The 576,716-nt window shown below is 45.3% G+C and overlaps 1 protein-coding gene and 2 pseudogenes across 2 annotated transcripts; 2 read left to right on the forward strand and 1 right to left on the reverse strand.

Moving 5' to 3' along the window:
* Positions 1-3,127: 3,127 nt before the first annotated feature.
* PLEKHB1 (pleckstrin homology domain containing B1) lies at positions 3,128-337,893 on the forward strand. 2 transcript variants are annotated; one of them, XM_085623318.1, is made up of 7 exons: positions 3,128-3,191; positions 19,039-19,113; positions 75,692-75,841; positions 92,790-92,892; positions 96,794-96,833; positions 278,798-278,900; positions 334,757-337,893. In XM_085623318.1, exons 2-7 carry the CDS (start codon positions 19,077-19,079, stop codon positions 334,891-334,893), a joined length of 570 nt encoding a protein of 189 aa, XP_085479444.1. In that variant the 5' UTR covers positions 3,128-3,191; positions 19,039-19,076; the 3' UTR covers positions 334,894-337,893. The 2 variants fall into 2 exon arrangements, with proteins under 2 accessions (XP_085479444.1, XP_085479445.1); XM_085623319.1 differs by lacking the exons at positions 278,798-278,900; positions 334,757-337,893 and adding an exon at positions 202,045-202,920 and having other exon boundaries at positions 3,141-3,191.
* Positions 39,724-41,443, forward strand: LOC146805977 (uncharacterized; annotated as a pseudogene).
* Positions 78,924-84,119, reverse strand: LOC146805978 (uncharacterized; annotated as a pseudogene).
* Positions 337,894-576,716: the final 238,823 nt, after the last annotated feature.

Raw genomic sequence — 576,716 nt, forward strand, 5'->3', positions numbered from 1 at the left:
CCAAACCTACACTGCCCTTATACCAATTGGGCTAACTTTAGGCAGCCTTTCCTAGCCCAAAACAAAACCACATTATCAAAATGGCGTGCCAATCGGCCTGCCCTCACCCCTCCCAATCCCCCGAGCCCCCTTTCCAGCTATACAGCTTGAGCAGAACAAGCATCTGCAATGCAACAGGTCTCGCATTTACGCGAGTTTCAGCTAATGGCATTGGTTTTTGAAACATAAATAAAACGCATTGTCATTTACAATGCGAATAGCTTAAACACACGTAAATGCCAGACCTATTGCATTGCAAATGCTTGTTATAAGTTAGGCTGTGACAAGTAACTGCTGCAGTGTGTTTGTCAATTGGGAAAGTGGAGAAATTGGCTAATGAGGCCTTTCATTTTAATTTTTTTAATTTTTCAAAGGTGTTTGGACGGCCTGCAAAACACAATAGCCCCAGCATACATGACTGCTGAAAGAATCTGGTGTCCTGAGGCTGCTGCAGTCCGGGCTACAGAGCACGACAGGGAGAGGGGCGCTATTGTCCTTTTAGCCCAATGGGCATTGGTCCATCAATCAAGAAGCCACCAATGAGAGTATGAATGTTTGCAAATAGATAATTCGCCCGCCCCTCCTCCCCCTCTGTAGCGTTGAATCGTCAGGTGTGCGGAGTCTACTAATAGATGAAGGTATGGACCTGCCCCCAACTAGTCAGAGCTGAGAGGAATGCCTATGTCCATGCTCAGTGTGCGTCCGGAAATGGATATTCCAGCGTTTTTTCAACTCAGTGACATGGCGTGAAAGGAAAAGACTCTTCTGGTTTCTGACTGGACTGCTGAGTAAGTTAAAGAGGATTTGGCTCGGCTCACATCGGTGCCTTGCCTGGGACCCCCTCGGGAGTCCCCATGTTCAGCTCCTCGGCCGGGTCATTTTGGGCACAGGTGAGGCATTTATGCCTGCCCCCACCCACTGGTCGGCCTCTTGGTTCCCCCGGGCATGCAGTCAGTGTCGCATTGGGGATACCGGAGGCAGCATTGGTGGTTGAAGTGAGTGCAGGGCCCCTTGCTCCTACCTCCTGGCGGTGCTCCCTTCTGGGTATGGCTGCTTCTGACCCCCACCATGTTGGCATGCTGGCAGTGCTATAAGGAGAGGAGGGGACAGAGTGCTAGGGGCTCCCCTCTGCTTTGGTGGGGGAAGTTATAAATGCCCTACGGCAGTTTTGTGGTGGAAGCCGTTTAGTTTAGGACCTGTCCCATCCTGTTGCTTCGTGTTCCAGCCTCCTTTGTAGCCTTGATTAATTTTCCCCCGGGAAGGGGAGGGCAGCCGCATTGGGTCTGGTATCTCTGCTCCACCTCCACGATGTCTCCGAAGCCGATGGATTCGGTCCGCGGGCGCCTCTGGGTGGGAGGGACTGAGGTTGGGTGCGGAGAAGTTTTAGCTTTAAAGCTTTGTGGAATGGGTTGTTAAGCACAGTTAAAAAGTCCCTTAACGTACTGACCTATAGACTGACTAGTCCACCCAAAGCGAGCTTTCTTTGATTGTCGGGCTGGCTTGCTTGCATAAGGCGTACACAGAGAATCGCTTGTATCCTGGATGTCGGTTCGAGCCCCAGACTAGCTTCACTTAGCCTTCATCCTTCCGAGGTCGGTTAATAAATAACAATTCCTTGAGTAATAACCGCTGTGCCTACGGATACGCTTAGGAGACCTATGACTGGTTTGGAGCGCTGTGTAAAAATCCGAAGCCAACTGGCAGTTATTTTGCAATTTATACTCTGACACATATAGGACACACGCAACACAGATACTGCCTGTAGGGACCTTGATCGATTGAACTGTCTTAGTATGGGTTCCGTTGTGGCCCAATAAAAAAACCAGAACCGATTTACTATCAACGATTTCCTAGGGGCGAAAAGGCACGGACAGCAGGAGTGCGAGCAGGGGCAGGGGATTGCGGGAAAATAGTACTTTAAATAACACCTTTCGTACAGTGTAACACTCAAAGTAAAGAAGCCGATAGCGATGGGAGGGTACGAACGACGACATGGCCATAATAAGGAGGGACTAACAAGCCTCATAATCAATCAGGAGACAGAAATTACGAAGGACAAAGACAGAAGAAAATGAAAAATATGGGCAGAGAGTGAGGGCAGATTGTCTCCCCACACTGCATGCCTTGCAGAGCGAGCAGCGCATGCGCGCTGCCGCTAAAGCGCGACCTAAAAAGGAGAGAAACACAGAAAAACAATAATATGGTAGAAAGAAGGACAGAAAAAGAACCCATGAGTGTGAAATAAACTAGCAGGGAGTGCATGGTTGTAGGGCCTTTGTCAAGAGACATTTCAATTAATTGCTTGCCTCCTCACCACCCTCTGGGACTCAACCTTCCATCTTGACTTGCCCAGTGGATGGATCCCTCCTCTGCTTCAATACTGTATGCTCCCCAATTTACCATTGGTGTAGCCTTTGTCGCTTGTGTAATTTTCTAGTTCTATTGTAAAGTCATGTGACACCTCTGGGTAATGTCCTCGCTATAAATAAAATTAAGATGGTAGTGGATGAGAGTCATCAGGCTGAATCAGCACAAGAAAGCCGTGGCATTTGCCAGCGCCAGCAGTGGGCATCGTAAGAAAAACGTTGGCCCTCAACACTTCTAGTTTACAAATTACACACTGCTGCCACGATGCCGGTGTGCTTGGTACTGAAGGTAGCTGGAGCGCTGCCGGTCTATTTATGGAACAACAATAAATCCGAGATTTACTCAGACTAAGCAGCTTTACCTGCACGTCCTCACTTACACACACAGGTTATATATTGAACCCCTACGACTGTCACCGCATGGTAGAATCACACTGGCGCCTGCAGAAGAAAACGAAGGCATAAAATATTGTAGCCTCCACAAGCCAAATTACCATACTCGGAACTTTCCCCCCCAGGTATGTTGTAACTTAAAGGAACAACATGCGCCTTGACCGTGGGATTACTTAGAACAGCGCAAGCTCGCTCTGGGCAGTGTAGTTCTGAGAAGTTTTACTGTACGTTGCCAGCTGCTCCTACTCGTAGGCCAGTGGACTACAACTCCCATGTTGCTTGGCGGCGCTGCAGTAGGCTGCATCCCGGAGCGCTTGTCAGTGCCTGGCAGATGTCACAGTGTGTGAATAGGGAGCGCGTGAGCCGGGATCGCCCTGTGTGCAGCACCGGGAGGTGAGAGCTCAGGTGCCCCCGCTTTCAGGGCTCTCAGTATCCGCATGCTCTAACTTTTGATAGAAATACCTGTGCCCCTCCTTGCTGAATGGGAGATGCCAGCAATTTTATCCCTTTATTATATTTTTTTCTGTTATTCTATTGCGTATCTGTGACTATTGTGGAATCTGGTTGGCATCCTGTATTAGGTCGCAGTAGCAACTTTGTTCCAAGGTTGGCACCGGTTAGCATAATGCACTTCCAGTATTTGTTTCCAGCCACCCTTGGCTCAGTGCGTGGCCTGCTCTGACTCCCAAGTGGAATACAATAGGTAGCGCCATTAATGGGCAGGAACTCTCCGGAACTCGGCATCAGCGCTACTATAATTTGAAAGGAATGTTACGTGCACTTTTCAGCACTGTTACAGTACCTTTAATAGGTGAGCACGCTGGGCCGGCTTTAGGGCGGTGCGACCGGTGCCACCGCACCGGGAGCTGGCTTCCTGGGGGCGCCGTGCTTGAAAGTATATTATGCTTTTGAAGCACCTGCTGCAGCGTTTCTTTCCCCGGCAATTACCAGGCCTCACATAAATGTCAAGATAACTCGTGTGATTAATTATCTTCCTGGAGAGAGATCAGCATTTTGTATAGTTGAGGTTTTGACTTAGGTGAAGTTAGTGCAGAGGGTTAATATGCCTGCTGCTAAGAACGTGTACCAAGTAGATTACAGAGTGCGGATGATGTAAATAGATCAACAGGTTACTGTTTTCAAAAGAGACATCTTTTTTGTTTCTTGCAATTTATGACTTAAAGTCCTAATATAGAAAAGTGAGCTATTAACTTTCATCCTAGAACTGCACACACACTGCAAAGTATACATTATTAGAACATTGATTAAGGTTGCAAAAAGGGTTAATTTGGCTAGGAATCGATTCTTATTATGAAAGAAAACTCCCAACTATGCTGTTTCTTTTTCGCCTCTTAGTTTGTGCTTCTCCACACCAAGCACTCTTAAACGTTACTGCCTACCAGTATGGATGACATGTGACTCCTACACTTTTAGTCCTGTGGCTTATGCAACATTTTCGATACACTGATTTACACACGTATGACTGATTGTCTCTGTGTAATGTGCATGGAGCAAACATGCCCTGGACAGTGAGTAGAAAGTACTTCTAAATTTCCATTTAAAACACTGTTCTTAAAGCAAGTATGTTTGAATGCCTGCACCTGATCCCACTGAAGTGTGGTGTACATAGCGAGGGGGCATCACTTCTGATTTGAATGGTCACAGGTGATCTTCTAGGCTCTGTGGGCTTTAAACACGACCATGGGTGAGCCTTCTACCACTGTGGGCATTGGGCAGGAGCGTAACTGCGCCTGGTGCAGCAGGTGCAATGGCACTGGGGCCCAGAGGCCCACTGAACCCTGATAATTGCTGTATTTTATAATTCAAGTAGTAACCACAGCGCCCATTTCCCTCCATGCACTACGGCCCCTGACTCGCTGACACTGCCCATAGGCATTCTCCAAATGCCCGATGAAGCAAGGGCCCTTCCTCTGTTACATTACCAGAAGTGGTCCCAAGAGTAGTTACATGGCACTGAGTAAGCCTCTGGGCAGGTGGTAAATAAAATAGTATTTAAATCCTTAGGGCAAAAAAATAAGTCCTTACAACACTGTTCAGAAACATGCCATGGAATATTTAAGCAGCTGGCATTAACATCTCTCTTATGGATATCCTCAACTTACATGCAGATAGAATTTCCTGAATCAAATTTCAACGTTGGACATATTCTTAAACACAATCATAGTGCTAATTTAAATGCAGTATATATTTGAACTGAGAAACTGCTGAAAAAAATGTATCTCCAGTTGATTTATTAAACAATATAATTGCCTACTTTTTGTGTTCATTTAAGAGGGCAACAATATTTATATTAGGAGAGTGGGTCTCAACCTTTTGACTTCTGGGGACCCCCACTGAATCATAACTGGTATCCAGGGACCCCTCCCACTGAGTCATTACTGGAAACCGGGGACCTCGGCCTGAGCATTGTCAATGATTTGAACAGCAAAACAAAACACAAACATTGCAGAAAAACGCATTCATCAAACAAATGCACAAATGATGACACGTTTTATTTAATTTGCACACACATATAAATACATTTTAAAAAAAATAATGCAAAGGTTGGAGCTTTTCTAAATTCAATTGAGGCCCCTCATCGTCCATACTATATTCTGTTTAATGAACATTAGGTGCTCCCACAAATCAATCTGGGGATATTAATTAAATATTTAGCCTCCAATTTCAAATGCCTTCACATTTACAGTACGTTTTTTCAGCTGTTCATTTAGTTTCTTTATTCATATGCACTTTTGATATTATGCCCCCTGTGGAGAATACGCAGACCCCCTGGGGTCCCTGGACCACATGCTGGGACCCACTGGATTAGGAAGATGAGAGCATAAATGGTGATCTTGCTTACTTTGAAGTGCATCAGTTACTTATTGAAATGATGTAAGAGCAATTCCTCTCTGCCGGTCATAGCTCGGAAACATCGCTGTGAAGCTCAAACCATCTTTCATCAGTATCTGTCAGAAATCAACAACATATCTCAAACTAGCATTTTGTTATTCAGGCTTCTCAATGCTGTACGTATGCTCTCTCCTAGATATACCACTGTCTTTATAGTTCCACATAAAATGCATTTTGATGACTTCTGGACCGCTGAGTAAAGTTATCTGCAATTGCCTCACGGTCCAACTCATTTGCCTCATGTTCGTGTCCGTGTAGGAGGGCAAGAGTTCAGTCCAGTTTGCTCCATGGTTAAACACAGAGAGGACTTGATGTGTCACAGGCAAGAAAATGAACGATCCAATGTGCATGAGGAAACTAGGATAGTCACTGTCATTCTAACAATACATATTCAGGAAGAAGAGTGCACAAATGCTGACCTTTTTCCCCCTGCAGTGCTCCAATTACGTTTTGAAAAGAGGTAGCATTAGTTCCCTCCTGATATGTAATCGGACGAGAAAGGAATCACCTATGAAAATGACAGACCTTTCTAAAGATGTTCGATTTTCAATTGTTGAAGGGTCCTGTAAGGGAGAGGACCCGGGAAAATCACTTGGATGGAGGACGACAGAAGTCCCACTATCCTCGCCAGTTGCCAAAGTGGCATGTGGGATTTGGATATTGTACTTTGCAATTTGTGTCTAATTTTGTACAGTTTCCTCGCTGGTAGACTGAGATTCGCCTCTGTTGCGTTCACCACGAAGCCGAAAAATTCCTTCGACTGAGATGGGTCCAGAGCGGGTTTATTACGAACCCTAAGGATTCTAGCAAATCTATTGCCATCTGCAAAAGCTTGGAAAGTCCAGCTGGGCATTGATCCATAAGCAAGATATCGTCAAGGTAAACAATAAGTCTTATCCTTCGGGCCCGTAAATGTTCGATTACCGGCTTCATCAGCTTGGTGAAACACCAAGTCGCTGAGGAGAGACCGAACGGAAGGGCAGTGAATTCGAAATCTTGGGTCTCCCAGCAGAACTGTAGGATTCGTCTGTGCGGGGGAAAAATAGGCACCGCCAAATAGGCGTCCTTCAAATCCGGGTGGACCATCCAATCGGAGATTTGGAGTAGGTCTCGCAGGAGGTAAATACCCTCCATTTTGAAATGATGATAGAGCTGCCAAGAGTTTAACTCCCCCCAAAGGACTTGGTGTCTGGGTATCTAAGATGGGTTGGGCATCTAGAAAGGCCGTCTTAAGGCTTTTGAAAGCGTCTAAATCAACCCCAGGGTTTTCCATGCTCTTGCGTTTTTCCACACTCTGGGGATGGACTCTAGGTGGAGTAGCCGCTTGCCCAGGAGGTAGGGGGAGCAGGGGCCCATTAGAATCTTCCTTCACTTTGAGGGGTTGCTGGCACTGCGCCTGGAGTGCTGCCAGTCTCTTCTCCAGGGGGGCCAGCACCTGCGTCACAGCCCTGAGGATGGATGTGTCCATGAACTCGCAAAACTGGTCATCTATAGGAAGGTAGGTAACCTCCTCCTCTTCCATATTGTCCCCACTCTCCTCATACTCCATGAGGTCAAATCAGTTGAGGGACAAAAATTCCCACCGTAAATTGAGGGATTAAAGTCTTAAAGACAAATATAGATTGATGCAGGGACCGCCCCTTTATGATTCTGTGGGGTAGAAAGTGCCTGGGGTATCCCTTTTATAGTAAATACCTTACCCCGTAGGGTGTTTTCTCTTCAGGCACCGGCTCGTGTAATTGAACCACCACAAGAGTGTAGAATTAGCTGATCCTGAAATCTATCAGCTTGCGTGTGGATAATGTCACTTTCAAATCTTGGGACGCAGGCGCTTACAGCACCTTCCCCGGAGTGTGATAACTGCAGCCCGAAAAATGCGTCAGTGTCAATGACCGAAACTGTCATGTTCCGGCTGCCGGGGGGTAGAGGATGCGCTGCATGCTTAAATCAGTAACGCGGGCCCCCTGCTGTTCGGAAGACCGCTCCTCGTGTCAATGAGCCTTAATTGAAATCAGCCACTTAGGAGCGAGGACTCCCGCGGAAATAATGACAGGCAATTACACAGCAGTAAGAGCGGCTGCGGAGCGGAAAGCTCCCGCGGCGCTCGCAATTACCAAGATAAGATCAAAGAAAAACAAAGCACACTTATCTGATTGCTGCTGGACCAGCGAAGAAAGAGGGATCTAGAAGGGCGACGTGGGACATTATACAGTGGACTGTTATGTGATTGGCTGAACTATGTTGATGTCATTCCCTAATTTTTATGGAGGATGTAGTTTTTTGATGAATTTTACATGCTTAAAAATGGCTGCTGGAGTAATCTAATTGTAATAAAAGTGAAGAGAGACAAGCCTAATCCTCGCCTCTGGGTCCTGACATAGAATTTATTACACATAATGAAATAAATTAGCTCAGTTGTGAAAGAAAAGGGCCAAATCAGGCAACACAGACATCGCTCTACACTCGTGTTCGAGGAACCTTTCCTTCGATCACAGCCTCTTGGCATCTGGTAGGATTCTTCATATAACACATTGCTTGAATGCCTTTGTTTGTGAGCCCCTGCCCTCTCACTTTATCCAGGCTGGAGACATAGACCATAGCCCTGCCATTCACAAATGGTGTTAAAAAATACATGGAAGGTGCATTTACCTCATGCAGGCATGTGGGAGGTGACTGTCTGCTGGCCTGGAGCAGCTAGGTTGTGTTTGAGAAGCCAGCTATGAGTTTCTGAAATGCTAGCCTTTATCTCCAGGAGGGCTATGTACCTATCACTTAATTTCCAGGGGGCTTCATTCCTGCTGCCCCTGTAAAGTCAGCTCCACTGCTATGAAGTATATTAGACACATTAGGGCATTGCCTTAGCTCCTGTTGGTTTGCATCTGGAACAGTGTAGAATATGTTAAGACTCTTGAAGCGCAATCAATTCTTGAAGCGCAATTGGCACACCTCAGGCCTGCTCCTTCTCCACACTGAAATACAACTGGTACATGCAGGGACCACCCGCTGCTCTTGTCTAGGAATTACTTCTCCTGGACATCACTGGAAATACCCAGAATCCCCGCTGCACAGAAGCCCAAAGTACCCCATGGTATGTAAGGTACTCTGGATGAGCACCAGGGCACCCACCTTAAAGTTTGTGGGTCCTGGGGCACGGGGTTCCCAGGGCCGAAATAGGTTCGGTGTGGAGGACGTGTGTGCCCCACTCCAAAAATGTCACTGAACACCTCACCCCCTGAAAATATCACCAGACCCCCCTCTCCCTGATAACGTCACTGGACACCCACCCTCACCCTCCTGAAAATGTTACCGGGCCACGGAATGGAGTCCCTGTGCCATAATCGGCCTGTGGAGGGGGACCGTCTGTCCCGCACCCTGAAAATATCACTGGACCCCGGGAGATGGGGTTCACTGGGACCAAAATCGGCCTATGGAGGTGGGACCGTCTGTCCCCCACCCTGAAAATGTCACTGGGCCCCAGAAGATGGGGTCCACTGGGGCTGAAATCAGCCTGGGGAGTGGGGTGCCCCCGTCCCTCAAACATTACACCGAATCCAGAAGAGGGGGCCACACATGCTCTCTCCCCTTATTCAAAGGGGTGGCCCTGGGAGAACGGGGTCCCTAGGGCTAACAAGTCTCAGGGAGGGGGACCATATGGCCCCCCTCCCATTTATTTGAATGTGTGGCCCCAGGGTAAGAGGACCCTTGGGCTGCTAACGGCTCAGGGAGAGCCCTTTAAAAGAAAATACACAGCCCTGGGGGAGGAGAGCCCCAGTAAATAAAGAGGCACGGGGACAGGGGCTGTGCTGCCCCTCTTTGTTTAATTAAGTGGCCCCAGGGGATGGGGTTCTGGTGGCTGATAACTTTAACTATAACTTTATTTATATTTTTAGAAATGGCCCTGGGGTATTGGGCTTACAATGATTTTAATATGCATGTATAGCCCTGGGGGGTGGGATTCCCAGGGCCTAAAGAGAATTGGGGAGGGGGCCACGAGGCCCACTCCCACTTTTAACTTGTATGTACCGCCCTGGAGAATGATGATTCTCCAATTGCTATGCAGAGAGAATCTTAATTTCATTAAAGCTAACTTTCTTGCTGCCCCAACATGCAGCCCTGTAAAGAACATCAATGCATCATAAACATTTAGAATGTTCTAAAAGAAGTATAAGTATCCAGTGCACAGGCCTATCATCCTCTTCTAGCTGCCAACACACAAGAACTCGAATATCCACTTCCGGTTGTAAGTATAGGGAATTTTACAACCTATCTTGTGTACTTCCTGAATCCTACATGGTATTATATGAAAAAAAGAAAGGAATTGCAAAGTAAAGTTAATATGGACTGAAAATTAAATAAGCTTACAATGAACAAATGTTAAAAGGATGAAGAAAAGGGCATTTAGACAGATTAATTCAGAAATATGAATCTAATAAAGTTTGCGTTCTCATTTTAATATATTCTCCCCTTAAAGGGTGAGGGGGTGGGATAATGTTAGCCTCCGTTGTCTTAAATGAAATCAAGATTCTCTCTGCATAACAATTGGAGAATCGTCATTTCATTACAAGACCAGAGGCTACCATTATGCATGTTTAAAGCCATGAAGAGCTATATTTCCAACATGCTTTATTGGTCTTTGGTCAAATGCAAACACATTTGCAAAATTTTACCTGTCAGCTGTCCTAAGAATTTCCGCTAGGGAACCTCCTGTCCAAAAGACCTTTATAGACATGGCTCCTCTAGAAGAATGGGCTCCAAATCTTGAGAAATCTATGCCTGCATTATTCATTAGCGTACTTATCCATCTAGCTGTAAAGTGAGAGTCCAACCACTCACCTGAAATGCAGGATCGTCGGCCGGGGCGATGATAGTTCCTCAACCCACCTAAAACAACTCTCAGCGCTACTGAATGAACACGAGCCCTGGCAGATGTTTCAGGAGGGAAGGTGATCTGGGATGAGAGAGAGAAGAGAAGAAAAAACTGCCACGATCCACCACCTGGACCAGCCAAGCTCTGTTTTCGGGGAAGGTAGACGTAGCGTTTTTCTCAGTGCTAAGGAAACAAGAATTGTTAAACCACTAATCTACAATGTTCCTAATATTATTATGTCAATACTTCAACATGAATTGCCTCTATAGCATTGTTCTGCATGTGCATTCAGCAATATGATACAGTAATGTTGACCCTCTTATCAGGAACATAATTATCCGTGGAAAAGCAACTTGGGTTTAGAACAAAGCAACTGATTCTAGAACATAAAAAGAGCATCCGTATTAGACTTATATGTTTACTTCTAATGCACACTTGTTTTTTCTCAAAACCTTTATTGAAAAAGAAGTTAAGGCATGGTGCAGGTTATCATTCCGATAGTTAGAATGTCAATGGCTGCACTTACAGTTATAATCGGCTGTACAGAGCAGTCAGTAGTTAAAAGCAAACATGGCACAGTACATCTGCGTAGGACCGGTGATTCTTACACAGTGGAGGGGGCGTGAAAGATGGAGTCTGTGGTAAGAATTGTGTCTATGGGGTCGTCGCTGGTCACCTGAGCATCAGTTGTGGGGGAGTCAGTAGTGAGGTCAGCTGGGGCGGCCAGTCGGTGAAGGTAGGCAAGAAGAGGACCCCATATGTCTGGAGGTCTACTAGCCGCAGGCATCAAATACCAGAATTCGCCAAGGAGTGTCTGGCAATGGGATGCATCATCCAACCAGCTTTTGACCTGTGGCGCCGGTTTACGGCCCCCGTGAATGACAACCCGCCATTTAGCAAGCACCAGGAGCATTGCAATCAATTTATGGTTAACATCTGATACGTGCTTTACGTAGCACAAGAGGCGCAACAAGGGATCAGGGACAATGCCCTCCAATGTAATTTCGATGATGGCGGTGCACACCTCCAGCCGGACGGAGGAAACTCAGGACACAACCAGGCCAGGTGCGCAAAATCCACGCCAGGTGCCGAACACTGCGCACAACTGTCGCTGTCCAGCTGGCCCATCTTGTGTAGTGATATCTTGGTGCGGTAGAGTCTATGTAAATATTTAAAATGGATAAGCTGCAGGCAATAGTTGGGGCAGAGGCGCTTTATCTGGTTGCAGCAGTACTGCCAGTTTTCAGGGGAGAGGTCAATCTCTAAGTCCGCACCCCACGTGCCGCGAGCACGTTCCGTGTTGATGGGGAATCAGCAAGTGTGAGAGCATAGAGTCTTGTGACCAATTTCCGCTGGGAGGTTGAGGAATGAATAAGCTCCAGCGCGGCGCTGGGCCGGGGAGTGAGTGAAAAAGTTGAGTTGTCACTTCTGCAGGTGGCTCTGATCTGGTAATAGAGTAGCTTACCGAGCGTAGCAGCGTTGTCGTGAAGAGTGAAGATGTTGTTTTTGGGGTAAATGTCAGCCATAGTGTGGATGCCCAGGTCAGCAGCTCGGCGGGACATACCCGCAGTCTGCAACGGGAGGAATGACAGATTGTTTGCAAGTTGCATTGATGGTGCTTAGAGCGCCCCAGCACCAGTGTATTTACGTAACCCATCCCAAGCCCAGCGCAAGCACTCGACCGTGTCAATCTCACCGTGCAGTACATTGTGTGGTAAAAACAGAGCAGTCTGCAGTGGCCATGGGGAAGCTAAGTCCGCCTCGACTTCCACATGGGGCTTGAAAGGCTTTGGGTGGATCCAGAAGTGGAGAATCCTGGCCCTGGGCACAGAGCACATAGAGCTTGATATCTGGGGCCCCTATACCACCCCGAGCCCCCTATACCACCCCGAGCCAAGAGTAATGTTAAAATGTCGTAGGCGATTCTAGGTTGGCACTCGGCCCAAAGCAGCATGATGATGTTAGATCTCAGTTTTGGGAAAAATTGTGAAGTGAGTGGGGATATTCAAGAAGAGATAGAGGAATTTAGGGAGTACAACCATTTTAGCAATGGCGATGCGCCCAGCCAGTGATAGGGGGAGTCTTTGCCACGCACATATCCTGGTTTCCAGCCAGTCTATTGTCTTACCTAAATTGGAACTCCACAGTTCGTCCACATCCCTACTTAACCAAATGCCCAAGTACCTGGTCGGACCAGTCGCCCAAATGAAAGGATAATCTGGAGTAACGGGCTCGGTCGCGTCCGTGAGTGGAAAAAGGACAGATTTACTCCAGTTGACCTGGGCTCTGGAGAGGCCTCCAAACCGGACAACCTCCTAGGTCATGGGTGCGAGATTCTCCCAAGGCTCGCGAATGTACATCTTGATATCGTCCGTGTACAAGGAAATGACAAGGGCTCGGTCCGAGAAACCGATACCCTGGTACGTATGATGCTGACGCAGCTGTGCTGCCAAGAGCTCCATAGCGACGGCTAAGAGCATAGGGGAAAGGGGGCAACCCTGCCTGGTTCCCCGCAAAAAGTCAGCGTACAAGGAAATGACAAGGGCTCGGTCCGAGAAACCGATACCCTGGTACGTATGATGCTGACGCAGCTGTGCTGCCAAGAGCTCCATAGCGACGGCTAAGAGCATAGGGGAGAGGGGGCAACCATGCCTGGTGCCCCGCAAAATGGTGATTGGATCAGTGACCTGCCCGTTTACCCTGATTGACGTCATGGGGAGGGTATGCAGCAATTGAATCTTGCGCACAAAATCTGGGCTGAAACCTAATCGAGGGAGTAGATAAAAGAGGAAGGGCTATTCTAGCATGTCAAAGGCCTTTGTCGCATCTAATAAGGCGGCCACGACCGGGAGAACGGGGTTGATTTGATGAAGGACCAAGAAGATAGTGCACATATTGTGCGAAGTGGCACACCCTGGGATGAAACCTGACTGGTCAGGGCGCGAGTAATCAGCAACATGAGTAGGAGAGGACGGTTGGCCAGGAGTTTAGCGTACATTTTGTTGTCAGTATTTACAGTGATAATGGACAGTACGAATCGCAGCTCTCCGGGGGTATGTCCGGTTTCAAGAGAACGGTAAGTAGAGCCTTGCGGAGGGAAGGGGGGAATCTACCCTGTTCAAGAGAGTCATTACACATTTTGGTCAGATGTGGGACTAGAAAGAGCGCGTTTTTTTAATAAGATACAGGGATGAGCCCATGGGAACCGGGGGCCGTGTCACCCGGAAGTCCCGCAATAACTGTAGAAATTTCCTCATATATTTATGATGTTAGAGGTTAGATTTATGAGGTGTTTTGCCTTTTATTAGGTCACCTTTGACTTGATCAGTTTTCTCATATTGTGCCTCTACCAACTTCATTTACTTCATACAATGGATTTTTAATAGTACACTCAGATATTTTATGCACACATAAGAAGACATGAACACCTTATTTTATTACACCAGTCTTAAGTCTCTGAAGTAACGGGTGAAATAATTGACAGTTTTACTTGCTCTCAATACTCCCGGTGACTGTTACCAAGCCACAGCAGTTCGATAGAGTCGAAGTATTGGTCCATAATCTCACAAGAGGCAATCGTACCTGCAGTATATAATTGGGAGTAAAAGTCGGAAATACTGGTTAGGATCTCTGAAGGAGAGGTGGTCCTGCCCGCGGCATCATCACTCAGTGCCGTGATATAAGAAGAACAAAAGACACACAATTGATGGATAGAAAGCAGAACAAATCAGGAGGGGGGTGGTGGCATATACAGTACATCAATGCCAGGCACCCGCTCGGTACCTGGTGTTGCCCTGGGGTCCGGTCCTGAGACCCATGGTGTTTTTAATCCTTACACCTCATAGCTACCTTGTTCGTTCTTAAATTTGAGGACTGGGTCCAAGTAATTGTAAGTTACAAACCCCCTTTCTTCACATATTTTTTTCACAGCCACAGGTTAGGGTGAGCCTTAGCGTGCTCATACCGCCGTGGTTTCCGCTGATCCTGATGAATGCCTTGCGAATAGTACTTGAAGGCAGAAACATGTTGACCATATACACTTGGATGTAGCTGGCCAATCTATCCAGCTTGAACATCCTTTACTTTTGTTTTTAGTCGTGTCATATTGTCCATTTGATAAATTCTTTTTGGATACAATCTAGACATTTTTTATACCACTTCCCTATCACTATCACTGTCCACACCAGTAACCCGCTCTGCAATAATTCTGGCGTTGAAGCACACCAGAGAGGCACTCGGCCTCTCTGGTGGGGGCCCAATGATGAAGCATGTCACCAACTAGATTGGTGAGTGAGGGCTCTTTTCAGAATCTAGTATGATTCTTCGTGCCTGCTCTTCCCTTGTAGGTCATTAGTTAGTGTTGTGGCAAAAAGTGAAGTGGTGTAGAGTGTCATGACACAGTTTTTTGGGGATAGAGTAGGTTGGTGTACACTGCAATAGCATGGAGTGACGTAGAGTGAACTGGCATATAGTGGAATGGCGTTCAGTGGTGTATAGTATATTGGAGTGGCGTAGAGTGGAGGTGCATACAGTAGAATAGCGTAGCATGGAGTAGCGTAGACAAGAGTTGATTACAGTTAAATAGCATAGAGTGGAGTGAAGTGTTGTACAGTGGTATACCGTAGAGTGGAGTAGCATACAGTCAAATAACATATATTGGAGTGGTATATTGTAGTGTAGAGGGGAGTGGCAGACAGTGGTGTTGTGTAAAATTGAGTAGTGTGTTGTAGAGAAGCGAGGATTGCTGTAGACTGGAATATCCTAGACTGGAGTGGCATACAGTGGAATAGCATAGAGTGGAATAACATTTAGTCGAGTGGCATAGAGTATAGTCGAGTGCCATAAAGTGGAGTGGTGTACACTCGAATAGCATATAGTGAAGTGGCATACAGGGAAGTGTGGTAAAGTCGAGTGGCGTAGAGTGGAGTAGCATACAGTTAAGTGCCAAGCAGTGACATACCGTAGAGTGGAGAGGCATGTATTGAAATAGCATAGAGATGAGTGGCTTACATATAATCTAGTTGGTACAGAGGATCTTTTTTCCCGTCGCCTGTCATGCTTCTGTGAGAGCGAGAGACTCTTGTGTATCCAGTGTCAGCTTGTGCTCTGTTTGTCTGGCTTCAAAATTAAGAGAAATGTTGAAACCCATTATAGGACACGGGGGCACACAAGTGTCTCTCGGGAGCACTGGGGCCCGCACTGGCTCCTGTGATAGTCCCATAGGATAGGAAAACCCTTTTTTTTAAATAAGGTGGGGTCATGAGTGTATGTGGTAGTTTGGTCTCATATTGGCCAGTTGGTTATGTGGAAAACCCACGCCGTGCCCAGCCAAAGGCCTTCGCGGCAGGGATGAGCCGTGTTAGAAATGGGGGTCTCTAGTTGGCAATGGCTGGCCACTGTCCAAGTAGGGACCCTTTTTCCTAAGTCAGAGTAAGGGGGCTACACCCTTTGATAAAACCTGCTCAACCCTGTGGTAACGTAGCACGAGCAGACAGGCCTATCTCAGAGGCAGTGTGTGAAGCATTTCTGACCATACACAGTAACACAGTGAAGAACACTACGAAGGGACACCACACAAGTAGGTATATAAAAAAAAAAAGTATCTTTATATAGACTTATCACAAGACCCAAAACAACAAAAAGACACAATACTGTGAAATGGAAACACTCTTAGACTGCTGCAAAAATAGTTCAAGATGTGCAAAAAGGAGTTCATTTCAAAGCAGTGGTCTCTGCGACCCTTTTACTCACAAAGTACCTGGATTGGCAGTGCAAATAAGTAAAATGTCGCAATGAAGCTGTAGCGTCGAGTCTTTCCACGCGAAGCTGGTGATGCGTCGATTCCTTGCTGCGAGGGAGGAGGTGATGCGTCGATCTGCTGATGCAAAGGAAGGCGAGGTGTTGAACTTCTGCACGCGAGGCCGTTGACATGATGAATCCTTGCCGCTCGGGAGGAGACGATGCGAAGGCTTGCTAATGCGTGCTGCGAGCAGGTTGTGATGCAAAGAAAGGACGCTCCGCTCGGGAGCGATGGTCTAGGTATGATGCAATGAAAATGGCGGCCGCGGTGTGTCCGCGCTGCGATGTCGTGATGCGCCGATTGCTGGAATGCGACGCTCTTGATGCAATGCAATGATCTTGATGCTGCGAGCACTCAGCGACAGCAGCGCGATGATTCTCGATGGCGCTCTCCGCTGCAGCGGCCCGCAAACGTGCGGTGCAATGATTTCAGGTTTTGAGCACTCGGCGGCGGCAGCGCGATTCCGAAAATGGCGCTTTCGGCGGCAGCGGCTCGCAAACGTGCGTTAGCGGTGATTTTAGCCTGCGTTCTCTGCAGTGGAACTAGAGGCCCTGGAATCCTCAACAGGCGCCTCACCTCCAAATAGAAGTCCTCGCTGGGAGGATTCAAAAGGCTGATGGTGAAGTCTAATGTGCCTGAGACTTTGACAGAAGGCAAGCTCAATTCAAGCCCTTGGGTGATTGCTTCAGCAAGATTTGTGAAAGTTCTCTCCAAGTCCTTTCCCCTCTTCTTCCAAGTCTACTGGTAACTACTGCAGGCCAACCCCAGAAACAGCACACTGGCACAGGGGGAAGTCCAACTCCTGCAGAGTCCTTGGTTACACGGACAGAGGTTTGTCTTGACATCCAGAAGTAATACCAATTGTAGGGGCTTCAGCACAGATATTTATACCCCAAAAGTCTTTGTTCTAAACAGTCACAGGTCACTGAACCCAGCCAAAACCGGTTCTGCTCAGTCCTGGAGCACTTTGTTTACAAGGCTGCATCCTTCCTTTCAGAAAGAGGGGGTCTGCTATCAGACGCACAGTGGGAGGTGGAGCCAGCATTCACCTTGCCAGGCACAGCCCTGCTTAGATCAAAGGGTCCCCTCTCCCCTACTCCAAATGCAGATCTCTCTAATCAATCCAGGTCTGACTCAGCCTGCCCTGTCCCTCCAAAACCAGGCTGCCACAACACATAACAGCAGAGCACACTGGAAGGCTTAGGCAAGAAAATATCTAGTTTCTAAAAGTGGTATTTTCAAACACAGAATGTTAAAACCAACTTCACTAAAATATGTATTTTATCATTCTGAGTTCAGGCATACTAAACTCGAATTTCTACCATGTTCCCTGAATCAGTTATGATTATAAGGTGTAATAATCAAACTGCCCATTCCGGCCTATGGAAAACAGGTAGCTTTGCAATAGTGAAAAACGAAAATGGCTGTAATTCACTATTAGGACATGCTACACATACCAAGACATGCCCTACCTTTCACATACAATGCACCCTGCCATAGGGGTGACTCGAATGATGCCAAGGGAAGGTTTAGGGACTGGGAAGTGGGTTCACTTCACAGCCAACATGGCAGTTCTGGACTGCACGCAGACCCTGCAATGGCAGGTCTGATACACACTTTTCAAGCTGCTTCTAGGGGTGGCGCAATCAGTGCTGCAGGCCCACCAGCAGGATTTGCTCTACCAGCCCTGGGCACGCACGGTGCACTCTACTAGGGACTAACAGGTAAATCAAATGAGCCAATTATGGGAATACTAATTCATGTAGTCAATTTACCATAGGGAGCATTCGCGCTGTGGCACTGGATGGCAGTGGCACAGCGCCTAGAACGTCTAATACCAGCAAAAACAGAGGAGACAAAAGCGAAAAATGGAAGGAAGACCCACGCCAATGGTGCCAGGTCTAACAAGCCGCCTGTGCTGAGAATTGTTTGTCAACACTACGCCATGAACGGCCAAAGGGTGTTGGGCCCGTGGTCAAATCCACGCTGCACACCGCCTTTGGCCGTGCGTGGCAGGGGGTTGGTATAGTTAGCTCCGTATTCAAATAATATCTTACTTTTCATTGGGAAAATAAACTTAAAAATTCACTAAAAAAGCAAAGGTTAAAGTGATGTTATAGTTAGGTGAAAGTATTTGATTGAATTTAACATAAATTACCAGAAAAACACTGAAATTCACCAGTCATGGTTAACTAAAGTGACTCTCATCCTCCTCAAATGAAGCATTCACTGTTGATATCAAGCTGATGCGATTTAGTCTAGTTTGCCACATAACCTATCCCAGCGAAGCCCTGTGAAAGCTCCCTCCCTCTGCAGGAATGAAACAGGATTTGAAATAAAAAACTTTTTTTACCTATACCTATTGCTGCTGTAGACTGCAGTGCACTCTTAGAGTAATAGATAACAGCTGTGGTACTTCATGATAATGCCTTAACTGTGCTTCACGTTGACAGAAATTCCTTCTTTGGCTGCTGGGTGGCTTACACAATGCCCCTTTTTCACATACACAAACAGCAGAGGTGGGGGCTGGTTGCGAGAAACAAAGGCACATTCTTGGGTAGAGCAGGGCAGGGAAACAGAAGAGAAGCTCAGACCAGGGGCTAGTGATGATTTCTTGCTTAAAGCCCCTCTTGAATTAACACCGATGTTTTCATTTCTAGCTTCATAGATTTGGATTTTGGATTGCCTCTGGGAGGACATGGCCCTGTTGAAGAGTGGATGGCTCTGGAGACAGAGTAAGTAGAGGTGACTTTGGAGATGTGATTTTGCAAATAGATGTTTGCTCTAGGAGAAATTGATGTGTTTGGTGGAATCATGGCTCGAAAATAACTCTGCCACCTCAATCTAGAGGTGTTTTATTCTTGACAACTTGTTTAAGCACATACAGTAAACATTTTATTTATTCGTGGTTTCCATGGGGCATTTCAGGTTTTGGAGTGCTATATACTAGACAATGTTTTAGCTTTTTCATAGCACCCTTCCAAGAATGTGGCTCTTTGCAGCGCTTTTTGTTCCCATATCTGAATTTGATTCTGAGCTTGCCTACATTATTCGCAGTCTGTGCAGTTGGAGGCACCTCTTGGTTGTAGGTGTTTAATGACGTATTTTCGACTCCCAGAAGAGTTATGTGCAGGTGAGACAGAGCGAGCATTATGTTTTGTTGTGTGTAGAGCTACAAGATATTGTTTGAATACACTTTTGCTTTAACAACAACATAGTAAAAAAGATTGAAACATTAAACTGATGAGTAAGACTTCGAGGTTTTGAGCTGCAAACACAATTGCATGGGACTGAAAAGCAGTTCTTGAAAAGGTAACACAACTGTAATAAGGTAAATCTTTCATATAGAGCAGGCTTCTCTAAAGAGTAGCTTGTGAGGTACTGGTAGCTCTCCAGGTACCTGCAAGTAGCTCTCCTGTGTGCAGCCCAGTCAACTAAATTGGAAGCATGTGCTTGGTTGAATTAATATATGTTTGACAAAATTTAAAAGCCTGTATTTGAGACCAAAATGTGTGCATTTAAAGAACTCATAAGCTGATGTGTGGAAGAAATTGTTGAATTTCCAAAATATATTTAAAGCTCCTATTTGAATGAGAAAAATCAAATGGTGTTGGGAAGATGTTTTACTAATATTATTAACTAGGTGGCAGGGCATTGCACCTATGACTGTTATGTGTTACCAATGTAGAGGCATTCCACATTGACAAAGCATTTTCACATTACTGCTAGCAACCGTTCCTGATGAACTGATGTAAACGCTGCTGGGAACCCTGCATAAGATAGCCACTAATGTGATGTTGTCTGATGTGGTCTATTATGCCTCAAATAATATTAGTAGCCCTGGAGAATTTTCATAGACAATAAATTGCTCTTATTACAGAAAAGTTTGGAGACTCCTAATATTGGCCTTAGCATAGATTAGCATGAGACTAGAGTGAAGATCTGTAGCTCCATATAAACATAGCATGCCTGATTCAACAACAAAAAGGTAAAAATAGGTTTGGAAATACCCTTTCCGATTTGAAAACACTTTTACGTTTTTTGAAATTCACAAATCTTTGGCATATTCCTGACCTTCTTGTGTGTTTGAAAAGCAGTGCCATTATACAGTTGTAAAGGTTTTTCATTTTCTTTTTTCCCCTCCATTAGTACTTGTGGAGATTTTCACCTTAATGTTCAGAAAAGGATTTACACCAGCCTTGACTGGTTTAAATATCTGAGTATTTCCAGCATGGTGAAAAATCAGGGGGAGGTTTTTGAATGTTAACAAGCTGACACATTTGTGGGTTACCCAATCTTTCAAGGCAAACCACACATTGAACCGTTCACTCTCTACATCTCCTGTGAGATTTGTTCCTGCTTAATAATATTCTAATGTACATTAGTAGTATTCAGGGGTAAATGGATTTATGATTGTTAAGTTACCTATTGTGAATATCAGCCAGTCACAAAGCCAGATGTTTTTCATTGTAAAAGTACATTTATGATGTTAGAGGTTAGATTTATGGGGTGTTTTGCCTTTTATTAGGTCACCTTTGACTTGATCAGTTTTCTCATATTGTGCCTCTACCAACTTCATTTACTTCATACAATGGATTTTTAATAGTACACTCAGATATGTTATGCACACATAAGAAGACATGAACACCTTATTTTATTACACCAGTCTTAAGTCTCTGAAGTAACGTGTGAAATAATTGACAGTTTTACTTGCTCCCAATACCTTGGGTACACACTTGACAATGTGAGGAATAAGACATGGTAAACATTAGAACCATATATACGTGATAACTGATAACACATTTTGGAGACTTTGACATCATGACAACATTGCAAGTCTTAACATCTTGAACGGGTTGGCGTAACATCCTATTCTAACAGTTGTCAAAATATATAATCCCCATGCACATTGTCTTATTTCTTTACAGTGTAGCATATCAGGAAATCACCAGACTGATGGCAAATTACCAGGGAGAGCCACCCACAATAAAGACATATCTCAGACCTCCCAGGAAATGAAGACACTATGATATGAGCAAACTCGCAGGAGGGCTAGATGCCAGAGGCTACCAGCCAGCCCCCCTTCACCCCAAGACAGGACCCGTAACCCACATCAGAGTCAGTTTAGACCAATATTAGTTCAACACCATGTGCCTTAAACTTATCCATAATATTTGGTTTTACCGCATTTTTGGCCACAGTGCGTTTAGGTTACTGGCGGGTGTGCACTCCCTCCTGACCTAAATGCAGCTAATTCACCCAGAGTGCATCTTAGTAGCAACAAAACCAATGCACTCCCAGCAGAAGTCAGGCATTTGGACTGTGTCCCAGTAGTAAACACCACTGTGCCTGTTGCATCCTTAAACTGGTTCCTCATGGACACCACCGCATAGTAATTCCAGCACCTTCTCCCTTCTTTGAAATAAATACCTCGTCACACTAGTGTCCATCACATCGGCTCCAGGCGGCACTGGAACATTTGTTGGACCAACATTCTCCTGGCAAAAGGCAGAAAGATGCCCAACCTCCCAATACACGGGTAAAGCCACCAATGTGCACACAGCACACCTAAGCCAACTGTTTGTTAAACAAAGTGATACTCATTGGCAGACACAGCATTCCCAACCAGGATACTCTTGGTCCCAATGACTGCCTGGTGGCACCGGCGCCTTTGGTGGACCAACACTACTGGCAAAAGCCAGCAAAATGCCCAACCTCCCGATGCATAGGGAAAGTCACCGGTGTGCACAGAACACTCCCGACCCAACTGCAAAACGAAACTTATTGGCAGACACATCATTCCCAATCAGAATACCTTTGGTTCTACTAACTGCCCAGGCAGCAGCTCTGGGGAGCACTATACCATACAATGGCCCAAGCAGTCATGAAAATTGAAAATTTGCTAGCATTTGTGCCAAGATTCATGCCCTAAATCGAGTTGAAAATTCTTGGTGCTAATGCTAGCAAATTTGTTATTCTATGACGGGACCGAAGGCTCGGATTATTGCTAGTATAACGCTTATCAAAAACCACAGAAGTAATATCGCCCACAGGTTTATCATAAAACTGTTTAAAAGTAGATTCAGAAGACCAATAAGCCGACTTCATTATATCTTGAATATGGGAACACAACATACATGACTTAGACGCCATTGCGCCTCTAACAGAATGAGCACCAAACACATTAGTCTCCATGCTCTGCCATCTAGCAATTGTAGCTGATGTAACAGGCTAAAAAAAGGCTTTTGATAGCAATCAACACTCTTGTACAACCCTTAGGTCTTATAGGAAGGGTGCGTTCTTCAAACTCTTAGACATTGAGCTACACATAATTTTTCATTAGAAGGAAAAGCATTCTATTCAATACACCCTGAAAAGGTCTTAGTTGATATAGCAGAACCAATCCATGTACACGCATTGCACGACAGATTGCAAATTGGACATCTTACATATGAAGTATAGCAACGGTAAGTTGTAAAGTTCAATTACATTACACAGGGACATACTGCAAGGATAAAATGCAATTCCATATACATTCGAGCAATCAACAAAATAATGGTTATGTAGACTTTATGACGATACATGTGATCAGAGAAGGTCTAGGGGCACTAGGGCATCTGAGTCATGGAAAGAGGGATTGTCAGCACACGATCAAGACGCACAATACAGGGGGTGGGTCATCCTATCTAGGAGGGTAGGTTGCGCAGAATGTTAGGCATTAATGCAACTATTGGGGTGTTTTCGGCGGAGTTACAGCTGCATCTGGTCTAGAGTCGTCAGGGAGGAACACATCACTTTCTCTGAGCCAAATCATGAAGGGTTCCCAAATATCTTTCGGGCGAGATGCTGTTGGTATGAGATCTCAAAATGCTGCCAACTGCTCTTGGCAATAAACTATGTCTCGGATCCACTCAGAGACTCGGAGGTTCCTGGGGGGCTCCCCAATGCAGAACTAGTCAACGCTTTGCGAGCAACAGCATCTTAGCTGTCAGACGGCGTGACTCGGGTGGGATCTCCTCCACGTAGCCCAGAAATGCAACCAATGGGGAACATGCCAGCGACAGTCCGATGACGGCCTGTATGGTGTCATATACCTCCTCACAGAATCTGGATATACCTGGGCAATCCTACGCAATGTGTAAAAAGGTGGCGGCTTCACGTTTGCACTTCCAGCAACGCAGATCCGGTCGCAGCTTCAGTTTATATAACTGTAAGGGGGTGCGCTAGTACCGGTGTAGAAATTTAAAATGTATAAGTCTCAGCCAGTAGTTAGGGGATAAATATCTTAGTTGTGAACAACAGAACACCCATTGTTCATCCGTAGGCAGATCTTCCAAGTCATTCCTCCACTGCTCCAGAGCCCTCGGGGCAACCCATGGAGTATTTGTTTGTGTGAGAGTATATAGCCTGGTTATCAGTTTACGAGAGGTCGATATGGTTAATAAGTGTTCTAGTAGTTTCATATTAGCTGGAGAGGTTGGAAAAGTGAGGTGTATTGTTTTGCAGGTGGGCCGGAATCGATAATGTAGGAGTATGTCCAGGATTGGTACCTTTGTGTAGCCCTGACATGTTGGCGATTCCAAAAATGTGCCTTGTGGATATAGGTCGCCTAATGTAGAGAAGCCTATATTGCGGGCACCTGTGATTGAGCCCTTGTCATGTAGGATGGGGAAGTGTGGGTGGAGCGCCAGCGGTGTGGAGGGTGCGTAGAGCAGTGGGGTCCCTGTCTGCTTCTTCAGACCTTCTCAAGCCCAACGTAGGGTTTCGACTGTGTTTATTTCATTAGCACTTCTACGATAGGGTTAATAAACTGTCGCGTGTAGGGAGGTTGGGTCAGCTATGTCCTTTCCAGTGGCCACATGCGGCTGAAACGGAATGGGATGTACCCAAAAATTAAGAAATTGTGCATGCGCCCATAATCTATAGAGTTCAAAGTCAGGAGCTCCCATGCCTCCCTTCGATAGTGGACGTGTCAGCAATTCCCAGCTCTCCCAGGGCTGGCCACTGGCCCAGATCAGGGCAATCATGATGGATCGCAGAGATTTTAAAAAGGCCTGAGTTAAGGGTATCGGTATATTAACAAACCGGTACAGTAATTTAGGGAGAACTATATTTTTCGCTATGACAATCCTACCAGCCAGTGTCAAAGGCATAGCGTTCCAAAATTTCGACTTGCCCTCCAGCTAGTCTAGTAATTTGCCAAAATTCAAGCGCCAAATGTCTTGTAGATCTTTGCTTAGCCTCACACCAAGTTATGTAACGGCATCTTCCGCCCATGTCAGCGGAAATTCCAATGTGGTATCAAGTGGATATCTGTAAGAGGTAGAATAGAGGATTTTGAGCAATTGATTTTTATGCCGGACATTCCTCTATAGCGGAGGACTTCTCTTAGTACTGGGTTTAAATTGTCGCCTGGTTTACGAATGTATAGGGTAATGTCATCAGCGTACATTGAGATGATAAGGTTTCTATCAGTGAAAACTAGACCTCGAGTGAAGTTCTGCTGGCGAATTCTAGCAGCTAATGGCTCCATTGCTACCGCTAAAATCAGCAGTGACCGTGGACATCCCTGTCTGGTACCGCGGGTGATAGGAAAAGGTTCCAAAAGTAAACCATTCGCTTTGAGCCGGGCTGTAGGTTTGGTGTATAGCAAACTGATTACTTTAATAAAATTAGGACTGAAGCCTAGCCTAGGTAGGATGGTAAACAAGAAATGCCGCTCCAGAGAACTAAATGCTTTAGTTGCTTCCAGAAACACTGCGATTGCCGGTAGTTGAGTGTCAATTTGGTGGATTGTGGCAAAGAGTGCGCAGATTGTGGGCTGTTGACCTGCCCGGAATAAACCCAGATTGGTCGGGCCTGCAATTAGTGGCAAAAGCGGCTGTAGTCTGTTGGCGATCAGCTTGGCCAGGATCTGTTACAGGTTTGCTCTCCCATGCCCACCTTTCTCAAATATCATCCGATTTGATGTTCAAGCCACCAACCAAGTTATGTGTGAATACGTGGTGTACCGTTGTACATAAGGAGTAGTATTATTTGAATCATGATTGGACCTCGAACGGCACAGAGCGGACTGCCGGGCCTCCAAAAGCTATCGGGACTGCTCCCACAAAGACTTCGGGTTGAGGGCCTGGCAGACTGAGTACGACGTTGTGGTCACACTCTAGGCACCAGAGGCACACAAGGTGCGGATCGGTGACCGACATCAACTTGTGAGAGGAGTCAAAAGATATCGACAAAAGTCGAAAAAGGGTTAGTCAAAAAGTGACTAAGGGGCACACTCTCTCCGGATCTGCGCTGGCTGGCACAGAAAAAGAAAGAACTGACGTAAGCGCGCAGGGGCGGTATCTTTGTAGACAACGCAACGTCATCCTGGCAACCACGATGCCGACGACAGGCGCGTAGTCGACCGACGCCACCTACCGACGCACATAGGTACTGCTAAGAAAAACATTCTCCTGATCTAGTCTGATGACTGTGGGTAATTTTAAGGTATGAAATCTATAACTAATAGACTCTTTCAGATATTAATTTCAGGGACATGCCTCCGCTCAATGTGAGGTGCAAATCTTTATAGTCAGCCTGGTTTTTTAGTGAGTGGGAAAACCAATATACGGTTCTCTGATCATGAATTCTATATTGCTAGCCATGCTCCTTATTGCAAGATGAATGTTAAGTGGTGCTCCCAACATATGACGCTTGCCCCATCTGTGCCTATGCCAATTACATTTCCAATCTCAAGATTACAAGTTTCAAGCAGGTTTAGGACTGATTTGCTATATCTTCGGAACAGGCCTTATCTAATTCTACCGTGCAAAGGAAGGTGCTTACGAATTTGTTAAGCTTTTTGCTGAAATACTTTACGCAAATGCACAGCAGTTTTTTTTACTTCAATGTCAGTGGATTTATCGATCAATAAAGAGTATGGTGATGTGTCCTAGAGTGGGCCCTATTAGTGTTTCCTGACCACGTCACAAACACAGTTAACGGGAGGCAAGGGTAGATGTTTCAACGACTTTAATTCTGTTTAAGGTATAGAGGTAGGGTAGAAGTGGACTCTGTGATGGAATGTGGACTTTCCAGTGCTCCAGGCTGTCCTTCCCCTCTTTTTCCAGTTGCGGCTCTCCGTTAGAGATTAGGGACACCGAAGGATGAGAAAAAGAAAAACATTTCAGGCTACTGGCCCTTTTTATATTGGCAAAAGGGGTTGGGGTTGTGCAAACCTTCACCCATATCCCTAATCATGTAGTGCCTAAGTGAGGAATTAGTGTTTAGCTGGGTGCGCCACGTGCTCCAGACCACCACCCTTACATGAAAATAAACATGCAAGTAGTACTTGCCTGCAAACACAACCCTCCTGGGCCGTGGTAAAGGGAGAACCAGCCTCCTTGATTCCCTTGGGAGTATTGGTCTCTCGCACAGTGCTCTGTGAACATTGGTCATTGTCTTGGTGCTTCTCCTGACCCAAGGGTTCCTCCGGTGTGGTCGTTGCACGTGTCTTCTTCTCCTCCTTGTCTCCAGTCTCCTCGGTCTCACTCCGTGGGGTTTGTTTGCGTAGTTGCCCTTTGTCATCTCCATGCTTTGAATGCTGAACCACCCTGTTATCCTCTGGTGGTTCTTTTCTATCCGCTTCCCTGCCGATGATGCCTCCGTTGTGCATCTCATTGATTAGAGTACCTCCCTCGCTGCCTGTGTGCGAAGAAACGGCCTCCATATTGGAATTCTCGGGGTCCAGATCGGCGAGCTCATCACATTGCCTCTTCCCTGGGAATGGATGGGTGGGCCATTCAGACACAAGACAACTAGACAGGTAGTCCACATTGGTCTGCTGCTTCCCAGGGACGTGTATTGTTTTGAATGAAAAAGGCTGTAAAGCAAGAAACCATCGAAGCACTTTAGAATTAGAATCCTTATGCAGGGACAGCCAGGTAAGAGGTGCATGGTCTGTAAGGAGGAGGAACTGTCGATCCAGAAGATAGTATTGAAGGGTTTCTACTGCCCATTCAATGGCCAGGCACTCTTTTTCAATTATTGCATATCTTGTTTCTCTAGGATATAGCTTTCTGCTAAGATAGAGACCGGGTTTTAGATCCCCGAATTCGCTTGGTTGTGACAGAACCGCCCCTAGCCCTTTTCCTGATGCATCTGTTTGCAGTATGAAAGTCTTCTGAAAATTTGGACATGTGAGGACAGGAGCATTACACAGGGCCTCTTTCAAGTTATTAATGCTCTGTACCTGAAGTTCTGACCAATGGAGTGGTCTACCCAGGTAGATTTTTGTGAGACGATCCGTGAGTGGACTAGCTATGGTGGAGAAGTTTGGGATGAATCTTCGATAATACCCCACCAAGCCTAAAAAGGAACAGACATCTTTTCGGGTCCCGTACATGGGATGTTTGAGATAGCTTCCAGTTTGTTTACTTGGGGCCTGATTTTCCCTGATTTCCCCTGCCTGAATGTCGTATCCTAGGTATTCGATGTGGTCTGTACCGAATATGGTTTACTTTGGGGTTGCTTGTGATTCCTGCTTGTCGTAGGGTGTGTAGGACGTTTTGTAAATGTAGCTTGTGTGTTTCCCAGTCTGGACTGCGAATGACAATATCGTCTAAATAGGCGATCGCATATGACTGATGGGAAAACAGAATAACGTCCATTAGTCTCTGAAACGTGGCCGGAGCACCATGAAGGCCAAAGGGAAGTACTTTAAATTGGAACAATCCAAAGGGTGTTTCTCGTGCCTCAAGGGAAAGTGGAATCTGCCAATAACCTTTTGTGAGGTCTATGGTGGTCATATCCCTGGCATCTCCAAGGCGTTCAATAAGTTTGTCATCCCAGGGCATGGGATATGCATCGAATTTTGAAATGACATTCAGTTGGCGGAAGTCTATGCAGAATCTAATACTGCTGTCAGGTTTGGGTACGAGGACTATTGGGGTGGACCATGCACTGTGTGACGGTTCTATGATTCTAGCCTCCAACATTGACTTGATCTCCTGTCCTACTGCTTGCCTTCTAGTGGCGGGGATACGATAACGTTTCAGCTTAACAGGTTGTGAACGAGTGGTTATGATATCATGTTCAACTAGGCTGGTTCTCCCGGGGTTCCCTGATATGACATCGGAAAAGGAAACACATAGGGTTTTTAGTTGTTGTTTCTGTTCCTCCGTTACTTGTTTCCCTATTTGGAGGGGTGTTGTTTCCACGGGTGTTGTTTCCACTGAGGTGTATGGAGTCAGTGAGATTTTCAATGATTTGTCAACAGCCACATGGTGTATCGTTTCTGTTACACACAGTGATGCAGGTACGGGTCCGTCCCAGGCTTTTAGCAAATTAACATGGTTTATTTGACCTGTTCTGTTTTTATAAGGTACCGCTACCCGATACGTGACCTTCTCTAATAGCTGATAGGGTCCCAAATGGGCAAGAGTTTTTTCTCTGTGGTGGGTAGGAGTATTAGTACTTGGTCCCCCACCGTAAACTCTCTTAACTTACTGTTCCGGTAGTACAGCTGTTTTTGTTGTCTCTGGGCTTTTTCCATATTGGAATGGACCTTGTTCTATTGCCATATCTAGGAGTATACAGGGTTTCCTCCCAAACAGCAGCTCAAAGGGAGAAAACCCTGTAGATTTTTGTTCATGGGTTATTATTGCAAACAATACCAGAGGAAGCTGTCGATCCCAATCTCGTCCCGTTTTGTCTATACTCTTCTTTAACATCGTTTTGATGGTTTTATTGTACCTCTCGACTAACCCGTCTGTTTGAGGGTGATATACTGATGTGCGTACCTGCTTTATCCCTAACAACCCACTTACCTGCTCCACTAATTTAGACATGAATGGCGTACCCTGATCGGTGAGTATCTCGTGGGGAAACCCTACACGAGAGAAGAAGGTGATCATTGCCTGAGCTATCGCTGTGGTGTTGGCCAAGGTTAAAGGGAAGGGTTCCCGATATCGGGTGGCGGAGTCAACCAATACAAGGATGTATTTTGTGACCTCTTGCTGAGGGAATCAGGGGTCCGACTAAATCCATCCCTACTCATTGTAAAGGAACATCTATAATGGGAAGGGGTTTAGGGGCGCACATGGAAGAACAGGTGGATTGATTAGCTGGCATCTAGGACAAGAGGCACAGTACTTAGCTACTTACTGATATACTCCCGGCCAATAAAACTGATCTAATAGATACCGCAGCGTGTGTTCCTTCCCATAATATCCATCCCCTGTTTGACTACGGGGCAGGCATAGGGCCTGTTCTCTGAAGGCTTTGGGAATCAACAACTGTTCTTTCACTCGTTTGTTGTCTCGGGATATCCGATATAGAAGACCATTCCTTATACAAAAATAAGGGCCTACCTTCTTGGGATGGTCCTCTTGGATCTGTTCCCAGGCGTGTTGTAACGTTCAGTCGTCTCGCTGGGCTGTACGAAAACTCTATGTTGGTGCTGTGGTCACATCTGAAGAGGCAAGGACATAAGAGGGTATAGTGTGGTGTGTTAGGCTGTATAGTGCCTATTCCTCCCAGTTTTCTCTACGTGCTTTCACCCTTTTGTTCCTAGGTTCCTCTAGTCTTTCCCTACAGAAGGGAGCACTTTCAAACCAACTTACTAAGGAGTGTGGGGTTTGAGGGCTTGTTGGTAATTGTGAAACCTAGGGACATTGGTCCCTAAGAGTACTGTTTCAGGGAGGGAGGGTACTACTCTGACTTTTCTTAGTTGGGGTTTTCCATTTATTTCCAATAAAACCTCAGCTATGGGATACAATTTATTTTCTCCGTATGCACAGGTAACCTGTATATCTTCCCCTTCAACTATCTGGGAATTGGACACTAGGTCTTTAGTGACAACACTGTGGTGACACCCCGTGTCTAGCAATGCCATTGACATTTATCTTTTTTCTATAACCTGCAGGGTTTCTCCTGTCATCAACACCCGCCCGCATGTATACCCGACTTCCATAGGTTCTGGTGGGGGATTGCGGGTGGGGCAATGATGGGCTATATGTCCCCACTCTGCACAGGGGAAACTCTGTGGGGCTTGCATTGGAGCTGTACTAGAGCTAGGTTTCAGTAAGGGCTTTGGGAAAATCGTATTCTTGTTTTCTGTCTGTGTAGGGTTTCGCCTGTTTGGTGGTTTGGCAGGTCCTGTTGGTGTTCGGTGGGACTGTGTCTTGAATTCTGGGGACCAATTATAGGCGCACGCCAAATCTACCTCCATGGTAACTGTTAGATTAGGATGTTGTTTTATCCATGACCTAGTAGAGAAAGGAAGTGCTTCGAGATATTGCTCTAAGTATATTTTTTCAGTTAGTTCATCGAGGGAAGATAAGGAAGGTTGCAACCAGCAGTTTCCGAGGTCTCTTATACGATAGTACAAGGCTCGTGGGTTGTCGCCTACTGTCCATTTTTCTTTCCTGAAGTGATTTTGGTAGTATTCCTGATCACAGCCGAGATGTTCCAAAATGGCTTTTTTTATTTCTTTGTAACTAGTGACGCCCGTGGCTGGTAGCTCACCTGACAACAAGGGAGCTATGTACTGTCCCCACCTTTCTGGAGGCCATGAGGCAATGGAGGCTACTAACTCAAAATTTACAAAAAAAATAGTCAGGGTCGTTTCCATACTGGAATTTTTGAAGTACAGACCACGGTACGTTGGGGCGTACCCGTGCCTTCTCAATGGCATCTGTTAAACAAAATTAAGCGGTGTCTTGCACCTGTTGATTTGTGGTTAAGAGGGAGGCTTGATCCCTAATGGCTGAGTGAAGGGCTTCTCGGTCTTTGTTTGCTTGCTTCGTCTATTGCTCAAGGACCAGTTGTAGATGCATTTGGCCCTCCGCTAATTATGTTATGATTGCGTCCATGGTGACGGGTTGGGTCATTATGGCTAGACCAGTTATCCCACTTCTGACCCCATTGTCCTAGCGTGGGCCCTATTAGTGTTTCCTGACCTCGTCACAAACACAATGGGACGCAAGGGTAGACATTTCAACAACTTTTTTTCTGTTTAAGGTATAGAGGTAGGGTAGAAGTGGACTCTGTCACGGATTGTGGACTCTCCAGTGCTCCAGGCTGTCCTTCCCCTCTTCTTCCGGTTGCAGCTCTCCGTTGGAGATTAGGGACAGCGAGGGATGAGAAAAAGAAAAACAAATTTCAGGCTACTGGCCCTTTTTATATTGGCAAAAGGAGTTGGGGTTGTGCACACCTTTACCCGTATTCCTAATCGTATAGTGCATAAGTGAGGGATTAGTGTTTAGCTGGGTGCGCCTCGTGCTCCAGACCACCACCCTTTAAATGTAAATAAACGTGCAAGTGGTACTTGCCTGCAACCATGACCCTCCTGGGCCGTGGTAAAGGGAGAACCAGTCTCCTTTATTCCCTGGGGAGTACCGGTCTCTCACACAGTGCTCTGTAAACGTTGGTCGTTGTCTGGGTGCTTCTCCTGACCCAAGGGTTCCTCCAGTGTGGTCGGTGCACTTGCCTTCTTCTCCTCCTCGTCTCCGGTCTCCTTGGTCTCACTCCGTGGGGTTCGTTTGCGTAGTTGCCCTTCATCGTCTCCGTGCTTTGAATGCTGAACCACCTTGATATCCTCTGGTGGTTCTTTTCTATCCCCTTACCTTCCGATGACGCATCTGTTTTGCGTCTCATTGACTAGAGTGCCTCCCTCGCTGCCTGTGTGCGAGAAAACAGCCGCCATGTTGGAATTCTCGCGGTCCGGATCAGCGAGCTCATCACATGATGTTCCGATATCTTTCAGCAATTCCTCTTTGAAATATGGGCCCAATACAGAATCAATTAGTGCTGTACATTTGGTGCGGTGCTTTCGGAAGGCAGTGAATTAATCTTTCAATATTTCACCATAACATCTATATTATTAATGGATGTACAACAAGCAGTTTGTATGGCAAGCCTGATTTCTCTTCTTTTATGGTCATTAGATATCGAAGGGATGGGTTGTACAGAAGATGCCATAGATGTGCTCGCTGCATTACAGCATGAGCGGTGTTTTGTGGTTGCTGCATGTTGCTCCAATTTATTATAGTGGGCACGGAGGTCTATATGCATTTTACACTACAAGTCCTGTTAATCCCAATAAAATGTCACTCCCAACATGCAAAGATAGCATTTGCTGCATCATTTATTTATTGAGTTTTATATAGCGCTGGCTAGACCCGGAGGTATCAGAGCACTTTACATGAGGAGAGTTACATAGATTCCACGTTACACATTGTCGCAGAAGGTACATCAATTACAAGTTACATCTGAAAGGTACATCAATTACAGGTTGCATCCGTTGGTTCATGGCGTGTAGAAGGGTACGGGGGTAATGTCAAAGGGCAACAGGTGGAGAGATTAAGTGGAGAATAGGCACAAGGAAAAACAAAGCAGGCAGATTCAGGGGGAGATTCAGGGGAAAGAGGAAAGGAAAAGGGGAGGCAAGCCAAGAATGAAAGGAGGGCAAAGGTGGGGGAGGGGATAGAGGCATGGCGAGGAGGTAACTGTGTCCGATGTCCGGGTGGGTGGGAAACGGCTGCCTGCGATAAAGAAGTAATTCCCAGACTCCATTTTGTGTGATTCCCTTGTCGCTGTGGACTCTCTCAGCTGGGTCGCAGAGACACCAGGGCATAAATGCTGGATTCCTCCCCAACAAGGGGAGAGGAATGCTGTGGTCACGGGCACAATTAGAATGAAGGAGGGAAGAGGAGGGGGAGGGGGTAGAAAACCCAGCGTGAACACAGTGTCCGACTTCCGGCAGGTAGGAGACAGTTCCCAGAGTTAAGGGGATCAATCCCAGTCCTCTACTATGTGAGACTCTGTTGTCACTTTTGACTCTTTCAGAAGGGTCTGTGAGACTCCAGGGCATAAATGCTGGACCCATCCCCAGGAGTGCTTTGGACAAGGGCATACTTAAGGGGATGGTTTTAGGGAGTCAGGCTGGTAGGGTTACATGGGGTACAAGTTACCCATTGTTAGAGAAGATGTGTCAATTACGGGTTGCATTTGTTGGTTCATGGCGTGTAGATGGTAAGGGGATAATGTAAAAAAGGGCGACAGGGAGGGAGATTGAGCGGAGGATAAACAAAGCATGGAGGGGGAAAGAGATTCAGGGAAAAGAGGAAAGGAATAGGGGAGGCAAGCAAAGAATGACGGAGGGAAGAGGTGGGGGAGGGGATAGGAGACATGGCAAGGAGACGAGGAAGTCCAGGCTGGGCCCGGAGGTATCAGAGCGCTTTACACGAGGATTAAGACGATTTACAGCGTTACATCAGTTACAGTTACATTACAGTTAAATTCGTTGCTAGAGCATTTAGTAAACATAGAAAAACAAGATTGATGGAGGGAGGAAAAGGAACATAATGGGTAGATGAGGAAGAAAACAATGTTTGATATCCAGCAGGGTAGGTGCCATCCAAGGGTGGTGACCCAGAGTCAAGCTCCTCTATAGCTACATGTGATAGCTCCACCGTGCATAAACCAAACGTTACTCTAGCTCCACGAAAAGTCAGAACAATTCTGGATTCCACCCAGGGGGCAACATCATAATTCTATCAAAGCAGAGTTAGTCTCCTCGTCCTCCAGCTTGCCCTCCGTGAATGTGAAAACAATAGCGAGTGTTTGGGCATTTGCGCAGGCACCTAGTGGAAAAGCTTCATGTTTTCACTAAGTGTCGACACGTATCCTGAATATTGATGGTGTTAATTGGGGATCAGTATAAATCAGAAATAATGATGGGAAAAAGTAGTTTTATGAACCGAGTCCATGTTCAGGCTAGGGCAACATTATCCTGTGTCGCAAGCGCGGCTGCCATTTTAAAGTCAGGCAGAGCGTAGGGAGGATTTACAAGAGACACTATTTAAAATTGAACAAATGTCCAGAATTTTGGGGGGCAGCTCAGCGTGCGTGGTGTGGCACTCGGGAGAGAGCACCAATCTGCATTTTGATGCCTGCCGGTCCTCTGAGCCCACATTAGGATTGCATGTGGCTGTTCGCCGCTCCGCAATGCTTCCAGCGATTTTAATCAAATTAGTTAGGCTCCCCCAGCGAGGAGATCAGCTCCGCCACTGCCAGTGGGATATCCTTACATTGGTATCGCACCCACTGCCTTCTGTTAATCCGGGCTGTTTGTGCAGGAGGATCGGTCGCGTTTCACTCACTGCATCACGGAGCCAGGAACGCCTCGGCATCCGCACACTCTAATTACAGCGGGGCAAGCATTATTAAACTACAATAATCAACAGCCCTATCTAATGGATTCTAATGCACTTTTTATTGATCCAATACAGTACACAAAATGAATCCTAGCTTAAGCATGGAAAGTACAACCAAAATAAGGCATATGAAAGTTTGTTTTTGACTCTGGGAGTTGTTAAGCCCAAATCACATTCCTTTTTAGTAAGAGTATAACATTTTGATTGAATACTTAGCAGAGTTAGTCCATTCAGCATCACACCTTTAGAATTCCATGCATCACATATATGATTGTGCTTTATGCATCATCATGCATTGGTTCAAAATGCATGATATAACACTTGTAAAAAACAACCATCTCATTTAACATCCAGAATCTTCCTTTTCCTCGCACAAATGCTCCTAAATCTCAGGTGCTAATAATAATGGTAATACAAATCTGGAGGATGATGCATTTGCTGGAGGGATACATATTTCGTCTAGTCCCAGTTCTTCATTTATGTAGCATAGAGGGTTAATATGTCTCCTGCAAAGCACATTATGTAACATGCAGATGCCAGATTTTTATTTAATGTAGATAGGTAAGTGGTATTCAGATTTTAACACAAAGATCCTTTTGTTACTTGCACTTCATAAATTGTAGTCCTTTCAATAAAATACAATGAAATATGAAAGGCATGCGACTCCTACACCTTGTAACCCTCACTGTCTTGTTATCTGACAAATCCTATAAATTGATTACCATACTTTGTCAATGTGTAGTCCATAGCCCACCCCTTTACTTCCAGCCAATTGGAAGAAAATGACTCTGCATTGGTAAATCCAGTGCCTGCTAAACACTGAAGTGGTGTGTTCCCTTTTTAAAGCTACACAGAGTTTAGGCCCACTTTACTGGCCGCCAAAGGTGAAACAAACACATGTGGTCCAAGGAGGCAACATTTGAGGCAGAGTTAAGTATTAGGGAGGTTGCAGGAGTCACCATGTTTCTTCAGGATACTAGGGAATGATGTTGAGTTAGCGCCGCCCAATAGTGACTACCGAGACAGGTGAGGCCTGCCCCAGTCAGGTTCAGTGACAAGCAACTTTCTGGATGTCGTGCACCGGTGGGGGGGGGATTGCGTCACATCTCGTCCCAGCTGTCAGAGCACGGCGAATCACTGGCGAGGTAAATTTTGTGAGAAGTGTGCAGTGCTTGTGCCCATAGTTCTACTTTAGCCCCTGCTGGGCCTCCAGAGCGCGGGCGGCGCCGTCCGCAGCAATCATTCATGGTGCTCACCCTGCCCATTTGGGCGGCCTGCACTGTGGGCTAAATTATACTTATGTTCCCGCCGGCGCAGCCCGACTGGCCGACTCGAGGCCAGGGAGAGTGCTTCATCATGCAACCAGCAGACCGCGGGAGAGGTCGTCACTGGAGTCACTCACTGACAGTGAACGGTTGCAGGGGTATTCTTGCCAATTGGTATTCCACTGCAACTGTTATCTTGTATCTTATCACACCTTTTGGCTCACCTCTATGTATACCTTTCACCTCACAACCCATTACAGTGGCTTTTCCTATCCGATTACACCTGTCGTTTCACATCCAATTACAATGAAGGTCAACATTTTATTGTCCAACCACTCAACTGCCATAACATGCAGGAAATTCGATGCAACAACATCCACTAACTGGGTGAATTAAAGTCACAACTTCAAGTTTTAAAGTTGTCCCTTCTGTCCTTTGCCTATAATTGTATCATTTTGGCAAGACAATTTTTATTATAGAGCAGCGCACTTTGAAGGACAGTCGAGGGGTAGTGGAAAAACAAACATGTAAGAGGGTAGATTTACAATGAAAGGTAGAATTTTGAATAAGTAGTGTTCCTGCCTAGCAAAAACTCTCTAAAAGGTAGAATTTTGAATAAGTAGTGTTCCTGCCTAGCACAAACTCTATAGATCTAATTTTTGTACTGTAGGTGGGGCTTGAAAACATATATCCTGGCAATCCATTGAGAATATCCAGCCACTTGCGCTCAAGGTGGGGTAAATCTGGAGATTGGTTAGGATCCTGAAATCTTCTTTGTTAACTCTTCATTTTGAGATATTTTATTCAGGAATGGCTATGTGCCTTTGCTTTGGGTGTTTCTTTCATTCCAGAATGTAGCAACAATGAGTACCGTATATTCACAGCATAAGAAAAGATTACTATCAATCCATATCTGGAAGACTGACCAAAAACGACAGACAGTTTTGATGATGGCCCTCTGATGGGATGGGGAGTCCACATAAGACTTCTCCAGATCCAGGGCACATCCAGTACTACTACAGTAAACAATACCCAGTACTACCGCAGAAAAAACAATGGTTTACAAGGTTGAGGACTTGGTCGATTGAAGGCCACACTGCCTAATAGTCCAAAGTCCTGGATGAAAGATGTTAACCTGCTAGGAGCGTTAAATGTGGCACTCAAGACTTTAAGAAGAATGCTTCAAGAGGACAACAAGGAGTTCTTAAATTGCAATCTTTGCACAGTGTTTTGTAATGTGGAGCTGTCTGCAAAAAGGCCCATTTGCAAACACAAACAGCTGAAAATATTAAGACTTCTCCTCCCCGTATCACAAACCTGGGATGCAGAAAAAATCTCTTTTAATTGATTTCTAAGTTATTTCCTGCATACCTCTAATACCAACCGTCCTCATTAATCTAAGGAAGTCTAGGATGATTTTTACTGCATTTGAATGGGCCTACAACAGGAATTCCCCGATCTCAGATACATGTCAGAGAGGCCACTCACAAAGTTGCTGTAAAGATAAACTTAAAAAAAGTACTTTAATTAGGGCTTGCTTCTACTCGCTGCGGTTGGGCCGACACGTGTCAGGACTTGAAGGGCCATAGCAGCACAGGGTCACACCACCACCAGGGGTCTCTTGAGAATAGAGTGACTCAGAGTGAGTGACACAGAAGTCACTCCCCGGGCCGGCCCAGTCGAAGGTCTCGGGAGTGGGACTCGTTGCCATGTTGGTGGTGGTGATCCCAACTCTGGAGTCCTGTCAGTCACTCTGAGTGAGTGAATCTTTTGTGAGTGTGTGCTCTGGACAACTGCGTCCACCGTCCTCGCTTAGAGAGCGTGGCACGCTTGACCGCTGCTTTTGAATAGCACTGCGGAGCTGGGTAAAACGTATTGCCCACAAATGCCCAGGGCCGTCATTGGTAGCGCTTTCACACTACAAGATTGATGGCCCCCCTGAGCGGACACATGCGAGCAGACAGTAGCCACGAGCTGTGTGTTGACTTCTCCATTACTGCGGCCTGCACCACGTGGCATGTCCTCAAGCAGAACGCTGTACACCCATGCACACCGGGGGTCCAGGGCAGGCAGAACGCCTCAGAGCCGCTTTATTTGTGTACAGTGGCAGGTAGTGAACAGGGGCCAGTGACCGGGGCCCTTGCCTGGCAGAGCCTGGGCGGACTTGGGCGGCCGAGCGCCGACACCCTTAGGAGAAACCCACAGCAGGACTTCGAAGTCACCCAGAAGACTACTCAAGTAACCGGCAGTAGTCTACATTAATTCTTCCCCACTCATCCCTGATCTCCAGTGTGTGCCTGCCCCCTGACCAAACGCTGACAACCTGCTGCAGGGTGGCAAAGTATGGACTGTGAAATCAAAATAGTGACTTAATACCAAACAGCAAAACATCCACGAACAAGAATGATTGTTTTGAGAAAGTGAAGATGACCCGGAGTTCTAAGTTTGCAAAAACTTTAAAAAGCAGTCGTGGCAGCCAACTGAGAACTGAGAAAACTACTAAGCCTGAAGCTGATTTTTCTCATTCCTATATTTTATTGTGCTTCACACAGCCTCAAAGTAAAGAGTTCAGAAAGATTAAACAAGTGTGAGTTATCAGAATTGAATGGCTTCTTAAATGTACATCAAACCCAAATGTAGGTCCAGTGTAAGCCCTAATTGCAAACACATTTTCACTACCAGAAGATATTTCATTATTTACAAATATATGCAAATCAGAGGAGGTAAATGCCCATGCACTGCTCATTAAAGTAAGTTAACCATTGTTGTTAATGCAATATGATGAAAGGTCCTAGAGAAGCTAAAACATATCCGCTCTTAAATGTCATAAGTATTGTTAGAACTACTTGAAAGTGAGGGAACACATTTTAGTCATCTGATTATTAAAAGACAAGAGAGAACAAACACAGTGTAAACGAAAGTCATTGCTAAATGTCTTTCCTGGATTTCAAGAAAGTAAACACACTCAAATAGGACTCAAAAGCCAAAGATACTCTCTGCTAGAAGTAATAAACTTTAAAACCACTCTGGCTTAAAACTATCTTTCTTGCAACATCCACATGTCTTCTCCTGCCTTTGTATATCTGAACTCAACATACTCTGTACACTTTTTGGAAGCCCTTAAAACCCACATTCTTCAGGTTTTCTTGAATTATTATTGTCATTATGATAATGCCCAAATATGTTATTCTAATCCCGCCACTCAATGTTTTAAGCAATCTAACATTATTGAGACATTTCAAACTATATAATAAATAAATAATAAACTACAGTGCCATATCTAATATAGAGAGGATTATGCCGCCATCTCTATTTATCAAACTAATTTAAAACTTTGTCAAACATTTGAAATACATAACACTGCTGTGGTATAAATGAATCATAAATGTTGATTGTCTCACAAAAGCAAATAAACAACATGTCACAGTAGCCACAGTGTTCAATACCATTGGCAAGGAGAAGAAAAGTTAAAAGGAACTGTTTATTTTGCTAATGGTAATCCTTCGTGTTATCTTGTCTTGCCATTACTTGTATACAAAAGCAGTTGCAAACACTAAACACCAGACTAACATCTTATCGCTGCTTCATAAAACTCCTAAATTAATGTGGGAAATGCTTGACTCACAAAATGTGTAACTGCCAATGAGAACCCACCTGGAGACTGTATGAGACTGTAACCTGTTAGAGACGTCGTCCAAGGTGCAATAGTAATGCTCCATGAAGATTTGAAGGATGACTAAGCTAAGCTGCCTATTGAGATGACAACATATGAGCTCCAGACAGAAGTGTTAGGAACAGTGCGTACATTCTATGTGAGAGATTAATTGTGAACATTATGGAAAACTGTCCTGACACTGGGTTACATTTCTGACTTAACATGGCGAATATGCAAGATAAAAGCCAATTTGAAGACATTAATAACAGAACAAAATCTTCTAAGTGCATTGAATAGGAGAACAACTTAAGTCATCAATCCAGTCTCACTCAACATGAGAGAATCAACACTGGGTAAAATCCTTATCAGTGCTCTGCCTGCCAAATAAGCTTCAGTCAAAATGCTTGTTTTACTCTCCAAAAGAGAATCCACACTAAGGAAAAACCTTATCAATGCCCTGCAAGCCTGAAAAGCTTCAGAAATAGAGCCAATTTCACTGATCATGAGAGAACACATACTGGTGAAAAGCCGTATCTGTGCTCTAAATGTGAACAAAGCTTCAGAAAGAAAACCCTTCTCACTGTCCATGACCGGATCCACACTGGATAAAAGCTGTATCAGTGCTCTGAATGCCAGAAAATCTTCAGTCACAAAATCAGTCTAACTCATCATGTGCGAACCCTCACTGGACAAAAACGTTATCATTGCTCAGAGTGCCAGAAAAGTTTCAGTCATAAATTCAATATCACTAAACATGAGAGAACACACACTGGATAAAAGCCACATCAGTGCTCGGAGTGCCAGAAAACTCTCAGTGTCAAATCTAATTTCACTGATCATGAGAGAATACACACTGGTGAAAAGCCTTATCTGTGTTCTGAATGTGAACAAAGCTTCGGAAAGAAAGCCTATCTCGTTATCCATGAGTGGATCCACACTGGAGAAAGGCATTATCAGTGCTCTAAATGCCAGAAAAACTTCGGTCACAAAACCAGCCATGTGCGAACCCACACTTGACAAGAACCTTATCAATGCTCAGAGTGGCAGAAAAACTTTAGCCAGAGAGTTAGTCTCTCTCGCCATGAGCGAATCCACACAGGACAAAAGCCTTATCAGTGCTCAGAATGCCAGAACAACTTCGCTCAAAGAGCTAATCTCACTCTCCATGAGCAAATCCACACTGTACAAAAGCCTTATCAGTGCTTGGAGTACCAGAAAAGTTTCACTCAAAAATTCAATCTCACTCAACATGAGAGAACACACACTGGTCAAAAACCTTATCAGTGCTCTGAATGCAAGAAAAGCGTCAGTCCCAAAGTCAGTCTCATTCGACATGAAAGAACACACACTGGACAAAAGCCTTATCAGTGCTTGGAGTGCCAGAAAAGTTTTAGTCATAAATTCAATCTCACTCAACATGAGAGAACACGCACTAGAGAAAAGCCTTATCAGTGCTCGGAGTGCCAGAAAAGCTTCAATATCAAAGCCAATCTAACACAACATGAAAGAATACACACTGGGCAAAAACCGTATCAGTGCTTGGAGTGTCAAAAAAGCTTCAGTCTCAAAGTTAGTCTCATTCGACATGAGAAAACACACACTGGACAAAAAGTGCTCGGAGTGCCAGAAACGTTTCAGTCATAAATTCAGACTCAATCAACGTGAGAGAACACATACTGGAGAAACGCCTTATCAGTGCTCTAAGTGCCAGAAAACGTTTACTCGCAAATACATCCTCACTCAACATGAGAGAACACATACTGGAGAAAAACCTTATCAGTGCTTGGAGTGCCAGAAATGTTTCAGTTTGAAATCCAATCTCATTCGACATGAGATCATGCACACTGAAGTACAGCCTTATCGGTGCTTGAAATACCAGAAAAGCTTCAATAACATAACCAATCTCATTCAACATGAAAGAATACACACTGTTCGGAGGTAATCCCAGAAGTTTCCTGGGTGGTTAGGAAAGCTTCTTTAAATAGGCTTGTTTTTACCTTTTTATGCATTGTAAGATTAGGTATATTCTTCTGTTTTGTATACAGAGAATTCCAAAACTGTTTTTTTTCACCGTAGGGTTTTTCAGTTATTCCTGGCATAAACTATCCAATTTATATCACAAGATTTCAGGTTGTTCTTTGGAATATAGTTCAGGTTCAGTGACTGGTGACATTTAGGTCTATGTCCATCTTTTCGTTTAAGATGGTACAGAGGATTTAAAATTGTATTCTGAATGCCATTGTATGCAAATGCAGATATTTAGTATCCAGGCTCTGGTCCGCTAAATTTGGTGAGAAATCTGTACTATCGGAAGTATTTTTTCAACAAAGTGTACACATCGGAGCGTTGCAGTATCCGACACACACTGGGTTCATGATCCAGGCGGGATTGTGTAAAGAAAGATTACAATCCAATCAAACATCAGTTCCAACTCATAGCCGTTTTCCAGAAAACCAGACATGGCCATAAAGGAGAAACTTATAAACATAGATATAATGCTAGAGGTTTCAGTCCTATTACCCTATAACATGCACACAAAGACGCAATTGTTGTCATTTGGTGTTTGGGGGAGTGGGAGCACCGTCGTATTTCGGCGGTGCTCTCGCCTCACCAAACTTACGGTTCTGTCACTCTGTTTAGAGTCGGAAGAAACACTGGGTGTACATAGGCGGAGCTTCTGCTGCACCACAGGCGTAATCCTTTGACCTGCTGGTTCGTGCCCACCAGGGCCATTGGGTGAAAATGACATGCATCTTGGCCTCAGTAGGAAGTGATGACCTTCACTGTTTCTGCCTACCCAAGATCGCCAGGGGAGTTACGGTAGTCCAGTGTAGGAAAATGCACAGTGACCCCTACATGCGGGGCAAAAGCTCCTTCTGCTTCAATTTGGCCATTATATATTTGTATTCATTACCAAGAGATTTCAATTCTCATGACTCTTTTTCATTCGGTGTGCCCTTGCTAACCCGCATACAAGTAACAGCCAAATATAGGATCTAGAATTCATATAATCCTTTTTCATAAACGATTCCTCTAACTGAAGTCGACTCCTCCGTAACTTCTGCGGGTGGCAGCTCCAAAATCCTTTCTAATGAACGTGGACTACATCCCCATGATCCTTCACTAATGTCATGAAGCGGCACACATCTCAAACACCAATTTGCACTGATGCCATGATTGTAATTACAGAATTACACTTGCCATCGCTGCCCGACTAAGGATTATACATTTTGATATCTGGCAGCATTTGCCCATGTCTGCTCACCAGCTGTAACAAAGCACCTGAAACAGCACCAATTATTCCAACAGAAAGGTATGTCCCAACACGATTGTGGCAAGAGTTTGCAACCAACGTATTAATTCATCATTGAAACTTAATTCAATCTTTCATCTTCACCCAGATAGGGTATTTCTCCAACTCCTTGAACTGGAAGATACTAGGTCTGTTCACAGTTCATACATTGTCATCCTCACATTTATCCATTCCTGTTTTTCACCTTGCATATCCTCCCTATGATGACCTAGATTATTTCCTTTCAAAATACCACCTAACAGCCACAGTCCATGTCTTGAGGAGACCCATAAGGAAGAGGGGTCGAAATCGATCAATAATATCTACGAGAGGAGATGCCACCCAAGACACAACCAGTTAAGGGCATAAAAAAGGATTTTGCCACATCTATATATTTCCCTGTTTGGACTATCTGTCCAGTTCCCTTGCCATACCTCTAAGCTATGGGGAACTCGCCGATTACAAAAACTACTTTGCCATGCCTTTAGAAGTTTTATGGACTGGTGTTTCACAATATAATTGTTTCTACACCTATGTCTGACATTTTTCATCAATCTGGTATTGTTTTATAGAATATGTACCTGTATTTGTAGAATTTATGTCCTTCTGTGCATCTTACCAACATATGCCTTTAAACAATATTTACACACATACATATAAATGTGTGTGTGTTTGTAAATATAAATAAATGGATAATATATTGATCTGTTAGAAAATATGTGCATTTTTGTTCTACTTTTGTAATTCAGTGGGGCCTTCTACGGTCTAGCATGGGAATGTGCTCCCTCAGTACAGTGGTGTGGTGGACTGGTCATGAATGCTGAACCCGGTTCCCCAGTTCCAAATTCGACAGCTCTGGCCATAGTGCCACATCCCCACTGAACACCATACTTGCCCACTGAGAGAAACTCGCACTGCCTTCAGCTATAACCTAATTGTGCCCGCTATAAACACTTGGATGTGGCTCAATTCAAATTATGCACTTGATAAGAGTAATATGCTGCCTAAAAAAAAAAAAATCAACCACTCATAGGGAATGCAAAGCATGTGAAATGTAAGCAGAAACAACATGGTTACCTTAACGATCTCTCACTCACTATTCAGAAATCAGCGAGTGGTTTCACCTGAAAAGTTATGGACATGACTAGAAGGCCCTGAAGGGAACCGTTTCACGGTCCATTGCTTACATCCTTACAAAACGTAAGCAGTATGGTATAAAAAGACCACATCCATAAATAAACACAGAGCCATGGTACACATTGTGTTTTCCAATCCACCCATCAACCAGGTATTGCAGTACCTCCAGGAATGGTACACTCTCCCAACCTGGGAACAACAATGCTGTTCAAAGAAAGACGAGAAAACAAAAGTAGCACTTCACTGGCAAACTCTGTAAAGTGATGCTGGTGTATTTGGATGTAAATAAAACCAATCTGGCCACTTTGCAACCCCTCTGTCTTGCTTTATTTAGTTAGGTATTTAATTCTCATATAATACATTCAATTTCTCTCCATCCTGCTGCACTTTGGAATTGAAAATTTCAGAAGAAGGGCATTTCTCGGCAGAGCGTTTTTCTTTTTTGGATCCATTTCACAGGGAAGCAACTACAAAAAAACATGAACGAAGCCGAGCCTTGTGGCATGCCTTCGACCTCCCCCAACATAGTGCCCCCACCCTAACCAAACCCACCGATCGCCAAAATCCCCCCTCCCAGCCCCAAAACTCACCTTCACTCTCTGATGCGCAGGAAGCAAATGGCTTCCTGCGCCTCGGAGAACAAAGGGGAAACTTCCAATGACGTCAGCGCGGCTCGCGCGCTGACGTCATTGATGACGCGGGGGGGGGGGGCGGGGGGAGGCAGGGGAAGATCTTCCCCTGCCTTCCCAGTAAAAAAAAAAAAGATCGACCACTCACGGGGGGAGCGCCAGCGCTTATCCCCGTGGGTGGGTGTCATGACGAGCTGGACTCGTCATGGGCACAGCGCGACTGTGCTCCATGACGAGTCCAGCTCGTAATGGGCACAGAACGGGTTAATAAAGAAGAGGAATTACATTATTTACTATGGTGTTTTAACCCCCTTATATTTGCCTTCCGTATACCCTATGATAAATATGATTAAGTGATATTAAAATCTCAAATTGAAATGAGAATGACATAGCATCACAGTTGAGCATGAGGCCGGTCAATTTGTTAATTCAGGATAATCACTTTTTCTTATTTTTTGATGTTAGAATGGCATTCTAGTAAAACTTTGGTCTCACCGCAAAACATGCACTTTGGTATTATAACTTATATTTACAGTGGTTCTAAATAATAATTTTTTGTCTTTTTAGCATTACATACCAATTTACTAATGCATTTGCACACCCTTGATCAACAGTTCTTTCTTTCACTACCATCAAGACTTTAGCAAGCAATCCTATAATGATTTATTAATCTGTACACACAAAGTCCTTCCTCATTGAAATGAAAAAGAGTTCCGTAATGATATCCTTTTTGACTATGTTGAATGTAAGCATGCTGGACAGGACCTTCATTACAGTCTTGGCATTGTGAAAACATAATCTTTTACATTGTGAATTGAGGGCGCCATCGATTATTTAGCCCGTATTTTGCGATTATATATCATCTTTATAACATACAATTTCTCACAAATTGTTGGAATTCCTAGATAGATCAAAAAAGTCTGATTATCAAGTTAGCATTCAGTGGAGTGAAGTCCCTTTGCATTTGTTGTTCTAAGGAATCATTGAGGCGAAAGCACTCAAAAGTAACTTTTTGACTTCAGGTAATTTCACTCTCTAGCTGCTTTCCAAGCAGGCAACAAGTGCAAGTGTGTTGCATTTAGCTTCTATATAGTGCCGGTTCATGAGGACCCATAGTTTACAGGACCAAGTACAACCCCCCCCCCCCCCCCCCCCAGTGTATTTTGATGTTCTGCCTTTGTACCAGTAAGTTTTGTTTACACTGTTGTGTGCAGTTGCCATATTGTCCATTTGATAGGATTGATTAATTTTGCTTGACGGATTATGACAGTCCATTTTGTTGCATTGTTACATTGTGGGGTATGGTGGCATAGTGTGCTTTTAATAAACAATTTGTATACATTTCCTGAAATTCTGGTGCAATGGCGTTTCTTTAATTATTTGAGCTCAGGAACACCATTCTTCGGCTTGAAGTTGAATCCATATCCAAATAGTGCTCCATTTTAGGCGGTTTACTCACACAGTGATTATTGAAAGGATTCATTAGATTATCACCTTTAGAAATATTGTGACTTTGGTTTCCTCAATCCTATAGAGGATTTTAGTCACATTTTGGCTTAAAATTAAATCGTTGTGTCTCCTACGCTTTGATGCAAGGCGGTTTGAATATTGCTTGGCTATTAGTTGTACTGTGACCTTAGAAATGTCGTGTTTAACTGTGGCACCGGTGGCTCCTGCTGAGAGTGATTAATTGCATGTGGATTTTTCTGGTTCTCCCGCCACAGGGTTTTTATAGGCTTATTTGAGCATTGAGCCTTTACACTTATTTACTTTTTTATAATTAAACGCGTATTTAAACTTATAAGGGTTCCTTTTATTTTATGGTAGAAATCTTATTTGTGCATAGCCGTATTAATACGAACCAACCTTAATTAGGGGCACTTGCTACATAAAGAGGGTAGGCACCATTTTTATTAACTTTTTTCTATTGTAACACATTATTTCACTGAAACATATCGGTCAATATCCCTTCTGTATTTTCTCATCTCAGTTGTACTTTACTATCATTCTCACACTCTTTTTTACACACACAAGCACACAATTGTCTCTTTCTAATTTCTTTATTTAAAATACTTCTCTTCTCCTATTATAGCTTCCTATCATTCTGTCACTTTTTCTCTTAAACACACATGCACAAAACTGTCTCTTTCTCACTTTTAAATCTGTCTCTTTCTACAAACTTCTTCTTACGTTCAATCAAGTTTTTGTAATTTTTTCCGTTCATTGTTGTATTTGTAATGTTCTCTTTAGATACTTTCCCAGCTTCAACAGTGACCTAAAGTTTGTTTCACAACTTTGACATCCTGCTGTTTCTCGCAATGTAGTCAGTCTGTATCCCACAGATGCTGCAGGCCAAAAGATAACTATCTTTACTACAAGGCTGATTTGCGCTTCATTATCTCGTCCCTGTTTTCTTTCACAACAAGTTTGGAAAACATGCTAATGTTTCACATTACAGCAGTTTTTCAGGCGCACTAACTCGTTTCTTTCAAACAAATGTTAATACATTAAAATGTATTTACACTGTAAAACCAGCGTAAAGGCAGCTGTATTGTTTTTTTATAATTAAAAGCATATTTAAACAAATATGTGTGCCATTAGGCTTTTTCTACAAACTAGCAAGGCCTATTTTTGCGGGTCTGTCTCCTGTGGTCCTCCCTATTCATCCTCACCCAGAGATCCATCCTCTCTCCTCGAGGTAATCTAAAAATCCTTTACTATCTTACAATCGATTTAGTGTATTAACAGACATAGAAGCCTGCCATTGAGAGAGTGGGAGGACTGCTAACTCTGTGTATATCCAGGATTCAGTGGGGTTAATGTATCCCCCCACACAACGGAAACAAATGATCATTTAAAGCTCATTACCTGAAATATTGCAGGATTTTGTTCTAAATTGCACGACAGAAATGGTTAAATACCATCTCCCCCTATGATTTATTATGTTTACAAAAAAACTTGGGAAACAGTCCCTATTCATATAAATGGTTATCGTTCCTTTTTTACTCCTGCCCTCCCGTCAAATTCAGATTGTGCAAGGGGAGGGATCTTGACATTGTTGAAAAACACTCTTAGATTGGAAGTTTTGTCTTCCCACAATTATTCACCTTATTATAACTTACTATATTTAAAAGGTCCAGGAGGTAACACAGTGTTATAAATAATTATTATAATAATAATTACGCAGGAGAAATGAAAAATGTCGTTGATCTATTGGAAGGGAAAATAATGCACTCTCTAACACTCTTAAGGAGATACCCTTTATTCTTTGGCTGGGCGATTTAAACATACACAGCTGCTGCTTCTTAAATAAAGCACTTTGTGGTCTAACTAAGGAGGCAGGTGAGGCAATTCCTCATTTTACGCATAACCTGCACGGGGATACTCTGAACAGACTTATTATTATTGAAGACTTAGGAATAAGCAACCCCATTGACTTAACTGCAGGCTTGCTTCAAAATACTTTTGGTAACACTAGCCAGGGATCAACCATAGATTATTTGATAATCTCGGATTGCCTTAAAAATTCAATTTCTGACGTTCAAATAAATCTTCTCAATATAGTGACCACGCTGCTATTTCCTGCAATTGCATGGGATGGTAATTACACCAAACAGACGAGATCACAACAAGGAGAAATGGGATTACTCTTAAATGGACATTAACTAACAATGAAAAATTTATTCCCATGGTGTTTGCAAATATATAATGAAATCATGATTTGTTTAGAATCGGACAATGATCCGGCAAAAGTAATTAGTGCCTTTGACTCGATTTTAGTAGAGGTGAAAAACAACCTGACTAAAAAAATGCCCACTGCCAATTCTGTAGTCCCTAGATGGTTCGACCAAGACTGTACTAGATCTTCATCAAATCTACACAAGCCACTAAGGGCTGTCCCTAGGGATGCGGAACAAGTCAAGCTCCTGCGTCACAACTATAAAGAGGCCAGGAAGAACAGACTAAAAAGGTAGGAGGAGGAAGCCTGGGAACAACTTCACCAGGCTGCTATTACAAACAATTCTAGAGACTTCTGAAAGGAAATTAATGCTCCATTCCAAAAAGAAATTGGATTTACATGTGGATGAAGAATCTTGGGTCATTTACTTTCCTAACATCTTTGACCCTTCTGATAAGGGAGGCAGAAAGATAACATGTCATCTAGAACACCTACCCTCTGTTTTAACCACATAGAGGTTAGGGAAGCTCTTTTGCAGTGCTCTGCCAAAAAAAAGCACTGCCAACAAAGCTGCAGGTCCGGACAGTAACCCAATAGATTTCTTCTTTGATCATCTGGATCACTGGGGACTGGTACTGGCAAATGTTTTTAATGTAGTTGCCACTGTGGGTCTGCCAGATTCCTGGTCGAATTCCATTTTAATCCCTATATACGAAAAGGGCGATAAATCTGAGCCAAAAAAACGATAGGCCAATTTCACTTTTAGACATCACCGCCAAACTCATGGAACGAGTCCTCTAGAACTGATTGAAGGAGTGGGTAAATACTAATAATGTCCTTATTCCAGTTCAATATGGTTTTAGAAAGGGGAGAGGTACCCAAAATCAGTGCATCAACTTACGTCTCCTTACTGCCAAGTATACCCAAGGCAAGTTATACTTAGCATTTATGGACCTATCCCCAACACTTTACTGCGTTGCTCACCTCTTTGGATAATGAAGGAAATGGGCATTTATGAGGCAATTATTAACTTTTTTAGGCAGCTATACTCTTCAGCTCTGGACTGTATTCTCTATGGGAGGCAGGGAGAGTGCACTAGGTGATTTCCGATAAACAGGGCGGTTCGACAGGAATGTGTCCTGGCCCCATTTCGATTTTAAATCTACACTAATGGGGTGGAAGCCCTCCTGCTTGAAGGTACCCTAGATGTTCCAAAGATGAACCAGGTGCACATCCCTATTCTCCTCTATGTGGGTGATGCTGTGCTCATTGCCCGTACTGGTAAAAAAGTATATATGGCTAAATCCATCTCAGTTGCAACCTAAGGAGCGGGTATCTTGGAATATTCTAATGTCTTAGCCCTCCAGACCATTAAAAACACCTTCTGGAAAAAACTAGTAGGTCTCCCCATAAGTTGTTCAAATGTTATTGTTCATTTAGAATTGGATGCCCCTTTTATATGTGACCTGGTGAGGCTTGCTACCACCCTCTTATGGCACTCAGTTTGGGGACAGGAATCTAATAAACTTTCTCAACCGTTCCTTGCAGATTGTCTTGCATTGGAGCAATTGCATAGGATCCCCTGGATTATGTATGTTAAGAAGAGCTTAATTTCCTTAAATTTAGCACACATATTTGAAACCCCAAGTAACTGCTTTATTATCTCTAAAAATGAGAGCAAACCAATAGGTTAAAACATTAGTAAATCTATACTTAGAGGGACCGATTATTTATGAGGGTGTAGTAACAAACCAGTGCCATGAATTCATTTTATTTAGGTTTAGCCTAAATCTGATCCCTTGCATGTTAGCTGATCCATCGGGAATTTTCGCGTTACATGAGCCTTCGCCCTGCCCCTGTGATGGTGTGTCTACTCAATCTAATTTGCACATTGTCTTCTTTTGTAAATTTTATGTGGACCACCGTAAAAGATCCACACAATCTAATTTGCACATTGTCTTCTTTTGTAAATTTTATGTGGACCACCGTAAAAGATCCATATTTCCAATTATGCGTAAATACAATTTTAGGCAATGTCGACCAGGATTGTGTTTTTAAACATCACTACCTGACCTCCATGTTTGTTATAGTGTTGCCTTCTTTTTATTCCTTGCCTGGAAGACTAGGAGACTGTCTGCTAATTAGGAATGACATGTAGATGTTATCTTGTAAATAATAGGCGGTTTTAATATGACGTCTTGGATTTTATGATGATTGTTTTTTATTCTGTATGTGCTTTTATGATCTTATTCACTAAGGATCGAATAAAGTGATTTGACTTCACTTGCCTTGAAAGTGTTCCTTTAATTTTACAGTGGAAGTCATATTTGTGCTTAGCCTCAAACAAGTAGCTTTAATAATCCAGCACACTTTTTTGCAGCAGCTACATGCACTATACATTATTTCAAAGTATAATTCAGACCTCCATTACAAAATATATATCATATGCTGAAACTCTCGTGAATGTGAGACCTATTGCATTGAAAATGCTTGTTATTATTATGTTACGTGGTGCTTTTTTTCACATTTTTCGGAGATACACCGGGTGCACTGCCTTTAAAGTCGGAGATAGCATTAACTATCTTGTGCCTTCGCAATTTAATTGCACACTAATGTTTACCTGCCACATGTATTTGTAATGTTTCTGCTGTTCAACAGGGGATCTCTGACACTATCTCTGTCAATTCAAAATAAGCTTTATTCAATTTCATCAGTGGAAACCATAAAAGCAAATACGTGTATAAAAACAAAAATACTGTTTGCAAAGCTAAAACATCATGTACAAGTTGATTAGGTATATAACAATCTTATTAAAAAATTAAAAGCCTTCAGCAGCAGTCACTACTATTAAAAGATATATATAGAATACAATCATATTTACATCACCGGAAGATCACAGTTTGATGGCCTTTCTGCATCTAAATACATTCTTTAAACACATTTTCAAAGACTGCATAATATACTCATCGGCTAGCAACCACTTTTCACTCACCTACTGCACTCACGCTACACAAAAAACCTGCTCCGCTGTAATCAGGCATCGTAGCACACCGGAGAGGCACTCGGCCTCTCTGGTGGGAACCCAATGATGAAGCATGTCACCAACTAGGTTGGTAAGTGAGGGTTCTTTTAAATAATTATAGTGATTTCTCCTGCCAGCCCTTCCTTTGTTGGTGGCACTCTTTTTTGTTGAATAGATATTGTTTTTGGGGGACTAAGAGTGGCTCCCGCTTTTCCCTCTCTCTCCCGTTGTTTACCTGTACTACCGTAGTGATCAGAAAAAGTGAGGGTGAGATTGGTGTGTGATTAAAATTACCAAAACACACAAGATGACGGACGGAATGTTGCACATTGGCAAAACATTCACCCCCAGTCACAGATCTGGGTTTAATCCATCTTTATTTTGCTCACCACGCCACCCGAGTTTAGACATGCCCATATGCAAATCAGTCTTGACCCTGTGCCTCATGGGAACAGTCCAGCCCGAACTGCCAAGCCATGTCTTCCCTGGACCGGAATCAAGCATCCTAGGACCGGTTTCGGGGTTTCACCCCTCTTCAGCCAGGATAGCTTGACTCCAGTGGCGTAGTGAGCACGGTACCCACGTCTGGGCATACCCTTCCCACATAGGGCGAACAGCAAAACACACAAGATGATGGACGGAATGTTGCACATTGGCAAAACATTCACCCCCAGTGACAGATCTGGGTTTAATCCATCGTTATTTTGCTCACCACGCCACCCCAGTTCAGACATGGCCATATTCAAATCAGTCTTGACCCTGTGCCTCATGGGAACAGTCCAGCCTGAACTGCCAAGCCATGTCTTCCCTGGACCGAAATCAAGCATCCTAGGACCGGTTTCGGGGTTTCACCCCTCTTCAGCCAGGATAGCTTGACTCCAGTGGCGTAGTGAGCACGGAACCCACGTCTGGGCATACCCTTCCCACATAGGGCGAACAGCAAAACACACAAGATGATGGACAGAATGTTGCACATTGGCAAAACATTCACCCCCAGTCACAGATCTGGGTTTAATTCATCGTTATTTTTCTCACCACGCCACCCCAGTTCAGACATGGCCATATGCAAATCAGTCTTGACCCTGTGCCTCATGGGAACAGTCCAGCCCGAACTGCCAAGCCATGTCTTCCCTGGACCGGAATCAAGCATCCTAGGACCGGTTTCGGGGTTTCACCCCTCTTCAGCCAGGATAGCTTGACTCCAGTGGCATAGTGAGCACGGGACCCACGTCTGGGCATACCCTTCCCACATAGGGCGGTCAGCAAAACACACAAGATGATGGACGGAATGTTGCACATTGGCAAAACATTCACCCCCAGTCACAGATCTGGGTTTAATTCATCGTTATTTTTCTCACCACGCCACCCCAGTTCAGACATGGCCATATGCAAATCAGTCTTGACCCTGTGCCTCATGGGAACAGTCCAGCCCGAACTGCTAATGTTGTTTTTGCATTAAAATTACCTCCATCTGTCAATCTCGATGTTACTGTGTTGAAGATGGGGTAAGGATAAAACAAAGAAGGCGGTGCAGAAATAAAAGATTTACTGTTCTATGGCACCTGCTAAAGATCATGACTGGTCGACGTGTTTCAGCCCATAGGTGCCCATTCGAGTCGGTGGGCTTTCTTCAGGACCAAGTGGTTGCACACTACTGTGTGGTAACATGTATGAGTAAGTAGTGCACTTACCCTTCTTCTTAAGTGAGCCTGTTCGCTCACTTGCGATTTAAAGATGAAATTGTGTCTATAACTTATTCAGGAGATTATCATACTCCGTCCTATGAAGACATATCCCTTCGCTTAAGTGGTGAGGTCACAGGGGCTTATTTCAGTGTGGAATACTCCTCTCCTCCCAGTAGTGTGGTAGGGTTCCAAAAGGCATATAATTTGACTCTAGTTTGTTGTAGATTGGAGAGTGTTAGCAAGGTTTGGTACAGGTCTGTAGCCAGCAGGATGATCGACGCCCTCTGTGTCAATAAGGGGTGTGATGGTGTTAGACCTGTCATCCTTAGGGTGGTCTTCCCCATTAACTTTTTGCCTACTTACCTCCTCTTTTTTCTGTATCTTTTTATTGGCCATAGGACTCTGAACACTTTACCACTGTCAACTATTGGAAAAGTGCATGTGCTTTTTCCCTAAACAAATTGTGACATTGGCGTACACATGATTGGTGTTAGAAATGGGGGTCTCTAGTTGGCAATGGCTGGCGCCAATGACCAAATAGGGACCCTTGCTTCTAAGTCAGAGTAAGGGGGCTACACCCTTTGATAACCCCTGCTCAACCCTGTGGTAATGTAGCACTAGCAGACAGGTTTATATGAGAGGCAGTGTGTGAAGCATTTATGACCATACACAGTAACACAGTGAAATTACTACAAAGGGACACCACACAGGAATTATAAAAATAAGTGTTTTTATAGAGGCTTAGCGCAAGACCCAAAGCGACAAAAATCCACAATACAGTAAAGCAAAAATACTCTCAAAACACTGCAAAAAAATAGTTCAAAGTGGGCAACAAGAGTTCAGTTCAAAGCAGGGGTCTATGTGACCCTTTTACTCACAAAGTACCTCGAGGTGGGGAGCAAAATAACCAAAAGGTCGCAAAGAAGCTGTATCGGCGATTCCTGACACGCGAGGCCAGTAGGGTGGCGATTCCTTGCTGTGAAAGAGGAGACCATACGCCGTTCCTGGCGTGGGGAGGTGATGCGATGAACAGCTGCACATGAGGTCGGTAACGCGTCGACTCCTTGCTGCGAGAGAGGAGATGAAGCGATAACCCTGGTGCGAGGCGATAAAAAGGGCGTCCGTGGTGGCATCTGCTCTGTGATGATCTGATGCGACGATCTCTATGCGAGGCAACGCTCTTTATGCGAGGCGATGATAAGTCCTTTCCCCTCTTCAGAAGTCCAATGGTAACCACTGTAGGCCAAACCCCAGAAGATAGCACTCTGGCTCAGGGGCAGTACAACTCCTTCAGATTCCCTGGTTACACAGACAGAGGTTCGTTTTGACATCCAGAAGTAATACAAATTGTAGGGGTTTCAGCATAGTTATTCCCCAAAAGTCTTTGTTCTCAAGAGTCACAAGTCACTGAACCCAGCCAGAACCAAGTCTGTGCAGTCATGGAGCACTCTGTTTACAAGGCTGCATCCTTCCTTTCAGAAACAGGGGGTCTGCCATCAGACGCACAGTAGGAGGTGGAGCCAGCGTTCACCTGGCCCGGCACAGCCCTATTCAGGTCAAGGAGCTACCCCTCCCCATACTCCAAATGCAGATCTCTCTATTCAACCCAGGTCTGCCTACCCTGTCCCTCCAAAACCAGACAGCCAATACACATAATAGCAGAGCACACTGGAAGGCTTGGGCAAGAAAATACCTATGTTCTGAAAGGGGTATTTTCAAACAAAGAATATAAAAATAACCTCCACTAAAAGATGTATTTTAATATTCTGAGCTCAGGCATACTAAATTCGACTTTCCTATCATGTTCCCTGGGTCAGTTAGGATTATAGGATGTAATATTCAGACTGTCCATTCTGGCCTATGGGAACAGATAGCCTTGCAGTAGTGAAAAACGAAATTGGGTGTCATTCACTACCAGGACATGCTATACAGACCAAGGCATGTCCTACCTTTCACATGCAATGCACCCTGCCATAGGGGTGACTTACGTAATGCCAAGGGAAGGTTTAGGTACTGGGATGTGGGTGCCCTTCACAGTCAAACATGGCAGTTCTGGACTGCACACAGACCCTGCAATGGCAGTTCTGAGGCACACTTTACAAGCTGCTTCTGTGGGTGGCGCAATCAGCGCTGCAGGCCCACCAGCAGCATTTGGTCTACCAGCCCTGGGCACGCACAGTGAACTATACTAGGGGCTAACAGGTAAATCAAATGAGCCAATTATGGGAATACCAATTGATAAAGACATAATTAAAACAGGGAGCACTTGCGGTGTGGCACTGAATGGCAGTGGCACAGCGCCCAAAGCATCGAACACCAACAAAAACAGAGGAGATAAAAGCGGAACGGAGACCAACGCCAATGGTGCCAGGTCTAACAATTGGCATATCTAGTTTATTTATAAGTCCCTTGTAAAGTGGTATGCCATATACCTAGGAAGTGTGCTAAATGCTACTAGTAGGCCTGCAGCACTGGTTGTGCCACCCACACAAGTAGCCTTTCAAACCTGTATCAGGCTTGTGTGAGCAGTTAACTGTCACTTGACTTGCTATTTAAAACCATTTGCCATGCCTTAAACTCCCCTTTTATTACACAAAAGTCCACCCTAAGGTAGGCCCTAGGGAGCCCTAAGGGCAGGGTGATGTGTAACTAAAACGTAGTATATGTACTTTTAGGTTGTACATGTCCTGGTAGTGATAAATAGCTAAATTCATTTTTCACTACTGTGAGGCCTCCTCTCCTAGGCCAGCCTTTGGAATTCCTTGAAACACTATTAAGCTGTAATTTCTGATTAGATAGAAGTAGCCGCATCGTGATTCATATCTTTGGAATGGCAATGATGAATTCTCTTTACTAGTAAAGTTGAATTTAACATTACTGTTTTAGAAATGCTGCTTTTAGAAAGTGCTATGGAAACAAATGATGATTGGAATGTTGAATAAATCACACATTCACCACCAGTCAAAAGATCTGGGTTAAATCCATTGTTCTTTTGCGCACCATGCCACTCCAGTTTAGACCCCGCCATATGCAAATCAGTCTTGACCCTGTGCCTCATCGGAACAGTCCAGACCGAACTGCCAAGCCAGTTGCACAGTGAGCAAGGGACCCGCGTCTGGGCATACCCATCCCACTTAGGCTGAAAAGAGCTACGCAAACAAATGATGGACGGAATGCTGAATAAGTCATACATTCACCCCCAGTCAAGAGATCTTGGTTAAATCCATTGTTCTTTTGCTCACCATGCCATCCCAGTTTAGACCCTGCCATATGCAAATCAGTCTTGACCCTGTGCCTCATGGGAACAGTCCAGACCGAACTGCCAAGCCACGTCCTCCCTGGACTGGAAACAAGCATCCTTGGACCAGTTTCTGGGTATTACCCTTCATCAGCCAGGGTAGCTTGAATCCACGGGCACAGTGAGCAAGGTCTTCAAACGGGATTCCATCCGGGAAGAGGCACAGAATCTGCCCTCCTTGCCATCTGGGATGACCTGAAGAACACAGTTGACCGCAACGGGGTTGCTGCCCTACTTCTCTTGGACCTCTCGGCTGCTTTTGACACGGTTGACCATGACACTCTGAAACAAAGACTTGATGAAGCCGGCATAAAGGGGACTGCTCGAGACTGTATCGCATCCTACAGAACTAATGGTATCCATACCCCACCTTTCACATCCAAACCATATTCCACAAAAGCAGGGGTCCCGCAAGGGTCTATCATCTCGCCCATGCTTATCAACATCTACATGAAGTCTTTACCGGCACAGATCAATCAATTTCACCTCACGTGCTATAACTATGCAGATGACACGCAAATACTCCTTCAACTGGAATTTCCCAAAGACATTGGAAACTCTTCAGTTATCAGTTGTCTCAGAGCCTTGGATCAATGGATGGCGTGGAGCCATCTCAAATTGAATGCTTCCAAAATGGAAATACTCACTTGTGGCGATTGGAAACATTACGACCTGCTTGCCACCTGGCCTGGTGAACTGGGATCACCACCTAAAGTATCAAAGGAAGTAAGAAACCTCAAAATGACCATGGACTCCAAGCTGTCGATGAATGCCCAAGTGGACCAACTGGCAAGATCAAGCTTTGTCTTATCAAAACTCTGCAACAAATCTTCCCCCATTTGGGATTTCCACACAAAGTCCAAGCTACCATCTCTCTTGTTCTATCCCAACTCAATTACTCCAATAGCCTCTACCACAGATCACCTTTAACAACCATAAAAAGACTACAACAGATTCATAACTATGCTGCTAGACTACTCTTACACATCAACCATCTCCCCTGCCTTGAAAGCCCTGCATTGGTTACTGGTTGCCACAAGATCCACGTTCAAGCTGCTTTGTATCACCCACAAAGCGATACATGGAACGGGAACACTCTTTATCAGGAATAAAATCACCCAAACACATTCAACAAAGGAACCTCCGCTCTAGAGTAGCACCTCGCCTCAAAATCCCAAGATACAAGTAAAAAAACATGGGTGGCACATCCTTCTCTGTTCAAGCAGCCAAGATTTGGAACTCTTTACCTCCCAACATGAGATCCACGGACGACCACCTTATCTTCAGAAAACTACACAAGAGTTGGCTCTTCCCCACATAAGCACCATTCGCAAACAGATTGTACAGCATATCCCTCTGTATATAAGCATTTATTTTTACTATAGATATGTACCTATATATGTGTTTTGCTTTGTATATAAACGTGTGGAATAATTGTTTTTAAACAAATGAATAAAATACATTTTTCCAAGTGCAACAACACTTGAAAGACGTATTTATTTAATGCATCTCTAATCCGCATATACTTACTTCCTTTAAGCATCTATATACCTTTCGTGTACATGGATCTATATATTTATTACTTTTCTGCTAATTCAGCATATCCAATGCACTACCCTATTTCTCACCCTATACCTCTCTCAATATATCCTCTACCTGAACTCTCTGACTCTTCTCAAACCTCTTTCCACTACTCTTTTGAATGCACTTACCTATTTCTCAGCCTATACTTCTATCAATATCATTAATCTACATACACATACTTCCTTTATGCATATAGATACTTTCCATGTACTTAGGATCTATATATGTATTACTTTTCTTCTAATTCAGCATATCCATTTCACTACCCTTTTTCGCACTTTATAATCTCACTATATCTACTACCTCAACTCATCTCAAACCTCTTCCTACTATTCTTTCCAATACAATACCCTATTTCTCATCCTATACTTCTTTCATAATATCCTCTACCTCCACTCACTCAATCATTCTAAACCCATACCACCACGATGATCCCCAAAATAACCCTTTCTAGACACTTCCCTACTAGATAAAACGTTCCCTCTTCTATTCCTCCACTATCCTTTCCAATCCAAATAACTGACTACCATATCCACCACTCAAATTACTTCCATATTTCACTTTACTAATTCAACACTAATCCTTTATGGGTTCCAGAGTAACGTGCTACTCGCCGAAAAAGTGCTTCAATGCCCCATCAGGGGTAATAAGCGCTATATAAATGCAAACCTTTTTCCCCTCTTCTATCCCTCCGCTATACTCTCAATCCAAATAACTGGCTAATATCGACCACTCAAATTACTTTCATATTTCACTATACTATTTCAACACTAATCCTTTATAGGTTCCAGAGTAGCATGCTACCCGCCAAAAAAGTGCTTGAACACCCCATTAGGGGTAACAAGCGCTATATAAATGTAAACATTTTCCCTCTTCTATCCCTCCGCTATCCTTCTCAATCCAAATAACTGACTAATATTAAACACTCAAATTAATTTCATATTTCACTTGTCAGATACAAAGACCAAATCCACAGGAGCCGACGATGGTCCCAATGCCCCACCACCTCAACCGCCACCCGAAAATGTATTTCGAGGTCACTGCTAACGTGGAGGGGGGGGGAGTGGAAATAAGAGAGAGAGAGAGACAGCCTTCCTGTGGAGAACTGAAGTCCTCTCTTGCTTCGGGGTCAATTGGTTGTGTGTGTTCTAGAACCGCATCTGCAAAGGGAGACAAAAGTCATGAACATACAATTCCTTCGTGAAACTAGCTCTAAAATGACAAGAACTCTCTGGTAATTACCCTCTTAACCCTAGGCTATTTCTCCTGTCTTGTACTTTTGAATAGTCGTCTGCTTTTCTTTTTTTCAGCATCTGCAACATGTATATAAGGTCAAATTATAAACTGCCTTAACACAAACCCAACTGTTATATACTGATGATTCCTCTCTGCATTTACCCTTCTATCTCGTAACTCAGTGTTCTCGTAGTTGAAGTCTGTATTTAGCATTTAATTCACTAGTCAACTAGGACCAATATAGCTATGTAACCTTGACTATGGGGTAGGTCTACAATTAGATCTAAAGACATTGTGTGCCAAGGATAGGGGGCATTAGGCAGAGGTTGCAATAAACCTTGTGGAGCTTGTCTGCTAGGTTTTCCCTTTATGCATAACTCACAGGTCAAAACATACTGTCCAATACGAGCCGCCATGTCAGGCCACCAAAAATGTCTTTTCACCAAATTCAAGGTCGTTTTTATGCCCTTGTGACCCGCCATAAGATCGTCATGACAATCTTTCAAAGCCTTTTCTTGCAAGTCTTCAGTGGGAAGATACAAAATTCCTTCAAAATATGGAAGACCATCCTTAATCGTCTTCCTGTCATCTTCACCGACCCAGTTCTCTAGCTCCTTAACTGGACAATGTTCTTGAATTTCCTTGGCAAAGTCTTCTAAATGGATAGCTCCAATGAATTTGTCCAAAGGAATGATAGGCTCCTTAGGAGGAACTCTCACATTGTCGGATATATTCACTCTGGATAGAGCATCGGCCTTCCCGTTCTTCACTCCTGGTTTGTACGTGATCACAAAATCAAATTCTGAAAAATACAGAGACCACCTTAACTGTCGAGGACTGAGGGTTTTAGCCGATTTTAAAAATTGTAGATTATGATGGTCTGCAAACACGGTCACACAATGTTTGGCGCCCAACAAATAATGTCACCAATCCTGAAAGGCCTCTTTAACTGCTAGTAACTCTTTATCAGCTACGGAATAATTGAACTCTGGTCCCGATAGTTTCCTGGATCGATAGGCCACAGGGTGTCGTTGACCTGTCTGCTTGTTTCTCTGAGACAGAATTCCTCCTGTTGCGAAATCTGAAGCATCAGTTTCCACAAAAAAAAGCCTGCTCAGCGTCTGGATGAATTAAAATTGGAGCGGTCACAAAGGCTCTCTTTAGACACTGAAGCATTTCTTCTGCTTTTTTCAGACTACTCAAATTTCTTCCCTTTCTTTAAAAGCTGAGTGAAAGGGGCGACCTTACCAGAAAAATTCTTGGATGAATCTACGATAAAAATTGGCAAAGCCAATAAAGCTTTGAATTTCTTTCACATTTTTTGGTGAGGACCAGTCTTGTATGACTGGCACCTTCGATGGATCCATTGAAACACCTTTGGCGGATAAACTGAACCCAAGGATCAGCATGAAATGAATATTTCTCGAATTTGACAAAAAGATGGTTTTCCAATAATCTTTGCAGAATGGCTCTCACATGCTTTACATGGTCTTCCATGCAGTTTGAAAAAATCAGTATGTCGTCTATGTAGACAACTGCCACCCGATCCAGAAACTCCCGGCGACTCTCACCAGGTGATAGGCCCCTCTTAAGTCAGGCTTAGTAAACCCCATGGCACCTTTGACTTGATCCAAAAGCTGTGATATCAGTGGTAGATGATACCGATTCTTAATAGTTACCAAATTTAATGCTCTGTAGTCAATACAGGTGCGAAGACTTCCATCTTTCTTAGGCCTAAAGAATAGGGGCGATGACACCGGAGATTGAGATGGTCTGATAAACCCAATTTTCAAGTATTCATCTAAGTATTCTTTCAGATAAGCATTTTCAGCTTCTGTTAGAGCGTAAATGCGACTGCATGACAATGTGGCCCCTGGTTCCAACTCAATTTTGCAGTCATATTCACGATGTGGTGAAAGCTTTTCCGCATTGCTTTTATCAAAAACACTGGCCAGGTCTTGATACTCCTTTGGAATGTCTTTTAACTTCATGACACATATTCGATTGGTGAGGTGAGCTAATACAGCGGCTGGTGACTCTTCTAACTTTTTTTTTCTTCCAAATTTTTATTGTTTTTATTATGAAAAAAACAGCAAGACACTTGTAGGCATTTTGCTCGTATCTTTTGATAATACAGCACCCCAATGTACAATCCATAAGTAAACACCATATCTACACTGTGTGACATAACTGGCATCAACACTTCTCACTTCCGCCCCGAGATCCACTTCATCAGTCTGAATCAGAGGTGTCATCATGCGGCATCGGTGGCGGGATTCATATTCCTCCCCTGAATTTGTTCCATGCCCCCCAAACCTTGTCCCACTTGCGGGGGCAACCCCGCCTGATAAATGCTGAGTGCTCAGCAAACATGGCTGCGTCCATATCCCTCCCCCATGCGGTCAGTGAAGGTACCCCCACCGCCCCCCATTTTTGGGCTATGTTCTTTTTAGCTGTCATTATCCCCAGTGTGGCCCAGCTCTGAGCCTGACGACAGAGATCGTTAGGTTCCCACACGTTTAGTAAACAGCTCCGGGGCTCCGGTACCAACGGTACCCCGCACGCCTGCGACATTGTCCGCATCACTCGCCTCCAGAAATCTTGGATTACGGGGCAGTCCCAAATGGTATGATAAAAGGTTCCTTCCTCCCCACAACCACGCAGGCAGAAGGGGTGTAATGCCCTGCCCATTTTGTGTAACAAATGTCTGGTATAGTACGAACGGTGCAAAATTCGGAGTTGCACCAGCCGCAGCCTTGAAGGTATACCCACCTCACGCAGCGAGGCCAACACCTCGCGCCATTCCGGGTCATCAAATTCGCCGACCTCATCGGCCCACTTCTCACGCAAGGGCCCCATGAGGTCCGGCAGGTTATTGATAAGCTTGCAGTACGTGAATCACGTGGCCTTCTTAGGCATGTATTCCGTCAGTAACCTGTCTTCCAACGGGGATGCCTCCGGAACCTCCTTGCCAGGAGCCAGCCTTGCGACCAGGGCATGCTTAATCTGAATGTACCGGAACCATTCCGAGGGAGCCAGCTGATATTGCTGTTGTAAGCGTGCGAACGGGACGACTGCCCCCTTTTGCCACATATCGCCTACCACCGAAATTCCGATGTTGTCCCAACCATCGAAGCCTTTGCTATCCCTCAACCGTCCCAACTGCTTTGCGTCCCAGAGAGGTGTGAGTTGGGTCAAAAACCCCCGCCACCCCAGTTTGGCCTGGGCCGCATGCCAGATGGACACAGTCTGTCTCAGAGGGCCGATCAACTTCGGGGCCAGTCTACCATCGTATAGAGGCGACAGCATATCCCTCTCGCCCAATATATCTCTGTCCGCCTTAAATGCTGGGTCAGACTGTGGCGCGTGGAGCCATTGATTAATTACCTTCAGCTGCGCCGCCCAATAGTAGAGTTGGATATCAGGGAGCGCAATTCCCCCATCATACCACCCGTGAACTAATTTAGACTGCGCAATTCGTGCCGGCCCGTTGCCCCATAGGAGGCTAGAGACTTGCGCCGCTATCGCACGGAAGTTGGCCGGGGGCACCGTATACGGCGTGTTCTCAAGCACATATAAGAACCGTGGCAAAGCCATCATTTTGAAGAGCGCCGCTCTCCCCAACAGGGTCAGTGGCAGCGCTCCCCAGTGATGCACATCCCGCTTGAGGCGGTCCATTGGGGGGCATAGATTTTGCCGGAAAAACTCCGTCTGATCCATCGTGATTTACAAACCCAGATATTTGAAAGAACCTTCTGCCACACGGAGCGGACAGCCCGCCGGGAGCCGCGGGGGAAGGCCATGCAGTACGAACAGGACCGACTTTGACCAGTTAATCGTATAGCCGGACGCTCTGCCAAAGACCTCACAGATGTTAAGTAGTGCTAGTATAGAACGTCTGGGGGAGGACAGATACAACAACACGTCATCCGCGTACAGGGAGACGCGGTCCTCCCAGCCATCAGACCACTTGAGGCCCCATATCATGGGCTCCCAACGTATCCAAGCCGCAAGTGGCTCAAGCACCATGGCAAAGAGCAGTGGCGACAAAGGACAGCCCTGGCGCGTACTCTTCTAACTTTTGAACTTTTGATACACTGCCTTACTATAAGTTTTGTGACTAAATGTCTTTTTCTCCATCGTGGGTATTTTGTTATGCTTCTAAAACGTTGACTACTTTTCCTTGTCATACCCATTAGACGTGTTACAGCCACTGGTGTCCTGACATCACTTTACTAATTCAACACTAATCCTTTATGGGTTCTGGAGTAGCATGCTTCTTACCAAAAGAGCTTCTAAACACCCATCATTGGCAACAAGCGCTATGTAAATGTAAACCTATTTCACTCTTCTATCCTTCAGCTATCCTTTTCAATCCAAATAACTCACTAACATATCCATCACTAAAGCTACTTTCATATTTCACTATACTAATTCAACACTAATCCTTTATGGGTTACGGAGTAGCGTGCTACTCACCGAAAAAGCGCTTCAAAGCCTCGTCAGGGATAGTAAGCACTATATAAATGCAAATACAATACAATAGGGACAGTGTCTTGTGGTGAGTTAGCCACTACAGGGTGGGCTGTTGCACTGTTTCAGGGGGGCCTCGTTGATGGTTTTCTTAGCGAGCCTTGCAGGATAGACACATTTGGCGGTCACTGTAGCAAGGCTGAGGGGGTGAGATCGCTGGTGTGGTCTGGCGGTGCCTGTTCGCACTCTGAGCATGAACGCTAGACCACCTGTGGGGCTGGCGAGGGCTGCTTGGCATATGTGACTCTTCCATGGCAGTCGGGCAGCCGTTGCGGAGCACAGGGTTGTGGTTGAGGAGTCACCAGGATCCACCGCGTGAGTGTAGTGGAAGCCTCGCCGAGGCAAGGGGTGGCGAAGCGGGGCTTGGCTTGCTCTCCCCATCGTCAATGTAAAGTTCCAAAAAGGCAGTTGCGGGTGTAGCGCGGCTGGGTCCGGGGTGACGGGACCTGCGCAGCGCTGGAATAAGGGCTCACCACACAGTCTGTTCCACACTGGCGGGAAGACCCGTTTATTATATCTCCTTAGGTCGAGCCCACTCCGAGAAGTGCATGCATGATACATTGTTGGGGAGAGCCCGGGTGGCTCTCTACATCCCTCCTTTTCTTTAGTGATTGTTCATCATAGTCCGCATGCTTAGGGGGATGTGCACATGAAATATTTCAGCTTCTGGCTGGGTGCAGGGTTCGGCAGGGGACCATACCTCTGGCTCCGGGAGTCAAAACTGGACACTGCATATGCCTGGGTGTTTGGGGGGGTTTGTGTCACAATGTCTTGGCTGGCCGTTTGAGCAGCAGTCACAGCTTCTCCGCTTCCTGCCTGCGAAAGTCTTGGTGGGGATGTCACAGGCCTGGTGAGCTGACGGGCGCGTGACACGGAGCCTCACCCAGATCTTCCGTCTCCCCTGAGCTGGTGTCCGGCCCATAGGCAGTCTTGAAACAAGATACATTCCGGGTGACCACTTGCTGTCCTGTTTGCACTGTGACCATGGTCCCTTGCACCTTGACGACGGTCCATTCCTCTGGTTCGTACGGCGTTCGAGCCCGGGTGTCTGTCTTAAACCATAACGCTGTCTCCTACTTTCAGCTGTGGTTCTTTTGCTCCTCTGGTGGCCCTGGTCTTCTGGTTGGTCACAGTCCTCCTAGCCTCTGTGTCTACGTTGTCTCTTTCCGAAGGTTTCCATGCTGAATCGGTTGGAATGCTGTCTCGCGGGGATGTTTTGAAAAGCAGGTGGGCGGAAACAAACCTGGTGGTGCTGTGGGGCGTTTGCCAGTATGCATTTAGAAATTGGTTGAGTGCCGACTCAGCATCTTTCCCCGATCCACTGTGATTGGCAGGACACGGTTGAGGATTCGCATGAAGCGTTCCGCCTCCCCATTGTGATCTTCCTGTGGCGAATCGCTTTGTTCTCCAGGTGCTCATGGCCTTGGAACGGCGGTCCATTGTCTGAACGGATTTCATCCGGCAGACCTAGGAGGGCAAAGGACTTGTCCATCGGGGAAACTCCCAAAGTCGATGCTGACTTTGGACCATGGGAACTCGCTTGGCTCTTTGGTGATGACTGGCGCTGGTGCCGGGTTGCCGCCCTTAATGGTGCATGAGTGACATTATCGCACCATATCCTCTACTCGGGTATCCATCGTCGGGAACCAGACTTTGTTTCGTAGCCGAGCTTTGGTTTTCGAGATCCCTTGGTGCCCCACATGCGCCAGCTGGATGATGCAGTCCTGCAGTGCCTTGGGGATCACAATGACATGTCCTCTCAGGACAACTTTTCTGTTCTCCTTCGCTCAGCTCTTGTCAGAGCTGTTGCCGAGCATGGCTTTCTTCCGCTCAGAGCAACTGGGGCTCATCCAGGAAGTGGGTCCACCCGTTGTTCAGTAGGGCGTTTTTCACCATGGCTAGTGTCTCGTTCTCGGCCGTTGCTTGGTCAATCTCCTCCAGCATCATGGCTTTTGGGCATGCCTCGTACGAGACCATTTTCACGAATGCCTCCGAGTATGCTACGTCCATAGGCGGGGCTCGAGCGACCAACGGCTTGGGGTGCCCGAGAGGTAGTATGCTGGGTTATGAGCCCCTGGACAGAATACGACCTTGAAGTTGTATGCCTGCAACTGAACGGCCCACCTTTCAATTCTGCGAAGCGCTAGTCTTGATGACCCTGCAAAGAATGGGAGCAACGGCTTTTGGTCCGTCACTACCTGGAACTGCTGTCCATACAGATAGAGGTGACAATAGTGACACGCCCATTTTATTGCATAGGCTTCCCTCTCGATCTGGGCGTATCTGGTCTCAGTGTCTGATAGTGCCCGGCTGGCGTAGGTGACTGGTTTCCATGTTTCCCGGTCAGGTTCCTGTAGGAGGACTGCTCCTAGTCCTACTGAGCTGGCATGTACCACCAACTATGTGCATCACTGTAGATGAAAGTAGGCCTTCACTGTCTTGTCCATGAGGGCTGTTTTGATGGTATTAAATGCTGTGTTGGCAGCTACGGTCCATTCCCACTTACGGTCACTGAGGGTAAGGGCGCGGAGTGGCTCCGACAGAGAGGCCAGGTTCGGAATGAACCTGCCACAGTAGGTGGCCATGCCGAGGAAACCGCGGACTTCTGTGGGGGACTTCGGGGTCCTTGCTGCCCGGATGGCCATTGCTTTCTTGGGGAACACCCTCAACCCATCTCTGGTAAAGATGTATCCGAAGAAGTCGACTGACTCCTGGTAAAAGGAACACTTGGCCCTGTGGAGGGTCAGTCCTTAGTCTTCCAGCCGCTGGAGGTTGGCTCAGGGGTGGGTGTGGTGCTCTTCCAAGGTGTCCGAGAACACCAGGATGTCATCGCTCAGATTGATGATGCCCTGCAGGCTGGACAGTGCTTCCTGGATGACATTCTGGAAGACCTCGGCTGCAGATGACACCCCGAAGCTCAGTCTCTTGTACCTCCTGAGGCCGACGTGGGTAGAGAACGTGGTGATGTACCTGCTCTCAGACTCAAGTTCCAGTAGGTGGTACCCCGCATTCAGGTCCAGCTTGGAGAACCATTTGGCTCCGTTCATGTCCGCCACAATGTCATCCATGGTGGGGATAAGATGATGTTCCCTTTTGAATGCTAGATATGGGAGCCTCATGTCCACACAAAGCCGTATGGGTCCCAGCTGTTTTGGCTTGGGGGCCACGACCAACGGGGACAACCACGGTGTGGGTGCCTGACACTTTCTCAATGACGTCGAGGTCCTCTAGTTTCTTCAGTTCTGCCTCTACTTGCGGGCGGAGGTTAAACGGCACCCTCCGGTGTCTCAAGGCCATTGGCCTCATGGTGGGGTCAATGTGGAGCTTGAACTGCTTCCCTTTTGGCTTGCCAAGCCCTGTGGATCGTGCCGGGAATTCGTGCAAGATGGTGTCAGCGTGGGAGTCATGGATCTGACGAGCGAAGAAAACCAAACCGAGGTCTTCTGCGGTGTGGCAACTGACAAGGGTGCCTTTCCTCCCTTCTGTGATGTGGAAACGGGCCCTTGTGACGTGTTTCTTGCTGGTGACTTCAGCCTCAATGACCCCTCTGTGGGGCAGAGGGTGCATACCTCCAAAGGTGTAGATCGGGGCCTTGGTAGGTGCAAGAGGGGGTCGTGGTGACAGCCGCTCGTACTGCTCTGAGTCCATGACATTGACCGATGCGCCCATATCGATGAGCGCCTGGACTGCAGACCCTCCTATCAGGACAGAGCGCATCGGCACGGCCTTCGGTGTTTGTGCGACCTGCTGACGAAGGATATGACACCTTGTCATCATCTTCAAGCGCGAGGCAGCACTCCTCCGTCGACTCATCATCCTGCGATTGTGCAGCGTCGAGCAACACCTGGTGCAGATGTTATGTCATTCCTCAAGGCCTGGTGTAGGTCTGTCGAGACTGGCTGCTTCTACACACTTTGGCGAAATGATTCACCTTCCCTCAGCGGAGCACGACTTCCCTTTTGCTCCCCACACTGCCGTTGACGGGTGTTCAACGCCACATTTGCCGACCCCCCCACTTGTAGACGGCCGTGGTGCAGGACGAGCTGTACTTGGGCGCTGGTGTATGACCTCCACTCTCTCTACCTGTTTTTTTTTTTAAATATCATTTTTATTGGCATTTATATTTTAAATCAAGAAGCGATTCAATACATTTACATTCACATGTATGATGGACCCTCTTACACATTAGGTATATATAACAAACATCCTGTTTCAGTAAACATATCCGTGGGGTATCAGTCCCTGCACAGTAATTCGACTGCTGTACATGGCCCACAATCTCAAAGCAAAGTCTTCTTCCAGACTAATGTCTGGCATCCCTGGATGACTTGGCCGTGTATTTCTTCCTTTTGGTCCGTGAAGGAGCACGTGCCTGCCAGCCTGCGCAGCCGCGCATAAAACATGTCCACAGACTCTCTGTCTGACTGTGACGCTTGTCTGAACTTAAAATGCTCAAAGTCAGGGTTGAGCTGGGGGTCAAAGTGCCTGTTGAGCGCGGCGACTGCAGATTCATAGTCATCATCATTCCCTGTGTTGGGCAATGTTTCAAACAGATCGTAGATATTAGCGTCGCCGTAGTATATGAGCAGCGTCCTTTTCACAGCGCTGTCTGTATTCCTGGTACCCCTAAAATATTGGTTCAACCATCTGATCCACACTTTCCATCGTGGGGCCGCCTTAGCCGGGTCAGCGGTCTCGCTGAAAGGCGGCAGTGGTGAAACGACCGCGTGGCTGTGACCCAGTGGTGGGCCGTCATCACCTCTGCATGGTCCGCTCGCTCCTGGCCTGCTGGCCATCTGCGCTTGGTGTGGACGGCATGCTCATGGCATCGGTGCGCTTTGGTGCAGTTTCGGCGGTGCAATGTCTCCACTAGAGGCCCTGGACACTTGATGTGAGGTGGCGTGTAGCCACGTGACTGGCGGGCCTGAGGAAACACGATGCACTGGGCCTTCTTTCATGGGTGAGGTGGCACTGTAGCCCGGTAGGCTGTGTGGCAGAAAAGGTTGTCTCAGAGCTGTGGCAGTGTGCAGCCTGTGCGGGTAATGTGGGGCCTGCTGGGCCTGGAGGGCTGCCCCTAGTGTGGGCCGACGGTGTGCTGAGCACTTTGAGACAATTGAGCCCTTCTGGGCCTGACTGGCTCCCTGTGGCGCTTGACTGTCTCCTGCTGGGTCTGGCTGTCTCCCTGTGGCGCTTGACTGTCTCCCTGTGGCACAGATCAGAAGGCGCCGGCCACGTGGGGTGACGTCCTCTGAATTAATAGGCACCTGTGGCCTGCTGCGCTGCAGCGCGCCACTACGGCGTGGCGTTCTGAATTTCCAGCCCGGGTGTCTGTCTTAAACCACAACGCTGTCTCCTACTTTCATCTGTGGTTCTTTTGCTCCTCTGGTGGCCCTGGTCTTCTGGTTGGTCACAGTCCTCCTAGGCTCTGTGTCTACGTTGACACTTTCCGAAGGTTTCCATGCTGAATCGGTTGGAATGCTGTCCCGCGGGGATGTTTTGAAAAGCAGGTGGGCGGAAACAAACGTGGTGGTGCTGTGGGGCGTTGGCCAGTATGCATTTAGAAATTGGTTGAGTGCCGACTCAGCATCTTCCCCCGATCCACTGCGATTGACAGAACACGGTTGAGAATTTGCATGAAGCGTTCCACCTCCCGTTGTGATCTTCCTGTGGCGAATCGCTTTGTTCTCCAGGTACTCTTGGAACTCATGGCCTTGGAACGGGGGGCCCATTGTCTGAACGGATGGTATCCGGCAGGCCTAGGAGGGCGAAGGCCTTGTCCAGGATTTTCCTGACGTCCGTGAATGCCGTTGATGCTATCACTGGGAACTTTGAGAACGAGCCGACGATCACTAGCGTGTGGCGGCCATCGGGGAAGCTCCCAAAGTTGATGCTGACCTTGGAGCATGGGAGCTCGCTTGGCTCTTCGGTGATGACTGGCGCTGGTGCTGGGTCGCCGCCCGTAATGGTGCATGAGTGACATTGTCGCACCATGTCCTCTACTCGGGTATCCATTTTCGGGAACCAGACTTTGTTTCATAGCCGAGCTTTGGTTTTCGCCATCCCTTGATGCCCCACATGCGCCAGCTGGATGATGCGGTCCAGCAGTGCCTTGGGGATCAAAATGACATGCCCTCTCAGTACAACCTTTCTGTTCTCCTTCGCTCAGCTCTTGTCAGATCTGCCAGAGCTGTTGCCGAGCATGGCTATCTTCCGCCCGGAGCAACTGGGGCTCATCCAGGAAGTGGGTCCACCCGTTGTTCAGCATGGCTAGCGTCTCGTCCTCGGCCGTTGCTTGGTCAATCTCCTCCAGCGTCATGGCTTTTGGGCATGCCTCGTACGAGACCTCTTTCACAAATGCCTCCGAGTATGCTACGTCCATAGGCGGGGCTCGAGAGACCGACGGCTTGGGGTGCCCGAGAGGTAGTATGCTGGGTTATGAGCCCCTGGCCAGAATACGACCTTGAAGTTGTACGCCTGCAACTGAACGGCCCACCTTTCAATTCTGGTAAGCGCTAGTCTTGATGACCCTGCAAGGAATGGGAGCAGCGGCTTTTGGTCCGTCACTACCTGGAACTCCTGTCCATACAGATAGAGGTGAAAATAGTGACACGCCCATTTTATTGCATAGGCTTCCCTCTCGATCTGGGCGTATCTGGTCTCAGTGTCTGATAGTGCCCGGCTGGCGTAGGTGACTGGTTTCCATGTTTCCCGGTCAGGTTCCTGTAGGAGGACTGCTCCTAGTCCTACTGAGCTGGCATCTACCACCAAATATGTGCATTGTGTGGATGAAAGTAGGCCATCACTGTCTTGTCCATGAGGGCTGTTTTGATGGTATTAAATGCTGTGTTGGCAGCTACGGTCCATTCCCACTGACGGTCACTGAGGGTAAGGGCGCGGAGTGGCTCCGACAGAGAGGCCAGGTTCGGAATGAACCTGCCACAGTAGGTGGCCATGCCAAGGAAACTGCGGACTTCTGTGGGGGACTTCGGGGTGCTTGCTGCCCGGATGGCCATTGCTTTCTTGGGGAACACCCTCAACCCATCTCTGGTAAAGATGTATCCGAAGAAGTCGACTGACTCCTGGTAAAAGGAACACTTGGCCCTGTGGAGGGTCAGTTCGCAGTCTTCCAGCCGCTGGAGGTTGGCTCAAAGGTGGGTGTGGTGCTCTTCCAAGGTGTCCGAGAACACCAGGATGTCATCGCTCAGATTGATGACGCCCTGCAGGCTGGACAGTGCTTCCTGGATGACATTCTGGAAGACCTCGGCTGCAGATGACACCCCAAAGCTCAGTCTCTTGTACCTCCTGAGGCCGACGTGGGTAGAGAACGTGGTGATGTACCTGCTCTCAGGCTCAAGTTCCAGTTGGTGGTACCCCGCATTCAGGTCCAGCTTGGAGGACCATTTGGCTCCGTTCATGTCTGCCATGATGTCATCCATGGTGGGGGTAAGATGACGTTCCCTTTTGACTGCTACATTTGGGAGCCTCATGTCCACACAAAGCTGTATGGGTCCCGGCTGTTTTGGCTTGGGGGCCACGACCAATGGGGACACACACGGTGTGGGGCCTGACACTTTCTCAATGACGTTGAGGTCCTCTAGTTTCTTCAGTTCCGCCTCTACTTGCTGGCAGAGGTTAAACGGCACCCTCCGCTGTCTCAGGGCCATAGGCCTCACGGTGGGGTCAATGTGGAGCTTGAACTGCTTCCCTTTTGGCTTGCCAAGCCCTGTGGATAGTGCCGGGAATTCGTGCAAGATGGCGTCGGCGTGAGAGTCATGGATCTGACGAGCGAAGAAAACCAAACCAAGGTCTGCTGCGGTGTGGCAACTGACAAGGGTGTCTTTCCTCCCTTCTGTGATGTGGAAACGTGCCCTTGTGACGTGTTTCTTGCTGGTGACTTCAGCCTCAATGACCCCTCTTTGGGGCAGAGGGTGCGTACCTCCAAAGGTGTAGATCGGGGCCTTGGTAGGTGCAAGAGGGGGTTGTGGGGACAGCCGCTCGTACTGCTCTGTGTCAATGACATTGACCGATGTACCGGTATCGATGAGCACCTGGACTGCAGACCCTTCTATCAGGACAGAGCGCATCGGCACGGCCTTCGGTGTTTGTGCGACCTGCTGATGAAGGATATGACACCTTGTCGTCATCTTCTTCGAGCGCGAGGCAGCGCTCCCGCGTCGACTCATCATGCTGCGATTGTGCAGCATCGAGCAACACCTGGTGCAGATGTTATGTCATTCCTCAAGGCCTGGTGTAGGTCTGTCGAGACTGGCTGCTTCTACACACTTTGGCGAAATGATTCACCTTCCCTCAGCGGAGAACGTCTTCCCTTTTGCTTCCCACACTGCCGTTGACGGGTGTTCGACGCCACAGTTGCCGACCCCACCACTTGTAGATGGCTGTGGTGCAGGGCAAGCTGTACTTGGGCGCTGGTGTACGGCCTCCACTCTCTCTTCCTTTTTTTGTTTTTTTTGTTTTAAGTATAATTTTTATTGGCATTTATATTTTAAATCAAGAAGCGATTCAATACATTTACATTCACATGTATGGTGGACCCTCTTACACATTAGGTATATATAACAACCATCCTGTTTCAGTAAACATATCCATGGGGTATCAGTCCCTGCACAGTAATTCGACTGCTGTACATGGCCCACAATCCCAAAGCAAAGTCTTCTTCCAGACTAATGTATTTACAGGGACAGTAAGTAAAGGAAGTCCTTCCCCATGGCACGATTATCTATAGGGTGTATACAGGTTGATTATGTATGATGTCTACCTTAGCCGTAAATCTTCCACGAGATACAATCTTACCGTCTATTGATCTGGTCAGCTGTGGTGTCAAGGTAATAAAAGCCATAATAAAAAGTAAGAGAAACTACGCAGGTGAACTCACGTTATTAGAAAATGAAACCTATAACTACAACTTGTAACATACATCCAGGGGTCTTAATCAGTGTTAACTTCCATAGTATACGGGCTTATGTGGGTCCAGGATCACAGGACCCGAATGGGTCCTGTATTGGGGGGGGGACAAAACAAAAAAAGGGGGTATCAGCGTGTAGTCCAGTGGCAGTGCTCTACAAGGCCACCAGTGCTCACCCTCTCCTTTCCTCCGGTGCCCCAGTCCCCGCATTCAACCTTCATCCATCTCACAGCTTCTAACGTGCAGGTGTGTGTGCGTCTCTTGAGTCATCCGAGTCAGTCTGGTTTGTATTCGAATCTCTTTCTTCCTTAATGGGCGCGTACTTCATTGCCTGAGGCGCTGCAGCGGTTCTATGCAGGGCAGCTTCCATTGCACCCACCCCGTGCATCTGAGAGTTTGTGTGACCTGGCCAGGATGAGGATCTCATCAAGAGAGATCCCCGGTTGCCGAAGGATCAGTTTCCTTAGCATCGCTGAGCGGCATCCCTGGATGACTTGGCCGTGTATTTCTTCCCTTTGATCCGTGAAGGCGCACGTGTCTGCCAGCCTGCGCAGCCGCGCATAAAACATGTCCACAGACACTCTGTCTGACTGTGACGCTTGTCTGAGCTTAAAACGCTCAAAGTCAGGGTTGAGCTGGGGGTCAAAGGGTCTGTTGAGCGCGGCGACTGCAGATTCATAGTCATCATCAATCCCTGTGTTGGGCAATGTTTCAAACAGATTGTAGATATCAGCGTCGTCGTAGTATATGAGCAGCGACCTTTTCACAGCGCCGTCTGTATTCCTGGAACCCCTAAAATAGTGGTTCAACCGTCCGATCCACACTTTCCATCGTGCGCCGCCTTAGCCGGGTCAGCGGTCTTGCTAAAAGGCGGCAGTGGTGAAACGACCGCATGGCTGTGATCCGGTGGTGGGCCGTCATCACCTCTGCGTGGTCCGCTCGCTCTGGCCTGCTGGCCATCTGCGCTTGCTGTGGACGGGCATGCTCATGGCATCGGCGCGCTTGGGCGCAGTTTCGGCGTTGCAATGTCTCCACTAGAGGCCCTGGACACTTGATGTGAGGTGGCGTGTAGCCACGTGACTAGCGGGCCTGAGGAAACACGATGCACTGGGCCTTCTTTCCTGGGTGAGGTGGCACTGTAGCCCGGTAGGCTGTGTGGCAGAAAAGGGTGTCTCAGAGCTGTGGCAGTGTGCAGCCTGTGCGGGTAATGTGGGGCCTTCTGGGCCTGGAGGGCTCCCCCTAGTGTGGGCCGACGGTGTGCTGAGCACTTTGAGACAATTGAGGCCTCCTGGGGCTGACTGGCTCCCTGTGGCGCTTGACTGTCTCCTGCTGGGCCTGGCTGTCTCCATGTGGCGCTTGACTGTCTCCCTGTGGCACAGATCAGAAGGTGCCGGCCACGTGGGGCAACCTCCTCTGAATTAATAGGCACCTGTGGCCTGCTGTGTCGCAGCGCGCCACTACGGCGGTTCCCCCGGGGCTGGGCCCACCCACCAGAGCGTGCGTAATGCATCTCCTCTCGGGCGCGCACCGCTGACTTGAGCACGCTCCCCGTCGCCTGTGGGAAGTGTGCCGGCAGGGTGCAGGACGTGCCGGAAGACGCCGCTCAAGGCAGAGTGCGGAGAGGCAGCTGGATTGCAGCGTTGCTGGCCAGAGTTCAATGTGGGCAGGGCAACACCAGACGTGCCGGAGGCGAGGTGAGGCACAGCAGGGTGGCAGCGCAGGGGACAGGAAACACAGCCCAGGCCACCGACAGCAGGCACGTGAGGGGGCGGTGTTCTACCGTCTCTTAGATGAAGGTGTGTCGCGTACTCAGCAGCTGCCACAGCGTTGCACGGAGTTCAACTGGCCTTGTCGCCAATGTAGCGTGGCGGGGCCAAGGATGACGTGGCCTGTGCAGCGCTGGAATAAGGGCACACCACCCAGTCTGTTCTACGCTGGCGGGAAGACCCTGAGCGGTCTCTTGCCGTTTATTATATCTCCTCGGGTCGATCCCACCCCAAGGAGTGCATGCATGATGTCGGGGAGAGCCCGGGTGGCTCTCTACAGCATGTACATAAAACACCACACAGCGTTTGCTGGTTTCTGCCTGGTTACTCCAAGATGGCTGGGCTATTTATAGACTGGGTAGCCCCTGGGCAAAAACCATGACCTGGATGCTAAGAGGCGAGGTCTCCACAATTCCCCATTATCGTGACTACTCAATGGTTATCTCATCCGCGATAACACAGCCATTAAGGGCTTCTCAAGGGATCTTCTCCTATCTATCAGATTTCTCCTTCTCTGTGACACAGGACTCCAAGCGATCACATCCGACTCTTACACCAGTTTGGATTCCTTAAGTTTGGTCCTATTACAAATGGAAACAGAATAATTGACCCAAATTATCATACAGTTATATTTCAAAGGTTAACCAAAATAGGACACTGTACACCAAAATTAGGTATCGATATTGTTTAATTAATAAGAAAATCTCACATTTTGGCTTCATGACCACACTGAAGTTAAAAGGCAAAGTGGGGGCACTGGGAATCAAAAAGTGAATCACAGGCTATGTTAGAAAAAAAAGGTCTAGATATATAATCCCTGTTATAAGTTAGTTGCAGATTTACAAGGACTCAGGGCCACTAAGGCTCAGCATTGTTGAGAAAGTGAGACCACCTGTGTTTCCACGGGAAGATAAAGTGATGTGAATAGATGTGTGTATTAACATCACAGGTGTGTCCTCTTGTCTCATCCTTCCCCTTAGATAGCCTTTAATTTGGTACTGAGAGATGTGAAAGGTAACACAATGCGGAAACTACTCAAAGTAAACAGGGCTAAGTGAGTCATGTTAATTCCTTTTTTACCCTTAAGAGGAGATCTAGCAGTAGCCATGGGTAGCAGCACTACCCCTCTTTGATGCCCATTGATTGAAGACCCCAGATCTATTATGGCCATTAAATCAACATGAAGTTTATGGATCTGCAAGCAAGGGGGCAGGATGGATGGCTTCTGAATGTGAAATCGCCTTGCAACTTGGAGCCAGTGCTACAAAGCATCATATTTCTGAAACCCAGTTCTTCTAATATATGTTTTGTTAACTGAGCAAGTATCATCTGCCGTATTCACCTGATTAAAGTTTGAAACTACTTAATAATAATTGGGATATTTTCTCACACTTCTTTGTCCTAAGGTACCATTTTGAGAAGATGGAAAAGGCATTGGTTTGACCTGTGGTTGGATGGCACACTCCTTTACTCTGATGACGACAGTCGACGAAACATGGCAGACAAAATCCCCATCCGTGGCAGTACGGTTGTGAAGGCCGGTCATGAATGCCCAGGTAAGGCAAGAGCATGACATCTCTGTGTAAACATGACAAGAACAAGAACCGGCTGCTTTCTTTTGCAAGTATGCGCTGCCACCATGTGGTCATCTTTGGAATGTCTGAAATATTTTTCAATTTTATTTGCTGTATTTCATATGTGGCACGAAAAATCCAGAAAGGTGTCTGCCCTCTGCACAGAATACAAAATTTTCTAGCATTTGCAACAAGAATTTTAGATTCTTTTTAACCCCTTGAGTGCCCCGCCCTTTCCCCGCCCTGTGCCGGCCCTTTCATTAGCGGGCGGGGTTCATGACGAGATAGTCTCGTCATGGGCACAGCGCAACCGCGGCCCACGACGAGACCATCTCGTCATGGGCACTCAAGAGGTTAAGGACATGGGGGAGAGGATTATGCTTCTCAATCTTTACTACTCATTAACAGCAGCCAATGAAAAAACAGTAAACAACATTAAACAGTACATGTCCCATGAAGCTTTGAACCACGCCTCTAACATTAACCAATCTGAGCAATCCAGAGCCTTACAAAATAGCGAGGCACCATCTTACTGCCTCTTTCTTTGCAACAAGCAGTCTTTTCCTTACTGCAAGTTTTAACAGGATACAGTTCCAGATCTCAACGGAGAGCAGTTCCAAATAACAGGTCTTGGAAGAGACAACTTTATCCATAAACATCGCAGAGCCTGTAGCCAGAAGATATTCCATATTCAGTTCTGTTTGGGATCCGTTCCTGAAATCAGAAACAAGTTTAAAAACCATAGAACTAAAGAAGTATGGTATTCAAGGGAGGGATGAAATACAACATATGACATCATGACAGTTGCAATTGTGTTCTTAATAGAATCTAAAGTTATTGTTGCGAATGCTGTAAAATGTTGTATTCTGTGGCAGGACCGGAGGCTCAGATTATGCTGGTCCAAAGCTGAACCAACAACCACAAAAGAAACATGCACAATTGGTTTGTAATTAAAAATGTTACACATTGAATCAGATGACCAGTCTGCTGCTTTAAGAATATCCTCTCTCTAATCTGGATCCCATAATAAAAGCCTTAGAGGCCATAGCGCCTCTCACCGAATGCGCCATACACAGATACATCTATACCGGCCTTCGCCATAATCCATCTGACCCAACGAGCCAAAGTGACCGCCGATACTGCGCGGAAAGGTTTCTGAATTGACAATAGCAACAGTCCTCTAGGATTGATTCTGTGAAATATGGTATGTTCTTCTTAACTTTTTTAACATTTCACCGCACATAGTTTATCATTATGAGGAAAGGCAGGATAATCAAAAGAACGAGACATTGTTTTAGTTCTTCTAGACTAGATATATTAAATTATACACCCTGGGGAGAGAAAACACTCCCTGCCAGATCTAACGCATGTACATCAGGGAATCTACGACATGAAATGGGACATTTCATCATGGTAAGCTTAGCAGAGATTTGCTTTAATGATAGATCTTTATTGTCAGACCAGATTCAAATAATGAGAGAACATTAGACACATCCAATAACGTATTGTACCTGGGTCTCGGTGGACGAGCAACCCTTATACCTTTCATTAACTTACAAACCATCGGATGGATCTCAACCAGCTTTCCATCTATGTGGTCATGTCCAGCAGACAACGCAGATCTAAAATTGTTAACTGTCGACTGATCTGTAGCATAATCCTGATTCCGCACATTCTGACAAAAAGTTTAAAATCTCTTTCACATCTGATCCCACAGGATCCACCTTCGTTGAAGGCACCAACCCATCCAGCATTTCCATGCCGCAGATTAACCTCAAGACCCACTTTCCACATAAAGCACACTTATTGCTTACAAATTTGTTTGGCAAAATAAAAGACCGCTGCTCCATTCCATCTCTTGAGAAAATCCACAGCCGACGGGGGTCTCGCTATGCCCGATTTGACACTTTATTAAAAAGCGGCGCAACTCCGGGTAGTAGTCGAGTGGTCGAGAACAGGAGTGATTACTTGGCAAGGGGACTGGGGGTTGGGGATGGGGGTGGGATAGGGCTTCATGAGAGGGGCTAGTTTAAAGCGAAGTTATTGTCAACGATGTACTGGTAATGTGTATATGTCTCCTAGAAACACCTGGGACCCGTAATAACCGTAATACTCTGAACACGGAACTAGCATTATTACAGCTGTATACGGGATGTATGATTTTTTGCACTGCAAAGTACTGTGATAATTGTGGTAAAAAATTCAATAAACAAACTGATGTAACGGGATTTTCCCCCTTAGTACGATTGCTAGTACATAGACTCACAGACAGTAGCATATTAGTTTTAGTGCTGTTTTTACCAGTTGTAATTTTTCTTGGAACTAACACACATCAGAAGTTCTTTGTTCCTAAGAAAGAATTGGTAAAAGTTTTGCACATGAATGTTTCATGTTCACATGGATCTGCAATTATGCCTTAACAAGCTCAACATCGCACCTATTTCGTGTTTCAGTCCAGGTGACCTTCAATTGATAAAAAATCCTCTCAGTAGGTTCATTACTCTCTGGCAAGCTAAGTATAAATGACATGATTTGTTTTATGTTAGGAACATTGCAAGACAACTTTGACAAAACATTAAGCCATTTCTGCGCAGGTGGCAAGTTGGTGCCTGCCACAGCTTGCAAAGCAGGAGCAATTATACTGTATTCATTAAATAATTACTGCAGTTCCAGATGACGAGTCGTTAAAAGTGAGAGTTTCTCTTAAGCAGCATGGTGCTAATGCTGACAAATAATGGCTCTCTGAAAAACCAAACCATTTTTCTAAATACTTTAAAGCGATCCAAATATTTCAAAAATTTGCTCTGCATGCTTGCGCTCTACTCTGAATCATGGGACATTAAATAACTGTGAACTTGGAAACCAAATAATTGATTTTCAACTCTGCCCTTTAAGTTGTTCTGCAATATCCTGAAGATTCCTGGTACGTCCGGGGCGCTCAGCTCCTCCTTCTCAAGCTGCAGGATAGACGTGCTGAAAATGACCGAAATGTTGTGAACAAAGAAAAGGTAAACTTCGCCTTGTGACATGATGGCCTCCCCACTTTCCAGTCGTAGAAAATCCCTTATTGATTTGGCTGTTTTTTCTTGCCCAACGGAAGGATATAGGATTTCAGTGCTGCCCAGCACTTCAACAGTTGTTCGATGGCTGGGAACAAAGTGAGCCACCGTGTTGGGACATGCCAAAACAAGGGCTTCCACTCTAGGTCCAAAAGAGAAACAAATTCTCTCAACTCTGCTGTTCGCTTAGCTAAAGAAGAGAAACGGCTGTAGACTTTTAGAATAAAGGATTCTTCATCCATAGTAAGTCCATTAATGGCTTGTTTAGCACAGTTGTGTAAAATAGGGGCAGGGCAGTTTGCAGGCAGAATGTCTTCATTTGCTCCCTTCAAAAGCTGAAATACAGAATGATGTCTTCCATAGTTGACACTTGCGGTGTTTCCACAGTGTGCAGCAACAAGTTCCAATTTCAACCAATGCTCTTTTAATTTTGTTGTGATCTGCTGTGCAACAGCTGTAGAAGTCTCAGCTGAATCTCCATCGAAATCCTGCCGAGTATAGATCACACCAGAGTGAAATTAAAGTGCTGTAATAAAAGTGGATAGAGTTTAATTTTTCCTTTGTTTGAGGCATAAATGCAAACCGAAAAATATCCATCTTTTAAGACGTCATACACTTGCTGCAACGAAATAGTTGCAAGCACATTCATAGTGATACTTGATTACTTTGTGCAGCCACAGGATGCGTTCATCGCAAGGGATGAGTCCGGATACGTTACTTTGGATAGCTTGATGCCACAGTCAAGGGAGCAGTTGGAGATGTAATGCTATACAGCATGCTACACCTGAGTCACCTCTGCAGCTTTGACCTAAAATAAAAAAATAAAAAATACACAAAGGTATAAATAGCATGCAAAGAAAGTCTCCACTGGTGAAAAAAATAGTGGCCACAATGGGACTTAGAGCAGCAAATTTAAAATAAAGTGTCAGCTCCTAACCCAATAGCAATTATAATGTGCTCTTGACATAAACAGAGTGAGAAAAGCATGGTAAAGGCAACCTGACTTGGTAAACACTGCTGCACATTTAAAGAGAGTAACAAAATTGCAAGATAGCTCGCATGATCAGTGCAGGACTCTTAGAAAGAGTGTGACAAAGCAAGAAGAGTGTACAAGAATTACATACAAACTTTGTCACATTATGACGAAGCACGCAATGACTTACTTTGGCTACTTCTGGCTAGAAGCTTTGTTGCAGGTATGATGAAATTGTTGTATCACACTAAAGGGTTCATGTGTATGGAGTAAGCAAAACGCACCTACATCACTACTCCAAACTATATATCTCACAAAAAATGATGGGATGCTTATGACCAAGGATGGGTCGATACTGTGTCTATGCGCAGGGAAAACAAAGATAGGATTAGAGTTCTTTATTTATAAAGACGAGAACCCTCACTCTCACCAAAAAGTGACATGCTTCATCATTGGGTCCCCTGTTGCACACTGCCACCGCAAGGTTAAACAGTGTGGGCTACAACTCTCCACGAGGAATGAGAGGAGCGTGAGGTGTTTTACAGGGTTACCAATTTAGGCAATGGGCGTGAGGGACAGAGTGCACAATACAAAACAAAAAAAGTGCATTAAAAATAGCTCCTGGGTGACAAAGAAAGTTTAATAGTAATCCCCATGGGCTAAGATAAAAGCATGTGATAAAGGACTGAAAAAATGTCCTATATGTCACTGGTCGACATGTTTCTGCCAATTGAACATAATTCACGGCATTCATCAGGACCTATGATGTTGTCACTCTGTTTAGAAATCAATAAAGAGAACAAACAAAACCATACTTAATTTGAATATGGTAGTTCTAGGACAGTGGCACCAGCTTCAGTCCGGTCCAGTGTCTACAAAAAACATATATACATAACATAATTAATATTAAGACCATTAAATGTACCCTGCACAAACCACCACACACGTGAACGCAAAATTTCACACGTGGTTTCATAAATAAAGGTGTACATAACAAACACACAACACAACACTCACCTTGGGGGCAATATTAATTTACCTCCTCCTTAAGGGGAGTATTACCTTAGATCACAGTTTTCTGAGGGTGAAACCAACAAGACAAAACATAAGAAAAGACAGGTCATGTTATTTGGTAGACCACTCTAACAAATTGCCAGAATGTATAGATCATGTTATAGACACTATATACAATAGGAAGCATCCATATTATCATATCTAACTGGCAAGAGACCAATTGACACCACTCGAACAGTCTCCCGAATTAAGACAGATCTATCATACAAAAAACGGGACCAGAAGATCGAGGGCGTGAGGTATTTTCAAAATATGCGGGTCCCAATCATCGTCTGTCCCACATAAGTAAGGTGAAATTCAAATAAAGTACATATCATCAAAGACGGATATAATCAAAAACGGGGCTGCACTACAACAGTCACTGGATGAAACAAAATGAAAGCCATCCAGAATACTGTGTTACGAAAAATCGTTACATGGGTAGGGGTATGACACACCTCAAAAACCCATCCACCCAACCCATTTTACCTTCCGATAAACTGTGTCGTCTCTTGACGTGGCAATACTCCGAAGGATAAACCCAAGTGTTTCGGAGTCCTTATAACGCGTTACTCAGATCTCCGTGATGTGGAGATGACCCGGAAGTGCAGAACAGTCACTTCCAGGTCACGGGAAACATGGGAAATGTAGTACATCGAGTGCCGAAAGACAACTCAATGTCAGAGAAAGTAGAGCAAAGACAACGCTCTTATAAAAAACCAAAATTAGATATTTAGATTTTGTAAAAGAATTCTTAGTTATAGAATGGGTATTCTATCTGTCAGTGTACATACAAAACACGATCACTCAACACTATCAAAGTAAAGGCGATCTAGTGTGTGTATGAAAATGAAAAATTGTTATAAAGATGCGAAAGACACACATACAGGGTCAACCAAAATGTCCCATACTCTCATTATGTCCACTCTTTGATACATGCTGTAAAGTGTAATAATATACACCGGACTCAGTAACGTGTAAACCTCGAGAAAAAATGTGTAAACCTCGAGAAAAAAGACAATATGAGAAGGTATGAACAACATCTTAAAGTCATATACAACCAGTTCCAGGACATCTTGTATATTTTCACTCACAATATCAGAATAGAGGCAGTCAATTCAAGATTACAATGACCCCCATGGAATATCTTCGTTCACGCCTCTGATATGGCTTTTAGTACGAAACACCCATCGTTGTTCACGACGAAATAGTATGGTTTCTAAAGGGCCCTTATTGATGTCATAGTGGGGTTTATCAATAATCACCCATTGTAAATCATTCTCAGTGTGACCCTGCTCCCAAAAATGTTTAGTCATATGTGTATTGGCTTTTTTGCACCGGAAAGTGCTGCGATGTTCTATAATCCTCTGACGCACTTTAGGTGTGGTCATACCAATATAAATCAAGGAGCAAGGGCACTTGATCATATAAATCACTGCACTTGAATTACAATTGGTGTGTTTATTTAATCTCCATGGTTTATCTGATAGAATATCGACCTCTGTCATGTGTCTAGTGAAGGGACACACTGAACAAGATCCACATGGGAAGTGTCCCATCACCGGCTCCGCATTCCACAAAGTGGTTTGCCTGTTTTGACAACTATTATTTCTGGATCTAGTATGGACCATCAAGTCCTGCAGGTTGCTACTGCGTTTTAATGCAAAAATAGGGCGATCCAGTGTCAAATTCCCAGTGTTAAGGATATGCCAGTTTGAATTGATGGCTTTCTTGATATTTGTTGTAAGATTACTAAACGTCGTGACACACACCATTCTCTCCATCCGTGATTTAGTGTAGGTTTCCAAAAGTGCCCCCCTATCATTATTACGGGCTCTCTTGGAAAGTCTTTTAATCAATGGTACTGGGTAATGTTGTGCAGCCAATTCTTCACTCAATTTAGTAGCATGTTTTTTATAGTTGGCTAAATCAGTTCAGTTTCTCCTCAATCTCAGAAACTGATCCACAGGCAAATTAGTAAGGAGTGCCCGAGGATGGAAACTATGATAGCTCAACAAAGAGTTACGAGACATGGGTTTCTGATACAGTTCGGTATATATCTTACCATCATGTGGGTATAGTCTAAGGTCTAGAAAGGCCAGGGAATAGTTATTAAATTCACCAGTGAACTTCAAGTTAGCATCACAAGTATTAAGCCATTCTGAGAATGTTCCAAGAGGCTCCTGGTCACCTTCCCAGATGACCAGGATATCATCTATATACCGTTTCCATAATTTAAGTTTATGATGGAAAGGATTGTCTGATGGATAAATGTACTTAGTCTCGAAACCATGCATGTAGAGATTGGCCATGCTGGGAGCACAGGTACTCCCCATGGAAGTACCGGTGGTTTGCCAAAAAAGGTCCCCTTAATAGCTAAAGAAGTTTTCTTTGAGTGCTAGAGTGGCACAACGCATCACAAAGTCATTAGGAGTCTGGTCATTATGTACAGTGTTGTTCAACAAGTCCCATATCGTATCAAGGGTGTCGTCTTGGGGTATATTTGTGTACAATGCTTCAACATCATATGAAGCCATTAGTTGGCACAGAGGATCAAAACTGATGGTTTCTAAACACAAAAGTACATGTTTAGTATCCTGAAGATAGGACCGCATCTGGGACACCATGGGACGGAGCAAGTAGTCCACAAATTTGGACAGAGGCTCTAAAACAGAGCCAATGCCCAAAACAATAGGTCTCCCTGGTGGGGGGTCGTTGATGCTTGTGTATTTTGGGGAGGATATAGAAGGCCGGTATCTTGGGATGTTTCTGTACCAGGAACTCAGCCTCATCCTTGGTAATCCAACCTGCCTCCCTACCCTCTACCTTTTTTTGTGAGATATATGATGAAATTGTTGCCATCTTCGCCCTGCCTGAGGCATTTTTCTTATGTTGTGCTCCTGCCTCATGGGTTTTGATATCCTGCTGTCCTCCGTGGGCAATGGAAAAGTCTTTATTACACAGGTTGCACCTGGCCTTATACACATCTTCTGACAACTTCCGGATGTTGTGGTGTGTAAGTTCCCATTCTGGTCTGTACCTCAAAAATCGCTTTTTTCTTGGGTGGCTCTCACAAGGAGTTTGCCTGTGAGGTAGATGTTGCATCTGAATATGCCTTACAATCCGATGTGAACGTTGCCTCTGCAGCACCTTCACCTGACTCATAATCAGACATTGTGTTGTTTTCCCAAAAGTACTCTAAAATGCCCAATACATTTTGAGAGGTATATGTATACTGTATTCAATGAAAATAAAACATATCAGGTGCTTACTTTCCTCTCACTCACGGGACTGGGCCACCTACCACTGCCCCATCACACATCTTGCACAGAGTGGAATAGAAGGAATTCTATCCAGGCCATTAAGTCTTAAAGGCCTAAAAACCAATTATGCCTATTTAAAGTATACATTTAGGAGGTCCATTAATTTGGGCTCATATGGATGCAGCAAGAGTTTCTCATTTCTGCAGCAGCCCCAATAAATAAAGAGTTTTACATCAAATGGTGGCTGGACACCCTCCTACTGCCAGGGAAAGTAGCTGTTAGCAAGCGTTGCTGCCACCAATTTGCTCAAGATGAAGTGTCTAAAGGTGACTCTTTTGCTGACAGTGCTGCTAAAAATGCTGCTTTGTCGCCTAATTCCAAAATGATTCTGTATGGGTCTCAAACTGTTGAACTTCTTTTGTCCACTCTACAAGATCCCTCTGACTTATATGAGCAAGTTCCTGAAAGTGAAAAGCCTGTTTGTGTAAGGTACGAGTGTCAGAACCATTCAGATGGGTTGTGACGTGATAAGAAGAGTAAAATGGAGGCACCCAAAGTACTGTTACCAAATTTGGCTCTTTTGTAAATTGTCTTGCGAACATCAGTCAAGATGGAATAATCAGTGCTGCAGGCATGCACTAGTTTGCACCTTATTTCCCATCGATTTCACAACGTTACTGTAGTATGTGTGCCATCTATCAAGCATTAAAACGAACCTAGCTGTCCACAAACTGCAAGAAATGCAAATGTGGACGTACTCCTGCAGCAGCCAGGAGGCAGTTTCCCAAAGTACTGAAGCAAATTGCAGTTCCCGCTCTATCGTTGAGATGAAAAAACATTCCAAATTTATTTGAAAGAAAAATGTGAGTGGCAATGCAAAATTCATTGTTTCATTTTAGAACTACAAAAAAATATTCAAATATTCGAGGTCCAAATATGGCACGGTTAGGAAAAGACAACGGGCATGCATGCAAAATACAAAGCACATTCACAGACAGTGCAGTGAAAGCACACAGGGCAGACCAGGACAGTGGGAGGTAGTGGGCATACAGGTGGAAGCGAAAGTAGCTGGCTTTTGGCAAAACAGTGAAGGGGGTTCAGTGGGACACACGAAGACAAGAGGCAGAGATGCATGCACATAAGAATTGTATAGCAAAGGGGAACACATACACTAAACATTAGATACAATTGACAAAAAAGGTGCATAAAATGTGAACATAGATAAGCCAAGGGCAATAGGCCGGTGGATGCACTAGAGAATCATGAAGTAGAATAATACATGAGGCAAGAGTCCAGGGTGGCACCAAAGGTCAAGGCACTGAATTCCATAAAGGACGAAACATGCACAAGGGAGAGGAGGCAAACTGGCTTGGGGAGTTGTGCGACCAGATGTGATGTTGGGGTGGGCCTGGTTCTAGCAGGCAGGCCAGGGCCTCCCAAAGAAGCCCTCTAGCTCACCCAAAGCCCATTCACAAGGGTGTCCATTTCTGTTATTTTCAAAGTTTCACTTTCACATGTGCCTGCAAAACGTGCTTACTGCCTCCTCTCTGTGCTTGCAGGATAACTAGCAATAAATCTGGGTACTCGCAGTGGGTGTGCAGCTGAGTCTATAATCCTAAGGCCTATGCTTTGAGGCGCCCCACCAGCAGGGAGATCAGTTTGTATTATAATCTAAGTCTCCTCTGTTTGCTCTGGAAACAGTGAATGGGAAGTTGCACAATGCAGTTTAATTTTTTCATCATTTTGTTTACTCAGGAGTCAACATGAACAGAATTGCAGCATTGTAAACAAACGTGCGAGGAGACCTGAGAGTGAAGCATAGTTTGAAGGGGAGGAGGGCCCTAGGACTCAGAGTGGGAACTAGGAGTAGGGTGACTGACCAACAGTCCGTAAATTTCACGGACAGTCTGTGACCTCATGTATCCCCGCAAGCTGTACGCTGTTCGTGGTTGACAAGGCAAACTGCAGTTGCCCATGCCAATCCTCAACTCTCTACCACACCCCAACGCACACTAGGTTTCAACATGCAGGAGTTAAGCACGCCCCCTTCATCGAGTGTTGTTAGTTGTTGCCTTGCAATCTCGACCTTCTGCTGGTCCTTGTATGAAGGCAATCCAGTCCACATATGCACCGTAACCAATTTGAAAGTTCTGATCTGAGACTTGGAGTGGGAACTAGGAGAGATGAGACAGATAGTTTGGGGGAGAGAGAAAGATAAAGAGAGCTTAGGGGAACGGAGAGAGAAGAACACCGTAAATAAAGTGAAAATAAACGCACAAGTAAAAGTAAGAAAGGAACATGTAAAGCAAGTTTATTCAACAATTTACCATTTGAGAAGATGTTTGCTGGTTCTTCTTCTGGCACGCACACGACATCGCGCTCCAAAAAATGCAGGGCCTTGTAAAAGCAGATAACGAGAGACCAAAAACGTGCTGTACATGTCCTAAAGTATTATAAGGATGGGTAACCTAAAGCTCTTCTCACTGGCCCTCAAGTATCTTGGCCAATGAGAACAGTCCTGCAGCAGAGCAGCAAGCACTAGGATTGGCTGATGGCTTTCAAGCCAATCCTAAGTAGCTTTGTTGGTTCTGCATACAACCCAACATCATTCAAATTACGGAAAAATATTCCCGCTATATCTACAGGATGTGGGCATGACTATGCGGATCTTGTGCGATCAGGGCGGTGGGGTGGGTGTGGGTGGGAGTTAGGGTATCCTTTTCAAGTGTTGCTTTTTTACGTTTAGATGTTATTTGAAAAAGTCAGTCATCATATTTGAGTGGTTTGATTTTGCAGTCGCCTCTGGGGTGCAGAGCTCTGCAATTTATGTGCAACTTGACAAATAAAATTTGTTAAAAAAAAAAATACGGACAAATAGCATCTGTTAAAGATATCTTCACAGATAACGGACAAAAGATTAAAAGTATGGACTGTCCATGAAATTTACGGACGGTTGGTCACCCTAGCTATACCATTCCATAATAAATCCAGAAATTTGCTATGATGTGTTTTATTTATATATAGCTCTTCTTCTTTATTTCTTGACATAGCCTATTCTTTACAACCAGAAGGTATAGTAACCTGTCAATTATATTCTGATAATAATTTTATTCTGGGTGGTCTAATTCTTCTCTGCTCTATCCCTAAAGTAAGGGTCTTAAATCAAGACCAAAATGCATGGCATGATGTGTTAAATGGTAGAGGCATATGTAACAAATGTGAACCCTTTTTCACCTCAACAGGCATCTTCATACATATACAGCAGTCTGAAACACCCAAACCTTCTAACACATTCATAGCCGGAAGTCTTTAACCTCTAAACCCAGCTACGCCAAATCCATAGGTATGTGGTGCATGTTAAGAAGACTACTTTTGAAAATCTCAAGTGAGAGATCCTCATCGCTTTTGTCCAAGAGACAAATCTCTGTGTGCTCTCATTCTTCACCGCCATCACTGCTGCATATATCTAGGCTTCAGACTGAAGTGTGCCTCGTCCATAAGGTCAATCACCTTGAGTAAAGACTCTAACACATCTACAAGTTGATCTTGGCAAGATTGTATGCTCCTCCTTAAGGCTCCTTGCTTTCAGAAGGATGGGTAAATTCTTTGATGGCAATGCTGGACCAGGACACCCAAAATGGAGAAGTGCCTTAGCCTCCACCTAGATAATTCTCCGTATTCAGGATGTGTGTTAAGTGCTACATGTTTTGTCTGGCCCGTTCTGGTGACAATGGATGCTTCATTGAAGCCGGATCAAACTTCACCTCTGACAGAGTGTCTTTCACATCCATGCCCTTTCTCTCTTGTTTATTCTTCATCATCTTTGCCTCCTCATCTCCTTTTGCTTCTTTCCAGCATTTTAAAAACTGGAGGAGCAACTAGTAATTTGGCTAGCTGCACTGCGATTGGGCTTTGAATCTACAACTGAAGCTTTTCCATCCATGACATTTGATGGAGCCCTTCCCTGTCCTTCCATGAACCAACAGACACTTCGTCGCTATTCCTTTTTATGGCTTGATTTCCGGCCTCCTTGTTTCCATTGCCACTTCCCCATAGCCTCTCTATTGAAGTTTTATTGCGTGTTTGGTATTTAATATAATGCAAACCTAGCTTCAGTACATACTGAAGTGCCTCCCAGAGAACCCTTGCTTCTGCCACATTACCTCAGCACAGCAAATAAGTAAGAAAATAACAGGATGGCATAGAATGTGAACATAATGATATCCCAGCGTGAAATAATCCAGTCATGGACCTCCCTGTAGTCCAACGTAATATATCATCACAGTCCAAAGGAAAAGATGAAACATTGCGTAGAGAAACTGTTAAATCCAAAACAAATCAATACAAATGTCCATCACAGTCAAAAAATCTATTTATCCTGTAAAGTCAAAACAATGTCACACAAGCGTAACTCCATCCATGTTGTAATATCATCTCATCCAGTGTTGAGGTTCACGTGCACACATTGTTTAGCTGTCAGTTAGTCAGGGAAGTTTTGTATATCATACTAAAATCATTCTGTTTTTGAATCCATCGCTTTTTGCCTTCTCTGAAGGACACTTGCAACCCTTGTAAATGTTCCACACAGATAATCAGTGTCAATTGTTAAAATAACATTTCTCAGTTGTCATAGGTCCAGACTAGCAGTATTATTGAAGTAAACATTTCTCTTGGTTGTGATCAGCCACAACTACATGCATGCACAAAATCAATTATGTGAGACTGTTATCTCTTTATAAGCAAGCCCCAGGACTTTATTTTCTCATAACAGGCCTGTTCTGATAGCAGAGTGTGTTTGTAATAAGACATTTGTCACTACTCACATGTAATAAATTATTATAAACAAGTAGTGACATCACTGTACCCCTCCTCCCCTGCCATGACCTTCCCCATTGGAGAAGGAAGCCCTTTGATCTGCAGGGCTGTCCGTCTCCCTCACCTCCTACTGTCTCTTACCAGCCAATGGAGCTGCTGTGACTGCTGGCCAAGCCAATTTCCCTTTTGACTTGTCTTTTTAGGTTGCACCTCCGTCCATGGCCTGTAGATTGCTTGTAATTTCTTATGCCATCACCCCAAACCTCCAAACACATTCAAAGCTGCAAGTAATGAAGGAGGCACACCTGGGAGCAAAAATGTCTTGGGAGGGATGAACTGTACTTAATTTGCCTCTGGACGAGCATGAGCAGTGCATTCTCTGCATTCTGGGATTTGTAGTCCTGCTTTTATAAAGGAAAAATACTACAAACTATAGAATACATATACAATATGAGGATCACTTGCATCTGACTTGGGACATCTTAAGAGCTCTGAGTGTGTGTGTGGTGGAAAACCCCATAAGTGTTAGTTAACCCATCTATTATTCTGGATGGTATGCACTCAACTAGAATTTTAAAATGATATTGCAAATCACCTTGGAGTTCCGTCACCTTGTAAAGGAGCTCAAACCTTGCCCCTATACTTCTCTGATACCATAGAACTCTGCAGTGACTTGCAGTATGTGGGTTAAAGTACTCCTTCTCTAACCTTACAAAAATATTGCAAGTCGCAGCTGAAATTCATGACATTAAAAATGCACTCGCTAGATATTGCAAGTCACTGAGGAGATCCATGTCAATATCTAAGCTTGATGCCAGAGTCCTTTATAAGGTCATGAAACTCTGAGATAACATGCAGTTCACTTATTACTGTAAAGTTAGGAGATAGGTTATTCTGTGTTATATGTAAGGCTCCCCGTTTTCCGTTTTTACTGATTCTTACAGATAAATACAGACAGAAAACATTCATTTTTTTGTCTGTATTTATTTTTGAGTAATTCTAAATAGTCTGCCATGACTGCCAAGCCAATAGATGTGTGGATTAATAGATAAGGGAGTTAAAAAAGAAAGGACTTTTAGTAAAGAGTTGAAATTGAAATTTGCATATTGTCATATAAGTGCCCTGATTTATCTTCTGCGGGTGTTCACAGCACTGAAACCTGGCAGACATTCAAGCACGAGTGCATTTTTATCGGTTAAATAAATGTGGAAACATACTAATTTCAGCTTAATTTTTCCACAAATCCAAAATAAATATGGATAAATTCAGATAAAATTTGGATAAATACAGACGGGAATGGCAAAAAAATAAATACCATAAAACCAGGAGCCATAATTATGTGTGCTCTTCATCTTTTTTTTAATTGTTGTAGTATACCCCAACCTAAATTTCTTAAACATATTTTTGTGGAATGGAGAGGTAAGATTAACAGATGACTCCATGCCAACAACATGGTCTTATTACATTCCTATGCTTTGCTTTTGAAGATAATTATTTGTAAGTCTCTGTATTAGTCCACTTAGTATTGTTGAACTAGGACTAGAACTCCCAGGACGCATAATGGTGTTAAAGGACATCCCATGACTCAAAAATGGGTCCCTGATGATATAATGACGGAGCCATCTAGCTATCTAAGATAACTTTCCTCATTCTCCTGCATACAGGAGCTTCCTTTCCCTTCATGGAGACAAAATGAGAGAACGTGGTGTGTAGGATTCTGACCTGAACACTGACTCTGTGTCCCAGAAGTATTAAAAATACTGTTTTACAGACTGCTGTGTTTCAAAGAGTGTGATTGGGCAGCTGTGCTCTAGATACCTCACTCTGAGTGAGTGAAGGTGACCTCTGTGTCTGACGGGGCAAGGTGACATCACTGCTCACAACTAAGGAAGCATTACAGGTGATTAGATATGTCATTTTATTACTACTGACACCTTCTGACATCTTAATGCGCCTGCCAAAAGAAAATACAAGATGAGGCTTTAGAAAGGATTAGTATCTCCAACATATTATAACTAAAAATCCTAGATGAAGGGAACATTGCTCGATCGTTCAGCAGCGTTAGACACCCTGGACCACCACCAGTTCCTTATACACATCCCATCCTGACTACTAAATGTAGAATTAAAGCTTCAACATCTTTTAGATTGGCCAGTTTAAATGTCTGATTAACCTCTCTTGTGACACGTCTATTTCAGTCCTGGGATTTTCCAACTATGTATGCTCTCTCTGTTGTTATATTATATAGATTTTCCTTCCATATTTCCCAGTGGGTATCTCTGTGAGGGTTTCTGACATGCCGGGGGCAGAGGACATTAACTTGCGAAGGTTTAGCTTGTTTGATACCACTCACATGTACATTGGAAGCAGAAATATAGACATTGGGCAGGTGTGCTAAAGAGGCATATCACTTCAGCTTTCTTCATTGTTGCCAAGATAATTTTAACATCCATATTGGGGAGACTTTAAAAGCAGGTAAGTCAAATAGTGTACTTGCAAATAGGATGCTCAAGGAAAACCAGACGTTCCTAGCAGCACCAGGGACTAAGCTCCAACCCCAAATACCTTTATAGCTCTCTCATGCCTGGCATTATTATGTTTGCCATTGAGCCTTGTGGCCAACATATGGAGGATGCCTCGATTTGGCTTAGTAATGTTTCTTTCCTGTTATAAATGCGACCAACATGAAAAATAATCTGGCACCATTTTATAGTATCAAGCCACAGTATATAAAAATTCTGCAAGCTTTCCCAGACTTGGCGGTGGGGAAACGCCACCAGGCAGAGGTTTGTCTTCTAGTCCAACATTCTTTCTTCCTTGAACCGAAGCCCCCCGCAGTGCCCAGTCAGTGATGATGAACCATGTACTGGCTGAGTCAGCATTTGCCTATCTTCTTTTGATAGTTTAAGGTACACTGCCAGATTCAATAAGAGGGGCTGCGTTTTTTCTTCGTCTCATTACTCCTTTTATCCTGAGAGGCGGCTTTGCTGCTGATGCATTTTTTTCAAATCCCTGATCTTGTTTAAGGAGGAGACACATGTGAACCCCTCCCATGACACTGAAACCCAACAATGCACCATTATTTTCCTAAACTATAATTCATGTTTTCCTCCCACCCATAACAAGTCTTTGTACCTAGATTTATTTTTTTAATTAAAAGGCGTTCTTTTTAAAATGTTCATTTAAATTAATTTTGTTTTTCACTATTTGATTTGAACAAATCACTTACTACCAAATGAAATTGTTATCTGCAATTCACTCTGGAGATGTAGGGAAATTAATTTCAGAATAATTAAACCATATATACATAGATTCTGATTGGTTCCAAGCTATGAGGATCACTGTCTTGCTTTTCACAACAGTGCACTTATATTGTTTTCCATGTACTTCTCTCATCCATAGTGGCAAAGGGGTTCAGACATTAACGGTTGAAAAGTCAAAGATGGGTTTACCCAGGGCAGGTCTAGATTTTCAAGATAACTATTATATATATATTTGTGTACATTGAAGTTAAATGGAATTATTTACATAGTCAGTGGGTAATGCTTATCCTGAAAAATATAGCATGGATGCGGCCCTTCCTGGACCTACTTTGGACACCTGTGGTGTGGAGAGTAACATTCAAGCAGTTTAAACAATGTATTATTCTGGATAGCAGAGTTTCAAGATGCACTATAGAGAATTAAATCCAGTGGGATCCTGGTAGTGTTGTAGCAGCGCCATGCTCTTTAGGTTTCAGCCATTTGGGGCTCCGCTTTCTCTTGCAGATGTGCAGCCTCCAGAAGGGATAGATCGCGACTGTCTCATTACTGTTTTCCAGAGGAATGGATCCAGACTGATCCTGTGTGCCGAGAGCTCAGACGAAGCAATGTAAGTGATTTCATCCTCTACCCAAAGGGTCTGGTGGTCTGTGAAAACTACATCTACTCACCAGAACGCAAGGAGTGGGTAATCTAATATCGATGCTTTCATAGCAATCTGCAAAAGTATTGATTCAACAATATCGACTTGCACTATATTGTTGAGGTAAGTAGATGTAGAGTTAGAAGAGTATCTTTACACTTCCTATATACACGAACTGTGACAATATGGTGATAGTCGATTTTGCAGGTCAATATTTTTGTAGTCAATGCTGTGACATCTGATGAAGGCAAGAGGGCAGCCTGTGGATTGATCTGTTACATGTTTTGCATAAATGTCATGTCACTTTTAGGCTTCCGAATGTCTGGTTTCAAGATTGCCAGCTGATTCTGTGCCAATGGAGATGTATTTAAGCTGTATTTGGCAGTTAAATATGCCTGTTGCAGAACCTTTGTGGTCTGGTATTCTTTTCAGAAGTACTCCATTCATTTCTAAACAGTTCTGTTCCAAAATATCGACTACAAAAATATTTTGATGCACCACTATTGTGTCAAAAATATTGGAAAAAAAATATATCGAATTTGTATATCAAAGTATACATATATATATAGCTTTATATATAATTTATTGTAAATATTAAACTGCAAAATAATATAATTAAGATACATTTGAATTGTTAATGTAAAATCATATATATATATACTTTAAACAGTATTTAAACAATTTAGAATATTGCATTAAAATTATTGATATGACCAATAGATATATCAATCTTAATTAAATAAATGCTAATTATTTTGTAGAAATAATTTGTCAATTAAATTGGGGTTGGACTTTTCTGGCGTTAAATGTTCTATTACCATTCCAATCAAAGTAACAGTAGTAACATTGTTAGACTTTTGAGGGGTTAGATATACCATTCAAATGCCGAAACTTGTTTTAAAAACCATCTGAGTACATAACAATATAAGAATATTCAAAATAAAAATAAATTCATTGTTGATGAATAAAATTAAATGTAAGAAAAAAAGATAATTTCATACTACAAACTCATTAAAAATAGAAAAGAAATTTCAAATATTTAAAATAATTCACTTCTTTCCCTGCTACCCAAAACATACAAATAAAATGTAATATAATTGTCCAAATGAAACCTACACCAATACAAATAATAAATATAAAACGTTTGTAAATGTTATAGATAAATAAATTGATTAACAAATTAACAATTAAGAAAAACATGAAATTATTAAAATATTTAATTAATTACATAATTTGCATAATTAATTACTAATTAATAATTACATTAACATAAACGTTCATTAAATATAACAAAACAATACATTGTAATTAAAATAACTTCCTATCCTAATCCCCTACAAACCCAACCACCCATTACCAAAGCTACTAAGTCAGGGTTCACCGTACTCCACCCTTCATGTCAGACCACCAAATCAAGCGCTTTATAACTGGGCAGTTCCTGGGAAGCGATGTCTGCTCTAGAGTCCTCCAATGAGAAGGCACAGAGTCCTTTAATCTACATTTTAATCAGTTAGCTGAGCATAAATATGAGCTAGCCTCTCATATCACTGTTTCAGCACTTCCAGGTGTGTTGCTTGAGAGGAGGCTTGAAGGAGGGAACTGTTACTGAGACGAAAACGCTTTTGAAGGTATGCCTAGAAGAATGACCGACGTGGAGCTGCTTGGCGCAATAGGTAGCTATTTGTTAATGCTTTACTCATCTCCCTCTAACCTTCCCAGAGATGTGAGGAGCCGAGTGGACTGCCCAGAGCAGTGGTAAGCCAAATGTTGTTCTTGCCCTGCAAGGGTGCTGCTAAGCCATTTATCCATGGCACCTGCTTCCTACCTTGGGTGTGCCTCTCTTGAGTGGACAAGCTTTGTTGCAAGAGGCACATTAATAACTAACTTACATCTTGATGACTGCATTGTTCTAAAGCTCTACCGTGCAGTGGAAAAAACCTTAATGTGTGCTGTAGAGTCACTGAAATTACCTTATGTATACTCAGATCATCCCATCTTACTTGAATACGAGCATCACTGAGGAGTTTGGTGCACTTGTACCTGGGGCCAGCTGTAGTCCCTTATCGGACTCCCATAGACTCCTGGCTACTTTCTGACTTCCAAGACCTTATTTTGTGATGAGTTTTTGTCCATTTTGGATGGCGTGTTATAGTGGGTCTGCATGACCTCATTGAAAATTGCACAGTGAAGAATTCAACAGATCGAAAAAGAGGCAAGAGAGTCGCAACTGACCTAACACCAGCCATGCGAGGCGGTACTTTCGTCCCGCCCCTAGTACTGGCTGTGAACTATTACTCAAGGGCCCTGTGTGCATGCATGCCTCAGCAGTAGAGTCAGATGATTGTCTGTGGCCACACCTGCTGAGGCGTGGTGCCCACCATGGAAGATGTGAGGTTAGAACAAAACAATGAACACTATAGTCAACTGAGAATCCATAAGCGTTAAGGTACCTGAGCATTATGCTGTAAGGGGTGGTGAACCAAAATCACAAAGGGTGGGAAACGCATCTCAAGGGGAATACTGGAGGTTGACTTCCTAGACTCAGAGTGCACTGGGGTAGCATACTACTCTGTAGGAATGGGACCTGCACACAAAGAGAGAGGGGGAAATATTATGACTGCCCCCTACCATTAAACGTTACGTTTTGATTGCTCAGTAAGCTATGTAGATACCTCAGTTTGTGTGATTACATGTGTAGTATGATTATATGTGTATGTTTGCATTGTGCAGTAGAAAAAGTATTTCTCTTTCTGTAAGGCAAAGTGCTGGAGTTACTTTAGTTTATCACCCCACACCACTTCCCTTAGTAATCTTTGGACTGCTGTACTTCAGTAGCCTGTGAGTAAAGTGCTAAAAGGTGTACTTTGTGATCAGTGACAGGTCTAATAGCAGGTCAGGCCCCAGGACAGCAGAGTCACATGACTTCAGCTGACACAGTGGAGCACAGTATCCCCTGTCTGTCCAGTGGCCCCCAAACCAGTTCCAACACCAATTTTGAAAGCACATTACTAGCTGTCAGTGTGGGTGAGAATTACATACACGGCCTACTGGGGGCATGGTCCCAGGAGAACAACTGAAACTTGCTCCCCAACTATCAACCTCACAAGTCTTATAATTATCCACTGCACACCTGCTGTGACATGAAAGGAAGATCTTTGGAGTACAGCGCGCATTGTTGTGGAATGCCCTGAATCAGAGATTGAATCCAAACCAAACCACATGCATTGCAGGAAGAATATTAACTATTCTAGTTGTCTTTTCTGTACCTCGACATTCATTAGAAGTTAAACTAACAATATCAGATTAAAGCCTCCACTTTACCGACTTCTTTTATAACTTCCCTCTCTGCCATTGGACCGTTTTTGTTCCTGTGTCTAATTCACTGAAGGTATGGAAAGGCTACTGCTGCACTCTACAAACTCCCTTATCAATAAATATATAAACCTGTGCAAATATGTTTAAAAATAGGGCCATATGTGCCTAATTTACACATAGATAGTTCATTATGCATACATCAGGCATTTACATCTTTATGAATTATTCATATATTACATCTGCAGGTGACCAGCTGTTTCCAGGCACAAATCAGAATTATTCCTGGATATGTTCCTCATTAATCAGGTCAAAAGGACACTAGTTGAATCATACATGTTGTAGAAGAGAACATACAGTCATGTGAATTCACTATGTAAGAGGCATTTATGCCAGCCTCACCATTCAATTATCTTTGCATGGTATGCAATTTACAGAGAACCTTATTCATAAAGCCAGACCTTTAATGAGCGGTTGCAAACCTCTGACTCCACTGCACTTAAGTGCACATCAAATGAGCTTAATTTCACTAAGCCTTGTCACGTTCTCTTTACAGCGCCTGGAAGATGTCTCTGCTGGAGGCGAAATCCCGTATGGTAAGTCATCATTTGTAGCTTCTTTTGTCTGTGCTGTTGGTGGACTTTTATGTAAACATCTTCTGTTTCCTCAGCCTCAGAAATTGTGATGTTGTTAATCTCACAAAAAAGAAATTCAGAAAATAAACATGGCAGGAACCCTACGGGACTATGTGCTGCAGCGTATGGCCGGCACGAGACACATTTCAGAGTTTACCAAGATGGGAGTGCCCTCCCTAACACCAGTCAAATGCGCAGCCAAAAATAAAACAATTATAGTAGAGGAAATCCATAACATGCAATCAATAAAACATCAAAGATATATAAAACCAAAATCATCCTATAACACTAAACATCAAACCAATTCTCGTGACAATTTGCGCGAATACATCGCACAGTTCGAGCATACATTGCCAGTTACTAAACTAACTATAGGTGCGAAGCCAGATAGAGATGGGAGATTATAAGATGATATAGCCTAGAGTCTCGAGCCTCAGATGTATATAAGCATCAATCGGATGCATATATGTACATGACTGTTTCCTGCACATTACAATAATTTACATTAGTTTAAGTTCACATAATGTTAAAAAAGAATAAATACCTATACCCTTTTAAAGCATTTTCTAATCTTCTTAACCTGTTTCTGGAAGCTGGCTAGAGAATGACATATGAATCCCGTATGTAGTTGCTGGAGGTGTACCAGAGTTGATCTGTACTGAACAAAATTTAAATGTTTAATGAGAGTGATAGTTAGCTCTCTTCTTGGTATCGTGTAATAAATGTAAAGTGCTTTGTTGTGAAACATTATCACAGGGGCAGGGTGGAAGCCACCAACCTGTGCCATCTGGATCTGTAAAGGCAAATACACAGTGTACAATATTCCAGCGAAACCTTGTTAATAAAAAGCTACCTGGCTGGGTGAGTAAAAGGGTGTGGACAGACACACTAACTTTTTTTAGTTCATCATTCTCCCTCTTCCTTCTAACCAGATCAATAAAGCTCATTTTCAATACCCTTTTGCTCACACCTGCTGTAGATACTGGTTCTAAGAAAATACTAATATTGCCAATCTAAACAAACATATGTGCAATAAAATGTTATCAACCCCATCTAGTGCCAAGCAGTCCTAAATAATCATTCTGTTCAAAGAAGCTACCGGCTTACTCCATCCTGCTTGCCATAAAAGTAAAGATGCAAGATGAATCTTATCCTCAATATATGGAATGCCTAGTTCTTTGTGCCAAATAAAATGAGCGATGCTAGGGTTACTACCAGCATCCGTTTCAAACATTTGTTTTCATGTGCTGGAGAATTTAAACCTTGATCCATCCCCATAATCTCACACCAAAGAACGCACCCCGAGCTCATTTGCAGTTGTATATGGAGGATATCACATTCAGTGGTTTAGAGCCTAACTTTGTGGTGAATCTAAAAATGGCTTCAATATTTCTTTCAAAGGCCATACTCATTGCCACCAGCAATGATTTCCAATTATTATGAATAAATAGTAGGCCCGATTAGGAGAAGGCATCAATAGAACCCATCTTTTTTCCTTTAAGAATGTGCAAACCTGTCTTCTTCTTTTTGGCAGCCCCAGTGACCATTCTGAAGGACTTTCCTTGGTTCACACTCAACCCCAAGTCCTCCATAAACACTACAAAATAATCAAGCAGTGACTGAAGGGCGTTGCCCGTACGATCCATCAAGACTGCGTCATCCGCGTATGATAAAATCAGCAAAGGTCACAACCCAACTTGAGGCAAATCATGTGCTCTCTTCACCAAAAATGCCTCTATAGTGTTTTCATATAAATAGAGGACTGAGCTACAATGCATCCCCGCCTCACCCCTTTTTCCACATTGAATAACTCAGTACACTCCCCCTTTCTTCCATATCTTACACATGCCGTAGTTCCCATATACGGTTGTCTAAAAGTGTTTAATAGTCATCTCTACATCCATATTCATCAAAAGGACCCATAATTTACTGTGATTAACACTATCAAAAGCACATGACAAGGCCAAAAATGCCATGTATAGGGATTCCTTTTGGACCAAGGTACACTTACTAATTAGAAGGTGAAAATTCAAACATTGCTCAATGGTACCTAATTCCTCCCAGAAACCATACTGAACGTCACATTAAATATTCCTCTCTTCAGCACAAACCTCTAACCTTGTCAGTGACAGGACAAGAAAAGGCAGAGACCAGATATTGTATGCAGTATGAGGGTTTATTCTGTTCTCTGTCCCTTCTTGGGTGTTTGCTTATTTTACAGTTGCTGAAAAGGAGTTAGCGTCACTTTTCTCTTCGTTCTTCTCTCTTCCCTCTCGTTCTCCATCTCCTGGATAGCCTCAGGAAACATAAACGGGTAGGTGGCTGTTAGCAAACTAGTTCTCTACAATGAGTATCCCTTTACCAGTCACCACTTGTGAACTGTGATATGCTCCAAGTCTGCGCTCTCTATAGCTTTATTCCTTCAAGTTCGGTGCACCATTGATGTTTTGTGAGAGAAAAGCGTTTGAGATAGACCCTGTTCCCACGGGCCTCTGATTCTCCCCCAACCGTGCTCTCTTAAGAAAAGACCCAAGAATCCATAAGACGAGCCCTGCCCGTCTTAACCACTCACTCGTGGACAATACTTGCCTCGACTCCCGACCTGAGTCATGGCAGCCACGTCTGTTGCGCCTTCCCTGGGGTTCTTTTTCCCTTGTCTGGTAATCCAGTCCACTCCTTCCATTCCGGGCTATTCTCCCCCCACACTCACTCGGTCCGTTGTGCTGCTCTTGCCCCCCGCTTTGCCTCCGGTGTCCTCAATTCTCTCCCCCTGTCTCCTTCCTCTTCTCGGCTCCTCGTTCTCCTCACGTCTTCCTCTCCTGACATTCTCTCCTTTTCCCTCGCTGTGTTTTCGTAGTCTTCCTCCGCCCCGTATACATTCGCTTCTGGGTCAGGGCACCACCGAATGCTAGAATTAGTCTCTCCTATACCCCCTGGGTACCAGCCTTTCGGTGGTTCCGTCTTCCCACCACATTGTCATTAAAATCCTACCCATCACCTTCAAGGTATACTCTAGCAGGTAGATTGGCCTATAACAGCTGGGCTCCTACTAATTGCTCTTTGTACAACCTACTTATTGTTACTGTTTATGTAACTATGCCTGGCTTTAGAAGAAGTTAATGCATGCAATGCATGCCATACAAACACAAACATAACCCATGCATAGGCTTGGCTTATTTATCTGCATAAAGTCAGTGATTCCTATTGTGCCCTCAAGTAGCCACGTGTGAGCTGATAAATACTTTAGATTGTCGGACTTTTGTTCTAAGATGCAATCACAGCTTAGAACAGGAGTGTGGAGGGAGTGGATTAACATTTCATCACTGAAACGATGATTTGTATTAGGCATTCTCGGTCTGCTCCACAAAGATATAAATTACAAATTGTTATCTGTTCAGTCCTAAATATCTACACATTTGTAATGGATCACTTGTGGCAATGCATGTGCGGTGCCTTGTGGCTCACACATAAAAGTGTGTGTTGCCAGGTTCGTTTTTATTAGGGGTGGGCGGAATTTGCAAAATTAACTTTCGCAAATTATCGCGAAAATGTTTAAAATTATCGCAAACAAGCTGAAATATCGCGAAAATGCGGAAGTTTTTTTCCCGCATGTTCGCGAGATTTTCTGCATGGTTGCGGGTCGCCAACTTACCCATGTGGTTGCTTGCGGGCGCGGCCATCTTGTTTTGAGTTGTCTCGCGGTGCATGATCGCGAGAAGAAAGACGTGTTCGCGCGACGCATGACGTCACTGCGGGCGCGAACTGTCGCGAGACAGCGCAAATGGCTAAAAACAATACAACATCTCATGGAGAACGCGACCGGATCAAGACAACTTGTCGGCGAACGCAGGGATTCAGGTAAGGCGATCGCGCGTGCGCGAGAATGTATTATTTTACAGCGCGAGCAAGAAACAAATTATCGCCAAGCTGCGGAAACCGGAAATTTTGACATTTTCGCGCTCTCCGCGGAACGCGAAAATGTCAAATTATCGCAATTTCCGCGAACGGAACGAAATTTTCGCCCAGGCCTAGTTTTTATATGATTGCTGCTCTTGAACGATGGTGACTTACAGGTCAGGTGTGCAATGTGTGAATTACTCTTCTGCCAGACGGAGAAATGTGATCCCTTTTTTTTGTTTGTTATCTGAAACTTCATATTTCTGTAACAATATTCTTCACTTACATTAAAACCTCTTTCTGTATCAAACAAAATTGACAAATTGCTGCACTTTCCTTTCTCTCAATTTATTATCTTCCAAGATAGCTTCACAGATGTGCATGAGAAGGGCATGCCTAGACCTTTGAGGATATCTGAAAAGTTACTTCAAGTTTGTGACCCATTTCACTTTTGTTCCCTTCCTCTTTAATCTCTCCCTTATTCCCCTACTTTTCTTCTTCGTATTCCTTCTCTCTCTGCCTCTTCACCTTTCCCTCCCTCTCTCTCTGTCTTCCATTTATTTCCTGTGCTCTTTTCCCCTCTCGCTGTCTCACAATATTTCCTCTTCCATTCTATCTAGTATTGGCCATTGCAGGCCCTCGTTTTTATCTTGCAATACTATGATAACACTAGAAATGCAGGCTGCCTACTGAGGTGCCAGCGCTAATAGAGGTCTTAGGCTTTATAAATGGTGTTCCTGTTGGGTAGCAGTAAAATGCTTTTTTTACATGAATAGTATGTCTTTCACATGAAGGCACTTTGAACGTTTCATCATATGACATCCTTAACCCATGAACCCATTTAAAATGGCCCCACTATACCTTGTGTAAAATGACCATGCTGGGCCCACTTTGAAAGTAGAAGCCTTGGCCTTTTGTTTTTAATTGAATTGGGCCTTTGTTTGGGTGGTAGAATTGGCTGTGCACTAATGTGGGCTGATGCAGAGGCTGAAAGGAATAAGTGAGTAATTCCTGCTTGCGGCATGCTGTGATGAGGGATTCATACATGCAGTATGTTGGGGTGCTTTTATTGAGGTTGTAGCTTGAGCATATTTTGCCAAACATTGGTTTACTCTTTTAAAGTGATTTCAAGTATTATACCCAGCTTTGTGCAGTGTCCATGCAGGCAGTAGAGCAGTTGGTGCCAGTGGTGGAAATGGTTGGTGCCAGTTGGGGAAGACGGTGGCACCAGAGCTAGATGTGTGCAATGACCTCCTAGGAATACTTTTGGGCTCCTAAATTTGTGTTTTAAAGATTTACCACTGCTGGTTATGTACAACATGTCCTGATGTGTTTTCTGTCACTGCAATGAATTGTGGTTTTCAGCAGTGGTCAGTCTACCATAAAGTAGCTGTTCTGCTTTTCTAAATATAAGCATATTGTTTTGTTTCACTGGTTTTTAGCTCAAAGCCTGCCAGACATCACAGCTGTCTGATTGTGAAAGACTTATCGGGGACATGTTGCTAGCAGATCTGGAAAGCAACTCCACCCATTGCTCTCTATTGGCTTACTTTTATTTTCTTGCTTTCTATTTGATAGTTTTATTGTTATGACCCGTCCATTTCCTGTATGTTCCTCTCATGGAGCATAGCCTATGTGCCATGTCTTTGACTCCTTTTATCCTTCCACAGGTGTCTGTTTTTGGGGAACTTTTTTTGTAAAAACATCAATCAATCAGGGGGTTTATGAAGCGCGCTGCTCACCCGTCACGAGAATCTCAAGGTGCTGGGGGGGGGGGGGGGGGGGGGAGGAGGAGCGGGGGCGGTTTCAGCTCCGGATCAGTCGAAGAGCTAGGTCTTAAAGCTCTTCCTGAAAGTGCAGAGAGGGAGTGTCTGATGTCGACTGGGAGCTCGTTCCAGGTCTGTGCTGCGACGTGGGAGAAAGCTCTTCCGCCTTCTCTGGTTCTGCGGATGCGCAGGGTCTCTGCCAGAGCGAGGTCAGCGGAGCGGATCCTTTTGGGTATGTGGAAGGAGAGTCTTTCGTTGAGGTATTTGGGTCTGATGTTGTGGAAGGATTTGTAGGCGTGGGTGAGTAGCTTGAAGGTTACTCTCTTCTTGATGGGCAGTGGAGGTCTTGTAGGTGCTGGGTCATGTGCTCGTGTCGAGGGGTTCCGAGGACGAGTCTGGCTGCTATGTTTTAGATGGTTTGGAGCTTGTGTAGCAGGGTTTGTTGATTCCGGCGTAGAGGGCGTAAATCATGCCTTGAGAGTGCATGTTTTTCCCCTTTCTTTTTCTTCCACCACATACTTCAGTGTTGAAAAACATCAACCCTGCAATCCTTTCAGTACATGCTGTTAGACCTGTTAGCCTTAGGGTGGTCTTCCCAAAATGTTTTGCCTACTTACCTCCTCTTTTTGCTAATTCTTTTTGTTAGACTTAGGACTCTGAGCACTTTACCACTGCTGATCAGTGCTAAAGTTCATGTGCTTCTCCCCTAAACATGGTTACATTTGGTATATTCACAGTTGGGATATTAAATGTATCTGTAAGTCCCTAGTAGAGTGTGCTACCTGTGTCCAGGGCCTGTAAATTAAATGCTACTAGTAGGCCTGCAGCACTGGTTGTGCCTTTTAAAAATGGGGTCTCTAGTTGGCAGAGGTATGCACCCTGTCCACGTAGGGACCACAATCAAAGTCAGGGTAAGTCAGATACACAACCTAAATTAACCCGTGCTCACCCTCTGGTACCTTGGCACAGAGCAGCCAGGCTTAACTTAAGAGGCAATGTGTAAAGTATTTCTGCAACACTTAAATTGCAGTAACACAGTGAGAACACATGAAAAAGACTCCAGTTTAGAAATAAAGATAGTATTTATCTGAGTAAAACAAGACCAAAACAACACAAATCCAATGAGTAGAACTTGAGATATGAATTTTTACAGAATAAAATGCAATACAGTGCTTAAAACCAAATAGTGCTTAGGGGTTAATTGAGGTCGCGCTGGACTGGGGTGAATCCAAAGTTCAGGCCGACCACGATGGAGGGCAGGCTGGCTACAGGACCCACGCTGGGCCCGCAAAATACGTAACTTGGATGGAGCTAGCGTCGGCACCGAAGTCTCGATGCGTTGGTTCTGATCCACGCTGCCGGGTAGATACAACGATATCAAGCCTTGCAGTCGGATCCCGCGTTGTCATCAAATCCGTTTGATGGACTTAAATTAATGCCTGGTAGTAATAGGGCCAGTATATCATAATTGATTTGCCATAAACTTTGATGTCAGGAGAATATGCTGCATGGCTAAACACTTATAAGGTCTCAATGGCGAGACCTATTGGCTATGCCAATGCTTATTAAAGATTGGGCTCTCTTTTCTTTTCTTATCTGCCTGCATCTTGTACGATTTTTTTGCAATCTCTATATTATTCCTTGCCTTCAAATACGATTCTTGAATTTCTCTTACAAATTCCTCAACTGCTGGGACTGCCTTTTCTTTTTTTACCAGGAGCATGTTTGGGTGTCTGCCATGATTTAGATAAAAAGGGGAGTATCGTGTAGAACTATGAGTGGCACTGTCATATGCAAATTCTGCCGCTCATACACAATCCACCCACTCCTGGTCCACCCACTCCTGATCTGCCACGTAAAGTCTTAAGTACTTCTCTAGATCCTGATTGACCCTCTCAGTCTGTCCATCCGTCTCTGAATGGTAACTTGTAGAATAACGTGTATTAATTCCTAACCTTTTTGCGAAGGACCTCCAGAAATGTGAAATGAATTGAGATCCCCCGATCGGAAATTAAGATTTTTGGGATTCCATGGGGCTTTACTACATGGTGTGTGAATAGTGGGCTAGCCCAGGTACTTTTGGAACTCTCTTTAAGGGAATAAAGTGAGCCATCTTAGAAAAGGTGTTTACAAACTCCATGATTGTATTGTAACCCTGGCTGGGAGGAAGGTTTACGATTAAGTCCTTTGTGACTGTGTGCCAAGGATGGGAGGCTGTTGGCAGGGGCATTAACTCATGTGGCGCAGAACGATTTGTTTTTCCCCTTAAACATGTTTCACAAGTTGACACATATTGTCTTATTTGAGCTTCCATTTTGGGCCACCAAACATTTCTTTTTATGAGTTCTTGCGTCTTTGAAATTCCTTTATGTCCTAACAATTGATCGTCATGAAAGGCTTGTAACACCCTCTCTTGGAGTTCTGTTGTGGGTTGATATAAGGCTCCTAAATGAAAGGGTAAGCCATTTGTTATTTCTCTTCCAACTACTTCTTTAGTCCATGAAATCATTTCTGTTTCAGAGAAACTTTGCTCAATTTCAGCAGTCAACTCTGAATATTGAATGGTTAATCCAAACTTTTCACTAGGAATTATAGGTGTGGTTTCAGGAATGTTGTCGATTTCTTCTGTGTTTAATCAAGGTGAGTATCCTTGAAAAAAAGGCCACTGGGTGTAAGTGGCCTGTGTACTGGTGATGTTGTGAGAGGATTTCTCCAATTGCCAAGTCAGAAGCGTCTGCTTATAAGTAAAAGGGCTCTTCTGGATTCAGATGCAATAAAATGGGAGCCGTAATAAAAGATTCCTTCAAAGACTGAAAGGCGGTGTCTGCTTCTGCATTTCAATATAATTCGACTCCTTTCCTTAATAGCCGAGAAATTGGACTGACTTTTTGTGAAAAACTGGCTATAAAGCTTCTATAAAACTTTGCAAATCCAAGAAAACTTTGGATTTCCTTGACATTTTACAGATCAGGCCAATTCCGCACCGCCCTCACTTTGGCTGTGTCCATATGGACACCTTCTGGAGATAGGATGAAGCCCAAAAACCCCACCTTTTTAACATGAAAAACTCATTTCTCCAGTTTAACATAGAGGTGATTATCCAATAGTGTTTTTAGAATTGCTCTGACATGAGACACATGCTCAATTTAATCGTTTGAATGACTAAAAATGTCTTTGATATAGACCACTGCGATTCTATCCAGCAACTCTAGCAAAACATTGTTCACAAAGTGTTGGAGTGCTGCGGGAGCATTGCAGAGACCACATGCCATCACTTGATATTCAAACAGGCCAAACCGTGTTCCAAAAGCTGTTTTCCATTCATCTCCTTGAGATACGTAAATCAAGTTATTCGCTCCTCTCAAATCCAATTTTGTATATATCGTGTCAATTATCACTTGATCCAGTAGTGTGGTAAATAAAATATTACGCTGTCATAATTTTTCAGATATCAATAAGATCATGCATAAAGCAAGAGGCTGAGTCTGTGGTATCAGATTCATAAAGGGCTTTATTCCAATAACTCGAGTCAAAGGGAGAATATCACCATCACCAAAAAAGGATCTGGACGGGGCTGAAAAGTATTCTCAATATTCTCAAAACATTATTCACAGAGTACAGTATATATACATTTCTCAATTGTACGTAAGCAAGAGAGCAAGAGAGAATGAGATAAGAGCATGTGGGCGTGTAAGTAGGCGTGAAGGTGGGCGTCCATGTGGGCGTCCACTTGATGATAATGGGTAAATTGTCATGTGTGGGTGGATACCTGGAGATGATTTCGCAATGTCAGCAGAAATACTTGGCAGAGATGCGCGCGCAGCAGCATGACGTGTGATTGACGCGCAACTAGAGGGTGAAGGGGACTTGACATTTAGCTCTACATGTGGAGACAAAAAGTCTGGGGTTATGTCAACCTAATCCCAAATCATATCTAATATCCTATGTTTAAAGAACTATGTTATCCACAAGGGAAGGGCTCTCGGACAGAATCTATTCTATACTGACTGTGTGTGCGTGCACAAGCGTCTAAGTGTCTACACTAAATGCGAGGGGGTAGGAATATTCCATGGTAACAGGGCTATGAATTACTTGCATGAGGACAGAGAAGCCGGGCCTTTTGCTTGGTAACTGGAAGAATGTTTACTTAAACTACTAGGCAGGAATGCATCGGCTGAGGGGGAAGCAGATAATTCGAAGGTGAAATACAGTTCTTGGCAGAGAATAGGCTGATGTCAGGCTTCGTGAGCCGCGCAGAGAATGAGACAAAGTTCATGGTCACAGATGCAGGCTCAGACTGGAGCTTTCAGAGGCAGAAGGCAAGAGGAGTTTCGATGGCAGAATCAGGGCCTACTTGCCTGGACTGTAAAAATGGCATAAGTGAACCATATAAAGCCGGTGGCCTTTCATATTTAGGAATGGAATATCCGGCCTGTTCATGGCGGATCTGACAGAGGACATGTTAACGGTGGACGCACATGTATTTGCGTCTTCATAACTGGAACTGGAGGGAACATACATGTACTTGTGACATGCACATAGAACCGTTGGGGTCCAAGATAGGGGACATAACTGACCAGGAAAATCCACATTTCCACAGTAGTACGGGCAGCAAAGGTAGAGGGTACTTATTCTGAGCTGTCACTTGATTGATTGCTTGATAATCTATGCAAGCGCAAAGCTTCCCAGTCTTCTTGGGAATGAAAAACAAAGGAGATGAAACTGGGGATTGCGATGGGCGAATGAAGCCATTGGCCAGGTACTGATCCAGGTATTCCTTTTAAAAAACAATTCTCCGCTTCTGTTAAGGCATACATTTGACTGCATGGTAACACTGCTCCTGGTACCAGATCAATCCTACAATCATATGGCCTATAAGGAGGCAACCTCTCCACTTCCTTCTTGTCAAATACTCTTGCTAAATCTTGATAATCTGTGGGAATTTCTTTTGTTTCCAAGGCACAGATGGTAGATGACAAAGAAGCTAGACATACTGATGGTGATTCCTTTAATTCTCATGAAAGCAACCCGCGGTGCGGAAGAGAGGGTGCTGATTTTCGTCACATGTTTTGGTCCTGCGTTCAGTTGGGTGACTACTGGGCAGAGGTTATGGATTGCCTGAATCAGGTGACGGACCGCGTTATTGACCCAGACCTGGGGGCCTGCTTACTACTTTGGTTCCCACACACCCGCCGGACGAGGGTCACTAGCAAGTTTTACGACTTAGGGTTGATAATGGCCAAGAGGGAACTGACTATGCACTGGAAGTCCAGGACGGGGCCTAGCTTCTTGCGGTGGAGGGCGGCATTTGCGCGATGGGCGGGGGCTGAGGGTACGCTCCGGTTGCAATTAGCTCTTCGGAGGGATGACGAGAAGGCGCTGGCGACGGCCCGTGCATGGGAGGCGCTGGTGGTGGAACTTCAGGGGCTGATGTCTGACAACGGGAGAGAGGGGGACACCTCTGGCAGGCAGGAGGAGGCAGTGAACGGGGAGTAGACGGGGAGTAGTAGCGAGCGCTGGAAGCAAGGGTGTGGCTAGGCACGAGGGAAAGCCATGGTTCTCTAGAGGAGGTTGAGCACCCATGCCTGATTTATAGCAGGGACGGGGCACATCAGGAGCGAGGAGGAAGGTAGGGGGCACACTGACATGGGGTGGGGAGGGAGGGGGGGGGCCCGTATGGGCTGAAGTTCATTCTCCCGGATGTTGGCGGGTAATACTGTATGTGCAATGCCTTCTTTGACGGGGGAGGTAGCGGGGCTTGTACTGAGTTGATGCTATGAAAACAATAAAAAATGTTTCAACAAAAAAAAATTCCCATGAAAGCAATTCTCTTTACAATAAGCTGAATCCATGACCACTGTTGTTCGACTCCAATCAATTCGTGGATCATGCTCTGTTAGCCAAGGTAAACCCAAAATTAATTGAAATTGTGGAACATCAATAAGATTAGATATCATCTTTTCCTGATGACCATTTAATCCTTCCAAATGAATCGGTTTGGTCTCATGACTTCTTGTCGTCCCAAGAACCTCTCCTCTGATCCCACTGATCCTCCAAGCACTCCTGCAGTGGTCTCATGTGCAGCCGTGCGTGAGGCGTGAGGAAGATACATGAGGCCATCGATCCCAGCAGCGAAGACACCTTCCTCACTGTCGTCGATGGAGCGGTCATAAGAGCCTGAGCCTTGCGAAGGAGTGATAACCGTCTCTCCTCCGAAAGAGACACGCTTGCTGACAGCGTATTGATGGAGGCCCCCAAGTACTGTATGCACTGGACCGGAGTCGGGAGAGACTTGGACATGTTGACGTGCAACCCCAGCTTGTTCAAGAGAACGCACGTCTTCTGGAAGTGCGCTTGTGCTTCCGAGAAGGAGAAGGCCTTGATAAACCAATCGTCCAGGTACGGGTAGACAAACACCTTGTTCCTCCGCAGGTGTGCAGCTACCACTGCCATGAACTTTGAGAAGGTCCTGGGCGCAGACTTTAGCCCAAATGGCAGTACTGTGTATTGATAATGATTGGCGCCGACTTGGAATCGCAGGAACTTCCTGTGCTTCTGTGCAATGGGCACATGGAAGTACGCATCCTGTAGGTCTATGGCACAGAGCCAGTCTCCTCGTTGCAGCTGAGGGTAAATCTGGTGCAACGATAGCATGCGTAATTTTTCTCTGCGAATCCATTTGTTTGCTTGCCGCAAATCCAGAATGGGCCTGAACTTGTTCTTGTCCTTCTTGCGAACCAGCAAGAACCGTGAGTACAGACCTCTTCCCCTTTGAGACAGAGGTACGTCTTCCACCGCCTTTTTCCTCAACAGGATGTCTGCCTCCGCCTGGAGCTCTCGCAGTTGATACTGTGAGCTTACCGGCGGAATCGCTGGAGGCGGGCTGATGAACCGAAGACTGTATCCATTGCAAACAATATTCAGCACCCACTTGTCCAGAGTCATTTTTCTCCACTCTGCCAGAAAAGATTGAACGCTTCCCCCCACTGGAGTGGGTAACGGTTGCAGGGGAAGTAATCGCTCAGGGCCGAGACCCAGCCGGGCCCTTGGTCGCTGTAGTGAACTGCTGGCCTCCTCTACCCTTCTGGCGCTTCTGGAAGGGTTTCCGGAACTGCTGTTGCTTTTGTTGCTGCTGTCCCGAGGCCTGCCCACGCCCTCTGCCTGCAGCCCCGAACCGTCTCTGGAACGGGCGCTTTTTCTTCTCAGGCTTCTCTAACCCGACAGCCGTCAGGGTCTCTGCCTCCGTCTTCATGCGGGCCATTTAGTCGTCCGAAGTGCTGGCCGAACAGGGTTTCCCCCGAGAAAGGCCGGTTGGCCACTCTTTGTTGTTCCTCCGGTTTGAGTGAGGTAAGGCGAAGCCAAGCGTGACGCCGTTGGTTGATGCCATGACAATATCCATGTGCCGCTAACAGAGACACATCCGCCGCCGCGCTGATAATCTGATTTGACACCAGCATCCCCTCACGCAAAATCTCTAGAAAGTCCTCCTTCCTGTCGCGAGGCAGCAGCTCCGCGTACTGCTGGAGAGACTCCCATAGGGCACGGTCGTAGCGCCCCAACAGAGCCCCGGCACTTGCCGCCTTCATGGTGGTAGAAGCCGTCCCACAGACCTTTCTGCCCGCCGAGTCTAGCCAACGGCTATCCTTATCAGGCGGCACTGTCGAGGAAGGAGTGGTAGCATGCTGCTTCCTTGCCGCCATCACAATGACCGAGTCCGGTTTCGGGTCCATCCTCAGAAAGGTCGGGTCCGATTCCGGCACCCGATACTTCTTCAGGAGCCTTGAGGGGGCTGGTTTCGTCACCGCCGGAGTGAGGAACAACTCCATAGCGGGCTCCACCAATCCCGGCACTAGTGGCAGCAGGGGGCGAGGCAGGTGCTTCTTGTGCAGCGTCTCGAAGATCACGGACGTCGTAGGTGTTGGCACCGTCACCGTGATCCCTAGCTTGGCCGCACCCCTCAGTAGCACCTCCTGGAAGGAGACTACATCGTCGACAGGCGATACTCCCGTCCCTGGCGAGTCCGACAGCGTCGGCGAGTAGTCCCTGGCAGACGATTGGATGCGGGATCTGGCTCTGCGCCTCCTGCGGCGTCGCCCAGATGTCGATGACGACCGTCCACGGCTCCGTGATCTTCCTCTCCGTCCGGAGCGGGAGCGCAATCTGTTTGGGTTCGGACGCTCAGCCGGCCTCGCAGGCGCAGGCGACGGTGGCGTAACCTGGTGCCTAGAGTTCTCTTCGGCGGCGTCGGATACCTAGGCAACGACACCGACCGTGGCGGGGCCACAGGTGGGCCCGACGGTGTGTGAGGCGGAATGGTATGAGGAGGAGGAGGAGGAGGAGGAGGAGGAGGAGGTGGCGTAGGGATCCATGGTGAGGGCTCCCTTGGCAAAGGAGGAAAGGGTGGCGGCCTAAGCATAGGAGGTGTATACACCACTGAGTACACCGAGCCCGGTGACTCCGTTCTCTTCCTTTGTGACCCCGAGGGACTCCCGGCGTCAGGACTCCTCCTGCACTGCCTCGGTGTCGATGAACGCCTCCTCGACGGCGAACGCCTCCTCGACGGCGAACGCCTCCGACAGGTCCTCGATGTCGGGGATCCCCTCGACGGTGACCTTCTCCTCTTTGCCGACGGCGACCTCGCCTCGACGGCGAGCACCTACGCCGGGATTGGTCTCGACGCCGATGACTCGAGTCGACGGCTTCGACGAAGATGATGATGTCGTCGACGGCGGACTGCTCAGCTCCCTCGACGGCGAGCGTCGACGCCGTTTCTCCCCAGAGCGCTGGGGAGACGGTGAACAGACTGCAGCCATCCCCCTCGACGCCATAGTCGACGCAATCGACGGAGAATGGGGACGTTTGCTGGGCTTCCTGCCCCTGGGGAGCCCCCCAGGGGCCTCAGCATGGGCAGAATCAGCCCGTCCTGACCCACCTTGTGCCCTCAGCCTTCTGTCCTCCAGGCCTTGGAGCCTGATCTTCATCCTTTCTCTCAGGGTCCTGGATGAGAAAGATTGGCAAATGTCACACTCCTCTGGAACATGGGACTGGGGAAGGCAGACGATGCACACCCTGTGTGGGTCCGACTTGGCCTTCTTTCTCTCGCACTCTGGGCACTTGTCAAACAAGCCAGGCATGTTGATAACACAGAGCACACACAAGAAGGAAGGCAACAAGGTACTTAATAAGCACTTGAAAAGTGAACAAATCCAAATAAACCCTTGAAAAGGGAGAGCTCAATGCTCCAGGGTCCTGCTAGCAGGAGCCGGAAAAAAGAACTGAAAGTAAAAGGGACCTGCTGTGCATTCTGATATATTCGGTACTACATAATAATTCTTGTTGTGGGGTACTGTGTAGATTGATATGGGATACTCTGGCATCTGTACTTTGGAGAGTTGCTAAGTTCTGAGATCACATCTATTCTTTATGAGGTGTATTAATTTCCAGGGTTGAGGGAATCAGTTGCTTTAAAGGGCGTCAATATAATGTCCCAGCACATGGCTATAGGATTTTTCCGTAGGCCTCTGCTTTCTTCTCTACAAATGGCTATGCTTTCTGCTAGTCTACATTTTTCATCTTCTTCCTTCCAGTCGTATAATGTAGGGGCTGTTGGTGATTTCCGTCTCCTAGTTATGCCACCCTTGGATAGTAGTAGGGCCAAGTACGCAAACTTAGCTTTTACTCTTGGCCTTTACGTTGTTTATATAGTCCTAAACTACAAGCTTCTACTATATGGAATACTCCATCGCCCAGTGTTTCTCCTAATACAATGGATATCCCTTCCCAGTACCCTCTCAGTTTATTACAGGTCCATATTATGTGAATCAGGTCTGCATCTTGCTCAACACATCTGGGTCATGATGCTGTGGCATTTGGATATATGAAATTTATTTTGTGTGGTGTTAAATATGCCCTTTGGGTTATCATATATTGGATACATTTAAAACAGGTATTGCGGGATACTCGTTGTGGGTATTCAAGTACAGTATTCCACTCCTTGTCCAGTAGCGGTATATTTAATTCTTGTTCTCATTTACTGTGCACTGAATGTAGCGGGGATGGTTGGTGTGTACGTAACCCTTGGTAAAACCATTGTGTATTCCTGTTCCCATAAGGTACAGTAAGTCAACTAGTTCATGTGTTGTGGGTTCTGTTCCTTGAGGAGCCCATTTTCTCTTAATATAAGCTACTAGGCTTGCTGAAGTTAAGAACAGTGTTTCTGGTACTCCTCGTTCATTAGTGAGATCAGTATGTGTTAGGAGTAAAGAGATTACCCATTGTATTCACCCCTGCTTGTGTCCAGGGTTCCAGCTGTTGATTGGGTAACGTTCCGGTGTTAGTGGGGATGCCTAGTAATGGTATGTCAGGTGCGTATGCTGGGGTATCTGCTGTGTACTTTAATGCCTGTTTCCAGTAATCTATTGTAATTCTCAGCAGCATTTGTGACGGGGGCAGAAACGTGGCATTGGGGCATAGCAAACTGTGCAATCTACCTTGCCCAAGCATTTGTGATGTGTATGCTATTTCATGTAAATATCAATCTGCCACCCAATATGAGAGCCATTGTAGTTGTGCGGCAAGGCAGTATGCAAAGAAGTCCGGGGCTCCCATTCCTCCTGCGTTTGATGGGAGTTGCAGCTTCTTTAGGCTCAATCGTCGACGGCCTGTGTCCCATATTAAGCTAATTATTAATGTGTTCAGAGTTTAAAAAATCTTTTTGGGGAACAATACTGGCAGGGTCGTGAAGAAGTATAATAGTCGCTGTAGCATTACCATTTTTGATATTGCCACTCTGCCTGCAACAGAGAGAGGTAGAGACACCCAGAATGCAATTTGTGCTCTTAGTGAGTTAATTGCCCTCTGGGGGTTCCCTTCAATAATGTCTTGTGGGTCCCTATTTACCTGTATTCCCAAAAATCTAAAGGTGGTGTGCACTACTGCTATGTTCCTGTTTCCAAAAGGGATGATCTGTGCGTCTACGTCGTTCCAGCAGCATCACACACAAGGAGAGGAGCTCCTGACTCAGCTACCCAAATCAGCCTCCATTTCCAAGAGCAGCGGCTATTGTGGGACGATTCTGCCTCAGCCCTAGACCCTCATTCAATCCACTTTGGTGTTATTCATTGGCTCACATCTATCCCCTTCTGTCAACTGCAGCCTGAAATCAAAATGTATATAAGGCTGACAAATTGATTCTATCCTCACTTTAGTTGGTGAACACAGCTGTGCAGAGAATACTGGATTATCAAGTCTTCAGCACCAGCACAGCACTGCAGGCCCAATTTAACTTCGCACCTATACACGACTGGGACTACTCAATCTTCTGCATTAAAATGCACAGCATAATCATCTCATAGCACAATCTCATACAAAGTGCGGGTCACGCCTAGGATTTTGCATAATTTATGGCCAGGCCTGCAGTAGATTCAAATTGGTTAAAGGTCTATGCCGCATTGAGTATGTTATCCTGTGGGTTGCTAACATAGAGTATAATATCGTCAGCGTAAAGTGATATGGCATGATGTGTGTCTTTAAGGGGAATGTCCTATCCGACTGATTCTGCTCGTATCTTGTAAGCTAATGGCTCTAGTGCTAGAGCAAACAACATAGGTGAGAGGGGACAACCTTGTCTTGTGCCTGTTTGTATTTTGAGGGGCTTTGATATGTATGATCCGGTACATACTCTGGCTGTTGGAAGGTGATATAGTATGTGTATCCACTTAATATATTCCTGTGAGATTCCAAATTTGTGTAGCGCAGCTAGCATGTACTCACAGCTTAATGTGTTGAATGCTTGGGTTATGTCAAGTAAAATACACCGTGCCTCTGGTAGGTCCCTAGTGCAGGAAACCATAATATTGCAGAATCTGCGTATTTTAAGGGATGTATTATATGTTGGGAAAAATCCACATTGATCGATATGAATTAGGCCTGTTAGGAGGGGTTGTTGTCGGTCTGCTAAAATTTTGCTTAGGATTTTATATTCACTATTCAATAATGATAGTGTGCGATATGCATTCAGTTTAGTGTGATCGCGTCCAGGTTTAGGTAACAAAGTTATTAGGGCATTCGCAGTTGAGGGGGGTAAGGTACCTGTTTCATATATTGCTGTATATAATTTTTTACGTTGAGGAGTCAATTTTTGTTTCCCTTGCTGTAATGTAGCTAGCTAGGTTTTTCCAGGCATCTTCAGTAATTTGGGGAAGTTTCACCATCCCTTAAAATGAGTGGAGTTCTTGCGAGTCTGCTCGTCGTGAAACCTTGTATAGCGCTTGATAGTGGAAGGCCTCATTAATGTCTGCCTGTGTAGTTGCTCAAATGTGGTGTGGTGTTATAATTTCTACTATTGGTGTTGAATGCAGAGCATCTCTAATGATTCGCACCAGTAGTGCACCAGGTCTGTCCACTTCTTTGTGTATAGGAACGATAATCTATGACTCGCAATTGTTCTAATAATTCTGCGTGTTGTATGCGGGCTTCTTGTAGTGTTGGTTCCGGAGCGGGGTCAAGGGCCACTTTTGCCTCCAGTGTGCCTAATTTATCATCAACTTATTTTGAATCCCTATCGGTCAGTTGACAGGCTCATGTAATGGGGTGGATGGCAGCGCCACACAGCACCACTTTGAATGCCTCCCATTCTTTTCAGTTGAAGTGGTCGTGCCTGAATTTTCGTTAAATAGTTTATAATGATATTAGTTATCGTACCCTTGCACACTACATCTTCCAGCTTTTGTGGATTTAATCACCATGTGGGTACTGGGGATGGAACTTGTCCCCACCCAAATGTGATTTCCAATGCGCTGTGATCTCCAATGCGCTGTGATCTAAGATTGTTTTGCCCACATATGCGGAGCATGTGATTTGCGTTATCAGTGATGTGCTGCAAAATATATGGTCTATCCTGGTATGTGAATCCTGTACAGATGAGCCCTGTGCCCAATTTTGCAGTGAATTAGATAATCGTTTTGTGTGGGCCCCGACCAGGGGAGGGTGGGATCAGTCCTTAGTGATATCTAGGACTGCCTTATAATCCCTGCCTAAGATCCAGGGGTGTTCGGTCCCTCCTGTGAGTACAGAATTCACCTGAGTGTAAAAGGGTTCTTGGTCTGAATTTGGGGCATATAAGCTTCCTATCACCATGGGACAACCGCCCAGTATGCCTCGCTGCAAAACGTATCTGCCCTCTTTGTCTATTCGTTTTTCTTATAATACAAAGGGCACTCCTGATCGTATGGATACTGTCCCTTCTCTGGCAAAAGCTGAATAAGCTGTACTATGTATTTGTCCTCGCCACTGTTTTGTAATTTAGTAACTTCTGCTGTGTTTAAATGTGTTTCTTGTAGCAGCACTATTTGTGCCTTATGTCTAGTCAATTGGGCATGTATTCTGCGTCTTTTGTGTGGTGATCCCATTCCCCTTATATTCCAGGTGAGACAGTTATAGTGTTGTATTGAGTTCATATGCATTGTTGTCGTACCATAATGATGACTTATCCAGCCTATAAATAAAACAATTAGTGCTCGTCAGCTTCCCTGTTAAACGACCCAATGCTCGGTCCTACTTCAAAACTTTGTTCGACCAAACTGTAGAAACAAATCCTAACAATACTACAATCAAGCATTTTGGTATTGTGTTAGGAGGCATGGTAATGTCATGATACTCTGGGTTTTCAAAAAGTCCCATTGGTTCGTTTATTAGGAGGGTCAGCTCCTGACCCGGGCACCCGCCCGGGTCCCGCCATTTGTCAAAGTTCAAATCTGTATGCCGTGGGTTACAGTTTATCCCTCAAAGGGCCTGTGTAATGTTTCTAATTAGCGCTGGTTTCCTGCAACCTGTATTGGCAACAGTCTTACCTCCGTCTATGATGAGCATCTGGTTATCCCAGTGTGGCTCATTGCACAGCCCGACTGGGTATCTGACTTTCTCCGCTTCAGTAAGTAAGTGCTATGTAGCGTCATGGATGGCTGCTGATGTCTTGGGCAGTCACCCATTCCCGTGCTTCCAAAGAGCAGGCACACAGGACTGCTTTTGAGATCACATAGATTTGTAGTATCCCAGTCTTCACTCGAGCAAATCAGTGATTGTGAAGATATGGATGGAAAAAGCAGTTGGCTATTGTCTGGTTCCGAGTGTACAGTGTCAGCTGTGGGAAGTTCCTCATCCGTTATTGCTCTATTCTCATTGAATGTGGATGCAGATATTATGACTTGTTGTTGTCCTTCCAGTACCTGTGCGGGTGTTGGAGCTGGGTCTTCTTCCGGCTTTTTGGTTCTCCTGCTTTGTTGTTGTTCATCCACCTTCTGGGCAGTGAATTTTCATTTCGTCGGTGTGCCGAGTTAATAGGGAGGTCAGTGAAGGTGTGTTCCAGCCATTCCCACACTTCGTCCGGAGTGTCAAAGAAATGACTTTTTTGATCATGTAAAATTTTTATTTTGGCGGGGTATGGTAGGTCATATTTCAGATTTATGCTTTGCAAGTGTTTCTTAACCCCTTGGTATGATGCTATTTTTTTGGGTCTTAGAGTGTATAATCTGGGAACAGTGCTCCACACGTTGTCTTTCATTATCGGGGCTTTCTCACTTGCCGCCTGTAGGATTAGATCTCGATCTCTATAATTGAGCACTCTGGCAACAATTGGACGAGGCGGTGCACCAGGCATTCTCCTCCTGGTGGGAACTCAGTGAGCCCTCTCATTGCAAAAGTTGTTTGTCATTTTACCCGTTGGCATCAGTGAGTTTAACCATGTTTCAATAAATGACGTAGCATGTTTTCCTTGAATATTTTCAGGCATTCCTATAATGTGAATGTTATTACGGTGCGATCACCCCTCTGCGTCTTCCACGCGTTCTTGTAGAATTGTGATCAGGTGTTGTAAGCACTCTAAATCTGCAGAATGTTCCTTCTGCTTCGGGGACAGTTCTTGCAGAGCCGCTTTATTGGTATTTATTTTATCTGAGAGTTTTCTCTGATCATCTCTTATTAAGCTACTTCTGCACCGAGTGAACCTAGTTGCTGCTCCATTGATGTACGGGACTGCTGTATTTCTTGAAGAATAATGTCCAGTTTATTTGTATTTGTATTTTCTATCGTGGTGGGACTGTATTTGTGGGCGCGGTACTTGAGGAGGAGCTGGTGTCTTCATTTTCCTGATTTTTTTCCGCTTTTGGTTGTTTCATGATGATTTTGCACTTGTGTTCTGTTGTAGTGCAAATTGTAGGCAGGTATTTCTAGGGTCGTGGGAGCTGCTGTTAGGTGATCGTTCTCCGTGAGGAGTGACTCTTTTGAATTTGCACTGAGGCACTTGTGGTGTACAGGCGTGTTCTTGTTGAATAAAGCACTTTTTGTTTTTTGTTAGAAGAGTCTGCCGCAGCTTATCTCCCTCTTACCTCAGCAGTGTGCCTTATTCGTGCTGTCCCTGTTGCGCCTGACACTACTGCGTGGTTACATCGAGTAATGCACAGTCTTCATTCCATGTGCAGGGGTAGGGCATTATGGGCGGTGCATTATAGCTGGGCTGCGCTCCCTAGTTTCCAACGATACCTTGATGTACAGGGGTGTCACAATGCTTGGTGTTCTTAGTTTCTAGGTGGGGTCGCGGCCTACAGTCAGTATTCATGGCAACCCCACCGCTTACCGTGTCGTTGAGTATGCCGGCGATAGGTCTAGTGACGCAGGTTCCCCCGTGGGCGTTTAACCATTCATCTGTCGGCACGGGCCTCTCCCTCTCGTGTCGTACCTCCAGGCCGTCTAGATCGCACTAGGCCTCGCATGCGGTTCACCGCTTCCGGTGGCAATGCAGGTCCAGCAGCACAGCGATCCCCCTGCTCATGCGTGCGGGCGCTTCTGTTGGATCTCTGCACAGCCAAGCCAGTCGTAGTCCGCAGCGAGGGGTCTACCAGCTGTCCCACGACACGGCGCATGCAGCAAGTAGTTTGTTGTATTTTGTAGATCCTACGGGTGCTCTGGGGCAGTGCCTCTGCTTCCTGTTCCTCAGGAAAGAAAGAGGTCTGCCATTTTGCTGCCTCCTTGTCCTCAACGCTATGTCGCAGGATCAGGTGCGGATATGGATGTCGGGCACCAGTGGTGATCCCACGCTGTCCTCCGAGTCCAGCGGGTCATAGTGCTAACAAGTGGTGGCAATATTGCACATCTACGAATGATTTGGACATGAATTACGGGCTCCAGGCCGGGAGCTCCGTAACTATACGTCCGCCATGTTCGGCGGTTAGCCACGTCCGATAATTTATGTATATCTATCTCCAATTTCAGTGAGGGGAAAGGAGAATGGGATTAAAGAGAGACTCCTCAATAGGTTTTCATCAACTTCTTGGTGTGTCTTCTCTATTACTACAAGCCTCTGGTACTGTGTCTATAAGACAGGTAGGGATAATTATTTAGGGACATTCAAGGTTTATTCCTCACAGCACTTATTACTCTATTAAAACTCTGTCTTCTATTTAAATGCCAGCAATTCTATTTTCCTGCAAGCTATTGAGGAATTGCTTTTCTCATTGAAGTTCTCTTATAAATAATTATTGGAATTTACTGAAGCTACAAAAGCTCTGCTTAAACTCTGTTTCTGCTTTTGAATTGTGCTCTTCTGAGATGTAAATTGACACAATATTTTTATTTATTTGAATCTTGAACTTCAGATTTATGTCTCAGTCTTTTTGAGTTGTTGATAGGTAGTACTTTTTGTGAACCTCCACGTTCAAATCTTGTAAGATTCCTTTAAATTATGCTTGGTAAGTTTGGTTACTTTTCTCCTTATATCTAGCAACTGTCCACTTCTTCTTTTGTCTCAATACTTTTCTCTCTGTGTTTCTTTTTGATAAATATGAATGTACATGTACTGCTTGAAAACTCCAATACTTTTTCTGTTGTTCGCTGACCACTTTTACTGAAATCTTTTTTTTACTCAAAAATGGTTTGGAAATACAATCCTGATATTGTAGTTTATTATTATGTCCGGAGACACTACTCACGACAAGCCGTCACCCAGGGTAACTCTGAACACTAGTCTTCCTCTCGAAAGAACCTCAGGAACACTCGCACAATAATTCACAGTCCAATACTTTTTGTTTTAGCAAACAAGGCCACTTTATTAAGAGAGGTGTATTTTCTTAAACCTTTATGTAAACAACATTGAGAACAACTCAGAATTCACTAATACATCAAAATAACTCAATCCCCAAATTAGCTCAACATAGCTTCAAGAACAAACCCCATAGTCAATGACCATCCTAAATCTAACTGCACTCATGTTGTTGAAAGCCCTGTAATTTCTCTTCCCCACCCCTGCATTCTGTCCTTCCCCCCCCCTCCCCTCCCCCCCGAGGGATGGATAAGCCCGCTCCAGACTGTCCAACCCTATCAAAAACCGCCACCCATGAAAACCGAAGAGTTTTCGTGGCCTCACACCGCAGATTGCAGGGAACTTAAGAACATTATAACATTTGGCTGGAGCACCATCATTTTTCCTTCCATAGTTAAGCAAAAAATATCTCAATTCCAATAATAATAGGCTTGCCCCATTTGAGATAAATAAATGCCCTCATCGCGAAATAAATGCCCCTCAGTTCCTTTTTTATTGCCATGAGACAGCACTGTAATCCCCATAGTGGAACAGAAAACTCTCATTTCCCTGTAGAGTTTACGTCTTGCTTTTTCGATTGCTGCATGACTTCTCGCTCCTCTCCAATGCTTCCGAGGTATAAATTCAGTCCAAATTACACATGTACCACCCCAGTAATTCTTTAGAACAGCCAAATCCAATTTCATTTGCTTTATTAATGCTAAACCCGATGAATTTATTAATTCATTTTCTCCTAAGTGAATGACTAACATGTCAGGGCAACCCCTATTAGAGCACATTTCAGTTAAGGTATTAAACAAGTCCTCCCAACGCATACCACCTTTCCCTCTCCATACAACCTCATGCCTGCTACTTGGGAGTCCAAGAGATCTGCCATAAATTTGCTGATCAACATATAGAGCTGCCCATTTTATGAAGGAATGTCCCACTATCCAGCTGTTCATTTTTGCAGATAATGGCCCTTGCACACAACCTAAATAGAAAAACAAATATTGGCAACAGGGAAAAATAGGGATTCACTTATTTTCTAATGTATTTTTCACAGCAATTTAATTTTTATCTCCCAATTCTGCGGATATCTGACCATGACCAACCCAGTCATGCAGCCTCCGTGGCTGTCCCAATACTGAAGGAATTGGTGCCAAAAAATCTAGGCTCTTTCCCCAACCTGACGATAGCCTTTCTCACTACTGCTAATAGCTGTGCGATAGTAATCCTACTCCCATTTGCATGACAAAATTTTTCCCCTGGTCTGAAAAACACTGAAGTTAGAAAGTTTTTCTATTCTTCCACTGGGCAACAACCCTCCACCCCACTTTTATTTAAAGATATCCATTTTCCTCTGCCTAATTGGCCTGTTTTGGATGCTTTCAGCCAAATCCTTATTCTTTGCTGCTCCAAAAATATCTTATCACTTAGAATGCCCGCCTGGCTTCTTAAACCCAATAACTCCGATGCTCTAAATGCACCAAAAAACAACCACAACATGCATAACTTAAACTTGACACATTTAAATTTGTCATAGCAGCACAAAGGCAACTGTAATAACATTTGTGTTAGTAAATCAAAAGTTACTGGTTCTCTTAACCGTTTTTTGCTACTTTGTTCCCTGCTTAGACCTTTTAAAACTTTCCTCACCATTACTCCCTCCACTGGATCCTGACCTTACCCCAACTGACCACAATATGAAATTCCATCTCATCTTCCTGCAATAGTTGTGTGTGATAAACCTTTATCAAGTGCAAAATGAAACCTAGTAAGAATTGCTCCTTTCCTGCCACAATCTCAAGCCGAACGTCAATGTTACCATAACTTAAGAATTCTCTCTAGGCTTAATGATAACTTCTTGTAGATGAGGCTACTAACTTTTCAATGAGCTCGACTATTCTCACTCCCCCAACGCCCAAACGTCCTGTGGGATCTGAGTCTTGTTCATGTCTGCCCCTGATGCCAGATTACAAAACTTCTGCCACTGAAATCGAGACAGTGCTTCTGCTATATTATTATTTATTCTAGGAATGTGTCTAGCCTTAAATACAATATTAAGTTGCAAACATTTTAGCATAAAAGCTCGTAAGAGGTGCACAACTCTCAAATCCTTTGCTTTCTGTTTGTTTATTAATTCCACAACAGCCCTATTGTTCACATTAAAAAGAACTGATCTGTTTCTGAATTCGTCCCCCCAAACAAAAAACGCCACAGTTAATGGGAAGAACTCTAGGAAGGCTATGCTGCGCCCCAGCTGTAACCACTGCTTAGGCCAACTTTCAGCGCACCAACGACCCTCCCAAAACAAACCAAAACCTTTTGCACCTGATGCGTCAGAAAGAATTTGTATCTGCCAAATCACATCTTCCTCGACAAAATACAATAAAACACCATTAAAATCCACAAGAAACTTCAGCCAAATGTTCAGGTCTGCCCTTATAGCCATGGTTATCCTTATTCTGTGATGAAGGAGATAGGGCATCCGACATGGACATGCCCAGGCGTCTACAAAAAGTTCTACCAGCCCTGACCAACCTTTAAGCAAAATTCAGGTAACCCAGTAATTTCTGTACCTTTCTAAGCTCCAATTTTCTTTCGTCAATCACAGACAGCAACAAGGACCTTATTTCTTGAACTTTCTCGACAGGTAGTCTCGCTAACATTTCCACTGTGTCTATTTCAACTCCCATAAAAAGTCAACCTTGTGCTTGGACCTTCAGTTTTTTCGGGGGCCAATGGCACACCCAGTTCTTGTGTCATAACCTGAAATTGTTGTAGTGCCTTCCTGCATTGATCAGTGTTCTTTGAGCCTATGAACATGAAATCATCTAGGTAATGACAAACCAGATTGTGACCACTAAACGGTGTAAAGTTCCATTGCAAAAAGGTGCTAAATGTCTCAAATAGGGCGCAATATACTGAACAACCCATGGGGAGTACCTTATCCACTTAAAAAGCGCCATTGAAATACATGCCTAGCAAATCAAAATCAGTAGGGTGTATAGGTAAAAGTCTAAATGCCGACTGAATATCGCTTTTTGCTAATTCCGCTGCTTTTCCAGCTGATGTAACCAATTTCTTTTTTTTTTTTTTTTTTTTTTGAAACCGTTTATTGCAATCTCAAGTGTATACAAGTATGGGCCTACAACCTTCCGGCCGGCCGCTAGAGTGACAGGAGCACCTGACAAACTTACAACAGGGCACTTAGCGTTACAGAGAAGCAAATCAGGAAACATCGACGACGTGGGCCACATGACTCTAAGCCCACAATACGGTTTCATTTTATACACACGCAACAACATAGAAAAACACACCCGCAAGGCAACCCGCAATCGAAGGTAATCACACGTGCTCCTCGAATGAGGGACCCCGACCATCCACAGGAATCTGAAGAGGGGGAAGGGAAACAAGTCCAGGACTGGGGGAACTCTGTGCCCAGGGCTGGGGGAGGGGGTCAACTAGGGGGACGGAACCGGTGAGGCAGCAGGCAGCAGTGGTGGCTCGCAAATACCCCCGCGGTAGGCGTTCCAGGGGCCCCATATTTTCACCCACGCCCCAGGCTTGCCCCTCGCCACATACACCACCTTTTCTCGGAACATGCACCAATCCATATGTTCTTTCCAGGCCGACACCGCCGGGGGCCGCTGGGATCCCCACAGTTGAGCGATGTCACGCTTAGCTATCATATATCCCAGAGTCACCCATCGCGTCTGCCGAACCGAGTAATCAGTTGGTTCCCACACATTCAGCAAGCATCTCCTCGCTTCAGGCAACAGTGCGACATGTGTAACCAGACGCAGGACATCATGCACACCACGCCAGAATCGCTCCACCTTCGGGCATTCCCACAAAATATGCAAAAAAGTCGCCAAAGCACCACACCCACGCTTACACAACCCATCCTCAGCATAACCCATACGCAGAAGCCTTGGCCCCGTCATGTAAACCCGGTGGAGTATCTTAAGCTGGACGAAGCGAAGGCGAGCCGGTATGGCCACCTCCTTCGGAGAGGCCACCGCGGAAATCCAGTCTTCGTCGTCCAACTCCAGCCCGTCGGCAACCCACGCCTCACGGAGGCCGGTCAGCAGGCCCGAGCGGTCATTAATCAATTTTTTGTAAATGAGGGAGATCGTGCTATCCGGAACGTGGCCATCCAGCACTCTATCCTCCAGGGGGGAAGACTCCGGGATGGAGGCGGCGTCTGGGAAGACGGAGCCCAGCCCATGACGGACCTGCAAGTATCGAAAGTATTCACTGCCCTGCAGCTGAAACTCCGTCTGCAGCGACTCGAATGTTTTAAATCCCCCTCTCGTCCAGAGGTCCCCCACTTTACTGATGCCAATCGTGTCCCACTTCTCGAAGCCCTTCGAGGTCCACAGGGAGCCCAACCGCTGAGGCGCATACAACGGTGACGCCCGGGTCAAACGGTCCTTCCACCCCATAGCTGCATTGGCCGCGTGCCACACCCGCACCATGACACGCGTGGGCCCCGTCAAGCGGGGATCCGGCGCGCCAGAGTAGAGTGCTCGATTGTAGTCGCCCCCGGGCAGGAGCATCTTGTCCATTTCAAATGCCGGGTTCAAGGCAGGCCCATAGAGGCCGTGATTAATTGCAGCTAGCTGGGAGGCCCAGTAATACCGCTTAATGTCCGGGAGGGCAATCCCCCCGTCATACCACGGGAGCGTCAACTTCGCCAGGGCTATACGCGGCCTCCCGTCCCAGAACAGACGGCGCTGTAGACTCTCCACCTCACGGAAGTAGCGCGCCGGGACTAGGTCCATAGTGTTCTGGAGAGCGTACAGGAAGCGCGGCAACGACATCATCTTAAACAATGCCGCCCGGCCGAGCGGCGAAAGCGGCAGGTGCCACCAGCGCGCGACGTCCTCCTTCAAGCGCTGGAGGGGGGGAAGCAAGTTTCGCTCGTAGCGGGCCGCCGGGTCCAGCGTGATATAGACACCCAGGTACCGAAACCCCTGCGAGGCAATCTGGATCGGACATCCCCGCGGGAGGACGGGAGCCTCCCCGGAAAGCACATAGACACATGATTTAGCCCAGTTGATGACAAGGCCTGAGTTACGGCCAAAGGAGCGCAGGACATCAACCAGGACAATCAGTGATTTGCGCGGGGAGGCTAGGTACAAAAGGATATCGTCAGCGTAGAGGGACACGCGGTCCTCATACTCAGGGGTCCAACGGAGACCACGGATGGAAGGGTGCCACCGTAGCCACTCCGCCAGGGGTTCCAAGGCCAATGCAAACAGGAGCGGCGACAAGGGACAACCCTGTCACGTGCCCCGCCCCAGCGCGAACGGGGCCGAGACTCGCCCATTCACTACCACCTGCGCTAACGGGCCCGAGTACAACAATTTGACCCAGCTGATGAATCCCGGTCCAAATCCAAATTTCGCCAGCATCGCCCAAATGTATGGCCATTCGAGCGTGTCAAACGCCATGGTGGCGTCTAAGGACGCCAAGATGGCCGGCTCCCGCACAGACGGAACACGCGCGAGCACCCCGTGCAAGCGCCGCAGATTGAGGGCCATGTTGCGATGGGGGATAAAGCCAGACTGGTCTTGGTGGACCAAATCGCCCACCACGCCGACCAGCCGGTTGGCAAGCACCTTGGCAAGGATTTTGGGCTCCGCATTCAAGAGCGAGATAGGCCGATAGGAGGTAACCCGGTCTCGGGGTTTCCCCTCCTTGTGGATCACCACGATTGTAGCCAGACGTTGGTCCGGCGGGAGGGAGCCCCGCGAGTGGGCCGCAAGGAACATCGCGCGGATGTGGGGTGCCAGTACGTCCGGTCGCAGCTTATACAACTCGATAGGGATGCCGTTCGGGCCCATGGCCTTGCCAGATGCAACCGAGCGTATAGCGAGGGCAATTTCGTCCGAGGTAGGAGCAGCATCCAACGACTCCCTGTCCTCCACCGAAAGGGAGGGCAGCGCGATATCTCGAAGCAGGGCATGAGAATCCGCCTCCGAGCAGGGAGAGACCGGGGAATACACCTCGCGGAAATAATCCGCGAAGCAAGAGACAATGTCTTCTGGCTCGGTGACACGTACACCATCCATCCTCTCAATCAGCGGAACCACACGACTCGCTCTCTCCTTTTTGTCCAACCACGCAATCAATTTACCAGCCTTATCACCCACATCATACAGTCGCCCCTGTTGCTCTCTGCTGAGGCCCCTGGCTGCCTCCGTGACGAGGGCCCTATAGGCCGCTTGCTTAAGGTGTAAAACATGCAGTGCAGCATCCGTCACCCCACTCCCCAAATCACCCTCCAGTTCAGTAATTTCGGCCTCCACTCGGGTCACCTCCTCCTGCTCGCGCCTCCGGGCATGGGATATGAAGGAGAGGGCCTCCCCCCTAATAACTGTCTTGAAGGCCTCCCAAAGGGAGATAGCCGACGGGACAGACCCCACATTCTCCTCGAAATACCGCTGCAAGGATTTAATCAGGTCAGCGCGAATAGTGGGGTCGCGCAGATACCAGGCATTGATTGGAGCTACCCTGCCCTCCCCCCTCGGGAGGACACCAAAGTGCAACAGGAGTGGGGAGTGATCTGAAATACCCCGCGCCAGATGGCGCACCTCTCCCACCCTCCCAGCATAGGCCGCAGGGACAAGGATATGATCAAGCCGCGAGAGGCTACCATGGGCACCCGAATGGAAGGTGTATTGCAGCTGCGTGGGATGTTTTAAGCGCCAGCAGTCCACCAATCCCAATGTATCTAAAAGGCCGGACAGCCATGCCTGCGCCCGGGGGAGGTCCCTAGGGGGGTGACGATCCATAGTCCCAGAAACCACCGCATTGAAATCCCCCCCAACCACCAGAAGCCCCCCCCGGAAGGTCAAGGAGGAGGCGCCCCAGGTCCGCAAAAGTGGTAGACTGTAGCCCCGGTGGGACATACACTGAAACAAAGACAACCACTTTGCCCTCCATTCTCCCCACCAAGGCAGTGTAGCGTCCCCTCTCATCATGGCGCACCTCATCTATTTCCAGCGGGAGCGAGTTCTTAACCATGATGCCCACCCCCCGCGAGCCAGACGTGAAGCCCGAGTGGGCCACCAAACGATAGCCACGCCGATTCATGGCAAAGAAGGAATTACCAATAAGGTGTGTCTCCTGCAGAAAGACCACATCTGGCGAAATTCGTTTCAGATACTGCAGGACCACACCTCGCTTAATCCTGTCCCCCAGTCCATTAACGTTCCAAGACAACAAAGTCAAGTCCCTACCCCCCATCACATACAGAAGCCATCACTCGTCCCCCCGAGAGCACATCAAAAACACCAATACAGTAAAGGGTTTGCCTTGCGGTAAAAACGAACGAACCAGTGTGGCTCACTGGTTAGAGGCGGCAGAGCCGTAAGCAGAGAATTGGCCAGGGACCAGGGTTCAATTCCCGACGCGGCAGGGTCATGGACCAGGGTCAAAACGGACTTGATAATTCTCGCCTCAGTACCTACTCTAACCAGGAACACACTCGGCAACTCTGGGCATTAAGCTTACCTCATCTCTACAACGGCCCCCCACAGACGCCGGGGATGCCTGGTTTCACCTTGGAGATACCCAGAAAGGAACTATCTCACAGGGAAAACCAGGACGGGTTCCCCAGCGGTCTTCAGCGCCAGGATACTCCATGGAGTCACAGTGCGCTTTACAAGTACACTTACATTTACATTTACATTTACCCCACCCCAACCCACCCGTCCCAACAAAACTCCCCCTCCCTGCACCCCTGCATGAGCCCGAACAGCCCCCCCAAAGTGCAGTGTGCCTGTCGCCCCATAGATGAAAACACTAACTAGTCCCCCAGAGGAGGAGGGAAAGCCCCCAAGAGACCCCGTACGACCTCCACGGGAGGGGAACTTACACAATCAGTCAATGATGACAATAATGTTGTCCAGAGCAAGGCCTACTATTAGTCCCTCAGTCCTGATCCGGCAAGCCCTCCCCACCAACCGCGCCCCCCCCCACCCCCCCCCCCCGGCCCCGATCCCCGGGCAAAGTGTCCAACCAGTCCCCGGCCGCCTCGGGACGATCAAAAAAGTGCGTGCGGCCATCCACCTCTACCCTCAACTTCGCTGGAAAAAGCATCGCATACTTGAGGTTCAGGTCCCGTAGGCGACGTTTGACTCCGAGGAAACTCTGTCTCTGCTTCTGGACCGCCGGAGTAAAATCAGGATAGAAGTTTACATCCATATTGTCGAGTCTGACCGGTTCTTGTTGCCTAGAAGTCTGCAGGATAGCGTCTCTGTCCCGAAAGTTGAAGATCCGGGCAATGAGAGGCCTCGGAGGGCCTCCGATCTTAGGTCTCCCTCCGGGGACCCTGTGGGCACGTTCCACTGCGAAGAGTTTACTCAGCCCCCGGGGCTGGAGACGGGTGAGGATCAGGTCCTCCACAAACAGATCCGCCGCCTCCTCCTCACGTCCCTCCGGCACCCCGACAATGCGAACATTGTTCCTCCGGGCCCGACCCTCGGAATCTTCCAGTCGACGATCCATCAGGGCGCTCGCCTGGCCCAGTCGGCGCACCTCCTTTTGGAGGGCCGCCACGTCCGTTGTGAGGCCCGAGGTGGTGTGGGCCAAAGAGTCGACCCGGTCATTCGTCTTGGACAGATCGGCCCTCACCAGGCCCACATCCACGAGGACCGAGTCAATCTTTTGCGCCAGAGTGTCAAAGCACTGGTCGACTGAGGCCTTCATCTCGGCGATGGCGCCCATGACGTCCCGGAGGGTCAGATCCGCGGGCAAAGCAGGGGCATCAGTCGGGCCAACAGGGGACCTACGCGACGCCTCTGGAGATCCCTTCTGGAGGGTGTAGCGGTCCATGCTGTTAGACTGAGGGGCTGCGCCACGGCGGGTCGATTTCACCTTTGCCCGGTCGCCATCTTGTTTCGTGGACATGGCTCCAGTCCCCAAATCGTGCCAATCTCCTTGAAAGGGGCTGACAGACCGGTTCACTGGCTCCGGGGGAGGGCGACCACAGCTCCGAAGGGCAGATCACAGCTGGCGGTCCGGCAGGGCACCCCGATGAAGTCACACCACCGCACGCCGCCTCGCGACCCTACCTCGCTTGGCAGCAAGGAGGGCGCGAAAGTGAAAGTGCGGGGTACGCGAATCGCCCAGCCTCGCCCGCCGCTGTTGTTCACTTTGTCTCCGGATCGCCCCACAACTCCAATCCGGGGGGCCGGCGTGGAGAAGGCCGCAAACCTCAATCGATGCTCCCGCCGGTGTCCAAGGTCCGATTTGGAAACGGAAAACGGATGGCACCTCAGCTCGGTCTCACGAACACAGTCCCCTCGTCAAGGACAGGATATAGTCAGGATTTATGCAGGAGGTCGCGGAGGTCCTCGGGAGCCTCGCACCTACGCGGCCATCTTGGTTGCGCGCTAGGCTCCTCCTCGATGTAACCAATTTCAACGCATCATCCACTGATGCATAAGACATACTCGAATCTGATTGAGAAATAAAATCATTTACTGACTGACTGTCTGGCCACGACAAATAGTGTATTAATCGATATTCCCCAACAGCTTTCTTGGGCACCACCCCCAACAAAGAAACAATCAGGTTAACAAGAGGACACTGTAAGAAAGGCCCAGCCATTCTGCCTGCTTTTAATTCTGAGTTTAATTTTTGTTGAACTACTTGTGGAAGCTCCATGGCAGATTTTAAATTATCTGACCAACGTTTCTCCCTCAGTCCTTGATAGCCAATTTTAAAACTATCCTTGAACCCCCAAAACAATTTGGATGCTGCCTCCGAATCTGGATAAAACTTCAACCAGTTTGTTAATACCTCAAGTCTATTAGACATATGGGCTCTTTGAAGAAAATTGAAATGGCTGACCTCTCCCTCTCTGCGCTCTCCCTTGTTTTCTAAACCTGGAACCCGCAAAACATTGTGTGAGAGGGTGTTTGCCTTATGTTATGTTTGGAACATCAGAATTGCCTAATTGCCTGTTACAAAAACCTCTGTTAAAATTCCAGCGTGCTCCTGTAACTGGGGTCTGACCCCTCCCGTATACCCCCACCCCAGTCTGAGCATGGCGATACTGAAAGGGCCGGTAAGTGACCGGTAAACCGCTAGTCGTATGAGTCGTAGCTTGAGGGTGAGATGAGGACATCCATTGTAACCATATTTCAGAGTTAACATCACCCCAAGGTTTATCGTTAAAAATACTAATCCTAGCTCTAAACTCTTCGCCGTAGCTTAACCAAGCTTAGCCACCAAAATGCATCTGTGCCTTGCGTATTATGTCTATGTATTTAAACATCACCTCTGCTCTATCCTGATGCCTTTCACAGTAAATGCTCGCATAGATAAGGAACGCAGATGTCCAATTTTCAATCATTTTGGGAACTCTAGGTCTTTCAGCTAATTCCCACTCTTCCTCTTTCGAGGCCTCTTTTACCTGAATATCCCTATGCAGTCATTTAAAAACATCAACAAACTCATGTCTCCATATCCTATTTTTAGTCTTTTCTGATAAGTGAGAACCTAAAGGCATTGCAATGCCCATATAAGGGAGTTTTTAAATGAATATATTGTCCTCCTTGTGATCATCTTTAGCATACTCAACCACCTTTTTTGTGTGCTTATTGCTGTTCCCCTCTTCTTGAATGATCCCTTTTACTGCGTCGTGAACAGCAACCTCAGACTGTACTTCCCTCTGTTTGACAGTGTCAGAATCATTAACCAATACCCCCCCCCACCAACACCAATGGATCTTGTTTAAGACTTTTGGACATTGTCGGATTTTTCCCACGCTGCCCACCACGATGTCTTACCTTTGGGCCATTGTGACGAACGCCTGAGAAAATCCTTGGGGGGTCATCATTTTGTTGTCTGGTCCTATGCTCAACTTGCTCATTTGCTCGGTCTGCTCTTGACGTCTGCAGTACACTAAGAACACTTGGTTGCCCCGAAAAACCTTTCTGAACCCCAGTCGTTTGCAAATGAACTTTCACAAATTCTCCACCGTCCCCTTCTCTCAGCTCACCCTCCACCAACTCTTCACTATCCCCCTCATAATCCAATTGTTCCTCATAGCCACTCAGACCAGCATCACTCACACCAGTTTTTTCCCCATCTCCCACCCCACCATCATACAACCTTCATTGAGGCACCAACATATGTTTAGGTTGTTCAGACTATGAAGCAAAATCCGCTTGTGATCTTCCTTTTTCTTCGGGCCAGTGTATAAGAGCTGCATCGTGCTCTGCTGGCAAACCTCTTGAAAATCCAATTTCCACCAACTTGTTTGGTGATGCTTTTTTACTCAAGCCGCTCTGACCTGACTGCTCCACTGTGCCCAGGCCCCCCTCCTTAACCAACTTTCTACTCTTACCCTTTATTGAAAACTTATCTGCATGCTCCACCCATACCCACTGCCCTGACTGCCCTCCTGGTTCCTTATAAAAAAAATTAAAAAAAACTTGCGAAACAGCTGTTGAGCCCGTGTGTAAATTATTCCTAGCACCATAACCTTTGTTGCCATGTTCAAAATGCTCGTCCACCCCCATGTCCTGAAAATGTGGCCAAATAAAGGCTCATTATAAGGCTGCAAACTTTGCCTCAAACGCAGTTGCTGTTCCGGTGCCTTGCACGTAATCTTCCTCTCAACTAGCGATGTTTGCACAAAAACCTCTTGCTCTGACCTTTGATGCCACAACTCTGTCCCTTGACTCCTTTTGCACAAATACTTCCCCACAGCGAGGGGACTGTCTTGTAACTACTACATGCGGTGCTGCTAATAATTCCGGCGATACAAAGTCCTCCTCCTACCCGCCAGACAAACAAACTGCAGGCACTGTCGATAAACGCATGCACTTAACATTCGACTTAGCATTAATAAAGTGATTTGACCTACCGGGCGACTCACCAACTGTTTTGTTGCCGGTCAAAACAACCTGTGAGCTCCGCCCAACATGGGAGGGGCCTGCCCCACCTAGCAATCGAGGCTCAAGCTCCGTATCAGCCGCACTCTTAGCCCGCCTCCCTCTTCCTCGGGGTAACGTCGCTTCCGGCTCCGCCCAAAAAGCACCTCCTTTGCTTCTTGTCGCTCCTCCCACAGAACGTCCACGACGAGTGGCCAAGGTAGCACGCTGAACCTGCGCTGCGCCTTCTTCTCAACAAACTGACCTGGGACCGCAGAACATTCTCCTTGCCCGGTAAATCTCTCTCATTTCCCTGCTAATTGTCAAATTCTTTGATTTGCTCAATGTCAGCAAACATGCAGCAACCGCTACCGCCACACCGTGCGCCTCCTTCCTTTTTGGACGCTCTAAACCTACCCAGGTCTTCCCTGGCTTTAAAAGGTCCTCTCTACCTGTCTCACATAACACCCTTACCACATTATAAACTTCCTCACTACTCTCCATATTTTCCCTTGGAAGCTGAAATAATTCCCAAAATAAACTTCCACAGTATTGCCTGAATGAAAATTGCTCTTGATTTCCATTGGGAAACCAAACATCGCGAACATCTTGTCTAGCAAGTGTGTGTAAATGCCATTGAATTGATCACTTTCACGATGAGGTACTTTGAGTGTGTGACCATTGTGACTCTCTCATCCAGGAAGCTTCCAAAGTCTATGCTTATTTTCTCCCAGGGGTTCTTTCACGCCTCCTCCATGATTATGGGTGCGGGTCGATCTGGAGTGCTCATCAGTTGGCATGTGGGGCATCTCCGTACAATTTATTCCACTAGGTCTTCCCCTCCAGTGAACCATACCTTCTCCCACATTCGGAATTTCATCTTCATCGACCCTTGGTGTCCTCCATGTGCTAGCTGTGTCACATGGCGCTGCAGATCCGCTGGGATGACAATTCAGGATCCTCGCAGGATGCCCCTATCTGGAGTCATGCTGAGCTCATGTCCGACCCTCCATATCTTTGTGAGGCGTTCTTGGTCATGCCCTGACCATGCGTTCGGATCTTGGAGGAAGTTCTGCCAGGTACCTCCTTGAATGGCGTTTCGTACTTTAGCCAGGACTGGGTCTGTGTCCGTTACACCCTTGATGTCGGCTAAAGTAAGGGCTCGTGGGCAGGCAGCCGACAAGATCGTATTGATGTAGGATTCTTCGGACTCCCCGTTGTGCCCATCCACTTGTGACTCGATGGCCATTGGGTGGCAGGGCAGGACAGAAAATCTGCTGGATCCTTCGCTCCTGGTTGGTAGGCAACCTCCGTCATGTACTGTTGTAACTGGACGGCCCATCGCTCAATTCTGGGGAGGTGGATGTGGAGCCGATCCTCGAAATAGTGGGACTAGGGCTCTTAACGGCTCCGTGATAGTGGCCAGGTCTGAGATGAACCTGCCGCAGTACGTGGCCATCCTTAGGATACTCCTCACTTCCGACACCGTCGTAGGCGGTGGTGCTTGTTTTATTGCCTGGGACTTTCTGGGGTCGACCAGGATTCCACCCTGGTTAAATATGTACCCAAACAATTTGATAGAGTGTTGAAAGAGTTGGCATTTCTCTTGATGCAGTGTGACGCAGTGGATCTTGCAGGTGGGTGGCTCACAGATGCTTGTAATGTTCAGCTGTCGTTGAGGAGTGTACGAGGATGTCGATACTGACATTCAGAACACCTGGCAGCCCAGACAAGGTCTCTCGTATGGTGTTTTGAAATACCTCGGCCGCGGAGGAGATGCCAAAGTTGAGTCGCTTATATCGGCGAAGCCCCAAAATGTGTGCTTTCTTCTGCTAAGACCATTTGATAGTACCCAGCATTTAGTTCTAGATTTGGGAACCTGTAACGCCCTGAACGTCTCAGGATCGTTTAACAGACACGACAATGAGGACGCAACCACTAGTGAAGGGTTAGTTGTTTTAATGAAGGCAAATATAATACAAAGAATAAACAAAAGTTATAGTCACTGGAATCCTCCAGGCTAAGTACGTTACCAGCCCACAGCACGGATGGTCCTAACCGTCCTCTGCATATACGCCGGTCCCGGCGTATGCCAACAGAGGGCAGAAATTAAATGGCCGACAATGCCAATCGGTAGGCTGTGAGGGGCACGAAGAGTGTTGGGGAGAATCGAGGAGTCAGGGAAACACCCAGCCGGGGTCTCTACCTGAAGGGAGCAGCCGCTCAACCTCTTCCTCAGACTGCACCGGGACGCGGAGTCACCTCCTGGTGATGCGTCACCGATACCCCAATCACAAGCAAGAAGACTGAACCGAGAGCAGCCGCTCGATCGATCCTGTGGACTTCCGAGTCTGTAACGCGGCAAACACCTCCTGGTGTGCGTTACAGCTGGCAGTCCCAGTGTCTCTGGTCGGGCTGGGAGTTACGACTCCAACCAGCAAAAGCGCCACTGCGCTTGGACTCAGCCGAGATAAAAAGCGAAGCTCAATGGTTGACCGGTAGAGCTTCCGGGTCCTTCACAGGTGACGATGGGGCAAGACACGGCCCAGGGAGTAACGACTCGACCTACCTCCGTTCTTGCCTTACTGGAGCACCACTCCGGAACACTGCTCTTCACGAAGCAGGTACGTCGGTGTGAACACAATATCCGACAGCGTTGTACCTCCCGGTTCCTCCCTTTATAGGGCGTGTTTTCCTTGAGTTATGTAACAGCTCTCCTGTTTACATAAGGGCGTGTTTCCTTGAGTTATGTAACAGCTCTCCTGTTTACATAAGGGCGTGTTTCCCTTGAGTTATGTAACAGCTCTCCTGTTTACATAAGGGCGTGTTTCCCTTGAGTTATGTAACAGCTCTCCTGTTTACATAAGGGCGTGTTTTCCTTGAGTTATGTAACAGCTCTCCTGTTTACATAAGGGCGTGTTTCCCTTGTATGACAGGAATTCTTGACAGTACATCCTCCCTCTCAGTGGCTCCCCATGGGTCCAGCGCTGGCAGGAAAACGCCGATGGAACAAGGAGACCAAGCGCGGAGCATGAACCCCTTCAGCCGGTTCCCATGAATGCTCCTCCGGGCCATAGCCTTTCCACGCAACCAGGTACCACAGCTTCCCCCTGCGCCATTTGGACGCCCGTATGCCCGACACTTCATACTCCACCTCCGACTCCACGCATACCGGCCGAGGTGTCCCAGACGGCTTGGAGGGTGCTGGTTAGAGCAATGATACATGAAAGACAGGGTGTATTCGCAATGACTGGGGCAAGCACACCTTCACGTTCACGGGACCCATACACTTGGTAATTCGATAGGGGCCCATGTACTTGGGATGGAACACACTGTTCTTTCGAAACCTCATGTTTCTTGTGGATATCCAGACGTAGTCTCCAGTGCGGTACAGTGGCCCGGGCCTTCTCTTCCTATCTGTCGCAGCCTTGTATCTTCTCTTGGCCTCTATTAGGACAGCCCTTGAGCGCATCAATGTGTCTTTTATGTGTGCCACCCTGTCCGCTGTGGCGGGAATCCTGTCCTCTCTGAACGGATGTAGAAATGGCAAGAACCTGGGATGTTGGCCATAGTTGCTATAGAACGGAGATGACTGTGTGGAGCTGTGAGTGGCGTTGTTATAGGCTATCTCTGCAACCCATAGCAAGTCGACCCATTCTTCCCTGCCCTGGTCCACAAAACATCGCAGATACTGTTTGAGCGTTTGGTTCAGGCGCTCGGTTTGGCCGTCCGTTTGAGGGTGGTAGCTGGTGGACAGGGCGGTCTTAACATGCAGCGCAGTGCACCAAGTCTTCCAGAATTGCGCAGTAAACTGCGACCCCCGGTCCGACACGATCACCCCAGGTAATCCATGCAGTCGTACCACATTCTTTAGGAGTAGTGACGCCAATTCCCCGGCCGTAGGGACTCTCTTGCAGGGGATGAAGTGCCCCATTTTCATCAAGTAATCCACCACCACCAGTATTGCCGTCATCCCCTGGTCTACCGGTAGGCCCACCACGAAGTCCAGTGATATGCTATCCCATGGTCTATCCGGGGTTGGAAGTGGATGTAAGAGCCCTTGGGTTCGGCCATGGTCGGCCTTCATGGTAGCACACGTAGGACACTCCTGTCCCCACCTCCTGACATCCACTCTCATGGTTGGCCACCAGAAATGCCGTCCCATGCTAGCCACCGTTTTTTCAAAGCCCAAATGACCTGCGCATGGAGAGTCATGGCACCAGATGAATGCTTGTTTCCTTAGCCTAGGCGTGGGTATCAATAGGCACCTGCCCTTCAGGGGTATCCCGTCCTTCAGCTGCCATTCTCTGTGACTGAGGAGCCACCTCCGCCATGCGAATGACCTGATCCCTCTCTTTATTCCCCTCAGGAAAGTATCCGGTTGGATAACCCCCAATACCATCCTCGGGGAAATGATGGAACGCTCGGTCGCAGGCAATGGTTCCTTAACTGCAGATTGCCGGGACAGGGCGTCCGCCTTTCGGTTTTCCGTCCCCGGCCGATATGTGATGCGGAAGTTGAACCCCGCAAAGAAGATCATCCACCGCAGCTGCCTGGGAGAAAGGTGTCTAGTGGCCGTCATGAACTGTAGGTTCCGATGGTCCGTGTACACCGATACCACATGTCTTGCCCCCATCAACCAATGCCTCCATTCGGTGAAGGCGTCCTTGATTGCGAGAAGCTCCTTCTCCGCAATATGGTAGTTGCGTTCGGCGTCGTTGAGTTTGCGGGACATGTACGCAACGGGATGAAGCACCCCTGTGTCGTGGTTGCGTTGGGACAAGATAGCCCCCAGCGCCACATCCGACGCGTCCGCTTCCACCACGTAGGGGAGATCCGGATCGGGGTGAGCCAACACCGGCGCCTTACCAAAGGCGCTTTTCAGGGCCTCAAAGGCTTTGTTCGCTTCAGGGGACCAGACAAACTCCTTGGACTTCCTCAGTAGCTGTGTGATTGGGGCCACCACTCCTGAAAATCCATCTATGAACCGCCTGTAAAAGTTGGCGAAGCCAATGAAACTTTGGACGTCCTTCACGCTTTGGGGCACCGGCCATTCTTTCACCGCCTTGATCTTTCGTTCTGCCATCTCCTGTCCCTCTGGACTCAGCATCACTCCGAGGAATTCCACGGATGTGACGTGGAAGTCACACTTGCTGAGTTTACAAAACAGCATGTTTTCCCTCAGCTTTTGGAGCACAGCTTTGACGTGGTGTACGTGCTCCTCCACACTGGACGAATAGATGAGGATGTCGTCGATATATACGACCACGTAGATATCCAACTCCTCTCTGAATACCTCATTTAAAAAGTACTGAAAGGCTGCCGGGGCGTTGCACAGACCGAACGGCATGACGAGGTACTCAAAAAGGCCGAACCTGGTCTTAAAGGCGGTCTTCCACTCGTCTCCGTCCCTCATGCGCACCAGATGGTATGCCCCTTTCAAATCCAACTTGGTGTAGATACGAGCTTTCTTGACCTGTTCCAGAAGTACACTGATGAGAGGCAAGGGGTACCGATTTTTTATGGTTATCGCATTCAATGCCCTAAAGTCCACACAGGCTCTCAGCTCCCCATTAGCCTTCGGGATGAAGAAGAGTGGCGAGGCGGACGGAGACTTGGACGGGCGGATGAATCCTAGCTTGAGGAGTTTATCCAGGTACCCCCGGAGATGCACGTTTTCAGGCTCCGTCAGGGCATACAGCCTGCCGCTGGGAACGCTGGCCCCTGGCACCAGGTCGATCTGGCAGTCAAACTGTCTATGTGGTGGTAGCACTTCCGCCTTCACCTCATCAAATACATCCTCAAAACTGTGATAAGCCTGGGGGAGAGCCACATCTTTTTCTGCCGCTGTAGCCACCGTCTGACTCCCGCTCACATCTGCGTCAAGGGATTCCGTTCTTATTCCACAATGCAGGATGCAATACGGTGACGTCATTTCGATGCGATGTGTTGGCCAATCCACAAAGGGGTTGTGTTTCTGTAGCCACGGCAATCCCAATATGACGCCATATTGGGGCGCTCGGATGATGTTAAAATCGATTTGTTCCAAATGGTTCCACCCATATCTCATCGGAAGGACCCCCGTGTGCTGCCCGATGGGCCCCGTCACCAATCGCCTTCCGTCTACAGCATAGACGTCTTCGGGTACAGCTTTGGGAAGAAGCACTAGCCCTAGCCTGCATGCCTCGTTGTGGTCCATAAACATGCCAGTGGCCCCTGAATCCACCATGGCCACAACGGGTATCCACTGGTCATGCACTCCCACGTGCACCGTGATAAACAGGTGTCGTTGTCCCTTAGTGACCGAGTTGGAAAGTGAAGGGATGGATGAGTGACTCCGAGATGCCCCTTCTCTGGTCTTGGAGTCCTCTAGTTTTCCGCCGGTATGTCCACCACGGCTGTTACCGACCGGTTGGCCCGATAACGTGACGTCTTCGGTTTGGCAGGGCATTCACGTACGTAGTGGCCTTTTTTGCCACAATATAGGCACAATCCTTGTTTACGGCGTGACTCTTTCTCCGTGGCTGTGAGGCTCGCTCGTATTGCGCCGATGTCCATGGGTTCTCCCTTGGATGCGGTGGAAGTTTCAGGACTTCCCACCGTCACATAGGATGGAAGGGATTTTCCTTTTCTCCCATGATCCCCCTTTCTTTCACTTAGCCTATGTTCCAGCCGTAATACCAGGTTGATAAGGCCCTCACATGTCTTGGGTTGAGGGTCAATATGAGCCACGGCGTCCTTGAGCTCATCGCACAGCCCTTGATGGAAGAGCGCCGTCTGTTTAGCAACAGGCCACTTGGTTTCCGCAACCAGCCTTCGGAACGCGTTGAGATACTGCACCAGGTCGTTGGATCCCTGTCTCAACTCAAGCATTTCACGGTCCGCCGTGTACGAGTCAGCCCTTCTGTCGAATACCTTAAGGAATTCCTCGCGAAAAGCACCCCAATCACATAAGAGGGGGTCGTCCCTGCTCACCAGAGGTACGGCCCATTGTGCCGCGTTTCCAGCCAAATAGGATATAAGGAAAGCCACACGAGCCTGACTCGTGGGGAACGCCTTTGGTTTGCACGATAAATGTAGCGCCACTTGTGTGAGGAATACCTGCACTGTGTTAGGATCCCCACTGTACCTCTCTGGTGTCGCCAAGGGGATGGCTACCGGCATTTCCACTACTACCGCAGGGGTCTGATTCGTGAGGGAGGTGCTGGGCGTGAGCGGGTCCAATTGGATAGCATCCAGTCTGGCTTTTACTTCGGCTGTTTCTTGCCTAGAGGCAGCCACTTCAACTTGCATGGCCGCTAAAGCAGCCAGCACATCATCAAGTGTTGCCATGTCTGTTATCGACCGGGAGACAGTTAGTGTTATTAAGGTCGGATATTTTGTAACGCCCTGAACGTCTCAGGATCGTTTAACAGACACGACAATGAGGACGCAACCACTAGTGAAGGGTTAGTTGTTTTAATGAAGGCAAATATAATACAAAGAATAAACAAAAGTTATAGTCACTGGAATCCTCCAGGCTAAGTACGTTACCAGCCCACAGCACGGATGGTCCTAACCGTCCTCTGCATATACGCCGGTCCCGGCGTATGCCAACAGAGGGCAGAAATTAAATGGCCGACAATGCCAATCGGTAGGCTGTGAGGGGCACGAAGAGTGTTGGGGAGAATCGAGGAGTCAGGGAAACACCCAGCCGGGGTCTCTACCTGAAGGGAGCAGCCGCTCAACCTCTTCCTCAGACTGCACCGGGACGCGGAGTCACCTCCTGGTGATGCGTCACCGATACCCCAATCACAAGCAAGAAGACTGAACCGAGAGCAGCCGCTCGATCGATCCTGTGGACTTCCGAGTCTGTAACGCGGCAAACACCTCCTGGTGTGCGTTACAGCTGGCAGTCCCAGTGTCTCTGGTCGGGCTGGGAGTTACGACTCCAACCAGCAAAAGCGCCACTGCGCTTGGACTCAGCCGAGTCAAAAAGCGAAGCTCAATGGTTGACCGGTAGAGCTTCCGGGTCCTTCACAGGTGACGATGGGGCAAGACACGGCCCAGGGAGTAACGACTCGACCTACCTCCGTTCTTGCCTTACTGGAGCACCACTCCGGAACACTGCTCTTCACGAAGCAGGTACGTCGGTGTGAACACAATATCCGACAGCGTTGTACCTCCCGGTTCCTCCCTTTATAGGGCGTGTTTTCCTTGAGTTATGTAACAGCTCTCCTGTTTACATAAGGGCGTGTTTCCTTGAGTTATGTAACAGCTCTCCTGTTTACATAAGGGCGTGTTTCCCTTGAGTTATGTAACAGCTCTCCTGTTTACATAAGGGCGTGTTTCCCTTGAGTTATGTAACAGCTCTCCTGTTTACATAAGGGCGTGTTTTCCTTGAGTTATGTAACAGCTCTCCTGTTTACATAAGGGCGTGTTTCCCTTGTATGACAGGAATTCTTGACAGAACCACAGGGTTCCATTGACGTCCTCTACGATCTCGTCCAAGGTTGGGGTTATGTGTCGTTCTCTCCGGATGGCCCTGTTCGGGAGCTGCATGCCGATGAATAACCTTATCTTTTCAGGTTGTTTTGGCTTCTTTTTCTGATGACCATTGGGGAAACCCACGGTGTCGGCCCGGAAACTTTTTCTATCCTCTAATTTCGGCAATTCGTGTTCCACTAATGGTAAAAGGTGGAACAGGACAAAGCGATGTTGGAGTGCCGTCGGCGTCTTAGTGGAGTCAATGTGCAGTGTTATTGGGGGGTGTTTGAGACACCCAAGACCTTCAAATATGTTCAGGAACTGATCAAGCAAGTCATCTGTTTGGTTTGATCTTACACTTCTTGCAAAGGACACCAAGCCTAGGTCCCCTGGAGAGTGGCTGCTGAGCAACATGTCAGCTTCTTGATCGATAACCTGGATGGTTGTTGTGATCTGGTGCTCTTCCGATTAGAATGGTACCATCTTCCGTCCGCACAGGGGTAGCAATGTCTGACCTTCGTATACAAATATTTTTGTCTTGGACTGCATAAGTTGTGGCCTGGGCCGGAGGCAGTTGTACTGTTGTATGCCCATGACATTCGTGGAGGCCCCTGTATTAATGACTGCCTTCACCTCTGACCCTACTATGCTGACTGTGCATGTGGGTTGCGGCCAGCGTCGCCTCTTCAGTTCTCTTGTGAAAGAGATGAGGCATATTTCCTCTTAGTCTTTCTCTTCGGGTGAGAAGTCTTCTATGCGGTAGGCGGGTGGAGGGGTTCTTTTTGGGTCACCTGGATTGGTCATGCTTGACATAGATAGTTAGCGTATTGTTTTCTGTGGTGGTCTGTTGCCTCAGGGGTCCTTGCTTTGTAGTTTCTTCCTGAAGACTGAGGCAAAGTGATTCGGGATGCCGTAGTGTGAACACATTCGGCCTTGTGCTGGGCAGCCATTGATTGGATTTTCTTCTCACCCACAGTATCCACACTTGTTCTTCTGTGGCTGGAATGGGCACCATCTGGTAATGGTGCCTCTCTCCTTCGTTTTTACATCATCTGTTTGTTCCGTTTTGACGACTACGGTTCTGTCGGTTGTTCATGTTAGTGCCAGGTCCATCTCATTGGCATGTGCGCCGGATAGTTCGTGTGACTGCGAGGATCAGGGTATTGTCTTGGCTTATGTTTGGTTGTCTCAATATTAGACCTCGTAGTGTTTGTTAAGGCACTTTGGAGTTAACTGTGCACCGATCGCTGGTCAGCTGTGCAGGTGCTTGCTAGCCCTCGTAGCTGGGCACAGAACACGCCGATTGACTTGCCTTCTTGTTGGTGGGCTTGACGCAGTTTAAATCTCTCAAAATCCGGGTTTAACTGCGGGTCAAAGTGAGCGTTAAACGCTCTCACGGCTGGGTATTAGTCGTTGGGTGGCCCTGTGTTGTGGAGTCGCTTTCGTAGGAGGAATATTTCTGCTCCTGCGTAGTGTAGGAGTAGAGATCGCTTTACTGCGCCATCAGTCTCACTTGTAGCTATGAAGTACTTGTCCAGTCGACCTATCCATATTTTACACGTGGGGTCATGCAGTTGCTGGTTCGGCTAACTCTCTGAACGGGGGGTAACACGCCTGTGAGTGCATGCTGCGTGACAATGTGGTTTGGCTGTTGGGCTGCGTTGACAGCATTGGGTTCATCTCCATTTCGAATGCTGGGTGCACCAACAGCGTGCCATTCAGAAGTGTGTGTTGCTGTCCTTTTCTTCCCTGCTGCTTATCTACTTATCTTCTCCCTCTTTTTTTTTCTCTTTTTCATGTACTGTAATTAGGGTGGTCTTGGCCTGCCACTATGCCCTGACTCATATTGATAGTCACTGCTAGCCCTTCATTGATTGGTGAAATTGCACATGTGGCAGTGATGGCACAGTATCAAGTCACATCTGTAATCCTGACATGTGGGGCCTCGTTATTGGGGACACGCAGTCGGCTGCTTCTCTCCAGTCCCTCGCTGGTCTAGGCCGCGTTGGCTGTCGGTCCCATGCTGCCCGCCGCACAGGTCGGCAGGGCGGGGGAGAATGTGTGGGCTGGCCCCCACCCTCGTCGCCAGTGTAGCACCGTACAAAGCAGGTAGGCCTTGCGGCTCGATAATAAGGCAGACACACACACACGGTACACACAATTGGGCAAAAAGACCACGAGCACTCTCTGCCCCTTTATTATACAACCTCGGGCCACCCCTAGCCCGAGGGTGAGTTGCATCTACATCCTGTGTGCCTGCAACTGGAATGACAGGACTGCTAACCTGTAACACTGGGGACCATTATTACACAAGTTACAGGATGAAGAAGAACCATACCATTTCGCTAGAAGAGGATTTAAGGATAACATACCCTGCCTCAGTAAGAACCAAAAACGTCCCACTCCATGCCGCAAGTTCCATGTAATGTAAGACTGTGCTTTATCAATCAGGCATAAATCAATGGCCAGATGATTACCCTTCATTGGGGAGCAGGCTTCCCTATCCCTCATGAAACTTAGAGACCATGTGGCTAGCTTCAAAATAACTTTTAACAGGTACAGTGACAAGTTAAAGATCGAAGCCTGGTGTAATTGCAACAAGTCTATCACAACCATAAAGATTCTATAGATTGATGGCTTTCTTTTTAAACCTTCAGCGATTTATTTTCTCAGCCAAGACCTTAGTGTGCCATCTTCACTCTTTACTAGACCCATCACCCAACGGACTATCCTCGCGAGGCCCGGTGCCCAAGTAACTCAATCCAAATGCTAACCTAAGGGCAAGTGGGAACATGCTGAATTCACTGAAGTTATATTTCAAAGAATTCGGCCTTCCACTGTCTTAAAAAAATCCCATTTTCCTACGTCAATCAATTCTGTGCCATACAACAGAGAGGCAGGTATCTTTGCACAGAAGACTTCCAATAAAGGTGCGAAATGTCTTCTCCCGGTATGCCTATAAAGAGAAGCCAAACTTTTCGCCTGAATATCAGCTTTAGATATATTATGTCCGATATCGGCTTTATTGCTTAGGTTACCACACTATTTTCTCCAGAAATGAAGACTTTACAGCGTCCAGTTTTTACCACCGAAGGACCACCCAAAGTGTCCATAGTTCAACTTCTTCCTCCCATGCATACACATAATCTTACTTTTTGATACATTAATCTTAAGATGATGAGCCTCAGAAAATATTTGGAGGGCCTGTAGGTGACTATTTAAACCCTTAAGGATTAAATCAAAAATTATAATGCCTGCATAAGGTAGACCAACAATCACCTTTCCCCCAATTACTGGGGGAAAGCCCTCACTTCATGCTAAATAGTCTGGAAGGTCAGAGATATAAAAGGAGAAGAGCAAGGGAGCATCCTTGTTTCAAACCATTTGCAATAGGGATGACTTTTAATAGTCCTCTATCCCCTCCCATTAGAACTTTACACCAGGTGTCAGTATGTAAAACACAAACTAGTTCTAGAAGTGTGCCCGGCAAACCCAAGTATAAAATCTTACTCCACAGCAAGGGACGATCATCTTTATCGAAGGGTGTGGAGAAGTTCATAAAAGCCTTATAAACGTTTCCCTCTCTGTCCTTACCTTACTTTTTGTTTATTACCTGAAGGGCAGTGAGATTAATAGTTCTGTGCTTCAGCTAAACCCTGTTTGTTCCATGGGCATGATTTTATAAACTTCTGCCCAATTGCTAATTCGAGTAAGTAGGCATTTAGCAAAGATTTGACCCACCGCACTAAGAACTGCTAATCTGACGATAATTTTGTGAGAAATCACGATCTCTTTTCTTGAATAATGAGACTATTATACTGCCCTTCCAAGAAGAGGGAACCATTTTTCTTTCATCACAATATTCAAAGACCGGACAAAGGATTCTACTCCAAAGGAACCGTTTTGTTTTAACAGTAATTGGTATTTAATCAAGGCGCATCGCTACCGAACAACGCATACCCTTGATGACCAGTTCTATTTATTTTTCAGAGGACGGTCCATTAGGGGCAAAGTCCTCTTTTGGCATAACATGCTTGGTGGCCCCCTAGTTTGCTGCATAAAGCCCCTGAATAAAACCAACCCATATCAATTCTTCAATGGCAATCAGAGAGGATCGAGCTCTAGCTCCACAACACTCTGCAACGAGGGTCCAAAAAGTCCTTTTCTGGCCTTTTGAGACTGCTTCCCTAAGTTTATCCAGACACAGTCTTCCTTCTCCTGTCGTAGCCTGGCCTTCAATCAATTTCTCCTCCTTTTTGATAGCAGTATTCTAGAGTATCTTTCTAGGGTATAGTGTAGATTTTCCTAGTAGTTATGACGGAAAGTCTTAATTTTATTTAAGACACGGAGGCGAGAATTATGCTTTAATTTTAACAGCAGCCAAGATAAGTAACAAACTACAGTTCCCAGGGGCACAGAAAACAACTGGCCAATGGGAACACAATAAAAACGAAATATCATAAACAATCAGAGCATATCAGCTTAGATAACGTCACTACTGACTGCGGAGTTTCCTCTTTTCGCTGGCGAGCAGCTCAGATAAAGTCAGAAAACAGTGGAACAATCGCCAAAACAATAGAAAGAGCTAAAGTCCAGGAACAAACTTCTTGAGCCAAATCCATCCAGGGAAATCGAACTGCAGGATTCGCCATAGCAGACTGTAAACTGGAAGATGAGGAGATCTGGCGAGGAGACCACATTCGTTGGCGAGCAGGACCATCATGAAGATGCAGGCGGCAAGGCCGGAGGTGCTGAAGGGAGGGAGAACACAGATTAGAAGAGTAGAGGTGGGATAATACTCGCCTCTGTGTCTTTAATAAAATTAAGACTTTCTGTCGTAACTACTAGGAAAATCTACATTTTATGGCAGACCGGAGGCTCCTATTATGCTTGTTTAAAGCTTATCAACCACCAAAGAAGCCACAGTATCAACAGGTTTGCAGTAAAACATACGAAAAACATTGTAATTAGTCCAGTCTGCTGATCTCAGAATGTCCTCCAGGCGGGAGCCAGCCCAAAAGGCTTTATAAGCCATGGCTCCCCTGGTGGAATGCGCTCCGAAAACGGAGACATCAATGCCCGCAAGGGACATAACCCAACGAACCCAACGGGCCAGGGTAGCGGAAGAGACAGGAAGGTGGGGCTTACGGAAAGAAATGAGGAGCTGGGAATGAGAGGGCGCTCTGAGATCAGAAGTCGTTTGTTCATACACTTTTAGATATTGTCCTACACATAATTTAGGATGTGAAGGAAAATAAGGGTAAAAAACAGAATTCAAATTTGTCTTAGTACGTCTATTAATTTGAAACAAAACACCTGTAGGAGAAAATTGGCGAGAGGAAATATCCAATGCTTTAACGTCTGAAAAACATTTAATAGATACCAGACACAGTAGCATGGTAAGCCTAGCAGACAACATTTTAAGAGACAGATCAGAATTATCTGGCCAATCAGAAAACAATTTGAGAACAACATTGACATCCCATAAACTAGAATACTTAGCCAACGGAGGTTTGGAAAACCGAACTCCTCTCAGAAGGCGGCAGATTAAAGCATGAACGCCTACTGGCTTACCGTCAGTCTGGTAAGACTGTAAGACTCACCTGCGCTGGCTTCGGAAGCCAAGAAATTGACTACAAAATTTAGAGGGGCTGAAAAGGGATCGATATGTCTTTCCAGACACCAGCTTGCCCATAAAGACCATGCGGACTTGTAAGCTTTGGAGGTCCCAGGGGCCCAGGCTTTGCTGATAAAGAGGGAAGCCTCTTGTGAAATGAGGACTTCAGGAGGAACAGGCCGGAAACTTTCCAGGCCGACAGAACCAAAGAATTGTCCAGGATAAGATTGTGAGGAAGACCCAAGGGGTTCAGAAGCAGATCTTTGCGAACCGGGAGAAGAACTGGGAAATCCGTTGCCATTTCCAGCAAAGTAGGAAACCAAATCTGGTATTGCCAGAAAGGAACCACAATGACCAAGGTTGTCAATTGCCGACAAACTTGAGACAGAACCCTGTTGATCATGAGGAAAGGAGAAAAGGCATAGTTGAGGTGAAGGGACCAGTCCTGAAGAAAAGCGTCCGTAGCTAGAGCCGAAGTGTCTGGGCGCCAGCTGAAGAATCGAGGCAACTGGTTGTTGAGGCGAGAAGCAAACAGATCGATATAAAAAGGGTCCCATTTTTGAGAGAGAGATTGGAAAACAGATGGATGAAGCCTCCAATCGCTGGAGTCCCTCAGGTAGCGAGAATGCCAATCTGCTACTGCATTGAGATCTCCTGGGAGATACTCTGCCGTCAGCGAAAGTTGGTTTGGCAAGCAATACTCCCAAAGGCTCTTCGCAAGCTCCGCTAGGGGTTTGGATTTTGTGCCACCGAGAGGATTGATGTAGCGGACCGCAGAAACATTGTCCATGCGTAGGAGTATGGAACATTAGACCCTGTTCTTTGTGAGGCTTTGAATCGCAAAGGAACCTGCAAGCATCTCTAAACATTTGATGTTCAATTTCGACTCCTCTTGAGACCATGTACCGCCAGTCGATATTGGACCACAGCGGGCTCCCCATCCCGACAGGCTTGCATCTGATTCTAATACAAGATCTGGGGCCGAAGCAAAGATAGTTCGCCCGTTCCAAGCATCTAAATGGTCGATCCACCATTGCAGTTCGACGCGAGGTTCCTGATCTAAAGGAATAAAATCGGCGTAGGCCAACCCTTGACGAAGATGTCTGATTTTTAGACGTTGGAGGGCCGATAATGAAGGGGGCCCGGAAAGATGGCTTGAATGGAAGCGGAGAGAAGACCTACGATTCTCGCTAGAGATCTGAGGGAAATGAGGGAGGTCCGAAGTACTTGAGCAACTTCGGACTTGCTGGCAGAGACCTCCGACTGTGGAAGCATGAGAGAAGCTGTGGAAGCGTCTACGAGGAAACCCGGGAACTCTGTGCGTTGGGAGGGGAGAAGCATGAACTTCTTGTGATTGACGAGGAAACCCAGATCGAGGAGAAGAAATTGGGTAGTACGTATATCGGACAGAAGGAGCTGTTTGTCTGAGTTCATGATCAAAATGTCGTCCAGATAAATCAAGAGTCTGATCCCCAAGGACCGAAGTAAAGACACCACAGGTTTCATGACTTTTGTAAAGCACCATGGTGCTGACGACAGACCGAAAGGAAGAGAGCTGAAACGATAGGTCACGCCTAGCCACTGGAATTGGAGAAACTTGGTGTGAGAAGGGTAAATCGGGATGGTGAGGTAGGCGTCCTGCAAGTCTAATCTGACCATCCAATCGTTTGGAAGAAGGGTATCTCTCAAGTGAATTATAGTCTCCATCTTGAAGTGGCGGTAAACCACGAAGTGGTTGAACCACTTTAAGTTTATCACTGGACGCATCTTCTTGTTCTTTTTCTGCACCAGGAAGAGAGAGCTGAGAAAACTCGTTCGATCGAAGGGAGTGACAAGAATTGCCTGTTTTTGAAGAAGGCTTTGGACCTCTAAGGAAATGAGTTGTGACATTTCTTTCCCGAAAACACCAGAGGAGGAGGGAACACAGTTTGGGAAGGCAGCGCGTAAAGCTCTATAAAATAGCCTTGCACTGTATCGAGGACCCAAGGATCTGCGGTGAGAGACTGCCACTTCTGGAGAAAAAACTTTAAACGACCTCCTACAGGAGGGGGTGGAACATAACCTACCTTGTTGGTTGTTGTTTCTGAAATTCCTGTGGCCTAGACCTCTGAAGCCACGATCTCTCTGTGGGTAAAATTGGGGCTTGTAGTCTTGTGTATTGGAGTTGAAGGAACCTCTGGAGCCTTGGTTGGGATATGAACGGCCGGAAGAGCGACCCCTTCCTCTGCCGGCCTGTCTAAAAACACGAGGTGAAAACACTTTTTTAATCGATTGCTGAGCTTTATCTAAAGAGGCGAAAGTAGAAACAAACCTACTGAGGTCCTTTATCAAGGAATCACTAAAAAGGAGACCATTTGCTTTAATGCCAGGGTCTAGAGAAGCTAAATTGGCCAATTTGGGATCAAGTTTAATTAGCAGACCTTTGCGCCATTCGTGGGTGATCGCAGCATTCGCATTACCCAAGAGACAAAAGGCTCATTGGACCCAAAGATGACAACTGCAGACAACTCTGAACCTTAAAGGCAAGCAGATTCGGCCAAATCAGAAATGCGAGCCAAAGGACCCACCACGTCAAGTAATTTATCCTGGCAGGTGGACAAGGCCTTGTCCACACCTTTGCGCTGGTTTTTGCCGAATTTGGAAAAGAAGGTGAGTAAGGGTTGATCATTAACTGGGACGATGGCGATTTTCTCAGCCAAAGAGGGTTTCGGACATTCAGATTTCAACCTGGCCCTAGTAGTAGCGTCCAAAGGAAGACGCAGCCTGGCGGAGATATAGTCACCCACATGTGAGACAGGGAACCACTCAGTGGAATTCGGGTGACGAATGGAAGCAAGGTCAATCATGGGAACCCCTTCAGAATCCAAAACGGGCTCAAAACTGAAAGAATCTATTTTGGATTTCTTAGCAGGAGGGGAGGGGGGGTCGTAAACATCAAATAGATCATCTGCGCCATCCATATCGTCATCAGTGTCCAAAATGATGGAAATAACCAACTTCTTGGGAACCTCTGAATGCTTCAATTTAGATTTGCGCTTACCCTCAGAGCTCAATAACCCCTCCTTAGCAGGAGGCCTGGGATGCACCAAGTCCTCAATCACATGCGAGGGAACCTCGCTGGTCAGGCGTGACGCAGTATTGGCAAAAGAAGCAGAGGAAACAACCTTTTTCTTTCTGCTATCTCCCGCAGAATGGGCCAGTGCTTTGGACAATAAGCTCAACACGGAATTCTCCATGCCTTTTGAAAAACACCTCATGGACGTTTTTCCACCGCAGACTCCACAGAAGAGTTGATAAATTTGTTCAGGTCATTCTTGAAGGACTCGCCTTCCCCCTGTAGCTGGTCTGAGCCAGGCGAACTATCCAATTCCATGCTGAACAAGTACCAGCTAAACCCAAGAGAGGGAAGAGTTAACCGAAACTAGGGGGCAGAACCACCACAATGACACTCCCCCGCAGGGCGTGACTAGCAAGCAGGAAGGAGAACTCCGGTGAAGCCGAACAAGCTATCTGAAACTTCAAAGCTGGCTGCAGAGCGTGAAAGAATGACGCGCTCGTTACTGGCACAGCGGGAATAACCCCCACAGGAGACGAGACAAAAGCCTACACGTCAGGAACCACGCTGAGGCAACACGCTCCAAAGGACAACAACGGCATGAAAAAACCAAAGCGTATACAGCGGGGACCGCGCTGAGAGGGAACGCGCTCGAGAGGATAGCAGTGGGAGGCACTGCGCAGCGGTAAATACCAAAGAGACCGTGAGGGGGGGGAGGGGGAAGGAAAGCTGCAGCCGCGAAGGCGTTACAGGGAAAGTGGAAAGCTGCGCATATGCGTGCCAATGTATAAATTGAAAGCCAAAATTAAATAAACAAGAAAGCCAATCAATTATGCAAATAACAACAGAGCAACGAAGATAGGTTACTTATCTGACTGCGAGCAGCAAGAAAAGAGGAAGCTCCGCAGACAGTAGTGACGTTATCTAAGCTGATATGCTCTGATTGGTTATGAGATTTCGTTTTTATTGTGTTCTCATTGGACAGTTGTTTTCTGGGCCCCTGGGAACTGTAGTTTTTTACTTATCTTGGCTGCTGTTAAAATTAAAGCATAATAGGAGCCTCCGGTCTTGCCATTAAATTTAAATACTGCTCCCAAAGCATTTATTTCCCGATTTATTTGGAGAAGGGATCTAGGGACCTCTTTAAAACTTTTCTTTTGATTTGCTGTTTTTGCCTGTTCCCCAACTTGCTGCAGAAGAATATTGAAACTTTCTATTTCTTTTCCTAACCAATCTGGCAGGTTGACTAGGGTAGCTTCTAAGAGACCATTGAGACAGCTCTCTTATCCCCATGGCTTCTACCAGTTTTCTTGTCAAAACTAGCTGACTCACCATCTAAAACCCATTTAAAAGCACAACTAGGTATAAGCACCATGTCTCTGACCCCACCCAATTAGACGCTTCTGACCTGTAAAGAACCTCTAACAGAAGAACAGTTTTCTGCTACAAGGACCTTCACTCTTCTGGACTGCTGCTCTGGAAGAACTGCTTTTCTGCTGTGCTGCCTGCTGCTCTCTGACCCTGCTGAGTGAGAGCTGGACTCAGGGATATCGAAGTCTCACCACCTGCTTCTATGCCGTGTCCATTGGAAGTGAACCCAAGTGCTTGTTCCCGTAAAATTGATGCATCTCCAGTCGGCCTGTAGCAGAACCGGTGCATCAACACGGTTATGAGAGCAGAATCTGCTCGTCGCAGTCAGAACCAGTGCATTGTCTTAAAGAACCGATGCTTTGTAACCAACGCATCACCACCACTGCAGTGTGGGAAGATCATCCCACCCCCTCTACTGCGTGGAGAGACCCGGCACATTGTCTACAGAAGAAACACCTCTTGGTACATCGTCTTCGAACGGGTGCATTGCCACTACTGCGTGAAGAAAATCAGCGCATGACCTCGACTGCCGGATCTACACCAACTCATCTTTCTTCGGCACCTGGCATCTCGCTGTTGCGATCAGAATTAAGGTACTTTTTTCATAAAGCCTTGTGTGGCTCCGGTATCCAACCAGTGCTCCATTGCGGGCGGCCTAAACTCTCAACTTTGCCCCAGTCCAGCTCAACCAGATAACCCCACAGGTGCTTATTGCTTATAAGTGCTATTTTAACATTTAATCTTTAAAAAATCATATTTCAACTTTTACTCCTTGAATTTCTGTTGTTTTGGTTGTGTTTTATTTATAAAAATGATATCTATTTTTCTAACCTAGTGTGGCGTCTTTTTGTGGTGTTTTCATTGCATTATTGTGTGTTGTGTTTCACAAATACTTTACACATTGCCTCCTAAGTTAAGTCTGCCTGCTCTGTGCCAAGCTACCAAAGGGTGAGCACAGATCAATGTATGGTGTGTAACTCACTTACCCTGACTAGGATTGTGGTCCCTACTTGGACAGGGTGCATACCTCTGCCAACTAAAGACCCCATTTCTAATACATGTCATTTAACACTTCTCCAGTTTTGGCCTCTTTACCCTGAATATTTTATTTTAATTTTTCCAGTTTTGCACTTGTCATTTTAACTGCCTTGTGTTTTTAGCCTTAATCTGTGCAATTCTGTCTTTTTAAAATTGCTTTATACTTTCAGCCTCAGTCCTGTCTGTTTTCCAAGATTTTCTCCTGCGTCTTTCTTCTGTTTTCTAACAACACCACTAGGTCCTTTACCTTAAGAAATGCTTCTTTACTTCCCATGCCTATTATGTCAGTTTTTGCACGCTCCTTTGGATGCCTTAATTAAAGATTTGCTGTATAACAGCATTTGTTTCGCACGTGTAACATATTAAGCCACTTCTCCCTCTACATTCCCATTTGTATCCTTTACATATTCTACTTTAAACACCATGGCCCTCCCACTTACAATTCTTTGAACTCTAAATTTCTCCAGGTTTGTTTTACTTCTCCCTACACATTTATTTTCATTATAACATTTGCAGATTTGTCATTTGAACACACTGACCCTGTGAAATTCCCACACATGCATTTTTCACTTTCATACAGCTTCCCACTTCAAGCTGCTCTTCCATTTAGGTTACATTATACACCATACCATTCAGCAGCTTTCAACACAATGCTAGGAATAACCAAATTATTACACACGGACAGTACAAAATTACTATACATCTTTCACCTTTTCACATAGCAAATTTTGGCCTGCTAAATACTTTTTTATTTTTATGAGCGCTGTGTCCGTGTTTACACGCTCTCCCGTGCCCATTCTGTTGGTTAATATGAGACAATAGTGAAGAAACCAAGCCCACAATTTAGGCTGCATATTTATCATATACGCATACACACAGTCCGTGCACACGTGCAACTCACCCCTCTCATCCCACATTCTCTCGCTGCAATACTCAAGAAAAGAGAGATTAGAATTAATTTTGTGGTTTCCTCAGCGTAGCCATTTTATTCACATCAACGTTGAAGATTGCTCATAATGAAAGTCCGTCAAGGCACACATCTTCTTCCAGAATTATTAATTTCATGATTATCAAATCAAGAAGGAGGTTGAACACACAAGTCCGATATCATATTTCACATTCCAAGAACATCAGCACACATTGTCATGAGATCCACAGTGTGCCAGCAGGCCCTACTTTGCAACAGCCTCCAGGTTACACCCAGGGCATCCATCCAGGCACCATTCCTTAAGGAATTGACAGGAAAATCATCAGGACAACTTCACTACATCTCCATCTCCTCCAGCCCCAGAAGAGGAGAACCACAAACATAAATCCAGAGCACCGCATAGTGCACCGGCCCACTGGGGTACCTGAGCACAAGCTTCATCCCCAAAGTTCCAAATTAGGCATCATGGGGTAGAGCAGAAGAAGTCCATGACCACCAGCCGGTCAGCTCCCCTTTTTGCCTACCGAGTGCCCACTCAAATCATAGCCCACCTAGGGGTCAGTCCAGTCTCAGAATCACAATTCTTGTGCATCCCCCGTTATCTGCCATGGACACAGCCAGCTTATGGAGTGGGTGGGTGGTTGACGAGCGATGGCTGCTCCAGATCCGTCCCAGGCATGATGAAAGGGACAAAGAGGAAGCGATCCACAATGTGCTGGCTTAAATTGTCCCCAAGGTTTCGCTGCACCTCTTGATGATGTCACCACATGCCGCACTACTTTTCCAGGGTGCAGGGGGTGCCAGCCAGTGGCGCGACTAAGGGCGCCCCTCTACTAGTTGTGGGGGGCACCTGCTCAAGGTACATGCACACGTGCAACTCACCCCTCTCATCCCACATTCTCTCGCTGCAATGCTCAAAAAAAGAAAGATTAGAACCAATTTGGTGGTTTCCACGGCGTAGCCTTTCTATTCACTTCAAAGTTAAAGATTGCTCGTAATGGAAGTTCGTCAAGGGACACATCTTCTTCCAGAAACATTCATTTTATAGTTTTCAAAAGCAAGAAGGAGGATCAACACACAAGTCAGATATAATATTTCACATTCCAAGGTCATCAGCACACATTGTCATGAGATCCACAGTGTGCAAGTAGGCCCCACTGTGCAACATCCCCCAGGTTCCACCCAGGGCATCCATCCAGGCAACATTTCTGAATGAATTGACAGGAAAATAATCAGGACAACTTCACCACATCTCCATCTCCTCCAGCCCCAGAAGAGGAGAAACACAAACTTAAATCCAGAGCACCTCATAGTGCACCGGCCCACTGGGATAACTGAGCACAAGCTTCATCCCCAAAGTTCCAAATCAGGCATCACGGGGTAGAGCAGAAGAGTTCTGGGACAACCAGCCGGTCAGCCCCTCTTTTCCGCCTGCCTGGCGCTCACACAAATCATACCCTGCCCAGGGGTCAGTCTAGTCGCAGGATCAGAATTCTTTTGTATTCCCGTAATTATCTGGCATAGACACCGCTACAGGGCAAGCAGGTTACTGGCACTCTTGCCCTCCCCCCAACCATGCTGGCTGAAGTCTGCACTAGCCCCAGCATAGTCTGACAGTATCTTACGCACCGAGTGATAGACCCCTTATTTGAATAACTATTATCCCTAGGAATGTGCTGTTTGGCTAACAAACCGTGTCCTGACTTCTTCCTAACTATTGACGTTCAACCAAGGTCTTAGGGCCAGATGTACGACCTACCAATTTGCAAGTCGCAAATTGCGTCGTATTTGCGACTCGCAATTTGGGATGCACAACAGTGTCTGAGACACTGTTTGCGATTCCCAATGGGGTCGCAAATTGCATGCCTCATGCATATTAATGAGGCTGTTGCAATTTGAGATCCCATTGGGAATGGCTGGCACTCCCAGGGATGGTGGCCTGCCGGGTTCAGCAGACCACCATGTCTGGGACAGCTTTTAAATAAAGCAGGTTTTTTTTTAATGCAGCCCGTTTTCCTTAAAGGAAAACGGGATGCATTTAAAAAATAAAAATGAAACTTTTCAGTTTCATTTTTTAAGGGCAGGCAGTGGTACCTGGGACCACTGTCTGCCCTTAAAAATATTTTGAGAGCCACTCACAAAGGGAAAGGGGTCCCCTGGGGACCTCTTCCCATCTGCGAGCTGTTTACCACCCATCTGTGAAGAGGGGTAAACTGCGACTGTTTTGCGACCGCAATTGCAGTTGCAAAACGGTCATACATAGCTTCAGGAGTCGCTATTAGGAAGGGACACTCTTGGAACGCCCCTTCCTAATAGCGAGTCGCTAATCCTATTTTGTGAGTCGCAAATTGATTCGCAAAATAGGATTAGTACATGGGCCACACTTTTTTGCGGTCTAAAACGGGTCTAAAACCCATTTGCGCCCCCAAAAATCATTAGTACATCTGTCCCCTAGCCTTTAGTCACATACTATCCTTGCAAAACGATAAGCATAGTTAAGCAGGCATTATTGTTATGAGAACATAGGATGTAAGATCAACAAAGACATACATTAATATTGTGAGAATGCAGGACGTAAGGTCAGCAAAAAAAGCTCAGAGATTGTGCAGGCAATTCTAAGTTGTCTCCACCTTCCATCACAGCAGAGCACTTCAGGATGGAAAGTGACTGAAGGCCCCTTTTCTTATCCGTCGCCCATGTCCCCAACCAAGGGCATCCAGGGCATACATACATTAGTAGGAACTTCCGCTCATCTCTCAAAGGGATGGGCAGGCAATACCCACTGTTCCATACCAACAAATAAACCAGGTCACCACATAGTGCTCTGCCCCTGCCGGGGTACCTGTCACCAGGCAAATCCCACACAATGTTCGACTCCAGGCACCCGGTTTAAGGCCGTAAGGTTCGGGACCACCACCAGGTCACTCCCTCCTCCTGCATGCCTAGTGCCCACACAAATCAACGATTCTCCACATTTGGCTGATTTTTACTATTTGACCATTGAAGGTGATGCCAAAGTTTATGGCCAGAAGTTCGTGACTACCTACGTAGGACTTGACGCCACCCTCCGACGTTGCCCTATTATTTCACTAAATAATTTGAATCTTTGTCCGTCAAGCAAAAGGCTTCATCCCTAGGATTCCTAAAGACCTGTGAACATTGATTGGGCAAAGAACACTTTTACCTTGTCTACATGTTAACAGCCATTCTAAGGAACAGATACATTGACTTGAAGACAATCAGCAGGCCCCGATTTGCACCGTCCCTAAATCTCGCTCCGGGGCATCCATGCGTACCGGGTGGAAAACCGTGAAAAAAGCAAGCATCTGTAGTTTCCACAACCCTCCATCGCGGAGGGAACTACCAGCTTGAGGCCCCACACAACGCATTGGCCAATCCAGGGTACCTGAACACAGGTGCAACCCCCAAAGATCCTACAGCGGCCATCTCAGGACAGGCAGGAGAGACCCGGACCCCTAGCAAGTCAGTCCCCTATCTCCCCAGTCAGGAGCCTAAAATGGCCACCAAGATCATTACTGGCCGAAGCCAGCCCTAGGCATTTCACCAGTGCTTCCAAGGAATCATATCACGCATGGTAAAGAGACTGAACTGCGAGCACTTTTCGCTTGCCTGCAGGAGTAAACTGAAAGAGTTCAACTCCACATGTACCAACAGCTTGAAACATCCGCCATTGGACCGAAATCGCCTGAATTCCTGTGCCTGGACCATTGGGCAGAAAGGGGCCCCAGAGCAGAGTTTCACTCATATCTCTTTCCGTAGCTCAGCCGTGTTAACTTTCTGGACATCAAGCAAAGGGAGCTCCCCATCATGGGTATATACTCCACGACCATCCCAACACCCCGCCCTGACTTGGATGAAGCTGCAGGTCTGACTTCCAAGTATGGACCCTTCCTTCTAGTTAGGATAAGGAGGATTGCACTTCTAAAATAACCCCTGCTCACCCCCCTTGGTAACTTGGCACTAGCAGTCACGCTTATCTCCTAGGCAATGTATAAAGTATTTGCACATAACACACAGTAATACAGTGAAACACCTACAAAAGGGCACCACACCAGTTTTAGAAAAATAGCCAATATTTATTTGAATAAAGCAAGACCAAAACAATAAAAATCCAACGTACAATACTTAAAATCCGAAGATTGCAAATATAGACAAAAAATACAGTTCCTTGAAGTTGATAGCTCTGCCCAGGGATGTCACAGTGTCGTGAACAAACAAATCCGACAGTTGAGGCCAACCATGGTGTCGTGGGGCAGCTGTGATGTTGGAAAGACCCGCAAAACAGTACTTTGAAAATATAGGGCATCGTGGACCTTGCGATGTGCTCCAAAGAAGCGGTGTCGTCTGATTCAGAGGTCGGTGCAGGAGTCGTCAGGCCCTTGAAGTTACATACGTTGCAGATCGAACTCCCTGAAGTTGAAGACAGGTGCAATGGCGTCGCGCTGTGATTCAAAGCGGGACGATGCGACGTGCGGTGCTCACAGGTCACGGTGCAGGCAGTTGCTCGGTGAAGGCGTTCAAGGTCGTCGGTGAGACCAGGTCTGCAGTGTGAAACGGGGCGATGCAGCGTGTGGTGTCCACATGTCACGGTGCAGGCAGCGGCATAGGTTGACGAGGGAGGAGTCGATGGTGCCTGTGTCGGCGGACCGGGGCTGCATTGTGGGATGGGACGACGCTTAGTTTACCTCACAAGTGGTGTCCACAGGACACGGTGCAGGCAGCGGCGTCTATGTAGGCGTGGTGCGGAGTCATTGGTGATACCAGTGTGAAGCAAAGCGTGGTGTCCACAGGTCACGGTGCAAGCAACGGCTCACGACGGCACCGGACGTCATCCTCGATGAGACCAGGGTTGTGATGCGAAGCGGGGCAATGGTCTCTACGGTGCCTTCAGGTCATGGACCCAACAGCAGCGTTGTTGATGGCGTCAAAGTGGGTTTTCTTCTGTTGCAGCACAAAATACACAGTTCCCAGTGCTGGTAGCAGAAGAACTTGAAGTCTTTGCTGTTCCTGAGACTTCTTGAACAGGGGGCAAGCTCTACCTCAAGCCCTTGGAGAAACTCAGGAAAATACGTTGCAGAAAGTCCAGTCCTTTAACTGCCCAAGACATAAGCTGCCACTCCCTAGGGGAGCCCCCCAGTATATCGGATCCTACATCCAACACTGGAATCAGTGTTGTGGCAGGATTCCAACATGTTCAATACCAAACATGACCAGTTTGGGTGCAGACACTTTATAGTTCGACATCTCATAATTGACTTGATGTCCACCATATGTAATAAATGGCTGACCGCCCTTACAAAGCCTGTGGAATCAACTCACACAGGGCACCCTCACACTTGTAACCTAGCACCCTGCCTTCAGGATTGAAAGGCCTGCCTTAGGAGTGACTTATAGGTTTTAAGTGCAGTGAGCTCAGATATAAGAAATCTTATATCTATTGTAAGTGGTGCTTGCACCAGCTTACACAGGCTGCAGGCATGCCTCAAGTCACAGTTTGAGTGATCTCTCATGGGTGGCATAATACATGCTGCAGCCTATGGGAGACCTCTGTACCTATGCCCTGGGTACCTTAGTACCACGTACTAGGGAGTTATTAGGATACAGCAGTATCCAATTGTGGAGGTACCAAGGACTTGCCATAACAAATTTAGGGGCTGGAAGCACAGTGACTGGGATCCTGATTAGCAGGAGCCCAGTCAGACTAGTCAAAAAGCAGAATATCACCAGCAAAAAGCGGGGGTAACCATGAAAGTAGATCCTACTTTCCTACAACAGGCCCTGGGCACACCCTTGCACATTATAATTTACCTGGAGAGCATATGCACTTGAGCCCTGAATAGCAGGGATAGAAGTGCCCAGAGTCCTAAAACCAACAATAACGAGGTCGAAAACAGGAAATCAAAAAGCAAAAAATCTAGGGGTAAACCCGCTGATAAAGCCAAGTCTAACTTAATTCCCTCCCAGCCAAAAGCCAGGGTAGACTAATCAATCCTTTGATGGACTTTGCTGCTTTGGGCTATAAAACAAGGACCTGGCCAGCAGGGGCACGTTCGTATTCTATGCCACGCTGAACCCAGTGGAATTCCTCAGTCCATACTCTCATGGCCCACTAAGCTAACCCTTGGGGAACCCTCCTTCTCACCAGACCCCATCTGTGCAGCGCTTAAACCGTACTCACAGATGCGTCCGAGCAGGCAGGCAGTGCCCACATGGCCAACACAGTGGTGTGGCCCAGTCCACCCCAACTCTGTTTACCCAGAGAGCAAGCCACAGTGGCCACTTACAGCTGTCAATGACGAGAGCCAGGCGTTATACCTCACAGGGCTCTCTAACCTCTGTGGAATCAGAGAAAGGGGGGTGGTAGCCCCAGGTGCCTGGCACTCTTTGTCTACTCTCCCTCCTGTCGGGTCAGTGATGGCAACCTAACACTGACCCTCTAGCCCAAAGTCTGTACCCTAAGGCTGGACAGGAGAATGGGGTGGGTTCTCCCACATCCGTGCCTCCTTCCGGCAGCTCTGTACCTTCCCACCTGGAGCAGTACCCCCAGACTCTAGAACTGTCAAGGCACCTGTGGCAGGTTTCCCGCACAATTCTCCCACCAGTTCTGGGGTGCCATCCTGCAACTGGTACACAAGCATAGGGTCTGTACCCTTAGGCTGGACAAGGGTGAGGCTTCCCTCTCGCTGCCCTCCTCCTGGGGTTCTGCACCCTCCCGACTGGAGTGGTACCCCCAGAAGACAAACCAGTAGGGGCACTGATGGCAGTCAACCCTTCCTCCAGGTCAGGGGGGACATCCTGAACCTGGCCCTCCAACCCAGGGTCTGGACCCTTAGGCTGGACCTGTGCCTGGCAACCCAAGACTTCCCGGGGTGCACCCCCAATCCCTCCAAGGGAAACACTCCTCATGAGTTATACAAGAGTCTGCCTGACGCTGGTCTCCTGCTTCCTGTCCACCTGACAGTGCATGAAGACCCTCCAGGCCAGAGGCGGCCTCACCAGGGTCCATCCTGGTGTACTCTTTGATCTCAGAGCTGGCAACCCCTGACCCACTGGGGACTGTCTCCCCCATCCCCCTTTCTCTGAATTCATGCACCCTCCCAACTGGAGTGATGTTGCCAGACATCAGAACTGGTGGGACGCTTGTTACTGCAGCCCCCCACCACACCTAACACCTTGAGATCCCTCTTTGGGGTAACCTTCCGGTACAGACTAGGCCCCCCTCCTTGTCTTCACTCATGGAACCAGGAAGGCTCAGGGACTGGGTTTAGGGCACCCTGGGACTCATACACCCCCATCCACTGTCTCTACTCAGAGACAGGACATGGGACACACTGGGACCTACCTGGGTCAGTACTGACCTACCCTACCTCACCTAGTTGGGGAAAACCTGAGCCACCTCCTTCAGGATCACTCCCAAAAGCTTCTTCAGACCCCCAGGATTCCACCACAAGGTCTGCCTCCAATGCAAGCTCCCTGGGGTCAGAGAACTCACACTCCACCAGTTGTTTGCATAGCTCTGGAAAACAGGGCATCAACATATGCTCGCAAGCATCCAAATTACACAGCCCCTCACGTGCGTTTAACCAAACTACCCTTCACCCAACCATCCAGTCCCTCAGAAAAGTACCCCACATCACACTCACAAGACTGGTGAGACAAAGTTTGACTGTTGCTGTCACTCAACCCTTACTCTTCTGGGTGGTCTCCATACTCACTAGGGAATCTGCCATGGGGGAACCCCTCTCCCTGCACCTCTCATCTAGAGTCAGTAGAGTGTCCCTCCGACCTCTAGGCACATGATTCCCTGTGCCAGTTCCCCAATTCACCTGGGGGACCCTGCACACCAAGGGAGTGATCTCACATTCCTGAACCCCCTAGTGTATGTCAACCCCCTCCTTGAAGTAGGCCACCAGTCTCCGTGGGTGGACATAATACTTCTGCTGCCACCATCTGAGCTGGACTCTGCAGTCATGGCTTCTACCTCCAGCCCAGCCAGGCTCAGTTCCTGAGCAACACACTTCATTTTCCTGGACTAAGGCTCTCTTTGCCTCATCCCTCTTGAGTTCCCCGTCGAACTCTCTGTCTTCGATCACAAGCTCTGATCCTACTCTTTTCTTCACAAGCCCATCTTTCCTCCCATGTTTCCTTCTCAGGGTCACTGCCTCCTGGTATTCTGGCTGGGGACCCTCCCCCTCAATCTTCTCCTCAGAGTCACCTGGTAGTGCTTCTACCCAACGCATTTCCTCATAACAAAACCAGGCTGCCTCTTCAAAGGCAACTCCCTCTCCTTTCCAGCATACCCCTTGTGTGCTTTTTTTTGTGTGTACCATTTTACCAGTACACCATGATCTGTTCTTTGTTTACTCTTTCTCAGCCCAAATCCTTCCCATGTCCTCTTCTATCAAGCCGAATGCCTATATCCTTCTCCGTTGTCCCTCGTTTCTAAACTTCTATGTGCAAATTGTAAGTCTTAACCGTAACACATTTATCCTTCCTAATTCATCACTATTACTTTTATAAAACACTCTAGGAACACTGCATGCATTTCACATGTTCTCCATCGTTAGCCTCTCTAACTTCCTTGCCCTTCCCTAGTCAATGCACCGGCACTTACAGGGCTAAAGCTTCTGTTGGTTCAGCAGGCACATTGGCACCGTGCCCAAGACGTCTCCTGAGCACAGATTGCGGATCTATTTCACAATTCAAACCAGAGCCCATTTTCTCTAGAGCCCCCCATCCTTCTATTGTTTCCCGTGTTGCTTTCCCCTCCCACTCTTCGCTCACGTTGTTGTCCGTGTTGTTCCCCCACCCACAATAACAAAAAAAAGACCTGTGACGCAGACAGTCGTCGCTGCATCATCGCACTCTTTTTCCCCCACCCGCTCTCCATGTTGTCCCCTTCCTTTCCTATGTGTTACCTCCCACTCCGCCTTCCCCCACCGGCAATAAAAAACAAGCATTTGCAAAGCAGTAGATTTCAGATTTACGAGAGTTTGAGCTATTGGCATTGTAAATGACAATGCCTTTTTATGTGTTGTTTTTAAAACAGATAAATGAAAGGCATTGTCATTTACAATGCCAATAGCTTTACCTCTCGCAAATGTAAGACCTATTGCATTGTAAATGCATTTGGCACCTGTGCTATAAAGATTTTTTTTTAAAGCGTTAGAAGACAGCGTTTTCTGCCTTCAACAGAAGGCAGGACAAAGCTATTAAAAAAAATTGTGCTCGGAGGCTGTAATTAAAGCCTACTGAATAACAACACAGGTAACAGGGGGTGTCCTCATGGGAGGTTACAAAATAAGACAAGGCAGTACTAAGGAGCGACCATTAAGCCTATTGATCAATGAAAAGTCACAGTTTACAGAGGACAGTGACACAAGCCAATAAAAAATATGGGCGGAGAGTGAGCGGAGCTTCAAGTCCATACCTGAATAGAGCATGCCACGAAGAGCAGGTTCTACCTAAAAAGAGCTAAGTCGCAGCTGGCCGAGTCATTGCTCTTTTTTAAAACTTTAGCCATGCTATACAGCAGCCACGCTGCTGTACAACATGGCTAAAACATTAAAAAAGCCATTACGCAAGACCTATTGGCTTTGCCCATGCTTATTTAAAAGGGGCAGTGCGAGCTTGCATTGGTGGAGATATGCAGTGCTCATAAATTTAATAAACATTCCCATGACAGAAAACTATGATTAACTTCACCTTGTAAACTTTTTCCATAGGCATATCCCTATATTGCCCTCAAGCCTTATTCTGTGTTGCTCCCTCATGCAAGAGGCTGTTGAACCAACACCATGGGAGCCTAAAATGAACAGAAAGTGGCACATTAGGGCAGGGCACAAGTGGACAGAGACAGAGACAGGGACAGAGAACATGACATAAGCCTGGGATTATGGGAATAGGACAGAAGCCCAATGACGAAGCTGAAGAAAGGCATGGAATTAAACCCAAACATGTATGCAGACATTTAGCATCCAGTGGCAATTGTGGGTTCTGGGACTACCACTCCAGCAAGGGTTCCAACCAGACATCTGCAGGATACACTCAATTGACAGACATTCAGGCTTCACACAGTATGAGATGGACACATTATTGTGGGGAAGGTTGATCATAGTATCAATGAGACTTTTAACCCCTTGTGCCCATGGCTTGTATTTTGCTTAATCTGGATAGGAAGGAATGTAGAACAGGTATTTAAAAAGAGACCTTTGATACAGGTTGGGCATGAAGAAATAAAATCAAAATGTCTTTAAATCAGAACTGGGAACTTCCTTGTTTGCTATGAAATCTCTGAAGGCTTTGTGTGAGGCAGTGGTGGAGGGATGATACAGACGCTGAAATGTTTAGTGGTCAATTTATTGGCCTCTGTCATGTTTACAAGACACACCTGTATTTTAATAATCCTGTGCATAGCTTCTAAGTGGCCTCATGTCATGTGTGCCACATCAAACCAATCCTAGGGTTTAGCTACAAGTACTTTTTATCCTGGGATTTACAGGCTTATTCGTATTAGGAGAAAAGCAAAAACTACAAGTTCCAGACAAGCATGTGTAATGCAATAGGTCTAGCATTTGCAAGAGTTAGAGCTATTGGCGTTATACATTACAATGTTTTTCACCTATGTATATTGGTTTGGAGTATAGTGGATGTATGTGTAGTAGAGTGGAAATATGCTGGTTGTTTTGGAATTGTTAGTTTTGGAATTGTCGTGTGGAATGGATTTGTGTAGTGGACTTATGTGGCATGGTGGATAGATGAGGGGTGAGAGCTGCACAGAACTGCGAGACAAATAATGTTGTGTGGAGTGGATTTGTTTAGTGGAATTATGTGACATGATGTGGAGTGGAATTATGTTGATAGTTATTATGTGGTATTGAGTGTGGAGTAATTATATGGATTTGTATTTTGTGCTGTGGAGTGGTATGTAGTGGAGTTTAATTATGTGGTGTGATGTTGAATTTTGTGGCATGATGTGGGATTCTGTGGTGTAGTTTGGATGTGTGTGTTGTGTAATTGTGTTGAATTGTGTGGTTTGTTGTCGAATTATATGGTGTGGAATGGAATTGTGTGGCGTGGAACTGTGTGGCGTTGAGTGGAATTTTGCTGATTGGAATTATGTTGCATGGTCTATGTGTATAGTTGCTATGTGACAGAGTTGTTTTATGTGGGGTGAATTTATGTGGTATTGAGTAAAGTGCAATTATGTGGATTTGTGACTTCTCTCAGGAAGTTGTGACCCAAGATCAGCATGATGCAATTTTGAACCCTCAAAGCTGCTCTAGTCTAGTTTTATCACATAGTAAATCACATTATTTTTTTTAGATCCAACATGTTCTTTTCATTCCTTGAAATTCATTTTATTAAATTTTCAATAACGCAAATGCCCAGATACTTGAAAAATGGCCTGTGACGTTTGGCGAGTTTGCCACTCAGTTCTGATCCAATATGCACTTGAGCACTGTGATGAGAAACAAACTGGCATATATCCCTGCTGCCTTCCCCTCCTGAGCTCCCTGCCTCTGTTTGACATGCACTTTAGTCAAAAGGAAGATCATCCTAGAGTCATTCTGAACGCATTGATGACTTCAGCTGGGCTATTCCTGTAATTATCTGGGGAAGTTATACCCCAAATCATTCAGTAGTATGCAAACAAAATATATACTTTTTAAATATTTATTTATTGGCATTTATATAACATAACAAATACTAGCCTCTATGGCCACATTTACCACAGTTTGAAACAGTGCATCCGTTCATATCCTGCCAGGCCTAGTAGAAAAAACAGAAAGAGAAAAGGTGCAGCTTAAAAGGAAGAGGAATATTTGTTGCCATTAGCAAATCTAATGTCAATTGCTGTCACGGCCGACTATACAACAGCTACAATTCTCAATTCATATTGGGGATCATAACATTTGACATCACATGTATGGGTAATGCAGGACTGACATTGGACATTGATTATGTGTAATAGTATAAAGAACTTTTGAACACACAGATGTACAAGTTATCATTATTAGTAGCCAGGTACCAATGTACAGTGTGTTAACTTAGCGTGGATGGTAAGTCGGTAATGATGCTGAGCCTGCGTCGTCCTTGGATCTCAGATAGCTAAACAGGGGTTCCCAAATATCATTAGGGTGGGACCTATACAACAATAGGCAGCATCGTGAAGCTAATCTTTCACTTTCAGCACCAGTCGTCTTCCCCAAGTAATAACAATTCTACGCTTAGCTAAAAGAAGAAGCATAGCCACAATTTAGCAGCTGTTCGGTGGAACATCCCTTATGTAACCCAAAAGCCCTATCAGTGGTTTTCACTCAATGTGTATTTCAACAATGGCCTGGATTGTTAGAAAAACTGCACTCCAGTAAGCCACTATCTTGGGACAGTTCCACGTCAGATGAAGGAATTCCGCACTAGGTGCGTTACACCTAAGGCAATTATGGGTGTCTGTCAGTCCTAGTTTATGTAATTGCAGTGGGGTGCGATGCAACCGATGTAGAACGTTAAAATGTATCAGCCGAAGTCTGTAATTTGATGACAGCCCTTCCATCTGCCCGCAGCAGAATGCCCAATGTGCATCTGTGAATTCACAGTCTATGTCTATGTCCCAGAGTCTTCCGGCATGGAGGGATAGCGTCGGTGAGCTCTGCTGTACCGCAGAGTACCGTCAGGTTATCAACTTGTGTGCTGAAGTTGTGTTGAGAATGTGTTCTAATATAGGTAGTGTCTGGTTGTGTCGGAACATATGTATTCATAGTATGGCACGTGGCTCTTTCTTGATAGTATAGCAGGAGATTTAACACATCAGCAGGGTTTGTGGCATCAGAGGAATTTGTCTTCCGGGGAGACAGGTCAGAAGATGCAAACACTTCGCTCTCTGATTTGTCCCTGCATCCTGGAGTGGTGGCATCATGGGGTTGCCGTGTACTGAGACTGACGGGACATACAATTGTGATAGCCCTGTCCTTTTCCTTTTGCCCTCCCATTCCCATCTGACACATTCTACTGTGTTTATCTAACCTCTGGGCGCTTTGTAAGGGGAGTAGAAGGCAGTGGTTAGTGGCCATAGACCGGCGCAGGTCTTTTCTATCACAACGTGGGGCTGGAATGGGGTAGGGTGAATCCAGTAGTGCAAGCATTGCGCTTGTGTGCATAGAGAGTCATGTCTGGTGCGGCAAGGCCAGCTTGTGCAAGGGGCAGCGCCAGAATTTCCCAAAATATACGGGGCTGTCTGCCTGCCCGCCCGCCCGCGCCAATATGATCAATTTAGATCGAAGGCGCTGTAGGAAGGCACCTGTTAATGGCAAGGGGATATTCTGGAAGAGGTATAGAAATTTTGGTAGGAGCACCATTTTGGCTATGGTTAGGCGTCCAGTTTTTGAGAGTGGTAGCTTGAACCACACAGGAATTCTGTTTTCCATCCAATTAATTGCTCGGCCAAAGTTTGCAGTCCACAGCTCCTGCGTGTCTTGGCTGCTCCATATGCCCAGGTAGCGTACTGAGCTAGTGGCCCATTTTAAGGGGTAGTCCATGCGGAATGGGGTAGTGTGGTCTGTGAGAGGGAAAAGCATGGATTTCTCCCAGTTAATGTTTATCCCAGACAAGCCACCAAAGCAGATCATATTGCGTATTATCAGAGCTAGGTTTGTGCGCGGGTGGGTGGTATGGACGACTGGTGTTGCGAATAGCTGAGAATAGATCATGCATGTAGCTGAAGAAGAGTGGTTTGATTAAAAGGTGTTAAGTTTTGAGGTAGTAAGCAAGTGATAAGAGTTCTTGAGAGGACTGGGGCAATGACTTAGTAGTAAAGCAGCAGTGGTGAATGGCTGATGAAGATGCAGGGATTGAAAGTGGTTTTGTTAAGGGTGAAAGGATACAAATGCCAGAGTAGGGTGGTGAGTGATGAAGTTAGTGGTTGAGATGAGAGGTAGTTGGGTGGACAAGTTAGTATGTGTTTGTGTAATATTGTGAGTAGTTGGTGCCAAAAGTAAGTACTTTTGCAACTGCCTTAAGGGTAGAGAGTGGAGTGAGTGACGTGTGGCATTGCAAATGTGTGTCATAGTGATGTTCTGAAGGAATGACTGGTATTGATTGCAGCTGAATGGTATGTTGTGAGGTGTCAGTGAACGGGTGATAGAGTCAATTGTTATTACATCTCATGTGTTTAGGGTCTCAACTGGTGTAATGGGATAATGAGAGCCAATGATGTAAATAATGATCTCTGTGAGTTAGTTAGTCAGTCAGTTAAACACTTTCAGTGGCGGCTGGTGACATTTGAAAGTGGTGCAGCGTAAAATTATAGTTGTACTGCACTGTGGTGGCGAGCGAGCGAGGCCGAACAACCTAAGTGGGGTACGGGGGGTTCTCCCCCCGAGAATATTTTGAAAAACGTTTGGACAAATGGTGCATTTTCAAGCAAATTTGAGAAAAACTGTTCGATCAGCCAAGGCTTAGATTAGCAGTGTATTTAATGCTGCCCTGTTTCGTTCCAGAACGTTACACACCACGGGCCATTATAACACTTCATACCGTTACAGTTTGATAACTGCGTCACAGCTCACCTCTCACCCACTAGGAGTCCCTCAACGGCCATACTAGAAGCCATTTCTACATCTTGTGCCTCAATCTTCTCCTCAACCCCCGTCCCCTGCACTTGTGTCACAGGGATGTCATCTCACCCCTCTACCTTTTTCACCCGTGCAACATGCTCACAGGAGGACAATCCTGCTTCTAGCGATTCCTATCTCCTGAATCTCTCGAGGCACATATTTGGGGCTTCCCAGCAGCCACAGCCTATCAACTTAAAAAAGCCCCCACCTCCAAATCAAGTATATTTGCTAAGCCTTCGGAAACCCATTAGCTCCACAGATTAACCTCCATTAAGGGCACAAGTCATTTTTTTACTAGCACAAACCAGTTCTACCAGTAAACGATAAACCCGTGTACTACTTATTAAGTGGTTTATTTTCACTTGCAGATTTGCCAATGTAAATATGACCCAGGCGTCCCCTGTCCTGCTGACACGCCTAAAGCGCCTAGAGGACTTCAGTGCCTCCTCCCTGCTCCAGATACCGAGGGAATGGGTGGAGTATAAGAACCCTTTGGCGTGTATGTGCATTGTAAATGCTAACTTTTTTAACTCCACTCCCCAGACCAGGTTTGCCGGAGCACTCTGCTTCACAAACTGTCTGTGAATGTGCTTGCTTAATTGGCAATTTAGTCAGTAGAAAGACAGAGAACAGGACCTCGGGCGCAGGCCAGGAAATCTGCGAGAAGGGGTGCCTGACTGTATCCATTCAAACACAAATTAATTTCTGTTCCTCCTGCAAGTGTCGGCACGAAACCTGACTGATGCAACTAGAAACAATTCTATTTTTGTACATATATGCTCCGTGAAGCATCAGTGGACCACTGATCAAATAAAGGTTTGTGAACATTTAACAACTTGAAACGGCTTTTAAAAGACAAAAGCATCTGGTTTGATAAAGAAACTTTGATCGCAGTTTTGTTAATCTGACTAAAGGCCTCTTCTTCGCTTAAGGCGTGGACGGGAGTTGCGCTTCGCGGGGGAACACTGCAGCGCTTTGTTGGTCAGGCAGCAGGTGAGGCTGGAGTGAGCAGGTTTAAGTGCGCATCGCGCAATTAACAGACCACGCTGTTGTCTTAAGCGTAAAAGGCCATTTATTAGGACCAGGCTGCATAACAGTAAACAATACCCAAAACAACATTGCATCAATAACAACTCCCCACATCACTCTTCAACCCTTCACTCCTTTCACCCACTCCAAACTCACATTTCATACCACTCCATGCCCCTTCCGTTCCTCATCCATTTCTCAAACCTCCTAGCATCCTCCCCGATATCATCTGACATTTCACTCATGCCTCCATTACCCCCACCTCGTACACTCTTCCCCCCCCGAGGGATGTGTGTGCCTGCTAATGACTCCCCCCACCCCTGTAAAGTACCGCCAACCCCGCAGCCTGCCCTAAACTGGCACGCTTTGCCAACCCCTTCCCCAACCCCTAAAACTGCAGGGTGGGTGGGTGGCCTGCGCTAAATCCCTCCCGATGGTGCTGAGCGCAGGAAGAGGAAGTCGCCTTCCTCCCCTGCGCTCTTATACCCACCCCCTTACTCCACCCCTTGACCCTGCCTGGTCCTAAACCTGCAGGAAAGACCCTGGGGGAAGACTAGTCTCCGACTCTGATTCCCTCGGGGCCCAGCATCGAGCAATAAACAGACCACGCTGTTGTCTTAAGCATAAAAGGCCATTTATTAGGACCAGGCTGCATAACAGTAAACAATAACCAAAACAACATTACATCAATAACAACTCCCCACATCACTCTTCAACCCTTCACTCCTTTCACACACTCCAAACTCACATTTCGTACCACTCCATGCCCCTTCCGTTCCTCATCCATTTCGCAAACCTCCCAGCATCATCCCCGATATCATCTGCCATTTCACTCATGCCTCCATTACCCCCACCTCGTACACTCTTCCCCCCCTGAGGGATGGGTGTGCCCGCTAATGACTCCCCCCACCTTTAGGGCGGTTACCTGCCCCCCCCCCCCCCAGACTGGACAACCCCGCACGTCTTCGCCTACTCAAGCATCCCTGCAACACCAAATTGCCTCATTCCAGAGCTTGCTGACCACATATCTCATCTCCATCATATAATACGCATTCCCCATACTGGAAGGATGCACTCCGTCATCCCTAAACAGTAGCGGTTCCTCCAATCGCAGTCCAGGGTGGGGAAAACCTTAATGTCCTTTTCCCCACAAAAAACTCGCATCGCCCTGTTAAGCTTCCGTCGTGCTTTCTCAATAGCCCCATGTTTGATGGCACCCCTCCATATTTTTCTCGGAACAAATTCAGTCCAGGCAATGCAGGTCCCTGCCAGCCTGTGCTTCAAAACCTCCAAGTCTCTTTGCATCAGCTGTAAGAGCGCCAAACCCGACAGCCGAACCAAATCGTTCTCTCCCAAATGGATGGTGAGCAGATCATGGCATCCCTTCTGTGGGACCATCTTCGCGAGCCAGGGAAATAGTGCCCCCCATCGCATTCCCCTTTTCCCCACCAGTGCACCTCATGATGTTGTCCTTTGAGTCCCAGGTTACGGCCATACACCTGTTGCTCTGCATACTTTGAAGCCCAATGCACGAAAGAATGCCCCACAATCCACGTGACCGTCTTGGCCCCAGGTCCGCCCACGCAACCAACGAAAGAAAAAGATGTTAGAAACACGTATTAAACCAGCCACCTCATCCTCCAACGCCCCAGCTCCGCTCACCCAGACCCTTCACTTCCGAACATACCGCTCACAGCACCGGGACTTCCATCTCCCAATCTGCCGAATCCTATCCCAGGACCACCCCAGCCGAGCTGTCGCCGCCCCAATACGGAACGAGTGTGTCCCAAAACCCGCTGGCTCCAAGCCCAAGCGCCCCAAAGCCATACGCAGCACCGCCAACAACTGCCCCGCCATCACCCTCGCACCTGACATGTGACAAAATATCTCGCCACTCACAGCCTGCGTGAAAAGCACAAACAACCTCCATTCAGCCACCAAGCACACACCCCCACAACCATTCTCGCTCAACCAAACCCACTTACCCCGCCCCAACTGATCTGTTTTGGACTGACCCAACCAAATCCCCAGACCCCCGGCATCCAACCTGATATCCTCATACCGCCTACCAGCCAACACCCGCGTGCCCAACAACTCAAAGACCCAAAATGCCCCTAAAAACATCCAAATCATGCACAAACGGAAAATTCGACATAACAACAGAGCGGCAGAACCGCAACCAACCTGACCAACACTTTAAACATTATGGCCTCCCGCAGAACCCTCCCCCCCCCCATTCTCTCCCTGCCCCAAACTCTGAGGACACTACTTATAATCACATCTTTCGTAGGGTCAAAACCAAAAAACAAACAGCAATAGAACGACACTCCTGCCAATTTCCCTGAAATAGTCGTAGCCGACAGCCCCTTGTCAATGCAATGCCATACAAACTGCAACACTCCTTGCTCCACTGCTGAGCGTTCCCCAAAAGCAGAATCCTCGCGCCATCCCATAAAGGATCCAAACTCAGCCCACGCCAGTCTGTAGGTCCGCCTGGTGGTAGCAACAATAGAGTTCTCAACTAGGCCTATCACCCTCACTCCCCCAAGGTCCAGATGACGTCCGGCAGCACGGTCTTTTACAGATCCGCTCCTGGTGCTAATCGCCGGAACCGCTGCCACTGCGAACGAGACAAAGCATCCGCAATGTCATTATTCGCTCCAGGAACATGCTTGGCTCGAAAAACCACATTCAAACGTAAACATTTCAACATGAAGCTCCTCAGCAAGCGCAGCACTCTCAGGACCCTTGCCCTCTGTCGGTTGACCAACTCGACCACAGTCATGTTGTCCACATGGAACAACATCACCCTGTTCTGAAACTTGGGACCCCACACTTCAAGAGCCACCAGCAAGGGAAAGATTTCCAAAACCGCAATGCTCCCCCCCTGCTTCATCCAGTGATCCGGCCAGGTCTCCGCGCACCACCTACCATCCCAGAAAATTTCAAAACCAGCTGCCCCGGCCACATCTGAGTAAATTTGTACTTGCCTGTAGTAATCGAAGTATGGAGATATGACCAGTTTGATTTACATGTATGTTTATTGAAGAGTTGGTAAATCAGGAATCACAAGATAACAATTGATGTATGATAGATCTCCAATTCAGAACCCCACCAGGAGCAGCTCCCTTGCTGCTCAGCCCATCCTCTCAACTGACACTCCACACACAGTCATACCAGCATTCTATGATCTCACCACGCATACCAACATTCCAAGAACATCCACACTGGCTGAGCAGCAAGGTAGGGAATCAGGAAAGGTGCAATACACAATACCTGCATACTACACACCTTCCCCCTTTAATAAAGAAAACAAAAGAATTATGTAAGCAGTAAGCATAGCAAAAGCATAACCAAATATAGTAGTAAAACATTGCATTTAACTAACAAAACAAAACAAGAATATGCAATCCCTCCAAAAAGGAAAATATGCGATCAATCCCAATAATGAACGCATTAAATCAATTAACTACACACACCTCTTCCTCCTTTACAAGCAAACTAAGAAAGGACGTAATGCCCATTCCGCATAACAAACCAAAAACATGGGTACACTGCACATAAACCAAATATGGGAACTGCCCATTATGGATTTCAAAAAATAAAGTATGGACACACTGCCCATAGCGCATTGAAATTAAATATGGGTCCACAGCCCATTGCGCATAAACCAAATATGGGTCCACTGCCCACTGCGCCTAAACCAAAGATGGATCAACTGCCCATTGCGCCTAAACCAAAGGTGGGTCCACCGCCCATTGTGCATAAACCAAATATGGGTCCACTACCCACTGCACATAAGCCAAAGATGGGTCCACTACCCATTGCGCATAAACCAAAGATGGGTCCACTGCCCATTGCGCATAAACAAATATGGGTCAACTGCCCATTGCACATAAACTAAAGATGGGTCCACTGCCCATTGCGCATAAACTACATATGGGTCCACTGCCCATTGCGCCTAAACTAAAATATGGGAACACTACCCAAAATATAGGTACACTGGCTATTGTGCACAACATAATAAAATATGAATGCTGTCCATTGCCCACTTCAAACTTATGCAACAACTAGAGGTAACTACCAATCCACACAGCTAAATAAAAGGTAGCGAGATTGTAACACTAATGCTAGGCACATAGAAAACCATATAGGGTAGAATCAGTGTAAAGGGTGTGCACTACCCACACTGTAGATTACAATAGAGTGTGTGAAAACCAGCTCCAACACAACAAATACCCTCACAAAACCAATCAAAGCCTAGTACCCTAAAAATATCTAGATCAAGAACCTCCGCAAATAAATAACAATTCTGCTTATTGAACGCAACGTGAGCAAATTCACTAGTTAAGTATGACATAGCATACTTGCGCATAACATATGACTCAATTTACAAGAATAAAATAAAACTGCAAAAATCACCAGAAGCAGTCTGGTACAGTAAAATACTAGTACAGATACAGTAATACCATAATGAGTCCAAAAAAAAAACGACACATAGGACAGCTCCAAAATATAGTCCAGAAACCCTGATGAGCGATGTCTCACCCGAACCCACTCATGTTAGAAAAGATCGCCATTGAAAATCTTGCTTCAGCTGTTTACTGACGAAGGATTGAAAAGTTTCTGGCAGTCAAAGTGCTTAAATCACAATAAGATGCAATGTCATCTTGTCTGCAGCGCGAAGATCACTTTCCATTGCAGTGTCAAAATGCAGCATGTCGTACTCACGTTTTCCGCCACTTCGGAGTTTGTATTAAATAAAACAAAATATAGACGACAAGAATCGAAGCATTCTGGAAACTAATCTTCACCACAGACATTTCCCATAACTCGCACTGACAGCAGCCTGAAGAGAAACCTTGGCAGCTAAGATGGCGGCACGTTTAGTTGACGGCGCACCGTATGGTTCACAGCACGTTGAAGCACCAAGGCGTGCCTTGAGCAGCACCTACATCGTCACAGAGGGAACCACGCGACGTCAGCGTGTCCAAAAGATGAAGTTGAGTGCGCGCTGGAACTCGAGCCACATCTTTATTTTTGAATTCATTTTTAAAATGACAGTTGGCAAGATAAGGAATCAGGTCTCAGCGTAGGCCACACATGAAAATTAAAATTACGTTGCACTTGACTTTATCCCGAGCAAGCAAAGAATACAATAAATCCAGACGACATCAGGGAAATAAATGCTAAAAATAAACAAGCTGAAGTTGAAAACACGAACTCCTTTGTACAGTCAATGTCCAAAGATGAAGTGTTCACGCCATAACAGACACTGCCGTACAAGCTCACAAACGCAGAGCTCGACTGCGCGCAAACAGCATATGTAGATTTGCCAAGACACAAATCACATGAAAACTCACCAACAGTTGAGACGCGCAGTGAGCAGCTCTCTCTGTCAACGTTCAAGAGAAAGTGCAGGAAAGCTAGAAAGGCCGTTTTTCCACAAGTATGCACTTCTAGGGTTGACAGGCTGTCTAGTTGGGAGAGGAGCTCGGCCGTTTGCTCACTGAAGAGTGCTCATAGCGTAACGATGTACAGCATACTCTCTATGTAAACGCTGGGTTGGCTCCAGACAGCTTGACTCCAGACAGCTTGCGGCAGGAAATGGCACATTTAAACTGTATGCAGGCAAAAATTGGCATACTTAAGCTGTATGCAGGCAGGAACTGGCACATCAGGATTTGAGGGCGACCGATAGCGTGGTCACTGGTGGGGCTCAGGTCGGGTGCCAGTAAACTTGAGTTGCTTTTTAAAATCTCTTTTCTCTTGCTTAATGTTCTTCATCATGAAGTATCATGGGGTTTCTTGAGGTGCAGGTTCGTTCCAATCGTCGCCATTTGTGGTAATCGAAGTATGGAGATATGACCAGTTTGATTTACATGTATGTTTATTGAAGAGTTGGTAAATCAGGAATCACAAGATAACAATTGATGTATGATAGATCTCCAATTCAGAGCCCCACCAGGAGCAGCTCCCTTGCTGCTCAGCCCATCCTCTCAACTGACACTCCACACACAGTCATACCAGCATTCTATGATCTCACCACGCATACCAACATTCCAAGAACATCCACACTGGCTGAGCAGCAAGGTAGGGAATCAGGAAAGGTGCAATACACAATACCTGCATACTACATTGCCAAACCATCTTTTCGTCCACAAAGTCCAAGGACACCCCATGGAAATCAGTCAGGAACGTCAGCCATGTCCTCAAATTCGCCCGCACCCCCATGGCGATCCGGACCCTGTGGTGTGGAAGAGCCGCCCCCGACATTGCCATGCCGAGCCGTCTGCAGAACGTCCGTCCGGCCCTGACCACCCTGCACGCGAAGTTCAAAAAACCCAGCAGTTGTTGCACAGCCCTCAACGCAATCTTCTTCTCTCCGATCACCCATAGGAGGCAAGCCTGAATTTCCGACACCTTTGGGCCGGGAGCTGAGCTGTCCACTAAGTGGAATCCAGCTCAATGCCCAAGAATGTTAAGATACAGCATGGCCCACTTGTCTTCTCATGGGCCACCGGTACTCCAAATTGCTGCGACAACTCTTGGAACCATGCCAGAGCCCTGCCACTATCCCCTGAGCGCGCCTTCCCTAGGAACAGGAAATCATCCAGATAGTGAGTGACGTCCCGATGCCCACTAAGCTGTGTAAATGCCCACTGCAAGAAAGTGCTAAACATTTCAAACAACACGCAGGAAATTGCACATCCCATGGGCAGAACTTTGTCCACGAAAATGGCCCCTCCAAACTGCATTCCCAGTAGTGAGAAATCCATGGGGTGTATAGGCAGCAGGCGGAAAGCCGACTTCACATCGCATTTCGCCAGTTCCGCCCCCGGCCCACACACCCGCACAAGGCAGATCGCATCATCCACCGACGCGTAAAGCACCCGTGAATCTTCCTCCGCAATGAAATCATTCACAGACTGTCCCTCCGGCCAAGAAAGGTGATGTATCATGCGAAACTCACCCTCCTCCTTTTTCGGCACCACCCCCAACGAGGAAATAATCAAGTCATCCATTGGCCAGTCATAGAATGGGCCAGCAATCCTCCCCTTTTCCACCTCCTTTTGCAGTTTGGCCGCCACTACCCCCGGCAATTCTTTGGCTGATTTAAGATTGTCGGCCCACCTCTTCAATCTGGGACCTTGATAGCCTACCCGAAAACCCTCCGTAAAACCCCACTGAATCTTCAACGCTGCTTCCCTGTCTGGGTAAAGGGAGAGCCACGGGGCCATCGCCTCTACCTTAACCGGTGTAGGGGCCCTTCTGTCCAGCCTGACCCCTACCTTTCGAGTTTCTCCACTGCTCTGAAGGGGTGGCTAGGGTAAGGCATTGCTTAAGGGCATGTTTCCCCCCACACTTGGAGTATTCATGCTTGAACTTGCATGGATACCGAGAACAGTAGCCCCTGTTATAGCTCCAACAGGCCCCGGTATTGTAGCTGCCTGGCTTGGTGGCCTGTCCCGCTCTACCTGTTCTGGCAGCATTCCCTCCCGCCCCGCTTTGGGCGGGACGAGGCTGAAAGAACCGATACGTGACCGGCAAACCACTAGCCGTGTGAGTCGAATCCGAGGAATGCGTTGACGCCATCCACTGCATCCACAGTTCTTGATCCACTTCCCCCACAGTTCTTGATCCACTTCCCCCCAGTGCTTGTCCGGCTTCGCACTAACCCTAGCCCTAAACTCTTCGTCATAACTTAGCCATGCGAACCCCCCGAATTGCATATGGGCCTTCCTGATATTGTCCATGTACTTCAGCAACGCTATGGCCCTGTCCAGATGTTTCTCGCAGTATATGCTAGCATAAATGAGAAACGCCGATGTCCAGTTTTCCATGTTCACCGGTACCCTGGGCCGCCTAGTCAACTCCCATTCCTCCTCCTTAGAGCCTTCCTTGGCCTGCACTTCCCGGTGTAATAATTTAAACACGTCCACATATTCGTGTTTCTATATCCTACTCTTAATTTTGTCCGACAGATGCGACCCCAGTGGCATGGCCAAGCCCATGTAGGGCAGCTTCTTCTGATGTTTGTCCTCCGACTAGTCCCCCTTGTCATCCTTCCCGTCCACATTGTCCGTCTGCACTCCCGCCGTGGTCACCGACTTACCTCCTACCTGCTTATCCACCAGCGTGGGCCTGCCCTTTGGCACCCCAATAACCTCCCTCACTGAACCCTCTCCTACCCCGATCGACCTACACGCCTTCTTCCGCCCCCCTTTCGGGCCACCGTCCCATGCTGCCCACCAAGAACCCTCACCTGCTAGTGCTGAGTGTCGCTCTCTAGGCCGGCCTCTGGAGGTGGAAGCCTTGTGTGTCTCCGCTTTCTCCTTCCCGGATGGTTGCCGCTGCACCTGCAATACACCAAGCTCTCCGTTGCCCTTCCCCGTGCCCGGTCCGTCATCGTCATCCCTCACCTCCCCGTCCTCAAGCTCCTCACTCTCATCCTCATAGTCCAACACAACCTCAGGCTCCAACTCCACAGGCGCCCACAACACCTCTCTCACTGCTCTTTTCACACCTTTGCCACTCACTGCACATGCCCCACGAACCCCCTTCCCACACGACGCCGTTGCCCGCTCCCGCGCCGGAGGGATGGCCGCCGCGGACCGCCCTGCTGCTTCCTGACGGAGACATGGGACCATCTTGCGCCCCGCCGTGCACCCCCGCACTCTGCCGACATCCGCCGACTTAGATCCCCCCCTACCCCTCAGGTCACTCCAACCTGAGTGGGCCCCGGCACCATCAGGCCTCAAAGCCGTCCCGGCCGTCTCTACCTGTGCCTGCGGCCCTCTGCAGTTCTCCTCCCCCCTCAGACCTGTCTCTCCTCGCCCTAACCAACTCCGCCTGCTCTGCCCACCTCTCCTCCTCCGACATGGGAGTAGGGGGCCCCTCAATCTCCTCTTCCCAGACCGCCCCAACCCTGTGCGCACTCTGCTCCACCCGCCTCGCCTCAGAAAGTTGCGCCAAAATGCGCTGTTCCCGAATCCGGTCGTCCCACACCAATGCCTCCCAACTCGGGAGGGGAGGGGGGGCAGTAGCCCTGATACCCCCGTCCAGGCGGCAAAAACCCAGTCTGTGGTGCCAACTCCCGGCCAAGATCCCCCCCCACCCGACCCCCTTGACATCACTGCCCCCTGCACCCACGGACCACAAACCGCCAGTACGGGGGTGGATGGCCTGGACCCCCTAGAGAGGTCGATGGGAGCATCCTCCGAGAGCCCTTTGCCCCCAACTCCCCCCCTGCGCCAGCCCCTACAGCCGTCACATGTGAGCCCCCACACCCCCCGCCCCCCTCCACCACTCCTGCCTCATCACAAGTATGCCCTACTGCCACCTGAACTGTGTGGGGCCCGCCCGCCCGCCCCCCTCCCTGCCTCCTGAACCGTGTGGGGCCCGCACACCCCTCAACCGCCACCTCCGACGGTCTTGCAGGGCCACTTGCCGAAATTAGCAGCTCCCCTTGTGCCTGGAATTCTAGTGGAGGGAAATGCAGCCGTGGAGGCAGGCACTTCCGCCGGCCCCCGCGAGCCATCAGTGCGCATCGCGTGCCCCTCCCCCTCCCAAGCGCGGAAGACACGGGCTGCGGCTCCTCCTGACATGGTAATACCGCCGCCGCCACTCCCGCCGAAGCAGCCCTCGGGGTCCGCTCAAACCCCACCCACGCCTCCCCAAGTACACCGGGCCGGAGGAGAGCCTCTCGCCCGGCGCGCCCCAGCACTAGTAAGGCCCGCCTCACCTCATCGGCCGACGCGCCCTCCATACCGACCGTTACCGCGAAGCTCTCACCGTCGATGCACCCCGCCTCGTAGGTACACCGCGCACGACAGGCTCTCCTCCCATGCAGGAAAGTTCTACCCCACTCGTGTCGTCTCCCTACACCCTTCGCTAAATCTCTCCCGATGGTGCCGAGCGCAGGAAGAGGAAGTCGCCTTCCTCCCCTGCGCTCTTATACCCACCCCCTAACTCCACCCCTTGACCCTGCCTGGTCCTACCCCTGCACGACAGACCCCTGGGGAAGACTAGTCTGCGACTCTGCTTCCCCCGGGGCCCAGCACATCGACAAAAGAAAGAAGGAAAGGGTCCACTCTTGTCTTACCTTTCTCACCTCGGACATCTTTTAGCAAAATGTATTTTGTTCATGTGCTCTCTCTACTTCCTCTTCATGCATGGAGTCTGTAATTGCTATTTTCTGTAACACCTTAAATAAATAAGTATAATAAAAAAATGGGAGAGCTCCTAGGGGGTTTGAAGATGTTATGTTCTTTTATATTAGAGACAGAGTTGCAAGTTGGCCAGTGGTTTACCGGAGTGGTCAGTGTGTTTACCACAGTGCCAGTAAGGACAATGGGAAAAAGGAAATGTAAGGTAAAAAAAACTTTCTTAAAGCTGATTCGACTATTAATAAATGATTATTAATGAAAATAGAGATAGAATTGCGATTTTAAAAATCCAGGGTACCTCGCTCAAAACTCTGCTGAAGTGCCAGCTTTTGTTACTTCCAGGACCTGAGACATAAACAGTGTCGGATATTTTGTTTGAGAGAGGTGGAAACCCTAAGGAGACCCGGAAATGTTTTGCAACTTTCGCATCTGAGATGCAGCTACTGTTATTTTCTCACACACGATTCATGTATCTTATTTGGGCCATGTCTCACTTTGTAATGTCTTTTCATAGATCACTGCCGCAGGGGTTGTCTGATCACGTCTGATTAGTGGCATTTCAGCAAGAGTGAATTACAGAGTCTGACCAAGCATATAATGCGGCGAGTCATGTTTTTAATTTCCCTCCACTCTATGACTTAAAAGTCTGCTAAGAATTTAAATAACTCTGACTAGAGGGTCGACCATTTCCACAATGAAAATGTCAATCACTTTTGCACTTTCACTGAGGGTTTAGAAAACGTGTCAACAAGCAAAAGAAAAGTACTTGCTGTATCTGAAGAAATAACTGTAAAATAAACTGCATCTGGGTTTCAGAGTGCTGTGGCAGGCTCATTATGGCTAATTTTGGTGATCAGTCCTCGCAAATCTTCACTGTCAAACAGGAGTTTTCAAATAAAGCAATAAACAACAGATTAATGGTCCTGGGCCTAATGCGCGAAACATTTTAATGAAAGTCAGAACTGGTCGTGCACAAAGCGCTCTGTGATCCGCTGTGTGCATTTTGGAGAGGTTGGGAGTTGCAAGGGAAAGGAGCCTTCCAAGGGGCCTTGCCATCCAGACAGTCGCAGCTCGCAATACTCACGGGTGGGGGGGGGAGGGGGAATTCGCGGGGGGGGGGTTTAAAATAGAAAACTTACCTGACCAGGTCCGTACGCGCCGTGTCTGCTCCTGGGCCGGGGTCTCGCTTCCAAACAGGAACAGACATGCTGCAGCTCCCTCCCCTCCTGTAAGCCAATTGCAGCGTTGTGATTGGCACGGAGTCCCGGACGGTGCCCAGCCTACATAGAGAAAATGGCCAGTGCGCATGACTACATTGGTCGGCCCCAGGGCCAACCAAGCAGTCATAGCACTTGGAGTGGTGCAAGTCACTCCTCCAAGACCCTCCCACCCACCCTCCCCCAACCAGGCATATGCTCCTGCCCGCCCCCAAGCAGGCATACCCCTGCCGTCTGTTTCTCGCAGCGCGAGAAGCAGAAAATAAAATGATATTTTTAAATACTATTTTATTTTCTGCGTCTCGCACTGTGAGAAAGCAGTGGGGCGGCGCTCCAATACCCTAATGGAGCAGCCGCCACAGAACACTTTATTTTGGCAAATACATAAAGACATCATTATAAGTTGGCCATATTCTCAAAGTTACAAGTTTAAAACAGTAAGGGGATAAAAACAAAACACTGCATGACCCTCCCAAGGCAGTATACAGAGAACTAGTCACGCATCCCCATGCAATATACCGTGCATATCCAGCAAGGTATCACTGGGCAACCATATTAGTGAAGTGCAAGCGCGGTAAGCAGATCTATAGTAAAACAACTTAAAAACATGGGGCCAGTAAAAAGATGATCACAGTACTTTGCAACTAATCAGGAAACGTAAAAGCATGCTAAAACTTGTTATCCTGGCCTCGCCCAAACTTTCCAGCCCAGGGTGGTACACTGCGGCCGGTTCATTCATTGCCACGTGATCAGGACATGCATCTACTAGAGCAGGAGACCCGGTATTTCCTCGTCACTCCCACTGCTAGTAGCAATCTACTTAAGTATTAAACCGTTAGCCTGTTTGTAGCTGTAAGTGAGTGATCAGTGTTGGCTGATATTGCTGTGCAGTACTGCTAGTGGCTGAATAGTGTTTTGTGAGGGTGCTATAGTGAATTAGTACTATAAACTATTTGCAGGGAATATATTGCCATAAAACATATACAGCCGTGTACCAGCTCTCTCTTCTATAGAAAAAGTCAGAACATTTCTTCCAGAATGCAACTTCGTTCAAGCACTTGTGCTCTTCCATCTGGATGGTGGTAATGCCCTACTACATGGCCTTCCAGACTTCACTCTGGCACCTTTTCAGAGAATCCTACACGCTGTACCACGTCTTATTCTGGGCCTGAAGAAATACAATCACTTCACTCCCATCCTAATGAATCTCCATTTACTGCCCTTGGCAGTCTGCTTTATTTTCAAAACCAGCTGCGTCATTTAAAAAGCTACTACAAGCAGCACCCCTGCTTCTCTTGCAGATCAGTTCACCATCTCTGGCGGATCTCAGCACACCCACAGCCAGGACACCACAATAGTGCACACTAAGTGTAAAAAATAACAGGAATTGGCAAAGCCAATAGGTCTTGCCTATACAAGAGCTATTGGCTTTGGCAATGTGTTTTTGTGATGTTGTATGCTAGTTTGGCTGCTGTTCAGCATGGCTAAAAGCTAGTTGCATGGAGTGTCATAGAGTGGGGGAGTAGAGTGGAGTGGGGGAGTAGAGTGTCATAGAGTGAGTTCGTTGGAGTACAGTGTTGTAGAGTGGAGTACGAGGAGCAGAGGGTCATAGAGTTGAGTAGAGGGGAGTAACATTCAATGGTTCAGTGGTACAGTGACGTAGAGTGCAGTGACGTAGAGTGGTGTGGGGTGGAATAGGGCGGAGTGGATTGGAGCGGGTTGAGGTAGTGGGGTGGAGTGGATTGGAGTAGAGTGGGGAGGATTAGATTGGATTGAAGTGATAGGACTAGGGTGGGGTGGATTGCATTGGCGTGAGGTGGAGTGGAGTGGAGTGGAGTGGAGTGGAGTGGGTGGATCAGGTTGGAGTGGGCTGGATTGGATTTGGGTGGGCTGGATAGATTGGGGTGGGGTGGATTGAAGTGGGTTGAATTGAAATGGGGGTTGGATAGGGGTGGGGTGGACTGGAGTGGGGCTGATTATTTTGGACTGAGGTGGGCAGATTGATTTAGATTGGATTGGAGTGGAGTGGTGTGAGGTGAGGTGGATTGGGCTCGATTGGATTGGTGGGGTGTATTTTGGGATGGAGTGAAGTGGATTGGATTGGAGTGAGGTGGTTTGTATTGGAGTGGGGCTTTTTGGTTTGGGGCAGATTGTACTATCCTGCGCTTTACGTTGTAGTGGATGAATACAAAATTATAGACCTATGGATGAAGACGGAAAGTGTCTTTAAGTAATATATGGTAAGTATAATTTTAGTCAAATCAAAAGGTCTTGGCTAACACCAGACTTTAAAAATGGATTTATAAGGAAATATATAAAAAATGAAAAGTATTCAGTGGGGTGAAAGCGGAGTGAAAGAGGAAACTGAGACAAAGGGCAGAGAGTGAAGGGAGAATGAAGAGAAGTAAATAGGAATAGTAGTTGCTCAATAGTTAGACAGATAGAGCTCATGCAGTCTCGCTGAAGTGCTTAAACAAGAAGAAAAAGTAGAACCCCAAAAGGTGGGAAGTATAAGGACACAGTAGTGCTTTGATGCTCCAGAGGAGGGACTAATATAAGAGGTGGAGAGAAAGCCCATACACATTAACGAAAAAGAAGGAAGCAAATCAGAGTGACAATGAAGCCAGCTAGTGGCAAGCAATGTATGTGCTCTAAGCCAACAGTAAGCCAGCAATACATCTCTGATGCGCTGTCTAGTAGTGAAGACCTAAAAAGAATTTGTGTGAGGTAGATTGCGGTAGGGTGGAGCAAAGTAGAGTAGAGTGGAGTTGGATAGATTGGAGTTGAGATTGGAGTGGAACGTGATATATTTAGGAAGAGTGGAGTAGCATGGAGTGGAGTAGGGTAGATATATTAAGATGGAGTGGGGTATGTTGCGGAGCACCTTCGTGGTGGTAGAGGGGCCCACTGGTTAAGCCCACACAGATTCCCATGGCCCACAAGAAAACACATGTACTCAGATTGTGTGGTGTGGCATTGAGACCTTGTGTTTTCTACGCCCATTTATTTTATAGCCTCTGGCCACATCTGAGCAGAGGCAATACTTGGTGCACATCCGCGTGAGGGCAAGCCGAGTGAGGCCGGGTGGCTCACTACAGGGTAGACTGAGTGGATTACAGTAGGGTAAATTGGAGTGGAGTGGGGAAGAGTGGAGTAGAATGGGTGGAGTGGATTAGATTGTGGTAGATTGTAGCAAAGTGGAGTGGGGTAGATTGAGGTACATGGGAGTGAATTGGAATAGAATGGAGTGGGGTAGATTGGAGTGGGTAAGTGGTGTGGAGAGGGATAAGTTGTGTGAAGTGGAAGGGCATAGAGTGTAGTAGCGTGTTGTGTCATGGAGTGAGTGGTGTAGATTGGTGTGGCGTAGAATGTAAGGACCTAGAGGTGAGTGACATGACGTACAATGGAGGGCCGTGGAATAGAGTGGAAGGGTATAGAGTGGAGTGGCTTAGTGTGGAGTATGCATGGTGTGGTAGCGCCACTACAGACAACACATTTTGACCATTACATTTGCACCGAAATACAGTTTTAGTGTGCACAAACCATAATGTGTGCAAATGTCATCACCTAGTGTATTGATGTGATGTATTTTTATCGCATTCAAATATTTATTTTTACCACATTTCAGAATTACAAAAAAATGTGCTTCGTTTGTACCAATTCTGATGTATTCTGAAACATCAGCAGTTCTTTTTTTTTTCTGTGCTATAAAAAAAAAACACCGTCTCCTCTTACATGAGTATTCAGCAGGATTGTCAAAAACACCAAGCTCCGTTCAAAGACGGCTCTACATTTGACCTTTGTCTTTGAATGCACAGCAAATGTGACAAGATAAGAACGGGATTTAAAGACCTGTTTTCAGAGAGCAAGTTTGTGTAAGAATATAGTAGACAAGATTTGAGCAACGGGAAGTACGAATTCAACTGGACAGCCTAAAACAACTAAAGCAAGCAAATAGAAAGCCAGAACATGTGTGTTACAAACCACAAAACTTATGGTCAGCAATAGACGGAATGGATTCCTAGCTCAGCTTTCTGAAGGTCCCAAAGATGTCTTTAGCAAACCAGACAGGTGCGCTTTCTGGTAGGCTTTGACACAAAATGAGAGGTGTGTGGTCACCAAAATCAAGGTGTGCTTTGATCCTGGCTGCTATCCTTTCACTGCTAGTTTAGAATCGTAGCGTCCCATGTATTCAATGTGTGAGTCACACTGAGTGACAGCCACACAAGCAAAGAAACATCAACCTTAGGAGCTATAAGCAAGACCACTGGAATTATGCTGTTCTGATGCAGTGGAATTTTCCTCATAGTCATGAATTTGCCACATAATCCATCATCTGCTGCACAATCTGCAGAGTTTTACAAAAAAAAGATTCCTGCTCAAACAGACCAAACTTTACTAAAAATGTTTGAGGAAAGTCCTTGGCAAAGGTCGACTGGTCATTTTTCTATTGTTTATTGCTGTACTTAGTATTTAAACTGGTACTAAAAGAGAAGAAATATTTGCCCACACATTATTAGCATGTGTTAAAACTTATAAAACAATGAAGTAAAACTATCACAAAGTGTGCAGTATTCTGCTGCATAATTTGCCTTTTCTTTCCGCATAATTTATTTTACCCTTTCACCCAATTTGTTTCTCCTCTGCCATCCAGTGGCAGTGGCGCTGAAGGTTGTCAAGACCACCATGGAGGGTAGAAATAGAAGCATAAAGCAGTATTGGTATGCTTCAAACATGATGCAGGAGCTTCCAACATAAATGGTAGCACATTTATGAAGCTCTCTCTTCAAATGGCATATTGTCTGGGCATTGATGACAGGTTCTGTGTACGTATGAAACTTATATACAGTGCCACTCTAATTATGAGATTCTACAGCTGCTGCAGTTCCCACATATTGCATCATCTACTGCATAAACTGCAGAGTTTAGCAAAAGAATTGTTGATTCTAGCTCCAATGGATAATACATTGCTAGAAGGGGACCAAATGTGTTTCCGCACTGTTGAAAGCCCATCACAGATAATGACTGGTCACTTTTACATTGGTTATTGGGGTATTTGGGTTTTTTATCTGAAAATAATGAGGCAAAACATTTGCACCGGCAGTGTACACCTGTGTACAGACGTCAAAATAATGAAGTAATACTATCAAAACAAAGTGCTGCATTATGCTACATAATTCTCATTTTGTGGCCATATAATTTATTCAAGCCGGCTGCATAATTTGGATCTTCCCTGCCACTTAATTACAGTGGCTCTGCTTATTTAACACAAACCACCAGAGCACTGTGCACGGCAGGTGCGATTTAGAGGTACAAGAGACGATAAATGTAACCAAAGTAAGGTATAGGCTAACAGAGACGAGCAGAAACTGTGGAGCATGTGGTGTGGCTGTTGGTGCGTGTTCTGGGACCACGCGGTGAGGCCTAATGCCAGTAAGGGACACAGCAATGACGCACACGTACCCAGTGTTACAGTGTGGGCCAAGACACCGAGCGGTCATGCGTCCGTTTATTTATCCACTCGGGCGAGCCCGCCTTCTGGGGTGATACATGGTGCAACAAAGTAGGTTTCGGGCCGGGTGGCTACGACACTACATCCCTCCTTTTCTTTAGCTTCAGACTGTCTCTCGTTTGGCACTGTCTTCTTACAACACACAAAGTCTTGTAGCCTCTGGTTTGAGGCCGGGTTTGGCCGGAGACCATATGTCTGGCTTTGGAAGCTGGAACTTGGCCCGGCCTTGTCGGAGCTTCTGGAAGAGGGTAGTCGTCCCTGAGTTGCACAGAGGGGTTACTCTTGTGGGATGGACTTCTCAGCCTCTCAACTGGAGGTGAATCACCACTCACCCTTGGAGAGTGTAGCGGTGATATGGCTTCTTCCTCCAGGGTGTCCTGTTTGGATTCTCCTTCTGCAACTGGTTGTGATCTGTCCACCTTCTTGAACTACGAGATGTTTCATGAAATTGTGCGTGAGCCTCTTTTGGCAGACACCATTGTTCCTCGTACATCGACGACTTCCCACACATCAGGCTCGTATGGCGTTTGGAACTTACAGCCGGGGGGACGATCCTTGACATTCACGTGGTCACCCACCCATATATCAATCACATGCGCCCTTCTGGCCCGGCTTGCCTGCAGATTAGTGGTCGTTCTCCTTGCCTGCGTGGCTTCACGGTCGAGCTCCGCAGGGCGCCAGGCAGGGTCTGTCGGTATACTGTCTCTGGGGGCCTGTCGGAACAGTAGATGTGATGGAGCGCATCGGGTCGCGCAGTGTGGGGTCGGGCGGTATACTTTTAGTAAACGCTGGAGTCATTCTTCCGCCTCTTCACCCCGATCCTCAATGCTCAATTTAGGGTTCTTATAAAACGCTCCACCTCCCCATTGGCCTGCGGCCACTGTGGTGTTATCTTGCGGTGTCAGACAGCATGGTCTTGCAGATAATCCTGGAACTCCTTTCCTTGGAAGGGCGGTCCATTGTCCAACCGTATTTCTTCGGGGAGGCCCATCATTGCAAATGTGTGGTCGAGGGTGGCCTTGACTTGCAGGAATGCTGTGGTTGATGCAACTTCCACAATTGGGAACTAGGAATGGGAGTCTATTAGGAGGATCGTGCTGCGCCCATCAGGGAAAGACCTAAAGTCCATGCTGATCTGTGGCCACGGTTCTCGGCACGGTTCTTCAGTGAGGACTGGATGCGGTGCCGGATCACTGCTGGTAATGGCGCAGGAGTGACAAGCTCAGATGGTGTCGTCAACCATGGCATCCATTCCGGAAAACCAGACTTAGCTGCGGAGGCGGGCTTTCATCTTGGCTATTCCTTGATGTCCCACTTGTGCGAGGCTGACTACTCGTTGCTGTAGACTCCTTGGGATCACGATGGTTGTGCCTCTCAGTACTACTACATGGGGGCCTTCACTGAGCTCACTGCAAGCTCTCCATGGTTGTTGTCGTGTCGTTTGATCTTCTACATTCGGGCATTGTCCAAAAAGTGCTGCCACCTCCAGCCAGCCAGCGCTTCCTTCACCTTGCCCAAGTTTTCATCAAGAGTTGTTGCGGTTCCTACCTCTTCCAGGTTAAGTGCTTTGGGGCACACTTCCTGCGATATCATCCGCACCAGTTCCTCTGTATTTTCCTCTTCAATGGATGGGGCCACGGGTCTTGCAGTGATGGGGTGTCGTGACAAGAAATCCGCAGGGTTATTAATCCCACTTCAAAATTATATGCTTGGAGCTGGACTACCCATCCTTCAATCCTTGGCGGAGTCAGCCGTGTCGTTCCTGCAAACAGAGGATCAGCGGTTTGTGGTCTGTCAACACTCTAAAATCATGCCCATAGAGGTAGAGGTGGAAGTTGTAGCATGCCCACTTAATGGCGAGAACTTCTCTCTCTGTCTGGCGTATCTCATCTCCGTCTTCGACAGTGCTCTGCTGGCATAAGCCACGGGGAGCCACTCCCTGTTGGTTGTTTCTTGAAGGAGGACGGCCCCCAATGCAACGGCTGGCATCAACTACCACTTCTGTGCAGCGGCTGGGGTGGAATTATGCCATCGCGGTCTCGTCCATTAGAGCCTCCTTTATGGCTTCAAACAACATGTTGTCTTTGTCTGTCTAATTCCAAGGTACCCGCTCTTCGTGAGGGCTCGTAGGGGCTCCAATAGAGATGCCAGGTTTGGGATGAAATGGCTGCAGTATGTGGCCATCCCCAGAAAACTGCGGACTTCAGTCGGGGATGTGGGCACTGTTGCTGAGTGGATGGTGATGGCTTTCTTTGGGTCGACATGTAGCCCCTCATGGGAAAAGATGTATCCAAATAACTCTACCGATTCCTGATAGAAGGAGCATTTCGTCCTGTTGAGGGTTAGGCCGCTGTACGCAAGGTGCTGGAGTGTGCTCCTCAGGTGCATGTGGTGTTCCTCCAGGGTCTTTGAAAACACGAGAATGTCATCGCTGAGGTTGATGACTCCTTGTAGTGCTGATAGTGTCTCACGAATGGCTTTCTGGAACACTTCGGCAGCCGACAACACCCCGAAGCTTAGCCGTTTGTATCTCCTTAGCCCCACGTACATGGTGAAAGTGGTGATGTATGTGCTTTCCGGGGCGAGTTCGAGCTGGTGGTATCCGGCATTTAAATTGTGGGTGTTAAGTGTCGCTCTCTCTTTCCTGCCTGGTTGGAGAGGCGCATGTCGACACACAGTCGGATTGCCTCTGGCTACTTAGGCTTGGGGTAACAATCAGCAGAGACATCCATGGTGTAGGGCCGGGGACCTTTTCGATGACCCCCAGTTGTTCCAGTTTCCGTAGCTCTGCCTCAACCTGCGGGCGCAAATGGAAGGGTACTCTCCGATGCCTCAGTGCAGTCGGCTTGACTGATGAGTCGATGTGTAACTGGAATTGTTTGCCTTTGAGCCGTCCGAGACCTTCGAACAGCATGGGGAACTCTTGTATGATAGCACCTGCATGTACGTCATGGATTTGGTTTGCGAAGAAGACCAGTTCCAAGTCTTCAGCCGTGTGGCAGCTGAGGAGAGTGCCTCGCTTCCCCTCAGTGACATGAAATCAGGCGGGGATGCAATGTCCTTCGCTGGATACTTCTACCTCGATTACCTCTCTTGGGGGGGGGGAGTAGTATGGTCCCTCCGTAAGTGTAGATCTTTGCTCTTGAGGGCGACAGCGGTGGTCGTGGTGAGAGACGTTCGGATTGTGCACTGTCAATGACATTAACGGACACTCCTGCATCAATGAGTGCTTGAACGGTTGATCCTGCTACGAGTATCGAGCACATGGGCGGTGGTCTGCGGCGCGGACCAGCGTGGCTTACGAATGACACAATGAACACATAGTTGTCATCCACTCCTAGGCCGTAGCTCGGGCCTGGCAGGGTGGCGATTTCCTGTCCCAGGGAGTCGTCTAGGGATAGCTGTTTGACGGCAGCTGACGCTCCGCATTTTGTCCGGTGGCATTTGATCTTGACCCTCCGCTCCTGCACACCATGGCGAAGTGGTTCAGCTTGCCGCACCGGGAGCATGTCTTGCCTTTTGCAAAACACGTGCTTTTTGTAGGGTGCTCCATGCCACAGTTTCCCCAGGACCCCTTCATGGGCGTCCTTGGGTTTACACTTTGGGTTATTCGGCGTCTTTGGATGGCGTCTACCCGCTCCTCCTTGATTGTCAGCGATCGGTGTGGCTCCGTTGAGATCTGTTGCCGGTTTAAGGCTGCCTTCATTTCATCCGCTCGTGCATTGGAATGTTCGTGGGACCTTGCCAGTACCAATATTTCGTCAAGCGACATGTCCATTTGTCTGAGGATTAGCCGGTGTAATAGCACCGACCTGCATATTTGTATGATCTGTGCTCGTATTTCCTCACGTTGGTCGGGGAATGTGCACGAGCCTGCCAGTTTCCGCAGCCAGGCATAGAATACATCGATGGACTCTGACTCTTCCTCTTTCACTTGGCGGAGCTTGAACCGCTCAAAGTCGGGATTGATTTAAGGGCCGAAGTGTCTATTCAGTGCCGCTACTGCTGCATCGTAGTTGTCGTTGGCCCCGGTGTTCGGGAGTGTTTCAAATAGGTCGTACAGTTCCCCTCCACCATAGCACATGAGCAGCGATCGCTTGGCCATGCCACCCGTCTCCCTCATGCCGGTGAAGTAGTGATCCAGTCTGGCAATCCATGACCTACAGCGTGGGGCTGCTGTGCACAGGGGCTGCCGCGTGGAAGCCGCTCCTCCTGCCGCTGCAGCACTGTGCAGGAGCCTTTGCTTGGAGTGGTGGAGGCGTGAGTGAGACCCGCCTCGTCGCCAATGTGGTGTGGCTGTTGGTGCGTGTTCTAATGCCGCTAAGGAATGCAGCAATGACGCACACGTACAGAGTGTTAGAATGCAGGCCAAGACCCCGAGCGGTCATGCGCCCGTTAATTTATCCCCTTGGGCAAGCCCGCCCTCTGGGGTGATACATGGTACAACAGTGTAGGGTTCAGGCTGGGTGGCTCCGACACTACAGAGCACAATCCCTTTCTTGACAGGGTGGAGCCTATAAAATCAACAAGGACGTGAGGCTTTTGTTCTGCTGCAGTGGAAAGATTGGAAGAGAAAGTGTGGGCACCACTTAATAGAGAAGCCTTAAAGAGAGTGGGGGTTGGGAAGATATTGGCATTAGGGAATGGCGAGACTGTATGGGAGTATATTCAAAAGAGAGACCTTGTTTGTGGAAAAAATGTTGTGGACATTGCTTAGTTTCAGCCGCCAAGAGAGGCCAGCAACAGGGTGACTAGTGTGAAATTTGCTGCAGACAGCATTACGATGGTAGGTTTCTGCGGTCTTTTATTTTATTCAAATTGAACTTGATTTGTTAATCCCCAGGAAAAAGGCGTTTGTTTACAAAATGTTTACATTTACATTTCCAAGCATGCATAATCTTGCACGGTCGCATTTTCTGTAAGAGCCTCTCCTGCAACCTCGTCCATAAAAGCAAACAAAGGAAAGGTAAAAGTCTCTGTAGTGAACTTCCTTTCGGTGTGTTTTCCACTCACAAATGACTCAAACGCTGCACTGATACCAATTGTGAGATTGCAACAGCATGAACTTTCACTAATACTCCTTCTGAGTTTGCACCTTCACTGAGCCGTGGACATTTTCAACGTCGGGAGAGGCTTGGTCTCCTGAATATGCTCCATTCATAGCACAGATATTTCCTTACCGGACATCGTGGATTCTCCTAGGCCCACTGCAGTGACACAGAAAGTGTGCAAAGTAAAGTCGGGTTAGTAGTATATTTTGCCAATACTACCGTGAAGTGTGGATTTTGGTTCTGATGTGTCATTTCCCATTCTCCCTTTCACCGTAGCGATGTGATGCCGGATGAGAGTCAGCCTCTTGCATCACCTGGCACCTCATTCATCAGGCAACATCATTGGAGAGGCTCCTGTCTTTGATAGCACCGATCAGACAGCCCAGAAGTGTGAAGCCATAACTCCTTCTTCCAAAAAAATAATCAATACTGAAGAGGTTCAGCAATGCTTCAACTCTCCTGCAAATACAAGGCAGCATGTGATCAGTAATCGGGCACTTGGCACGGATGCTCTTATTCTTTATCTCTCATCGCCAGTCTGGCTACAGACCCGCTTCCAGTACTTGAGGGCAACTTCCAGTTTGAAAAACGTGAAATAGAAAAAGGACAAAAGTAAACCCCATAGTAATGTTTAGCTCCAGATTTACCTTACCACGGTACGCCCAGATTGTTACAGTTCTGTTGCACAAGTGGGCGATGCTGTGAACACCGGGGGGGTTTAGAAAAAACAAGAAGACTTGCCTGCTCGTCACCAGCCGCAGCCTCTTCTTCGTCCTCGCTGTTCTCATGGCTCCCTGCAGCACCCAGGCTCCCAGTTTCCCCTTAGCCTATCACGATGCTGCTGTCACCATGACAGCAGTTTCGTGATTGGTCTGAGCAGCGTGGTTCGATTCTCAGACGGGGACTGACATCCTGTGCATGTTCTAGAGCGCATGGCGGTTTGGCTGGCCCAAGACAGGCGGCCTAACCGTCATGCGCACTTAAGGTGCAGCAACCACTCCTCCTCCCTCTGGCCTCATGGGAGCCCAGCCCCACCCTGCCCTAACCTGGCTGCAAGATACTGAAAATAAAATGATAATAGCCCCTGTTATTATCATTTTATTTTTCCTATTACATTACTCCAAGAGCAGTGGGGCGACGTTCCTTAGCGGAGGAGCCACCACTGCAGTTTAATTTCTGTTCAGAATTAAGCATACTCTCTTTTTTGCTTGTAAACTTGTTTTTAACACTCAAGTTTAATAAAATGTTGTTCTCAAAAGTAGTTTCAGACCCACTAGAATTATATAGCAACGGGCGACCTAATTACGTAACAAACAAGATTGACTACATTGTGCTGCCAGAAAAGAAAAATCAATTACTTTTTAAAAAATCTCCCTTCTTCCCCTTTTAAAATGTTGGCATGTATGAATTCTATGGCATTCTTGTATCATTATTTTGACATAGTAATGAACAAGTTACTTACCTTCGGTAACGCTTTTTCTGGTGGATACAGTATCTGCCTGTGGATTCCTCACCTTGTGAATATCCCCTGCGCCAGCATTCCACTGAACTTTTCTTTCCCAGCACTCCACATCGATGTGGGCGACGTCACAATGCATCGGCTCCGCTCGCGACTCCGTACGAAGTCACCGGAGCTATAAGAAGCCCACGTCGGCGTGATGACGTCAGTTCCACCCATTTTTTCCGAGCCTTCGAGGCGAACAGGTGAACCAACGACAACTCCAAGTATACACAGTATACAGTATACCAACACATATACATATCATACAAAGAAAAGGAATGCTAAACAAACAAGCATTTCCTACAAATGTACAAGAAAGTATCAAAACATTCCAACAAGACCACTTTCATGGTATACAAAGGTGGACAACGGGGAGGCGGGTGGGTCAGTGAGGAATCCACAGGCAGATACTGTATCCACCAGAAAAAGTGTTACCGAAGGTAAGTAACTTGTTCTTCTGATGGATACATCTGCCAGCGGATTCCTCACCTTGTGAATAGATTCCCACAGCAGTCCCCACTCCCGGAGGAGGGTGTCCACCTTCCTATACCGGAAAGTCTTGTAATACAGAGCGCGCGAAGTGGCCCTCCCTCCTCATCTCAGTCCAATCAATAATGCTTTGCGAAAGTATGGAGGGAGGCCCAAGTCGCGGCCTTACAAATATCTGCCACAGGAACACCCCGGGCCAAAGCAGATGTAGATGACTTAGCTCTAGTCGAATGAGCACTAATGCCCTCAGGAGGAGTCTTACCAGCCGGGGCGTAGCAGATCTTGATGGCAAGGATGATCCATCTCGATAGCGTGCGCTTGTGCACCGCTTTACCCTTTGAACGACCAACGTAGCCAATGAAGAGTTGGTCATCAAGACGAAAGTTTTTAGTCCTGTCCAAATAAAAACTCACAGCCCTCTTCGGGTCCAGGCGATGGAGTCTTTCCTCCTCTTTGGAAGGATGAGGAGGCGGATAGAAAACAGGGAGAGTAATGGACTGCCCCAAATGAAACGGAGTGACAACTTTTGGCAGGAAAGCAGCCCTGGTCCTGAGAACCATCCTTTCAGCATGCAAGGTTAAAAATAGGGGTTTAGAACTAAGAGCTTGAAGCTCACTCACCCTCCTTGCCGAGGTTATGGCTACAAGAAAGACCACCTTAAAGGACAACAGCCTCAAAGGACAGCTATGTAGAGGCTCAAATGAGGACCCCATCAGAAAGGTTAAAACAAGATTAAGGTCCCACTGAGGCATTACAAAGGGAGTGGGAGGAAACATGTTTGTAAGGCCCTTGATAAACTTCAGAACAAGAGATTTAAAAGGTGACGGTTGATCTGGAAGGCATAGAAAAGCCGATAAGGCCGAAAGATAGCCCTTGACCGTGGCCACAGCCCTGCTGAGCCAAGGAAAGAGCAAACTGGAGAACATTAGAAAGATGGGCTTTTAAAGGGTCAATGGACCTCTCTCCACACCATTTAACAAACTTAGACCACCTGTAGGAGTAAATGGACTTGGTGGAGTGTCGCCTGGCCGATAAAATAACGTCCACCACATCAGGCGGGAGAGAGAATGAACTCAGGTTGCCCCGTTCAATCTCCAGGCATGAAGGTGTAAGCTCTGGAGGTGGGGGTGTAGAACCTGCCCCTCCGACTGCGAGAGGAGGTCTGCCCTCAGAGGGAGGCGGAGCGGAGGGCACGAGGAGAGGTGGAGATCTGTGTACCACACCCTTCTTGGCCAATCCGGGGCGATCAATATAACTTGGGCCCGGTCTTGGCGAACATTCCTCAGAACCCGAGGAATCAAGGGTATGAGAGGAAACACGTAAAGGAGTTGTGAGCCCCAACTCAACTGAAACGCATCCCCTAACGCCCCCTGCATCGGATACTGGAGACTGCAAAACGACGGGCAGTGCGCGTTCTCGCAAGTGGTGAACAGGTCCACCCAAGGGGTTCCCCACGTCCGAAAAACGTGACGAACCACCTCCGGATGGAGCCTCCACTCATGGTCGGCGGAGAACTGTCGACTGAGACTGTCCGCACGCACGTTCAGCACCCCAGCCAGATGATTTGCCACCAGACAAATCTGATGGTCCTGAGCCCAAGACCAGAGACGCAGAGCCTCTCTGCAGAGACAACGCGACCCCACTCCTCCCTGCTTGTTGACATACCACAACACGGTAGTGTTGTCCGTCAGGACTTGAACAGACTGACCGCGAAGGGAAGGGAGGAAGGCCTTGAGTTCCAAACGAATCGCCCGCAATTCCAGAAGGTTGATGTGAAGCAACCTCTCCTCTGGAGACCAAAGACCCTTGATCTCCAGATCCCCCAGATGAGCACCCCACTCTAGGGTGGATGCATCCGTAATCACTGTGGCCACCGATGGAGGAAGATGGAAGGGCTTTCCTTGGGACAGATTGCCCTCCACGCTCTACCAAGATAGATCCGCTGCAGCTTCTCCAGAGATCCTGATCGACTCCCTGAGATCTCCATTGTGCTGATACCACTGCCTGCGGAGGCACCACTGGAGCGCCCTCATGTGCCAGCGTGCATGGTTGACCAACAGGATGCAGGAGGCGAACAGACCGAGCAGGCGAAGGACCTTCAGAACTGGAACAACCGCTCCATTGTGAAATAAAGGGACCATTTCCTGAATGTCGAGAATCCTTTGAGGAGGAGGGAATGCCCGACACACAGTAGTGTCCAGTACCGCCCCTATGAACAGGCCGCGTTGTGAGGGCACCAGGTGAGATTTGGGCACATTGATCGAGAAACCCAAGTCGTATAACAGCTGAGATGTTACCCGCAGATGACGCTGCACCATCTCTGGGGACTCTGCCTTCAGAAGCCAGTCGTCCAGGTAGGGGAAAACTGGAATCCCCGACCTCCTGAGATGAGCAGCCACCACTGCCATCACCTTTGTGAAGACTCGAGGTGCGGTAGTAAGACCAAACGGGAGGACCGCAAACTGGTAGTGTTGCGACCCAACCGTAAAATGGAGATACTTCCTGTGCGACTTCAGGATTAGGACATGGAAGTACGCGTCCTGCAAGTCGAGCGACACCATCCAGTCTCCTTGCTGCAATGCTTGAAGAACCTGCGCAAGGGTCAGCATCTTGAATTCCTCCTGTTTCAGGTAAAAGTTCAAGATTCTGAGGTCCAGAATCGAACGCAATCTGCCGTCCTTTTTGGGAATCAAGAAATACCGAGAGTAGCATCCCTGACCCCTTTCCTGCTCCGGAACCACCTCTATTGAACCCTTCTGAAGCAAGGCTAGAACCTCTTTCTGTAGGAGAAGCAGATGGTCTTCCGAGCAATAACCTTGGCAAGGAGGGTAAGGGGGAGGAAACTCCCGAAAGATAAGGGCGTACCCAGTCTCTACGAGGTTCAAAACCCAAAGGTCTGTTGTAATAGATTTCCAACCCCGTAGAAAGTAGGACACCCGACCCCCCACAGGACTTACATGATCCGGGATGGGGGATCTAGGGCTGCTTCCCTGAAGCCTCATTGGGAGCAGAAGAGGAGGAGGACAAAGAGAGGTTGCGACCAGAACCTCTTCGACCCCTTTGCTTCCCTCTATAGGACCTATAGAGGGGATTCTGTTGTTGCTGCTGCTGCTGTTGGGGCTGTCGGAAGGAGCGAAAGGATGTTCTTCCGGAACCCCTAAACTTCAGAAAAGCTGAACCCCTAGCAGGAGCCTGCAGACCCAAGGACTTTGCCGTCAATCTGCTGTCCTTAAAACGTTGAAGGGCAGAGTCTGCTTTCTCCCCAAACAGTTTGTCCGTCGAATGACAGATCAACCAACGTGGCCTGAACATCTGCCGAGAAACCAGAGGAACGGAGCCACGCCTGCCTTCTTGCGGCTATAGACGACCCCATAATCCTCGCCACCGAGTCCGCCGTATCCAGCCCTGACTGGATCACCTGTCTGGCATCTGCCTGAGTGTCCGCAACAACCTCCAAGAAGGACGACTTATCCCCCTCAGGCAACTTAGGGGCCAAAGATTTAATAGAGTCCATCAAGGCATGAACATAACGCCCCAGAAGGCATGTGGCATTAGATGATTTCAGCGCCATACTTCCTGAGGAGAAGGACTTCTTGGCCGCCTGATCAATTTTCTTTGACTCCCTATCAGCTGCAGACTGAGGGAAAGCACCCGAAGCATGTTTTGAACAAGAAGCCTGCACAACTAGGCTCTCCGGGGATGGATGTGTAGACAAAAAATCAGGATCCCCTGGTGCAACCCTGTACCTTCTTGCCACCTGTCTGGAAACCGCCTGAGATGAAAGAGGTTTCTTCCACACCTCCAAGACCGGCTCCGAGATGGCCTCATTGAAAGGCAACAAAGGCTCCGAAGCTGATGACGGAGAATGCAACACCTCCGTAAGTAAGTTCGATTTGTACTCCACAGAGGGCAGCTGCAAATCTAAGAGATCTGCGGCCTTCTTAATCACCACATGATAGGGCGCCAATTCCTGAGGTGGAGAAGATCTAGCTGACGTATGCTCCCACTCAGGGGTGGTATCCAACCCACTTGCTTCTTCAATCCCCTCAAACTCATCTGAAGAAGAGTCGACTTCACCTTCTTCCATATATCTTCCTTCCTCCAAAACCCTCCGGGCCTCCCTCCTCGATCGAATCCGGGGAGCCGGCGTCGCCGACGTCGTACGCGACGTCGGTGGAGCCAGAGGGACCGGAGTCGGCGGTGACATAGGTGGAGTCGGCGGCGCCGGACGCGGCGCTGATGGAGTCGGACGCGGCGTCGAAGAAGGTTCCGAAGTCTGATGGTCCATCCGAAGTCGTGTTGGATCCCCAGACGGCGCCGGAAACTGCCACGAAGGCGCCATTGGCATAAAGGGCAAAAAGGGGGCCTGAGCATAATGCTGCGGCACCCCTAGCGTATACGCCATCGGACCCACGGGACCAGTTGGTGCTCCGGATGGGAAGGCCGCCCTGTTAAATATACCATACATGGCATTTCGAAAATTTGAAGAATCGGTACCTGGAGCCGGGAATTGCGGATAAGGAACAGACCCTGTATCCCTTTGTGGAGTCTCCGGCGTCGGCTCCGCAGTATCTTCCACCGGAGCCGCAGATTCATCAGGCACCGGAGCAGGCTCTTCCTGTTCTTGTTCATCCATGGAGACATCCGACTCCACTCGAACCGGAGTCGACGCCTTAGACGGAGCCGGTGACTGCGTCGGGGACTGAGCTGGAGCCCGCTTCGACGAAGGAGAACCTCTTGGAGACTTCGAAGGAGAAGGTGACAAGTCCTTGCTCCGACGCCGACGGGGCGAAGTCGATCTCGACTTCCTGGACTTCGAGGACCGACGTCGAGAAGAATGCTTTCTCTTTTTGTGATGCTTCTTCGACTTCGACGACCTCGAAGTCGACGACTCCCGCCTCGACTTCTCTTTTTTTCTCCCTCTCTTCTCCTCACCGATCTTCTTCATAAAGAGCTTAGTCTTCCTCTCCTTCAGTGCCTTAGGATTCATACTCCTACAGCACCCGCATACCTCCATATCGTGGTCCGAAGAAAGACACCATAAGCAGTCTTGATGCGGATCAGTCATGGACATCAGACCTCCGCATTTCCTACAGGGCTTAAAGCCAGACTTCCTCGTCGAAGACATACCGAATTTTAAACAGTAACACAGCTATATACTACAAAGTAGCTAGAGAGCACTGGAAAAAACCGTTGCGCGTCGACGGCACGGAAAAAAGGCAACTGACGTCATCACGCCGACGTGGGCTTCTTATGGCTCTGGTGACGTCGTACGGAGTCGCGAGCGGAGCCGATGCATTGTGACGTCGCCCACGTCGACGTGGAGTGCTGGGAAAGAAAAGTTCCGTGGAATGCTGTCGCAGGGGATATTCACAAGGGGTGGAATCCACTGGCAGATGTATCCATCAGAAGCCAAATGCAAGAGAAAGGACCCGAATGCTTTTGAAAATACAAAGTTTATTTAAGAAGAAAACACATTTAGCAACTCAAACTAAAATGCTATTCACCAACAAATAATGTTTTGCCTTGCATGAAATCAAAGGAGCAACATTTTCCTATCAATGTATTTTTCAACGTCCATAGTAAAATAGTTTGCATAAAACAGACCATATTGCACAGAGCATAAAACAAGACTTGAAGGACGTGGCAATTCTAGGGCCACGCGGGATACTACCACCTGATATGCCTTCCCAAATGAAGAGTCGGTCAGACAGTGGAGAAAATACAACAAGCGTTTATTATCATAAATATCTATAGAGGAGCCCCATCAGAATCTAACCCAAAGGAGTGCGTCGAGAAGACTGAGGACCCAACACTTGCTAATACATGATAAACCTTTCGGGGGGGCTTCGGCTACGCCCACAGTGGAAAACTACCGGCCGGAGCTGGGCACGAACAAAGGAGGCACAGAGAGATGGGTCTGCACCTGCCAGCAAGCCGTGTTATCAACGGCCCAAGGCCGTTGAGCCATATCCCAGCATCTTCCCAATGTGGGAACATCATGAAGTGTATCCAACGGAATGTAAAACAATCTTACTCTCATTAGCAAGGGCAGCTGCAACCTTGGAAATGTACAGAAAATATAACAAAATGCAATGTTCTGCTAAGCAAGCAGTTTCATTTCTGGGCCTAACATGAGCGCAAATACAGACAAGCAATGGTTATGAAATCCAAAATGGAAGCACATTAGTCAAGCGGGCATTTATACTGCAGGCGTAGATTAGTAAGCCGCAAAAACAAGTATCAGTGTATAGTAGTTAGTCACACTATGCTAACTTTGCATGACATAACTAGTACGACTAGAGAAAAGGAATTTTAAATTTATCGGCCCCTCCTTTTAGCATGTGTGGCTAACTTAAGCAAAGCCTTTATTGGCTATCCGGCAGGGTCTTTAACAATCTAAGGGGTAGATGAGATATCCTTATTCATTAGCTATTAATCAAAACAGAGATGAAGCAAATATAAACTTCTAAAAATTACCCTTAACTGTCAAATATACCTTCATCAATCGACATGAGTGACTGTATTTCTTGCATCATCATTTGAGAACTTTTATTGTCGTTCTTGTGCAATGGAATTTTAGGGGTGAGCGTACTTATGCAATATATACAACACACTGAAAGGCAATGAATACAAATGCAGCAAAAGAAAATGATACCTGCAATACCTATCAAAACTAGTAGGATCTTCCAACCCCATGATGCCAACAGGCCCCAAAGCCTTCATGTCAACGACGAGGAGCAATTATTTTCATGTATTTCTGATGCAATCTTGTGTATCTTCTGTATTGCTAAATTAACTGTTGGGCAGTGTCTGGTATCAAAACACAGCAGCTGCTCCCGATGACGCGGCATGCTCCACCCCTATCAGCTAAGATAACATCTAAAACCATCCGATTCTGAAGTGAGACAAGTCTCATAGCCTGAAGCTCAACTGTAATATTTGTTAATATATCTGCAGTGGTGTTGATGACTTCCTCTACTACTCTGGCAAGGCGACTTATGTTACGACTATTGAACATAGGGCCCCAGAATGGAGTCAACCCTTTCATAATATCAGTGAATTCCTGCAAGGATGTATCCGTTTGATCAATGTCATCTGCATTGATAACCCTCTTGACCTGGGTAAAGGAAACCTGTCTACGCTGCAGTCGATGTACAGTAGACCACAACGGGGTTGCTGCGCTACTCCTCTTGGACCTCTCGGCTGCCTTTGACATGGTTGACTATGACACTCTGAACAAAGACTCTATGAAGCCGGCATAGAGGGAACTTCACTAGACTGGATTGCGTCCTACCTTCGAAACAGAACTAATGTCATCCATACCCAACCTTCTCGTCCAAACCATACTCCCCAAAAGCAGGGGGCCCTCAAGGTTCTATCATCTCGCCCATGCTTTTCAACATCTACATGAAGTCGTTATCGGTACTGACGAATCAATTTCACCTCACGTGCTATAACCTTGCAGATGACATGCAAATACTCCTTCAACTGGAATGCCCCAAAGACATTGGAAAATCCCCAATTTTCAGTTGTCTCAGAGCAGTGGATGACTTGGAGCCATCTCAAGTTGAATGCTTCCAAAACGGAAATACTATCGTATGGCGACTGGAAACATTATGACCCACTTGCCGTCTGGCCTGATGAACTAGGATCACCACCTAAAGTATCGAAGGAAGTAAGAAACCTCAGTACGACCATGGACTCCAAGCTATCGATGAATGCCCAAGTGGACACCTAAAGTATCGAAGGAAGTAAGAAACCTCAGTATGACCATGGACTCCAAGCTATCGATGAATGCCCAAGTGGACAAACTAGCAAGATCAAGCTTTGTCACTATAAAAATGCTGTGACGAATTTTTCCTCAGTTTGGATTTCCACACAGGGTTCAAGCTACCATCTCCCATGTTCTGTCCAAACTCGATTACGCCAATAGCCTATACCACGGATCACCTTTAACAACCATGAAAAGACTACAACCGATTCAGAACTCGACTGCCAGACTACTCTTGCATATTAAACCGCAAGACCACATCTCACCTGTCTTGAAAGCCCTGCATTGGTTACCGGTTGCCAGAAGATCCTCGTTCAAGCTGCTTTGCATTGCCCACAAAGCAATACATGGAATGGGACCTCTCTTCATCAGGAATAAAATCACTAACCACATTCAACAAAGGAACCTCTGCTCTAAAGGGGCACCTTGCCTCAAAATCCCAAGATAGAAGAAAAAAACCATAGGTGGACATCCTTCTCTGTTCAAGCAGCCAAACTATGAAACTCTTTGCCACCCCCAACATAAGATCCACCAACAGCCAACTTATCTTCAGAAAACTACTCCAGAATCGGCTCTTCCCCACATAAGCACCATACGCAAACAGAAATTTACAGCATATCCCTCTGTATATAAGCATTTATTTTCACTATAGATATGTACCTATCTTTGTGTAATGCTTTGTATAAACATGTAGAATAATTATGTTGTTAGAAAAAAAAAAAAAAATTAAAGTACAATAATACTTGAAAACCGGAGTTTATCTGGTGCATCTTTGGTCTATATGTACTAGCTTCCATCGTGCATCTATGTACCTTCCATGTACTTGGATCTGTGTGTTTGTTACTTTTCTCCTGAAAAAGCATATCCAGTGCACTACCATATATACTTACCTCCTTTATGCATCTATGTACTTTCAATGTACTTATGATCTATATATTTATCACTTTCTTCTAATTTAGCATTTCCAATGCACTACCCTATTTCTCAGACTATACTTTTCTCAATATATCTTCTAGCCCAACTTTCTGACTCATCTCAAACTTCTTTCTACTACTCTTTCCAATGTAATACCCTATTTCTCACCCTATACATCTATCAATATATCCTCTACATCCACTCCCTCATTTATCCCACACCCTATACCACTACTATGATCCCCAAAATAACCCTTTGAAGACTCTCCCCTACTCTACCCCTCCTTGCATCATCTGACACCTCTTTTACCATACAGATCCCCCAAAATAAACCTTTCTAAACTCTTCCCTCTGACGCTTCCCCTCTAAAACGCCTTTTTACTCATCCAAAAGCCGCCTCCTACTGCTATGACCTCCCCACAAAAAAATATCCAAATCCTTCACTCTTCTATCCCTCCACTATCATTTTCAATCAAAATAACAGACTAACATGTTCACTTCTCATATTCTATATTCCACTATACAAATTCACCACTAATGGGTGCCAGAGTATCGTGCTACTCGCCAATAAAGCATTTCAACACCCCATCAGGGTTACAAGCGCTATATAAATGCAAACCTGTTTCCCTTTTCTACCCCTCCCCAACCCTTCTCATTCCAAATAACTGACTAACATATCCACCACTTCAAAACCCCATCAGGGGTAGCAAACGCTAAATAAATACAAGCCTCTTTCCCTCTTTTATCCTGCCGCCTACCCTTCTCTATCCAAATAGCTGAATAACATATCCACCACTCAAATTACTTCATATTTCACTATACTAATTTTCAACACTAATCCTTTATGGATTCCGGAGTAGCATGCTACTCGCCAGAAAAGCGCTTCAACACCCATCAGGGGTAACAGGTGCTATATGAATGCAAACCTTTCTTCCCCTTCTATCCCTCCGCTATCCTTCTCATTCAAAATAACTGACTAATATCCACCACTCAAATTACTTTCATGTTTCACCATACTAATTCACCACTAATCCTTTATGGGTTTCCGGAGTAGCGTGCTTGTCGCCAGAAAAAAAAGCGCTTCAACACCCCATCAGGGGTAACAAGCGCTATATAAATACAAACCTTTTTTCCTCTTCTATGCTTCTGCTGTCCTTCTGAATCCAAAAACTTGACTAACCTATCCAACACTTAAAATTACTTTCATATTTCACTATACTAATTCAACACCAATCCACTATGGGTCCCGGAGTAGCATGCTACTCGCCGAAAAAGCGCTTTGACGCCTCGTCAGGGGTAGTAAGCTCTATATAAATGCAAATACAATACAATACAATGAGGATAAATGTCTTCATTTCTACCTGTGTATCCTCATTCTATGTGTGCTGAATTCTGCAGCACACATAGAAATTAGAAAAAGCATCTTGTCATTGCCGGGGAGGCCTATTTGTGTGCAGGAAGGGAAACCTTCCTGCACACACATAGGCCTCCCCGGCAATGCAGGCACCCCTGCTCAATGATGCAAGGGTGCATGCGCTGCTTCAGGGCTGGCCTGTCTGGGCATGTGCCATGGTAGAGGATACACATTTCAAACTCTACTTGGATATGTTGCTATCAACGTTTGAAATTCGCATCTGATGATGTGTTGCATGAACTTTGCTCTGTTGACCTACATCATAGTGACAAAGTGATGACAAAAAGTTTTTAAAAAGTAGACTTGTGAGAACAGATGTCAAACATGAGCATCAACCTACATTGTGTCACATTTCAGAGCATGCAACACCTACTCCTGAGCAGGAAGAGGATCATGTGGAGGGTGACAGCGTGCCAAGCCTGGACTAAGACCTCCTCCAGGAACTGTTCCAATCTATTCGAACACCATCTCCCGTCACAAGAAGGTCAATCAGCATTGCGGCATCTCCACATGACTTGTCTGGAACCCATCAAACACCACCTACCACAACATCTCAACCTCCAAACTCACAGGCCACGCTAAATGTATTTGAACAACGTGTTGTTGAAGTGCAGAGTCAGTTGGTGCAGGAGGTGCAGAAAGGGATGGAAAGCATGGCAGCCACCCTAGAGGGAGTCCTCCGTTATCTAAGCTCACTGCAGACCATGGAAGTGGCACCGACTTTCCACCCCATGGCTTGTTTTGGGTCCTGGATGACATATCCATTGTCATGCGGCAGAGGCATGAGCAAATGCCCAGCAGAAGCTGCACCATTGAAGTTGCCAACAGGCTGGGGGCCATCCATAACATTCTCAAAGCCATGAAGCAGAAATAGGATACATACGTCACCACCTTGGCTGCCTACCAACGTGATGTAGCTGCAGTGCTGGCAAACCAGCAAGTCCTGCTCAGTGCAATGCTGCCTTACCTGTTGGCACAAGGCAATGCTGCTGGAAACCTGCCTTCTACATCTTAAGCCCCCTTATGTGTGTATGCCTCCTTTGTCTACAGAACCATTGAAACACCATCAGCTGAGTCAACACTTACATCAGAAGAAGAAGATGTTGATGTTACTTCGGTAGTTAGGAAAAGTTCCTGTTCGCATTACCTATTGCCACATGACCCAAATACGACAATGTCCTATGTTATTGTATTGTTCGTGCACACCCAAAATGTCGTAGTCCTTATTCTCAATATTACTGGTTTATCTCTCACATATCTGTGGACTGTCTCTATGATGTACACGTATGGTGGCAATTGTTCACTCATCCACACTTAAATCTTACTCAAACCTATATGTCCCATGACATTTATTTAGCTTGCTCTGTGCCAGGACATCCTCATCCTTACTTTAAGTGCCTCTTGGTTTTTGGCCTGCCATCATACCTTGCTCCTTGGTTTCTTGTCTCAATAAAATTACTTTTCATGTTCAGCATGCATGGTGATACTATCCCCAATAATTGAGTGACTACTACAGTGTGGAAGGCGGAAATTGCAATGGCAAATATAGCACATGATGTCCCATGTTGGTATGACAACCAGTTACAAAATTGATAAGAGTGTGTAAACGGTACAAGCAAATCTGATTGCAATCTTGAACTTCCGGGTGGCATTCCTAGGTGAGTGTTCGATATGCTCCGATCATTAACATCCCTGTGGTATGGATATATGTGAATGATGTCCAGGTGACTGGCATCAAAGGCACATCATAATGTGAACAATATTGTTGCCATAACAATTTGCACATTTGTAAAGTGTATACGTGCTTCACACCAGTGTGCCTGCAACCACATCCTTCATCACTCAACAGGTGCCACGTGTATGAGGCCCTACCTGTACTTTTGTGGCGCTGGAATGACACTTTGCCACATATCGAAGGAGACGCTGCAGTAGCACAATGGACTTAACCGCTGATACATAACGTTGTTGACATGGCGTTACTCATCATGCAGCACACATATGAATATATGAGAGTGACTACCAATAGACAGTCCAAATTTCCTTGCACTACATTACACATTTTCTGGAGAGATGTGACAATAGGACAAATTACCATGTTCAAGGCACTTTGTAAATTTGGAAATGTGCAAGGGGACATGGATGTAGCTTGCACACACGCACAGTATCAACATTCGAACAGGTCTGTCAATCAGACTATTGCAGAATAATGGGCAATAAACTTCAAAGGCCTAGTAAACTCAGGAATGGTACATTTCTGTGGTCTACGAGAAGTGTGGTACTTTACTTCGACAAACGTGGTTTCAGACACTATTCTCCCAATACTAGTACAGTGCTGCTTGGCAATAATCCTATTTGACTACTTGTACTTTCAACATATTGGTAGACAAAAGATCCAAATTGACAGTCTGCGCACAGCATGTGTAAGACCCAACCTAAGCAGATGTTGCAACTTTCGATGCCTACAAGTCTCCACTTTTAGATAGCCAAACAATGCTTTATTTTTCAAATATGTAAAATCAAAAAACCGTTATCCAGAACAACACTACATTATAAAGACCTAAAATGCTAATTCCTACACTACACTAAACTAAATCAACTAGACTAATTCCTAACATCTAAACTAATGATAAATAACTATACCTTATACTACCTTACACATGCATCACAACAGACTGCTAAAACATCAACCCCCCACCCCTTAAGAAACAAAACAATGAAACGTAAGACGTACATACACTATATCTAAACACAGAATAACTAAACCTAGCATAACAAAGAAAGATACATTTTTTGTGTTATTTTTTTGTTTTTTCTTAAAATACATTAAACAATTACTAAACATCAACCCCCACCCACTAATTATAACTTAACGACATATCCTACAACTAATACTAAGCACTAAAACTACACTAACAGATAACAAACTATTACTACACTAATACTAAAAACTTTGTAAAACCACTATTACACTATACATATGTAAAATGACCACTTAAAAACACAACAGTTGGAGATCATTGTGGAGGGGGAGGGCTACAACCTCTGGTCCATTTGTGTTATGCTCTCCTGTAACAATGCCACCATCCTTAATAGTGTGGCCAACTGCAATTAAACCCCTGATAGCTTGAGGCGCAAGACCTGCTGGCCCTTTTCCAGTTTGTCAACCTTGCTCAAATGTTGAGCTACATCAATGCCTGAGGGCACAGCAGGAGGTCCAGATGGGGAGCAGTGGGTGGAGCGGAGGAAGGTCCAGATGGGGAAGCAGTGGAAGGTCCAGAGGGTGGAGTGAACGAAGGTCCAGGTGGGGGAGAAGTGAAGGGTCCAGAGGGTGGAGCGAGTGAAGGTCCGTCCAGGTGCGGGAGCTGTGGAGGGTCCAGAGGGTGGAACGGATGAAGGTCCAGGTGGTGGAACAGTGGAGGTTCCAGATGGTGGAGCAGATGAAGGTCCAGATGGGGGAGCAGGGGAGGGTCCAGAGGTTTGGATAATAGAGGGTCCAGCCTGTTGAGACAACATTGGTCCCTGTTGTGGGGAATCTGATGCTCCTTCTTCTGGTCCTGGTTGTGTATCCAGTGCAGACGACTGTGTCTTGGTCTTGCGTATGCCTTTTTTGGTGGGTGGAGTTGGAGACTTCCAGGTCCCTGCTGCTTTGGCACGTTCATATTGCCTTTCCATCTGTCGGTGGTGAATGTGGCAGTATCGGTCCAGCCGGATCCTGTATTGCCTCTTCTCATCTGGTGTCTTGTTGGCTGTAATAGAGAAATGACATCAACATCAGTCTACACTTACAGACTAACACTTGTACACATTCACAGTCAAGCAATGTAAGGGGCATATTCTACAGGCCTTATTGCTAACACACGTAAGTTTGAAGGACGTGGGGCCTCATTTATGATGTTTTGACGTAAGGCAGCGAATGTAATGAATATTGCTGCGCTGCCCTACACCAAAACATAAGGCCAGGAATGCACCGTATCTATGTGATACAATGCATTCTGTCCTTTTACCTGCATTGCCGCACAATGGGCTGCTGTGCGCCAACGCAGGCACCTCTTCATCATGGCGCAAGGGTGCTTGCGTTGCGGTGAAGATTGTTTATGTGCATGAAGGTTTCATAAACAATCAGAAGAGGCTCTTTTCATCTTTCGATGTGTGGTGGAGAATGCAGCACACATAGAAAAAGTTAAACGATTAGAAATAAAGACATTTCTCTTCATTGTGCCTCCCTTATGCCACACCCGGGGATGTGTACGATCTTGGCACTGCGTCAGATTTACAATTTTACCTAAATCTGGGGCACTGTCACAAAGCCATGGATGTTGCTGGGATGCCCCCAGCAACACCCATTGCATGCCCCTTTCACGCAGACAACTGCATTAAAGGGAGCCATATTTACAAGGCAGCATTGACGCCATAAAAGTGACTTAGTGCTGCTACGTAAATATGGAGCATGCTCCTGCGCCACGGAACGTCACAAAACGTGACATCCCGGCAGCCCAGAAGGCCTCATAAATAAGTGTGTTTTTTTTTAGTTAGTTTTTATTGAAGGTAGAAATGCACAGGATTACAAATATGCATTTAGCCATAAGAACAAAAAAGAATGCAAGCATGCAAGCAAATATGAATATTGACTATATAATAGGTGAATTCTACATAAAAAAGGTTACAAACAATGTAAGTAATAATATTAATATTGCTAAGAACAGGAAATAAAAGCAAGGATTAATATACTACAATGCAATACAAAAATCCTAAATAGGTAGTAGAATGAATATACTATTTAAATAGGAGAATACATTTTTTAAGGAAAAGGAAAGAGGAACAAGAAAGAAGGAGAGGATAAGAGGAAAAAGAAAAGAAGCAGAAAGACAGAAGACAGAAAGAAAGAGAAGAATATCAAGATACTAAGAGTAGGTAGAGATTATGATGTTGATGATAGAAAAGACGTAAAGGGTAGCCATAGAAGGTCAGATTTGATTTGTAGATGAATGGAGGATTGAGGAATAGAGGCGATTCTATGTTCATCACATATATAGTTCCACCAATGAAAAAAGGATAATTTAGAATTGTCTTTCCAGCAAGTAAGTATAACTTTAAAAGCCACAGCAAGAAATAAATCCAATAGTTGTGAAACAGGAGTAACTTGATCAAAATCTGGCGATACAGTGCCTAAAAATACATTTTGAATATTGAGTTGTACATTATGAGAAAAAATCAGTGTACATTTTGACCATATAACATTCCAAAAAGCATAAACCTTAGGACAATAAAATAATAAATGTATTAAAGAACCTTCAGCATTAGGGCAAGACCAACAAGATGATGTGACAGAGTGGTTGAATTTATGTAACATAAGGGGAGTAATGACAACTCTATTAAAAATAAAAAAAATAGGGACTGTGTGAGATTAGCAGCTTTGGAAGTCTTGAATAGTTTCTGCCAAAACTTATCCCATTGTGATAACGATAGAGTCAAGGAGAGGTCTTGCTCCCACTCCAGTTCCACCTTAGATTTGACCCGTGTACAGATAGGAGTAGATAAAGATTTATATATAAAGGAGGCACTAGGAATAGTATCAGTAGAGATTTGAAATAATGAAGAATCAGGAAGAAAGGCAGTAGGAGATGGTAGAGAAATGAATTTCTGTAGACACCCCTGTAGAATTGAAACTAAAGTATCGTATTGCTGAATACAGGAATCAGGAAGGTGAAAAGATTCTTGCAGTTGATGGAAAGAAAGAATCACATTATTAACAATCAGTTGATGTACATAAAAAAGGCCCTTCTCTTTCCATTGTTTGTAGTAGAATGATTTGTGGCGAAATTTGATGTACTTGTTAAACCAAAGTGATGACGCTAGAAAGGATTGATAATTATTCAAGTTCTTAAAGAAAAGTGTGTGTAACAAAATTTGAGAATGTTTCAAAATAGGATATTTGGAAATAAAAGTACAGTTAGTCATGTGAACAACATCTCGCATTGAAAAGTCATTTAACAATGAGCATTCAACATTAACCCAAGAATGTTTAGGCAAGTCCTGATAATCCTTGGACAAAGCAAAAAATTGACGAATCAAAAATGCATAATGGTATAAATTAAAATCAGGGAATTTTACCCCCCCTTCATTTTTAGGTCGAATCAGTTTAGACAAAGCAATATGAGCATGTTTGTTATTCCATAGAAATTTGGTGCGGAACGAATTATTCTGAGAAAAATAATATTTAGGAATTTTAAAAGGTAACATAGATAATATAAACAGAATCTGAGGGACAATCATCATTTTAATTGTATCAAGTCTGCCCCACCAAGAGAGGAACAAGGGAGACCAGAGATTTAGCAAATGAGTAATTTTAAGTTTTAAGGCAGAGACATTCTGAGCTAATGTATCACGAATATTGGGGGCGAACCATGTGCCAAGATATTTTATTTTTTGAGGACACCATGTGAAATTAGACAATTCAAACATATACCTATAACATGAAGGATTTAAAGGTAAAATTTCAGTTTTAGAGAAGTTTAATTTGTAACCTGAAATCTTAGCGAATGATGCGATTTCCTGCAAAAAGGGGGGTAGGGAAGATACAGGATTAGACATGTAAATAAGAACATCATCAGCATATGCAGACAACTTAATTTGTTGAGTCTTAAGATTAAAACCAGTAATGAAAGGATTACTTCTGATACGTTCCAGAAATGGCTCTAAACATAACAGGAAGAGTAATGGTGAAAGAGGGCAGCCCTGACGTGTACCTCTTTGAAGGGAGAAATAAGGGGAAAAGAGACCATTAACAAAAATACAAGCTTTAGGATTGGTGTATAACAACTTAACATATGAAATAAACTTCGGACCAAAGCCAAACCAACGTAAAGTATGAAGCAAGAACTCCCAATTAACACGGTCAAAGGCTTTTTCAGCATCCAAGGATAAAGCAGCTAATGGGGAAGGATATTTTTTACTAAGAGCAAGGATATTGGAAAACATTCTGGCATTATCAGATGCCAAACGACCTTTAACAAAACCAACTTGGTCTGGGTTAATGAGTAAAGGGATAATTTTCTCTAAACGAGAAGCCAATATTTTTGCAAAAATTTTACAATCATAATTAATTAGTGGAATAGGACGAAAATATTTACAATAGGAGGGATCTTTATCTGGTTTGGGGATTACAATGTTAAGAGCTTCCAAAAAAGAACCACAGGCTTGGGAATTGGAGATAAAAGAATTAAAAAGTTCTAATAATTTGGGCGCAAAAATTGAGGAGAAAGCAGAAAGTAATTCAATTGAAAAGCCATCCGGGCCAGGCGCTTTTGCTTTCTTCAAAGATTTAAGAGCATCAGATAATTCTTGTAAAGAAATATCTTCTTCAAGGGGTTGGAAATTATCTTGGGAAGTTTTGGGCTTAGGGATATCACGGAAAAAAGAAGCAAAATCTTCTTCAGAGGGCTTGGTAGTTTCTGTATATAAGAGATTATAATATGATTGGAATGTGGCAATAATATCAGAATCAGATGAAAGGAGTGAATCGTTCGATTCTGAATGAATGGGGCCAATAGCTTTACATTCTGATTTAATTTTTAGATAATTTGCTAACATTTTCCCGGCTTTGTTTTGGCCTCCGTGATATTTCGACTTAATCTTGAGGAGAATATTACAGGCATCCTTTGTGACTATCTTATTCAGGGTGGATTTAGCTTTGATTAATTCTTGTAGTGATGAGGGAGACTTGGAAGAATAATACTTGTGTTCTAGCGATTTTATAGTAGTTAAAGTTTCTTTATATTTAGTATGCAGCAATTTTTTCTTCTTTGAGGAATAGGCAATAGTGAAAGCTCTGAAAGATGCTTTAAAAGCATCCCAATTGTTGTGTAAGGAGGTATCTAAAGAATTATTGAAAGAAAAGAACTCCTTAATAAAAGAGGTCGCTTCTAAAATAAAAGTACGATCTGATAAAAGGAAATTATTAAAACGCCATCTACCTTGTTTGCAGGTGGTGAGAGATAAGTCAATATGGGTGGAGACAGGAGCATGGTCAGATATAAAGATAGATCCAATATCAGAAGACTGGAGACAAGGTAGCAGTGATTTGGAAACAAGAATATAATCAATACAAGATCTAGTATGGTGTACAGGTGAAAAGAAAGTAAATTCTGAGGTATCAGGGTTACATGTTTTCCAGGTATCGAATAGAGGGCGAGAAGAAATGGCTGTTTGAAATGATTTGTGGGATTTGTCAGGTTTGAACTTGCATTTGGATTGCCTATCAGTGAACGGGTCCAACCAATTATTAAAATCACCACCAACCACAATATTAGAATTGGAAGTTGACAATAGTTTCAGTTTGATAGATTGCCAAAATTCAGTGTCTGGTTTACCAGGCCCATAAATATTTTAAAAAGTAACTTGTCGTTTATTTATGATAACCTCAGTCAATACCCAACGACCATTCGGATCACACTCAGATGATATAATTTGTGCATTAATAGATTTGTGAAATAAAATAGCGACACCACCGTGTCGGTCAGTAGCAGGAGAGAAAACAATCTGATTGACCCATTGACGTTTAAGTTTAAGTGATTCTTTATCATTGCAGTGGGTATCCTGTAAAAAAGCAACCTGGGTGTTAAGTTTAGCTAGATGAGACAATACCTTCTGACGCTTGACGGGGTGACCCAGACCACGAACATTCCACGAAACGACATTAACCATACTTCTGGATACAGGAGGACGTACGGACATAGGACCATAAAACTGCGGGATTGACAAGAAAAAAGAAGGAAAGACATTTTTCAGTAATTAAAACAAAAGACCAAGTCTTAGGAGAAAAACCAGAACATGGAAACAAGAATAAAAAAGAGGAAGAACGAAGAAAAGGGAAATAGAAATAAAGGAGAGGGAGAGGAAAGAGAGAGATGGAGACAAGTAGACAGATCAAGGGAGAACATCCAGATCTGTAAAAAGAAAGAAGATCTAAGAGCGGGGAACGTAGTGACACCGAAGGACGCGGACCACAGTGAAAGCAGATGCAGAAAATAATGAATGGACTATGAGCCTCACAAGAGTAAAGAAGGACAAAAAATCAACGGAAGAAAACAGGCAAATCAATATGACAAATAAAGACGAAACAGTCCAACAATGTGATTGAAATCAAGAGCCAGTATCCATGCCATGTGAGGATAAATTGTGAAGAAAAAGTTTGAGTTTATCCGGATCCTCAAAGGAGCGTGTGCGACCCTCATGAGTGATTTTGCAAAGGCAGGGATGAAGAATTCCATATTGAATATTGAGTTGTCGTAACTGAGGCCGAAGAGCAAGGAATTCTTTGCGTCTGGCGTTGGTAGCATTAGATATATCTTGAGATATGAAAATGTTATATCCAGACCAAATAAGACGACGTTTGATTCTAACAGCCTTCAAAACTTGCATGAGATCGGTGAATTCCAAGAACAACATTATAATACCACGAGGTTTGTTAGCAGATGGTTGAAGCCGACCCAACCGGTGCGCTCTTTGTATGTTGAGAGGATTGGACGTAGACTAAAGGTCTAGAAGCTCTGGAAGGAATTTCTTTAGGAATGATACTAGGTCAGCCCCTTCAACATTTTCCGGCAGGCCAAAAAGGCGTAAATTATTTCTACGATTGCGATTTTCAAGATCCTCAATGTGGAGTTTTAGTTTAAGAATTTCTTGTTCAAGGAAAGGAATCTTTGTAGAGATATCTTGTATGTCGCTGACCCGTTGCTCAAGGTCTAGTACCTTACTTTCCATAACAATCCATCTTTCCTCAATTTGTTTAAGCTTGTCGTTGGTAGCGGACATGAAGGGCTGAAGGCCTCGAACCTCATCTAAGATGGAATCCAGGATTAGATTTTGTGACGATAAAATAGGCGAAGGCGGATCATTCTTGTGCCTTTTCGGTATTGTGCCAGAAACCGATGGCCTGGACATGTGGGGATCGCTAGCCATCATCAAACAGCGAAAAGTCAGACAACACAGTAATCCCAAAGCGGCAAAAACTTGACGTCACTTTAATGCAGGGAAGTAGTTACGCCACTCAAGCAGGTGCACAACGTCAACTCAAGGTTTGGCAACTGGATATGGAAGTAAGCCTAGACTTGTACGAGGCATATTCGACCCAAGGCCATTATACCGATGGACACAGTAACAGAGTCCAGTGTAATCACGAATTGAACGAAAGCGGCCCAGTAACAGCAGATAGAAAGCACCTCGCAAAACCAGCAAAAATTGAAGAAATCATGCACAGTATAGGCACTTCATGCAATATAGTACATGGGATGAAAAGCACGCCTACTGTAGCAAGCGACGAGTCGATGCATTGCAGTAACAGAAGATGATGAAGGTCGGATAGTAATGTCAGTATTAATGCCCATGGTCGGATTCAGGCAGTATGAAAACTAGTTGGAGGCAAAATAAAAGCCTCCATTCAGATGCCAGTATTCGCATTCAGGAGAGGGAAATGCGAGCGCCGCGTATATGCGCAACAAAATGGCGGCCGCTCGCATCTCTGAGGGAAAAAACTGCCGCTACGGTGAAGACCGTCCAAAACGAGGAAGTGCGAGGAAGAAAGCGGCCAGAAGACTCACCACGATGCCCACATTGCAAGGCAGTCCCTCTTTACAGTAGAACTGCAGAAATGAAGCCACAAAGCAGGTTCCGAGTCCCGCGACGGAGCGGAGCTCACGCTGGATCCGCCATGACACTTCGGCGTTCAAGCCACGCCCCTCATAAATAAGTGTTTTGAATCAAATTTTGGGGCCTTATGTACAAGGAAGTAGTGGAGTGAAGCATCAGCTGTCATGGCTTAACGCCTCACTCTGACTCTTGATAAATGCAAGGCTGCACCATATTTACAAGAATATGGGGCAGCCGTGCATGTCCCCCTGCGCTGGCGATACATTTAGCAACTTAGCGCCAACGTAGGCACCTTTGCACCATAGTGCAAGGGTGTCTGCGTGCGGGGAGGATTGTTTATGTGTTGGAAGGTGTCCCTTCCTGCACATAAACAGTCGTGAAATGCCATTTTGTCACTGCCATGTGTGCTGCTTAATGCAGAACACATAGAAGTTACACAATGTCATTTTTTCAATGATTGTTTATGTGCAAGAAGGAACTCTTTCCGACACATTAAGAATCAAAGGCATTTTGCTATTCCATGTGTGCTGCACAAGGCAGCACACATGGAAAAAGCAACAACGAGGGGAAATAAAGCATTTCTCCTCGTTTTGCCAACTTAAGGCCAGGTTTTCCCTGGTCTCAATTTTGGTGCTGCCTTATATTTACACCACCCTTGTAAATAGGGGGCAGCATCAAAAACAATGGGTGTCGCAGTGGAACGCTCACCGCAACACCCACTGCCCACCCCTTTCACGCTAAGCATAACATGAAAGGGGCCTTACTTCCAAGGTAGCATTAAGCCACGTTAAGTGGCTTAAGGCTGCATTGTAACTAAGGCGAGGACCCTATCTCCACCACAATGTCACTTTCAGCGACGTGATGGCTTGAACATATGCCGCTTTATGTTACGTAGGTAACTGTCTACATTATGTATTTGTGCTTCTACTATTTTCATGTCTCATGTTGACATTGTCTGTGCCAGATAGTTTGGGTAAACAAAGTGTGCTCCATTTATGTGGTTCTGACGTACTGCAGCTCAACAAAGAAAGTTTCTGCACTGCTCTACGGCAACACTTCATACATGTGATCCATATCATTTTCATCATGCATGTGCACATAGTACTGATAACTCCTTTGGTCTTCCATGCACATGTGATGTGTAACCATGCTGCATGAGATGCTGATGCTTCTGGCATGTCTCAGAGCAAAGTATGTTGTCAAATTGATTAGTGAATGCTGCACAGTTCCACACTGGACATGTTGGTCATGTGAGTTAGTGGCATCTTCACAAGGTTATTACAGTGAGTCCCATATATCTCCCAAAAACACCATGGCCTGCCTAAGTGCCTTACATATAAAGCAGACTCTTTCACGAAATTTGTAACACACATGGTTACAATTACTGTGGTGATCCATTGAGATGCTAGACACAAAGACATGCACCCTTGCACCATGTTGCTAGTGTGTTTGCATTGTGGTGATGATTTTGATTATGCAGGTATGGACTGCTTTGTGACAATATTTACATTTTTTATCCAAAATTTTACAGGTCTGCGTGCTGCCGAATGCAGCTCACCAATGAAAAATATTAATCGTATGAAATTAAACATTTATGGTAGTTGGACCTCCCTAATGCCACACATGGGTTTGCATTTGATATTGAATCCTTCCCAGATGTACAGGGCCTCTTAGATCTGTGAGTGTATCTGCTTCAATGGTTGTTGCATTGTGACAACCACTGTAAATGCCACTTTTACACATTGTTCTGTGTGAAAGGTGCACATCTACACAAGGCTATGCATCTTAAAGCAACTTGAAAACACTTTTCATGACCTTGTAAATATGTGCCACTTTCACATGTGACACTGAGTGACAGTGGCATAACATTTGTCTTGATGTAGTTGTTCCAACACAAAAACCATGGGAACTGACACACTCCCAGCTGTATGAGGAATCATATATCTGGGTATACATCCAAACCTAATGTAGCCCACGGTGTGGCTGAAGCTGAACTCGGACAAGACGGAGGTCCTCATCCTCGGATCCACCCCCTCGGCCTGGGCCGACTCCTGGTGGCCGACTGCACTAGGAACACCCCCAACACCCACTGACCACGCACGCAACCTAGGGGTCATCCTGGACTCCACACTCTCCATGACGAAGCAGGTCAACGCCGTCTCTTCCTCCTGCTTCAACACCCTCCGCATGCTTCGCAGGATCTTCAAGTGGATCCCCACCGAAACAAAAAGGACAGTCACCCAGGCCCTCGTCGGCAGTAGACTGGACTACAGAAACGCACTCCACGCAGGAACCCCGGCCAAACTCCTGAAACGGCTTCAACGCATCCAGAACACCTCCGCACGCCTGATCCTCAACATCCCTCGCCGCAGCCACATCACACCCCACCTGAGAAACCTGCACTGGCTCCCTGTCAACAAGAGGATAACCTTCAAACTCCTCACCCACGCACACAAGGCACTCCACAACACCGGTCCAACGTACCTCAACAGCCCACTCAGCCTCTACACCCCCACCGCGAGCTCCGCTCCGCAGACTGCACCCTCGCCACCGTCCCCCGTATCCGAAGAGTGACCGCCAGCCGATCATTCTCCTACCTCGCCGCCAAGACATGAAACACCCTCCCCATTCGCATGCGGCAGACCGAAGACCTTCTGACCTTCAGAAGACTCCTCGAGACCTGGCTCTTCGAACAGTAGCCGCTCGCCCCCTCCCCTCCCCCCCAGCACCTTGAGACCCTCGCGGGTATGTACTGTGCTTTATAAATGCCTTGATTGATTGATTATAAATGCACACTTTGAAGTATTTTTTCCAAAAGGTGATCCTTCCTGTACACATTCATTCTTCACCACAACACAGCCACCCTTACAGTATGGATAAAGGCTGCATGCATTTGCTCTCAGGAGACACTTGTGCATCTGCGCTGGGTACAAGTGGCAGATAGCTGCCGTATTGCCCTATTTAAAATGAATGTTCTACCTTGGTTTCAATATCTATTTGTGAATATACCCATTCCTCTAACAAAATAATTTTTCTCACAACTACGCAGTTAGTTGATCTGGGTTGGACAGAGACCACGGATAGCCAGGATACCCTTACACTCCCCTATGAACGAGGTGAGTTTGCAGTTCCCGATCTGCATCTGTACTATCTGGTCGCACAGGCCCAATTTGCAGAGTACCGGTTTCACCCAGATGCCTGTATAACATACAGCATACCTGAACGCGACCTAGTGGACCCCACCCAGCTGGGAGCTATATTTCCTTTAGGCATACAGCTCAATCCTAATGACGTACACCCACTATCCACCATTTGCTGGGCCTTGTGTAAACTAGGCCTGCTCCTAGGCTCAGGCTTCTCATACTCGCCCAACCTTCCACTATGTCAGCAACTACTAATATCAGCTGCATCCAAGAGGGTAGTCCAATGAACACCGTGTAAGCTTCAACTACACACAATCGGAGATCTATTTCCAGGTGGGAATGCCGTGACCCTGGCTGACCTGGCTGAGCCAACGTAAATGTCCTAACATGGACAAGTATGTCATGACCAGACTGCTAGCCGGGCTTCGCTCGGCAATCTACTCCTTTCTTCTCCCCCTGGATGAATTCTCACCTCTCACACTTTTAATAACAGACCAATACGGCTTGCACTTAATCACCAGGCTGTATCGTAAATGCGTGGCACTTAAACAGGTTAGTGACAGAGGGACACAACGTCACTGGGAAGAGGACCTGGGCCAACCACTGATGAGTAATGGGCCTGTAATCACCAAGAAATCAAGAGGGTTTCCCCCAATCACAGACACAAACTGCTGCATTTCAAATTTGTTCACAGAATCTGTTACGTCGGTGGAACTGGATAAATATGATCCCTCCAAGACATCCCAGTGCCCCAAATGGCAAATATTCAAAGTGGATTTTGCACACATGACTTGGACCTGCCCGTTTTTATCCATATAATGGTCTTCAATATTACGGTTGCTGTCTGATATAACCTCTATACCACTTGCTCCCACCCCAGAACTAGCCCTTCTGGGTATTAATATGGACATCCCACTCAACCACCGTAGGTTTATAGCTATAGCGCTACTGCTAGCAAAAAGGGAAATTCCAAACCACTGGGGAACTAGGCACCATCCCACAAAGGAAGCATGGCTCCGCAGTATGGCATACTGCGAAATGCAAAACAAGGTATACCTCCTCCCTTCAGCCCCCTAACTCACGGCCCAGGGACATCTGGAATGTATACCGCACATACCTACAATCGTTACAGCATAACTTTACTACCTCTTCCCCTGCACTTTCACCGGAACATGCCGAGATATCTCCGGCTAACCCACCGCAGATGCACTAAGCTTTGCCCCTAAAACAATTTACACACTCACATTGTACGAGTCATCTAACCCCCCTACATAACATAACCCCTCCATCCCCCCCCACTGGATATCCCCGACTCAACAATTCTATTTTTTCTTACTGCTTATCTGGAGTGTCCATGTGATGAGATGCTCCCCGGCCAAAATTGATTTTCTTTTATTTGATCTAATCCTTGGAAACCATCGACATGGCACAACTTTGTATTGCATCTGTACTCCATGGTTTTATCACCTTACTTCCATACTCCCTCCTGAAGACACAGACATGGCAAGACCCTCACTATATGCATCTGGCCCTTTTGCTTTTGTTTATGTATTAAATGATAAAAATCAATGAAATTAAAATTGAAAAGAAAAAGTAGGATGGCCCTGGAGATGAGTACTGTACATACAGGGCCTCCAAGGTGTCACGATGAGGGCACAAGAAAAATTTCCACAAATCTGTCTGAGAATGTCATGCAAAACTTTGAAAGACTGGGGGCAACATTTATGGGAAACTAATGCAGCACAGTGCCACACGTTATTTTGCAGCGCTACTCTGCCTTAGTTTTGAGGCACAGGTATGTGGCATATTTTCAGCAACATGTTGCATCTCTGTGCCTTTCTCTGCGCTGGCATACAAACAAACTGCTGCCATGCACTGGCACAGCCACCCTTGCACCATGGTGCAAGAATGCATGCGTCATGGGGAGAAAGTTTGTGTGCATGAAGGGACACCTTCCTGAACAAAAACAATCTCTTGAGGTTATTTCTTCTAACATTGTGTGCTGTAGAATGCAGCACACATTGAAAGAGGATAAAACAAGGATGTTACGATTGCTTGTAAATCTGGAAATGCATCAGTGTACATGGGTGTAGCATGTAAACACCCATGTCACACCCCTAACACACAACATGTTGCGTGAAATGGTGCATAATTTGCAAGCACACGTAAAGACACCCTATTTCATGCAACATTTTGCGTGTTAGGGGCGTGACGTGTGTGTTGCTGTGGCTGTTCTTCCGCTACACCCATGGCCACTAATGCCTTTAAAAAATGCTGCGCAATTGTAATTCTGGAAATGCGTCCTAATGCTACGCCAACCAAGGGATCGCGTAGCTAGGGGCAATAGGAACTGATTATTTTCTCCCAAGTTGTTAATTTGTTCAGTGTTTCCTGCATGCTACAGCACACATTGGAAGAGGAAATCACATCAATTCATTGTTTTTGTGCATGAAGGTGCACCTTTCTGCACAAAAAACAATGGTCCATATTTACAATTCGCTTGCGCCGCAAGTGTGTTACTTTTTAAATGGTAAAATGTGACTTAGGGCGGCGCAAGGTGTTTGTATGAAGCCCCAATATCACCACAGCACAGGCATACTTGCACCATGGTGCAAGGGTGCCTATGCCAGTGCATGGAATCAGTTTAAGCCTCAGTGCCTGGAAAAGCAGAGATGCATAATTTTAATGGAACTATGTTGCATCACTGTGCTTCTAAACCTAACACAGTTCTGCGCAGAAAACTGACTTCCACCACCGTGCTGCATTAGTTTCTGTTAAATTGTGCCCTACGTTTGTCAACATGGATAAATACAAAACATCACTGTCAGTCAACCTACCTACTATTCCGGAGACTTCCAGGCGCAGGTTCCTCTCCACACCAAAAAGGTGCTGCATTTGGTATTACACCTTCTCCCCACGTGTCTTCCTCTCCTGGGTCGGGTACCCCCGGAGTACCCTGCCTCCACTCCTAATCATGTTGGGAAGTGGACAATGAGCCACAGTAGCCCCCCGATTTCCTGCTCAGTCAGGTTCCTGGACCTGCCTGACATCTTTGTCACACAGCACAAAACACACTTAAAAATTTAAAAAACGTAACTATATGATCTAACAACCCTTACCCCTATTACTATGAACAAATACCCCTAAATAGACAAACACCCCTTAGCAATCTACACAAAACTGCACAATACACAACTACACAACAGTTCAGACACAATATACAAGAAAAAGACAGAAAAACAACTTTCAAATTCGAAAAAATCACCAGCAATCCAAAACACCCTTCTACACACAAGAAGACAGTGAAAGAGTAAGTGAAAGGAACTTGGAACTTCCTGGTTTGCAGCATGGCAGGCTCATGACATCATATCCGGTTTGGATGCAACACGTTTTTACCTGATGCGTCATTTTTCGTCCAGTGCGTCAAAATTTTGTGATAATCTAAGCAGCATGGTTTTGCACGCAGAACACCAGATGCATTTTTTCCGGCTGTCATAAAAGTGTCTCAACAGGCACATTCATTAGTAAAGCATCAATTTGTGGTGTAAATATTTGCAGGTGAGTCTGATTTTGGTAATTTGATGGATGTCATTGAGTTTTTCTATCACATAGGTGTCTCTCTTGATTGTTTATATTTGGAGCACAATATTTGTCGTTTCTTCTTGAAACGTCAATTTTGGGGTTTGAGTCATATTTTGAGCTAGGCCAAAACTGACTAGGTATGAGACTGGCTTAATCATTCCATGACATCATTTTACAGTCCACCACTGTCCCTGTGGACCATCTTTCATGCTTGGGACTTGATGCCAGGAAATTACTTTTCATTTTGCTACGTCAATTTTGGGGGTTGAGTGGAAAAAGCATGGGTCTGAATCTGACGTATGATGCTCTCAAGTCATTTTGGGGGGAGTCATATTTTGAGCTAGGCCAAAAGTGACGTTAGGGGATGAGACCAGCCTAATCATTCCATTACATCATTTTACAGTCCACTACTGTCCCTGTGGACCATCTTTCATGCTTGGGACTTGATGCCAGGAAATTACGTTTCATCTGATAATTGGCTTCGGACATGAGAGTCCATTTCTTACATATACCCCAAGTCTAAGGTTTGCCGGAAACTTACAAGGTTTATTTGAAATGTAATACACACGCAGGCAAGTAGTAGTTTTAGACTTTAATAGAGTTTTTGTAAACGCAAATCAGGGTACATGAGGATTTTTAACAGACTTAATAGAGTTTTTGTAAACTCACATCAGGGTACATGAGGATTATTAACAGATTACTATTACATGACGAAATTACGGACAATGTGGGCACGTCTGCGTATGCCTGCTCCTGTGTTTAGATTTGCTGGAGCCTGGCCATCCTCCTTCATATGCTCATTGAGTTCAAGCTCATCATCCCAGAGGACATTTGTCAGCACACAGATGTTGTGCAGTATTGCACATGCCAAAATCATTTTGCATACAGTTTGTGGTGAGTACAGCAAATGACCACCAGAAATATCCAAGCATCTGTACCTGGCTTTCAGCAGGCCAAAGGTTCTTTCAACAATGTTTCTTGTCCTGCACAGAGCCTGGTTGTAGGCGATTTCCTAGGCCAACTGTGGGTTTCCATAGGGTGTCATGACCCAAGGCTGTATCCCATATCCCTGGTCAGCTGGAAAAAAAAAGTAGGTACCTTTGACCAAATAGGGACCCTTGCTTCTAGTCAGGGTAAGGGGGTACACTCCTAAAATAACCCCTGCTCACCCCCTTGGTAGCTTGGCACAAGCAGACAGGCTTATCTCCGAGGTAGTGTGTAAAGCATTTGTGAACACATACAGTAACCCAGTGACAACACTACCGATGGACACCACACAAGTTGTAGTATAAAAATAAGTATTTTTATATCGACTTAACACAAGACCACAAACGACAAAAATCCACAATGCTGTACGTTAAAAATGGTAGAATTAGCTTAGTTCTCTTAAAATATAAAATGCGACACTTTGAGTTCAATGTACCTTAGGATGTGTAACGCTATACAACGAAAGTGTTGCAGGGAAGGTGATGCGTCGGTTCCTTACACGCAAGAACGGTGATGCGTCGGGTCCCTACTGATACGTAGGGGATGCATCGGTTCTTCTCTGCGAGGGGAGGTGATGCGTCTGTTTCTTACTGCGCTTTCGTGGCGATGCGACCTGCAACGCCATGATGCGATGAGAATCCGGTGCGATGAATCAAAATGGCGTCTTCTTCTTGATGCGACACGATACGTGCACGCCCGACGGCCGTGCGGCGACTCAACGATTCTTCTGATCCGCGACAGGCCCTTCGACACGCTTCCTGGTGATGCGGCAGCATCTGATGCGTTGTCGATCATCTTCTCCGGCGATGCGAGGCGCTTTGGCAACGATGCAACATCTGCAGTGGCGACACGCTTTCCCAGCGATGCGACGACAGCGGGTGCGGCTGCGACACGCTTCTCCGATGATGCGGCTGTGTCTGCTGCGACGCCGATCCTCTTCTCCGGCGACGCGAGGCGCTTTCGCGTTTTGCAGCAACATGCTTCTTCGTGCGTCGCGCTTCCAGCTTCTTGCGACACGCAGTCCCTCATAAAGCCCAACACAACTGCAGGCACTTCCAAAGAACCCTTGGGGAGCTGGTGGGTGAAGTCTGTTGTCCCTGAGACTTCGGCAGGAAGCAAGCTCTATCTCAAGCCCTTCGAGATACTTCACAAGTTGAATGAAAGTAACACAACGTCCTTTCTCCTCTCTTTGGCAGTCAGGCAACCACTGCAGGCCAATCCCTTATGCTTAGGGATAGTCTCTCCTCAGTCTCTCTGGTTCCTCTTCTCAGCAAAGGTTTCTTCTTGTTTCCCAAAAGTGATCTAAAGTTCTGGGGTCTGGGTCCCCCTTTTTATACACACTTTCTCTTTGTTCTTTGAAGGCAGAGAGGCCTTTGCCTAGTCCAAACCAGTTCTGGTCAGTCCTGGAGCACTCTGTTTACATGACTCCTCCTTTCCTTTCACAGTGCAGGGCAGGGACATCAGACGCACCACAGGAGGTGGAGCCAGCATTGTGGAGGTAAGGCACAGCCCTATTCACGTCCCAGGTGCAACTCCTCCCACCCATCTACATGCAGATCTCTCTATTCAGCTCTGTGCTGACTCACCCTGTCTCCTGGAATCTCCCAGCCCCTGTCACTCAAACTCCAGACAAGGAATACACAACCTAGTAGAGGCAGGCTTGGATGGTTAGACAAGAAAATACCTACTTTCTAAAAGTGGTATTTTCAAACGCAGAATGTTAAAACCAACTTCACTAAAGGATGAATTTTTTCATTCTGAGTTCAGGCATACTAAATTTCTACCTAGTTCTCTGAGTCAGTTAGGATTATAAGATGTAATAATCAAACTGCCCATTGTGGCCTATGGGGAACAGGTAGCCTTGTAATAGTGAAAAACGAAAATGGCTGTAATTCACTATTAGGACATGCCACACACATCAGGGCTTGTCCTACCTTTTACCTACAATGCACCCTGCCCTTGGGCCTACCATAGGGGTAAATATGCAGAAAAAGGAAGGTTTAGGGACTGGCAAGTGGGTGCACTTGCCTAGTCAACATAGCAGTACCAGATGGAAAAAAACAGGCTCTGCAATGGCAGACCTGAGACACACTTTTACAGGCTGCTTCTGTGGGTGGCACAACCAGTGCTGCAAGCCTACCAGCAGCATGTGGTTTACAAGCCCTGGGCATACTCAGTGCACTGTACTAGGGCCTGACAAGTAAACCAAATCAGCCAATCATGAAATCACTAATCCATACATCAATTTACCATAGGGAGCACTTGCTCTGTGGCACTGGACAGCAGTGGCACAGTGCCCAAAGCATCTATAACCAGCCAAAACACATGAGGCAACAGCAAAAAATGGAAGGGAGACCCACGCCAAGGTGCCAGGTCTAACAATATACTATCACTTCTTTAACATAGTTAAGGGTACAATACAGGCCAAATGGCTTGTGCGTTGTTACATTTTCAGACAGTGCAATGTCCAAAAGGCTTGGATGTTGCTAGGAACAGTCCCAGCAACATACATGCAACACCCCTTTCACACATATTTCTTCATAAGACGTGGCTTTACGTAGCCTTATATATATGCTAGTGACACATTGTGCCACCAGAACGTCAATAACAGGACATTCCAGCAGTGCAATGGTGCCAGTATGGCATCATGAATAATGCGTTAGGTGTTACTGTTTAGCTTACCTACAAGTAGGCCATTGCCATACTGGCCATTCTTGAAGCAGTCATTTATGATGCTGTGCCAGAATATGAAGGCATAATGTACGCTGCCTGGGTATTTAGCCAGCACGCTTGTGAAAAGTCCACGATGATCCACAATGGCCTGTACATTGATGGAGTGGGTATGTTTCCGGTTCCTGTACAGATGTGAGGTTGCTGCAGGTGGTACAAATTGCACATGTGTGCAGTCCATGGCACCCAGCACATGTGGGAATCCTGCAATATCATAGAATCCTTGCTTGATCTCCATCTGCTGTTCCGGTGTGTTGTGGAAACGGAGGTAGCGGGGTGTCAGCTGAATGATAGCGTCCAGGACGTTGGGGAGGAATGCTGAGAAGGATGGCTGAGATATTCCAGCCACTTTGGCAACTGTTGTTTGGAAGGAGCCCGACGCTAGCATATGTAACACGGACATGAGTTTTGCCTTTGGAGGTATGTTGCTGAGCCTGTTGGTTGTGACCTCTAGCCTTGGAGCAATCAGTTGTTGTAGGTGTACTATAGTACAAAATCAAAGGGAGAGCTAGTGAATAGGTACAGGGGTACGTCCCTTCCCCAAATCAGTATAAGACTTAAACAATGTGGACGGACCCACTATGTGTATGAAATTACATCATTGTAAGTAGTAAGAACATGGACCCATTAGGTGTTGTTAAAAGACCCCTCACACACCAACCTAGTTGGTGTCATGCTTCATCATTGGGGTCCCAACCGGGCGGCCGAATGCCTCCCGGTTGTGCTACGATGCCTGATTACAGCGGAGCAGATGTTGTGCATAAATGTGGTGTGAGGTGAGTTATTTACAGTTAAAAATACCTCTGAGAATCCTTGCCTATGATTTGAATAATGGCGGCTCAGGATATGTTTAAAAAGTATATGTGTAGTGCAACTATTCTGGAATTATTACCATGAGTTGACTATGTGTGGTGGTCTACATGTTTCAGCTCGTTCAAAAAGGTGAAAAGGGCTTCCTTCAGGACCAGGTGAGTGATATGTGAGTGGCAAAGGTGAATAGTGCCACGTGAAACCTTTTGTTATACCTGCACACGCGCTAAGGTGTGCAGTAAAAAAAATGTTGGCGTACTCACTGACAGTTGAAAAATACCTGTTGGAAAAAGAAGAGACAAACAAGACATATAATTTCGCAACATAAAATGCAATCTTAGTGGCAAAAGGTGTTTTATTGTCAAGTGTCTCTATGACTACTACAGTGAATGGCATGTAGCCCATGCCTGTGGCTGCATGTAGGTGGTACTATGCATGCTGCGTCAACCTTACGGAAGAGCGATGAGCGACCACCAGTCAGGGACACCATGACATGATAATTATATTGTCCAGATAAATAATCAGCTGGACCCCCTGAGCCCTCAAGGACTGTATCACTGGACGAAGGAGTTTTGTGAAACACCTTGGCTCTGAGGAGAGATCAAAGGGAAGGACTTTGTAATCGTAATATATTCCTTGCAACAGGAATTGCAGGAAATGCCGATGGGTTGCAAAAATGGGAATGAAAAGATATGCGTTTTTTAAGTCTAGACAGACCATCCAGTCCCCCTCCTGGAGGAGATCACGGAGCAGATGGATGCCTTTCATCTTGAAATGTCAGTAAACAACCCAACCATTTAAATCCTTTCAATTCAAAACTAGTCGTGCTCTGCCTCCTTTCTCCTCTACTGAGAAAACACTGCTGAGAAAACATAGGAGATGAGGTTCGGTGACAACTAAGGCCCCTTCTTGCAAGAGGGCCTGAATTTCAGAAGAGATAAAACTTTGATCTTGATGGGGAAAAGACATCGTTGGGGAAGGGAACCTTGTCTCGGAGAGCTGTGCATTTCTAATGTGTACCTCTGTACTGTCTCCAGTACCCATGCATCCTGCAAGATAATTCTGCCCCCCAACACAACTTCTTTTTTTTTAAGTTCAGAAAGAAAGTTTTATTGATGGAAATAAAGGTGTCACTACAAAAGTCATAAAAATTAATTCATGTCGATACAATACAATAAGTTGCATTACACAAAGTAGAATCGGACTTATGAATAAAAAATGAACATTTGATACATAAAGAGTAAATCATAGAAATATTGCTGAGAAAACATAGGAGATGAGGTTCGGTGACAACTAAGACCCCTTCTTGCAAGAGGGCCTGAATTTCAGAAGAGATAAAACTTTGATCTTGATGGGGAAAAGACATCGTTGGGAAGGGAACCTTGACTCGGAGAGCTGTGCAGTTCTAATGTGTACCTCTGCACTGTCTCCAGTACCCATGCATCCTGTGAGATCATCTGCCAAACATGAAGGAAGGATTCAATTCTGCCCCCCAACACAACTTCTTTTTTTTTAAAGTTCAGAAAGAAAGTTTTATTGATGGAAATAAAGGTGTCACTACAAAAGTCATAAAAATGAATTCATGTCGATACAATACAATAGGTTGCATTACACAAAGTAGAATCGGACTTATGATTAAAAAATGAACATTTGATACATAAAGAGTAAATCATAGGAATATTGGAGTTATAAATAATCTGGGAACGTATAAGGGGTTCAAGGGGGTTTTAAAACTTCCTGCTGAAACGCTTTTAGCTGGGAATATCTTTTGGCACATGCATCCAGGTAAAGTGTAACAGGGGACCACAAGTATAAACGTTTCGCTGCCATCTGTATAGGATATACAAAGGAAGTGTCCAACCTATGATTATGGCAAACAGCATACCACCATGCCTTATAAGAAATTTTTGTGAAATCCTTCCAGTTAACAGTGATTTGCTGAAAGGCAGCCGCTAATAACAGATCGATAATTTTAACATTAAACGTAACATTCTTCCAGCAAGGGGAGAGACTCCCTAAGAAAACATGTGTGATAGAAAATGATAACTTAGTACCAAAAATAAGGTTGATTTGAGACCACACTTGTTTCCAGAAACTTTCTACTATTGGACACGAAAATAACATATGGAATAAGTCAGCATGTGGGGAGGAGCATGACCAACAAACATCGGAAGTATTCGCAAACCTTTTGCTCAATGCACTTGGAGTAAATAAAAGTCTATTGTAAACAAAGAACAGCGTTTGTATTATACTAGCTGCTCTGGAAGATTTGCGCAATTGAATCCAAATTTTGTTCCATAAAATGACTGGCCAAGAAAGTTGAAGATCCCGCTCCCAGGCTTCTTCTATGCTGGATTTCTGCCTGATAGTGTCTTTATCTTGTAAATATTTGTAAATAGTGGAGGCTGTGGGTTTAGTTTTAAGAAAGGTAGAAAGTTGTGAAGAAGGATTCTGAAGATCAGGAACATTAGCTGTAGTGGATAGTTGAACATACTTATCCATTACAGCCATCTTAAGTAGATTATATTTATGTATAAATGAGGTTGGTAAATTGAATAGTTGTCTGAGTGATGGAAAAGATAAAAAATTTGAATGTGAAAATAACTGGTGTATCCATACTAAACCTTTCTGTCGCCAGGTCTTCCAATAAATTGGTTTATTATGTATAACCAAGTCCTTGTTGTGCCAGATTGTTGAATTCAGGAAATAGTCAATAGTGTTGGGGGGAGAAGGAGATGTAGAGGCCAACAGTTTAGAGGTCAATTTAATTATAGGAGTGGACACAGCTTGCGGTTTGCGTGAGAAGGAAAGGTACTCAGAGAAAGAGAAAGGGGATAGAAAAAGACGTTCAATTGTGATCAATAGGGGGCGATCCTCCGAAGTGTCGAGCAACCAAAGAGAAGCTTGACGTAGGAGAAAAGCTTTCTGATAGGCCTGGAAATCAGGAAAGTTAACTCCACCTTCTGTTTTAGGACGCGCCAATTTAGATAGAGACATTCGGGACCTCTTTGAATTCCACAAGAATGAGGAAAGAATGGAGTTAATCCTTTTAAGAAATTTGGCAGGGATGGAGACTGGAATATTAGAGATGATGTATAAAATAATGGGTGATAACATCATCTTTATAGTATCCAAGCGACCCCACCACGATAAGTAGAAGGGATGCCATTTGGCCGCTAGGTCAGCAATTTTCTGTATACATTTATTCATGCATAGCGCCACCGTGTCTGATATTGAAGAGGTAACATGTAAGCCGAGGTATTTGATATGGGAGGGGCTCCAAGTGAAGTTAGAGGCGCTAAAGTCCGCCTTAAAAGTATACTTGGTCAGAGGAAGAATCTCACATTTATCGCTGTTTAACTTATAACCAGAAATTTTAGAGTAAGCCTGTACTTCCGCCAGAAAGGCAGGAATGGAGTCACTAGGATTAGACATAAAGAGTAAAATGTCGTCAGCGTAAGCTGCTAGTTTAATGTGAGATTTCGCTATTTGAAAGCCATGCAGATTCGGATTTTGACGTAATTTAGAAAGAAATGGCTCCAAAGCTAAGTTAAAAAGGAAAGGAGAAAGAGGGCAGCCTTGACGTACTCCCCTACCTAAATCGAAAAATGAGGAGATCAAGCCATTGGCACAGATAGCCGCACGTGGATTGGAATAAAGAAGAGAGATCAAGGATATAAATTTAGGCCAAAAAAACAAACCACCTAAGGGTGTAAAACAGATAAGTCCATTCAACTCTGTCAAATGCCTTTTCAGCATCGAGTGCGATTGCCCCAAGGGAGTGTTTAAAGTGCGAAGATTTAGATAGAACATTAAAAAGGAGTCTTGTGTTATCTGTTACAAATCTACCCTTGACAAATCCAGATTGTTCCTTACCTAATAAATCAGGCAAGTAAGAATCTAGTCGTATGGCTAAAGCTTTGGAGAAAATGTTATAATCAATATTTACCAAGGAAATAGGTTTGTAATTTTTACAATACCTTTGATCTTTACCTTCTTTGGGTATGAGGCAGATGTGTGCTTCTGAGAAAGTCCCTGATGAACTTCCCAAAGTGCTAAAAAGATCTATTAAGGAATATAGTTTGGGCAATATGAGTTTGGAAAAGTGCTGATAGAATTCTACTGTGAAACCATCAGGCCCTGCCGCCTTGTCTTTTTTAAGCTGCTGAAGAGCATTTGATAATTCTTGCTGTGTTAGATCCAACTCCAAAGGGGAGAAATCTGGCAGAGTATGAGAAGGTCTTTGGAGATTGGAGATTCAATAATGAGTTTATGTTTAGCTTTTAAATAATTAGCCAATATTTTCCCTGCTTTGTTTTTACCCCCATAAAATTTGTCACTGGATTTTAGCAAGTAGAGTGAGGCGTCTTCCGTTGATTTCTTATTAAATTGCAGTTTGGCATTTATGAGAGCTGTGAGAGACTCCTTTGAGTGCGAAGTGTAAAAAGAGTGCTCCAGTTTTTTAATGTCTTGTAGAAGAACAGTGTTAAGTTTACGGGAGATTTTTCATCTCTTAGCAACAAAGCCAATGATAAAATCCCTCGCTGAGGCTTTGAATGCGTCCCATACAGTTGAGAGGGGCATGGAATGAGTTTGAATCAGCACAAAAAACTCATCAAAGAATGTGGTGAAGGATGTAGTAAATTTTGGGTCCAAGAGGAGCGCATTATTGAAGCGCCACCTTTTGGGGCCTATGGCCTTAGGTAGAATCTCGAGACCAATTGAAACAGGGGCATGATCTGACAATAGAATGGGACCAATCTCCGCATGTGTAAGGGTTTGTGAAATGGAATGGGAAACAAATACGTAATCAATTCTTGATTGAGAGTGATGCGATGGGGAATAAAAAGTGTACTCTTTGGTAGTCGGATTGCAGAGACGCCAGGTGTCTAAAAGCTTGTGTTGAGTTATAGCTCGCACGAATGATTTCTGAGATTTGTTAGGAATATAGGAAACCTTGGAGTTCCTGTCAACAAACGGGTCAAAGGCCTGGTTACAGTCACCAGCCAAAATAAAATTGTCCTCCATGCAGAGGGCAATCTGTTTAGCCAGGGTGGACCAAAAGGAGCATTCGCCACCTGTAGGGGCATAGACATTAAAAAGAGAAACTGGAGTTCCCTTCAAGGATAATTTAACATTCAACCATCTTCCATCTACATCTGAATCTTGAGCCAATAGTTGAAGCGAGAGGGACTTACGGCAAAGAATCATCACTCCATTTCGTTTACCATCACCTGGGGAAAAGAAGACATCCCCCACCCATCCCCTTTTCATCTTTAATGATTCAGCGTCCGACAAGTGAGTTTCTTGCAAAAAAACAATATCAGCATCAAGTTTGGCCAAGTGGGTCAAGATTCTTTGCCTCTTGATGGGAGAATTTAAACCCTTAACGTTCCATGTAATCAGTTTCAAAGGCATAGGTATTCAAAGATAAAACATAATGCAAACATAAAGCAGAAGTCCAATTCAGTACAAGAACAATATAGAATAAGAAAGGGATAGAGCAGAAAGGAAACAATTCGTCCCGTGACATAGTGAAGATGAAAAAATGATTCAAATAACCAGTGCAGAGACAGATAATCAAAAATCACAATAGAAAGAAGGATAAGCTAAGTGAATGAGTAATAGGGGAATGAAGAAATAGTTATGACAAAGAGAATAGACAAAATGATTAGATAGGATGAAGTGAATAGACGGAGGACACCTACTGATGGAAAACTACACTGCATCAAAGAAAAACAAAAAACATAAAAGAGAAAATAGCTAGGGAAGGACAAAGAGAAAACATACCTACGAAAAAAGATTCAGGAAGATACGGGGGTGAAACCACAAGGAGTAGGCAGCGCGTCTGAGGTCGGCTGAGCGGGAAGTCGGGGAGAAACCACAATACAACGGTGAGAATCTGTAAGGACAACAGAAAAAATAATCCTGTAAAGTAAACATTAATACACATAAGAATAACATATAATGGATCGGGCAAGAACAGAAGAGTCAACAGTGGCAATAAAGAACTGAGCATGAAGACACAACTTCATGAACACAGCATCAAGGAAATCAATTCTACTGGGGAAACATATCTGCATTGTATAAATGTGATAAGAAGGTTAACAAAGTCTGAAAAACCTGTGGAAAAAGAGAGAAAGAAAAAAAAGGGGAAAACATTCAAGTGATCGAAGAAGAAGAAGGCCCGGAGGAGTCCATAGCAACTGTTCTGCAGGAATTGATAAAGCTTTGTAGGCGGATTGGATCTTCGTATGTCGTTCTATTGTTGTATGTGACTTTGAAGAGGCACGGATGGAAAAGACCAAATCTGGCCCCCAGGGAACGAAGATCAGCTCTCATGTTGAGGAAAGCTTTACGCCTGTTAGCAGTAGCTTTAGCGTAGTCCTGTGAGAAGAGCAAAGACGATCCTGACCATGTAATCCTCGGAGAAGCTCTGACTGCTGTGATCACTTTCATCAGGTCAGTATGTGGTAAATTTAAATTACCTAGACTTAATTTATGCGGTAAAATATAATACGAATAAAATAAGAGGCAGAATCCGTGGTATTCGAGGGTATAATAGGGACTTTATTCCTTACAAAGGAATGATGGTTCGAACCAGGCAATCGAGTTCCGTCACCACGAAGGTTCAGGAAGGGATCAGCAATACATTATTGACAGGTTATGGCATATATAGTAATGCATTACAGTAGAGACAGATGCAGGAGGCGTAACAGCTGATAAGAATACACATACGTAATAGAAAAGGCGTTACAATAGGCGTGCATAGAGACGTATACTAAAAACGTCATTATGATGATGACACAAGTGGGTGGATCCATAAGAGAATCCTGCAAAGTCAGCAAAAATACATAGCAAAGATGCGCGCGCAGCCGCATGACGTGTGATTGACGTGTAACTAGAGGGTGAAGGGAACTTGACATTTAGCCCTACATGAGGAGACAGAAGTCTGGGGTGTCAGGACAACCTAGTCCTAAATCATATCTAATATCTTGTGTTTAACGAACTATATTATCTGGAAGGAAAGGTCTTTTCGGATAAAGCCTATTCTATACTGACTGCTAGTGCGTGTACAAGCGTCTAAGTGTCTACATGAGATGCGAGGGGGCATGGGCCTACCATGGTAACGAGAGTCATGAATTACTTGCACGGAGGCAGTAAGGCCGGGCCCTTTGCTCTGCAGCTAGAGGGATGTTTACCTAAGCTATTTAGACAGGAATGCATTTCTTGAGGAGCGGAACAGATAACTTGAAGGCTGAATACAGTTTGGCAGGCAACAGGCGGGGCTAGGCACCGTTAGCCGCGCAGGAAGTAAGACAAAGTTCATGGATACAGATGCAGGTCCAGGCTGGAGCATTCAGAGGCAGAAGCAAGGAAAAGCTCGATGGCAGAATTCAGGGCCTACCTTGCCAGAGCTGGAAAACGTGAAAAGTATACCATATAAAGACGGTGGCAAGGTATACTTAGGAACGGAATATCTGGCCCATTCATGGCAGATATGAAAGAGGACATATTAACGTTGGACACAATTGTATTTGCGTCTTCATAGCTTGAAGTGGAGGGAACATACATGTACTTGTAGCATGTACATGGAGCCGTTGGGGTCTAGATAGGGGACACAATTGACCATAAAAATTCATATTTCCTCATTCCCTCCTTGTCCCCTACGGACCCTCATGAAATATCGATCTTCAGGAATCCATCAATCTGTTCAAGTAACATCATTTGCTCTTCTTTCTTCTTCCGGGATCCTGAATGAAAACTTGAACGTGGAATACACGATGTGGCACACAGGCCGCAAATCGCTGGTCCACATTGTAGACATAGGCAGCAACTGAATACTATGAGAAGGCCAATACCTAGGAAGGATAGGACTTTCCATCCCCAGGCTGACAACACGCTCCAGAACCAACCGGACCATGTCCAGGTGCCTGCATTCTGATGTATCTGGCTTGCAATCTTGTGAAGACGAGTTATGGCTTTATATACGGATGGCGCGTTTTCTGGGATGAAAACACAGCAACTTGATCCGATGACCCTACAAGCTCCGCCCCTATCTGCTAGGATGACGTCAAGGACAAGACGATTTTGGAGAACAACAATCCGCATCGCAGACTGCTCCTCTGTTAAGTTGCCTAGGGCAGAGGTAGTTTCATTCACTACTGCTTCAAGGGTTCTGGTTAATCTACGTATCAGTTTACTGTTTGAGACAACACCTATGTAAGGAAAGAGACCTTTATTGAAGTCTGTATATTGTTCCCATGCTGTTTCGGTGTAGTCAACAATCGGGATATCTCTCTGGGGTCTATGGTGTACTAGATTGGTATTTCTATGATAATCAGGAGGGGCTAGGAAAACAGGTGGCAGAAGGAATGCAATGTAACAGGTACCATCCCAATCTAGGGGTAGGCGTATATATGCGGTGTGACCACAGATGAAGTAGGAATGACGGGAAGCTCTAAATGTAGACTTGCCTTTATCACTGAATTCGATCACAGTAGTACATTTACTACGACCCAGGTGTACTGAACCATTCTTTCTTACACATAATTCACCTTTGACTGGTAATACGGACATAGCAGGCAAGACTAGTGTAGCTTCAGATTCAACATTTAGAATCATGAGGTTAAGTGTAAAATTACCTAATCCATATACTTCATTTTCTAGGTCAGTTCCTGTTCTTTTGGGAAGTCCCTCCTTGTTAGGATAACAGGCTTTAAGCAAAACTAAGTTCAGGTTTCCCCTTACCCAGTTGCTCTGGTAAACTACAGTGTTTGAATCTAAAGAGTTAATCAAACTAAACCATGCTCCACAGGAACCATTGTGTGTAAATGGGTACGGAAAGAGAGGCAGAACTCCTTTGTACTTCTGATAGGGAGGGAGTCGGCCACATATCCAACAATTTGTAGCGTTGCAGGTCTGATGGAAATGGTGTAGCATACTAATGAATGTGTTGTTGCGCAGCGCAAATCTATAGGACAACTCATGTGGAGGTAGTTCACTAAAAGAATGTTCGGCAGTAACATTGTAAGCACGCTTGAAAATAGGATAGTACATGTGTAACAGTATACTTGCAGCAATAATAAAAAGACTTAGAAAAAACATAATCAACAATGTCACTATACAGCGACTATGAAGTGATTTACAGTATGCATGTTTCTTAAGCTGTTTCTGTCTATTTCTCTCTCTTATTCGGTCTAGAGGATACATGTCAAAGACTTAATTCAACCGATTCACCTTGGAGAGGACTTAAACAATCGAATTGTCTGACTTGCTAGACCTTAGTTTCAGTTTGTATTCCTGTGATTTGGTCTGTTCAACCAGGGGGAGTTTTGAATCAGTCTCTGGAAGGGGGCAGGGCTGAGAGTTCAGATCGGATGGTAGTCCATGAAATTTCTTGATATGACTCGAGTGTAACCAACCCTTGACCTTCACTGCTGTCCTCGTCGTTAGAAGAACCAGCTTTGGTTGTAGCCAGCGAGGCTCCAACGGGCTCCTCCTGTCGAAGTTTCTGACGAAAACGAGATCCCCAGGAACCACTTCATGGGGCTTTACCTCGGTGTTGTCGGGAAAGGCTGCAGCTACCTGTGAACGGCAAGATTGTAGTGCAGACATCAAGGAAGCAAGGTAATCTGTCAGCATATTACAATCAACATCAGTTATTTTACGAGGTATAGGCGTCCCCCACATATTTGGTGGCCTACCGAAGACCACCTCGTACGGGGATAGCCCTGTGCGAGAATGGGCTACCATTCTCATGTAAAATAGTGCAACCGGTAAGGCTACTATCCAGTCGACACCTTTCTCTCTACAGATTTTAGAAAGTCGTATTTTCAGGGTCTGATTATGACGTTCCACGAGACCTGCTGCCTCGGGATGTCGGACACAGTGGAATTTCCATTGATAGCCTAACAAGAGTGAAATGTGTTTCATTAGCTCGGATGAGAACGGCTGGCCATTATCTGAGTACACGATACGGGGCAAACCATACCGTGGGAAGAATTCACGAACTAATTGTTTGGCAGTAGTCGGGGCAGTGTAATCTGAGACGGGATACGCCTCTGTCCAACGGGAAAGAGCGTATACAACTACGATGACATATTTGAATCCTCGACATCGTTCCATCTGGATATAATCCATCTGGAGGACTTCAAAAGGGTGATCGGGAGGTTGAAATCCACCCTGTTCTACAGGTACGCCTTTACCTGGATTGAACTGACAACAAATCATACAAGTTCGGACTTCCTGTTTGGCTGCAGCTCGTAAGTGTTTGTTGAACCAAATGTGCTGAATACTGTCTAACATAGCTTTTTCTCCTAGATGTGCTGGGCTATGTATTGTGTTAATGATAACTTGAACCATTGAGTCGGGGAGAAACCATATAGATTTTCCCTTCGTCATCCATCCCTGATCTGTTTGGATCCCTCCTAAGTCAGTCCATTTCTTTATTTCCTCTGGTGTAGCATGTGTCTGTATGTCAATTACATCAAGGGCGGGATCCTTAACTGTCATGCAGTGTGTCGGTGTCGGAACTATTGTCTTTGTCAAGTCAGTTGCATGAGTCTGATTCTGTGCTGTTTGCTTAGCTGTTCGGTCTGCTAGGTCGTTACCCTGGGAAATGATATCGGTGACTTTTGTATGGGCCTTGCACTTCATGATAGATATCGAAGTAGGCAGATGTATTGCATCTAACAGAGCTTGAATGAGGGGACCGTGTTGAATGTTGGCACCGTGAGAAGTCAAATAACCTCTCTCTCGCCAAAGGACTCCGAAGTCGTGTACGACTCCGAAAGCATAACGTGAATCTGTGTATATGTTAACTTTTCTATTCTTGGCTTGAATACAGGCTTGTGTCAGAGCAATAAGTTCTGCTGCTTGAGCTGATAATGTGTCAATACAATTTGTTTCAATGACTTCGGTGTCTGTCGTGACTGCATAAGCGGCCACTAACTTTCCTGTACTTGTTCTCATACATGAACCATCTACATAAAGTGTCAGGTCGGGGTCTGGTAATGGGACATCTGTCAAGTCTTGTCTGGGTTTCGGCGTAATAGTAATGACTTCAATGCAATCATGTGCCAGTGGGTCTGTTCCATTTAATGGCAAAAGTGTGGCAGGATTTAATGTACTACAACGTCTGATTTCTATGTGTGGCTGAAACAATGTGAGTTCGTAACCTGTCAGTCGTGCTATAGTCAAGTGTTGTGTCTGTGTCCGGTTCAAGAGAACCTCTACTGCGTGTGGTACTTGTACTGTCAATTGATGTCCTAGTACGATGGAATCGCTTTGTCTAATTGCTAGAGCTGTCGCTGCGACTGATTTCAGACACGCAGGAAGAGCTTGAGCTACGGGATCTAATGTGCTAGAAAAGTAAGCACATGGCTTGTGTGATCCTGCTTGTTCCTGAGTGAGTACTGACAAAGCAGTACCTTCACGTTCTGTAACAAAGAGTGTAAAAGGCTTACTGTAACATGGTGTCGCTAAAACAGGTGCTTGGCATAAAGCTTTCTTTAAGTCTTCAAAAGCTTGTGTATGTTCTGGAGTCCAAGGGAGGACAGTCGATGTCGCTGCCTCCTGGGTTGTCAACTGAATGAGTGGTTTTGCTAAAAATGCATATTGGGGAATCCACTGCCTGCAGTACGAAGTGAGGCCTATGAAGGCCCGTACCTCCTTTTGTGTCTTGGGTGGTGGCATGTTTACAATTAACTGGATGCGGTCAGGTGTGAGCTGTCTCCCCCATTTGGACAGCAAGTGCCCTAGGTACACAACTTGCTGGGCACAAAATTGCAGCTTTGAAGGGGACACCTTGTGCCCCTTGTCGGCTAAGAAATGTAAAACCGTCAGCGATGCTTTTTCACATTCATGTTCGCTTCGGGCGGTGATCAGTAGCTCATCGACATACTGAAGCAGTGCAGTGTTAACAGGCATGTGGATACTGTCAAGTTGTCTTTTCAGTGCTTGGCTGTAGATGCTAGGACTTTCTGTAAATCCTTGAGGTGCGCGTGCGAATTTAAAACTTCGTCCATTTAAACTGAATCCGAACAAATATTGGCTTTCCGGATCTATTGGGACGCTGAAGAAGGCGTTTTTGAGGTCAATTACAGTAAAGAACGTTGCCTCTGAATCAATAGCTGTCAGTAATGAAGAGATATCTGGGACCACGGGATATTGTGGTACAATGCATTTATTCAATTCGCGCAGATCAATAACTAATCGATATACTGGGGGTGCTTTTGGATCAGTTCGTTTAAGAATCGGAATAATCGGAGAATTACATACATTGGAGTCGGTTTCTACAACCACTCCTTGTGCAATGAGCTCGTCAATGATTTGCAGTAAAACCACTACAGCATCTGGCGGTAATTTGTATTGTCGCATTCGTGGTAGTACCACTCCTGTTTTGAGTGTGACTCGATATGGTGTAATGTGCATACAACCTACATCAGTGGGGCCTTGTGGCCATAAATGTGCAGGTAGATTCTGTAACCTGTGATCCATGTCTCTAGACACGTAGTGACCTTTAAAGTCACGCAAAAATAGTCGTACTCCGTCCGGAGAACAACATATTATAGCTCCTAGAGCTTTCAATGTTTTTATACCTAACAAGTTTTCTGGGCATGATTTCGTAAGCAATAGATCTGTAGTCCGTGTCAATGGACCGACTGTAAATGCAAGCGGTTGCGATACTTCGTTAATAGTAGGCTTTCCTGAAAAACCAAGGGAAATATTTTGTGAGCCTGAGAGGGGTGCCCCTGGAACTTCGTCGTGACTTATAGTTGTTCTGCTTGCCCCTGTATCAAGTAGAAACTTTCTGTCTTTCCCTAATACTTGACTCTGTACATAGGGACCCTCTTGATCTACAGGAACCTCAATAAGGGGTAAGCCAACTTCCCTCTCTAGGCTATTTCATGTGTAACGCTGATACTCTGGATAGTCATTTTGTGCATACTGGTACATCTGCTGTGTCGTGTTCTGTGTTGCAGCAATAGGCTGTGGCTGTTGTTGTGGTACGGTCTGTTGTGCAGCTTGCATAGGCTGTATATTCTGAGGTACTTGTTGTTGGATCTGATCCTGTCTAGGCGGACGTGGTCTCTCCTTGGTTTTACCCGTGGAGATATTATGTTTTAGAACTGCACAATCGTTTATATAATGACCTGGCTGTTTACAATAGTTGCATGTCCCTTTAACGGGAACCACTGAGTTACTGGACTGTGTCGCACCCTTTTTATGACCGTCAGCTGGAACTGACTGAGCGACAAGCATTTTCATTTTCGTGTCTTTCATACGTCTTTGTTCGTGTTCTTGTTCTTCTCTAATTCTATTCTGGTGATACTGTAACATTTGTAACATTTGTGAAGGAGTGTTAGCTTGCCAAGTGCTTTCAACTTTCAATACTCTGTTTTTAACCTGTGGCAGGGAATTCTCGACTAGTTTTGTTACAAAAAGATGTGGATATGACTCACTATTTGCTTTCAGGCCGCTATTAATACCAAAACATTTTTCAAATCGGGAATAAAAATCACTAGTGTCTTCATCGGGTTTCTGTTTACAAGCTGAGATTGCTCCCCAATCTTCCTTTTTCGTAGTTAATAAACGTGGCAATACTTGTACTAATAGTCCTGGCAATGCTTTTGTTTTGTCCCCAAGCCCTACGCCTGCAGTTCTACTATTTTCTTCGGTTTCTAATGCGGTCCAATCAATCTTTTGGTCTCCCACCTCCCATTCTTTTTCCTTGAGTTTCTCATAAATACCGGCAGGCAATAATACTTTCAATATTTTCATAATGTCAGGATAGGTATAATCACCCATGAGTAACATGTCCTTTAGTTCACGGTGAAAACCTGCTGGATCTTTGTCATGGCTGGGCACTAATTTTTTCATTTCCAATAGTTCTATTTTGGTTATGGGTGTGTACACAAACACACGTCTAAACGTATTGTCATCATTTCTAACTGGGTGTACTTCGCGTAAGGGATTCTGTCTGTCCATGTAATACGTTTTTCTCTCCATGGAAGGAGCTGGATCATGTTCTGGACACAAAAAGGCACTATATCTATGTCTGTATTCTAGGATTACTTTAATTAGATCGGTACCTAAACCTCTCCATTTATTCATGAGCAGTTCTATCAATATATCAGGTAGGGGACCAGGATCGGAGTGTTGGCCTTTATATAATATAAGGAGATGTTGTATCATGTATATACTAGCTAAACGCTGTTCGTCTGGGGCGAGATTCAGAAACGTGTGTGCTAGCGCATCATCACTGTATTTTTCAGAGCTGTCAGCCCATTGTACTGCTGACCTGGCTAACTCTTGTTCATCCATAAAATCGAGCATATGGTACCCCCTTCGTTCTCGAAGTAATTTATCAGTAGCCTGGAATAAGTGTTCAGGGGTCCTTGGATTTGAGATAACTGTTTGAAAAATTCTGTTACATTCTGGACGTATCGGACGTATTGTTTTATTAAAAGATCTTCCTTTTCCTACATAAGCTATCATTTGTTTAGCTGGTAATTCATATTGTCCTGTGTTCGTTTCTGACTGTTCCTCCTCCTCTTCCTCTGATTCAGTTTTATCTGCATCTACTCTGCTTTCATGTATTCGTTCTACTTCTTTTCTGATCCTTCGGCACATGGCTTCTATACACTTCTGTTTATCATGTCTCCCGTCTGTTATATTCTGACCCCATTTGGTGAGTGCTTGCATTTCCTCCGAATCTACCTCAGGCCTATCTCTGTTTCTGATCAAGCAGTTTATGAAAAAGCGTAACAATAATTTTTGTATGTCTACTTTCTGGTATTCCATGGGTTCGGCAATACTTTCAGGACCTTGCCCTGTTTGGATAAAGCGATATATTTTGTCTAGATGTTCAATCATTCCTGGCAACATCATTAAATATTTTGCAACTCGTCGCAAACGTACTGAAGACAGCAACATTCTGTCGTCTTTTCCTGGCACTGGATCATATCTACAATCGGAAAGAGGCTCATTTAATATATTGTCTGATATTCTTTGGGGTGTACGTTGATATGCTAAATCCCTATAAGTCAATCTAGTTGTTGGCGGTGGCGTGGAAAAACCTCCTGTCGCACCTCCTGAGGTGCCAAGTCCAAAAGGATTTGTTGGGTGTAGGATAGAGAGTGTGGGTGCAGGAAGGACTGTAGAAACAGATGGAATGGTTAGAACTTGAGTAGGAGTTTGTTGCTGCGGAGGTGGGTGCAGCTGATTTTGGGGTTGAGTGTCATTAACAGGTGGTGTGCGAGGCTGCGCACCATTAGCATATTCGGGGGCTGCATCGTCTAAATAGGAAGAAAGGAAAATGTCTTTTGCGGTTTTGGGATGTACTTTAATCGGGAGTAACGGAGGTAGCAGATCTTTTGGTACCTCCAAGGTGGCCTTAGGCAAACCCTCGGCCAGAAGAGGATACATACCATTCATAAGAGTGTTTCGTTGTCTGTCTACTTGTTCTGATTTTACTCGGGTACCTTCGTCAATTAAAATGTTTTCTCGAGCTTTTTCGGAATCTTCCCTACTTTTCTCTTCTTTTCTGAGCGCTTTCTCTGTGCGTCTATGCGATTCTTTACGCCATAGTTCAATGGCATCTTTCTGTGACTGTCTTGCTTTCTTTTTCCATAACGCTTCTTCTATTCTCATGATGCAATCTGCATCCCATGTTCCAGCAGCGGGCCATCTCTGACTCTCTGCTAAGTCCTTGGTGTAGTCCACCCATAGATCAAGATATAATACGGCATCTAGGCCATGTTTATGGTACATAAAGTACCCTGGAGTGTCCCTAGGTGGGATGGGAACAGCTTCCTCGAGTATCCCTTTTCTAGTTTTTATCTGTCTTAATTTTGAAAATAACGGCATCTTGAACCTTGTTACTTAATTCTTACTCGGTCTTGAATACAATAATTACAATAAACACAATAATGAAGATCGAACAATCACTCATACCACGACATTTAAAACATATCAAAACATTTTAGAACGAACAATAATAATTAGAATAAAACTAGTTAACTGCATAATGCTAGATATACTGTATGTACTGCTAAACAGTACAGATACACTGCTAAAACAGTGTAGACCAGGTCTGTGTACCCAGACCCGTCTTGACCGGCACAAATTAATGCGCACGTCTAGATGCGTCCCCAGCAACGGTACTCACCGGGAAGCACGGAACGGAAGGCCTCGGAAGTCTGGACTGGACTAGACCAAACTGGACTGGACTCGACTCGTGACTTAGATACTTCGGAACTTCGGAATCTGGTGGGCCTCTGTATACCTCGGATCTTGCTCTCTCAGCTAGGCTCTGGTCGGGATTCTCCGCACTCCTCACCGCCTCGTCTGGGTGTTGATCGCAGCCTCAGTCGCCCCCGTTGGCCTGAGGGAGATACAGGAAATCCTGCGGGTACGCGTAATTGTCCGTCCGGCTGTGGCAGGAGACCGGGTCTGCAACGCACCTCCGGCGCGTGGGGTGTGAGAGGTGTCCCTGTTCGGGCGCCAATTATGTGGTAAATTTAAATTACCTAGACTTAATTTATGCGGTAAAATATAATACGAATAACTCAGTAAAAATAAGAGGCAGAATCCGTGGTATTCGAGGGTATAATAGGGACTTTATTCCTTACAAAGGAATGATGGTTCGAACCAGGCAATCGAGTTCCGTCACCACGAAGGTTCAGGAAGGGATCAGCAATACATTATTGACAGGTTATGGCATATATAGTAATGCATTACAGTAGAGACAGATGCAGGAGGCGTAACAGCTGATAAGAATACACATACGTAATAGAAAAGGCGTTACAATAGGCGTGCATAGAGACGTATACTAAAAACGTCATTATGATGATGACACAAGTGGGTGGATCCATAAGAGAATCCTGCAAAGTCAGCAAAAATACATAGCAAAGATGCGCGCGCAGCCGCATGACGTGTGATTGACGTGTAACTAGAGGGTGAAGGGAACTTGACATTTAGCCCTACATGAGGAGACAGAAGTCTGGGGTGTCAGGACAACCTAGTCCTAAATCATATCTAATATCTTGTGTTTAAGGAACTATATTATCTGGAAGGAAAGGTCTTTTCGGATAAAGCCTATTCTATACTGACTGCTAGTGCGTGTACAAGCGTCTAAGTGTCTACATGAGATGCGAGGGGGCATGGGCCTACCATGGTAACGAGAGTCATGAATTACTTGCACGGAGGCAGTAAGGCCGGGCCCTTTGCTCTGCAGCTAGAGGGATGTTTACCTAAGCTATTTAGACAGGAATGCATTTCTTGAGGAGCGGAACAGATAACTTGAAGGCTGAATACAGTTTGGCAGGCAACAGGCCGGGCTAGGCACCGTTAGCCGCGCAGGAAGTAAGACAAAGTTCATGGATACAGATGCAGGTCCAGGCTGGAGCATTCAGAGGCAGAAGCAAGGAAAAGCTCGATGGCAGAATTCAGGGCCTACCTTGCCAGAGCTGGAAAACGTGAAAAGTATACCATATAAAGACGGTGGCAAGGCATACTTAGGAACGGAATATCTGGCCCATTCATGGCAGATATGAAAGAGGACATATTAACGTTGGACACAATTGTATTTGCGTCTTCATAGCTTGAAGTGGAGGGAACATACATGTACTTGTAGCATGTACATGGAGCCGTTGGGGTCTAGATAGGGGACACAATTGACCATAAAAATTCATATTTCCTCAAGTATATTCCAAGAAGTATAAGATGACGCCCCTTGGTTTCTGCGAAGTGTTGGCGTGGGATGGAACTCGACCCAGTCTGTGGGCCCGTTGAATATTGAGCTGCGTCCCTTCTGGTAGGTGGAGAACTTTGGGGAGAAACGATTTAAAGAAGGCGATCGGGTCTGACCCTTCAAATCCCTCTCCCAGGCCGTAGATATGCAATGTATTCCGTCTGTTGCGATTTTCAAGGTCCTCAACCTGTTTCTGCCGCACAGAGACCTGAGAATGGAGGTGAGAAACAGCTGAATAGGACTCTTGTAAAGAGGAAACGGATTGTTCAACAGTAGAAATCCTAGTATCTAGTTTGGACCAATTATCCGTTAAAATTTGCAACTTGGTATTAGTCTCTTCCATAAAAGGTCTGAGGGCCCTGATCTCCTCGAGTAGTAAATCCATCGATACAGGCGAGGGAGGGTACTTTTTTAAGACATTTAGTGTGGGTTTTACCAGTAGCTCCAGAGGTAGGATCCATAGTTACGATTGAGCACTGAGGCGTAGTGACTGAAGGGATGTCAAGCTTAGAAAGTTCCGTAAAAAGCTTAGATTTTTTTATAAAAGTATACTTCTTGGATGAAGAGATACGCTTTCCTGTTGTTCTGCCCATAAAATGCTAATCTGAAACTCCCCCACCAGGTCACGATGAGTGCACGCAGGGTGTATTCTGTGGGGCGCGCTACGGAAGCACCTAGGAGCCACGGATCCACTACCACAGATATCAAAGAGAGTGTGACAAAAATGTCCAACAGCGTGCCCTGAAGCAGTGAGGAGGAGGTGCACAAGTGATTAAAATAAAAGGGCTTGCAAAGCGCATCGAAAAACAGAACCCAAGAAAAAGTCCATGCCGAGGTAATATGGTAAAATTTCCCATTCAGCAGCATCCAGGCATTAATAACAGGGCACAACAGAGGTTTCCTCCAAGTCTCAAAATGGCCGTCGTGTTTAATCTCCTCAGCGTCTCAGCAACACAGCAACAAACCCCCAGCAGCACAACATAGCTCCAGACCTCAATGTAATGAGGTGAATTCCTCCAAAAAATAAGCAGGCTGGGGGCGTAGGTGATAATTAATAAAGACTTTGAAGAGGAGTTTACAAAATCCGCGATTCGCGGTAAAAATCAAGATAGCGGCCACGAGAGGGCGCGATCGAAAAAGGAGTCGAAATTCATACTTGCTGGCTCAGAATGAGGGCTTCATCAGTGGCATGGAGGTCCAGGAGTCTTCATCTGAACGGAACTGCTGCCATAGCGGGACGGCTTGATCCAGAAGCTTGTTTCCTCTGCAGACCACCGGAGAGCTTCACCCGAGCGCCGCCATCTCCATCGGGCGCCAAGCCACGCCCCCCCCAACACAACTTCTGAACACAGAATGAGTCTCAAATGTCGTCCCTGAATCTTTGGCGCCTCCTTGATTTCCTCCATATCTACCTTTTTTGAAGCGATTTTTGCGGGAGCGTCAGGTTGGATAGAAAGTGGAGTTGTTAGGGTCCTGATAACCCCCACGTCGTTGCTGGTATTAACCTCATTGGGAGCCTTGCTGGTTACCCCAGCCGAACAAACTCCCTCTAAATTTTCTGGCCCTGACGAAAACTGGTCGGAAGGCTTTGCGGAGGAATCCCTGTGCCTTGTCTAGGCCGCTGAAGGTAGCTACAAATTTAGTCAGGTCCTTGAGGGATGTTTGACCAAAAAGGAGGCCTTGGGCCAAGGGGCCGGCCTCAGAAGTGGAAAGTTCAGAGAGTTTGGGGTCCAACTTCAAGAGGATGGATCGCCTCCTTTCACTGGGCATAGCACAGTTAGCGTTCTCCAGTTGGCATATGACCTGTTGCACCCAACCAATCAGCTCTTTAGGGTCTGTTGCCATGGCTGATTCCTTTGCCCTGTAACCTAATTCTAGTATTTTAGTTAAGGAATATGTTTTGAGGTAGGTCACCATTGCGGGGTCCACTTCTGGGGTGTCCGCCACCTTACCTTGGAGGTCAGGTCTAGGACATTCAGAGCGTAATCTAGCCGCTTCCTCCTTATCAAAAGCTTGACGCAGGTGAGCCTGCACATATTTGGCTACTTCCTGTGGGGGCAGCCAGGCTGTGGACTTGGGGTGAACAATTTCTGAGGGCTCGAAAGTGAGTAACTTAGGTTGCGTGGGAAGGTCCACATGGTGCTCTTTTTGTGAGTGTTTTCTGGGTCTGGGGGCATCGTCTTGGTCCGAGCTGTGGTGGGAAAAGGAACTTTCGTTGTCCTCTTTGAATGGATGGGGAACGGCAGCCGCCGAAGAGGTGCTATAGTCATGTTTTGTAGTCATGTTACTGGCCAGTTTGGCAAAATCTGTATGTGGAGCCCGTTGGTGGACTTCCCACTGGGTTTGGCCCGCAATGGAGGGGGAGGTAGCCAACCTTGTTGTTCTGCATAGCCTCATACATGACGATTCAAAAGTTTAATTGCCCTAACCAAGGCCCTGTTTAGTGAATGCTGCTCCCCCACATCCAATGCATTTACTAGGTCTTGTTGCAGGGACCCCGAGGGTTCCTTGTAGAAATATTCTTCCTTATAGAATTCTTCTATCTTTTTGTGCAGTTGTCAGGATAAGACCAAGGGCCACCACTGGATACTTAAGGTGAATTCACCCAGAATCAGGAGCAATAAAGGGGGAGTAGAACCAACCCCAATCAAGCCAAAATACAGGATCACTGTATAAAATGATATATGGGGGAGGGAGGGCTTGTCTGCTACTCTAGGCAGAGCCTATGATAAAGTATACAACCCTGCTAAGCCTCTACTGCAGGGTGTCAACAGGGTGCAGCTTCAAGGGTTTCTGACCACAGGAGCAGTTATACGTGGCTCCACGCGTTCTGTTGAAGTCTTCCGATCAATTAAAGGCACTTAAAATGGCTGCCGCACATGCGTGGTTGCCGCACCTTGAGGAAATAGAAAGAGGACCTGAGATGCGTGTCTTCGCTCCCTTCTCCCGCTCCACACCAATTAGAACGCGGGCGCCCGGCCGGGAGGCAAAGTGCTCCCCGCACACAACAAAGGTGACCGTGTGACGCGTGAAATAAAGAGCATGCGCGTCCTGATTATCCTGCAGTCAACGCGCATCGCGCAACAACACTCAAATATTTTCCGCAATATCTGCACAATATTACATGCTCAATACGCACTCAAGGCAGCGCGATTCACGCTATTATCTTACAATTTTTAAATACGAAAGTCAGATAGACAGTTAACCAATGTATCCAAGACAAAAGTAAAATGCAATTAACTGACTGCAAAGTAGCAAAGAAAGAGGACACTGAGGCTCTGTGAAGGGCTTATATAGGGCAGTGGCTCTATGGTTGGTCTCATTATATTAGGGACTCATGGGAAATGAAGTAATGTTTGAACTTAATTGTAATTGGCTGTAGTGTTAAGTAGTAAAGAAAATGAGAAGCATAATTGGAGCCTCCGTCCTTATACGGAATTTGCACATTAGAGCCAAAGGCATCGGATGGAGCCAGTAGGAGGAGACAAATAGGGCTGTTGTTGTAAAGTAGTCCCTCATGCAGTTCAGTGCAAGTACTTGAGTGGAGACGAAAGGATACACCCAAACAGCCAATAGCATTAGGTAAGAGTTATACTCTTTGGGTTGAGCCAAAATTCGATTGACAAAGTCACATGCCACCCGCAAAATAGTGTAATTTTAACGTGGGTTTATTAACCCACATTTCTCCATTCTGGATGACTCAAAGTGAAGTCTGTAGACCCATTTTTAGTTGTGATGTACAAATCTTGGCAAAAACATAATATTCAATATATATACTCTCTACAAACAGAAAGGGTTTTGGTCAGCTTCCTTCAGTAATTGACTTCTTTGACAATGCCCTAGGCCAGTAGCTGAAGCTTCCAGAGCCAATCACACCTTGGACGACCTCACAGGTGTAATTTAGTCTAGCCGTTTTTCTACTGGGTATTTGGATGTCCGCTTCTGCCTCCACAGGAATGAACAAGGAATTTGTTTACATCTGAAAAATACACTCACTAATCACCCATTAAACATGTTGATGTCATGATATTTTTAAGAAACAATACATTTTCACTATGTTTGTGGGTAAAGTCACTGTCCAAGTATTTGTTGATCTACATGGGTAGCAAACTGTGTGGTGAGCAGCACTTTGAGCCCTGCACTTCAAATTATACGATGGCATGATACCTGCACTCCAAACAATACAATGGCATCAGTCCTGCACTCCAAATTATATGATGGCATGAGCCCTGCACTCCAAACAATACAATGGCATCAGTCTGCACTCCAAATTATACGATGGCATGAGCCGTGCACTCCAAACAATACAATGGCATCAGTCTTGCACTCCAAATTATATGATGGCATGAGCCCTGCACTCCAAACAATACAATGGCATCAGTCTGCACTCCAAATTATACGATGGCATGAGCCGTGCACTCCAAACAATACAATGGCATCAGTCCTGCACTCCAAATTATACGATGGCATGAGCCCTGCACTCCAAACTAAACTATGGCATGAGCCCTGCACTCTGAACTAAACAATGGCATGAGCCCTGCACTCTCAATCTATACAATGGCATGAGCCCTGCACCCCAAACCATACGATTGCATGACAGTGGATTGTTTGCATTGCACATTTTAGTAGCCATAGTGTGGGTGTCAGACTTTCACTACTAATCCTAAGTTTTCTCCTGCCGGGAAGTTAAGAGTGGTATTTCTGAGATCAAGCTTATCATTGAGGTAAAGCAATGTATACCAGAACCATAATTTGAGGAGTAAAGCTTGCCATTCTACCACTGTTCGGTATTTCAATTATAAATAAATATGTGAGAACACCATCTTCTGCCCAAAACAATTTTTCATCCAGTTGTTTGGATTACACAACACTGGTCCAGAAGCTTAGCATAGGAGCCTGGGTGGCTAATGGCAAATAAGCAGTGACTAAGCCTTTAGAATGGCTTTATATTCATGTATTTAAACAGAAGCACACACTTACATGCACACATACTTGCATATATGCAAACAAAACAACACACCTAGCATTGAAGCACACACAGTGACACCAATGTACATGGAGACATACATCCACATACCCGTACACACCGGCTAACAGATGAACTAGCACACATGCATTTGCAGCCCAAATACAGACAGACATACCTGTACATACATATCACAAAAAGGAACACATGCAGCAAGAGATAACCAGCAAATATGCACAAATAGGTGGATTAATTTCATCTTCTCTTATCCAGCCTTCTCATCTTGTCCTTTGTTTCCATCTTCCTTTTGTTTCTTTATCCCTCCATCCTTTGTCACATTTCTTTCTCTCCTCTTCTTGATTTCCTTCCTCTACCTCCTGCTTTCCCAGCCTTCAACATAGAAATTTCAAACCTATTAGCGTTGCCAGTGCTTGTTGCTATTGAAAGTTTAGACCAAATGTACTCAGACTTTTGTTAAAATTTTTCAACTTTAAGCAAAACATCAATATATATATAATTTAAATTACTGATTAAAAAAACCTGAATGTGTGCCATGCTCCTAAAACTACTACTTGCAGCACCATTGAGCCTTCCAGAGCAAACCATCTGTTTTAAGTCTACTCGGTATGACAACGTTTAATGTAAATGATCCAATACAAGCATAGGGGTACCCAAAGGAAGAATGCAGTACGAAGTGGAACAAGGAAAACTAAGCCAGAAAGAAAATGGAACTCCCCACTTCCAATAAATGCTCAGTATGGAGTCGTACAATAGAACAACACACAACTGATTTCTATATCAAATATGTTTATTTATTTTATTTATTCAAAAATTATATGCAAATATTCAATAATCATTTAAGTATGCAACTTTTATATACTAGCTGCCACATCCCCCAATCAACAAAGGGAAATTCACTTCACACTATCTTATGCCATACATACAACTCATGCCTTACATACCATATTTAAAAAGAAAACATTTAAGAAAATGTAACAAGTATAGTGCATATTGGGTTGCGTGGACACCTTCTTTAGAAGCTCCAAGCTCCAGTATATATATATATATATATATATATATATTCACTGAAAAAACCATGGGTTTCACACACGTTATAGTTAGGAATTAGCATTTAAAAAACCTTAGAAATTCACTGAAAAAACCATAGGTTTCACACACGTTATAGTTAGGAATTAGCATTTAAAAAACCTTAGAAATTCAGTGAAAAAACCATAGGTTTCACACACGTTATAGTTAGGAATTAGCATTTAAAAAACCTTAGAAATTCAGTGAAAAAACCATAGGTTTCACACATGTTATAGTTAGCTGGACATTTTACTCGTAAAAAACAAATGAAATTTCCCCGTTATAGTTAGTTCAGCTAACTATAACTCGCGCGCCCGCAATGCACTGCTGATGACGTCACATATTACATCACTCATGACATGGTCAGTGACATCACTCATGACATCACTGATGACATCTCAAATGACATCACTGATGACATCACTGATGACATCATCCAGTGATTGTGTGTTTTTGTGAAAATTATATATTTTTTTTATTTATGTATAACTCAAGGTTGATGGAAGAATAAATGGGTATATAAGTGTCTAAATGGATGATTTGTTTTTGAAAAATTGATTGTGTAACTGACTGATTAAGTGTATCTTAGTGAATACATGGCTTTGTGAGTAATGTTTAAATGTGTATATATCTGTATCAGTCTCTCACTTTGTGTATAAGTGGCTGCATGGGTTGGTGAGTAGCTACATGGGTGCCTATTTAGGTTATTAGTTGTTTTTTTGAGTATCAGTCTGAGTGTCTGCATGGTTCGGTGGGGGGTATTACGTAGTGCATCGGTGCATGAATGAGTGACTCACTGTTTGTATGTGTTGAACACAGCATGTGTGCAGGACTGTATGGGTGGATGAGTGTGTGTATGGGTGTGTTAGTGAGTGAATGACTGTCTCAATAGTGTCTTTATGAGTAACTACATATGTTTTAAACTAGTATATGTGACTATTGGTGTATATATGTGAGTATATGTGAGAGTGAGAGATTGAAAGAGTTCCTGTATGAATAAGTATGTGTTTCTATAAGTGATTGTTTAAAAGACTAAGTATGTGTAAGTTTCCGTAGAAGTAAGTATGGTGGTGTGTGTATAACTATATATGCAAGTAAATGTATGTTTGATTCTTTATTAGCATGAGTGACTATGTGTGTGAGTAACTCTATGGATGTGTGGCATTGTGTAACAGGATGTATAGGTGTATGAGTACATATGATGAGTGAGTATATGTATGAGTGACTGTATTGGTCTATTGGTGAATGAGTGGATGTGTATGTGGATCTTAGAATTCCTGAAGAGGTTGTTGTAACTGGTATTGGTATGTCCATTGTTTTGAAAATTTTAGTCTCTATTTTTGAATGTGTGTATCAAAGGTTATATTAGGGTGAGAGGAGGTCTGCCACTCTATCACAAGGATGATGTCATCAGTGATGTCATCAGTGATGTCATTTGAGATGTCATCAGTGATGTCATGAGTGATGTCACTGACCATGTCATGAGTGATGTAATATGTGACGTCATCAGCAGTGCATTGCGGGCGCGCGAGTTATAGTTAGCTGAACTAACTATAACGGGGAAATTTCATTGGTTTTTTACGAGTAAAATGTCCAGCTAACTATAACATGTGTGAAACCTATGGTTTTTTCACTGAATTTCTAAGGTTTTTTAAATGCTAATTCCTAACTATAACGTGTGTGAAACCTATGGTTTTTTCACTGAATTTCTAAGGTTTTTTAAATGCTAATTCCTAACTATAACGTGTGTGAAACCTATGGTTTTTTCAGTGAATTTCTAAGGTTTTTTAAATGCTAATTCCTAACTATAACGTGTGTGAAACCCATGGTTTTTTCAGTGAATTTGCAAGGTTTTTTAAATGCTAATTCCTAACTATAACGTGTTTGAAACCCATGGTTTTTTCAGTGAATTTGCAAGGTTTTTTAAATGCTTTTTTTTTTTTTAATTCTTCATTTTTTTCAAACATATTTTTAATTTAATTTATTTATCTTTTATAAAGACTATGCTTTTTTTAAAAAATTTATTAATATTTTTTTTATATATAATTTTTAAAATAAACAAGTAAAATGTAATTCTATTTTTTTATTTTTTTATTTTTTTATTACGCGTACCGTAAGCTTACGGTAAGCGTACGGTTTACGCAACGTCCGTAATCTATCCACGCTGGTTGCGTAGAGTAACGCACTTTGCGTAGCCGCGCGTGGGACGCGTGCGCGCTTACGCAACACGCGCACGTTACGCGGTAGTGCCGGGGAGTGACTGTTATGCGCATGCGCGGAAGCGTGTGTCTTTTTTACGCGCACGCGTACTTTTTGCCGTAAGCGCACCGTAAGCGTACCGTAAGCGTACGGTAGGTCATGTGATCATGAAACACAACTTTTGATTGGTTGAAACTACTTTCAGTTCTAGAACTCTCCTACACCACACCCATTCCCCTCATTTCTGCTTGTGATCCCTTAGGAGAAGGAGCTGGTTTGTCTTTGGGATACGATGGCAGAACAGCAGAGCCCTTCTGAGAGTGAGGCTAGCACCAGCAGCACTGTCTTGAGGCAGAGAGCGAGGAAAGTAAAGCCTTCTTATGTTTGGGATTATTTTACTTTTCCAGAAGGCCAGCAAAAGGTGAATGCACCCTTAGTTACTTGCATTCTGTGTAAGCGTGTACTTTCTAGAGGTAATCCTGACAGGAAGTATTCCTTTGGGAATCACACCATGATGAGGCACCTCAAAGAAGTACACAGAAGGACACATGGTCATCTTTTTGGAGGTAACTCTTCAGAAAGACGAGCCAGTACATCCACAGCAGCTCAGCCTGGACCATCATCTGCAGGGCTTACTCCTTCTTCTGCAGGTCAGGTGAGCCCTTCATCTGTGGGGGGAGAATCTCCTTTTGCTGGCCCTCTGGAAATTAATCCTCGGTTTGCGAGGGTTGAAGTACGGTGCGCCACTTGTCACGATCTAATTACTTATAGGGAGACTAGTGTTTCCCTGGTGAACAGTAAAATAGATCAGCACACTTGTCGTACTGTCTAATATTCCCAATCTTTCTTTCCTCTGTCCCTGCATGAACACAACGGTTCTTTTAAGAGCCAACCTTATCTTTCATCTTTTTTTTACATGTTTTTAAAAACTTTTTTTATTTTTTTTTTTACCGTACGCGTACGGTACGCGTAATTTTTTTTTTTTTTTTTAAAAAAACACTAAAAATAATTTATCACATTACAAGGTCTTTGAGAGACTACAATTATTACTATTGACTTACCATACTCACTCAAAGAAAAATTTATTCATTTGTTTTTTTAAAAAATAGTTTTTAAAATGGTTGTAGTTTACGAAAATTTTCTATATCGATCTGGAAAAAAAGAAAAAAGTATTAATATTTTTATAACAATTTATAATACAGTACACATATTTACATTTTTTACCAAAAAATAATTTTTGCCTTATTTTTGCTGTTTTCAGAATATATTGCATTTCACTATAAATTGTGAAAGCAATTGCATTCATCATTTTACAGCGGGCAAAAAAAATTAACAATCTCAAAGATTGTATTAAAAAAGCCCAGAATCTCTTCTCATTTAAACTTATCATTACAGAAATGCATATTATTCTAAAAAAATGTCATCTAAAAACAATACTTTTTTCTTTAAAATACCGTCTGATATTTTTGTTTCAGAAGTACATTCACAATAATATATCTCAAATAACTCCAAAATACATCTGATTTTATTTCCTTTAGGCCAAATAGTATTTTTTATTCTTTCCCTGGAATAAATTTCCAAGGGAAAACCATTAAAATTCTAAAGTTTAATCTGTCCAGATCTCACCGATTCTCTGTAACATTTTGGTTCACGAAAATTTTTTGAATAATTTATTTAGTCCACAATAGAATTGCTTAGTTTTCCACATGGCCAAATAGTAATTTTTTAAATCATTTTTGAAAAAATTTCCAATGGCAGTCCAATAACATTCCAAAATTTAAAATGTGCAGAAGTTACCGATAATCTCTAAATTATTGGTTTTTCAAAATTGCATTAAAAATTTAAAAAGTCCACATTACAATTGGTTATCTTTCCTTTAGGCCAAATGATAATTTTAAAAATATTTTTTCTACAAAATTGCAATGGTAATCCAGTAAAATGGTAAAATTATTTTGTCCAGATCTTGCCAAGTCTCTCTAAAATTTAGGTTTCAGGAAGATTAGATAGGAATTTGCTAAATCAAAAGGCAAACGTTGTTTGAAAATCAATTGGGAATCATTACACAGTGTCCATCCTTTTTCACATTTTAGATAAACTGTGTAATGTCCAGAAGTAACAGTAGGTCCATCATGGAAAATTATTGCAACAGTTACAAAAGTTTTTCCTGAAATTGATAATTGCTGTCCTGTAAACTTCTTTATTAAAGTATCCAATTTTGATCCATCAGCTCTACATCGTTGCATCATTAAAATTACATACTGTCCGTATTCCCTTAAAATTAATGTTGATAACATGTCAGAATTACACTCACCACATTTCATGCTATGATTAGCATCTTTAACTAAGTTTGCAAAAGTGACTGTTTTACTCTCTGGCAATGTCAAATAAATAAACCTTTCATTATCAACAATAGAACCACTTATATTATAACAATTATCACAACTATGTTCCCATTTATAAGAGAGACCAAAAAAAATGTCAATGGGAACTCCTTCTTCTTCCACTACCTGAAGAAAATACATCAAAAATTCGTGAGCATCTTGCTGTTCATTTTGAGAAAACTGTGTTCGTCCTGAACATACATCTAAAAGTTTTCTAATATCAGTAGCACTTTCTATTTGAGTTTTATCTTTACTCAGCTTTTGAAAAAGGAGACTGAGCTCTGAACAGAATCTTTTTCCCTGATTTATTATTATCTGCTCTTGCAAACTTTCCAGATAAAAAGCAACATTCAGCACTACATTTGCGTAGCAGTTGACACCAGAGCTATTTTCAAAATGACATCCTACAACCTGTTCTTCATTTTCCTTATTCTTTCTGCTTGCAATTACATCACTCCTCTTTTTTTTCCTCCTCTCTACATCTTCATTACAGATATTCTCATTTCTCCTTTTACGAGAAACTACACGTTTCTCCAACACAGGATACTGACCTAAATGAGGAGCATAGCTTCTTCTTAATCTATTATACTCCTTTACACAGTTTGTATCAGCACTAACTTTTGAGTCATCGAAGTCTATCATGAATAAACCTGATAATGTTTTGACTCGTGACAAAGCAACATATGCCATACCTTCTTTGAACACACTAGATCCAATGTTCACAAATGCACAATCTACAGTCAATCCTTGAGACTTGTGAATAGTTACAGCATATGCTAGTGAAAACGGAAACTGCTTCCTACGTACATATAAGTCTTTCACAAGCATGAAACGAACTGAACAACGACAAATGTCTTTAACTTCCTCTATCTGATCAAATTTTATTTTTAACCATTCAATTCCATCTTTTTTCTGATAATTAATAAAACCCACAACTCTTCCCATCGCTCCATTTACTAAGCCTTTTTCAACATCCAAATTTCTCCTTAAAAACACTCTACAGTTCATGCAAACATATAGATTTTTTTCTAATCCTGCTGTTTTGGAGATGTTCTTCTCTAGTGAGTCCAATTTATTTTTCAGTTTGCCTGTTACTGTGACAGTAATTCTTCCATCCTCAATTTTGTCCACTGCTTCCAATTTCCTGATCTCTTCCTTTTCCAATTTCAAAAGCTCCTCATTAAATATTGAGCATTCACGTAGAGTTGGCATTAAGCAGATGACACTTTTGTTTTCTGCAATATTCTTGTATATTTTCTCTGCAACTATTTCTTCCTTTGGAAATAAGTTATGTAACAGCCGACTCTGTAATGCTTTTTTCCCAACTTCTGTGAGTAGTCCAATCCTGATATCTTTCAGAATACTTCCATATTCTTCATCGTTTGCTTGCCTCATATTAGTTGTAAGTTCCTTGTACTCAAAGAAGGACCAAATATTTGTATTTCCAATGCTTCCCAATGACTTCTTCGTGTCTTCATGTGTCACAGTATTAAACACTGGTTGTCCTTTAACCGGAGTAAGTTGCAAAAGATCCCCAAAAACTATGACGTTTTTTCCACCAAATAACACGTCATAGTCTGTCTTCAAAATTTGCTGCATTCTTAAATGCACAAAGGCAAGCATTAAGTTTGATACCATGCTCACCTCATCAATAATGAGAACTTGCATCTTCTTCAATACTCTTGAAACTTCCAAGCATGCTTCTCCAGTTAGCTTGTTGAATTGTATTTTGTTCTCATGCTCCACTGGTAACATTAGCAAACGATGTAAGGTGATTCCTTTTATGTTATATGCTGCTAACCCAGTTGGAGCAGTAACCACACAAGACAAAGTAGAATCTGTTTTTTGCTTTAGGTAGCTTCTGATGACTTTAATTAGGAAACTTTTTCCAGTGCCAGCTTGTCCGCTTACATACATCCTGATTGGATGAAATGATGTGCATGAGCACTCTTTTTTTTCATGTAGAAATCCGTGATCAATTTTGTTTTTGATCTCTTCATAAATTTGTTGCTGCTCTTGATTCAGTTGTCTTTCCAAATTTTCTAAGTCTATAAATTCTTCTTGAGCTTGATTCATAGCCGTTTCCACTTCATTCATGGCTATTGATGCTTCATTTTCAACGATTGGTTGTCCTAGGGGATCTTGACTGTATGTTCCTGAACTTTGGCTGTCCTGAGAACTGTCTCTAGCTATTTCTGCTGCAATTGTAGTTTCCTGTTCAATTTCTTCATTTAACATTTGCAGATAAGTTGAGAATGTACTGCATTGTATGCTGTCTTTGCAAGCATTAAAAGAATCTTCATAGCTCTGGAATTCTCCCAGTAGTTCATCCTCTGAACGCCATGGTTTAAACAACTGTAAAAGAGCCAAGTAGTAAAATTCTTTCTTGTCGGTAGTGTCGCAACTCAGCTTCCGGTGATTTATCAAACTTCCTTTGGTTTGCTTCACCAAACATCCTTCTTCACCAACGACTTTATATTTTCCATTATTGATGTCTTCTGCAGCTTTCCGTGAATAAATGTAGTTCTGCAGCACTTCATAGAGACACATGTTCTCCAGATGATGACTTCTCTTGGGATAATATGTGTCCAACATGTTTGTTTTCAATATATCTGTACTTTCAGGTTCGAACTGTGCCAAATATTCAATTTCTCCAACAGATTTCAGTACCCGATTTCTCATTGCTGCAAGGCCTAAACTTGCCCAAATTATTCTTCTTGACTTCGAGTAGAGACTTGCAGAAGATAATCTATCTGAACATTCGTAGGATCCAATTTCTCGATGCGATAACATCTTCAAACTGAAACTGTACAGCTTCTTACTGACAGTCTTCTCGTGAGAAATCTCTTCCCACATTTCCTTCAATTCTGTTTTTTCTGATTTCGTAATGTAAGACGTTACATATCGAGCAACAGCAATGGAATTGTCAGCAACATACTGTATATCCATGTTAGCGTTCCACATGGATAAAATGACTGGGTTGTAGTCATTTATATTTTTTGATTCTTCTTTTCTTTTAAGGTTGTAGGTATTCTTAGGTGATTTTCTTGTGATAGTATGTCTCACAGCTGACATAAAACTGTTGACTCTTCCATTTGTAAGAACAGGTCTAGGAAATCCAAATCGACATTTAGTGTAGTATTTTTCTTTGCTCTTGTATTTCCGTCGACAGTATTTTCCACACCGATGACTTTGGAAACGTAGAACTTGCTCCTTTAACTTGTACTCTTCTGTGCTTTTAGGTATAGCACATGTTGCATATTCTTCAATGTAAGATAACACTGCTTCATCAGTATCTGTTCCAAACTTTGGGGCATCCTTGATCCACAGCAGCATATGAATATGAGGAGCACCTCTTGCCTGGTACTCTTTTCTCCAAAAGAAATCCACTACTTCTCCAAGGGGTGGATTTTTTTTATTGCAGATGAAGGACATCATAGCCTCAAATCTATGATTGAAATATCTGCAAACATTAACCGGATCCAATGAGCACAGTTCTCCTGCTGTCTTGTATTCGATGTTTTCAATGTTTGAATTGGCCTCTCGTAGAAAATCCAGTAAATCATCCCAAGCGTACTCGGCGCAGCTTAGGGTAAGGAACCATGTTGGTGTTCCTAAATTGCGTAACATGCATTTTAGTTCACCATGGCGTCGGTACCAATATTCATTTGTCCCACGCTGACAAGCCATCAGATTGATCAGTTGTGTTTCCAAATGATCATCTCGGTGCTGCACTTTCTCCATAAAATCCTTAGCAGACACATTTTGTAAATGTACTCCACTTTTTAAAATGTGATTTACTGCATAAGACAGTGCAGACAAGTCGCTTTCAAATAAAAGATGGAACAAATAAGGGATACTTTGTCGAAATCTGGGATCTTCAGCATATAGTCTTGTAGTCCGATACTCAGAAGCTGGAATCTGTTCCGGACGTTCATCGTATCGTCCTCCTTTTCCTTTAGGAAACAGCTGGGGAAAACATCGAGCTTCCAAGCTCTCCTCCCATACACTCACGGGATTTCCTTTTGCTTTCTTCATCTGAAAGAGATCAATATTGTCTCCCATAACTTCTTTCGAATGGAGAGGATGTATGCTAAAATGTTCATAAATTTCTTCTTCCTTTGACTTGTCCACTTTTTCAATTTGTCCACTTGGTGTTTCTGTATCTCCTTGTAAATCTTCTTCTTCTTCTTCTTCTACTATATAAATTGATTCATACCATTTGTTATTTTTTTTCAAATACAAATTTGCTCTTTGTACTTTCCGCACATCTACCAGCTCCTGCCAAATCTTCTTATTCTTTGTAGGTACACCATTAACCAGAATAATTAATGGTTCAGTTTCCAAAGTATCCGCATCAATAGTTTCCATATTTTTTTTCAAATCCAAGGGCAAATACACCACTCTACCTTTTAAACCTCTCAGTAAATCTGAAGGAGGTAATTTACCAGTTTTGGGCTCCATACGTACTATGGTCTGGAACGGATGAACACATTGAATGAGTATAGACTCATATGTATTTAATTCAGAAAGTTCAGCAGGAATAGCATCCAATTCTAAATTATTATGTACAGCTCTGGTCGGCATTCTATTTTCCTCTAACTTGTTGTAGCAGTATTTACAAATACGCTGATCTTCACCCAATTCAAAACAATTTTCAAGAAATATATATGTTGCAAAATCCATCCACTTATAATTATCTTCATTTTCACTCTTTCTGTAGAGATCAACATTCCTAGTTTGTTTTCTATAATGAGTTCTGCGGCAACAAATACAAGTAACATTTGGTCTTTCATTAGAGACTATTGCAAATTTTGTTATGTGATCATTAAATGTCTTACTTACACAAGGTTCTACATTCTCTTCCACTTCTGCCTCATTTACTGTGTCCTTCTCTGCACTGTTTTGTTCAGGACCAAAGTAACAAAACTGAATTTCATCAACAACCTTCTCTACATCTGATACCGTTCCTCGGAACAGAGCCCTATTCAATTCATTTAACTTTATTGCTGGACTTTTGGCAAAATACAACCGTCTCACAAACTTTCTCATTTCAGTATGATGAACAGCCAGCATCCTAAAATGATGGAAAACACTATTGCACACTTTTCTAGATAGACAAGCAAGAGAATGACCCTGCAAACCAGTATTCTCTCTCACTCTGCATGGATCCAGACTTTGAAGCACCTTAATCTTTTGTTTTACACTTTTTTTACTATATTCTCTTAGAAACTCTCGAAATCTGTCAATAGATTCCTGACGCACAGTGCAAATACTACTACAATTCCAAGTGTACACTGGGGCTTTAGGACGTCTCCCCATTGCCTCATCTGCCATCACTTGTACCTCATCTCTTGGAACCATTATCTCCTTCTCCATTATGCAACCATTTTTTACTTCGTATGAACGACCTCTGGTGTCAACTGCATGCAGCAAACTATTACTTTGAAAATAGCTCTCTTCATTAAAAAAAGGTTCACTACTTGAGCTATGCATCCACTTTCCTAAAAACACTTTACAAAAATTTGTTCTGTTCACTACTCTTTTGCTTTTGCTTTGTGATTTCAGTACATTAACCATTTTATCTAATGTACGCATCCTATTCAAAATTAATATGAATAGTTTCCTTTTTAATTCTAATGCTTTTGCTGCAATGGCTTCAATTTCTTTTTTTCTCTTGTAATATTTAGCCTTTTGCTTATATTTCTTTATATCCTTTATCAAATTGGACATAACTCTTCTCTGAAACATTTTTCTACGTATCTCTTTAAATGCTGTTTTTCTGTTTATGTTAAACTTTTCAATTGCAGAAGGTATATTTGCATTAACTAAATCCTCAATTTTTTGCTGTTCTGTAGGTTTTTTTACATTTTTCCGACAACAGACATTTTGTACATTTTTCTTTGTTTTGAATAATTTGTTTATAAATTGTTTTTTTTGCTTACCAGAAGATTTTTTCTTTTTCCCTACATCAGCATCTTCTACTAACTTTGGTCCTCCAGTTGTCTTCAAATATAGTTTTTTTTTTAGCGTTTTTTGAACTCGAGATTTTGTAGGCATCTTAAATTTTGTTCACTGTTCTTCAGCAATACCTGCAAAAAAACTAAAAAAAAAATCCTTTATTGTATTTAAATATATTACTACATTTCTTTTCACAATAGTCACAAAACGAAATTTCTTTGCCAATTTGAATGCACACAAACTCCTCATTTTTTTTGGGCAAGTGAAAATCTGTATAACAAACTGTCACATTATGAAACCAAGCTGTTTTTTTTTCAGACCACCACCGTGTGTATTCTCTGTGACTGCCTACACTCCAGCAGGGGCAACCAGCCTTAGTGATGCTGAATGTATTTGCATTACAGACTTAAACCTGAAAACCCCACTCGCTTCTAATTACTGTGCATGACTATACATGGCAAGCACATGGGTGTGTGCTAAACCTCTGCTTCTTCCCCCAAAAATTCGCTCCTCTTTTCCATCTACTGCAACTGTGAAATCACCAGAGCAAGACGCAATACATTTCTGCCTATAATTCTTCTATGCACACAGAGTCATGTTTTCACATTAGTGCCAAAACGAAATTTCTTTGCCAATTTGAAAGCACACTTACTGCTCTTTTTTTTTCGGGCCAAGTGAAAATCTCTTTTTACACTTTGAAATTACTTTTACAGACTGACACATTCTGAAACCTTTTTTTTTAAATTTATTTAAATGCACATGTCCAAGCTGTTTTTTTTTCAGACCACCACCGTGTGTATTCTCTGTGACTGCCTACACTCCAGCAGGGGCAACCAGCCTTAGTGATGCTGAATGTATTTGCATTACAGACTTAAACCTGAAAACCCCACTCGCTTCTAATTACTGTGCATGACTATACATGGCAAGCACATGGGTGTGTGCTAAACCTCTGCTTCTTCCCCCAAAAATTCGCTCCTCTTTTCCATCTACTGCAACTGTGAAATCACCAGAGCAAGACGCAATACATTTCTGCCTATAATTCTTCTATGCACACAGAGTCATGTTTTCACATTAGTGCCAAAACGAAATTTCTTTGCCAATTTGAAAGCACACTTACTGCTCTTTTTTTTTCGGGGGCAAGTGTATATCTCTTTTTTCAATTTGAAATCACTTTTACAGACTGACACATTCTGAAACCTTTTTTTTAAATTTATTTAAATGCACATGTCCAAGCAGTTTTTTTTTCAGACCACCACCGTGTGTATTCTCTGTGACTGCCTACACTCCAGCAGGGGCAAACAGCCTTAGTGATGCTGAATGTATTTGCATTACAGACTTAAACCTGAAAACCCCACTCGCTTCAAATTACTGTGCATGACTATACATGGCAAGCACATGGGTGTGTGCTAAACCTCTGCTTCTTCCCCCAAAAATTCGCTCCTCTTTTCCATCTACTGCAACTGTGAAATCACCAGAGCAAGACGCAATACATTTCTGCCTATAATTCTTCTATGCACACAGAGTCATGTTTTCACATTAGTGCCAAAACGAAATTTCTTTGCCAATTTGAAAGCACACTTACTGCTCTTTTTTTTTTCGGGCCAAGTGAAAATCTCTTTTTACACTTTGAAATCACTTTTACAGACTGACACATTCTGAAACCTTTTTTTTTAAATTTATTTAAATGCACATGTCCAAGCTGTTTTTTTTTCAGACCACCACCGTGTGTATTCTCTGTGACTGCCTACACTCCAGCAGGGGCAACCAGCCTTAGTGATGCTGAATGTATTTGCATTACAGACTTAAACCTGAAAACCCCACTCGCTTCTAATTACTGTGCATGACTATACATGGCAAGCACATGGGTGTGTGCTAAACCTCTGCTTCTTCCCCCAAAAATTCGCTCCTCTTTTCCATCTACTGCAACTGTGAAATCACCAGAGCAAGACGCAATACATTTCTGCCTATAATTCTTCTATGCACACAGAGTCATGTTTTCACATTAGTGCCAAAACGAAATTTCTTTGCCAATTTGAAAGCACACTTACTGCTCTTTTTTTTTCGGGCCAAGTGAAAATCTCTTTTTACACTTTGAAATCACTTTTACAGACTGACACATTCTGAAACCTTTTTTTTTAAATTTATTTAAATGCACATGTCCAAGCTGTTTTTTTTTCAGACCACCACCGTGTGTATTCTCTGTGACTGCCTACACTCCAGCAGGGGCAACCAGCCTTAGTGATGCTGAATGTATTTGCATTACAGACTTAAACCTGAAAACCCCACTCGCTTCTAATTACTGTGCATGACTATACATGGCAAGCACATGGGTGTGTGCTAAACCTCTGCTTCTTCCCCCAAAAATTCGCTCCTCTTTTCCATCTACTGCAACTGTGAAATCACCAGAGCAAGACGCAATACATTTCTGCCTATAATTCTTCTATGCACACAGAGTCATGTTTTCACATTAGTGCCAAAACGAAATTTCTTTGCCAATTTGAAAGCACACTTACTGCTCTTTTTTTTTCGGGGGCAAGTGTATATCTCTTTTTTCAATTTGAAATCACTTTTACAGACTGACACATTCTGAAACCTTTTTTTTAAATTTATTTAAATGCACATGTCCAAGCAGTTTTTTTTTCAGACCACCACCGTGTGTATTCTCTGTGACTGCCTACACTCCAGCAGGGGCAAACAGCCTTAGTGATGCTGAATGTATTTGCATTACAGACTTAAACCTGAAAACCCCACTCGCTTCAAATTACTGTGCATGACTATACATGGCAAGCACATGGGTGTGTGCTAAACCTCTGCTTCTTCCCCCAAAAATTCGCTCCTCTTTTCCATCTACTGCAACTGTGAAATCACCAGAGCAAGACGCAATACATTTCTGCCTATAATTCTTCTATGCACACAGAGTCATGTTTTCACATTAGTGCCAAAACGAAATTTCTTTGCCAATTTGAAAGCACACTTACTGCTCTTTTTTTTTTCGGGCCAAGTGAAAATCTCTTTTTACACTTTGAAATCACTTTTACAGACTGACACATTCTGAAACCTTTTTTTTTAAATTTATTTAAATGCACATGTCCAAGCTGTTTTTTTTTCAGACCACCACCGTGTGTATTCTCTGTGACTGCCTACACTCCAGCAGGGGCAACCAGCCTTAGTGATGCTGAATGTATTTGCATTACAGACTTAAACCTGAAAACCCCACTCGCTTCTAATTACTGTGCATGACTATACATGGCAAGCACATGGGTGTGTGCTAAACCTCTGCTTCTTCCCCCAAAAATTCGCTCCTCTTTTCCATCTACTGCAACTGTGAAATCACCAGAGCAAGACGCAATACATTTCTGCCTATAATTCTTCTATGCACACAGAGTCATGTTTTCACATTAGTGCCAAAACGAAATTTCTTTGCCAATTTGAAAGCACACTTACTGCTCTTTTTTTTTCGGGCCAAGTGAAAATCTCTTTTTACACTTTGAAATCACTTTTACAGACTGACACATTCTGAAACCTTTTTTTTTAAATTTATTTAAATGCACATGTCCAAGCTGTTTTTTTTTCAGACCACCACCGTGTGTATTCTCTGTGACTGCCTACACTCCAGCAGGGGCAACCAGCCTTAGTGATGCTGAATGTATTTGCATTACAGACTTAAACCTGAAAACCCCACTCGCTTCTAATTACTGTGCATGACTATACATGGCAAGCACATGGGTGTGTGCTAAACCTCTGCTTCTTCCCCCAAAAATTCGCTCCTCTTTTCCATCTACTGCAACTGTGAAATCACCAGAGCAAGACGCAATACATTTCTGCCTATAATTCTTCTATGCACACAGAGTCATGTTTTCACATTAGTGCCAAAACGAAATTTCTTTGCCAATTTGAAAGCACACTTACTGCTCTTTTTTTTTCGGGGGCAAGTGTATATCTCTTTTTTCAATTTGAAATCACTTTTACAGACTGACACATTCTGAAACCTTTTTTTTAAATTTATTTAAATGCACATGTCCAAGCAGTTTTTTTTTCAGACCACCACCGTGTGTATTCTCTGTGACTGCCTACACTCCAGCAGGGGCAAACAGCCTTAGTGATGCTGAATGTATTTGCATTACAGACTTAAACCTGAAAACCCCACTCGCTTCTAATTACTGTGCATGACTATACATGGCAAGCACATGGGTGTGTGCTAAACCTCTGCTTCTTCCCCCAAAAATTCGCACCTCTTTTCCATCTACTGCAACTGTGAAATCACCAGAGCAAGACGCAATACATTTCTGCCTATAATTCCTCTATGCACACAGAGTCATGTTTTCACATTAGTGCCAAAACGAAATTTCTTTGCCAATTTGAAAGCACACTTACTGCTCTTTTTTTTTCGGGCCAAGTGAAAATCTCTTTTTACACTTTGAAATCACTTTTACAGACTGACACATTCTGAAACCTTTTTTTTTAAATTTATTTAAATGCACATGTCCAAGCTGTTTTTTTTTCAGACCACCACCGTGTGTATTCTCTGTGACTGCCTACACTCCAGCAGGGGCAACCAGCCTTAGTGATGCTGAATGTATTTGCATTACAGACTTAAACCTGAAAACCCCACTCGCTTCTAATTACTGTGCATGACTATACATGGCAAGCACATGGGTGTGTGCTAAACCTCTGCTTCTTCCCCCAAAAATTCGCTCCTCTTTTCCATCTACTGCAACTGTGAAATCACCAGAGCAAGACGCAATACATTTCTGCCTATAATTCTTCTATGCACACAGAGTCATGTTTTCACATTAGTGCCAAAACGAAATTTCTTTGCCAATTTGAAAGCACACTTACTGCTCTTTTTTTTTCGGGCCAAGTGAAAATCTCTTTTTACACTTTGAAATCACTTTTACAGACTGACACATTCTGAAACCTTTTTTTAAAAATTTATTTAAATGCACATGTCCAAGCTGTTTTTTTTTCAGACCACCACCGTGTGTATTCTCTGTGACTGCCTACACTCCAGCAGGGGCAACCAGCCTTAGTGATGCTGAATGTATTTGCATTACAGACTTAAACCTGAAAACCCCACTCGCTTCTAATTACTGTGCATGACTATACATGGCAAGCACATGGGTGTGTGCTAAACCTCTGCTTCTTCCCCCAAAAATTCGCTCCTCTTTTCCATCTACTGCAACTGTGAAATCACCAGAGCAAGACGCAATACATTTCTGCCTATAATTCTTCTATGCACACAGAGTCATGTTTTCACATTAGTGCCAAAACGAAATTTCTTTGCCAATTTGAAAGCACACTTACTGCTCTTTTTTTTTCGGGCCAAGTGAAAATCTCTTTTTACACTTTGAAATCACTTTTACAGACTGACACATTCTGAAACCTTTTTTTTAAATTTATTTAAATGCACATGTCCAAGCTGTTTTTTTTTCAGACCACCACCGTGTGTATTCTCTGTGACTGCCTACACTCCAGCAGGGGCAACCAGCCTTAGTGATGCTGAATGTATTTGCATTACAGACTTAAACCTGAAAACCCCACTCGCTTCTAATTACTGTGCATGACTATACATGGCAAGCACATGGGTGTGTGCTAAACCTCTGCTTCTTCCCCCAAAAATTCGCTCCTCTTTTCCATCTACTGCAACTGTGAAATCACCAGAGCAAGACGCAATACATTTCTGCCTATAATTCTTCTATGCACACAGAGTCATGTTTTCACATTAGTGCCAAAACGAAATTTCTTTGCCAATTTGAAAGCACACTTACTGCTCTTTTTTTTTCGGGCCAAGTGAAAATCTCTTTTTACACTTTGAAATCACTTTTACAGACTGACACATTCTGAAACCTTTTTTTTAAATTTATTTAAATGCACATGTCCAAGCTGTTTTTTTTTCAGACCACCACCGTGTGTATTCTCTGTGACTGCCTACACTCCAGCAGGGGCAACCAGCCTTAGTGATGCTGAATGTATTTGCATTACAGACTTAAACCTGAAAACCCCACTCGCTTCTAATTACTGTGCATGACTATACATGGCAAGCACATGGGTGTGTGCTAAACCTCTGCTTCTTCCCCCAAAAATTCGCTCCTCTTTTCCATCTACTGCAACTGTGAAATCACCAGAGCAAGACGCAATACATTTCTGCCTATAATTCTTCTATGCACACAGAGTCATGTTTTCACATTAGTGCCAAAACGAAATTTCTTTGCCAATTTGAAAGCACACTTACTGCTCTTTTTTTTTCGGGGGCAAGTGTATATCTCTTTTTTCAATTTGAAATCACTTTTACAGACTGACACATTATGTAACTACAACAAAAACAATTCCCATTTCTATTATTCATTTCTTAAGTTACCACATACATCCCCTCTCAAACTGTAAACTCACCTTTTAATTTAGTTAGTTGTGAAAGAAATGTGGCACTCAAACAGCAGATTATCAGAGCCAGGATCTCTGTTGTGTTCACCTCTCTCCTCTCAGCAGAACCAGATAATGGCAAACTTTCCCTCTATTTTTCCACACATATACATGTAAGTTTCAAATCTCAGTGCTTCCCCCTTTTTTTCAAATGTAATGACACATTTCTATTGGTTGAAAACGAACCCTTTTCCAAAAGTACCCTTCCCCCAACTTGACTTCTGCCTAGTACCCTTCCCCCAACTTGACTTCTGCCTGCTACCATAGCAACAGCTCATGGAACACTGCTGTGTGCAGTTAGGTCAGAAGTTCGACACACAATGTTTCAATTCCACAGAGCAAGAGTGCTTGACTTTTCAAACCTAACAGCAAATCCATAGTACTGTTCTTTGGTTACACATTTTTTTGTACCAATACAAAACATGCTTCTATTAATTTTCACATACAGCCTAGTTTTTATTCTAGAATGGTATGAAACAGCCAATCAGTTCTTTTTGTTTTGAAAAAAATATGTATGCCTCCATTTCCAAACTGTCTTTCTTTTCATATTGCCATTCTACTGAAAGACACCTCCTGAGTGCATCCAGTTCTCCTTTGAAGATGTTCACAGTGTGGATTGTAGAGCACAGCTATGTCTTCTGGAGTGAAAAGTTTGCAGAGAAAACAGATATGGTGAGAGACCTTGCTTTGCCAAATGTAGACATTAAATGGATTGGTCAGAGAGGGTTAAAGTGGCACCAATTGATGCCATTGGTGAAATCCTTCATGCAAAACCAACACCCTGACCTCATAATAGTGCACTGTGGTGGAAATGACCTAGGCACTTTGACTGGGGTAGGTCTGGAAATGCTTATGAAGGACACCTTTGCACAACTGTTTTCACTTTTCCCTAAAACTGCCTTTGTGTTTTCCAACATATGCCAAAGGCAAAAATGGAACTGGTCCAATCATTTCTGTCCGCAGATTGACAAAGCAAGAAAGCACGTCAACAAATCTGTTTCTGCTTTCCTCCGTGACTATGGTATGGGTGCCATTTACCACAACAACTTGCGTTACAACATGCAAGACATTTATAGAGGAGATGGTGTGCACTTCAATGATGAAGGGAACAGAGTCTTCCTCTTGAACCTTAGACTCTGCATCGGTACTTACTTGTAGGTACCACTAAAAAAATGACTCCATAAACACAACAGCTCTTTTTAGAGCTCCCTAATTTCTAAACTCTTAAATCTGATTTTCATTTATTTATTTATTTATTTTTTTTACCGTACGCTTACCGTAAGCGTACCCCGTGATTTTTTTTAAAATCAATTAATGTTTTTTTTGTACTTTTCTGTCCTTCTTTGACCCCCTTACAAATGTTAGGGGGTCTGTAACTCTCCTCATTGCCCCCTTTTCTTCTTTTCACTCTTTTTTTTTTCAGAGTGAAACAGAAAATGGCGGCCGCCGCTTCCTGGTTTCGGCCGATTCGAATGTTTACTAAGATCTAAGAGCCAATCAGAATCGCGCTCGCGCACGCCACCGTACGCTTACCGTAAGCGTACGGTAAGCGTACCGTAAGCGGGCTCAGATATATATATTGATTTAAAGGCTATTTTCTCAGAATCTACTGAACAGATTTACACCAAACCTACAAAAGGCACTTCCTTGACCTAGGGACTACCTCTCTGCCAAATTTTGAGTAATTCTGTTCAGCCGTTCGGGCTGTAGCTCGTTCTAAAGGTCCTATGGAAAAATGCATGGGAAAAACGCGTTTTGGGACCCCCCTTTTATCTCAGCCCCCGCTTGACGGATCCCCCCGAGACTTTCAGGGTAGGAGCGGAGCGTAGCGCCCCACCTATTTTGAGAAATTCGCGAGGATTCGTCGACCGGCGCCAAAGTTATTCAAAATAGAATGTTGAGGTTTTCCTATGGAAACGTGGTCCTAACTATAACTACCTACTGGCGACCGCCAGTAGGTAATATATATATATATATATATATAGAAATGGATACAAAGCAGCCGGGTGGTCTTAATACTAGTGAGGATTTGCACACCTATTTAGATTGAGAAGGACATCATCGACATCATCTATAATGAGCATGCCAAAAACGAATACATATATTTTACACCCAGAATCTGTGTTTGAACATTTGCTGAGTCAGGGAACCTTTTATCCTCTGTGTATTTTCGTCCTTTTATGCTGTTTTTTAATATATATTGTAAATTTGGAAAGATTTTATGGAGTAATTTTAGTAATTTAATTGTATTTATTAACATTTTATGTATTTAATATTTATATACATATTTATATTAATTTTAAAGTACAATAGTGGGAATCAATTGCTCTAAAATACATCCATAAACTCCTTTTTTGCAACCCTGTCTATACACTGGTGCGTCAAATTCCCTTTATTACCTCCTAAAAATGAAAAATGCATATGATATATAATCAGCATATAATGAGGCAAGGGGAATTTGACAATATTGTAGTAAATAAAGCACGAGCACTTTTAAAAAATCGGAAAAATTAAGGAAAAATATAGCTGTTTGTAACATGGGGATTTTTTTAGATTTTATTAATTTTCTCACATTTTAGGCACTTTAACAAGTGGTCCATTCTAGACAACTAATATTGCGCTATGCCAGCCCTTCATTGCATTTAAGCAAATTATTATGAGAAAAAAACAATAAACGATTTAACATTATAATGGGACTGGCAAATGTTTCACAATACATAATTCAGGAAACCAGCATTTATGCAAATTATTAAATTCCGATTGTGTTTTTGTAAATAATGTGTTGCTAACTCAGTCTTATTTGTATTTATATATTTATATTGTATGATTGTTAGCCACATGATTTGTTTGAGCATTTACGCGTAAATAATGTCTTCTATGTCTATGAATTATTTGATTGGACACTGTCACTTTAAATGGATTGAGCACACGAAGTAATGCTGTCATGTGATCAAGGCAGGGAGCTGTCGAAACGCGTCATGGCGACTTACTAAGGAAATAAAATAAGAAAACCAGCACTTATCTTGGGTCCACTCTCGTTTGTTGGTGTTGAGAAACTTGATGAGACGAGACTGTTTCATATATATATATATATATATATATATATACACAAAATCAACCAAAGCATATGTAAATGCGATCAAGACATCATGATTTGAGCAGTTTCCAGGACATATGTTCCTGTTACCTAGTCTAACTAGACATTATTCATTAGTCATGAGGATAGGGAAAAAAGTTACCCATGCTCCAGTTGTACTGACACCCAAACAAAAGTTTTTGCATTTATATGATGTAGGCTTCCTTTTTTTCCCTACCCTCATGACTAATGAATAAGGAGATTTCTTTAGCCACTCTAATTGTTCATCAGGCAAATGCCACCCCTCTTTCTTTTCTGTTTTGTCTTGTATTAAAATTGCACCAAATCATTCCAACTTGCGTCAGTTGCCAAAATCGACCGATCATTTACATCAAAAGGTTTTAAATTCACTGCATTGACATTTTTCCTTCATAGTTCTTGTAATATCTTAGTCATATCAGAAAGGTGCACAATACATTTTGCATAATACTCCGACATTCCCAAGAAAGATCTCAACTTTTTTTTGCTAGAGCGAGACAGTGCACCTTCAATTGCTTCTAACAATTGGAATTTAGGAGTGATTTAATTTCTTGAAGTAATATGTCCTAAATACTCCACTTGTTCCAACACAAATCGACATTTATTCTAACACACTCTCAGTCCAGCTTCACTTAGTATACTGAATACTCTCTTCAAAACCGCATCATGTTCATTCACATTGCTTTCCCACACCAAAATGGCATCCTTGAAAAACTTAACATTGGGCGCATTACCAAATAATTGCTGCATTACCCTCTGGAACACTGCAGAAGCTGATGCCCGCCTAAATGGCATTTTTTATAAATCTGCACGGACCTTCCAGTGTTATAAAAGATGTTTAGTGTTTTGACGACTGATTCAATTTGATCTGATGATAAGCAAAAGATAAATCCAGAGTTGAAAACAGTTTAGCCTCACCTACAGTGACTAAAATCTCATTAATATTTGGAAGAGGGTGGCGACTCACCCTAATGGACTTATTAAGAACCCTAAGATCTATAAACATATGACTTTGATTGATCAACTCACCTAGTCTGCAGATTCTACCTGTTCAATCAAAGACTGCTTCAAAGATCCCAATTTAGAAGAGAAAACATTCGGGAATAATTCTGCCCATTTTTGATTTGCATCAGATTTAGTGTAATGAACAAAACTTGATGAGGATGATTGGGGTTCAAAACGATACTCAATAACCTTTGGTCTACCCATCCTACCAAAGTTTTCCCAAACTAACTACATACACTGTAGATTATAGTACATCTTGCTTTAAAGTTGATGCCAGTATTTAAACAATCAATCAAAGGGAACTTCTTACCACAGTAACTCACAAAATTAACCTTGGTCTCTTATAACGTAATCATTCCCAATTTTCCGAATGTTGACTCATCGATTATGGTATATGGAGAGCAAGAATCTGCCCATACTTCCACATCATTACCTGAAATTTGAATTTCACAGTTTGGTGGACGATAGAATACCATTAAGGCTTTTACTTCTGATTCTGCAACTAACACCTCATTCTCTTGCCTATTGTACTCTTTACTGACAAACCACATTCACTTCACTGGTTCAATGATCTCTTCCATTGCATACCTGAGAAAAATAGCTAATCCATTTACATTTATAACACAGAATATTAATTGTTGGGCAGTTGGTTGCAGATGCACTGTGTCTTGCACTAGCACAACAATAGCATTTAGTTCAATTCTTCCTATCCCTCCGACTTTACCCACCCTCTCCCCATTCCTCCTTCTTAGAACGCTCCAGTAAATCATTATGCAAGTTTGTCTGCTTCGACTCCAACTTTTTAAACTTCAGTGCCATTCCAACTACATTAGTTGTACTATGCTCACGATGATGCTCGCTTTGGTTTAATTCTTTACATACTGGGACGTATGTTCAACTCTCTTAGCAATCATTATAGGTTTTTCAAGCATAGATTCCTTTACATTAAGACATTTTTCTTGAATTTTACTATTGCTGGTCTTGTTAACCAATTTGTCTCTGATTACCTCGTCACGCAATTCCTTAAATCTACATGTAGATGCTAATATCTTTAACACTGCAACATACTGATCCATTGACTCTTCATCCAACTGCTCACGCAAAAAACATTTGTGATGCTCCACTACAATATTTATTTTTGATTTATATTTTACCTCTTATGCCCTCATTTCCCAATGAATCACAAGGCGAAAAGGCAATTTTTTAAGAAGTTTTCTTCCTTAAACCCCCAAATAATGATTCAATATAGCCAACTTGCGCTTAGGTAAGAATACCTCTGCCCTAATAGCTTCCAAACAAGTCTCAAATGCCATCTTCCCATAATATCGATGGGTCAACAGCAGAGGGAAGAAATCCTGGAGGAGGTGTTAAGGATTCAAGATTTGCGGTACTGAATACCTAAAATGAAGTATCGCACCAACACCTGTTTCTCTCACCAATGACTTATACAACATAACTTGAAAATTAAATTACTTATTTGCATGAAGTACTCCCACATGCGTAGGGTATTTTGCTGCTGTCACTCAATGTTTATATGTATCCAACAATATCAAAAAGGTGTGCCTATCACTGTACAGGTCAGGCAACAAAGTTCCACCTGAAGAATAATGTAGAGAAACTCTTAACCACCATTCATTCCTATGGTGCGTTAACCAACCATCAAAGATGGCTGCCCAAACATTGCTCACTTCTTATCCCTTTAGGTGCTAGAGCTTGTTCCTTGCCCAAGTGATGCTCAGGTCATTATTTCTTTAGGTGGTAGAGCTTGTTCCCTCTACTTCCAGCTCACTTGTTTCGCAAGCACAAGAATGAACTTGAGCGTGCTGTTTCCACACATATGCACGAACAGATGAGACACGTGACCAAATGTCGTTCACCCAAAATTCACCTGAAGGCTCATTCCGCATGAGGGTTACTGAGCGACTTTGCTGATGTTCAGAAACTCAGTTTACTTGGTTACATGACCATTCATAGTTTCCAGGATCATGTCACAACTAGTTAGTTCAATCCATCGTCATACTTTACCATTTCAAGCAACTAGATACTGGAGGACACCAACCTGTCGCCCATTATGAGACCACATACCACTGAATTGAAGGTAACTTCTATAGGTAAGTGACTCATTACAGCAGCTTCCATAGACACATCATTTAATGTCTGCACTCTATGAGCGATCTCAAACCTCACAGACAATTGAAGCCTATTCTCGCCATCCACATACATGCGCAGTCTCATTTGGACCTTCAGAGGAAGTTCTGGAGATTTGGAGAGGGAATCATGTTTCCTAGATATAGCTGTCTCTGCAGCCATCCCAAACTATTCTTTATTCTAAAGTTACACTCTAGCTCTCATATTTCCTTTTGTTTTTCTTCCTTGTGCCTTTTGTTTTCCTGCTCCTGTCTGCCTTTTATTTCCTGTCTGGCGCATTCATCCTGTCTCTTCTGCTTCCTTTCCTTTGGTACCTACTAAGGATGTTTCTAGAAAAAAACCTATGCCAAGGGGCTAAGAGAGCCTGAAACCACACCACTCCCTCCCTGAGTTCCAAATCACTGAAACCTCCCACGAGTCCAGCACAGTTTCTTCCCTACTGTCAAGTTTGTATAATTCATCTCCCTGTCTTGTTCCTGGGAGCCCCCATCCTCTCTCTAATAGATACCTGACTGGTATCGATATTCTGAGTGTTATCATCTGTAGATTAATGCTCATCCACTTTCTTGATATGATAACTCCATTTAAAAACTGTTGTCCTCGTCACATAAGTCCCGCAACAGCTTGTTATACTGCTGAATTTTCTTTTGTCAAGTGGTCCTGCAAATAAATATAAAGAATCTGGAGAAGCATGTACACATCTGAGGAATGCAACATTGAAATACACTCTCTGAAAATCTAAAATAGCCATCTTGCTTCAAAAATTTAAACGGTTAATAATTCCCCAGACAAATTTAATAGATTTTGAAGTAACTCTCTGAGCCTGTTGTGGATTTCTCCATTATCTCTTGTGTCATTTTATATATCATTCTCCATTTATTTTCTGAAAAAATAATCCCATCTGTGCTCATTTTGCCAGTAAACAGCCTTTAGTGCACGGCTGCTAGTGTGCATACCATTACTTTGCAACGCATGTGTTGTAATGGTAAAGGTATTCATATGCGACCTTAAAAAAAAAAACGATCCATGTCGTTGTGAGGAAACTGAGGTTGTTTCCTCACAACGACGTGCACCACCCCTCGGAGACGACATGAAGAAGGTCCCTGGAGGAGAGAGGAACCACGAGGAGAGTGAGGTAAGGGGGATGTAGTGTGTTTGTGTAGTGTAGGGGGTCGTGTTGGGGGTAGTGTTTAAGGGTATACTGTAGTGTTGTGGTGTATGTGTAGTGTAGGGGGTCGTGCTGGGGGTAGTGCGGGTTTAGGGTTGTGTTGTGGTGTATGTGTAGTGTAGGGTAGTGTTTTAGGGTGTAGGGTAGTGTATGGGGGTAATGCTGGGTAGTGTTTGAGTGTAGAGACAGGAGTGGCGGTCGGGTGGTCGTTCTGGGGTAGTGTATTAGGGTTTAGGCTAGTGTTGTGTATGTGTAGTGTAGGGGGTCGTGCTGGGGTAGTGTTTTAGGGTTTAGGGTAGTGTAGTGGTGTTTATGTAGTGTAGGGGGTCGTGCTGGGGGTAGTGGTTTAGAGTAGGTTACTTTATTTTAAGATTATTAAAAATGGTCCATGTATTTTATTAAAGCATTTGCGATGTACTGGTATGCGAAGTAAAAATATGCGTAGTAATGGCATTTGCGATGTGAAAACCGCACTAAAAGCACGCGTAGTAATGGCATGCTAAGTATCGTCATATATTCCATTTTGCCCCTTCTAACATGTTGGAATCCATTATTTCTCACAGAATTGACTCCCACGCCAAACAGATCAGCTTTGCCCCTGTTACTCTGGATTTTATTGCTTCCTTAGTACACCATGTGAAATCAAGAAATGAATCAAAATTCCCTGGAATTTCTTTCTTTTTCAGGTTTCTGACATCATCAGTCCTGCTATCACTTCTCTCTGTAAACTGTCTCGGAGTCGCTACAGTCCCTCATGACTTCAAGGTCCAAGTCTCAATAAAATATCTGCTCACTCCACCATCCTTAGTAACTTCTAGCTACTATGACTTTTACCGTTTCTGGTCAAAATTCTTGGCAAATGAGATAAATCACCAATTTTCCCCTTTAAACAACTTTTAGAAACTCTTCAAAACTGTTTTTGCTCCTTTCGTGGGTAGAACCCGCCTTACTTGCAGTATTACATGACCTAGCTGCATCGTGCTCTTTGGGAATAAGGCAGTTCTTACCCATTTTGATCTGAACACTGCACTCAAGTGATGACATCTAAAATATTGCATTCATCTGGGAATAAGGGGGTATCCAAAGCAGGTTCCAGCTATGAATGTCTGATGTTACTTCTTGAATGAGTAGCAACTCCCTTAAAATTAACAGAGATAAAAACAGAGGTTATCTTATTTCTTTCTTCTCTGTCAATCTGGTCATCAGCTTGGTGGCCCAGTGACCTTGGAAACTTGCCTTAACCTTCCTCTTTTCCTCGCAGTGAAGGCATTGTTTGCCTAATGTACGAAATTTCTATTTGCAGACATTGGCTGCAAATTGTGCACATTTTTTTGTGAATGTAAAAGAATTTTGTGTACTGGCATATTTACTAAAGTGGTTCTTAATCTGAACTACCTCCTCATGAGTCATGAAGTAGGTTGCAAAATGCGACCCTCTACAGTTGATGTAATTACAGGGATGGTTGCCTGATTAGATCAGCAGACCACCCTGTCTGTGATTGCATTTGGTTAAAGTAATTTTTTTAATGCAGCCCATTTTCCTGAAAAGAAATAGGGCTGCCTATAAAAAGAAAAGTTAATCTTTTAGAAGTTTGTTTGAGAGTTGGTAATGGTCGCCTGGACCACTGCCTACTTACTCCACAACATACTTTATTTTTATGTTCAAAAGGTGAAGGGGTCCCAAGTAGCTTTTCAATGTTTTGCAATCTGATTTTGGTTGCAAAAAATTGATACCTACCACAAAGAGTTTCTGTTTCGAAGGGATGCCATAAACACACCCCTTCGAAATAGCAATTTGTTATGCCTTTCTAACGCCAGTTTGCAATTCTGTATAGCGAATTGCAAACTGGGCTTACTACATTGGAAAAAGCCATTTATGTCTGCAAACTCTCTCTCAGCTGTGAGTTTTCTGCTGCTTTATATTCTTTGCAAAGTGGTTGTCATGTTACCCCCAATATTTTTGTGTCACACCTGGTAGATGAGCCTTGCCTCAAAAGGAAATGTGCTTGTTTCTCTGTTGAGTTTTGCTCTGTTAGACAGGAAGTGTTAGGAGTCAGGAAAACCTGTCAGATAATCTGTTATCTGCAGGTGACAAGCCCCCTCCCCCCTGTACTCCAAAATCAGTACACACAATAGTTGGTACTTTACTATCAATTATTGTTTTCTTTGGCTGCAAAATGTGTATCAGAATGATCATAATGATAAAGAACTCAGTAGAAATGTGGCTCAATGGAATTTGTAGGTATGCCACAGTCATACTTAGTACGCATCCTAGTCTGGTAGTCTATTCCCTACCAAAGGTGTTTAAATATTGTCCATCTGATTTGTGTAATTGCATTCGTTTACTAAGCGTAAATGATGCCAAGCCATGTATAGTTCCTCTGCATACCATATTTTGTTATTGGGTCAACAGTCGAAATTCAGTAATTCAGAATCTCGCCTCTGCAATGGGCCCATGTGTCTAACCCCAACTATGCACTGTTACATTGTATATACCTTTATGAGAGTGAGGAAGGGTAACCTTTGCCCAGCTCTGGCTTTGTTACAAAATATACACAAATCCCCATTAGAGATGCATGTGGAAGGTAATGCTACTTTTCCCTTCATCCATCCGGGAAGAACCTCTACAAGGTAGTCTTCGCTTGCAGCTGCAGTCACAATGAATTCATCAGAAGGGAAATAATGTCCATCTCTGTGTTGTTAGTTTAAACTATATCTCAAAACATGGAGTTTTTATGCTAGAAAAATGATGACCAAGTTCACTTCTGTTAGCATTACCATGCAAATAGTTTATCTGTCCATAACACGCATGCTCTAATATTTAATGCAGTGATGTTCACATGCTTTCAGTTCGGTCTTGCATGCAACATACCTTATTATCACATGGAAGTCCTGCCACACACAACATTGTTCCCCTGCTCCTGGTCTCTTATCGCCGTGCAGCGATGCAGGCAGTCATTCTTTCCCACTTAAACCGGGAGTCCAAGGTAAAGGGAGTTGCAGTAGTCCATCATACAAGCATTTGTAACTCATCCAGGATGCTGCTGCACATCTTATCCTTACCCTTCTGCATGATCATCAGTATCTTCTCAGCCCAGTTACTTCATTCGCTTCCTGAAGCTAAGTGGGCCATGTTCAAAGCATTATGTCTCTTGTCATCTCATCATCCATCATCAAGAACCTGTATGTCATTCTAATCATCTAATATTTATCAAAACACGATGGTTGGTCTCAGTCAAGTCTTTGCTTGTTTTAGTCTGGGTATCAGCTGCTCATTGCAAATATCATAACAAGACTTGTGAATGAAGGGACAGCTGAAGAGTCCAAAGGAAACATAATGAGCCAGATGACAGATAAAGAGTGAGGGGGAGGACTGAGGGTTGGAGAGGACAACTAAGAGTTGAAAAGTACAAAAGAATGTAGGCATTGACCGCTGAAGAGTAAAAAGGAAGACTGAATGAGGAAGGAAATCATGTGTGTGGCCAGTGGATTCTATGTAAAATGATGACTAAGGAAAAAGGAATCTTTTTGTTAAGGTTCAGATGTCAAGGGGCATCTTTCAAACATTTAATTGATTCACCTTTCTATGTCCCCATGTTAGGAAATTGTTTATTTATAAGGAGACACCATAGTTTTCTCTATGTTGTTGATTGCTCTTCTTCTGAGCAAATTAGAATGCATTGCTAATTTGTATTATTTCACACAAATAACTCTGAAATAGATTGCTTCCACACTATTCCCCTCCTGACCCAAAGAACGGATCAAGGGGAGACTGGCAAATCTTCATATGACAAACTCCCTTGTTTGCCGCTTACAAAAGTCCATTGTCTGCTACAAATGTCACTCGGTGCACCATCAAACAGGAGGGAGGAAGCAAGCAAGTGAACTCGAGACATTTTAATACTCCCCTCTGGGATCCCATCCTCAAACCTAATGCCAGCAGTGTTATAGGATCCCTTTTGTACTCAAGCAACTCATTGTTCCTTCACTAGACTAGACACAACTCAATCTTAGCCTTCTATAATGCAGCCTCGCTCAGTGCAAATTTATTTTCCCTACCTGCTGCAGACATCCTCTTGTTGCAGCTTCCTTTATTTTGACTTATTTTTCGTTTATTGAGACAGTGTTTGGATTTCCTGGACCTTCGGGCACTGGACACTTTGTATGTTAGCCATAACTCTTTTGTGTATTCATCTCTTCAAGTTTCAGCCTCCTACCTGCTATTCACTTTCCAAAATATTCTTTAATCATTTATTCCATCAATCAGGTGATGGCTAAATAACTTCTCCTCTGTTTCCCTGCTATCACCACTGGGGAGACTTAGGGGCTATTATTGGATACATTGACTGTTCTTTTTGCTACTTCATCATCTTTATTTCTGTTGTCAAATCAGGATTTGGGTTGGAAAGTAAATCCCAACAGCGCACAACACTTTGCACCAAGTTTTCACATAGTACATTTTCCCTAATGTATTTAGTGACTACTGAAATAGTTGGATCTCTTTGGGTATCCTTTGAAGCTACCAATAATTTCACATTAGTGTACATCATTGTAAGTTAGCCTTTTATACTCCATTAAGGATGAAAGAAGGCATGCGCCGGAACTCTGAAGCCTACTTATTTATCGATCCTCATCACGCAAGTGTGATGCAAGTGTTAGATATCACTTTGTTTTAATGACCTCCTACCCGAACTTCTAAATTAACGTTAAGCTTGGGAAAATCTTGGCGCTAAGAGTTTTGGAAATCTTAAGAATACAGGTGGATGAAAACCAACATGAAGGTGTAAAAATGTTGTATTAAAGGAGGAGGTATTTGCCAAGTAAGTTAACAAGCATTTGCAATGCAATAGGTCTCGCATTTATACAAGTTTGAGCTATTGGCATTGTAAATGACAATGTCTTTTATTTATGTTTTGGTTTTTAAAACATAAATAAAAGGCATTGTCACTTACAATACCAATAGCTTAATCACACGTAAATGCAAGACCTATTGCATTGCAAATGCTTGGTTTATCTGTAAATTGTTCGTTTGACTTTCCGGGGCTATTTTTTTTTTGCGGCATCTAAGGACTTGCTCTCCATGCGTGTCTGCATCAGTCGTGCCATATACTTTTTATGTCCCTTTGAAGCGCGTTCTTGCTCGTCCTGCTGAGGGTAGCAACAGAATTCAAAGAAGTGTCTCAGCTGTGAAATCAGCAGAGCACACCTGACAGTGCCGCCACGGATGGAGCACCTTGATCTGAGGCTCTGCTCTTTGATAAACCGTGCTTCGTGGCCCCGGCGCCCCGCCTGGCTTCCTCCTCTTTAAGCCACGTCTGAACTGCAGAGAACAGGGCCGTGTGATTCAGACATACGACTCCAGCTGTGATTAACGGGGGTCTTTGTGATACCTGCCAACCCCGGTGGTGTTCACAGGAATCTCAAGGAGCACATAGGAAGCACAACAAAGGGACAGTAAAGGAGTCTTAGATATCAATTCAGGGAGCGATAATTGCTTTTTGTCATGCTGTTTAACGTGGTTGTCACGCCCTTTGTGAGCTGTGCTGAAAGGCTGCGGACACTGGGAGGGGTGCGTAAGCATGTAGAACATGAACAACGGGAGGGAGGCGGGAAAATGGAGAACATAGACAACGGAAGGGGGACAGGAGGATGGAGAAAAGGACAACGGGAGGGGGCAGAAACAAAGGGAATGCGGACAATGGGAGGGGGCGGGAGGATGTAGAACATGGACAACGGGAGGGGGCGGGAACAAAGGGAACACGGGCAATGAGAGGGGGTGGGAACAAAGTAAAGCACAACAGGAAACTAAAAGAAATAGTACACGTACCATGTAACAACCAAATAAAGGGACCAGTAGCCATGGGAGGATACAAATGACGATATGGCCGTACTAAGGAGGGAAAAACAAGCCTATTAAGGAACCAGACACCAGCATTTACGAAGGGGAAAGATACAAGTTAATGAAAAATGTGGGCGGGGCTTCTCCCCCGTACTCTTCCTACAACAGATCGCCAGAGCAGCGCTCGCGTGCTGGGTCAGGCTCGACCTAAAAATGCACAGTTCTTAAACAGAAGTATTGGAAACACAAAATCAATAAAGGGCATTGACAAACCTAAATGAGTGTTAAGCAAGCATAAAAAAAACAACCAGAAAAGCAATGGATACATTAACAAACTAAATCGAGGCAAGACAGACATTTCTGATCCTGGCTAGCGGCAAAAAAGATCAAGGGTTTTCAGAGTGTTAGCGAGCCATTTAGACAGCTTCAATCTAATTGAGAAGGTTGTTACCTAGAAGGGTGCCTGCTTGATGTATTTTCAGTTTCCTTAGGTATTATGCCTTCTATTGTTCTTTGCGCTTTGTAAATCAAGTAAAAACAAATTTAGTCAAAATTGTAGCCTCTGAGCCTTGAAGTAAATTCCAGCGCCTTAATTTCATTATCGTGTAAACCAAAAAAAGGCTCTAGCTGCCTGATTACTATGATAATGTTTCAACAAAAGGGACCAGTAATTTAATTTTCTTAGCCCTTGTGTTTTATTCGCATGCTCTTCTTCAATAGTTTCAACATATGCTACAGTTTTTAGGCATGTCATCAAAGGGCCACCTTTTTCATTTTGTTCATACACACAGAACTCTTATAACCATATAGCATATTACACTGTGACAAATGTACACAAAGAAAAAGACAACAAATAACAATAACGTTTAGTGCACAAACTGAATCACGGCATAAATAATGAGACCTTTTTTGACCAGTCATTTGTTCACAAAATCACTTGGCGGGGATTACAAATCACTCATTTTGAAAGTCCTCTCTTGCTGATATAACACGTTTCGTACCCCCTTGGCAATATTGCGGTTCTCCTGAGGACTAAGACTGGATCAGTTCTTGGTTTATCTGTTGCTCATTATCATCATTGACTGTCAGAGTTATCCCCAAGATAGCAGAGCAGGATTGAAATTGAGAACACAGCTTACTTGTTCACCATCTTTGTCTTGTTCCAGATCCGTGTATATGATCCCTATGATGATTACTACCAGACCATTCCTCTTGATGCGCATCACACTGTTTACATCAACCCAGGGTTCAGTGGCAACCATTATGGAGGTACGTCTCATCTTCATTTGCTTTTACCACCTGAGATGATAGCACTTTATACCAAGGCTTACATCCACAAAGATACGCTGATACCTACAATCCTGCCTACTGGTGGCTATTCTATTGGATGAAAAGAGTTGGGGAACACTGAAACTATTGTTCAAGGGCAGATTTACTCAGAGTCGTTTGGAAAAAGCAATCTAATGTTCACTTTATGCTGTAGAACTGGGTCATGCTCCAAGTACTAAGGGGTCTGATACACAGACGATTGTGAGGTGAAAGATTTTAGTCTTCAACAGTGAGCAAGAATGATATGAAATAAGAGCAAGATGTACCAAGCCTTTTGCCATCACAAAATCAGCAATTCTTAAAATCATGTGGTTTGCGACTGCGAAAAGGCTTTTAACAATGTACAAAATCCCCTTTATTAGTCAGAAAAACGTTTTTGACTCATAAAGGTGATTGAGATCCTTTCTGAATCGCAAATAGGAGGGGTTGTTAAAGGGTCTCCCACTCCTGTTGACAAGTTGCAACATACGAATGTATGTATTAATGGTTTGTGACCGCAATTGAGATCTCAAACCATTGATCAATTACTGACTCCTTGGTTTAGATGGTAATTGGTTTGCTAAAGATAAACTCTTCCCAAAGGACAGCTTCCCCTTTTGAAATTATGCTGGGAGCAGGTAGTAACCCATAATCCTGCTCCCCCTTCTGCTTCCCTCTTTTTTTTTCTTACATACCCCTTCTCATGCATCTACAGTTTCTGTTGTAGGAATTCACACTTACTGTGGTGTAGAGTGAGTTCAGAGTCTTTGACCCATTGAAGTACCCTTTTTAATCGCATATTGCGCTCATGAATGGATGTGGCATGTACTAGGATGTCGTTGACGACACTGGGCAGGTCAGCTAATAATTCTTGTATTACATTTTTTAATACTTCGACGGCACTTGAAATCCCAAAACATAGCCACTTCTACCACTGCAGGCCTTCATGAGTAGAGAACGTCATGATGTAGCGGGACTCTTCTGCAAGGATCAGCTGATTATATCCTGACCGCAAATCTAGTTTGGAGAACCAGTAGGCTCCACTGAGTTCTCCAATTAAGTTGACTATTGTTGGCGTTAGATGCCTCTCCCTCTTCATAGTAACATTGGGTATGCGCATGTCCACACATATCCGGACCTCACCAGGCTGTTTGTATTTCCTGGTTACTACAATTGTGGATAACCATGCAGTAGGCCCTTTTACTCTTTTAATGATGCCAGCAGCTTTGAGTAAATCCAACTCCATCTCTACAAAGGGCCTTAAATGGAACACAATTTGTCGGTGGTAGAGCGCTATTGGCTGCACTGAGGTGTCTATATGTAGTTTTACTGTCTTGTCTTGCAAACATCCAATGCCCTCAAACACTGTGTGTAACCCATCAAGGATGTGAGTTATGGCTTCTTGGTACACACCAAATGCAAAGCAAACAATTCCTAGCACTTCCGCGGCCATGCCTCCTAGTAGCATTTTGTGGCCTTCTTCAGAAACATATATTAGCGTGCTTACTGATTGACATACGTATGTTATGGTTGTCTGGAATGTCCCTTTTATGTATAGTTGCCTTGCGTAACTGTGGGGATGAATGCATTATATGATATGTTTCGGAGAACATGATGTTGATGGACGCTCCCATGTCCACTACTTCTGTTGTTGGGTGGCTCCCTAAAAGGATATGGCATCGAGGAAGTTGACAATCACCTTGGGAAGCTATGCCTACCGTGAAACTGGAGTGGATTGTGTGCTCTTCATTGTAGTCGTCGTCCATGTTGCTGCTCCTCTCTTGTACTTCTGGTACCGCATTGATCGTGGTCCACGGAGCGCGCCCTTTTCCAGAGCGACACACTTTGATGAAATGGTTGAGTTTTCCACATCCTGTGCATTTCTTTCCTCTGGCTGGGCACTCTGAGTTTCGATGCGGTGAACCTCAGCAGAAGCCACATGTCTGGGGGGGTCATCCTGTTTTTTCTGGGTTTGCCGGTGCTAGGAGTTATGGTTGAAAGCGTTGACGGGTTCCACCTTCAGAGTTTTGTACAGGACACCCTTCATGTGAGAAGCGCGTGCCTTCGAAAGTTCTTTAGTGCGGCCCATAGTTAAGATGTCTGCTAGTGACCTTCCGGATTGCTCCAGGATGCGTTCGCAAAGTTCGCCTGACACACATACTTGAATTATTTGGCAGCGAATTTCTTCATTCTCGTCAGCAAACCTGCATGTGCTGGCTAATTCTTTTAGTCGCATGTGGAAAGTATCAATAGATTTTTCTGCGTGTTGCCTGGCCTGTCGAAACACAAACCTCTCATAATCTTTGTTGGCCATCGGCTCAAAGTATACGTTTAGAACCGCTATGAGGGTGAAGTGTGTTTTTGGCGCAGCTTCTGTTAAAGCCTTGGATATTCTGTGCACTTCTTTTCCACCTAAATGAAGGAGCATGTCCCTTTTTTGTGCGTTTTCAACCTTCGTAGCTTCAAAATATAACAGCAGCCTTCCAACCCAGTCTTTCCATCTCGGCACTTGGACTGATGGTGCCCCTTCAATGGTGAATGGTTCTATGGGCGGTATTCCAGCCATGGTGCACCGGGAATCTACAACGTCTTCCCACTTTTGCTGGTGTTACAGGATGGTACACTGTCACGCTTGATGTACTGTGGATGGCCAGATGTTAACCCCAGGAGGGGACACCTCGAATACGGTATGCAGAGGTGATGTATCACCCACTATATTCTTTCCTCCTTCCTCCAGAGATGGAACACGCTCGTTTGGGTGCCAGAGTACGCGTGGGTGTAGCTGTTTGAAGGAGCAGCAGCACAGCACCGACATGCGCATTTCTTAAGGATGGAGCGTGTTGAGGAAAATTGGCTGGCAGGAATGCAGAAAGCTGAGTACCAGAGTGCGTGAAGGATACATTCAGCAGGGGACGCTCTTACTCTTTGACGATGCGTGTCGCAGTCCGATCTTGCTGCAAGAAGACGTCAGATCAGTGACCGCCCAGGGCTCGCGGTCGCCCTCAGCTGGGCTGGCCAACAAGGCTTCTCCGGCAAGGTAGGTGGGGCGACTGCAGCCAGGATGCAGACCAGTTGTGCTCCAGGCTCTGCGAGTCTACCTCCCTTGGGTGCACAAAGTCGGGCATGAGCGCTGTGGTTCTGGGACACATACCTGCTTACAGCATGGCAGGGTAGGAGCAGAAACCACCGTCATTGCCAGTGTAGTGTCGCTGGACCTCAGGGATGGGCCTGAGATCAATGACGACACAGAGACAGGTATGTTTTTAACTGGTGGTGATCTGCACTGGCGGGTTGTCTTCTGGGGCTCCCTGCCCACGCCTCGCAGTCGCCACTATTTATCAGCTATCCCATGTGACCCTGGGGCTACTCCAAGTTCCCCAAACCACCAGAGGTATACATATCATTACCCCCCCCTAATGCCATGTGGTGTAGTTGTGCGCTCCAGTTACATCACTGGAGCGACACTACAGTTGGGGATTACCGTGGGTCTAAGAAGCATCTTGACTGCTCCCCTCTTTCAACATCCTGGAGGCTGAGCACCTCTTGGAGGAGGCAGGGCCGGAACTGGCCCTTGGGTCCCTGAACTTGCAAAACACAGGTCACCTCACATACCAGTGGCATATGTCTAGATTTACTCAATAGTGCACATTTCCATAAGTCTTAAATAATAATATATTAGTAATATCCTTGCATTCCAATGTTCTTTATCTGTGTGTTATAATTAAGTAATTGTATATTAAAGTACTTTTTCTTATCAAGTAAATGTGCTGGCTTTACATTGCATAATAGAACTCAACAATGCACCAATACTGTCCTGAGTCTCTGGTCCGATGGCACCTCCCTGAGTATGCCTTGAACCCCTGGCTACCCCAAGAGTGGAGTCTAAATGGGTGTATTTGTTGCTCAGTTATCACTGTCTATAGTAACCCAGGCTCTAGGACATCAGTAGTAAATGAACTCAACTAACTCAGTTGAGGCCTGATAAACCCTTTCTGCCTTGGGACCCCCCAAAATGGTTGCTGTAAAGTGTCAGGCCCTTGGCCCCCATGTATTAATAAGGACGACGCAGATACAGTGACTTGGTATCTGGAACTGGACTAGTGCACGTGCACCCTGCCCTTTTTATTGACAGTTTCACATGACCTGTGACACCTGTGATAGCTGGGTGTGGGGTGATGGTGTGAGACAGCCCTCAGGGAGTGGCTGGTACATTCAAACTTTATTGAAAATGGAACAAGTCCAACCTGTGGGAGAGAACAAAATCACAAAACAAAACTCCACAGAGTCTGTTAGGCTGCTTTACGAACAGGATGAATATACAAGTGCAGCTGGGCACTGTAGATCATGTCCCACCTGGACTCAATGCGTGGAAGTCTATATACAATGTCTATTTACACTGTTTGCTGTAAGGGTGCATATGGATCAATAGTGAAGTCTGTGGATGATACATTTTCAAAAGACGTCCTGGCTCCATGAACAGCAAGCCTCCAAAGACTGACATCCTGGTTACTGTTTGACGAGTCTTCCTCAGATGCCGCAGTGCTTCCAGCTGCCCGATGGTGGAGCAATTTCCGACATCCTTCTCTCACCAGGACTCCCCTCTCATACCAGGATTCCCCTCTTATGGGAGTCCCCTGAGGTCCTCTTCACTAGGCCGTGTCACTCCCAACGCTATACTATAGGCCCATGGAGGAATCGCTACGAATCTCACCTTCAAGTCACTCACTCTGCCTCACAGGTAGTTGTTTCCAGGTCAGGGTACTCCTGCTAACCTGACTCTGGTGCACCAGCTTGACAGGACAGTCTTTGGGGTAGCCAGACTCCGACCAGACCTTCATGCTTCCTGTCACCTGCTGGGTAGCTGCTACAGATGCTTCTCTTGTGTCGGGATTCCTCTCTCACCAGAAATCCATGAGGCCCTTGCCCCTGGATTTCCACGGGCCGGTGTGGATTGCTCGGATCCTCTTTTAGGCCCCATGACAGAGGACTCTCAGGACGTCCGATCAGGACCACAACCCAGTCTCACGTGCAACCCCAAAGGTGGATGGTACAAATGGTCCAGCTTGCTCTCTTCCACAGGCTTCAGGTTCGCTTGGTCTAGCCAAGGATATCTGGGCGGCCAGCCTCTCATGGTGCCAAGGATGGCTCACTGACCTCTGGGTGTTTCTTAGCTACAGGGCTTCACTCTAGATATCCATGGCTCCTGAGATGTTCCTGGGGATGCACTTGATTCCGGTGACACTCATATTCTGTACTTTGCGGTGTGCCAGATGTCTGCTACATACCCTTCTCTTCTTCTTTCTTCGCCCTCTTGTGCTGTGGCCCCATGCCACTTCTACACTTTCATCTTCTTCCTCTTCACAACGCAGTCTGATGCCATCTTGCTTTACTCTTCCTTCTTTTGACCAGGCCTCTCTATGTGATGTGCACTTTACATGGGGCTCCCTGGCCATGTCCTACCCCTAGGACTGAGCTTTCTCTACGTCTACTGACCAGACCTCTCATCGTGACCTTCTTCTTTTCACGACCTCTCACAGGTCTTCTTCTTTGGCCACTCCTAGGCCTTATCTTCTCTGACCTCTCACAGGTCTCTTCTTCGACACCTCACAGGTCTTTCCATCGACCTTGCACAGGTCTCTCTGTCAACCTCTCACAGGTCACCTCTTCACTGGAGAACGCTCCCTTTGCGCCTCCAGGCTATGCCTTTGTGGCGCTTTCTTTTACCTCCACTCAGGCAGGCTTTGCAGGGTCTGTCATCCCTGTAACAACATGGGCCCTCTTCCTCGCATGGCTCTCACCCTCTGCTCATACCTGTACTGTCAGCTTCTGTGGTGCAGTCTTCGGCGCACTTCTGACTTTGCGCCCTCTGTTCTTCGAGGACTTGCTGCCTGGAGCTTTGCTGCTTGGCTGTTCTTGCCATCAGTGGACTCTTGACAGCTTCCTTGGCTGGCAGCCTTGAGCTTCTTGGGGTTCCCTGCATTGGGATCCATAGTCTCTCTCCCTTCTAAGGACAGCCAACCCCCGGTGTCATGTGGTGCACTTTTGGCGTTCGCCTCTGCTGCCTTTGGCCTCAGTCCCTTTGTTTTTTTTGATCACCATACTCTTGGCCTCTTTCCTGGTGTGGGCTTCTTTTCCCTTCTCCCTCTCTGGGGTGCGCTGTCTGTCTCTGCTTTCTACAATCTGCAGCCCACTCACACACAGGGACAGGTTTAAGCTATTGAAGGCTCTTTTTATTGTTTGGGTTAGCAATCCCTCCCCTTCAAAGCTTTGAGCAACCTACTTGGCCAGTCTGCAGTGATGCATGTGGTTGTGTTTTGTCCTTTTTTCTTGGCAGTTTGTGCCAGTAGGTGCTGCCACCACCTCAGCTATGGGCTAGGCAGCTTTCTCAGCGCTGCGGGCCCTTGCCCTGGAATGTTTGCCTGAGCAGGTGCAGTAATCACCTGTGGGCACTAGGTGGCACTGCAGCAGTATCTGCAGGCCCCGGCAGCTTTCCTGAACATGCAGGCCTCATCGCTCTCTCTCTTCTGGAGTTTTCCCTGCGAGGGGAGGCTACCCTCACAGCTGCTGCCAACCAACAACAGGTACTTCGGTGCACTGTGGGATATCTCTTTCCTTTTCTGGGGCCGGTGCATTTTACCCTTGAAGGAATGCCGCGTGTAAATGCCAGTAGTAGGCTCACAATGCCGGACCTCTCACCCTAGCCCACAGCCCTTCACAGCGGCAGTCACTTCTCTCCCGGCCCTATGAGTGGGGGTGGGGGGCGGGGAGCCATCTGCAGCCACACTGTCACTTTTCATGTCGCTCAGCGCTCTCCCTTGTGGCACCTCAAATGCGAATGACACACACACACACACAATGCCTCAAGTGGTCCACTCCCTTTTATTTAGCGCCTCCGGCCATGCCTGGCCATAGGATGTGATACATTCACATCCGAGCGGTTCCCGCATAGCAGGAGCGCTAACCTGCTACATCCCTCCCCAACTCAGTTCTTGATGAGCAAAGTTCAGTTCACGTGACAGACATAACCTTTGAGTTGCTGGTTGGGTTGTTGATTGGGCCGGAGGTTATATCGATTGTGTTGATTGAGAGCTGGCGGGTCAGATGGTGTTGACTGAGAGCTGGCGGGTCAGAGATGGGAGAGCTGGTTTGTGAGTCTTCTTGCTGATTCCCCTCAGGGTCCTGTGAGCCTTGACTCCTGAGCCCACTCGACTCTGCATCATTTCCATCATTCTCCGGCCAGTCTATGTCTTCTCCATGCGAGTGTCAGGGAGGGGTGAGCAGCAAAGTTTCAACCTGTTTGAACCATGAGATGTTTCTAGACACTACTTCCTGTCCTCTTGTAGCAGTTACCATGGTCCCCTTCCTCCAAACAACAGTCCAAATCCCCGGCTCAAACGGTGTCCTAAATTTCCACCCCGGCTTTCGGTCTCTGATCCTCTGTTCTGGCTGGCAAAAGCATTGCACTGCTCGCGATGTGTTTGGGTCCCTTGAATGTCGTGAGGTGGTGGCATCTATCCAGGGCACGTAGGAATGGTGTTTCAATGGGGTCCTTTGAACATCGGGGTCCATGGTGCTTGATGAGTCGTACAATGAGGAGGTATTACCTCAGAAATTATTTAAGTGGCATTCAGGATTGGCTTGCTTGGCGGTGTCGATGGCAAGAGACTTGTTTATAGTGCGCATGAATCGTTCGACTTCTCTGTTGGCCTGCGGCCACTGAGGTGTAATGCGGTAGTGGTGTATTCCGAGTTGGTCAAGAAAGTCTCGAAATTCCGCGCCATGGGTAGGCCAGAGATGGCGAATGTCTTCTCAAGGACAGGGGCTACATGTACGAATGCCGGCGAGTCAATTATCTCCACCACAGGGTATTTGGAGTAGGCATCCATTAGAACAATGGACCATATTGACAATTGGATGTGTACCAATCACTTACAACTAAACGGTAATAAGACAGAGGTCATCCTCTTTGGTAAGGCAGATGAACACTGGTCCAGTGATTGGTGGCCACAGAAGTTGGGCCCGTGTCCATCGTCCAAATCCGTGGTACAAAACCTTGGAGTGATCATAGACAATCAGCTGTCTATGAAAAGCCAAATAAGTCACATAATCGGCATTTGTTATGGTATTTTGCGTAAACTATGCAAACTTTTTCAATGGATTCCCATTGAATCCAGGAAACCGCTGGTCCAGGGACTTAACATGAGCCGTATCGACTATGTTAGCCTCCATAAACGAGGAGCTCTACTCCAAGCTACAAGTCTTGCAAAACACAGCGGCTAGACTAGTGTTAAACCTCCCAGCTAGAGCACCATCAGTGTCTAATCTGAAGACCCTCCATTGGCTCCCGATTAAAAAGCGCTCCGCTTCAAAATCCGTTCTCTTGTTCATAGGAGTATGTATGGAACTGGGCCAAGTTATTTGGCTAAGAAACTTGGCTGGTATCAACCAAGTAGGAAGCTTGGGTACAGTTCCAAATGTCTTCTTACCCCTTGTAACATCCGCACTGCCAGAAGCGGCTGTCAATCTTTGTCCTTTCTCGCACCTGCTTTCTGGAACAAACTGCCAACTCATCTCCTCTCCATCACAGACTATAAGCTTTTCCGCAAAAAACTAAAAACCTGGTTATTCGATCATCCATAACTTGCTAATCCGACTGTAAGTCTACACAGAGTCTTTCTCTAGCGCCATGAAACCCTATAGTGATATGTGCGCTTAACAAGTTCCTCTGACTTGACTTGACAAGGGCGGTCCACCCGGTGATCCAGGATGATACCCCACCTCCATCAGGTAATGTTGTAGCTGAATGGCCCATCTCTCAATCCGTGGAGGTGGGTGAGGGGCTGACCCTCGGAACAGTGGGACCAGAGGCTGATGGTCTGTGATGACCTTGAAAGTCTGGCCACTTAGATGTAGGTGGAAGTGTCCACAGGTCCACTAGATTGCAAGAGCTTCTCGCTCAATTTGGTCATATCTGGGCTCCATTGGCGTCAGTGCTTTGCTGGTGAAAGGCTGCACGGCCCAACTAACTGGCTCTTGTTCTTGGGCGAGAAGAACTCCCAGCCCGATAGGGCTGGTGTCGACCAACAGTCCTGTGCGTTTTTCCGGGTCGAATTAGACAAGTGTGGTGTTATCGAGAAGGGTCTCTTTGAGCTTCTGGAACACAGCCTCCTCGTGACAGCCCCATGTTCATTTCTCATCTGTCTTTGTAAAGGATCTCAGAGGTTCAGTAATAGGTGCTAGGTGCAGGACAAACCTCCCACAATAGGTGGCCATTCCCAGGAAACTCCTCACCTCCTGGACTGGTGTGGGTACTGGCGCCCGCTTGATCGTTATACATTTTCTTGGGTCTACTTGTATTCCTTCTTGATTGAAGACGTATCCAAAGAACACAATGGATGACTGAAAGAAAGAGCATTTGTCCTTTTACAGCATCACTCTGTGTATGTGGAAGCGTTTGAGTGTGGCTTTTAGGTGTTTGTGGTGTTCGGCAGCCGTGATCGAATGGATTAGGATGTCATCGCTGACATTCAGAACACCAGGTAGTCCGGACAGGGTTTTGCATATTGCATTTTGAAATACTTCAGCAGCCAATGAGATGCCAAAGTTTAGGTTTTTGTTCCGGCATAGGCCCAGGTGTGTGCACAAAACGTGGTGATATACCGGTTCTCCTCTGCCAATTATAGTTGGTGATACCCGGTGTTAATGTCTAGCTTTGAGAACCAACGGGAGCCATTAACATCCGCCACGATTTCGTCCATGGTTGGAGTGATGTGCCGTTCCCGTTTCATAACACAGTTCGGCAGTGGCATGTCAATACATAAGCTTATTTTTCCAGGTTGTTTGGGTTTTTCTGCAATGACCATCGGGGAAACCCATGGAGTGGGCCCTGAAACTTTTCTGTCACTCCTTGTTCCTCTAGTCTCTCAAGCTCCTTTTCCTCCATAGGACATGGATGGAACGGGACATGTTGGTGTCACAGGGCCACAGGTGCGATCGATGGATCGATGTGTAGCTTCACTGGAGGACGTTTGAGGATGCCGAGCCCTCGGAATAATTCTGGAAACTGGTCCACCAGATCATCGATTACCCTCTTGGTGAATTACACAAGGCCAAGGTCCTCTGCTGTGTGACTTCTTGGTCAATGACATGGAATGTCGTCGTGATTTCCTGATCTTCGGATTGTACTGGCATTGACATCCATCCGCGGAGGGATAGCGGCGTCTGACTACTATATGCGAATATTTTGGCGTGAGTCGGCACTAGGAGGGGCTTGGGTCTCATGTGATTGTATGGCTGCACCCCCGTTATGTTGACCGAAGCTCCTGTGTCAATTATTGCTTTCACTTCTGATTCCGCTATTCAAACGATACGTGGGCTGTGGCCTCCTGTGGCACTTCAGTTCTCTCATGAAGGAAATGAGCAACGTTTCCTCTTTTTCAGGGGAGAAATCTTCGAGGCGGCGGTTCTGTGTTGCTAAGGTTTTGGCATCACTTTAACGGGCCATGTGGGTGAGATACAGCTGGTGTACCATTTTTGCTGGTGTTCTATTGTCTGTGGGGCCTGTGCTTCTGAGTTTTTTCCTACTAACTGTCGCAAAGTAGTTCTGGACTCTGCAATTGGGGCAGGTGCGGCCTTGTGCCGGGCGTTCTTCACGGCCATAGCATCCGCACCTCAGCTTAGTGGATTGGGTCCTTCCACCTTTGGTCATGTCACTGCAGCTCCAGGTCTGGATGGTATCAACTCATTCCATTTTGACGCATGTTGGGCGCTTCTGGAGACTGTGTGATGGCTAAATCCATTTAGTAGATTATTCTTTTATTTAAGCACATCCAGTTGTATTCTCAACTCTTCAGTACTGGAAATATAATACTGTGTGGTGTCGGTCATAAAACATTCAGATTCATATTTAAACAAAAACAATACAAAACTTCACAAAATAAGCCCCATACCAAATTTGACATAAAAACTCTTCTTCCAATAAATCTAGGCTCAAGGCTGTGTGTAAAGTTTATGTACAATCACTCTGACTGATTGTCTCTTTAGTCTGTTCGTCTATACAAAGTATAAATCCTTTCTTTGATATTAACCAAAGCGTATAGGGCACTTAATACATCGTTATCAAACTTCAAGAGACTTCTTTGGCAGGATGTCGACGCGTTTCAGCCTTTAGCTTTTGGCCTCTTCAGGACAAATGAAGGAACACCTATACAAAAATATATACACTATTTATAAAATGACATAGAGGTTCAATAAAACACTTTAAGTGGCCTCATGTGTCAAACACCACTACCATAGAACCATCTGAGTGCATCATAGATACCAGGAAAGTTTAGTCTGTGCTCCATTAGTCGTGTAGAGCTTGGTATTAAAAGCACACGTTAACGGTCCAACATTACTAAAGGCAAGGTGCAATAAGTGATAATAGACAGTAAAGGAAGTAAAGAACACCAATAAAGTGCTACTGAACATACATCAAGTGCTCCTAGGAACTCAACCTCTTACTGCCCTGAAAAAAGGAATAATCATAATGGTGGTTTCAAAACTCACCTCGAGGGGCAAGGAAAAACCATACATCCACACAAGCCGGTGGCCTTTATTCCAAAGCCTTGGTTGGCTAGTGAAAAGGTCCTTCAGTTCTGGTACGATTCCTAAGAGAATATATAGATTTTATATTTCAACATGCAGACGAATGGAGGCACAGCCTTAGCTACCTCTCACTGGTCTGCTCTAGTAATGGGACAGTGCTAGTCACCTCCCATTAGTCCAGGCGGTCTCTCTAATTACACAAGAAAACATATAAGCCATTGGAATTAGCCCAGCCTATAGGGCCATTCTGATATGTCCAAGCATATGGGTAGAGTGTGAAGGAATCAAAGATTAGTGGATGTCCACAGAGGACAAAACGCCAAATGTGAATGCATGGGAAAGTTCATTAGTTCCAGTGGGAGTGGTGGCTTACCGGGTAGTCACAGATGATTATGCTAAGGTTGAAACCAGGCGCCAGTAGTCAGGGCACTGAAAACTGCACAAGTAGCCTAAAGTGGTTCCTAAGGAGGAAGAGTCTTACCGGAAGGATGCAAGCGCTGACACAGCAAATCTTCATGCACAGCTCAACCCAGCGGCCTCCATTTAATGCCTCGCCGGAACAACGGATAGATTCGGCCCCTTTGACAACGAGGCCTGATAACGGCTTACAAGTCCGTCATCTAGATAAGGCTTCCTACTTCGCCTCTACCCTATGACACGGGTGCACGCCGTGTCTAAGCGGCGTGCGTCACCGCAAAGGAGATATAAAATGATCAGCTAGGACAGGAGTGTGTAAAGACAGGGGTGTGTCAAGATGCTCATCCAATGAGAGAAATTCATGCGACATCAGAGCCGATTCATGCGACATCAGCGCGTGTACCTTAGTGGATGGCTGGAAAATTCATGTGACCTGACTCATGAAGAGCTATAGCAACACAGTAACTTGTGGTTGCCATTTTGAAGTGTAAAGGAAAAACGAATTTACTAGCCCCTAGATAGTAACTACATTGGCACCCATAGAAATTTATCATAGAGTGGAATAAAGTAACTTAGAGTAAGAATCAATAAAAAGACCATATTGCCAATTAGTAATGAGCACAAACAGACTAGTGGGGTAAAATACCCTCTCACGACATGGCAAGGGTACATATCTTTTCAAACTGGACACATACAATAAAAAAAACATGGCAACCTACTAAATAGTAATATACAAGGATCCTGTGTATTATATATAAATATAAAACTTATACATCTAATCTGACAAAAGCAATGTACGAAAGTCAGTGTACAAAAACAATATACTTTTTGGACGGTTATACATATACACCACTACCAATTCTGTTGTACATTTACAGGTATAATGTACAAAACATTTGCATTCTTGCATCAGAGTTCAGAATCAGGACTATTGTTACAGTAGTAATGTAATACTGTCTTTAATCAAGTAGGGTAACGTTACATGAAGATCTGCAGCAGACATCCATGATTTTATTCTCATATGACAACTTTTGACGCATATTGATCTTTGCAGGCTTTAAATCGTGTCATGATATTCACCATCTACGTTTCTATATGCAGAGTATGATTCTGGAAAACATTTATTATTCTACATTTTCTCTCTGCGGATATTCTCAAAAAATTTCTGAGCACAAAATTCGGTGGTGGAACTCCTGATGAAGGCAGTGGTCTGCCAAAACGCGCGTAGAGCTATTTTGGAAACCACCTTAATAATTATGTGTTCATTGAACTGTTTTGCTACATCAATTGCGATTGAAATTGTGATTCTCAAATAGATCATGTTTATCAATATGATCAACAGAGTGTAGTATGAATGTGTGATGAATGAATGTAGTTAGGATGTTGTATAATTGTCGGTCTCTGTAGGACTAGAGTTATTATGTGTTTTATATTTATTACAATGACCATTAAGTCTGAATAAACTATTTTTGTATTTTTCTAACCATTACTGTCACTATTGTTTATTTTGACATGTTCTGAGAATTTTATTATTTTTTGAAGTTGCCCTAGATTATTTACAATATGTATTTCCCTGTCTAGGTGAACTTCACATTAGTACCAGGGGGGCCCTTTTCTTTGCATTTAATCAAGTAGGGACCACATTTCATTTAGATCATTCAAACATTTCCTGGCTGTGCCAAATCGATCAATTAGTTGTGCTTCTATTTTTTTTAAAGGATTTACGTGTTTGGCACTACGCATAACACAGACCACCGTATCTCTTCTGCTGAGTGTTTTTTTTCTTTGAAGTGGTCAACTAGAAGGGCAGCACTCGTCTCACATCTTATGCGGGACATGTGCTGTATGATCCTGTTTTTTATTGTTTGTGTGGTCTGGCCTATAAATGCCAAGTTGCACAGGCATGTTATATAGTATACAGTGTTCTTAGTATTGTAATTCGAGATCTGTGGTTGTTTATAGGTTTGGTTATTAAGAACAACAATCTTTGTGTCCGATGTATAATTACAGGATACACAATTGTGGCACCTATAGTGGGTGGTAAATCTAACATCCCACGTAGATCTTTTTTGCCCACTCCTGGGCGTTTAGCTCTCACTAGAAGAATGTCCCCTGATGCTGCAACAGAAGATCCTCCCGAAGAGGCAGTCTGATCGGAGGATCGATGGCCATGTGTAACAGCTCGGGATACCAGACTCTTCATGCCCAATCTGGAGCCACAAGAATGACTTGGGCCCGGTTACGCCTGATCTTTTTCAGCACTCTGGGTAGAAGTGGTATAGGCGGAAAGGAGTATAGAAGACCGCAACTCCACTTGCGACGAAAAGCGTCGCCTAGTGAGTGCCGCCTTGGAAATTCCAACACGCAGAATTGCTGACATTGCATTTTCTCTTCGATGGCAAATAGATCTAACCAGGGCTCTCCCCACTTCTGAAAGAGACCTTGCACCACCTCCGAGTGAAGACGCCATTCGTGGTCCATCATGCACCTGCGGCTGAGTTTGTCCGCCCTGGTGTTCCGTGAACCTGCCAGGTGTTGAACCACCAAGGATGTGCCCTGATGCTCCAGCCATGTCCAGGGACGAAGAACCTCTTGACATAGGGTCAACAACCCCACCCCGCCCTGTTTTTTGTGTACCACATGGCGGTGGTGTTGTCCATGAACACCTGCACTACTTGTCCCCGGATAGACGGGAGGAATGCTTTGAGTGCAAGACAAATCGCCCGGAGCTCCAGAAGGTTGATGTGGAGCCCATACTCTGTCGGAGACCGGAGGTCTCGGATATCCGCCTCCCCATGTGGCCGCCCCATCCAAGAAGCGATGCATCGGTCACCACTGTGAAATCTGGTTGGGGAAGGCAGAGGGATCTGCCATTGACCCAATCCTGGTTCGTTAGCCACCACTGCAGTTGGCGCGCATTGCCCTCCGAGATCTGGACACAATCAGAGAGATTCCCCTGATGCTGTGCCCACTGGAACTTCAGGTCCCACTGCAGAGCTCGCAAATGCCACCTGTCATGATCCACCAGCAGGATGCAGGAGGCCGTGAGGCCTAGCAGCTTCAGGGTCAGTGTGACCGAAACCCGGGACAGAGGCTGAAAGATCAAAATCATAGCCTGAATATCCCGGATTCGCTGCTCGGGAGGATGGACACGAACTGCGTCATGTCCAGAACCGCTCCGATGAAGAGGAGCTTCTGAGTGGGAGTTAGGTGTGACTTCGGCATGTTGATAGAGAACCCCCCGGTGGGCCGGCAGGACGGGTATGTGAAAGTAAGCGTCCTGCAAGTCCAACGCTACCATCCAGGGTCGAGGCCAAACAGGACCTGCGCCAGTGTCATCATTTTGAACTTCTCCTTCCGGAGGAAGTGGTTGATGTTCCTGAGATCCGAACATCCGAAGGTCCTTCTTGGGCACCAGAAAGTAGTGGGAATAGCAACCACCACCTACTTCTGGGGCAGGAACTTGCTTGATAGCTCCCTTGGCCAAGTGAGCCGCAACTTTCTGTTGGAGAATGGCCAGGTGATCCTCCGACATGCAATGGTACTGAGGTGGCATGGATGGAGGGACAGTCTCGAAGGGGAGGGAGTAGCCCCTTCATACGATCTGCAAAATCCACCTGTCCGACGTGATGGTGCATCAGTGGGGGAGGTGATGGCGAATCCTGCTGTCCACTGGCGATTGGTGGCCCTGAAATGTCAGACTAGGAGGGCTTGGAGGCTGCTGCCGAGGGGGCGGTGGTGGACTGGCCCGCTCGCTGGCCCCCAGACACACGACAGTGGTTCCCACATCCCCGGCCGGGTAGGGGCTGAACATTTTGCACCAGCCTGTGGCTCTGGGTGGAACGTGGTGGGGCACCCCTACCATAGCCACGAAAGGAACGAAAAGCAGACTGCGCAGGTGAGTGGTGGAGAGGCCCAAGGACTTGGCCGGAGCCCGTGAGTACTTGAAACACTCTAGTGCGTTGTCTGCCTTGTCTCCGAACAGGCGACAGATATCAAAGGGCCTGCACATAGGGTAGCTTGGACATCCCCAGAAAAGCCAGTCGACCTCAGCCAGACAGAGCGTCGAAGGGCCACCGATGTGGAAATCGTCCTACCTAGCGAATCGGTGGTGTCCAGTCCACAGCGTATGATAAACTTTGCTGCGTCTCTCCCTTCGACAACTGCATGGGAGAGCACAGCCCAAGCCTCCTCCAGGCATTGGGGCAGCACTTGAACCACCGTATCCCACACAGAGTGAGTATAACGGCCCAACAGACATGCAGTGTTCACCAACCGCAGTCCCAAGCTGGAGGAAGAAAACATCTTCTTCCCAAGTTGGTCCAGCTTTTTGTATTCCCTCTCAAGTGGTGCGTTAGGGAATGTGCCTATGGATGTGCAGGCCTGGACCACCAAGCTCTCAGGGGTGGGGTATTGGACAAGGAAAGTGGGGTTGCCCAGAGCAGGGCGGTGGCGTCGGGCAACCATCCTCTCCACTGGAACCCCTGTGTTGGGCCTGGACCAGGTGTCCAAAAGGATGACAGTCTGGGCTTCATTAAATGGCAGCAGTGGTTCCGAAAAGCTCGCTGCCGGTTGAAGCACCTCTGTCAGGAGGTTAGTCCTGACCGCCACCGCAATTAGCTTAAAGTTGAGAGCCTCGGCCGCCCTACGCAACACCACTGTGTAAGACGCTCTCTCCTCCGTAGCCACGGTAGGAGGAGACAACAAGCCAAGGTCTGGAGAGGTATCCAGACCACTGGCATCCCCCAACTCCTCTCTTTAGTCTGGATCATACTCCAACTGGTCAGTTAAAGGGTCTCTAGACCCATCCCAGTCCTCCTCACCCTCCTCTGGTTGCCAATCTGGCCTGAAAGGAACACCAGGGTAGAATAGGGGTACAAAAGTACCAATCGGCGCCAGATCTGATGTCGGTCCGGCTATGAGTCCACGTCAGGGTGGAGGCCGGGGTCGATGCCAGCTGGGGGCACAACCGGCATTGGTTGCGGGTGTGGTGCTGATGGAGTCAGCGCTGGTGGAGGTGTTATGAGGTCGACCGGCGCAGATCCGGGCCTGGATCCAAGGAGGCCCTGGGGTGCCGGAACCACCAGCGTTGAAGGCCTAGGGCTCCCAACTGAGTACGAGGGGCCCAAAGACGCGCCAGCGGAGTCAGGCTGCCCAAAGATGCCATGCATCGCTTCGTAAAAGGCGCGAAGCTGGGCAGTGGTCACTCCGGGTCCTGGAAAGGGAGGAAACTCGGAGTCTACCCTACAGGCTCCGCTCGCAGAGCCGCGGAAGGGGCACCACAAGCATCCCTCGTTGCTTCGGCCAACCGACGGGGAAAAGTCGAAGAGCGACGATGCTTCTTCGACTTTTTCTTGTGCTTCGACTTACCTGACTCCAAGTGCGAAGACTTGGAAGAAGAATGATGGTGGCTCCACGACCGGTCCCTCGACCTCCCACGCGACCTAGACCTAAAACGGCATGGAGCCAACTGCCAGGCTGCGTGGATCTTTCGGGACCACTCCCGCAAAGACTTCGGATTCATGGTCTGCCAGTCAGAGCATGACTTAAGGCCGTGGTCACGCTTCAGGAAATACAGACACACACGGTGCGGATCCTTCACCGACATCAGCTGGCTGCAGGAGCCGCAAGCCTTGAAACCGGCATCCCTGACGTGCACCAGGAGTCGAAGTCTCAAAAACGGTGAAGACAAAAGTCGTCAAAAAGTCAGTCGAAAAGTGACTGGAGGTACCGCTCTCTCCGGATCTGCGCTGGCTGGCGCATAAAAAGAAAGAACTGACGTCAGCGTGCTAGGATGGCGTCTCTGTAGCTACTGCGACATCATCCCGGCGACCATGACGCCGACAACAAAAGCGGAGCCGACCGACACCACCTTTGGATGCGCAGCGGTACTGCTGACGAACAATTCTCCGGATCCAGTCTGACTCCTGGGGGTAATTCTAAGGTAAGGAATCTATAACTAATTGTCTCTTTCAGATATCAAACGTCGCAATTGTTTGGGTAGTTTCATCAAATGTAGCTTCTTCCACCTTAGTGATAATATCCATTGTGTCCCTTACATAGGCATTTGTTTTCGACACAAAAGGTTTAAGAAAGGTGTCGATATATTGAGCCACTGGTTCAAGTAGGGACCCGCAGGTCGAGATGATCGGTCAGCCAGGAGGGTAAATGGGGTCTTTGTGGATCTTGGGCAAGATATATATAGAAGGAATCTTACTATCTTTATTCAACAATTCTAATTCCTTCTTGCAGATTCAGCTCTCTCTTAGTGCCTCTGTAGTCAGTTCCTTAATCGTTTTAGTTAGCACCCAAGTCTGGCTATCTTGCAATGGGCGATAGTGTGCAGGATTATTAAGTTGTCTCAGAACTTCTTGATTGTATGCTGTATTTTGAATAATGACTATCCCACCCCCCTTATCTGCTGGCCTAATGACAATGGTAGTATTGTCTGACAGATTCTTGATGGCTGTTAATTCATCCTTGGAACAGTTCTGGTGGAAGAACATTTTTGTGGTGTTGATGCTATCTATTTCCCTGAGTACATTATCCTCAAATATCAATATTTCTGGTGGCATGTATTCTCTATTCGGGGCAGAATGTAGATTTACATTTTAAACCGCTTATATTGGTCTTGTCGGTCTCTACAGTCTCTTCATTATCGTGAAAATAGGCCTTTAATCTAACTTTACATAGGAACTGTAAAATTTCCGCTTTGGTCTTAACGGGGTCTTACACCTTGGAAGGGACAAAAGACAGAGCTTTTCTCAATACGTTTTCTTCAACTTCAGTCAAGCAGTGGCTTGACAGATTGTATATGGGAATGGGTTCTGTGTCATTTTCACGTAAGGTATCTACCTCCGGTAGACTCTCCTCTTTGTCCTGAGTTCCCCCTGTTCCATGAATTGTCCCCTCTGTTCCGTATATTGGCCTCTCCATGCTCCACCTCCTCTGCCCCCGGCAGCCACCTCTGTCTGAAAAAGGTTGGGCCCCTTGGTAGTATTAGTTAGGGTTAGGAGGTCCAAAATATTCTGGTCCAGAATCTGAGGAGGTGTCTGAGAAGGTAATACATCTTCTCTGCGACCTGCCCCTGTACCCTAAATTGAGATTATTGAGATTGGTGGTTTTGTAAAAATCGTCCTTGAGGTATGGATACACATCCTCTATTTTATAGTTCTTAATATCTTTTGTCACTTTGCTGGTTTTTTGAATGACAGTGTGTATCTTAAAATCCGCAATAGTTTTATTAGAAATGTCCAGCAGTGTCTTTGCGTCTTGGATTGTGAAGTTGTTATCTATTTCTCTTTCTAAGGCTTCTATCTCTGTAAGTTTTTCTTCATGTATGCGTAATGCTGTCTCAATTGACAAAGCTAACCAATCGCGTGAACATTTACTACCTACTTCGCTAAATTGAAATAAATACGATTTGTCAAATACAAAAATCACAGGGATTTTTTTTTATCTGTAATCCTACAGAGATGGTGTTATTTTTAAGGTGTTCTAACAGGACCTGAGCATGTAGTTGGGTCCTAATATTTTTCTTTTTAAGCTGTTTCAATTTCTCAATTTTGTCGAGGTTATTGGCACTAGTAGTAGGTTGATCCCCGCTCAGTAGCGAGGGATGTTCAAGTAATCTTTTTATCTGTGCATCCGTGTAACTCACCATATGTGGTTCTGACATTTCTGTATTAACACACCCCAGTATGAAAGAGCAGGAGTGAATACAACCCAAGTTAGCCTACGTATTCGATGGCTTCCATCAGTAGAGCAATTCCTACAAGGAAACCCCACGCACCTGATCAGGTGCACACAGACTGAGTTAAGGAAAGGGGGGAAGCCCTAATCACCCCACATCCCAAGTGCTAATCGAACCACAATAATAACACAAACTGAACTGCGGGAAAAAATATGCTGCTATTCCATCTAAATGATTACTTTAATTAATCATTGAATGAACTACAGGTTTTGTAGATTATTCTTTTATTCAAGCACATGCAGTTTTATTCTCAACTCTTCCGCACTGGAAATGTAATACTGAGTGGTGTCGTACATAAAACATTCTGATTCCCATTTATACAAAAACAGTACAAAACATCACAAAAAAAAGCCTTGCAAAATTTGACAGAAAAACTCCTCTTCCAATAAATCTTGACTCAAGCCTGTGCGTAAAGTTTATGCCCAATCACTATGACTGATAGTCTCTTTAGTCTGTACGTCTATACAAAGTATAAATCCTTTCGTTGATATTAAACAAAGTGTACAGGGTACTTAATACATCATTATCAAACTTCGAGAGACTTTGGCAGGATGTCGATGCGTTTGGGCCTTTAGCTTTAGGCCTCTTCAGGACAAATGAAAGAAGGAGCGTGGTCCATGTAGATTTTAGGTTGGTTTATTTAAAATGGGTGTTATCATCTAGAGCCCCACCAGGAGCAGCCTTCTTGCTGCTAAGCCCATCCTCCAACTGACTCTCTCCCTCACCAACATTCCACAGCATCCTCACACACCGACATTCCACCACCACAGTCACACTAGCTGAGCAGCAGGTATAACACATCTCCATTCTTTACACAAAATAACATTGGAACTCTTGAAAGAATGACAATAGAACTATTGCATGCATGTATAGAATGTAGCAGAGAACTAATGCCAATGCATGAAAATAATAGGTGGAAATATTTCACGCACAACATGTCGTAACACAATAATTGCAAATGTGCAAACAAAGGCAGGTAGAAAATATTGAATGCATATTGCACAACATGTCATAAAATAATACATACAAGGAAGAAAAAACAGATAAAAAGTAAGAATACACACATACATCATCTTTCTTTCCAACCCATCAAAACACACTACCACACCAGAAGACCACAATCTGAATCCGGATACTACAAACATGCCAGCTGGCCAGGCGAACATAAAAGTGGTACGTAGGGCACCAACAGGGCGCGGTAGGGAACCATCCAAACAACCGCAAAAATAAACTTAGTAAGTGTGGAACACCACTCCACACCAATCGTATAGCATCTAAACTGCCCTTCACCCAAACCCGTAGTAAGGGTGGTAAGTGTGGAACACCACTCCACACCAACCATATGGCATCTACACTGCCCTTCACCTGAACCCGTAGTAAGGGTGGAAAGTGTGGAACACCACTCCACACCAACCATGTGGCATCTACACTGCCCTTCAACCAAACCCGTAGTAAGTGTGGTAACTGCAATCACAAGTAATAAAAATAAACTCACACTTCAACAATTTGGCTTCCTCTCTGCCCTTCACCCTTACCCGTAATAAGAGTGGAATGAACTCCTAAAAACACATCCCCAACACCCCAGGATACAACACATGCGCAACTGCATACAAACCTCTGCTACACTAGACCTAAAATACATATAGTCAAAAACATATAATATTCCAATTTACGCCATAACCCCAAAGACCAAAACATGTACCAACAGCAAAGATGTTAAACTATCCACAAACACCCAAACAGGTGGAGAAAAAACAAGCATTGGCATAGCAATAGGTTTTGCCTTTTGGACCTTATAAGTGTTTAGACATGCAGCATATTATCCTGGTTGCTGACCTGCCAGGGATTGAAGAGCTATACAATTGCTACACACTGGGTGTCAAAGGAAGAGTGAATAGTTTTTGTGCATGAAAATAGTGTGGGTGAGCGTGTGTAAGAAACATCAAAGTTAACAGTTGCATGACTGTGACACCAAGCACCTCTAACGCTCATTTAAACAAATATGCCTCTGGCAATACTATCAGGGCAGAGCGGATAGCTTTCCAGGATATTGACACACAACCTGGTTAAAAAAAAGCAAGGCCCTGACACACAGCCTTACTTGTCTTACCCAGGCACAAGCTGCATACCCAGACTCAATAAGAACAGGGCACCCACAAGATGAATAACCAGACGTGGTCAGGCTCACAAAGGACAGTACCCTGACCCAGGGTGCAAAACCTAATTCAAAGCTGAATAACCAAGTACCGGCCAAAAGAAAATCTCCACTGATCTCAGATGCTTCTACTCTGGGTTACATAGAAAAAGAGGCAAGGGGCAGCAGGAGTTAATGATAAAAGAAAGGGGCAAGTGAAATACTTTAATAACAAGCTGTAGGCTATGGGGTTCTTGTGTCTGCAGCGAGCACTCCCTCTGTTTCCTGGACGGATTTCACACACCGGCGCAGTCCTGCCAGCTTCGTTCTCTGATCCTCTGGGTCCGTACCAGAGTGATCCGATCAGAACGTGGCTTCAGAATCAAGTTTCAAAACACGGGGAGCCTCGTGGATGGCAGATGACACTGCAGCAATCATTAACTAACCGTTAGCGTTTATAAAACCCTGTTGGACTTTACACTTTACACGTTGAGTCAAGCCTCATCTCGCCTGTGTCCAGTGCATTCAGCACTCCTACCGCTTGGAAACAAGTACAGTGGGAGACAGAGGGAGGAGGGTAACAGGGACACAAAGAGGAGTGGTTGGGCGGGCACACAGAGACAAGGAGGGACTGTAGCTGCCGCCCTGCGCGCAGCTGCTCGCTCCTGTGGCAAAACGCCGTGGAAGTGAACCTTTTCAGAAGAGGTGGAACATGCACCCACCTTTAGCCATTTGCAGGCTACGATAGGAAAATGACACACGCAAAAGCCAACCCAATGCGTGGGGGGAGTCAGACCCAAACAGAGTAGTTACAAGAAGCCTTGCAGAGCACCGCATGCATGCTGTTCTAGGCTCGACCTAAAAAGAAGAGGTATCCAGGAGATTGGGGGAAGTCGTCTCTTTCAGTTGGCAGTTAGTTTACTGAGGGATGGTCATCAGTGCATAGTGTGGCTGTGGCAGTCCCGAGGTGACAAGCCTGAACTGAATTACAAACATGCCAACAGACACTATTCAGGCAGGAGACTCCCTTTATTTTCAAAATCTCACACTTTGCTGTTCTGAAATGTATGGAATTAGAACCTGCACGAGAGAGATAAAAAGACAGAAAGTGGAAGGTAGTGGAAGAAAGAGGCTATAATGTGTAATGAAGACTAGGCTGTATTGTTGTTTGGCAACGCTGGCATTCAATAACCACAGCATTCTGCATCAAAGGGTGGCAGGCTCCTAAGAAAAACTCTGCTGCCTGATCTTATTTTTTATATATTTTACAAATTAAGCACTGCTTTTTCTACACTTTCTTTGCAAACATAGATAAATGTTGAGATGGTCATTCTAGTGAATTCTACATATGCACATTTTCAAATTTTATCTTACCGAAATAAACATGCAAATTTGCATCAGTTCAATTAAAAAGTATTTTTATGACTTGCGCTCAAGAGGTTTTCAAAGCTTATTCTTTTAGACCGGACCGACCAGTATTCTCTTCCGTAACACAGCAATAATAATTGATTTTTATATAATAATGCTTCAAACTGCACTTAGCCCATTCCTTATCCCAGAACTCGACCTTTTAAAAGAGATTGTTTGCGACGACGTAGTTTGCTCTTCATTTGCGAAATACCCCAAAGAATTTTGTTCCGCAAAACACACTACGAGAGGGAAGTTTGGGAAGAGAATCAGCATTTCCTGGCCTCCCAACACTCCGGCGCTGAGGTATGCGGCGAGGGAAATCCTATCGCAAACAGGGGGTTGGGTCAATAGCAGGAAAATTTCCGGAAGGCCTAACAGGAGACTTGTGCGCACACAGTGTGGGCTTTGATAGGAAAGTAAAGCAATGAGGTGATGTAATCGAGGAAAACATCAAAAGGAAAAAAACTGCAAGCGATGTGAAGGAGTGTTCGAGCTAAGGTCAGCAGTAGTCAGTGAGACAGCCAGGTCTTGGCTGCTGCAAATACAGTTAGGCTCTTTTAAGAGTTGCATAGTGCAGATTGCCTAAATGGCAAGAAGCACTGGTTTTGCCCAGTGACTCAGTGGCGTAACTGGGGGAGACAGGGACACAAAAACAGGGACACAAAGAGGAGGAGTGGTGGGGGCAAGGAGGCACTGCAGCTGCCGCCCTGCGAGCTGCCCTGCACGCCGCCCTGCACGCCGCTGTTCGCTCCCGCGGCAAAACGCCATTGGAGTGAACCTTTTCAGAAGAGGTGGGACATGCACCCACCTTTAGTCATTTGCAGGCTACGATAGGAAAATTACACACACAACAGCCAACCCAATGCGTGGGGGGAGTCAGACCAACACAGAGTAGTTACAAGAAGCCACGCAGAGCACCGCATGCGTGCTGCGCTAGGCTTGACCTAAAAATTAAGCTGCTCTATGAACTAAAATTCAATGGAGCCTCTTGGAAAGAAAAAAATAAAATTTCAACAACTTTCCCCACAAGTCAGCGTAGGTAGAAATCCTAGGAAAATGTATACAAAATTAGCAGGTTAACGCTGAGTCAGTTTCTTACAATGTCAGCGCAGGCAAAGCACAAGAGGTTAATATTAATTGTCGTAATACCGAGTTGCTCACTGAACTATTAATCAGCTCATCATATTTCCAAATGATGAGTGGAGACTCACCGGAGTATGCCTCAGCAAATTATCAAGAGTGCAAAGGAGAAGGGTCGCTCACCGGCATAGGGCACAGCAAATTTTCACCATGGCTCGAACAATGAAGGTAAGTTCACCGGCAAAAAGGAACAAAGTCAGGGCTACCTCAGCATAGGGTGCTGTATAGACGGACAATACAGAAGATTATAACCGAGTGGCTCTCGGCATGTACGTGAGCTAAACGTCTCAGATCAGCAGACGCTCTATACGGCATCAGAGAGACCCCGCATGACGTCACTCTGCGCTGCCGCGCGGCTAAGACCACAGTAAGGGCCTGCCTCTTGGCGCATTCAAATGTTGCATAGTATTAACGATAACAGTAGATAAAATGAATGCTTCAGACCGTGCCCAAAACTACACTCTGAAAGATTACAGAAACAGGAGTCATGACATGTTATCCCACTCCTACACGAACAAAGCAAAACCAAAAGGGATGATGGACGGAGTGTTGAACATTGCAAGCACTCACCCCCGTCAACTGATCTGGGTTTAATCCATCATCATTCTTTAGCTCACTCCGCCACCCCAGTTCAGACATGGCCATATGCAAATCAGTCTGACCCTGTGCCTCATGGGAACAGTCCAGCCCGAACTGCCAAGCCATGTCTTCCCTGGACCGGAAACAAGCATCCTGGGTCCGGTTTCTGGCTAATCAGTCGCCATCAGCTAGGCTAGCTTGAATCCAGTGTCAAAGTGAGCAAGTGACCCACGTCTGGGCATACCCTGCCAACTTTGGGCAAACAAAGCAAAACCAAAGGGGATGATGGACGGAGTGCTGAACATTGCGAGCACTCACCCCCAGTCAACTGATCTGTGTTTAATTCATCATCATTCTTTAGTTCACTCCGCCACCTCAGTTCAGACATACCATATGCAAATCAGTCTGACCCTGTGCCTCATGTGAACAGTCCAGCCCGAACTGCCAAGCCATGTCTTCCCTGGACCGCAAACAAGCATCCTGCGACCGGTTCCTGGCTAATCAGCCGTCATCGGCCAGGCTAGCTTGAATCCAGTGGCAAAGTGAGCAAGGAACCCACGTCTGGGCATACCCTGCCAACTTTGGGCAAACAAAGCAAAACCAAAGGGGATGATGGACGGAGTGCTGAACATTGCGAGCACTCACCCCCAGTCAACTGATCTGTGTTTAATTCATCATCATTCTTTAGCTCACTCCGCCACCCCAGTTCAGACATGGCCATGTGCAAATCAGTCTGACCCTGTGCCTCATGGGAACAGTCCAGCCCGAACTGCCAAGCCATGTCTTCCCTGGACCGGAAACAAGCATCCTGGGTCCGGTTTCTGGCTAATCAGTCGTCATCAGCTAGGCTAGCTTGAATCCAGTGTCAAAGTGAGCAAGTGACCCACGTCTGGGCATACCCTGCCAACTTTGGGCAAACAAAGCAAAACCAAAGGGGATGATGGACGGAGTGCTGAACATTGCGAGCACTCACCCCCAGTCAACTGATCTGTGTTTAATTCATCATCATTCTTTAGTTCACTCCGCCACCTCAGTTCAGACATACCATATGCAAATCAGTCTGACCCTGTGCCTCATGGGAACAGTCCAGCCCGAACTGCCAAGCCATGTCTTCCCTGGACCGCAAACAAGCATCCTGCGACCGGTTCCTGGCTAATCAGCCGTCATCGGCCAGGCTAGCTTGAATCCAGTGGCAAAGTGAGCAAGGGACCCACGTCTGGGCATACCCTGCCAACTTAGGGCAAACAAAGCAAAACCAAAGGGGATGATGGACGGAGTGTTGAACATTGCAAGCACTCACCCCCAGTCAACTGATCTGGACTCAATGCATATGGTCAGCAGACACTTTGCCTGTTCTGAAACGGCTTTACTGGGGTCACAGCAGCAGACCTTCTCCTCCTCTCTGCAGTCAACACAAATGGAGGACGGTCCTCTCACCCTCAGGCGAGTCCATGAGGTTATTTTATGTGTGGGGGGATGTAGACTTGCAACACTGTCGTGGCAAAGCAACGTGTCCCTTGCCCCTTTTAGCTTTCATTGGGGGGGCACCTCATGCCGGTTGCTCAGTGCTGCTTGTCTCTTGATGGGGCCAAAGCATACGCCCTTGCGCTGCAGGCCATCCACTCGCCTTGCTCATCTACCTTTACTCAAAGTCAAGGCGGCTGCACACGCGGGTCCGCCCACTCATCGCCAATGGAAATTGTCAGGGGCCTAGTCCCCCCATGTGTTAATAAGGACGACGCAGACATGGCGACTTGGTATCTGGAACTGGCCTAGGGCACGTGTGCCCGGACCCTTTTATTGAGAGGGTCACATGACCTGTGATGAATGGGTGTGGGGTGATGGGAGGGAGTGGCTGGTACAGTCATACAGTTAGAAACACTAGAACAGTGACCAGCTGGTCACTTCAGGCGTGACACCCAGTATTACAGATAGCGGACAGTATTACCGTGCCTGTACCAGGCGATTTCACGTTTCTTCATCTTGTATGTGGTATAACTCGGGGAAAGCAGTATTACCTCTCAATTTTCTGCATGTTTTCCTCATATTCAAGTCTATTTCTGAACCCAGTTCAACCTTCTTTATTGCTGGTGGATATGTGCTTGGAAATAAATACAGGAACACTGGTAATACTGCTTCCGTTGAATGGAATTAGAATCATTCACATAGGACCTCATTAGCCCTTATGCGGCAACACCGCATTACCGACCCCCTGGGGTCTTACCGGCCACTGTTAATAAGGGCTGACTTGGGTGGAATGTCGATTTTATTTAACGTGTTTGGGTTTCATTAATGAGACGTTCTGCCCCCTCCTTCCTGCCCACTTGGGCATGGACCTGGTTTGATTCCCACATTATTTTAGGCAGTAAGTGGGGAATGTACCATGTTTTGGGGGTCCCTTACCACCAACTATACAGTTCAAATACTTCTCACTTCCGATGGTTGTTAAGAAATTGTTACTTTTTTGACATTATGTGAAATATTCCCATATTTCTGTTTTCTTTGTCTTTTGCCAAATAAAGAAATCTACATCTACTCGCCGAAAAAGTGCTTCGACGCCTTGTTAGGGGTAGTAAGCGCTATATAAATGCAATCACAATACAATACATATATAAAATACGTGCATTATATCAACAAGCATTGGCATAGCCAATAGAGCTCGCCTCTGGTACCGTATAAGTGTTTTGCCAGAGGTGTTTGGAAGTTTGGTAATAGATGCTATTTAACATGAAGGGATCCCACACCTCGTTGATACATGAAGTACCTGCAGTTCAATCAAACGGGAAGAGGGCATGGGGAAACCTCTTATAAGATCTCAATCAATGGAGAAGGCATGCTTTACTGCAACTTGTGCGTGTTTTCACCGTATAAATATTTAACAAATGATCCGAGGCAGTTGAATGCTAGAAGCGAGAAGTGAGGGAGAGAGGAACGGAGTTAGAGAGGAAGAGACGGAGAGAGGATGGGAAGGAGAGAGGGAGAAAGGAATGGATGGAGCGAAGAAGTGAGGGAGAGAGGAAGGGAGGGAGAGAGAGAGTGAGGGAGAGAGTGAGGAAGTGAGGGAGGGAGGGAGTGAGGGGGGAGAGAGAGAGGGAGGGAGGGGGAGAGAGAGGAAGGGAAGGAGATAGGAAGAGGGGGAGAGAGAGGAAGGGAAGGAGAGAGGAAGGGAGGGAGAGAGGAAAGGAGGAAGAGAAGGAGTGAGAGAGAGAAGGAGAGAGGGATGGAGGGAGAGAAGAAGGGACCGAGAGAGGGAGGGAGGGAGGGAGAGAGGTAGGGTAAACCAAGAAGAACAAGAGGAAGGCAGGCATCAGAAAGGGGAGGTGGAGCGGGGTGGAGTCCAAAGCGCGTGAGCCGGAACGTGAAGAAAGCTGATGATCACTCTGGGTTTTAGGGTTACCCCCGCCTCACCATCCTTGGGTTAAATTCTCCACTCTCCGATCACGTCACAACTCTCTGGGGAAAACGACACAGAGCCTGTTTATGGGTCTGATAGTTCCTGCGTTGGCACATCTACTGACGTAACGTCTGCGGAAGCCGGTTTACTAATTGAGGGTCACCTGACCCCAGGCGATACTATCTGGCCAGAGGTCTGTGGGGAGAACACTCAAAACACCCCTCCCTCCTGGGCCAGGATCCCCACACCTTGCTGGGTGCACTCATTACCTCATGAGTGCGACATCACATTCCTCCCCAAAACAATCACAACCAAACAGCGTACATTGCCATGATATTCAGCAACACGAGTACAGTGAAATAAGCTGGAATAATCTTACATGACGTAGTCTCTCAGCTTGCGAGTCGGCTCAGGATTCTGCCAAAGGCGATACTGGGAGCTTCCGCTCCCACTCAGCTCTCCCTCCGCATCACTGACCTGAGAAGCACCCCGGGCCTCGGGGGTGCTCACAGCCAAGCCAGAGCCCTCCGCTGCGAGGGACTCCCCTTCCGGTACCAAGTCCGCATCAGGGGCCAGTTCGTGGCTGCTGGTTCTGGCTGATTTTTCCTCTGAGTCAAACACCAGTCTGTTCTCAGGCCGGGGCAGTCTCAGGCCCGCCGGAGCAGCAGAGATTGGATGGAATTGCGAAATCTTTCTGGTCACAGTTTCTCGGCCTCTTTTAGCGGTGACCAGTGTGCCTTTCACATGGGCAATCACCCAGGGATTCCTTTCATAGGGGATATGAAACTTGCTCTTTGTCAGACGATTCTTTAGCAGGACTAGGTCGCCTGCTTTCAATGGCACTAGCCGGGCCCTCAGACGTTGACTGATTTGAGCATGAGCACTTTGCCGATGAGCATCCACCTGAGCATCGTTTGGACCTTCTGGGCACCACTGCGGGTAATGTGGGATGGAGTCAGTAACTACTCAGCCCATGGACAGATGCTCAGGGGCAACCCCCGTTGTGGAGTGAGGTGTCTGTTGGTAACTTCTTAAGAACGTGAATATGGCCAGTTGCACTGACTGCTGGTGTTCCTGGGCTATGCGTTTCACCTTGTTCAGAGTCCGCATAAACCTTTCCACTTCCCCGTTAGCTTGAGGCCACCAGGGGGTGATTCTCCTGTGCTTGATGCCTACTGATGCTAAATAGGTGGCCATCTCCTGACCTTGGAATGGAGGCCCGTTATCGGTTTTCAATTCCTGAAAAATGCCATGAGTCGCCATTATCTTTTCTATCCTCGGAATTACCTCACTTGCGCTTAGCGTGGTGACAATCTCCACCTCCGGATACTTTGAATGATCGTCGATGGCCACAAGCGTGTGTCTGCCATCCGAAAGGCTTCCGAAGTCCAGACTGACACACATCCAGGGATGCCTGGGCCAAGGCTCCGTGAATATTTGCGCAGGAGGAGGAGCTTCTCCTGTAGCCTGGCACCACTAACAGGAACTAACTACCACCTCTACATGCTCGTCCATCAAGGGAAACCATACTTTAGGCCGCAGCCTTGACTTGGTTTTAACCATTCCCTGGTGGCCAATATGAGTGAGTTGAACCACTCGGGCCGTTAGAGACGATGGGATGACCAGCTGGTGTCTTCGCAGCAGGCATCCCCGTGGCATCTTCTGTGAATTCATCCCGGACATGATACAAGCTCTCCAGGATACGTCGCGCTTCACCCGTGAGTATCTTCCACTCTTCCCGCGCACGGTGCCAGTTTCCGTGCTTCAAGACCTGCTTCACCCGCTGCAAGCACTCATCCTTGTCCGTTTGTTCTCTCAGAACCTCCATGGACAGGGGGACGAGGGCATGATCTGGCTGTTATGCAGCGTACATACTCTTCGGTTTCTGCCGCGTCGTCTTCTTGCGCTGTGGCCGCCCTTGGATGACGAGATAGGTAATCCGCTGAGTTTCGAGATCCTGGTCGATATTCCACCCGACAATTGTAGTCTTGTAGTTGTAACATCCACTTTTCTATCCTGGGCGGTGGTTTCGATCAAGAACCTGAGAATAGGGACAGAAGTGGCTTGTGATCAGTTGCCACCACAAAAGGCTTCCCAAATACATAAAGATGGAAGTGGCGACACCCACAGTGTATTATGATAGCTTCCTTTTCTATCTGAGAGTACTGCTGCTCACTGTCAGTTAGGGATTGGCTGGCGAAGGCCACCGGGGCCCAGTCAACACCTTCTTTAGGACCGGCGTCCATAGCAACCAAGGTGGATTTTCGAGGATCGAAGAATGCCAGTGTGGTGGCAGCTGAGATGGCCGCTTTGACGTCCTGGAATGCCTTGACATGTTCCACGCCCACGGGACAGAGTCCTTAGTGAGCTCTCTCAGTGGTTGAGGTAGGGTTGTGAGATCTCGAATGAACCGGCCACAATAATTGACCATTCAGAGAAAACTGCGAAACTCAGTTACGTTGGTGGGCGCTGGGGCGTCCTTGATGTCTTGTACCTTGTCCGGATTCGGATTCACCCCTGCGGCTGAGAAGACATAGCCAAAGAACTGCATCTTTGTTTTGAGAAATTCACATTTTTCCTGGTGCAGCGTGAGTCCAGACTCTCGGATTCTCTGTAGCACTTGGGTCAGTCGGGAGTTGTGCTCTGCAATGGTCTTGGCGTGGATCATGATGTCATCGCTGACGTTTATTACCCCCGGGATGTCCATGATTAGCTCATGAATGACATTTTGAAAAAACTTCGGCTGCACTGGATATTCCAAAGCTCAGGCGAGTGTATCTTCTGAGGCCGACATGGGTGGAAAATGTTGTTATATTCCTGGACGCCTGATCCAGCACTAGCTGATGGTACCCTGACCGTAAGTCGAGCTTCGAAAACCAGCACGCTCCGGCCATTTCTCCGATCAGGTCATCAATAGTAGGGGTGATGTGGGAGCGCCATTGGGCAACCTCATGTCCACACATATTCTTACGGCACCAGGTTGTTTAGGTTTCCGGGTGACGACAATCGGTGATACCCACGGAGTGGGTCCGGTCACTCTTTCGATTATGCCAGCTTCTTCTAGCTTGGCCAACTCTTTTTCGACTAGGGGACGCAGGTGAAAGGCCACTCTCCGATGACGCAGAGCTACTGGTTGCACCGTAGGATCTATGTGAAGATGTACTTCCTTGCCCTTGAACTTTTCAGTCCCCTCGAACACCGATGCAAACTCCGCCAAGAGGTGCTGAACGAATTCCTGGTGTATTCCAAACGGAAAGGATACCATTCCTAGATCTTCAGCTGCTCTACACCCCAGTAGCATGCCCTGTCCATCCACGGTCACGTACACCATGGTGGTGATGGAGCGTGTCCCATGATTGATCGTTGTCTTGAACTTGCCCCTTATCTTCAGTGGCCGGTCCTGTCCGTAAGCGAAGACTGTGATCGTCTTGGGGCTCAGTGGCGGAGCAGATTGCATAGTACTGTACAAGGCCGCCGACATGATGTTTATGGTGGCCCCTGTGTCCACAACAGCAGTGAAGTCTTGCGGGCCCGCTTGGACCTGGCACTGGGGCAGCCGGCGATGTTTTCGAGTCACCGCTCCAATCTTGTGTATGGTGTGTACCATCCGTTCCTCTCCCTCATCATCATCCATGTCACTTGTCTTACCACTTCCTTCCGGGATTAAGTTGACCGCTGGTCTCGGTTTCCTGTACTGCTTCGATCGGCATACCTACTCAAAGTGATTGTATTTGCCACATCTGGCACATCTTTTGCCCTTCGCTGGACAGTCCGCTACATTGTGTGGCACTCCTCCGCAACACCCGCAGTTTCGGGTGTTCCTCGGTGGAGCGTTTGCGGGTTCCTTCTTATTGTGTCGGAGCGCTGGCCTCATCATCACCACATTCCCCGGTTCCGCTTTGACGGGCGTCTGCAGTGCCACCTCCATGTGGGCTGCTCTAGCTTTGGACAACTCCTTGGTGCGCCCCAGTGTCAGTATGTCTGTCAGCGATTTACCAGACTCCTCAAGAATCCTTTCCCTAAGTTTTGCCTACGCACAGCCCTGAATTATTTGCCCTCTGATCTCCTCCGTTTCGTCATGGAATCCACACGTGCTCGCCAGATTCTTGAGCCTGGCATGAAAGGTGTCTAGAGACTCTTCCGGTAGCTGGCGCGCCTGGTGAAAGATGAAGCGCTCATAGTCTTGATTCGGTGTGATGCGTCTTGGGTTTGGCCTCCGCAAGAGACTTGGTAATTCTGTGAATGTCCTTCCCCCCCAGATGGGGAAGCATGGTCCTCTTCTGATCCTTGTGGACTTTCGTAGCCTCAAAGTATATTAACAGCCGCTCCACCCTTCCTTTCCATTTGGGTGCCTGGGCTGATGGAGGCCCCTCCACGACAAGGGCTCACTGGGGGGAATTTAGGACATGGTGAGTGTCTGGTGAGCAGCGCGCCGGGGTGGGAGCTAGGTCCTGCACCAATCCTCCCTGGAATTCCACAACGCCGTAAGGCTCCAGCAGGAGAGGGTTTCTGTCACCTCCAGAGACAGGAGGAATGCGTGAGCCAGACCACACAGGACGCTGCGAGGCTGGAGACGGGCCAGGGGCCAGGCCACACGGGCCGCAGTGGGGCAGGAGATGGGCCAGGAGCAAAAAGTCAGGCCACGCGTGCCGCCAAGAGGCTGTGGACGGGCTAAGAGCAGCAGGAGTCTGATGCGCATGCGCGTCTCTGCGGGACCCGTGCAGGTCAGCAGCGTGGTGCAGAGACACATTCAGGATTGCTCTCACTGTGGCTGATGGTGATGTCTTGGAGTGGATTGCTGCCTCCATCAGGACACAGAGTTCTCAGGGCCTGGCCGCACCGCCGAAAGTGCGGAGCACGCCACGTACGTCTGTGGCACGAGCACCGCGCCGCACAGAGCGGTGAATCACGGGCGGCACCGAGCAGGAAGGCGGGGCACGCCCACCCTCGTCGCCAGTTGTTGTGTTGTTGACCCCAACACGATGACTCTCACTTTCACAGCCAGTAAGGACCCCAGTCGTTGCACCCAGTGAATAACGACACAGAGCCTGTTTATGGGTCTCATAGCTCCCGAGTTCGCACGTCTACTGACATCACGTCCGCGGAAGCCGGTTTATTCATTGAGGGTCACATGACCCCAGGAAATACTATCTGGCCAGAGGTCTGTGGGGAGAACACTGAAAACACCCCTCCCTCCGGGCTGGGGTCCCCACACCTTGATGGGCGCACACATTACCTCATGAGTGCGACATCAAAGATAGCACTCCCTGCGAAGGTTCAAGGCATTGAGCGTAAAGGGCAGGTCAAAACGAGGGGTGCAAAGGAGAGCCGGAAAAGAGCACGGTGGAGCGAAGAAAAGTATCAACCAGTTCAGGTAGTGGTCAGGAAAGTGATGGTGAGCTGCACGGTGGAGGAATGTTGGAGGGCTATGCAGAGTTGAGGGGAAGTGGCGTGGAGTGGTCTGGTGAAGCCGAGACCCTCTGAGAAGTTATGAGCAGGCATTGTCTTCTTTAGGGGGAATGGACGATAGGAGTCTTTCCCGACCCTGACCAGAGACCCTCATTTGCACACTCCTAGGGGGGTCAAAGGCGACTGGTTGATCGCTCCTTCCCACCTGCTTCTCCCTCACTTTCTTCATCAGCATTCAAGCACCCCGTTAGTCAGTCACAACTTGTGCAACTTTCTTCAAGGATGCCTTTAGCCTGGGGTAGATAGGAAAGTCTTGAGCAGAACTAGGTTCCCATTCACAGCACCCTAACATTCTGATCTTCAAATGCCTGCCAGGGTTTCGCGTTTATTTACAATGCGACTTGGAGGAGGAGCTCCAGCACAAAAGATGTTGTGACGAATTCAACTTTAGAAACTCGTTTTTATCCTGAGGGCAGAAGTCGAAGTTGACAGGAAGTGTTGTGAATTGATTTGACATACTTTTTTAATTTACAAAAGATTTTGCTGTACTCAGCACTGAAGGGAGGGCAGTGTGGGATTCTAACATTGGATGGTTGGCATTATATTAAATTAAATAAAATAGTGACTTATTCTTGCTTGCTTCATGAGTCTTCGTTGTGTGGTCAGTCCCAGGTATGGCCCCCAAAGCCTTTAGCGCAGCCTGGCATTCCAGCATTACCTCGAGTGAGTTATCGGTAAGGCTGTCCCTTTCTTGGCATGCAATGTGATCATCTCTCCACCTCTCTCTTTCTCGACACCTCCAGCACCAACTCGTAAGGTAGACTTCAACCTTTCTGTCCCTTTTTGTACAAACTCTGACCCCTGGCACGGGGCAGGGCCACTGGAATTATGTTATTCTCTGGAAAGGGCGTTTTTTGCATAACTATGATTTTTCTGCATTTGCTACTTAATCCATCATCTGCTACATAATCTGTAGATTTTAACAAAAGAAATGGTTTCTAGCTCAGTGAGAACAAAAGTTACTAAAAACGTGGCAACACATGTTCCAGTACAGTGGAAAGCCCTTCGTAAAGGTTGACTGATAATATTTCAGTTTTTTATACTGTATTTGATTGTTAAACTGGTACCAATGAGGTAAAGTCTTTGCTCAGTGTTACCTTGTGTAAAAATAGGCAAAATAATGAAGAAATACTATCACAAAATGTGGTGCAGTAGACCGCATAATGTGCCTTTTCTTGCCGCACAATTTAGGAAACCCTGTTGCATAAATTTAGGTCCTCTCCTGTCGCATAATTCCAATGGCCTTTGCATGGGGAAATTAACATTAGTGCCGTGGGCCCTGCACATCCTCAATGGGAATGGACTTAATGAATACATGTTAATGTGTCACAAAACAATCAAATAAAGATTTATGTTAACATGTCCACACTTCCCAGAGGCAGCTATGTTTCAGAAGAACAGCAGGTAAAGATTAAGCATTCTAACTACGGAAAATAACAGGCATGGGTTAGATTGTAAAATTTCCGTTGAAAACACATGCAGTGCATTCGAACGCTAAAGCAGACCCACGCAAAACTTTTTATAATTATTGTTTTCCAGGACTTGCTTTCCTTTTTCAAATACACACTTTGCAAAATAAAATCGTTTATATTGTATTTTTTTGATAGTCGAGTGGAGCCTGAGGAATGTAAAGAAAAATTCTTAACTAACATTTCTTAACTAACATTTCTCACATCATTCTAGGCCTTGAAATCTAGGGTTTGTATTGTGATTCCTCTTTACCCTTAGAATACTTAAGGGACATTCCTCAACTATTGAGTGTGCCTATAGTGAGCGAGAATGGCCACTGAGCCGACACCACAATTATCAGGCGTAAATCCTGATACAGGGTGAATTAAACAAGACGCTTGCACTACTGTGAGCACTTCTGACTTTTAAACTTTCATTTGAGATCTGAACCTAGTTGCCTAGAGTGGGTTGGCGTCGCCCACTGTCGCATACCGAGGACAAAGACCACTGTATTTTCATGGGCACACACAGAGCCCTGTGTAGGTACTGCGACTCAAATGCCCAACTACTGAAAGTATAGAAGACATCAAGAAGGGGGCAATTCACTGGTATGTAACAGGGTCGGTCAGGGGTAAAAAGAAAAAAAAAGGATGGGAACCAAAATAAAAGTGGAACCCAGTAGTGGCTTAGATAGTTAAAAAAAAAAGTGGCCTGTGTTTCCAAATTAGGGCAGTTTTGAACTTGAAAAGAAACACTGCATAAGTGTTTTGTATCGTAGGGAAGACTGCATGGATTTGTGGTTCCTTGGGCAATGTTTGTTTTAATATCAGGGAAATTAACAGTAAGAGGCGGCCCAGCAGAACATAAAACAGGCCCACAAACAGCCCGAAAACTACCCCAACACTGGCCTGCCAGACCAGCTTATTTGGCACTGCCTGCCTGCCCTAGATGCCAATCAGACTCTGGTGTATATTAACACATTTTAGTCACAGTGGCAAGTCAAAATCATTTATAATCCTTAGTATGGTTTTATTCTTGAGAATACTTTTGACAAGTTGATTTTGATTGCCAAGGAGGAAGGGTAGTCAGAGCTACCATTCTACCACTAAACAAACTTCAATAGAACTAGCAGCACATTTATAAATCCAGTGGGATATATTCAGACATCACTGTGGACTACAATAAAAGTACGTACGTTCTGCTCCTTTCTATTTTCTCATTTGATGCAATATTAGCACATGCATTAAACACATTGCAATTACAAATGTCAGGTTACCGCCCTGACTCAAGAACGGCTCCATCCTTTGCAATAAACTTGTATTTGTGTCGTGCTCTAGCGAACACAAATCTTCCTGTATAACACGGTGCCGCATAATAAACAGGACAAGGGGGCGGGGTGTTAGCAGACGCCTCCACGGAGCTTCGGGGTCAGACTAATGTCACAGTAACATGTGTCAAAGTCACCTGTCTGCTCCCGCTGCCGAGCAGCGATCTGTAACATTCCAGGGCTGACGCCACAAACTCCGCTGCCAGCAGCCGTTAAGCAGGGTGCTTGGGTAACAAATGTTTACAACCTGCACTGAAGGCAGTGGTAAAAGGAGAGCCCGTTGCAGCCCAAGCTACTGTGCTTCTGAGGTAGGAATCTTCCTTTCTGTATCTTTTGAGAGAGGAATGAAGAAACCCTTTCCCACGGTCGCTGTCGGATTCCAAGAGTGTAGAATGTATGGGGTCGGAAACTCAAGTGCTTCCGTTGGAGGTCTGCTCGCTGGAGGTACGCTGATGTACTGCGCAGTATTCTCAAAGCCGTTTAGAATGAACAACAAGCGGGACCGCGCGAACCCGAAACAGATGGCACACTGCGCGCTGCTGCTAATTAAAAACAGATGGCACCGGCCGCGCTGCTGTTCGCTCCCGAGCTCCCTAGGCCAGGGGAGAGAGAAGGCGGGATGTGCACCCGACTTTGGCCAATTGCGTGCTGTCTTTCTTAGAAAGACGCATGCAAAGGCCAATAGCGTGTGATGAAAAAAAAAGCACAAGCGTGTGGTCTGAGCTGAAAGTGCTTACTAGAAGCCTCGCAGAGCAGCGAGTGCGTACTGGCTCAGGCAAGACCAAAAAATGTGCCTGGTGAAGCCGGTTTCAGTATACTAGTAATGTTCATGCCTATTGTTTGTTCCCACAGTTATACTACCATCTAGTGGCAGTATTTAGCATTAATATATCTGTTGGATTAAAAGCATAATTATACAACAAACATTGGCAAAGCTTGTAGTTTTGACGTTTCTATTCCTGAGGATTGGGTGTGATCAGACATTTCAACTCGCATGATGCCACTGTGTGTTACACAATAACAACTCCCTTCACACAATCTTCTTGTAAAGGGCAGACATCACGTAGTGAAACACTGTGAGCTTGATACCCCTGCACAGAGTGGATTTCCAAGAGGGGCTGGGAAGCTCTGCCCAGCTGATGTCAATTAAAGGGGTTTTAAACTCCCTAAGCCTTTGGCAGCAGCTTGAGATGCTTTCTTTTGTTGGGGTGGGAGGCAGGTTGAAGTGCCTCAGGCTAGGCTCTTCAGTCTCGTAATGGACTTGCATTCCTTATAGTTGATGTAGTCTGGCATCTGGGTAGAAATTTCACAATACTATGTCAAGATGCGCACGAGTTATATAAAGTTTTGGGTGGTGCGGAAATTATTACTTTAAGTTATAACTATCGCTTTCAAATTTGTATGGTGTGTATAGTTTAAGTTGGTTTAGTATAGAAATAATACATGTTTCCTATAATCAATTTATAACCTTTGTTTTTTTTCATTCAATATGTATGGGGTTTTTTTGTCCCCAAAATTCTTTTTAATCATATCATTTTGTTTATTATGCTATTATTTTTTTTTTTTAGTACTGCGGTACTTTCGAAGTAGGCCAAAGTTCATTATGAACATCTGTGTCTACTGTAGTAAAGTGGAGTGGCATATCGTACAGTAGAGTGGTATTCATAGAGTGGTGTTTCATAGAGTGTCATACAGTGGAGAGGAATGAAGTGGCATGTTGTAGAGTTGAGTGTCGTAGAGTACAATGGCATGTCAAAGTGGAATGGTGTGGAGTGGCGTGTCCTAGAGTTTCTTAGACTGGAGGAACATAGAGTGAAATGGCATGTTGTAGAGTACATTGGCATGTTGTGGAGTGGCGTGTCTTAGAGTGGAGTGTTGTGTCATACAGTGAGGTGGTGTGTCATAGAGTTTAGTCAAGTGGAGGGGCATACTGTTGTGATGAATGACTATTAGCCGCGGAGTATCTTTGAAGATTGTATCCAAGTACAACATCCCCACCAGGAGCAGCCTTCCTGCTGCACAGCCCATACTCCAACTGTCACACCCCACCACACAGGCACCCAAACATTCCATTCGTCTCCATCACTCAGAACACTCACACTGGCTGAGCAGCTAGAAGCCAAGATAACAGAGGAGATGCATGAATGCCTAAGCAAAATGTAACATATCCTCCCCCTTTTAAACAGAAACTAAAATGTAAGATACTAGATGGAAACAACTATTCACATACATGTGCACATGAAGGAAAATAGTTAAAAACCCAGAGATGTAAGATAGAACAGAACATCTTGAGAGGAACTAAGCTATAAAAAAACGAGGTGATAAATAAATAGATGCAAAAGAAATATCACCCATCCTCTACCTTTATAAAAACAGATAAAAATGTAGAAACAATGCTGTCCAACACGTCACATGTAACTAGACAGCTGACTAGGCAAAACTCAAAAACTCTATCTGGGGAACTGATACAGACAAAAACACGTGAACACACAGCAGAAATGGGTGTGAAACACCTGACCAAACATCCCAACACAGGGCAAAATATGTAACGTGTAGCCACGGGTGACATTCACCCTCAGAACTCTATCCCTAATGTAAGGGGAGCAAGTGAAATATGTAGACACGGGGGAACTGCACCCCTTCCAGAGATACCCCATGTAAGGAATTGAAATGTAAACTGTGAAAATGGGACTAGAACCCATTTGGACACCCCTCATGTAAGGGTTAGTAAATTGTAGAAATGGGACTATAACCCATATAGATATCCCTCATGTAAGGGTTTGTAATGTACATAGTAGAAATAGGACTATAACCCATTTCCATCTCACTTGTAAGGATGTGCAACGTATAACTAGAAATGGTTGACCACCACCCACTAAGACACTAGGACCTGCCTCATTTAAGGGTACCAAGGTTAACTGGGCAGATACAGACCATAACACAATCCCACATGTAAAGAGATATGTAAAGTTCAGAGCAAAAATGCATATGTATTCTGTGAAATTGACGCAAAACAAATGTGGCAAAAACCCAAGCAAACGCAGTGTAACTTTTGAACAGGGCATACATGCCCCGAAAAGACACTGGTGAGAGACATCTCATCCCTACTACATGCAACATCACTCATAACAATACAAAAGCACAAAAAAAAACACCATAAGCATGGCAAGAATATAAAATACGCTTAAGTAATGCATTACTTAGCAAGGCATTTAAAACAATGACTCAACACCAACATAACACTTTGCCGGTGAGCGACCTCTCACCCGTGCCTCATTGGACAAAACTTAAACATAAGTTTTGTCCACCTCTGACTTGGATGAAAGTCCTTTTGGAAAGTCCATACGAAACCGGTGAAATCCAACCAGAGTGTCTCAAAACACTTCTCCACACCCGGCTGCAGCAAATAAGCTTGTAAGATTAATGACACTCCACTTAAAAATAACAAAAAAAAACTGCTGTATATGCCCATTTCCAATGACAATGATGACAGTAAGGACACCCGTAAATCCAATGAGAAATGTTACCCTGCCCACACAAGCCCATTATCCGTTACGTGCCACATCAATCAGGCCCATAGGACAAAGACGCCCGAACACTGCCTGAATGGAAGGCACTTAAGGACTGGAAAGGAACATAATGCAAGTCAGCATGCCAGCCCCTCCATAAACTAATATGCCAGTCCGCTGACATTATGAAGAACAGAACCGGCCACAGTGCTTACAACGTAGGAGAAAGAAAGATGGCAGTACATAAATAAACCAGCGTCGGGTACGAGAAATTCCGGACACAGAGATGGCAAAGGAAGATGACGTTACGTAGGGACATCCAGTGCCGGCTGGCTTTAAGCATGTGCGTGCTCCAAAACGTCTTTGGGCAGCTTGCGTTCCTGGATGATGACACTGCAGATCTTCCCACAGCCCCTTCTCGTGACCCCGTGTTAACGGTAAGGGGTGCGCGTACCACTTCAAACAAATGTCTTGCGGCCCGTTTAAACGCTGCACATTCATAACGGTAAACAGTGCTAACTCACCCAAGAACACAATTTGGCAGTGCCCCAGCATAGTGTACCACACTGACCCAAAACCCATTGGTAACGTACTTAACTTGAATGTTGCTGGTCCCGCAGCCGACTTACATCCATTGCAATAAAACTACATACCGCTGCTGGGTTCCCGCTGTGTCGAACAAGTTGAACAGCATAGAGATGACGTACCTGACTTCAAGGTAGAAAGTCCAAGCACCGACCGATTAAAGCTGCTATTGTAATCCACATAGATCGGTGACAATTAAACACTAGTAAAATGCTGATCATACTCGCTGCAGACAATACTTTCTTTGTCAGCCTTGGCAAATTCAGCTTGCTGGAATAACTCAATGTACTGCAGGTTGTCTTCAAACGTAAGAAAACTCAGAAATGTCATTAACAGAAGTATGCCCTGGCTAGGGCTGTCCAATATAAAGGACACTGGCGGGGCTGCAAAGCATTGGGCTTCAGTTTCTCTGCATACTTCTAGACTCATATCGTTTCTGTGACTATCTTCAGTCTTTCCATGTACCTTTGTTTGTCAACTTGTGTAGTTTCTGACGATTTCTTCAGTTTTAAAATCTTCTTTTGAGTGTCAGCTTCAGGAAAACCAGTTGAAACACGTGGGTCTATCCCATTTTCATTGGCAAAATTATGTTGTGATGAATGACTAGTAGCCGAGGAATATCTTTGAAGATTGTTTATTAGTCTTAGTTGCAGGATGGTATCCAACTATAACAGCCCCACCAGGAGCAGCCTGCCTGCTGCTCAGCCCATACTCCAACTGTCACACCTCACCACACAGGCTCCCAAACATTCTTTTCATCTCCATCACACCAGCATTCCACTCAGAACTCTCACACTGGCTGAGCAGCTAGAAGCCAAGGTAACAGAGGAGATGCATAAATGCCTACGCAAGAAATATCACATACAGTGGAGTTGAGTGTTGTAGAGTGGAGAGGCATAGAGTGGAATGGCGTTTTGTAGAGTGGAGTGACATGTCAATGAGTGGCGTGACATACAGTGTCTTAGAGTGGTGTGGCATGTCATAGAGTGGAGGGGCGTGGAGTGGCCTTGCGTAGAGTGTCTTAGAGTTGCCTGTTGTGGAGTAGCATGTCGTGGTGTACAGTGTCGTGGTGTAGAGTGTTGTGGCATAGAGTGTTGTAGAGTACAGTGGAGTGCCGAGTTCTAGAGTGGAAGGGCATAGAGTGGAGTGGAGTGGCATGTCATAGAGTGGAGTGGCATGTCATAAAATGGAGTGGCATACCGTAGAGTGGAGTGGTGCATCGTAATGTGGAGTTGTGTCGACAGGAGTGGAGTAGAGTGTTATAGAGTGGAGTGGCATCTCATAATGGGGTGTGTCATAAATTGTCTTAGAGGGTGTAGACTGGCGTGTGGTAGAGTGGAGTGGCATTTCGTAGAGTGGAGTGGTGTGTCATGTCATAGAGTGGAGTGGTGTGTCGTAGAGTGTCTTAGAGTGGAGGGGCTTAGCATGGAGTGGCGTAGAGTGGTGTATTGGCGTGGAGTGTCGTGGCATACAGTGGAGTGTCGTAGATTGTCATGGCACACCGTCTTGTGGAGTGGTGTGTCGTACAGTCGAGTGGAGTGTTGTGGAGTGGAGTGGCATGTTGTAGAGTGGTGTGTCATAGAATGGAGTTGTGTGTCATAGAGTGTCGTGGTGTACAGTGTCATGGCATAGAGTGTCTTTTTGTTTTGTGTGCAAACTAGGAAGTCGCAAGACCCAGATTGTTAACCCAGTTCTCCCATAGCCCCCAAAATCTTATTCTTTTCTTTGCCTTACAACCCAAGTCTAACTTATGGACTCTTTTAACAGAAGAGACCCAGTCTAAATGCTTTGGTGGATTAGGGGAAATCCAATTTAGACAGATTTCCTTTCTTGCCAGAAGAATTAAAACAAACAAAAGAGAAACTTGTACATTTGACAGTTTGGTATTAATACTGTCTTCAGATAAAATCCCCAAAATAATGAATACCAGCCTTACCTTGATTTCTTGGCCAATTACATCTGAGATAGTCTTACCGACTTGCCTCTAGAAGCCCTGGATTTGAGGACAGTGCATAAACATGTGCACATCGTCTGCGCTCCCCAGGTTACATTTCGCACAGGACTTCTCTCTGCCTCCCAGCTTAGAAAGCTTCTTCGGGGTCCAATAGGTTCTATGAAGTGTGAACAGATGATTTCTCTTCAATGGTGCAGCTTTAACAACCTTCCATAAAGTGCATATAGATACTTGCCAGTAGGATGTGATGTCGCTGGAAGGCAGTTCTCTTCTCCAGGGCTCCTCCATAGGCATCGGTGGCGGATCTCCTTTAATAAAAAGCCAGTACTATTTTGCCACTTCTTTGTTTTGGTGACACGGGACTAAGAATTTGTCCTCAAACTCCTCATTAATAACTCCATTTTTGCCCTGATTTGATACCCAGTGGAAGAGTTGATAAAATTTGAATCTGGATAACCTTTGATTTGTTTGTAAGTTAAGCTCATCCCATAGCAAAAGTTTAATAACTCGCGATAATTGGCCCCATTTCTGGTACCCGTATTCCCATAAATGGGCTGAAAAGCTATCATTTAGGAATTCTGGGTTACCTGGATAGTTCCATATGGGAGCACTAGAGCAATAGTATGGAATTTTAAGAAGCTTCCTCATATGGAACCATAATTCACAGGCCGACCGTAACACCTTCAGTTTGACTTTTTAAAAGTATTTAGGATGGCCAAATTTAAAAAGAAACCCAGCACCCCCCTGCGATACACTGTTTGACATGGCTAAGAGGTAAGGCGGAAACCAGTCGTAATTGAGAAGAAGGGATCTTATGTTATTAAAAAGAAAGGCCCAGCTGTAGAAACCGAGGTCAGGACGAGCTATTACACCGGCTGCTTTCTCCCATCTCAATTTCTTCCATGCAATCCTAACCCATTTGCCAGCCCAGAGGAAACTATTTATGTCTGACTACAATTTTTTTAAAGCAGCCAAACTAAATAGTAAATGGATTGTATCAAAGATGAATGTAATTTTAGACAGAACAGACATTTTGACAAGATTAGGTCGACCAAGAATTGACAAAGGGAGATTACACCAGGAATTCAGTAAGGATCTGATCTCTTTCCTTTTAACCTCTAAATTGATCTGGGCCACTTCGTCAATGTTCTGAGTAATTTGGATACCTAAGTATCTTATTTGATGCTGTACTAAAGGCGAACTAAATTGCCATTTGCAAGTCATAATCTCAATTTTTTGCGAGTTAATTAGATAACCAGATATCTTCCCGAAATCTATCAGAAGTTGTTCCAACTTTGGTAGAATCGCTGGTGATTCTTTCTTAAAAATCATCAAGTCATCGGCATACAAGGCCAACTTTTTTCTCTATCCGTTATATTCGAATGGGGTAAAGAACTCACTGGACCTGACGATTTGTGCCAGAGGTTCTATGTAGAGATCAAAGAGGAGAGGGGAATGAAGGCAACCCTGCCTAGTGCCTCGCTCTAAAGTGACTGAATTAGTTAAATTTCCATTGACTATAATCCTAGCTGTGGGAGTTTTATAATGTTCCTAATAATATTTGGGAAATGTTCTCCTAAGCCAAACGCTTAAACTACATGATGTAAGCAGGACCAGCTCACCCGGTCAAAAGCTTTGGCCGTATCAAATGCGAAAATCGTAAGTGGCAAATTTTTGACTGAAGCAATATCTATAGCTCCTATCAACTCATGAGTTAAATCATGTAGTTGACGCCCTTTAATAAACCCCTTTTGATCCGGATGAACTAAGTCTCCCATTATATTGTTCAGTCTCCCTGCTATAATTTGTGCAAAGATTTTGTAGTCACAATTAAGCAGGGAGATAACATAACATAGCAGGTGTATTTGTAAAGCGCACGATTACCCGAAGGTGTCCTGGCACTGAATAACAGATGTTTATTGTTACCCAACTCAATGGTACTCATTTTATTGACCTCAAACGGATGAAAGGCTGAATGGACCCGCCGGGATTTTAACCTGTGACCATGAGGTCGAACACAGGCCCCTGCAGTGGCTGCTTTAGTCCACTGAGCCACCAGACCCGGCTGGCAAGCAGATAGGCCTGTATGACTCACATTCTTTAAAATCTTTATTGGGTTTTAAAATCAAAGTGACGGCTGCCTCATTCCAGGAACTAGGGATTGGAGAATTATTTGAGAAAATACTATCAAATAGTTTCTCCATAGCCGGAGCAAGCGTCTCGTTAAGGGTAATATAAAATTCATTGGGGATAGCATCTAGGCCAGCAGCACTGCCTCTCTTTAACTTTTTTATTGCATTTTTAATTTCAGGTAGCGAGTGCTTCCTATTTAGTTGTTGGGCCTGGTCATCAGATAACGACTGTAAAGACGCTTTATCCATGTCATTATTAATATGAGAGTCAAGTGCTACTAGGTCTTTAGTGTACAGATCTTTAAAAAATAGTTTGAAAGCCTTTTCCATTTTGGCCCTATCTGAGAATATCTCCCCTGTTTCTGTATTACAGATCTCCTTAATTAGATTTCTGGTTAAATTAACTTGAGCTTTCCAGGCCCGGAGCTTACCACTGCCTTCTCCATATTCATAGTTAGCAAGTTTGCTAACTTCCCATCTTCTTCTAATGATGCTATCAAGATAGTCTGCCATATCTTGCTGCTTAGCTAGTACCTCAGAACTTTCTTCCCTCTGTCCTGCATTACTTTGATTGACTGTTTGGTTAAGCGAGGCTCTAAGGATTTCGGCTTCCAATAGCCTAAATCTTTCTTTGATTTCCTTGTTAATTTTAGCTGAAATACTAATAATTCTGCCTCTAATAAATGACTTATAGGCATCCCATATTATCTCCAATGGAGCTGACCGATTGTTTACTTCAAAGAAGAACAAAGTATCCGACTTCAGCTGTTCAACTACTAAAGCATCTTGAAGGATAGCTTTATCGAACATCCATCTTTTTTGTTTCTGATTGGCTCGAGAATTTTATATTCATCTGGACTGCTGAGTCATCTGATAGGTGTTCTGGGATATGGGAAACTACACTAACCTGATCTATCAACCTGGCATCTATCAAGAAATAGTCAATTCTAGAATGATATTTATGTTTTTTATTATGAAAAGTAAAATTCTGGGAACCAGTTACGGACCTATTTTTAACTCTCCAGATATCTACAAGATTCAGATCACCCATAAAGATTTTAATCAGAGCACCCATTTTCGTAGGAACCAATCTCCCCCCCTTAGACCTGTCAAGAGAGGGGTTCAGAAGAATATGAAAATCACCACCTATAATAATGGGAAAATTGGTTTCAAGTAGGTGATTGTATATGGTTCTAAGAGATGACTCATCGTCTATGTTTGGGCCATAATATCCCACCAGAACCACCCACTCATTACGTATTTTAATGTCCGTTATAATCCAACCCCCCTATTATCTACCTTAGAGGAACCCAAGATTGCTTTGGCGGATTTTTTAACTATAATGGCCACTCCTTTGGTACAGAAGGGTTGCGTGGTATGAAGCGAACAGTCAATCCACCTTTCCTTAGCAACCACCATTTCCCATTCCTCAACTGTGAGGTGCGTTTCTTGTAAAATCATAATATCAAAGTCTGATTGCCTTAGGTATTGAAAGGTCCTCCTATGTCTAACTGCAACCCTTAGGCCATTAATATTCCAGGTACAAATTCTGGTTTCCGTCATTAGTGCCACGGCAACGCGCCCTGTCTCTGGACCAGGAGAACGCACCCTGGTTGTAGGCTATTCTTGTCTGATTAGCAACTTCCTTAACAAAATTAAATAAATGAGGACTTTTTTTTCTTTTTTTCCCCCCTACTTTGCTCCCCACCCGGTGAAAAACTAACATTACTTTGTTCTCTTGAGCTATTGACATTGCAAATAACAATGCCTTTTACTTTTGTTTTTAAAACATAAATAAAAGGCATTGTCATTTACAATGCCAATAGCTTAAACTCGTGTAAATGTGAGACCTATTGCATTGCAAATGCTTGTTTTCTTTGAAATTTGGGACTTGTGGTCTGGGCTTTACAATGAAATAAACAAGACTACGAGTTCTAGAATTCAAAGAAAAGAAGCTGGAGTGGAGCAGGCAGTCATGCATGTACCTGGGAAACTTGGCAGAGCGGGGTAGGGCATGCACCTGAAATTTGTCCTTCCCACTCCTGGAATCAGGGATTTCAGAATCTGGATTTGTGTACCTAGTCTACAAATCCATTGTGTGAGGTATATTAGAAATAAGTATATCAGTGGTGTAACGTAGGCCCCCTGCAGTCCTCACTGTACGAAGGAACGGAGGGGTCCTCAGCACAGTACACTGGCCTAAGAGCTCCTGATTGAGCCTGGAGAGGGCCCCTCCATGTACCTTGCAGAGGGGGGGGGCCTCAAGTTTCGTTGCGCCACTGATGTATATTAAGTGGTAAACTGGCCTATAATTTTGTGTTAGCGTCACCAACTACATGGACTAGTCACAATTTGTAAACTTGCAATAACTATTGTGTGAGTTTTTAAATTTTTACTAGGTACAATTAATTGCCTGTTGGATGGAATTAATGTTTTGTCGACCTCCTTGGGAGGCCGTCACCATATAAAGACAGAGCTTTTAAATCAGATTCACTTGCGAGTAGCTCGTGCAGTCCTGATTTTGTCTTCGTTTTCTGGGACTTGTAGTCCTATTTATGCCATTGCATACTATGAACTACAAGTCCCAGAAAGCAAAGCAAAATCCTGGCTTGGATGATGATCTACTCAAACGTGGACCTGGAAAACTTGAAAGTTATGTAAAGATTGAGAACAAGCACAGCAACTTATTCGACGTGTTTTTGTAGACATGCACACTTGAGACAGACTTTAAATCGTATTTCCGGAGTAGGCGACACACAGCTGCGTCTACTGCAGCATGACATGTAATCCACATGTTCTGTGTCTGAGTGTTGAAGTGATGTTACTCCGACTGCTTTGTCTATTGTGGCATCTATATGATGTTAAAAAATGTAAAGACTTACAACGCCACACATAAAACTAATAGAGGATTCCGAAGATGACTACATATACATAAAAACACGCCTCCATAAGCTGTAATGCATTAATTCCACCTGAGAAGGGCGACGCGCATCAGTTAGCGCTCTGAAAGGCTAACAAGCAACCGAGGTCCTCCTGCCCGCAGCCTTGATGAATCTGCTGGGGCTGCCTTCCTGGCAGAGGACGGTAATGACAGGAAGCAGGCCTGGCCCCTTCCAGGGGCCGCTGACGCCCGGCTCTTCTCAGCCCTGCTCACTGCGCCTTCAAGATGTGGCAGATTTAATCAGGGCGCTTTGGAACAGCCGTCCATGCTGCAGGATGCTCGTTGCTGGCTTTATTAGCAATAAACACGCAAGGCGAATCAGACAGGCCGGGCAGGACGTTCTCTAGCAACTAGAGCGCTGACCGCAGCCGTGATTGACAGCCAAGCCTGAGCTATCTGCCCAGGGATACGCGGACCGGTGAACCCTGCAGACGACGACACCTTCTAGACTAGGAAACCAATTAATTGGAACCTGCAGAGTGGAAAGGGGTGCATAGAAATGGAGGTGGAGTTTTGCATGATGGAGGGGGGTGGCAGCATCTCAGTCTGGGAGATTACAACACTCACACCAATGATGCTGTAAGTGAGAAAAGTGATCTGAGGTTTAGGAGAGGCGCTTGGAGCTCTAGACGAAATAAGGACACTGAAGCATAACGAAGAGTTCAATTAAAAAGCAGTTTTACTCACTTGAAACTAAGCCTGCAGCACCCGAGATGTTTTAAACAAAGAACCGCATGTGAAATTACAACAAGCGCTCGCCATGACGTAGACTTTTCTCTTTTTCTGCCGTCCCACTTGGATGGCCTGCTTTCCTTCTGAAGTAAAAGGTTTATCTTTATGGGGCCATGTGTTTGGCCCATTAAAGATAAGAAACCTGAAGATGGCGACCGGAGCAGACGCTTGAGCGCCCGGCTCCGCCGGCCCTTGGCCTCGGACTATCATCCTGATTCCTATCCTCGCCGATTTTCGAGGTGCAATGTGCGCGACGACGCGCTGACCGCGCCGCCGCTTTCCCGGAGTCTGAGCCCGCCCGGATGCCGGAGCTCTTGGTGCCTTTGTTCTCCGCGCTGGACCCCTGCTCCATTGTGGCCTTGGCCGGCCCCCTGGAAGCGCCGCAGTCACTGGACCCCCGGCGCAAATCTGAGCCCCGCGGCCCCGATCCCGCCTCACACCACGGACTGTCGCCAGACGAGCCGGGGGAGAGACGCCCGGACACCTCCCTCACCTTTCAACTGACGGGCTGGAGCTATAGGGTGAGCCCCGGTGTGGCGGGTCTCCTGCCCCGCTCTGTAGCCCGCGCTGCGGAAGGCTGCAGACCCCCTTCTTCTATTGCCTAGTCGGCTGCAAAGAGAGTCCGAGGGAGGGGAAGCGACTGTTGGCTTTCACCTGTTGCGGCGCAGACCTGCGGGGAATTGCCTCCTTGTTACGACCCCCCCCCCTGGCCACTGTACCGTTCAGCGGTAAAACATGGCGTTGATTGCCTGCTCGCTGCTGGGGGGTGATGCCCTGGTCTCGCCTGTTGCCCGCTTCGCCCTCCCTCTACCAGACTCCAGCTCCACAGTGCCGTCCCGGATTGCTGCCGATGTGGGGGCGCAGCTTCCGCTGACATGCGGCTCCGTTCTGGCTGCCCTGCGGGACTTTCGTCTGCAATTGTGTGTTGGCTTGCAAACGCTGAGTGAGCGGATCGACTCCATACTGTCGGCTGCGGGTCGTGAGCGCCCCGTTTGTTCTCAACAAGACGTGGGTCTGCCAGTGCTTCTGTCCTCTTGCGGGGACGCAACGACTGGGTATAATCGTGCTACACTGGTGTCTGCATCTGGCTTTCCCGGCACCCAGGATCAATCGATTTCCTGCTCAATTGTGGACACTTTGTCTCCCCGTTCATTGCCGCCTGCTTTGTTGTTGCCTGCCTCACCGCGCCCGCAAGAGTATCCAGCTGAGCGACACCTGACGTCCTCGAGGAACCGTTCACGGTGGCCTACGGCTTCTTTTATGTGGAACTCCTGTACGTTACAGGCCAGGTCTGGATTTTATATGGTGCACAAGGGGACCTTAATAGATGATCGGTGGCCATTTTGTGACTCTACTTCTCCATCTTCTCCCAAGCGGCCATATTGTCTTTGTCTGCACGGGCTGCGGGGCCTTCATGTGGGGGCTAGTCTAATCTTACGCCCGCGATCGGGCCAGGGCTAGATTGATCTCTATCACCATGGGTTCACGGATGGGCTGGCCTGGGACTGGAACTGTCTGCATATGTTGTGCGCACTCGTCGCGATTTGTCGGCCTTCATTATATTGTTGTGACACTTGATCTTCACACGACCGCCTTCGGGCGTAGTGGGTCCTCAGTCTGTGGAGACGTAGTTGGCCGGTGGTTTCGGGCGCTCCGAGGTTACGTGGGCTCCTCCCCGCTTTCTTCTTTGTTTTCTTATTTTCTTTCCTTTATTCCTACTTTCTCTCTTGTCTATATTTCGGGTTCATTGGGCGACAGGCACTATGCTGGGGGGGGGCAGGCCGTAGCCTCCGCATTGGTGTAGGGTGGGGGGGTAATTTACTGTTTCTTTTAGTTCTATGGGCCTTTTTCTTCTATGTCTCTGCGCTGTCCTTGTTTCCGATTCGGGGTCCGGGTGTGGGGTGGATTGAATGGGGGCGGCTTTGGAGGGGTGCGTATTTACTCATGTGACTATCCTGTTATATAAATGCATCGCCTCACTGTATGAGATTTTCTATGGCCGTTTTTAATGATGCTGCTGCTCTCCTGTGTGATGAAGCCATCTTGCGGACTCGAATCTCCTTGGTTCTATCCTCTACTGACTTTTTTCTCGATAAAATTATTTTGAAAACCTTAAAATTAACCTCCACTTCTCCTTCCCCTGGTGTCAAGGATCTCTCCAGTGTATAACTCCTGACTCGTTGCTAATCTTGACCATAGATGCACAGGGGATGCAATGTTTGTCTCAGTGCTTAACTGTTTTGTGGCCGGCCTGAAGGTTGTAGGCCCGTATTTGTTCTTTTAATATGCACAAATAAAGGTTTTTCAAAAAAAAAAAAAAAAAAAAGATAAGAAACCTTTTACTTCAGAAGGAAAGCAGGACGGCAGAAAAAGCCAAACAAAAACGTCACTACCAGCTCTTTTCCAATGGCTGGCCACCGTTTAGCATAAACGGTGACGCCGGCCAATGGAAAAGAGGGGCGGGGCTTAACACCCTTTACAGAAAAGACCTAAAAACGTTAAATCTCGCCAGCGAGACTGCGCATGTGCGCAGCCCACGCAGGCGAGACCTAAAAAGGACCCTTCCCACACCATAATCTTATTTTCCTGTCAAATTTTATGTAAATCCATTCAGCCATTTTGTTGCTGCGTCTGTCTAAAAAGTCCTTGGAAAATGCATTGGTGGAAAAACATGTTTTAAGTCTCCCCTTTTTTTCTTTGCACCCCCTTAACTAATCACAGTGAAACTTTGCAGACCTATTTTTTTTTGTGCATTGGCTGATGATGCAAAGTTTCGTAGAGAATCATAAAACGGTGACAAAATTATTGGCAAGCAAAAATTTGAGGATTTCCTAAATTTTGAACTCAAAATCCCACAGAAAATTCACCAGCCATGCACTGCTTATGACCTCACATATTACATCACTCATGACATGCTCTAATATATCATTTATGACATCTCAAATGACATAATTGATTGCACTGCATTGCGTTTCTCTAAATGTTCCAATCAAAGCCGGGTGACACATGCTGACCATGCGTTGTTTGGTAAATTACAAGTATTGCATTGCCCTTGCGATAACATGCATAATTCAAGAGTAATGCAATAACATTAAAAAAAAAATCCCTAGTGGTCTATTGTGACATGGTATACCGCTATACTTTGGCAGTATACCATGGTACTTGGCGATACCAAGCCAGTGTATAATTGGCTGATATGTGCCTTTACAAATTAAAAAGGCAGACATTATTTTTTTTTTACACTTTTGGTGTGTTTTGCGCTAGGACCTTTTGTTTTAATCCATTTTTTTGTAATGCGGTAATTTATTTATTTATTTGCATATTTATTTATTTGTTTACAATTTTTGAAGGTACCACATACTATCTAGGTAGTATCGCAGTACTCCGTAATATTTAAAAATATATATGTATAGAAACATAATTATGTTTTGCTACCTATTGCCACTTTAATTAAGTAGTAATAGGTAGGTAAAACATATGAAACCTAATACTTACCTATATTGAACGCCCTACGCAAGAACACTGGCAAAGTGGCCTTAAAACAACACGACCACCCTCAGTTTCTGTAAAGACAGTCATTATCCAATCAAATAATGATTTGTCATCGCTGTGTACCATGGTGCTACCTCGAAACTACCACGACAACAGATATCAGTAAGTTTAAAATGCTAATAAATACGTACACTTTTTTGACTCTACAACCAAAAGGATCATCTGAACAGCATAGTCTTCAATTCTGTTGAATTGAAAGAATATATGACTGACTGTTTCTGTGCTACGTGCGCCATAAAACGTCTATGTCCATTAAACAGACATTGAGTATCTTGAGGAACTTGTTTTTCTCTGAACCGTTGTATACAGGTTGAGCACTGTGTGCTGTAGAGGTTACTCATTTATCTGTGGTTGATTATTAATGTGAACTTGGCTTCCCATGAAGTGTATGTTATAGGCTCAATGTTGCACATAACACTTAGCGGGGAAGTGCAGCAGAGCCCTCAAGGTTCACCTGGAGGATGGAGGGTTGTCTGTCCTGGACATACAGTTTGATTATTTTTACGCTGCGCATCTGCATCATGCCGCACGATGGTAGACAGAATCGGATAAATGGGAGGAACGGCAATTGGGGACCGTGATGGAAGGTGACATGTTACCACAGTTACTGATGCGCTGGGGCAAGTCAAAACACCCAGACCTGTAACTAATCAAAACAACAAAAGAAATCTGGGAGAGGGTGGTCCATAGGGTTTTCCATAGAGCCCCCTTCAGTAGGGAAATATGGTTGTGGGGTCGTCCTCCCTTCAGAAACATAGATGTAGAGATGTCCATGGACTCCTGGAGAGCGGCAGGGTGTCAGGTGATATCTACTCCTGAGAAACCTTTATCACTTTCCAAGACTCTCAGGATTTTTTTCAGATCGGATTGGCTCACTTCCTCAAAATTGGAAAGCATAGGGAGGGAGCTATGGAGTGATTTCCCTGAGGCGTCACAGCCCTCCGGGGTGCTAGATGGCCTAATTGGATGGGGTGAGGGACAGCATTTAATCACACACGTTTACAAAGCCCTCAGGGGTGACATGCAACACCAGCAATTTGCCGCGCGTGGGGCATGGGAAAGGAATTTAGGACTACCCATTTCACATTTGGATTGGGCAAGTGCAACAGCCCTGGTGCGCACAGTGTTTTGTAATAACAAATTCAAACTACTTCACTTTCTACACTGTACGCATGTCACACCATATAAAAATTGAACACAATGAACCCCACAAGAGGGGTTAGATGTGTGCATTGTGGGGAGTAAGGCACCACTTTTTTACATCTGGCTTGGGACTGTGCCAAGGTCCAGGATTACTGGAGACTTAAGTGTTGCCACTCATTGAGGAAGCCACTGGGTTACCGATCCCTCTAACGCTGCTGGCTTGCTTGTTGGGTCTTGATGGTTAGACCTAAGGGGCGTAAAATTTCATACAAACTTGTTCAGTTGGCCCTCCTTTTGGCAAAACGGATGGTTGGGCACTGGGGTCCTGTTGCTAGATCATTGGTCGAGGGACCTGCTGGAATGGGGGGAGGTAGGCGAACACCATATGAGGGTATCACGTAATGATGATGGGGCACCTGATGAGATTTTGTTATGGGCCCAGTTGCTTGAAAACATCCATGTAGACAGTGACTCGAGGTCCGATGATAGCGCTGATGCAGAGTGTGGATTGTGTGGAAGGCTGTTATTCTTGATCTTTTTATGACGACTGAGTGTAAACTGTTGGAAGTTTAGCTCGTTGTCTTGGTTCATTCCATAAGATGCATTGATTATTGTTTGTACCGCCCTGAAGCTAATGTTACCGTCTTTCATTTGCACTATCTGGGATGATATGCGTGAAACTGCACCCTTGCACTGTATGTTTCTTTGTTTTTCTGAAACTAATAAAATACAGTTAAACAAAAAGCAATGTTGCACATAACACATGCTTGCTACACTTTGATTCAGTGATGGCATTAACGACGCTTCATATTATTCTGAGCTATTTTGTACTTACTTTCAGGCCTCTAATGCCACACTAGAGTTTATAGAGTAATGTGTGCAAAAAGGTCTTGGATGATGTCATCAGTTATGTCATAAACGATGTCAAAGAACATGTCATGAGTGATGGTATATGTGAGGTCATAAACAGTGCATGGCGGGGGTGCACGTTATAGTTAGCTTTGCTAACTATAACTGGTGAATTTCTGTGTTTTTTTTTTAGTACTTTAACCTTTGTGTTTTTTTGTATATATATATATATATATATATATATATATCTCACAAGAAACATTCCACTCCATCCAAGAAGAAGAGGCACGTACTTGAGGTAGGTAGGACTAGGGCTCATTTATTGTAGTTCAGGTCTCCCTCGACCCAGCATTAGCTGAGATACGCATTTCAGGTGCGCAGCAGCCTTTATCAGTCTATTTGGCGCCATCACAGTTCCAGGTTAAATAACCCTTCCCCCCACTCAAACTTGTATAGGCATAGAGGACAGACTATACTGTTGTGACCAAATGCTAGTTGCAGCTGTTTGACTGGATTGATATAAATATATATATAGTCACATTGTGAGGCAACAAGTGCACCTTAGTGAGTATTTCATTTTGTTGTTTTTTTCTGTAAATTTGCAATTGTTACATCTGTTGTGGACTGACGACTGCTAAACGGGTCTCAACCCAGTGGACTTTGTTAAAAACAGCATGTCTTTGTCTAATTTATACATTACTATGATCAGCCTGATAGTACTCCAGTGGCACAGTGAGCCCAAGACCACGTCTGGGCATACCTGGCTACTGCCTGCCCTTAAAAAATGAAACTCATTTTTATTTTTTAAATGCATCCCCTTTTCCTTTAAGGAAAATGGGCTGCATTAAAAAAAAAATGAAACCCGTTTATTAAAAAAGCAGTCACTCCCATTGGGAGTGCTAGCCATTCCCAATGGGTTCGCAAATTGCGACGGCCTCATTAATATTAAGGAAGTATTCAATTTGCGACCCCATTGGGAATCGCAAACAATGTCTGAGACACTGTTGTACATTAAGTTTAGCAAATCGCAAATCTGCACCTGTATATAATGCATTCACCACACCACAGTCACTGAGCACTTATTTGACTTGACTATATGTCGCTGTTTATTCTTGACAGCCTGAGAAATGTAACTAAATAAATATTCTGATTGGATTTGGCATAAAGAAAAAAAGCTTTGAATGTGTTCCTTTTGGATGTCTAATTTGAGTGATACTATTTAAGAAGTGTATAATGTTGTGAAGAAATCAGCTTGTACCCGACGGAACCACTGTAGTTTTGTTGTTAACGTGACTGCGTCATTATTATTTTTTTTATTTTTTTTTTTTATTATTATGTTGCATATTGAAAATGAATAAAATATGTTATTAAAAAGAAAACACACCATGATGTGTATATCTACCCACAACTCTGCAGAGCTGACCCCGCCCCAGGGTGCTTGGTTTATACCCCTGGTGATGATAAGGAGTTGGGGCCGAGGAGTTGGTAAAGGAGTTTTGCAAAGTATCACTGTTGAGATTACACATCATTATGTTGGGTGCAACCCACATGTAGGTCCGCATATTAATTGAGGTTATTCTTTTTAGATAGAAACAACTTACAGTGTTAAATGCATTAGATATAAAATCCACATAAATGGCAAAACATGCATTGATTTGGACTTACTTGCATCAGTGTCTTTCTAGACTAGGTTGGTTTAGTAAACATGTGATGGTCACTTCCAGCTTCATTTATCCATGCTTCTTTTTACCTCTTCATCCAGTACCTGGAACAACACATTGGATTGTCCGAGAAGACAACTACAACAACGTGGGAACCCAGATGGCTTTGGGAATGCTTGCCGGAGCTGTCACTGGCACTGCTCTTAGCTCCTTTATGTGTCTGCCATGTTGGTTTTGAGGAGCCCTGCTTGACAAAGAAACTAAATGAATGTTGTGAAGGCTGTGTTCTAATATACAATAGAAGAACTTGCAGATTGGTCTACATCCTGTTAACATCTGGATGAAAATAAAATATTCTTACTTTGACACCATCACCATGCCAAATCCCACGGACTGCTAGTCAGCAATGGTAACTACTTGTGTATTAAGCAACGGATGTAGTGTGGACCACTAGCCTATAGCTCATCAAGTTTATTGCAGAACAGTAATGAGCACAGTATGATGCAATATCGTTATCACATTTTGGGAAGGGAAATATAGTAGTGATAGCTAGTCACAAAGGCTTCATGAAAGAGCCAAACTGGCTTCCACCAAGACCTTTCAGAGAACTATTTATCAGGACCTGTTTTCAATTAATGCTACAGGTAGAGGGGAAGAAAGTTGCACTAGAAGGAGGTGGAAATGCTTGAAATCCATTCTCATAACCGCTTTGTATGGTACATAAAAGTGTGTGCATTGCAAATATCACAAAAGCCTCAGGACACTTGGAACCTAAAGTCAGAGTGCAGAGAGAGAAAGGCCACAGCTTTAAGAATTAAATAAAAGTTGTCCTCAAAAAATTGTTTCTTAGTAAGTGGAAAAGGGTTTGTGAGTCTCTGGGTGGAGAGAAGTAAACACTCTTCCACACGCTTATGGCCTTTATAGGGTGGAGGAGGCGGAAGCAAGAAGCAGAGTGGTGCATGCATTGTAAAGAGGGTAGCAGGTATTGCATGTTGAGGAACTAGAGGTAGCCATTCCTGCCAGGGCATGTTAGGTAATTATAAATTGAAGTTGAGTCATGGTACCATGGGTGGGAAGTCTCTGATGCTTACATGCTAACTGAAAGTTATAGTGGCTATGTTTTGAGGAAGTTTAAGTCCAACGGTGTCCTATGTTGGTAGATAAAAAAGTTCCTGTGGTTCTACTTGGTAGCTTCTAATACATTTTCATACAGTTCAGCCCTGACAGCTATTTGTAAACTTATTTACCCCGATCTTATTCATTGACATCTCATCGGTGAGATCCTATTCATCAGCTCCAAAAAGTCATAAGAGAGTCAGCTTGTCAATGAACTGCTTGCATACATAATTCTTCTGTTTGCAAGACAGTAACCCCTGAATTAAAATCATACCATTTTAAAATCTGCTGGTAGCAGTATTCTAGTACTCACTGTTGGCACAATTCAACAATTATAGAGACAAAAACTAGTTGACAGTCAAAAGATGAGCTATTATGAAGTAGGTGAGGTGGCTGTGAGTTGACATGTTTTAACTCCACAAAATTATTGGATCAATAAAGATTGTGGCATACTGTGGAATTAGTGTCCAAGCCAAGGAGTAGTGGTTGTAAAAGGTATTTTTGTAGATTTCTTTGATGGGTCGCTGTTAGTCATGACATAGAGACTGTGTCATTGCCCAGAGTGTTGAGCTAAAGTGTTCTGAGATAGGACTTTTGTTTAGATTTGTAGCAAGGAATAATGCATGACTTGATTGAATTAACCACCACTCCAGTCACGGCAAGGGAGTTACATGCTGAAGATAACCCCTGTTCACCCCCTTGGTAGCTTGGCACGAGCAATCAGGCTTATCCCAGAGGCAATGTGTAAAGAGTTTGTGCAACACACACACACAGCAGCAACACACTAGGCACACCACAAAAAGGAACTCCACACAAGGTAATATAAAAAATAGCCATTGTATTTTCATAAACTCATTAGGAACATAATCACACATTTACACTGTGCCAACTGGCACTTGGCAATATTCACAGGGGATAATATATAGGACCAGGCCAATCGGGCCACGGTCAGAACCATCAGAACAGGTAAGTAAGTGCAAAACACAACCAGTAACTACTGGTACCATAATGACCTAAGCATTATCACATTAGCATTAGACAGCATCCTAAAATATCATATCATAACATGATCACATTAGGCCCAAACCTCATTAGCATAAACAAATTACGCACTAGGCCTCACCAGCATAAACACATTATGCATAAACCTCCTAAACATAAATACAATGAGCTATTATGAAGTAGATGAGGTGGCTGTGAATTGACATGTTTTAACTCCACAAAAGTATTGGATCAATACAGATTGTGGCATACTGTGGAATTAGTGTGCAAGCCAGGGAGTAGTGGTTGCAGAAGGTATTTTTGTAGATTTCTTTGATGGGTCGCAGTTAGTCATGACATAGAGACTGCGTCATTGCCCAGTGTGCTGAGCTTACGTTTTCTGAGATAGGACTTTTGTTTAGATTTGTAGCAAGGAATAATGCATGACTTGATTGAATTATTCATTTGCACAAACTAAATAATGCAGAAGTTCACTTATAATAGAGAAAATGTCATTATGATGCAATGATCCATTGGAAATATGTTTGTGCAAAGGTCACGCAGCCCACACAATAATTACTTGTTGGGGTGAATGGATGAATATCCTGAAAGTACCTTTTACTTGTCCCTTGGGCCACAGAGAAGCATGTGCCTAGTCTGAGCCTTTAGGAGGTTAATTTTCATGCATAGCATCAGAACATTAAAAACCAGATTCAAGAATTTTGTGCATAGAACATGTACAGTTTGGCATCACCTGCAGTCATCTTAAAGGTTATGGGAGTGTAAGAACCCACTAAATTTAGAAATCAATTACAACCATATTTGTAGCTTTTGTTCAGCAGTATATGAAAGGATAAAGAAATGCATTGGCCACCATAATGCAGACAATATTCTTAAATTCAGTAGGATTTCTGGACATCCGCTGGACGCATTTTGGCTAAGTCATCATGCCATTTCGAAATTTGCAAATTGAGGACCAGCCGACTGTTGAAATCTGATGAATGTTTGTGCTGAAGAGAGACTATTTTGTAACTTCACAGAACTGAATTTTATTACTATTGCAAGAAATACATCTAAACATATATCGTACATTTATTACAGAATAGAAATGTATTTAAGTCTAATAAAAGTGTGAACTGCTGCCCTTGCATTGTGCAAATTCGATTTGAGACAGTCTTTGTTCTGCTGCAGTGATTGTTGAACTGTTTTACAAATGTGTGGCTATATTTATCAGGTTTGCATCGCTTTTATACCACACAATAGGCTACAAAAGCGGCGCAACCCTTGAGATGCGATTTATCAAGCCACGCAAGGCCACCTTGCATGGTCGTCAGTGGCTTGATAAATCTAGAGTAACGCAAAGTAGCGCAAATTGCTGTGTTACAGTACTCTGCTCCAGGGAGGCATTCCATGGGGGGTGCGTGGGTGTTCCCACGCACAACCTATGGATTTTGACACATTACCAGAATTACCATAAGTGGCAGACCTGGGTTTGCGCCAGAACTGCAACACCTCACCAGGGGAGTTCTAACAAGGAGAAATGTTTATTTCTCCTCTTTCTTTTCCTTCTGCAGCACACAGAAAGAGAAAAATGAACCAGAGAATTTTTTTGGGGTAGGAATGTGCCCCTTCCTGCGCAAAACAATCCTGCTTACAACCAGGCACCCTTGTACCATGGTGCAAGTTTGCCTGCTTTGGTGCTATGCAGTACACTGTGTACAAGCGCTGGGAAATGACAAGACGGTGCCATACAATATTAAGTATGGTGCATTCCTGCCCTTTCCCTATCACGCAGCGCTACACTGCCTGATTTGTTAATAACTATGCACCGTTATATTTTAACGCTAGCTGACTAAGTGCTTAAGCGTTTGCCGTGAAGCAATGTTTAAGATCTTGGTAGACATCAGATTTTCAATGTAAATAATTCGATTCACAAATAGTTCGATAGTACAAACAAGTACATACATATGCTTTTGTCATAATAGCCATATAACTAATAAGTCTTAGTCCATTTTGCTTATTGGTGTGCAACGAAATTTAATTATAATGTATTTCCATTATTCATTTTCTATATTTTATTCCTTCTTTCTATAAATTATAGTAAAAGTGTAAGAAGATGCTACTGCTTTTAAGAGTCAGTAACAGAAGGACACCCTCAAATTGAACCAGTCGTTTAAATAAGTCAAGTATGCAAATTCATAATTTTTTGCAGAAATAGAATCTGCTAAAAGTATTTTAATACCATTCTTTGCCATCCTTCAAACAGACCATCTTTTATTAACTCCAAGACCTGCTTTTATACATAATTTATCTTTAAGGACACGAAGTGTGTCTTGATTATATTGTATGTATTGTAACCAGAATGTAAAATGGAGATCTGGAATGTCGACAAAAGTCTGTGTCACAGTTGGCGGAGAGCGATAGAGGGTGAGGAGGCTGTATTGATACAAATCAAGAAGTTTATCAATTACTTCCTTGGCATGTTTCCTACACCGATGTTTTGTTACCTCACTGATGAGGATTTCTACCTCCTCATCAGTAAATTTCTGCCATCACTCTTCTGGGGTTCATGGCTCCTTGGAATCACATCCTGCTACTGGCTCTGTTAATCTGCCATTTTGGGGTGTCCCGGCCACTTTCGTGCCTTACTCGTAGCTTTGCAGCAGGTTTCCTTCACCTTGCCTTCAATCTTGTGCTGTTTTCCTGGAGTATGGCACCGATGCACAGCACTATTTATCATTTCCTTGATGCAAGTGGCACACTGCACAGGTTTCCCAGCATCTGCAAAGGCTAAGTCATTTTCACGGTGCAGTGCAAAGTATTTGTGTCACTCTGATAAATATTTAGCTTGGCATAGTTCCTTTTCCCAGAATGAGGTTTTGAACATTGTTTTGTGTGCGCTCCTGCATCGATACACCCTCAAGTGTTGAGCTCAACACAACCAACCTGTGTTCCTGAGACATGTTGTGGCAGCAACATGATTCTGCCTCTACCAGCGCAGTCAACCTATTCTGTGTTAATATAGGCGTTGAATGCAGCAGGAACTGGCGTGACTTCTACCCTCCTTATGTTCTTTGCAAGCTACCAATGAATGTATGTTCTCCTGATACAGGACCCTGCAATCACAGCATCCTGATATATGTTGGACCTTGCTTATTGCTTGAAGCTCTGATGTAGATGGGAGGATGACACAGTCAACATACAAAGTCTAATACAATGAACAACATTGCCAAAGCTAAAATCAATATTTCTTGTTAGTGGCATGAATTTCTGAGTGGCCCAAGTCCCCTTTACTTATCAGTAGCACAGTATACAGGGCACGAGAAGTTCAAAGCACAATAACATGCATGTGTTACAACTTATTTACTTAACAGCATAATGCGCGGTGCCACGCTACACTTACTACACCACCTTCCCCCTTAAAAAGGAAGAAAAACACAACAAAAGAAATTTAAGCAAAATAATGAAACTTTTCATATATCAGATCATCAAATCTTTGAATTTAGCTGGTACCTTGACATCACTTTGTAGTGATGAAGTCTATAGCCAAGTTTTAGTTTTAAGTAGATTTATTAAGTTCAGTTACAAGATGTAGAGTTGTAGAGATGCAGTCTTCCTGCTGCTCAGCCCATACTACAACTGTCACACTCAGGCATCCAAGAAACAACAACAGGGGTATACCCAAATAACCCTTAAATACCTGGATAAGGATACATATATAGAAAGAAGAAAGGTATCAAGGAACCAATACTATACAATTATATGGATCGAGCACATTTAATTACCCTCTCCGGAATAATTCATATTACACTGAATATATTTAACTCAATTTGTAACACACATGGGCAAGCGCCTATTCAAAGAGCAAGTACATAACATATATCACATTACAAATTCCATAACATAGAGAACATCACATATATACATCAAAACCAATAACCCTAAAAAGATTTGTTTGTTATAGTGTCCCCCTAGGAAAACTGTAGGCGATCCACTTAGAGGTAGTCATAACGTGAAACACTGTAAGGCTAAAGATTTACCTAGCTAATAGTGTGTCACGTAAAAAATTCCAGAATCACTAGAAATCCTGTGACTCCTCCTTCGAAGTGTCTGTCGACGTGACCACGTTTCAGCCTTATCTTCGTTAGCCTCTTCAGGACAGGGGTTATACATAACTAAAAATAAATACAATAACGCACCATTATTCTCATCCACAAAGCAGTGAAGAGTAAATCGATGAGACTGATCGTCTGTCCAATGACCCCTCAATACCTATACACCACAGTGCCACCAAGAACCTACCAAACTATGCATCATTCCACCATGTGCCATGAAATTGTTTAACAAATCACCGCTACCATTAATTGCATGTATCATATACCAACCATAAATCGTTGCACTACATGCAGATCCCTGCCATATACGTGCTATCCCTCTTCTTCATAATGAAAATAATAATAATTTGACAAAACATCAATCACCACTGTCTGACACCGTGATAACACACAGTCTATTGCGTGGCGAATCCTACTTACAACTCTGTACACATGAGAACACGTAAGCTCCCACACGTTGAACGTATATACTATGACCAGGAGGCCCAGCCTATGAGGATATAACCAAATATACACGAACATGAATGGAAGGCATTTCAAAACTCATCTAAATCTGGCTCTAACCTATCTCTATGGCCATATAAAGGGGGTCGCTTACCTTCCCGTTAGTATGTAGGGTACGTCCTCTGTACCGGTCTCTGAGGTAAATCCAGGATTTCTCACAACTGGTTATCTCCCAAATACTACCTGCAACGGTCAGACAAGCATGTAAATGATACTAACTCAAACAAAGTGAATCAGCGTATAGTCATATTCCCCACAATCATACAAGGAATTACTTACGAGTAATCGCCTTTCTAAATAGATCCACACTCCTTCACTCGATAGCTTCACTCGGTAGCTTCACTCGCAACGCCCGACTCAATCCAAAACGCGCGAACACTGGCGTGTATGAAAACACGGAAGTAATCTTACTTACGCACAACGTCCCGCCCAGCTAAAGGAGGGACATAGAAATGGGACTGCGCACGTAGCGTCGTACACCAAATAGGTCGAGTGTATGTTATCGCTCATTCCTACCAACCCAAACGCCTCTTATTCTATCAAACCGATCCGCTAGTTGCAATCTGTACATTACAACAAGTACTGACCCGGCAAAAAAAGCGCCCGAACAGCGATTGAATAAACAATCAGCACATCGCCTACACACGATCTAAAACAACAACTATAGTGAAAAAACAACTTATCCCCCGTGCCAAAACAAATAGTGGAGTCAAATTGGACAGTCGACCAGTTATCACCCGATGAACTCCAACACTCACAGGGAGGAGCTATATTTCTTTCCAAAACAAAAATACATATAAAATATATACATATATGTACACAGTATCCAGGCACCCAAACATTCCATTCAAGCCCATCACACCAACATTTCATGCATCACATTCACACTGGCTGAGCATCCAGGGATACAGTAACAGAGAGTAACCAGATAATTATAATACAGGTTACAACATACCTTCCCTTCTTCCACAAAATAATAGTGGAAACTGCAAGGAAGAAAAAGGTTCAAGCAAGGATGACTCAAAGAAACAGAAAATGGAATAGGGGAGAAAAAGCAAGACGAAAGTGAACCCAAACGTGAAGAGATAATAGCAAACATGCCAAGAAAATCAAACGTGAAACTTGAATCTTGGGCGTTAAAATTATATCGGAGGGCGAAAGTCAGGTAGAACTCCACTCGTCGCCTATTTGTAATGATAGACAGGGAACCAGAAGCAGCAAAGAAGGTGTTCTTCCTGTTTCTTTTTTTGTTTCATAATTTTTTATTAAGAAAAATGTATGATAAATGCAACAATATGAATACATAGGAATATCATTTAACATTTTAAGCTCACATGAGATTATTATCATAAAAGTTACCATAAGAAGCAGAGAGAGGAAAAATTACATAAAGGATCTTATATGAAGTAGAAAATTGATTCTAAAAGAAAATATATTATATAGTGAGGTAATAAATACATATATTTGATTACGTAGGTAACAGTAAAATAATCATAAATATGAAATTTTAAATGTAGAAATTGATCCATGAAATACACAATGCATGAAGTGAGGTGAATATATATATATATATATATATATATATATATATATATATATATATATATATATATATATATATATAGTGAGAGAAATAAAAGTGAGAGGAAAAATAAATAAAAAATATAAATAGGTAAAGGAATATATAGGTAAATACAAATATAAGTATAAGTATAAATATATAGATAAATACAAAGATAAACAGAAAGATACATATAGATAAATATAATTTCTCCCAAAGTTCCCCAGATGTGAGTGTATCTGGGGAACTTTGGGAGAAATTCATACACGGCGCTTCCAGGCCGTGGAGGCGACGCACCGCCCATGCACTGTCTGAAGGGTCTGCGCGGAGGAATTATGTCTCCGTGATCGGCGTGGCAGGTATTGGGATTTAAAACGGACTGAGTCTTACCCAGGCTCAATGGAGAGCTATGATTGGCCCCTGAAAAATGACACGAGCATCCAACCCACTGGAGGGTCGTGATTGGTGCAATTGACTACAAATCCCAGCAGGCAATGTTGAAAAATCGGATCTCTGAAGTGGCACACCTGAGGCCAGTTAAAAGGAAGCAAGCAGGGGAGTTTGTAGCAGCACACTGGATGTCCGTGTTTGGCCTCTGAGGAAAGGGAAGGATTCCCTGAAACGCGTCAGGCCAGGGGGCAACAATGGGGGTGAGAAGCAATCCGTTTTTGCAATAAAAGTGGTGACACCTACCTGCCAAGGAGTGCGGCCTCATATCTGGGGAACTTTGGGAGAAATAGATTAATATAAAGATAACTATAGATAAATATAAAGATAAATAAATATATATATATATATATATATAGGTATAGATATTGATAAATATAGATGTATATAGATATATAGACTCCTTGTCCAGATGAAAGAGTAAATGGTGAAGAAAAGATATGAGGAGGAGAAGGAAGTACCTCGGGATCTCGAAGAAAGGGAGTCCAAACTTGTTGGAAATTTCCTCTTGGTCCTGAAGTCGGTATATAATACGCTTGCGGGATGCTGATTGAATCATCGCTACCAGCCATTCTTCATTCAAAGGAGGATTCTTCAGTTGCCAATGTCTTAGAATGCATATTTTAGCTGTAGAAAGTGCAGTGTGCAGAAGACGACGTTGCAGACAAGTAATGGTAGGAAGAGTCCTAAAATTATGCTATAAAGTAATAGAAAGAGTAAGGGGAAGACAAAGGGAGGGGATAATTCCCTGTAACGTGATCCCTATGTAAGTTCAAAAACACAGCATGGAAGTGGGGAAGATCACAATTTACTTCAGAGCACCTCCAACATTTAGAATGCGACAATATTCCTCCGTTTTGCATTTTCAGAGGTGTCCAATAGCAATCATGCAGAAATTTGGAAAGACAGAATTTCAAGCGAGCTTCTCAAGTGCCTTTGTCAAGGGCTTCCAATATATCTAAGCACACATTATTTTCAGCAGTAACGTGTAGACATTCCTACCAATTCAATTGAAGAGCCTTAGCAAGTGGTTGCAAAAATGAATGATGAGTTAAAACACCATACAGTCTGATATCACTCCTTTGTGTCGCCCCCATATGAGGAGATAATCTAAAATTGGTGAGCAGTTTAATATCCAGGGAGGAGAACCTAAATTTCGTCTTACACAGTGCTGTAGCGGTGAGTATTGTGAGATTTGGTGTGATGAGAGATTAAACTCTTGTCGAAGCTGGTCAAAGGCTTTTAGCTCTCCATTTGATATGATCGGATCAAGTGTTTGAATGCCACATGATATCCAACTAGACCATTGAAGCGCTTTACTATTTATTCGGATACTTTCATTACTCCAGAGTGTAGCTTTATAGTGTAAAGGTATGAAATTTGTACGAGGCGATGCGCTCTCTGCCATGCTTGACATGTAGCTTGCATCACCAGATGTGGGGGGAAGAATGTGGATGTCAAATACAATAAAGAAAGTTAAGGCCATCATTGCGATTAAGGAGAGAATGTTCTATTTGAACCCACTGTGGAGGGTTGGTCGTACCTGGGAGTAAATGAGCTAATTGTGAAAGGTGCAAAGCTAAGGAGTAATTTTCCAGAGATGGTAAACCCATAAGAGCGTCGAGACAGTAATTTAGCAGCAGCTAAGCGAGGGGGCATAGAACCCCAAACAAAAGACCGAATACTAGCATCCACTCGACGTAATGTAGCTAAGGGGATAACTATCGGAAGCATTCCTAGTTTAAAAGTAAAGCAAGATAGGTTGACCATCCTAGCAGCCTGTACCATTTTCCACGTAGAAAAACCTAAGAGAGACCATTTAGCAAAATCAGTTTCCAATTGGGTAATAAGGGGAGTTAGATTGTCTGAGACCATACTTGATAGACCTCTATTAACGAGGACTCCCCAGATATTTTAATTGTGATGTTCTCCAACAGAAGGAATAACCATCGATTGATGCTTTTGTGGTACTGGGAGAAAGTGGAATGGCCTAGTTTTTATCCCAGTTCACTTTGTAACCAGAATAGATTGCAAAACTGTCAATAATTTCAAGTGGAGCTGGTAAAGAGTGCGGAAGATCTTTTAGCGTAAAGAGAATGTCATCAGCATATAAATATAGTTTAGAATCACCACCAGCTATAGGTATGCCTTGTATTTATGGTGAGTGCCGAATAAGTGAGGCAAGAGGTTCTACTGCTAGCAGGAATAAAAGGGGAGAAAGGGGACAACCTTGACGAGTACCTATATGAATTAGGGTAGGGTCTGAAAGAAAACCACCACAGTTAACCTGAGCTATTGGGTTATCGTATAAAAGACAAACTTTAGAAATAAATGCATCACCTAGGCCAAAGCGCTTCATGGTTGCAAAAAGGTATCTCCAGTCAATTCGGTCAAATGCTTTTTCTGCATCTAATGAGAGGTCAACAGCGTTTTCCCTCAACTCATTTGCAGTCCATAAAGTATGAGCCAAAGTTCGAAGGTGATTTCTAGATGAGCGACCTGGAGCAAAACTCACCTGTGAATGGTGTATAAGAGAAGGAATAACTTTACAAAGGCGTGCCGCTAAAATACTTGAGAAGATCTTAATATCACTATATATAAGTGAGATGGGTCGGTAATTACTACAAACAAGTGGATCTTTGCCAGGTTTTGGAATGACTGCAATCAACGCTCTGTTAGAGATAGGAACAAGTGAATCTACTTGAACGGCCTCATGGAAAGCAGAAAATATGGTTTCAACTATTTCCGTTCCAGTCCATTTATAAAATTCTGCAGAGAAACCATCTTCCCCAGGGGACTTATGATAAGGTAGCTTGGCAATAGCTGCAGCTATTTCTTCTTTGCTAATATCCCAATCAAGGAAGGTTCTACCCTCATCTGTAAGGCAAGGGAAGTTAATGTCAGCAAGATAGGCCACTAATGGATCTTCGGTTTTTGACGTATCGGGAGTATAAAGTTGTTAATAAAAGGATGCAAAAGCATCTGCAATTTCTTGTGGTTTTGTAAGAATCTCACCTGTTTTTGCACGTAATCTAGGAATAGCCATAGGTGCTTCTCGTTGTTTCAGCAGAGCTGCAAGTAATCAACCTGCTTTCTCACTTTACTCATAGTGTCTACCATTAAGGCGTTGGAGAGCATATTCAGCTTTAGAAGTATATAATTTGTTAAGCTCCATTTTAGCAATTTCTAGTTTACGGTAATTGGGTAATGTAGGATGAGATGAATATTGATGTGTTAGGGAGGTGATTTGAGTCTCCAGCTCAATGCAACAAAGTGACGCCGACTTATTGGTCTCTGCTGCATCTCTCATTAATTGACCTCGAATAGTTGCTTTAGCAGCTGCCCAGACAGTTCTGCTGGAGGTAACTGGTAATTTGTTAATGGTTAAATAATCAGAAAGATGGGAGCATAGTTGGGTTTTACATTTAGTTGGGCGATACCTTTGAATATTCATGTGCCTTGGTTTACGGCCTGGAGATGTTAAACCAAATTGTAGGGCAAGAAGAACAGGCGCATGGTCTGATATTGCAGCTTCCAAGATTTGAGAACCAGTTGTAGCAGCAATTACCGAATGTGAAATAAGAAAATAATCTATCCTGGACTGAGTGCCATGGGTAGAGGAGAGAAAGGTATACTCCTGATCGGATGGATGGCAAAGGCGCCAATGATCTACTAGTCCATGATCTGACATTATGTCTCCCACTAAAGCTCTATCTCCCTCATTACATCTGTCTAGGGGGCCTGTTTGGTCAGTTACAGAATCACGGGCCAGATTCCAGTCACCACCAATGACATATCTGGATGCGCCTATTTCTATCAGTAGTCGATTCAAACTGAGAAAAAAGGAACGTTTGGCTCCTGTTCCTTCCTGTTTCAGGCGGGAACTTAAACACCTACTGCTCAACAAATACTTTAACACACACCCTAACTGAGCTATGTTCCCAAAGCTCACACCCACTCTGCCTTGACCAGTTGCAGCAGTTAAATTTGTGTTTCAGTTGTCCAGTATGTCTTGTACGTTTTTAGCTCAAGCGGTTCCTATGTCTGCAAACTTTAACTACCGCTGCGGCCGAACGATTTTCTTTGTCTGTATTTTTGCATGTTCTTCAATCTAATTATCTTGCATTATATGTAAAGCACTCTGATACCTTTGGGTCCAGCTAGCGCTATAAAAAGCGTGTAAATCAATAAGTAAATCGTCCACGGCGCACTACGACTGGCCAGCTGAGACCCAACAAAGAATGCATCAATTGCTGTTCAAATCCATGCTCACCACTCGCAGGGCACAAGAGGACATATTGAAAACAAACAAGTTCAAAACACAACACTGCAAGTGCATGCCACCCTACACTTACGATATGATTGCAGTTAGGCATTGGGATGACCTGAGGTGGTGCATGATTAGATCTCTTTTCCTGAGCTCCCTGTATGGAGATGTCATATGTGGCATGGAGGATACATGGGGACATGCACACTTTGTCTAGGTCATGATGATGGGAGATGCCTTCACACACCCATGTATGCAAACAACCCACATAAAGGCATATAGTCACACAAACATCTCACAAAGAGCATGCACTATGAGGCCTATTGCTTGGTTGTATAGAACAGTGGTTACGGGTCATATCCCTGTTGGCTATTGTCATTTAGCACTGATATCCCAGAGACTTGCAATCAAAATAGAGCTTATAAAGTGCACAAATACTCCAAGGAGTGTTGCGATGCTGCAGGTATTTAGACCTCTGATCCTAAATGTGTAAGTGAGGGGAATCAAACTAAAAGGCTTCATTGAAAAGACAGATTTTTAGACTATGTTTAAAGGAGCCCGCATCCTTAATAGCCTGCAGATAACAGGAAGAGCATTCCAACCAGCAGCGGCTAACGCAGAAGAGGAGGATCCTCACCATTTCCTCCTCCTTGTCTTAGGCACCACAGCCAGCAGCGTGTCAGCCGAATGTAGGATTCTGGAGGGCAGGTAGTGAAAACGGTGTTAAGGTAGATATTTTGGATCTAATCCATAAAAAGCTCTGTGGGCAAGCCTCAGTCCCTTAAACTTTACTCTCGCCTGGATGGGCAGCCAATGTAACTCCTTAAGATGGGCCTGAACAGAAACGTTGTTCGGGATATTAACCAGGAGCCTAGCTGAAGCATTCTGCACCATTTGGTGTCTCTTGAGTAGGTATAAAGGGAGGCCCCAGTAGAGTGCACTGGTATAGTCCAGCCGAGATGCTATGAGGGCATGGACTACCATCTTCTGACAAGAGGCCGGAAGAGCAACTAACAACTTCCTCAGGAATCGCAGCAGGCGAAACAAGTCCGAAATGTGCTCTCCATTTGCGGTTTGAAGGACAAATTTCTATCAAACTTCATACAGAGTTTCTTCATTACCATAGTGGGGGTCAGAGGAGATCAGGCAGACCTTGGCCACATCTCACCACCCTACAATGGGGGAGGAGATCCAAAGACCAGTGTCTTTGCTGCTCTGGCACATCCACTGAAACACAGCTGGCAGACATGCTTCAAATCTGCATTGGGCACTCGAAATTCTCTCGTCCCAAGTTATAATAATCTGTGTGTCATTAGCATAAGAGGTGACCTGCACTCCAAAGGATTCCATCAGGGTTGATAAAGGAGACATATAGACATTGAACAATGTCGGACTAAAGGCAGAGCTCTGGGGAACCAAAACTCAAGTCTTAAGAGTCAGATGCAAATGGTGGCATCCACAGAGACTGAGATCTGTTTGATAGAAAAGAATGCAGTCAATCCCAGGCGGTTCCACCTATCCTAATGTCCTGCAATCGGTTCATCAGGACAGGATGAGAAACTGTATCAAATCCTGCCAAAAGGTCTAAGAGCAGCAAAGCCACCTTCTTCCCGTTGTGCACTGCAATTTTAATGGTATCCGAGACCTCGACCAGTGCAGACTCAGTGCTGCAACCGGTGTGAAAGATAGATTGGGAGAGATGCAGTAAATGGTTGCCATCGAGATAGCTAGAATTTCTCATGGATATTAGAAAGGCCGGTAGCAAAGAGATCAGCCTGTAGTTTGCCTGGGTAGCTCTACGTACCAAAGGCTTTTTGAGCAGTGTGACAACCTGGTATTCTTCCAGCAGATAACAACAAAGGCATGGCACAGTGAGTTATTTAACAGCACATTCAGAGTGGGATGTATAGCCTCCGTATTATGACCCAGGACTAAGAGAGGGCAAGGGTCATCAGGGGAGCCAGACTTACAAGCACTAACTCGCTTGGAATCCTCCATTGAAATGTGGGAGAACTTTGTCAAGGAGCAGGAGGATGAAAGAGGCCCTGACAGGGTCTGATCACCAGACCAAACAGTCACACAGCTATTAATGGTAGTAGATGCGCTTAGGCCAACTGACCCGTAGGAGTCAGTGCTGTTATTAGTGTCCGCAGCCTGTAAAGACTCAAAAAAGCCCAGAATATTCATCTAAAAAAAATCTGAAAGTTGACAGCAAAGTTTCGCAGATGCTTCCAGGGGCTGAGAGAGAGCAGATGGATTGATAAATTATTAAAACAATTGTGTTTATTAACTTAATATACATTACAAATGAATAATAACTGCCGCTCTCACCATTATTATACCTTCGGGTGGCCTGGAATAGTCTGGCACACTAATAGAATTCAATGGTTGGTAGTGATGTTGGTACTATCGCTGGCAGCACTGGCAGAGGCAATGGGTGATGCAGGCTGCAGTGGCTCTCCAAGAAGGACCCTGGCACTTACCTTGTACAAATGAAGTACTGTATCTAACTCCTTAAATGCTGGGTACAACTACCCTTGAAGTCAGATACAGTTTGGCACATTAATCAAACTCAATACATTTCAATACCCTGCCAGAGATAGTAGCTTTAAAAAGTCCAGGGGCCTCATTTAGGGTTGGACACTATTCTTCATTCCTTCATTTCATTTAGAGGTAGGGGAATGTGTTTTCAATGGTGGTTTTCCTGTCTGTATCTGCCATGTTATCCTGGACATTCATAATGCTAGAAACATCACAGTGCATTTGGGGCACTGCAGTGATTTTTTTCAAAATCAAAAAAATATTTGACATTAGAATGGCAGCCAGGCCTTTGTTCTTTAAATGAAATGCCAAGAGCCAGTCTGACCAAAGGGTCCTTTCATGCATCAAAAAATGTAGCTCTGTGTCATATTTACAACCCTAAGCGTTGCGAAAATGTGCAAAAAATGTGCATTGCAGCACAAAATGTCTTTGCATACCTGTTTAAGCTGTGTGTGATGCACAATGGTGCCAAACAAAGCAATTGATTTTTTAACCAGCAACTTCACAAAATGCCATACACTCTTGCTCCAGAAGAAACCTCTATTAATCTGAAGTTACCACAGGATCCAGTTCAGAGAGTCTCCCTGGGAAGAACACAGGAGGGAGCTAGAAAAAATATATACATTTTCTCAAGAGGAGGTAGAAATTTTAATAGCTGCAGTAACAAAACATGAACATGGTATGGTTTCTATTCTGTAATCACAGTTCTCTCTTATATGGTATTCTGCATTGAAGTCATAAGCATTTGAATAGTTTCGCCCACGTGCAGGAATCCCAAATCACTTCTTCAAAGAATATCTTCTTTAGTGTAAACGTTTGCCTTTGTTCAGGAAAGTCTGCAGAAACACTTACGAAAAAACATAATATGCAGCCTAAACCTAGGCTACATTGGTGAAATTCTTCAGATTGTACTTGGAAAAGGGTCAATGTACCCATATATATATATATGTATAATTTAGGTAAATGTTTTTACAAACTGCCAAATCTCTTTCACAAACTCTTTTCTGTTAAAGTAGGAAATGCAGGATAGTAGGACAGTGTAGTCCCACAGGCTGCTATTATGTAAGTTTAAAACAGTGTCTGTGCCTTTAAGGACCCAAAGACCACCAGTATCCCCTCATGCCCAGCAGGTGGTAGTTGTCCAGTTCTTTTGACAGGCAGTGTTAGTTATAGGTAAGTCCAATAATTTCCTCTGCTATGTCCACCGGGAAGGAGGGATGGTTGCTTATAATTACAATGGAGATTCCCCTAAGAGACAACTGGGATTACAGGTAAGAAACAATACCTTCTCACTTGGGGGATCTCCACTGATAGTCATAAGCAATTGAATTGAATACTCAGCGCATCCCCACAAAACACAGTGGAAAAAACAGAGGAGAGAAAATAAGACTGTATTAGCCATATATATTTCTTAGGGAGGCTTGTCCCACTTGAGCATCTGATCGAGCATCTGAGTCCTAACAATAGCGCTTGGCGAATGAGTGAACAGATTTCCATGTGGCCACTTTACAAATCTCCGCAATATGGACATTTCTCATTAAAGCGGCGGTTGCTGTTTTGCCCTAGGTAGAATGTGCCTTAGGTCTAGCTGACAACGTCTTGTTGGCTTTTGATAACATAAGAGTATGCAAGATACAATCCACCTGGAGATAGATTGTCTGAAAGTGGCCAAACGTGTATGGACCATTCCATAATTGACAAACAGTTGGTCCAATATTCACATGTTGCATGTTTCCACTAGATAAAACTTCAAGACCAGTCTTACATCGAGGAAATGAAGAGATCTTTCAACCAGAGTTGAAGGATTCTGAAAAAAGGTTGGCAAAGAAATTGTCTGCTTGACATGAAAATCTGAAATAACCTAGGGTATGATTTTTGGGTGAGTCCTCATGACTACCTTACTCAAGTGAAAAACTGTGAAAGGTTTGTTAGAGCATAAAGTTTGGACTTCCCTAACCCTACGTGCAGATGTTATTGCTACAAGGAAAGTGGTTTTCCATGACAGATGTTGCAGGGATGCCTTATGAATGGATTCAAAAGGCTCCTCCATGAGACCTGAAAGGACTATGTTAAGCTACCAAGGAGGAGGAGGATGCCTCATGGGAGGGGAAACCTTCTTCAACACGTTTAAAGATACTTGATTACCGGGATTTTGAAAAAAGAGGTTTGTGAAGGACATTTTCTGTAAGCAGTAAGGGCTACCAAGTGAACCTTTATGGAAGAGAACTGTAATCCAAATGTTGAAGGTAGGGAAAAATGGCGTCTTCCTGGCAAGTTGCAGAGTCTATGTTCTTTGCGGAACACCAAATGCAAAACCTCTTCTACTTGAAGGCATAAGCTGGTCGGGTTGAAGAGCGTTTAGCCTCTCAGAGGATGTCACTGCCGTCTTATGGCAATTTCAGGTGTCCATACTGCACTAGCTCAGGAGCCATGCTGCCGAATTCAAGGAGGAACATTGGGGTGAACCATCTGTCCTCCAAACTTTGCTAGCAGTTTCTGGTCTGCATGGCAGCTTGAGATGTGGACGCTGTGACCAGTGAAGAAGGTTCATAAACTACCATTGATGTGGCCACTCGGGGACTATCAAAATGAACCTGGCTCTTGAGTAGGACAGCTTGATGAGGACTGACAGGATCAGTGGGATCAACCAAAAGGTGTAGATAAATTTGCCGGACCAGTGGATCCATAGGGCATTCCCCAGAGTCCCTGGTTGAAAGTAGCTTGAGGCGAAGTCATGGCATTTTTTGTTTTCTGCAGTGGTGAAAAAGTCAATGTGGGGAACCCCCCACAGCCTGAAGATGTCTGCATGATGTCTTCGTAAAGGACCCATTAGTGGTTTTCTTGCAGAACCCTGCTAAGGGCCTCTACCTGCGCATTTTGTACACATGGCAGGCGAGTTGCCGTGTTCAGCAGGTTCCTAGCTATGAGCCATTTCCAAATTGTTTGGGGTTTGTGGGATAAGGGTCTGGAACTCGTTCCCCCCTGCTTGTTGTGGTAGTAAGTGGTGGTTGTGTTGTCCGTCTGAACAAGCAGGGACAGGGTCTTGAATGAGGGGCAAAATGCTTTTAGCGCCAGGAATACTGCCTGGAGCTCGAGGACATTGAATTGATGTGTCATCTCCCTCGGAGACCATGTGCCTTGAATTTATAGATGATCCACGTGGGATCCCCACCCCAGTAATGATGCATCTGTCACTATGGTCTGAGAGGGAACCTGTTGGTGAAAGGCCATTTCTTGAAGCAGGTTGATTGGAAAGCATCACTATGTTAGAGAATGCTTCACAACATTAGGGGAGAGAATGATCCGGTCTTCCCGATTGCCTATCGCTTGATCCCACAAGTCCTCAAGACATTCCTGAAGGGGATGTATGTGGAGACATACATTCCTGAAGGGGATGTATGTGGAGACGTATATTCGGGTTGAGGAAGATACATGAGGCCACGGAGCCGAGAAGAGATGATACTGGCCTCACCCCGGGATGAGAGGTTTTCATTAGAGTGACACTTCCAAATTATCAATGAAAAGTCGCTCCTCCAAACCACACACTTTAATCTGGCCTGCATGGTGTCGATGGTAGCCCTTAAATACTGCAGAGTCTGGAGTGGAAATTGACTTGTAGTTGATGTGAAAATCCATTTTTTAAAGGACCTCGCTTGAAGTGGACGCCTTAATTAACCAATCGTCTAGGTAGGCGTAGTCGAAAATTCAATATTTCCTGAGGTAGGCAGCAACTACTGCAATGCACTTGAGAAAGTTCTGGGAGCTGACTTGTGGCCAAATGAAAGAGCTTAGTATTGATAATGGTCCTTCCCCACTAAAAACCTCAAGAACGTGCATTGTTTCCTGCGGATGGGTATAAGAAAGTACGCAACTCGGAGGTCTGAGGAGCGCTCTGCCATGTAATTGGGGGTAGATCTGATGCAATGCCGGCATCCAAAGCTTATCCATTTGTTGGCTATTTTCAAGTCGAGAATGGGTGTGAATCTGTTCTTGTTTTTTTTCTTCACCAAAAAATATCTGGAGTCAATGCTTGTACCCTGTTACTGGTGAGGAACGACCTCTAACGCACGCTTCTACAGCAAAATCTTGACTTCCGCCCAAAGCATTGTCAGATGTTCATTGGACGTTTTTGGTGGTATAGTCAGAGGAGAATTTGTGAATCAGAGACAATACCCATTTTGAACAATATACACAACCCAGGCGTCTTTTGTGATTTGTTTGCCACTCTGCCAGAAAATGAGAGATGCTTCCCCTACTGGAGTGGGTAACGGAAGTAGGGAAGGAAAGATTTATGGCTTGGCGCCTATGTATGTTTATGGCCTTGGGTGAGCTGTTGGGAAGATCATCGTCTAGACTGCTTTCATTGTTGCTGATGGTAAGGTCATTAATGTTATGGCTGCTGGCAACCTTGAAACCAAGAAGGGGTTTGTACCCTCTGAGGGTAGAACCTGGGCTGATAGGGCCAGAACAAATGTCTTTGTTGTTTTGGCCTTTCTAGGATGACCACCTTCAGAGTCTCCATCCCTTATATCATTTGAGCCATCTCGTCCTTAGTATGGCTACCGAAGTGGGTAGTACCTGAAAAAGGAAGATTGATGACCTTTGATGAGACTCTGCTTTGAGAGTGGTAAGCATGTCTTCTTAAAGCTATTCCATGGCAGTATTTATGTGCTGCTAACAAGGAAGAGTCTTCTGCGGCACTGATGACCTGATTGGAAACCATGAGGCCTTCATTTACTACTTCCAGGAAGTCTTCCCGTCTGTCCCTGGGAATACCATCTACAAATTGTTGGCTAGAGTCCCAGAGCACTCTGGCAAGCATGGCAGTAGCACTAGCCGCTTTCACGGTGGTTGCAGCTGTGTTGCAAACTTTGCAGCCTACAGAGTCCAGCTTTTTTGCTTTTCTTATCAGGAGGTACTGAGAAAGCAGGAGTGGTAGCATGGTGCTTCTTGGCCACCAATATGACTACTGAGTCAGGAGGCAGATCTGATCGGAGGAAGAGAGGATCTTGCTTGGGAGGTCTGTGCTTTTATTGAATTCTCAAAATAGCAATCTTAGTTGAGGCTGGGGTCAGAAAAAGCTCCATTGCTAGCACTAAGAGTCCTGACACCAATAGGAGCAGTGGTTTTGACGCTGATCACTGGTGTTTTGACAAAAAAAATAAAAAATGTAGAAGGTGTGGGGACCGACATCTGTATATTAAGCTCTGCTGCTCCTCTTACGAAGACTTCCTGGAAGGTGGTAATGTCATCCACCAGAGAAATGTGAGGAGGTGGTGAATCCGACAATGTTAGCAAGTACTGCCCTGTAGAAGATGATGAGGATGTTGTATGTCTTGAACGAAGCCTAGGTCTTGTGTGTGTTCTTGTTCCTGATTTTGAAGGTGATCTATGGCTTCGATGTTGAGAGTGTTTGAAAGATGATGAATGCCTGGAATGATGCCTTTGATCGTGCAAACAATGGCGCCTTCTTGAGCGGGATCTAGGTCTTGGCGGATTGACAGGCGTAAGGATTGGTGCTGGTGGAATAGGCGTAGGAGGTGGTTGAGGAGGTGGAGGAGAATGCGGTAACACTGCCAGTGAAGAGGGGGAGTATACCCTAGAGTATTCAGAATCTGGAGAAGAATAGATATGTCTCCTCTTTCTCTTCTTTTCCTGTGTCCTCCCCATCTAAATTCTTTTTGACTTCGTCCGTCGATGACTCCTCAATGGCGATCTCTTCTAAAGCCTTGATGTCAAATTGCTCTTCAGCATCGGTGGGTCTGCACCACTTTATGTTGATATACTTCTCAACATCAACCTTACTGTGCGTGTTGTAGATGTATGTACTTTAGATGTCGATCTACCTTCACTCGACATCGATCAGCGCTTCTTCCTCGACATCGAACCAGCTCTGGAGGGCGAGCAATAAGTGCCTTACCTGGTCTCCACGTCAACCCCCTCAACATTGACCGGAAAAGATGTCTTTCCCAGGCTGTAACCCTCTTTTTTGACCCTCTGTATCCCTCGGACGTAGATGACAGATCCCTGGTAGAAGACTGACCCTCTCCTTGCTCTGAGGTCTCACCTTTAGACTCTATAGGCTGTCTGCGCCATTCCTCCATGCCATGAAGGCAAATTTTCTCATTCTCTCTCAGAGTGCGTCGAGATAATTTCTTGCAGTGCTGGCAGTGTTCAGGCACATGAAAAGATGGAAGGCAGAAAATACAGATGTTGTGAGGGCCTGATTTGGCCTTCTTTCTTCCACAGGCAGGGCACTTGTCAAACAGAGAGGGCATATTATATGACAAAATGGCTGAAATAGTGAGAGAATGATGAAAAACATTGAACAGTTTTTACAAAATTCCACTGGAGAATTTTGAAGGGAAAAAGCATAAAAAGGCCGAGCTCTGTGCTCCAGGATCCTGTTACCAGGTGCCGGAAAAAAAGCTTAGACAACTGCCACCTGCTGGGCATGAGGGGATACTGGTGGTCTCTAGGTGCTTAAAGGCACAGACACTATTTTAAACTCACATAATAGCAGCGTGCGGGGCTACACTGTCCTACTATCCTTCATCTCTTACTTTGACAGAAAAGGGCTTGTGAAAGAGATTTAAGCTGTTATTTAAAAACATTTACCTAAATGATACATATTTATGGGTACATTGACCCTTTTCTTAGTACAATCTGAAAATTTCACCAATGTAGCCTGGGTTTAGGCTGCATAATATGTTCTTTCTTGAGTGTTTTTGCATGCCTTCCTGAACAAAGGCAAACGTCTACACTTAAGAAATTCTATGAAGAAGTGCTCCGGGTTCCTTGCATGTGGGCGGAACAATTCATATGCTTATAACTATAAATAGAGATCCCCCAAGAGACAACAGCTATTTGTTAATTCTAAACTATCTCAATCCAAGAACGCAGTTTTATGCTGCTATTTAGTGGGGAAAATAATGCTGTTGCATTTACAGCCAGGACAGTAGAAGAATACAAAAAGTGTTGGCATGACTGTAAACATCATACAAGCGAAATTAGCTCTGAATCGTCTTGCTGCCATGGCGAGTGGAGGTGGACCTGAGTACAACATAGAACACACACATATGGAGAAACAAGTAACGTCTGTAAAAGGGCAAGAGCTGGTTGGTGGGATGGAAGAAGCAGACACTGCTGACCTTGAGGAACATGTATCTCATGGTAAAATACATATTTTTACTACTTTCAAGAAATGCTAAAAATGTCATGATAATAAATTATGATGTACTAAGGGCCTCATTTATGAAAAGTGACGCAGCTCTGCGTACGACACGCTGCGCCACTTTTTCCCGACATCGATGCGTCAAATTTATGGCTTGGCGCATCATTTCGCAAGCGATGAAAGTAAAAAAAAACACACACAGACGCTGCCGTCTTGACGTAACCAAAACTGACGCAACTGCTGAAAAATTGTCGTAAGTCAGAATCGCGTATTCTGACGCGAGGCAACCTTGCCCTGCACCAGTTTTTCATTGCGTCAGAATTAGGAAAATAGCTAAAAATACACACCTCCACCTATAAACTCATTTTTGGAGGCAAATATAGCTACCATGGAGCATGAAGGAGACAACAGCAGTCAGGATAACCTCCCACCTGCCAGCCAGGATGTCCAGCCCGAAACCCAGGGAAGAGGAAGAGTAAAGTAAATTTCAGTGTAGAGGAGAACAAAATACTCATTAGTGACAGACCACCAACACCAGCTGTTTGTCAGCTCGAAGTTGCCGTTATCTAAAAAAGAGGTCATTTGGCAGTCCATATTGACATAGGTCAACTGTGTGGCCCAATCAAAGAGGACAGTGTCCGATATAAAGAAACGCTGGCATGACATCAAGCGCAGGACAAAAGAAAAAATGGTACAAAATTGGAAGGAAGCAACGAAGACTGGAGGAGGCAGCCCAGCACACCAGGAAGAGCTGGATGCCCTTGAGGAGCGGGTGGTCGTTGTCATCCCAGACGAGTTGGTGGCAGGACTTCCAGGACAGGACAGTGCTGAGCATGAGGAACTGCAAGACACACAGGGTAAGTTGCTACAAGGGCCAATGTTGGTAACAAGTTAATGTTGTGCAGTGCATTGCATTTACTGAGGTACCAGGCCTAATTAGTGACATGCAATGTGCAAAGGGAAGTCATGCATGTCAATAACAGTGAAGTGTCACATAAATGCCTTGTACCCTGGACTGTCAAATGTTGCACAGTTCAATCCAGATCCCTCATGTACATCACAATACATATGTCAAAAGTACAGTACCAACCCACTGCCACACCTGTGAATTGCCACATGCAGGTGCAAACACAACAGAACCCATATGAAATACAAATCTCACAACACCCTGCAACAGATATAAGGTGCCTCATTTATGATGCTGGGCTGGCACCACTGTGCTGCCAGGATGTTACTCCTATTATGTACTGGTGGCACAATGTGCTACAGGCATAATAACAGGGCAAGGAAAGCCACGTCACCAAAAAATTAAATTGGCATCATTCACACATTAAAGTGCGTGAAAGGAGTATTCCATGGGTGTTGCTGGGGGTGTTCCCAGAATCATCCATGTCCAATTGACAATGCCCAAGATCAACGTGAAATTGTAACTCTGAGGTAGTACAATAAACATATGCCTCACCAGGGGAGGCGTAAGGGGGGCACAACCAGGATAATTATTTTTGTTCCGTCTTGTCTATCCTCTACATATATGTGTTGCATTCAACAGTACACATAGAAAGAGGAAAAAGAATCTTGTGACTGGTTCATGCAGGAAGGTTTCCCTTCCATGCACACAATCATCTCCTGAATAGATGTGATGCACAGCTCAGGATAGTAACCCTACCATAGTGAGGGTATCATCAAGGCCGAAACAGTATCTACAGATTCTATGGCATTTATGAATAAGTAACACAGAGAAATAAGACTCGTGCTTGAGACCCACCCCAAAACAAATAATCAGGACAAACTTACTGGAAGGATAATATGGTGTACAAATAATTGAAAAGGACAGAAGTATATTGGGCTGAAGTCTTTTTAATATATAGAGGGCTGGAATCGTCATTCCATTAGACGATTAAATAACAAACAACACCACCTGATCCAAGAAGGAAATCCCTCTTTGCCTCAATAAATCTAAGGTGTTTTTAAATTTGTTTTCTGGGACAAACTTTACAAGAGAGTTGTAAGAATGCAGTCTTGATAAAGATGGGACAATAATTTTCTATCCACCGAAATGCGTCAACGCTTTTTCTACACCATCCGAGTACCTGCTGGAACCACAGATTATGAATCAATTGTAGTATCGGGTTCTAGCTGGTGTCCATTGTTGCATCACGGATGTGTGTGTGATGACAAAGTCTGATGTCTTCTCTTAAAAGTACTCTCTTTATGGGATTTTAAAGTCTTGCGTAATAGAGTGTTGATTCTAGATTGGATTTAAATTCTTTCTGAATATGTTTGTACAAAAATGTGTTTTTTATCCACATGGTAATGAATACATTGATGAACTGTTGTTTTAAAAAAAAAAAGAATATTTTTGAGTTTGGGTTTAACTTTCTACTCTCATTGCATGAATGGTGCAAATGAAGTGTGTATAGCCTGAATGATCAATGGGATCTTCTCCAAGATTGTGAGTTTGTGATTAAATAACGCTACTTATAGGAGTCTTGTAGATATCAGTCCAAAGGAAACCCTCTTGGTGACACTGTACAGCTAGATCAACAGTGGAGGATGCCTGTGTCCAATACATGTATAGGAGGCCACATTGCTGAGCATAGATTGTACTGCCAAAAGCTGTGTACTATAGGGACAGCTATAGCACTGACAACAGATACTGTGTGTATGGGTAGAGTTTTGGCTACGGAGGGATTGAGAAGGCATATCTTACCACGTAGGTTCACATTAAACAACATATCCACTGTTGTGTCTCACAGCGCCAGCACTGTGAGGAACATGGTAACCTATACCATAGCTGGGTAAATTAGCAAATACAGCATATCTGTAATGTGTAGCAGTCATAAAATGCAACATGTGTGAGGAGGGAGTTAGTAGCCTCACTTCTACAACATCACACATATGTCACAGAAATAAGCTTAAGCAAGGTAGATGACAACATATTTTGGGATGTCTACAAGAACTGCCGCTAAATAATGCTAGTTAGTGGCAGTTTTCTCCATGCCGCCTATCAACCAAAACTATCGCCCTGTTAGCTATGTAGTTACAATATGTTGCTGCATGGCAATTGTCTCAGGTACCCGTGGTGAAAGCTGCTGTCAGCACTTCTGTGAAGGCGATACAAAATCTGATGTTATCAGGCAAAAACTGCCAGAAGGCCCATTCGCTAGAAAAAGATTCACGTTAGTTAGCCCAATGTGATTTTTATTTACATCCAGAGTCAAAAATACCCTATAAGTCTTCCTCCAATGAAAAATAGGAAAGAAAACCAATGGAATGCAGAATGGAGCATTAAGGGCCATGTGCAGCGAAGAGCAACAACCCCCGCCAGCATTACCAGCCAGAGTCTCTGGGGAAGAGGAAAATGTGGGCTACAATCATGAAAAGAAGCGCATCGCTGGACAAAACCAATGATGTGTCACTCATCATAGTGCACTCTTTGCAATACCATGGCATACAAAAGCTGGAAAGTGCAGACAGTCCCCAGGGGCCCGAGGCCTCACTGGGCCTGCGTCTGGGAGTGGGATGCAGAGGTGCTGTGGAGTTGCTGGGCAGTGGCAGTAGCCATTGAGGCACGGCGATCCCCCTTACCTGGTCGTGAAGTCTGCCAGGTCGCATGAAGATATGTTGCTGACCTGTCTGAGAAGACCACCTGGTGCCCCTGGGAGATTTGAATGGCATAAGTGCCTATGCACACCAACGTAGGGACGTCTTCATTGCACACCATGTCCCACCACTACACCGGGGTGCACGGAGGAGATTAACAATGGTGGCCTGTGCCTCTTGGCATCAGAGGCCGGAGGAGGTTACGCTGGCTGGACGCTCTGGAGGGTGAGGACCCTGAGCTGCGCAAAATGTGTGTGGTGGGAGCACAGCAACTCCTTGCGTAGTGCGGCACTGTTGCATAGCCTGCAACAGGAGCCTCACCAGTGGACTTGGCGGCAATTGTTGTACCCAGGCTTGGGAAATCCAGCATGGCTGAAGCTCATGCTGGATGACTCACAGATTTAGAGAGAGGGGAGCGGATTGCATCACGGTGTCAATGTGTAGATGAGTGGAAGGTGGTACGCATAGCAGAGCAGGTCTGGGGTCTGAGTCGGACAGGCCTAGCACCTGTGTGTGATGTACCCCCAGTGGTAGAGCTTCCGCTTTGGTGGAAGATCATTGCACAACTTCTTTCAAGCAGTGCAAGAAGAGGAAACAACATGAATAAAACTTTAACATGTACCCATGCTATGTCTCCTTCGCTTTGTGCTGTTCCACTCACGGAGCGGGGCAGGGAGGGGTGCCCACTCAAGTGCGCAATTACTGTTTGTCCAGCATTCTCCTGCTGCACAAAGCAGTCATCTGCACTTCCCCGTTTACAATGCAGGCTGCAGTACATCCTGCATGGAGTACATGGCCGGATTGCAATGTTATGATTGGTTTAGGGGAGGGAGCTTGGCTGCCTGCTTCCTGATCCTGGAAGCAAACTCAGGAGAGCAGGAGCACGGAAGATGTGGGATCTGGCCTACAGGTAAGATTGTAAAAATCAATTTTCCTATACACTCGCTCCCCACTGCGTTCCAAACCCCTGCAGAGTCCTTTTCTGCATTTCCCACTTCCCAGCTGACCATTCCCCCACGAAGCAATACTTAAATGCCGGACCCAGTGCAGGCATGCACAGCAGGCATGCCATTGAGGCGTCAAAGGCGAGTTAAAGGCAAGCCCATCTGTGTCCATCCTCCCGTGGACCTTACCCAGCACCAAGGACCCTTCCTCTCGACACTCCACTGCTACGACGCTGGCACCCTCCTTGCCAACAAGCCTAGATGCCACACCACCTGCCATCTAATGACACGGTAGAACTCTTTTGCACACTGAGCTTGTCAAAAATGAAAAAGCACCCTCTGCCACATCAGCCCACCAGTGCCTGCTGCCAACCAGCCAAACAACAGTGCAGCCGACTAGCTCAACTGCATCCTCCTCAATGTGTGGTCCCTCCACAATGGCATCTCTTCACACATTGCCTTCTTCACTGAAACATGGACCACCCTCCGCCCCGAAATGGACATCTCCATTACCATCCAAGACTCCCACAAATTCACCTGCATGGACCTCCATGAGAAGGCATTTCCATTGTCTGAAAAAACATAGTCCAGCTACCACGCACTCTAATGAGCCACCGGTGACCATGGAACACCTCCACTTCCAGATCCAGACCCGCCCCACCCTCCATGGCACCCTCATCTACAGGCACACCGGGCCATGAACCCCTATTCACTGAGGTTATTGTTGACCTAATTTCACTCTAGGCTCTCCCATCCACCAACAACATCCTACTAAGAGACTTCAAATTCCACATGTACAACCCCAGGGACCAGAACATCACCCCCCTCCTGGGGAACCTTGCCAACATCGGAGTCAAGCAGCTAGTCACTGCACCAAGCCACATATTCAGACACACGCATGAGCCTGTCTTCTCCACCACTGGGATCTTCAACTCCTGCTGCACGACAGGACTCACCTGTACCAACCATCATTGTTTACATCACGCCTTCATCATGCCCATCGTACACCATCACCGTCATTGCCCCCACCCTTGCAGCTAGATCAAGACCATCGAAAAACTTCACATCAAATCCCTCAGCACCACCACTTCACCAACTCTTACAGACCCCAACACCGCTACACTCAACCTCCACCAATAGATCTCCAAAAATCTGCATACACCCTGGCATCCATCACTACAAAACCTGGCTAACAACACTCCAAGACTGCCAATTTCTTTACTCCCACCCTCCACAAGTCCAGCCCCACTGCAGATGTCTTGAGAAGAGATGGAGCCACATCAATCAACTCCAAAACACAGTCACCCTTGCACCATGGCGCAAGTGTGCCTGTGTTGGCGCATGGCAGCCATTGTGCACCTATGTAGTTGGAAAGGACTTCTGACAGTTTCACCCTGCTGGTGCAATTTGTTTCTTGACGTACTTCCTGCATGATTTTTTCACCACGATTAGCTGTATTTGCAAAGGTAAGCTTTTAGGCATATTCTTGAGCTTGTGAAGCCTTGTGCCACATTATACCTGCATCAGGTATGACGTATGCAGGGTGGGCGTTCACAAGCAACAAAGACTCATAGGAGTGGTGCTGTGCAATCCATCAGATTTCCTTACTAAAATTGTATGGCGCCACTGCGTCAGTACCTTACACCTGCATCATGGCAGGCGTAAGGGTGACGCAGTGCCACAGGGAGAGGCTGGCCTCATGCATTGCTGGACTTGATTCATGCTTGTGACATACCTGCAGTAATGTATGACTTAAGCGCTGACAGATACGTCAGGATGACTGATGTATCTTTCATTAACTGCAACATGGAGAGTCATACAGTGAATACAGCACATCCATGTTGTCACAAGAAGGGCCTAGAGAAAAGTGTTCCAACACTGTTTTGCAGTGATGCAACACTTTTCATCAATGGTGCCCAGGAATGTGCACTATCTTATTGATGGTGCAAATTCCTGCCCTGTATTTATTGTTGCATGGCAGCACAGCTACATTGCTTGTGGCGCTGTCCAGCCCCAAAACATTCAGAATATTAGCATATTAGCAAGGGACTATCGCAGCATTAGCAGCACTATTTTGCCTCTAAAGTGGCGATATATTTATCTCCCTATTAGCAAGCTGTCGCTAACAGGTGTTAGCGACAGCTTTCCGTCGATAGCAACTGGTTTTTCAATTGCCTTGCATGCCAGTGATAATTTTCGCTAATGACATGCAAGGTAGGCGTTCCATCTCTAAATATTGCAAAAAATCCCACTAACCGCACTTCGCCCTATTAGCAAGGCTGGCCCGGACCCGCAGAGCAACAAAAAAAGTCACGCTAAGGCCCGTTAGCTGCAGGAACTTAAGACCAGAAAATAGCTGTTCTTAAGGTGGGGATAAGTCTTGGACCCACATCTATGCATGTTTTTGGTACTGGACAGCGCTGCAAGCAATGTTGCAGCGCTGCCTGCCCTGTGACAAAAATACACTGCAGTAATGCGCACCATCAATAAGATAGTGTGCATTCCTGGGCCCCAGGCATGAAATGTATTGCTGCGACAAGACAGCGTTGCAACACTTCTAATTATGCCCCCCCCCTTGCAACAGCATGGATGTGCAGTACTCACTGGACAGTGCTCCATGACGCAATTAATGACAGATATGTCAGGAATCCTGACGTATCTGTCTGCACTAAAGTCACACATTGCTGCAGTTGTGTCACAACCATGACACAACTCCAGCAATGCATTGGGCCAGTCTATCCCTATGGCACTGCCCCACCTTCATGCCTGCCATGAGGCAGGCGGAAGGTACTGACGCAGTGCCGTTCATGAGGGGTGCCCGAATAATGGAGTTGTTTGAGATCCACCAGTGGTGGTTGTGCGCTGCAGTGTCATCATTTGGAAGCATTGGTGGAGTGTTAATGCGGAGAGAGTTGACGAGACGTTCTGTGGTGGTCTTGATCCAGCTGCGAGGGGGTGCGATGATGGCGGTGGCGTCTTGTGGGCAAGTTGAAGATTTGATTCATCCAATGATGGTAGTGCCAGGAGAGTCCAAAGTTGTGGCTGTAGTGGAAGTACCCGCTGGCGTAGGTTATGTGGTTGACTGTGTGTCCTGCTATATGGCCTGTTGAGGTGCCTTGCTGCTTGCGTCTGATGTCAGTGACGTTCCCAGGGAGGGGGTGGTGCTCTGGTCACTTGGGCTGTCGAGGTGGAACTTGAGGTCACCAAGTTGGATGCCGTCAGTGGATGGGAGACCCTGGGGTGCAATGAGGTCTACAATGGCATTGGAGAATGGGGGCTGCAAATGAGGGTGCCGCAGAGGATGTTCATGGGCCTGGTCCGGATACTGGAGTTGCCGTAGTCCATGGTCACCCTTGGCACATTAGCGTGCATGGTCAGTCTGAGTGTGCTTCTGTATATGATGTCAAGGCCTCCTCTCTGATGGTCGGGGTGCCTCTTGCAGGTGACACTGCAGTCGTCAGTGATGGCGATGGCGATGTCCGGAGCAGTGGTTGGTCCTGGCAGGCGAGTTGGCATCCAGGGTTTATGGCGAGGAGGTTGCTGGCGTCGTATTGGTGGAGTGTCCAAGATGAATAATCCTTGATGCTGAGCGCGGTCCAGGGCCAGTCAGACCCAAACAGCGTAGCCTATGGTTGCCTTTGGCTCGGGAGACGACCATTACAACGCAGGCAGTACATTGTTAACATCGCAACTCTGACAACGCAGGTGCCATAACATCACATTTTAATACAAGGCATTGTGAGGTCAATAATGGTGTAATTTAAGTATTTCAGCTGGGTATGGGTTTCAGATGTAAACATTTTAATTTTGGGTGTTTATTGGGGTAAAATATGAAGAATGGGGTGTATTATGGGGTAAAATATGAGAAATTGGGTTTTATTTTGAGGTAAAATATGAAAAATGGGGTGTATTTTGGCATAAGAATGGAAAATGGGGTGTATTATGGGGTAGAATATGAAAAATGGTGTTTTATTTTGGGGTAAGATGAAAAACAGGGTGTAGTTTGGGGTAAAATATGAAGAATGGTGTGTATTATGGGGTAAAATATGTAAAATTGGGTTTTATTTTGGGGTAAAATATGAAAAATGGGGTGTATTTTGGCATAAAATACGAAAAATGGGGTGTATTATAGGAAGAATATGAAAAATTGTGTTTTATTTTGGGGCAAAATATGAAAAATAGGGTGTATAATGGGATAAAATCTGAGAAATGGGGTGTATATTGGTGTTGAAAATGAAAAATGGGGTGTGCATTAGTCTCAAATGAGATTTTTGGGTGTGTTGTGGGGGCTCATAAAGGAATTCCAGGCTTCACGGTTGGGTTGGTGGTGACAAGGATAGTTTTGGGTTGCACTCACCGAAGTGGGAACAGTGTTCTTAAAGTCTCCTCTATGCAATACCTACTCTACAGTTGCAATATGCCTAGAATTAGTTTGGAATGGAATGCGATGTCATGGTATCCGTTGCAAGTATGTATGTGCCTTTGGCACAAGAGTGGTACGCCTGTTCTGCATGGGCGCACAGCGGCCAACATTGAGAAGTGCGGGGGTGGACAGCTGTGAGGTGGGAAACGCCGGAAAGAACACTGAATGGTGCATGGACGCGGAGATGTGTGTGTAAGCGGGTGTTGCTAAAAATCTATTGAGGAACGTCTTACCTCGAAGCCGTATCCCATGTCTTCGTAGCTCCTGCTCTCCTGCGTCTGCTTCCAGGAGAAGGAAGTAGGCAGCCAGGCTTCCTCCCCTGAGTCAATCACAACGCTGTGATGCAGCTGTGTGACTGGTAATTGGCAATGGGACAAGTCATGCAGCCACAGGCCGAAGGGGTGGCCATGTTCTGCATGCAGGCTAAAATGCAGCCTGCATTGCGAACAGGGAAGTGCGCATGACTGCTTTGGGCGTCATGGGTGGGCCGACCAAACAGTCACTGTGCACTTGAGTGGTCTTGCCAATCCGCCCATGCCCTGCTCTGTGTTTGGAGCAGTCCTACCCACCCTCCCATGCCTTGAGGATACATAGCATGATCACATCAGTTAGTCATCCCTTGTTTTTCCCTTTTCATTCTGTTTTTCTGTCTTCTCTGAGCCCGCAATTCACAATTCCCACGGATGCTACCCCTGCGGCCCGCACCCCTGTCCTTGTGCATTTCCGCATCCCAGATGCTGGTTCCTCCACCCTCCCCTACTTAATGGCAGGCGCTGCGCAGTCACGCAGCAGACACACGCTGCTGGTGCGCTGAAGGCGTGCCTAAGGCAAGCCCGTCTGCGCCCATCCGTGTCCCAACAGCAACCAGTTCCAGGAACCCTGGATCTCGAGAAGGCCACTGCTACAGCTCAGTCACCCTCCACGCACTCAACCACGGAAAACTCAGAGACTGACAACAGGTCTCGCCAAACATGACCTACGGCCAGTTCACCTGCCTCCATTACCGCCAGACCTTAACCACCACACCGGCCTCCAACACAGCCAGCGTCGCAGCCAGTGAACTCCACACTTGGATCTCCAACTGCGCATACAAGCTCACCCCGCTACGCAAGCCTGACAAACAGCATCCCCAGAAAGTCGCCTGGTACAGTACTGATCTCCAAGAAGCAATACGCACCAGCAGATTCCTGGAGAAGAACTGGAGAAACACCAAGACACCTGAAATCTACACCACCTACAAGGAAGCCATGACGGACTACCACAACCAAATCCTCAACAACTCCACCAACTCCAGGCAACTCTTCAAGGTCATTTATGAATTCACCAACCCATGCAGCAAAGCCACTCAGACATCACCCTGTCCCAAGAGCTTTGCGATAAGCGTGGAACCTAGTTCTACCTCAAGATCAAAAATACTCCACAACAACTTTGCTGTCCATGCACCAGATGCCACAGCTGGCCCCATGCCCCCCCCCAACACACCAGCCATCCCACAATCCCCACCTGGACGCCGTTCACAGCTGAATACACTGCCTCGATCATGAGAGGCATCCACTCGGGGGACCACACCAACCCCTGCCCTCCTCACATCTACCACAGCACCGAGATCGTCCTACTCGCCGCCACAGATGACATCCGCACCCTCCTGGACTAAGGCCACTCCACAGCCCTCATCATACTCAACCTTTCAGCGGCCTCAGACACCGCCTCCCACCGCACACTAGTCGCCAGACTACATGACGCTGGATTACAAGGAGCGACCCTCGACTGGATCCTATCATTCCTCCCCGGAAAAGGCCAAAGGATCAGACTGACAACCTTCCTCTCCAATACCATGTAAATCACCTGCGGAGTCCCAGAGGGTTCATCTCTGAGCCCGACCCTCTTCAACATCTACAGGGCAGCCTCGAAGCCATTGTCCAACAACACGGCCTCAACATCGTATCCTACGCTGATGACACCCAGCTCATCCTCTCCCTCACCAAAGACCCCACCACCGCCAGACTCGACTTACAGAAAGGAATGCTGGACGTCGTAGTCTGGATGACCAACAGCTGCATGAAGCTAAACGCCAGAAGTCCTTGTCCTTGGAACCACCCCTTCAGCATGGGACAACACCTGTTGGCCCTCTCCCTCTGAAGCCCACCTACCCCCTCAGACAACGCCAGAAACCTCGTCATCATATTCGCCCCTTCCCTCACCATGAACAGACAGGTCTACGCCGTGACCTCCAGCTGGATCAACACCCTCCGCATCCTCCGCAAGACCTTAAAATGGATACCCCCCCAGAGTCAAGGTAGACAGTCATCCATGCACTCATCACTAGCAGTCTGAACTATGGAAATGCACTGTACGCCGCCATTTACAAAGCCCTACTCCGCAAACTTTTGACATGACAGTACACCGCCACCAGACTCGCCCCCGGCACTGACACATCAGCCAACACCTATGTAGGCTCCACTGTCTCCCCGTGGTGATATGAGTCACCTTCAAAATCATCACTCACGCCTACAAATGCCTACACAACACCTTAATCAAATACATCAACAACAGAATCAACTTGCACGTACACAGATGAGATATCCGATCTTCCAACCTTGCACTGTCCAAAACACTGTGCATCGACAGAGCCAGAGCAGGCGGAAGATCCTTCTCCCACATCGCATCCAATACCTGGAATGAGCAACCGGCAGATATCAGAGGTGCCCCCTCCCTGAACACCTTCAGGAAGTCCCTAAAGAACGGGCTCTTCGGCTAACAGATCTGCCCACCCGCCCCCCGCCCCCCCCCCTCAGTGCCTTGAGACCCTCACGGGTGAGTAGCGCGTTTACAATTCCCCTGATTGATTGATTGAGTTATCATCATGTGATGACTGTTCCTCTCCTGCCCTGCTTGAGGTGTTGGGGCAACACTCTTCCAACATAGCGGTGAAGCCGCCACTAGGGGTGCGTCATCTACGTGTGATTGGCATGAGCGACTCCCCCCTCCTCCCCCGGCTCTTCTGTGCTACGTGAGCCACCTTCTCCTTACCTGGACATTGACCCTGTGGCCCAGTCCACTGCACTCGCTCCAAATCTGTGACTCAGCCAGCAGGAGCCTGAGCCAGGTGTGCTTTCACTGGTCTGGGTACAGCAGTCACCGCGTAGTCCGCTGGTGGACCACCTGATGCAGTTGATGCAGCAGGGCTCCCTTAGGTGTGTAGTTGTAGCGCTCAGAGCACACAAGTTTGGCATAGCACAGGGGACTCACCCTCCAGAGCATCCGGCCAGCCCAACATCATCACGTCCTGTGATGCAGGGAGACGGCACCCACTGTTGGTAATCCCCTCCATGCACACCGGTGTAGTGGTGGAGTATAGTATGCAAAGTGGACCTCTACTACGTTGGTGCGCAGGATCACCTCTACCATTAACTGCACCAAGGTGCACAAGGCGGGCTTCTCACACAGGTCAGCAACGTGTCTCCATGTGACCTGCCAGATTTCACCACCAGGTACGGGCGATCTTCGCACATTAATGTCTTCCGCCACGGCTCATCGACTCCACAGCTATTCCACAACCAACTCCAGGCCACAGAAGCAGGTCCAGCAAGGGATCCAGGAACCAGACGCAGGTCCAGCGAGGCATCCAGACTCTCATCCTGGTCAGCCGGGATGTTGGGTGGTTTGAGGGGGTTGTTGATATGTGCTGCACTTGGCCCTGGCTGCTCAAATCTGCATTTAAACTTTTTTTCTACATCTTTTATGTTGGAGGTGGACTGATAGGCTAAGTCCACACTTGCTGCTTAGCGTGCCTTTTTCTATCGCTAAGGGCTTTTCACTGGATTCCACCCACTATTGCCGGTTTCATTAACGCCATCGCGCAAATGTTAGCGGCAGTTTTCCCGGAAGCTATCGCCTGTCAGGAACACGTTGGTAATACGTTGCTAACAGGGCGATAACTTGCAGGGATCGACTGCGATAAAAAGAACTAGCACTTACCTAAGTTTGCGAGCGCTATCGCCATTTCTTGCTAATATGGCCCCAGGTGTTTTCCACATTTTTCAGATCAGCTATTTTCTTGGCTTAAAAAATGCCTCTAACTGGAGTTAGAGGCAGTTATTTTTGTTTTGCAACTTATTAGAAAATATTTGCACCTATTGCAAAGTTGGCTTTGCTGCAGTTTTTGGATGTGACCGCTTACCTTGCATCTCCATTTTGTTAAGTACCACTAACAGAAGTGACAATCTTTCAAATTTACGTGTTGGTCAGAAAAGTGCCGCAAATTCCAGGTAGCGGCAACTTCTACATATGGCAATTAACAAAATACAACATTACCAAAAACAAAATGACACAACGGCAGCGTGAAGTACTTGTACATATGCCCCATTGTGTCTACACTAATCCATTATCAAAGGATTGAAATGTAGCTTCAATATACATGCTCAAACTGTGTGTGTATAAGTAGCCTAGGATAATATTTACATTCTCAAACCATTCTCAAATAGGGGAGCTGCTGTAAACACAGTCAATTAACATTGTTTGACATTTACGTGTCTGATACTGTACATTCATGACCCTGTTGTACCATGGAACATGTCAAGCTATGTAGGATATGCTTGTCAACAGTGCCTGTAGAGATATCCAGTTCCGGTCACATTTGTCATTTTACAGTTGACACAAGTTCATATGAAAAGGAGGAAGACATAGTAACATAAATTTTCCTAATTAAATGGCCTTGTGCAACTGGTATGACAATAATGTTCATGTCAATAGTGAAGTATCAGTGCACAAGGTAACCAAGTACAATGCTTCACATTATTTCATACACCCTGTAAAACCTCTGTCCCGCTGTTTCATCAAATCTCAACAATCCCACTTTTGCATTATAATCAATGGCATTTGAACAAGTCTATGTATGGCAATTTAGTCTACCTTTTCATGGCCTTGGAAACATGTTATATTTTATATTGACAAAATGGTAAAATTGTGTTTTAACATTGGTGTTGCTGTGTGTGACCCCACAACAATTGTTTTGTTTGTCTTCTTCACCAAAGCTCTTGTGCTACCTGTGCATAAATCCAAGTATGTATGAAAGGGTTTTAGTGGTGGCGCAAGGGGCCTGACAAATTGGCAGGAATCCGTATCATTACAACATATCAAAATTAGAATGTAAACATGGGAAATGGGTCACTTCCAAACACCACACCAGGAATGGCTATGACAGGTGGGATGATGTGAAAAGTTAACAATTCCATGTGTCAATTCCTCATAAAATGTGGACTGATTTCTGTCACACACACAGAGAGTGCATAATGCCACTTGGACTTGCTACAGTGCTGGAAGGTGCCCTTTCCTAGACATCAACAATACAGCCATCAAGGCATGAACACTTGCAAAATGGTGCAAGGGTGCATGCACTGTTTCAGGCCTGGCCTGTCTGGCCATGTGCCATATGATAGGAAACACATTTTAAACGCAACTAGGAAATTTTGTAATCGAAATTTGAAAATCATATCTGATGATGTGTAGCTTGAACTTTGCTCTGTTGACCTACATCATAGTTACAAAGTGATGTTAACACAAAAGGTAGAATCTTGAGACCATATGTCAAACATGAGTATCAACCTACATTTTGTTACATTTCAGGGCATGCAACACCTACCCATGAGCAGCAACCTGTGTTTGAAGAGGCTGATGTGGAGGGTGACAGTGTGCCAAGCCTAGACCAAGGCCTCCTCCAGAAGCTGTTACAATCGATTCAAACACCCTCTCCCGGCACAAGAAGGCCAAGCGGCATTGCGGGGCCTCCACATGACTTGTCTGGAAGCCCTCGTACACCACCTCCCACAACATATGAACCTCCCCACTCGCAGGACACGCTAAATGTATTTGAACAACGTGTTGTTGAAGTGCAGAGCCAGTTGGTACAGGAGGTGCGGAAAGGGATGGAGAGCATGGCAGCCACCCTAGAGGGAGTCCTCCGTTGTCTAAGCTCAAGTTGTGGCAGTGCAGAAAATGGAAGAGGCACCGATGCTCCACAACGTGGCTTGTGTCAGGCCCGGAATGGCATATCTGTTGTCATGCAGCAGAGGCACGAGCAAATGCCCACCACAAGTGGCACCCTTGAAGTTGCCAACAGGCTGAGGGCCATCCAGAACATACTTGAAGCCATGGATCAGAAACAGGATACATACCTTACCTCCTTGGCTGCCTACCAACGGGATGTTGCGGCAGTGCTGGCAAACCAGCAAGTTATGCTCAGGGCATTGCTGCCTTACCTGTTGGCCCGGGGAAATGATGCAGGAAAACTGCCTACCACATCTTCAGCCCCTGTGTGTATGCCTCCTATGTCTACCGGATCATTGATAACACCATTAGCTAAGATAACACATACATCTGAGGAAGATGATGTTGATGAAATTCCAGTTGTCCGGAAAATTGCGCGTTAGCATCACCTATTGCCTCATGATCCTAAATCTACACTGCCCGGTGCTCATTGTACTGACAGTGTACCCCAAAAATGTAAATGTCCTATTTCTCATTGTCACTGGATTATCACCTAATTATCTGTGGCCTTCCTCTGTGAGGTGAACGTATGATGGAAACTCTTCCTTTCTTCACAGTTAAATCTTACTCTTACCTATATGTCCCAAAAGGTTTTTTTGTATGGACTCTGCATGGACATCCTCATCCTTACTGTAAGTGTCTCTTAATTATTTGCCTGCCGTCATACCTTGCTACTTGCTTTATTGTATCAATAAAAGTACTTTTCAAGCTCAGCATGCAATGTGCAACTGGCAACAGCAATTAAGTGACTAGTACCGTGTGGAGGACAGAAATAGCAATTGCTGAGATAGCACATGAGGTCCCATGTTGGTATGACAAACAGTTAAAAAATTGCAAAGAGTATGTGAAAGGAAAAAGCAATTCTGCTTGCAAGCTTGCATTTATGTGGGTCATTCCTAGATGAATGTGTGAGATCATACAAATGCTGACATCTCACAGGTATGTATACATGTGAAACATGTGCAGGTGGCTGGCATCTAAGGCGCATCCTAAAGTAAAGAAAATCGTAGACACAGCAATTTGCTCATTTGTTGGAATATGGACATGCTTCACACCAGTGTGCCTGCAACCACATCCATTATCACTCAACCAGTGTCTCATGTATAAGGTCCTACAAACACTTTTGTGGTGCTGCAATAACACTGTGCCAGATATAGAAGGAGACACTGAGGCACCAAAATGGCCTTACAATTAGCCACGGCAACAGAATTGATTTGTCCAAATAGATATGTAAATCTGAGAGACTGTCAACCATTCGGCACCCCACTATTCCTTGAGATACGTTACACATTTCCTGTAGAGACGTGACAACCTGACACATTACCAGTTTGAAGGCAATTTGTAAATCCGCAAAAGTGCAATGGGACATGGAGTTAGCTTGCATACATCCACAATATTGACATTTGTACAGGCCTGTCACACAGATTATTGCACATTAACGGACCCTAAATGTCAGAGACCTATTAAACTCTGAAGCTGATAATATCTGTGGTCTACTAGATGTGTGGCACTATCCATACCACTAGTACAATGCATATTGTCAATGAGGCCATTTGTTTGTGCCCCATGGTCTGTCTGTGCCTTGTTCACTGTTTTGGGCCCTTGTTGTGTGTTTGTGCTTTGACTGGTAGCGCCTCTTTTGCCTGTCAGTGCCGTTTACCCAGTTTTCTCTGTATTCCCACTGTCTTTTCCTTCCCTCTTCTGCCGCAGATACCTCTGCATCCAGCCCCCCACATGTTCCTGTCTTCTAGCTGCTCTCCCTACCTACGACCCCAGGTCAATGGCGGCTGCTGCGTATCCGCATCATTGGTGTGCTGAAGTCAAGCCCATCAGGGCACATACTCAACCTGATCACGACCAGCGCAAGTGACCCTGGACCACCAACTCACCATCGCTACAACTCCAGCATGCAGGCAACCTTGGAAGCTACTAAAACTGCCAGCTCTCAACACCGTGCAACTCACAAGCACCATTCTCATGTTGACACTGCCGAAGCACCTTCACCCACCTCCGGACAATGACAGCTATGGCCAGCCAGCTGGATGCCAATGCACCCAAACCCCTGAGCTGCATCCTCCTCCACACACGTTCCCTGCACAGACATGTTATGGAAATCTGGGAGGTCATGAACACCCTCTTGCACAAGTGACGTTGCCTTCCTCACATCTGCAACTGACATCGCATACGTCATCCCCAACGGGTACAAGATCATGAGGAAATACGGGCCCAAACACCCTGGAAGAGGCCTTGCCACCATCCCCAGGAACTGCCTCCAACTGACTACCTCCATTATGATCAACTCATTGCACAATATGGAACATGTCCACTCCCGGATCCCGGTCAACCCCAGAACAACTTTATGTTGAACCCTCGCCTACAGACATCCTGGATCTGCCACACCATTCACCAACACCATCGCAGATCACATAGCGCACCACAACCTTGCCTCCTCTGACTAGGTACTGCTTGGAGACCAGACTATACACCTTGACAACCTCAGCCAACTTAACTACACCGCCCTCCTAGACAACCTCGCCAACATCAGATTGAACCAACTTGTCATCACCCCGACTCACAAGGTGGGATACACCCTTGACCCCATCTTTTCCAGAGGTAACAACATTTGCCTTGACCACCCCACACAACCTGTCTGGACCGACCACTACTGCGTCCACTTCCCCTTCTCAAAACACACCGTACACAAGTCAACACTGTAGGAAGGTGGAATCTGGCTATATGGTTGCCCCCACTTATTTCCTGGTGTTTTTCTGGTTTATGACTTAGTTGGACTGGGATCCTGCTATTCAGGGCCCCAGTCTGTCTGCTTTCTCTGTAAAATGGTTTCCATGTACATTAGGTACATTTCTAATTGGATTCTGGAGTGCCTTATAAGCCCCTAGTATATGGTATACTATGTACCTAGGGCATAGGTACCTCAGAGGCCTACCAGGGGCTGCAGCATATATTATGCCACCCCTGGGAAGCACTCCAAAATGGCACCACAGGTCTGCTACTGCAGCCTGGGTCAGGGTGTGCTTGCACCCCTTACTGTGGTATAGGCTACCTATATCACTACCCTATACAGACACATATAAACCTATAAGCCACTCCTATGGCAGGCCTTGACAATCCTGAAAGCAGAGTGCTTGGTTTTATGTGAGAGGGTGCCCAAGCATGAGCTGAGCCCCTCTGCAGCTTTTGGAAATACTTCCTTATGGGTGTTCTGTGATACAGCCATACCATATACTCTTTAAGTGCATTATAACCTCGCAGTAAATGCTAACTTTGGGATGTCTGCATCAAAACATGTCGTGTTTGGTGTCAAACGCTTTGGAATACTACCCCCCCCCCTCCCCGCCAGTTCTGGCGGAGGGGTAGCATTCCACCCTTCTAGGGGGAGAGACATGTTCACACTGGCTAAACCCGATAGGGCTTTCCTGAGCCCTGGCATCACAAAATGGATGCCTCTGCCACAGACACGGGTCTGGCCTCCTGCTGCTGACCGAAACTCCGGCAGGGGAGGCCTGGACAATAGGTTTCCTGTCAAAGGGAGATGTGACCACCTCCCCAGACAGGCTGATGTGTATTGGGGCTGGGCGGGAGCACTCTCTGGTGCTTTGAAGTCCTGCACTGGGGGCACGTTTGCTGTCCCTGTGCATAGCCCAGTTCAAACCGGTTGCAGGGGCTACCTGCCCCTGCTCTGGCGTGAAACTAGACAAAGGGAACTGGGTGTAACCACCCCTCTTTCCAAGCCCACCCATACGTGGGGCCTTATAGTTAGTTTAGGGGATGGACTAACTCTAAGTATAGGAATCCAGTACCTAGGACTTTAGATTACCCTTGACAAAACTCTGCAACTTATATCCTGGACCTTCGACGTTCTATCCTGACTAGAAGACTGAAGAAATCTCCCTTGGGGTCAAGGAGTGACTCCCCTGCTTGGCAGGCACCAAAGAAGCAACTGACTGGTCTGCATCGCTGAAGCTCCCACCGGACGCCGAAGTCTTTGCATCACCAGAGGTGGATTTCCAGACTTCCCCGAGGCTACCCTGAGTCCACAGCAAAGCTGAGGCCCGTGGCTATCGTGGGTAACGTGGAACCGTGACGCCTGGACACCATGAACTTTTGCAGCAACACTATCTTCCTGGTCCTCCTCGAAGTTGTGCTTTGGGCTCCGAGTAGCCCCAGCCTTGAGCACCTCCTGCACCGAAGATAGTTGGCCTCCACTCCACGAGTGACCCGTGGGCCAGCTTCAAGTGCGACCGCTCGAGGCTCCTTCGCGATCACTAGCCCGTTGGCTAGCAGGTCCCCACGAAGGCAACTCCTTTTCTGCTTGGGCTTTCCTGGTTGCTCCAGACGTGCCCTTACTTACCCTCGCTGGGTGAGTCCATCAGACCTTGCTGGTCTGCACCACAGTCCTTTCTCTGATTTCCAGTGACTTGCCGTTGCCAAGGCTTGTTGGTTCCAATCTGGTCGCCGACACCGCAGCACTCGACAGACTTCGTGGGACAGCTTGAATCCGGCGCGTGGACTTCATCGACGCCTCCTGGACCTCATGGCTGAAGAGTCAAGACACCCATCAACTCACCTGAAGCACCCAACATCTGTGGGCATTGGTCCATCCTGCCCTAGGTCACTGGCAAGTGACCCAGACTCTGTCCCCTCTGCTTTCAGGTTCCTCACATCCTAGATCCAGGCTTGGATCTCTGCAGACACCATGCAGGCTCCCATTGAAATCGACGGCGCGACCCAACACCAAAAGACACCTATGCACCCGACTTCCCTGGGTGAGGTAACTCGAGTACTCCGGTGCTCTCGTGGGTGCTAGCCCTAGAACTGCCTAAGTCCAAAAGGGTTAGGTCCTGTTAGAAATGGGATTTCAGGCTGGCTAAGGCGTGCACCAAAGCCAGGCAGAAACCACCACTCTAGTCAGGGCAAGGAAGTTACACGCCAAAGATAATCCCTGCTCACCCCCTTGGTAGCTTAGCACGAGCAGTCAGGCCTATCCCGGAGGCAATGTGTAAAGCATTTGCGCACGCACACAGCAACAACATCCCAGGCCCACCACAATAGAAACTCCACACAAGGTTATATATAAAAATAGCCTTTGTATTATCATAACACATTAGAATAATAAGCACATATTATACAGGGTGCCACCTGGCACTAGGTCATATTTACAAGGGATTATTTAAACATGACAGGGCAACCTGGACCACTGTCAGAACCATCACAAAGTGAACTTAGTAAATGTAGAACTTATCATAAACATAGAACACAACCAGTAACTACTGGTAACCACTGTACTTAGCATCAGCCTGTAACAAACCACATTATGCACAGTATCACATTAGGCGCCAAGCGCATTGTACGCCAACCTCATCAGCATAAACACATTATGCTATTCTCTCACAAGTCTAAACGCATTAGACCCTGACCTCCTAAGTATAACTACATTAGGGAATAAATATCACTAGCATAAACCATAATATGCGCACCAACCTCATAATCATAAAACACATTTAGAGGTATCAACACAGGTGCGTAAATCATTCTACATACATTACATTTCCTAGCACCCAAAATCACAGTAGGGCCTGGCGCCCTATAAAGGTAACAATCCCCCTGGCCAACTGGCCATCCCAAAGGGGCTCAAATGCCCTCTGTCCACAAGTCAGGGCGCGCTGCCTGTGCAGCAAGTCAAGGGTGCGCACTTTGCGCAGGCCTAAATGTAGCAGCTGGCACTAAGTGCTGCGCAGCTGTGTAGGGAAAGATGGGGGCGAAGGAGTGCGTCTCACTCCGGAGTCCAAGACATGTCCCCCTAAAGAAAAGAAAGACCTAAATGGCGCAGCTGCCCACTACTTGCTGGGCAGCTGGAAATGGGAAACTGGGGCAGGGGCTCTCAGCGGCCCTTAGAACACATTATGCCCCACATGGGAGCCACACGGGGCTCTGTAGATAAATTATGCCAAACGATGGAGCCACCTAGGCTCTGGAAGTAAAACATGCCCACAAGCGTTGGAGCCATCTGGCTCTGAAAATAAACATGTCAGATCGTTGCAGCTGACCCCTGCAAAGTGGGGCAGCTGGACAGTAATGCCAACAGGGGCGTCACGAGACCCCGGGACCCCCCCGGGGGCCCTTTAAAACAAATATTGCCACGTTGGAGCGGCCTGTGATGGCGGGTCCGCTCAGGAAAGGGGCATTGTACAAGGCACGGTGCCCTGAACGGCACCAGCCGTGCGCCGAAAATGGCCCCAAGCCCCCCCCCTACGGGGACTTTTGTTCCCTCCTGGCGGCCGCCCGCCCGAGTTCAGCCCTCTCTCACCGGGCTCTTCCTCGCGGCCGGGTCGGCAATACTCTCCCAGTCTCCTCTTCTCAAGTGCGATGGGTGCGGGCACCGACAATGTGCCTCGAGCCCCCTCCGCTTTCAATCTCCATGGGCTGCGGGGCTCTCCCTCTGCTATGGGAGCCCAGCGGACACACCAAAGCACTTCCCCACCTCCCGGGACCATTCTCCTTGGGACCAAGCGGAAGTGGAGCCCTCAAGGCTCCGAGATGTGAGCAGGCTCCGCTCCCCGTCCCACTTCCGGGTCACTAGTGGCAGCGGCAGCCCGCTCCTGCGAGCAGTTTAGAAATGCGGGGTGGGCTCCTGTAATGAGTACACAACTGCAGCAATGCCGGGTGGGCTCCGGCTCCGTGAAATCAGCGCGATGTGGCGACAACTGCGGGGTGGGCACCCGGCAGTTAAAATAAAGATACCGGCGGGGTGGGCACCTGCCGGGATGGCAAATAAGCGGGGTTGGCACCCGCCCTTTACATAAAGAATGAAGCGGGGTGGGCACCCGCGAAGCTCCCAAAGAATGTGGGGTGGGCACCCGCCATTTTCAGCATCGATGGGGAATCCCTACGCCGGGGGATTCCCTCTCTGAGGGCTGCAGTGCAGCGCTACACAGCCCCCAGGCTCTCCTCCTTTGGGGGGAAAATAAGTGAACGTGCTCCTAGTGCGCAGAAAGTCTCTGTAATGTCCTGGGCATTGGAGATGGAGCAAAACAGCTCCCACCAAAGGAAGATCCTCTAGGCAACCAGGGGCAGGGCAGAGCCCAGGGAGGCAAGTCTTCCCCTGGGCCCCAGCAGCAGCACGTCCCTGGTAGATTCAAGTCCAGAAACAAGAACCTTTTCTTGGGGTCACAGCCCCTTCTTTTATACAGCATTTTTCTTTGTTCTGCAGCTGTAGGACAGGGGGGAACCAGATACAACTGGTTCAGGAGCACTTAGTTTTGCTCAGCTCCCCTCTCTATTCACAGGACAGGCCAGGGACATCAGACGCACCACAGGAGGTGGAGCCAGCATTGTGAAGGGAAGGCCCAGCCCCATTCAGTTCCCAGGTGCAACTCCTCCCTCCCATCTACATGCAGATCTCTCCATTCACCACCGGGCTCCTGGAATTCCCCAGCCCTGTCAATCACAAGCCAGACAGGCAGTTCACATCACACAGCACACAGACATGCCAACTTCTAGAAGTGGCACTTCTCCGCCAATAAATCTGCGCACACCATTGCGCAGCATTTATTCTCACCAGTTCGCACATACCAAACTCGCCCCTCCACTCCTCTCACATCAGGAACTACCATGGACACATATATCCCCCATGCATTCCTATGGGAGGGCAGGCCAGTCTCACTAAATGTAACACAGAGCGCATGCACTTTACACTGGGACACAGTGTTAAAGCGCCTAGAGGCCTAAAACTAAGGCCAGGATAAATGCAAAAAGTTAAGGGGTGAACCTGCCAAAAGGGCCAGGTCCAATAAGTCCTGACTCGATTAGAAGTGTCCCTAATCTTTAAATTTCCAACCGCGACATTGCCCATAGAAGATAACGGGAACCCGCGGTTGTGTTTACACACTGCACACAGTCCCCGTGGGTCCCCTGTGTCACTCCCTTGGGTGGTTCCTTGGGGTCCCAGCGATTCTACAGGCTATAGGCCTAGTGTCTATCCCAGTCGTGGTTCTTATACCACTTTTTTGGTATATGGTTTGGTACGCCCCTAGGGCCCAAACGTATATTTGTGCTATTACTGATGATTGCTATCTTGTTGCTTAAGTACTTCGAACTCCAGTCTCATAAAGAGACTAGAGGGGTGTGTTTTATCTTAAATACTATGGGGCAGATTTATGAAAAGTGACGCATCGCTGCCGCACCGCAGCGATGCGTCAGAAAACTTGCGTCGTCACTGCGACAACGCAAGTCACACGAGATGCGCCATATTAACAAGGCGTCGGAGCGTGGCGCAACGCGGTAACCTGCGTCAGAAAAAATGACGCAGGTTCCGCAAAAGTGCCGTAAGTCAATCTGACGCAACCACGTGAAAAGTCACGCAAGGCTGATTTACGACACGCAACGCCATTCCGAAGAGACTGCGTGAACGCACACTGCGTGAACCGACAAAAATCGACCCGGAAAGCGACGCAAATAGGCAGAAACACATTACTGAGAACATAGGAGCCAAAAATGGAAGCTGAAGGTCACACCAGCACCTAGGACCCACAGGCAAACACCGGCAGCAGAAGTCCTGATGCCCAGGCTGAACCAGTGGCCAAACGAAAGCGGAAGTCTAACTTCAGCCACGAGGAGAACGAAATCCTGGTGACGGAGGTCACCAACCACCAGCACCAGCTGTTTGTCAACTCAAAGCTGCCCATTTAAAAAAAAGAGGCAATATGGCAGCGAATAGTCACAAAAATCAACAGTGTGGGCCAGGCGAAGCGGACCGTGCTGGACTGCAAAAAAAGGTGGCATGACTGCAAGCGGCGCACGAAAGAAAAACTTGCAGCAAACCGCAAGCCCGCACTACAAACTGGAGGAGGCAGCCCAGCACATCAAGAGGCACTTGATGACTTGGAGGAGCGGGTGGCACGAGTCATCCCAGAGGAGATAGTGACCTCCGGACAGGACAGTGCCGCAAGAGACACAGAACAGCAGACAACGGGTAAGTAACAAAAAATGCACAAATGTCATGAAGGGGTCATGTTGGGCATAGCAGCTTGAAATTTCACCGTGCCGTAGTCTGACGTGTGCATATTGTTGACCACATATTACTCCACAATTACAAAACTCCACAATGTAAGTCCGACACATATGTCAATCACACATTTAAAATGTCAGAAAAGCACCACCATGTCCATATCTGATTGAGCAGACATACTGGACATCATTTATGTAGGGACTTGCACCACTCGTACCTCACCTTTCAGAATTTCCAAAGTGAAGATCTCGCAGTGCAAGGAGTACATAAAAGATGTGCACAAGGTCATGCATATGCATACTTGCGTAATGTAGCCAATAAGGTGCAAACAGGTGCTACATCTTGCCTGTATGGCCTTAAGGTGTGCCAGGAGGTGTGGACAGGCTTCGAACAGTGGGTGGAGGACGTGTGCAGCGGGGTCATACAGTGTAAGTGTAGGCGTAGTGCTATAGCCCAGGGACTCCATGATAACCGATTAGATGTCCATAACACCTTTGGGATGTGTATCAATGATGGTGGTGCTGTATGGTGGGCATGGTGAACAAGTGACACACACAATGAGGGTTGGTCCACGTCAATATGGTGGTGTGGCTGAAGTTTAATCTGTCTACTGTGGAGGAGATGTGCCTGTCAATGTCTCCAGCAATGTGGCTTGGTGTTGCCAATAGCTCTCTCAGTCTGGTGCCAGATATTTCACCAAGTAGCCAATAGTGTCCTGGTCACGGGTGTTGTGCATGTGGAACCAGAGTACCTGAAGTAGGAAAGGGGGGGGGGGGTGAGCCTGGTGTGTAATGATGTCTACAATGGCATTGTTGAATGGGTGTACATGTCCCGGCTGGTCTGCAAATGAAGGGGGCAATGTGGATGTTGCCTTGCCGGGTCTGGCCGTGTTAATTTGATTAGTACCATGGTTAATGCTGGGTCATTTAAGTGTATGTCCATTGTTAGTGTTCACCTTTCTTGTAGGATATGGCAATGCCTCATCCTTGATGGACGGGGTGGACCTTGGGGGGAATGAAGTAGCTGTCAATGATGTTGATGGTGATTACAGGTCCACAATGAAGGTTGGTGTATGTGTATGTGAAGCAGGTGAGATATGAAGAGTCAACAGCAAGGTTGGGTGACATCTCTGTAGTGGGCATGTGTACTGCCAGCAGTTTTGGGAGGATGTATGGGATCTGGTTGTGCGTAGTGTTGTTTTGCTGGGTGGCACAAGGCACTGGTGTCCTGGTGTGTAACAAGGTCTGTCCTGAGATTACACTTGTGCAGGGGGCAAGATAAGCATACTGTAATGCAAGCTGGCAGGTGTGGTTGCGTACAGGGGGGATGTTGAGGTGGGTGCCTGTGTTTCAGCCGAGGAGTGTAGACGAGGAATCGTCCGAGCTGGTGTGTGTGGTCCTGGGGCAAATGACTGCATATGATTTTAGCCATAGCTCCCCTCCCTCATGCTAGATGTACATTACAACACAGTCATCACATTTGAATGTCAATTCCAAGTAACCACAGGCCTGCAGTTGCCTTCACATGACATGTTAAATCAGTGCATTGTGATGCAACAAATGGAGTTCCATCCATCAAAGCCTAGGTAAATTTTTGCTTCGTGACATAGCAATGTAAGCATAGTATTCTTGAGAAATAATTATCGATATCGGTATTCTTGTTGAGAGAAGAAAGGGACAATTGTCTCTTCTCTGTGTGGTCAAAAGCAAAACAGGATGCCTTTACAGGCCAGTAAAATTTTAACTCGTGTGTTTTCTGGGGTCAAACATTGCTATCTGTGTGTCGAGTGTGGGGTCTATTTTAAAATAGGGGGTCTATGGTGGACAGAAAATGAACATAGGGTGCCACTTGGGGGCAAGTAATTATTTTTAAATATTGCATTATTTGTGGTCAAAAATAAACAACTGGGTGACATATGGGGGCAATTCATGATAAAATTGTGTCTGTCGGGGGCAATCCGTAACAATAGTGTATTGTATGCACCAAATGTGCTATCTACTGTTAGTGGGGTGGGTCTGAGATGGATCTCAGTTATCTTGCGTTAGGTGTAACAAGTGTCCCTTTGAGGGTTGCAATCACTTTGGTAGTTACTGTAATTCACAAGGCTATCCTAGCCAGCTCTCATCACACTGTTGTAACATGAGACCCATTGGTATGCATCATAACTATAAGAAATGGAATAGTATGCCATGCAACAAAAGACATCTTGTGTAAGTTCACAACAGGTCTGCATGATGCACAGGGCTGCACAGCATCTGGCAGTGAGAAATTATGTAGGGGGCACTGGACAGCTGGATGGAGAAATAATGTTGAAAATACACTGGAGGGGGCATGTGGGGGTGGTTGTAAGTGTGGGCCTTACATCACATTACAAATGAAAATGTGTAACAAGGCCTGGGCATGTGTAATCTGTGCACCTGGGCCTATGAGTCTGCCTCGAGGGACAGGAACCAGCCATGCTCCCTCACCTAAGTCAATCACAGGGCTGCTATGTGGTCTTGTGATTGCTCCTGCGCGCAGGAACAGTGCGTTCTGACAGGGGCTTGATGGGTGGGCATGTACTTAATGCACGCTGTAATGCTGTCTGCATTGTGAACATGTAAGTGCACATGAATGTTTGTGCCAGACTGAGAGGACAAATGACCAGACATTGTGCACTTCATTAGGCATACTACTGAGTCATGGGCCTAACTCTGATTCGAGCAGACCCAATCTCCCTCACACACAGAAAGGTAATGTAGCAACAGTACATAGATATTTGACCATCATGGTATTTGCTTCACTGTTTAGCACCGCTCAAATTCATGGGCCAAAATCTCAAGATCCATAAAGGATATTCCCCCATTGGTGTCCTGCACCCACAGGCATTACCCCTGCGCACTACCATATCATGGCCATCCTACACTACACATCACACCTTGCACTCACTTGGACATCCACACAGTGGTGATACCTGATGCACATTGATAATGTCGGTGAATCAGCCAGCAGGATCCTCTGCTAGGTGGACTTACCCAGGCCTGGGTCGAGCATTCCCTGCAAAGACAGCTGGCCAAGGACACGATGACGGGAATGCTACAGGCATCCCTCATGTGTGTAACTTGAGTACCAATGATTCATACGTGAGATTCAGCTCAGGGTCAAAACCCTCCAAAGCGTCTGGCCATTGACCCATCCTGTGGCCTAAGGTGCAGATATACGTTGAACACCATTGGCAATATACCTTGTGTAGCTCAGTGCACTGTTGGGGCATGGTATGCAATGTGTCACACCATCGGTAGTTACCCCTGAGAACAGGTAGCAATCACAAATACATGGGGGTACAGGGTGTCTTCACACACAAGTCTGCAGCATGCCTCCATGCAACCATGCTGGCTCCAACAACAGGTACATGTGATCACCAAAGCCTCAATTACCAACAACAGAGCCCAGCAAATAGACAGCATCTCCGTATCCCAGGTTGACTCACTAATAGCAGGCCAGCAATGGCACCATGAGCCATGAACCCATTGTTGCCTACATGGGTTTGTATGCCATTGTGTAGTAGGATTGCCCAATTAGATGTGATGCACACTGGTTGTGCCCATCCAACTGCATGTACTCAGTGGTGTATCCTCAGACTTAACCATTTTCCTTGCTTCCTGGATTTGCATGGCATTTGGCAGGGTGTGGGAGAGTAGGATCTGCTTCACATGGGTACCCCCACTTTTTGCTGGTGTTACACTGTTTCCCAAGTCTTAGTCTGGCTGTGTCCCTGATAATCAGGACCAATGCCTAGCTGCTTCCTCTCGCCCCCACTATATGGCATACTATGTACCTGGGGCATAGGTAACTCAGAGGCCTACCAAAGGCTGAAGCATGTATCATACCACCCCTGGGAAGCATTCCCAAATGGCCACACATGTAGGCTACTGCAGCCTGGCTAAGGGTGTGCTTGCACCCCTTACTGTGGTATAGGCTACCTATATAACTACTATTTGACAGACGCATATAAACCTATAAGCCACTCCTATGGCAGGACTTGACAATCCTGAAGGTAGAGTTGTTGGTGTTATGTGAGAGGGTGCCCAAGCGTGAGCTGAGCCCCTATGCAGCTTTTGGAAATACATCCGTACGGCTGTTATGTGATACAGCCATACCATATACACTTAAGTGCATTATTACCTTATGGGAAATGCTAACTTTGGAATGTCTGCCTCAAAACATGTTGGGTGTTGTCAACCGCGTTGGAATTCTACTCCCCCGCAAGTTCTGTCGGCGGGGGTAGCATTCCACCATTCGAGAGGGAGAGACATGTTCACACTGGCTAAACCTGGTAGGACCTCTCTGAGCCCTGGCATCATAAAATGGATTTCCCAGACACAGACACGGGTCTGGCCTACTCCTGCTGACCAAAAGTCCTGCAGGGGATGGCTGGACAATAGCTTTCATTTTGAGGGGAGGTGTGTCCACCTTCCCAGACAGGCAGGTGTGTATTGTTTCTGAGCGGGACCACTCTGTGGTGCATTGAAGTCCTGGTCTGGGTGCACGTTTGCTGACCATGTGCATAGGCGACTTCTAAACGGTTGCAGGGTTTACCTGCCCCTGCACTTGCATGAAACAGGACAAAGGAAATGGGTGTAACCACCCCTCACTCAAAGACCACACATAGGTGGGTCATTACAGTAAGTCCATCCCCTAAAACCACTATAAGTATAGGAATCTTGTCCCTAGGACTTGAGATTAACCTTGATGAAAATAGGTTCTATATATCTCCTGTATCTTGGAATTTCTATCACAACTAGAATACAGAAGAAATACCCCTTGGGGTCAAGGAGTGACTCCCCAGCTTGTCAGGCACCCAAAAAGCTAATGAACGATCTGCTTTGCTGAAGCTCCCGCCAGATGCCAAAGTCTGTGCATCACCAGAGGTGGATTTCCAGACTTCCCCAAGGCTACCCTGAGTCCACAGCAAAGCTGAGGCCTGTGGGTGATGTGAAACTGTGACCCCTGGACCCCGTTACCTTTTGCAGCAACAGCAACTTCCTGATCCTCCTCGAAGATGTGCTTTGGGCTCCCAGTAGCCCCAGCCTTGAGCACCACCTGCACCAAAAATTGATGGCCTCCACTCCACGAGGGACCCGTGTGCCAGCTTAAAGTGCGCCTGCTTGATGCTCCTTCGCAAACACTAGCCTGTTGGCTAGCAGGTGCCCACAAAGGCAAATCCTCTTCTACTTGGGCTGTCCTGGTTGCTCCAGATGTGCCCTGACTTACCCTTGCTGGGTGAGTCCCTCAGATCTTGCAGGTCTGCACTGCAGTCCCTCCTCTAAATTCCATTGACTTGCCGTTGCCAAGGCTTGTTGGGTCCTTTCTCGCCACCAAAAATACAGCAACCGGCAGACTTCGTGGGACAGCTCGAATAGCGCTCGTGGACTTCTTCAACGCCTCAAGGACATCGCGGATGAAGAGTCAAGACACACATCAACTCACATGAAGCACACCACATATGTGGTCAGTGTTCCATCTTGCCCTAGGTCACGGGCAAGTGACCAACACTCTGTCCACTCTGCTATCCGGTTCCTTACATCATAGAACCAGGTTTGGATCTCGCAAGACACGTCTCCTCTTCACGGCAGATGAAGTACTTTGCTGGCTCACATTGAAATGGATGAAACGTCCCAACACCAAAAGACACCTGTGCACCCTGATTCCCTGGGTGGCCAAACTCAAGTACCCTGGTGCCCATGTGTGTGCTAGCCCCAGAACTCCTGAAGTCAAAAAGGCTTTGTTCCGGACTTGATTAGAAGCTCCCCTAACCTTCAAATTTGCAAACACGACATTGCACATTGAAGATTATGTGAACCTTTGGTTGTGGTCTCACACTGCATACAGTCCCCATGTATCCCATATGTCACTACCTTGGGTGGTCCCTTGGGGTCCCAGAGATTATACAGGCTCTAGGCCTTGTGTCTAGTGCAGTTGTGTTTGAAATATCAATGTATTGGTATATGTTTTGGAACTCCCCTAGGGCCAAACGTGTATTAGTGCTATCACTGATGATTGTTATCCTGTAACTTAAGTAGTTTCAACTCTAGGCCCATAAACAGACTAGAGGGGTGTGTGTTAACCTAAAGACATATATCTGAAAGATATACCTGGTGCGTTATTCCTTCCATGTGATCATTCCAGACATCATGCACTGGTAAAAAAATTCTGCTTTACAGTCCTTCTAAAATTCCCATTAAGTCTACTCTCCATACCTACCACTAGGATAGCTTTCAATAAAAGGTGTCTTCATACTATAATCAGAGGGTGTCGTTCGGACTAGTACAAGGTGCACAGTTCAACTAGTGGACAGCATATATCAGGCCACCGTCTCACAGGGCTCCTTGGAGATTTGATGCCCTGTGAGGTACTGGGCCCAGGCTAATACATGTAGCAATGTTAGCCTATGAGTCAACCTACAATGTGGGATATTAAGCTAAGTTACACACAGTTGATGCAAGAATACTTCTCGCTGAATATATTTCTCAGTTGGCTATAATCTTTTTACTACTTCACTCATTGCTTGCCAATGGTGTGATTAGTAAGGATATCGTAGCAGTATTCCTGGAAGTCTTTAGTGAGAAAAACAGCAAATCTTGCCACGTCACACTGTATTGTAAGAGCTGGAGGAACAGTGTGTCCTTAGTGGGTGATAGGCTGACACAAACACAACTCATGCTAACTAGTGTGTGTCGTAGATGGCACCCATGGTCCGTAATGTTACAGAAATGTGCAGGGACACATCTCATTAGTTTGTTTGTGAAAGGAGGACAACACACTTGAATCACACACGAATGTACACTTGCAGTGTTGGCCTGAAATGTCAGCTACCACTAATAGCAACATTACCATTGTGGTGTAAGTACACAGGTCAGCATCAATGCATACCGATTAACAGCAAGACTAATGTAATAATAAGTGGTAAGGACGTAGATCGCTAGAATGTGCCACAAAGATCACCTTGGAAAAGACACATGTGATGCCTCTCACAAAACATCTATACAATTGAACATGCAAATACCACTAACAGATTTGCAACTTACTTTTACAGATAATGCTGCTTCCACATCGCAACAGGTGGATGACAGCAATCTGTTGGACGACATTGAAGACAACCCTCCCTCCATTGACAATGGCACACTTGAGGAGCTTATTGAAACTCTCCGGTCACCTACACCAACTCCAGAGCCTGACAACCGTGGGATTGCTGATCAAGCGGAAACCCCAGCCCCAGCACCACCAGATTCAGCACCCACAAACATGAGCACAGAGTGGGAGAACACACAGCGCGAATTTCAAAGAACTGCGGTTTCTCTACAGCGGGAGCTCCTCAATGAGGGTGGGTGGCACACTGCAAGCAATCCTACAAAGCCTAAATCCAGAGTTGGTGAACATCAACCCTAAGCAAGCCAGCTCAAACCAAACACCGGGGATTGCACAATCACTGGCAAACATTTCGAACATTATGAGTCAGAGGCATGTGCAAATGCCAACACAAAGTGCCACCAGGGATATAGCCCAGCACCTCCAAAGTATTGATAACCAAATGAGAGAGATGCACCAACGTCAGGAACAACACATGTCAACACTCACAGCATTTCATGGTGAGTTGCTGACTGTGATTAAAAATCAGCAACTGATGCTGAATGCTCTAATGCTGAACTTCATGTCACCTGAACATGTTTTCCCACACACATCCACTGCCACAGCTGGTGGTAGCAGTGGGACAACATGCCCTGCACATAACCCAGAAACCAAGCCACACTCTGAAGACTCCGAGGACGAATTTGCTACACATGTACAGAGGAAGACATCCAAATAAATGACTGTACGTCACAGTTGTCGTATGACAACCATCAACCATTCACTGCTATGAGAACAATGTCCGGCACACAAGAGTCTCCAGACAAATAGTAAAACTGTGGCACCCAACATGTTTCCGTTGTTCAAAATATGAAGTAAGATACATTGTGACTATAACAATGTATCAAAAAAACCTCCGTTAAAAATAAAAGATCTTGTTCACAACACTCTCAAACATGTCAACGACTTATGTTTCTACGCTTGATTGTCAAGGACAATGTGCCCTTGTGTCCGGTTTGTACCACTCAACATTACCAGTGTGTATAATGTATGATTGCTAATCCAGACACACATGGAATAGTGCGTAAGTACAAGCTAAAGGTTTGTAAGTATGAATAATTAGATGTGAAAATACATGCTGTCACATGTAGCAATTAGTGAATGTCACTCATCAATGTGCTGCAGCACATCACCACAAGCCCCTCCCTAACACAGAAATGCCACACATATTCAAAGTAAAATCTGCATTCCTGTGCTCTCCCCTGTGCTGGTGCTGAGACCTCTGCCATGTTCCGGTGTATGCACCCTAGCAGCATGACTGCGTCATGGTGGGTGATTTTTTGGGCATGAATGTGCACCTCTACACACACAACTTATCCCTGAAGGCTTATATCTGAAATGAATGCATGCTGTACACTGCAGCAAAACTTCGACATCACTAAAACGTGGATAAAGTCAAAGCATGATCATCAATGTGCCACTATCTGCCACACCTAGTGAGGCGTAGCATGCGGATGCATTAGCAGGAATAGAATTCCTTGTAACGCTTGAATGCCGTCTCCTTACACTGTTTAGAGTTGTGAACACCAACAGTAACCCACATGGGACACAACTTTCACAAATACAGCTTATCTAAAAAAGTATGGATTGTAAACTGCAGGTTTGGATGAGGTACGTATTTTGGCACTGGTCCCATGTGATCTTTGTGCAGCTTCCGACAGGGTGTCCAAACAGATCTCACTGCTAAGGTTGGAGTAGGCAGCCAAAGTGGCCATTGCAATGGACTGGTTCACCTTCGGAGAGGAGCTTCCATGTTATGAATCCCCCTATCATCTCCATGCCTCACACTAATGAAGAGGGTGTGCCACAGGGCTCAGCTCTGACCCCAACACATCTTGAGCCATATCTCCAACCATCACCTGCGCTGTCCATGTGGTGAGAGTTCACAGTAGTGGCACATGCCGATGATATGCACTTGCAAGTTACACTTTGCAATAACTGTGTGCCGGATGTTCCCAATTTCGGGATTAAATTAGCAGATGTTGCTGGGTGGATGACTGCCAAGTGCCTCTAGCTCCATGCCAGCAAGTCAGAGGTGTTGCTGGTGAGTAAAGATAATAAGCTGTGGAGTGAATGCTGGTGGCCTTCTAAATTTGTTTGTGCACTCACACATAAGCAGGTGCTGACAGACCTGTGTGTCTGTGGTGACTCTGCTGGCATCCTCCAGGCCTAGACTACCAAAGGGGCTGGAACGTGTCTTGGTATATTACGGGGGTTCACACTGCTGTTGTTAGTTATTGTTGTCAAGCCATACATCACTCAGGTTATTGTCCAGGAATCTATTTTCCAAGAAAAAATATTACTGCACCTTTCTGTAGCTGGGGACAAACAATTCTGAGATTGTGAGACTGGCGAGGGTCACAAACGCAGCTGCCAGGACTCTAATTGGTCCCTATAGAACCAGCTCCAACACCAGCCCCAGTTGTTGGCTTCATTAGCTTGCGGTAGCCAGAGTAGTGAGTACAAGCCTCTCTGAATTGCGTATAACATATTTGAATCATCCCCTCCTGCCATCTTGCCCTACATGCTGTCACAATACACCCCCACTTGCCAAATCAGAGCAATAGGTCAACAGCTAGTGGTTGTCGCACGGGTAAGGAGGGTGTGAGCTGTCGTGTGCAACTCCTTCACAATAGCAGCTCAAGTCTTGAACTTATTCACTACACACATTTGCATCATGGAGTATTCTCTGGGCTGTTGTGAGGTTATCAAGATTCACCTCTTCACTTAAATTCCGGACTCCTACTGTCACCGGCCACCTGTTGTGTTTGCTACAAGTGCTGGGAGGGACCTTTGCTGGGGAAGCTGTGCGCAACATAAGACGTCTACACAGTACCAAACATAACAAAGTCTCCACACGGTGGATGGTTGAATCTCTGTCAAAATGGGGCTGAGAAAAGCTCTGCCAGTGTGTCACAAAAACTCACTTCCTGGCTGCAAAAGATGATTTTGAGACAGCACATCACCATTGATGACGTTGTGTCTAAAAATATTGTTGTCATGTCCCAACAAAATGGGCTGAATTTTTAACATGGTTACTTCATACACCATCCATAAATTGTAAATACGTCTGTATACAGACACTGTGTTGTACAGTCATATGAACAAGCCACTTGTAACACAATGACCACTTGTACATGAACATGGTGTAGCTATTACAACATGGAGGGATCAGATGTGTGGTGCGTACATTCTGTACATCTGTGTAAGAGACAAGCTGTATTTTACATACATATGTCAACATCGTACCCAGCAGAGACTGAATATTGCTAGATTCACATGCAGAGGTTGGCCAACAACTCATGATTAGAATCCAAAACGTATGTATGTGTCAGACCACTATTGGCTACCAACAAAAGCAAAGCACAGGTGTTGCATGAACATGTACATCTAGTCAGACATGTAGCACAAACCTACCTGAATGTACTAATATGATGCACTCAAACAGGAACCGGTGGTCACAGTCCATGTGCCCACCAACTCACACATACAGCATATGAAATGCGGAATATCATAGAATATAGTCCAATGTATGTAAAGAAAGGTTTTATAAAATGAGAAAAGGGTGACTAAGAATTACATTAAGTAACACACTATCTAAAATATCTTAACAACTAATATAAAATCCTAAACCTATCTAAACTAACTAATCTTACACTACCTAACTTAACTTAATTTACCTAAGCTAAACTATGATCACGCAGACAAGTAAACATCATCCCCCACCCCCTTAACACATCAATGCACAATAGACATACACATACTTAACGTACACATTTATTAACTATAATACCATAGAAAAGCAAAAATATATATATATTTTTTTTATTAACTATTAACACACATAACATTACCCCCACCCCTAAAAGTTATAAAAAAACCCTATGAAGAAAAATCTTAAACTAAATCTACATCTAGAAAACCTATCTAATCTAACTATGCATACATATACAAACAAATCTACAATGAGTAACAACATGAATCTTAAAACTTAAAATATGTACAAACACAATATGTGTCAACAATTATTTCCATTAGCCCCTAGATGAGGCTAATTAAATATTCCAGTCTCTGCTGGACCGTGTCCAATTTATTTTCCAAATGTTCAATTTTCTTGTCCATTGATTCGAGTCTGGACATCAGTGTCTCCATTGCCTTGTCATGTATGGCCTGTCCGGCTGACGGTCCAGAGGCTGCTGGTGTGGGGCCAACTGAGGCTGAAGATGTTGCTGGGGCCACGGGAGTCGGAGGATGCTGCTGTGGCTGCATGCCATCCCTTTCGGCGGGTTTGTTATCCATGTGTTTGCAGCCCGCTGCTTGTCATACTGGCGGGAGGTCCAGCGGAAGCCCTTGGCCACATACAGAATGTGGTGGTATCGGGCCTTCCTTATGCGGAAAGCCCGCTCTTCTTCTGCATTCATGTTTTCTGTATGAAAAGGTGGACATGTGTCAGTTCACCAGAACATGCTGGACATAAATTCATAGGAAATGCATGCTGTCATGTGTAATGTAAACAACATTTGGGCAAATTATGTTTTACATTTGTTGCCCACACACACCAATACAGAAGTAATGATTTAGCTCGGCACATGCTGTGCAGTCAACTGAATGTCATGGTTGCATGTTAATCCTTGCCATACTTGACATAGTGACTAATTAATGATGAGCCATATGAATGTAAGAACCAGTCAACAGGCATCATGACATTTGATAATTTCCTCACAAAAATGACATCTGGCTAGCCCTGTATCAGTCATGGAGTCATGTGGACATTAATCTGCAATGGATGCTAAGTTCTGACAGTGTCACAGTTTGTCATGGAAGAAGAACTTCTTCCCTTGCATATTTACCACTCGCCCGTTCATTTCACACTCCAACAGAGGAATGCACTGTACTGGCAAATTCCATCTGGAACACAGAGATGTGCTTGCTGTCTACACACCAAGGAGACTCTTAATTGATTACAATACTAAAATTGGATGGCATGCAGCATGCCACGTAGTACTAGCAGGGTGAAATTAACATCAGCTTGATTTTCACAGCATACATGCAATGAGCACTTAAATGTAGACCATAGTTTTAGTGAGTATTGTCTAATCTCCAACACACAGAAACAGATCTACCATAGCTTGCAGCTACTCAGTCATCATGACATAGGATCAAGGATGCGTCACAGCATCATGACATAAGTCTTATGTTGTCATGAATGTGAATCTAAAATTTGAAGACAGGATGTGCCAAACTTGTGTGTTGACATACTTTCGTAGTGTCACCTACCGTGTGCACTAAAGCACATCACAGCAATGTCAACATCATCCCTCATCTGTCCCATGGGGAAAAAGGGACAATCAAGTAGTACAGTTCCAAGGATCACATCAGAAGGACCCATGCCTAGCTGTTGAAGTGTCTGGACTGCAGAAATGCTCACCTGCAGTCCATGCATTAATTGCAAACGCAATAATGCTGCCCAGGGTCATCATGGCTATCGGCCATCTCATTGATTGTTCCATACACATCCAATCATCTGTGGGACACCAATTGTAAGTCCTGTACCAACTTTAATTGTGAAAGTGGGTCTGTGATACGTCTAGACATGAGATGAGGCTGTCAGCCAAATAATCAAATAGGAGGGTAATTCCTGTCCCACAAACAAATGGCTCTGGACATCGAAATTCTAAAAGTCACAATAGTCTTGAAATAATCCGTGTGGAATTCCATGAGGACGAACCGCGCATGGGCTGCCATCTGTTGGGTGACATGTAGGAAAAGTCTATGCATGGACACTACACCAGCTGTGGTACACATATATTGACATCATCCTGGAAACTGATTGGATTGTATAAGCATTTTCACTACATTATAGAAGACATGCATACTTGACACATAGCTTTGCTCTTATTCTGTGCATATGGTACATAGTATCATCTATACTCCGTTGTAGGAATATTGTATACCTATCCAAGGTGGGTGGGTCTTCTAGCACAATGGAACCACATGAGAAATGTGATGAGCGACAGATTGAATGCCAACTACATGACTCACAGACATATTGATGTGCAGATCGCAAGGCATATCCACAGGACGTTTCCATACATTACAAATTGACCTTTTCATTGACCCAGCACAAGGATAACCGCAATCAAATACACAATATGCTATGCACAGTACGCAAACACCCCATCCAACTCGTGGACACAATCCATACATCTTCCACGGATGTTGCCTTCCTGGGGGAGACATGTTTGAAGGCCTCCTCCATGCCCGACGTTGCCCTAGCCATTCTGGACGGCTACAAGATCACTGGCAGGGACCGCAACAACGGAGTAGGAGGTGGACTTGCCATCGTCATGGTCAACCACAACACCCTCCGGGGCTCACACATCAATGACCACACCCTCAGCACCGCCAAACTCATGCACTTGAAGATCCACACATACCACAACCCCATTCTCAGAGGAACCCTCGTCTACAGAACCCCTGGACCCTGGCCTCAATTCTGTGACACCATCGCCAATTTGTTCAGCACGCATGCCATGGCCTCCAACGACTACATCCTCCTGGTAGACCTGAACCTCCACCTCAAGAACAACAAAGACAACAACTCCGCCACCCTGGTAGTCAACCTCGGACTCAGTCAGCTCGTCAAAACGCCCACCCACTCCGCCAGATGCACGCTTGACCCCAGATCCTCGGCTACCTCCCATGTCACTTTCAGCCACACCACCAAACTGGACTGGCCATTGGTGCATCTACTTCACCTTCAAGAAAAATTACCACACTCCACCACATTCAACACATCACATGCTGCAGCCGGATCAAAGTCAACAATGAACAGCTTAACAACACCCTTGCTCAGAGCCCACACGCCAACCCAAACTACACTGACTCCGCCACATGCAACCGCAGGCTATGGATCAATGACTGCGCCTACACTCTCACCCCGATCACAAGACCCTCCAACAGACACATTGACAAGAAGGCTGGCTGGTTCACTGTGGACATACGGCCCTCCAAACAAACATGCCAGAAAGTAAATAAAACATTGCACCCCAAACAGACACCAGACAGTATGTGGGCCTCAAGAACGCCATCCTCAGACACCATCACCTCATCTGAACTGCTACAAGGGCCACCACCAAGGACCGCATAGACAACAGCGCCCCCAAAAACAAAGAGCTCTTCAACATCGTGAAGGTACTCTCCAACCCCGGCTCCAACACCAATGACATCCCACCATTGCAAGACCTGTGATACTCCCTTGCCACACTCTTCCATTGCAAGATTGCAGACATCCACAACAGCTACAACAACCCGAACACCTTGACAGGCACCGACACCTCAGACCCCCCGGCCACCATCCACACTGACCCCCCTGCTCACCTGGACCAATGTGAAGGACGACGACAACATCAAAATCAGGTACACCATCCACTCCGTCTCTCCGTCTGACCCATTGGCGCACCACATGTGCAGCAAAGCTAGCCCCACCATCGCAACCCATCTCCTCAAGCCCATCAACATCTCCTTCGAGAGTGCGAGCTTCCCAGCGATTTTGAAGCACGCCGAGATCAACGCCTCACTCCAGAAATCCAAGGTGGATGCAAGAGGCCTCAAGAACTTCCAGACCATTTCCCAGCTACCATTCCTGGCAAAGGGCATGCAGAAGATTGCAAACAAACAACTGACCGGCTACCTCGAGGAGTACAACATCCTGGACCTGTCACACTCCGACATCTGCAGGAATCTCAGTATTGCTAATGGCCTCATTGCCGACACCAATGGCATCTGGCCCCTGTTGTTCAATGGTGAAATGGAGGCACACATCCTCCAGGACCTCTCAGCCGCCTTCAACAATGTCTGTCAACGCACCCTACGCACATGCCTCAACAACGCAGGAATCCAAGGCAAGGCTCTGGAATGGACCACCTCCTTCCTCTCTGGCAGAAGCCAGAGCCTCCGCCTACCTTCATTCTGCTCCCAAGCCTCAAAGATCATCAGTGGCAGAACACAAAGATCATCCCTCTGCACAACATTGTTCAACATCACCATGGCCCTGCTTGCACACGTTGCACAACTGCACAATCTCCACATCATCTCCTACGCTGACAACACACAGCTGATCCTATCCCTCACCAAGGACAACCTCAACACCAAAACCAACATCCACAAAGGAATGAATGCCGTTGACGAGTGGATGACGAACAGCTGACTGAAGCTGAACTCAGCCAAGACGGAGGTCCTCTTCTTTGGATCCACCCCCTCAGCCAGGGACGACTCCTGGTGGACTACTACACTGAGAGCAGCACCGGCAGCCACCAACCATGCAAGCAACCTGGTGGTCAACCTCGACTCAACACTTACCATGACCAAGCAGGTCAACGTCGTCTCATCCTCCTGCTACAACACCTTCCGCATGCTCAGAAAGATCTACAAGTGGATCCCCACTGAAACAAGAAGACGCTTCACCCTGGCCCTCGTCAGCTGCAGGCTGCACCATTGACACGCCGACAATGCGGGAGCCACTGCAAAACTCCGTAAACGTCCGCAACACATACAGAACGCTTCTGCACACCTTGTGCTCGACAACTCTTGCCACAGCCACATCACACCCCATCTGTGATCCCTGCATTGGCTCACCGTCAACAAGAGGATCGCCTGCAAGCTTCTCACCCATGCACACGAAGCGCTACCCCACACCGGTCAAACATACCTCAACAGGATACTCACCGTCTATGTGAGAAGTTGGCCTGGTATATGATGCTCACTAGTTAAAGTGATCACCTTGTACCATGCCAAGCAACCCTTATGGTGTGGTTGTAAGTCAACCTTTTCGGACTAGCTGCCCTAGTGGTAGCGTAGGCTAAGCAGTCTTTGAGGCTAAACTCGTGAAGCGTGTTAAGCCAGCTGTTTTACCAAATGTAACCCCCTTTTATACCAATGAAAGGACACCACACAGATATATATTCAAAATATATATGTATTTATTTCTCAAAGTAACCCCTAGTCTCTTTATGAGCACAGGAGCACAAATCGTCAAACAAGATTATCACAGAATACACAGAAGTTGCACTTTATATGGATAGGCCCTGGTGGCCACTCGAACCATATACTAAAATAGTGGTATAAGTACCACGAACAGAAAAGGGAAAAGGCCTAGGGCCTCTAGAATCGCTGGGCCTACAAGGAGCTAACGTTAGTTAGTGACCAGGAGGTTCACGGGTGGCGTGTGCAGAGCAAATAGTCACACGCGTGCTCCCATAGGTTTCAATGGGTGCGTAAAAAGTACAAAGTTACTGCAAAGGAGATCTTCCGGGTTGACTAGGAACTTAAGATTTGGAACACAGGCACTAGAGATGTATTACTACACTTGGGCACCGGAGTACCAGCTTTACCTCACCCACAGGAAGCGGGTGCATAGGCCTCAAAGTGCGTCGGGTTTCTTCTATCTGTTCCGTTGAGCCTGGGACAAAGATGCTGCAGGCGGTCGGTCCGGGAGAGATGCGGTGGATCCAAGGGTGGATCGGAGTTGCAGAAGACCTGAAAGCAGAGGGGACAGTGTTCACAGTCACTAGCCAGTGACCGGCGTGGCACCAGGTAGGTACCAGGCGATGTCGGGTGCAAACAGGTGATGAGGGGTAGCTTGTCTCCGCAGCCACGTGGTCCCTGAAGGTCGATGACGTCCAGGAGTCGGCTCACGAGCTGTCCCACGCAGGCTCTCGCTGTCGGCGGTGTCGGCGACTTGGTCGAAGCAAACAAGCCTTGGCAAAAGCAATTGTAGGAGGATTCGGAAATCAGCTGTTGGTTCTGACCAGCAAGGTCAGAGGGATTGCTCCTTTGGAGAGGAGCAAGGGCCAGTCTGGAGCAACCAGACCAGCGGTGTTTTTCGTAGAGTTCGTCGCCAAGATGGCCACTAGCCAGCGGGCCAGCAACCGGTTAGGCGCGTCGAGTGGCAAAATGCAGAAGGGCCCCACGCAGATCGTGGAGATGCTGGAGGGCTCACCTTTGGTGCAAATGCTGCTCGAGAGTTGGGCTTCTCAGATCCCAAAGCACAACTTGGAGGGAGCCTCGGTTGTTGCACTTGTCAGCTTGTCGTAGTCGATCCAAGATGGCTGGCTCCACGTGTCTCGGTGCCTCCACGGGTCTCCTCTTTTCAGGGACTGTGGATCGGGCGGTGAGAGGTCTGGAGGTCCAGGTCTTGTCAGTCTCTGGGCTCGGGCTCCGGCGGGAGGCGGCGGCAAAGCAGACGTTGATTCGCTGGATGGTGCTTGCGTTAGCAAGGTGGTCACTCCCTGACCACAGGGGAGATTGGCTTCAGTCCTCTGTGCAGCAGAGCGTCGAAGTTCCCGTCTTCTTCTTAGTGTTAAGTTGATTTCAGGATGTCTGAAGTCTTAGGACACAGCTCCTACCTTTAAGCGGATTCTAGGGGCCGGACTACCTGCTAGGTCCCTCCCTATGGGTGGGACCAGGAAGGGGGGTGGTTACACCCCCAATCCTTTGTCCAGCTCGCCCCAGGCCCGGGACTGGTGTGCCCCAGGACCGGTTTGAACTGGCATATGCACCGAGGCTCCTTGTGAGCCACAGGCATGTCTGGTTTCTTTCAAGCCCTACCTGACCAATACACAAAATCCTGTCTGGGGTGGTGCACGCACCTCCCCTGGCAGGAAACCCTTTGTCCACACCTCCCAAGCTGGAAGGACTCCCAGCAGCAGGAGGGCAGACTTGTGTCTGTGGTGGCAGCATCCATTTTGTGGAGCTGAGGCTATGTCTGATTCTACCCGGGTTTCAGGTACTGTACATGTCGTGTCCCTCTAGAAGGGTGGAATGCTAACCCCGTCGCCAGAATTGGCGAGGGGTTAGTATTCCAATTCGTATGACACCTTACTCGACATGTTTTGATAAAGCCAAACCAAAGATAGCATTTAACCGCGAGGTTCATAATGCACTTAAGAGTATATGGTATGACGATACCTGGAAACAGTAGAAGGAAGTTGTTCCGACCACTGCAGACAGGCTCAGCTCATGCCAGAGCACCATCTCACATGGAACCAAGCACTCTGCCTTCAGGATTGTTAAGGCCTGCCATAGGAGTGACTTATAGGTTACCAGGTGTCCCATTTAAGGTTAGGTATAGGTATACTACACCTAAGTAAGAGGTGATTACACCAACTTACCCCAGCTGAGTGATCAGCCAGTTGTGTCAAATTGCTAGGCCAAGCCTGGGGTGGCATAATACATGCTGCAGCCCTTGGCAGGCCTTGGGTACACCAATGCCCTGGGTACCTAGTGTACACTGGTACAGGGGCTGACAGGGTGATCCAACCAATTGGGTATGTACCTAGGGTACATGGAGTCCATTTTAAAGAGAGAACAGCCAGGCTGAGATCCTGAATAGCAGGATCTCAGGCCAACTAAGTCGAAAAACCAGCTAGACACTAGGCAAAAATTTGGGGGTAACCATAGTCAGATATCCACCTTCCTACACAACCCCCCCCCCAAACGAAGGGAGATAAGGCTGACCTTTGTGGAAATATGGATTTTTCTGATCAGTTATGTCCCCTATCTTGGACCCCAACGGTTTCATGTATGAATCACAAGTACATGTATGTTCCCTCCAGTTCCAGTTATGAAGACGCAAACACATGTGCGTCCACCGTCAACATGTCCTCTGTCAGATCCGCCATGAATAGGCCGGATATTCCATTCCTAAGTATGAAAGGCTACCGGCTTTATATGGTTCACTTATGCCATTTTACAGTCCAGGCAAGTAGGCCCTGATTCTGTCATCAAACTCTTCTTGCCTTCTGCCTCTGAAAGCTCCAGTCTGAGCCTGCATCTGTGACCATGAACTTTGTCTCATTCTCTGCGCGGCTCACGAAGCCTGACATCAGCCTATTCTCTGCCAAAAACTGTATTTCACCTTCGAAATTATCTGCTCCGTTCCCTGCCCAATGCATTCCTGTCTAGTAGTTTAAGTAAACATTCTTCCAGCTACCGAGCAAAGGGCCCGGCTTCTCTGTCTTTATGCAAGTAATTCATAGCCCTGTTACCATGGAATATTCCTACCCCCTCGCATTTAGTGTAGACACTTAGACGCTTGTACACGCACTCACAGTCAATATAGTCAGTATAGAATAAGGTTCTACTCCGAGAGACCTTTCTTTTGGATAACATAGTTCTTTAAACATAGGATGTTAGATATGATTTGGGATTAGGTTGACATAACCCCAGACTTTTGTCTCCACATGTAGAGCTAAATGTCAAGTCCCTTTCTCCCTCTAGTTGCACGTCAATCACACGTCATGCGACTGTGCACGCATCTCTGCCAAATATTTCTGCTGACATTGCAGGATTCTCCAGGTATCCACCCACACATGACAAATTACCCATTATCATCAAGTGGACGCCCACATGGACGCCCACCTTCACGCCTACTTACACGCCCACATGCTCTTATCTCATTCTCTCTTGCTCTCTTGCTTACGTACAATTGAGAAATGTATATATACTGTACTCTGTGAATAATGTTTTGAGAATATTGAGAATACTTTTGAGCCCCTTTCCAGATCCAATTTTGGTGATGGAAATATTCTCCCTTTGACTCGAGTTAATGGAATAAATCCCTTTATGAATCTGATACCACAGACTCAGCCTCTTGCTTTATGCATGATCTTATTTATATTTTAAAAGTCTGACAGCGTAATATTTTATTTACCACATAATGGCGCCCGAACAGTTTAATCTCTTTCCCCACACGCCGGAGATGAAGGTCCAGTTTTGCCCCCTTCCATAGCCGTGATGGACTTCAAGCGCGCACGTCGCGGGTCTTCCCGCCAACTCCCTCAGGCCAACGAAGGGGACAGACTGCGACCAGGCATCCATACGAGGCGGTGAGGAACGCAGATTGTCCTACCCAGAGCCCACCTGCGAGAGAGCTGTGTCCGAGGTATACAGAGGCCCACCAAGTGTCCAGAGTGTCCGAAGTTTTCGAGTCGAGTCCAGTTCGGTTCAAGTTCAGTTCAGTTTCCGAGGCCTTCCGTTTCCGAGCTACCCGGTGAGTACCATTACCGGGGAGGCGTTCTGACGTGCACATAGGTTGTGCCGGTCAAGACGGGTTTGGGTACACAAATCCGGTCTGCACTGTTTCAGCAGTGTATCTGTACTGTTTAGCAGTATATCTAGTATATCAAGTATATAAATTCAGAATAATTCAGTTAATGCCGAGTATTATGTTTAAGTGATTAAGTTTTCCTTAGATCGTCATCATCATCGTTGCTCAGTTAAATGTTAAATGTTAAATGTTTTAAATACGTCCTGCATATTGTGGTGTGAATGAATGTTCATTATCGTGTTTATTGTATTAAGTTTGTTCAAGATCAAGTATCAGATCAGTTCTCAATATGCCGCTCTTTTCGAAATTAAGACAGATCACAACTAGAAAAGGGGTACTCGAAGAAGCTGTTCCCATTCCACCTAGGGACACTCCAGGGTACTTTATGTATCATAAGCATGGCCTAGATGCCGTATTATTTCTTGATTTATGGGTGAACTACACCAAGGATTTACCAGAAAGTCAGAGGTGGCCCGCAGTTGGGACATGGGATGCAGATTGCATCATGAGAGTAGAAGAAGAATTATGGAAAAAGATAGCCGGACAGTAACAGAAAGACGTCATTGATTTATGGCGAAAAGAATGGTATAGACGTAGGGAAAAAGCACGTAGACAGGAAGAGAAGAGTAAGGAGAATTCAAATAAAGTTCGAGAAAATATGTTAGTTGAGGAAGGTATCCGAGTAAAAGCAGAACAAGTAGATGGACAACGAAACACTCTTATGAAAGAGTAATTTTTGAAAAGTTTAGCTTGGAAAAAAAAAAAAAAAAAAAAAAAAAAAAAAAAAGAATTGTGGGTATTTCGAATTTGCAAATTGTTCAAGAATACAGGTTTGTGTTCTTGATGGTCCAGTGAGCCAATGTGCTGGGTCAAGTCGGTAAGATTATGACCCCCTGAGTGCAAATTGTATATAAAAATAATTTTTCAATTGGGCGAATTATTGCAGTTTTTCTGGGATTGAGTAGTCTTTTTGTCTTTGACAGCTTCAGAGTGAGGAGAAGGTGGGGGCTGTGTAGAGCAGTATGTGATACAGAAATCGGAGACAGATTCTGACCTTGTAGCCAGTGTAGGTGGGGGCCGGTGAGAGGAGCAGAACAGAGGCACTGCTTAGACAGCTTCTCTGACATCGCATCTGTGTAATGCCTGCAGCCGGAACAACGAAAAAAAGTTGGCTGGCAGCCCAGGCTCAGGCCGCGCTGAGGGGCTATTTTTAACTTCTCTGATAAGACAGGGCAGCTGAGAAATGTAAGTCGAGAAAGATTCCCTTGTTCTATTCTGTGCAAAACAAGTGCCCCGAGGAAATGTCTATGGAGAAGATTTGTTTTATTTTTTAGCAATTGTTATATTGCTTCTGGCCAGAAAGTAAAATGTTGCTCTTGCTTGGAATTTTAAGGGCTATGTGCCTATATAAAAACGATTTTCAAATTCAGACATTTTTGAATTGTGGCCACGAGCTGCCACCAGTTGCATTGGATAAATGATCCAGTGGTTAAAAGTCTGTGAGGAGAGATGAGAGGTGCTTCTTCGTCTGGGACATTAGGGTACATTGTGTTGACGAAGATGCATAGCTCATTTTTATAAAAGAAAACAAACAGGTTCGTGTGTTCTTCGTTTTTGATTATTATTGCTGATTCTGTTTTTATAAAAGAAACCAAACAGGTTCGTGTGTTCTTCGTTTTTGATTATTCTTGCTGATTCTGTGTGTCAGACTTGACACGGTGATTTCAGATGGGGGTGTATAGGGCAGGTAAATGAATTATTGATTATAAGCCTGACAAATTAAGCAAGCCAGAATGTTCGCCTCTGAGCTGTAGGTACTGTAATTGCGCATCGCTGCTCATTTATATATGTTAGTGCAACTGTCTATGCTTTCTGTGCTTGGTATACTGATGGCTTGGCATATGTATTTTATATATGTTTTGTTTTTGTGTTGTATTGACCAGTCTGTTTAGCGTTTAATACCAAGTTCTCCTGTGCAAGTACAGAGATAGTCGTGACGACGGCGATCTTTGCACAGCGCTTGGCTGGAACTTGTTCACAATTACTAAATTTCACAGACGTGATATTACCTTTATCATGCTGTCAAAATAGCAGACAACACGTTATCAGTGTATGTCTAATTGGCGTTGGAGATGAATGAAATAAAAGGAAAAATTATGCAAGACTAAAATATTTTTCACATGACTGCCTTTCTCTTATAGACAGGCAGCCTCGGTCATATGTTTCCAGATTGGACATTAAGGAACAATTATGATCTGTGCACTCGCATCTTAACTCTTGAAAGGCCTGTTTTAAATAAGGACTGCCACCACAGAGTGACAAATGAGGCTCGGTATTTAGGGTAATGAGAAAATATCTGACAGGATTTCCTTTTTAAAGTTTGCTTTAGTAAGCTCATTCTTGTAAGTGGTGGCCCCAAAAGTTGACTTGTTTTTAAATTAGGCTATTTATTGTATAGGTGGAAATTATTGCAAACTGACTGATTTCTTTAGCAGATAAATTATTAATTATCAACATTAACAACTGTTCTTAAACTTGGTTTTCCGAATATTTAGGTAATTTAGCATTCCTATTAGGGCCTCCTAGCATTAATATTGACTTCAGGTTGGTGTAGGTTCATGTAATAGGGACATTTGCATATGAGATGTCATTTGGCAAGCTTATGAGCTAACACAATGAGGTTTGTACATTAATTTGAAGGATTTCTCGCCGTTTCAAATACGCTGTGTATCTCCTATAATTTTGCTTACGCCCAGTAGCTACACACAGGGATTAATAGTGTTGACAAGACACAGGGTTTGATAGTGTTTGACAGCAGTGAAATCTGTTTCAGATTTCCTCCTGTCAAAAAGGGGGGGAAGGAGGAGAATATTGGCTTTCTGCTGGCCCCTGAGGAGGTTCGCTTCCCGCTAGCCCCTTAAGAAATTAAGCCCCTTAGAAATTAGCCCCCTTAGAAATTAAGCCAAGGAAATAGGTATGGTGTTTTCCCCTTTTTCTCATGTTTTATTGTGATCTTTCAGGGGAATTAGTCCAAGCCCCTAATACAGCTTCTACTAAAGTCCTCCCTTGGACACAAGAACACACTGTGGCATTTGAAGAATTAAAGAGAGCTTTATGTCAAGCACCAGTTTTAGCAAACCCTGATTACAACAAATCGTTTATGTTTTTTGTGACAGAGCGGGATGGAACAGCACTATCTGTCCTAACACAAGATCATGCAGGAAAACACGAGCCCTGTGCTTATTTTTCTAGTACATTAGACCCAGTAGCACAGGCTTTGCCTGCGTGCCTAAAATCAGTTGCAGCAACGGCCTTAGCCATAAGACAAAGTGACTTGATAGTGCTGGGCCACCCTCTGACAGTACAAGTACCACACGCAGTAGAGGTTCTCTTGAACCGGACACAAACACGACACCTGACTGTAGCTAGACTGACAGGCTATGAGCCAACGTTATTTCAACCACACATAGAGATCAGACGATGCAACATACTGAATCCTGCTACCCTTTTGCCCTCCAGTACAGAAAGCGTTTCACCACACGACTGTGTTGAAGTAATACATACCGTGACTAAACCAAGACAAGACTTGACAGACGTTGCACTCCCAGACCCCGACCTAACACTATAAGTTGACGGCTCATGCATGAGGACAGGGGCGGGAGAATTAGTGGCAGCATATGCAGTGACTACTGATACTGTAATAATAGAGACTAAAAGAATAGACATATTGTCAGCACAAGCAGCAGAGCTCATCGCCCTGACACAAGCGTGCATAAGAGCTAAGCACCTAAGAGTAAACATTTACACCGATTCTCTGGCGAGAAAGAGGTTTCTTGACCTCTCATGGGGCCAAGATACAGCATGGCCCCCATATTCAAGCCCTACTGGAAGCAATACATTTACCAACAGCCATAGCTATCCTAAAATGTAAAGCACATACTAGAGCCACAGATACCATTTCCCAAGGCAATGATCTGGCAGACCGAACTGCTAAACAGACAGCTCAGACCCCACTAGACATGACAAAGTTACAGGTTCAATAAGTGTCCAAAGCCATGACAGTTAGGGATCCTTCCAAGGATGTACAAGACATACAGACACATGCTACTGTAGACGAATTAAAGAAATGATCGGAACAAGGAGGGGTACTGACTGATCAGGGTTGGATGAATAAGGGCAAATCCATATGGTTTTCTTTCTGATTCAATGGTACAAATAATCATAAATACCGCACATAGTCCTGCACACTTAGGAGAGAAAGCAATGATAGATAGCTTACAGAATATATGGTTCAACAAGCACCTGCGTGCAGCAGCGAAACAAAAGGTCAGAACATGTATGATCTGTTGCCAATTCAATGCAGGTAAAGGCATTCCGATGGAACAAGGTGGATTCCATCCACCTGACCACCCTTTTGAAGTGCTCCAAATGGATTATATCCAAATAAACAGATGTAGAGGTTACAAATATGTTCTGGTACTAATGAAGCAGGTGTCCCTTCTGTTAGGGTATACCTGGAAATTCCATTGTGTGCGACATCCTGAAGCAGCAGGCCTTGTAGAAAGACATAATCAGACATTAAAAATTTGCGCAGACAAAGGTATAGATTGGATGGTAGCCCTGCCGGTTGCCCTCTTTTACATGCGAATGGTAGCTCATTCTAGAACAGGCTTATCTCCCTATGAAGTGGTCTTTGGTAGACCACCAAATATGTGGGCACTCCAATGCCTAAAAGATTACTGATGCTGACAGATTACCTGGCTTCCTTGATGTCTGCACTACTCTCTTGTTGTTCGCAGGTTGCTGCCGCCTTCCCTGACAACACCCAGGTCAAAGAATACTCCATCGCTCCTGGATGGAAGGCGCCAAAGTCAGTGCTCTGGACCACGGGGACGGCCGTTAAAGTCAAAGTGCACCTTCACCACTCTTTTACAAAGGAAAAAGACTTTGAACTTGAATTTTGGATTTTGAACACCATTTTCTAGAGGAGACTCCCCAGCAGTTTCCACAAAGCTAAACTTAGATCTAAAAAAAGTCAGAACCCGTTTGATCAATTAAGTCCACTAGGTGGTGAAGCGGTTGAACATGTATTCTGGCTTGCATAAGATCTTGGACTATAATATTAAAAACAAAGAGCAAGATGTGCATCACGATAATATGTATCAGCTTAATACTACATGCTATTTTTCCTCCTATTGCCTCACTCTTATACTCCTCCACTAATGATACCATAAAGCACACATTTAGTGATCTGCCATCCTATGAGCTATCATATCGACTTGCCTTACGCAACAATACCTTTATTCAGATGCTGCACCATTCACATCAGACTAGCAATGCTACAGACTGCTGGGTCTGTGGCCGACTCCCCCCCTATCAGAACTATAAGGGAGTTTTGCCCCTCTTTCTCTATCCGTTCACACACAATGGCTCCTGTGGAGCATGGTTTAGTTTGATTAATTCCCTAGATTTGAATTCCGCAGTTTATCAAGACAACTGGGTATGGGGAAACCTGAACTTAGTTTTGCTTAAAGTCTGCTACCCTAACAAGGAGGGACTTCCCAAAAGAACAGGAACTGATCTAAGAAATGAAGTATATGGATTAGGTAATTTTACACTTAACCTCATGATCCTGAACGTTGAATCTGAAGCTACACCAATATTGCCCGCCATGTCCGTATTCCCAGTAAAAGGGGAATTATGTATAAGAAAGAATGGCTCCATACACATGGGCCATAGTAAATGCACCACTGTAATAAAATTCAGTGATCAAGGCAAGTCTACATTTAGAGCTTCTCGTCATTCCTACTTTATATGTGGCCAGACCGCATATATACGCCTACCTCTAGATTGGGATGGTACCTGTTACATAGCATTCCTCCTACCACCTGTTTTCCTAGCTCCTCCTGATTATCATAGAAATACTCATTTAGTACACAATAGACAGCAGAGAGATCTCCCAATTGTCGATTACACTGAAACAGCATGGGAAAAATACACAGATTTCAATAAAGGTTTCTTTCCCTATATAGGTACAGTTACCAATAGTAAGCTGATACGTAGATTAACCAGAACCCTTGAAGCAGTAGTGAACGAAACTATTTCCGCCTTAGGCAATTTAACAGAAGAGCAGTCTGCTATGCGGATTGTTGTGCTTCAAAATAGTCTTGTCCGTGACGTTATCCTGGCCGATAGGGGCGGAGCTTGTAGGGTCATCAAATCAAGCTGTTGCATTTTTCATACCAGAAAATTCGCCATCTGTATATAAAGCCATAACTCGCCTTCATAAGATTGTAAGCCAGATACACCAGAATCCAGGCACCTGGACTTGGTCCGGTTGGTTTTGGAGTGTATTATCTACCTTTGGATGGAGGGTCCTATCCTTCCTAGGTATTGGCCTTCTCATACTATTCAGTTGCTGCTTATGCCTGCAATGTGGACCAGCGATTTGTGGTCTGTGTGCCACATCGTGCATTCCACATCAAGATTTTCATTCAAGATCCCGGAAGAAGAAAGAAGAACAAATGATGCTATATGAACAGATCAATGGATTGATGAAGATTGATATCTCTTAACGGGCAAGTAGGGGACAAGGAGGGAATGTGAAAATATGGATTTTTCTGATCAGTTATGTCCCCTATCTTGGACCCCAACGGTTTCATGTATGAATCACAAGTACATGTATGTTCCCTCCAGTTCCAGTTATGAAGACGCAAACACATGTGCGTCCACCGTCAACATGTCCTCTGTCAGATCCGCCATGAATAGGCCGGATATTCCATTCCTAAGTATGAAAGGCTACCGGCTTTATATGGTTCACTTATGCCATTTTACAGTCCAGGCAAGTAGGCCCTGATTCTGTCATCAAACTCTTCTTGCCTTCTGCCTCTGAAAGCTCCAGTCTGAGCCTGCATCTGTGACCATGAACTTTGTCTCATTCTCTGCGCGGCTCACGAAGCCTGACATCAGCCTATTCTCTGCCAAAAACTGTATTTCACCTTCGAAATTATCTGCTCCGTTCCCTGCCCAATGCATTCCTGTCTAGTAGTTTAAGTAAACATTCTTCCAGCTACCGAGCAAAGGGCCCGGCTTCTCTGTCTTTATGCAAGTAATTCATAGCCCTGTTACCATGGAATATTCCTACCCCCTCGCATTTAGTGTAGACACTTAGACGCTTGTACACGCACTCACAGTCAATATAGTCAGTATAGAATAAGGTTCTACTCCGAGAGACCTTTCTTTTGGATAACATAGTTCTTTAAACATAGGATGTTAGATATGATTTGGGATTAGGTTGACATAACCCCAGACTTTTGTCTCCACATGTAGAGCTAAATGTCAAGTCCCTTTCTCCCTCTAGTTGCACGTCAATCACACGTCATGCGACTGTGCACGCATCTCTGCCAAATATTTCTGCTGACATTGCAGGATTCTCCAGGTATCCACCCACACATGACAAATTACCCATTATCATCAAGTGGACGCCCACATGGACGCCCACCTTCACGCCTACTTACACGCCCACATGCTCTTATCTCATTCTCTCTTGCTCTCTTGCTTACGTACAATTGAGAAATGTATATATACTGTACTCTGTGAATAATGTTTTGAGAATATTGAGAATACTTTTGAGCCCCTTTCCAGATCCAATTTTGGTGATGGAAATATTCTCCCTTTGACTCGAGTTAATGGAATAAATCCCTTTATGAATCTGATACCACAGACTCAGCCTCTTGCTTTATGCATGATCTTATTTATATTTTAAAAGTCTGACAGCGTAATATTTTATTTACCACACCTTGACCAGGTAAGCCTATATTGCCCAAGTGGCCATATAAGGAGGAACCAGCACTGGCATGGTTACCCCCTGTCTCATGGTCCACTAAGCAATCCCTCACCCTAAGGGTATCAGAGGGTCTCCACCATAGGGAATCTCTACCTTTGGTGTGTCTTGGCAAAGTAAAAGGCTGGTGTTGAGATGGAGTACTGAAGTGAGTGTCCTCAAAGTGAGGCCTCACCTTCCTCCAATCCCCCTCCACCATGGGTGCCTTTCTTTTCTTAACTGAGTTGCACTGTGCTCTCAGGGTCAGCCTCTGGCTACCTAAAGCTGGAGGCTGGGTCCCTTTTGTGGGCTTACTGGAGGGACAGGTCAGGTTTGGGGCCCTAAGGCCCCATGTTTGCCTGTGCCCAACAGAATCCCCCTGGGGGAGGTCCCTAACTACCTGTAAAGGAGATCCCTCAGGAATGTTTTTACCCATCACCTGACTAGGGCTACTAGCCAGGCAATCCTCATTCTTTTGATGGGGGGGTTCTTGTGGACAGGGGCCCTCTGGGGGTCCACTGGCCTCCCTGACCTCTGCAGCCCTGGGCTGACTGAGGCTGGGTAGAGAGAGGCGGGCTACCTGCACCAGACTGGATCCCACCTTGGAAGGGGCCACTGACATCAGAGGCTCTGCCAGGCCAGGCCTGGCTACCTCTAGGGCAGTTCCTTCACAAGGGGTGAGGTCAGATCCCTGAGGAGGCTGACCTTTTCCTAATGTCTGGGGAGAGGGAGACTTTTCTTCCTCCCCACTACTCTCAGTTTGTGTGGAGTGATCCATTGTTTCAGGCTTCACTACACCTATGTCAGTCTGAGTATAGGCTGAGACCATTACAGCCTTGCCAACCTTTTCAGGGGGGCACTCAGTTTGTGTTTGAGCTGTGACTGTCACAGCTCTGCCAGTCCCTACAGGGAAGTCTGTCTGTGCCTGGGCTGTGGCTACCACTGCCCTTCCAACCTTTTCAGGGAGGAAATCTATTTGGACAGGGGTTGTGAATGGCACAACCCCCCTACCCTTTTGTGAAAGGCCTACCATTTTAGAATGGGTGTCTTGTTCAACTCCAGCCCAAGCTGAGAGTTCTAAGTCATTCCCCAGTAAGCAGTCTACAGGCAAGGTTGGGGACACTGCTACCCTTTTAGGGCCAGTGACCCCTCCCCAGCTGAGACATACCTCTGCCATGAGATGACTGTTCTGTTTGCCATCAATGTTAGTCACCTGGTAGGAGAAACCGGGCAAAAGCTGCTCAGAGGGAACTAGCCAATGGGCCACCATTGTGATGCTAGCCCCAGTGTCTCTGTAGGCCTCAGCTTTTGTACCATTGATGTAGGGCTCCTGTCTGTACCTACCCAAAGTGTTGGGACAGGCAGTGAAGTTGGCAAACCCCATGCCACCATCACAGACAAGAGTGGATGCTGTAGGGGAATTGGCTAAGCCAGGGTCCCCCTGTGTTCCCCAAGTAAACCCACCCAGATTTCTGGGGGCACTCCCACCACCTGGGGGATTACTGCTGACAGTAATAGGTGGTGTGACAGGAGTAATTGGAGGAACAGTTTTGTTTTTAGCCCTTGGGCAACCGCTGTCAGTTTTCCAATGCCCAGGAGTTTTACACTCATGGCAGTAGGGCTTTTTAGCTGTGGTAGAGGAGGGAGCTTGGGACCCACCACCCTGTGTGGAGTTTTGGGGCCCTGAGGAAGGTTTCTCTTTTTCTTTATCCCCACCCTTCTCTTGAGGCTTGGTGGTATCTTTCTTTTGGTCACCACCCTGGTTTTTAGGCCTGATCCTGGTCCTGACCCATTTATCTGCCCTCTTTCCCAATTCTTGGGGAGAGGTCAAATCTGAGTCTACCAGGTGTTGATGGAGAAGCTGGTTTTGACAATTACTTAAAATCTGCTCTCTCATCATCAAATTGTACAATCCTGTATAATCAGACACCTTACTTCCCAGCAACCAACCCTCCAAAGCCTTAGTGGCACATTCCACATATTCAGACCAGTCCTGAGTCTGTGTCTTCTGGGTGTCTCTGAACATTAACCTGTACTGTTCAGTGGTTAAGCCTAACCCATCAACTAGGACACTCTTCAGGACTCTGTAATTTCTGACATCCTCTTCTCTAACAGTGAGGAGTCTATCTCTGCCTCTCCCCTCAAAGGAGAGCCATAAGATTGCTGCCCACTGGTCTTCAGGAACCTGCTGCACTTTGCAGGCTCTCTCAAGAGCAGTCATCCATTTGTGGATGTCATCCCCACTTTTGTAGGGGGGCACAATCTTGGACAGGTTCCTATTGTCAAAGACCCTATCTTTGTCCCTAGGGACATTGCTACCACCAGTGGGTATAGACCCACTCTCTCTATGCTGCCTAGCCTTGCTCAGTTTCTCTTCCATCAGGGCTACTTCTAGCTCCTGCTTCCTGATCCTCAGCTGGGCTTCTTGCATTCTGGCCTCATGTTCCCTCCTCTGAGGGGTGGTCATCCTTTTCCTGGAGTGACCTTGAGAGCCTCTAGAGCCATGAGAAGCATTGGAGTCACCTGAGTGATTCCTTTGCCTCCCAAGCCCTGTGTTAAGTCCACTGGGGAGATCCAATGGGGTGAACCCATTGTCAGTCCCCAATAGCCTTAGTTTAGCTGGGCCAAGTATAACACTTGGCACTGGGCTAGTTCTCCCTTCATCATCACTACTTTCTGTATCCTCACCACTTTCCTCCCCTGTAGTATGGTTCTCATCTAAGGGATGGCTATTGGAACTGGGTACCTCTGTAGCATCTTCAGAAGGGGGGCCTCCTGTTCCTGACCCTAAGGGGGCTAACTGGGAAGCTTTCCTGAGTTCTCTCTGATTCTCATCATTCTGTAAGAGTTCTCTGAGCTCAGCAGAGGTAGGGTTCTTGGGCTGTTTAAGGCCTCTAAGAGTTGCCAAATGCCTGAGCTCATTCTGATTAAGGGTAGCAAAGCTGGACGGTGCCCTCTGGGGGTCACTCTCAACAGAGATGGGTACAGTGGACCCCTCTGCCCCGGCCATTGCTCTTAAGTGTGGGTGGATGTGTTGCAATCTACCTACACTTGGGTTTACCTACTAAACCTATCTAGTAGTTGTAGTCAGGGTGTGCTACTCCCTTTGCTCTACAACAACTAAGTTCAGTAGAACTTATGTATATCTAATCTTGTTTTATATGTACCTACAGGTACCTATGTGATCTTTCAATTGGTAACCAAGAGATTACAATGGTAAAACACAGCAAGCTCAAATCCAACCGCTGCTCACCAATGTGAGAAGTTGGCCTGGTATATGATGCTCACTAGTTAAAGTGATCACCTTGTACCATGCCAAGCAACCCTTATGGTGTGGTTGTAAGTCAACCTTTTCGGACTATCTGCCCTAGTGGTAGCGTAGGCTAAGCAGTCTTTGAGGCTAAACTCGTGAAGCGTGTTAAGCCAGCTGTTTTACCAAATGTAACCCCCTTTTATACCAATGAAAGGACACCACACAGATATATATTCAAAATATATATGTATTTATTTCTCAAAGTAACCCCTAGTCTCTTTATGAGCACAGGAGCACAAATCGTCAAACAAGATTATCACAGAATACACAGAAGTTGCACTTTATATGGATAGGCCCTGGTGGCCACTCGAACCATATACTAAAATAGTGGTATAAGTACCACGAACAGAAAAGGGAAAAGGCCTAGGGCCTCTAGAATCGCTGGGCCTACAAGGAGCTAACGTTAGTTAGTGACCAGGAGGTTCACGGGTGGCGTGTGCAGAGCAAATAGTCACACGCGTGCTCCCATAGGTTTCAATGGGTGCGTAAAAAGTACAAAGTTACTGCAAAGGAGATCTTCCGGGTTGACTAGGAACTTAAGATTTGGAACACAGGCACTAGAGATGTATTACTACACTTGGGCACCGGAGTACCAGCTTTACCTCACCCACAGGAAGCGGGTGCATAGGCCTCAAAGTGCGTCGGGTTTCTTCTATCTGTTCCGTTGAGCCTGGGACAAAGATGCTGCAGGCGGTCGGTCCGGGAGAGATGCGGTGGATCCAAGGGTGGATCGGAGTTGCAGAAGACCTGAAAGCAGAGGGGACAGTGTTCACAGTCACTAGCCAGTGACCGGCGTGGCACCAGGTAGGTACCAGGCGATGTCGGGTGCAAACAGGTGATGAGGGGTAGCTTGTCTCCGCAGCCACGTGGTCCCTGAAGGTCGACGACGTCCAGGAGTCGGCTCACGAGCTGTCCCACGCAGGCTCTCGCTGTCGGCGGTGTCGGCGACTTGGTCGAAGCAAACAAGCCTTGGCAAAAGCAATTGTAGGAGGATTCGGAAATCAGCTGTTGGTTCTGACCAGCAAGGTCAGAGGGATTGCTCCTTTGGAGAGGAGCAAGGGCCAGTCTGGAGCAACCAGACCAGCGGTGTTTTTCGTAGAGTTCGTCGCCAAGATGGCCACTAGCCAGCGGGCCAGCAACCGGTTAGGCGCGTCGAGTGGCAAAATGCAGAAGGGCCCCACGCAGATCGTGGAGATGCTGGAGGGCTCACCTTTGGTGCAAATGCTGCTCGAGAGTTGGGCTTCTCAGATCCCAAAGCACAACTTGGAGGGAGCCTCGGTTGTTGCACTTGTCAGCTTGTCGTAGTCGATCCAAGATGGCTGGCTCCACGTGTCTCGGTGCCTCCACGGGTCTCCTCTTTTCAGGGACTGTGCATCGGGCGGTGAGAGGTCTGGAGGTCCAGGTCTTGTCAGTCTCTGGGCTCGGGCTCCGGCGGGAGGCGGCGGCAAAGCAGACGTTGATTCGCTGGATGGTGCTTGCGTTAGCAAGGTGGTCACTCCCTGACCACAGGGGAGATTGGCTTCAGTCCTCTGTGCAGCAGAGCGTCGAAGTTCCCGTCTTCTTCTTAGTGTTAAGTTGATTTCAGGATGTCTGAAGTCTTAGGACACAGCTCCTACCTTTAAGCGGATTCTAGGGGCCGGACTACCTGCTAGGTCCCTCCCTATGGGTGGGACCAGGAAGGGGGGTGGTTACACCCCCAATCCTTTGTCCAGCTCGCCCCAGGCCCGGGACTGGTGTGCCCCAGGACCGGTTTGAACTGGCATATGCACCGAGGCTCCTTGTGAGCCACAGGCATGTCTGGTTTCTTTCAAGCCCTACCTGACCAATACACAAAATCCTGTCTGGGGTGGTGCACGCACCTCCCCTGGCAGGAAACCCTTTGTCCACACCTCCCAACCTGGAAGGACTCCCAGCAGCAGGAGGGCAGACTTGTGTCTGTGGTGGCAGCATCCATTTTGTGGAGCTGAGGCTATGTCTGATTCTACCCGGGTTTCAGGTACTGTACATGTCGTGTCCCTCTAGAAGGGTGGAATGCTAACCCCGTCGCCAGAATTGGCGAGGGGTTAGTATTCCAATTCGTATGACACCTTACTCGACATGTTTTGATAAAGCCAAACCAAAGATAGCATTTAACCGCGAGGTTCATAATGCACTTAAGAGTATATGGTATGACGATACCTGGAAACAGTAGAAGGAAGTTGTTCCGACCACTGCAGACAGGCTCAGCTCATGCCAGAGCACCATCTCACATGGAACCAAGCACTCTGCCTTCAGGATTGTTAAGGCCTGCCATAGGAGTGACTTATAGGTTACCAGGTGTCCCATTTAAGGTTAGGTATAGGTATACTACACCTAAGTAAGAGGTGATTACACCAACTTACCCCAGCTGAGTGATCAGCCAGTTGTGTCAAATTGCTAGGCCAAGCCTGGGGTGGCATAATACATGCTGCAGCCCTTGGCAGGCCTTGGGTACACCAATGCCCTGGGTACCTAGTGTACACTGGTACAGGGGCTGACAGGGTGATCCAACCAATTGGGTATGTATCTAGGGTACATGGAGTCCATTTTAAAGAGAGAACAGCCAGGCTGAGATCCTGAATAGCAGGATCTCAGGCCAACTAAGTCGAAAAACCAGCTAGACACTAGGCAAAAATTTGGGGGTAACCATAGTCAGATATCCACCTTCCTACAGTCTACAACCAGAATTGCCAGGGCCCTTTCAGTGACCTTGCCCTTGCCACTGTCCACCACATCCAAAGACTTACCAGCGGCGGGAGATTGTACTCCCAACATGCCGCTAAGACCTGGAACACCCTCCTACAGCTGAGCCTGGACCTCCTTACCTTCATGAGGGTACTCAAGACCAGGCTGTTTGAGCAATAGCAGCACACCTCCCCCCGCGCATTTTGAGACCCTCACATGTGAGTAGAGCACTTTACAAAAGTAATGATTGATTGATTGATTAATAAGTCCGACTGCCATTCCTATGGCTCATCTATATACAAATGATTTGGGGCTAGGGATGTTGATGGTAATTGCACTGACAATGTTTCCATAGCATGATACATTGTCTAATTTATGCAAGGATGACATTAATCTGTCACTACAATATACTTGAACTTGTCCAAATTGTTCACTGACGTGAAGGATCAAATGTCAATTTTTGGGATGAGCGCACACTTATATGACACATAAATCAGTGCTTTGCGGTACGCGTGCACTGTTGCTAATGTTCTAGCGGGGCATATATGTTGTAAGTATGGAGTGGCCTAGACCGTGAAAGTTGACTAGGAGTGCAACCTGCTGATAGGATGTGTGAATTGTATCCTTGGACCTATTTGGTTACGTGTGCGTATTTTCAGAATCATGGCTGGCTTGGAAATTTTGGAAATGAAGAAGATGTTATCAAAGAATCAACGTAAACATAGCAAAACTTCTTGCCACGTAGTGTGTGAAAGAATATGATCTTTGTACATTTGTCCATGTATGTGTTAGCATAAGATGGTGCTCCCAGGAAACCCATGGAAGTTGCGTTTAACTGTATGTAAAGATTCTCATTCCAGTTACAATTGCTATTGTGTACACAGAATTTAAAGTGTTGTGGAATTAAACATTTAGATGCATTAAAATGTCCTATTACATTCTAAGACCATTCCCTGCTTCAAGTCCATTGGCATGTGGTATGTATGTCCAAATTGCCCACACATCAATGGTGCTCAAAATTAAACTATCACTCAATTCATCATTGACTGTCTTCAGGCTTCATAAGACATCCATTATATCTTCTACGTAAATTATCACACTCTTGTTATTGTTAGTGTGCGACTCATTTTGATCAATCAGTAGTTCTGGTGTGCTACAGCTTGCTTCCATAGCGTTATGTCCATTCCCATAGTGCTTGGAACTATTTGAATGTAGATTGTAATCCTCGTGAAAGTCATGGGTTTGTTTTCAATTTCATTTGTTACATTCACCGTGGTGAGGGGAGCACGGTGTATTCACATGCCATACTAGTGTTCATCTTCATATCTGATCACAGGTGTGCTACCTTTTAACTTGTTATTCTTTTCTCAACACAGTATACCCCTGACGAAGGGACCCAGCCTCACAAATTTGCATTGGGTGTCACAGTAATCTCTTTTTTAACATGAAATATGTAATTTGGATCAGCTCGGCTTGTTCATGGGAACAATAGTACAGCACGAAATTGCATGAATATTGAAAAGTATATGTTGTCTATCTGTCCTCGGTAATTATAGAATCAAACATATGATTTACATGTAGGAGCGTTCATTTTCTGTGCAGGTTTAAGTCCTAGTCACCTTTCATGCTCTAGGGCAATCAGTGCACTGACGTGAAGAGCCATGTGACAAGCATGGACACTGAGCATGGCAAGTTATTGGTTGGTTGTTCTCTGTGTCACCACATTGAATCAATATTGAGAGGCATGTCAAGCCATGTACATCCATAGACCAGCTGACTCTAACCTTGCACCCCCACTGCAACCCTGGAATCACGCCCTGTACAACGATTGGTGACTACCACATCCCCAACATGTAGTGAGCACTGTGCCCAGCATGCACTCCTCTCCTTATGGCAGGGTTCAGATGCTGTTGTCTCAACTTGGCTTCGGCTACTCCAGTCCTAGTGGCAATGGCCACTCCATTTTGCCTTGTGGATAGTGGCAAGGACTGTCTGACAGTGTTGTGGCTTCTGATCTGTCCACACATGTCTACACGTAGTACAACGGTCACAACATGTTACATCATGGTCTTTGGAAATTGGATGCGAAAGCAAAGTTCAGACTGCAGCAGGAAGTTGTGATTGTACCATAGTTGCCCACATACAGAGTTTAGCTTCCATCCTCGCACATGATACACATCAAATTATATGAACAAAGATACTCACTGGTGGCATTTGGGTCTTCAAAACTGTTGACCTCCCCCTGTGTATATGGCCTTGGACCACCTCAAAGAAGAGTAACAGAAGTACAAATCGATATTGAATCACATCATATGTACATGCAAATTTTGACAGAAACATTATTTAGTGTGACACATGCATGGAATTAACAGGACGTGTCACTACTTTTACATTGAGTGCAGCCATATTTTTCCTAACACACCTGGACACTGTAAACACTTGATTGATTCTACATCAATGTTCCCTGAGTGTGGAACACACATGTGTGGCATCCCTGTGATTTGGCACGTGCATCAACAGAATCATCACACATGCCCTTATGCAGACACTGTTGCTGACTGCTGTAAGGATTGCTGTTTCAAAATTTGTTTATGCACATGCACATGTGTAAGCATTTATTAGCTTCCGACACTGACAACACTTCTTCAACTCTCAACATTCCCACTGCATGTAAAGCTCTATCTTGTTCTCTGATTGCACACTGATATGAGCTTGCAGATGAATGTTGCATTGTGGCTCACACATGACTAGGGTTACATTTGGCTGCCTGCTTCACACTCCGTTCGGGATGCTGATACACCTGAAGTGCATCCACCCTGACGAATACAGCGTTCAAGGTGTACATCCATGATACATTCAAGCGAACATGTTGTTTGATGCATGTACACACTGCAGATGCACAGTATCAGCCCATCAGCCAAAACCATCTTTACCCAGCAACAAGCCAAACTCAATCATTGGACATGCATATACACAATCCATCAGCTAAAACTTGGATCACTTTGTATGGACTGTACCAGTGGCTTATCTACACGATACACAAATTACACACCCAGCAACACCCATGGACAGCAATACAGACTACAATGCACCCTGGCGTTCACCAACAAGTACACGCACACTACGTACACACAAAACTACACCAACTCTGGATCATGACATGCATCGCCATCAAAGTGTCCACCCTTTGAAGACTAGCCATGGAGATCTGTATCATCCGCAAAAAGACTAGCAACAGATGGAGCGTTACTCACAGGAATCATTGTAAACGCTACCTTTCCATCACAAATTAGCAGATGCCTCACCAATTAATTATCCCATTTCATGAATAGTCTGCAACAACTGTCTGGTATGTGGACATGCCATTGCACTCAATAGGTACATCAAAATCACAAAGTTAAGCACAAGCCATTGCACGCTTAACAGCAAACAACTAAGTGCACAGGTCCAGGTCAGAACAAGGACAACACCCCTGTGGGAACCTCGTCCAAATACCTTCATGCCCCTGAGGTGTGTACACAACCTACATCACTTACATCATTGCCCAACATGCAATCGCATACATGTATCACAGACTTGTGACATAGCTCAACTCACATCTTGACTACAGCCGTGCCAACAGATTTGCAAAATGCATTGACAAGCTTGTAGACATCACACAGTAGCTACTTGCCACAAGGCACTGCCACAAGGACGGTGCCAACATCAACACATCCACCACACCAAGACCACATACCCCCATGGACTGACCTGTCTGATGTTCACCTCCATGTCAACTAAACAGCTGCATCCATATGAAACAATTAGCACCCCACACAGGAAATTACAGAATATTGACATGTTAAAACTATTATGAGCCACAAACCAAAATGCCAACAACACCTTGCACTACACAAGCTTGGTTCTCAATGGACCACACAGATGGTTATCGTAATGTCTAGATGATTTAGCAACAGTCTCCAACACAGACACACAGCAGCACAGGAAGTCAACACGGTTCACAAACAGACCACATCATTTGTGAGACACATGCAGACACAATTTGGCAACGATGAATGACGGGGAAGCTAAGACACCAGAAATCCCTTTGAGAAGGATCCAAAGCAAGAACACCATCTCAACAATCCACCCACACATCATAATTGTAAATGGGCATATGACTCACCCAATCAATCCTCACCAACTACAGAAATGCTAAGGTAAGAATCCACTTCACGAGTTACATTGGCAGAACTTGCATTGTGCATGCGGACATCTCCCCCTCACAGGAACACTACAACAAGCTCTGCTCATACTTCCACACAGATGTCATGTGCCTCCAGGATCATTGACATTTTCAGACACAGGTCAATGAAAACATATATCTTCATGCAAAACCTGATACCCCTCCATCTCATCTTTGACAACATTAAGCACCACAGACAACGCATCTACCATGAGACTCATCCTTTGATGATCACAAATGTACCCCTGTCACCAACCTCTCCTACCAATCTGCCACACACGTCACTCCAGCATTCAGCGTTTACAATTAAGCCAGGTGTGTAATAGTGAGCTTAGGCACCTTGAGTGGACTAACGCCTGCTTACGACCCACATTCAATGAGCTGACAACAAACATCCTGCGCAGACCACACCGTGCACCTCTCCTTCTCAAATGTATGTAACAGACTCTGCAACTGCAGCTGGATTGCGACCCTCACATGTGAGTAGGCTAATCATGATGATGATGCCTGCTTGATTCATCTATTGATGCCGCATGCTTACATACACAACCAGAGTCATGTATATCTTAAAATATGCACAGGGTATGGACTGAAATACAAGATTGTGCAGGAATGATGCAACCCCAGACCTTTGTCTGCACCACACTGTTTAAATTTCCAAGCAATGGAATACAACATGGACCGTTTCAAGATTCCTTGTTCCAACAGTACTTCACTATATTCTACATCCTGGTGGTGCTGGTTCATGCTCAACATTGACAATGAACTGCAAATCCAGGCAGCGTGTCTTACCATGCCCTTGTGATCATGCAACATTTCCACTCATTTTTTTTCAAGCTAGCTATGTTGCATGTTGTTAGCTGTGGATGTTCACACACAACACCCATAGCCACTGATGCATAGCCAGACTTACAGAGTGGCAATTAACTGTGAAAGCATCAGGATGGCACTCCACCCTAAGGCTGGCCTACTGTGTAAATAAAAAAAAGGGAATATTTATTCATTTCATTTACCATCGCTCAATGCATGCTGCATTTGACTACACACATTGGAGGAGATAATCATAACAATTGTAACCTTAGGGTGCATGAAGGTGTCCCTTCCTGAACAGACACTACTGCCCCGTGACACAGGCAGCCATGTACCTGTTTGCAAGTTTGCCTGCACCTGCACATGGTGGCAGTTTGTGTGCCAGCACAGGGCTTGGCACCGAGATTACACATGATGTGTAAGAGATGTTTGAGGTGTGCAACTTGGAGGGAATTCTGCTTTGCATAGTCAAATGTCTTGCAGCACCGCGCAGACTTTGTATCCTAATAATCCTCCCCCTTGTTTAAAGCATCACAATAATATTTCCATTTTTGGCACTGGTGCATGTGTGTGTGTGAATAGAGACAGTTTCTATGTCAACATCATATATATTGTTTCCAACATATGTGTCTGTGACCACACAACATTCCTTTTTATTGCATGCGCTCATATGTAAATCCAAACAGACCATTGCAACGCCAATTGATTGGTCATACGATTTGTGCAGAGGGAGATATGGCATAGATTGGCACCGCTGAAGAAAACAATATGAGTAACAAGAAACATTTACTTACCAACTGGACCACTAACCTCCAGGCCAAGATGATCAAGCAGGTCAGCCTCCCTGGTGATCACGTCCTGCCAGCGGTGCTTGATCTGGTGGGGTGTCCGGTGGATGTCGAATAGACGCCCCAGATGTTGCTGCACCGTAGTCCAACGCCGCTTGCGCTCTGCCGTCTCATAGCCCTGACTAACCCTGCCCCCCATGCTGATCATCCGGGGCAGGTAGTGGAAGATTAGCCAAATCATTCCCCCAAACTCCCGATTGGTCAAATTCCTTGACCTTCCCGACATGATGTGTGTGTAATGTGATAATAGAAAGGAAACTTACAAAATATAACAAAGGAAACTTATTAAATACTTAACTGATATGTACAAAAAATTACCCCACCCGTATATGAACCTTAACACTAACTACCCCAATCGACAAACACCCCACAATACAAATCTTACAGACACACACAAGACTGATAAATCACTAAAGACAGACAAACACACTTCAAAATACACAGGGGACAGACAAAAAACACTTGGAAAGACAATTCAGCACAGCACAGACTCCAACCAACTCCTCCACCAAGCACACACCTAGAGCTAATGAGGGGAAGTGAAAGTAACTGTGCACTTCCTGGTTTGGGAGCTTCTGGGATCATTGCATAATTTCCTGCTTCGAAGCGTCTCGTTTTGACGCTTTGCTTCACGCTTCCGTCGATGCGTAGATTTCCACGTCTTGCAGTTTGGCTCAGGTATGCATGCGTGACGCTTCTTCGTTTAGTGTGTTGCATCATGCATTAATCATTACGAAGCGTGACGTAATTCATAGTGCGTCTTGCATTATTGAGATGCAACCCGTTTTTGTGAGTTTGCGAGACTTTTCGTGTAGATGCGACACGTTTCAGGGGGATGAGTGAGTAGATAGATTAGTAGATGCTTTACGCTTTAGAAAATGCGAGCCTTTACGGGTGGATGCGACACTTTTCATGAGGGTTATTGTAGCAGAAGGTAAAAATATCCACGCCTGGCTAATTGTGACACTTTACATTTAGATGCAACACTCTTCTATAGTGTGTGTGACTCAATCCTGATTTTTCACTGTATAGATGTGTATGTGTGAGGGCAGAACTACCAGGAAGTGTAGCATCGTAGCACCGTTTGCATTTTGCACTCCTGAATGCGCAGGTATGCCACGTATTCAAAGAAATATGTTGCATCTCCAAGCTTCACCCTGCACTGGTGCAACAACTTCAGGCATGCAGTGGCCCAGGACCCTTGGACCCTGGTGCATGGATGCGTACGTCACCAGATATTTTCTGTGTGCATGAAGGGTCACCTTCCTGACCATGAACAATCAATACAGGCATTATCCCCTTGAAATGAGTGCTGTAGACTGCAGCACAGATATAGAGCGGGAGAAGGCAAGGCGTAAATACGAAGAGGCAAATTTACAATCCCATTACGCCATATTTGCGGCACCGTTGCATCACTTTTGTGATGCAGTGGCGGGGCAAAGACAGTGCCATGCTTTTGGCTATTTACAACGTGACACATCTAGTGAGATGTGTCACGTTGTTAAGCCCTGCGCAACATGTGGGTGTTCCTGGCAGGGGGGTGGGGGGTGGCCTTCCAGTGCAGGAACGCCTCAGAAAAGTGGCTGAGTGACATGTACAAGATTCCACTCAGTCACTTTGACGTCCATGCTGCGTCAAAAGCCTGCGCCTTCTTGAAACATGCATAAGGATTGATGCAGCATGTTAGGGATAGGGGCAACACCAGCCTTGCTCGACCTACGTTTCACTTGCAACGCAACTCCAGCAATGCACCGCATTTCCACAGGGGGATGCGACACGCATCTGCACATCCGTGCGCAACGGTGCACCACATTGTAAATGCGGCGCATCTGTGTTGGCGCACAGGTGTGAAGATGCATCGAAACTCTTCTGGTGCATCCCTGTTTATTGACAGAGATCACACAAGAAGTCCTTAATCTTGCCCGGAATGTCTCCTTTTTGCAAATCATTACGCCACCTCTAGGGTGGTTTAGTATTCAGATGCATCTCCAGGCTTTCAATCATTTGGTCAATCTGGATATGTATCTTGTTCCATGTGTGTTGTGTGTGAACTACCACAGCAACGTACATGGCACTCAACTTCTCCGCTAAGTGCTGCGTGTAAAGGGAATGTATTTAGAAGGAGATGTAAAGTCACACAGGGTGGGTTTTCCTCTCCCTGTACATATGGATGGTCCCCGTGCACCACCAGTCCGTCAGACAAAGTGATGTTCTGGTGGCACAGGGGGCTTGTCATTCTACCCCGAGTTGTTGTTCAAGGGATGTGTAACGTATGGTACATGTGTGTATCCTGTGTCAACATGTTGCCTTATTGAATGTTGACTTGTGTGGCTTCTTCTCAACAACATTTCCATCTGTACAGTAATATGTGTCTATATTCGGAGTGAATTATGATTGGTCTGTGAGTGGTACTTCCAACTTGCACTTGCACAGCAGGTGACTAACATTACATCACACATTGTTGGCAGTGCCTGCATGTCATTGCTTAACCTGTGACTCTGCGCAGACATGTAGGTTTTTTTCTAATCCACGGTGGAACTGCTGCATCACTTTTCACATGTCCATACGTGAGACATCAGCATCCCAAGGAGCTTTTGCACATGTTTTTACATGCGTGATATTTGGGGCCACTTTCAGCAGCTATGCTTGTCAGGCACACCACACACACATTGTTAACTCATGGTGCAAGTGTGCATGATTCACTGCATGTCATCTATTCATGCAAAATAAGGTTGCACACAACTATGAAACATGTTTTGGAGAGGATGTGGCATTCCTGTGCTACGCCAGTGCCACAGCTTGTCACAACCAAGGTCCTTGGACTGGCATGCAGCGGCAGTTTCATGTACACCTGCACATGTATATAATCTATCATTTGAACTTGAAAGTTAATGGACACAAAGTTGACGATGCGACTTGAAATTGTGAAATGTAATTTATTGTACATTGTAACTGACTTAAATTTTCAACATCATGTGAAGAATTGTGTCACTATGTGTGTGCGTCGTCGGATCCCTGCTGCCGTGTGGTGGATGTCTTGGACTTCGGGTTGCACATGATCAACATCCTCCACCTGTCCAGGCTGCTGGTCCTCCTCCTCCCAGGGCACATTTGTTTTGACACAGATGTTGTGTAGTATTGCACATGTCAGAATGATTTTGCAGACAGTTTCCGGGGAATAAAGTTGCCTTCCGCCTGACACATCGAGGCAACGGAACCTTGACTTCAGAATTCCAAAGCTCCGTTCTATGATGTTCCTTGTCCGGCAATGGGCATGGTTGTATGCCTTCTGTTCTTCAGTGGTTGGATTGCCAAATGGTGTCATCACCCACATCTGGACTCCATATCCTTGATCAGCTGTAATTGGAAGGTAATAGATACGTGTTACTTTAGGCTGACATCAGTATACATGGCATGTGTCCTATGTCTACTACGGCTACCTGCGCAAACTTTGAAACTACTCAAGTCCATGTTTATGGTGTTCCTGTGTGGGGTGGGTAGACAGTGTGTGGCCTTGAATGCTCTGATGTGTGCACGCTAAGCGGGGGGATGGGCAGTTGCTTTTTGCAACTCATATCATCTAGCAGACCAATTTACAGGGTTCATGCAGAACATGGGTGATTGTTTGCCAGACACTGTGGAACAGGGGCAGAGGGCCCTGCCCATCAAATACTCTCTCAAATTGTACTGTACCTCCATATTCCAACAGGCAGCCTCCCAGGGGAACTCAAAACAGCATGGCGTTGTTGGATGGGGAGCTTGACAGGGGCAAACCTTGATGTCCCATATGCACGTGACATCGCATTATCCATGTGTGAGGTATCAGTTCACTGTGGGACCAGGGGCGACTGTCTGTTTGGCAGACAAAGGGTATGACTGATATTGTGGATTGGTATGAGGATGGCGTGCTCCTTCCCTTTGCTGACCTACATGAGCTATCTGGCCTGTCAGAGGGCAACTTTTAGTTGCCCACAACACTTGCTATGGCTCTTCGTCAACACTGGAAGGAGGGCCTCATGGCAAACTAAACATGCCTGGGATGTCAATACATAGTAACAGTGTTGTGAACCTTCCTTGCGGTTACATGCCGATTCTGCCACATGGCGCAAGAGATGCTGTTGCCCCAGACAGAATGGCGGCTTAAATGGCAACTAGCCAGGGGTGAGGATATAACACATGTTACGATGTGATTGGGAACAGAAAAGGCCTTAGATGTGTCTGAAGCATGGGACACATTAGTGTTGCTCTTGAATGTTCCGGACAGTGATAGCGATGAGTATCCCGTAGGTAATGCTCCAAGTGGGGATGACTAGGCACACTCTCCCAGGAAATGCAACAGTGCACAGTGAACAGGGCCTATCAGCAGTGTAAACTCCCAGCCATGGTGAGGTTCCCATTGCATTGTTCTCAATACCCGATTTGCCAAGCTTCAGCACTAGTAACTCACACTGTGACACTTTATAAGAGCTGAGAGTGACATGTCTGGGTGGAGGGATGGTAGGGGAGTAGTTGTGGGGGGTTTACATTAGAATTGATTGCTGAGTATAGTTGGAACAGATGCTTGTGTATTGCAACACACTATTGGACTTTGCTTTCTCTGTGCTACTCATGTATGATGTTGTGGAAATGGATTTAGAAAGTGCATGAAGCTTATCACCCAATGGTTTTCATGTGTTTCCACTGTTCCTTCTGTACTATGTTGGTATGCAGGCAACATTACATCGATGTATGTATTTGCAATTGTTAAATTAAATCTATTATGTATTGAATTAATAAGGCTTAACATGATGGATGTTGCTGTTGGTGTTCTCACATGACACACATGGCACAAGACACCATTTCTAATTTGGTGTGATTCGTAAATATGATGATGCGTCTGAATGCTACACCACCATAGGGCTGGTGTAGCGTGGCGCAACATGGAGATATTTTTCTTTTCTCCTTGTAATTTATCTTTCAAAGCATGCTGCATTGTACAGTACACATTTGTAGAAGGTAATGCCTGTGAAGATTAAATTGGGGGCAGCATTGTTCCACTTTGTTGACATTGACAATCTCACCATGACACAGGCTTCTGTTTTTGCACATGCACAGGGGAGAGCACAGGCATGCTACATGTCATAGTAAATATGTGGCATTCCTGCGCTTTGGTAGTGCGACAACATGCAAATGCTTAAGGGCTTGCATTGCTGCGCTGCGGCACTTCCTTGTGACTCTTCCCCATTATGTTTTGCTATTTTGCACACTTTCAAACGTTGTGCATTGCACATCTGGGCACATTACAATGTGTGGCTACAGATGACGTTTAGTCTGTGCAATGGAGAGTCAGTAGCCTGGCATAGTGATCCCACAGATTATTTTTGATACACAGTTTTGATGTCTTTGGGCCTGCATTGTCACTCAGTATGCTTGCTATGTGCACTTGTTTAAACATTGTTGCTCCTTCTAATAGTATTATTTTGCTATTTACATGCATTTCGTACTGCACCTTTCAATAGTTAATTTGAGTTAGATGCCATGTGTGCATATGTCGTCAGTGTGACTTGGTGATCCACAAAGTTTGATGTGTGATATTTCCATGCATTCCTATCTGGTGTCCCTTGGGCCTTTAAGTTATGCTGCTATTTGTGTCTGCAGGTTTGTCCAGTATGTTGTGTGGTTATAGTGTATATGTGGCAATGCATTTCCACATTGATGTATTGCATCATTTGGACCTAAGGGCATGTAATGTGGCTGTAATGTGGCATAGTAGAAGCTTCTGTTGCATAATATACTTGTATATACATTATTTTGTGCTTACCTACAAGAAGCCCGTTGCCATATTGCCCATTTTCAAAACGTTCATTGATGATGCTGTTTCTGAAGATATAGGAGTCATGCACACTGCTAGGGTATTTAGCAAGGACATTGACAAATTGTCCCCGATGGTCCACAATGGCCTGGACATTGATGGAGTGTGTGTGCTTTCGGTTGCGGTACAGGTGTTCCGTAGCTGCAGGTGGTACGAGCTGTACATGCGTGCAGTCCATTGCTCCAAGCACATGGGGGAATCCAGCAATGGCATAGAATCCTTGTTTGATGTCCATCTGCAGCTGTGTCGGGAAAATGTATATACTGTGGTGTGAGATGAAGAATGGCATCCAAGACCGAAGGGAGGAAGCCGGAGAAAGATGACTGTGACACCCCTGCCACTTGTGCAGCTGTTATTTGGAATGATCCAGAGGCCAACATATGTAATACCGCCAGTAGCTTTGTCAAGGGTGGGATATTGTTGCCCCTTTCAGTTGGAGCCTGGAGCTGTGGTGTGATCTGCCGCCACAGATTCAGTATGGACGCGTTCCTGATCCGATACAGTTTTATGACTTGTACGGAGTCCAATGAGGGTGGTCCTTGGACGGAAGATGTGCTCCTTTCTCCTGCGCTGCCTTTGTGGTAATGGTGGAGGGTGAGGTAGTGGGATTGGTTGTGGTGGTGGTTGTTGTCTTCTTTGGGCAACTCCCAGCTGCAGGATTAGCAGGTCCATGTTGCTTGCTGTGCTTCCAAAATGCTCTGCGGCACTTTAAATCAAGTTCTGGTGAACTTGCGTCATTTCTTGCGCGTGGGTTTATGAGGCGCAGGTTTTCTGACGCATTATCCTATTTGCGTGGTGCATTGCGTAGATGCGTCGACGCCCTGGTAATGACATAAATATGCCTGCGTTAGAAATGCGTTGCTTTTTGGTTGGGAACGCCTACCTTGCATATATTACAAGTTACGCGACGCAGCAGATTCTGATGCAACTGAATCCCGTCGCATCTTCGATTACGTGACGCATCTCCATAGATGCGTCACCTTATAAATTTTGCGTAAAAAAAAAAACGCCGCTGCGTCACAAAGGTGACGCAACGGCGGCGTAAAAGTGGCGCAAGCCCAACATAAATCTGCCCCTTATATTTTAAATATATACCTGGTGTGGTTGTCTTTTCATTTGATCATTCAAGAGATTATAGACTGGTAAAGGGAGCTGCTTTACATTCCTTCAAGACTTAACCTGAAGGCCGCTCTCCATAGCTACCACCAGGATAGCTTTCAATAAAGGTGGTCTTTAACCTATCACCATAAGGGGTTGTTTGGACTGATACAAGGTGCCCACTAGAACTGGTGGACAGCATATATCAGGCCACCTTCTCACAAACACCACATACCCTGTGCAGACACTGGTGCAAGATCACCAAAGAGCCCCTTGCCTCTGCACTAATCCACACTCCTCCCCCCACCATGAGCAACACAAACTATGCAGCTAACTAACTCCATAAATGGGACTACATATGCCCAAACATGCTTGCACCCCTCCAGAAGTACAACATACAACACACCACAAAAGCCACCTGTTTCATCACGGACCTACAAGATTCAACGCTCTAGTGCTGACAAGTCGAGAAAGTTTGGAGGATCAGCAAATCCCCAGGAAACACGCACCCCCTACAGGACCAACATTACCGCACACTATCCAACTCTTCAGATCCACAAAAATGCTACTTCATCCATGGCAGTATCCTCTCCAACTCCTGCAAATCTAGGGAACTCATCAACATCATACAATATTTCACCTGACCTCCCAGCAAAAGCTCAGTCCTCATTCCCTCCCCGGACCTTGGCAAGAAACTTGGATCCCTCTTCTACCACTAGATCAGTAAAGTCAATGCCAACTTTGATGAACAGAACCAAGGCATCCGACCCAACACCTTCCACCAAGAAATCCACCCTACAGATCATCCTCTGCTGGGCCCCTGTCACCATAGAAAACCCTGCAAACGCCATGAGGGGCAAAGACTCGGGAACACCCACAGACCCCTGCCCGCAGCACATCTTCCACAGGGCTGCCTCCGCCATTGCACCAGCAAACTGACAGACAATAAACTGAACCCTTGGAACAGGCACCTCCCCAATGACTGCAAATGGCCAGAAGTCCAAGCCATCTCCAATAATCCCTCTGCAGACTTAACAGACAGCAAGACCTACAGGCCCATCTCTCCCCTCACATTTGCCCCCAAAGGTACCACCCAGATGGTCAACATACACCTAGTGATCTTCATAGAATCCTACAACATTCTCAACACTCCATAAGAAACCACAGCATCAAGAGTGCCCTCCTAGACGTCACCGCAACATCCACACACTCCTCAAACAAGGCCACATTGCAACCCTCAATCTACAAGAACTCTCAGCGGTTTTAATATCCATCTCCCACCGCACACTAGCAGGAAATGCCCTACACTGGATTGGCTCCTACCTCGCAGCCCAAAGTCAATGATTCAGACTCCTGCATTTCCTATCCGAACACACAGTGTACTGATGCAGAGTTCCCCAAGGATCGTCCCTCAGCCCCACAGTCTTCTACATCTACATGGTCTCACTTGCTGACATCATCAGTAAACACGGACTCAGCATAGTATCCTACGCCAAATACACCCAGCTTAGCCTCTCCCTCCCCAAGGTACCCAAAATCACAAGACACAACTTACCGCAATGGATGTTGCAACCTGGATGAGCTGCAGCTGGCCAAAGCTTAAATTGTAGAAAACGCAAGTCATCATCCTCAGAGTCACCCTTTCCGCATGGGACTATACCTGGTGGCCCCCTGCCCTGGGCAACCCTCCCACCACTTGGACCAAGTTCCCAACCTCAGCATCGTACACGACTCATCCCTCACCTTGGCCCAACAGATCAATGCTATATCCTCAACATACTTCTACACCCTCCGCATACTCTGCAAGACCTTCAAATGGATCCAGCCCAAATTCAGGAATGCCATCACCCACACATCCATCATCAGCAGGCTGTACTATGGGAAAGCCCTGTACACCAGAGTCAACACATATACAGAACAACAAAATCCCGAATGTCCAGACCGCTGTAGCCAGACATTCCCTCTGCGTCCCATGACAAGACCACATCGGCCAGCATCTTCAAGAGCTCTACTGTCTCCACGTCTAAAAAAAGACTGACATTCAAGCAGCTCACAAACGCCTACAGACCCCTCCACAACACCGGACCACAATACCTCTACAAAGGAATCTCCTTCTACAAGAGATACACAAGAGATACCTCTGCTCTGCTGACCAAGCCATGGCCAAAATTCCCCTGCATCTACAGAGCCAGACTGTGAGGCAGATCAATTTCCTACTTGCGGCCTAGACCTGGAACATACTCCCCCTCAGCATCGGCCCAACACTGCAAGCATTCAGTAGGAGCCTTAAGACCTGGATTTTCACATGATCGGTGATGACAGAAGCCCCCCTGTCCCACTATACCATAAGACCCTCAAGGGTGAGTAGTGGGCTCTATGAATTCCTGATTGAGGTATGAATTGTTTGCTTAGATTACCAGTCATTTTACACAAATGTTAGAGTTTAGATCATAATTGACAGTCTGCGCACAGCAAGTGTAAGTCCCAACCTGAGCAGATGTCACCACTTCCGAGGCCTACAAGTAAGACATTTTCTAAATCCAAACATTGCTTTATTTTCAAAAAATTTCACGACACTCAAATGCTATCCTTAACAACACTACACTATAACTACATTAAATGCTACATCCTACACTAAATTAAACTAAATCTACTACACTGACATCCTAACATCTAAACTTAAACTTCATACCAATACCTTATCCTACCTCACACATGCATCACAACACACAGGTACCCCCCCCCCCCCCCCATATTCAACAATCACACGTCAGGCATACATACACTCGATCTAAACACAGACTAACTAAACCTAACAAAGATATATTTTTATAATGTTTTTTCTAAACTTTTCTCCTTAAAATACATTAAACATTCACTAAACATCAACCCCCCACCCACTACTAATAACTTAACGCCTTATCCTAGAACTAATACTATGCACAACAAGTACACTAATGGCTCACTAACTATAAATACATTAAAACAGAAAACCTTGCAAAAACACTATAACACTATATATGTGCAATGAAATGTTAGGAACACATAACAGTTGGAGATCATGTTGGTGAGTGGCTGGCTACAGCTGCTCATCCATTTGGTTTATGCTCTCTTGTAAGTCTGCCACCATCCTTAATAGGGTGGCCAGCTGCAATTGTATCCCCGACATTTTGAGACTCAAGTCCTGCTGGCCCTTTTCCAGTTTCTCCACCGTGGACAAAATTAGATCGACATCAAGGTATGAAGGTGCAGCAGCAGGTCCAGTAGTGGGAGCTGTGGAGGTTTCAGGGGGCGGAGCAGAGGAAGGTCCAGATGGGGGAGCTGTGGAGGTTTCAGGGGGCGGAGCAGAGGGAGGTCCAGATGGGGGAGCTGTGGAGGTTTCAGGAGGCAGAGCAGAGGAAGGTCCAGATGGGGGAGCTGTGGAGGTTTCAGGGGGCTGAGCAGAGGGAGGTCCAGATGGAGGAGCTGTGGAGGTTCCAGGAGTCGGAACAGAGGAAGTTCCAGATTGGGGAGCTGTGGAGGTTCCGGAGAGCAGATTGGATGAAGGTCCAGATGGGCCAGCTGTGGATGGTGCAGAGGTGTGTAGGGTAGAGGATCCCGCATGTTGAGGTGAGGATGGTTCCATTTGTGGAGAATGGGCTTCCCCTGCTTCTGCTCCTGGTTGTGTGTCCATAGCAGATGGATTTGTCTTGGTCTTTCGTGTGCGTTTAGTTGATGGTGGAGTAGGAGCTGGTGAGTTCCAGGTTCCAGCTGCATTTGAGCGATCATGTTGGCGGCCCATCTGTCTGAAGTAACGTGCCACATGGCGGATGTGGCGGTATCGATCCAGACGGATCCTGTACTGCCTCTCCTCATCTGGTGTCATGTTGGCTGCAATGGAGGAATTACATCCACATCAGTCTACACTTACACATTGACACTTGTAGACATACACATTCAGGCAATGTAAGGGACATATTGTCAAGGCCCTATTGCTAACAGAACATCACTTTGAAAGCATTGGGGCCTCATTTATGATGTTTAGATGAAGGGCAGCAAGTAATGAATATTAATGTGCTGCCCTATGACAAATCAATGGGCCAGGAAAGGGCTGTATCCATGTGATACGGTGCCCAGCGCCGGAACACAATGGGCTGCCATGCACCAACGCAGGCACCTCATCACCATGGTGCAAGCGCATCAGCGTGCAGGCAAGGATTGTTTATGTGTTTGAAGATGTCCCTTCCAATCCAAGGTTTAATGAACTTTGTCCCTGTATGCTGCACAAGGCAACACACATGTAAAAAGCCAAATCGATGGGAAAAAAGCATTATTGCTGGTTTTGCCAAGTCAAGACCAGGTTTGCCCTGTTCTTCATTTTGGCACAGCCTCCTATTTATGTTACACTTGTAAATGGGGGGCTGCATCAAAAACAATGGGTGACACACAATGCAACACACACTGCCCAACCCTTTCGTGGTAGACACAGCATGAGAGGGGGCATCATTTACAAACCAGCGTTAAGCCATGGTATGTGGATTAACACTGCCTTGTAAATGAGGCAAGTACCGATTTGCCACAAGAACATCAGTGGATGTGACGTTGTGATGGCAATAGGGGCTTCTACATATGCCCCTTTATGTCACATAGGTAACTGCATACATTATGGGCCATATTTATGAAGGCCTTGCGCCACCGGTGCGTCACTCTTAAAATGGGAAGAAGTGACGCACCGGCGGCGCACGGCCTTCATAAAAAGGCCCTATATCTTTGGACTTCTACTATTTCCATGTCTAATGTAGGCATTGTTTCCCCAAACTATCTGTCACATACAATGTGTGCTCCATTAATGTGGTTCAGACATAGTGCAGCACAACTTGGGAACATTTGGCACATGCCCACAGCAACACTTCATACATGTGACCCTTAATTTTGTCATCATGTATATGCACATAGTACCAATAACTCCTTTGCTCTTCCATGCACATGTGATGTGTAACCATGCAGCATGCGAGGATGATGCTTCTGGCATGTCTCCAAGCAAGGCATGCATGAGGAGACATTGTGACCAAACAGACAATGATTTAAATGATATCACACTCACCAGTGGCATTAGGATCCTTGAATTTCTCCACCTCTTCCTGTGTGTATGGGGGTGGACGACCTACACGCTGAAACAGTTGACAAAATGATTAGTGATGTGGCACATTTCAACACTATACATGTATTTCATGTGAGTTAGTGGTATCTTCACAAGGGTATTACAGTGAGTCCCATTTATCTCCCCAATTCGTACGACATAGACTGCCTAAATGCTTTACATAGGAAGCACACTCTTTCACAAATTTTGTAACACACATGTGATCTAGTTTTCTGTGGTGATTCATTGAGATGCCATTCACAAACACATTCACACTTACACCATGTTGCAAGTATGTTTGCATTGTGGTGATGAATGTGATTGTGCAGCTATGGACTGCTTTGGTACACTAGTGACAGTTAACATCTGTAAATTCACAGATGTGCGTGCTGCATTATGTGTCAGACCCCAAAACAATTATCAGGAGTGTGTAATTACCAATTTGTGGTAGCTGCACCTCCCTGATGCCGCACATGGCTTTGTATTTGATTAGTAATCCTTCCCAGATGTACCGGGACTCATAGATCTGTGAGTGTGTCTGCTTCAATGGCTCGTGCATTGTGACAACCACTGCAAGACCCATGAAATGGCACTTCTACACACTGTTCTGTGTGAAAGGAGCCCATGTACACACGGACATGTGATTCACCTTCCATAAACTTTTCATGGCCTTGTAGATGTATGCCACTTTCACACGTGACACTGCATGACAGTGGCATAACATTTGTATTGATGTTAGTGTTCAAACACAACAAACATGGGAACTGACTCAATCCTGGCTGTATGAGGAATCATATGTTTGGGTATGCAACCAAACCTAAGGTAGCCCCCGGTATGCCATTATGTATGCACATTGATGCGCAAATGGCTTTCTTTTAAATTTGTTAGTGCACTAAAAACCTTAGGCTTCCTACCCACATAACATGTCTTACCAAAGCCATGTAGAGAATCATTAACCGGATCTATAGATATATTAAAATCTCCGCATAGGATTACAGGGGTAGGCCAACCCGCTAATTCAATCTCCAGTGACTCCAAGACTACGGGATCGTCTTGATTAGACGCATATATAGTGCCTATTGTAACCCCGATCCCCAACTCAACCAGGGCCCATGTACCCATACAGTCGGCTGCCTTTGTTTTAACCAATCCCAATGCAGATCTCATCAAGATAGCCACCCCTCTAATCTTCGAGGACTGGGACGAGCAAACCACGGTCTTATAGCCCAGAATGTCTATCAAGCTTCTGCTAGCCCAAGGAATATGTGTCTCCTGAAGACATACTATATCGTAATTGATTAGTCTAATATAGTTACGAAGGCGGTCCCTCTTAGCCCTGTCATTCATCCCCGCCACATTAATCGTACAAATCGTTACTCTCCCCATATTTTCACGTAGTATTGTCCTGACATCTTACCTTTCCAATTCTTCCCAAATTTAATGTGCTTTGTTGTATGTCTACTGATCCTCACTACTTCCATCCTCATTTTCTTTTCCAAAAACTTATTTCTTGCTCTTTCTTTTCCCCCACCTTACCAACCCCACCTCTCCCATGGCCTAGAGGATGTATGGAAAGTTAAGAAACCCCAGGATGATGGCTATACTTATTTTTCCCACCCTCATAGTAAGTATGTGAGGATTGATTATTTCTTTATCTCTAGGAGCCTGGTTAGTGAGGCAGTTATAAAAAAAACTCCCAAAAGTAATATCTGATCATAACCCCCTGACTATTACCTTGGAGTTACATGGCCATTCTAAGAAAAGAAGTAGATGGTCGTTCGATAAAAGACTTCTGGTTAACACTAAATATGTCGACCACATCAGAGTATGGGCATTAGAGTTCTTTAACTGTAATAGATTTAGTGCTGGCCGCAATACGGTCTGGGATACTTTTAAAGCTGCACTTCAGGGGGAGACTGTGAGCTTTGTAGCAACGGAAAGTAGAGCTCAAGCTAATAGAAAGGAAACGCTTATGTGCCAACTCACTCAAGTGGAGGAAATTGCAGAAGGAAGAAGAGTACCCGAAACACATCAGCAAATAATGACTCTAAAAGCTGAAGGAAGCCGCAGAGAAATCTTTTTTAACAGGAAACAAAGCCTTTGAAAATGGAGAGACGGTAGGAAGGAGATTGGCGTTCATTACTCGGCAGAGACAGACCCAGAATATAATAACCAATATCAAGCAGGGAGATCATATTATCTCAGATGCAGCAGGGATTGTCAAAGAATTCCAAAAATATTATCAGGTAGTTTATGAGAATAAGGAGGTTGAAAAACCACAAGAAATTGAAGCATTACTGAATAGAATAGCGGAAATAGATTCAGTGGGAAAGTTAGGGGAAGTTGAGAGAGCTGAACTGGAAAAAGAGATAACCATTGAAGAAGTAGATTTGGCAATGAATGAATTAGTGGCAGGTAAGGCCCCTGGTTCAGATAGATTACCCCTGGAGATTTACAGATTGCTGAAGGAAATTATTACTCCCCTAATGTTGGATTTATTTTTAGGTATACAGTATAATGGAGTCCCTCCAAACTCATGGAAAGAAGCAGACATCATAGTATTCCCTAAAAAGGGAAAGCCTCCCGACACCCCGTCCTCATATCGTCCAATTTCCCTGATAAATTCGGATAACAAAGTATATTCTAAGATCCTGGTTAACTGATTAGGGAGGATCATGGATACCTTGGTCTCCCCCTGGCAGCATGGATTCGTCCCCGGAAGGAACATGACGGACCATGTTCGCAGAGCAATCACGCTTGTTGACATCATGACGACAGGGGGGAGGCCGATGGCCTTGATCCTTCTTGATGCGGAAAAAGCATTTGATAGGGTGTCATGGTCGTTTCTCTGGGAGGTACTTCGATATAAAGGCCTCGGCCCCAACTTTATTGGAGCCATAAGAGCAATGTATGACAACCCTACAGCACGGATCCAACTTACGGGTTTGGAGTCAGGGAACATAAATATCTCCAGAGGAACGAGGCAGGGGTGTCCCTGTTCCCCTATACTGTTTGCTCTGTACCTAGAACCGTTGTTGACAATGATGATGGCTAGCGAGAAAATTATTCCTGTTAGAACGGGGGAATATGAAAGTAAGATATTCGCATATGCGGATGACGTAGCAGTAATTACGACCCATCCTACGGAAGCCATACAAGAAGTAGAACAGTTGGCGGAAGAATTTGAAGTTTTATCAGGCTATGCACTGAATAAGGGAAAAACTATATTTGTTTGTACACAGAATTTAATATTTAACGATACTAGGAGAACCGATAGAGCAACATATTTAGGGGTCTGTATCTGTGCCAATGTTAAAGATACTATGGAATGTAACTATGATCCCCTTATCGAGACGATCGGAAAGGATCTCCGGCGGGTCAATAACTTACATCTAACACTTATAGGGCGGGGTAATTATATAAAAATGAATGTTCTTCCTAAGCTGTTCTATCTTTTTCGTTCTATACCGTTAGCTATGGATGAATCAACTATGAAGCGGATAGAGGCTATAATATCAGGATTTATGTGGCAATATGGGAAAATAAGGCGTTCCCTACAATTTCTGTCGCTGCCCTTAGATAGAGGAGGTCTACTAGTGCCAAATATTAGGCTTTATTACTATGCTGCCGCCTTTTTGCAACAGATGGCACCATTATTCTCATCTTCTAGTATTGATATGTCGACTATAGGTGTTAGAATACCACCAACCTTTGAGCTATCAATGGGAAAAACATGTAGGAAGTTTTGTTTAAAACATATGGACAGAGGGTTTTATAAACGAACAAAGCTAAAGACAATACAAGGAGTTTGGAAAGTTTGGAAATGTGTGATCAATCTGATAGAAATTCAAGTTAAATAGGTATACCCCCTTATGGGATTCGCCAATGCTCTCTGTTTTATCTGGAGACGTAGTCAGTAAAAGGTGGGGGGGAAAGGGTATAAATACAATCGCGGATCTCTGTGATCAACAAGAACTGATAACTTTTCCAGAACTGCAACAGAGATATGGCCTACCAGGTGGCCATTTTATAAAGTATTTTCAATTTATGAGCTGCATAACAATAAATCGATCAACAGAGAAGGTTGGCGAGAAAATAAAACTACTGGAAATATTGAGCAAGAAAGAAAGAAGTAGGATTGGTTTATTGTATAAGTGCTTACTGGAAAAAATTCCTGATGACTTAGACAAGAATGAGATAGCCTGGGCTAGTAAATTAAATAATCCGGACGTGGATATCGACAAGTCCCTTGCCCTATCCAGGCATATTTTATTAAGCACCAATTTGAAGGCCCAACTCTATAAAACAATATATAATCTATACTATACCCCGGCAAAACTATATAGCTGGGGAAAGAGAAACAATGACAAGTGTATTAGATTTGGAGAAGTGCTGGCAGATCTTAAACATATGTTATAGGATTGTGATAAGTTGACAGTTATATTGAAAGAGATATCAAGGTTTTATGGCGAATTATTCGAACAGCCATTGGAGACGACACCAACCCTAATGATTCTAGGTTATGATTGTTCTGTGGGCCTGGATAGGAAACAAGCATACATCATATTTATAGGGGCAGTAGTGTATAGGATACTCTTAACCGCACGCTGGAAAGAAGTGGAACCCCCACATTTTCAAATGTGGCTGTCTAGACTGTTGGGAATTTATAACCAGGAAAAGGCCCTGTATGCGTGTAGAGGGGTAAGATGTAAGGTACGGGGGAGGGAGGTTTGGGCTTACATCTCAGAATGGTATAGGGAAAGATTAGGGATTGGATAAGCAATAATATATATATAAGGATAGAGTGTCATCACGCTGCTTTATAGGGGCCTATTCAGCATGAACTGTAAATTGGTAATTTCGCGTATTTGCACATATGTATTCTCTACCTCTGAATCCTGGAATCTTTAAGTCCGAATATATGTATTGTATTTATAAATTTTTTATGCTCTTTCAATAAAAATTTTTTTTTTTAAATTTAAAAAAAGATGCGCAAATGGCTTAGTTTTAGCATTTTGTAAATCAATGTGCGCTGCATTCAACGTCACAAGCAGTAAGTGAATATCAGGTCACTAAGAAGTATTTTTATTAAAAGGTGATCCTTCCTGCACACAGTCATTAAGAATGAATGAAGGCTTTGTGCATTTGCACTCGGGAAACACTTGTGCATCTGCGCTGGGTACAAGTGCCAAATAGCACATTGTGTATTGTAAAAGACACATACAAACACTATTGTGTTGATATTTTGCTGCACAGCAAGATTACTTGTGACACTGGCTGACATCTACTACTGAATTGTGATGGCCCTGGAGATAAGTACTGTATATACAGGGCCTCCAAGGTGTAATGAAGGGGGCACCAGAAAGTTTGCCTCAAGCTCTCTGAGAATGTAATGCACAACTTTTAATGTCTGGGGGCATAATTTATGGAATATTGACATTGCGTGGTGCCGCAAATTATTTTGCAGCTCCACGCTGCGTAAGATTTGAGGTACCATGATGCAACATATTGTCTCCTACATGTTGCATCTCTGTGCCTTTCCATGCCCCGGCCCACAAACTGCTGTCATGCACCAGCACAGACCATCTTGCACCATGGTGCATGAATGCCAGCGTCATTGTGAGAATGTTTTTGTGCAGGAAGGGACACCTTCACACCCAAAAACAATCTCTTGAGGTGATATTCTATACCAATGTGTGCTGTTGAATACACAACTCATTGACAGCAGATGAAACAAGGAGAAATGGAAACATTACTCATCCTTGTACATTGTAACACCAACACTGGGGGTGGCTTTGTATCCTAATGCATTTCAAGGTGTTACGATTGTTAGTAAATCTTGAAAAACCTGAGTGGACATGGTTGGAGCGTGTACACAGCCACAGCAACACCCATGTCACATCTCTTACATACAACATGTAGCGTGAAATTGGGCATAATTGACACGTACGCATTAAGACACCCTGTGTGGCTTCATTTGTGCTTGCAAAAATATCTCCTTTTCATGCAGCTCATTGTGTGTTAGGGATGCAACGTGTGTTGCTGTGGCTTTCCCTCAGCAACACCCATGTCCACTAATGCATTTACAAATTTTTAGCAATTGTGATTCTGGAAAGGCGTCAGAATGCTACAGCAATGCAGGGATGGCATAGCTAGACCCAACGATTTGTAAAACAGCAGTGTTTATTTACAATGCCCTTGCGCCACTGATACGTCACTCTTTGAATGGTAAAAAGTGAAATACCAGTGGCGCAAGACCCTTGTAGAAAAAAACAGTTTAGCCACAACACAGGCGTATTTGCACCATGGGGCAAGGGTGCCTGAGCCAGTGCATGTCATCAGTTTATGTGTCAGTGCCTGGAAAAGCACAGAGATGCATCATGTAAAGTGAACTATGTTGCATCAGTGTGCTTCAAAACCAAAAACAGTGCTGCTCAGAAAGCTGACTTCCGCAACCGTGCTGCGTTGGTTTTTGTAAAATTGTGCTGTACATTTGTCCACATGGATTACTACAAAACATCACTGACAGTAAACCTACCTACTTTTCCGGCAACCTCCAGGCCCAGGTCGTCCAGGAGATCCTGCTCTCGGTTGATGATGTCTGCCCAGCGGTGTTTGTATTGCCTTAGGCTCCTCTCCACACCAAAGATGCGCTCCATTTGGTAACGCACCTTCTCCCACCTTGTCTCCCTCTCCTGTGTCGGGTACCCCTGTAGTACCCTGCCTCCGCTCCCAATCATGTTGGGGAGATAGTGGACTATGAGCCACAGTAGCCCCCCAAACTCCTGCTCAGTCAGGTTCCTGGACACAGCACAAAACACAATTTTGAAAGAAAAAATTAACTATATTACCTAACAACTCTTCCCCCATAACTATGAAGAATTACCCCTAAATAGACAAACACCTCTTTCAAAACAACACAAAACTACACAATGCACAACTAAACAACAGTTCAGACACAATATGGACACAATAAGCAAGACACAGACATACCATCAGCTTTTAAACTTTACCAAAAACACCAGCAATCAAAAACACCCTCCTACACCTAGCACAGACTACAAATGAGTGAAACATAAAGTGAAAGTTACATTGAACTTCCTGGTTTGCAGCATAGCAGGCTGATTACATCATATCCTGAGTCGATGTGACACGTTTTCACCGGTGCGTCATTATTTGCGTGCGTCAAAAACATTTTTATGACGCATCGTTCATCGTAGTTGTTAATGTACAGTTGTTTTGGCAGGTCTGTGGTATGTGTCATAGGTGTATGGCGCCTCAGAGAAAGTACACAATAGTTCCAAATCTCTAATATGACGGTGCTGGAAGGTGTAGAGAAACCACACACTCTACAAATGTAAGCCAAAGCTTAACGTCACTTATTACTGAAGCCTCAGCACACGTAAATGGTATATTTCTCGTCGTCTATTTCATACATGAGAATATGAGTACATAAAAGGCAAATCATGCGACAGAATACAGTCTTCTTCTTGTCTTCTTTATTAAGACGTGTTCAGGTGAAGTATCAGGGTTACAGCCATTCACAGCCAACACGTGTTTCGTCGCAACGGGAGTGTACTCCCACGACTTCCTCAAGGCTGTGCAAACAAACAGATAAATGCCAACTCATACCGTGAAGGTCAATACAGGAATTAAGAATCCACAGTAATCAGCATTTTGTTTTTGAAAATATAAGCGAAAGTGAATAATTGCGTGCTGGAAAAATAGTTCCAAAGTGACAAGCGAAAGGAACCAAAGGGGGATTTATGACAAATAGTCTCGAAAGCAAACCAATCGAATAGAGAGAAAGAAGGCCCGATTGTGAGTTGAAGTGATTATTTTGTGAAACTTCTAATTCAGTGAAATAATGGTAACACTAATGCCGTCGTGTGCAGTAAGCGCCGTACCATAGTTCACCAAAGGTGACTGAACAAATTATATCAAGGTGCTGAGGTTGAATATTTACCTCTCTTCGTATTTGTGGAAAGTTCTGTTTATATAAGGAGAAACAAATAAGAATGGTCTAATGTCAGAAGGACCTCGAACCGTAAGATAGCAAGCAAGTCTTGTGGTACAAAAATGACTCAGACCTACTTTAAATGTGGTTGTAATTCCGGCCCACATGGGGGTCTATGTTCAATGCAGGGAACGAGGGATGTCACAATTCTACCAGAGAGGTGTTCGTGTTCGATACTTCTCTATGAAAATGAGAGATATACGCGTCAGGATCGAGAAAAACTAGATTTTAAACCTTATTGCTCAAGACTCCTCTCAAATCTGCAGCTGAATCCGGAGTCTACGTCCCTCACCCCGTACTGAATAAACAAAACCTAGTTACTTCAAATGTTCCACCACAAGCAAAAACTATAATTAAAATTGTGTAAAATCGTCATAGGTTTCGTTTAAGACGCTTAATATCATGTGTATATTATCAATGTTTCTGGTGAGATTCCGGTAACTATTCTACGTTGACCCGGAATCTCTCTAAAGCTGTGCATCAATCCAAAATATAAGCTCCTCACTCTATATCCAAATTTATACTCATTCAACTTCAGAAGAGTGACTACAAAGAGGACCGCAAAACTTAATCGCTATTCTCTCATTCCATCTTCCTGTTTCTAAACGTAGCTTCACCCTTACCTGGCGTACTCCTAAAATTCTTGTGCCCTCGTCCTCACTCCAGGCAGCGGTATGCAATCGTCGGGTTCGCCGAGTGTAGCAACCCGTACTACGAGTGTTTGTTCCACGCAACGAGAGTTAAGCCATAAGTATATCCGGGTTGCTCTTCATAGTGCGCGTCACTACAGGTGACATAGAGAACAGACTCTATGTTGTTCCAAAGTTTCCCATCTTTCGTATTAGGATTAAAACTCATGAGTGCTAAATAATGTCACTGCTATAATATTTCCCTATTTGACAATTACTGGACCTTATCGTATGCACTATATTATGTATTCCAAAATTAATAAGGATCAACCCATAGTCTACACATGCCGAAGTCGAGTGGGGGTGTTGAGTATTTGCGTCCCAGTGATCCTGAATTAAATATTCACCAGTTGAGATCTTTAGAGGCCTAAATTCGCATATTGTGGATTCAAAGCCGGTCGCGACTTATATATAGTCGGATTATGATCGTGATGTGGACGTGAATCGGCTGCAGTTGTGCCGGTCGGTGCATTTATTAAAAGTAAATAATCAGTGTCCTTTAGTCTCTCCACCAGTTCGATCGAGAATTTGTTTAATTAATACGCAAATTCAGCAGTAGGTCATAGTATTGTTTGTCTATGGCCAAAATTATCCAAACAAGTAGATAATAAACATATGTTGTTCGTTACTATATTTCTGCGTCTGGAAATACACACACAAATGGACATAAACTTTTAGAGTCATAAGTGAAGTATGTAGAGATGTAACCTTGTGTGCCACAGTTGTTATCAGATTATTCAGCTAAACATACACATTCCGCCATTATGTTTGGGTATATCGTGTGTTATGTTTATAGTTACAGCTGCTTAACTGTGGTTGTCAGTACAGTCTATCTGCCCAGGAAGTAATGTAACTCATGGTCGATATTCAAACCACATTCAGTACTTCTCAATTTTAAAATCCATAGTGCCTCTTTGCGTCTCAGTGTCAATTCCCTATTACCGCCCCGGGGGTGTCTGGGTATGTAGTCAATTCCATAGAATTCAAAATGTTTCATGTTTGTTTGTTTTGTGCAGATAGACACATGAGCAGCTATGGGGTATCTCGTATCCCCATTTCTAACTGCTCTGATGTGTTCTCTGATCCTGTCTCGTAGTGGCCTGATGGTACTGCCAATGTATCTTTTCCCACATTTGCATTCTATAGCATAAATCACGAATTTGGTGAGACATGTGATGTTGGTCCTGATTTTGTAAGTCTTGCCACCTGGGCCCTGAAATTCTGTGATTCTAGCGTGTGCCCATTTGCATGCTGTGCATTGTCCACAGCCAGAAAAACCACATGAGTATGTGGTTAACCAGTTGTCTGTATTTTTGGGTGTGGGATAACTCGGACTTAAAATATTCTTAAGTGAGATGCCCCGTCTGAAAGTGATGTCAGGTTTGTCATTGATGTAGTCTCTGAGTGATCTATCTGCCTTCAGTAAGTGCCTGATCATTGAAATTAAGATGTTTTATGAATTCGGTCAGTTTTGTTTGAGACCCTGTCCATATCATAAAACAGTCATCAATGTACCTTCCCCAGTATAGTATTGAATCATTCCAATTGGTGCCCAATGGGCCCCAGATCATCGTCGCTTCGAACCATCCCATATAGAGATTGGCGTACGAAGGAGAAAATCTGGAGCCCATTGCAACACCCTGCTTTTGTCTGTACCAGTCACCTTGAAATAGGAACACATTGTTGTCTAGTAGCAGTGTCACCATTTCCATCAGCATCTCGGTATGTTCCCAAGTGGTTGCTGATCTATTGTACAGCATTCTTCTTACCACCATCATCCCTGTCTCCCTCTTAATGCTGGTATACAGCGCTGTGACATCCAAGGTTACCATGATCATCTCATCTTCCCAAGTGAAATCAGCTAAGGTACTCAGAATATGTTTTGTGTCCCTGATGTAAGACGGGAGTTTGACTACCATGGGTTTTAGAAATGTGTCAACGTATTCTGAGATTTTTTCTGTTGGACCCCCAATGCCCGATATAATGGGTCTTCCAGGAGGAAAAGGACAGGCCTTATGAACTTTAGGTAAAGTATATATGCATGGGAACCTAGGTCTGTCCACTTTTAGAAAGGTCAGTTCGTCATCGTCAATTAGGCCCTGCCCATGCCAACGCCTAAGTTTTGTGTTTATGTGATCTGTGAGGACCCAAATTAGATTAGTATGTAGTGGCTCATAACATTCCGGGTCTGCGAGTTGTGATCTGATCTCGTTGTTGTAATCTGTACTACGCATGATCACCATGTTGCCCCCTTTGTCTGCCTCGCGTATGGTAAGGTCATTGTTGTTGCTTAAGTCTTTCAGTGCAGTACGTTCTTTTCTAGATAGATTATCATGTGTTAAGTGGGTAACGGTATTGGTATCTTCATATCTGTCTAGATCAGCTAGTACTAATTTGTGGAATATATCCACATTATTGCCAGCAATTAGTGTAGGAGTCCATTTGGACTTATCTTTTAAGTTACTGGAGATATTGTAATCGGTGGTGATATTTAAATCTCTTAAAATAGCATCTGTAGTTACGGCTTCGTCTTCACACTCCGTTAGTGACAAGAGCAGTCTGGTGTCTAAGATGTCTTGTATTGAATTTTCACTCAGTGTAGACATGCCCAAATGTTTATTCACACGTTCATTGACAATATTCGTGGATTCAAAATGCTTTTTAAGTTTCATGCGTCTGACAAATTTAAACAGATCAATCTTTACATCACATACATTGCCAGTGACTTTAGGACAAAAATTCATTCCTCTGGTTAATACTGACATGGCATCCTCAGACAATTGTGTGTCACTTAAATTGATAATGTTTACGTTATCTATTTCCTCTGGTTCCAGGACCTGGTCCTGACCCCTGGTGTGTCTTCTGTTCGTTCCTCCTCTCTTCCCCCTCCTGGTTTTTCTCCTTGAGGTGCCCGCCTGTACTCCTTGTTCCCCCTTTTTTATTCTTGCTACCTCTGCTAAAAAACCACTTCCAGTATTACTGGCGTTACTCTCTTCCTCTGCTTCACTGCCACTCGTATGTGTAGTACCCAGGGAGGTGGAGCTCGAACCTAATGAGACACTTACAGTTTGTGTCTGGTGTCTATTCTTAGGTATGAGATGATCATACTTCTTGGCGAAGGTGAAAATACGCCCTTCGCAATAGTCGCGCTCATCTCTTCTTAGCTTGCGTGCCTTACGTATCTTTATCTCCGCTACGTGGCGTTCAATTATATCATTCAGAATGGCATAGTTCTTAAAAGTGCCTTCCGGTATATTAAGCTCCTTAATCTCTGACTCTAACATGTCTATGTCTCTCTGTAACTGTGTGACTTTCCTTTCACAGTTTTCTATTAGTATGGTCATTAATTTGTTTGAGTTGTTACATAGTACCTTCTCCCATTCATTCAATAGATCCACTTCCAAATCCTCATAAGTAGGAAGGATTTGTGATCTCAGACCCCTTGGAATCCTTTTCAGCTTTATATACTGTTTCAGGGTGGCAGCATCCCACCACCGTGAGAGTTCTTTTTTTTTTTATTTTTCTAATCTAACGAATTTCTCCCTTAGACCTTCTTTCCTAGCAGTAGATCCACCCTGTGATAACGTACTCAGGGGTGTATTATTAGCGATGTTGTTAAACAGATCCTCAGCCTCTTTGTCCCTATTTGGTCTTTCTCCCATATTTGTGGTCATGGTGTTCTCTGTGCAGCCACCTATTAATAAACTCTTTTGGCAGGTCTGTGGTATGTGTCATAGGTGTATGGCGCCTCAGAGAAAGTATACAATAGTTCCAAATCTCTAATATGACGGTGCTGGAAGGTGTAGAGAAACCACACACTCTACAAATGTAAGCCAAAGCTTAACGTCACTTATTACTGAAGCCTCAGCACACGTAAATGGTATATTTCTCGTCGTCTATTTCATACATGAGAATATGAGTACATAAAAGGCAAATCATACGACAGAATACAGTCTTCTTCTTGTCTTCTTTATTAAGACGTGTTCAGGTGAAGTATCAGGGTTACAGCCATTCACAGCCAACACGTGTTTCGTCGCTACGGGAGTGTACTCCCACGACTTCCTCAATGCTGTGCAAACAAACAGATAAATGCCAACTCATACCGTGAAGGTCAATACAGGAATTAAGAATCCACAGTAATCAGCATTTTGTTTTTGAAAACATAAGCGAAAGTGAATAATTGCGTGCTGGAAAATTAGTTCCAAAGTGACTGTATTCTGTCGTATGATTTGCCTTTTATGTACTCATATTCTCATGTATGAAATAGACGACGAGAAATATACCATTTACGTGTGCTGAGGCTTCAGTAATTAGTTAATGTACAGTAGCACTGTTTTGCACGCAGGACACCAGATGCGTGTTTTCTGTCATGAAAGTGTCTCAACAGGCACATTACATTTTAGAGCGTCAATTTATGGTGCTGGTATATTCAGCTGAGTCTGATTCTGACGTATGTTGCACAAACGTCATTTTGGGGGTTTCAGTGAAAAATACCTTTCCACTGCTACTAGCTGTGCTGGAGTTTGATCCTGACGCTGGAGGACTGAGGAAGCGTCTTGAGGCTCACAGCTAGCGCTTTGTAAGGCGCTACCTTTCGCCGGACCCGCTTCCCGGGTCCCGCTTCACGGTGCTGTGGTTTGCTGAATCCTGGACACATCGCACTGAGGGCTTTTGGTAGACAGGGCTGCGAGCGAGAATACTGCAGGACTCCAACTCCCAAGAGTCCCTGCTGTTTCCTTCACCCAATCCACCTGGTGACGCTCTCCCTGTAGGCCACGCCCCCTTGCAATCAGTGAAAAGATTCTGGACTCTGAACCTCGGCGGTTACCTTTCCACTGCTACTAGCTGTGCTGGAGTTTGATCCTGACGCTGGAGGACTGAGGAAGCGTCTTGAGGCTCACAGCTAGCGCTTTGTAAGGCGCTACCTTTCGCCGGACCCGCTTCCCGGGTCCCGCTTCACGGTGCTGTGGTTTGCTGAATCCTGGACACATCGCACTGAGGGCTTTTGGTAGACAGGGCTGCGAGCGAGAATACTGCAGGACTCCAACTCCCAAGAGTCCCTGCTGTTTCCTTCACCCAATCCACCTGGTGACACTCTCCCTGTAGGCCACGCCCCCTTGCAATCAGTGAAAAGATTCTGGACTTTGAACCTCGGCGGTTACCTTTCCACTGCTACTAGCTGTGCTGGAGTTTGATCCTGACGCTGGAGGACTGAGGAAGCGTCTTGAGGCTCACAGCTAGCGCTTTGTAAGGCGCTACCTTTCGCCGGACCCGCTTCCCGGGTCCCGCTTCACGGTGCTGTGGTTTGCTGAATCCTGGACACATCGCACTGAGGGCTTTTGGTAGACAGGGCTGCGAGCGAGAATACTGCAGGACTCCAACTCCCAAGAGTCCCTGCTGTTTCCTTCACCCAATCCACCTGGTGACGCTCTCCCTGTAGGCCACGCCCCCTTGCAATCAGTGAAAAGATTCTGGACTTTGAACCTCGGCGGTTACCTTTCCACTGCTACTAGCTGTGCTGGAGTTTGATCCTGACGCTGGAGGACTGAGGAAGCGTCTTGAGGCTCACAGCTAGCGCTTTGTAAGGCGCTACCTTTCGCCGGACCCGCTTCCCGGGTCCCGCTTCACGGTGCTGTGGTTTGCTGAATCCTGGACACATCGCACTGAGGGCTTTTGGTAGACAGGGCTGCGAGCGAGAATACTGCAGGACTCCAACTCCCAAGAGTCCCTGCTGTTTCCTTCACCCAATCCACCTGGTGACGCTCTCCCTGTAGGCCACGCCCCCTTGCAATCAGTGAAAAGATTCTGGACTCTGAACCTCGGCGGTTACCTTTCCACTGCTACTAGCTGTGCTGGAGTTTGATCCTGACGCTGGAGGACTGAGGAAGCGTCTTGAGGCTCACAGCTAGCGCTTTGTAAGGCGCTACCTTTCGCCGGACCCGCTTCCCGGGTCCCGCTTCACGGTGCTGTGGTTTGCTGAATCCTGGACACATCGCACTGAGGGCTTTTGGTAGACAGGGCTGCGAGCGAGAATACTGCAGGACTCCAACTCCCAAGAGTCCCTGCTGTTTCCTTCACCCAATCCACCTGGTGACGCTCTCCCTGTAGGCCACGCCCCCTTGCAATCAGTGAAAAGATTCTGGACTTTGAACCTCGGCGGTTACCTTTCCACTGCTACTAGCTGTGCTGGAGTTTGATCCTGACGCTGGAGGACTGAGGAAGCGTCTTGAGGCTCACAGCTAGCGCTTTGTAAGGCGCTACCTTTCGCCGGACCCGCTTCCCGGGTCCCGCTTCACGGTGCTGTGGTTTGCTGAATCCTGGACACATCGCACTGAGGGCTTTTGGTAGACAGGGCTGCGAGCGAGAATACTGCAGGACTCCAACTCCCAAGAGTCCCTGCTGTTTCCTTCACCCAATCCACCTGGTGACGCTCTCCCTGTAGGCCACGCCCCCTTGCAATCAGTGAAAAGATTCTGGACTTTGAACCTCGGCGGTTACCTTTCCACTGCTACTAGCTGTGCTGGAGTTTGATCCTGACGCTGGAGGACTGAGGAAGCGTCTTGAGGCTCACAGCTAGCGCTTTGTAAGGCGCTACCTTTCGCCGGACCCGCTTCCCGGTGCTGTGGTTTGCTGAATCCTGGACACATCGCACTGAGGGCTTTTGGTAGACAGGGCTGCGAGCGAGAATACTGCAGGACTCCAACTCCCAAGAGTCCCTGCTGTTTCCTTCACCCAATCCACCTGGTGACGCTCTCCCTGTAGGCCACGCCCCCCTCTACACCCAATCTATATCAAACGGGTCACTGCTCCGCCGCGCGGGAGCGCGCGGGAAGCGCCCGGGAGAAGCCCGGGACAAGGGCGGGCCCTCTGAGGCCCTCAGAGGCACGAGAAGGCTAGGCTAGGCCAGTCCCCTAACATCTGTCTATCCGCATACTCTTCGGCCAGAGTACCCCCACCTGTCTTGTGACCTCCTCGCCCCATCTGAGAAATGTTTTAGAATGTTTACAACAATCTGAGAGGTTCTGTAGACATAGATTATCAGGCCTAGGATTAGTTCATTAAATTTATACCTTAGAGAAAACTGCCAAGTATTTCAGCCTAGATGCACTAAATAGTAATTTCCCCTACACTTTTTATCGTTTCTCATTGTTTGTTTGTGATGATGACAAAGAAATTAAGGTCTGGGAGAATACTGGTAGGAAGATCAGGCTCAAAAACCAGATCGAATCCCCTCCGAAATAAGCTCAGCCAAGCCACTAATTTGAAAAGCACTTGCCAGCTTTTTAATCTTTGGGAAAGGGGTAAGAATAAAGCTATAGTGGCGGACAATATGTCGAAGGATATTAAGGACTCTGGAGCTATCCATTCAGACATATTACCCAATACTTCGAGAGAGATGCCTGAAAATAAAAAGGTAATTGTGGATAATAGTTCAGTAGTAACAAAAGTAGCACCTTTGTCCTCTGAGTGTGGTTTTTCTCCTCCCCTATTCTCTACAATGAAAAATATTATTGAACTGGTACCAGAAGTAGTCATAAAAACAAAGAAAGACATAGAACAAGATAACTTGCATATAGAGAAAACTTCACACGAAGAGGCCCATCATACAGTAAATATATCGCCAACAAAAGATTCTTTCAACAATGGTCTGTCTCCAATGGTCCTTGACAAAGATCTATGTCAAAGGTACATAAAGACTGACCTGGTCAAAGCCGAGATGGACTTAAAAACCCCGGTAACATCGACCCATGCTGGCTTGCATCTTTACAGTAGTACCCCTTCCAAGTCCTCACACTCAAATTTTTCCATAAGCCCCAATTTGAATCTGATTGGGATAAATGCACTACATTGTCAGGAGACAGACAAACCCATTTCCGATTCCCTCCATATATTAGAACACTTATTGTCGTCCATTTTACAATTATTGGAAAAATTTGTGGGGGGATCCGACTGTGTACTTGATACAGTGACCCAAATTTTGAAAGTTTTATTGGGCACTCAAAAAGAGAAGGATGCAGTCCAAAAGAAGCAGTCCTCCTCCTCTGTAGTATCAGATGAGGTAGGAATAAAAGAACAATTATCTGTAGTTAATAATGTTCCAAATAGAGTATATGAGGATGTAAAAACAAGTGCTACCCAGCCATCCCCCACCCTAAATTGTTCTTTAGTTAATGATTCAGAAATTAAATTTGGTGGGGAACTCCCTCCAAAAACTGGGAATGACCTTTTCCCTATTTTTAAGAAGCAACAGGGAGAAGGAGATAGAGAGGTGGATGCCACTCCGGTAGGGAATGGTAATAAAGGGAAGTCAGTGATAATAAAAAAGAACGGAAAAAATAAGAGGAAACTATTGAGACGGATAGAAAAAAATAGGCGGAGGAAAATCCTCTTTAGAAAACATCTTAATTCCCCCTTACACAATGAGGTATATCAAACTCAGGTGGTAGCTGAAAAGGATAATAACCCTGAAAATAAGATCATTAAAGAAAATATTGTGCCTCCGCCCCTGGCTACTCCAGCATTATTATCTACTTCCCCCCCCTCCCCATCATCAACAATTGACACAAATATCCTCTTCCAACAAGTTACCATCAATAGGGATATAATTGGGTCATAAAATCCAACATTTTCAGGACAGGAGCAAAACCCCTCCGGCCAAGTAGCTCCAATACTTAACCCCCTAGCAACACCTTTCTTGGGAGTAGTTGCAAGAGGTGCCCCGTTAATAGAGTCTAAGGAGAAAAGCATAGATACCGTATGGGTAGAATTTTCTCCCCTTTTTGATGCTGAATGCATTCTGAACAGATCCCTCCTGCTTAAATATTTTCAAGAATCTGCTAACTTGAAACTAATACAATCAGCCGATCTAGATAGGGTACAATTATTAAAATCAGAAGTGGGGATGATAACTAGGGTGAAGTTCCACTCCAAGTTAGTAGCCAATCTAATTCTGCAACGCTCAGAAGATCTGCAGAGCAGAGGAATAGATGTAATCCCGGTGTTGGGGCATACTAGACAAAACAATATCCTTAAATCCCAAACTCGCCAGAAGCCCCCCTTTTCTCTGTTGCAAGCAGCAACAGGTAGTACAAATAAGGTGGGTGAGCTTACAGAGTTAAAAATATGCAAGTCTAAGGATTCTCGTTTAGTATCCTATGCTAACCCTACCTTGCCATCTTATCAATCTGATATCGGAGAGGAAAATGTTCAATGGAATTGGCTTCCCAGAGTTCTTGCAGAAAGATCCCTAAATAAACAACTATCTAATTCGCATCTTTAGCAAAGAATTATTTATAATATCCTGGAATGCAGCCGGTTTAAAAAACAGTCCGGAGAAAACGGCATTCCTTTTGTCCCTGGAGGCAAATATAATATGCCTCCAGGAGACATGGTGTACCGATAAAATTCAAATAGGGAAAGATTATTATGTATTGGAAGGTAGCGCCACCCCGAACAAAAAAGGACATGCCAGTGGGGGGATAGCTTGCCTCTTATCGAACCGAATAAATTGGAACTATGTGCACTATATGGATCCGAGTAAACTCTTCCAAGTAGTAACCTTATTTGAGTCTGGCAATCCTAAAACTGGCAATCGTCTGGTTCTGATAAATGTCTATATACCACCGGAAGCTGGTTTTAATGCAATCTTAAAAAAGGTTTTCTTGCATAGCCAGAGTATCAGGGAGAAAGATCCAACGGCGGCTATAATTTTAGTCGGGGACCTGAATTGCAAGATCTCCAACTCAAGCATAAACTTATTCTGTGATAAACTTAGAGAAGAAACTCTCCATATTCCTCGGGCAGCGTTTCCTGAAAATATAAAAACAAATAAACGTGGCAAACTTTTACTAAATGAGTTGGCAGAAATGGATGGGATTATTGCAAATGGGAGACTCCCTTCGGATTCCCCGGCTAAGTTCACGCATAAATCCTACCAAGGGGAATCGATTCTTGATTACGTAATAATGGGGTCCCAATCATTTGAGTTATTGAAGGATCTCGATATTATTGATACACCGTTAAGTGATCACAGAATCCTCTCCATCTCGATGAATGTAAAGCCATCTAAATGTGATCAGTGGTCTCTGAATAGTGATCAAACAAATTTCGGTTCCAAATCAGGAAGGTGCTACTGGAACGCAAGGGCGTGTCGAAATTTGGAAGAAATGCTCGATGTAGCAATATCTGAGCTTCCTTCCTGGTATGGCTCTGAAATTGAAAATTTCTCTCTGTTCTTGAAGTCAGTGATAACAGGGGCAAAAAAGCTCAATAGGAAAAAGTCCTTTGGAATATTTACTAGCCCTCTGAGACTGCTTAACATAGAAATTAATAAATTAGTAAGGGCCCAATATTTAAATAGATCTGTTGCTATAGCACAAAAAATAACAATGTTAAAAAGGAAACGGAGAAGGCTATTAACCACATTACGCAAAGAAAAAGAGGATGCTATCTGGGTAAAAATAAGAGAAGCTGCTATTAACGGGGAAATGAGGCAATTTTGGTCCCTTATAGGTGAGGGGTGCGGACTGAGAACAAGCCCTTTACCCATCCCTATTGAGGAACAAATATGGAGGGATTTTGTCTCTAATCTTTATGCAAGCAATAATACGGTGACCTCGCAAGTACGGCCAAACGAAATGAGCTTGTCTTTAGAGCCATTTACAGAAAAGGACATAGACTTAGCTATTGGAGAAATGAGGCACTCCGGGGCTATGGGCCCGGATGAATTGCCCATTAATGTACTAAAACAGAACAGGGCTAAATGGAGTATGCTACTCTGTCCAATTTTCAATATTTGTTTATCTAGAGGTAAGGTTTTACCCTCTTGGAAGGGAAGTATCCTGGTACCATTGTTTAAAAAGGGAGATCGTTTATCCCCTCAGAATTACCGCCAGATTGCACTGTTGGATGCAATCGGCAAAGTTTTTACAAGATGTCTGCTCAAACGAATAAACGATTGGGTGGAGCATTTAAATATTCTTCCTCTCGAGCAGACAGGTTTCAGGAAAAACCACAGTACCATGGACAACTTAACAGCCCTCCAGGTAATAACCGATAAATATATTGGAGCCAGAAAGGGGAGAGTCTATGCGGCATTCATAGATTTCTCCACGGCCTTTGATAAGGTCGACCGACTAGTACTGTGGAGAAAGCTACATGCCCTGGGAATGCCTCATAGACTCTTATGCTTGGTACAAGATTTGCACGATAACACGTGGTGCAGAGTGCTATTGGGGGGTGAAAGGGGCTTATCCCAGCTTATTCCATCGGCAAATGGCCTTAAACAGGGCTGTCTTTTAGCTCCTCTTTTGTTTTCCCTTTACGTTAGTGATCTCCCCCTTATCATATCTGCATGCGAAGGAATTGCCCCACGTCTGGGAGACAGATATATCTCTTGTTTAATGTATGCGGACGATATATTAATCTTAGACCTTACTCCAAAAGGCCTTAACAACCGTCTGCATTCATTATACGCATTCTCCGAAAACCATTTCCTGAAAATAAACATTTCCAAAAGTAAGGTAATGTGTATGGAGGGGCGAAAAAAACTGAAGTTGGAACACATTAGCTGGGAGCTGGGAGGCCAAAAACTAGAAAGAGTAAAATCATACGTATTTTTGGGTAAGGTTGTAAATAGCAACTTGAGCAACAAATCCCATATAGAAAATAGTTCCCGCAAGGCAAAGTCGCAGGGAAATGGGTTAAGAGCATTATACAAATCAACCGGTAAAAGACACTTTGGTTATTTGCTGGAGGCTTTCCGGGCAAAAGTCCCCCCAACTTTGCTTTACGGCATAGAACTCATCGACTTAGTCGAATGGGGTTTTTTGGACATTATGGAGGGTTCCCTCTTGAGAAGCTTAACTTCAGTTAATAATAGTTGCAGTGCAGCAGCCCTTCGTTTAGAATTCGGTCTAAGAAGTAGCTGGGCACAGGGTCTGGCAGGAGTCATTCGCTGGGTTATCTGTTTGGTCAAAGGAAAGCCAGCCACACTAAGATCCCTAATCACAAAAGAGTTGATGGGCCCACTAAAAGAGCATTCGATTCTTATAAAGAATTATAGGAAGGCCATTACACTCTTGGACTTGGAGGAAGCCACTCTTTTAGACCTTTCTATGCAACAATTAAAATTTACATTAAAACAAGCCACATGGAAGCTAAGCTACGAAAGGGATCGTAATTTGATTGTACAAAAGAAGGGGGCCACTCAAGCTGTTGATTCCTATTTGTTTAAACAAATACAACCTTACGCCTCCTGGAATATACCCCACGGTTTGCGCCGTTTTTGGCTGCTTCTTAGGCAGGATCTCCTTCCACTGAATAAGTTGTTGGCCAAATGGCATGGTATATCTAATATATGTAACCTTTGCAATATCTCAGTCCAAGACTCTATACATGTCCTGCTAGTCTGTCCAGCATTAATGGCCCACCGTCGTCTGTGGGTAAAGCCTGTATGTATTCAGTTTGGTATTTTATCCGCAAGATCTCTGATAGATGCTATCTTCAGTCCCCCAAACGAAATTTTCTGTAACAGAATTTTTAACTTTTTCAAATGTTTTTTAGAATTGTATTAGATGAACGGTATGATAATCCGTACATTTTTTGCTAGAAAAAGTTGATTATATGTGGACTCATTTTATTATATTTTGGCTGTTATTTTGTAATATGTGGATCTCCAAGGAGTTCCAAAATCATATTTAAATAAAATTAATTACTCGTGAAAAATGCATGTGTCTGAATGTGACGTATGCTGATCAAACGTCAATTTTAGGGCTTGAGTCAGAAATGCACGTGTCTGATTCTGACATATGATGATCAAACATCAATTTTGGGGCTTGAGTGGGAAATGCATGTGTCAGATTCTGACGTATGGTGCACAAACGTCATTTTGGGTGGGTTGAGTGGGAAATGCATGTGTCTGATTCTGACGTATGATACACAAACGTCATTTTGGGGCTTGAGTCAGAAATGCATGTGTCAGATTCTGACGTATGATGATCAAACATCAATTTTGGGGCTGGAGTGTGAAATGCATGTGTCTGATTCTGACATATGATGCACATATGTCAGTTTTGGGGTTTGAGTGGGAAATGCATGTGTCTGATTGTGACGTATGATGCACAAACGTCAATTTTGGGGCTTGAGTGTGAAATGCATGTGTCAGATTCTGACGTATGATGCACAAACGTCATTTTGGGTGGGTTGAGTGGGAAATGCATGTGTCAGATTCTGACGTATGATACACAAACGCCATTTTGGTGTTTGAGTGGGAAATGCTTATATCTGATTCTGACATATGATGCACAAACGTCATTTGGGGGGTGAGCTATATTTAGGACTATGTGAACTCTGACGAGCACTGACAGCATTATTTTCACTCCATGACATAATTTTCAGTCCAGCACTGTCCAACTGGATGTTTTCTTTAATGTTTGTCCTATTATACATTTTTGATCCACACAATTTGACAAGATACATAAATATTTATATTGTTTGAACTGTTGTGTGAGATTTCATTATATGGGGTCACCTTCACCCGTGTAGTTTTTGGAATAGTAAACAATGTTAGTTCATGGAAAAATTAGATTAATGACAATTGGGAATATACTGTCTATGTAGGCTTATTTAATGTGCTATTGGAGTGAGAAACACAATGGAAGGAATCTTTGTGGCATATGTTCAAGCCTCTATGGCCACAACAACGTCACTTTTTCCAAGGTTGTGTTGGCGAAAGGGTCTTAGCCTTAGTTACAAGGCAGCGTTAATCCACTTAATGTGTCTTAACGCTGCCTTGTAAATAAGGCCCCCTCTCACACTATGGTTAGCGTAAGGGGTGTGGACATTCGGTGTTGCAGTGGGTGTACCACCGCACTTCCCATTGTTGTTGACACTGCCCCCTATGTAAAAGAGTGGCATACACAGGAGGCAGCGGCAAAATTAATACCAGAGAAAATCTCTTCTTACGTTTGCTAAGCAAGGAGTATGATGTGTATGTGACTTTAATGTGTGATGCATTAAGCAGCACACATGAAAGTGGCAACATTGAATTGTTTTATGTGCAGGAAGGGACACCTTCCCACACATACGCAATCCTACCCTGCACAAAGACACACTTGCACAATGGTGCAAGGGTACCTGTGTTGGCCATACACTGCTAAGTGTAGGGCCATTGCTGGGGGAAACGCAGGGCAGCACAATATCATTGAAAATGTGGGTTGATGTATATCTGATGCCAGGTATGGACATGAGAGTCCATTTCTGACATATACTTCAAGTCTAAGTTTGTCCTGCGACTTACAATGTTAATTTGACATGTGATATACATACACAAGCAAGTAATAGTTTTATTCTGTATTTTTATTTTTGTAAACACAAATCAGGGTGCATGAGGAATATTTGCAGGATGCTATTACGAAAATAAAATACGGACTATGCTGGCACGTCTGCGTATGCCTGCTGCTGTGTTTGGATTTGTTGGAGCCTGGCCATCCTCCTGGTCATCCTCCGCCATATGCTGATTGATTTCAGGCTCCTCATCCCAAGGGACATTTGTCAGCACACATATGTTGTGCAGTATTGCACATGCCAAAATCATTTTACATACTGTTTGTGGTGAGTACAACAATCGGCCACCAGACATATCCAAGCATCTGAACCTGGCCTTCAGCAGACCAAAGGTTTTTTCTACAATGTTTCTTGTCCTGCAATGAGCCTGATTATAGGCGATTTCCTGTGGCAACTGTGGATTTCCATAGAGTGTCATGTCCCACGGCTGTATACCATATCCCTGGTCAACTGAAATAAACAATAAAATATACAATCAAATCTTTAACATAGTTAGGGTAAACTACAGGCCATATGGCGTATACATTTTTAGAAAGTGCAGTGTCCAGAAGGCACGGATGATGCAGAGAACACACCCAGCAACACACAGCCAACACAAGTTTTGCACATAATTCTGCATGTAACTGGACACATATTTGTGAGGGCATGGATTGCCACCCTACGTGGCTTTACATGACCTTCTATATATATATGCTAGTGACACATTGTTCCATCCAGAACATCATTAATGTGTCATTCAGGCAGCACAATGTTTCCAGTATGGCATCATGAATGGTGCGTTAGGTCTTACTGTTTAGCTTACCACAAGTAGGCCATTGCCATACTGGCCATTCTTGAAGCGGTCATTTATGATGCTGTGCCGGAATATGAAGGCATCATGTATGCTGTCAGGGTATTTGGCCAGCACATTTGTGAAAAGTCCACAGTGATACACAATGGCCTGTACATTGATGGAGTGAGTATGTTTCCGATTCCTGTACAGATGTGAGGTTGCTGCTGGAGGTACAAATTGCACATGTGTGCAGTCCATGGCACCCAGCACATGTGGGAAGCCTGCTATTTCATAAAACCCTTGCTTGATCTCCTTCTGCTGTCCTGGAGTGTTGGGGAAATGGAGGTAGTGGGGTGTCAGATGGATGATAGCGTCCAGGACAGTGGGGAGGAACGATGAGAAGGACGGCTGGGATATTCCAGCCACTTTGGCAACTGTTGTTTGGAAGGAGCACGATGCTAGCATATGCAACACAGCCATGAGTTTTGCCTGTGGAGATTTGTTGGTAGGCCTGTTGGTTGTGACCTCTAGCCTTGGAGCAATACGTTGTAGTAGGTGTTGTATAGTCTGCTTCTTGAGGCGAAGGAGACTGATGACCTCCTCCTCCCTGAGGCATCTCAGAGCGCTCCTTTGGTGAAATATTTTATTTATTTTTATTTTGAGAGTTTTATACAGCGCGAACAAGACCCTTGTGGGTATCAGAGCGCTTTACAGGAAGTGTCATTGTTACCTAGTACATATACATGACATGGAGTTCAATGCGAGTCAGTGCTAGAATAGACATAGTCTTGTCGGTACATAGTTATATGGTACATAGCAAAATTATCAACAAAAAAACACGTATCATGTAATTACGGTATCTGGGATAACTAGGTATACTGTAGGCATTCTAAAGTTCCATATCGAAGATACCTAGGGTCGTATATTAACAGTGATCCAGGCTCAGGTGCATTTCGCCATGAGAATCGATTTCACTTCTTTTTTGAAAGATGCAGTAGAGGGTATAAGTCTAATTTCTGGGGGTAGGGCATTCCAGATTCTGGGCGCCATCTCTGAAAAGGTTTGCTTGTATGTTTTCTTCTTGTTGAAACTTTGCGGCTTCAGTAGTACGTTTTTGGTACTTCTTGAAGATCTGACACCACATGAGGGCGCCAGTTTCTGTCCGGCTGAGGGAACTTGCTTGCAGGCAATAAAGTGTCCCATTTTGGTAAGGGAATCCACGACCACAACAATCGCGGTTTTGCCTTGATCCCGGGGTAACCCGATGATAAAGTCAACAGAGAAACAGTCCCACGGCACGTCGGGCGTAGGCGAAGGCTGTAACAACCCTTGAGGTTGTTGATGATCCGTCTTCATCTGCGCACAGATAGTGCATTCTCAAACCCACTGCTGGATATCGGGACGGACGGTGGGCCACCAGCAGTGTCTCAATACCTTCTCCAGGGTCTTGCGTCCCCCAGTGTGACCTGCGCAGGGGAGACTATGGCACCAAGAGAAGACCAGTTTACGAAGTTCTTGGGAAGGAATCAGTAACTGTGCGCCTTTCATGGGGAGCCCTTGTTTCAGACGCCATTCTGGATGATACTTAAGCCAAGTTCTCCAGAGAGAGGTTTGTATCCTTCTTCGAATTTTCTGTAAGAAGCTCTCCGTCTGTACCACACAGAGCACCTTGCTAGGTTCGATGATGGGTTTCTCAGGAAGCAAAGTGGGGTGCTCCTGATTTTCTTGTCTTGACAAGGCGTCTGCCTTTTTGTTGTCTGTGCCTGGCCGAAAGGTGACAATGAAGTGGAATTCAGCAAAAAACAATGATCACCGGAGTTGACGAGGCGTGAGATGCCGCGCAGCTCTCATGTATTGAAGGTTCTGATGGTCAGAATACACCGTTACCTGGTGGACCGCTCCCATCAACCAGTTCGTTGAGGAAGAACTCGAACGCAGCCGGGGCGTTGCATAGGCCAAAGGGCATAACGAGATATTCAAAAAGGCCGTACCGTGTTTTAAAGGCGGTTTTCCATTCTTCCCCATGGCGCATTCGCACGAGGTGATATGCCCCTCTGAGATCCAGCTTTGTATATATGCTTGCAGCTCTCACCTGCTCCAACAAAACAGGAATCAACGGGAGCGGGTATCGATTTTTTATAGTGATCGCATTCAATGCTCGGTAGTCTATGCAACAACGTAGATCACCGTTGGCCTTTGGAATGAAAAAGAGAGGTGATGCTGCCGGAGACCTGGAGGGGCGTATGAATCCCATTGCCAGGTGGGTGTCCAGATAACTGCGGAGGTATTCATTTTCGGGCAGCGTAAGAGCGGATAACCGCCCGCTAGGAATCACCGCTCCGGGAACTAGGTCGAATCCTGCAATCATACTCCCTATGCGGCGGGAGAACTGCAGCTTGCGTATCGCTGAACACGCTGCGATACTGTTCGTAGCATGTAGGTAACTCCACGTTCTTTTCCGCAGCTGTAGCAATGTGATGTCGTGCTGCTAAGGTTTCAGAGGGTCGTTGTATAGGGTGATGGCAATGGTCCTGACAATAGGGAGAATTCAGGCGCAATGACTTAGTGGACCAATTTATGGTTGGTTCGTGCTTCTGTAACCATGGGAGGCCCAGGATGACCCCGTATTGTGGAGCCTGGATGATGTTAAAAGAGAGCCATTCTTGATGGTATCCTTCAAACGTAACCACATACTCTGTCGTGCTGTATCTGATAGGTCCTGCATCGAGCTCCTTGCCATCCACCGCGTATACCGGTTCGGGATCGGGTTTGTCAACCAGGCGTAACCCGAGTTGGTTTGCTTCATCCCGGTCCATAAAGCAGCCCGTGGCGCTGGAATCCCCCATGGCCTTGGTTTCCCTCTGTTCTTGATTGACTCACACACTTAAGGGCACAAAAAAATGATCGGCTTCAGATACTGCAAAGACGTTTACTGAAGGGATAGAACACAAGCTTGAGGCTTCCCCTTCTGGTTTCCTCAAGCGTTGCGGTTTTCCGTCCCCTATTCCGCTGTGGCTGCTGCTACTTGACTGAAACGAGGACGGTTGTACTTGGGTTTCAGAGGGCAGTGACGAAGGAAGTGTCCTTTTTTTTACGCAATATAAACACAACCCTTGTTTGCGTCGGTAGTCCCTCCCACTAAGCGTTAACGAAGCCCTCACTGCCCCGATCTCCATAGGTTCGGCCTTCCCCGGGGCCTTTTTATGGGGTAAACCCACGATCAGTTAGGGGTCTTTCTCTTATTCTGTGATCCCCTTTTCTTTCTCTTAGTCGATGGTCCAAACGCAAGGTGAGTTCCACTAACGCGGCAAAAAGTACGGGGTTGTGGATCGATTTGTGCGAGGACGTCTTTTAGTTCGTCGGTGAGACCTTGATAGAAGATAGCTGACTGTTTGGCTTCAGGCCAGTCAGTTTCTGCTACTAGCCTACGAAAGTTGTTAAGGTAGCTAACCAGATCCGAGGTACCTTGTTGTAACTCCAGAAGATCCCTGTCAGCGGAGAAGATCTCTACTCTGAGATCGAACGTTTTCTCGAACTGCACCCTAAATTCTTCCCAATCATAAAGCAAGGGGTCGTCTCTATGGACTTTGGGGACTGCCCACTGTGCTGCCTCACCCCCAAGGTATGAGATCAGGAAGGCTACCCGAGCCTGATTGGAAGTGAACATTTTTGGTTTACAGGTGAAGTGCAAAAGCACTTGAGTCATAAATACCTGTACCTTCTTTATGTCCCCATGAAACCGCTCAGGAGGGGCTAAAGGTATTTGCGATGGTACTTCTACAACCACCAGTGTCGGGTGTGTGACCCCTGCATCAAACGGATTCCTCTGTATCCTATCTAGCCTGTGCTGTAACGCAGCTGTTTCTTGACGTGAGGCCGCGAGCTCGGTTTGGACTAACACAAGAGCAGCCATCACGTCTTCTAGTGTGGCCATCTATAGCTTTGACACCACCAGGAGGATATGCTATACGTGGGCCAATGATTCTGTCATGCACGTCCATCTCAGATCCTCGGAGTGGTGTCGATGCTCTATTGGGGCCCACCTCTCGATAACACCAAGTCCGGAATGTGATACTCACGGACTGTTGGAGTGATCAAGCGGGGGAAGGAAAGGGTAGGGACAGCAGGGAGGGAGACCTGAAAAAGACACAGGAACAAGAACACTATCAGTAGGCATTTCGCAATCAACCAACCCTGCTGTAAACAACTGCTTTGTGACACTACGCTAGAACACTGTGTCTCCCCCCTACCTGTAAAGGAAAATAACCAGGGCTATGACCACCAGAAGAGAGCAGGGCATATGAGTATTCGTCAGCCTGGCACTAGGGAGGACAAAGAAGAACTATTATGTTGAAGAAATACACTCTGTTTTCCCCCAACCCCTCAATGTATCGCTCTCTGCAGAGAACTTGCACAACACGTACCACAGCAAGTGCAGGTATGACCTTAAACGAATATTGTGAACATTGCTCTAGGCTCGCTCTCTCTTCTGGATAAGGGAAAGAAAAGATAACAGAAACAGACACAGAACAACCACCTTTGCTGAGTATCCTGGCGGTAGGTAATGTAATCACAGTCTTATAAGATCAATTGAACAGTCTTGAACATTGATGCTCCTCAATGCCCTATGGCTTACAACATGCACTTCTGATCGATAGTGTAACCCCCGTGATGCCTACGTATCTGGCCGAGAGTCATAGAAGGGGTTAACCAGGCAGGCGTCCTGCCTCTCCACACTGACAACAAGAGCGATTAAACAGCTGAGTGTCCTGGCTCTTCTAAAGTCGCCTGCTTGCTGTTAATCAACACAACGTTGGGGTAAATCACAAAGGTTCATCAATGGATCAAAACAATGTTGCTTGGTTTCCTTGTCCCACACACACACAGCAACCTGATGGCCCGGTTTCCAGAAGGGAGTGTCTGTTCCCTCTGAACGAACCCTTTCACGGGCTCTCCAACAGGGTATAAGCTTTTAAGACATGGAAGCGGAGCCCCGCCTCTCGTGTCCTCGCGGGTCTGAATACAACAGCGGTTCCTGAAACGTGCCTAATGGCACTCTTACCACCTTAATACCAGGTCCTCTGGAGTCGCTGACGACCGCTAACACAGGAATCATCGGCAGCGCCGTCTTCCCGAGCCGCTGCCTTTACGCGACTTCCGACGTCGTCTTGCGGCCACGTGGGGCGTGACTCGCGGAGGACGCCGGGAGCTGTAGTTTCTTTCTACTGTTTTACTTCCTGGTTCGCGCTAGCGTTACAGCCAGCGCGTAACCGGGAAGAGATCCTGACAGGTAGAGGGTCAGTGAAGTGATTCGGGTTCAGGGCAATAAGCATTTTGCAAATGGATTCTTCATTATAAGTATTGAAGGATGACCAAGATGCCTTGTTTTTTAGGACAAACTTTGATGAGCTTCGATGTGGCGCAATTGGTAGGGATGGTGAAGGGTTTGTATGTGAGGCAGAGTGCGTGATTAGATCATTGAGAAGGTCCTTCTTGATGCTGTCGGTCTTCAGGTTGAAGAAGGTAGCGAATTCTTCACAATTGGGTCGAGGGCCTAATTGATCTTGGGGGCGGTGCGGTGCATCCTTAGATTGAGTTTTGATTAATTCGAAAAGTTTTTTGGGGCGATTTTTTGCCTGGTCTAATTGGTGGCTGAAGAAGTCTGCTTTGGTGCGCTTGATCTTTCTGTAGTAAGCGTTTCTCTTCTTTCTTAGTATCTTGAGGTGATTGGCGGAAGGATCAGATCTCCATGTGCGTTCCGATGTTCTTAGGGATCGTCTGTCATCATTGAGTTTTCCATTGTACCAAGGCTTAGAATCTTTTGTGGAGACTCTCTTTAGTTGAAGGGGGGCTACCTCATTTAGTATCAAGTTCATGGAATTGAAGCAGTGGTTGGTGAGATCATGAACTTCGGATACCCCTTCAGGGGGAAGTAGGTTATAGCTGGAGGTTGTGATTGTGTTAATGTCAATGGTTTTTCTAATTCCTCTTCCATACTTTAGGTCTCGTGGGTTGAGCCGAGTTGAGTTTCACAGTTTCATTGATGAAGAAGGTGATAATATGATGGTCGGACCAATCACAAGGATGGATCGTATCTAGCTGGATGGAGTCAGCTTTAGAGATTACTAAATCAAGGATTGATCCTTTACTGTGTGTAGAGCTGTTACAGATTTGTGTGAGGTCGAGGTCAGAGAGGAAGGTTTTGAGACTATTGACCACTGCACCATTGGGGTCATTCCAGTGGAGATTGAGGTCTCCAAGAAATATTTGGATGTTTTGACGTCCGGTATTAGAAGAGACAATATCCATGAAATGTTCGGTAAAGGTCAGGTTATCACCAGGTGGATGGTAGAGGGTGTGAGGAGAGCATACTGGTTTGCCATTGCTGGTTATGTTGAGGCATAAGTATTCACAAGATGGGAATACAGGGGATATGGATCTGTTTACTGAAATATTGTTACGGTGTATGCAGGCTAAATCACCCCCTGTCTTGTCAATTCTATCCAGTCTGATGATATCATAGTTTGGGAGTACAAGTATGTTAATGATGGGTGTTGAGGACTCCTTTAGCCAAGTTTTGGTTAAAATTAGAAAGTCCGGGTCTTGTGTGAGAATGAGGTCAGCTACGTCGGCGACGTGTCTTGAGGCCGATCTACAGTTAAGGAGTATACACTTGAGACGGGGTGTGATGTGGGCTGAACTTGGTTCCTGAATGCGGGGAACTTGTATAAGGTTGTGTTCGATGATGCCTCTCGGGTTGTGTTTAGTGGGCCTGTGGGTGTTGGGGGGAATAGTTGGTATTGGGGCCATATTGGGCGGGTGCGCTAGAGACATAGTGTTGTGGTTCAGGTGTGAGGGTTCATAGGATTGGAGTAGAGAGAGTAAATCTTTCTCCGAAAGTGGATTGGTATTGCAGATTGGGCGTGTTGATTTATTGTGAGAAGGCACTAAACTCCATTTGGGGGATGGGAATTTCGAAGTGACTAATGAGTGGGTCAGGTGTGCATTTGATTTAGTCTGTTGTGTCGTTCTAGTGTGCCAAGGTTGGCTCAGAAGACCCTCCGATAAAGCTTGTAAATCTTCTTTGATTTGCCATAATGAGAGTATGATCTCGTCAAGTCTCGGGTCTGGTGAGGGTGTGATCCAGATTGGAGGATGAAGTGTGATTGTGGGAGGGGTGCTTTGGTCAGGTGGGTCGTAAGAGGGAGGCACGTCATCTAAATTGTTGTGGGGTGTCCTATCTGATTCCATCTCTAGAACGGGGATGAGTGAGCTGGAATAGAGAGTGGGCGTAGGAGGCATAGAGGTGTGTGGTGGGAGTGTGGTCGTGGTTGAGTATGGTTTGTACCGGGTAGTGTTGTCAATGGGGGGGGCGATATGTTCGTTCCAGGGGGGAATGCTATATCTGTTAAGGGTCTATATGCTGGTGAAGTAGTGGGGAGGGAGTGTCTTATGGGGGTAACTAGTGTGGAGGGGAGCTTAGTTGTAGCTAGTGGTCGTGGTAACGATGCGGTGGTGTGTGAGTCTGTAGTGGGTGTAGGTACTGGTGTAGTAGGAAGGGGGGATTGTCTTGTGTGTGAGTCGATCGGGGAGAGGGGAGTAGCATAGAGCTCGGGTGTACATACTGGTCGGGCTAGTGGAGGAACATGGTTAGAGGTAGGATTAGACAGCGTGATAGGTTGTGTGCTGGAGGTGGGGGTTGTCTGGGGAAGGGTTTGGGATTTTCTTACCTGTTCTTTGATAATGGGGAAGATGTTGTCCAGCAGGTTTAAGCTGTGGTTAGTTGATTGCATGAGAATGGTTCCATTATTATAGATGGTAATGGTTGCTGTCGCTTTGAAAATTTGGGAGGGGGAGATAGAGATAATGAGACCATGAGCGGTTTTCCTAGTGGAGGAGATCGTGAATATAGTCAGGAAAGCTTTCCTCCATTGTGCTCTACGTTTAGTGTAGAAGATGATATCAGTGGTTATATGACCTTTGTTTATTGAGTAGGGATCAGAGATGGGTGTTTCAGGGTGCAGTTTTATCAAGTTGTGTTTAAAGCGTTTGGATGCTTTTCATGAGAGGTTGGCGCTCCTTTCTCCTGCGTTGCCTTTGGGGGAGTGGGGGAGATTGCGGGGAGGGGGGGTTGTGGTGGGGTTGATGGGGCTGCTCGTCTCCGTCTGGCTCCTAGTCGCAGAATTACTACCTCCATGGTTATAGTTTTAGTTGCAGCACTGTCCACTCCAACTTCTCCTATATATATGTGTTGTTGCGTCATTTCCTACACGTCTGTTTTGGAGGCGCACCGATTTTGACGTAAACGCAATGCTGCGCCACTTAAGCTACGGATGCGTCATTATTGGGACAAGTCATAAATATTGATGCGTCAATTTTGCGCATGTATTTCCGAAGGAACGCCCAGCTTGCATAATTAAATCCTTACGTGACGCAGTCCATTATGACCCAGTGTTTTCTTCGCGCAGAGGGTTGAAAGTGACGCATCTTCGCAGATGTGTCACTCCATAAATATGGAGTATGACTTGCGCCGTCAATGCATCAAAAATGTTGACGCATTGGCGGCGCAAGCTCTTCATAAATGACGGCCTAAATGTTTATTGTTCACAATTGTTGCAGTGTTTATTTTGTTACTATCTTATTATCTCATACTGAGGCCAAGATTTACAAAGGTTTTGCATTGGGTTTGTGTTATTTTTTTAACGCGAACCCAACATAAAATCCTTTTTGGTATTCACAACGCAACACAAGTTACTGTTTGCATAGCTTTGTTAAAAAATAATTCCATGCGGTTCATTGTGCTGTCAAGGGTGATAAAAAGCAAGTCCTGAGCATCCACAGATGGATTTTGACACAAACCCATATCTACAAAGACTCACAGACATAGATTTGCCCCCAAAATGTTGCACCTGTCTGGGGCTTCGATAACAAGGAAAAATATCTTTATTTCTCCGCTTTATTTCCTTTTTGCATGTATGCTGCATTCTGCGTCTTCCTGCACAAAAACTATCCTGGCCACAACACAGACACCCTTGCATTGTGGCGCAAGGGTGACTGTGTTGGCACTATGTAGCACAACATGGAGAGTGCAGAACTGTACCATTTTTTGAAGTTATGGCGCAGCTCTCCTCTCTATGTGATGCAGCACAGTGATGTGACATTGCGTGGTGCAAGAGCAACGCAAACCGGGTCATAAATATGGCCTGTTTACAAAAAGTCCTGTGGTCATCTGGTCTCTGACATAATGCCTCATTCAAAACACTTGTCCCTGCTGTCCTCATTTGGTGCAGCATCTATCAATCAATCAAACATTTGTAGAGCGCGCTACTCACCCGTAAGGGTCTCAAGGTGCTAAGGGGTGGGGGGGCGGCAGCTACTGGTCGAACAGTCAGGTCTTAAGGTGTCTCCTGAAGGTCAGCAGGTCCTGGGTCTGACGCAGGTGGGCGGGGAGGGTATTCCATGTCTTTGCGGCGAGGTGAGAGAAAGATCTGCCACCGCATCTACATGATATGTCCAAACACCAGTCAATAATCGGGGTCATTTTATGCACCGTTTGTTTGTCAACGAAAAAAGTACCATCCATAGCCCCCACAGATGGGAGCAAAAAAGAAGCAAAAAAAGGGGGGCATGAACTGCTCATTAACAAAAGCCTCCCTCACATAGCTGGGTAAGACATAGTCTGTGCTCTAAATGATTTTGGTGCGTAGAATGACCCCGATTATTGACCGGTGTTTGGACATATCACTAATTTATTCCAGAGAGATCTAATGCATACCGGTTGGGCTCTGGATGTCAATCATGGCAATCTGACAGTTAAAACTACATGTCCCGGCGTACTGGGAACATTAGCACACATGCGCGTTAGATTAGTAGATCACGGTTCTGCGAATGCTTGATAATATCGGTACTTAGCGGGATTACACACCGGTTCTGAGTTTGTGCATTATGGACCCGTATTTAAGAGCGACCGAGACAGACGACACTTGCCTCCGGGTACAGACTCTACTTGTCTGGGGTACCGACGGATAGGTAAGTGTCACGATGAAACTGTAATGTTTTTTCATCTCTGCTTTACAAAATCCTAGGGGATTTTGGCAAACTTCGTCGTAACCGAGTCTCACATTAGCCCTGGTTTGTTGATCTAATATCGCAGCATTTATTCTGTGTTTTATTGCTTAAGAAAGCCTCTTTTTGTGCCGTTCTCCGTTGAGAGAAGATTGCGGGGTTAAACATGATTTAAGAAACTAACTACGCTCCTCATGTATAAGTAAAACTCATTAAAGAAATTGACCATCAGCGCTTGAACAGTTTACTTCACCCGCTCAAGTGCCTCACGCGGAGCGCAGTGATTTGGCTATGGCAATTTATAATTAATATTCTGTTTTTTATAGATTATGGTTTTAAATACAATTGTAATTTCCAGTACATCCCAGGTCCTTTATCTGTGAAAATTTGTCTACATGCCCTAGGTTAATGTGGCTGTGGGTTTTTAATAGATCTTATACTTTGATAAGAACATGGGTTTCTCATAGAATAGGTTTTTCCTTCATTTGTAGATCTTGTTTGCCTACTATTACAACGTGATTTGTGGTTTGGATACTTTGTGAATACTGTGTTATTTTGACATGAGCACCCTCTACACTTTTCCATAGAGCGGTGCCCCCTTTCCTGAGCTCACCAGGTTAAGGTGAAACAATTTACCCAGTCATTACGGGTAAGCATAACGTATGGTTGTTCCTAACTGCACACTTATTTGGTGTAGTAAGTAAGGAATGGAATCTGTTGATCCTACTTACATTGTTTGTTATTTCAAGCCACTAACTTTATCTCATGTGTCTGTTCTTATTAGGTACAATCACCCTTCTGATAACACGAACCCGAAGCACCATTGGTTCCGTATCTAATTCCAAATTTCTTTTGTATCATATATCACTTAAGCAGCAGCATCTTTTAGGTCCTGAAGAAAGCCGTGCCTGATTGTGGGTATTTTTGGCTGAAACATGTTGACCATGATATTCCATCACACACATGCGTGTTAATTCCATACCGCAGGTGCACTGTTTTTAATCCTGGCAGCGAGAACATACAAAGAAAGCATATATTGTGCTCTCTCTAGCTAGTTTTATCATCACTCCCCTCACTTTAAATCATTTTTTGCGCTGTGCCCTCACCCATACTATGTATCTCATCTGGTGGATTTAGAATATCCATATAGAGTAGACATTAAAACATCCCTGTGCTCCCCCTTCTCAGAGAGGGGGTCGTAGCCCTCAGAGGAACTCGGTTTTCCTCTGAGAGGAGAATCCCAAATGATGAAGCATGCCACCTATGGTGGGTGAGGGATTTCGTCCTTAAAGGCATTATCCCACAGTTAGGTCTGTGTGATAATGTCAGAGTCTTTTTCTTTTCTTTTAGACCCAAGGATTTTGTTTGATTTATTGTTGTATGTAATTGGGGATGCAATCCTGTGCAGGTCTTTAAAACTTTTCCTAGGACCCTCTCTCATATTTCCTTTTGTGTAATAGAACATTTATATGTCTGTGTGTTCATGCCACAGTTTTGTCTGAGACCAACTAATCGATGGTGGTTACTCTAGGAACACCAATAGTGAATTAATTTCCAGATGTTAAATTACCAATTTTCGCAGCAGTTCCTGTGTGCTGTACTGTAATAAAACCAACAATTTACATCACTTCCAAACATAAAAAAATGTTGAAAGTACTTTCCCCTTGTGCTCCGCTTATGGGCTCACCCCTAGATGGTGGCAGGGTAATGAGCAGCCTCTCCTTGGTGGTCACTCCAAACCACGTCTGGTCTGGGTGTGACTCTTCTAACACAAGATTTGGACCTTGCCTGACTGAGTCAACAAAGGAAGGTGGCAGTTCAGTTGGCACCCAACATTTGCCTGTGAGACAGAAGGGCTCTTGCAACTAAAAAAAGTTGAGGAGGCCAAAACCACTCTCCATAGTGTCAAAGGGCCAAAATCACCTCCCCACATGCAAGGCTTCGTCTGAGCTCTGGGAGCAGATTTTACACCTCACTGAGACCCATTATCTATGAGGTTGGTACTTTGATGTTCAAACTAAAGTAGTCTTTAGGAGTTGTAGTCATTGAAAACCATTAAAGCTTTGAATTTTTCGCATATTTTGAAGTAAATCATACTTCAATGTAATTGGTTCTGTGAACATCATATCTAAAATTGGGTATTGATTTTCAAGGTACGCCGAACCCTTAGAAAGATAATTTACTTTTTGGACATAATTTACAACTGTATTTCTATGGACAGGGCAGGCTTCCTACACAAGTTATATCTTTTGAGCAATTATCATTGTAAGGACATGTTCCCTTCAGAGGGGTGTTATTTTTTAATATTAAGTATGTTTTTGATGAGCAGAAATATAAATTTTGTAGCAAGCAAGAAATTGAATCGAACTCTTACCAGTTAGTCCACAATGGTAGGCATGAAGCCATGTTTTCACTGTACTGGGGTGGATACCAAAACAGGCTCTGCATTCTACTAGGTAGAATGAAAAAGGGCAAAGAGGCGAGGATTAGGCTTATTCTTTCTCCACTTTATTCATTCCAGCAGCCATCATAAACACATACACAAACTACATGTCCCATGAAACCAAGGGAAATAGAAACAGAAAACGTCCAACAGCACTGTCCAATCCCACGCCACGACATCCAATTACTTCCCCTTGAGGACGCTCTACCCTCCTCTTTCTTCGTGCGACCACATCCAGCCACTCTTCGGATCGGACCTAATCCAAATAAAGAAAAGGCTGTAACTCCGGAATAGGGGACATGCACATCCTTATACGACAGTGATTTTTACAATCAAAACAAGGCAAGATAACAGTCATGTTAACAATGAACAACCACGAAGGAACTGAAAAGGAGTTACTCACCCCACGTACGTAGGTGGTCTGGGAGGGATGTTGAATGGGTGGGCTAATCCTCGCCTCTGCGTCTTTAATAGACTTGAAACTTTCCTTTACAACAGTATGACATTTTTCATTCTATGTAAGGACCAGAGGCTTCGGATTAGGCTAGTTTAAAGCTTGTCCACCACCAGAGATGCCAGTGATTACACTGGCTTGAAGTAGAAGTCTTTACAAAAACATAACATTATGAACACCATCTCATCACATCTCATATATAGTGTGTTATCACTTATGACATCATGTTCAATCCAATCAGTGTTGGTATATCAGAGAGCCCAAATGTAGGCAATGGCAATTAGACCAATTAATCCACAGATACATTGTGAACGGTGCCCATACATTGTCGGGTAGCGACGCTGCTGGTAATTCCTCTGCGTATATGTCTAGTCGGTCGCGACAATATGCCAAGTCTAAGAGCCATTGGTCAAATATAGGTGCAGTTTTTCCCCCAATTTAGTGAGACTCTCTAACAGCAAGGTTATTGCTACTAGCTTGCGGTTATGAGGTTGTAGATTATTGACAAGGCCTACCAGACAAAGATGCAGGTGTAATTCACTGTCTTTATTACTATAGTTGAGCGGGCCGGTGTTACTTGTGTCCAGAACTGTTGTACCTTAGTACATGTCCAGGCCACGTGCATGATATCCACGTCGGGCAAACCACAACATATGCATTGGGTGGAATATTTGAAGTGTATGATCCTCCACAATTCCACTTATCTATCAGCCTAGCCTGTGTGATGGGGGCGTCTCTTTGTGCAGCGATATACAACCTAGTTGTCAATCGTTTGTGTGAGCTACTAGTAATTAGATTTTGGAGAAACCCCAGTGTGGGTGGTGAGTCTGAAAATTGAGGATATAGTGTTTTCAAAGCTTCTTGTAGCGATGGTATGTAAACACCAGTAGGAGGGTGCTATATGGTGTTAATAAAATAGTGTCCAGTCATATAAACTTACCCTCTGGGAAGACGTCCTCCATTGTCACTAATCACTCTTCTGTCAATATAGCGAGTGTTGGAGGTTTTTGTGAGATGGAGATAGCTGGATGGTATAGCAGTGGCATCACCAGTGCATACTGTGGAAGTTTCCCTGCTTTCCTACTCTGTTCCTGCCAAGCCTTTGTGGTACTATGTATCGTGTTTATTTCCTATCTGGAGACCTCAGGCCTCACATATTAATAAATAGACACAAAAGACAAACGAGTCACCCTAATTCAAAGAAAAGAGACAGGGTGTCTATGCACAAACAACAATAAAATATTCCCTTTTCGCCTGAGGTATTCGTTATTAATAAAGATTATTTTTACAAACCGATAGTAATCAAGACCCAACTGTTACCCAAGGGCCATCAATGCAAAAGTCCCTAAAAATTGAGAGACCAATTCTTCTCAGTAATCATGAAACAGTAACAAATATGAATAAAAAAGATTTGAAAAACTAATCAAAAAACAAGTGAACATAAGTTTAAAATCTTTCCCTGAAAAGCCATTAATCACAATAGAACAGTTATCTTTTATTTTTTACCACAGTTAAAAATAGGTGACAAGTCCCGACCTATCCCCCCCCTTGATATTCCTGTGGATCGGTAGGGTCCCCCCCAGGGGAGCACATGCTATTGTTTCCGATTGTGGGTTGCCTTGTGGACTTGTTTCTTCGTTATTTATATAAAAATGAAACCGTTGTGTGGGGTCCGGATGGTGTGGCTGCCAACGCTTCTTTCAACTCCTGTGATCTCTCTTCTGCCGCAGCGTGTGTTCTACTGTTTGTATTATATGCGCTTTCTGTCTGCTAGCGGCCGGCCTGAAGGTTGTAGGCCCATCTTTGTATATCTTTTGGATTCTGTGATAAACGGTTTCATTAAAAAAAAAAAAATAGGTGACAAAAACAAATGATCAATGTTGGACTTGGTCCTTCTGGCAGGTTCACCCCTGGACTTTTTGGCTTTTTATTGGTGACTTGGTGTGGTAATTTTTTTGGTTTCTGCGCACTTTCCCTGTGTCCCAGGGTAAAGTGCGTGCGTGCTCTGAGTGCATGTGGTGAGATAGGCCTGCCCTCCCATAGGAATGCATGGGGAGTGTATGTGTCCCTAGTAGTTCCTGATGCGTGGGGTGTGCAGGCCCGAGTTTGGTATGTGCGGACTCGTGGGAGTGAATGCTGCGCGATGATGTGTGCGGCGTGCATGTACCTAGTGTGGAAGTGCCACTTCTAGAAGTGGGCACTTCTGTGTGCAGTGTGTCTGTCGCGTGATTGGCTGGTCATGTCAGGTGACGGGCTAGGGATTCCCCAGAGTCAGGATGAGTCACCCAGTGGTGAATGGGGAGATCAGCAGCTAGATGGGTGGGAGGAGTACACCTGGGTCCTGAATAGGACAGGGTTTTCCACACACAATGCTGGCCCCGCCCCCTGTGGTGCGACTGACGACCCTAGCCCTGCCAGTGAATAGAGTGAGGGGCTGAGCACATCAAGGGTGCTCCCCAACCAGCTGCGACTGGTTTTCCCCCTCACCCTGAACCCAGAACAAAGGGTTTGCCTGTATAAAAATGGGGCTGTGTCCCCACAGAAACTGTTCTTTTGCCAGGATCCTGCCTGAGGGGGGCTGCTGCTGCTGCTGCTGGACCAGAGGACCGCCACCTGGACTACCTCCCTGCCTGGAGGCCCAGTGAGCTGGCTCTGGGTCCAGCCTTGCCCCCACCCCTGCCCTGCTGCATGCAGGGGAGAACTTGCCTGGACTTTTGCTGATTGTGTGCCCTGAAGCGCTGGGAGCGCTTTATTTTTCACCTCTAGTGCCTGGAAGCGCTTTCCTTTTCTTTTAGCGCTCAGGAGCGCTTTTATTTCTAAAAAGCCGGTGCCCACCCGGCGTCTGCCCCGTCTCTGCCGAGCCTGAAGTCCCCTGGCAGGTGCCCACCCTGCCAGGGACATTGCCGCCATAATCGAGTGCCCACCTCGATTTACTGCCCTCAGAGAAGCGCCGGTGCCCACCCGGCATTTGCCCCATTTTTATTGCCTATTTTGGATTTCTCACTACGGGAGCCCACCCCGCATTGCCGCCGTACTGAGGAGCTCACTGCCGCGACCAGGAAGCCCGGTGAGTCTGCGCGTTGGTGGGCGGGGCCTGCCCACGTCATAGAGCCGCGAGGGCTCCCCTTGCATCGGACGGAGAGAACGGGTGTCCAACCCGCTTCCCTGTTGTTCTCGGAGCGGGTGCCTACCCCGCCGAGCACCACGAGAAGGAGAAACGGGAGACGTCCGCCGCGATCGCAGGACAATCAGGTGAGCCGGTGTGTTGGTGAGCGGAGTCTGGCCACGTCTGGGAGCCGCGAGGGCTCCACTCCCGCATTTGCCCCGAGGAGAGAGGTCCCGCCCGGAGGAGCGAGTACTACCGGTGAGTAGAGGCCCGCATTGTTCCTCTAGAGCCTAGAGGGCTCCAACCCACGCCAGGCATTGTGTCTTTTAGAGCCCCAGCGCGCTCCAACGATTGGGGCATTTTGATCAAACTGAGTCCATGACCAGGACTCCAACGACGGGGGCATACTGGTTTTCAGAGCCCACGAGGCTCCCACACCGGGCATTGGTTGTTGCTCAGAGTCCAGAGGGACTCCAACACCCCGCATTGTTTTCTTTGAGCGCTGGTGCGCTCCAACGAAGGGGCCATTATTTCTCGAGCCTAGAAGGCTCTAGGGGGCATTTCATTTGTTTCAGAGCCCTGGGAGGCTCCAACGTTGGCCCCAGCATTTCTCCAGTTGCCCAGCACTTAGTGGGCAACTGCTACGTGTAGGTTGTGCTTTGTGCGCGCTGGTTGGCGCAGCCTGCGCCGGCGCGCCCTGACTTTTCTGGACACAGGGCGTCCTTGCCCCTTCAAGGCCAGTTGGCCTAGGGACTGCCACAGGTGGTGGCTTATGTGAGTTTTGGCGCTATTGTTCCTTTCCTGCACCTCTGAATGTGTTTATGCGTCATGTGCTTTGCTTTACACCTCTGAATGTTATGCATCATGTGTTTATGTGCTTAGACCACTACAGGTATTGTGATACTTAGGTGGTTGTTTTCTCCCTAGTACAGGTGGTGCTAGTGAGGTCCTGATTCCCTGCGCAATATTTTCCTAAGGTGGTTAGGGTTGCGTAGGTGGTACTTACCTGATACCAGTAGTTACTGGTTGTGTGCTACATATGTTATTTTGTACTACAGTATTATTCCTATGTTCTAAGTGCTAATTCCTGACAGTGGTCCATGTGGCCCTGTCCCCTGTATATATAATCCCTTGTAAATTCTGCCCGTGCCTGGTGGCACATTGTAGAGTGTGTGTTTTTATCTAATGTGTTTTGTATAATACAAAGGCTATGTTTATAGAATACCTTGTGTGGAGTTTCCTTTGTGGTGGGCCTTGGGTGTTGTTGCTGGGTGCGCGCGCAAACGCTTTACACATCGCCTCAGAGATAAGCCTGACTGCTCGTGCCAAGCTACCAAGGGGGTGAGCAGGGGTTATCTTTGGCGTGTAACTTCCTTGCCCTGACTAGAGTGGTGGTTTCTGCCTGACTTTGGCGCAAGCCTTAGCCAACCAGAAATCGCCATTTCTAACAATCAAGATATCACAATATTGTTAGAGCCTCCACTCTTGCTGTGTCATTTTCGAGAGTCCTAGTATCTCCCGTGATTTAGTCCGGGCATAGATAATATACAGGTTTTAAAAATCCATAGTATTGGCCCCATGGGTATTAATAATTCCCTGGTTTTAAGTACAAAAAATGTTATTGTTAAATTATGGTTGCTTTACATATATATAAACATGTGAACGTATAGTTGTTTTATAAGTGATATTTTAGTATGAAAAGCCATTGCAAAAATATTGATATTTTCTTTGTTTTGCCTTATAGTGATAATGTTTGAATGATTGATAATTGTCCTGAAGAAGGTGATGAAAATTTGATTTTTCACCAATATAGCAGCTTTACCTCTGGTAGAGTGAGCCCTAGGCTTACTACCAAGAGTATTGTTGGCTTTCTGGTAACACAGCTGAATACAGGAAACAATCCACCTAGAAATGGATTGTTTGGAGGTAGCTAGACCAGTCTGGACAGAGCAATAGTTTACAAGTAACTGGTCTGATCTATGAATATCCTTAGTCTTGTCCAAATAGAACTTCAAGACCCTCCTGACATCAAGGGAATGAAGCGACCTCTCAGCAGGAGAAGAGGGATTCTGAAAAAGTGTAGGCAATGAAATAGTTTGATTCGCATGAAACTCTGAAACTACTTTAGGGAGGATCTTAGGCTGAGTCCTCATAACTACCTTAGAGGAATTAAAAACTGTATATGGCTCTCGACAACAGAGTGCCTGAAGTTCGCTAACACTGCGGGCAGAAGATATGGCCACAAGTAAAGCTGTCTTCCAAGACAGATGCTGAAGAGAAGCCTTATGAATGGGTTCAAACGGTTCCCTCATCAGTCGAGAAAGAACCACATTGAGCTCCCAAGGAGGCGAAGGACGACTAATGGGAGGAAACACTTTTCTCAATCCTTCAAGAAAATCTCTGATGACTGGGATTTAAAAAAAGGAAGTTTGTGAAGGACATTTCCTATAAGCAGTTAAAGCTGCCAGGTGAACTTTAATCGAATGAAACTGGAGGCCAGATTGAGCTAAGTGTAGCAAGTAAGGAAGGATGACATCTTCCTTGCAGGAGGTAGGATCCACATTCTTAAATCCACACCAGATGCAAAATGTCTTCCATTTATATGCATAGGAAGTGCGTGTAGATGGCCGTTTGGCCTCCTTCAATACCTCCATGCAGTCCCAAGGGAGATTCAAATGTCCGTACTGTACTAACTTAGGAGCCATGCCGCCAAATTCAACGACGAGAGTTTGGGGTACACCATCTGTCCACTTCGTTAGAAGGTCCGGCCGGCATGGAAGACGGAGATGTGGCAGGAGAGACCAGCGGAGTAGGTCTGTGAACAACCACTGACGGTGCCACTTTGGAGCAATGAGGATCATCTTGACCCGTGATTGTGAGAGCTTGACCAGTACTGTCGGAATCAGGGGAATTGGAGGAAAAGCGTAGAGAAAGCAGCCTGACCAGTTTATCCACAGTGCATTCCCCAGAGTCCCTGGTTAGTAAAACCTGGAGGCGAAGTTGCGGCATTTGCTGTTTTTCACGTGAGCGAACAGACCGACCTCTGGAGTAACCCATATTCCAAAGATATCTCGCACAACTTCGTCGTTTAAGACCCATTCGTGATTTTCTTGAATGAGTCTGCTGAGAGCGTCTGCCTGACCTTTTTGAACACCTGGGAGGTGAGTTGCTGAATGGTCAGGTTCCTGGCCAATAGCCATTTCCAGACAGTCTGGGCTTCCCGAGATAACGTTCGAGATATCGAGCTCCCCTGCTTGTTGAGATAGAACATTGTTGTCGTATTGTCCGTCTGGACAAGCTGGCAACTGGTGTGAAATGACGGCTGGAAGGCTTTCAGCGCCAAATGAACTGCTCAAAGTTCGAGGAAGTTGATGTGGTACGTGGCCTCTTACCGGGACCAGGTGCCCTGTATCTGAAGGTGGTCGGAATGTGCACCCCAGCCGTGGAGAGACGCATCCGTCACTATGATTTGCATCGGTATCACCTTGTGGAAGGGAATCCCCCGGTGGAGATTGCGGGGAGAACACCACCATCGGATGGACTGGAGGGCCTGCTGCAACAGCTGAATCCTGTCTTCCCAATCCCCCAGTTTCTGTTCCCACTGATCCTCCAGACATTCTGGCAGGGGTCTTGATGGAGCAGGTAGTGCAAAATGTTGTATACCTCCTCTATTCTGCATGAAAATACTAATTAAATAATCTATTAACTATAATATTATTAAACGAGTTTGCATGTATATTAATCAACATTATTAATATTTGAATTGCACGCAGGATTTGCATTTTGCATGGCTAAATAACCCTTATGACTAAAATCTGTACGCATATTAACAGTAGTATATGTGGTAAATAGAATGCTGCATGATATATGTTGCTTTTGTAATGCTGCCCCAAGAGGAGGACCGAAAAGGTGAATATAATAGCTTTACATGTTGCCATATGCTATATAAATACAAGCACATAGAGGAATTAGTAAGGGGTTAACATTAGATTAATTATTTCTATGTATTAATTACTCTTTTGTGTTTGTTTCGCTTAAGTTGGCATTTGGGCCTAAATCAAAGATGGCCGCTAACTCCACACGACGAAGTGGCCACTGTTCCATGAGGCGCGGAGTGAGCTACGCATGCGCAAGAAATCTCCTAAACCTCGTAGCGACCTCTGTACCGCATGTCCCCGGTCAAGGATGTAGAACGGGAAGTCTGCCAAAACCAGAGAACAATCAACCTTACAATAAACTGGAACAAGCTGACTTTTGGACTAACTAATGACCTCACCCCTCAAACTGAACTGAGAACCTAAAACTTACATCGGACGATCTCAACCAGCCAATCACGACTGTCCTAATATATTAAATTGTATCTTCTTTACTTCATTGTATTATAAAAGAAGTAGTAGAACAGAGGGGAACCTGACTCATCTGTCGCTTCGCTCTTACTTTTTGGAGTCACGTCGCTTTGCGTTGCCTTGCTACGTTTTGCGCGTTCTCCTGAATCCTCGAAGGTCCGGATACTGCCCGATCATCTGATGACTGCGACCTTTCCTAAATCTACAGGCCATGATAGATGCTTGCACGTCTCTGGTCCTTTGCCGATCTTTGGGACTGTAACGTGCTGAGCAGAGAACTTTGAGCTTTGGCCTGCTTTCGGACGATTTACAACAAATTTGATTATGCAGAGCCTATGAATTGGAGGACTCCCAATAGCCAAATTAGGTAAATATGATGTTCTGCGATTTACTCAAATTTTGATATAAACTTTCTAAATTTTGACGAGACAAATGCGAATTCAAATCATTATGAAATTTTAGATAAACAATTATTGATTAACGAGAATTCATGAGATGTGAGTTTTATCATTTAAGAGATAGATTCTGAAGTCTTAGAATGTGTTTTAGCTGGTTCTAAATCACCATCAACCAATCCAACTAATTTGGTCCATTGACCAAGTGGGAGGAGTGCCTTGATGTTTTAGGATTAAGGATCTGTAGGCGAAGGGCGTTAATGTATATTTTGTAAATTACTTTTCCTTCCTTATAGGTTATAAGGTGTTCCCCTCACATGTCCGGCGCTTGAATCACTCATCCCTCCTGTGTGTGCAGACCAGTGTGGAAGTAACGTGTGAGTGTTGGTGTTATGGGCCCCACCAATGACTGCATGTGGGAATGGGTTAGTGTGACGTTGGGTCTGTGACGCAGGGAGGATATCGGTACAGGTTGCTTCCCGTTACCCGGTTTTGCGCTGGATCAGTTTTTCTGGTAGCAGAGGTATGGTTTTATTGTTTTGATTTGGTGATTAATGCATATAAATTGCTTATTGATTAATGATAAGTATTGGTTCATGTATTAACACTCTGTGTTGAGTCACGTCGAGTTCTATGGTGTTTGACGGCTTCAGGGATGTAGGAAGTCGGAAGTTTGTAACGGTTCCGTAGTAGAGCAGAGGTAAGCGCTGCTCTCGGGAAAGACGGAATTGTTGTTGCCCTGTAGGTACACGGGGAAAACATGTGACGATTGGAGTTGCACAACGCATTGTCTGGGTTCGATTCGGTAAACATTGTCGTGTGTTGCCATTGGGGACATTTTCTGTATGAGAGAAATGTATGGTAGCGAAGGTCACCTGTAAAATTTTGGTCTTAGGTACCAGGAGTCCAAAAGGCACTCTGATTACGCTTATCACTGGGAAGGTAATAGGTGTTCCCTAAGCTTGCTAGAAGGATAAAGTAGAGGGAAGTGCTACTTTATTAACAAGTGTAATAATTCTGTAGTAGGACAGACTGTTCGCTGTTCTCGGGAAAGACCGAATTCTGTGTGGATGAACTACATTTTCCGTATGAAAGTGCGTAAATGAAATAGCATTCAGGTTAATTGTGAAACTCTGGTTTTATTTCTCAGGAGCATTGGGTCTCCAACTAGGTGTCTTAATTCTGGAGAAAGGGTTAGCTGATGCTTGCTAGAAGGGTGAAGTAGAGGGATGTGCTACTTTATCAACAGAAGTAACGATTCCGTAGTAGGGCAGAGGTAAGCGCTGCTCTCAGGAAAGACTGAATTCTTGTAAGAAAGGTCATTAACTATTCTTTTGTTAGCGAAACAGATAATGGTGGCGTTTTTATGTCGTTACTAACAGATTTGTAAGTTAAAAGCACATAAAGAGCTTACCGAGAAAAGTTTGTATAGGAGGGGTTAGCAGAAGCAGGAGTAGCGAGAAAAGCTGACGTCAGAAAGACCGCGCTGGGATTGGCCAGTCGGTAAGAAACGTAGCCGCTCCGGATTGGTACGTTAGTGTGAGTCGCGCTGGGATTGGAAAATTACAGAAGTGACGTAGACGCTCCGGATTGGTGCGTTAGTGTGAGTCGCGTTACGATTGGATAAGAAAAACAGAATAGTTGTAGGGAAAAACTAGCGCTACACGGAAGACAAAATGATGTATTACGAACCACCAGAAAAAGAGAAAAAGTCCTGGTTTGGAAAAATCAAGAGTTTATTTAACAAGCATTGGCATAGCCAATAGGTCTCGCCTTTTGGAACCTTATAAGTATTTAGTTATGCAGCACAATATACTTGGTGCAACAACATTAACTGTTGCATGGCTAAACACTTATAAGGTCCCAAAGGCGAGACCTATTGGCTATGCCAATCTTGTTATTTATCGTCACCGGATCCAGATGGTTTACTCCTTTCCATTAAACCTCCGACAGCCCGGTCATTTGTAGAGTCGACTGATATAAATCTGACTCAATTTTACTCAACAGAGCCTTTAGTGATTGGCTGAATTTCCTCTACTTCCAATAGCAGGGCTTTTTGAGTTTCCAGTTGCACTTTGATTTTATATATTTGCAGCTAAAAATGGTCAGCAAAGTAGTTGCATTTAGTCACTGACCTCATTTCCTGAGATGGGCCATTGGCGTATGTTGAGAACAGGGCTCTCCTAATACTTGGTGCTAACAGGATCTTTGGGGGAAAATAGGAGGTCTTTACCTCCTTCAGAGCATTTCGTTTTATAGATACTCTTATACATAGCCTATTTGTCTTTGCCTTGAGGGAGTAATACTGCAATTTATTTCTAAATGCCGAATGTTAGATCTCAAGGCTTTTAACTCTTGGTTTAGCACAGCTGCACAAATAATGAAGGCTGAACTGGGGGCTCCTTTGAAAGCGGAGTGCTTCTAACCAAATCTTAAATATCTGATGACAATGCATTGAATTGATATTGCATTTGTGAGGACTTTAAAATGAGGCATGTAGAAATGATAGTTCCTTGTAATATTAGAGTACGTTGTCTGTAGGATTGCACCAAGCAAACCTCTTCAGCCCCTTGGATTATTTTAATATGCACGGCCTTCTTGACTGCCTTCGGGCTTCTACATGCTATTTACTTAAATGCTGTTTAAATCTGAAATTCTCCCCCCAAAAATCATTCTGGACATATTTTCAGTTTTAGATTTTCACAAGCATGTGCCTTATGCCCACTGACATGTGATGCCATTTTCACCCGGAAGAATTTGTGTACATTTGATGATAAAACAATCCGTGTTGCAATAGCTTCATTCGTTTATTTCGTTTCTGCAAGGTCAAGAACATCATGATAAAATTGGCTAACACTGCTGCGTTTGACACTACTGCAAAATTACAAATCCTTGGTTGCAAGCACGCCACTGCTTAAAACAGGTTAATCCCCTGGCCCAAATTATTCAAATGTTTTATTGTTAATCATGAAATAGAAAAATGATGTTGAACATCCGACCTCTTACATTTTTGGCGTGGAAATGTACAGCATTCCTGCTTTGTGTTTGGAAGTTCTAATGTTTCATCCAGCTGTTTGCTGGCCTGTGCCTGCTCACGTTCTTACGCCAGGAGATGGCTTCCCGCCACTCATTTTAAAATGTACCTTTGAAGCGACCAACCTGCCTAATTTAGATAGTTAGCACAGCTTAATAAATGTTATAAAACAATGTTATTTTAGGACGTTTAAGATAAACCGAAGATGCTATGTTTTTGGTAGTTTGTGGTGCTGGTAGAATAGAAATACCAAATGCATGTTTAGGTGATCACACTAATGTTGCAAAAAAGTGCCAGAAAATGGTTTAACCGGTTCATTTGAAAGGAAACCGTTATTTTTCCTTGACTATAGATAGCCGCGCGTGTTCAGATCATGGGAACTGAGCAGGCATCTGCATCGCCTGGGGTTAAATGCCCTGTGGCTCCGACAAGGGCTCAGTTTCAGGGAAGGGAGGCTTTTTTCTATTTTTACAATCCATAGACTGTTGACGGGCTTGCAGAGCGCTTGTTAGTAACAAGCATTGGCCGCACGCGTGCCTCGCGCTTAAAGTAAAAAACAAGCCCTGGAGTTGTGTGTGCGCGTGCGCACACTAGAAGCAGGGGGGAGGAGGGGAGTCTGCGCAATTTACTTGCGGGAGCGATAATTGCTACCATATGGCGGCGCTCGCTCCCATAAGTAAATCGCCTCACTTGCACGCGTTGCCATTAAAGGCAATGGAACGCGTCCACGTGTTTGGCTGAAAAGCCATGGCGATTGGAAAAGGTCTTTTTGTCTATGCAGCGCATGCGCGCTGCGTAGGCGAGATCTAACAAGGACAAATGATTATGACAAGAGAGGGACAGTTGCTTCCTCCACCGAAATCGCCCGCATCCTTTATGGTTGCGAAATATGGATATCATACTTATATTTGGTTGGACAATTGGGCAAAGTATACAAAAGATGATGGAGTTTTGGCATTTCTAGAACATGGTTTATTTAATTTAGCGGTTTTGAAGAATTTGAGAGCGAGAATGATGAATCTAGAACCGAGACCTAGACCAACACAGTTTGAAGCGTTGAAAGAATGGGAAGACGAGATGCATGAGAGAGAAAGACAGAGGAGTGGCGGAAGATATAGGTACATGTTTGGTAGATCACATGGACAGGAGAAACATGATGACAGAATGAGGAGATGGCGAAGTGCAAATATGACTGCTGGTTTGTTCCCTGTAAGACATGCTGAAGAAGTTAGTGGGAGAAAATGTACAGAAAAGAGACATAATATAGAATCATGAGGGTATGGAGTGCATGAATCGGAGGATGATGTTCTTGACGACATGTTTTATAAAAATCCACCCCCGTATCAACCAGATTCTGACATGCTCACACCAAGTGCCCCAATGAGAGAGACTTTGCGAAACATAAAAGTTGAATCAGTACCCCAAGAGATAGGGAGAAATAATTCTTTCAGAGAGATAGAGAGAAAACAGGATGGTAAAATGAGTAATGAAAATTCGGCAGAATTAGCAAAAACTACTTTAGAGTTAACTGAAAAGATTAGGGAATTGACTAAAAACTTAGAAGCCGTGACTGTTCCCGTAACTATAGGTCCTGTAATGCCAATTTTTGATAAACAAAAGGATAATGAGCATTGTCTGACGGTCCCTTATACCAGTAATAAACAGATTGAGAGGGCAAGGAAAAGTTCAGACAAACAGTAGGTACATCAGAACAGAGTATGCCTAAAAATTTGACAGTAAATCCAGGTTAAGTGGAAAGACTGATAATGACTACAGAATCTGTATCAGAAACTCCAAGAGAACCAGAACGAGGTAATGAGGAAAAACCAGTAGGTCCTACTAAAGAAGAATTAAGTGAATGGTTGAGGAGTTTACAGAGAAAAGACAGAGAATCCCAATCTATAGATGTGGCCAAGCTAAGGATGGTTTTGGAAGAATTAATAGTAGGTACTATCCCCACAGAGAAGCTAAAAACCTATCAGGATGAAGAATTATTATTTCTATGCAAAAGCATAACTTGGAGAGCAAAGAATCTACATGAAAGACTAGAAGAAGTGCCAAATGAAATGGGTATAGACATGGAAACAGTAAAAGCTTTACAAAAACCATATCGAGTAGACTTTTCTGAAAAAGATATTGAAAATCTAAACACCATAGGAAGAATAACCCAGATTAAAGACATAATCATTTTGTTGAGAAAATGGGGAGATGTAGATAAATGGAAAAGTAGGTGGTTTAGAAAACGAGATGATGCCTCAGATAAAGCATTTGCAGCTTTCACCGTAAGAGAAAAAGAAAAAGTAGTGACAGAATGTCCCATGAGAGAAATTCCAGGAGGAGGATATGTACATGTTCCTTGGTCTAGGCAAGATATTTTGTCATTTACTAAGGATTTCCCTCGACTACGTGAAAAGCCAGTCGAGTGGTATAGGCAAGTGGATAGGTTTGTAAAATTATCGAAAGTTTTGTGGATTGATCTAAATAGTCTATTTGACATAATAGTACCAGCAGATCTATGGACAGAGTGAAAGTTAATGATAAATTGGCCTACACAAGAATACCCTACAGTTCCAAAAACGGGAGCCCCTGACCCAGAAGTTATGAAAAAATATGAACAAGTAATTGTTTTCCTGAAAAACAAAGTACCTCCTAAAGAGACTGATTGGGTAAAAATTGACCAAACTCATCAGGAGAATAAGGAGTCAGTACACGCATACTATGAGAGGTTGATCCTCGCCTTTAAGCAGTTTAGTGGTGATGAAAAGTTAAGTGAGAAAGATTTAAGTCATTTTGTATACAGATTTATATATGGTCTACGTCCAGAAATCAGTGAAATGATTAAACAGCATACAGTGGATTGGCAAAATCATAAAATAGATGAAGTACTAAGACATGCAAAATATTTTAGTGATGAAATTGAAGCCAAGCAGCATAAATTAAAAGAAAAGGCTATGGGGGCACAGGTAAAAGTGTCAGAAAGACAGGAAGCTCAGCTGATTGAACTAGCAAATAGTGCAGGACCAAAACCTAAATTTAATGCTGGAAAATGAAAGGGACAATTTAGTATAGAAGAAGCCAAAAAGAAATGGCCATGTCACAATTGCGGAAGAATAGGGCACTGAAAATCCGAGTGTAAATTTCCCCCGAATACTAATAGTGATAATGCATCATTGAATCCGCAGGTGCAGAAACAGGTGAGTTGTCAACCACAGCGAAAGCAGCAGGTTGTTGCCCAACAGAATCAGGCGCCAAAACCGCCTTTTCCACAGAGCGTAAATTCACAGAAATACAGTAATGAGACAGGATTCTACAACGAAGAACAGGTAACTAAGCTGCCGCGCGCTGGCGCTTTTTCGCAGTATTCGCTACAACGCGATGAGAGTGAGTCAGAAGAAGGTTATTGACGGTGCCGAAGGGAGGAAGAAGAGTGCGTACTTGGCGCAACTCTAGAAGTAGACCAGACAGGCCCTTTTGTGGACGGAAAGGTAAATGATGAAAATATTACTTTCCTAGTAGATACTGGTGCTACTCGATCAACTGTTAGGTCAGCTGATGTTAAGAACCTTCCTTTCGCGGACGAAACAATCCAAGTGGTTGGAGTATCCAACAGACAGATTAAAACGTATCTCACAGAAAAAGTCAATATAGGGAAATTTTCCAAAATGCACCGCTTTGTCGTGTGCGATTCATGTCCTCTAAATTTGTTAGGAAAAGACTTACTGTGCAAGATGAATTGCACCATATTTTGTACCCCTGATGGTATAGCATTTGAGACCCCTGATGAAGACGTACTGTATAAAATGACTATTGAGACCCCTGATGAAGACGTACTGTATAAAATGACTATGGCTAATATGGAATCTGAAATTACTAAAGCATTTGCTGTATTCAACCCTGAAGAATTACCAAAAGAATTGAAAAAGACAGTAAAGGCGTAAGTCTGGGATTTCACAGGAGAAGATGTAGGATTAATGAAAAATGTGGATCCCGTAAAAATAACAGTGAAAATAGGAATAAGCTTCCAAATGTTCCACAATATGAATTGACACCCGAGATAATTGAAGGAATTACTTCCATTATCGAGAAAATGGTTAAACAGGGTATTTTGAGAGAAATAATGAGTAGTCCATGTAATTCACCAATTATGGGACTGAAAAAGCCCAATGGAAAGTTCAGAATAGTGCAAGATTTGAGAAAGATAAACAAAATCGTTGTGTCATGTTGTCCTATTGTACCAAATCCATCTGTGATTTTGTATCAGATTCCACATGATGCAGAATAGTACACAGTGATTGATCTGTGTCATGCTTTCTTTTCCATCCCATTGCATCATGATAGTCAGCAAATTTTTACGTTCCGTTTTGGCGATCGATATTTAATCAGATATTGAAAAAGTCCTTAGAAGACCTAGAAATGCCAGAGAATTCAGTGCTAGTTCAGTATATTGACGACCTACTTGTGGCGTCAAAGACTCTAGAAGCTTGTGTAATGGACACCATAGCATTGCTAAATCACTTGGCAGATGGAGGACTTAAAATTGCAATATCGATGGGGATACTTTGTCAGAAAGAAGGACATTATTTAGGCCACAAAATTGAAAAAGGACTGAGAAAGATAACTACAGACAGAATCAAGATAATAAAAGGAATGAGAGCTCCAATGACGCAAAGAGAAGTGAGAATGTTTCTTGGAATGGTTGGATATTGTCGTCAGTGGATAAGTAACTTTTCCCTGATTGCAAAACCTTTGGTACGCCTGACGAGAAGTGATGTAAAAGACCCCATTTACTTATATAGGGAAGAACTAGCAGCTTTTAAACAATTGAGAGACAGTTTGTGTGAAGCACCAGCATTAGGAATGCCTGATTATGACAAGGAATTTGAATTGTACTGCAGTGAGAGGAATGGATGTGCACTCTCTGTATTAATACAGAAACATGGAAAATTGAGAATACCAATTGCATATTTTTAAGCTGTGCTAGACCCTGTAGCTGTAGCATTGCCAGGTTGTTTGAAAGCAGTAGCTGCTACTTGGAAGAGTCTGGAACAGAGTGGAGGAATTGTGATGGGATATCCTGGGTGAGTGTTTGTATATCATGATGTGGCAATCCTTTTAACAAGGAGCCGCACCCAGTTCATGACACATAGTCGGCTGACTAAATATGAGAAGGTCATATTAGGTGCAACAAATATGAGCCTTGTGAGATGCCTGAATGTGAATCCTTCAACGTTATTGCCTGATGCTGAGAATGTAGAAGTCAGAGACGAAGTGGATCATGATTGTTTGGATGTACTCGATTTTTGTACCAAACCACGTCCTGATATAAAAGATGTACCTTTGTCAGAGAGTGACTTTGTGATGTTTGTGGACGGGTCATGCTTGAGAACAGACGAAGGAATTCTAAGTGCAGCATATGCAGTATGCACAGTTGCAGCGGTAATGGAAGCATCTTACCTAAAGAGAGTAAAATCAGCCCAGGTTGCTGAACTTGTTGCTTTGACTAGAGCATGCAAGTTGGGAAAGAATGTAAGAGTGACTGTGATAACCGATAGTCAGTATGGCTTCGGTGTTGTGCATGATTTCGGTCAGGTATGGCTGCAGAGAGGATTTTTGACTTCAAGTGGAAATCCTATAAAGAATGCTGAAGTAGTTGGGAAATTGCTTGAGGCGATACAGCTGCCTAAGCAATTGGCCGTTGTGAAGTGTGCTGCTCACGCTCAAACGGGAGACTATATCGCAGTTGGAAATAAGTATGCCAATGATATGGCTCAATATTGTGCCCGAAATCAGAATTCGGTTAACAGGGCGAAAGAAAGGGAAATTAATTCTTGTCCCTTATTATTTACAAACATTGTGAGTCTCTGGGAAGAAGTGAGGCAATTGCAGGAAGAAGCAGGAGATGAGGAAATGAGACAATGGGTAAAAGCAGGATGTGCACCAACAGAAACAGATCCTGTGTGGGTCTATCGAGATGGAAGACCAGTCATGCTTGATAGCATGGTGTCTGCCATGGCACGGATGTATCATGGACAAGCACACATATGGAGAGACGCAATGGTTAGGTCATTTAAGCAAACATGGTACAATGCAAAATTCAGACTTGTAGCTGAGAGCCTTTGTCAAAGATGCCTTATATGTCAGCAGTTTAATCCTAGAAGGAAAACAGTGGTAAGTCTAGGAACGATAGGTCGAGAAGGAGGGCCTTTCACCAGAATGCAGATTGATTTCATTGAAATGCCTCCCTGTAACCGGTTGAGGTATGTTCTAGTAATGGTCTGCTTGTTTTCTAGATGGGTAAAAGCATATTCCACAAGAAGAAGTGATGGAATCACAGTAGCTAAATTACTATTGAGAGAATTCATCCCCAGATTCGGATTCCCAGTCACAATTGAGTCAGATAGAGGAAAGCATTTCCATAATGAGATCATGAAGTTGATTTGTGAGGCATTGAGTGTACAGCAGAAACTACATTGTGCCTATCGCCCAGAGGCTTCTGGTGTGGTGGAACAAATGAATTAAAAACCGATTGGGAAAAATGTGTTTAGCCACAGGTCTGAAATGGCCTGATGTCTTGCCTCTAGTACTCATGACTATTAGATCTATTCCAGATAGGAACACAGGTCTGAGTCCCCATGAAATTGTCATGGGAGGAGCAATGCGCCATGTTTTCATACCAGTCAACAAGCTGTTGCCTATATCTGATGACTTGGTGTTGGATTACTGTAAGGGGCTGGCTGACGCAGTGCATTCTGTGTTTCATCAGGTTGGATCGGACGCCGTTATACACAAACGTAAGCAGGAAAGGTTTCCAAACTTACAGGGGGGCCGAGAGGAACTAATGAGGGGAGTGCACCCTCCCGTATCTATACACTGTTTTGCCAAAAGTACTCCCCACTGTCAACTCGCAACTAAGTTGCCGAATGCATTTGAACAGTCCTAGAGCTCTATAGGTATGGAGGTCCCTACGTGAAGTCAGAAAAGACCACCACTATTGAGTGGGGAAGGAGGCAACTCCTTTTGTTTTATATTCCCTAACACACCCTAGTGGTGTCATGCTTCATCATTGGGACGCCTAGAAGTCGAGGTGGGCTCGACCATTTTTCAGGGAGCTCTTAAGAAGAGGTTTTTGGCCAGGGGGATAAAGATTAAAAGCCCGGTAGCAGATCCCAGTTTTCCTTTCATTCTTGGACCTGCTGGGGGTGATAATAAAATAAAAGTTTAAGGGTCAATGGGGATATTATGGTCCTAAGACCCTATAGCCAACATGTTTCAGTCCTATTAAGCCGCATAAAGGGTGCTGGACTTTCTTCAGGGCGGGAATGAATGCCCCCTGGTATGGGTAGTGGAGGGGATTTCCCTATACTACTGGTGATAAGGGCAACTAACGCTCCTTATTAATTTCCGTAGACTAATTAGTCTCACATGTCACTCCATCTATGTAGAGAAAGGAAAAGAAAAAAAGAAGAAGAGACCGCACATTTTTATATATATATATATATATATATATATATATATATATATATATATATATATATATATATTAATTACCTACTGGCGGTCGCCAGTAGGTAGTTATAGTTAGGACCACGTTTCCATAGGAAAACCTCAACATTCTATTTTGAATAACTTTGGCGCCGGTCGATGAATCCTCGCGAATTTCTCAAAATAGGTGGGGCGCTACGCTCCGCTCCTACCCTGAAAGTCTCGGGGGGATTCGTCAAGCGGGGGCTGAGATAAAAGGGGGGTCCCAAAACGCGTTTTTCCCATGCATTTTTCCATAGGACCTTTAGAACGAGCTACAGCCCGAACGGCTGAACAGAATTACTAGAAATTTGGCAGAGAGGTAGTCCCTAGGTCAAGGAAGTGCCTTTTGTAGGTTTGGTGTAAATCTGTTCAGTAGATTCTGAGAAAATAGCCTTTAAATCAATATATATATCTGAGCCCGCTTACGGTACGCTTACCGTACGCTTACCGTACGCTTACCGTAAGCTTACGGTGGCGTGCGCGAGCACGATTCTGATTGGCTCTTAGATCTTAGTAAACATTCGAATCGGCCGAAACCAGGAAGCGGCGTCCGCCATTTTGTCTCTCGCACTGAGTGTTGTTTATCAAACATGATGGCCAAAAACATGTTACGGGGCTGTTTTGACAACTCCCTCCCACATAGTCATGTTGAGGGAGTCCCCAAACATCCCCCAAGAGCAAAAACGGTTTTATTTTTTTTTCGGCAATTTCGCGGGGTACGCTTACCGTACGCTTACCGTACGCTTACCGTAAGCTTACCGTACGCTTACGGTAAAAAAATAAAAATAAAAAAAACACTATCCACACTTACCCCACCCCCTGTGCTTTTGGTGGCCGCAGGCCACCAAATGTGCAGGGCTTATTAATAGAGAAAAAAAACGTAATTTTGGCAACATGAAATTATAAAATCGAAATAAAAAAAACACTATCCACATTGACCTCACCCCCTGTGCTTTTGGTGGCCGAAGGCCACCAAATGTACAGGGCTTATTAAAGTTGATAAAAACCGTGCACGGAACGAACTGCGTTAAGTGGGCGCGCACGCCACAAATGGCGTAAAGTAATTTAGCATTTAAAAAACCGTACAAATTCACTGAAAAAACCATAGGTTTCACACACGTTATAGTTAGGAAATAGCATTTAAAAAACCTTGCTAATTCACTGAAAAAACCATAGGTTTCACACATGTTATAGTTAGCTGGACATTTTACTGATAAAAAACCAATGAAATTCCCCCGTTATAGTTACTGTAGGCAACTATAACTCACGCGACCGTAATCCTCTGCTGATGACATATGTGTCTTTATGAAAAAAAAATATTTGTAATATATGTATAGCTAAAATTTAATGGAAGAAGATATGGGCAAATAAGTGTCTAAATACAGTATTAGCATCAGCAGAGGATTGCGGTCGCGTGAGTTATAGCTGCCTACAGTAACTATAACGGGGGAATTTCATTGGTTTTTTATCAGTAAAATGTCCAGCTAACTATAACATGTGTGAAACCTATGGTTTTTTCAGTGAATATATATATATATATATATGTATATATGTATATATATATACGGAGATCTAGGTTTGTTCATCTCTACAGGCGTTCTTCTCAATTTAATAGTGGTGAAAAATACTCCACCAGACATACAGAGGTGGCGGGTGAAAAAACACACTTAGTTTATCACACGCTCGTATCTGTGTATTGCCTGTCTTGGTGGCGGCATTACGCCGCATCCTATCACCTTTTGCTCTTAGGTGTGTGTCTATCCATATTGATCCTACACCCGTGTAATTCCCACGTGGTCAAACACTACTGCTTTAAAAGTAATCGCCGTGATTTGTTTTAAAAGTCATGATAGCGTATCTGCATGCTCACCTTTCACGCTCATGCATACGTATATCCATTTTATACATTCATTCATATGCTTCTATGGAGTGTATTAGCTTTGATGATCTCATTTAAAGTTACGCTAGAAACAATAGAAGGACATAGTGAGAATAAACTAATATAGAGAAGATTCAGAAAGTATATCCGACTAAAATAGTTAGAAATTATCTACATAAAGACAGGTCTATAAATGATTTTTCTAACAATTTATTTTCGAAACTACTGTACGAATATGTAAAGACAATGGATGTGAGAGATTGTTACGTCTGTATCCAGTTACCTGCATCTATATCATAGGTCACCTTCCAGTAACCTATGGAATAACATGTAGTGTAATAGCTAGTTTGTTTTACAAAATAGGGAAATTAGAATATTATATTTAATATGTAGATAACATATTTTCACAAGTACCTGCAGTTAACAAATTGAAAAAAGTAAAGCCTGCAAAGGTGAATTTTTCTTAGAAACTAAAGAACTAACATTAGAATATATATTTAGAAATAATTTGACTTTCAGTTTAAAGAAAGAGGAAAAGACTTTCTTAGATATGGTTGAAGAAAGGAGATTAAAAATGCAGAAGAAAGCATCTGAGGGAAGAGAGGAAAAGACAGTCCGGGATGTTGAAATGGAAAAACATTTGAAGGGAGAAGCTAGTCCAACTATGGCTTTAGATTGGCCTCAGAAAGGAAAGTTGTGTATTAGAAGGAATCAAACTGCATACGATAATTACTTTGTAGGTAACAGTGAATGCCATGATACATACCGAATCATGGGAGGATGGGGATTTAAAGGAGGAAATGATCCAGTTTTTCCTGGGTTATATTTTATCTGCGGGAACAAGGCATATTATCGGTTGCCAGATCATTGGTATGGCACATGTTATGTAGGTCTGGTTTTCCCAAAGATATTTCACATGGAAAGAGGAGAAGATGATATATGTTGCTTTTGTAATGTTGCCCCAAGAGGACCGAAAAGGTGAATATAATGGCTTTAAATGTTGCTATATGCTAGATAAATACAAGCACATAGAGGGATTAATAAGGGGTTAACATTAGATTCATTATTTCTATGTATTAATTACTCTTTTGTGTTTGTTTCGCTTAAGTTGGCATTTGGGCCTAAATCAAAGATGGCCGCTAACCCCACACGACGAAGTGGCCACTGTTCCATGAGGCGCGGAGTGAGCTACGCATGCGCAAGAAATCTCCTAAACCTCGTAGCGACCTCTGTACCGCATGTCCCCGGTCAAGGATGTAGAACGGGATGTCTGCCAATACCAGAGAACAATCAACTTTACAATAAACTGGAACAAGCCGACTTTTGGACTAACTAATGACCTCACCCCTAGAACTGAACTGAGAACCTAAAACTTACATCGGAGGATCTCAACCAGCCAATCACGACTGTCCTAAAATATTAAATTGTATCTTTTTTCCTTCATTGTATTATAAAAGAAGTAGTAGAATACAGGGGAACCTGACTCATCTGTCGCTTCGCTCTTACTTTTTGGGTCACGTCGCTTTGCATTGCCTACGTTTTGCGCGTTCTCCTGAATCCTCGAAGGTCCGGATTCTGCCCGATCATCTGATGACTGTGAACTTTCCTAAATCTACGGGACACGATAGATGCTTGCACGTCTCTGGTCCTTTGCCGATCTTTGGGACTGTGACGTGCTGAGCAGAGAACTTTGAGCTTTGGCCTGCTTTCGGACGATTTACGACAAATTTGATTATGCAGAACCAATGAATTAGAGGACTCCCAATAGCTAGATTAGGTAAATATGATGTTCTGCGATTTACTTAAATTTGGATATAAACTTTCTAAATTTTGATGAGACAAATGCGAATTCAAATCATTATGAAATTTTAGATAAACAATTATTGATTAACGAGAATTCATGAGTTGTGAGTTTTTCATTTAAGAGATAGATTCTGAAGTCTTAGAATGTGTTTTAGCTGGTTCTAAATCACCATCAACCAATCCAACTAATTTGGTCCATTGACCAAGTGGGAGGAGTGCCTTGATTTTTTAGGATTAAGGATCTGTAGGCGAAGGGCGTTAATGTATATTTTGTAAATGACTTTTCCTTCCTTATAGGTTATAAGGTGTTCCCCACACATGTCCGGCGCTTGAATCACTCTTCCCTCCTGTGTGTGCAGACCACTGTGGAAGTAACGTGTGAGTGTTGGTGTTATGGGCCCTACCAATGACTGCATGTGTGAATGAGTTAGTGTGACGTTGGGTCTGTGACGTAGGGAGGATATCGGTACGGGTTGCTCCCCGTTACCCGGTTTTGCGCTGGATCAGTCTCATATGGAGGCGTTCATTTGGAGTGAGGAAGATACAGGAGGCCATGGAGCCCAAGAGAGAAGATACCTTCCTCACCGTTGGGGAGGCCATGGTCATGAGAGCCTGAGCCTTCCGAAGGATCGATAAGCGTCCTTCCTCCGAAGGACACACGTTTGCCGTGCGAGTATCGATGGTGGCTCCCAGGTACTGTAGGCATTGGACAGGAGTCGAGACAGACTTTGTAAGGTTGATGTGAAGGTGGTCGAAGAAGGAGATTGGAAGTCCGATTGAAATGCAGTTGCGCTTCCTGAGACGTAGCTGCCTTGATCAGCCAGTCGCCTAGAAATGGGTAGACGAAAACCTTGTTCTTCCTTAGATGTGCAACTTGGGCTAAGCATTTGGAAAATGTCTGGGGCGCTGACTTCAGGCCAAAGGGAAGCACGGAGTATTGATAGTGGTTGTTGCCTACGATGAAGCACAGGAACGTGCGATGTTTCCTCGCTATGGGCATGTGAAAATATGCGTCTTGCAGATCTATTGCGCATAGCCAGTCTCCCTAATGAAGTCGAGGGTAGATTTTATGTAAGGACAGCATCCGAAACATTTCTCTGAGAATCCATCTGTTTGCCTGTCGCACATCGAGGATGGGTCTGAACTCGTTCTTGTCTTTCTTGCAGACTAGAAAGAACCGAGAATACAGTCTGGTTCCTCTGTTCCTCTCTGTGCAAGAGGAACTGGTTCTAATACCCTTTTCTGTAAGAGGATGTTGGCCTCCCTCTGTAACTCGCGTAGCATGTGGCGTGAGCAATTGGAGATATCGACATAGGAGGGCTTGTGAAACGTAGCGAGTATCCAATATTCAGCACCCTATTGTCCTGAGTTATTTTCTGCCACTCTGCCAGGTAATTTTGAATACTTCCCCCCCACCGGAGTGGGTAACAGAATAGGGGGAAGTAACCCTTCAGGGATTGGAACCAGCAGGGGCCTTGTTCCCTTGTGCAGACTGCTGGTTGGACCGTCCTCGCGACTGGCATTTCTGAAACAGCTGAAAAAAACACTGAAACTGCTGTTGTTGATTTGGCTGATGGCCTTGAGATCATTGGAACCTCTGGGAGGAATAACGCCGTTGGAAGGGGCAGAAGGTTTTTCACTGTTCTTTAGGTTTCTCTAGACCTACAGCCTTCAAAGTCTCCATTTCCGTCTTCATGCGGGCCATCTCGTCATCCACATGGGAGCCAAAGAGAGTCGTGCCAGAGAATGGTAGATTAGAGATGAGCTGTTGTGCCTCCGGCTTCAGTGAGGTAAGACGAAGCCAGGAATGCCTCTGAAGAGCAGCTCCTTGGCAATACCCGTGGGCTGACAAGAGTGAAGTATCCGCAGCAGCACTGATGATTTGATTAGAAACCATCAGTCCTTCGTTCAATATCTCCTGAAAATCTTCCCGCTTGTCCCTGGGCAGGAGGTCCACAAATTGTTAAAGCTACTCCCACAGGGATCGGTCATACCGGCCCAGCAAGGCAGTAGAGCTGGCCGCCTTCATGGATGTAGCTGCGGTGTTGCAAACTTTTCTCCCCACCGAATCCAGCTTACGGCTTTCCTTATCAGGTGGTACCGTTGAAGTCAGAGTTGTAGCATGCTGTTTCCTTGCTGCCACCATTATGATGGAGTCCGGGGTGGGGTCCAGTCAGAGGAAGGCAGGATCCAAATCAGGTGGGCGGTATTTCTTCTGTAGCCTAGAAGGCACAGATTTTTATAGAAGATGGTGTCAAAAACAGTTCCATAGCTGGTTCCACTAAACCAGGCACCAACGGAAGCAAGGGACGAGATGTTTGTCTCTGCTGGAGAGTTTCAAATATAACTGAAGTCGACGGCATGGGAGTAGACAAGGTAATGTTAAGCTTTGATACCCCTCTGACCAGGACCTCCTGAAAGGTAGTGATAGCATCAACGGGAGACGCTCTTTGAGGAGGAGAGTCCATTGGAGTAGGTGAGTACCTCCCCGTGCTCGTGGAAGATGTGTCCCTGGTATGCCGGGAGCGAGATCTCTCGTAGCGATGGCAATGAGATCTCGTGGAAGACCGGCGGTGTCTGCGGGAACAATGTCTTGGCCGAAACCGTGACCCTGGTCTTCGCTGCTCTGCAGGACGCCTGGGCTGAGAAGCTGTGGGCCCAGGCTGAGGCAGAGGAGGAGGTGAAGAATGAACCTGGGGAGGAGGAGGAGGCGGCGAAGGATGAGAAGGAGGCGGTGGTAGCGGTGTTGTTGGCAGAGCCACTGGTTGACGAGGAGCAGGAGGCGTCCTTGATGGTGAATAGGTACAGGAGTATTCCGAATCTGCAGAAGAGACCAGCCTCCTCCGTTTTCGAGCTGCCTGCGAAGAAGGCTCCCTGGACTCAACGTCAGACCTCTGCGTCGACGTCGATCTACTGCTCGACGGCGAACGGCGACGTCGTCTGGATCATGAACTCCCAGTCAACGTCGACAGGCTCACTACAGAGCGAGTCTCGGAACGGTACCTCGACGTCGAACGTTGGTGGTGACTCCTCGATATCGACCTTCTCGTAGACGTCGACCTTCTCGTAGATGTCGATCGGCGATGATGCATCGACGGCGACTGCCGGTGCCTTTGTGACTCAGATCGACGGCGATGATGCCTCGACGGCAATCTGCGTTGATGAGTCAACGTTAAACGAGGGGACATCCGCAACGGCGATCTCGTCCGAGATCTTGCCGTCCTTCTCCTCAACGTGGAGCGTCGACATCGCTTCGACCCAGAGCCCTGAGTCGACGGAAAGCATATAGTCATCATACCTGCTCTCGACGACGTTGTCGTCTTCAACGTCGACCGGGACCAGCGTATTTTTTCTGCCATTTTCCGACTGGGGAGCCCCCCAGAGATCGAAGCATGGGGTTTGGCAGAGGACTTACCCTCTCCTTGCCCAGAGACTGTAGATGCTGCCTTCTGTCTCCAAATCTTCTCCCTGTCACGCAGGGTGCACCTAGAAAAGGTTTTGCAAATAGAGCAGGTGTCAAGCACATGAGAAACAGGCAGACACAGAATACAGACTCTGTGTGCATCAGACTTGGCCGTCTTCCTACCACAGTCAGGACACTTGTCAAACAGAGAAGGCATTTTGACAAGAAAACTGTAGAAATTCTGCCAAAAAAGGACAGCAGAAGGTAGATACAGGTCAAAGACGTTGAGTGAAGTTGCAAAAATTCAAATACTGAAGCAAATTTTGAAGGAAATACCAAAAAAGTAGAGCTCAATGCTCCAGGGTCCTGTTAGCAAGAGCTGGAAAGAAAAACTGAAAGTAACTGCCTCTGGCTGTGCATCATGGGATACCGGGGGACTGTGGAGACTCTTAAAGGCACGGTATCCATTTGCAGACAAATAATGGCAGCCTATGGGGGCTTCTCTGTCCAACCCTTTCATCTCGATCATGAAAAAGGAGTTTTGTGAAGGGGAGTTTTCTAATTGTTGCAACTCAGTAAAATTACTAAATTTAAAAGTTAACTGGCTACCTTTTTCACTTCAATATGAAGTAATGGCCATTGTAGCCTAGTTAGTTAGTCTGCATTATTGTCACTTTATCTCTTAAGTGGCTATGCAGGCCTTCCTGAAGAAAGGCAGAAGATGACAACTTAAGAAGATATATTTAATGAAGTGATCTGTGGTCCACACACATGGGCGGGACTATTCACATGATTATGACTATACACAGAAATCCCCTTCAAGAGAACATCTGTTTCTCTTACGCTTCTATATATACTGCATGTAGGTGCAGAGCCAATAAGTATGCAAACTCTTCATAGAATTAGCTAGTAATTCTGTTACTACCCGATGCCTTACCGTTTGGCAGTGAAGATATGGCTTCTTGTACTTCTACTAGGGTGATGGGCTGCACTAACAATTCCCTCTGGCCCAGGTAGAGCCATGCCATGGTTTTCATCATGGTATGTGGTAGTTTCTACAGCATTTGCAGCTTCTCATGAGCCATATAAGTGAGAGTAGTAAGTCATTAATTGTGTTATAATGTCTGGGCTATCATGGAGCAACACCCGCTCGTGGGACTCTGTTACCACTATATAAATCTGTGCTTGCTGTTCGTTGATTTTAGAAACTAGACTGACTATGCCCTGGTCGACCACCCTCCTCATATGACATTACTATCCAGCATCTGGACATGTGTTTCACCTCTTGTACAGCAGTGTCATTATATTAATTAATCTGTGCTATTATTTCTGCTAAAGTGCGGGTTAAGGGGCTCGCTTCATATTGTCTCTCCAGGTCTTTTAGCTTGTCCTAGTTTTCATGCAGGAGCGAAGGGCACTCATCACTACCGCCTGCACCCCCATACACATGCTCGCCTATTGGTGGTTTTGAACGCTTTCCATAATATGCCGGTACTTTCAACCGAGCCTGTATTCTCAGCAAAATAATCAATAATTGCTTCCCGTATTCTACTTCTAAAAACCGGGTCTAGTAGAGAGAAGGTCTGAAGCCTCCATTGGAACTGTGCAGGGCAGTGGGTGGGGTTAATCATCTCTAACAATACAGAGAAATTATCTGACAATGTCCTGGGTAAGTGGAATACAGTCTTAACCCACGTGTTAGTCTTTCTTGATACCAGCCAGTAGTCCAACCTAGACCATGTTTTGTGGGCTGATGAAAGGTGCATCCCCTCCCTAACAGATGGGTATCGTGCCCTCCAAATATCAATTAGATTGTGCTCTTCCATGATGTCCCTTATAGTCCTAGCAGAATGTTTGCCCTGACACTTTGTTGTAGCATTACGGTCCAGCAAGGGATCTAGTAATGTGTTTAAATCCCCCCCCCCCCCCACAAATAATCATTGTTGGGTGCAGAGCACAGAGGCGACTCTCCAATTATTGATAGAATTCAGGGGCATCCACATTAGGCCCATAAGTATTAACGATAGTCACTGTGGTGCCGCATAGAATACCCTGTAAAAGTATGAAATGCCCTTTATCATCCAACTTGGAATTTGTAAGAGTAGATTGGAGTCCTTTTTTGATCAATATTAGGACACCTCTGGAATAGGACCAATAGGGGGAGGGCTACTTGGGTTGTGGCCCATCTTCCCCCTATATGTGAGTCAGTGGAACAGGTAAGATGTGTTTCTTGCAATAGTGCTATCTGCACCCGATGTCAATCTAGATAAACGAGCACCTGTCGAATTTTTTGTAGGTTGTTGAACTCTCTAACGTTCAGGTTGGCAATCTAATTGGGCTCTGTGGGTACATCAAGGCGGCACATATGTTCAATTGGCTTAAGGTATAGCCCCAGTATCCTGGAATAAAGTGGAGCTACAGTTAACAATTGTGTGATAAACTGACGTGATGACATATAATAAACGTCACCCAACCCTCCCACCCACTTCAGCATCCCAATTATGCTAAAGACATCCCTTTTACAACACAAACACAAGAACAAACAATCTAAGCATCCAGTGCTTATCATCTCGTCTGTTTCTACAACATCATATAACATCAGTTAGGTTATACCCTCGACGGGCATCAAAAGGCCAAAACTCCCACCCTATGGACGGGGGTGGCTCAAGGCAAATTAATTATGTGAAGAGTATCTCTGCGTGGTTGCTACACTTAAGTTATCTAGAAGGGCCAGCAATAAATCACAACATTCGATGGTGGAGTACGTGTCCATATGGCCATATTGTTGCATTCTCAATTATACAAGTGGTGCAGTTGAGGCCAGGCCTTGCTGACTGTCTACATGATGCTAAATGAGAGAGTCCATGTGCCAAGTGGGATCCTAGGCCACCCACAGCTCTACTCAGATCTGTTTGTGCTAGTTTATGCATCTCACCGTCTGTTCAGAAGATTGGCGAGTGTGGCCATTATTCGTCGTGGAACGGGGTCAGAGAACTCGGTGAGCTGCTTTTGGAGCGTTGAACAATTTTTTAGAAAGTAGCTGCCCTTGGAGTAGCGAAGATCTTCTGTTTCCCATCTTAGTCGATCCTAAGGTGAGCGTGATACAGCATAGCATACAGGATTTTAGCTTTCTGCAATATTTTCTTCACCTGTGTGAATTCTCTGTGCTCTACCTGGACTGCCACTGTGAAGTCCGGAAAGAAAGCAACATCATATCCTTGGTACTTGATGGTCTGTTTTTCTCAAGCCAAGCGAAGAACAGCGTCCCAGTCTCAGTACCTTAGGTATGATAGGCCTTGGAGGAGTTCCAGGCAGGGGGCGTACCGTTAGCGACTTGTGCTCTCGCTCCACTACTTAAACCGTGGACAGTTGTTCATGGCCAAAAATATATTTTATTTGAAAATAAGAGGAACCCCTTACCGTCCAAAGGAATAAGGTATTATACACAAGTTTCACAAGAGCTTTTTCCTTTGGAGAAAATGTTATCCTATGTCTCCTATATATTTAATCTATTCCGTTCATTCCCAGTCACTAACATCCTCAGCATACATTGGAAGTGAGACCATATATCCCTTACAGATAATCGTGACAACTTCAATTGTAAAAAAGTACAAATCGATTTATTAGTTTAAAAAACTCTTAGAATACACAATTTAAAATGAAGACAGTTTTACATAATATAATTTAGACAAATCCTAGTTATACATTTAAAAATCAACACTCTAAATAAAAAAAGAGAGTACATATCACAAGACAAGAAACACTATGTCATTAGCAGCGTACACATCCGTAGGAATTTTTTTTACGGGCTAGTGCCTGGTACTGTTCAATTCATAGAATACTCTTTGACCATAGCCACTTGGCGGATTGTGTACTTTTCAACAAGGCGGATGTGTACGCTGCTAATGACATAGCGTTTCTTGTCTTGTGATATGTACTCTCTTTTTATTTAGAGTGTTGATTTGTAAATGTATAACTAGGATTTGTCTAAATGCTTCGGTCGCAATTGAGTGTAAGCAAAAGACACACAATTGATGGACAGAATGCAGAACAAATCAAAACATTCACCCCCAGTCAAGACATCTGGTTTAAATCCATCATTCTTTTGCTCACCATGCCACCCCAGTTTAGACCTGGCCATATGAAAATCAGTCTTGACCCTGTGCCTCATGGGAACAGTCCAGCCAAAACTGCTAAGCCAGGTCCTCCCTGGACCGGAAACAAGCATCCTACGACTGGTTTCAGGGTTTCACCCCTCTTCAGCCAGGATAGCTTGAATCCAGTGGCACAGTGAGCCCGGGATCCACCTCTGAGCATACCGGGCGCACTTAGGGCGAGGAAGCAAAAGACACACAATTGATGGACGGAATGCAGAACAACTCAAAACATTCACCCCCAGTCAAGAGATCTGGGTTAAATCCATCATTCTTTTGCTCACCATGTCACCCCAGTTTAGATCTGGCCATATGCAAATCAGTCTTGACCCTGTGCCTCATGGGAACAGTTCAGCCCAAACTGCTAAGCCAGGTCCTCCCTGGACCGGAAACAAGCATCTTAGGACCGGTTTCGGGGTTTCACCCCTCTTCAGCCAGGATAGCTTGAATCCAGTGGCACAGTGAGCCCGGGACCCACGTCTGAGCATACCCGGCGCACTTAGGTCGAGGAAGCAAAAAGACACACAATTGATGGACGGAATGCAGAACAAATCAAAACATTCACCTCCAGTCAAGAGATCTGGGTTAAATCCATCATTCTTTTGCTCACCATCCCACCCCAGTTTAGACCTGGCCATATGCAAATCAGGCCATGTCTGAACTATGAACCCAAAACTGGTCCCAGGATGCTTGTTTCCAGTCCAGGGACGACATGGCTTGGCAGTTCAGGCTGGACTGTTCCCATGAGGCACAGGATCAGACTGATTTGCATATGGCCATGTCTGAACTGGGGTGGTGGAGTGTTAACCTTCACTCACCTGAAAAGCAGGATGTTCACCTTGAAAGACGTGAAGCTGGTTCTCGACTTCCCCCAAGAGCTTCCCCTGGGCGCAACTGATTATCTGACACAGTTTACTCAATGGAAACTCTTAAGGGAAGGGGGAAGAGGGACAAAATAATAAACAGAGAAAAGACTGCCATTGTCTCCTGGCTTCTATTTTCCTGTCTGCTTTCTTTCAGGAAAAGATTTCTAATAATAAACAAACAGTAAAGACAAACATTAATATAAAATAAAAAGAAAAGGTGACAATAATTATGCCAACTGAATGGAATCACAAACTGTATACCTTAGGATCATTCAGATAATTGCAGTGACCTGATTATGGCTTATAAATGGTGTTTAATGAAATGTGCCTGAAGACGTTCTGTTAAAGGAGATAATGTTTTTCCTTCTATTTAGAAACTTGACTGCCACGATGACGAAGCAAGAGTGAAGATTTCACACTATTCAGATAAGCCCCAAAGTCTTTTCATACTCAAAAGTTTTTGTCTGATAATTAAACAAAATGTTCTGCAATTCTGCGCGCTTATAACGTGATCAGAGTTCTGAATTATATCAGGGACTTACTGTTTCTCCTCTTGAATCTTGCCGAGTACTCACAATACTTTAAAAGGCTTCTTGTTTTCCTTTTTCAGCATGGGAAGGTTTTCCTCGCAGCTCCGGAAGAAGCTTGGTTGGTTTCCAGGACTCGGGGAAGATTGTGAAGAGCGGACCGGAAGCAGGAGCTGGATCGGGAAGAAGACGGATTCCTGCCTTCAGGTAAGAGTTGGTTGCAACGAGCGCAAGCGCTACTGAAAGGGAGCCTGGGGTTCAAATAGACGCGTCTGCAGGGTGGGGTAGGCACAGGGGGAAAACCGGAGCTACACGTGCCGGTCATAATTAGTCTCGTCTGTTCATGAACGTGAGCTGCAACTGCCGGTAAACTCAAAACGTGATGTTCACGTGCAGCATGAACAGAGCGAGCGACTCCCAATTACAATGCCAATGAGCTTAAAGGACACTCGTGTTAAATACAGAATGTTAAATCATATCGAGTCCCGATTTCAAACAAGCATTGATTAACACAAATACAAACAAGCATTGTTTGACACTTTTAGAAAAAGATTATACAGAACCAATATTTTGTACAAAGAACAAACATTACTTTACAGTTCTTCCAAATGAGTCTGAGCATGTTTCAGTTTCTGAACAAGAATGTTACTACACATTGTAACAGTCGCTCCCCTCAAAGGCCGCCCCACTGGACTAGGCTTGAGGGGGAATCGTAGGTAAAATTGTCTCAATAGTCTTGGAGCATGAACAAATGATGCAGGTTCCCATGAGTTTTCAGTTGCATCAAAACCCTTCCATGCAACCAAATAATACAGTTTACCTCGCATTCTTTTGGCATCCAGAATTTTTTGGACTTCATATTCCAAATGTCCATCAACATGAATGGGTGGGGGAGGGGGTTCAGGCCTCGTGTGTGGATCATAGGGTTTTAATAAAGATACATGGAAGGCAGGATGCACAGGATATTCTGGAGGCAAGTCCAACTTAACAGTTACAGGATTAATTACCTTATTAACAGTAAACGGTCCAATGTACTTTGGTAACAATTTTCTTGCTCCTGTTAATTTTAAATTTTTGGTTGAAAGCCAAACTTTATCTCCCACTTGATATTGTGGGGCATCCAATCTATGTTTATCCACTTGTCTTTTCATGGAGTCTTTATACTTGTTTAAATGTTTTTTAGCCTTTTCTTGTATGTTTAGTAAAGTAGAAAGTCTCTCCGTAACTCCTGGAGTTAAAGAGGGAGTTACTGACATGGGCAATGCTTGTGGATGATACCCTTGTAAAAAGTAAAACGGAGTACACTTTGTTGCAGAATGCACATTATTATTATAAATAAATTCTGCAATTGGTAATGCCTTATCCCAATCAGTTGTAAATTCTGCCATTAAACAACGTAGAGTTTGTAATAACGTTTGATTAACTCTTTCTGTCTGACCATCAGTTTCTGGATGAAAGGCGGTGGAAAGAGCTATTTCCATTTTTAGACTTTTTCCCAAGTTTGTCCAAAATTTCGAGGTAAATTGACTCCCCCTGTCCGAAAGGATTTTAATGGGCAAACCATGTAACCTCACAATTTCTTTGATAAAAATATCTGTCAGTTCTGCAGCAGTAGGGAGTTTTACCAAAGGAATGAAGTGTGCCATTTTTGACAAATAATCCACCACAACTAATATAGTTGTGTAAGTGTTTGCTTTGGGTAGATTAACTATGAAATCCAAACTAATGGTGTGCCAAGGACTCGGAGGAGTTGGCAAAGGTTGTAAGAACCCCATTGGAGCCTTGTGTACAGATTTGTTTCTTGCACAAATTGGACAGGACTTGACATACTCCTTTATGTCTGCAATCATGGAAGGCCACCAGAAATGTTTTTTACAATTTTCCAGTGTTTTTTGTGAACCTGGATGACCTGCTAAAATTGAATCATGATGCCATGTTAAGAGTTTATCTTGTAAACACTTAGTTGGAAATTATATAACAAAGAGTTATGGTATAATAAACCATCTTGTAGGATATTGTGGGGATCTTTTAACCATTCTTGTGTCTTTATTTTTAAATGTTCCTCCCTGACTTGGCTTAAAAAGCTTTGTTGTAGAATTGGTGCCGCTATTTTTTGCAGAGGAATTATGGGCGGACCTGTTTCTTTCTTTAAATCTGTAGTGTGTCCATATCTAGATAAAACATCTGACTGAATTTGTTGTACCCCAGGTCGATAAGTTATAACAAAATCAAAGGCACTAAAAAAGTTTAACCACCGCATCTGTCTAGGTGTTAAAGCTCTTACAGAACTAAAAAACTGCAAATTTTTGTGATCACTAAAGATAGTGACGGGAAACTTTGTGCCCATTAAATGGTGTCTCCATTCAGTAAAGGCTAATTTTATGGCCAAAAGCTCCCTCTCTGCCACAGTATAATTTTGCTCTGCTGGTAACAGTTTTTTAGAGTAAAAGGCCACAGGGTGTAATTGCCCATCCTGAATATCTCTTTGAGAAAGCACTGCTCCCACCGCCACCTGTGAAGCGTCTGCCTCTACAAAAAAAAGGAAGATCTGGGTCTGGATGTTTTAACAAAGGTGCCGAGGTGAACTTTTCCTTAAGAGTCTCAAAGGCTTGGGCGGTTTGTTCTGACCAAATGAACTTCTGACCCTTATGTAACAATTTCGTTAAAGGTACCACAGTTTCAGCAAAATGAGGAATAAAACGCCTATAAAAATTGGCAAAACCCAAAACCTTTTGTACTTCCTTAACAGTGGTGGGCTCTGGCCAATTCTTTATGGCTTGTACCTTTTTAACATCCATCATTATTCCTGTTGGAGACAAACAATACCCCAGGAAATCTACAGTGTTAGTGTTAAAAATACATTTTTCAAGCTTGGCGAACAGATGATTTGTCATTAACTTTTGTAACACTGCCCTCACTTGCTGTACATGTTCTTCCTTGGTTTTAGAATAGATAAGTATATCATCAATGTATACGATTACACATACATCCAGAAATTCATGCAACACCTCATTAATAAAGAATTGAAATGCTGCAGGCGCATTACATAAACCAAATGGCATCTCTGTATATTCAAACAATCCAAATTTAGTCTTAAAAGCTGTTTTCCATTCATCGTTCTCTTTTACTCTTACAAGATGGTATGCACCTCTTAAATCGAGCTTTGTGTAAATAGTGGAATGCCGTAACTGGTCTAAAAGAACAGGTATCAGAGGCAATGGGTATTTATTTTTTATAGTAGCCTTATTTAAACCGCGGTAGTCTATGCAAGCACGAAGACTGCTGTCTGGTTTAGGAATGAAAAATAAAGGCGAGGATACTGGGGAGGTAGAATGCCTTATAAATCCTGACGCCAATAAATCATCAAGGTATGTTCTTAAATACTTTGTTTCTTCCTCCGTGAGAGCATACACTCTAGTGTTAGGCAAAGTAGCTCCAGGAATTAAATCAATACGACAATCGTATGACCTGTGTGGTGATAAAGAGCTAGCTTTTACAGGGTCAAACATATCTTTAAACTCTTGATATTCAAGAGGTAAACCAGTCAACTGCGTGTGTGTAGTGGCGCAATGTAGAATTGTCATGGATTCATCGAGAGCTTCTTGATAACATGATTCTCGACAAAACGTGGAATCTAGAGTTACCGTTCTTAGAGTCCAGTTAATCCTAGGATTATGCTGAGTTAACCATGGTACTCCTAAAATTAACCCAAATGTGGGTGTGTCAATCAAATCAAAACTGATCTTTTCGGTATGACCATTCTGACATACCATCACCAGTGGAGTAGTTTTCTTGGTTATCATTCCTGACGATAAGGCTGTTCCATCAACAGCACAAACTGACTCAGGTTGAGTCTTCCACTCAGTAGGTATCTGCAACTGCTCTGCCATACTAATGTCCATAAAATTCCCTGTAGCTCCACAGTCTAATAAGACTGGAACAGAGTGTCGCACATGGGCACTAACTATTAGGACTACCTGTATTACAAAATGTCTAGGTATTCTTGGTACCATATTAGTGGAAACATTGGAGGCCAATAAACTTTCCTCACTCGAACAAGAGACCTCCCTTCTTGACGAGTTTCTTAGTTTTCCTGTTCTGTAGGATTTGAGATTACTGAATTAATTTTCTTTGCCCCTTTAGGTTTAATAGGACACTCTTTGGCATAATGCCCAGATTTAGCGCAATATAAACAGAGGTTTAATTTTCTTCTTCTATCCTTTTCCTCTGTTGATAAAGGACCCCTGACTGTCCCTATCTGCATAGGTTCAGATTCAGAGAATTTAACATCAGTTTCCTTCCTATCATTTTTGGACATGGCAAACCTTGGTTCAAATTTTTTATCACCTTTTTGTTCTCCTAATCGGTGATCTAATTTTACAACTAGGTCTACAAATTCAGAATATTCCACTGGAAGATCCACAATATGAGCCAAGGCATCTTTCAAGTCATCACGTAACCCTCTATAAAACAAGGAGGTACGTTTCTCCTCTGGCCACTGAGTTTCAGTCAGAAGTCTATTAAACATGGTTACGTAAGTTAGCAAATCCTGTTTACCTTGTTTTAAATTTAGTAACTCATTGTCACTAGCCTGCAAGTAAGTGTGTTTTGCAAACAATTTAGTCATGGTATTTTTAAACATGGGCCAGTTGTGTAAAATGGGATCGTCTCTGTCGATATAGGGTATAGACCAATTTGCAGCCGTGCCTCCCAAATAAGAAAGCACAAAAGCTACCTTGGTGGCATCATTAGGAAACAATTGTGGTTTACATATAAAATGTAACTGACATTGACTAAGAAATACTTGATACTTATTTGAATCACCCAAAAAGCGTTCAGGGGCTGCCAAAGGAACCACATTAGGAACTGCTACCGTTACTTGCATTGGTGCTGAGTGTGAATCCGAACTCATAGTTACTTTAGAGGCCTTAGGCCTAGCACCAAAATCAGAAGAATCAGCATGTCGTGAAAACATAGAATCTCCCCATAAAGAGTCTCTTGGTTTATAGCGAAGGACTTCTTGTCTTAACACAGAGTTCTCATGTTTCAATGAATCAATTTCTACTTGCATCTTTTGCAGCATCTCGGAAATGGACTGATTCCTTATAACATCGTCTGCAAGTGCCTGAGCCATAGCTTGGCCCTCGATTCTTTCCGAATCAGAATCCATATCTCTCAAGGTGAACTAGAATGTTGTGAAGGCTTGCGCTTCTGTTAACCTTCACTCACCTGAAAAGCAGGACGTTCACCTTGAAAGACGTGAAGCTGGTTCTCGACTTCCCCCAAGAGCTTCCCCTGGGCGCAACTGATTATCTGACACAGTTTACTCAATGGAAACTCTTAAGGGAAGGGGGAAGAGGGACAAAATAATAAACAGAGAAAAGACTGCCATTCTCTCCTGGCTTCTATTTTCCTGTCTGCTTTCTTTCAGGAAAAGATTTCTAATAATAAACAAACAGTAAAGACAAACATTAATATAAAATAAAAAGAAAAGGCGACAATAATTATGCCAACTGAATGGAATCACAAACTGTATACCTTAGGATCATTCAGGTAATTGCAGTGACCTGATTATGGCTTATAAATGGTGTTTAATGAAATGTGCCTGAAGACGTTCTGTTAAAGGAGATAATGTTTTTCCTTCTATTTATAAACTTGACTGCCACGATATCGAAGCAAGAGTGAAGATTTCACACTATTCAGATAAGCCCCAAAGTCTTTTCATACTCAAAAGTTTTTGTCTGATAATTAAACAAAATGTTCTGCAATTCTGCGCGCTTATAACGTGATCAGAGTTCTGAATTATATCAGGGACTTACTGTTTCTCCTCTTGAATCTTGCCGAGTACTCACAATACTTTAAAAGGCTTCTTGTTTTCCTTTTTCAGCATGGGAAGGTTTTCCTCGCAGCTCCGGAAGAAGCTTGGTTGGTTTCCAGGACTCGGGGAAGATTGTGAAGAGCGGACCGGAAGCAGGAGCTGGATCGGGAAGAAGACGGATTCCTGCCTTCAGGTAAGAGTTGGTTGCAACGAGCGCAAGCGCTACTGAAAGGGAGCCTGGGGTTTAAATAGACGCGTCTGCAGGGTGGGGTCGGCACAGGGGGAAAACCGGAGCTACACGTGCCGGTCATAATTAGTCTCGTCTGTTCATGAACGTGAGCTGCAACTGCCGGTAAACTCAAAACGTGATGTTCACGTGCAGCATGAACAGAGCGAGCGACTCCCAATTACAATGCCAATGAGCTTAAAGGACACTCGTGTTAAATACAGAATGTTAAATCATATCGAGTCCCGATTTCAAACAAGCATTGATTAACACAAATACAAACAAGCATTGTTTGACACTTAGAAAAAGATTATACAGAACCAATATTTTGTACAAAGAACAAACATTACTTTACAGTTCTTCCAAATGAGTCTGAGCATGTTTCAGTTTCTGAACAAGAATGTTACTACACATTGTAACATGGAGTGAGCTGAAGAATGATGATGGATTATACCCAGATCATTTGACTGGGGATGAGTGTTTGATTTGCTCAAATGCTCCGTCCATCATCCCCTTTGGCATCGCTTTGTTTGCCCTAAGTTGGCAGGGTATGCCCAGACGTGGGTCCCTTGCTCACTTTGCCACTGGATTCAAAATAGCCTGGCTGATAAGGGTTATGAATCCGAAACCGGTCCCAGGATGCTTGTTTCCGGTCCAGGGAAGACATGGCTTGGCAGTTCGCGTTGGACTGTTACCCTGAGGCACAGGGTCAGACTGATTTGCATATGGCCATGTCTGAACTGGAGTGGTGGAGTGAGCTAAGGGAATGATGATGGATTAAACCCAGATCAGTTGACTGTGGGTGAGTGTTTGATTTGCTCAAACGCTCAGCCCATCATCCCCTTTGGTATCACAATTGAGTGTAAGACACCAAGGATATTATGTAAAACTGTCTTCATTTTAAACTGTGTAGTCTAAGAGTTTTTTTAACTAATAAATCGATTTGTACTTTTTTACAATTTAAGTTGTCATTATTATCTCTAAGGGATATATGGTCTCACTTCCAATGTATGCAGAGGATGTTAGTGACTGGGAATGAACGGAGTAGATTAAATATATAGGAGTCATAGGATAACATTTTCTCCAGAGGAAAATGCTCATGTGATACTTGGGCAAAAATATATTTTTACATGGTTTTTGCATGATCTTCAAGATGCCCCTTGTTTGTGGATTAAATCACTCCTGTGATGCAAAAATTGTTACGCTGTGAGCACGCTTCTAGGTCTTATTTATTTTGCCTGGATCACCTGCAATACATTTTCCATATTCAGACATTTAGTGATGGTGGCATGGAATTCGTCCTCTACAGTTGAGATACGCCGTTATGATGGGAATATATGCGTTGCTTGGTTGTTCAGTTTCGGGGTCATGTGGTCCATCCTCAACGTCAACGAATCAATTTTACAGTCTATATAGATTGTAAGCTCTGTTGCATGGCCAGGAGTGTGGTCTCAAGTGGGTGGGCTCGTTCGGCTGTGGGTCCAGCTCAGAGTCCGAATGTGTATGTTACAATCTGGAGGTGCGTCTGGATTCAAATGTTAGGCGCAGTTGTTGCTTATCTGTTTCCCTACTTTTGTCACAGATTTATGAGTCTACTCAGCGTTCCTGCACATGTCTCCGTTCCTCTAGGGCGTTAGTGTCAGATAAAATTGACTTCCTTTAGCACAGCTCCAGGCAGTCTCAGACTGTGATCAACAATTGCACAGGGCATTTGAAGTGTGACAGTAGGTAGCCTCATGGTGTTGTGCGATCCCACCCAATCTCGGGTGCCCAGGCGTCACTCCATTAGTCTTTATGTGCACGCCGCCTCATCTTATCTCACCGCACTCCCCCTCGCTCCACACAAAGGCAGCTTCCTCATTATCAAATATGTGCCTGCAGTGTCCTCAGCTGGGTGTCAGGCTACGTTTGACGATAGATGGCTCACGTTTGAAGTAAGCTGGTGGGCCATTCAGTTTTCGCAGCCTTAAAGACCTTTAGTGTAACTTTCAAGCTGCTCTCATATGCTCATGGTGGATTGTTTGATGCCGAGCGTCACGGAGCGACCGGGCTATAGCAATGTATTAAAGAGCCCATAGTTTGGCAGGGGGACTCGCCAACACTCCGATGCAGCCTGCAAAATATTGCATGCAACGTCCAGATTGTATCGTGCCCAGGCCTTACTCTCAGCTCTCATGTGATGACGGGAGACCATCAGGGTCGCGCTGTGCTGCTCCTGTTGTGGCCCGAAGGCACAACCCTGACACGGTCTCAACGTATCGGTGTCTCCCTCCATTCCCCACCGCAGAGCCCAGCTCATGCAGCCACCCGATCCACGGATCCCCCAGGTGCCGCCAGGCAGTCATAAGCCTCTGGATGGCCTGCAGCAGGTCCAGGCAGGGCAGCAGTTCACTTCAGATTAACCCGCAGGCCGTCCACTTCACCTGTGTCACCCCGCTCTGTACTTAAATGAGCGAGTATCCCTGCAGTGCTCTCCGTGTTCCCACTGAGGGGGCAGAACTTGTCAGGCATTTTTCGCCGACAGGGCTTCGCAGGGCAGGAGCTCCTTACTTGATCTTGTGGCACTGCCCATCACCCCAGAGGTCACGATGCGCCTCCATTTTCTCTCAGCCTTGTCGCTGGCACTCCACAGTTACTACGACGTGGGCCGGGGTGATATTTCCAATTTTTCAGCCCCCATGCAAGCCTACAAGTCTCCTTACAGCATTACCCTACTTAAGATGGGTGGATGGCAGTCTGTTACTCAGATATTAGGCAGATATGGGCCTCTAGCCGAGCTGCACTAATGTGCGGTCATCTTGCCCAGGGCTCTCTAGCGCCACCCATGTAGAAATATTTTTAAAGGGCCAAAACATACATTTCATAACAGAATAGCATACTTAAAGTGCAGAGTTATAAATAACAAAACATTGCATTATTTGTACCGGACAGCACATAAAATATATAATTTTCATGTAATCAACTAGAACATTTTTGATAAATGTCTACAAGAAGATTGCATAAGAATAGAGGCCCAGATTTACTAATCTTTTGCATCGCACAAGGCAATGCAGGGAAATGCAAAGGCTTATTTCGGATTTATAAAGCCACACAAGGCCTGATTTGTGGTGCTTTGTAAAGAAATGTAATCCAACGCAGCAGCTTCCACTGCATTGTTACATTTCTTAGTGGTAGGGGTTCCATGGGTGGAGCATGGGCATTCTAGTGCATCCACCAATGGATTCTGGCAATTTCAGATTTACTATGGTTTGTAAAGCTGGAATTGTGTGAAATGGGTATTTCTACCACAGAGAGGTGTACCAGGGAGAAATATGTTTATTTCTACTTGTTACTTCCTCTTTCTATGCGTAATGCATTTTGCATCACATGTAGAAAGAGGACTATGCCTCTTTGGATGGTTTTTGTGCAGGAAGGTATCACTTCCTGCATAAAAACAATCCTCCCCATGACGCAGGCTCCATTGAACCGTGGTGCAAAGATACCTGCATTGATGCTAACAGCCACCAGTGCGGGGAGAGAGCTGAGTGCCATATCTTACTAAATATGGCGCTTTTCAGCTCTCTGTGGTTTACGCAATCTAGCAACGTTTTGCTTGCTGACCTGAATAGCATGAACTTTTGATAAATATGCCACAAAATATATTAGGCGTAACGCATAGAGATCTTATCCCTACTAAATATGATTAGATTTTTTTAGGAATGCCCACTTATGCCAAAAGTGACTGCAAATAATTATCTTTACATAATGTTATAATGCTGACAAATGGCATGAAGTAGAATGTTACCTTTGGTTTAAATGTTAGGCTTTTAAATAAAATGATTTCAGTTTATAATATACTGTACATTTATTTCATATACCATTATTATAAATTCATTGTTTTCTATTTCTAACACAACTACTTGATTATTGTTCTGCCTATGCTTATCTGCAGGCCTTAACACTTCACAAGGACAAACTTTCAAATGAAGCACATTGTCTTGAAAATGTTGATATGTCTATACCCGCGATGATGACACTTTATATGTACTGCTTTATGATTTAGAATATAAACCAACTGCACGTCATAGTCAGACAGATGTTCAGACAGAGGTATTGCCTGAAAGAAATATCAATTCTGTTCTGCTTGGGACAATGGGGGCATGGTCGGGAGGTGAACAAGATGGCTGCTGACTAGCACAGCTACCAAGAGTAAAGAAATAAGGGGCATATTATCAAGACCAGCGATAAAATTATCGCCGCTTTAGCGGCAGAAAACTGCCGCTAAAACGGCGATAATGGGCTTGATAATATGCTCTATGGAATTCCAATTGAAGCCCATGTTAAACGTTCTTCAAATCCAACATGGGCTTCAATTGGAATTCCATAGAGCATATTATCAAGCCCATTATTGCCGCTTTAGCGGCAGGTTTCTGCCGCTAAAGCGGCGATAATTTTATCGCCTGGCTTGATAATATGCCCCTAAATCCCCTGAAATTCATCTTAAAGTCCTTTCTGTGCCACCAGCAAAGAAGTGCAGGAGATGGAGGAGCTCAGAGGCACACTATAAACCAAATAGTGTCGCTGGGTCCCATCAGCCAATACTAAAGCTCAGGGAGACCCCCAGCCTTGTGTGATGATACGCGCGGCAGAGCTGCCCTAAGTGGAAGTCTGCACCCACAGTCCATTAGTGACCAAGGGTCCAGGGAGAGGGTCCAAGGCTGCAGATCAGGCTAAAGATGGTGCGATTTATTGGTGATGCTAAGACAGTGGGGGCTAGATTGACTAAATTCCCAATTGGCGATGTTAAGCATGAAAAAAATAGCACTGTGTTAGCGTCAGTGTTCTGCATAAAGTCTGCCCCAAATTTACAACTTGAATGGTCGCAAAGGCATGCAGGCGCAAAAATGAGTGTGGCAACGCAGCGCAATGCATTGTAGCATTACGTAAGCAATGAAAAACAAGCATTGGCATAGCCAATAGGTCTTGCCTCTGGAACTTTATAAGTGTTTAGGCAGATCTATTGACTTTGCCAATGTTTTTAAGCTATTTTGTAGAGAAGTGAAGTATTAAAATGGTTAATAAGCTGTCACTTAATTCCAAGGTTTCTTTGGCGACAGGAGAAATAATGTAACTGCATCGTAGGGATACAAAGCTGAAGAAACAACACACAATTAAGTGGCGTAAGGCTAAAGCAGCCGACCTTCGAGCTGAGAAAACAGGTTCGAGCCTGACGTCCCGCGATTTATAAAATCAATATGCCCGTGTGTAATGCAACTGGTGCCCATGTAAAGCGCTCCAAGTTTTCGCTCCATAAAACTGAAAAACAAGTCTCTTCGACATTCCATCAAAGACAGCGACGGGTTGCAGAATTAAGTTTTTTTTGTGCTTTTTTCACCCTGAAGGTAAAAATGGGAAGCCCGATAGGGACTCGTCTCGGCACCTGATTTTTAAAAACTGCACAGTAATGACTAAAAATGAATTACCTACACCTGCAAGCTGTTAGGTCATTTGTTGGAGAGCGGGCTCTATTGTATTGTGTGTAGTCTTCTAAACCGTGGCGGCTCATCAAAAGTAAGGCTCCCGGTTTTCCATTTAAAAGGATTTTTACATACAAATACAGACGGAAAAATATTTTTCTTTCGTCTGTATTTATAAATAGAAACTGAAAAATACGACCAAATCAGATTTTCGGATTCTGAGAATTGTTTGGCAATCCCTGCTCCAGCCCAGGGTCGCCTCGCCCCTCTTCCTGATTGCTGTTTATGCCTGCCCAGTTTAACACCTGCTGCAGGGCCATTAATCTTTGGTAGGCGCGGGAAAAGTAGTGTGACCCAAAAAGGTCAGAAAGACCTGTGGCATAAATACAATAGGGAAATTGACTTGGCGCCACATGAAGAAACACAAACATTCCTGGGCGACAGACAGCCGGGGCAAACATGTAAGCTCTTTTTCAAGTTAAATCGTATTTTTTCACCACTGTGCGAGGAACTGTGTGGAATTACTGTATTAAAGTAAATTGTTCAATTTCTACTAGGCAGTAGAAAGTAAAATAAGGCAAGTGATACACGCCCAATGTTTTCAATTTATGGAAAATGTGTTTTTGCATTAGCGAAGGACTTAGTTTAAAAAAATGTGAATTAAAAGCTGAAAGCTCACATGGATGTTGTTGGATATTTTAGGCCTCAGAAATGTGAGGGAAATAGTGCCCGGCATGACTAATGCAAGGGCCTTTAATTTATTTCTGAAATAAGAGCTTGCTGCGTCAGAGGAGGTCGTTGGCTCTCTCAGCTGTGGATAGTCAACTCGAACCACAGAGCATGCTGCAGGGAGGAGCATGGAACTGCTCAAGCCAATCCCAATGCTGCTCTCATATACTTCAATTTAAAGAGCAATGTTAAGATTGGCTGCGCAGGTACAAAGCAAATTCCAATGCAGTGCCTGGCATGCAGCGTGGGGGCAGTGGAATAGCCTATTACTCGGGGGGGGCACCTCCTGAGCATGCCAGGGTGAGAGCGGCACTGAGGGGGCATTGCAGGAGGATGTCTGTAGCAGTAGTGTGGACAACTGAAAGTGCAAGGAGCCCTTTACAAATCATAACTAGATGTGCAGTAACAATGATCGGCTATACTGTGGAGCCACTGTGCCAGAAACAATCAAGGTCACTTTTAAATAATGTACTGTGTTTCCGTTAGTCTTGAATCATCAGTCCTGATGCAGAGACGTTTTAAGGCATGGGCAAAGTGGGCCCAGGGCCCCAGCCTTTGACGGGGTCCCCTGAAAGAGCCAGCTCTGTTTTGCAGAGTCTTGCTCTGATGACCTTGAATTATTCTTTTTTTAAATACTGTTTTCTTGTCATTTATTTTTAATGTGGGTGATGTGTGAGAGTCTATTACAGACATTTTGCAGGGAGATGTGATTATGTTTCATGCAACATGCTTAAAAAAGATACTTTTTGATCAAAACAGGCCCTCACATATGAGAAATGGGAGAGTGTCGCAGAGATTATTTGCATTAATATTAGCGAGCTACTGTTTTACAATATTGAAAACACACGTCACTATCCCTGAATATTATATGTAAACATATTTATAATTTGGACGAGTGTGCCTGTGCATTGCCAGTGACCTGGCCAGAGATGGCATGAAAGAGCTGAAACTGATCATATATTCAAAGTAGTCCCTAACAGGAGCCCCAAACTATGTTTGGCCCAGGGCCCCCAAAATCCTTAAGATGTCCCTGTCCTGATGAACATTAAGTACAGTAATGTGGCTGTGGCCGTGAGGCTTCACACTGCAGAAATCTGGAGTTATGTTTACAATAATCTCATTACACTCTTAAAAACAGTAAAAGGGAAGGTTTCTGGGCCTTTCAGAGAGCTAGCGTTGCTCAGTGATATTCAACTCTCTTTCAGACGTCTGGAGTTTTAAATTAAGGTTTGTATCTGAGGATCTAGTTTATGTTACATTTAACATCTTGAAGGTTGGATTTGTTTTTTTTTCTTCTGCCCTTACTGGTTGATAGATGACAGTAAGTCTTGTCATTTGTTTTTCGTCTGCGAGGTACAAATATGCAAAGCTTGTTACTTTCAGAAATGTTTGTATTTGACCCTTATTGTTTTTGTTAAGATAGTTCCAGTGGGTTCCTGTTGCTATAATCATTGTTTGGCCTCCAGAATTGTAAGAATTGGGCTCACTCGCCACATTGCATTCAAGACGGCAATAATTTAGGCCTCCCACATGTCACCAGCCAACCCTGCTTCTAAATTCCATGACTGCTTTTTGTTTTTCCTCCATGCTGACATCTTTCTACTTATTTTTATGTCTTTCGACTCTATTTCCTGGTGTTTAGAATTACGTCAGCACACAATCCCTGTTTGATTCACCTAACAAATATGAATGACGGTTAACAATAACAGAACTCAATAATGATGTTTCTCGGTTCTGGCAACTTCTGTTAGTGGACTCCTAACCCCGTTCCATTCACCACGCCCCTCCATTCACCACGTCCCTCTCAAGGCTCCAAGGCTCAGACACGTACAAGAAATTCACTGTAGTTGGCGGGTATTAAGTAGATTGAAAGTTGACGTACGGGCAGAGGCGTAGCTAGAGCTTGTGGCGCCCGGGGCTATCTTTCAGATTGCCGCCCCTGGGGGGAGGGTGCGGGGGGGCGGCATGCACTTGAAAGAGGTCCGCGAGACGCATAATATCGCCGCTAATAGTTACCTCGATCATGCAAGTTACATGCACATACATGACACGGTCCAAGGCTACACAGTTGAATACACCGGTGACTAGCAGTACAAAAGAGAACACACAGACTGCATGATCTATCTGGGGAGAGCTGCGTGAACAATTACCTGGTAATCCCCTCAGCACAATGCAAACATGCACATACATGACACTGTTCAGGTAACCTTCATCTACAGCTGACATGAAATGACCATACATCATGGTCCCCCCATTAAAGCAGTGGGGACCTGCACGAACGTGATGTGCTCTGGGGACCCAAAACCAACTTAACAGTGTTGAAGCCTGTGATTCTTTATCTTTCAAAAACAGCAAATTAATTATTCACAGGGAATGACTCACTGTGTGCCCTTAAAACGAAACGCAGCACAAAGGGGTCAGTCAGCTCCACCTTGCCAACATAGACCGGATACAAAGCCCACTCTGGTGGCCAAAAGGCAACAACCAGGGGTCGCTCCCTGTCATTACTTCCAAGCAGCAGCAACCAACTCCCTCCGAATGAAAAGACGTGTGCTCTTGGTACCCAAAACCAGCTTGTAATAGTGCATCTCTCCTTCACAGCAGCCTCAGCACACACATGGTGCACAGCCTGCCCGGGGGCCCACAGCTAAAATACAGAGAGTGGCGACACATTATGATCACAACCCTTAAACACAGTTGTGGGGGCCATGGGAACTTGTTCAACTCTATCCAAGACCCGGGACAAACTGATCCGGCGCTGCGGCACTCCTTGAATATTCAGAAGAAACAAGAAACATTTTTCTGCAATTTTGTTTTCACATTACTTTCATGGTAACCAACAGTGTTAAAAGTCTACAAGAACAGTAAAATCATAATAAAGTGTCAAGTACGGAATGGCAAGGCTTGCACACTGCCGGGTGGGGTTCACCTTCAGCCCCTGGTGTGTGTAGGGAGGGGAGTGGAGGGGCCATCGACCTGTTAACTGCGGAGGATTAGGACAGTCAATCAGATCTTTATCAATAACCTGTCGTTCGGTGCCAAAGACCGCTCTGGCCTCTTCCCAGAAGAGAGGCCTGGGGTCCTGCATGCCCACCTCAGAATCTGTACCCCAAACATGGTGGGAGGGCCCTCTGCACAAGAAGGGTGAGGGGGGGAGGGAGACAGACATGAATTCATATTAGTAAATTCACTGAAAACAACACGAAGACTTTATGACTTTATTGTTAGGCCTTGTAATAATATAAAATATATTGTTTTAGTTAGCAGCCCCTCTTAATACACACCAAAAATACAACAAAAATTCAAAATTATGTATAGGAAAGTAAATTAAAACACTATGTTTATTTTTCAAGTAAAACTTAAATCCAACATTCTAAAATGTTATTTTTCTCGCTTTTCCATTGGCAAAATCATCGATGACATCGTCGAAGTCTACTTCATCACTCAGTTGCTGTTCTATAGACAGTATGGCAAGATTTCTTAAACGTAAGGCACTCATTGTAGATCTTAGGTAATTCTTAATCAATTTCAATTTAGAAAAACTCCTCTCACAACCCGCAACACTTACAGAAATTGTGAGGAAAATTCGCAGTAGTATTACAATATTTGGAACGGAGTTCTCAAGACTGTATTTTAGAATAAACTGCAAAAGTTCAAGGGGACCATCCTTCCAGGTCTCTGTTTCGTGTTGCGTAGCAGCAACAGAAATAAAACTCTGAAGTATTTTTCTCTCAACGAGGAACTCTTCCTCATTAGTGTCATCATGATAATGATTTAGTTGACATTCGTATTTATCATTCAAAAGATTCGATGGAGTAAGGAAGGCATATGTTTCAGCAAGAACATGAAGCTTTTGAAATCTCGTGGTGATTTCTTGGATCACTCTGTCCAGTGAAGAAAACATTTCTCTCCTCAACTCAGTTTCGTGACAATTCAGCATCTCGTGATTCTTCACCTGCCATTAGTTTCTTCTTTCTACACCGACGATCCATGACTATCCCAAGATCATCACAAATTTATTTGACGTAAGCTACTGAATTGTTAACTAATTCACACCTATTTTCAGTTAGAAATGCTTTTAAAGCATTGAGTTTTATGTCACATTGTTGTATATTCAATCCTTTGGTTTGGAGGTAGACCTGAGTGTCGTTAATTTCTACAAGGACGGATTCCCACAGGCCAGGAAAGCACAGGAAGGAAAAAGATTGTAAAGCAACAAGCAGCACACCAGCATCTGACCTGGTAACTCTATTTTCTTCTTCACCAGTTAAACGTTCTACAGCACTTAAGATTATTGAGTAATTTGTTTTTTACAACACTCACAGCATCTCCCCGTGCACTCCACCGAGTTTCTATTACACGCTTGACACTTTGGCCAGTGACTGAAGTCAGAATATCCCAGCGATGGGTCGAGGAAGAAAAAAACACAAACAAACGCTCCACAGTTCCAAAAAAGGTAACAGAATTCACAGCAACAGAAGCTGAATGTACAGCAGCCAAATTCAGCAAGTGATTTGGACATGCGACAAATTCTGCTTTTCCATTAATTTCCCTGATGCGTGGAACGCCAGTATGTTGACCAGCCATCACAGCAGCATTATCATATGCTTGTCCTCTAAAATTTTGAATATCAATTCCGTTGCTTTCTAAATTCTGCAAAATCGTAGTTAAAATATTCTCAGCGGTTTTACCCTTTGTTTCAATGAAATCGACAAATGATTCCACAACCATCACTTTATTTCCATTGATCATAACGTAGCGTAAAACTTGGCTCGTCTGATCCTTATGAGAAATATCAGGGGTGCTGTCGAATATCATAGAAAAATACTTTGCTTCTTTCTCTTGCTCGTTAACTTTGCTTCTTACTTTTTCTCCTAAAATGTCTATAAACTCATTCTGAATAGTAGGCGACATATAGGATTTAGCATACTTTTTTCCCAGCTTAATTCTTACAGTATGCTCACGTAGCACTGGATCGTATTTCGCCAACAAATGAACAAATTCTAGAAAATTTCCTCTATTTCCTGTTGATTCAGGTTCATCATCAGTCTTGCAATGAATTCCTTCTCGGTGACCCCGTAAAGCCAAATTTAGTTTAGCTAGGAATCTAATGATATCCAACAATCTTGAAAGTATCTCCCTCCACTTCTTTACTTTGATTTCAACTTGTTCTTGTGCCTTTTTATCAATTGTTGCTCCACATCGGATTCTAATTCCCAACTCCTTCCATTGTGTAAAACATCGAACATGGGCCACACTAGATTCATGATCAAAAATTTTAGGATTGAGTTTCCACCACGTGTTGAATCCATCTGTAGAATAACAATTTGAATGACTTCTGTCTGCAAATAGTCTGCAACAAAAGCAGTAAAGAGCTTTCTTGAAAGGAGAGTACACCAACCACGATCTCAACATTTTTTCATTATTTGGCAGAGTTTGAAAAAAACACTTGTTTGTAAGTTTTCTGGTTCGTCCTTTGATTAAAGCACCCTCACGAATGACTTCACCAAAATCAGAATCTAGATGTTGAACCACAGACGCTCCTTGTCCTACCAGTAAGATACGTGTGTCATCTTTAATCTTACTTGGCCAAAGACCAACATCTTTTAAGTCAACAGCTGGAATTTCTTGTTCATTACACCCCTTATCACTTGTTGAAGTTGAAGGATCACTTGACTTTGATGATGGTTTGAATTCAGAATCGGAAATTGCTTCAGTAACAGTAGTAGTAGTACTAGTAGTTTCTGTTTCGCAACTGAGGTATTTCAGTAGTGCACCTTCATACTTTTTTAATTCTTCCTCTCTAGCATTTTACTTTTTTCTAAAGGCTGCACCACTTTCTTTTATTCGCTTCATCTTAACTAAGCTTGAAAGAATAAGAAAAAGAAAGATATTCATAATAAAAAGAATAACGGATAAATACATCCATTTTAAAATGTTAGCTTGTAGTCTGCTCTGTTTAAATTGCAATAAAATACAGTGAGCTAAAAAGGGCATGCGACTCCTACACCTTGTAACCCTCACTGTCTTGTTATCTGACCATTCTGTACATTGATTACCATACAGAGGGGGGCGTCACATCACGTCCCAGCTGTCAGAGCGCTGCAACTCGCCGGCGAGGTACATTTTGTGAGAAGTGCAGTGCTTGCGTGCATAGATATAATTTGGCTCCTGCCGGGCCCCCAGAGTAAATACAACGGAGGGAAACAAAAGCACAAAGCTGGTTATCTCTTCACAGGTACTTAAGAGAGGCATGCTTTTGACTTTGTTTGGCCCCTTTATGTAAGTGCATGAACTGTAAGTATCTCAGATGTGTTGGTCTGTCCCAGTATTTAAACACAATTTTTAGTTTTAAAAGAAAGTTTATTGAGATTTAAGTACAACAAAATTGTAATAGAACAAACATGTGTAGATTCAAACTAAAATGCTGTTATTGTCATAAGTGAGGGGAAGGAATAAATAAAGAAGGAAGGAAAAAGAAAGGGAAGGGAGTAAGGATGATCAATTAACAGAGCAAAACACATATGTTAAGAACGTAACCATTGGTATATAGAAATATGCAAAAAGAGTATACAGATATACTAAAAGTACAAGAACTTCTCCAATAACAATGCACAAATAAATATAAAACACTCTATATGTATATATACTTGAAACCATCAGGAATATTTCACGGAGGCTTGGGAACTTCTTCCGCAGAAGGAGTATGTTGCCACACATCATTCCAAAATTTATAAATCACGGGGCATTTAAATAACATATGTTTAAGATTTGCCATTGAAGCTGAACAAGACCAGCAAGTGGAAGGAATAGAGGGGTCAATCATATTTAGTTTAGCAGGAGTAATCAAAAGTCTATTGTATATAAAAAATAATGTTTGAGTTGTATTAGCTGCTCTAGATGACTTCCTTATCTTAATCCAAATTTTTTGCCATGTGGAAACAGAAAAAGAGTCCTCTAAATCTGATTCCCAGTCTTTTTCTACTTTAGATTTATCTCGGGTGTTAGAAGTATCCCGCAACTTCTTGTAAACTTGGGAAGCAGAAGAAGAAGCAAGCAAATAAGGGAGAGGAAGAGGAGAAGAGTTGGTATGGGTGATGGAATCAGAAAGGGAATCATAACTATTTTGTGCAGCTGCACTCAGTAGGTTATATTTAAATTCAAAGGAAATTGGTAAAGAAAAACGGGATTGAAGAATAGAAAAGGAAACACAAGTACCTTTGTGAAAAAGTTGGTGAGTCCAACTAAGACCAAGATCCCTCCAGTCCTCCCAAAAAAGCATCCTATTTCTTATTTTAATAAGGGGGTTATACCACAAGGAAGATTGCAAGAAACGAGAGCGATCATCTAAACCGTCCAGGAAAAGAGGAGAAAACATTTTCCGAGAGTTTTTAAGAATAGGAAGAGAGAATCTCTTGGGAATATGAGACAGTGATACAAATTCTTCAAAATTGAAGGGGTGAAAGAAAGAAGATTCAACGTCTACCCACAAAGGTTGAGAAGCGATATCAGACAACTGGGCAGATAATAGGGAAACAGAATGTTTAAGAAAAAATGAGATATGATAAGAAGCAAAATCCGGAAAATTAACTCCACCCAACTGCTTAGGACATTTAAGTTTTGCAAAAGACATCCTAGCTTTCTTCTGGTGCCATAAGAATTTTGATAAGATGGAGTAAATATTTTTATAGCAAGATTTAGGGATATTAATTGGAAGATTAGAAAGATAGAACAAGATTATTGGAACTAACATCATTTTAATAGAGTCCAGTCTGCCCCACCAGGATAAAAACAAGGGATGCCACCGAGTTGTAGAGTCTTTTAGAGTTGTTAATAGATTTTTAAGGTTTAGTGTTACAGTGTCCTTAACTGAGGATTGAAACCACAATCCTAAATATTTGATCTTAGAAGGGCTCCAATGAAAAGAGGAGGCCAAAAAATCTACATGGAGACAAAATGTATTTAGAGGGAGGATTTCACACTTATCAACATTAAGTTTATAACCTGATACTTTCGCAAATTCAGAAATTTCAGATAAAAATGATGGAATAGAGGATTGGGGGTTGGAAATAAATAAAAGTATATCGTCCGCATAGGCAGAAAGTTTCAAATGTTTATCCCCATAGGGAAAACCGGTGATATCTTTATTCTCTCGGATTTTTGGCAAGAAGGGTTCTAATGCTAAAATAAAAAGAAGAGGAGAGAGGGGACACCCCTGTCGTACACCTCTAAAGAGGGGAAACGAAGAGGAGACAAGACCGTTAGCTAATATAAAGGACCTAGGAAAGGAGTACAGTAAAGAGATGTAGGCAAGGAATTTCGGGCCAAAACCAAACCAAACAAGGACTGCAAACATAAATTGCCAGTTAACCCTATCAAATGCCTTCTCGGCGTCTAATGCAATAGCAGCTAAAGAAGATTGGTAGGAGTGAGATTTACTTAGTACATTAAAAAAGAGTTGAGTGTTGTCAGAAAGGTGACAACCCTTAATGAAACCGCATTGTTCCCTACCAATTAATTTAGGTAAAATCTTGTCGAGACGAAGCGCTAGAATTTTTGCAAATATTTTGTAATCCAGATTGATTAGAGAAATAGGCCTATAGTTTTTACATAAAGTATGGTCCTTATTTTTTTTAGGAAGGAGACAAATTAAAGCTTCCTGAAAGGAGCCCCCAGATTGTTTGGACGATATAAAGAATGAAAATAGCTGATGGAGTTTAGGAACAAGCAACTTGGAGAAATGTAAATAGAATTCTATCGTGAACCCATCTGGTCCAGGAGCCTTGCCTTTTTTAAGCACTTGAATAGATTCCAAAATGTCTTTAGGACCAACAGCTGCTTCTAAAGGGGCAAAATCGATATCTGGAAAGGAAGGGGAAGGGATAGAGGATAAATAGTGATCAATGTCAGTTGACAGAGGAGGAGACTCCGGAGTATAAAGATTTTGATAAAAGTTAGTGAATTCCAGTAGAATATCTTCATCCTTATGAAGAGTGATATTAGATGAAGAAACAATAGATTCGATTCTAGTACGTTCTCTTTTAACTTTAAGATATTTGGCAAGAAGATTACCTGCCTTATTTTGTGCAGAATAATACTTGGCACTGGATTTGAGTAAAAATAAATTTGCAGATTCCGTGGAGAGCTTATTAAAGGAGAATTTGGCTTTGAGAAGCTTATCCAAATCAGAATGAGCCTTAGTTAAGTAATAAGAATGTTCCAATTGCTTAATTTGCAAGTTAATCGATTGTAAGGAGTGAGAGGCGGCACGTTTTTTACGAGAAACAAATGAAATAATGAAGTCTCTAGAAGCAGCTTTAAAAGTGTCCCATAACACCTGAGGGGATATTGTAGGAGACTCATTTTCTGTAAAAAAATAGGGATGAAAATTCAAGGAAGGCTGGGGTAAATTTGGGATCTAATAGGAGAGAGTTATTGAACCTGCACCTTCTAGTACCTTTTATGGGGGGGAGTAAATCCAGGCGTAAAGAAACTGGGGCATGATCAGAAATTAGAATAGAACCTATTTCAGAGTGGCGAATATGTTGAGTCAAGGCCTTAGAAATAAAAATGTAATCAATCCGGGATTGGGAAGAATGAACCGGTGAGTAGTATGTGTATTCCCTAAGTGTAGGATGGCAGAGTCTCCAGGAGTCAACAAGAGAACGTTGGGAAATAGTGGAAGTAAATTGAGAGTGCATGGAAGAGGGCGAAAAGTGGCAATTGGACCTTCGATCTATAATAGGATTCACAATTGTGTTACAATCCCCCCCCAAAATGAGATAGTCATCAGAAGATTGCATCAAAGATGTGAGCATCTGGGGCCAAAATAATTTATCCTGTATGGTAGGAGCATATACATTAAAAATAGTTATAGGGATATTATCAATCAACAAAGATACAGTCACCCACCTACCATCAGAGTCATTGGCTTGGCTTATAACTTTGATATTTAACCGTTTATGACAGAGAATAGCAACACCATTACGTTTCCCTGAACCAGGGGATGCGAAAACGTGACCCACCCAATTACGACGTAATTTGGTGATTTCGGCTTCTTTTATATGATTTTCCTGTAATAACACAATATCCCCCTGTAAACTTGCTAAATGGGATAAAACACGTTGCCGCTTAATGGGGGAACCCAAACCTTTAACATTCCAAGTAAGTATAGTTATCGACATCTAACAAATATAACTTATATCAAAAAGTTGTGTGAGAATCAAATATGTACAAAGGCAGTAAAATACAAAGCATCTTATAAAAACTTGAGAGAAAATGACATTGCTCTTAGAGGAGTAATAATAGAGTAAGGAAGAGAAATATGAAATAAGAGAAATTCTTGGAGAAAAGAGATTGTAAGCAGAGAGGCATGAAAGGAATAAGTTGAGAGTTAGAAATAGGGAAGAAGAGAAACAACAGAGATAGAAAAAGGGCCAAAGAAAAGAGTAAAAAGAATAAATAATAAGTGGGAAGGGAAAGAAGAAACATGTGGTGCAAAAAATAAAAGTACAAAACGACAGACACAAGTGATGAAGAAATAAGATAACAAGTAGACATACCACAAAAAGGAATGAAGAACGGGGTTGGTGAAGCCACATAAGGAAGACGGGACACTGAAACGGGAGACTCCAGGACGACGGTAAGGAAGGGACATCCGCTAGGCAAGTTGAGGAGAACAGGGAACGACGAAGGACCACAAAAAATCGCTACCTGATTGAGGAACAAGTTAATCCGACAAAATGGTACAAAAGACATTAGGGGAGAAACTAAACATCACTAAAGGTGAAACAAACAGATACTACTACAATACATAAAACCATCATGACTGAGGCACTTCCATGGACTCTGTTCTGCAGCTGTTCAGAAATTGCTGGAGTAACATTGGATCCTCATAACTGGTAGTTTTATTATTATGAGTCACTTTAAAAAGACAGGGATGGAATAAACCGTTGCATGCGTTTATGCTGCGTAGTGCAGGTCTCATCTCCAAGAACTTTTTCCGACGGTCAGCAGTCACTTTAGCATAATCCTGGGCGAAGAAAAGAGTAGAACCATTCCAAGCAATTTTCCCTCGCTGTTTGGCAGCCTGAAGAACTCTGAGTAGATCCGTATACTCCAAAAAGTACAAAATGACTCCTCTCGGCTTAGTAGATGATGAGGGAGAAGAACGGGATAACGTACCTAAGCGATGTGCTCTTTGGATATTTAATGAGGGTGTTTCAGGAAGACCCAAAAGAGTTGGTAAAAAAGATTTGAAAAAGGAAATCGGGTTAGCACCTTCAAGGCCTTCAACTAATCCGTAAATGCGCAGATTATTGCGCCTATTTCGATTTTCCAAATTTTCAATCTGTTGCCTAAGTTGAACAACCTCCTTAGAAAGAAGAGGAACTTGAGCCGTGAGATTTTGAACAGAGTCAACCCGTACTTCTAGGTCTCCAACTCTCTTTTCAGTGAGAGACCAGTTGGCTTCCAGATTCTGAAGTCTGACGTTAGTTTCTTCCATATGCAGCTTGAGAGCGCGAATTTCGTCAAGAAGGAGCTCCATAGATATCGGGGATGAAGAATTGGTGGGAGAGGGTGGGTTAGCTTTTACCCGTTTGCCAGAAGTAGATGGTGACGCAGAAGGTATCTTGGAGCTTTGTTTAGCGCTTAAGCGAGGAGTAAGTGGTGCAGTAGATTTGGTTCCACCAGAGTCTTTGATGCTATCCTCAGTATGCTCCTGTAAAATATCGAAAGGATTATAGACCTCTAAACTCGCCTCGGTGGAAGAACGAGCAACACTAGAGTTGCCGCGAGGCATGGTGATATTTAAAAAGACACTCAGAGTCCCTTGAAAATAAACCAAGTGAAGACTTGGGAAAAAATGCAAAGAAAGTGAAAAAACACCAGTCCAGACAAATGTCAAAAATAATGTTCCACAGTAACTGCAGGCATAGAGGAAATGGCAACGATGGAAGGAACACCAGAAGACCAAATAAAATAAGCGTTGCCCAAAAGAAAGAAAAAGATAATGACAAAAAAGGGTAGCCAACTGTTAACCAGCATCGTCATGCAGCTCCAGGTGTGAAGCAGGGGGTCGATGAAAAAACAAAATGGCGGCCGCGACGGTGAGGTAACAGAAAAAACATTAAATTAGGATTGCTAGGCTCACCATTTGAAAAAATAGTGGCAGCATTCCGACGAGCGGCAGTTCCGATTGCCGGAACAAGCAAGTCCGACGTTTTTTAGTGATGAAACATTGCCGGCAGAAGTCGCGGACCCTCACGTCTCGGCGGAGCTCCCGAGAACAGCGGCCATCTTCTGAGGCTCCGAAGCCACGCCCCCAGTATTTAAACACAAATTAAATAGCACTATTTTACTTTCTTTTATAACGCTACACATCCCAATGCAGGGTTTCAGAGCGATTTACATAACATACAGATTGAAAATAAATCATGCAAGTGTGTAAATCAGTGTACAAGATGTGTTGCATGAGTCAGTGAGGGTTAAAAGTTGTAGCAGTCACATATCCTACAAAGCTAACTGTGCTATAATAAAAGGCTTACTATTTATGAACTGCAAGTACCAAAAGGATCTGTGTTCAAAGCAGTAACCTTACCTAGCTACATTAAAACAAATCTGTCATCTGCATATTACATGATGTGCTTTGCAGGCACATTAACCTTCTATACTACTTTGAGTCAGATCTGGGACTACACAAAACAGAAATTTCTCCAAGAAATACTTTAACCTCCAGGGTTCTCACCAATTATTATTCCCTGGGCACCTCTGCAGCAGATGCCTTAACCCTATAAAAATATTAGAAAATGCTGACTTTGTAACCAATTAAGCATAAAAGATCTACTAACATGCTTCTCCTTGTTGCCAATTTCTTTGTGGCAGGGTTTTTAAAAAAAATTAAAATTAATTGAGGCCTAGATTTTGCATTGGGATTGCGCCACTTTTTTTAGCACAACCCCAAAGCAAAATCAAATTTGTTAAATCTCATAATGGGTTTAAATGCACTCATGATATACCTAATAAAAACAAATGTGTGTGATCATAATAGCTGACTGGCGGGCATTAAATTACCAAACAAGCACACAAGAGGCCACAAGAGCCTGCTACAGAAAGGCAACAAATCAAGAAGATGTCAGGAGATTAATAAATAGGTCTTTCACAGTGATACTCGCACTACCTAAATCTGCTGGTCCAGAACAACTCTGCCTGGTACTGTGCGTATGCTTTCTCGCACAAGAAACACATTGTCCTATAATACGATACGAGACACAACTGAAGATGAGAAGAGAACAAAGAGAAAGCAATTAGAGGAGTGAAGGGGTATTAGGGACGAGAGGGTGTCTAGAAAACAACGAATGTGAGAAAATAAAAGGTGGAAGCGAGAGGAAAACAGGAATGTGATAGAATGCAAGTTCTAGTTGCACTCAAGAGGTAAAACCAAAGGAGATGGAAGTGAGAAAATTAGACTCATAAAGATGCATTTGAGATATAGGCAAGAAGAGATTAAGAGTTTGACTTAATGTTGAAAGGAGTAGAGCACTGTGAAGCATGAAGGTGACGGTAGAAGATAGGTAGGCGAGCATCTGAGCTGTAACAGAGTGAAATTCTCTGAGAGAATGAAAGGGTGAGGTAAAGGACACACCGGAATGGGAAACTGGTGCAAAGGGGAAGATTTTAAGGTTAAAGGAAACTCAAAAAGATAGATGTGCTGGAAAGAGTGGTGAATGTAAGATAAAAACAGAGTCAAAAGAGGCTTGGGATTATGTGAAAAGGAAAATGGAAGAGTAGGTAAGAGGTGCAGGTCAAAGAAAGACAATGAATTGTTGAGAGGAGAAACTGTATAGAAGTGAAAGAGGGTTGGGTTAGGGTACGATAGATGGAAGTTCAGCAGGAGACTGTAAAGAAATGAAAATAAGGACCTTCAAATGGCTTAAAGGCTCCCTAACCTTAGCTCAACGGGGGAATGTTTTGCGCTGCCAGAAAACTCAGTTGGTTGATTTGATCACTTCAGATGTCTAAGTCTGTAGCCGGAGGGTCACTGATTTGAATCCTTGTTGGCGCACAGAATAGTGACTTGTATTTATGCTGCTATGAGGGCACGGCCTGTGACAGAAAGCAGAGTATGTATGCAATTAATTTAAATATTGTATTACACACAGTATAAAATAGACTGCATGCAGCATAAGATAAGATAGTTTGTCGCCTGGAGGAGGCCAGTTAGATGATTGTTTGCAACACTCATGTGAGACGCATTAACACACTTGCACAAAACACGGTTGCTGCATAATGTGTATGTAATGTAAAGTCATCTGGTGGAAATACAGAGATTCGGCGCAACGTTAAGGGTTAACCGTCACAAATGTAATTAGAAAATTAATTACAATAAAAGAAAGCAAACAATGCAATGGAATGTTGAAAGATGCTACCTGAGAATCAAGCCCTGGGGATTATTGGTTCGTAGGCGGTGAAGCATGTTCTACCACAGTGATGTGGGCCAAGAATGGTCAATGTTTCGAAATAAAGAAATGTGCAGGGCAAATAAATAGATACAAGACAAAGACGACATCAAGCACGTTAAGTGTAATTGTCATCTGCTAAAATACAAGTGAAATACATCTAGATTAAAGGAAGTAGATGTACATGGGTGAGTCTTGAGCATACCAGGTAGGCTGCATTATGCTAAACTTACATGAGATGCTGTTAGGTGTGTCTATTTAAATATATTGCCAGACTAATACCACACATTATGGCTAAATTAAAGAAGACAATGACAATCAAACTGAAAATTAAGGGATGTAAAGCAAGGGAATCGAACCCTGGATGTACTCATAGGAGATAATCATGGAGATTATGGGATGGGCTGTATTGTGCTATACTACTGTGACCCCCTGTTAGATGTGCCCATTAACATCTTTTACCAACATAAGTTAAAATAATTTGAGTAAGCTACATCTGAATTATACATTAGAGAAGAAAACTGTGCAATCTACGTGACTTATATAGGGGTACTGCCAAAGAGATTCAACCCTTGATGTGCATGGACAAGTCACAGATGATACACAGTAAGAAGCGTTCTACTGTACATTGTTGTTTTGAGTAGTTCCAACGTCAGCCGGTAAAGAGCAGCCTCAAAGTGCATAGCTGCCAAGCTTTCAGATTGCTAGGTGTGATATTTTCATAATTTTATTGTAATTATGAGTCCGCCGCCGCAGACATTTTCACCAGTTTTAGTCTTCTTAGAGTTTCTCATTGCTCAAATGAGTGTAATTACTGAGATATATATATATATATATATATATATATATATATATATATATATATATATATATATATATATATATATATATATATCTTTACTTCATTCAGTCCCCACTGGACAGATCATTGTATGTGCGATTTAGATTAGGAACTCTACCTCTCAACTCCGTTATTGCTAGCTGGAAGGGCCACACACATACATCTACTGGTTGCCCGAGCTGTACAGCTCCAAAGGAGACTATTCCCCATTTCCTCTTCGCGTGTTTCACCTATTGAAGAGCGAGATCCAAGTGGCTGAGACCGATTTGTAAAATGCTGGGTAGTCGTGATTTTGTCACTGTGCTGCGTATTTTAAAAACAGATACTTCGTCTCTTATCATTGTATGTGGAATGGCCAAGTATTTGGGTCGTGCCTGGCTCCTGAGGAAAAAAAAACTTGCCACTCTTATGCACTGAATTGTTTTAGTGGTCTGTTTTTATTCCCTGTTATCTACACCTTCATAATGAAATTTGTGTCACCTTCCTCTTTGTATTTTGCACACTGTGTTTTATCTGGTGATGTAGTTCACTTTTAGATATATTCTACTTGATCCTTTTAAACTTTATTGTATGTTGTGCTTTTATGATATTTTTATCGAATAAAGCTTTACCTACCTACCTATATATATATTCACTTAAAAAACCATAGGTTTCACACATGTTATAGTTAGCTGGGCATTTCACTCGTGAAAAACCATTGAAATTTCCACGTTATAGTTAGTGCAGGCAACTATAACTCACGCGACCGCAATCCTCTGCTGATGACGTCAGATATTACATCACTGATGACATATGTGTTTTTCTGAAAAAAAATATTTGTAATATATGTATAGCAAAAAATTAATGGAAGAAGACATGGGTAAATAAGTGTCTAAATACAGTATTAGCATCAACAGTTTACGTAGTTCGCGGAATTTTTCCGTTTCTACCGTGCACGTACGCTGGGCGCACTCAGCGATTTTTCGTAAAAAAATTAAAATACATTTTTGCCCTTGGGGGTCCTTCTGCGCCCCCTTACCAAGGCTAGGGGGTCAGGAACTGTCCAGCCTGCCCCCTTTTCACGTTATCCACCTTTGTTTTTCACCCCCTCAGACTGCGAGAGACAAAATGGCGGCCGACACTTCCTGGTTTCGACCGATTCGAATGTTTACTAAGATCTAACAACCAATCAGAATCGCGCTCGCGCACGGCAGCGTGCGCGTACGGTAAGCTTACGGTACGCGCTCGGAGCGCGCCTATAGATATATATATTGATTTAAATGCTATTTTCTCAGGAAATACTGAACAGATTTACACCAGACCTGCAAAAAGCACATCCCTGACCTGAGGACTACCTCTCTGCCAAATTTCAAGTAATTCTGTTCAGCCGTTCGGGCTGCAGCTTGGACTAAAGGTCCTATGGAAAAATGCATGGGGAAAAGGCGTTTTGGGACCCCCCCCCTTTTTCTCAGCCCCCGCTTGACGAATCCCCCCGAGACTTTCAGGGAAGGAGCGGAGCGGAGCGCCCCATCTATTTTGAAAATTTCGCGAGGATTCGTCAATCGGCGCCAAAGTTATTCAAAATAGAATGTTGCGGATTTCCTATGGAAACACGGTCCTAACTATAACTATCTACTGGCGACCGCCAGTAGATAATATATATATATATATATGTGTTTCCCTCGTCTTTATTGCTTGAGTTTTGCTCGCAAAAAAGTGTCACTCATAGTCGTTGAAATGTCACTCATAAGTACAATTTCATTATGAAAATGTCACACATACCAATTTGAAACCTTGGCAGCTATGCTCATAGTCGTTGAAATGTCATTCATAATTACACTGAAGTTATGAGAACATGTCACACATCTGAAACCTTGGCAGCTATGCTGCCACTCACTAAATATCCCCTCTAAAAACGTTTAGCTCTTACCTCACTCAGCCTCCAGCAGCACTCCACAGTGGTGGCAGCCAGAGCCAGGGTCTCTATGGCAGGGGTTGGTTCACGTCTGGGGACGGAGGACAAAAAGAACCTGGGAGGGCAATGCACAGCAAGACACACTCCGGACAGGGAGGGGACCTCATGGAAGAGGACGCGATGCAGGAAGAAAAAAAAACATGCAATAACATGGTCAGGCTTGTGTCAGAGAGCAGCGGTAGGTAATGGAGTAGAGGCAGGCAAATTGGTAGACGGACTGTAGATGCACATACTTAGGGGTGCGACCAACAGGCGAGAGAGAATGAGGAGGGCCAGTGTGAGGGAGAGAGGCCAGGGAGTGATGAAGAGAATGAGGAGGGTGTGAGGGAGAGAGGCCAGGGAGTGATGAAGAGAATGAGGAGGTGTGAGGGAGAGAGGCCAGGGAGTGATAAAGAGAATGGGGAGGGTGTGAGGGAGAGAGGCCAGGGAGTGATCAAGAGAATGAGGAGGGTTTCCAGAAAACAGCATTAGCCGCTCGGGCAGCCGGAGAGAGGGCTTTATTTTCCTAATGGGCTGGAAGTGCAGCCAATAGTGGGAAGCTGAGAGCCGCCTGTCCTGTGGGCTGACCTGTAACCTACCCCCAAGTCTACCTAGGGCACGGGAAGGGAGTCACTGCCGAGAGAGACACGGGCTGGGAGGCAGTGCCAGGGCAGGGCTGCTGAGCCTGTGCGTGACAGCCCCCCTCAGCGACGGAGCCAAGTCTTGCGGTTGGTTCCCTTACTCACGGCGTGCCCACTTCTGACGCCCCACCCGAGGCCAGGCGTCTGGAAATTGTGGGTACAGATTTCTCCTCCCTTCCCACAACAGATTTGTGGCAACACAAAATATTCCATTTATCAGAGTAGGTTTGACGTTTTAAGAGACTTTGAGGGCCTCTACCCTAGAGGCTTCGGAGTCAGCCACATAATGAATAGAGCAATGGTCTGACTCATCTAGCTGTTTCCCTGCTTTGCTCTGCACAGACTCCCTTTTCTATCCGTTTGTATGGATGAAATGAAACTGCCTTAAGCCCACAAGCTCGCATTTGTGGAAACAGAACACAGCAGAAGGTTGAATAGTTAATGACAGGGAGAAGTTATTTTCCCAGAAGTCTTAAATGAATAAGCGCCTTATGAATAAATTGAGGAAACATTAATAAAAAATTATTCAATAAAGCCCTCTAGTCGTGCTGGCAGGGTATACATTGCCGTTTCACCGAGGGATGCTGTGACAATGACGAAATATTCCACGGGATTCAATTGAAACGCAAAGTCCAACGTTTCCTTGAAGAAAAGAAAAGCTTTTTTAGCACATACCTATCAGTTAAAAAAAGCTCGCCCTGGAGGTACCTTAATTATTTTTCTGTTTGATCGACTATTTCTACTGGGGTATACTGGACAGTGCTTTCAAGGCCATTCAGTAGCCCTGTGGATGTCCGCAGTGATCTCAGTCGATTACATTTCTCCTGAATGTGCAGAATTGCACAGCAGAAACTACGGGCTGTTTTTATTTATTAAAGGAACTGCCGAATTATTTATTACAACCATGGATACTCTTCTAGTATTTGTCCTTCTCCATCGATAGCAGCAGGAATGAAGGAGCATGTTTTATATTGCTAAAAAATAAGAGTTATTCATTTTGTCAAGAAGATGAAATTGCATATTACTTTGCAAATCTCTCAAGTCCTTATTTCAGACAGCAATTATGACCATGTTTACATTTCAAAGAATGGGAGATCACAATGCAACTAGTCAGAGAAAAAGTTGTCTCTGTCCAGATGCTCTAGATATTTGAGGTTTTATTTTTATAATTTATTTGATTCCGTGATAAGCCACTTTGATAAATGTAAACTGCTGATTCCAGAAAGTTAATAAAAGAGAACGACGGTACAGTAGACATCACCACCACAGCACAATGCCACACAACAAACATGCACAAATTTTCTTGCCACACATTAACACCTCCAGAATGATTCTTTCGAGAAAAAAGAGGTCATTGGTGAGGCGCCAAAAAAGACTTTCGCACTAGCGCTAAAACTGGCCCTGTCATGGCCTTTCTGTTTTTATTTAATTAGCAGTCAGGTCATTAGGGCAACTGTGGAACATATTTTAAAGTGCGTGCTAATTGTGTTTACTGCTATATTTAATGTTTTAAGTTTGAAGGTGATTTTACTAATGTTTTTTACAGGAATAATGAAAGTAGAGCTGGATGGTCGCTGAAATGGGTCTGTGGCCCATGGTCAGCTGTGAGATAAGGTGCACAGGAAAGGGATGGTAGAAAAGTGGATAATCGGGCCTGGAAGTACTTGTGTTGAAACCTGGCCTGTTGGAATTTCAGGGCTTGCACTTAAGTCCAGACATTGCTCTTACTTTCAAATAACTCTCCACATGCTCTGTGTACACACAGAATTGATCCATTGTATCATGGTGACTGTTTGCAAGTAAATATAATGTAATCTAGGGCTTGTAGGCTACCTCAAGAAGCGACAAATTGGGCCCGCAGTGGCCCACCCAAATGCACCCTAGGCCCACCCAACTAAAAATTCCTGGTGCCGGGTACTAGTATCAATGTCACTGTTGGCCTCAGAATGGTGTGCTGTAGCTACAGAGCTGTAACATCATAACACCTCAACTAACTTAAGAAAATGAGGCATGTAATTATGCTGCAGGAGACACACCTATCATAGACGGCTCTAGCGCTTTGCCATGCAGTCAGATGCGAACACATTCTATGCATCGTATGACATTTACTCGCTCGGAGTGGTGGTACTAGTAGACAAGACCTTACATATCCTCATCTCCCAGACGTTACCTGATATAGAGTGCACGCAGCTCACACTGATAAGCCCAGATGGCCCGCTATTGACTCCCTTTGTTTTTACACTGATTTTAATGGATGCTGGAAAATATTAGCCCACATCTTATCATGAGTTAGTGATGTCTGTACTGTTTTGAGTAAGACCCCGGAAAGCTCATGGTCTATTGACAGATGCATCTCTTAGCCTCGTAAAAAGCATCATGGTTATCTCAACTATATCATACTTAGATTATTGGATTTAACTCTAGAGATCTTCAAACCAACTGAGATGCTTCTCAGAGTTCTGTCTGACCATTTTTAATTGTTCTTATTGCATTTGAGGAATTACAAAGTCAATTATTTTTGCCATATCAAGAAAACCATGTGACTATCACACACTGCCATAAATAAAACAGTAATCATTTGTGACTTAGCAAACCGTAATCTTTTTTTGGATTATTTTGATGTTCTGTATAAGTAGATATTATCCAAACGAGTGCAGTGTTATCAACTAACATTACATTGTAATACTTTAACATGCCAACCCATATAACAAACCCTGACAGTTGCATAAAATAGTCAGTAAACAGAATTTGTTTTTTAATAAGGAGCATAATGTCTTGAACAGCAGTAGATCCATACAGATGACTGTGCGCAGTTTTCACGATCCCTCTACAGCTATCTTGCACCCATTGTTCAACTTGGTATAGCGCACATTCTAAATGCCTGGGAGAAGACTAAATTCAGATTATTTATAACACAAGATGATAGTGTGGAAGTGACTGCCCTCCTCTCACTCTATCCCAACCCATGTGGACAAAACACAAATGAGGGCATGTATGAACACAACAACCTAGGTCAGATCTGCATAGGTATAGGTTCAGGGAGGTCTAGTATGATCTTTAATTGTGTTCTGAAGTGCCAGTAGTAACTGATCTTATTGCTCCCTTTTGGGATACTTATGGAAGCCTGAGACCTTTTCTCTGTGGAGTGCCATGCTGTCAGCTTCAGACCTTTTAGTGCTGCATTCATCCATTGTTTGAATGTAAATGGTTGAGGATCAACTAAGCCCCTGGGTCCAAGCTGTTAAATTCTTCCTCAATGTGGAGTGGGATTTTAATTTGTGTAATGGATCTTTATTTTGGAGGTACTGCTCAGACTCTGGAACTACAAGATTTGTCTGTTAACATTATTATACACCCAGTCATTGATCGCTTATGGAATGCTTTCTGAAGCCCCATGCCTCTTCTCTGTGGAGAGCCATGCTTTCAGCTTCAAACCGTTTAGAGCTGTGCTCACCCATTCTTTGAACGTAAAGGGTTGAGGATCTTTAACACTGTGTGACCATTCAACCCTTACCATACATATCACTAGCCCCATCGCACATAAATTCATCATTGTAAAATACTAGCATGCATCATAGCAGGCAGGATAAACCCACTGTGGCCCAGTCTGATGCCTCCAGATCAGGCAGCTTAAAAACAGTCACCACCACAGAACAATGCCACACAACAAACATGCACAAATATTCTTGCCACACATTAACACCTCCAGAATCATGCTTTCGTGATACAGTGGGAAAAGTCTAAGCATCAAGAATTGCTTTAAGTTCCCCCAAGGACATATGGCCAGTCAAAAAAATTCTGTGATGCAACCCTGGGGCCTCGTCACTTAAAGGGAGCTCTAGGGCTGGATCAGTAAACATTATTAATTTATTATCTGCCATTATTACGTGTGCCTGGTGATAAGTTAATGCAGTGCTTCATATGAACACCGTTTTCATCGTAATATGAAAGTGGATTTGTGGCGTAGGTGATGAGCCACTCAGCCACCCACACCTCTGAAAATGTTAAAGCAGCTAGCTCCTGCTGCTCTTCTCTTACCTCACGGGCTCCAGGGGGTGGTTGGGTCCAACTTCGTTCACTTGCTGCATTAATCACTTCTGCCGTCATTGGTAGCGCTCGCGCGCGCGCTGCAAGTTTGACGGCCCTGGAGGCTGGGACCAACAACAGTCAAGGCTTCAAGCAACATATACACGGGCACGCAGAACGTCATGGTGGCAATTATGGCAGCACTGCAGCAGACACTGGCGCACGCAGCACCACAAACAAGTAGGTCAGGTGCGCGCAGCACGCTGCTTGCACTTTTAAACTGGGCCGCGCGCGGCACTGGTAGCCCGTTGCGGCCGCGGCGGACTTTATAATTTATTTAGGGACACTGTGTCCCTAAATAAATTATAAAGGCTGCCGCGGCCGCAACGGGCCACCAGTGCCGAGCGGCCACCCCCACAATAGTGCCGCCTGGGGCGGTCCGCCCCCACCGCCCCAGCTACGCCAGTGCGTATCGGTGACCGATAAGATAGTTCATTCAGGCTGGTTTTCACAGACACTTGTGGTTTTGGCATGTTGCTGTTAACGGCCACAAGGTGGAAGCACATCCCTAGTTCTGGATGCGGAAAGCTCGCAAACAATTATAACTGCTGTCCAGTTTTAGGAATAAACGAGATCCTAATATAATTTCTGGCCAAAAATCTTAAGAACAAACGAGGTACTCTTAGTATGGATCTTTTAGCCGCAAAATAATTCGATTTCAGTTTCCTTCTTAAAGGTGCAGCTAATACGATGTCTAGTGGCCGTATTCATGGTTCCATCTGCTATTTATGCTCCTCAGCCAGGGCTTTAGAAAGGATGAAACAAGCAGCCGCAAACGTGACCGTGACCGCCATCTGTTTCCAATTAACGTGAACTCGAGACAGGCAAATGTAAACAAGCGGGGGCGCGATAATTGGAAACAGATGGCGCAGCTGCACGCTCCCACAAGGTAAACGCCATACATGCACGAGTGCTCATTGGAAACAGTGCAGTACATGCACAAGTTTCACAAAAAGTCCTGAGTGATCACAAGAGGTCACTCCTAAGCAGCACTTGCACACTGCCTAGGCGAGACCTAAAAAGAAAGTTAGACAGCTCAAGTGTGAAAATACACATCGCAAAGCAGAGCTTACAATGCAAAATAGAACATAGAGGAGAAAGCCAACAAGATCCCCAAATAAACAATGAAGAAATGTCAGAAACAGCAACAGGATTCTCACAGGTTTCCACATATGAAGGAGGGCGGAAAAGAAAATTAAAATTCACCCCAGAAGAGGAAGAGATCCTAATAGCAGAGGTGACAAAGTATCAGCACCAACGTTTTGTCACTTCCAAGCTACCTCATGGAAAAAAAATCATCATTATGGAGAGCAATCAAAAAAAAAATCAATGCAGTTGCTTCAACAGTGCGAACTGTTGAAGAGGTGAAAAAAAGGTGGCACAACTGCAAAGAGAAAAAATGGCACACAACTGCCGTTGCGCAATGGCAACAGGTGGGGGTCCGGACCCTCACATCCCACTAACTTGGAGAGGATGTGGTCTGACGGCTAGAGCTGCCTGACTTTGGTGCTGGAAACCAGGGTTCGAGCCTTGGGGTCGCGTCCACATCCTGTGATTCTGGGCAAATCATTTAATCTCCCCATGCCTACCCACATTTTTTTATTTTATTAAATTGAATGTGTCCTTGTATAACGTAACCGGTGCTCATGTACAGCGCTCCAATACCTTCGGGTCGAGTTGGCGCTATATAAATCTGCAACAAAAGAAAAAACATCAACGGAGGAGCAAGTTGCAGCAATAATAGGACCGGAACTGGTAGAGGAAGTAGAAGAGCCAGATACAGCCATTAGTGGGGACCAGTAAGTGAATGTGCACCATGTATATTTACACATATAACAGCAAAATACTTAAACAGGGAGCAAATGAGTGTCCCATGACAATAGTACTTCCACACTGGAATCCCGCTATATAGGTCAAACTGTTGCGGGGATTCTGCTCATGCACAGAACTATGCACAGGAAACCAGGACCTCAGTGAATTGTGGTGTACTAAAAAACTCACCTCAGTACCCAGAACCCCTATCCGACTAGCATCAGTGTCTCATTCGTTCTCCGTACTACAGGGAAGCTACCAATGATTAGACAACCCAGAACAAGCGACTTAGGGTACTCTCAGGAATGGAGGGAATCAAGAACACTTTCGTTTTTAGCATCATACCAGTCCACAACGTGAGTAATCAGAGACACAGAAAAGTTTAAAATGTTTATTTTTAACTACGTGCTCTAAGATGGAGTATTTTGGCTAACATAAGCAGGCAGATGATTAGAAATAATACAATCAGCATTGTTATAATTCCATAAAACATAAAGGGAGAAATCATGTTATAATGATAGTGGAAACAGGTCTTATAGCAACTGGTGTACCACCCTCCCCTTGCTAGGTGCTAGGTTTTATAATAATAGAAGGTCTCTAGGTTTGAACGGGGAACCCCATACCTCTAAGCTCAGAAAAGGTGAATCACATCACAGGATCAGCAACGCTCTCTGTAGATGGAAAGGTTTTCTCCAAGTGCAAGAGTCATGCATGCAATGCAATATTAAAGGCACCCGAGTTTCAGATATTTGCAGCTGTGTGGGTGTTGTGTCTAGAGCATGGGCCGATCAACCTGAATCAACAGCATACATTGTTATTTGACCTTGAAGGCTTCTGCACACAGTGTGCAGACTGAGGTCGCGGTGTAAGTCTAAGGATATGAAAAACAGACCGTTCTCATGTGAAGAAAAGCAAGCAGTTACATGTAGTGTTGTGTGCAAAAGTGGCAAAATGGTGTTCTAATACGCTTATGCTAACATAGCAATGTGTGCAAGCAGAACCCTGTCTTCACTACACCCTCCCCTGATCGGACCACGAACAAAAGGGAAGCAATTTAGGAATGCAGAGTTTAAGTTCGAGTGAGACAGAACCAAGTTCATATTGTGCCAAGCCGGATAATTGGAAGTGATAAGTTCAAAGTTGTGAGGTAAAAAATAAAAACACCAAGAACGGACGGTATACTGCCCACCCTAGAGAGAAAAAAAATAGTAAACATTTTTTGAGTACAGCACACGTTGAAGATGGACAATTGCCAAGTCAATCAATCAGCGTATAGGCGTAGTATGTTGCAACAACCTCCAAGAGGAAGTCATTGTTATCATCAGTAAAGGATTCAGCCATCCAATTTAATAAAGTAAACGAACATACATGTTCTTCGATAGCCGGAGCCTCTAGCACCATCAGAGGACAACTTGCATGTTCTTCGAGGTAACTTCGTGCCAGGAAGTCATGTGCCACCGCACATATATCCCAATTCCCTAGAACTCCATACGCAGCCGCGCAGGCCATAGTCCCGATACCAGAACAGTCCAACTCATGAGCCACTAAGGGACTCATCAGTCGATCATAATCCGGGGCAGGAGACGCCATATTGGAGAGACACAAATCCAGAGCCCATTCAAATGAACAATCCAGGCATTGGAAAACAGGTTGCACGCAAGTAAAGTATGAGAACCAGAAGGATAATCCATAGGCTACACTCAAAGTGGCCAGAGGTAGCGTTCCATAGTACTCAAGCATCCGGTTGCTAAGCTGGAATAGCCGGAGCAGGCTGTTTTGTGACACAGATTGTGCAGCCATTTCGGAGTAAACAAATCAATAGCAAAACCCCGGCAGTCAAGGCGAGGATTAATGGTAACCCGCCGAAGATGCTGGAAAAGAATAGAATGAAAAAATGCCGGTATCACACCAAATATTGTTTGGAACGAGGTCACAAGGCCGGAGCCCACAAGTTTGAAAAAATGTGCCAAGCCGGTTGTTGACGAGCCATTGAATATAGTGTGAATCAGAGCACCGAAATGAAGTGGTAGATCAGTATTCAAAAGCGCATGCACCTCGGTGCGGTTGTTAGCTACGTGAAGGACAAATGTTTCACAAGAGGAAGTTAGGGCAACCTCTTTTTGGGACAATAGAGCCCTTATTCTGCTCATCTTGATGAACTCTGCTTTCAAGGTTGATATGGAAGGCCAGATGGATATATCGAGTCTCCCATGCGGGGGTGGGAAAAGCAAATTTTTACAGCAAACTACACGTTAGGAGACAGTTGCAATATAAGGTATCCCTGCTAACATCCCGCAGCACGCTTCATTATTTAAAAGCAATTAACTGCCGTTAGCTAGTAACGTGAAAGGGAGTGTTATTGCTGGCACTGGATTTCCCTTCAAAATGCAAGCTAAATTCAGGGCTTGGGTGTTGCACGCCCATGCATTTGTACATTTTTGCAGACTAGTGAGTGATCAGGTGTAGAAGTGCACTCCTCTCCCTTCAAATAAACTTTTTTTCCCTCAGGCACCTGTATGTGAAGGGGAGTGACCAAACTTCATGGAGAAAAGCACTACACAATGGTTCATATCTGCCTAAGGCATAGTGTTTCATACATGAACTGAACTTAAACAACTGGAAGGGTAGTATTATCAACCCATGAATAAGCCATACAGCCTAATTAGATTCGGCCACAGAAAATGGTAAAGGTTCCAACTTTTCAATGTGTAAAAGCGAATCTGTCGCATCTTTCATGGACATGAACTGTTGTTTTTCAGTCAGATTAAACGGTAAAAACAGAGATGATGTTTTCATGTAATCCCAAGAAACTTTCCCAGATTTCAATGTTTGTAAAGTCCACGCAAACTGCATTATGAAACGCAATTGATTTTGACCATGGTATAAAACAGACACATCATCCTGTACAATATCCACAACAGATGAAACAATATTATCTAATGTGTAAATTCAGGAAGAAAGAGTATTAATGCTATTATCAACGACAGGAAGCACTTTTTCTAAATTAGCTTGATCAATAGCCCTCGATCTAAAAGCAGCTTCAATTTGAGATCATTTCCAAACCTCGTTGTTGTGAGAAGTTGGCCTGATATATGCTGTCCACTAGTTATAGTGGGCACCCTGTTTCAGTCCAAACAACCCCTTATTGGTTATAGGTCAAAGACAACCTTTATTGAAAGCTATCCTAGTGGTAGCTATGGAGAGCAGCCTTCAGGCTAAGTCTTGAAGGAATGTAAAGCAGCTTGTTTTACCAGTCTATAATCTCTTGAGTCACTAAATGAAAGATATCCACACCAGGTATATATATAAAATATATGTATTTATTACTAAACACACCATCCTAGTCTCTTTATGAGACTAGAGGTCAAAACACATAAGTTACTCTTCAATAATCACAGTAAAATAGCACATATACACGTCGGGCCCTAGGGGCGAGCCAAACCATATACTAAAATAGTGGTATAAGAACCACGACTTCAATAGACACAAGGCCTAGAGCCTGTAGAATCATTGGGACCCCAAGGGACCACCCAAAGTAGTGACACAGGGGACCCACGGGGGCCATGTGCAGTGTGTGAACACAGCCGCGATCTCCCGTTAGCTTCTATGGGGAAAGTCGCAGTTAGATTTTTAAAGATTAGGGACACTTAGAATTGAGTCAGGACCAAACCCTTTTGGACTTAGGAAGTTCTAGGGCTAGCACCCACAGGAGCACCGGAGTACTCGTGTTACCTCACCCAGGAAAGCCGGGTGCATAGGCGTCTTTTGGTGTTGGGTCGCGTCATCGATTTCAATGGGAGCTGGCGAAGAAGTGCTACTGCGAGGAAGATGCGAAGTGTCCGAAGAGATCCAAGCCTGGATTGAAGATGAGAAGAACCTGAAAGCAGAGGGGCCAGAGTCTGGGTCACTTGCCAGTGACCAGGAAGGCGATGGACAGATGCCCACCGATGTCGGGTGATTTCAGGTGAAAGAGGTGAAGCTTGACTCTTCAGCCATGAGGACCAGGAGGTGTTGAGGACAACCAGGAGCTGGATTCGAGGTGCCCACGAAGGATGTCGAGTGCTGCAGCATCGGTGCCCGGATTGGACACAACAAGCCTTGGCAACAGCAACCCTCGCAGAAACGAGAAAGATGCTTCAGTGCAGACCAGCAAGGTCTGTGGCACTCACCACTTGGTAGGGAGTCAGGCACGTCTGGAGCAACCAAGAAAGCCCAAGGAAATACAAAGATACCCCCTCAGGGACCCACCAGTCAACAGAACAGGGATCGTGAAGGGACCTCGAGACGAAACACAAAATGGCGGCCCATGGATCACTCGGAATGACCAGGCCGACAATCTTCGGTGGAATCAGTGCTCGAGGTGGGGGCTACAAGTCAGCCCAAGCACGACTTCAAGAGACGTCGAGAAGTCAATGCACTTGCAGAAATGCATGGTAACCAGGAGTTCCGGGTCCACGCTACTCATGAGGGCTGCGTGTCTCAGCTTTGCTGGGGACTCGGGTCGGCCTTTGCGATGTCTGGAAATCCTCTTCCTGGGCTGCAAATACTTCGGAGTCCGGCGGGAGCTTCGATAATGCAGACCGGCAAATTGCTTCGTTGGTGCCTGCCAAGCAGGGGAGTCACTCCTTGACCCCAAGGGAGATTTCTTCAGATCACTCCTTGACCCCAAGGGAGATTTCTTCAGTCCTCTGGTCTTGAGCAGAGCGTCGAAGGTCCAGGATTCAGCTTCAGAGTTTCGTCCAGGGTAATCTAAAGTATAAGGACTGGGGTCCCATACTTATAATAAGGTAGGGGGTTGGACATACTCTGGGGACCCACCTATGGGAGGGTTTGGAAAGAGGGGTGGTTTCCTTTGTCCAGTTTTGCGCCAGAGCAGGGGCTGGAAGCCCCTGAACCGGTTTCAGCTGGACTATGCACAGGGACACCAAATGTGCCCCCAGTGCAGGACTTTAAAGCACTCAGACAGTGCTCCCACCCAGCCCCAATACACATAGGCCTATCTGGGAGGTGGTTACACCTCCCTGTGACAGGAAACCTATTGTCCAGGCCTCCCCTGCCGGAGTTTCGGTCAGCAGCAGGAGGCCAGACCCGTGTCTGTGGCTGCAGCATCCACTTTGTGATGGCAGGGCTCTATTAAGTTTCTACCGGGTATACCAGTGCTGTCATGTCTCTCCCTCTAGAAGGGTGGGATCATACTCCTACACCAGTTACTGGTGTGGGGATCAATGTTCCCTCTAATTTTGTTCCTCTGAGTGCGGCAGTGTAGGGTATCTGTGCGCTGCAGCCATGGTTATGTGCGCCAGGAACCAGAACGCGCGTGTGACTGCAGCACCAAATTTCACTCCAGAATTTTGCTTAAAAAAGTGAAAAGATGGTGCATTTCCACATATTCAGCACTACGTTAATGGTCTTAAGGCAGGTTTTCAATTTGGATACACACGCCATGACATGAATTGGTTACACAGGCAAGTACCCTTTGGGTTTAGAAAAGCACAAGACTCCAATGGTGGTACCATCATAAGATTTTACTGCTGTAGGTGTAATGTTACTTGTTGTATTATATATCTGGATGCAGAGACAGAAAGGGCGTGGTATCCGTCTTTGAAATTCTGACTTACTGGTTGCATCTTTCAAAGGGAGCGGGAACAGTGAACTATTACTGAGAGGATGACTGAAATGAACCAGCCCTACTTCCAAGATGAACCAGCTATTGTGATGTTGACAGCCTCAAATTAAAACTGTTCTCCTCTCACAAGCGCTTATTAATAATTCATATCTGATGTACTACCTATTCTTCTCCCAGCCAACAGAAAGTTCTCCCCCCTCTAATCTTCATGCCAAGGTGAAAATTCAACACCAATATCTGTAAAATTGCTCAAAGTCACTTTTCATTTAGGTAATTTTCCTGTGAAATGATTTTTTTGTGAAATTATTTTAACCTTTGCTGTTATTGGTCCGTAGTCCTTATTTGGTTCAGGTCAGTCCAATATATATTGTAATGGATTTATTTTGTCTTCCTTTTTCTGTGCAGAAAAGGCCCCAAGGATTAAAGTGCTAATAAACTTGAAGAACAAGTTACTAACCTTCGGTAACGATGTATCTGTAAGAAACATTAGTTAGTTAGATTCCTCACCTTAGAATATCCCCAGGCGTCAGACTGGATCCGGAAGATTTTTCGTCAGCAATACCCCTTGCGCGTCGCTAGGCGTCGTCTGCGGCTCCGCGTCCGTCGTCGGCGTCGTGCGCCGGGATGACGTCGTCGGAGTACTTAGACGCCGCCCTCGCGCGCTGACGTCAGTTCTTGTACATAGCCTTCCGCGCCAGGAACGCAGAGCCATGCAAAGACCGACACTGGTGCCAAAAATAAAATCTAGGGGCCTGAAAGGACAACCTTAACCCTAGATGTCAGTTCGCAGAACGGGGAGGATGGGTGGGTCGGTGAGGAATCTAACTAACTAATGTTTCTTACAGATACATCGTTACCGAAGGTTAGTAACTTGTTCATCTGAAAGAAACACGTTAGTTAGATTCCTCACCTTAGAATAGATACCCAAGCAATACCATCCCCGGTGGTGGGTCTGCGAACCAAGATCACACCAGAAAGTCCTGGAGGACAGAACGGCCAAAGAAGCCATCCCTCCGGACTTGGCTGTCAAGGCAATAATGCCTGGCAAACGTGTGTAGCGAAGCCCACGTTGCCGCCTGACAGATGTCCTGCAAAGGGACACCCCGTCCCAAAGCAGTAGTAGCCGCTGTGGCCCGAGTAGAATGGGCGCGCAGCCCAACAGGAGGGTCCTTTTTAGCCAAGGAATAGCAGATTTTTATACACAAAACGACCCACCGAGAGATGGTTCGTTTGTGCACAGCCTTCCCCTTCTTAGCGCCCACGTACCCAACAAAAAGCTGGTCGTCCACCCGGAACTGTTTGGTGCGGTCCAGATAAAAGGAGAGCGCACGTTTTGGGTCCAGACGGTGGAGCCTCTCTTCCTCTTTGGAAGGATGCGGAGGCGGAAAGAAGGTGGGCAAGGTGACAGACTGCCCAAGGTGAAATGGAGTCACCACTTTAGGAAGAAAGGAGGGACGAGGCCGAAGGACAACCTTGTCCGGATGAACAGATAGAAAAGGAGGCTTTGAAGATAAAGCCTGGAGCTCACTCACCCGTCTAGCCGAGGTGATGGCTACCAGAAAAGCAGTCTTTAGAGTTAGAAGACGAAGAGGGCAATTGTGAAGAGGCTCGAAGGGAGCACACATCAGGAATGTCAAAACCAGATTCAAGTCCCACTGAGGCATTACAAAAGGGACAGGAGGGAACGTGTGTGTAATGCCTTTGAGAAAGCGTGTAACCACAGGGGACTTGAAAAGAGAAGGCTGATCAGGAAGCCGCAAGAAGGCGGAGATGGCAGCAAGATAACCTTTCAGGGTGCCCAGGGCAGAGCCCTGCCGGGCCAGAGAAAGAAGGAAGAGGAGAACCTCAGAAAGAGGGGCGGAAAGGGGATCCACAGCCTTTGCTGTGCACCATGCCACAAATTTGTTCCACCGGCAGGCGTATACCGACTTTGTGGAGGGACGCCTGGCTGCCAGAATGATATCACAGACTTCAGGAGGCAAGTCAAATGGCATCAACTGCCGCCGCTCAATCTCCACGCATGGAGGTGGAGGCTGGACAGGTTCGGGTGGAGGACCGTCCCCTGCTGCTGCGACAGAAGATCCTCCCGAAGGGGCAGACGTATCGGGGGATCGGTCAACAGACTGAGTAGCTCGGGATACCAGTATCTTCGTGCCCAATCCGGAGCCACCAAGATGACTTGGGCCCGGTCGCGCCTGATCTTCTTCAGCACTCTGGGCAGAAGTGGTATAGGCGGAAAGGCGTACAACAGACCGCAACTCCACTCGTGACGAAAAGCGTCGCCGAGCGAGTGCCGCCTTGGAAATTCCAACGCGCAGAACTGCTGACATTGCGCGTTCTCTTCGGTGGCGAATAGATCTAACCAAGGCTCTCCCCACTGCTGAAAGAGGCCTTGCACCACTTCGGAGTTCAGACGCCATTCGTGATCCATCATGCACCGGCGGCTGAGTTCGTCCGCTCTGGCGTTCAGAGAGCCCGCCAGATGTTGAACCACCAGGGTGACGCCCTGGTGTTCCAGCCATGTCCAGAGGCGCAGAGCCTCCTGACAAAGGGTCCACGACCCCACCCCGCCCTGTTTGTTGCAGTACCACATGGCGGTGGTGTTGTCCGTGAACACCTGCACGACACTTCCCCTGACAGAGGGAAGGAAGGCTTTCAGTGCAAGCCGGATCGCTCTCAACTCCAGCAGGTTGATGTGGAGACGAGACTCCGCCGGAGACCAGAGGCCTCTGATCTCCGCCTCTCCCATATGGCCACCCCATCCCAGGAGGGACGCATCCGTCACTACGACATGCTCCGGTTGGGGAAGGGAGAGGCTCTTGCCCTTGACCCACTCGCGGTCCGTGAGCCACCACTGCAACTGCTGTGTAGTACCCTCCGAGATCAAGACATGGTCGGACAGGTTGCCGTGATGCTGGGCCCACTGAAACTTCAGGTCCCACTGCAGAGCCCGCATGCGCCGCCTGGCGTGATGCACTAGTAGGATGCAGGAGGCCATCAGCCCCAGAAGCCGCAACACTAGCCTGACCGAAACCCGGGATAGAGGCCGAAAGATGGGAATCAGGGCCTGTATATCCCGGACCCGCTGTTCCGGAGGATGGACCCGGAACTGCGCCGAATCGAGAACCGCTCCGATGAAGAGGAGCTTCTGAGAGGGGCTCAAGTGTGACTTCGGCACGTTGATGGAAAACCCCAGCAAATGCAGGAGATCCGCCGTAGTCTGGAGGTGGGAGACGACTGCCTGGGGCGAGCCCGCCTTCAACAACCAGTCGTCGAGATAGGGGAAGACTGGGACCCCTGATCTGCGCAGATGAGCTGCGACCACCGCCATCACTTTCGTGAACACCCGAGGGGCACTGGTGAGGCCGAAGGGGAGCACGGTAAACTGAAAGTGCTCTTGGCCCACCGTGAACCGCAGGTAACGCCGGTGGGCCGGCAGGACGGGGATATGGAAATATGCGTCCTGCAAGTCCAACGCTACCATCCAGTCTCCAGGGTCTAGGGCAGCTAAAACCTGAGCCAACGTGAGCATCTTGAACCTCTCCTTTCGGAGGAAGGCATTGACGTTCCGGAGGTCCAAGATAGGGCGCAGGCCCCCCTTGCCCTTCTTGGGAACCAGAAAGTAGTGGGAATAACAACCACGACCTACTTCTGGACTCGGAACGCGCTCGACGGCCCCCTTGGCCAAGAGAGCCGAAACTTCCTCGCGGAGAAGATCCAAATGATCCCCCGAGATACGGTGGTGCTGCGGTGGCATGGCCGGAGGGGTCGTCTCGAAGGGGAGGGAGTAGCCCCTTCGGACGATTTGCAGCACCCACCTGTCCGATGTTATGGACCGCCAGTGGGGCAGGTGATGGCGAACTCTGCCGCCCACTGGCGTGGTATGGGCCTGAAAGCTCGGACTAGGAAGGCTTTGAGGCGGATGCTGCCGGGGTGGATGTGGGCTGACCACGTCGGCCTCCATTTCCGCCACGGCGGAAGCCACGTCCGCGACCGCGCGCAGGTTGGTTCTGCGGCTGGTGGCTCTGCGGACGTGAGGAGGCGCCCCTTCCTTGGCCACGAAAGGGGCGAAAAGCGGAGGTGTGCGCCCGCGGAGCCGAGAGGCCCAAGGACTTGGCCATAGCCCGGGAGTCCTTAAAGCGGTTCAGCGCACTGTCCGCCTTCTCACCAAACAGGCGAGTGCCATCAAAGGGCATGTCCATGAGGGTGTTCTGGACATCCCCGGAAAAGGACGTGGACCGCATCCAGGCGTGGCGGCGGAGCGCCACCGTGGTGGAAATCGCCCGACCTAGCGAGTCCGTGGTGTCAAGCCCACATCTTATGGCGTGCCGTGCTGCATCCCTCCCATCGGCCAGAGCCTGGGAAAGACGCGTCCGGACCTCCTCCGGACACAGGGGCAGCACGTCCTCCACCGTATCCCACAGAGAATGGGAATAACGGTCCAAGAGACAGGCGGTATTTAAAGACCGCAGGCCCAAACTAAGGGACGAGAACAGTTTCTTGCCAAACTGCTCGAGTCTCTTGGAATCCCGGTCCGGCGGAGCGGTCGGGAAGGAGGATTGGGAAGTAGAGGCCTGGATAACCAGACTCTCGGGGGTGGGGTGTTGGGACAGGAAGCTGGGGTCGCCCGGAGCAGGGCGGTGGCGCCTGGCAACGTTCCTATCCACAGGAGGAACTGTGGAGGGCTTGGACCAGGTGCCCTGCAGAACGTCAGTGAGGGCCTCGTTAAACGGCAGCAGAGGCTCAGTGGAGCTTGCTGAGGTTTGAAGCACCTCAGTGAGGATGTTGGTCCTCACAGCCACGGCAGGCAACTCGAGCCCAAGGGCCTCAGCCGCCTTGCGCAGCACCACAGAAAATGCTGCACCCTCCTCCGAAGCCACGGTCGGAGGAGAAGTGAATCCAGCGTCTGGCGAGGTGTCCAGCCCGCTGGCCTCCCCCAGCTCATCTGCCCAGTCCTGAGAAAGCTGTGACTGAACAGCCAGAGGGTCCTCGAACCCCTCCCAGTCGCCCCCTTCTTCCGATTCCTGATAAACAGGAGGAATGATCGGAACCGGACTGTAGAGATGGTAGGTCTCTAGCGGCGTCGGATGCGGCGTCGGCGGACGCCGTGCCGGCGTCGGGTCCGGATGAGGGCTAAACTGGGGCGTCGGCGTCACAGGCGTCGGCGTCGGCGGCGCCGGTGACGGCGTCGGTGGTTCAGGCGTCGGCGCCGGTGGAGGAGTGACAAGGTCAACCGGCGTCGACTGGGGCCCAGGCATGGGCCCCGCGGGGACCTGCGGCGTCGAGACCGGAGTCGTCGACGGCGCCGGGGCCGGAGCCGCCGGCACGCGAGGTCGCCCAGTCGAGCCCGCGGGGCCCGAAGGCGCGCCAGCGGGCGTCGACGGCGGGGCCAGGCTCCTCATGGCCGAGAGGAAGGCACTGATCTCCGCCGGCGCCGCGTCAGCCCCAGGGACCGGAAGGTATGGGGGCGGACGCGGCACCTGCGGCTCCGCCGGAGCCGCGGGGGTGGAACCACTTGGACCCTCGGCCGAGTCGCGCGACCGGCGAGGGGAGTCCGAAGAGCGATGTCGCCTCTTGGACTTCTTTGAGTGTTTGGACTTACCCGACGACTTGGAGCCAGACGATCGATGGTGGCGTCGGCTAGGGCTCCGCGAGCGATCCTTGGACCTCCTCCTGGACCGGGATCGCGCACGACGCGGAGCCGAGTGGCGAAGCTCGAGAAGCTTGCGGGACCGCTCCCGCCTAGCCTTCGAAGTCAGGGCCTGACAGTCGTTGCACGACTCCGCGTCGTGGTCGAGGCCTAAGCAATAGAGGCACCGGCGGTGGTGATCGGTCACCGACATCAGTCGATGACAGTCTTCACAAGCCTTGAACCCAGGCATCCTACCGGCACCAGATGTCGACAGACAGGGATCAAAAATGATCAAAAAGATTTAGTCAAAAAAGACTAAAAGGGGTAGCTCTCCCGGATCTGCGCTTACTGGCGCGGAAAAAAGAAGAACTGACGTCAGCGCGCGAGGGCGGCGTCTAAGTACTCCGACGACGTCATCCCGGCGCACGACGCCGACGACGGACGCGGAGCCGCAGACGACGCCTAGCGACGCGCAAGGGGTATTGCTGACGAAAAATCTTCCGGATCCAGTCTGACGCCTGGGGATATTCTAAGGTGAGGAATCTAACTAACGTGTTTCTTTCAGATATTGCCTGTTCTCTACTTGGGCTGTTTGAGGCAATGCACAGTTGTCTAACAGACAACTTTACACAATACTCAACAAGGGCGTTGATAAACACCAGACACTCCCTATGAATGTATTTCACACTTTCAGGTTATTTTACTCCTTTTCAGTTGTGCTTTCATTTCCAGTCACCGTTTGTCCGCCTATCTCTTCCTTCTTTCCCCTTATGGTGGTTTTGATGGTCTAGCTTGCAGGGATGGCTGGCACAGGTAAGAGCGGCAGGGAATAAATCGACAGAAGAAGGGATAGGTAAAACTAAATAAAAAATAAAAGCCACTTACCTTGCGCTTGCGGCATCGGCGATGCAGATATGTGGTTTATTATTTTTTCTTCATTTTACCTAGCCTGTCATCTGTCGACTTACCCCTCCCCTCCCACCCTAACTCGACGCTCTTACCTGTGCCATCTGCTCCTGCTAGCTGGACAGCTGTCACCAGGCAATTATGTGAGAATCGCTACAGAGGGGCTTTGTCTCTGCCCACATGTTGTTAGCCAGAGGTATACGTTTTGGTAGGGCAGGCGTGCTTCCACACAAAAAAGTGTAGCCCTCCCCACAGTTGTGATCATTTTGTTTATTTATCCAGGTGCTGAGCTTGCTTGACCTTTCAGGGCCACACATTATAATTCTGAAAAAGTGTCTTCGATAACTAGATAGTTCATGGTGCTTTTCTCTGGCAGCAGCACAGATGGGAGTAGGGCAGTCTTTAACCTACATGAATTCTTAGGTCTGGCTTGATCGTGCAAATGACACCTGAACTTTTAACCTACACCAATATTATTCTACATTTTTTTGCGTTCACACAAATACATATCCATTCTAGTGCTATTTACTTGAAACGATTCACTTTTTTTTGGGTGTGGAGTTTTATATAGCGGAGGTATCAGAGCGCTTTACATGAGCACCAGTTACGTTACATTCAGACACATTCATTTTTGTTAGGCACGGGGAGATTAAGTGATTTGCCCAGATTCACAGAAGGTTGAGCGTCCCGGCCGAGACTCGAAACCGGTTCCCCAGCGTCGAGGTCGGCCACCCTAGCCGTTAGGCCACATTCTCTCTACATTACTGTACAATATGCCTTTAAAGCTAGACCTACTGGCATTGCCAATGCTTGACTATCTCTTGTACTGAGGTACAGTACAACTAAGTATGGGCGGGCCCCACCTGCAATAACCGGGGATGGGAGGGGGAGTGAGAGGGAAAGAGCGAGAGAAAGGGTGAGAGGGAGAGAGAGCGCGTTACCAAGACAATACACAGACTCGCAGGGATTACAGGTCAGATAGCTCAGTCGGTTCATGTGCAGTCTGCACACATCGGTCTGTAACCTGCAAGACTGGTATGACTCCGGCAGTTGGGCACACCCTTTCATCCTTCTACACTCAGCTCTGTACAAGCTGAGTTGAGCAACAGTGACATCTTCTAGTAACTTGAAGAGCGCAAGTGTTATGTGCAAAGGGAGCACAAGTCACCTTTGCAAACACACACACAAAACATCACACACAAAAAACGCAGCGCAGCCGCAAACTACTCAAAATCTATCAGACGTTCCTGATAGAAATCAAACATTTGGAAAGAATTGTAAATCTTATAAAACGCGAAAAATCTGGCCACTAATCAACAAATAATAAAAGCGTCACAACAAACCCACTAAGAACAAAATACAAGATACCCCTCTCCGAACAAACATTCCATTTCCTAGGTCCTAAAAAACACTCAAACAGTACCATATGCATAAAGTGGGGTCATATGGAGGAATGTACACACTCGAGTGCACATTCCTGGTTAACACACGTGCCCATGCAAGCATAAGCAAGAAGCATCACACAAACCAAATACATGCAAGAATACCCAGACACGTATGGCCAGAAAGATATACGAAGTATGAGGAACCCAAGCCACAAACTCCTGAGGGGGTACCCATACTAAAATATATGCACAAGTGTTTTACCAGCACAAACGTGAAGAAAGGTGCGCATCAGCCTTCAGCCTCGCTCCATTAAGAAAAAAATGCAGCAAGCCCAAAAGCAAGACGTGTACTTTACACGTCGTGCTTTTCAACTTGATGCATGTCTTTTCTTAATAGAGCGTGGCGGAGGGCTGATTGCGGGCACTTGTGAAAGTATTCCTGTTAATTGCAGCACCCTCCTGCGCTGCAATTAACCGGACTACTTTCACAATGGCCCACAATCAGCCCCCAGCCGTGGCCCATTAAGAAACAAATATAGCAAGTGCAGGAGATTCTTGCTTTAGAACTCTACCCCGCAATTCGAAAATTACAGTTTTTCGCGCCGCCCGCGTTTTAAAAGCGGCGGCACGAACGCTCCCCCGGGATGTGTGCGCGCTAAACTCAGGACACTGCGCGCTCTGGGTCACAGAGGTGCGCGGCCGCGCGGCCGCGCTGGTTACAGGGAACACTGGTGGGGATATGATTCCAAGGTGTTTGACACCAAACATGACATGCTTCCGTGCAGCCAGTCCAAAGTTAGCATTTACCGTTTGGTTATAATGCACTTAAGAGTATATGGTCAGGCTGCACTACAAACAGCATCAGAGAAGGGTCTCCGAATGCTGCAGAGGGGCTCTGCTCATGCAGGGGCACCCTCTCACATAAGAACCAAGCACTCTGCCTTCAGGATTGATAAGGCCTGCCATAGGAGTGACTTATAGGTTTATATGTGTGTATATGTATATATATAGTGATATAGGTAACCTATATCCCAGTAAGGGGTGCATGCACCACCTTACCCAGGCTGCAGTAGCAGAACTGTGGTGTAATTTTGGGTGGCTTTCCAGTGGTGGCATAATACATGGCCACCCTGGTAGGCCTCTGGGGTTCCTATGCCCTGGGTACATAGTATACCATATACTAGGGGCTTACAAGGGCACCTCAGATCCAATCTGTAATGTACCTAAAGTACATGGAATCATTTTAGAGAGGAAGCAGCTATTTTGGGGCCCTGAATAGCAGGGTCTCAGCCAGACTAAAGTCGAAAAACAGTGAAACACCAGCAAAAAGTGGGGGTAAACATGTGAAGCAGATCCTACTCTCCTACAGTTGTAAATAGCATATACCCATCTTTTGGACCGGCCTCCTACAGGGCCTTTTACAAAGTCATTCAAATCAACATCGTCAGTCAATTGGTACAAATAAGGTTCAAATGACGCTAAGGAGGAATGTTTAAGCCAGTTTTGACATAATTTGCCTACTGACTAGGTAGTAATAGAATGGGAATTTTCTAAACGGGGGTCCACCCTAACCTGTGTATAGCCTGGGGCCAGACCCAGAAAACGACGTTGGCATGAATCTGAACTTTTTTGCCATAATTACCATCCTTGTGGATTCAAGCTGGAAATATTGAAGGAGGTATTAGTAATTTGGGACTGCAATTCATCAAGGGACAAATCTGTATGATTGTCCCAGGTAGGATAAGCACCCAGATCAGGAATGGTAGGGGCATTCATTTTTTTTTTTTTTAGAAGTAGCCAATCCAACGTGGTTTGAAAAATAGTAGAATTCAAAAACAACATGTGGTTCGGGATGAGGCATGCACGATGTAAAGCCTCGGTGCCCCGCACCTGCTAGCTTTTAGAACCCCACACAGATTTAAGATCAATTGTATCTTTCCACACCTCATAGCCCCCTATAGCTAGATGATCCATAAAATACTTAGGAGCAGATTTACGAAAAGTGACGCATCGCTGCCGCAACACAGCGATGCGTCAGAAATCTTGCGTCGCCGCTGTGACAACGCAAGTCAACCCGGAAGCGCCATATCAACAAGGCGTCAGAGCGTGGCGCAACGCGGCAACCTGCGTCAGAGAAACTGACGTAGGTGCCGCAAAAGTGCCGCAAGTCAACCTGACGCAACTGCAGGAAAAGTCACGTAAGGCTGACTTGCGAAACGCAACGCCATTCCGACGACTCTGCGATAGAGCACACTGCGTGAAGCATCAAAAGTCAACCGGGAAAGCGACGCAAATAGAAATAAAGATATTTGTGGACAACAGAGGAGCCAAAAATGGAACCTGAAGGTCACACCAGCACCCTGGACCCACAGGCAAACACCGCCAGCAGAAGCCCTGATGCACAGGCTGAACCTGTGGCCAAACGAAAGCGCAAGTCCAACTTCAGCCATGAGGAAAATTAAATCCTGGTGACGGAGGTCACCAACCACCAGCACCAGCTGTTTGTGAATTCAAAGATGCCAATTTCCAAAAAAGAGGCGATATGGCAGCGAATTGTCACGAAAATCAACAGCGTGGGCCAGGCCAAGTGGACTGTGGCATGACTGCAAGCGTCGCACAAAAGAAAAACTTGCAGCAAACCGCAAGGCTGCCTTACAAACTGGAGGAGGCAGCCCAGCAGACCAGGAGGTCCTTGACGATCTGGAGGAGCGGGTGGCACAAGTCATTCCAGAGGAAATAGTGACAGGAATCTCCAGACAGGACAGTGCCGCAAGAGAAACTGAAGAGCAGACAACGGGTAAGCAACAATAAATGCACATATGTCAGGAAGGGGTCATGGTGGGCATAGCAGCTAGAGATTTCACTGTGCCGCAGTCTGATGTGTGCATATTATTGTCCTGATACTTATCCACAATTACAAAAATTCTCAATGTAAGTCAGACACATATGTCAATCACACATTTAAAATGTCAGAAAAGCACCGCCATGTCCATCTCTGATGGAGCAGACATACTGGACATCATTTATGTAGGGACTTGCTCCACCGGTACCTCACTTTTCAGAATGTCCAAAGTGAAGATCTGTCGGTGCAAGGAGTACATAAAAGATGTGTACATGGTCATGCATATGCATACATGCGTAACGTAGGTAATACGGTGCAAACTGGTGCTACATCTTGTCTGTACGTCCTTGAGGTGTGCCAGTAGGTTTGGGCAGGTTTCAAACAGTGGGTGGAGGACGTGTGCAGCAGGGTCATAGAATGTAAGCGTAGGCAGAGTGCTGTGGCCAAGGGACTCCATGATAACATATTAGATGTCCAGGAGCCCTTTGGGATGTGGATCAATGATGGTGGTGGTGTCTGGTGGGCATGGTGAATATGTGACATTCACAGTGATGGTTGTTCCATGTGAATATGGTGGTGTGGCTGGAGTTGAATCTGTCTACTGTGGAGGAGATGTGCTTGTCAATGTCTCCTGCAATGTGGCTTGGTGTTGCCAATAGCTCCCTCAGTCTGATGCCAGAAATTTCACCAAGGAGGCAATGGTGTCCTGGCCACGGATGTTATTCAGGTGGAACCAGAGTTCCTGAAGTAGGAAATGGGGGGGCGAGCCTGGTGTGCAATGATGTCTACAATGGTATTGTTGAATGGGTGTACATGGCCCGGGTGGCCTGCAAATGAAGGTGCTAATGTGGATGTTGCCTTGCCTGGTCTGGCCGTTTTAAGTTGAGTCGTACCATGGTTACTGCTGGGTCATTTAATGTATGTTCATTTTGAGTGTTCTCCTTCCTCGTAGGATATGGCAATGCCTCATCCATGATGGACGTGATGGACCTTGGGGGGAATTAAGTAGCCGTCACCGATGGTGATGGTGATTACAGGTCCAGAACGAAGGTTGGTGCATGTGTATGTGAAGCAGGTGACATATGAAGAGTCAACAGCAAGGTTGTGTGACATCTCTGTAGTGGGCATGTGTAGTGCCGGCAGTTTGTGGAGGATGTATTTGAGCTGGTTGTGTGTAGTGTTGTTTTGCTGGGTGGCACAAGGCACTGGTGTCCTGATGTGTAAGAAGGTCTGTACTGAGATTAGACTTGCGCAGGGGGCAAGATAGGCATACTGTACTGCAAGATGGCAGGTGTGGTTGCATGCAGGGTGGATGTCGAGGAGGGTGTTTGTGTTGCAGCAGAGGAGTGTAGAAGAGGAATGGTCCTAGCTGGTGACTATGGTCCTGGGGCAAATGACAGCATACGGTCTCAGCCATGGCTTCCCTCCGTCATGCTAGATGTACATTACAACACTGTTATCACATTTGAATGTCAATTCCAAGTAACCACAGGCACGCAGTTGCCTTCACATTGCATGTTATATCACTGCATTGTGATGCAGCTAATGGAGTTCCATCCGTCAAAGTCTAGGTAATGAGTACCGGTGTGACATAGCAATGTAAGCCTTTTTCTTTGTGACACATTCAGGGATATTGGCTGTCTTGTGGAGAAATAAGGGACAATAGTCTCTTTTTTGTGTGGTCAAAAGCAAAACAGGATGCCTTTTGTGGCAAAAAAATAAAACTAGTGTGTTTTCTGGGGTCAAACATTGCAATTTGGGTGTCGATTGTGGGCTAAATTTGAATATAGGGGGTCTATGGGGGCCAGAAAATGAAGATAGGGTGCCTTTTGAGGGCAAGAAATGAAAATAGGGTGTCACTTGGGGGCAAAATTTGAAAAGTGGGTGGCATATGGGGGCAATGCATGAAAATATGGTGTCTTTTGGGGGCAATCCATGAAAATAGGGTGTCGTCTGCACCAAATGTGATATCTACTGTAGTTTGGGGGGGTCTGAGAGGAATCTCAGGTATCTGGCGTTGTTATGTTTAACAAGTGTTCCTTTTAGGGTTGCACTCACTTTAGTGGTTACTGTAATTCACAAGGCTATCTTATCCAGCTCTCACCACACTGTTGTAACATGAGACCCATTGGTATGCATTATATTTGAAAGAAATGGAATGGTATGCCTTGCAACAAAAGACATCTTATGTTTGTTCACAACTGGTCTGCCTGCTGCACATGGCTGCGCAGCATCTGGCAGTGAGAAACGATGTAGAGGGCACTGGACAGCTGGCTAGAGAAATAATGTAGAAAATACACTGGAGGGGGCATGGATGTGGGGGTGGGTGTAAGTGGGGGCCTTACATCACATTAAAAATGAAAATGTGCAACAAGGCCTGGGCATGTGTAATCTGTGCACCTGGGCCCATGAGTCTGCCTCAAGGGACAGGACGCAGCCAGGCTCCCTCACCTAAGTCAATCACAGGGCTGCAATGTGGTTTTGTGAATGCTCATACACTCAGGGACAGTGCGTTCTGACAGGGGCTTGATGGCTGGGCATGTACTTAATGCATGCTGTAATGCTGTCTGCATTGTGAACAGGGAAGTACACACGACTGTTTGTGCCGGACTGAGAGGACAAATGACCAGACATTGTGCACTTCAGTAGGCAAACTACTGCATCCTCCTGAGGTGTGAGCCAGAGACGCGGTACTGTAACTTTTTAAATTGCGAGTTTGCACATTTGTTTTAACTGATTGAAACTCTGGTCCACATTATTGTAGGGTAAACACTCGTTTTTAACTTATTACTGTGTTTAGAAAGCGCATGATTGTTGGCTAGTGTCTGTGCCTTTGCACATGCGCGCTGACACTATCGGCTGCCAATTGAGAGAGGCGAGCAGAGGACCAATCACGCTGCACCAGGGGCAATACTTAAGAAACAGGCTGGCGCGAGCGCGCCCAACTGCATCCTCCTGAGGTGTGAGCCGGGAGAGACGCTGTACTGTAACTTTTTAAATTGCGAGTTTGCACATTTGTTTTAACTGATTGAAACTCTGGTCCACATTATTGTAGGGTAAACACTCGTTTTTAACTTATTACTGTGTTTAGAAAGCACATGATTGTTGGCTAGTGTCTGTGCCTTTGCACATGCGCGCTGACACTACCGGCTGCCAATTGAGAGAGGCGAGCAGAGGACCAATCACGCTGCACCAGGGGCAATACTTAAGAAACAGGCTGGCGCGAAGGCTCGCCTAAGGCAAGCCTGTCTGCGCCCGTCCGCGCTCGGATCGCGCTCAGCGCCAGCCATGCTGCTGGCAGCTCCCCCCAGGTGAGAAGGTTGTGGACTAAAAAGCAGCTGCTTGGTTTTTCACAGTCAGACTGCTCAAAGCCTATATGTTTTGAACCTGATAAGATGTCAATAGGAGGAAGAGGGCATATTGAGTTCCAGTGTGGGTCTTGTAAGGTTGACCTAAATAGGCCTTCCTGGGAGGAAGTTATGGGCCCTGATATACTTGAGGAATTGCCTCACTGTGATCCCCCCCTACAGCCCCAGCTGCGGACAACAGATTAAGGCCGGTCTGATCAACTGCAGATCCCTCCCTAAACATGCTGCAAAAATGTGGCTGCTATTAAATACGTATGATTGGGACCTGCTGTTTGTGACAGAAACATGGCTGAGAGAGAGCTAAAACCCTGATATTTGCCTAGCTATTCCTATGGGCTATAGTATAATTAAGGTCAACAGGGTAGATAATAGGCTTGGGGGGGGGGCTCTTGCCATAATTTTGGAAGGTTGGGAAATCTCATATAAGAAAATCGAGGGCATGGGGCCCATAGAGGCCATGTCCTTTCATATTAAATTTTCCAATAACTCCTTGATGGTGGGGCTTTTGGTATATAGACCCCCGAACACCGTGGCCACATATTGGCCGATACTGTTTGACTGTATTGCAAACCTTTCTGTACGATACTCTAATTTCACCGTTCTTGGTGATTTTAATGTCCATATGGACACTGCGAGTTGCTCTTTAGCCACCCAATTAGGAGATACCCTAAAAAGCTTAAACCTGACGCAAAAAGTACTATCTCCAACTCATGCAGCCGGACATATTTTGGACCTCCTTTTTACTAATGACCCGATCATTAAGGTGGAAGAGCCTCTACCTGTAACCTGGTCGGACCATATGTTGATCACGTTTAGGATGAGTCGGAAGCTCTGTGACAGCCATAGCAGATCTGTCACAGAGAATAGGAGAAATTGGAGGAAGGTTACGCTTGAATCTATGGGGGATGAATTATACAATACTTCCCCCGTATTGTCGGGGAATCCTAATTTAGATACTTCCCTTTTCAATTCATGGATCAATGTAGCCCTTGATAAGTTAGCACCGATTAGATCATGTAAAGTGTTTAGGAGCAAACCATCAGCACCATGGTTTAATATGGAGCTCCGTAGCTAAAAAAGTCGATGCAAGAGACTCGAGCGAGTCAAACATTCCATTCGTTGAAACATAGGGTTATGAGAGACTATATGGCAAAACAAATTATGGATGCTGACGACTCCCCCAGAGAGATTTTTAGGATAGTAGAGGGCTTCATGAAACCCCAGATCCTAAAAAGCACGATTCTACCTTCTCTGGCACTCTGTGAGGAACTTGCTGCATTCTTCCATGATAAAATGTTGACCATCTGCCTTTTCGGCGGCGGAAATGCAGGATATGGCAATTGTCAACACATTAGACAACTGGTCAACCTTTCGCCGGTTTGAGAAGGAAGCTTCTTTGAAGGAATTATTGAAAGTTAAGTCAGGTTCCCCTCTCGACCCCTGTCCGGCCAGAGTTTTTAAACTTTTAGCACCCATACTCAATGACACCTTGAATCCTCTCTGGAACACGTCTTTGGAGACTGGAATTTTTCCATCTGACTGGAAAAAAGCCTTTGTCCGGCCTATCCTCAAGAAAGAGGATGCCGACCCAGCAGAACTAAAAAATGTCAGACCTATATCCCTACTGCCGGCTCCAGCAAAAATCCTAGAAAAGGAAGTCCAGAGGCAACTCTCAGACTTCCTTGAATTTAATAACCATCTACATGATTCCCAGTCGGGTTTTAGGGCAGGATATAGTACAGAGACTGCTCTCCTAGAAGTTGCAGAGTCAATTCGTGAAACCCTTGACCTAGGAAACTGTGCAATGTTGGTGCTGCTGGATTTATCTGCAGCATTTGACACGGTCTCCCACAAGATCCTCCTGAATAGGCTACATCATGTAGGAGTGACGGGGACCGTATTGCGTTGGTTTCAGTCATTTCTGGAAGGCAGATCGCAACAGGGTTTTTTACATCCTCATGTTTCCAGCTCTAGGTCCATGTCGCAGGGGGTGCCACAGGGTTCAGCATTGAGCCCTTCACTTTTTAATGTCTATCTTGCACCTCTGGCGGCAATCGTGGAAAAATGGGGTGTGCGTGTTGTCTCGTATGCAGATGACATGCAGCTTGTCTTCTCTTTTAAAGAACAAAGCGAGACAGCCTTCATTAATTTTAAGCAATGCCTTTTAAATATCTCTTCTTGGATGACAGATAGCTGCCTAAAACTAAATACTGATAAAACGGAGGACCTATTTTTTAATCAACCTACTCTGCCACATACTGAGCTATGGTGGCCAGTAGAGTTAAATCCTCCTCCGATACCTGTAACCTCGGCGAGGAATTTGGGTTTCAGTTTTGATTCACAACTTACAGGCAAGGCACAAATTACGCATGTCTCCTCTCAGTGTTTTTGGAGACTGAAGGCATTACGTAGATTTCTTCACTTCCTACCTATGAATTGTAGGAAGTCAGTGGTTTATGCTCTTATCACATCTCAACTTGATTACGCTAATAGCCCATACATTGGCCTCCCTGACTATCTGATGAGGAGACTGCAGCGTATCCAAAACTCAGCAGCTAGGCTCATTAGATATGTGCCCTTACGGTATCACATCACTCCTCATTTGCGTAGCCTGCATTGGCTCCCTGTAAGGAAAAGAGTCCAGTTCAAAGCTCTTGTGTTGGCTCATAAAGTAACAAGAGGGGTAGGTCCTCTTTATCTGAGACGGAGGCTCCAGAAGTACCATCAAGCAAGAACGCTGAGATCAAACAGTTGCAATCTTTTGGTCACCCCGCGCTTTAAGAAGGCAAGGACGGGTGGCCGCGCTTTTTCCGTGAAAACAGTGAGGTTATGGAATACACTGCCGAATGATCTCCGACAGCTAGACGCGGAACTGCCTTTTAGGAAGGCCCTGAAAACATGGCTGTTTGGGTCGCCTTAGAGACATCCGCATTCTATAAGCCTCTCCCTTCCTCTTTCCACTTGACGGGTGCTAGCGCCGGGACACTTCCGTTGGAAATAGCTGTGCGCTCTATAAATATTAATAATCATAATTATCATACTACTGAGTCATGGGCCTAATTCGGAGTCAAGCAGCCCCAATTCCCCTCACGCCCATAAAGGAAATGTAGCACCAGTACATAGATAAATGACCATCATGGTATTTGCTTCACTGTTTAGCACTGCTCAAATTCATGGCCCAAATCTCAAGCTCCATTGAGGATTATCCCCCAATGGGTGTCCTGCACCCACAGGTGCTACCCCTGTGCACTACCATATCATGGGCATCCTACACTACACATCACACCTTGCACTCACTTGGACATCCACACAGTGGTAATATCTGATGCACACTCACAAAGTCGGTGAATCAGCCAGCAGGATCCTCTGCTAGGTGGACTTGCACAGGCGTGGATATAGCATTCTCTGCCAAGACAGCTGGGCAATGACACGATGAAGGGGATGCAACATGCATTCCTTATGTGTGTATCTTGAGTGCCAATGCTTCATACGTTAGATTAATCTCAGGGTCAAAACCCTCCACAGCGTCTGGCCACTAACCCATCCTGTGGCCTAGGATGCAGATATGCGTTGAACACCATTGGAAATAGCCCTTGTGTAGCACAGTGTACTGTTGGTGCATGGTATGCAATGATTCCCTCCATAGGTAGTTACACAGGAGAACAGGTAACATTCACAAATACATGGGGGTACAGGGTGTATTCTCATACAAGTCTGCAACATGCCTCCATGCAACCATGCTGGCTCCAACACCAGGTAAGGGTGATCACCAATGCCTCAATTGCCAACAACGGAGCCCAGCAATCTGCATCCCAGGTTGACTCACTAATGGCAGGCCAGCAATGGCACCATGACCCGTGAACTCATCGGTGCCTACATGGGTTTGTATGCCATTGTGTAGTAGGATTGACCAATGAGATGTGATGCACACTGGTTGTGCTCAGCAAAGTGCATGTACTCAGTAGTGTAGCGCAGACTTCTGCATTTTCCAGGGTTTCTGGATGGCCATGGCATTTGGGGGACCTGGGGGATTTGATGCTCTGTGAGGTACTGGGGCCAGGCCAATACATTCTGCATGATAACCAATGTTTGTTATGTAGTCATCATTGTAGGTTGACTCCTACGCTAAATTCCACACAGTTGATCCCAGAATAAATAGTGCAGAATAAATTGATTACATTTTTGGCTAATGTGTTTTTTTCTCACTCATTGCTTGCTAATGGTGTAATTAGTAATGCTTTCGTAGCAGTGTTCCTGGCAGTCTTTATGGAAGACAACTGCAAATCTTGCCATGTCACAGTGTATTGTAAGAACTTCAGGAACAGTGTGTCCTTAGTGGGTGATAGGCTGGCACAAAACAAACTTACGCTAACTAGTGTTTGTTGTAGTTGGCACCCACGGTCCATAATGTCGCAAAAATGTGCAGGGACACATCTCATTAGTTTGTTTTTAAAGGAGGCCAACACCCTGGAATCACACACAAATGTACAGTTGCAGTGTTGCCCAGAAATGGCACCTACCACTAAGAGCAACATTACCATTGTGGTGTATGTACACAGGTCAGTATCAGTGCATACCAATTACCAGCACCACTACTGTAACAATAAGTGGCGCTTTGTCCATTCAAGTGGCTATGAGTCTAAAGCATCAGTCTGCCTATGGACATAGATCGCTTGAATGTGCCACAAAGATCAGCTTTGAAAAGACACGTGATGCCTCCACTAAACATCAATACAATTGAACATACAAACCCTACTAACAGATTTGCTCCTTATTTTTCAGAGAATGCTGCTTCCACATCACAACAGGTGGATGACACCAATCTGTTGGATGATATGGATGACAACCCTCCCTCCATTGACACTGGCACACTGGAGGAGCCAATAACCACAATCCGGTCACCTACACCACCTCCAGAGTGTGACAACGGTGTGATTGCTGCTCAAGCGGAACCCCCACCCCCACCAGATTCTGCCACCACAAACATGAGCACCGATTGGGAGAACACACAGCGTGAGTTCCAAAGAACGGCTGTATTTCTACAGCGGGAGCTCCTCAACGAGGTACATGTTGCAGTGGTGAGTATTGCGGCATCATGCAAGCCATACTACGAGGCATGAATCCGGATTTGGCTAACATCAGCACTGAGCAAGCCAGCTCCACCCAAACACCGGGACTAGCTCAATCACTGTCAAACATCTCTAATATCATGAGTCAGAGGCATGTTCAAATGCCACCACAATGTGCCACCAGGGATGTAGCCCAGAACCTACAAAACGTTGACAACAGAATGAGAGACACGCAGCAATGGCAAGACCTCTACATGTCTACCATCGCAGCCTTTCATGATGAGTTGTTAACTGTGATAAAAAATCAGCATCTGATGCTGAATGCCCTAATGGCTTACTTGGTCTCCTCTGAACATGTGTTCCCTCACACATCCTCTGCCACTGCTGGTGGTAGCAGTGGGACAACATGCCCTGCAGCAAATGAAGAAACCAAGCCACACACTGACGACTCGGACGATGACTTTGCCACCCACTTCCAGCGGAAGACTGGTCACTAAATGACAGTACGTCACAGGTGTCGTATGACAACCCACAAAAAGTCACTTCAATGAGAACAAGGTCCGGCAGACAAGAGCATCATGAAAAATTGTACAACGGTGCCACACTACATATTTTCATTTTGAAAAACTGAAGTCCAATACATTGTGACAATAACAATGTATCAATCACCAACCTCTGTTTCAAATAAAATATCTTTGTCCCAACACTCAAACATGTCAACGAGTGCTGTTTTCTCACTTGTGTGTCAAGAACAATGTGCCCTTGGGTCCGGTTTGTACCATTCCACAATATCACTGTGTATAATATTTGATGTGAAATCCAGACACACGTGGAATAGTGGCTAAGTACAAGATAAATGTTTGTAAGTATGACTAATTAAATGTGAAAATACATGCTGTCACATGTAGAAATAAGTGAATGTTACTCATGAATGTGCTGCAGTGCATCACCACAAGCCCTTCCTGAACACAGGAATGCCACACATATTCAATGAAAATTTGGCATTCCTGTGCTCTTCCCTTTGCTGGTGCTGAAACATCTGCCATGTGCCTGTGTATGCACCCTAGCAGCATGCCTCAAGGAGGCCTGCATCATGGTGGGGTGATTAGTTGTGCATGAAGGTGCACCTCCACACACAGAAATTGTCTCAACTGGCTTTTGGGGAAATTAATGCATGCTGTAGACTGCAGCACAACTTCAAAATCACTGAAACGTGGAGAAAGGCAAAGCATGGTCATCAATGTGCCCCTCTCTGCCACCCCTAGTGAGGCGTAGCATGCTGACGCATTAGCAGGATTTGGATTCCTTGTAAAGCTGGAATGCCGTCTACTTACAGGGTTTCGAGGTGTGAACACCCACAGCAACCCATATGGAGCGCACCATTCACAACTACAGCTTAGAGAAAAATGGCTGGAGTGACAAGTGCAGCATTGAATGATGTACGTATTTTGGCACTGGTCCCATTGGTATCTGTGCTGCATTCGAGAGGGTCTCCCAACAGATCTCACTGCAAAGGTTGGTGTAGGCAGGCATAGCTGCCATTGCACTGGACTGGTTCACCTCTTGCCCTCCTGAGAGGAGCTTCCATGGAATGGATCCCCCTTTCACCTCCATGCCTCACACTATTAAAGAGGGTGTGCCACAGGGCTCAGCTCTGAGCCCACCACTTCTTAATCCATATGCCCAACCATTAGCTGCGCTGTCCATTTTTTGAGGGCTCACAGTAGTATCACATGCAGATGATACGCACTTGCTAGTTGCACTTTCCAATAACTAGGTGCCGGATGTCCATAATTTCAGGAACAATCTTGCTGCTGTTGCTGGGTGGATGACTGCCAACTGCCTCCAGCTCAATGCCAGCAAGTCTGAGGTGTTGCTGGTGAGTAAAGATCATAAGCTGTGGAGTGAATGCTGGTGGCCTTTAACCCTTGTTTGGGCACTCACACATAAACAGGTGGTGAAAGACATGTGTGTCTGGGTTGACTCACTCTCATCATCCAGGCTCAGACTAAGAAAGTGGCTGGAACGTGTCTTGGTATACTAAGGGGGTTCACACTGCTGTTGGTAGTTATTTTTGTCAAGCCATCCATCAGTCAGGTTATTGTCCAAGACTCTGTTTTTTCTAAACTGTATTACGGCACCCTCCTCCAGCTGGGGGCAAACAAGTCTGAGATTGTGAGACTGGCGAGGGTCCCAAATGCAGTTGCCAGGACTCGACTTGGTCTCCATAGAACCTGCTCCAACACCAGCGCCAGTTGTCGGCTTCACTGGCTGCCAGTTGCCAGAGGAGTGAGTACAAGTTTCTCTGCATTGCGTCTAAGGTCTTTAATCCATCCTCTCCTGGCATCTTGGCCAACATGCTGTCACAATACACCACCACTCGCCAACTCAGAGCAATAGGTCAACAGCTGGTAAGAAAGGTGTGAGCTGGTGGGTTCTCCTTCTGCACAATAGCAGCTCAACTCTTGAACTCATTTACTACACACATTTGCAGCATGGAGTATTCTCTGGGCTTTCGTGAGGTTATCAAGATCCACCTCTTCACTTAAATGTATGCCTCCTTCTGTCACCTGCCACCTGTTCTGTCTGCTACCAGCGCTGGGAGGGCCCTTTGCTGGGGAAGCTGTGCGCAATATAAGACGTCGAAACAGAACGGAACATAACAAATTCTACACAGGGTGGCTTGGTGAGTCTCTGTAAAAATGGGGCAGAGAAAAGCGCTGCCAGTGTGTCACAAAAAGTCACGTACTGGCAGCGCAAGAGGATTTTGAATCTGCACATACACCATTGACGACGTTGTGTAAAAATATATTATTCTTATGCCTTCAACAAGATGGGCTGAAGTTTTGACATGGGTACTTCATACACCATCCTTAAAACTTAACTACGCCTGTATACAGACATTGGGTTGTCCAGTCATATGAACTAGCCACTCGTAACACAATGACTACTTGTACATTAACATGGTGTAGCTATTACAACCCCGAGGCAGTTAATGTGTGGTGTGTACATTCTGTACATCTGTGTATGAGACAAGCCATATTTTACTTACATATAGCAACATCATACCCAGCAGAGACTGAATAATAATAGATACACATGCAGAGGTTGTCCAAAGACTCATGATTAGAACCTTAAACGTATGTATGTGTCAGACCAATATTGGCTACCAAAAAATCAAAGCACAGATGTTGCATGAACATGTACATCTAGTCAGACATGTAGCACCAACCTACCAGAATGTACTAATATGATGCACTCAAACATGAACCGGTGGTCACAGTCCTTGTGCCCACTTACTCACACATACAACATAGTAAATGCTGACCATCAAAGAATATAGTCCAATGTAGATAAATATAGTGTTTATATATAAAAAAAAAAGGTTGAAGTAAAATCTACATTAATAACACACACTCTAAAATACCTTAAAAACTAGTATTAAATCCCTAAACCCATCTAAACTAACTAACCTTAACCTGCCTAACTTAACTTAATGTTCCTAAGCTAAACTGTGATCATGCGGGACAACTAAACATCATCCCCCACCCCCCTTAACACATCAATGCACAATAGACATACACATACTTATTCTATACATGAATTAACGATTAATGTATGAAAAACATACATATATTTATTGGGTATTTTTTTATGTTTTTATAAACCTGTCAACACACATAACATGACCCCCACCCCTAATTGGTAATAAAATCCCCTATGATAAAAAAATGTATTAAGCTATCAAAAATGCACACCTAACTAACAAACCTAACTAATCTAACTATGTCTACATATATCAATGATTATAAAATTACTAATAAAAGGAATCTTACATATAAAAAAGCTAACAGAATAAATATTAAACACTATATACAATCAGCCCACAGATCAGGCTGATCAAATGGTCCACGCTCTGCTGCATCATTTCCAATTTTTGCATTAATATGTTTATTTTCTTTGATTCCATTCGCCCCATCAATGTGTCAAGCTCCTTTGGCGCCATGCCCTGTCCTCTTGACTGGCCAGACGTGGAGGGGGTGGGTCCAACAGCTCCTGGTGCTGTGCCTGGGACCACGGTGGACACAGGATGCTGGGGTGTTGTCTTGCCATCCTTTGCCGTGGGGTTGGTGACCCATGTATTGGCAGCCCTCTGTTTATCATACTGCCGGGAGGTCCACCTGAAGCCCTTCGCCACCGACAATATGTGAGTATATTGGGCCTTCCTGATGTGGAAAACCCGTTCCTCTACCGCATTCATGTTATCTGTGTGAAAAGAGGGACACGTGTCAGTCCACCAGTACATGACGGACAGAAGTTAATAGGAAATGCATGCTAACATGTGTTATGTAATCAACATTCGGGGCAATCATCTGGTAACTGAATGTCATGGTTGTACGTAAATCATTCCCACACTTGACATACTAACAAATTAATGAGGAGCCATAGGAATGATAAACCAGTTAACCTCTTCAGTGCCCCGCCCTTTCCCCGCCCTGTGCCGGGCGTTGCATTAGCGGGCGGGGTTCATGACGAGATAGTCTCGTCATGGGCACAGCGCAGCCGCGCTCCATGACGAGACCATCTCGTCATGGGCACTGAAGGGGTTAACAGACCTCATGGCATTTGATCATTTCCTCAAAAAACTAACATCATCTGGCTAGCCTTGTACAAGTCATGGAGTCATTTGAACATTAATCTGCAATGGATGCTAAGTTCTGACAGTGTCACAGTTTGTCATGGATGAAGTCCATCTTCCCTAGACATATTTACCACTTGCACGTTCATTTCACACTCCAACAGAGTAATGCACTGTAGTGGCAATTTGCTTTTTGGGACACAGAGATGTGGTTGCTGTCTCAACACCAAGGAGACTCATAATTGATTACAATACTCAAGTTGACTGGCATGCAGCATGCCACGTAGTACTAGCAGGGTGAACTGAACATCTGCTTTGTTTTTACAGCAAACATGCACCGAGCTCCAAAATGTAGACTATAGTTTTAGTGTGTATTGTCTAATCTACGACACACAAAACATATCTACTGTTTGATCGCAGCTACTTAGTCATTATGATAAAGGATCAAGGATGCTTCACAGCATCATGACATAAGTCTTACGTTGTCATGAATGTGAATGCAATTTTTTTAATACAGGATGTGCCACACTTGTGTGATGACACAGTTTAATATTGTCATATACCATATGCACCAAAGCACATCAAAGCAATGTCACTATCATTCCTCATCTGGCCTATGGGAAAAAAGGGACAATCAACCAGTACAGTTCCAAGGATGACATCCGAAGGACTCATGCACAGCTGTTGAAGTGTTTGGACCCCAGAAGTGCTTCTCTGTAGTCCATACATCATTTTGGAATGCAACAATACTGTGCAGGGTCATCATGGCACAAGGGCATCTGAATGATTGTTCCCTACATATCCAATCATCTGTGGGAACCCCATTGGAAGTCAAGTACAAACAGACATTTTTGAACGTGGCTCTGTGATACGTCTAGATATAAGATGAGTGTTAGACCTGGCACCTTGGCGTGAGTTTCCCTTCCACTTTTTGATGGTGTGCCTCGACTGTTTTGCTGGTGTTGTCCGCTCAGGGCACTGCGCCACGGCTAATCCGTGCCGCAGTGCAAGTGCTCCCTAGGTAAAGTGTACCTGTAATTGATGTCCATGATTGGTTCATTGGATTCACTGTCAGTCCCCAGTAAAGTGCACCAGGGGTGCCAGGGCTTGTGGATGCCAATGCTGCTGGTGGGCTTGCAGCGCTGGTTGCGCCACCCACAGAAGCGGCCTTGTAAAATGTGTCTAGGGTCTGCCACCGCAGACCCTGTGCGCGGTCCGGGACCGTCGCGCTGACTGCGCAAGTGCCCCCCACTTGCCAGTCCCTAAACCTTCCCTTACCTACATATTAGCCACCCCTCTGGTAGGCCCAAGGGCAGGGTGCATTGTAGGCATAAGGTAAGACATGCCCTGGTGTGTGTGGCATGTCTTAGTAGTGAATTACAGCCCTTGTCGTTTTTCACTATTGAAGGCTACCTGCTCTCCATAGGCCAGAATGGGCTGCTGGGATCACGCCAACGCTGTGACCCCAGTGGACTCAGAGAGCATGGTAGAAGTGTCAAGTTTAGTATGCCTGAACTCAGGATGATAAAATACTTCTTGTAGTCAAGTTTATTTTAGTATCCTGGGTTTGTAAATGCTACTTTTAGAAAGTTAGTATTTACTGACCTGACCATCTCAGTCCGCCTCTGCTGTGTGTGTGTGTGTTCTGCCCAGCAACAGTAAGGAGCAGGGTGGGGGGATCCCCAGAGACAGGTTGGCTGCCAGGTGGTGGGTAGAGAGATTACACCTGGATGGGTGGGAGGAGTACACCTTGACTCTTGAATAGACCTGTGCTCTGCCACCACAAAGCCGGCGCCACCCCCTGTGGGGCGGCTGATGTCTCTGCCCTGCTGCTGAAAGGAAAGAGCAGAGTCACCATAACAAAGTGCTCCAGAACTGGACTGAGCCAGGCCTAGGCCCCCTGGCGCTAAAGAACAAAAGAATCATGGTATAAAAGTAGGAGCCTGGCTCCTAAGAAATCAGAATCCTGTTTACCACAAAGAACCTCTGCCCGACTAGAAGGAGAAGAAGACGCCGGAGGAGCTGGCCTGCTGCTTGCCTTGCTGAGAAAGGAGAGGAAGAGACTTACTGAAAAGACTTTGCTACTTTGTGCTTGAACATTCTCCAAGGGCTTGATCTGAGCTTGCCCCCTGAACTGAACCCCAGGAACAGTGGGTTCTCTGTGCTTCTTGCTCGTCCTCCAATTCGAGCCGTGTGTGCATCCCGCTGGAAAAGAGACTGCGCCCCTCGTCGCCCCTCCTAGGGCCGTGACACTCAGAAGCTCGCCTGCCTCCAACCCGTGAGAGCCCCGCTCCGTCCGGAGCCGCTCTCTGTTCCCGGGCCAGGCCGCCTGCATCCCTGTCACCGCCTGCCATTGGAGGGCGCTGAACGCGCTATCACCCCTCCTGCCGGAAGCCGTCCGACGACTGTGATCTACGCCGGGTCACCCAGCTGCACTAACCGTGCCCTGCGACCCCGCTTCGCTATCCCCGGACTTCTCAGGCCGCGCCGCCCCCGCTGTGGAGACCCTCCTGCACCGCCGTGCTAAAGGGTCGCCGGCCACGCCTGCCTACGTGCCCACACCTGCTGATTGAGGACCCAAGAACACTTCCCAAGCTGAGAGTCGCACCGACCTGTGCCGACTCTCCTAATCACGAAAGAAGTCCAGTATCGGGCTCGGGGCCCGCAACGCCTTATTTCCCCGTTCGCAGGAACCGATCTCTGTGAGTACTGGACCTACAAGTAAAGAGACTACGAACTATCCATTTGAAGCTACGAACAACGAACATTTGCCCGCTTTACAACCTGGTGGCATAGCGAAAACGTTATTGGTCTTGTGATAAGTCTGCTGAGATATATATACCTTATTTTTACATAAAGAATCGTATTTTTATATATATCCAAGTCTGGTGTCCGTTTCTGGGGGGATTGATGTATTTACTGTGTGTACGATTGTAAGTGCTTAACCAACAACGCCTGAGGAATCGCCTTGGCTGCTCACGCCACGCACCTAGAGGGTGAGCAAGGGTCATTCGCGAGGGGTTATCCTGCGCCCTGACGTGGAGGAGAGGGTTCCTGCTTGACACAAGGGCAACCTTGCGCCAACCAGAGATCCCCGACTCTAACATTGTTGGCAGCGGTTGGGATTTCGGATTTGCACTTGTAATTTGCATACAGTGAATTATTAATCACCAGATAGTGAGAGCAGACCAAATAACGCAGCCACAGGTTTTTAATTGTTGAACTTTGTTGAGACATCTGCCATTACTGCAACCATGCCTGGCTCGCTCTCTGCTGGAAGAGCGCTCTCCGTGATTTCTGGAATAGATGAGGTGGATTGGGAGAGACTGGAAGGCTACACGATGGAGCAATTGAAAGGCTACAGTGTAAAATTCAGAGTCCCCCATGCTGGATGCAAGAGGAAGCCCCAGTACACCAAGGCGTTGAGAGCCTGGAAGGAGTCACGAGACCTACGGAATGCGGGGGACATCGTTCCACCCGACAACCTTGAGGAGCCCAGCAGAGTCCGGTCGCCAGAGGAGCTGGCAGACAGGGCAGCCGACAGGGCGCATGCAATGGAGATGGCAAAGTTGGCCGGACAAATGGAAATGGAAAAGCAGAAGTTGGCCCTGGAGGCACAACAACGCCAAATGGATCATGATATAAGATTGAAGGAGTTGGAGCTGAAGGCGAAAAGTTTGGACAGCGCTCCTTCTGGTGGCAGCGCTCCACCAGCGCAGGTAGAGTCCAAGGTGTACATCCCCAAAGATGTAGTAAAGGAGTATTTTAGAAAGGATGACATAGGGCAGTGGTTTAGAGCCTACGAGGTGGCCATGTCCTCACACCGGGTCCCTGAGAAAGACTGGGGAGCGGGGTTGTGGGGAAGGTTCCTTGCGGAAGGGCGGGACACACTGTTAGATTTGCCCTTAGAAGTCCAGACCTCATACCCCCATATGAAGGAAGCTTTAATGACCAGGTATGGGTTAACTCCTGAGCTATATAGACAGAGGTTCAGGGAGACCAAGAAGATCCCTGAGAGTACGTATGTGGAATATGTGACCTTTTTCTGCAGAGCGCTGGATGGTTGGGTGAAGGGTAGCAAAGTGAATGATTATCAAGGGCTGCTTGATTTAATTGCATGGGAGCACTTGTCCAGTCAATGTTTTCCTGAGCTACGCCAGCACCTGATAGATAGCAAGCTGTCCAACCCGAGGAAGCTTGCTGAGGAGGCGGACCGCTGGCTCAGCACCAGGGTCCACAAGGGTCAAGTGGGAGACTCCGCCAAAGGTGGGCAGGGTCCCCAGCAGAAGAGTGGGGGGGACAAGGGTAAACAGAAGGGGTTCCAAAAAGGCCCCCAAAGTAATTCCCAAGGGAACCAGCAGAAGGGTTCTCAGCCTCCCCCACCCCCGCAGCAGAACGGGGCCCAGACAGGTAGACCTGTTCCAAAGGGGCCCTTCAATTGTTATAGGTGTGGTGACCCGGGTCACATTGCCTCTGATCCTAAGTGTCGCCTGTTTGGTAAGACCGCACCCACTGGTGCTCCACCCCGGCAAGTAGCTAGTGTTAACTTTGGGGAGGAGGTAGCAGTCCAGGAGGGTGGGGGTCCCGGGCAGATGACCCTAGTCTCGCTAGGAGACAGTGAGATGGTCCCTGTAACCTACCTGCCCTCTAACACTAAGAAATATGGGCAAGTGGTGAGCATCAATGGAAGGAAGGTGGAGGCTCTTAGAGATACAGGAGCCAGCGTGACCTCGGTGAGGCAACACCTGGTGTCTCAAGAGCAGATTGTACCCAATGCCTACTGTAGGGTTGTCAATGCTGACAACGTAGAGAGTCGTTGTCCAATGGCTCAAGTTCCCTTTGAGTGGGGGGAGGTCTCTGGTACTCTACAAGTCGCTGTGAGAACTGACATGCCTGTAGACTGTCTGCTAGGGAACGACCTGGAGAGTTCCCCTTGGGAAAAGGTGGAGAAGACCACGCATCTGAGGATGGTGGGTCTACCCGACTGGGCGTGCGTGACCACCCGGTCCATGGCAGCCAGTAGGGGTGTTGAGAGGGTCCTGGAGCCTGAGGGAGAGGTCCAGGAACCGGCCTTAGGGAGAAGGCGCAAGAGGCGCGGGAAACCGGCCCCCGAAGTTCCCACGGCCCAGGAGGAAGTAGACCCTGAGGGGGATGCTCTGGAGCCTACCGGGGAACAGATTGCCGAACTGGGAGACTTGCCTGAGCTGACCCATTGGCAGCAAGAAGGAGGTCCCTCCGGGGAGGAATTCTGCAGGGAGCAGAAAGAATGCCCTTCTCTCGTGGGTATGCGGCAACAGGCTGCAGACCAGGCCAATGGTGTTCAGGCCAAAACACACTACGTGTACTGGGAGAGTGACCTCCTGTATTCCGAGCCTAAGGCTGCTGAACCTGGGTCAGCCCGTGTGCTGGTGGTACCCCAGAAGTTCAGAACCTTCCTACTGGGGCTGGCTCATGATGTGCCGTTAGCAGGACATTTGGGGATGGACAAGACCTATGACAGGCTTGTCACCCACTTTTACTGGCCCCAAATGCACAAGAATTCCGATTCCTACTGCAGAACCTGTCAGACTTGCCAGGCAAGTGGTAAGAGCGGAGGGAAGCACAAGGCTCCTCTGCAACCTTTCCCTGTGGTCGGTACGCCCTTCCAACGAGTGGGTATTGATATTGTGGGGCCTCTGGACCCCAAGACAGCCCTGGGCAACAGGTTCATCCTGGTCTTGGTGGACCATGCCACCCGGTACCCTGAAGCCATCCCTCTGAGGACAGTGACGGCCCCCGTGGTGGGACGGGCACTGATGGGAATTTTCTCCCGAGTGGGATTCCCTCTAGAGGTGGTGAGCGACAGGGGGACCAATTTCATATCCACATATATGAAATCCCTGTGGAAGGAGTGTGGGGTAACGTACAAGTTCACCACTCCTTACCATCCCCAAGGAAATGGGTTGGTTGAGAGATTCAACCGAACCCTCAAAGGCATGATCATGGGCCTGGACGGTCCAATGAGGCGTAAGTGGGACGTCCTCTTGCCATGCCTGCTCTTCGCTTACCGAGAGGTGCCACAGAAGTCTCTAGGATTCAGCCCCTTTGAGCTTCTGTATGGTCACCCGGTAAGAGGACCTCTGAGTTTGGTGAAGGAAGGCTGGGAGCAATCTCCCAGGAAACCTCCCCAGAATGTATATAGTTACATGCTGGCCTTCCGAAACCAGACTCGGCGTTTCAGGCAACTTGCTGAGGCAAATCTGGAAGCCAGCCAGGAGGAGATGAAGCGGTGGTACGACCGGAATGCCACTCTGGTAGAGCTTCAACCTGGACAAAAGGTGTGGGTCTTGGCCCCAGTGGAGCCGTGTGCACTTCAGGATAAGTGGACAGGTCCATTTGAGGTTGTGGAGCGCAAAAGTCCTATCACCTACTTGGTGGACATGCAGACTCCCAGGAACCCTTTGAGGGTCCTACATGTTAACCGCCTTAAGCCCCACTTAGAGAGGACCGAAGTGGGCATGCTGCTGGCCACTGATGATGGAATGGAAGAGGAGACCGAGCCTCTTCCTGACCTCTTAGTGGCCTCTGAGAAAGATGGGTCAGTGGATGGAGTTAACCTCTCACCCACCCTGACGCCCGAACAACAGGAAGACTGCCGCCACTTGCTGGGACAATTTTCCGACCGATTCTCCCTGGTTCCTGGTGTCACAGATTGGTGCGTCCATGATGTGGACACAGGAGACAGCTTACCCGTGAAGCACAAGGCTTACAGGGTAACTGACAGGGTCAGAGCTTGCATTAGGGAGGAGGTCTCCAAAATGCTTGCGCTAGGGGTGGTTGAGTCCTCCAGCAGTCCTTGGTCCAGCCCCGTGGTCTTGGTCCCAAAGGCTGCTGCGCCGGGAGCCACACCTGAACTCCGGTTCTGTGTGGACTACAGAGGACTCAATTCAGTCACGAAGACTGACGCGCACCCCATCCCCAGAGCTGATGAGCTCATTGATCGGCTGGGGGCTGCCCGGTTCCTCAGTACGTTTGATTTAACGTCTGGGTACTGGCAGATCGCCTTGACCGATGGGGCCAAAGAGAGGTCAGCATTCTCTACACCAGATGGGCACTTCCAGTTCCGAGTCATGCCATTTGGGATGAAGAATGCCCCTGCCACCTTTCAGAGGTTGGTCAACCAGGTACTGGTTGGGCTGGATGCGTTCAGTGCCGCCTACCTGGATGACATCGCAGTGTTCAGTGCCACCTGGCCTGAACACCTGCGCCACCTCTGGGAAGTGTTGATGGCGCTGCGCCGAGCAGGCCTCACGATCAAGGCAAGCAAGTGCCAGATCGGGCAGGGTTCCGTGGTGTACTTGGGACACCAAGTGGGGAGTGGCAAGGTGGCACCCTTGCAACCCAAAATCGAGACCATCCTGGCTTGGGAACCCCCCAAGACGCAGACCGCAGTGAGGGCCTTCCTGGGGCTCACTGGGTACTACAGGAGGTTTGTCAAGGGCTATGGAACGATCGTTGCCCCCTTGACAGAGCTGACTTCGAAGAAGCAGCCCAGGAACGTGATTTGGACTGACACCTGTCAGAAAGCTTTCGACACCCTGAAGACTGCCATGTGCACGGCGCCCGTGCTCTTGGCCCCTGACTTCTCCAAGGAATTCCTAGTCCAGACAGACGCTTCAGAGCATGGTGTGGGGGCTGTTCTCTCACAGATGACTGAGGAGGGCTGGGACCAACCCGTAGCCTTCATCAGTAGGAGGTTACTTCCACGGGAAAGTAGGTGGAGTGCAATTGAGCGAGAAGCATTTGCTGTGGTCTGGGCGCTGAAGAAGCTAAGACCCTACTTGTTTGGGTCTCACTTCCGGGTTCAGACGGACCACAGGCCCCTCAGATGGTTGATGCAAATGAGGGGTGAGAACCCGAAGCTGTTGAGGTGGTCCATCTCCCTACAGGGTATGGACTTTACGGTGGAACACCGTCCTGGTACAGATCACGCCAACGCTGACGGTCTGTCCAGGTATTTCCGCCTTAGTGACGAGGAACCCCTGGGCAAGGGTAGTTCTCCCCACATTTCAGCTGGAGGGGACACGTGTTAGACCTGGCACCTTGGCGTGAGTTTCCCTTCCACTTTTTGATGGTGTGCCTCGACTGTTTTGCTGGTGTTGTCCGCTCAGGGCACTGCGCCACGGCTAATCCGTGCCGCAGTGCAAGTGCTCCCTAGGTAAAGTGTACCTGTAATTGATGTCCATGATTGGTTCATTGGATTCACTGTCAGTCCCCAGTAAAGTGCACCAGGGGTGCCAGGGCTTGTGGATGCCAATGCTGCTGGTGGGCTTGCAGCGCTGGTTGCGCCACCCACAGAAGCGGCCTTGTAAAATGTGTCTAGGGTCTGCCACCGCAGACCCTGTGCGCGGTCCGGGACCGTCGCGCTGACTGCGCAAGTGCCCCCCACTTGCCAGTCCCTAAACCTTCCCTTACCTACATATTAGCCACCCCTCTGGTAGGCCCAAGGGCAGGGTGCATTGTAGGCATAAGGTAAGACATGCCCTGGTGTGTGTGGCATGTCTTAGTAGTGAATTACAGCCCTTGTCGTTTTTCACTATTGAAGGCTACCTGCTCTCCATAGGCCAGAATGGGCTGCTGGGATCACGCCAACGCTGTGACCCCAGTGGACTCAGAGAGCATGGTAGAAGTGTCAAGTTTAGTATGCCTGAACTCAGGATGATAAAATACTTCTTGTAGTCAAGTTTATTTTAGTATCCTGGGTTTGTAAATGCTACTTTTAGAAAGTTAGTATTTACTGACCTGACCATCTCAGTCCGCCTCTGCTGTGTGTGTGTGTGTTCTGCCCAGCAACAGTAAGGAGCAGGGTGGGGGGATCCCCAGAGACAGGTTGGCTGCCAGGTGGTGGGTAGAGAGATTACACCTGGATGGGTGGGAGGAGTACACCTTGACTCTTGAATAGACCTGTGCTCTGCCACCACAAAGCCGGCGCCACCCCCTGTGGGGCGGCTGATGTCTCTGCCCTGCTGCTGAAAGGAAAGAGCAGAGTCACCATAACAAAGTGCTCCAGAACTGGACTGAGCCGGGCCTAGGCCCCCTGGCGCTAAAGAACAAAAGAATCATGGTATAAAAGTAGGAGCCTGGCTCCTAAGAAATCAGAATCCTGTTTACCACAAAGAACCTCTGCCCGACTAGAAGGAGAAGAAGACGCCGGAGGAGCTGGCCTGCTGCTTGCCTTGCTGAGAAAGGAGAGGAAGAGACTTACTGAAAAGACTTTGCTACTTTGTGCTTGAACATTCTCCAAGGGCTTGATCTGAGCTTGCCCCCTGAACTGAACCCCAGGAACAGTGGGTTCTCTGTGCTTCTTGCTCGTCCTCCAATTCGAGCCGTGTGTGCATCCCGCTGGAAAAGAGACTGCGCCCCTCGTCGCCCCTCCTAGGGCCGTGACACTCAGAAGCTCGCCTGCCTCCAACCCGTGAGAGCCCCGCTCCGTCCGGAGCCGCTCTCTGTTCCCGGGCCAGGCCGCCTGCATCCCTGTCACCGCCTGCCATTGGAGGGCGCTGAACGCGCTATCACCCCTCCTGCCGGAAGCCGTCCGACGACTGTGATCTACGCCGGGTCACCCAGCTGCACTAACCGTGCCCTGCGACCCCGCTTCGCTATCCCCGGACTTCTCAGGCCGCGCCGCCCCCGCTGTGGAGACCCTCCTGCACCGCCGTGCTAAAGGGTCGCCGGCCACGCCTGCCTACGTGCCCACACCTGCTGATTGAGGACCCAAGAACACTTCCCAAGCTGAGAGTCGCACCGACCTGTGCCGACTCTCCTAATCACGAAAGAAGTCCAGTATCGGGCTCGGGGCCCGCAACGCCTTATTTCCCCGTTCGCAGGAACCGATCTCTGTGAGTACTGGACCTACAAGTAAAGAGACTACGAACTATCCATTTGAAGCTACGAACAACGAACATTTGCCCGCTTTAC

Source organism: Triturus cristatus, chromosome 8 (genome assembly GCF_964204655.1).
Source record: "Triturus cristatus chromosome 8, aTriCri1.1, whole genome shotgun sequence".
Lineage (NCBI taxonomy): Eukaryota > Metazoa > Chordata > Amphibia > Caudata > Salamandridae > Triturus > Triturus cristatus.

Coding starts and splice junctions, on each gene's coding strand:
- PLEKHB1 (XM_085623318.1), top strand. CDS start 19,077: ATGGCCCTGTTGAAGAGTGGATGGCTCTGGAGACAGA. Junction 75,842..92,789: donor GGCCGGTCATGAATGCCCAG/GTAAGGCAAGAG, acceptor TTTCTCTTGCAG/ATGTGCAGCCTCCAGAAGGG. Junction 92,893..96,793: donor GAGAGCTCAGACGAAGCAAT/GTAAGTGATTTC, acceptor TTCTCTTTACAG/CGCCTGGAAGATGTCTCTGC.